At 36.7% G+C, this 564,340-nt stretch overlaps 30 protein-coding genes, 2 long non-coding RNA genes, 4 other non-coding genes and 2 pseudogenes across 66 annotated transcripts; 17 read left to right on the forward strand and 21 right to left on the reverse strand.

The window, feature by feature from the left end:
• Positions 1 to 1,118: 1,118 nt before the first annotated feature.
• LOC127934659 (zinc finger E-box-binding homeobox 1) lies at positions 1,119 to 21,172 on the reverse strand. 5 transcript variants are annotated; one of them, XM_052532191.1, is made up of 11 exons: positions 21,013 to 21,172; positions 12,813 to 12,974; positions 12,235 to 12,282; positions 9,869 to 10,009; positions 9,591 to 9,793; positions 9,351 to 9,456; positions 6,626 to 8,256; positions 5,633 to 6,196; positions 5,388 to 5,556; positions 4,045 to 4,636; positions 1,119 to 3,916 (listed from the first exon to the last, which is right to left on the reverse strand). In XM_052532191.1, the coding sequence occupies exons 1-10, from the start codon at positions 21,068 to 21,070 to the stop codon at positions 4,080 to 4,082; spliced, it is 3,639 nt and encodes a 1,212-aa protein (XP_052388151.1). In that variant the 5' UTR covers positions 21,071 to 21,172; the 3' UTR covers positions 1,119 to 3,916; positions 4,045 to 4,079. The 5 variants fall into 5 exon arrangements, with proteins under 5 accessions (XP_052388151.1, XP_052388160.1, XP_052388144.1 ...); XM_052532200.1 differs by having other exon boundaries at positions 1,119 to 4,636; positions 5,388 to 5,553; XM_052532184.1 differs by having other exon boundaries at positions 1,119 to 4,636.
• Positions 21,173 to 29,358: 8,186 nt separating this feature from the next.
• On the forward strand, positions 29,359 to 32,464 carry LOC128022865 (NACHT, LRR and PYD domains-containing protein 1 homolog). Its single transcript, XM_052610627.1, has 5 exons — positions 29,359 to 29,679; positions 29,843 to 29,903; positions 30,143 to 30,180; positions 30,340 to 30,400; positions 30,801 to 32,464. The coding sequence occupies exons 1-5, from the start codon at positions 29,653 to 29,655 to the stop codon at positions 32,462 to 32,464; spliced, it is 1,851 nt and encodes a 616-aa protein (XP_052466587.1). The 5' UTR covers positions 29,359 to 29,652.
• A 3,003-nt stretch (positions 32,465 to 35,467) lies between these two features.
• On the forward strand, positions 35,468 to 38,216 carry LOC128022881 (NACHT, LRR and PYD domains-containing protein 1b allele 2-like). The gene is made up of 5 exons (XM_052610629.1): positions 35,468 to 35,737; positions 35,822 to 35,938; positions 36,148 to 36,292; positions 37,591 to 37,638; positions 37,731 to 38,216. The coding sequence occupies exons 1-5, from the start codon at positions 35,468 to 35,470 to the stop codon at positions 38,009 to 38,011; spliced, it is 861 nt and encodes a 286-aa protein (XP_052466589.1). The 3' UTR covers positions 38,012 to 38,216.
• Positions 38,217 to 43,380: 5,164 nt separating this feature from the next.
• LOC127934932 (uncharacterized) lies at positions 43,381 to 62,708 on the forward strand. Of its 5 annotated transcripts, XM_052532532.1 has the most exons (13): positions 44,816 to 44,858; positions 45,125 to 45,165; positions 45,734 to 45,810; positions 47,220 to 47,254; positions 47,389 to 47,431; positions 48,084 to 48,109; positions 48,184 to 48,260; positions 58,147 to 58,352; positions 58,893 to 59,143; positions 59,327 to 59,443; positions 59,651 to 59,801; positions 62,035 to 62,082; positions 62,187 to 62,708. In XM_052532532.1, the coding sequence occupies exons 3-13, from the start codon at positions 45,744 to 45,746 to the stop codon at positions 62,447 to 62,449; spliced, it is 1,284 nt and encodes a 427-aa protein (XP_052388492.1). In that variant the 5' UTR covers positions 44,816 to 44,858; positions 45,125 to 45,165; positions 45,734 to 45,743; the 3' UTR covers positions 62,450 to 62,708. The 5 variants fall into 5 exon arrangements, with proteins under 5 accessions (XP_052388497.1, XP_052388473.1, XP_052388492.1 ...); XM_052532522.1 differs by lacking the exons at positions 44,816 to 44,858; positions 45,125 to 45,165 and adding an exon at positions 45,175 to 45,368 and having other exon boundaries at positions 45,663 to 45,810; XM_052532537.1 differs by lacking the exons at positions 44,816 to 44,858; positions 45,125 to 45,165; positions 45,734 to 45,810 and adding an exon at positions 43,381 to 43,595.
• A 164-nt stretch (positions 62,709 to 62,872) lies between these two features.
• On the reverse strand, positions 62,873 to 92,281 carry LOC127934784 (kin of IRRE-like protein 1). 4 transcript variants are annotated; one of them, XM_052532358.1, is made up of 15 exons: positions 91,746 to 92,281; positions 76,327 to 76,479; positions 74,957 to 75,106; positions 73,676 to 73,833; positions 73,438 to 73,588; positions 73,243 to 73,348; positions 72,924 to 73,072; positions 71,812 to 71,939; positions 71,557 to 71,683; positions 71,313 to 71,413; positions 69,017 to 69,233; positions 67,938 to 68,045; positions 67,394 to 67,500; positions 66,256 to 66,336; positions 62,873 to 65,226 (listed from the first exon to the last, which is right to left on the reverse strand). In XM_052532358.1, the coding sequence occupies exons 1-15, from the start codon at positions 91,801 to 91,803 to the stop codon at positions 64,681 to 64,683; spliced, it is 2,340 nt and encodes a 779-aa protein (XP_052388318.1). In that variant the 5' UTR covers positions 91,804 to 92,281; the 3' UTR covers positions 62,873 to 64,680. The 4 variants fall into 4 exon arrangements, with proteins under 4 accessions (XP_052388318.1, XP_052388316.1, XP_052388317.1 ...); XM_052532356.1 differs by having other exon boundaries at positions 66,256 to 66,372; positions 91,746 to 92,159; XM_052532357.1 differs by having other exon boundaries at positions 67,376 to 67,500; positions 91,746 to 92,159.
• Positions 92,282 to 93,177: 896 nt separating this feature from the next.
• On the reverse strand, positions 93,178 to 151,825 carry LOC127934875 (cell adhesion molecule 3-like). 5 transcript variants are annotated; one of them, XM_052532408.1, is made up of 13 exons: positions 151,600 to 151,825; positions 150,242 to 150,432; positions 115,742 to 115,891; positions 111,980 to 112,132; positions 111,054 to 111,068; positions 110,489 to 110,626; positions 110,231 to 110,401; positions 108,624 to 108,714; positions 106,518 to 106,690; positions 105,882 to 106,259; positions 101,871 to 101,891; positions 98,253 to 98,378; positions 93,178 to 96,198 (listed from the first exon to the last, which is right to left on the reverse strand). In XM_052532408.1, exons 2-13 carry the CDS (start codon positions 150,360 to 150,362, stop codon positions 96,080 to 96,082), a joined length of 1,656 nt encoding a protein of 551 aa, XP_052388368.1. In that variant the 5' UTR covers positions 150,363 to 150,432; positions 151,600 to 151,825; the 3' UTR covers positions 93,178 to 96,079. The 5 variants fall into 5 exon arrangements, with proteins under 5 accessions (XP_052388368.1, XP_052388385.1, XP_052388378.1 ...); XM_052532425.1 differs by lacking the exon at positions 101,871 to 101,891; XM_052532418.1 differs by lacking the exon at positions 111,054 to 111,068 and having other exon boundaries at positions 151,600 to 151,824.
• Positions 151,826 to 154,758: 2,933 nt separating this feature from the next.
• Positions 154,759 to 154,832, reverse strand: trnar-ucu (transfer RNA arginine (anticodon UCU)). The gene has a single exon. It is a non-coding gene; the product is annotated as a tRNA-Arg (tRNA).
• A 1,735-nt stretch (positions 154,833 to 156,567) lies between these two features.
• Positions 156,568 to 158,807, reverse strand: LOC127935063 (succinate dehydrogenase cytochrome b560 subunit, mitochondrial). Its single transcript, XM_052532656.1, has 6 exons — positions 158,705 to 158,807; positions 158,171 to 158,230; positions 157,983 to 158,084; positions 157,781 to 157,842; positions 157,299 to 157,462; positions 156,568 to 156,828 (listed from the first exon to the last, which is right to left on the reverse strand). Exons 1-6 carry the CDS (start codon positions 158,719 to 158,721, stop codon positions 156,724 to 156,726), a joined length of 510 nt encoding a protein of 169 aa, XP_052388616.1. The 5' UTR covers positions 158,722 to 158,807; the 3' UTR covers positions 156,568 to 156,723.
• A 211-nt stretch (positions 158,808 to 159,018) lies between these two features.
• LOC127934746 (sodium/potassium-transporting ATPase subunit alpha-2) lies at positions 159,019 to 176,876 on the reverse strand. The gene is made up of 24 exons (XM_052532319.1): positions 176,722 to 176,876; positions 174,875 to 174,970; positions 174,286 to 174,345; positions 173,815 to 174,018; positions 171,652 to 171,765; positions 170,302 to 170,436; positions 170,072 to 170,189; positions 169,622 to 169,890; positions 168,839 to 169,037; positions 167,973 to 168,082; positions 167,420 to 167,554; positions 167,216 to 167,295; positions 166,800 to 166,909; positions 166,552 to 166,727; positions 166,331 to 166,467; positions 166,008 to 166,158; positions 164,732 to 164,900; positions 164,374 to 164,528; positions 164,088 to 164,211; positions 163,435 to 163,580; positions 160,482 to 160,612; positions 160,283 to 160,384; positions 160,095 to 160,186; positions 159,019 to 159,561 (listed from the first exon to the last, which is right to left on the reverse strand). The coding sequence occupies exons 1-24, from the start codon at positions 176,731 to 176,733 to the stop codon at positions 159,533 to 159,535; spliced, it is 3,054 nt and encodes a 1,017-aa protein (XP_052388279.1). The 5' UTR covers positions 176,734 to 176,876; the 3' UTR covers positions 159,019 to 159,532.
• A 3,808-nt stretch (positions 176,877 to 180,684) lies between these two features.
• LOC127935043 (myelin protein P0) lies at positions 180,685 to 190,163 on the reverse strand. 3 transcript variants are annotated; one of them, XM_052532644.1, is made up of 6 exons: positions 189,995 to 190,163; positions 189,246 to 189,409; positions 188,149 to 188,362; positions 187,330 to 187,459; positions 186,727 to 186,775; positions 180,685 to 182,308 (listed from the first exon to the last, which is right to left on the reverse strand). In XM_052532644.1, the coding sequence occupies exons 1-6, from the start codon at positions 190,038 to 190,040 to the stop codon at positions 182,291 to 182,293; spliced, it is 621 nt and encodes a 206-aa protein (XP_052388604.1). In that variant the 5' UTR covers positions 190,041 to 190,163; the 3' UTR covers positions 180,685 to 182,290. The 3 variants fall into 3 exon arrangements, with proteins under 3 accessions (XP_052388604.1, XP_052388589.1, XP_052388598.1); XM_052532629.1 differs by lacking the exon at positions 180,685 to 182,308 and adding an exon at positions 182,734 to 183,856; XM_052532638.1 differs by lacking the exon at positions 180,685 to 182,308 and adding an exon at positions 183,872 to 184,155.
• A 6,852-nt stretch (positions 190,164 to 197,015) lies between these two features.
• LOC127934752 (DNA ligase 1) lies at positions 197,016 to 213,546 on the reverse strand. The gene is made up of 27 exons (XM_052532333.1): positions 213,375 to 213,546; positions 213,067 to 213,129; positions 212,662 to 212,833; positions 212,398 to 212,548; positions 211,246 to 211,377; positions 210,855 to 211,157; positions 210,186 to 210,291; positions 209,963 to 210,058; positions 209,513 to 209,569; positions 209,316 to 209,374; positions 208,983 to 209,096; positions 208,738 to 208,904; positions 208,445 to 208,521; positions 208,113 to 208,204; positions 207,816 to 207,915; positions 206,979 to 207,064; positions 206,774 to 206,889; positions 206,564 to 206,659; positions 202,021 to 202,131; positions 201,692 to 201,763; positions 201,433 to 201,577; positions 201,109 to 201,191; positions 199,018 to 199,170; positions 198,446 to 198,499; positions 198,217 to 198,360; positions 197,985 to 198,077; positions 197,016 to 197,290 (listed from the first exon to the last, which is right to left on the reverse strand). The coding sequence occupies exons 1-27, from the start codon at positions 213,389 to 213,391 to the stop codon at positions 197,216 to 197,218; spliced, it is 2,934 nt and encodes a 977-aa protein (XP_052388293.1). The 5' UTR covers positions 213,392 to 213,546; the 3' UTR covers positions 197,016 to 197,215.
• A 2,697-nt stretch (positions 213,547 to 216,243) lies between these two features.
• On the forward strand, positions 216,244 to 226,116 carry LOC127935020 (prolyl 4-hydroxylase subunit alpha-1-like). Its single transcript, XM_052532607.1, has 14 exons — positions 216,244 to 216,340; positions 216,660 to 216,756; positions 216,887 to 217,035; positions 217,362 to 217,481; positions 217,577 to 217,798; positions 217,901 to 218,043; positions 218,139 to 218,315; positions 218,466 to 218,518; positions 218,725 to 218,821; positions 219,180 to 219,230; positions 223,643 to 223,681; positions 223,791 to 223,859; positions 225,148 to 225,244; positions 225,366 to 226,116. The coding sequence occupies exons 1-14, from the start codon at positions 216,256 to 216,258 to the stop codon at positions 225,434 to 225,436; spliced, it is 1,470 nt and encodes a 489-aa protein (XP_052388567.1). The 5' UTR covers positions 216,244 to 216,255; the 3' UTR covers positions 225,437 to 226,116.
• A 2,043-nt stretch (positions 226,117 to 228,159) lies between these two features.
• LOC127934895 (prolyl 4-hydroxylase subunit alpha-1) lies at positions 228,160 to 235,800 on the forward strand. 4 transcript variants are annotated; one of them, XM_052532455.1, is made up of 14 exons: positions 228,166 to 228,433; positions 228,788 to 228,884; positions 229,058 to 229,332; positions 229,415 to 229,636; positions 229,740 to 229,876; positions 229,984 to 230,160; positions 230,964 to 231,028; positions 231,180 to 231,273; positions 231,621 to 231,671; positions 232,100 to 232,141; positions 232,254 to 232,322; positions 232,407 to 232,503; positions 232,998 to 233,100; positions 235,651 to 235,800. In XM_052532455.1, exons 1-13 carry the CDS (start codon positions 228,355 to 228,357, stop codon positions 233,066 to 233,068), a joined length of 1,476 nt encoding a protein of 491 aa, XP_052388415.1. In that variant the 5' UTR covers positions 228,166 to 228,354; the 3' UTR covers positions 233,069 to 233,100; positions 235,651 to 235,800. The 4 variants fall into 4 exon arrangements, with proteins under 4 accessions (XP_052388421.1, XP_052388415.1, XP_052388407.1 ...); XM_052532461.1 differs by lacking the exon at positions 235,651 to 235,800 and having other exon boundaries at positions 228,160 to 228,273; positions 232,998 to 233,471; XM_052532447.1 differs by lacking the exon at positions 235,651 to 235,800 and having other exon boundaries at positions 232,998 to 233,471.
• A 5,067-nt stretch (positions 235,801 to 240,867) lies between these two features.
• LOC127935004 (type I phosphatidylinositol 4,5-bisphosphate 4-phosphatase-A) lies at positions 240,868 to 246,072 on the reverse strand. Its single transcript, XM_052532584.1, has 7 exons — positions 245,827 to 246,072; positions 244,198 to 244,391; positions 243,695 to 243,801; positions 243,452 to 243,557; positions 243,199 to 243,251; positions 242,889 to 242,979; positions 240,868 to 242,523 (listed from the first exon to the last, which is right to left on the reverse strand). The coding sequence occupies exons 1-7, from the start codon at positions 245,942 to 245,944 to the stop codon at positions 242,380 to 242,382; spliced, it is 813 nt and encodes a 270-aa protein (XP_052388544.1). The 5' UTR covers positions 245,945 to 246,072; the 3' UTR covers positions 240,868 to 242,379.
• Positions 246,073 to 256,141: 10,069 nt separating this feature from the next.
• On the forward strand, positions 256,142 to 284,158 carry LOC127934953 (voltage-gated potassium channel subunit beta-1-like). The gene is made up of 14 exons (XM_052532545.1): positions 256,142 to 257,261; positions 264,737 to 264,780; positions 267,874 to 267,911; positions 270,480 to 270,559; positions 271,050 to 271,094; positions 271,190 to 271,234; positions 271,369 to 271,412; positions 274,453 to 274,539; positions 280,633 to 280,718; positions 280,925 to 281,045; positions 281,119 to 281,213; positions 281,777 to 281,897; positions 282,678 to 282,766; positions 283,112 to 284,158. Exons 1-14 carry the CDS (start codon positions 257,047 to 257,049, stop codon positions 283,199 to 283,201), a joined length of 1,200 nt encoding a protein of 399 aa, XP_052388505.1. The 5' UTR covers positions 256,142 to 257,046; the 3' UTR covers positions 283,202 to 284,158.
• A 330-nt stretch (positions 284,159 to 284,488) lies between these two features.
• On the forward strand, positions 284,489 to 299,695 carry LOC127934736 (PAS domain-containing serine/threonine-protein kinase). Its single transcript, XM_052532310.1, has 20 exons — positions 284,489 to 284,750; positions 284,894 to 285,066; positions 285,669 to 285,883; positions 286,051 to 286,218; positions 286,419 to 286,556; positions 287,253 to 287,387; positions 287,798 to 287,978; positions 292,386 to 292,570; positions 292,823 to 292,934; positions 293,027 to 293,128; positions 293,311 to 293,470; positions 294,091 to 295,034; positions 295,113 to 295,288; positions 295,520 to 295,675; positions 295,909 to 296,034; positions 297,000 to 297,134; positions 297,214 to 297,413; positions 297,993 to 298,126; positions 298,603 to 298,746; positions 298,889 to 299,695. Exons 2-20 carry the CDS (start codon positions 284,904 to 284,906, stop codon positions 299,071 to 299,073), a joined length of 3,759 nt encoding a protein of 1,252 aa, XP_052388270.1. The 5' UTR covers positions 284,489 to 284,750; positions 284,894 to 284,903; the 3' UTR covers positions 299,074 to 299,695.
• Positions 299,696 to 305,978: 6,283 nt separating this feature from the next.
• On the forward strand, positions 305,979 to 309,111 carry LOC127934983 (probable G-protein coupled receptor 148). The gene is made up of 2 exons (XM_052532567.1): positions 305,979 to 306,215; positions 307,836 to 309,111. Exon 2 carries the CDS (start codon positions 307,943 to 307,945, stop codon positions 308,891 to 308,893), a length of 951 nt encoding a protein of 316 aa, XP_052388527.1. The 5' UTR covers positions 305,979 to 306,215; positions 307,836 to 307,942; the 3' UTR covers positions 308,894 to 309,111.
• Positions 309,112 to 312,043: 2,932 nt separating this feature from the next.
• Positions 312,044 to 327,716, forward strand: LOC127934858 (kelch-like protein 24). Its single transcript, XM_052532385.1, has 8 exons — positions 312,044 to 312,255; positions 313,834 to 314,708; positions 316,414 to 316,529; positions 317,510 to 317,694; positions 322,236 to 322,354; positions 324,832 to 325,020; positions 327,158 to 327,346; positions 327,424 to 327,716. Exons 2-8 carry the CDS (start codon positions 313,908 to 313,910, stop codon positions 327,622 to 327,624), a joined length of 1,800 nt encoding a protein of 599 aa, XP_052388345.1. The 5' UTR covers positions 312,044 to 312,255; positions 313,834 to 313,907; the 3' UTR covers positions 327,625 to 327,716.
• A 4,212-nt stretch (positions 327,717 to 331,928) lies between these two features.
• On the forward strand, positions 331,929 to 365,482 carry LOC127934701 (YEATS domain-containing protein 2). Of its 5 annotated transcripts, none has more exons than XM_052532248.1 (31): positions 331,929 to 332,085; positions 332,496 to 332,613; positions 332,702 to 332,799; positions 332,998 to 333,090; positions 333,857 to 334,084; positions 337,297 to 337,409; positions 339,312 to 339,473; positions 340,519 to 340,630; positions 341,106 to 341,150; positions 342,378 to 342,582; positions 342,910 to 343,134; positions 344,085 to 344,246; positions 347,332 to 347,426; positions 350,672 to 350,854; positions 351,965 to 352,205; positions 353,536 to 353,697; positions 353,786 to 353,904; positions 354,131 to 354,277; positions 355,823 to 356,005; positions 356,244 to 356,580; positions 357,201 to 357,335; positions 358,911 to 358,982; positions 359,136 to 359,310; positions 359,879 to 359,955; positions 360,358 to 360,437; positions 360,526 to 360,727; positions 362,326 to 362,564; positions 362,900 to 362,974; positions 363,334 to 363,407; positions 364,002 to 364,079; positions 364,391 to 365,482. In XM_052532248.1, exons 2-31 carry the CDS (start codon positions 332,514 to 332,516, stop codon positions 364,431 to 364,433), a joined length of 4,260 nt encoding a protein of 1,419 aa, XP_052388208.1. In that variant the 5' UTR covers positions 331,929 to 332,085; positions 332,496 to 332,513; the 3' UTR covers positions 364,434 to 365,482. The 5 variants fall into 5 exon arrangements, with proteins under 5 accessions (XP_052388208.1, XP_052388236.1, XP_052388216.1 ...); XM_052532276.1 differs by having other exon boundaries at positions 354,131 to 354,265; XM_052532256.1 differs by having other exon boundaries at positions 332,004 to 332,163.
• Positions 365,483 to 365,829: 347 nt separating this feature from the next.
• Positions 365,830 to 374,238, reverse strand: LOC127935010 (microtubule-associated protein 6 homolog). Its single transcript, XM_052532596.1, has 3 exons — positions 373,535 to 374,238; positions 369,657 to 369,882; positions 365,830 to 366,715 (listed from the first exon to the last, which is right to left on the reverse strand). Exons 1-3 carry the CDS (start codon positions 374,014 to 374,016, stop codon positions 366,644 to 366,646), a joined length of 780 nt encoding a protein of 259 aa, XP_052388556.1. The 5' UTR covers positions 374,017 to 374,238; the 3' UTR covers positions 365,830 to 366,643.
• A 2,545-nt stretch (positions 374,239 to 376,783) lies between these two features.
• On the reverse strand, positions 376,784 to 382,850 carry LOC127935116 (uncharacterized). Of its 3 annotated transcripts, none has more exons than XR_008147982.1 (11): positions 382,699 to 382,850; positions 382,234 to 382,401; positions 381,546 to 381,656; positions 381,287 to 381,413; positions 380,401 to 380,537; positions 379,824 to 379,971; positions 379,289 to 379,408; positions 378,806 to 378,900; positions 378,643 to 378,719; positions 377,198 to 377,299; positions 376,784 to 377,092 (listed from the first exon to the last, which is right to left on the reverse strand). It is a non-coding gene; the product is annotated as an uncharacterized LOC127935116 (long non-coding RNA). The 3 variants fall into 3 exon arrangements; XR_008147978.1 differs by having other exon boundaries at positions 381,312 to 381,413; positions 382,234 to 382,422; positions 382,699 to 382,843; XR_008147979.1 differs by having other exon boundaries at positions 382,234 to 382,422; positions 382,699 to 382,843.
• On the reverse strand, positions 379,484 to 379,772 carry LOC127940235 (small nucleolar RNA U85). The gene has a single exon (XR_008148954.1). It is a non-coding gene; the product is annotated as a small nucleolar RNA U85 (small nucleolar RNA).
• On the reverse strand, positions 380,057 to 380,355 carry LOC127940224 (small nucleolar RNA U85). The gene has a single exon (XR_008148953.1). It is a non-coding gene; the product is annotated as a small nucleolar RNA U85 (small nucleolar RNA).
• On the reverse strand, positions 381,749 to 382,078 carry LOC127940246 (small nucleolar RNA U85). Its single transcript, XR_008148955.1, has one exon. It is a non-coding gene; the product is annotated as a small nucleolar RNA U85 (small nucleolar RNA).
• A 1,242-nt stretch (positions 382,851 to 384,092) lies between the features above and the next one.
• Positions 384,093 to 431,510, forward strand: LOC128022897 (EEF1A lysine methyltransferase 4-like; annotated as a pseudogene).
• Positions 431,511 to 436,137: 4,627 nt separating this feature from the next.
• LOC127935095 (calcium/calmodulin-dependent protein kinase II inhibitor 2) lies at positions 436,138 to 438,830 on the reverse strand. Its single transcript, XM_052532697.1, has 2 exons — positions 438,337 to 438,830; positions 436,138 to 437,775 (listed from the first exon to the last, which is right to left on the reverse strand). Exons 1-2 carry the CDS (start codon positions 438,503 to 438,505, stop codon positions 437,705 to 437,707), a joined length of 240 nt encoding a protein of 79 aa, XP_052388657.1. The 5' UTR covers positions 438,506 to 438,830; the 3' UTR covers positions 436,138 to 437,704.
• A 4,758-nt stretch (positions 438,831 to 443,588) lies between these two features.
• On the reverse strand, positions 443,589 to 448,352 carry LOC127934961 (mitochondrial ubiquitin ligase activator of nfkb 1-A). Of its 2 annotated transcripts, none has more exons than XM_052532551.1 (5): positions 448,133 to 448,352; positions 447,262 to 447,409; positions 446,989 to 447,076; positions 446,766 to 446,886; positions 443,589 to 446,169 (listed from the first exon to the last, which is right to left on the reverse strand). In XM_052532551.1, exons 2-5 carry the CDS (start codon positions 447,376 to 447,378, stop codon positions 445,452 to 445,454), a joined length of 1,044 nt encoding a protein of 347 aa, XP_052388511.1. In that variant the 5' UTR covers positions 447,379 to 447,409; positions 448,133 to 448,352; the 3' UTR covers positions 443,589 to 445,451. The 2 variants fall into 2 exon arrangements, with proteins under 2 accessions (XP_052388511.1, XP_052388516.1); XM_052532556.1 differs by having other exon boundaries at positions 447,262 to 447,412.
• On the forward strand, positions 448,280 to 456,493 carry LOC127934919 (dol-P-Man:Man(5)GlcNAc(2)-PP-Dol alpha-1,3-mannosyltransferase). 3 transcript variants are annotated; one of them, XM_052532490.1, is made up of 9 exons: positions 448,280 to 448,573; positions 448,951 to 449,050; positions 452,862 to 453,009; positions 453,663 to 453,823; positions 454,067 to 454,187; positions 454,288 to 454,493; positions 454,597 to 454,672; positions 454,811 to 454,956; positions 455,205 to 456,493. In XM_052532490.1, exons 1-9 carry the CDS (start codon positions 448,354 to 448,356, stop codon positions 455,371 to 455,373), a joined length of 1,347 nt encoding a protein of 448 aa, XP_052388450.1. In that variant the 5' UTR covers positions 448,280 to 448,353; the 3' UTR covers positions 455,374 to 456,493. The 3 variants fall into 3 exon arrangements, with proteins under 3 accessions (XP_052388450.1, XP_052388442.1, XP_052388432.1); XM_052532482.1 differs by lacking the exon at positions 448,951 to 449,050 and adding an exon at positions 452,614 to 452,713; XM_052532472.1 differs by lacking the exons at positions 448,280 to 448,573; positions 448,951 to 449,050 and adding exons at positions 451,952 to 452,236; positions 452,614 to 452,713.
• On the reverse strand, positions 449,041 to 452,015 carry LOC127934973 (mitochondrial ubiquitin ligase activator of nfkb 1-A-like). Its single transcript, XM_052532564.1, has 5 exons — positions 451,796 to 452,015; positions 450,925 to 451,075; positions 450,652 to 450,739; positions 450,429 to 450,549; positions 449,041 to 449,832 (listed from the first exon to the last, which is right to left on the reverse strand). Exons 2-5 carry the CDS (start codon positions 451,039 to 451,041, stop codon positions 449,163 to 449,165), a joined length of 996 nt encoding a protein of 331 aa, XP_052388524.1. The 5' UTR covers positions 451,042 to 451,075; positions 451,796 to 452,015; the 3' UTR covers positions 449,041 to 449,162.
• Positions 456,494 to 462,336: 5,843 nt separating the features above from the next.
• Positions 462,337 to 470,319, forward strand: LOC127934768 (uncharacterized). Its single transcript, XM_052532354.1, has 15 exons — positions 462,337 to 462,809; positions 464,205 to 464,363; positions 464,446 to 464,700; positions 464,882 to 465,071; positions 465,422 to 465,530; positions 465,680 to 465,836; positions 465,954 to 466,096; positions 466,229 to 466,388; positions 466,527 to 466,715; positions 467,313 to 467,480; positions 467,633 to 467,784; positions 467,911 to 468,334; positions 468,626 to 468,688; positions 468,834 to 468,940; positions 469,778 to 470,319. The coding sequence occupies exons 1-15, from the start codon at positions 462,710 to 462,712 to the stop codon at positions 469,949 to 469,951; spliced, it is 2,550 nt and encodes an 849-aa protein (XP_052388314.1). The 5' UTR covers positions 462,337 to 462,709; the 3' UTR covers positions 469,952 to 470,319.
• A 2,478-nt stretch (positions 470,320 to 472,797) lies between these two features.
• Positions 472,798 to 478,514, forward strand: LOC127935102 (acetylcholine receptor subunit gamma-like; annotated as a pseudogene).
• Positions 478,515 to 480,593: 2,079 nt separating this feature from the next.
• LOC127935081 (phospholipid scramblase 3) lies at positions 480,594 to 482,820 on the forward strand. Its single transcript, XM_052532674.1, has 4 exons — positions 480,594 to 481,574; positions 481,662 to 481,761; positions 481,854 to 481,912; positions 482,036 to 482,820. Exons 1-4 carry the CDS (start codon positions 481,470 to 481,472, stop codon positions 482,060 to 482,062), a joined length of 291 nt encoding a protein of 96 aa, XP_052388634.1. The 5' UTR covers positions 480,594 to 481,469; the 3' UTR covers positions 482,063 to 482,820.
• A 608-nt stretch (positions 482,821 to 483,428) lies between these two features.
• eif4e2 (eukaryotic translation initiation factor 4E family member 2) lies at positions 483,429 to 488,699 on the reverse strand. 2 transcript variants are annotated; one of them, XM_052532621.1, is made up of 8 exons: positions 488,536 to 488,699; positions 487,313 to 487,424; positions 487,025 to 487,159; positions 486,785 to 486,889; positions 486,551 to 486,703; positions 486,161 to 486,297; positions 484,521 to 484,593; positions 483,429 to 484,390 (listed from the first exon to the last, which is right to left on the reverse strand). In XM_052532621.1, the coding sequence occupies exons 1-7, from the start codon at positions 488,553 to 488,555 to the stop codon at positions 484,545 to 484,547; spliced, it is 711 nt and encodes a 236-aa protein (XP_052388581.1). In that variant the 5' UTR covers positions 488,556 to 488,699; the 3' UTR covers positions 483,429 to 484,390; positions 484,521 to 484,544. The 2 variants fall into 2 exon arrangements, with proteins under 2 accessions (XP_052388581.1, XP_052388573.1); XM_052532613.1 differs by having other exon boundaries at positions 488,120 to 488,546.
• Positions 488,700 to 489,645: 946 nt separating this feature from the next.
• capn10 (calpain 10) lies at positions 489,646 to 498,913 on the reverse strand. The gene is made up of 13 exons (XM_052532374.1): positions 498,669 to 498,913; positions 498,217 to 498,371; positions 497,750 to 497,881; positions 496,988 to 497,184; positions 496,671 to 496,900; positions 496,022 to 496,163; positions 495,240 to 495,406; positions 494,629 to 494,861; positions 494,351 to 494,550; positions 492,238 to 492,481; positions 491,865 to 492,055; positions 490,892 to 490,937; positions 489,646 to 490,697 (listed from the first exon to the last, which is right to left on the reverse strand). The coding sequence occupies exons 2-13, from the start codon at positions 498,346 to 498,348 to the stop codon at positions 490,668 to 490,670; spliced, it is 1,944 nt and encodes a 647-aa protein (XP_052388334.1). The 5' UTR covers positions 498,349 to 498,371; positions 498,669 to 498,913; the 3' UTR covers positions 489,646 to 490,667.
• A 572-nt stretch (positions 498,914 to 499,485) lies between these two features.
• LOC127934865 (uncharacterized) lies at positions 499,486 to 502,416 on the forward strand. The gene is made up of 2 exons (XM_052532397.1): positions 499,486 to 499,626; positions 500,222 to 502,416. Exon 2 carries the CDS (start codon positions 500,230 to 500,232, stop codon positions 502,027 to 502,029), a length of 1,800 nt encoding a protein of 599 aa, XP_052388357.1. The 5' UTR covers positions 499,486 to 499,626; positions 500,222 to 500,229; the 3' UTR covers positions 502,030 to 502,416.
• Positions 502,417 to 520,542: 18,126 nt separating this feature from the next.
• ccl20a.4 (chemokine (C-C motif) ligand 20a, duplicate 4) lies at positions 520,543 to 522,776 on the reverse strand. Its single transcript, XM_052532687.1, has 4 exons — positions 522,635 to 522,776; positions 522,031 to 522,139; positions 521,855 to 521,932; positions 520,543 to 521,622 (listed from the first exon to the last, which is right to left on the reverse strand). The coding sequence occupies exons 1-4, from the start codon at positions 522,708 to 522,710 to the stop codon at positions 521,601 to 521,603; spliced, it is 285 nt and encodes a 94-aa protein (XP_052388647.1). The 5' UTR covers positions 522,711 to 522,776; the 3' UTR covers positions 520,543 to 521,600.
• Positions 522,777 to 525,978: 3,202 nt separating this feature from the next.
• On the forward strand, positions 525,979 to 527,416 carry LOC127935073 (C-C motif chemokine 20). Its single transcript, XM_052532667.1, has 4 exons — positions 525,979 to 526,525; positions 526,683 to 526,782; positions 526,905 to 526,982; positions 527,097 to 527,416. The coding sequence occupies exons 1-4, from the start codon at positions 526,447 to 526,449 to the stop codon at positions 527,137 to 527,139; spliced, it is 300 nt and encodes a 99-aa protein (XP_052388627.1). The 5' UTR covers positions 525,979 to 526,446; the 3' UTR covers positions 527,140 to 527,416.
• Positions 527,417 to 533,506: 6,090 nt separating this feature from the next.
• On the reverse strand, positions 533,507 to 548,167 carry LOC127935129 (uncharacterized). Its single transcript, XR_008147986.1, has 3 exons — positions 548,022 to 548,167; positions 539,238 to 539,433; positions 533,507 to 535,651 (listed from the first exon to the last, which is right to left on the reverse strand). It is a non-coding gene; the product is annotated as an uncharacterized LOC127935129 (long non-coding RNA).
• Between the last annotated feature and the right edge of the window lie 16,173 nt (positions 548,168 to 564,340).

Genomic DNA, 564,340 nt, shown 5'->3' on the forward strand with positions numbered 1-564,340 from the left:
TCAATAATTTCCTGATTATTGATCCGACATCAAAAGATGTACAAACAAAACTCTCACAGCCTATTTAATATACGAGTACAGTATGCTGTAGACAAAAAAAAAAACATGTGAAGATCTTGTATCAGAGAGAGAGAAGAAATTCTGAGCGGGTAGAACTTGATTGCTCTTTCTAAAGATGTCTGATTGACATACCGTGTGTGTATTTGTGTGATGAGTTAAAAGCACATGGAGGAGGTTAAGACACCACAATTGTATTAAATAGACAGGTTTATTAAAATATATTGAGAATTAATTCCGATATTGTTATTTGGAAAATGGCTGTTGAATGTAATTCATTAAATGTTCTGCTGTATGTAGCAGAGCTTTGTCTTGATCAAAATAAAACTGACAAGGCAAATCGGTCACTTTATTGAGTGTTGTTACTCCCCTCCACCAAGGGGCAGCAAACATCACTATAACACAGGTTTAGTTTTTTCATGTGTTGCCTTTAAAGTTCTCACATATAATATAAATACTGGTATACAACAGCTACTCTTATGCCTTTTATGAAAAAATGTTCAGACTTAATAGTTTTTACTGTAAATGCAGTTTGCTTAGTTTTTTCAGGGCCTCATCTAAATGATTGGACCTGGAACATTCCTTTAATGCTGTCGATACAGTGTGACGGTTTATATTTTTATAGATGATTATGCACACTGAGCCCATGAAGAAAATGTTTTTTTTGTTCACCGATTTATTTTTCTAACGCTCTCTTATTTCACTCTTAAGTGGAGATTGCTAAATATTTTCTCTCCATTCATATGGATACATTTTCTTTTTCAAACGAAAAATAAATAAATAAATAAATATTACATTTGCAAGTCTTTGAAGAACTTGTCCTAATCTAGTGTTTTGCTGAATTTTTAAATCCAAAACCTCATTAACTGGATGCCGTCACTTAACAGTGCTGAACATGTACTCTGTCTGCTAAGGTTTAAGTATTAAAAGCTTTAGTTTTTTAAGCTTTAAATTAAATGCTAAACATCTTCCTGGACACCCACTGTTGTGTAGAAATTATAAAATATTAGCACACTTTCAGTACATTTGTTTGATATTAAATAAGCAATTTAGAAATGACCTGGTGCTTCATTTCATTTTATTTTATGGGGCATCATAAAAGGAAACAAAGGAAGAAAATCCTACAAATACGTTCATCAACTTTGTGGAAAATGTGACATTTACACACACAATGCAGAGTTGGCACAAATAAAAACAAAAACAAAAAAATGGCTTGACTAATTTTGGTTCCAAAATGCAATTTCAACACCAGTACAACAACATGAATCCATGCTCTTCATCACAGGTTTATGAATTACCGTGAAGCTGTTGGAAAAGCTTCAGATTTAAGAAAAACCAAAGCAATGGGTACACATGTATGCCTAACTGACTTTCTGTGGTAGAGTTAAAAAATAACTTGAAATTATAAAACGAATACTGTGAAGTTCAGCTTTATATATAAGGGTTTAACCTCCTTCGTGGCACTGAGATTAATTCTAAAATACATTGTGTTAAACTACAGTGTGTATCACACACGCAATAAATAAAGCAATACAAAAATAAGACATATATAAAAGGTTCTACAAATGAAACATTTGTCAGTGACAATAATACTGATGGTATTACACAATATACACATGCATAAACACAAAAAGAATAAACATTTCGAAATACATTGAAATTAATAATACTGTAAGGTCTGCTCAGACACAATCAACTAAAACATTTTGAATCCTATGCGCCTCTTCCAAAGTGCTGCTTTCATCGTGCACTTCACAGTCTTATTACATACGTATTTGCCTTCTGCATGACTTTGGGATGCTAGGTTTAGTTTCATCTATAGGGCTGTGCACGTTGGAAAACTTCATAACAGAGAACACTTGCTGATGAATACGAGTTGGAGGTCTTGCGCTCTCCTATACAAGCTATACAATCCTGTGGTTCATACATTTCAAGTACATTTCTTTCATCATCATGCATCAAATAATCCTTAACCTGCTTCTTATTGGTTTTTATTCATCACTTGGTTAGACTATTTGTTTTTGATTATTATATGATTCCAAACAGAATACTGTAAGAAGAGTGAAGCATAAAAAGCTTGGATTTCTGAATAAAATGGACTGAATTTAAATCCTCACTTGATTTAAGCAACACTATGTAAATTTTGGCGCTCTAGAGGTTAATAAACAGAACTGCACTCATCCCGCTGGAGAACATTCTAACCGGAGCTACTTCTCCAAGTCTATGGCGATTCATGCAGGAATACAACAAAAAGGTGGTAGATGAATTTGTGATGTACTTGCTCATTATGTACATTTAGCAAATTTTGAACACAGAAAAAATTACATAGTGTTGCTTAATCTTTTAAACTTGATTTGGTTTAGTTTAGAGGTGCTACTTATATAGTATTATCTTTTTCTTTTAGCAAGGTTAAATAGGCAATTCTTCACCACAGTGGGCTTGGAGAGAGAAAACCAGCATGAGCTATAACAGCTTGACAGTGTGCCATTTGATTTCAGCTGAGGGCAGTGTTAGAAACTAAAATATTTTTGTCAAATGTTGCGCTGTGTCCTTGACCAGTGTGGACATTTTTATGCATCTTTAAATTCTTGGTCAGCTGACTAAAATCTAGACTGTGGAGTACTATGTTAATGTTTGTAAATGGCACTTACAGCTTGGCGGTCTTTTATAAGGCTGTGGGTGTGCAGTTCCTTAGAGCATCTCCTATGAACACAGACTGACACATTACAACATAAAGCCACACAAAGATCAATGAAAGAACAGGTGAAACTGCCTTTTGACGCTTTTTTTCCCGACTTTTTTTTTTAGTATGCTGGCATGATCGTGAAAAGTATGATTTTAAAACATTACAGTTACTGACAAATATTTTGGAGTGCTTATTATAATAGAATTTGAGACTGATTTGAATTATCATTCAGTTTAGTAGTTCATTACAAGTCACCAGTTTAAATTCTATCAAAGCGATTCAATTTTTAAATGATAAGCATTCCTATGAATATTACCATAATTAACTCATTTTTCTTCTTTTTATAAATGAGCTCTTAATAGTGAAGTGCAATTTAATTTCCTTCATAAGGCAGATAAACAATCAGATGGGGAAATGAGGCAATGCTACCAAAATCTTGCCTGATTAACAAGAAAAAATACTGAATGGTATCTTAAACTTGAGGCATTAAGTATCTGTGGTTAATCTCACAAAGAAATGTCCAGGTCATATTTCAGCCTAAAAAAAAATCAAGTTGAAAAATATTTTATTTTGCATTAAGAAAATAGTCTACTTTAAGGATTGAGCGTTTTCACAATTAAGTTGATTTAATACTGTATCACAGTAATAAAAACCATTCTATTTGGACAATATATATATATACACATTTTAAATAAGCATCAATAAAACATTTTATGGCATAAATTAAAATAAATGCATATTTGCAGGTGTTCTTAAATGCTACAATAAAAATGTTCGTTAAAAAATATCTGTGATGGTTTTAAAAATAGGATTCATTGTCTTCATGCAAAATAAGAATTTTCTTCTTTTTTTTCTCAAGTGAAATATGACCCTTCTTGACAGTTTTCATGAGAATCACCCCCGTAAGTAAACCAGTTATACCTGCAGTGCAGAATTTAGTTTTGTTTCTCAAAACTTTAAAATACTGATTTTCGTAAACTTCATTGGCAAATATAAAGGTATAGAAATCTGACTGTACAGAACAACAAAAACACGTGAACACTGATAATTTGACATACCCATAATTCAGCGGCTCGGTAACAGAACAAAGCCAAACAACTGAAACTTTGAAGTCCTGCGAAGTCTAGTTGAGTTGGAGTTTCGGTTTCTCTCTCTTTTTTTTTTTTTTTCTTTCTTTTTTTTAAAACAAGGAAATATTGTTTTGTAAATGAGGCACACCTGGGTTTTATACACAGTAAAGAGCTGAGACACAGTTTTCATAGCAACTGACGACTGTAAGATTATGATGAAGAGCTCGTCACCTCTTTCATTAGTCGCACATGAGTGCGTTCACCCTTCAGTCCTCGGTTGCCATCTCTGTGTTATCTTCATTATTCGTGAGAACTGCTTCCTCTTCCTTTGACTCCTCCATCTCCATAGCATCTTCCGTTTCAACGGTTTCTTCCTCCAAAGTGTCAGTATCTCCGAGATCCACCTCCATCACCATTCCTCCTTCCTCTGTCTCTTGCTCCTCACGTCCTCGGTCCTGCTCTTCCTCTCCACAGCTCTCCTCCTCATCCTCATATTCCTCTCCCACTCGCACCACTCTGATATCGCTCATGTCCAGAGCGGTCAAATCCTCTTCCTCCTCTGCATCGCTCTCTCTCTCGTCCGAGTCGAGCTGAGAGGGAGGAGTGGAGGTGCTGACCTGCTCCGGCAGCTCATGAGTGTCTCTCTTGCAGTAGGAGTATCTGTGGTTCATGTGCTGAGAATAAGAGCCCGAGTGAGAGAAGCGCTTCCCGCACTTGTCACACTGGTAGGGCTTCTCTCCGGAGTGTAGTCGCGAGTGCTCGATCAGGTGGTGCTTGTGTTTGAAAGCTTTATTACAGATGGCACACTCGTGAGGCCGCTTACCTGGAATGATGATGCAATACGACGAGGTTAGGACAAAGGAAGTACATGTTAACATGATCTATCATCATATTGTTCATTTAAAAATCTTTCAAAAATGTCTTTATGTAAATTCTATGTTTTACATATTCACAGACTCTTGGTTGAAAATCCTGGTGTTAAATAAAGAATCATGTAACTTAGCTGCATCTGCAAACAAATGTTATTTGTAACCAGGATGTGGCAATGCTGGACCATGTTTCGGTTTTTCTTTCTGCCTTTGCAAACAGGTATTGCTTGATACTAGGCTTACAACCAGAACTCTCTCTTCCCCTAACCCAGATGCTACATAAATGTTGAAAATGTTTTATTGAGATTCCCTAAAAGAATTGTTGATTATGGAGAGCTTTGTAGGGAGCTGGTTAATTATTGTGTTTGAACAGAGGGAGGCAAGATTTTGTCCTTTTCCTTAATGAAGAGCTAATTGTTAGTGAGTTTGGTTTTATTATTAGTTTTCATTTACTATTATAATAATAATTTCTTATTTTATTTTTTATAATGTTTAATTTTTTCATTTTAAGGTCGCTCTCTTAATGATTTAAATCACTGCCCATGTAACTTTATTTTGCTTTCAGCATTGTCTTTGCAAGCACCAACAGTCAAGGTTCATTAAAGTACTAGTCTATTTTGGTTTATAATCTTATCTAAACATGAACGCATTTTTAAGTGTCCAATTACTATAAATCACGTGTCATTCATGAACGGTTTTCCGTACCTGTGTGTTCATACTTGTGTCGCAGCAGTGAGCTGCTCTTCTGGAAGACTTTGTCACACAGATCGCAGGCGTACTGGCCACCGACGGTCTTCCTCTTCTTCTTCATTAGAGGTGAGTCTTCATCATTCTGGTCTTCTGACATGCAGTCCGAAGCAGTGTCCACCACCTTCTGATCAAGAGAAAGATGGAGCGAATGAGTCAGGTATGTCCAGACCTTAATGTTTGCATGTATTTGTTGTGCTTACCGTACAGCTGTTTAGGATTACGGTCCCCTTTGTGTCTGTCAGGGAGTTGTCAGGTGTTTTGACGCTGGGGTTGGTGGTGTAGGTGTAGGTGAGCTGAGGGATGAGGATGGTTCGTTTGTTACCGGATATTGCCGTGCCAATGCACGAAACACCGCCGGGCTCTGCTATGGCAACCAGTGTTGGCAATGGGGTTGTCATAATTTTTAGTGGACCCGTGCCGGCCTGCGTCACATAGATGGTGTTGCCTGGCAGCGGTTGCTTCTTGAGGCAGGTGAGGTTAAGCGGTTCCTTTTGGGTGGAGACCGGCAGCTTAGTTGTGGTGCTGGCTTGAGCGGAGCTGGACTTTGGAAGCGAGAGATCCAGCGGTTCACACTGCAGCTCCTCCTCCATGTCTTCGGTCTTTACAATGACGAGGTCATCGGGGGAGACACTGGCTGGAGGGGAGGCGGGTGAAGCGGCGCTTCCATTTTGGGAGTCCAACGAAGTGCCATCAAGGGGTTGAGTGGGAGTGCAAGTGTCTTGAGTAGGGCTCATTCCTTCAGGCACAGCAGATGGTGTAGTTTTCTTTGTTGAAGATGAAAGACATTATTCATATATTTAGGAAAAACTCATTTTCCAAGGCAACATTAATGACAACCTTATGTCTTAGGCTTGACAAGATTATTAAATAATTGCTCGATTGTGATTATTTCACTTAATAATCTGTGATTTAAGGTGCACTTTATAAAAAAAATTTTTGTAATCCAATTGCATTTTGCCATCCAAACGTTTTTAGAAGTTTGCTGCTTAATATTTTTGTGGAGACCTGAAAAACAGCATTTATTGAAATATAACATTTATAACAACAATCTGTCTTTGCTAAATAACAATATTAAGAAAAAAAAGTTTTGAAGTTTATGTGTGTCTGTATGATTTGTATTTATAGTTAGACCAGACAAATTTCATAATTGTTACAGCCCTATTTTACAATTACGTAAAATGTGTTTTACTTACCTCTTGGTTGTTTTCTTTCAGGTTGCCTGCAGCCTGGAGCAGTATCCTCTTGGAGCGCATCTTCTGGTACCACTTGATGACCGCCTCTAGAGGTAACCGGACTGTCTTGGCCACCTGAGACAGCTGCTCCTCGCTAGGCTCTGGGTTCTGACTGTAGGCCTTCAGAAGAGGAAGGAGGCGTTCTGCCGCTCCACTCTTATCCTTATCCAGTAGAGAGGAGAGAGATATAGTTGTGGGCGACCCTTTGGCATCACTGTCTTCACAGTCCGAAGGCTTACGCTTGCCCAGGGAGCTGTCGCAAAGCAGACACGTTGCGTAATTGTGGAAGTTATCTCCACAGGTGACTCCACAGTGAACTGTTCCAGAGTGTACGACCGGCTCAGTTGTCACTGTTGTTTGCTTCCCTCCTTCTTGATTTTCATCTGTCTGCATCTCTTTGTCATCCTCACTCTGCATTTCGGGCTCGATCTTAGACGGAGAGGCCGGTTCGGTTTTGATTTTGATTTCTGGTGGTGCTGTCAGGTTTTGTTTTTCACATTTATCCTCCAGCGAACCTGTATTTTCAGTCGTCTCCTCCTCTTCCGCTGGAGGAGTGTTTGTAGTCTTCTCCGGGGATGATTTAGTCTCAGTGCTCTGCGTGTTGGAATTGGTGACAGGTATCTGTCGAACCACGAGGCTCTGCGTCCCATCTGCCCTTCTCACCAGCAGTAAAGTTTGCTGGGTGAGCTTTGGTTGTGCCGCCCGAGCTTGAACCAGCCTGGCAGCCTGTGCAGGCGTTATCTTGATGATAGACGCCGGTTTGCTGAGGTTTCCAGCTTGGACTGGTTTAATGATGTTTACCTGTGTAGGTTTCGGGGGACATGATGTTTGGGTTTCAGTTGAGTTGGACTGCACAGACTGAAACTGCACCACGTTTGGCTGTATGATGTCGGACACTGTAGATTTTGCCTGCACCGTACTGGTTTGTGTTGCTGTGGGCTGTGTTGTGTTCACTTTTACTGCCTTGAGTTGTGAATCCAGCTGGGGGTTGTAGTTGATGATAATTTTGGCATTTCCGTCTTGTCCCACAACCGGCAGAGAGATGGCAGAGATCACCTGCGGCTGCGCCTGCTGTGGCTGCAACACGACAGCTTGCGCCTGACCTACGATTTTAGCGTTTGCTCCGTTTGCATTGGTGCTAGTCAACACCTGCCTGATAACATTCCCTTCCATTGCTGCATTAAGCGCATTTTGTAAGTCGCTTAGGTTGATGCTGATTGGCTGGACAAGCCCAACAGTGGGCAGGACCAGTGTCTGGACAACGCCTTGTGGAGCCACGACTCCATTGGTAGTGGCGGCGGCTATCATGGGTGTTGCTGGCGCAGGTTTGGGTTGCTGCTCGACAGGCTCCTGTTTGATCTGTTTCAGGGGGAGCTGCTCTTGTAGAGGCTTGTTGGTAATGTCCGTCTTCTCCCTTAGAAGGATGTGTGTGGGGCGAGAAACAGTAAGAGCCGTTTTCACTCCAGGTGTGCGAGGAAGGCCGTTGACTGCAGGTGTCACACTCGCACACTTCTTACTGCTGATGTGAGAGCTGTAGGACCCCGAGTGTGAGAAACGCTTCTGACAGTTAGAGCACTCATATGGCTTCTCACCTGGATAAACACAGTGATAAAGAAACTTATTAATTAGAAAATGTAGTTTCAGATATTGGTGACAAAAAAAAAGGTTTTAAAGGGAAATTAACACTTTTATTCAGCATTAATTGCTTGAACACTAAATGGTTCAAAGTAGCTTTGATGAACTTTAGACTTCTTTTAAAAGTATTTAAAAAAAATCTTACAGGCCCCCAATATATATTATATATAATATATATATTATAAAGTGCTCAGTTCTTACAAATAAATGAATAAGGAAAGTTCAAATAGAATTTTTTATTTATAAAAGGAGATGTTTATACTGTTCATAATTGAATAAGAAATCATTCTAATTATAATAAAATATTTTTACACATTTTTTTTTTTTTTTTTTAGAAAAATAGCATGAACATGTCTGCAACTGCACAAAGCTCATCAGTATTTAATGAGGTAAGTATTGTTTTGTTCATGATTGGTGGTCTGTTGCATAATTATGGTTTATTTTATAAAATTGACAAAAAGCAGGGTTAACCCTTCTGTGAAACAGGCTTTCATAGCCTTGGGTTACAAATGGTGTTAAACATGAACACTAACCTAAAGTTAAAAGTGGCCTTAAAGGTATAGTTCAAAAAGTTGTTCTTAATCTGTATCAGGTTTTCTTCTGTTGAACACAAAAGAAGATATTTTGATAAATGTAGTTAAGCAAACAGTTGCTGGTCCCCACTGCCATCCATAATATGAAAAAAAAAAAAAAGATTATATATATATATATATATATATATATATAATTTAAAATATTTGGTTACCCACATTCTTCAAATGATATATATATATATATATATATATATATATATATATATATATATATATATATATATATATATATATATATATATATAATTTAAAATATTTGGTTACCCACATTCTTCAAATGATCTTTTGTGTTAAGAAAAAAAAAAGAAAGAAAACCATACAGGTTTGCAACAGCTTGAGGTTTGAGTAAATAATGATAGAATTTTCATTTTTGGGTGAACTAACCCTTTAACCTGAGTTAACAAAGACATAAACTAGAGTTACATCCATTGCCAAAATAATTTGTGTACTTGACCGACCGCTGTGTATGCGTAGGTGCTCCTTTAGGTGATGTTTGTATTTGAAGGCCTTGGAGCATTCTGTACACTTGAACTTTCTGTTTCCGCCTGACTGAGTAATAGTCCGCTGAGAAGAGAGAGAGACAGGAAAAGGCAGTTGTTTGAAAGTGTTTGAGTCAACATGTGACTGTGAACAAAAGCTCTCGGTGATTTCCTCCACAGAGGTGTGAACATGGCGAAGGTGTGAGAGCAGCGCTGTACCTGCTCCCGGACGTGTCTGTGTGCGGTCATGTGACGGACGAGCTGCGTGCGGTAGGTGAAGGTGTAGCTACAGAGGGAGCAGCAGTAGTTGTCTTCACTCTTCTCATGGCGTAGTTTAATGTGCTCCTTGAGCGATGTGTGACGCTTGTAACCGCGGGAACAGTGCGGACAGGTGTGCAGCTGCGGGAATGCATCAGGAGTACCTGACAGACATATGCACAATTAAATACTCTGTAGATTAGACAAGAGAAAGACAAAAAAACTAACTTGGTGGCTACCGTTCTCATCGTGGACCCCTCGCTCTGGCGTTCTCTGATGCTCCTCTGGGACGTCTGAGTAAGCGTGCTCCGTTTCCGTCTGCTTTTCCTCACAGTCCACTTCATCATCAGCACCCTCTTCCTCATCAGTGACACACTCCTCTTTCAAACACACACAGGCAAATTAGATCAACTAAAACGCATACAAATTTCATTTTCTCAGCTTCTGCTCCAGCATGAAATACAGCTGTTGGACAAAATAATGTGAACACCTGGGAAATCTTTCTTTATTAAGGTGTTTTGCCTTTAATAGAGCTTCCAACTGTCTTAGAATAGATTCATACAATGTTTGAATAGCCTACAGTGAAAAGTCATGCATCAGAACATCTGTTAAATTGCTTCTGAGCAATCTGCTTCTTACTCTTTTTTTCCAAGTTTGTCCACAGGAGGAGTAAACATATGTATAATATAATATTCAAGTCAGGTATTTATCGGGTTATTTGTCTGATCAGGGAAGAAGCTGATGTTCATCTTGGTGCTCCAGCTCTTCAGGGTTTATGATCATGACACCTTCGCATTTTACCATTGGTGTCTGGTAAAGTTTTTCCAATTACAGCTGTTTCCTGTGGTTGCATTTATATTAGCTTTTTTGGTTGAAACCTACATGTACTAATATACAAAAACAACCTGACTGCAACCGGGTTTAGTAACCACACTTTGGGTTTAATCGAAATTTAATATGCACACAAACACAGATTTTTTGGGTTGGATGTAATGTAGGAGTTTTATAAAATTACAGTTGTAATTATATTTGACTGGGAAGTGGGGCAGTATGGCCCACGTCTATGTGCTACGGAGGCCCGTAAGGACCAGGTGACGCATTACGAATGAATAATGACCTGAGAGAGAGGAATGAGCTCACACACACCTGATCCAGCCATGCTAACCCAGCACACCCTCACTGACATGTCAGTCCAGCTACTTGTCCCTTTACTACAGTAATTTCAAACTCTTTCCATGACAAGTAGGCCAAAGTGCCCAAAGAAGCCAAGCCTTCCCCAGTTCTCAGCAAGAGTTTGAAACTGAAAACTTGTGTTACATCCAAAGCTCCCTGTTGTTTTCTGTTCTGTATCTGAATACCCAGGCGGAATATAGTTCATGACTTTTAAAATCTGAACAGATTTTAAAGCACAAGGCATCATACACATGTCGATTTTGTAAATAATTACAGAGAAAAACTGGGCATCATACACCAAATGACAGAGAATCAAACACTACCAGACTTTTAAGTTGTTCTGGATCCAACAAACTTGAGCAGGAGCATGCGCTGAAAACAAAATGTGTTCTAAAATCAGCTCAAAACATCAAACACATCTGATATCTTCTGACTGGATGAAAACGAAGTCTGAAGATGAAAAATTTCCATGCCCATAATGCATTACACTATTTTCTGTGAAATCTGTCAACTTGAAATACTTCAAATTTGCAGGCTATCTCAACCAAAATCCATAAGATCTGTATGAGTGTTTTGCACCAGCAATGTAATCTGATTATGCAAAAAAAAAAAAAAAAAATGTTCCTCTTTTAGGTTTTTGTTCCTTGAAATGACCTGCACAGTCATTTCACAAACCTGTGCATGCCAGAACTGAAAATTATGATTTTCTGCTCATACAGATTTTTTGCCATAGAGATAAAAAAATAATTTATAAACCTTTGGTGTTCTTACAGCTGATTCAGATCACTGCTGAATATCTGGCCCATCCTGTGGATGGCTGAAATCACAGATATCTAGATATTTAGATATCTAGCAAGTGTGTCGTAATCAGAGATGTTTTTAACCCCTGATAGAAATACAATTAAAATGCATCTAATTGAATCTCGGTCATTGTTCCAGACACTTTGAGACGAGCTGAATCAGTATGCTGGATCTTATCAGGACTGATGCTTCCTAGGCTGCTTGAACTTTCATGGTCAACATAATGGTCATGTTATGCAATTTCATAGATTTATAAAGTACTTAATTCACAAAAACATTGTCCATACAAGACATATTACAGCTAAATTTCTGCAGGAGCATGCACCTCATTGGGAACTGAAAAAAAAAAAACCTTTGTGTTCTAAAATCAGCTCAAAATAAACACGATTGATATCTTCTGACTGGATGAAAACAAATCTGAAGCTGAAAAATCTTCATGCCCATCATACACTATGCATTTTTCTGTGAAATCTGTCAACTTGGAATCCTTTAAATCTGCAGACCATCTCTGATTCTAGACAACTAATGTTGACCCCCCCCCCCCACTTTTTAAACTGCTAAAAGGTTAAGAAAATGAGTTACAAATAAATGAATCCATAAGAGTTCTCTGAGTGTTTTGCACTAAACTGACCTTTGACCCTTATTTCTTCTATTAAAGTATCTGGCCCCAGGCTGCCATCTGTTGAAAGAAAAAAAAAAACTAATTACTTCAGTGTTTTGATGAAATCACTTGGCTTTATGACACTAAGTTTTGTTTTAAATGTTGCTCTAACTGTTGTTTTATTATTGTTTATGGGGATAAGAAACCCCCCCCCCCCCCAAAAAAAAATTCTGAAGAACATAGTAGAAAATGTAAAAACCTTTCAATTGTTTAATACAGGTAACCAGTTAACATTATAATTTTGTTCTGATCATGAAACCAAAGAATTGTTTTTACAATAAACTTTCAGAAACACCACTTCCTCAATCCCGCACCCTTATGAGGGGAAAAGTTCACCTATCCAATAACAAGTGCGGCGACTCTACTAGATTCTGCAGCACAAAAGCCATGCTATGGTAAGATGTGTTATACGTCAAGCATTAGTCACTCTTATTCTTGCAACTTTGTCTATTGCACAGATGTTTACATGGTTTATTTCAAAGCTCTGAACTACCCAACATAAATAAATTAAATGCATCAAGTTAATCATCTCTTACTGTTCTACTCACCGTCCTGTGTGCATGTTTCAGAGAGCTGCTGTGCTGCTTCGAACTGGAATACTGAGGACTTTAGGTCGGGATCGTCAGCAATGCTGTCCTCCTCTGCAATGTGCAGTTTGTCTTCATCATCTGAATCTGAAGTTGCCTCTGGCACACTGCTAAAACTCCTCACTTCATGACAGAGAGAGAGAGAGAAGGAGCGGTTTAGTTTAGGATCACAGGTGTTCACAGAGATGCATATTCTTTTTGCACTAATGGCCATGTTTAATTCTGTTAAAACTAGGGATGGGCATGATTAATCGACGATCGATAATTGATCGTTAAGAATTTCTTCGATCACGTTAATTTGTTATCGATTAATCTAATGCATTTTTTTTAATCTAACGCAGGCTGCGTTGCGTAGTGTGAGTCTTGAATTAATTAAATGAATTTCACTGTGTGGCAGCAATTAAATATTTTACCACCAGGGTGCAATATTTGACACCCTACGCGGTTATCTGTGATCTTCCGTTTTGATTTCAAAAGAATAATCATGAAGAGGTCACGGCGAAGTGTGGCGTGGGACCATTTTGATTTAAAAAACGAAACAGTTCACTGCAAACATTGCGATGCCGTGTATAAGTACAACACGGCCACGACTCAAATGATGTACCACTTAAACAAAGTGCATCCGTCACTTGTTAATGTCGGTGGCGGTGCATCCTGCTCTCAGTCTCAACCTAGCATCAAGTCGGCGTTAGCACGGACTCGGAGCTGTGATGCACAACGAGCAGAGAAAATTACCCAAGGGATCTGCAAGTTCATTGAGATGGATATTCTGCCCTTAAGTATTGTTGAGGGCAATGGTTTTCAAGAACTGATACATTTATTGGAACCAGCATATCAAATTCCATCACGACGTACCATCACCAGATTGGTAGAAACTCACTATGAAGAACGAAAGCAGCAGCTGTTAAAAGAACTGAGCAAAGCTGAGAGAGTTGCTCTAACTACAGACTGCTGGACCGCTTTAACAGCTGAGAGCTACATCACCATAACCTGCCACTATATCAGTGATGACTGGCAAATGAACTCAGCGGTCCTGCTCACAGAAAGCCTGCCAGGACGGCATACAGCTGACCACCTCGCTGAGAAAATTAATGGAGCTGTAGAGCAGTGGGGACTTCAAGGCCGAGTTATTGCGTGCGTTCATGACAACGCGGCCAATATTGTAGCTGCCAACAGTCCCACCAGAGTGCCCTGGATTTCCGTTGCCTGCTTTGCACACACCCTCCAGTTGGCCATAAATGACGGATTTGCACTGTATCTTTATCGGGTAATATCAGCGGCTAGTAAACTCGTTAGCCACTTTAATCACAGCACTACAGCAACCAAAGCACTGCAAAAGAAACAGGAGCAAATGGGCCTCGCAACTCACCGGCTTACCCAGTCGTGTAAAACACGGTGGAACTCCGTGTGCGAGATGTTTGATCGGCTGGTGGAGCAGCGGTGGGCTGTTGTTGCTGTGCTGTCGGACCGAACCGTGACCAAGCTTCAAGATGCCAGGATCCTGGAGTTGAAGGATGAGTACTGGCAGCTGATGGAGGACACACAGCCCGTGCTGTCAGCACTTAAATGTGCCACCACGGTTATGTCTGCAGAGAAAGACGTCTCCATCTCGAACACTTATCCCATCACCTTCGGCCTCATCAATATCCACCTCATGCGTAGTGAAGGAGACTGGCCCAGACTCATCGAATTCAAGACCAAAGTGCGTTCATCTCTCATCCAACGAATGAATGTAAGCTAAACTGTTTGTCTTAGTTTACATATACATAAGTACATGGATACTTTCCTGTTATCTGCATGTTACCTTTTTATATTTAAGCAGTAAGCCCCTCAAATAATAAAACAGTTACTCCATAAAAATATTCATTTTAATATTTATTTTAATTCATAAAATAAACAATAAAAAAATACAACGTTGATTCCCCATCATATATTTATACAGATTGAGTCTGGTGAGTGTCATTCGCCCCCATGATCTCATCAATGCTGGACCCTCGTCACAAACACCTGGGCTTTCTTACACCAACACAGAGACTGGCTGCTAATGTGAAACTGGTTGAACTGGGAGAGGCGGTGGGAACCGATAGGGCAGCTATCCAACAGGCTGGGGGAGACGAGGCTGCGTTCTCTGACATGGACGAGGGGAGCGCAAACACTGAAGTCGCGACCTCCCAGTCATCTGCTATGGCACAACTCCTTGGGGATCACTATACCACTCAATGCGAGGCTGGCATCGAAGCAGAACTTCAGAATTTTCTGAGGGAGACTCCCCCACCCCTGAATTGCACACCTACAGACTGGTGGAAAGTGAACGGAATAAGGTTCCCCGGGCTGGCCAAGTTAGCGCGGAGGTACCTGTGCATCCCGGCAACGTCAGTTCCCTCAGAGCGGGTGTTTTCGGCGGCTGGACTGACGGTCACCAGGTTGCGGTCGCGTCTGACCCCAGATCATGTCAACATGCTTCTATTTCTAAACAAAAATCAGTAGACTCGTGCAGAAGTTGTATGCTAGTTACTAAAGTTAGTTATTTTTCACGAGGTTTAAATAGCATAATTTGTTAAGTTAGCCTTATTGTTAGGAAGGCTAAAATCTTTTTTTTCTGGCTTGGAAAGTTTTGAGTTACATTTTGACAAAACCTGTCAGATCTAAGTATTATGTTTTTTTTTAAGTTATTGTTTAACATGATACTTTGATTATTATTATTTTGGAACGAATGAGGTCTCTGTTTAAGAATGCCGGCTCGCAGCTGCAGGATCCGCTGCTTTATAGCACCGCATATGCACGCGCATATATGTTCGGTTTGCCGGAACGTAACTGTCTGCCACAAGTTGATCTTGTAATAAAGGTCTCACCGTGGAAAAACACGCTGTGTTTTTGTATTCATTGCATTTTTGAATTATAAAAATTTAATAATTAATTATATTAGCTATAAAAATATTAATGATTAATCGATAGTCGATCGTTAATTCTCCCGACGATCGACTACGAAAATTTAATCGAATGCCCATCCCTAGTTAAAACACATGTGCATGTGTTTGCAAACAGGACACTTGTTTGTTCTGTTAAAGCGGTGACGTGTCTGTAATCAGTAACAGCTGATACAGAGGGTTCCAACATGTAAACACACACACACTCGCATGCAGAAATATATGAGCACATGTACAATAGAAGGTAGAATCTGTGCCCTGAAGACAGGAAGTGAAGTGCAGCTAATTTTAGATCAGTTTCCTGCAGCCCAGAAAAGCTTTTTACCAGCTGTATGACATCATCAGAAACACAATAGAGAACAAAGGGACGATTTGAAAAGTGTTTTTAATAGTACTGTCACATCGATTTTGACATATGGATTCTTTGGCTAAATCTGAGAGCACTAGTAAGCCTATGAGGTACTGGAAAACTCATCTCTGATGTGAGTGTGTGTGTGTGTGTGTGTATGCACACATGTCAGGAGGATACAAAGAATACTTCCAGATGTCCATGTCAAATTTGTGTGTGTGTGTTTTTTTTACACCGCTTTAAACATGTTTGGTTTCAATGGAGCTCATCCAGTTTCTTCTGCTGGCAGAGTTAGATTTTATCAACAGGAAGTGATGTAAAAGTGATCCAATTATGCAAAAAACAGTTCCTGTTTAAGGTTTCTGTTCTTTGAAATGACCAGAAATTAACTTTTTTGTTTGTTGTTGTTGTTATTTCACATACCTGTGCATGTCCGAACTGAAAATTATGGTTTTCTGCCTTACTGACAAAGAAAAAATAAAATAATAATTAAAAAATCTTTGGTGTTCTTACAGCTGATTCAGATCACTGCTGAATGTCTGGCCCATCCTGTGGATGGCTGAAATCACAGGGTTTAGATATCTAGCAAGTGTGTCGTAATCAGAGATGTTTTTACCCCTGATAGAAATACATTTAAAATGCATCTAATTGAATCTCAGTCATTGTTCCAGACACTTTGAGAGGAGCTGATGTCTCTGAATCAGTATGCTGGATCTTATCAGGACTGCCTGAACTTTCATGGTCAACATAAGTAAAATTTCATAGTTTCATAAAGTACTTAATTTACAAAAACATTGTCCATACAATCTAAATTTCTGTTCTATTCTTCACACAAATCTACTGTATCAGAAGCACTAAAATACTACTTTTTGTTTCTCTTTTGGAAACTGACAGCCTCTGGAGGCCTTATACTGTCATTGTATGATTGTATGGAAACTAGCAGCATGAACATTCTTCAGAACATCTTCTTTTGCATTCCACAGAAAGAAAGTTTGAAACGACATGAGGGTGAGTAAATGATGACAGTTTTTAATTTCTGGTGCACGCTTAATGACACACACTTCTTTATGCCCTCTTTATGGGTGAGTTTACACTGCTGGCAGGTAGAGCTGTTCAAGTGTGACCTCATAATCAACACATTCAGGTCACCATGGTAACCTCCATTTCGTGTGACATTTCCTGGGATGAGGTGATTTGGCTTGTTATAGAGTGCACCTGCCACCATATGCACACACACACACGCACACATAGAAACTCTGACTTTGTTCAAGCAAGTACAGATTAAAATAGGAACACCTAATATTCCGAAGGATCAGCAACTGAAAACACAAATAAACAATTGAGTGTGTTGCACAGAAGAGCATGGACCTTCGAGAATTTGTTTACTTTTTTTTTTTTTTAAAGCATTGTCATCACAGTAATAAATTATATTTTTAGATTTTTCACCAACATGTTTCTGCTTTGTTCATTCACACAAACAGAAGTCCCTCCCAACCCTCCCCCACCCTAAAAACAGAAAGAGAAAAACCCTCCCCTTTACCCTGAGAAACTTTCCCCCTGCCGTACAAAGAGGCGGCGAACCACCAGGAGAGATTAGCATGCAAAAAGAGATGCTCAGCAGTCACAAGCCCCCCCACAAACACCAAGTGAAATCTGAAAAGATCTTTAATGCCCTCACATATCCCTTTTCCATCAACAGGGAAGTGTGAGAAGAGCTCAGTGCTACAGGTGTTTGTATTTGTCCCTCGCATACATGCATTCTCACCATACATTAACAACACACATTAACACATGCATTACAGTATTCTTCACTGTTATAATGTAAATCGACATTAAGGCCTTTTTTTAAATAATGTTTTGAAAATTGAATTCACCTCGCCTCTTATATTGGATATTCTTCTTTATCAGAAATATAATAATAATAATAATATTAACAAGACATTGATTTTACCCTAAAACTGTTAAACTGAAAATTGTGTGTTGTTAATGCTAAAATATTTAACGAGATCTGTATGAAATGCAAACAATAAATGTTTCACTCTTCATAGGCGTAATGGTTTACTCTACATCAACCCTACATCTAAACCTCACAGAAAACTTGCATTTTTAGATTAAAAAAAACAACAAAACATTTTAGTTATTTTTGTTAGCCTTTTGAATTACAGGGACACAGGTAGTGTCCTCATAAACCACCTTCATACCTATGTCATATCCATGGCATTATACAAATGTGTTTCCTCGTGAACCACGTAAACATGTACGCACTAGCAGAAATAAATAGGAGAATTGAAAGCAGGCGGTGAATTCTTAAAACAAGAGAACCATCCTGACCAGACAGAAATGCTAAATGTTAACATGTGTGGCTTTAAAGGTCAAAGGTTGACTGAGGGTCAGGAAGATTGAGTGGGGGAGGGGGGAACAAAGTGACCCGTTTTAAAACATAACAAAAACCCAAGGCAACTACTATATGTCTTTCATTGTTTTGTCTTTCTGTATCTCACTCGAGATGTGCATGTAAGTATAAAATGCAAAATATGTATTCTTGTAATCCCATGTGCTTCCTACCATCATTCACTCACACCTGCAGGACTGATACACATCAAACACAGAGAAACACGCATGACAGCTGATGCTACAGTACTTATGGTGGCATGTCTTTTACAGACGTGAGTAACTGAACCAATGAAAACGAGTCTCGAATAGACCCCGTGACCTCATTTCCGTGCTGTAACGCCTTAAAGATCTCAAGGTCTAGTGGACATGTCAAGCGCGAGAAGCAGCTGCGCGAGGAATGAAAATAATAGTCTCAGCAGCATCAGTGCTCCTCCTAGCGATTACGTCACATCAGCCGTAGCTCAGACAATACATCCGCCTCCGCCAAAAAAATAAAAAAATAATAAATAAATAAATAACCCGTTCGCGTTGTATTCTTATAACATTTAATAAGCATATTCTATCACAAGAAACATCCGAAACAGACCTCAACATAGACAAAACAATGGGAATTCGCCAACGACGGACACAATGAATCAGCGCCTCTCTAGACCTGAATACTAACTGTTACATTTGTTTCCTTACAAAGTATGTGTGCTGTAAAACAGAATTCTTCATAAAACAGTTTAAATCGCGTTTATATATATGTTAAAATACCATAAATACTCAAAAAATACCAGTGAAAGCACCTATGTAGGTGTTTCGTCACCTATCCTACCTGGCTCGTCTCCGACTCACGCGAGCAGCAGCCCCGCCCTCACTGCAGCAAATAACGGTCCACATCGCCATTACACAAATACCTTACGGAAAAATCGACCTGTTTTACTTCTGACCAGTAAAACGACGGAAAGCACCACTAACAACCACCTTATGCGCTTAAATCTTTCGTTCCGAGCCACTTCAGGGCTGCTGAAACCGGACTTCTGCGCGAAACATAAAAATATACCACAGCAACCTGTTTTCTAGCAAAGAGCGTACAACGAAATATCACTCAATAGTGGATGAAAGCCAAGTAAAAGGTCATTGGTCATCGGTCATCGGTGTGAGCGATGCGGACGACATGCACGACTGCAATCAAACACCATCTTCTCTCTCTAACGTTACCTGCACAAGTTGCCATTTGCCGTGGCGTGTGCTGGGCGCCTCTCTCGCGCTTCGCTCGGGCAGATCGCGTTTCACACACCGATTCCCCTCCACCGCCTGTGCAATCACGGCTCCGGACACGCGAGGAGTGCGATGAACGGTAAAAGAGGACATTGGCTCGCTCCGTTGTCTCCTCACCGTTCAGGTAAACACGTTGACGGCTCCTGGGCGTATTACGTCGCGAGCGGATCCGCGCTCGTTGTCACACGCACGCACAGGAAAAGGTAGCTCGGTGCTCATAACTGCACGGCGGACAATATTAACGTTACAGGATTACCGGAAAGGTTATTTAAAGAGAAAGCGACCTAAACCTAGAAGTCGGCATCTATTCAGTGTTGGGCGTGGATGTTTAGATAAGACGTGGACGACAGCAATATGAACATTGAAATTGCTTTAATAAATCTTATGTAAGATAGCACATTAATTTGTTGGCAATTTTCTGCAGAATGCAACACTTTTTGCTCTTATGAAGAATTGGCAAAAGCTATATTTAATTAGAAAAAAATTCTTATAATATGGCAAGGTGTTTTTTGGTATTAAATTAAATAAAAATATCTTGTAAAATCTAGAAATAACATTCAGCTAAATATTGCTCGCTTTTAAGAGAAAGGGCTGGACGTTCTTAAAGAGACAGTTTACCCAAAAATGCATATTCTCCAATTATATTAGGGACTGTCACCATTCACTTATATAACCATTTTCTTTTGCAATGAGAGTGAATGGTGACTGAAACTGCCATTCTGCTGAACATTTCCTAGACAAGCATGTTTAAAAACAACATGTTAAATGATAACAGAATTTTTGTAATCAACTGTCCTTTTAAATGTTTAATTAGATTTGAGAGCAATCGGCGTTATGGCACCAGCAACTGTCAAGATTCCCACTCGAGTCGTCATTTAAATGCAATAAATGTTTATGCTTTAGCATTGTATCAGTACTGTAGTTTTGAATGAGTGCGGTACTGTTTGATTCACTCAAGTTTTTGATCAGGACGAACTCTGAATCGAAATAGTTTACCGCACACGCAGCGGGTGCACGAGACGCGCGTCCTTCCGTATAACGGTCCGGGCAGACTCAGGTATAACGGTGCAGCACACTGGGACAGCCCAGCCCGCACCCATACTCGTGACTTCATAAGTAGTCATTAAACTAGTCCAAAGATAGAAAAAAACAACTGGAGACCATTTAAAACAACTTTTCTCCCTATCAATCTTATGTGTAAGATCTGATTTCAGCCGGTGGGACTCACCGTTGTTGCGTCGTGGCTGTGTCTGTTTTCTGCGCTGGCACCTGGGGCCATCCGCCATGATTCCTGCACTGTGTCTGAACGCTGCGTCGCGGATCGAGCCCCCTCTCCCCCTCCGGTTACCCCCTCCCCATAACAGGCCCCTCTCCGCACCTGGTTTACGACATTCTGCTTTACGACATAACCTTTTTGATGCCGTGAGAACACCAAGAGAACACCTCTGACGCCCCACCCTCTATAAGAAGCTATCCACTTCTTTCAAAACTGGGGCAACATTCTACATGTGTGATAAGCGTTTATTACATTAAGGAACAAGCAGACAAAAGACTTTGGCCAAAAAGTTTAAGAGACACATTTACGGGGAATATGTTTATTGTTACATCGGCAGCGCCCCCGACAGGCTGGGAAGTCTGATGACGTAGTTTGTTTAACTCTTTAAATGCAGGTTAAATATAAGCGCCAGTGCAAGTCGTGCACATTAGCAACGCATGCGATGTTTTATTGGTTTGATCAGAGTTAAATATGTAAAAAATAAATAAATAAATAAATAATTATATATATATATATATATATATATATATATATATATATATATATATATATATATATATATATATATATATTAAAATCTTGTTAAAAATATGTGGAATCATTTGAGTGGCAGCAAAATATTGAAATTATAAAGCAATATTAATAGATTAGGATAATAGTTAGGGATATTTAGCCTACATATCATAAATTGTATTAATTGATATAAAAAAATATGATTATCAGTATGGTTTCAAATAAACGTTTTCATCTTATCTGTTGATTATATCATCATATCTGTTATTATGGTATTTTAACACCAAAACCCACAACGAAACTTTATTCATGAATTGTAGAGTAAAAATACTGGCTCGTTCAAAGCCTAGTTTATTCAGAAAGTGGACTGTGCTGTCCTCTGCTGGACGAAATAATCTAGTGAAAGTCGTGACATTTGCCAAGTATGGTAATCCATACTCGGAATTTGTGCTCTGCATTTAACCCATCCAAGTGCACACATCACACAGCAGTGAGATGTCTGGTTTTAGTCGAAGAAAACGTATACAGTATTTTAGTCTGGTTTTAGTCAATGAAAACATAACATTTTAGCAATAAGATTATTATTAGTTAACCGTAAAGCAGTATTCATTTTGGCAGCAATTTTTAATTTAGTCTTAGCCTTACTCAAATGTACATTTCTGTTATCATATTTAGACAAACTTGTTCCGTTTTTGTTTATTCAATGAACTGTATGAGCATTTTTTTTTTCTGAAAAATATTTTCTTTCTGTATATATTATGAAAACAGATAAAACAAACGAGAAACATCAGTGTAAATAAGTTAAATTCCTAGTAATTCCACTAATTACAAAAATTACAATAGTCAATTTCTCTATTAAAACAGGCGTTTGAGTAGCTAAGGGCATTTATTCAGCGATCCAAATCACAAATAACATGTCGAGATCTCAGAACAGAACACAGACCGATCTGAAAGACCGAAGGACGCTTTCATTTAGACCGCTAAATTCCAGCTTGTATGTTTTTCAGTTCATCTGCGGTGCATGTGGAGTGAGCGCGTGCGCATGGTTGCCAGATTGCTTAAAATAAGCAAAAGCCACCTGGCAGAAAATGTAACAGCGAAGCTCTGATTCGGAAATTAGAACTGTTCTGACAACCGTACTCGTGTCTTCCCGGACGGGATCGGGTTCAGCTTTCAAATAGCGTTTGTTATGCGTCGGTTCTGGGTAGTAGCTGTTGACATTTCTCGGTTCCGCACGAGCTGGGTCCAACTTTCGAATTTTTGGTCCCGTGTAGACCTCTATCACGCAGTAGAGGCGTGTTGAGCAGTCTGCAATAAAATTGTCTTCTTTTTTGACGAAAATATATAATATAGCTATATAAATAAATTTGGAAAAGATTTTATCTTTTTACACTCATTTTAATGTCGTTTTAAACCGTCAACGAAATGTTGATATAGTCTTAGTTAGTTTATTGACCTCACTGTATCCTCTTCGTCTTGTCTTAGTCATGGGAAAAAAGCTGGTTAAAGAACATTTTTCGTCATAGTCTTCGTTAATGAAACGACCACTACTCCCAACCATAGGCTGATGAGGGCTTAGCCACAAATTTTTAACCAATCACACACATTTCTGTTGAGCTGAGGAATGCAATGGCCAATCAGAGGCGTTCAGATGAGGCATCACTGAAACTCATCTAGACTCAAAATCTTTTTAATTGCGCTCGCGTTCTCTGACTTGCAAGTACAATGTAAGTGATTCATTTCACAGTGTATACCGCTTCAGTGAATATGTTTTTTTTTATTTATTATTATTATTTTTTTGGAGAGTGCTTAAACTCGTGATATATCAAAGTCAGGTATAGTCACTTTCTATTTATAATTTATTCGCTGTTTTGAATAACGTGGGAAGGACAATTTATAATGTTTTTATTAAACTGTAATCACAGTAAATACAAATGCAGTCCCATTAAACATACTTTATTAACCACGATGACACCCATCTCTGGTTGTTGCCTAAAAAGACGGGATGTTCGGCTGCTTTTAGTCTTACCCTGGAGTTCTTTCACCCTCCGCATGCTCCCAACAGACCTCTTCCGCGTTGTGGTAGTACCTTGTTACTCCCTACATCCTTCCAACTGACGACTCTATTGACAAAACACATTTATAACCTGATTTTCATATGAACTTTCAGACAATTCTTTTACATTCTGTGTTCTAAGTACAGCGCAGATGGAGGTCTCGAATGCTGACAGTGAGTAGAAAAGTAATGAGTGCGGATGTTTTAGGTTCTATTTGATGTTCTTTTGACATTCTTGAAAATATATACTATAGTTTACTATCTGTTTCTATGACATGCATAGGTTTTCTTTGCATATATTTTTATATATCATTATTAGCCCTATAAATAAACAAGTTAACACTTTCTCACATCACTCCAAATGTGAATCTTTCATGAGACAAGGTTCTATTTGTTTACATTGTCTTGGTTATTACATATTCTATAAATGTAGACCATATTTATTTAGTTGTTTGTTTGCTGTGGCTGGTCCATGGGTGGGTTGTATGATGTTAGGGATTAGAGGCTCCATTGCACGTATTCATGTATTGATTAGCTGGCTTTGTTGTTGAATTATTTATTTAGAACTTTTTTCTAAACAAGGTTATATAAAAAATAAATAAAATAAAAATAACATATATATATATATATATATATATATATATATATATATATATATTGGCAATTTTTGTGACTTTTGTGGTTATGTTCCTCTGACTAACAGAGAAAAAAAAGTTTTGTGAATTTAATATTTTGTCATGTCATTATACTGTTTAGAGCATCAGCATTTTTTTTCTTTTTTTTTTTCTTTTTTGTGAAAAAGTCTGTGAGGCCTAATTATCTGTAGAGGACATCAGGTCTATAAAAAGTCCTGTCGTGTCCTTTTTTTATTTTTTATATTTAATAAGACATGAATATACATAATTAGGCAAAAACAATTGGGTTTTTTAATCACAAATCAATTTTAATTTTTTTTATACTTAATTTTATATAAAGATGATTCTCAACTATTTTATGAAATATATATATATATATATATATATATATATATATATATATATATATATATATATATATATATATATATATATATAAACATTTTTCTTAATGCAAAATGTGTGTAAATGGCCATAAACAAGTTTTTGCATTATATACAATGTATCAATAAAATATCTAATTTGCATAATAAAATGTATTTGGGTCAACATAGAATGAAATATGAAATATTGATTTATAATTATTTCTCCATTCATTTGTTATGCTCCCAAAATGTGTAAGAAACATGCTTTAAGTCCTGGTGTACTCTACAGTGTATGAAATCGATGTCCTGTTTCATAACAGAAGGTCATAATTTGTACGAGTCTTAACTTTTATAAAGAACATCTCTTTGGGTTTGAGACTTTGCAACTTTAGGGATCTTATCTATGCACAAACAGCTTGTAACACTCATCATACGACCTCTTTAAAATCTGAACAGATTTTTAAAACACTATGCATCATACAATTACTGACTTTTTAATTAGTGACAAAGGAAAACCGGCCATCATCACATGAGAATCACTCACTACCAGACGTTCAAGGGTTGACAAAAATAAAACAATATGTGAATGGGCGAGGTTTTTACCAATAGATGTGCCTAGTGTTTTAAAAATCTTTTCATATTTTAAAAGTCATGTGTATTCCAGGCTTAAGACATAGCACATATTGGCTTGGTCACTCTAGCCTAGAATATTATATTTGAATGATATTTGAGTGTAAGAAACCATATTTGTGGGACAATTCATGTCATATTTTGTTGCTGGTTCGGGATATTTAATTAATTGGCGATGTATAAGGCAGTTTTTGAGATTTCAGTATTTCCCCATTCAAATAGATAGGACTCGTCTTGCATGCCCAAAACAACATGCCGGAGGCAATACAAATATGGTCGTCAAGAGAACAGACTTTCCTTGAATGGGACTTTGTCAATTGTACACACTGATATTAGCATCCTCTCTCACTGTGGTAAATTTGAATAGTAAACTTTGCATAGCACTCGTCAATGCAAAGAAATTTGCAAATGTCTTGTTGATGGGTAGCCTACACGTTCTTCTTCTTTTTCCCCCTTGCTTGAAACAAACTCTACTTGTTGTTATTAAATTAAAGTTATCAAATATGGGACATTTTAGCATGCTACGCTGTCGAACAAATCAGGCAAACATCTAAGGTAGTCAGCAGGGCACTGTTATAATATGTATATAATATATGATTTATAATTGAAGTTTAAAATAATTTATTTGCCATAGAGTTAACTTAAATTATAATTAAACCTGAAAAAATAAGTGTATTCAAAACATCAATAAAAACTATAATAGTATATATAACATAACTAAAATAATGTTAATAGGAGCAAACATATCTAAGATTGCAATAATTAGGTGCAGGATTTACACCCCTTTTCTGTACATTTTTGAAATAAGGTGCATTAAAAGGCAACAAATCATTTATAGATATGTATATTTTATAATCAAATGTATGTATGATCCAAAACGTTGTCAGAAGCATGGTGGTGGTGAAATTGAAGGCAAGTGAGGTGTAGTTATATAGCCAAGGTTAGTTTTTAAGTTCATGCGCTTGTATTCAGGCTTCAAAATTCACAAAAGTTATATTATTTTGTGAAGATTTTCTTGATGGACAAAATGTGTAAGTATCATGAACTATGGTTAAATACAAAGCTTATTTTTGCGAAAATCCAAAAGCCATGGAACGTCATAGTGACAGCTTTAATATAGCAGTCTATGGAAGCCATGAAATAAAATAATTAAAAATAATAATAATAATAATAATTTGTATTTTATATTAAAAAAATTTTTTTAAATCGAAATTCCAAGATTATATCTCACATTTCGGCATAAATCAAATTGTCATTCTCTCTTTTCTGCTCGACTCAGAATCATGAGTTTACAGGTGCATCTCAATGAATTAGAATCTAGTGTAAAAGTTATTTTATTTCAGTAATTCAACTCAAACTGTGAAACTCGTGTATTAAATAAATTCAATGCACACAGACTGAAGTAGTTTAAGTCTTTCGTTCTTTTAATTGTGATGATTTTAAGTCACATTTAACAAAAACCCACCAACACATTAGAATACTTCATAAGACCAATAAAAAAAATAAAAAAAACATTTTTAGTGAATTGTTGGCCTTCTGGAAAGTATGTTCATTTACTGTACATGCTCTCAATACTTGGTAGGGGCTCCTTTTGCTTTAATTACTGCCTCAATTCGGCGTGGCATGGAGGTGATCAGTTTGTGGCACTGCTGAGGTGGTCTGGAAGCCCAAGTTTCTTTGACATTGGCCTTCAGCGCATCTGCATTGTTTGGTCTCTTGTTTTTCATTTTCCTCTTGACAATAGCCCATAGATTCTCTATGGGGTTCAGGTCTGGTGAGTTTGCTGGCCAGTCAAGCACACCAACACCATGGTCATTTAACCAAATTTTGGTGCTTTTGGCAGTGTGGGCAGGTGCCAAATCCTGCTGGAAAATGAAATCAGCATCTTCAAAAAGCTGGTCAGCAGAAGGAAGCATGAAGTGCTCCAAAATGTCTTGGTAAACGAGTGCAGTGACTTTGGTTTTCAAAAAACACAATGGACTGACACCAGCAGATGACATTGCAGCCCAAATCATCACAGACTGTGGAAACTTAACACTGGACTTACTCTGGGCTGTGAGCTTCTCCACCCTTCCTCCAGACTCTAGGACCTTGGTTTCCAAATGAAATACAAAACTTGCTCTCATCTGAAAAGAGGACTTTGGACCACTGTGCAACAGTCCAGTTCTTCTTCTCCTTAGCTCAGGTAAGACACCTCTGATGCTGTGTGTGGTTCAGGAGTGGCTTAACAAGAGGAATACAACAACTGTAGCCAAATTCCTTGACACGTCTGTGTGGTGGCTCTTGATGCCTTGACCTCAGCCTCAGTCCATTCCTTTTGGTGTTCACTCAAATTCTTGAAACAATTTTGCTTCACAATTCTCATAAGGCTGCGGTTCTCTCGGTTGGTTGTGCATCTTTTTCTTTCATATTTTTTCCTTCCACTCAACTTTCTGTTAACATGCTTGGATACAGCACTCTGTGAACAGCCAGCTTCTTTGGCAATGAATGTTTGTGGCTTACCCTCCTTGTGAAGGGTGTCAATGATTGTCTTCTGGACAACTGTCAGATCAGCAGTCTTCCCCATGATTGTGTAGCCTAGTGAACCAAACTGAGAGAGCATTTTGAAACCTTTGCAGGTCTTTTGAGTTGATTAGCTGATTGGCATGTCACTATATTCGAATTTGTTGAGATAGTGTGTGACGAGAGGAGCAGGTGTCGCTCATTTCCCAATCACTCCACTGGCCTTGCTCCGTTCCCATGGCTCTCGGCCCCGCGCCACTCGTCACATAGTGAATTTGTGGGGTTTTGTTAAATGTGAGTCATGACCCCCCCCCCCCCCCCAAGTGGGCTTGGTGCGCAGCGGAGCGGAGGAGGGGGAAGAAGGGAGACAGACAACACAGAAAACATCACAGCTTCGCGTTCAGACAGTTTCATTTCACTCTCATCAAGTTAAAAACACAAATAAATGTACAGCCATTTGCAATCTGCATCGAAAACATATATATGAACATGCTGTTGCACCTTTGAGAACTTTTCAGACTTACGCTATGGCGTTTATATAAGACTTTTGACAGGTTGTGTCACAGAGGATCTACAATCAACTTAGGCTTATGATGTTTTTGGAAATGCAGACCAATTCTGTTTCTGGCTCAAACTACATTGGTTAAGTAAGGGCCTGTCATGTGTCTCGAATGACTTAAAAAACCGAAGACTCGAAACAGGTGAACTTATAGACTAATTTCAGTACAGAACCCATAGGGAGTTGCGAATGCATGACTTATCGAATCACTCCCCGAGATGGCTCATTTGTCCCAAGTCACATTAAAGATTCCTTCAAAATGAACAAATCCAAATCCAAACAACCCATAACTTTTGTATAGTCAGTATTGGTCACTGCACCTTTTACTTGCTTTTTTGACTTGGCAATTGTTCATTTACAAAGTAAGATCTGGTTAAAACTGCTACACATGTAATAAAATAAAAAAAGAAAAGAAAAAAAGAAAAGAAATCGTGTAGCCTAGGTTTTTTACATTTATTTTGTTAGTACACTGAGAAAAACATCTCACAAGAAAGGCACATTTTTTTTTTATTTTGTGTCCAAAAAAAGGTACATTGCAATTGCTTTTGTCAGTAGTGTTGAGAAACTTGAAGCAACACAGAAGTCACTTTTAAATGAAGTAGCTTTCTGTTGGTTCAGTGCAGTAAATTTGTGTGACCAGCTTAAACATGAGCGAAATCTGTGTGGAAAACTTTTTCACCCTTGTGCGAAACACCCAGTTCAGACAGGAACCACTTTTACAAGTTTACTTGAGTTTATTGAACACAATTTATCTTTGGCGGTATGGTTCCTTATGGGGGTTCTTGCTCCAAGAATAACTGAACATACAAGAGCTTTAACATTAACCCCCTGGAACCTAAGATTTTTGGAAGCCTTAGTGATCTGAAACAAACAAGATGACAGCCAGAAGGTGTGCAGTAGTGTGCTCATGCTTATAATGGGGAGGGAGGGAGCATACTTACCGAGCAGTAGTGCCACGTATAAATATGTCCGGTGTCTAATAGGAGAGAGGTGGTGATTGGAGCGATTTGACAGCTGACCGCATCAGCTGTTCACAGCCTTACCTCCGTGGCCTGACTGAACTAACGCTGCGCTCGATTTGTGTGGATTCCTATTGGAAGTTTCACTTAGCAATGGTAAATGTGACTGCACTTTTACTCTGAACAGAATGCTCGCATTGTTATTCTTTGAGCTCCCCTTGAGTTTTTTTGTTGAAAGATTATAAGTTATCTATCAGAGTAACAAGCATAGGGCAAATTGTTTATGCTAAATCAACCTCGAATCAAAATGTTTTTGCCCTAATTCCAACTGACATGAGCTCTAACCATTTTTTTTCAATCAGGGCCAGACACAATGATGAAACCTCAGTCCTATTATCCTGTAAGTGATGAGAAACTGTACTGTACAATGTGTATTTGATACAATGAGACCTTGGGGAACCAAAAAGCACTTGAAAGCCCATTAATTTCAACGAGTGTTGTTTATGTCTGTTTACTTCATGTTCATGAACTGCTTAAACACTCATCATTCTTTCTTTATCAAGTGGCACAGTTGCCCACCATATGGAGAGCATGACTGGATCGAACCACTCGCTGCAACACATGGTTGGTTCATATTCTCTATTTTAAATGAGAGCTCTACTTTTATTGCTAATGAACATTGAATCTGTGTCTGTGTTTGCACTAAGAAACCCAGTGTCCTAGGAAATCAGATTATGGTGTCTTTACTAGAATAGAAAGCATTGGGCACAAACGTTTTTTCTGCTAAATCAAAATCAGATTAAGTTGCACTTCAACTCTTACTCCAGTTGACATGAGCTCTAACCAGTTCTTTTTTTAATCAGGGCCAGGCACAGTGATGAAATCTCAGTCATATTATCCTGTAAGTGATGAGAAACTGTATTGTACAATGTGTATTTGATATAATGAGACCTTGGGGAACTAATAAGCACTTGAAAGCTCTTTATTTTCAACCAATGTTTTGTGTGTCTGTTTACTTCCTTTTAATGAGCTGCTTACTCATCATTCTCTCTTAATCAAGTGGCACAGTTTCCCTCCATATGGAGACCATGATCCTACTGAACTACTCCCTATAACCCACAGTAGGTTCATATTGTCTCTTTTAAAAATGAGAACTCTTCTTTGATTGCTGATTAACATTATAATTAGCTGCTGTATTTGTGTCTGCACTAAGAAAATCAAATGACTTATGAGAACTCTACCAGAATAATAGTAAAACTGCTTGACCAAGCAGTTAGTACGCTGAAGGTCATATTTATTTAGTTATTAAAACAGAAATAATAAACCAGGTTATTTAGTAATTCAATGCAATAAGTTAAACTTTAGTCATTTGTAAAAGATCCATTCTTGTTTCAAATGATTGTCTGTTCAATGCTGTTAAACAAAAAATTCATCACAGGATGACTTTATTATTTGATTATTCTCCAATTGTTTAACATTTTGCATTATGGGGGATAAATAATGTTTTCTTTTTTCCTCTAGTATGTCAGTATAAGGAGTCAATCAAACGGAAATATGAACATAGGAATGAGAGCAGTTTCTCTAGTGAAAGAGTCTCACTGGCTGCCCTCTACACTGAACCTGTGATTATTCAGAAAAATAAAAAAGGCCGTTTTCAGAATATCAATGTGGAGGAGTTGTTTAATAAATCAGACATGCATATGTATTATCCAGCATCTGTCATTCTTCAAGGAAATTCTGGTAGTGGAAAATCTTTCATCTCTCAAAAGATTATATTGGACTGGGCATCTGGAAGTCCTTACCTCAGACACTTTAATCTAGTTTTCTACCTGAGGTGTGAAGAGCTGAAGTGTATTTCTGCGGAGATGAACTTGATTGAGCTCTTGAGCTGGAATTGTGGTTTATCGTCAGATCAGATCTCAAAGATGTTACAGAACTCATCACAGAGAGTGCTCTTCATCATTGACGGATTTGATGATCTTAGATTCATGCATTGTGAACTCTGCATTTCATCCAAATTACAGAAAGCCCCACCTGAGGTCATAGTTTATTCCATTCTTAGTAAACGAATCCTGCCCAGATGTGTCCGGCTGATCACTTCTAGAACTGAGGTCCCACAGGGAATGTTGCTTAAAGGACATCAGCGTTTCACAGAGATTATGGGTTTCTCTGAGAAGGGGGTGAAGGAGTACTTCCAGAAGTTCTTCCAGAATGAGGAGCTCTTCAGGAAAGCCTATGAATGTGTGAGAGTAAATGAAACTCTCTTCACTGCCTGCTCCATCCCTGTCATCTGCTGGATCATCTGCACGGTTATGAGAGAGAGGTTCAGTGATGGTGCAGATGTGACGAGTGGACTGGAAACCACCACCTCTATCTATCTTGACTTTGTGTCCACTCTACTGGAGCGTAACTGCCATGGTTTGAGTCAGTCTGTCCCGAGTCTGCTGAGGAGTCTGGGTCAGCTGGCAGAGAGAGGGATGCTGGAACAACAAGTCTTGTTTGACGAAAAAACTGTTTATGACACAATTTCAGACACTGCTGACAAACCATTCCTGCTCAAGTTCCTCTTAAGGAGAAAAATCCACCAGGAGACAATGTTCGGTTTCATGCATTTCAGCTTTCAGGAGTTCTTCACTGCTCTCTACTATGTCCTTCTGGATGAAGCAGAGTCCAAAGTGAAAGTGAGAGAGCTGCTTCACACTGTAGAGAGAGCATGGGCTTTGTCCTGTTGGTCTGATAGAGACTTTTCAAAGGCAGATGTAGAAGTAAGACATGCAAATCTGCTGCAGCCTGTGATTCTGTTCCTCTGTGGTCTCTGTAAGAAAGAATGGACCTCCTCATTCTTTGAAAAGCATAACATGACCGTCTCTGTCAACATAGAAATCCAGCTTAAGGAATGGATCCATCAGTGTTCACAGATATATCATAATGAACACATGCTGTTCATTCTCCATTGTCTCTATGAGCTCCATGAGAAGAGCTTCGTTGGGAAAGTTTTGGAACATTTGGTTTTGATAGATCGGTTTAATATGCCTCTGAAAAGTATAGACGGTTGGGTGTTGAAATATGGTTTAAAGTGCTGTGAACACATCAGAACCCTGAAAGTTGAGAGTTCAGATTCACAATCAAAACAAGTGAGTAGCAACTATCCACACATTAGGCTTGAAAAAATAATACTTGTATAAATCGCTAAACATCAACAACATTACGCACTTGATGTCAGGATTAAATATTCGGTGATATATTGAAGCATTCCACCAAAATAACAACATACAGTCAGGATTAAAATTATTAAGTAAATAAATAAATTATTTTAATTCATTCTAACGATTAAGATTTTTTTTCTGTGATATTTATGTAATGTTTTGTTGTGAATCTGGATATGGTTATTTTAAAAAGATAAAATTATGGAAAATACAAATGCATTTGAACAGAATATTTGTAATCGGTGGTTAGAATCTAGTTGATGTATAATCAACTAGATTTCAGAAGTAATAATTTGATTATTCAGAATGTTTGTATAAAATTATTGTGTTACAAATGAATATTTTTAAGGATAAACTTTTTTTTTTTTACATTAGTCCTCAGAACATGCAGAAGAGTTCAAACCTGAACATGTTCAGAGAGATGATGAGGACAAACGCAAGAATACATACAGGCATTGAACATTGTTTTTATTGTTTTTATAAGAAAATAGTGTTAAGGAGTTTAATTCAAATTTTTTCCATTCACAGTTGCAGTTTCCCTTTTCCTTTACTTTTGCCTCACTATTGTTGAATGTATTTTGCTATACTGCAACTTCTTCCCTGTTTTTGGTAAATTGTAAATTATTTGGATTTGGTTACATTAATTTTGCTAAAATTCTTACACCCTCAAATCTTTCGATTTACACTGTATAGTATACATAATAAATGGCAGTTATAACTTAATGACCATTAACATGTTTGATCTGTCCTCCAGGTTTGTGTGTCCACATGCTGGTCAGTTTAAGTGCAGTCTGACCAGCCTTGTGTTTGTGATGGCGAGTGAAGGAGAGGTGCTGTATAGAGTGGTCTCATGGAATCCTGGTCTGTTAGATGGTTTGGGTCAGATGAAGCCAGCAGGACCCTTGTACAACATTGACTGTTTTAATGGTTCAGTTTCAGGACTGCATCTTCCTCACTGTGAAATATTCTGTGGTAGGTTTATTTTTTACATCCTATTCGGATGGTAATTGTTTCTCAGGGGGGCGTAAGTTACTTTCACCATTTATCACCAAGGTTGTGTGGTACTGTAATTTAATTGCCATTTGAATCCACATCACTGAGTTTATGAGAAGAGATCGATTCCAAATTCAGGGCCCTATCATACACCCGGCGCAATGCGACGCAAGGCGCAGCGCAAGTGAGTTTGCTACTTTCAGTCTGGCGCTGTTTGCATTTTCCCATCCAGCGCCACATCATTTAATTAGCAAATGCATTTGCGCCCATTTGTGCGCCAATGGGGCGTGCTGGTCTAAAAAAGAGGTGTGTTCAGGCGTATTGCCATTTTAAGGGGCTGAAAATAGACTGCGCCATAGACCAACTAAAACCTAGTCTAAAGTCAATGGCACAATATTTTGTTCGTTATTTAAAGAGCGTGTTGGTAGAAAATGCGCCTCCGGGCGGGTCCACAGTGTGCGTTGACTTTGCTTATTACACACAGGGATGCGCATCACACAAACATGCCAACTATTAAAAACAAAAGGAATACAGTGTAAAATAATATTATTGTGTAGGCTACATATAAAATTTAATGATGGATAGTCATTGCGTGTATTAGAATTAGGCTACCTATTTGCAATTCAGCCTATTACTACTTATAATGATGAATGACATTGGCTAATTAATTGAACAATCCTGCCAATACACACACATATATATTAACTGACTCATCGTGTGGAGCTTTGGTGCATGCCTGCTTGTCCCATAGATGATCTGCTCGTGCGCGAAGTTAAGTCGGTTTCTTACCTTGAGAAGCGTTCAGCTTTTCCGCCAACAAATTCCATCGTGTAAATAGTGATCCGCCGTGGCGCGAGCGCATCTCGCTCTTAAAGGGAATGGGAAATGACACTCTGGTTAGTTTATTGAACGTTACGGCCATTACTAATTAAGAGAATAGGGACAACCCATTCCAGAAATGTGCCCTGGCACATGGACTGTTTTTCCGTCGTTAAAATAGCAAAAGTGGATTTGGACACGCCCTGAGTGCACTTGCGCCCTGCGCTTTACACTTTGTGTTTAGATCATTAAAATAGGGCTCTCAGTGTTTAAAGGGGTCATATGATGCAATTTAAATTTCCCCTTAAGATCTAGGTGCATGAGGAAGATCTATAAAGTTTCAAAGTCTCAAATCCAAAGAGATATTCTTTATAAAAGTTAAGACTCGTCCACACCCCCCTAAAACAGCTCGTTCTAACATGACCCTCTACGTCACTATGTGGGAAGATTTGCATAACCCCGCCCAGATGTTCACGCAAAGAAAGAAGGTGTACCTTTTATTCTCATTGTAGTATTGTTGTTGCTGTCGCCATTTCGTATAGATGCTGTGTGTTTCACTTTAAAAGCAAAACTACTTTGTTTGGCCTTCCAAAAGTGGACACGACTAGAAATCATGTTTATATCACGTTTATGTTTATGTCTCTTCGCTCTGAGCAGACCAGGGGATCGCAATAATGTTAAGGGTTGTAAAATTTCTGCCACATGCTTGAGGTATTCGGCCAATCACAACACACTGGATAGCTAGCCAATCAGAGCAGACACTGCTTTTCAGACTGATGAGCCTTGTAAAAATCATGCAAGGCAGTGCATAGAGGAGCAACAATAATGTACAGTATGTGGAAAATAGCGTGTTCCCAGGTTCATAGGATCATAAAACTCGCTCCTCTACTGTAAATAAATTGCCATCTGAATCCATGAGTTTTATCACAGAGGTGATATGTACATTTATTTTTTACAGAAGTCCACATAAGAAACAATTACCGTCCGATAAATGGATGATAAATCCATATAAGAAACAATTACCATCAGATAAATGGATGATAAAGTGTTAAGTTTGTAACTATTTGAATCTGTAGCCAGATATTTAAGGGTGTAGGCCTACATTTCAGTTTTATTGTGAAAATCTGTTGAATAAATTTTAAAATGACAACAATAAAAATGTAAAATTATATGTGCTTTACAGAGGAAAACAAAGACAGTTTGGCTGTAGCACATTTCACTAGCGGCAATGTAGAAATAATGAATCCTCTGAAAGTGACTGAATCTCATGTGATAATTGACATCAGAGATCTCTCCCATTTTGGCATCTTAAAAAGAATGATCTTTCCTCCTTCTCCTGTCATTGCCCAAGTACTTCTCTTTCTACGACCTATAACTGTGAAACAGAGTGAAAACATACTGGATGTCCATTTACTCCCCTGGAACGTTCCACTGTCAAAGGTATCATTATACTGTGTGTGAGTTACACACACATATATATATTTTCTTCTTCTTCTTCTTCTTCTAACAGTCTTTTCTCTCAAGGTAAAGGACCAGCACACAGAGAATACACACATCAAAACCAGTTCAAAGTGTTCACTTATTCCAGAATCAGAATACCATCTGTGTTGTGAACCAGAAGAATCTACAGTGCAGCCGGCGGTAACATCATATCTGATTATATTCAAATAATTGCAAAATAATAAAATGTTTGTTCACATTACCATGTATGATTATCAATTTCAGTGTAGATTTGGTTGTTTTTTAGTTGATTTATACATCACTTATGAAACCTTTTGCACCAGCATTAATTTTTGTTTAAATGATTATTTGAGTCATTTTTCTTAACTTCAAATTGCTTTTTTTTTTAGTCAGAGACGTTTGAGTGTAATTATGGTCCAAACTATCATCCTACATTTGAAGTTTTTGTGGATGTTAACAAAGAGGAAATCGTACTGAGTCTTTTGGATAAAACAGAAAGGGAAGTGTGGGAACGACGTCGAATACCTCTCACAGGTAATGAATGTCATGAAATACGGATTTCAGTATGCTTTAATTTATCATGGCTATGAAGTTATATTATTGTATTATTTGTTTTGACCCTATTAGCGGTGCCGAAGAGCACTGCTAACCTTCTTGGGGTCCACAAAAACACAACAAGTAAGAACATATATTATTTACATTTACAATCTGTAAATATAATAAACAAATGTCAGACCAATACAAGATCTATCACTTATAACTATTGCTGATTTTTGTGCATCCTATATATATATATGATAACCATAGGTGTGCCCTTACCTGCTGTTTAAAATGTTATTTCTGTATTTTTTTATCCATTGATTATGGCAGACTACTGTGCATAGTACATACTATTGTGCATCTAAGGAAATTCATTTTTGAAAGGGCAATTTTTTTATTGCTTTGTTAATTGTATCTATGTTGTATTTTATGTCAAATACTTAAATGTAACTAGTTACTTCAATCAGTCAAAATATTATAAACTGTTATATCCATGTACAAAAAAAACAGGAACTCATTACAGGTTAGGGCTTCAATATTATATATATATATATAAAAAATTATATTGATTATGGCTTTTAATACTGTAATATTGATTATTAATGGTGTTTTATAAAATAGATATACAAATGTTTTTGCATTTTTGGAAAATACACATCATATTCCAGCAACAAAGACATTCATATCAGTCTGAGTTGTGCACTTTTGTGCATAAATAAATAAATAATAATAAAAATAAATAAATACAATTCGGTTACAATCAGCTGCAAAGTTCTTGCATCATATTAAAACTTAGTTTTTTAGGATGAGAGAATTTGTGAGCCATAAAAGAGACTTAATGCGACATGTGCCAGTCTAAATGTAATGATGTGAATTGACACTTTACATTCATTTTTTCACTTTTATTACGACACCCATAATAGATTCTGTGAATTTATCCAGGGGCATTTTTTGCCCCCTTATCTTGACTTTGTTGAGCATTTTTGTTAATTTTGGTGGTATTTTTAAATAAATTTGAACCAGTTTATTTGTTATATTAATAATAGCTATGCCTGACTGTTGATCCTTACATGTAAAATTTATTAACTATTTATGCTGTTTTATAAAAGTGATTTAAATAATGTTTACCATGTTGTCTAACCCATTGTAATAAATTCAGTTTTATGATCTGTAATCTTTACCAATGTGAATTATGTTCATAAAATAGTACCATCAAATATTAAAGTTGTCAAGGTATTTACAGTATGACATTTTCTTAAGAGATCAAATGTATTTTTATTTTATTTTTTTAGGAATAACATCAAGCGAAGTTGGAGAACCTCATGCTAAAAGGCTCACAGGTATAAACCTTAAGACATTACTATTAGCTTATTCCTTCTATCACAAACAACCCTGTCTGGTAAGTAATTCGATTATTATTTTTTTCAATCAGAATGTGAATTTGTGAAAAAACACCGAGATGTACTCATCCGGAGAGTTTCATCAGTGATGACTATTGCTGATGGTCTGAGGACCAAAGACATGATTCCAGATGAAATCTACAGTAAAGTTCATGCTCTAGAACCACGACAAGAGAAAACAAGACTCTTGTTAGATGCTCTTCACTCCAGAGGAGATACTGTAATAACAGAATTCTATAAACTGCTGAAGAATGAGGAACCTCATCTAGTGGATGAACTAATGTCTGGACCCAGTAGACCACAGCAATTCTGAGAAATAAATATTTCACTATAAATTATATTACTTCTATGTACTCCATAAGTTTGCATAAAAACCCGATGATTGTGTTCTCCAGCATGATTTGAGAATGTTGCAAAGACCATCTTTGTACAGAATCCATGAATCTTAACTATTACTCTATAACTTTTAACAGTTTATTTTCTCTTTGTAAAACCATTATCATCTGTGTGCACTTTCACATTAGCAGATCACATGAAAAATATATTTTAATGAATTATATTATGCGTGGGGTGGATAATTTTTTTTTTTAATGAATGAATGAATGAATTTTTTTTTTTTTTTTTTTTTTTTTTTTGGGTGGTTTGGGCACAAACTCAAAGTGTTTACTGCACTGATGTTGGAACAATGAATATTTATATCTGCCAATACTGTGAAAATAATTAAGAGCATAAATTCACAAAACTACTGAACTGAAATATACATATATATATATACACATACATACACTCACCTAAAGGATTATTAGGAACACTATACTAATACTGTGTTTGACCGCCTTCAGAACTGCCTTAATTCTATGTGGCATTGATTCAACAAGGTGCTGAAAGCATTCTTTAGAAATGTTGGCCCATATTGATAGGATAGCATCTTGCAGTTGATGGAGATTTGTGGGCTGCACATCCAGGGCACGAAGCTCCCGTTCCACCACATCCCAAAGAGGCTCTATTGGCTTGAGATCTGGTGACTGTGGGGGCCATTTTAGTACAGTGAACTCATTGTCATGTTCAAGAAACCAATCTGAAATGATTCGAGCTTTGTGACATGGTGCATTATCCTGCTGGAAGTAGCCATCAGAGGATGGGTACATGGTGGTCATAAAGGGATGGACATGGTCAGAAACAATGCTCAGGTAGGACGTGGCATTTAAACAATGCCTAATTGCCACTAAGGGGCCTAAAGTGTGGCAAGAAAACATCCCCCACACCATTACACCACCACCAGCAGCCTGCACAGTGTGGTAACAAGGCATGATGGATCCATGTTCTCATTCTGTTTACGCCAAATTCTGACTCTACCATCTGAATGTCTCAACAGAAATCGAGACTCATCAGACCAGGCAACATTTTTCCAGTCTTCAACTGTCCAATTTTGTTGAGTTCGTACAAATTGTAGCCTCTTTTTCCTGTTTGTAGTGGAGATGAGTGGTGGGGTCTTCTGCTGTTGTAGCCCGTCCCCCTCAAGGTTGTGCGTGTTGTGGCTTCACAAATGCTTTGCTGCATACCTCGGTTGTAACGACTGGTTATTTCAGTCAAAGTTGCTCTTCTATCAGCTTGAATCAGTCGGCCCATTCTCCTCTGACCTCTAGCATCAACAAGTCATTTTCGCCCACAGGACTGCCGCATACTGGATGTTTTTCCCTTTTCACACCATTCTTTGTAAACCCTAGAAATGGTTGTGCATGAAAATCCCAGTAACTGAGCAGATTGTGAAATACTAAGACCGGCCCGTCTGGTACCAACAATCATGCCACGCTCAAAATTGCTGAAATTACCTTTCTTTCCCATTCTGACATTCAGTTTGGAGTTCAGGAGATTGTCTTGACCAGGACCACACCGCTAAATGCATTGAAGCAACTGCCATGTGATTGGTTGATTAGATAATTGCATTAATGAGAAATTGAACCGGTGTTCCTAATAATCCTTTAGGTGAGTATATATATATATATATATATATATATATATATATATATATATATATATATATATATATATATATTTGTTTTTTTAGTGAACTACACTGATACATTATAAATCAGTTCATCAGTTTTGTGAGAACACACACACACACACACACACAAACAAAGACATCTCATAAGAAACAAATACCAAGTGAATTCTGGTCAGTAATTGTGCAGTACTATTACTACTAAATACTACTTTGTATTTCATGAAATCAAATAATGAATGTTTGTGACTTTAACAATTAATGGAAAAGAGAAGAAAAATATTAAGATGTAATGCATCCCTTATGAAAATTAACCATGGTTTTATTACAGTAAATGTGTAGTAAATAGCATGGCTAAACTATGGTTAGTATAGCAAAATCTTGATAGCTTTGTGATTACCATGGTTTAACTATTGTAATCAGGTTTTATTTTTTATTTTATTTATTTATTTGAGTAAAACCAAAGTTATTTGTTAGTTCTAAGAGTACCTTTCTGGCAGTAGGCGGGGTCAATTTATGGCAAGTCGTTGTAACATTAAGCTGACAAACAACCCTTGTATGATATTTATTGTTTTTACTGGAGGAAAAATAGGAAAATAACAGATAATGAAATTTGTGTCTTATCTCCATCCTGCCACCTGAGGTCACTCGATGGCCAACAAACAAATTAGGCTACTATGTTTACGAAAGTACAGTGTTTACAAAACTGACAAAAATATGTTTTCTGTGTGCTTGTGTACAAATAATTATTATTGTTCTATTTGGTTTTCTCAAAAAAGTACATCCATCTATTTCCTTTCTAATCTCGCTCCTATATGTTGCTGGCTCATTATTATTCAACATACGATTACCATACTGGGCAGAAGTGCACATTTAGAAAGTAGTACTAGTATCTATTAAGTTCAGGATATCTCTGGTCTAAAAAGTAACTAGTAACTACAAAATAAGTACTAGTTCTATATTTTTCTTAAGGGGGGGGGGGGGGGGGGGGGTGAAATGCTATTTCATGCATACTGAGTTTTTTACACTGTTAAAGAGTTGGATTCCCATGCTAAACATGGACAAAGTTTCAAAAATTAAGTTGTACGTTTGAAGGAGTATTTTTGTTCCAAAAATACTCCTTCCGGTTTGTCACAAGTTTCGGAAAGTTTTTTTTCGAGTATGGGTCTGTGTGATGTTAAATGGAGCGAAATTTCCTTATATGGGTCCTAAGGGCACTTCTGCCGGAAGAGCGCGCGCTCCCGTATAGCAGAGCGGAGCAGAGACATTCACTGATCAGAGCGAGAGCATCGCGAAATGTCACAAAAGAAGTGTATTTTTGGTTGCGAGGGCAAGACAACCCTGCACAGATTACCAAAAAAAATCATTAAGGGACCAGTGGACGAAGTTTATTTTTACAGAGCATCGACGGAGTTGTGCAAGTGTTTTTGTTTGTTCCGGGGAGCAGTTGGGGGTTCAATGCCTTGCTCAAGGGCACCTAAGTCGTGGTATTGAAGGTGGAGAGAGAACTGTACATGCACTCCCCCCACCCACAATTCCTGCCGGCCCGGGACTCAAACTCACAACCTTTCAATTGGGAGTCCGACTCTCTAACCATCAGGCCACGACTTCCCATAGTCGAAGATGCTTGTTTTACAAACAAGGCCCAGTTTGACGCCGGATTTGCGTATCGTTTATTTCTTAAGGATGATGCAATCCCAACGAAAAAGGGTCACAATTGTGTGTTGGAACCGCAGGCGGTGAGTAAAACTGCTTCAAATATCTCTGTGTTGTTAACTTAACTATTGGCGCGTAAGCACATCAAGTAAACCTTGTACACCTTTAAAGAAAAAAAAAGACGACATAAAGTGGAACTTAGTCATTTTCCAAAACCGCTAAGCAAATATATACAGTTTCAATACATACCACATAGAGACGCTGTTGTAGTCGTTGCTGCTGCTGCTCTCGTTCAGTTTCAGCCTCGGGATCTGATTCTGGATCATAAATAAATGGCTGAATCTGACTGTTAGCCATGGTTTGTTTTGGATTTTGTTTTTTTTTTCTTCACGGTAATTTCACAGCTTCCAAACGCTCTCAACGCAAAAGCCTACTCGCGCTCGTGATTCTTTAGCTCCGCCCACACGTCACGCCTCCAGACGCTCGTGTTTTTCCGAAAAAAATGGGCACAGACTATTTTTCTTTTATAAATATAATAAAACCAAAGACTTTTTGGAGATATGAAGGATGCAGTACTACTCTATAGGTACTCAAGATTAACAGGAGATTGAGTGAAAATGAGCATTTCACCCCCCCTTTAACAAGAAAAGCATAATTAAATACTAGTCACTATTGAAATAAGTACTAGTGTCTAATGATTAAGTACTAGTATCTAATGACTAAATTAGTACTAGTAACTTTACAAAAGACACTAGTACCTAAAAATAAATGCTAGTACCTAAAGAATAAACACTAATAAACACTAGTAACTAAAGAATAAACACTAGCAGCTAAAGAATTTACACTAGTACCTAAAGAATAAACACCACAGTCTATGATAAACACTAGTAGCTAAAGAATAAGCACTTGTACCTAATGAATTAGTACTAGTACTTAATGGAAAAGATGAGTACTAGTAGGCTACCATGAAAAAAAGATACTAGTACGGCTTATAGATTAAGGTCCAATCCCAATTCTATTTTATACCCCTTCCCCTAACCCTACCCCTCTGCCTACCCCTTCCCCTTGTCCCTATTAGAAAATATTCCCCTAAGGATTGGGACACCACTACTATGCCGTCACATTTCATCATTTGTCGTCTAGCTCTTACAATACACACATATACTGGTGTGTTGGTGTTCATTAGAGCCTTTAATTATTGTTCTGTATTAATGAGTTGCTTACTGACACACACACATATCGGAAATTGCGCAGCTCACACATCCAGGAGAAAATAAACTTGTCAACGATGCCCCACGACTTTTATTAAATACAGTTTAAATACTGAATCGATACATTATATTTTTCAGCAGCGAGAGGATAAAATCTGTGTTTTTAAGTAAACTCACTGTAAAAAGATAAACGCACTGACGCGAATACACACAACTAACATTTCTCTCTCTCTCTCTCTCTCTCTCTCTCTCTCTTTCTCTCTCGAATAGGCAATATTTGAGAAAATGGTTTAGCGAATTCTAATTATTGGGGGGACTAGCCCTCATCAATGTCTACGGCAGTTATCGCCCTGAACAGACATATGCTGTGGCACTATCATGCAGTCTGTAATGATATGACGTTAGCAAATATTAGCGATTTTTTGCAAACATTTCTTTGAGTAACATGACCGTTAATATGAACTCACAATTGAATGTAACATAAAACAAATGATTACTTTTCGTTAAAATCTTTATTTATACCAAAAAAGCTTACATTTATTTGTCTTTTTGTTCGCTGTAGCAGCCATGTTGCCAAGATAATTAATTCCCCTTCGTTTGAAGTGTGGTCCCGAAAAATCTTCATTTGAAGGGCTATCTGGCCCTTACCCTTACCCCTACCCCTCCAACCAAAAGATAATCGAGACACCCCTACCCCTTCACGTGAACGCGCGAAACAGAGGGGTAGGGAAAAGGGGAAGGGCCAAGGGGTAGAATTGGGATTGGGCCTAAATGTTTCAACGGCTTTCCATAGTAGGTTTCCTTTCAGTTTTATTTTTATAGGCGTGTCGGATCCATAGACTTTTATAAAAACAGGGTCAGATCTTTCTCGAGTCAACTAGGCTTTTGCATGTTTTTAGAGGACGATAAAAGAAACTTTCTTTGGAATTCTTACTGTACTGTAGTATGAACTCCGGAACACTATTCAAATAGTTCCACTTAAACCTCGAGATAAAGTCGATCAATCAAGATGGCGGAGCCTGAAAGTGAGTGAACTAGCCTATAATACGGCCTAATTATTTATCATAATAGTATTTAATAGCCTATGTTTTCCTATAAGGGTAACCTATACATCCCGGATTCCGATCAAAATTTGGAATATTGTTGTTTCTGTTCATAAATTTCCCTCATTTGACAAAAGTAGGCCACTTCCTATTAACTCATGGGGACAGGGATCTACAAAATTATTTATAGGGCAAGATTGAAAAAATATTCTATATCCACGACACATATAAATGTTTCATGATCTATCGATCTATCTATCTATCTATCCTGACCTTCAAACCATTTTACATTTTAAGTTAAGATTTTATCAAGCCAACAAAAATCTTGTCTTATAAATGTTTCAATCTAGTAAATGAACATTACATTGTTACCTAACTCTGCTGTTAATTTCCATTTTCAGGATCTTCTTAATATTGATTTAATTTTTTTGAAACGTCAGTGTTCCTGATGAAAGTGGAAGTCAATGTCAGTCAGAGAATCTTTACATCACAATAAAATAGATACTCGACAAAGCTCAAAATAAATGAGGAGAAATATTGTGGAAAATAATACAGCAATCCTGGACATCCTATTCAGAAGTGCGCCTGCTTAAGAGCAGTAAAGTAACAAATGCCTACATTTTTTATTTAAACTGGGATGATTCTGAGATAGTAACCGCTTTGTGCACAGACCTCCGGAGGTTCAGGGGAGAAACCTCGAGCCCATCTTCATCTCATCACGGTCTTAGTTATTTTTCATTGGATAAGAATGGCAATTATTAATCTTTCCCAGTTAGACAGGGGGACTTGCAATCAAAATAATTAAATTGAAGTTTGAGTGGTACTGTATTAATGGTTCTTGTTTAACCATCAAAAGTTAAGTATAGCCTACAGTGGCCTTTAAATAGAGACTCATAATACAGATTATGAAATCTCTACCTGAATCGTAAGCACTGGACAGTAAATGTTCCAACTAAATCAACATAATATCAAATTGTATGTGTAATTATTCCAACTGTTATGAGCTCTAACCAGTTCTTTTCATGCAGAGCCAGACACAAAGATAAAGATGAAATCATTTTTTGTAAGTGATCTTGGAAAATTTTCTACAATGTGTGTCTGTTATAATGATACTTCAAAGCTCTTTATTTTTTATTGTTGCATGACTCTGTTTACTTCATGTTCATGAACTGCTTAACACTCATCATTCTCTCTTTATTAAGATGCGCAGATTCAGAAAGAAACCTGATGTAAAGTATTCTCAAAGTAGGCTCATATTCTTTCTGTAAAATATGAGATCTCTATTTTGAACTGATGAACAGTACAGTTTGTTGCTGTGTTTGTGTCTACATGAAGAAATGCAGTGTCATTAAATGACTATAGATTATGAGGTCTCTACCAGAATAATAATAATAAAGGGTAAATTAAGTGTTGGGCACTAAACGGTTTCTACTAAATCAACATCAGATCAAATTGCATACGTGTGTCCTAAATCCAGCTGACATGAGCTCTAACCAGTTCTTTTCAATTAGGGTCAAGCTCAGTGGGGTATCTTTCTTCAATTTCAGCTGAAGTAAGTGACAAGTAATTTTCTATAGTGTGTGTTTGTTATAATAAGCCCATGGTGCTCTAAGAAGGACATGAAAGCTCTTTATTTTCACCTAATGTTGTGTGTGTCTGTTTACTTCATGTCCATAAACTGCTCAAACACAATTTTTTCTCTCTTTATTGAGAGAGAAGTTTTGGATCCGTCTATGAGGTTTAAAATACGCAAAGGTAAGCTAATATTTTGATCTTTTAATGTGAGAGCACTACGCTGACTGCTGATGAACGTTGTCATTAGCTGCTGTGTTTGTGTCTGCATGAAGCAACTCAGTGTTTTGGCAAATATTTATTTGCTTTTCATTATTTCTTTTTAATTTTGCTTTCAGTATTATTATTATTATTATATTTCTTCAGTTTTATATTAAATGGCTTGGTTTTTAGCCACAGAGCTTAATAGCAAATTTTCTGGCTGTTTGAAAGTTTGAAACTTGTGAGTCTAATGATTTGTGTCTTCCTCTTTATTAGGAGTGGAATCATCTTCAGAACAATCTGTCGTCATGTTCAGAATAAGAAGATCATTCCTTTCTTTATTTAAGTCCTCAGATTATGGAGAAGTGTTCACACCTGAGTGTGTTCAGCGAGATGATGAGGACAAACACAAGACTATATACAGGTATGGAACACTTATGTTTTTTTGTAAATAGCTAAGAATTGACTCTACCATAATATGTTTGCAGATATTTAAGAAGCATGCTAAGTTCACAAACTTGTTTATCTGAAAAACAATGCTACAGTCAGTTATTCTCCTTTGAAAATGCCGTGCGGGATGTCGGTCTTTGTTTTGGTTTGTGAAACCCCCCCACTGCCATTTTACCCAATTGTATTTCGGCACCTCGGGTTGCCAGTTTGGTGGAAAACTCCCCAGTTTTTCATTTCATTTCATTAATTCATTGTCACGTGCACACATTCCTGTTGGTGTCATCAATCTTTCAACCTGTGAGAGTGTCAAGTGAGGAGGAGGGTGCTGGGTGAAAAAAATCCAATATTTTGAATGTGGGTTGCAATACCTAGTTCAATCATACATACAGCACCTTTAAAAGTTCTAATCAATTAAAAGTGTACTAAAGGAAAAGATACTACAATTGTTTTAGTATCTTTTCCTTTAGTACTCTGAACCTTTTGCTTGGGAAAAATTATGTTGTTATTTGGATTTGTTTGCAATAATTTTTCCAAAACCTTGATTCAAACATCCCAAATCTTTTTTTTTGTTTGTTTTTGCATTATCTCCAGTGTTATCACATAATAAAATATGCAGGCCATTTTGTTTAATAAAATGAAAATATTCTGTCTTCCAGGTTTGTGTGTTCACATGCTGGTCAGTTTCTTATAAATGTTTCAATCTAGTAAATGAAGATTACATCGTTACCTAACTCTGCTGTTTATTTCCATTTTCAGGATCTTCTTAATATTTATTTAATTTTTTAGAAACGTCAGTGTTCCTGATGAAAGTGGACGTCAATGTCAGTCAGAGAATCTTTACATCACAATAAAATAGATACTCGACAAAGCTCAAAATAAATGAGGAGAAATATTGTGGAAAATAATACAGCAATCCTGGACATCCTATTCAGAAGTGCGCCTGCTTAAGAGCAGTAAAGTAACAAATGCCTACATTTTTTATTTAAACTGGGATGATTCTGAGATAGTAACCGCTTTGTGCACAGACCTCCGGAGGTTCAGGGGAGAAACCTCGAGCCCATCTTCATCTCATCACGGTCTTAGTTATTTTTCATTGGATAAGAATGGCAATTATTAATCTTTCCCAGTTAGACAGGGGGACTTGCAATCAAAATAATTAAATTGAAGTTTGAGTGGTACTGTATTAATGGTTCTTGTTTAACCATCAAAAGTTAAGTATAGCCTACAGTGGCCTTTAAATAGAGACTCATAATACAGATTATGAAATCTCTACCTGAATCGTAAGCACTGGACAGTAAATGTTCCAACTAAATAAACATAATGTCAAATTGTATGTGTAATTATTCCAACTGGTTTGAGCTCTAACCAGTTCTTTTCATGCAGAGCCAGACACACAGATTAAATCTGAGTCATCTCCTGTAAGTGATCTTGGAAAATTTTCTACAATGTGTGTTTGTTACAATGATACTTCAAAGCTCTTTATTGAATTGCTGCATGACTCTGTTTACTTGTTCATGAACTGCTTAACACCCATCATTCTCTCTTTATTAAGAGGCGCAGATTCGGAATGAATCCTGATGAAATGCGTCTCCAAAGTAGGCTTATATTCTTTCTGTAAAATATGAGATCTCTATTTTGAGCTGATGAACAGTACAGTTTGTTGCTGTGTTTGTGTCTACATGAAGAAGTGAGTGAGTGACGTGAGATACGACCAAGTATGGTGACCCATACTCAGAATTCGTGCTCTGCTTTTAACCCATCCAAAGTGCACACACACACTGTGAACACACACACACACTGTGAACACACACCCAGAGCAGTGGGCAGCCATTCATGCTGCGGTGCCCGGGGAGCAGTTGGGGGTTCGATGCCTTGCTCAAGGGAACCTCAGTCGTGGTATTGAAGGTGGGAAGAGCACTGTACATGCACTCCCCCCACCTACAATTCCTGCCGGCCCGAGACTCGAACTCACAACCCTTTGATTGCGAGTCCGACTCTCTAACCATTAGGCCACGACTCACTCACTCACTCACTCACTTAAGGAACTCACTGTTTTGCAAATATTTATTTGCTTTTCATTGTTTCTTTTTAATTTTGCTTTCAGTATTATTATTATTATTATTATATTTCTTCAGTTTTATATTAAATGGCTTGGTTTTTTAGCCACAGAGCTTAATAGCAAATTTTCTGTCTGTTTGAAAGTTTAAAACTTGTGAGTCTAATGATTTGTGTCTTCCTCTTTATTAGGAGCGGAATCATCTTCAGGACAATCAGTGAGTTTCAGCTTTCATGTGTTCCTTCTGTCATCATGTTCAGAATAAGAAGATCATTCCTTTCTTTATTTAAGTCCTCAGATTATGGAGAAGTGTTCACACCTGAGTGTGTTCAGCGAGATGATCAGGAAAAACACAAGACTATATACAGGTATGTTTTTTGTAAAAAGCTAAGGTTTGACTCTACCGTAATATGTTTGCAGATATTTAAGAAACAGGGCGGGATGTCGGTCTTTGTTTTGGTTTGTGAAACCTGCCCACTGCCATTTTACCCAATTGTATTTCGGTACCTCGGGTTGCCAGTTTGGCGGAAAACCCCCCAGCTTATTTCATTTCATTAATTAATTGTCACGTGCGCACATTCCTGTTGGTGTCGTCAATCTTTCAACCTGTGAGAGTGTCAAGTGAGGAGGAGGATGCTGGGTGAAAAAAATCCAATATTTTGAATGAGGACTGCAATACCTAGTTCAACCACTTGGTGTCAATCCTACATACAGCACCTTTAAAAGTTCTAATCAATTAGTATCTGTAGCGGCGCAAAATGAACAATCCAAAGACCGCTAAGGAACTGAGTGGAGGAATAACTTTCGTGACGCGTTTCCTTAAAAGCTTAAACGTTGTTTTATTTGTACAGGCTTGTAACGGTCAACAAAATATGTGCTCCAGCACTCACCCCCATTCTTCCCTTCCTCCCGCACACCTCACAGGTGTTTTTAATCCCACTTAATGAATGACACTCCCATAAACATTAGGTCACATGATTTTACCATTACATGGCTCCTACATACCAGCCCCTAATTATTATAAATTAATAATTATATTAAATACCAGTAGGAGACATTTATAAATACAAGATCTCAAAATACAAAAGAATGTTGAACTTTTTTTCTTTAAATCAATCATAAATGTTTACACATTTACAATACATCAATTCTTCAGTACTGAATGAGAAATAAAGTCCATAAAAAGAGTGTCAGCACGGAGTGAGAAATATGTGGCATGTCAATGTAATACGTGTAATAAATCCGTCTCTGTGTTAAAAGTAATTCCATTTCAGGAAAATATCAAATATCCACCTCTTGCAGAAGGCAGATTTTTGTCACTGGTCTGATCAAACGGTTTGTCTTGGTCTGAAGTCTCACTTGACGAACAAAACCTTGATTATCTGGAAATGTTTGAATCACTTTCCCCGTTATGTGGTGCTGAGTCATCAACCAAAAGCACAATATCACCTGGAAAGAAGTTGCGAGATGGAGATGACCATTTTTGCCGCTCTTGCAATTGAGGCAAGTACTCCTTTATCCATCGTTTCCAGAACAGATCTGATATATATTGCACCTGTTTCCATCGACGACGAGCATATATATCATCCTTTTGAAAGATCCCTGGAGGTAATGATGGAGTAGTCTTTAACAGCAGCAGATGATTAGGTGTCAGAAGATTCCTTAGTAATGGGACGTCCATTAATAATAGCCTCAGCTTCACATAGAACTGTATGAAGGGCTTCTTCGTTCAGAGTTTGTGTTCTTAAGGTGGTATTAAGTACTTTCCTTACAGACCTAATCATTCTTTCCCATATACCTCCGTGATGGGAACCAGTTGGAGGATTAAAAATCCACTTTATTCCCTTCTGCAGAAGCATATTGTTGATCCGAGATTGGTTCCAGCCTTCAATTGCTTGTCTTAACTCGCATTCCACTCCCACAAAATTTGTACCATTGTCAGATTGCATTTCCAAGACTTGTCCACGTCTGGAGATAAATCTTCGCAGTGCATTAAAAGGAATCAGTATCCAATGATTGTACCACTTCAATATGAATAGCACGAATGGCTAAGCATGTGAAGATGACTCCGTATCTCTTCACAATACTTCTCCTGCTCTTTATTTCAAAGGGTCCAAAACAGTCGACTCCAATGAACGTAAATGGAGGTTTATCTGGAGAAATTCTATTCACCGGTAGGCTCGCCATCTGTTGATACACTGGAACTGCTTGCAAACGCTTGCAGATTATGCACTTGGACAATATCTTCCTTATGACTATACTGGCACCAGGTATCCAGTACCTCTGATGCATCCTTGATAGCATATAGTTTCGACCACCATGACCCACCTCTTGATGAATGTGTCTAAGAATAATATCTGAGATGTGAAAATCCTTAGCAAGTATAACGGGATGTTTTGTCTCTTCAGGCATAACTGCCCTACTCAAACGTCCGCCATCTCTTAAAACATCATCTTCAAGGATAGGATTAAGCTTATAAATGTGACTGTTCTTTTTCACATTTTCTCCCTTTTGCAAGCTTGAAAGTTCATCAGAGTATTTTCTCCTTTGGCAGTAACCAATTACTGCTAATTCAGCTTTACTTAGCTCTGCCACAGAAAGCTCACTTCTGTCACATTGTGCTTTAAATTTTTCCATTTCCTCTTTTAAGTGTTGTCTTTGGTGGTTTTTATCCATGCAAGACTGCATTAAGTACGTACTTAGTGATTTCCTCTTTTGACTTAGATTGAAGAGCAATTGCCTAAATCTAAGGATCCAGGCCACCGACCTCTTCAAGTGAATCCAAGAGGAGAAATACTGGATGAAGAATGTTGTAACGTCTGTATTCTCTATTTGTACAGAATTGACTGTAACACTTGCCTTTATCTCTGGATCATCTGGTGAACATTCCCCCAGGTCAATAGGATTAACCGGCCACTCCTGTTCAGGCAAAAGAAAAAAACTTAGGTCCAAGCACCCAATTCTTGTTCTTCAGGAATGCTTCCACTTTCAAACCTCTAGAAGCTATATCTGCTGGATTCATTGCAGTATTCACATACCGCCATTGTGATGATCGAGACACCTTAAGGATTTCCGAAACTCGGTTGGCAACAAAGGTTCGGTACCTAGAGACTTCATTTTTGATGTATTTAAGTACAGAAGTACTGTCGGTCCAGAAGACAGATTCTTGAAGGTCCATGCACAGTTCTAATCTCCACAATGAATCCATTCGACTTGCCAGTGTCGCAACGGTGAGTTCCATTCGAGGTATAGATACTAGCTTCAAAGGAGCTACTCTAGCTTTCCCCATAACAAAGGCAACATGTGCTTGTGAGTCAACATTATGCAAAAGCAGATAAGAAACTACTCCATAACCATCTTCACTTGCATCAGAAAAGTGGTGTAATTGTGCTGTTCTTACCTCTCCGAAATCCATTGGTTTGAAGCATCTATCAATGTTGAAGCTTTCCAATTCACGCAATCCATCCAACCACTTGATCCATGCCTAAGCATTTGAAGCTGGAATAATTTAGTCCCAGCCTAATTTCTTCCTGCACAAATCTTGCAAGATCTTTTTTGCATATAAAATTACAGGAGACAGGATTCCTAAAGGATCATAGACAGAGCTCATGGTAGCCAGGATCCCTCTTTTGAATTACAACAGCTTCTTAGAAACAGACTATAATCCTGTAAAGCTCTGACATCTTCACTTTTGATACTTGCCCATGAAAGAATGAACTTGTCCATATAAGTAGATGCAATTATATACTGGTCACTAAAATGCTCTTGTAGCAAACCCTTGGCTCTTAAATACCCACGGTCGGCAGGCATATGCTGGCAACTTTTTATAATCTCCTTTGGATGACCCCTGGTATATTGTTCAAGAAAATATAAGCGATCGCTAGAGCTTTCGGTTTTACGCTCCACACAACTTTCAAAGGATTTCATAAAGGCATGATATTGCAGAGGGTTTCCATCAAACACTTGAATTTCCCTTTTTGGCAAAGATGACAAACACGGTTGCTGAATCAGTAAAGATGTTATTTCATTTTGCTTATTGAAAATATGGAGAACTTAATCCTTATTTCCTGGACCAGAATTCACATAACCACCTGGATTGGTTTTACTTAATTTTGAGATGTTCATATTCTGGGAATAAATTATGTTAGAAACGTTCCCCTTTGGCTTGGCACCTTCACTGCCATCACCCATAGATGAAACAATTTGTTGCGTCTCAGCTCTAGGAGTAAACGAATGTGCATCAGCACTGAGTGGCTGTGTTGCCTGTTGTCCTTTATCAAAATATGGATTCATTACATCAGAACGATGAGTCACATCACTTTTAACACGATGCACACTAGAACCTTTAAGCACTTTCACTTTTGCCATAGTTGCAGCAATCTCCATTCGCAATTCAAAATCCTCTTTCTGTTTCCTTAAGGTATGTTCCTTTTCTTCAATTGCGTGTTTTTCCTTCATTAAATTTTGATGTACCAGAAAAGCTGCAATGTCAGCCTCTGCCTTAATGCGGGTCGAAGAAGTTGTTGATGTGGTTGAACTTCTTGTGGCAGCACTACGTTGACTTGATCCTTTACTTCCTATATTAGAGATACTGTCACTTGGGTTTATATCATCTTGATTCTGCATGGAAATTTGAGGCATATTCTCGGTTTCTGGATCATTCGAAGGGCATTCAACTGTTTTCAACTGTTGATCCTGGTTATCCTCATGGCCTTTCTTAATTCCATGTATCCATTCATTGGTCTCTTTTATAAATTAATCACTGTATTTATAGATGCTTGAAAACCACTTTTGCTCATCAATAGGCAATAATAGGATCACTGAATCATGAAGATTAACTGTCTCTTTAAAAGTTTGCTCCAAAGATTCAAGTTCAGACTGTACAGCGGAGACGTTCTCATTTTTCAGCGTGAGTTCTTTGATGGCTGCTATATAACTTTTAATCACATTTACGTTTCTTTTTCGTTCTTTCTGAAGTTGCTCAAGTTTATAAGTCAAAGCATTTGCTGTGAGCTGAACTTTTCTTCTTCTTTTGTCCGGTTCAAGTTCAACATCTGCACCGGTTTCAATCTCACTCATGATTGAAGCACGCACACAGCGCGTCTAAATACGACACGCAAGCGAACAATTCAAATACCACATATCATTGGATATGCAGCACAACTTCGATAGACTCACAAAAGCCCAACAGTCTAAACAACGATTCACCAAACACACTCCAACAGTTCGGTTAAATACAGCATAAGACAATTCCGAAGACAAGTGAACACAATCCAAAACAACGCATATCAATGGATTTTTCAACCCCAATAGAGTCGCAAAAGCCCAGCAGTCTAAACAACGATTCATCAAGCACACTCCAACAGCGCTGCAACAATCGTAAACACACTGCAAACTGCCACACAGTTTCAAATCATCCGCAAAGACAAACAAATACGTGAGAACCCAATGTCCTACCAGTTCAACATCGGCAAACCAAACATATCCGAAGCTGTCAATCCTGCTGCCTTGAACGTCCAATTGTGAGATGATTATTAGCAACGAACGTATCCAAAGACATCAGTCTCGTTGCTTTGGAAGTCCAATGTGCAATGATCCTTCTTGTTAAAACAAGCTTGTAAATCCCCTTCAGTCGGTGCTGCGCAGCCTGCACTTCCTTTCCATCCAGTCTAAGCGTGAGGGCTTGGCTCCTGAATCCAAAGTAAACGCTTTCACGTTCTCAAACAACATATAAGGAACTCCCGCACACTATCTTAACTTGCAAAATACAATTTTAATCACACCAACGTTTCGGTCACACGACCTTCATCAGGAGTATACAAATGTTCAAATTCATCTCTTTTAAGATAAACACATGACCAATTAACAGAGCTACATCTGCACAGAATTAAGCTCATTGGGAGTACATAATAAGCACCACATCATAAACAGTTACACATTATTATAGTTCCAACAATCAAGATCCCCCTATAGGTTAACAAAATCATCCAAAAGACACATAATCAACACATCGTCATCAAACAGCATCAAATTGTAATTCTAAACAGTTATAACAATCAGTCAGGCTCCATAGTCACTCAAACTCATCGTGAATACATAGTAAAAACAAAACCTCATTCAAAACAATTGCATGACTATAACATTACATTAAATAATGCTTCATCGTTCATACCCATAGGTGATAAAGTTTGAAGGGTGTAAATCCAAAACAGTTCGCATCTCTGTAGAAGTAATTCAATGTCTCCACCTCTAGGTGGCAAAGTTACTTTCTCAATCCCACAAAAGCGTAAAGAGGTTACATTGTGATTGTAAAGTTAAAAAATGTGCCGCAACTGGATAATTTAGATCTTTTCTTCTGATCGAACTCTTATGTTCACTAATTCTTTGTTTCAATTGACGCGACGTTTTTCCCACATAGCCTATACCACAAGGACAACGGATCAAATACACAACATGAGTGGAAACACAAGTAATCTAGCCTGACTTCGTCATACTCATATTCTAGGCAGAATGTGAGTCTGATACTGCTCCATTGCACTTGAATTATGGGGCGTGTCTTAACCGAACCAGTAAAAAAAACCCTCTGCACTCAATTGGATAGACCTACAACCAATCAGAGCAACGCAGTAAGAGACGTATGTTGAGCGACGCATAGTTGTCAACCGAAGGTGTTTCTCAATGTCAAGGAAGGATCCTCGGAAGCCAGTATTTCGAGGATGCTGCGTCATTGACATCCGTCGAAGGACTGTTCCAATGTCGAGGATCCTCGGAATTTCAACCAAGGACTGAGTCCTTCGTTCGAAGAATATCCCATACACAGGAAAGGATGCATATGTGTATCCTTCGCGCTCTTCACGCTCTCAAATCACCCACAATCCTATGCGCGCAGCTTTGCTATCTAACGTTAGTTCAAAAATTAAAAAATGTCGAACGTTAACGGTTTTTATTTACGTTACCAAACATTTGTTATAACTGTAGTAAATATAAGTAAAGTTTGACGTTTAAATGCCAGTACAAATTACTACCGTATTGATATTGTATTGATATTGTAAATTATACAAATACAAATGGTTAACTGAACCGGACCTGTCATTTAACAATTGGTTGCATCAACGGCATTTCTTTTATAAATAACTAGTTAAGTTGTCCAAAGTAATTTAATGATACCATTCACAGCGTTATTCAAACGGACCTTTTCACTGACGTAATGACGCAATTACGTGCACTTGCTAGCCTGTTCCATTTACGTGTTCTCCGTATGCTAAAGAGGAGTCTCACCTAGCCTCTGAAGGAAGTGACTTGGAAGGATCAGTCCTACCAAGGAAGTATCCTTGACATTGAGAAACGCCTCGAGTTCAACTGCACGCACGCACGCTGGAACTGGAAGAAGTAGGAAAGTAATGAGTGTAAACGATCTTTGCCGCTGTTGTAAAAGGAATTTAAGAATTTGCGGAGTACTTACAAGCATGAATAACATTTTTGAGAGAAACACAAAAGGTGCATGTATATACGAATAAGATCGCTGTCTAGGATTAGATCTCAACAATAATGAAAATAAATATTATCGCATTTGTCGGCCCTGTCTCAACTTTATTACACGGTTGCAACGCGACTTGACTAACTTTAAAAAATGGAAAGACGACGAAAGAGCGCTCAAGTGCTCTTTGATGACGTGGGTGGTTACGTAACCGCAGATAGCCTGTCCGTCATCGATTAAAGCCCGCCCTGGCAATTTGATTGGCTCGGCCTTCTGGGAGCCGAGCATAATTACACCTCAATGGATCGAGTCCAGACCGAACTTCCCGTCCAAAAAATGTTGTGGGCGGGGTTCGGGCTGGCACCCAGGCTACAAGTAATCACAGATTTGATGCTATATTTTTTGCCAGTTCTAGGATTACAAAAAAATTATGTTTTAAAAGTATTGATACACTGAGCAAAATTCCCACAACGATTATTGCCCTTTTGTATAGGACTAAGTAAACTCTGAGATGCACGAGGGCTAACGCTCTGAAAACGAGCATGTACCAAGCTGTCTTTTAAATTCCTAGCGCGTTTGTGTAAAATCAAAGGAGGATGTCTAAAAATATCGCTAAGCTCCGAATCAGAAGACAACAAATGCCAGTCTTTTTTTAAAATAGATTTTATCATGTAATACTTAGGTGCATATGTTGTAATAAAAGCAAAAGAATACTTTCTTGTTTTTCTTGTCTTCTTTTTTAGCAATTCAGACCGCGTCTTTTTAAAAGCTGTATTAAAGCCTTCATCAACCCAATCTAAAGGGTAACCTCTGTTCAAAAATTTATTTTTCATGATTTTCGATTTCTCAATAAAGTCGGAATCAGAATAACAAATCCTCCTCAGTCTGTAGAACTGACTCTTAGGTAGTCCTTTTTTTAAAAAGTCGGATGAAAATTGGTAGCGAGTAAAAGTGTGTTACGATCGGTCTCTTTTGTAAACAAAGTTGTAGTCAAACTGCCTTCGTTCTTCTGTATCCACATAACAAGGAAGTGTACTATAGACGGATTAATTTCAGAAGTAAAATCCAAGTCGTCAACCAAGCTATTCAAATATGTCACAAATTCTCGAGCCTCATCGTGATCACCCAAAAAGACACAGAAAATATCGTCAATGTATCCATTTGATGATCTTTGAATAGAAAGGATTATTTTCTGTATTCAATACATAACTCTCTTAAAAAAAAAAAACATAAATAGATTGGCATAGTTAGGGGCAAAATTCGAGCCCATTGCTGTCTCACTTATCTGAAGAAAAAAATCCTTATCAAAACTAAAATAATTATATTTCAAAAGGTACGAAGCCATCTCGATGATAAAGTCTGATGGTGGACTAGAGTCCTCGCGTAACGAAAGATAATGTCTAAGGGCAATAAGTCCTTTTTCATGTGAAATGTTAGTATATAGACTTGTTTTGTCCAAAGTTAATAATAAAGAAATATCCGGTAAATCATATAACTCGGAAATCTTGTTGATAAAGTTGTTTATGTAAGTAGGTAACGAATAAACAAAAGGTTTTATAAAAAAAATCAACATACTGAGATAAAGGAGATAAGAGGGAATTAGTCTGTGCCACAATCGGACGACCTGGAGGGTCGATAAGTCTCTTATGAATTTTAGGAAGAGTATAAAAAACAGGTCTAATCGGGTGTTGACTATACAAAGATTTTAACTCCGATTGAGATATCCAGCCTTCTGTTTTAGCATTTGTTAAAAATGACAATATCTCAGATTGATAAGTGTTGGTAGGATCACTGGGAAGTTTTTTATAAAACTTAATAATCTGTAATTGTGAAAGAATTTCGTGTTAGTATTTTTTCGTATCTTGGATTACAATAGCCCCTCCTTTATCAGCAGGTTTTATAATGATGGGTCACTTATTAATTCGGTCAAAGCTTTTTTCTCATTTAATGAAAGATTATGAGAAATTGTATTACTAGAAGAACAAGCTTCCATCACCTCTTGTTTAACCAAACGACAAAAAGTATGAATAGTGTGGTTAGACACATTAGGGCAAAAATTACTTTTAGGTTTAAAAGGTGTCGTAAATAAACCCGATTCTGATTTGGAGAAAAAATACTGAGTTTCATCTGTCTAAAACATTTAAACAGATCCACTTTTAGACCAAAACAATTAACACCACTAGTAGGCACAAAAGATAGTCCTTTGGATAAAACCACAATTTGATCATCAGAAAGTTCCCAGAAGGTTCTCAAACAAACAATTTTGTTCACTAACTTGTAGCGGCGCAAAATGAACAATCCAAAGACCGGTAAGGAGCTGAGTGGAGGAATAACTTTCGTGACGCGTTTCCTTAAAAGCTTAAACGTTGTTTTATTTGTACAGCTTTGTACAGGCTTGTAATGGTCAACAAAATATGTGCTCCAGCACTCACCCCCATTCTTCCCTTCCTTCCGCACACCCCACAGGTGTTTTTAACCCCACTTAATGAATGACATTCCCTTAAACATTAGGTCACATGATTTTACCATTACATTGCTCCTACAGTATCTATTAGTATTAGTATCTAAACTAATACTTTAGTATGTTTTCCTTAAGTACTCTGAACCTTTTGCTTGGGAAAAATTATGTTGTTATTTGGATTTGTTTGCATAAATTTTTCCAAAACCTTGATTCAAACATCCCAAATCTTTTTTTTTTTTTTTTATCTCCAGTGTTATCACATAATAAAATATGCAGGCCAATTTGTTTAATAAAATGAAAATATTCTGTCTTCCAGGTTTGTGTGTTCACATGCTGGTCAGTTTCAGTGCAGTCTGACCAGCCTTGTGTTTGTGATGGAGGATGAAGGAGAGGTGCTGTATAACACAGTCTCATGGGATTCTGGTCTGGGTCAGGTGCAGCCTGCAGGGCCCTTGTACAACATTGAATGTTCTGCAGGTTCAGTCTCACATCTACACTTTCAGCACTGTGTGATATTCTCTGGTATGTTTATTTCTGCACCCTAAATGTTAATGTGTTTCACAGTGATTGACTTGACCAGTTGTATAGAATTTATGGAACAGTGACTGATAATTTACTTATCAAATTACTTAAGTGTGAATAATATTTATGTAAATAATTAGCAAGAAGTGTAATGACAGATCTTAATGTTTACATACCTGGCTCATTTCCTCCGAGTGGTTCAGTTTAGTACAGTACAGTATGTAAATATTTTGGGTTTCATTGTTAGAAGTTGGTACCAAAATAGCGACAGCACCAACCTTTCCTTTGCACAGTACTCAAATACCTAAAGGGTGGAGTTAGACTCACTGCAGAAAGCTGATTATTTGACAGAGAATCATCACATGCACATGCTACAAGGAAAAAAAAGACATGCCATGCCAGATCAGTGTGTACCATCCTACCACCACTCGGAGGAAACAAGCCATGAGAGCACTTAATGTCAAAATGTTTGTCACTGTATATTTAGAAAACAATACCTTTATTTTACCCAAGAACAAAATTCTTAAATGTTTTTTGCAGAAGAAAACAAGGACTGTTTGGCTGTAGCACATGTCACTGGTGGTAATGTAGAAATAATACAGCCACTCAGAGTGACAGAAACTCATGTGATCATTGACATCAGAGATCTCAGCATTTTTGGGCTCATCTGGATTAAAAAAAAATTTGGCTTCCCCATTAAAGGCCAGGTTTTGCTCTTTCTTCGACCTGTAACTGTTAAACAGAAAATACTTAATGTCCACTTGCTTCCAGGGAATGTTCCAGTATCAGAGGTACTACTATCTGAACGCATTGATCCTTTTTTCCCCGCCATGTGCTTTCAAATGTAAAAGAGTATTAAACAATAGTATAAAATAAAAACCTTTATGTTTCAAAGCTTGAACACATTGAGCATATTTGTATATATACATTATTAATGCTTTTGTATATTATCCCCCCTCCCTTTCCCCCACAAGGTCCAGCGCTGGCACCTGGATAAAAAATACATTGAGACAAGTTCAAAATGTCAGCTGTTTCCTAAAAAACAATACAGTCTGTGTTGTCAGCCAGAGGATTGTGAAGTGCAACCAGTGGTAACGATATTTACTGAATAACATTGAATCGCTCTGTAAGTCCAGTTTTCATTAGACATTTGGGTAATTGATGTATAACAGTTTAACAACTTCTTAAGGCCTTCAAATGTAACTCTTTCAGTCAGAATCCAGAGTCAGAACTAAGCACTTTATAATGTTGTCTTTAACATTGGTGTATTTTTTTTTTTTTTTTTTTTTTTTTTATAGAGTGAGATGTTTGAGCTTGATCCTTTTGGCCCAAACTATCATCCCACGTTTGAAGTGTTTTTGGATGTCAACATTGAGGAGATCCGATTGGGTGTTTTGGAAACTCGAGATGGGAAGGAAGTGTGGAAAACACGGCGAATTCTTCTTACAGGTACTCATGAAATTCTGTTGTAGGAGTAAAATATTTAAAGGGGTCATGTGGTGCTTTTTAAAAGATCATTATTTTGTGTAGTTGATGTAACAGAATATGTTGACATGCTTTGATGTAAAAAAAAAAAAAACACATTATTTTTCAAATACTGTACATCATTGTAGGTCCTCTATGTCCCATCTCTCTCAAATGCATCGTTTTCTACAAAGTCCCTCCTTTTGACAAGCACAGTCTGCTCTGATTGGCCAACTGACCCAGTGCATTGCGATTGGCCAAACACAGCAGGCACTCATCTGAAATGTAACGCCCCTTTCCATAATCGCAGCTTCATCTTTCAAAATAAATGTAAAGACAGTTAATACTGTCCTTAGTTTTATCATCAGTTCAAGCGAGAAAGAGGAACAGAGTGGAGTGACAGACACAGTGATGAAGCTGTGTTTGCAATACACAAGGTGACTCCACTGTGTGACTAGGTCTCTCTTTCTCACACATCAGAAACCTTTCACACATCAAACACACACACACGTGTGACGCGGAAAACTTCACGTTTGAACATTCAATAGTAAATACTTAAACTATTAACAAAACATACAGTAGCTGATTCAGAAGCACCAGATTGTCATAGCAAATATTTCCACATAGTGACGTAGACCTGTGGGGATGTGTTTGAATGAGCCGTTTTAGGAGGGCATGGCGGAGTCCTAACTTTGATTAAAAAATATATCTCTTGGGATTTGAGACTTTAGTCTTTGCAACTTTACAGATCTCTCATCATATGGCCCCTTTAAGAAAGGTTGGGAGAGATTTCAGTTTATCTATAAACACTCCTCTGTGAGAAATCATTTCTAGCTATTTCCTTGTTAGTTAGTTTGGGGGAGGCTAACTGTGCTAACTGTGCTAAAGCTACTTAGGAGAGCAATGCCGAATCTCTTAAAATATGTAATGCAGATTATATGTGTATTTGGTGATCAGCAGGATTTATCAAATTATCAAATTATTTATTAAATAAAACTAGAATAAAATCATCTATATTGAAAAACCGTTGGTGACATTTTTTTAAAAGGTTTATTTGCATGGACAGTCCATGCTTTGTTACGGTGGCCGAGACAGCTCAACACGCTGCAACTTAAGAAAACACATGCAAATTGAAAAAACATCAGCAAGTGAAGAAAACATCTTCATCAGTTTGACAACACAAGTGTTGCAAATCATCACAACACATGCATATAACGAAACGCTCTGCAAATCATCACAACACATGCATATAACTAACCGAGCTGCAAATCATCACAACACATGCATATAACTAACCGAGCTGCAAATCATCACAACACATGCATATAACGAAACGAGCTGCAAATCATCACAACACATGCATATAACGAAACGAGCTGCAAATCATCACAACACATGCATATAACTAAATGAGCTGCAAATCCTCACAACACATGCATATAGCGAAACGCGCTGCAAATACTTCACAACACATATAAATGAAGAAACGCTGCAAATCCTCACAGCACATACACATTAAGAAACAATTAATGAAGCATTGCAAATTTATTTTCATTAACCTTGAAATTATATTTAGTTGAGAATATTAAAGTTAGCCATCTTAAGTAACGTTTTACATTTAATCATGTAATTATTCAGCTTATTTAGACTAATAATATCCAAAAGATAAAGGAATCATGGTGTTTAAAAAACACCATGAAAAAAAAAAAAAACTCACCTTTCAGTTCACCAACAACTCCACTGACCAGTAGCCACGGCACGATAAACAAATCCAAGTCAGGTCCGACACTTTTTGAGGTCTCCTTGAAACATTTCCATTGTGGTCAGTGCTATTTGCAGCGTGTTTGTTAAATGCATGTGTTGTCAGGATTTTCAGCGTATTTCGTTAATGCATGTGTTGTGATTGATTTGCAGCGCGTTTCGTTATATGCATGTGTTGTGATGATTTGCAGAGCGTTTCGTTATATGCATATGATGTGATTATTTGCAACACTTGTGTTGTCAAAATTAGAAGATTTTTTCTTCATTTGCTGATGTTTTTTCAATTTGCATTTGTTTTCTTAAGTTGCAACATGTTGAGCTGTCTCGGCCACCCTACTTTGTTCATATTTGTGGTGTGTGGAAGGAATAAGATCTCAAAAGATTTTCATGACTTCAAAATGTTTGGCAGATTTCTCAGTGTTCTCAATGCATTTATTTATTTATTTTTCATTATTAGTTGCACCAAGTAAAGGTGTAGAACCTCCTGTGCAAAGAAGGATCCCAGGTCTGACTTTAATGCTGAACTTTTGAATTATCCTTGTAATTATGTCTTAAACATACTGTACACTCTTCTGAAGACTAACTTAAAACATCTTTTGTTTCAATCAGAAACTGAATTTGTGAAAACAAACAGAGATAAACTCATTCAGAGAGTTTCATCAGTGATGGCAATTGCTGACAGTTTGATGAGCCAAGACATGATTAATAGTGAAATGTACAGTAAAGTTCGTGCTGCAGACACACGAGAAGAGAAAATGAGACACTTGTTGGATGCTCTTGACTCTGGAGGAGCTGCTGTAAAAGCAGAGTTCTGCAGACTGCTAAAGGAGAAGGAGCATCATCTTGTAAATGAACTGGGGCCTCATTTATAAAAACAGGTTTAGAGATTTCACATCTGGAAGAGAGGCATACACACTTAGTTTGTTTTTTTTTTTTTTTTTTTTTTTTTGCATGTTACTTTCTCTGAATCACACATGCACAAGTGATCGTAAAATGAAATCTGTCACAATTCTGAAATCTGTCACAAATCTGAAATCTGTCACAATTCTGAAATATTCTTTCATTTGTCATGCATTGATTGTGTCAATGTACTTTTTCAAAAGAATTTGTGGTATGTACTGTATGATGTTGTTACTGTATGATCATGAGTCAGTATGAAATATGTTTTATTTTATAATACTGTGGAAAAATAACCACATACAATTAAAATAATAAAAAAAACATTGTAAAAGTTCTGTGGGGAAGAAGCACATGGGTCACTTTTTTCTTTTGTACTTTACATTTTAACAGATGAATAAAACATAAATGAAATAAAGTTAATTATAAACAAATTAAGTACAGATATTTTTTAACAGGAGCTTGAGGAAATGTATCTGGAGTCACACTGAAACATGCTCACAGTCACACAATATAAACAGTATTTCACATTCATTCCCTCATCTTTCCGTCTCAAATTCATTGTCTTCTCATAATTCATAAAGGTGCCAAATAAGTCTTGGTCATTAAGGTATCTAACGTTAATAATGAAAACCCATTTAAGTCGCTCTTATAACCAATTAACTGTAAAATGTCTACATATTTCAAAAATGAGCCGCTAATTTCTTGTACCAAAAGGTATTGATCATTGCATATTTTGAATGTTCAAAACATTTGAACATAGACCAAGGCTCATGTACATTTCCGTAGATTAATCCTAAATCAAGCCAGATTTAAACTCAACAGCAAAACATCTTTTGCACAAATTCATCTTTACTGCAGAGCAGAAAGGTTTCTGAGCTCATAATATAAGACCTTTAATTTGCATAAAAGAGATTTTACAGAAACTCATGACTTGAATGATTAAATTGCTTCCATTCTAGTATTATTTTAAACTTTGCACTTGTGATCTGATTCTTCATCCCTTTACAGAATTTAGACAAATGTGCAAATCATGAACATAAAAAAAAATTCCTTTACATTGCTTATACCAAAAATCATTCGATCTGTGACCCCTTACCACTATCTTAGAAAAATATTATAAAAGCATTTTGAAATGTAATTTAGTTCAGATACAAATATTGAAAAGCACTCTACTCTACTTTGAAAGTGTTAAGGACAAATACATGGACACTTGAGAGAAAGAGATTCATCACATTCATTTTTTTTCCTCCACGTCAGCAAACACACACTCATCCACACACACAGGAACACAGAGCGTCAAATACTCGTGAGGTTTTCTTGGAAGGAGGCAGAGCGTGTGTTCAGAGAAAAGTCTGTAAGCTCACTTTGACACACTTTGAGTAGCATCCATCTGTAAAAAATCCTAAAATGTTACATAAACTCCAGCTTTCAGAGTTAAAAGCACTGGTGGCATTTACCCAGACACTCACGTCTCCGTCCTATCAGAAGAGTTCAGAAGAGTTCAAACTGGCAGCAGACAGCTATTCCTACGAGGAGCTCGGGCAGTGTGAGCAGGGGTTAGCGGGCCGTACGGTAAGTTATTTCACAAGTGATTGTCGACACTTGCAGAATTATTCAGCTCGCTGACTTGTTCTGCAATATCACATTGTGGATTATACAACTTTGGGTGAGCCCACCCACAATTCCCATAATTTAAAACGCATTATATTTTATTAGGTTGAGTATTGGGACCGATCTAAAAAGGTCCAGCGTAAACTCCAGTGCAATCAGGCCTTCACTGGGCTTTACATCTAAAAATTGATGGCTTCTGGTGCCCTCCAGCCTTTTATTGGCCATTCTTTCAGCCAATACCAATTCACATGGAGAAAACAGTCCAATTGCTGCTTTGCAGTGTCTCATTTTTGGTGCAGATATTTTAGGTTTCGCCACATCAACCTCTTCTTGAAATTTAAAAGGAAAGATGATAAGGTTTACACGCTTTCTCTCCAGTCATCACTGTGACCTCTTCTGCTGCAGTCATTTATTAATTTGGCACTTTTTTTTCTCTAAATCACGTTGTTGTAAAGGTAGAAAACACAATGTGTGTGTGTGTGTTTGCATATAGTTGCATTGGAGAGTTTTCATACTGTAAGAGTTTGTAAAAATTAGCACGTGTACCATATATTTTCTTCCACGGAAGTGCTTTTTTGTTGGTAAGTGTGTGTTACACATGAGTCTGCATTCTCTGCGTGTGTCTCTGAGAGTATTCTGTAGGTGGGGTTGAATATGGAAATTGGGCGGAGCTGGGGTGTTTTCCCACGTTAGCATCTTGACTCGTCCCCACCCCTTGTCCAGTAGGATACATTTCATAGGCTGGTCCTGCCTCCAAAGGCGGGGCAAAACCTAACCTGTATTGAGGTGTTGTTGAATAAGCGTAGCTGTCAAAAGCCAGTGGATTGGTTGATTCCAGCAGGCCACGCTCTCCAGTATAGTCCGTGGTCTTGGAGACAGGGTTGGGTGGGGCTTGGATTTGCGACGCCCTGGCAATGGTGTTAAAATGGGTGTATGTGTTGTGAGCCATTCGGGATGTGGGCCGGGGCTCGTAACGGCCCATGGGTGCCGGGTGAATGTTGGCCACTGGGCCACCAGTTGACGCCGAAACTGAAGCAGGATTTGGTGGCCGAAATTCCTGGTACAGCAGGGAACGGTTAGAAGTGCGGACTTCATCATGTGTTGTAGCTCGAACATTGTAGTAACCATTGGTGGGGTCCTGAAATTACAAAATATATATTTTACTGCAATGCACTAATTGTTGTTTAGGGTGCAGTCACAATTAACATACTCAGGTCAGTTTTAAACTGATTAAGAGTTTTGTGTGAAGCATTTTTTCATGCATTTTTCACTTGAGGTGGTCATGCAAATTCACCACACTGAACAAAATTTTTTTTTCTGCTTTGCAGAAATTTCACTAATGTGACCGCACATTTAGTTCTGGTTTACAGGTACTGTATAAGAGTGTGCTAACATCTGTGTTTGTGTAAGCCCTATCTCCGGGGGACTCACTTTCACATCTCGCACTCGCTCTGAGTGGGCCTCGAACCCAGGTCTCTAGCATGGGAAGTGGCAACTTAACAAGAAGGTTAAATGACTGCAGCCAATAGCATCAGGGAGTGAGCTTTACCTGCACAGTACCTACTTGCTGGCTTCCGTTACATTTGCACACACTATCATTAAAAAAGTCTGGAGTTGGTAAGATTTTTAAATGTTTTAAAAAATATGGTGACGAAAATACTGTAAAACAGTAAAAAAAACTTACTTCTGACAGTAATATAAAAAGTAAAAAGGAAAAAAAGGAAAAACTGAAAAAAATAAATAAAAGGGAAATATATATATATATTGGGTGGTAAAAAAAAAAAAAAAGGACCATAACTATAATACTTCCTTTGTCTCTGTCAGACATTACAGGTAAATTGTGTAATTTCTGCAGCACTACCATCAGCAAACAGAAATGGAAAATGAATGACAGTTTTCATGAACACTTCTTGCTACTGGTCAGGCAAATCGATAGCCCCACCCTAAACTCACAGCATTGGTTGAGCCAATGTTCCTGTGTGAGGCTGGCTAGGGTTCTCAAAAAATGAATGTTTTGATATAACGCCACAATATTATTATTATTTTTTTTCACTTTTAGAAGTAGTCAAGCTATATTGTCCTAGGATGTTAAAGTAACACTTTCAAAAAATGGTACACTTCTCCTTTAAGTATAGCATTCATGTCATGTGCCTGCTCTGTTTCTTACCTTGGCCTCATACTCCTCCGCCTTGGGCTCCAGCGTGTCGCTCTGGACGTCCTGCTTCAGCTCCATGTCATCTTTGAAGGGCTGGGTGGAGGGAGAGAGGGAGACAGAGGGAAGAAACTAAACCATCAAACGACAAAACACACACACGGAGAGAGGGAGGAAGAGAAGGAGAGAGAGAGAGGGAGGAAAACAGGATATCAGCTTTATCAGAACTGGTGAAAAATAGATGTTCTTTAGTTTGTGGTGGAAAGAAAGTCTTTCACCATTAGAAACTCGTTTTACTAATAGGTTTATCTTTTCAATTCAAAAATCTATTCAAAAACATATTTCTTTAATTCTTTCACTGTTGTGGATAAAATTAAGAAGAAACGACCCAATTTAAAAAGCACTAAAATTGGTGGCTCCTAAACTCACTATTTTTAAATGCACTTTAATATTTTGATTTCAGTCAGACTAAAAATCATGTAAATGCTTTATTTTGACTAAAAATATACCAGTGACTAGATAATGTGATTGTAGAGATTTTATAGAGCAGTTAAACCATATTCAAATAAACAATAGAAACTTCCAGCAACAAGTAATGTTTCTGTTTACACTGAAAGCTAAAATTCTAACAGAATATAATCACTACAATCACAATATGTTTGATATTCCATACAGCAACACTACCATTCAAAGGTTTGGGATCAGTGAGATTTTCTTTTAAAAGTAGTATAGTCCAACTGTATTCAACATCGATGACAATAAAACATGTTATTAAAAAAGCACAAAATCAGCATATAAAAATAATTTAATGAGGATCATGTGACTGGAGTAATGGTGCTGCAAATTCAGCATTGCCATTATAAGAATAAATTACAATTAAAAAATTTGTTTAATAATTTTTTTAATTACATGGATTTTTAAAAAAATAATATAATTCATATAATATTACTGTTTTGCTGTATAAAATCTTATGAAACTGCAGTGCTTCATAGTGCACAATGTTTTAGAAACCAAGTGTCTGACAAGTCTCTATTTCTTGATTTTTTTTATGGTAACAAAATAGCATGTCTGAGCATATATTTAAGAACGTTATATCAGACAGCCTGACAGTCTACGTTATGCTATAGATACTCACAGAATACATAGCTTTTACCATTCGTGTAGCTGTGGAGGCGCTGGCAGCCTCCTCCTCAAGACTGTGAGTCTCCTTGTTGACCGTTTCCACTTTAATGTCTGGCTTCAACGTGACTCCACGACGACCTGGAAGCATAATAGATCACTGACACAAAGCCTCACATCATTTTAATTAATGGTTCCATTAAATCACAGCGGTTTAAGATGCAAGAAAATGTCACAATACAAATATCTTAATAGTAGCCCTAAAAATTATTGAATTAGAATTACGTTAATAAATAAATATAAAATATATTATTACATGAAATAAAATATATAATTTATCATTTTTCTTTCCTTTTGGAATTTTAACTAAAATATGACCGGTGTTTTAAACAGGCTTTTTTATTTTCTGTCTTCTAGCCACAAGGGGGCACCAAACCATAATCAAGCATTTTAGTAGATTTTTTTTTTTCACCATATCAGAGCATTGCCTGAAAACATTTGACAAATTCATCACAAACAAATGAACATGAAACAGATGCACACACTCGGAGCCACACACATATACACAGTGTACTCACTGGCTTTGCGCTGTCGATACAGATAGAATATCAGAGCAAACAGGAGGAGCAGAAGCAACATGGAAGATCCAACAGATCCACCTGCTATCACACCTACAGGCACTATATCTGAGAGAGAGAGAGAGAGAGAGAGAGAGAGAGAGACAGACAGAGAGAGAGAGACAGAGAGAAAGAGAGAGACACACAGAGAGAGAGAGACAGCCATGAAACAGATGTTTATATTACTTACAGATGTATTTCTAAGTCAAAGACAGGTGGGTATAATATCTATACTCACTCACTACTGTATTGTGTTTTATACAAACAGATATGTTTAAGAGCAAGGGACTGACAGGTATTAATCTACAGATGTAATATCTTAGAGACAGATATGTATAATGCCTACAAAAGGCAAATAGCAGCCACTATGTTTTAGAGGGAGACAGCTCTTAAAAAAAAGTTTACACACCCTGCCCCTGGCTCTTAGTGCATCAGTAAAGTTTCTTTTCTCTTTTTTAAAGATTGTCTGGATTTATTCCTTTAATAAATACTATGGATAACTAACGTTGTAAAAAAATATATATACAGAGGAAAACTGAGTCCTATGTTTGTTGTATGTCATTTTTCTCTAGAGGACCCTTTGTGTTACATACCTTATTAAGAATATCAAAATATTCCAAAGTGTTAGATTAAAGTTACAAAATTTGTGTAATCTCATGAAACATATTACAAAAACATTTCAAAGCCTGCATTTTGTAATCTGTAGTGAAATAATTTTTAAAAGTAACCTTCCCAGCCCTGATTAAAAATATGGGTGTTATACTCCTGACACTACATCTGAGTGTAAAAAAGATTTGATCTACAGCCATTATACATCTAAGAGAAGGACACCTAAACACTGCACTATATCTGTGAGAGAAACTGACAGGTATTATACCTACAGATGCTATATCTGAGAGCGAGAAGAGAAAGAGGTTTTATCCCTATAGATGTACTATATCTGAGAGAAAGAGTTATATGCATACTACTTTATCTCACAAAGAGACCTACTGTAGTGAGAGAATGAGACACGTTTATAGACACTGTACTGTTTTTCTGACCTGTCTCCTCCAGTGTGATGATCATGGTTCCCGGTCCAAACGCGTTCCATGCCGTGCAGTTGTAGGTGGACTGGAAGTCGGACTCCATGACATTATTGATGGTGAGGGTGGACAGAACGGCGCCCCCTTGTGACGCAGGTCTACTCTGCTCCACTGTGTACCTCTCCAGCAGCGTCCCTCTCTCTTTTTCCCACACGTTCTCCTTCCATGCCCAAACCTGCAGTAAAACCACATTAGTAAACTGCTGAATGAGAATGTCATGTATTTTTAAAAACACACACACACACAGGCAGGGGTTCACAGGCATTATAGCTCTTTTAGGATTTTGCTCTGAACTGTGGGAGAGCAGACAGTTCATACAAAATGAACAACACTCCATCAAATATTCACAGCGCTAATATCCCTCTCAAGCTGACAACAGAGCGACGGTGAGATCAGGGGATGCCACAGAAAGGATGAGAGGATGAGGAACAAGAACATATGGCCCACTCTTCTTTCCTCTCCTCCACTTTCTTTCCTTATTTTTTTTCCATTATTCATTATCTCTTAAGTACCATCTTCACATTAAGGCCAGTCCTGTTGTGTCACGTCTCAATATCCAGTGAACGATCAGACAGAGAGCACCAGAGGAGTGTGAGTCTCTATTACATGCACAACATACTATTATGACAAATCTAGTTTTAATTTGATCTTTATTCCCTTTAATAACCTACTTAAATATTACCCTAATAGTATTCTATTTTAAGTTTGTGGACCGTTTATTAATTAAAAAAAAAAAAAAAAAAAAAAATTCTTATTTTATTTTTTATTTTTTACTACTACTTGTTCCCTCTGTTTTCAGGTTTTTGATAAAAAAATTTGCAGCTATTTTAATTGATAATTTATAAACTATTATTTAATTTGTTAATATTACAATTTGTTAACTTTTTTAAGACTGCTATTTTTGTTTAACTTTCGCACACTGTTATTTTATTGGACTGTTGTTTTATTTTAATTTATTACATTTTATTTAAAAAATTATTCCTTTGTATCCATTCCATTTGTTAATCCTATTATTGTTCCTTCTATCTTACTTTACTTACTTTTTTGTAGTTATTTTATTTTATCATTCAAAAATGCAAATGTAAAAAATATATTTTATATGTTCATATTATTTGTTTTATTTTAATAACTATATTCTATTTTATTTTATTCTGCAGTTGTCTTATTTTATTTACCATTTCTTTACTTTGGTTGTTAATACTAATTTGTTATTTTCATTATTCTTCTTTACCTTTTTGCAGTCTTTTACTTAAAACAACAAAAAAAACGTTTTTATTTGTTAATATTTGTTTTCTTTGTTTACTGTTTTAATACTAATATTTTTATTTTTCTAATATTTATTTCTTATTTTTATTTTATTCATTTATTTTATATTTATTACATTTTTTTACACACCATACTTTTATTTTATTTGTAAATACTAGGTTTGCTGCATTTGCACTATTTGTATTTAATTTTTATTTTACTGACTTGGTACTGTACATGTACAGCAGATTTTTGAAGCAATATGAAAGAAAGGAAAAAAAGAGACTTTAAGGAGAACGATAAAGAGGAGGAGGGTGACGCGAGGACAGGTGGAGAATGAAGGAGAGAGCAAGAGTGAAGGTAGGAAGGAGGAAAAGAGGCAGAGCGCTGAGTAAAGTGCTGAGATTGTTAAAAGCTCACTCATTTGTCTGTCATGTCGTGGCGTCTGCTGGTGATAATCGACACTGAAAGGTACAGGACTTTGTTCTGCACTGTCACTCTTTTTCTCCCCCTCCCCGTCAGCCCTCCTCATCTTTCATGTCTCATTTGATATCTTCTTGACCTCTATTTTTCACGCTTCCTTTGGCTCTCTCGTTCTCTTTCTCTAAGCTCGCTCAGTATTCAATGAAGTATAGAGTAAAGGAAGGATGCAAAACAAGTACAGTAAGAGACACATTAAGAGAATACATAAAGCCGAATAAAGCTGCTTTATGTAATTTCTGCACCATTAGTGCCAAGAAACAGCACTGGAAACCCGGAGAAATTATATTGGCAATGCACAACCAGAATTTCCTACATGTAAAAAATAAGGAAGAAGCAGCCCACCCTCGAGAAAAAGAACAAACTTTAAAACTCAAAAAATCTGAAAAGTTCGAGATTATTTATTCCACATTCATTTTTACACAGTATTTGCAGAATGCATTAAACTGTATTGTCTGCTGTAAATCACAGCATGCCCCATGTCGAGAATAAGCTGTATTATTTACTATAGAGTGGGATTCCTACTCACGATTTTGTCCGGTGGAGGGGTGCTGGCTATGTAGCACTTGATTTCCCCCTTCTCTCCTCTCACCGCATACTGGATCGGCTCGCTCGAGATGATTGGAGGACCTGGACACCCAATCACATCATTAGAGATTCATAACACTCTTTTCGATTTTAGCAGCCTTGTATGAGCATTCAAAGAGATAGTAGGTTCACCCATGTGTGTATGCAATGACACACTCTTGTGTAGTTCTGTATGTGTTACTGACCATTGACTGTAAGAGTGACCTCTGTTTCTCCCACACCGATTCTGGGGACGATGGCTTTACACACATACTGTCCTGCATCCGCCTGACTCACAGACTTCAGGAATAGCTGATTACTGTTACTGAGGACCTGGACAACAAAGAGTGGAATAAAGAAAGACAAACAGCATTATATATGGTCAATAGGGTATTTTTGTAGTGTGGCACAAGTGAGTGCATTTTGTAGGGTGTAGAAAGCATTATCTAGTGTGCACTAACCATGCTGGAGCCCTTCTTGGTCCATGTGAGGGTGAGTGGAGGATTTCCTGACCATTTACAGTTGAGTGAGACATCAGAGTCAACGTCCACCGTTACAGGCCTCGGCTCCAGCACCAGAATTGGACCAACTACATGAGAGAGAAAAAGAAGCCAACAAGGTTACTATAATTTACTAAAGCAATTAAAGCTGCAGTAGGTAACTTTTGTAAAAATATATTTGCAGAAATACATCGCTCCCGGTAAGAAACAACCAATCAGAGCTGCGGTCCGTAACTTTGTTTGTGTTCAAAATGTAGAAAAATGTATATAATAAGCGAGTACACCATGAATCCATTTTCCAAACCGTGTTTTTAGCTTGTCCTGAATCACAAGGGTGCATCTATAATAAGTGTTTATATTCGGACTATTTTAGATTGCTTCGGGGGTACCGCGGCGGAGTAACCCAGTACCTTTGTGATTCTTCATAGACATAAACAGAGAGAAGTAGTTCCGGCTACGATGTTCTTCCGCAAGACGCAAGCAGTTCTGTTTATTAACCGCTAGAGCGTCAAAAGTTACCTACCGCAGCTTTAAGTGTTTTTTTTGTTTTTTTTTGAAAAAAAAATATTTGAAGTAAAAAAAACTTACTCAAACTTAAACTGAAGACAAACTAACTAAAAGTTAGTAAAATATTTTTGAATGTTATAACCCTAGATGCAAACTGGCATCAGAAAAATTTAAATCTGCATTTTAATAAACACATTTCTCAATCTATGGCTTTGGAAATGGTGTTTTTGTATCTTTGGATATGCCAAAGCAGAGCAGAACTGAAAAATCCAAATGAGTGGCTTGACTTGTTTTAAATTATATTTAAAATGTGAGATTTAAATTAAAACAGTATTTGCACTGAGCCGCATATCAATGGCAAACACATACAGTATGAAGAAGAATCTAAATACGCACATCCAAAAAAAAAGCATTGGCCAGGTCCAAGATCAAAGGGTAAATAAAAAAAAATTTCACAAAGATCTGCAACGTTTAGTTCAAACACCTTCGTCAGACAAACACATACAGTATAACATAACTCCATCACTGTGTGGTAGATGATTGGATGGATGGACTGAAATACTCACAGTGAACGTCCACTAAAATACTGACGTTGGTGCTGCCCACCGCATTAAAGACTAGACAGGACACGGGTTCAGTGAAGAACGAGTGATCTGCTGTCGTCTCGAACACACTTTCTCTCGCTCCATCCAGAATCACACCCCCTTTAGCCCACCTACAACACACCAGGGTAATTATAGTTAACTTAAGCTAAAAACATATTTAAAACAAAAGAAATAAACATAAAAAATGTCAAAAACACACAATGCAACGCACACTGAGCATATGTAACACAGAGAGAGCATGTCACTGAGATCAGCATAGACACCCACACTACTCACAAACCTGTAGCCCATAATGGGAGGGTTGGCAGTGGCCTGGCAGGTAAACTGAACTCGCTCTCCTTCTAGAACCGAGCGAGGCTCTATAGACAGGACAACTGTAGGAGGATCTGGAGAGAGATTGAGAAGCTTAGGAACATTCTTGTGCATATACAGTATGCTAGCACAGCTAAAAAAGTGTACGCAAACACACACTTACGGTGGACGTTGAGTGTCACAGTGACCCTCTTTCCCAGCGGGGCAGCCAGGTTTGAGGCCACACAGGTGAAATTTCGTCCTGTATCTGTGTCCACTGGCTGAATCTCCAGAAAACTCTTTGTGGTCACCCTCTTCCTGTCTGCTAACACTTCCTGATACACAGACAGACAGACAGATAGACAGAGAGATAGAATATGTACCGTATGTTCTCATATAAGTGATCTTGTGCGGTCACTCACAGTGCTGGTATGGGCTCCCTCCACCATGATCCCATCTTTGTACCACTCTATCGTTGACAGTGGCTTTGCTCCTCGAGACACACAGGTGAGGTTATATGAGGTTCCTGCTGTCAGCAGGATCTCTGGAGAGCCCTCGATAACAGGACCTTCAGGGGGAACTACACACACAGACAGATAATATGCTGAATGTGACTTACACACTGTGCACGCAGATAACATCTATAAATACTGACACATATATGGTATTTTGCCCTTTGTGAATATTGTGTATGACACAATATTGATTGAATGCTTTGGGTCAGTAATGTAAAAAAAAAAAAAAAAATTACACATGCATTAAACTGATTGAAAGAGATTTCATGTTTATCATGTTAAAAATTCTAATGCTGTTCTTTTAACTTTCTTTCATTAAAGAATTATGAAAAACAGTTTCTTCAGGGATATTAAGTAGCACAACTGTTTTCAACACTGATAATAATAATAATGTTTCTTGAGCACTGAATCAGTGTATTAGAATGATTTCTGAAAGATGATGTGACACTTAAGACTGGAGTAATGATGCTGGAAAATCAGGAATAAATAAAAAGTTAAAATATATACAAATAGAAAACTGTTCATTTGAATTGTATAATATTTCACAGTTACTGTAGTTTTGAACAAAAAAGTGCAGCCTTGGTAAGCATAATTTAAAAAACATAAAAAGACTTATCAACCCCAAACGTTTGAATGGTAGTGTATGTGTGGAAAGTTTATTACCGCATTGTTTCACTTGTGTATGTCGTAATGTAAATTCTGTGATTTGATTTTTCAAGAAATTCTTTGCAATGATGACAATGTACACTTTTGCATATGATGTCAGAACAGCTTCACAAAGAAAAAGAGACAGAGAGAGAACGTAGTGCACAGTACATACTGTACACTACATACTTTTTTGTGAACATTATGTAACAATTAATATTTCAAACAGTAGTATATTGCAACATTGTCACAGAAACTATCTCAGGTATAAAAATAATTTTTACTTGTGCATTTAATTTAGTGTGGTTCAAATAATCGGCAACAAGAGATGTCAAACACAATTCATATGGCTTTAGGTTAATTTACCACACAAGAAATAGAAAATCAAGTTGAGTGCATAGCATTGTGGGATACAATTTGCAGTTGTTTATTGAAATGCATGGAATTTCATGCAAAAAAAATAAAAAAGCTTACTTCTCACATTATACATTCTGTAAAAATACTATAATGGTAGTATGCTATTCCGAACATGTGTGTACTCACTCAGAACAGTGAGTTTAGCTCTTCTGGACCTCAGAGCGGCTTCAGTGGCCTGACACTCGTACAGTGAGTCATCGGTCAGGTCCGCTGACGTGATCTCCAGATTATACTGCCCAACATCCAAGATCCGCAATACACGGTACCGCGGCCAAGCTGAAACACACACACACACACACACCATTACACTATAACACAGTAAAATTTTTCTTGCACTTATCTATGCAGATAATACTGCACCCAGCATAGCTTGTAAGTATAGTCAGAAATCATTTTTCTATTGCCTTAAAAGCATGACTATCCTTATTTCACAGATTTTCCCTCCTAATAAACATACAGCTCAAACAAATATACATTTTCGTTGTCCATTAATCGAATGCTCCAGCGATCTTTGCATTATAAAACACAAGCCACATATTTCACAGCTAATTTAGCCAATCAGTGTGATTATGTGGTGGCTTGTAGGACATGCGTTGGTCACCAGAGGGCAGCACTCCGACACATTGGCATTCTGACTGCACACACTCTCTGGCACACACATTATGACATCATGGATCTGGATACCAGGAGGACAAAAGTATTGGCAGTGATTACATCATCCTTAAGCTCAACCAATCAGCAAGCAGACGCTTAACCTGTGCGCATGTTTGCACATCTATATGTGTGTGTGTCTGTCATTAGAGCGGACAAAGGAGCAACACGTCCAAAAAAATAAAAAAATAAAAGGGGGAAGAGAGAGCGAGACAGAGGACAAAGAAAGAAAATGGCAATGTCTGGACAATGAAAGGAAAAAAATATGCCTCTTGCATCATTTTAAATGGAGGAGAGGGAGAAACCTTATGCTGTACTGTATGTTGCATTATATATGTTATATAGACACAGGTTATTAAAGAGGAATGTGACTTGCCAGATATCTGAGCCAAATTCCAAAATAATTATTTCTATCATTGAAAATTAGGTTGCACAATTTGTGTATGTAAAAATGGTGTTTGTCTTAAACACTTAAGCAGAAATCATGCATTCACAAATCTAAATCTGGTCAGTAAACTGCTTCATACTGAAAATCCAGCTATCATACCCACCCTCGTGTCACTCCAAACTAGTTTGACTAGATACAACTCAAATGCATAGTGATCGCTGGCTGTCAGACTTAGTTGCAGTATTTCTTGGTTTATTCATTTGAACCCATATCTTTTTTGATGCTGAACCAAATTTGTACTACTCAAGTTTCCCGTCGTACATTTAAAGGTAGTTCTTTCCCCACCTTTGGTCTTGTGTTGTTACACCTAGAGCACTTATAGAGATTCTCCTCTAAAATAGGTGCATAACGCCCTTGGTTAGTGTGATCTGATGTGTGTGTGTGTGTGTGTGCTCACCCCTCAGATCTTCTCCGATGCCAAGAGCGAGCCCGTCTTTGGTCCACTGTACAATGCCGGTGTAGTTAAACACCACGCAGGACAAAACTACTCTCTCCCCGATCACCACAGACTGATCCGCCGGCTCCTGAGAAAACCGCGGGCCGCTGAGCACTGACAGACAGAGAGAGAGAGGCAAAAATGAGCTTTGGTACATTGTACAAGGGATACTGTAGTTTCTGTTTTTCTACCACTTTTATGAGGATTGTTTTTTTTGTTTTTTTTTGGTGTGGCATATATTTATATTAAATACTTCTAATCCATGCCAAGAGGAGAAGAGTAAAATATTGACATTTAAATAATTAAAAATACTTAAATTCTGCATTTGACAGACACAAACAATTTGTAATATAAACTATTCCATTCAAAACAGTAATATTGTGAAATATTACTAGATTTTACAATTTGAATTTTAAATGTAAGTTATTCCTGTGAAGGCAAAGCTGAGTTTTGAGCATCATTACTCTACTCTTTAGTGTCACACAATCCTTCAGAAATCATTCTGATATGATGATTTGCTTATCAAGAAACATTTTCTTATCATTGTCAATGTTAAAAAGAGTTGTGCAGCTAAACGTTTTTGTGGAAATTGTGATAATCAGGATTCTTTGTTGAATATAATAAGTTTAAAATAACAGCATTTATTTAAAAATGTAATATTTTGTAACATAAAGGTCTATAATGTTTCTTTTAATTAAATGCTTCCTTGCTAAATAAAAATTGTTTAAAAAATATGAATGGTAGTGCATATTAAAATTTTACATGAGAAATAACAGATCACAAGGACATTTTACCCTGCATTTTAAATGTCAGGGAAATTTTTTCCCCAATCCTTGGTTAATTTTTGACAATGTGACATTGATACATTGTGTTAATCATGTACATATATATATATATATATATATATATATATATATATATATATATATACATATATATATATATATATATATATATATTTTTTTTTTTTTTTTGACAATGTGACATTGATACATTGTGTTAATCATGTACATATATATATATATATATATATATATATATATATATATATATATATATATATATATATATATATATATATATATATATATATATATATATATATGAAGATTAATAAATATTTGTACGTACGTATACTATGCAGACTCCTATTGCCACATCACAAATATTTTCATCCATTACATCATTGCAGAGATAAAAAAAAAAATAATAATCTGTCATTCTCTCTCTTTCTCCTCAGGCATATGCCGCTCCTCCAGGATTACTGGTAACAGTCCAATTTGCTAATTAAGGTAAAACGTTAATAAAGGGAGGGAGAAAAAAGGAGAGGGTGCACCTCCAGAGGATTACATTTACAACCATAAAACAAAACGCTTGATCACACTTTAAGTAATAGGTCACACCAAAATGGAAATTCTGTCACCATTTACTCCAGTAAACCAATAATTAAGAATGTACTGGACGCTCCTCTCCACATAGTGCAAATGAAAGAGGACTGAACCTGTCAAACTGACTTTGGTGTTTCATGGAAGAAAGAAAGTCATACACGGTATGTCAAGGTCTCTGGACATCAAGTCTCTGTCATAAAACCAGCCTTCTGTCTTTGCAACTGTCCATGAATCGTGATTGGACTGCAGGAGACATGACGTCATGTCTTTGCGGCACAGCTGCTTAATGACACTGGCCCATGTATCAAAACGCTCAAAGCAGCTTCACTCCTTTAACTAGTCATTACCGATGCAAAAGTGCCCTCAGAACAAAGCAACATCTGATATCTGATTCATAGACTGATATGTCTATGTGTGTTTTCAAAACTCTGAAGTATTTCCAGATGCTACAGTATAAGAAGAACATTCCTGAAGCGGTGCTGCCAAATGCTAAGCATCTAGAAAAGCAGAGCCAAATGCAAAATGTCATGGAGAGAAAGAGATAAACTGAGAATGACAATAATGTACCCAGCAGCACACGGAGACACAGAAACAAGCTTTTAATTATGTACCCAGAGAGCTAACCAAGAATACATGACTTGGTAAAATGTTCTCAGACGGGACATTCATCTGTCCACATCTTTCCTCAGGGCAAGCCTCGCTCTAATTTTGCACACAAACAAATAAAACAGTATTTTTTGTGGGTGTGTGTTGTGTGATGTCAATGAGCATTTGTGTGCAAGTACTAAAATTCACTATAAATCTAAAACTGAGTCAGGCACCAAAACAGGGCTGCCAACTTTCCTCACACTCTCACGCCACACGTCCATTTTCTAACACAGTGAAAAGCACCCCAAGTTGAAAATGTAATTGGATTTTGGCAAAACAGATTTGGTAAATTATCCAGTGCATTTTTGTGCTCTGGAGAATGTCAAAAGATTCTATTTATGACATGTTTTTGTAGTGTTCAATGTAGCCAATCACAGACATATCTGTTGATTCTTGAACACCTCTGATTGGCCATTTCTTTCAAATAAATGCTGGATTTTGTTCTGGTCGCTCGAATCCTCTCACTATAACATGATGTAAATAAGAGCTTCATTCATTATGAAGGAACTTTGTGAGATCGGGATGAACTGAAGTCACAGCTTTTTTAGTCATTATAGAGGAAGTGCTATTTATGCACATTCTAGGCTAAATAGAAAGTAATCCGTTCAGAATTTGAATAAAAAAATCTTTTTTTTTTTTTTTTTTTGTGCTAGGGGCCATATACTGTACAAGGAGCAAAGTTTCAGGAGTGACTGACATATCAAGTAATTCAATTTAAAATTGGAAAAAGTATAATTTAGCAAAATAGAAGTTTATTAGGCATTATAAATGCAGACGAATAGAAAAATATCAGGATTTTCATATCAAAATATGTATTCATTGTGGTTGCAAAAGTAAATTGCACTTTGCTATTCTTGTTGTGATAAAAAGTTCATAGTTTTATAGCACTGCAGCAGTTATTTTACATGTAGCCCATTTTGTTAAATATAGACAGTAATATTTCCAAAATGTCCAGTGATCCTGAAACTATCATGATGGCATTTTCGAAAAGTCTGGATTTGTGCTAATTTTTCTGTGGTATTACTGTCTTCCTTCATAAAAGGAAATCATAAAACAATCAATATATGATAATTAAATATCCATTAATTTTATTTTATTTTTTTAAAGAAATGCAACGTAGCATATGAAACAAAACTTAAATCGCAATAACATGAATGTGTTTATTTAATCAAAGCCATTTTATCTGCCTCTATTTTTCCACCCCATTTGTCTTTTTTCAACCCATTTTCCCAAATACTCTCATTTCACTTCCATCTGTTTCCAGCCATATTTTATTCACTCTTTCATTTCGTTTTTTTTTAGAGTAGTAAATATGCTTACCTCTCTGCACACATCATCTCTCATTAACATCAATGAGTGTGTTTGCTGTATCTGTCTTGTGTGACTTTCTTTTACGGCATCTACCTGTTTTACAGTATGTGTGCACCTGTACTCATGTGTAAGCCAGTTTCTTTTCCTATGTCATGTTTTGTTGATCTCTTTAGGAAAAGTGTGAATAAAACTCTCCCACTTCGCTCTATCCCACTCCTTCCTGAGGGAAAGTGTAAGTGGAACAGAGGAGAGAAACAAACAGATACAATTTCAATTTCTGCTTTTTACAGTACTTTCAACCCTTCTCCCCCACCTCTGATTTCATCCCACTCTTTAAATATCATCATCTTTCAGCTTACACCTCCATTTTTAACTCAGTCCTCACCTTTCCTCTATTTGATTACTCCTCCTCTACCTCCTCCTCTCTACCTCCTTCATTCACTCTGTTCATTCATACGTTCACGTTTCTAAGTGGATGGCTACACATTTCTCACACGCCTTTGCATTTACTCCGTCTCTATTTTTCCACCATCTGCATCTTTCTCTATTCTTGGTCTCTTTGAACTAGAATAATATTAATGTTATTCAAAAAATTCTAACACACCCCAATCCATCCCTTGTGTTATTTAATATTTGGCTTCACTTATACTTTAGGGAATTCTCAATTTTCCAGTGTCTCTTTCTGTGGTCCCGCTTTCTCAGTAAGTGGAAACAAGTTACTGTTTCATGAGTGAGTCATTTGAATCTTTCGCTTAAACGATTCATTCATTGAATCATTTAGGGGCCCTTCACATACAGTAGAATGTGTTTTTGTATTCCACTGCTGCTTTTTCAGTGTTTTTCCATGTAAAATGCGCTGACTGGATTTGTTTGACTGTAGCACTCACATCCTTTGCAAAATAATTCTGCCCTTTGCCATTTTAGGACATTACTGTATGTATATATGTATTTATTTAGTGCAGCATTTTGCAGGTTTTCCACGCAAAATCAGTGCAGAAAAAAAAAAAATTCATCTGGGCCAGGTTATTTCCAACATATAGAACATAATAATTCAGTCTGAGCTGGCACACAACAATTTATTAACACATAATCTATTAAATATTAAATCAAACATTAAACTTGAACAACCATTAACAATGAAAAAGGAAAAATCTCGAGGGGTTATTCTGTTTTGCAGAATGAGCCACAGAGATACATTTGTGTGTATGCCAAGAATTCATAGGAATAAAAAAAACTAAACAAAAAACAACAACAACCGTAAGTACTCTGAAAGCGCACAAACACCACAAAATGTTCTTCTGTAAACAGCAGCATGTTGTATACAGGGGTAACATGCTTCGGGACATTCTGCAAAACCACTCAAATGTCACTCAGCGTACCATGAGGCCTCAGGGGGACCTGGTGACCCTCGACATCAGCAGTGGCACAGAAACAGGACAGCGTAAAGGATTCGCCAAACGCCCTTCATTTCATTATTATTTCATTTCATACATCCCTCCCGTCCCAGAAATCCCAAGTCAACTGATGCTCAGAGGAGCGCATGAGAGAGAGATTTAACTACCGAAACATCTACTGTACTTCTCTCAGATACGTGTGTGTGAAAATCTTGAAAATCTGCTGTTACTCCACTTTGAGCTGTTGCAGTGTAATGAGTGCTGAGAAGCAAGAAAAAAGAAAGAGAGTGGTCTTAATCTGTGTTTGTTTAGTTTCTTGAGGCCTCGACCCACTGACCTCTTTGTGGCAACAGGCTGTTAGAAAGGTCAAAGGTCATCTCCATGGGGTGCAGGACATATATTTTCTTTCCTTTCTTTTTATTTCCTGCATGGCTCCTCTGCTCCTGTTTTCCACTTTCATCTTTCCTTCTGGTGTGTGAACTTTCTTCCTTTATTTATCTCATCTTTTTCTCCCGTTCACCCCAACTGTCCATTTCCTTTTTCCATTCGATCAACTCACTCACACACACACACACACTTTCTCGGGCACTGAAAGAATGTGAGGCATTTCCTTTACCTCTTTTCTCTCTGTCTCTCTTCTTTCCTTTTCTTCCTCAGTTCTAAAAGATTTTCATCTCACCTTGTGTCTCTTACCTCTCTCTCCTCCCCTCTTTTTTCAGTTATTGTCTCTTAATTAGAAATTTGAGAAAATGTTAGCTTTCCGCATCAATCACCTCTGTGCAACAAAAACACAGAAAGAAAACACTTTGTGCTCTTTTCGGTCATTTTTCATTTAGGCTCTGCTTCTCTCACACGATTTTTGCTCATATAAAGATCTCACATTCTCTGATGTTTTTTCAAGATGAAAGAGAATTTTTGCAGTGTCACCTCAAGGTATGATGGTAAATAAGTAAGAGGAATGAAACATAACCCGGAGGATGTCATCAGAAATTGAGACTAAAAATAGATGTTAAATCTTTTATATTGCACGGAAAAGGATGTAGGAACAATTTCCACTCAGAAGATTCCCAGGACATTTCACAAACAATTACAAAGAAACAGCAAGTAACACATTGAATTAAAAATAAAAACGTAACTAGAAAAAAACAAATGAAACCGTATTTTCTTGTAAAACATATTCCAACCATTTTTGTTTTATTTACATCAGTTATTAAAGTGAGATTTTAGTATTTGCTGGGCACATGCAGACTATTTCACCTTCCACAGTTCCTCATATAAAGATTATAAAGATTCCTTTTAAAACATTTTGGGCACACTTTAGTTTGTTCTCATTATTAATTATCTATTACCTACACATTTTGACTTAATAAACTCCTAATTTGCTGCTTATTAATAGTTAGTAAGGTAGTTGTTAAGTTTAGGTATGGAGTATGATTAAGGGATCTTAAATGTAGTCATGCAGAATAATGCGTTAATATGTGCTTTATAAATACCAACAAACAGCCAGTATGCCGGTAATATTCATGTATAATGAACTTATAGTAAAAATTAGTCACTAAACCAAAGTGCTGCCATAAAATGTTTACTTGATGTACCCCAGAGATTTATGTATATTAAATTGTATATAATATTGAAATAATTGAGAACAGATGTTCTCTGATGTTGGTTAATGATCACATGCAAAACAAATAAAATAAGTAATCTTTTTGAGTAAGTCAGTGTATTTTTATTTATCATCAAACTCCCAAACCCTTTGTAGTTCCCTCACAACCCCCCAGTTTGGAAATTGTCTTTTTGTGGGCCAGTAATACAAAATGGTACCAAAGCTGTTATGCTACTCTCAGAAAAATGCTACTAAAGCTGTCACTATGACAGAACAGTTTCAAAATGTACCTTATTTACCCCTAAATGGCACTAATAAGTTCCTTAAAGATACACATTTTCCTCTAAAGTGTATATATTAGTACCTATTAGTGTACTTATTTGTGCTGTTTGAAAGCCATTTTTTTTCTGAGAATGTCACCTACTTTGGTAAAAACTACCTACTGCACAGCAACGTCCTAAAAAACACTTTAGTAACCCTATAGCAACGTCCTGACAACGAACCACAACAGTGATCCAGTACAGGCAATGACCATACATCTTTTTCCAGAATACATACAAATCTCGTTCATTTTTTGGACAAATCCTATTGTAGATTCTTTTCCCCCTCCCACTACTAAATTCAACTGGACATATTGGAATGACAAGGAGAGAGCAGCTGCATTGTGACATTTCGGCTCGCCATCACATCACTGAAAAACTAGAACATGCAGAGGATCGCCTCCCGAAAATCCAGAACTCCCTCTCTCTTCATACATCTCTTACGCTGTTTCCATCCATTCTCCCACATTCTTTCCTCTACTGCTTCCATCCAAATCCTAAAGTTCTGTTGCCATGGCAACAAATGTCATCTGTGAAAATTACCCCCGAAAATCTCTTTATATGCACACTGCTTGCTGCCCACCCTGTGCACGCTGTCTGATGGTGTTTAGAGAGAATCAGCGATATTGAGAATCAGCTAATTAATTCAGAGAGACGGACTGATGAACAAGCAGAACAGACAAATGACGAGCCTTTGAGTACAGCAACAAATACAAAGACACAACAACTGACAGATGCATCTGCTTAGAATGGGAGATTCTGAACGCAAAGAAAGAACGCACAGGTATCATGGTAGGGAGAAGCATTGCCATGGTAACAGAGAAACGAGTGAGTGTGAACGCGGGGTAGGAAGGTAGACAGGGGAGGGGAGAGCATGCCGTCACCATGGTAACTAAAGAGGAGGGTATCCTGAGAGAGACAGACAGGCTAAAAACACAAAAGACACATCTCTCGTTATCTTCTTCTCTCTCTCTTTCTCTCATCCCTTCCTCTTGGCTCTCCAGTGCACCCCCTCATTCAGGCAGAGCTGCTTCCATTTGCAAATCTAATGTGTGTATGTGTGCGCATAGAAAAGAGCAGTGATTGAATGCATGTGCATGTGTGTGCGCTGCATGTGAGCTTGAGGAACTGCAGAGGGACAGAGCATGTTTGTGTGTATCTGAAAAATAAAAGGAATGAATCTCTTTCTGCTAATTAGATCAAATCAAATATTACGTATTGAATTGCATTATTAATAATATACATGCATATTTACATTCAAAATCAGTGAGTGATTTGCATGAAAATGAATATACATTTAGAATAATTAAATAATTAAAAAATTTAATTAAAAGCATATGCTAAATGACTAAATGTAAATAATAAGATAGTAAATAAATATATGTATTGTTAAAACATTTATTTAGCTTTACACACACACACACACACACACACACACACACACACACAGACACACACGTAAAACTTAGGCAGGAATGTAAAAAAAATGCTTGTTACTAGAAAGTCCAGAACCCTGCGGATGATAAATGGTTTGGAGAATATGGATGCCTACAGTCATAGTACTAAAAACATATAGTCAGTAGTGTAGCTACTTAAACTTAGAACATCTTGACTCACTAGTGTTCCTGCTGCTCAAACAGTACAGTAAGTTCACTAGAAATGGGTTCAAGTCCCAGGGAAGCCCTAAACTGACAAAATGTATATCTTGAATGCAATATGATTTGCTTTGGATATAAGTGTCTGACAAATACACAAATGTAAGTGTATTAGAAATGCCAGTCAAGAGGAGATACACTTTACATGTCAGATATAGAGCACCATCAGCAATTGCTCCTTAAAACCAGCTGTTGACTTTGTAAGCACAAAGTCCTCGGCTTCCCATGATTGTCAGTGCTGTTGTGAGAACAATGCACTGATTCTAAATGTTAGGGCTGTGTAATCCTTCACTGTCATTTGAAGCATTTTGGGAATCCTTCAGCCTAATGCCAAAGGATCTGGACCACCGCCCTGAAGGTTGCAAGTTCAGTTACAAATAGAGATGACCCAAACACTGTGAATAATCTGTCTCCATCTTTTCTCCCCTTAAGCTACAAACTTAACCCCAAGCTGCTGTGGGAGGGCTACAGTTTTTGTAAATCCCTTTAGATGACTAAGTATCCAACAGACTGTCTTCTGAGCAGAACCATATGCCATGCAATACTGACATATCATATTCTTAACCAATTGGACATAAAATCTGTTTCTGCCTGAATAAAACAGAACATAAATTTACCCAGTTACACAATAAGAGACAACTCTTTAATATTAAATATTTAAACAAATATCAAACATTTTCAATAAAACCTCTGTATTCTTTAAGCTGCTTGAGAATTAAATGTTAAGAATTAAATGTCGCCACTGGGGTGTTTTTTTAGCAATAGCCAAAAAAAAAAAAAAAAAAAAACATTGTATGGGTCAAAATTATCGATTTTTCCTTTATGCCAAAATTCCTTAAGATATTAAGTACAATTCATGTTCAAGGAAGATATTTTGTAAATTTACTACTGTAATTATATCAAAAATTTTTATTAGTTATATGCATTGCTAAAAATTCATTTGGACAAATTTAAAGGTTATTTTCTCAGTATTTAGATTTTTTTGCACCCTCAGATTCCAGATATTCAAATAGTTGTATCTCAGATCCTATTAAAATGGAGCCCCTACATCAATGGAAAGCTCATTTATTCAGCTTTCAGATGATGTATAAATCTCAATTCTGATAAATTGACACTTAAGACACTTTTGTGGTCCAGGGTCACGTTTATTCATTCATTTTTGGTGAGCATTGCTGTTTCTGCATCTTGCGGTGCAAATTCATTCTCTGTTTGTCATGTTTTACTTCAGTCCGCAGTCTTGTGCTTGAAAGGTGCTTTGTGTTCTAGCAGCCATCTGATTGGGCGATGGTGACGAGGGTCAGTTCCTGATTGGCTGAGATATTTTGTTCCGTGCACTTAGCTCTTGTCCCTCCCTGAGATGGTTCTCACCTCGTTTGCTCTTTTTTTTCTTCCTCTCCCTCCCAACATACAACGTCTCATATATTTCTGTAAGTTCCTTCTAGTCCCTTTGTGAGTTGCTATGGTTACCAGGTCTCTCATACTCCCCCACTTCACCCCATCTCCCTCCCTCTCTGCCTCTGCTTCCAGGGTTGCTATAGTAACTAATTTATTTTAAAAAAAAAAGAGACAGTGCAAAAATGTTTTCCCCCTTTATGCCGCCCGCTCTTCCTCAGTGATAACTGCAGTGCTCTCAAACATACGTACATTCATATACTAACAACAAGGCCCCACTAATTACATCATCAATATATTACACAGAGCACTAAACAACATTATACAAAAAAATGAATACAATGAATATTCAAAAAAAGAAAAAAGAAAAAAGAATATTGACTACAGATCTCACACAAACTTTTTTTCATTCATGGTCAGTAAGGTTCATGAACATCTATTATATCAATTAAGGCCAATTAACTGTTCAAGGCCAGTGTTGGGACTTTGGGCCCTGAGAGCACACGCAGTATGGGTGCTCAAACTTCAGTATCTGTTCTATTGCAAGGGTTTCGGGGTATGTTTATATAATGGAAACTGGGGCAGGGTTTCACTCTATATTTATATTATAAATAAAAAAGTATTAAATTGCGCAACTGGAATATCAAAATATGTATATATATTACATTATTTTGGCCTATGGAAATTTGTGTTATTCTGTATATACTTCATTAGTTTTTTGTATTTCCCATTTTTATTTTAGTTAAAATGTTAGTATTTTTTTGTGTGTTTTAGTCATTTTTGTTCTAGTTAGTCATTTGCATGAGAAATAACTACAAAATAAAGCTGAAATATATATATATATATATAATTTGTAAAACATTACAATAAGGTCCCACTAGTTAATATAATTTAATGTGTTTACAAAAAATAACCAACAATGAGAATAACAAAAATCTTTAACGTTAGCTAATATTCTTTTTGTTAGTTCATGTTAGCACAGACACATAAAAAAATCTTAACAGACACAACGGTTAATTTTATTACTGCTTTAGTAAATGTTGAAATGAACGTTAACAAATAATAATTAGTTACTATGTAGTTAACTAATATAGTTATCAAATTTGTAACAAATGAAACCTTATTGTAAAGTGTTATCTTTTTTTCAGTTAACATTTATTTCAATGGTTTTTTATGGTTTTAGTTAACTATAAATTTATGCACAAAATGTATGCATGTATATATATATATATATAGTACATCTGTTTGCTTTACAAAAACACTAATACCATCACATGTTTACAGTTTAAAAATAGGTTCAAATGTGTGTACATGTGTGCCTTTGCATATATAACTGTATTCACAGTCTCCTTATGAATCCACAAAGTCTTATTCTTGTCCAAACGTGCACGTATGTCTTCACACCTGTGCCCCAGTTATTCATCTAACAAAATTACTGCTGCCTACTAGTAACCCACTGGAGAGATCTCTAGCCCAGACAGATCTGGGACTGAAATTTCTTCTACACAAGCATCGGCTATAAATGAGATGTTTCCAGATGATCATCTCTGTGCTGAAATGAACGACTTTCTGCTCCTGTTTTAAACACATGCAGGTTTATACAAGTCCAGGGACAAATTACTATAAACAACTATTATAAGTGTGTTGAGCAACATGGTGCACTAATATTAATACACTACACTAAGAAATCACCTCATTATAAATAGAAATCCAGGCATTTGGAGACAACATTCCATCATTGTAGTTGTTAAAAAACAAAAAGCCCACTGCTAATGCTGTTTGGTCCACACGCCAACGAAATGTAATGCTCACTAGTTTCCCAAGTAATTAAACAGACTTGCGTAGCTAAAGATATATACTGCAATCCATCAATGTTTCTCTCACTGTCTCACATTGGTTTAAGTGTCATCCAAAATAAATCTTCATCTACTGCCTTATTACAAAGTGCATGGAAACATTCCCAAACACTTGTGTCTTCTACAGTAGATGCAGTTAGACTGATATACCACTGATCTATGAATGAGAAAAATGTACAATAGGATTAAAATAACCAGTTTCAAAATGATTGGCACATTTATGCAACTTCTAAATGTTAATAAAACTTTTCTATATTCTTTGAAAAAGTTGTAACATCAGACATTTTAAACATTTGTGTCTCACTACACTAAGTCATACAGTGTGTACAAGACAGTGTTATTTTAGCATCGATGAGATTTTGCAGCTTTTCTGAATATTTTGAACTATTTGTTTTATATTTTTTAAATTTCTGTTTCCTAAATTTTGTTTGATAATTTTTCTTTTCAAGTTAAACTAAATAAAAAAACAGCTAAAATATACATATTTTTTCCATTAGTTAAAGTGTAAGGATTTAGGGAAATTATATGATAAATTCCAGTAGTACACTTAAAGGGATAGTTAAAGGGATTGTTCACCCTAAAATGAAAATTCTGTCATACATTTTCCCAGACCTGTATGACTTTCTTTAGTCTGTTGAACATAAAAATATATTTTGAAACAACTGAAGGACCCCACTGACTTCCATAGCATGAGGGTGAGTATAAATGCTGGGAGATTTCACATTTTTGGGTGAACAATCCTTTTAACTACAAACAATCCCCCAAACTAGTTTTGAAACCTTTTACCAGATAGTCCATAATTTATCAAATTTTCCAAACTCACTCAGTTATACTTCAGTTGCAAAGCATGCTGGGTAATGGGCAACGCTACCGCATGTTGCTTGATGATTTCAAATGTTTGTTTTCCACGACACTGTATTCTGCTGGTCATTGTCTCCTAAAAGAATACTTAATATAAAATGTTAAGCTTAAGAAAACAATGTGTTAGGAGTTTTTTGTCTTTCTGTCACGATCAGGCTCAAGGCATTTTGAATCATATGTGAATGAAAGTAATACTAGAAGTAATGAACTGTAGATGAAATTGAACTGAAGCTCATTACATGTGTAGGTCCACCCCTGATTAACAGGAACATTAGGTTTCTTGGGATGCAAACAGATTCTTCAAAAAATAAATATAAATTAAAGGGCATATACTATATAAAAAAATCATGGTGTCATCATCATGTGCTTATTTATACTTGATATGTTGGGTATGCAGTATTGTTAGACATGTATCCACATACTGTACAGTACATTCAAGTAAAGCATACAGCAAATCTCAGCTGCCTGAATTTTTTTTTCGTTGAAAAATGTAACTATTATAAGTTGGATACAAATGTCCAATTTTATCCACATACATAGACTTGTGTAAAGCTACATTAAATAAATAGCATATCTCAAATGTTTGATTTCTTGTATTTTCACAAAATGCTTTTTTTTATGTGACTATAAGGCATGAAAATGTGGAGATATTATAAACATTAACATCATGAATTTCTAAAAGCTGCTTTGAACTCACGTGTATTGTGAAAATATAACAATTTGACAAAACAAAACATAAAGATAGCTAAATTAATACAATTAACTTAAATCATGAATGGTCCAAATAAGCTCTGATTCTGCCATTTCATTAGGGAATGGATTCAAAAACGTTTCTGTGTGTGTAAATTCTGTATAACGTCATTCTTATGGAATTTAGTGCATTCGATTCAAGGGATAGTTTGTGTAAAAATGGATTCATTAATGATTTACAAGTTCATTTTGTTCTTTTTTTTTAATAAGACCTAATGTTTTCACATCCCAGGAAGCTGAACAGAACATCAAAAACAACAAATAATGTCAAAGATCTAAAAAGGTCAGCGTTTTTCTTCTGTACAGTGTGGTCATGTGGTCATGGTACGTTTACACAAGGGCTCTCGAGATCACACTAGGAATGTTAAACACATGATACTGCAGACTAATTAAAAAATAACATAATTTTCTCGTCTGTCCTCCCTCAGTCTTTTCTTTACCTCCCTATGCATTCCTTCCCTTGATAGACTGAGTCGGGCCTGTCTCCTTATCTCTCCATCACGCTATCCCTCCATCACAACATGTCTGTGTCACTCGGTGCACTCACTCTCAATCAATCCATCATTCTCCCTCTCTCTTTCTCTTCTCTAAATCCCTCGATCAGAGAAAGTTGCTGACACTTCCTGCAAACAGGTCTCACCTCCCTCAGTCTCTTTCTTTCATCGTGCACCTCTCTCTCTGTGTCTTCCTCTACACTATCAAGAAAATCCGCTAACAAGTATCAGATCTGAGAGAATGCACTCTCTGATCTTCACCTACACATCCACAGATATTTGCAGACACACCGGTTGAATTAAGAAGCACAAAATGGCTGTGTTATTATTATCTCTAATGTTCTGTTGAGACTGAATTTGCTTTCTTTGTATTTGGGGCCCCGGGGACCCCAGTGATCTATAGTGTATGATTTCAAAGTTAATTTAGTTTCCCTTCAAATTATATGTTCTTCTGATAACAATGTAATAGAAGGTGACATGATGATTTAAAGTTTATCAAAATTGTTCAGTAATGATGAATAATGAAATAGAACACCAACAGAATAGCAAACAACCCTGAAATAATGCTATAAACAGTAGCTATAATAGAAAAGGCAAAATAATACAATCAACTGTCTAACAAAATAAAAGTACTTTTAAATAAATAACTATTAAATTACAATAAATACATTTTTATTATTAATAATTTTTAAATAAAGTCAGAAGAAAAGTGTTCCCACTGTGAATTAGGAATGTCCCTTTCTCCATACTCTATAAAATAATTCACAATCATTCATTACTAATAACATTATATTGTATATAATTTCAACAATATTTGTAAAACTAAACTATATATATTTTTCCATAAATTATAAGGTAATTAATAATGTTTACTTCTAACATGTTTTTAAAATATTTCTGTTAGAATGACATGCCTTACATATAACATCTGTAACGTTATACATATTTTAATGCATGTATTATTTTTACCATTTAGCTACAGAAATAAGTTACAGTTTACCAATTTAAATAAAAAAACTATATATAAACACTATATAACTATATATATACACTAACTAATAATTGCTAACTGCTAACACACACATACACACACGCATCAACATGTTTATTTGTTTATTTTTCTTCATTCATTCTTGGCGGCAAAGCAGAACCCACCTTTCATTCACATTCACTGTTACATTTTACACTACAGTCACGTTCGTCCGCGGAACTCATCTAGATGTGGTTTCTTCTCAGTCAAATATCGCCGTCACCAGTGATGCGTCCCGCGGAAAACGGTTTTTGTAGCTACTGCACACAGTCACGCGCACGCGAGCAAGACGGGAGGCGCGAGACCCTGAATTACCTTACAGAGCGCGAGCTGCACGGCGGCGGATCGGAGGTGCGAACATGATCCTGAAAACTGCCATTCATAACAGCCATAAAAAACGAAATATACTGAGCCTATAACATTTTAGATTTTTCTCAAAAATTATAAGCATTTAAAATAATTTACACACGCGCATAATGTCACCATTGGGCCATACTGTCCAAAACCTACTATTTAAAAACCATGACACGAGATTATACAACAAAGCGCTATTTAACCTATAGCGTTACCATAGTAACTAAGTTAAAACACCTTCAGCTGTGCGCGAGCGTGTGACAGAGAGGCAGACGCATTTGAATGAAGAAATTTGGCTGCTTGTGAAGGCGGCTCGTGTCTTACCTCTGTGAACACTGATGGCCAAAGTTAAGATCCAGAGGCAAGTCATGCTGAAGCCCATCTGCGCCTCTGTCACTCAGAAAACACAGCATCAGATCATCTTCTTCACACTGGACTCTGAACCCCCGCGAACCGGTGCTGATAATGTCACTCGCGCGCAGACGGGCTGCGTTCATTCATTCAGCGCATGTTTCTTCTCTCCTCAGCAGAAGCGCGCGAGATGTGTGTGGATGAGCGCGCTGGAGAATCTCTTTCTTTCAGTAAATCTCGGTTTTTTATTGTGGAGGAGAAAAGCATCTCTCTGAGATCACCGGAGGACTCGCTCGGTACTGCGCCGACGGAGCTCTCTCTCTCTCTCTCTCTCTCTCTCTCTCTCTGTCTCTCTTTCACACACACATTGCGTTTGTCGTCCTTACACGCTGTTCAATGTCACAGCTCGACAGATCTTAGATCTTATACACACATTATTTTTCACCTTTTAAAATCTGCCAGCTGTTCAATCAGACGACCATTATTATCCAAATAAGGAGCAGTTGGGAATTAACAGACCTTATTATCATTCATATATAGAGGAGACTGAGGTTAGTTGTTACCGGGGCAAGTTGTCACAATGGCTACAGCCGTTCGATTGCAAAGTCTTTGATTTCTCTAGCATGTTGATTCCGAACACCTGGTTCACAACTGATATAAATTCAGATTTTTGGGGGGGTTAATACTCTTCTCTAATTTAAATGACAAATGGCATAATATTTTTGAAAAGCAGTGGGACAAACAAGGGAATATAATACAATATTATATAGAAGTAGATTTTTGTAAAAGAATGTGAAGGCTTTACTGTGCTCTCATGACAAAAGTATTTTTCACAATGGCGGGTTGGGGCAAGTTGTCACGTGTGTTTTAGCCTATGTGTTATTGCCACACCTTTTCTGAGCACTTATGTTGTTTCATGATTTTTTTTTTCTTCATAATTAAAAAAAACTTCTACGGTTACATTTTCATTTTAAATACATAAAGGCTGTAGAAAATGTTATTTGTTTATTTAAAATAGCTTTAAAATTTCTAAATTATTGTCAAATAAACAGAAGGTTAGCATTGTGACAGCTTGCCCCATATTCCTAAAGTAACAATTCAAAAGGTCAATACATTTCTTTTTCTTTTTCAATCAAGAATCTTAAATATATTCCAACAAATATGAGATATAAATAAAACTATTCCACGTTTATTTTATATTTTTAAAGAGTTTATTTAAATTTATTTTTACATGCTTGATTTTTTTAAAATGTTTATGAATTTATAATGTACTTTAGTAAGTAATGTAGGGTTAGATCAGGTAAAAATCATAACTGCACATTTTCATTTGTCATGTAATTATTAGTTTTAAATAATATTAAATGATTCTTAGTATTTTTTATAATAACAAAAATAACCACTGAAATTAGGTTAACCCAAATGTATATTTATTTTGAAGTTAACAAGGGATCTCTTTTTGTAACAAAAAGCAAATACTGTCTAAACAGACCATCAAACAAACAGAACCCACAATGATGATGATCTCAAGAGTTCAGTCCCGTTCAGATGACATCATCAGCCAGAATACAAATCAACATACACATGAATAGTTCCACATGATATGAATATTTATTCTAAAGGAAGACTTATCATTAAAAAAAAAATGAATCTAACATAACTCCATAAACAAAACGTAATAACACTTTCAGTGTTTCCTGCATCTGTTTTGGTGGGCCAGTGTGAAAATCTTCCACGCGTGTAAACACAGACACACGCAACATGTGTGTCTGTGCTCACTTGAGTGTGTGGACTGTTCAAGGCAACACTAATCACATTTAAATCATAAAAAAAAATTACAGATTATAAACAAAAACAAAAGTCATGGAAACTATAATCTACACCTTCTTCCAGTCTAAGAAATTTAGCATCAAAAAAATTATTTAAAAAAAGAACGTAAAATTACAAACGACAGTATTCACATCTACAGCAGAATAAAAGTAAACAACATAATTTAAAATTAAGCACTGATTTGATTGATAGCTAACTGAAAGTTCTACTGCTTGTAAAGGACAGAGACAGAGAGAGAGAGAGAGAGAGAGAGAGAGAGAGAGAGAGAGAGAGAGATAGAGATGTGTGGGATTATAAATGCATTATCGCCATCTTGTGGCAGTCGATTGAACTGCTTATCTCAGAAACTCATTGTCTGCTGGCATGAATGAGGTATGTTGAGGGAGTCTGAAGGTAGAGGATTGGTTTTAGTTGTAATCGATCAGTTACTACTTAGTTGTGACATACATATGCATTAAACGCATGACCATATCATCCCACGTGAACAAAAAACATACCTAAACTGATTTAAAGGTCCCTTTCATTGGGGCCAAATTACATTTCATTAAAACGTGCATTTCACTATTTGAATATCATTCTACTTTTTGACCATTTGCCATGTTTAAGACAAGAAATATTGTGAAGAGTCCAGGGGAATGGAACTGAAAAGTGTCACAAGCCAGATTCAAACACACATCACTTGTATGAACACCACAGCTCAACCCCTAAGTCACCATTCCAACCTTCTCCTCTAGGAAAACAGCTTTTGAAAAGGAATACGTGATACAGATATGACAACTGGCCATTTTTCTGTAATCAAATCTGTCACCAGACCAGTACAGATTAGGCAAAAATCAACTGGATTCATGGCGAAACAGAATTCATGCATTTCAAGAAATTTACATACAACACATTTGAAAGTAAAGTGTGTAATTTGAGCGCCTCCAAACTGAATCAGACTGAATGCCACAGGTTGAGCCTAAGTTATACAGTAAGTCGGGAGGTCAGGATGCTCAAACAAACAGAGCAATGTTTTGAGAGTGCCACAGGAAATCAACCTACAAATGGCTTATTTACAGTCTATTCGCAGATTAAGATTGGACAGGAGGAAGGTTTTTAACATGCTTAAAATTACACACATCACCTTTAATAAGCCAGATTTAATTAAATTCAATAATTTTATTAAATAAAATCACCTCCGTTTATTGCATGATGCAGCTGACTACACCCCCCAAACTCCCTCCAAATGTCACCATGGTCTCTGGTTACAGTGATGGCATAGGTCTAGAAATAATCTAGCTTTATGACTGTAAGAGGAGGGGAAGAACAGACAGGAGAGAACTGTGGAAGAGAGTGGGAATATGACCAGTAAGAGAAAGAGAGCAGTAGTTTGTTACCCTGCTTTTTCGGAGAGTCCCGCCACTGAAGAACAGAGGAGATTCATTCCTGAAGGTGGCGTGAGTGAGCAACACATCTGGGCCTGATACAATGACACATCAGCGCACAATGTAATACATTAAGATTGAGGACCTCATAATAATAGTAATAATGATCATAATAATCTTCCCAGGTTGATGAAATGACACTAGACTGTTGCACCAACAGTAAACACCAGAAATCAAACTTTAAGAGAACGTAATTCATACAAATATTACTGAAGTTTTCATAACACCATGTGTTTTTTTTCTTCTATAGTCCAGATATTTTTTTTTTTTAGCAACTCGGCATTTCCACGCATGTACGAAAACCAGGCAGGCTCAGAGAGTATATACTGCAATATCAGACAGTGAGGTTAGAGAGAGATGGAGGATATATTTACAGCACACTGAGTAAAAATGATACTATATAATCATATATATATATATGTATTTATAATTTATATTGGTTGTCCCATACAATGGTTGCAGGGGCTGCTGTTTTTGCCTGGTTATTCTGTATGTGTGATGTAATGTAACATTGGTGTGATGTACATGAGTGTGTGTGTGTGTGTGTCTGTCAGTGATATTGCAGGGTTGAATGGTTTAAATTCATTCAAATTTTGTATTCAGTTTAAGACACTTTTTGTTCGGTGTGTGTTTGCATGCGTGGCTGTTTTACGAGTCTGTCTTTCAATGGTTTTGGGAGCAGACCGTGTATCTTGAAAGTTCATGCATGCACATATCACTGTGCAACATGTGCCAGAGTACATCTGGACCGTTTGAAAGGAATCATGGGAGGCGAGGGAAGTGTGGTCACCGTCATATTGCCTGTTGTTACTGTTTACGTCTCATCTTGTGTGTTTGCTCATGTGTCATTATGGTAATAAAGGAATAGTGTGTGTGTAAAAATGAGCCCATGCGTCAACTCTCACGTCCCTGTCCTGTGTGTCGAAGCATATTTGAGGTCCTCCAGTTCCAACAGGTCAACACTTGTTTTGTTTTGTTTTCTCACATATATCCTCTCTCTTCTGCCATCCCTGTTTTTGAAGCATCTGAAGGAAGAGGGTGCGGAGGGATGGATCTCTAGATGAAGTACTCTTTTTTGTCATCCACCCCAGAGTGGCCACCCTCAGCATTAATGATAGCTGTGTCTGCATCAGGAGCGTCATCAGAACCTTTCGCCTCATGAGTCAGGTACGTACCTGAGAGAGAGAGAGAGAGAGAGAGAGAGAGAGAGAGAGAGTGAAACCACAGCTGTATCTGTTTTATTTGTTACTTCTATTTGTATATCATCTTCATTAATTGTGTATTTTCAGTGATTTGTTGAATGCTTATTTTATATTATACTGTATATTATTATTACATTATACATGTCTTTTCTCACATGTCTTTTTTTGTTGCGTGTGTTCAAGTTCAATTATATCAGTGTTGATAATAATAAAAAAAAATTGTTGAACAGGAAATCAGGAACTGAAGACTGGGATTTTCTGTTAATATCACAACTTAACTAAAAAAAATTTTGAAGAATGTTTGAAAAAAAAAATGTTTCTGGTAGCCATTGCCTTCCATAGTACAGAAAACGAAAAGAAAAAAAAATCTACAGAAGTCAATGGCTACCAGCAACTGTTTGGTTACAAACATTCTTCTAAATATCTTATTTTGTGTTCAATAGAAGAAAGAAATTCATGCATGATGTTGAGTAAATTATGACAAAATTTTCAATGTTCAATTTTGGGTGAACTACGACTTTAACAAATAAATATTATTGAGAAGACTATTAAGCTGCATTTACACATCAAGATCCAAAGTCTTTAAATACATAGGCATAACTGATTTTTTTCTGACCGGTTTCACTTAAGACCTAACCAACTGTGTTTACATTAATACCTCACCAAAGAGTACACACAGTATGATCTTTCAGTGCACAGCTGCATTAAATCCTTGTTCAGCATTTCTTCCCTGGCTCTGAAAACAGGCTGCTTTTCCCAAATGTATTGCCTCTGACAGCTTTTCTTGAAGTCATAGATAGATACAGAGGGAAAGCTGAAGCACAGCTGTGATGATCTGTTTACAGATTCCCTCTGTGCAGTGACACAGTCTGTCAGTCTTTGTCAATTGCTGCTTGCACTCTGCAAAATAGCTGTTTTTTAGAGGATATAAGATGGGACAGAATTGTTCTTGCATTTTTTTTTAAATAAAAGAAACTGATGTCTTTTATGCAGAAATCTAAATTTGAGAACTCCCTCTCCAGTCCACTAAACTATAAAAAATACCTCATTCAGATTGTGTCACAGTTATAATGTCAGAACAGGGGTAACATACACGTAATGTATACAGTACTTTGATTTATTTATTTTTAAACAAAATTAATGCATTCAACTCTGCTGTTCTATCAACAATCTTGTTATTATAGGCTGGGAACAAGAATGAACAGAAAAGGCTACAACAATAATCCATTTGAGCATGCATTTATATATATATATATATATATATATATATATATATATATATATATATATATATATATATATATATATATATATATATAAAATGTCATGTGACCATGATTCCTATGTTAATACATTTATGCTGTAATGGAAAATAAGAGATAGGTAAGAGATGTACTCAAACCCTTTTAAATGCTAAAGTACCTACAGTTATGTGTTAATTTCCATAAAACATAATGATGCAACTTATGTTTTATTAGAGGTAATGTAACATCTTGCTTTTAAAACATGAATTTATGCAACCTGATATGCATTTATATAATAGCAAGGACATGCAACCTAGTCTGCACCTTTACTTTGTTCTCTCATTCTGTGTTCATAAACTCAGCATTTTTAATTTCATTTTTACATTTGTTATTTGTTTTTAATTTCTCAGCCATTTTTCTTATGTTTTTGTTTGTTTGTTTGTTTATTTATTTTTGTAGGTACACCATTGCAGTGAGGCACGTGGTTCATTTACAAGTATAATGTCCCAGTCAACAATGAGATTTTGAGTCAAGTGTCTAGAATGTTTGTCAAGACAAAATCCATAAAATTAATAATAAAAAAGCTGCTGATAGGGCAGGATGCTGCCAGACCCTCTGTCAGGAATTTGAACAGTCCCAGAAGGTTATAAGCCCTCCAGACGCCCCAGGTGTGTGTGTGTGTGTGTGAGATCTCTTTGTGTCTGATTAGGTCTGTACGTGTGTGTGAAAGACAGCGAGGGATTTCATTGTGTCTGATTAGGGCTGTGTGTGAATGTGTTGTACCTTTGTGTCTGATGAGGTATCTGCCGAGGACGATGAGGAGACAAAGCATGATGAAGACAATAACAGCAACCACTCCGCCAATCACAGCATGGTCTACTCCTGAAGAGGTGGACATCGCTGTGGGGTCTGAGAAATGGACAGAAAGACAGGGAGATAGTCAAAGCTGTGCAGAGAGGACAATCAGAACGACAAAAGATGTCTTAACATAAGTGACCAGGCAAAATCTGAGAAAAGTTTGAGAGAGATTTCTGATGAAACTCAAAAGACTGATACACATATCATTCTTATTCATCCCCACCACATCTTCACAAACACAGCAGAGGTCATTCACGTACTTTAACACTGGAAATCCTCACAATCTGGGTTTGATTCAGGGAGTCACAATGCAATTACAAACAATACATTTCTCAATAGTTGAGTTTTCATAATTAACTCTGCTATTTTCTTGTTAATCTCTGAGAAGCTGCTTTGACAATCTGTATTGTATAAAGCCATAGAGTTGCACGTATTTTGAAATGTAACAAAAGACCTAGTGATTCTCTTTGCTGTAAATGCAGACTGTACAATAGATGGAAATGTGCAATATGAATTTGAAAAGTTGTGTTCTCAGAATACTTCAATTTAAAAGCGACATGAATCACTGATGGAAATTCGTGCTAAAACTATTCAGGTTGATGCAAATTTTCATCTGGATTTGAGAAACGTTACGCATACTTGAATAAAAGAGAATCACGATTATGCACAACCACATGCTCTGACAAAAATACAACCCCTCTGATAATACCACACATGCTTTTTCCATAAACAACATTATTTAAAATTAAATTATACATTTAAAATCCATTTTTACCCCCCGTTTGCAGATTCCCTTGAGAAAGCGTTGCAATGTGTGGATCTTTTTCCCAGCCCTAATGCACAATAATGCTTATCTTTGGAAACAATTTCAAGTGATCTCTCCTCTTTAATAGGACCCTTGACATTTTCAAGCAAACTGAACTAAAATATCTCACACAACATGATAATCACTGATGCCCCCCCCCCCCCCCCCCATTTAAATATAGAGAAAAGAAGCACAGGTCTTTTTCATGTAATTTTACATCATTACATCTATCATGCAAAAGTTTGAGGTCAATAAGTTTTTTTTTTATGTTTTTGAAAAAAGTCTCTTATGCTCATTAATGCAGTATTTATTTGAACAGAAATACATTAAAACAATAATATTGTGAAATATTATATCAATTTAAAATAACTGATTTCTATTTTAATATCTTTTCAAATGTAATTTATTTCTGTGATGCAAAGCTCAATTTTCAGCATCAGTACTCCAGTCTTCAGTGTCACATGATCCTTCAGAAATCATTCTAATATGATGATTTATTCTATATAGTTCATATAATGTGTGAAGTGTATTTGTAATGGTAATGGGCTGGCAAGTTACTACAATGTCATTTTCCATCTACAGTGAAGCCCCAAGAGCCGCTGACCTCTCTGTTTGAAAGGAAACACGTGAATAATCAAAAGCAAGATTTCAGCGAAGAGTCCATCATAAGCTTCAGTGACTTTGCCTGAACGACATCCATCACTCCCACCCACAGCACAATCTCTGTCTCTTTCTCAAACAATACTCCATCAAAACAAGACAAGTTAACAGTCACCCTGACGCTCGCACGCTTCAGGAGAAGAAGAAAAAAAACGGGGGCAATAGTTGAGAGCAGAGAGGATGAAGGAGGACGAACAGAGTGAGTGCTGAGTGACACGACAAGAAGCCCTGAGAGTGACAGAGAGAAAAGAGAAACAGATAGAAGCAAAGAGAGGGAAAGTGAAAGAGAGAAAAAACAGAAAAGGTAGAAAGCTCTAAAGCTCTTTCAGGGGTCTTTTCAGCTAAATAGAACTGTTTAATAATATCAATTACGGAAGCACTCATATTAAAATAATTACTGGCTAGAATTAATGCATCAAAAATATCACATTAAAACTAAAATCAATCATTTTCAACGATATAGCTTTATTTATTAGATATTTATATTGAGATCCTTTAATTGAATTATTTAATTACTATTACCATTTTTTAAAGAATAATTTTAGACATAGACGATGGCAAAGAAAACTTAAATGTAAAATTAGAGGAAATTGTGTTGATGCACTTCAAATAAAACCATTAAAAGGCAGAATGTATATGCCTGGTTAAACACACTGGTAAATCAGGCCTTTTTTAAAGGTTTTATAAGTGTTTTTGGTGAGGACCCAAGCTATTTGATGTGAAGTTCAGTGTATTTAATCGGTGTTTTCTGAACTTAAGAATACACAAAGAAATCATACTCCCTTTTTGAAAATAGCGTTCCAGATTTGGTTCATACAGAATAACTGATGTTCTATTGATGGTGATTTGCTTCCAAATCATTTCTCATTTCTCATTGCTGTTTTTCTCTGCAGAAATTGACTTCGGCGAGCATCTCACATTTTTTGCATCTTTTGCAATGCATTAAATAGAAAATTAGTTTGGATAATAAAATGTTAATAAAAAAGCGGAATGAACAATTATTCAATATGTGGCACCTTCTCGTTCCAAGCCGTTAGCTAGCTATAATGCTAGAGCCAGTGTTAGTACTCATGGCAGAGAGAAGAGGGGTTTGGTCTTGAGCCATATTCGTCTTTTAAGTTAATCATATAATGACGCTGATATGGTGTCTTTATTTGAATTTCATGTTGGTGAAATTATTATGTAATGCTGGGTATAAAAATTGCTAATCTCCAAATGTAGCTCCATCCAAACTGTTATGGCAAAATGTTGAAGATTAGTACAAATGCAATCGATTTATTTTGTGAAAATAGTTTATTCAGGATATAAAGGCATGCGCTCCTTTGAATTCCATACGAATAGAACAGGCTCTGGCCCCCCGTTGGGATCTCACAGTGTTACACATTTCTGAACAGAGATTGAAGTCCCCCCCCAGGGGAGGGTCTCTGCTTGATGCATTCGTGTTGATGATGCAAATATACTATGGTTTAAATTAGTACAATGTGGAAAAAGACCCGCGAGGAGGGGACAGAATCGAACTTGCAGCATGTAAAGTGGCAGAATTCGGCATCCCTTATCAGTCAGGCTCTGCAAATGACCAGATTGATAAAGGGGGAAGATGCATTTCCAGGTTGAAATGATTCACTGCTGATGACATGGTTCTGCTTGTTCCAGCAGGCTACAGATGGCTGGACCTCCCTGTAGCAAAAACTGAGCTGCATCAATAAGATCTCATTCATTCTTCTAAGCGAGATTGTTTTCAAAATTGGCTGAAAATGCAGTTTTTGGCATCAACCTAATTCAGTTATAAGCTTTCAATGAACCAGCAAATTTACGCTGATATTAATAGTTTTCCATGTAATATAAAATGTTTTGCCTTCATTAACAACGTTCCTGCACCATTAACTATGTTCATAATGACAGTGCAATTCAACAGAGTTGTAGCTAATAAAAAGACGCAGATCCATCAAAAATTAATAGACAAATGAAAGACAGACAGAGGAGAATCAAAGATCCAAAAAGAAAGACAGGACAATACTAAAAGAAAAAGGAGGAAAAGAAAGAAAAAGAGAGAAGGTTAGAGAGAGAGATGACAATACCTTCAGCATTCACCCCGGGTTCTTCTCAGGAGGATGAATGGATGGGTGGATGGATGAGTGGATGGATGGATGGATGGATGGATGAGGACCACATGAGTGGAAGCACGAAATGTGAAGCAAGAAAAGGAACAAAGAGAAATGATGAAAAAACCTGCGTGAGCATGCATGTGTGCACTGTACACCTGAATGCACTCACTGAACACTACCAAAAAAACCTTGGAAGAGTATTAAAGAGGATTTCACGTAGAGAAATAATAAAATAACTGAAGTGAATGTTTGGAGGGAAGGTGAGGTGTCAGATTGTGTGGCTGGATAATCAGAGGCTTTGCCGTGAGATGTGGCTGGTTAAATCCTGCATTACAGTCAAAGCCGACAGCAGATGCTGCTCAACATGCTTCTGTGATACTGCACTGGAGATCTCAATATACATCTCTATCTTTCTCACACGCACAAACACAACCTGTTAGATCATGAAGTGACACATTCAAGCTGTTCCACCCACACACCAGGGATGGGCATTCCGGTCGTTTTGCCTAAACAGGTACGTCAAAGATGAATCAAGCACGTTCTCAAGAGAGGAGGTGAGGGGTGTCTACACATCTGTCTGTTTTTTTTTTTTTTTTTTTTTTTGCATGTTTACAACATGAACATGACATGCATTAGGAGACACAGGTCCAATAATGGAATTGTCATCATTTATTTAACCTCAGGTGCAATTCCAAACCTTTATGACTTTCTTCTGTGGAACAATAAAGGGTACATTTTTGAAGAATATCATTTATATGAATGAGGTCTGCAAGGAGTTAAAGAACGGAGCTTGAGAATCAAATCAGTCCAATTCAAGAACTAATCATTAAGAACAGTTTTTTGAACTAAATCAAATGAAAATATCCAACTAAAAAGAAGAATTATCGATTCATACTGTAAATCGAACAATGTTGTCTCTCATGAGGAAAAGCTGCATTGTATTCTCAATGAATAATGATTAAAATAATGAATCACATGGCTTCAGAAGACAGATATACTTCTCTGTTACTTTCATGGTGTTTTTGTCATTAATGGAGCTTCACAGCCACAGTTCTCATTCACATTTATTATATTCACCTTTTCTGTTCCATGAAAGAAAGAAATCATACAGGTTTGGATCAACATGAGTAAATAATGACTTTTTCATTTTTCTGTGAACCATTCCTTTAACCAGACAGACTCTAAATGTATGTTGACCATGTAATATATCGATTGCAAAAAAAAAAAAAAAAAAGGTATTGCCAAACAATATTCACTTCCATTTAAAAGTTTAGATTTAGGAAAATGTTTTTTGAAAGAAGTCTTACAAAGGCTGCATTTATTTGATCAAGGAAAAACAGTAATATTCTGAAAAAGTATTAACATTTTAAATAACTTTTTTCATTTGAATTAGTGCTGCCAAATGATTAATCGCATTCAAAATAAAAGTTTTAGTGTGCATAATATATATTTGTGTATATTTATTATGTATATATATATTAATACACATACATACAGTATATATTTGAAAATGTATTTACAGTATTGTTCAAAATAATAGCAGTACAATGTGACTAACCAGAATAATCAAGGTTTTTAGTATATTTTTTATTGCTACGTGGCAAACAAGTTACCAGTAGGTTCAGTAGATTGTCAGAAAACAAACAAGACCCAGCATTCATGATATGCACGCTCTTAAGGCTGTGCAATTGGGCAATTAGTTGAAAGGGGTGTGTTCAAAAAAATAGCAGTGTCTACCTTTGACTGTACAAACTCAAAACTATTTTGTACAAACATTTTTTTTTTCTGGGATTTAGCAATCCTGTGAATCACTAAACTAATATTTAGTTGTATGACCACAGTTTTTTAAAACTGCTTGACATCTGTGTGGCATGGAGTCAACCAACTTGTGGCACCTCTCAGCTGTTATTCCACTCCATGATTCTTTAACAACATTCCACAATTCATTCACATTTCTTGGTTTTGCTTCAGAAACAGCATTTTTGATATCACCCCACAAGTTCTCAATTGGAATAAGGTCTGGAGATTGGGCTGGCCACTCCATAACATTAATTTTGTTGGTTTGGAACCAAGACTTTGCCCGTTTACTAGTGTGTTTTGGGTCATTGTCTTGTTGAAACAACCATTTCAAGGGCATGTCCTCTTCAGCATAGGGCAACATGACCTCTTCAAGTATTTTAACATATGCAAACTGATCCATGATCCCTGGTATGCGATAAATAGGCCCAACACCATAGTAGGAGAAACATGCCCATATCATGATGCTTGCACCTCCATGCTTCACTGTCTTCACTGTGTACTGTGGCTTGAATTCAGAGTTTGGGGGTCGTCTCACAAACTGCCTGTGGCCCTTGGACCCAAAAAGAACAATTTTACTCTCATCAGTCCACAAAATGTTCCTCCATTTCTCTTTAGGCCAGTTGATGTGTTCTTTGGCAAATTGTAACCTCTTCTGCACATGCCTTTTTTTTAACAGAGGGACTTTGCGGGGGATTCTTGAAAATAGATTAGCTTCACACAGACGTCTTCTAACGGTCACAGTACTTACAGGTAACTCCAGACTGTCTTTGATCATCCTGGAGGTGATCATTGGCTGAGCCTTTGCCATTCTGGTTATTCTTCTATCCATTTTGATGGTTGTCTTCCGTTTTCTTCCACGTCTCTCTGGTTTTGCTCTCCATTTTAAGGCATTGGAGATCATTTTAGCTGAACAGCCTATCATTTTTTGCACCTCTTTATAGGTTTTCCCCTCTCTAATCAACTTTTTAATCAAATTACGCTGTTCTTCTGAACAATGTCTTGAACGACCCGTTTTCCTCAGCTTTCAAATGCATGTTCAACAAGTGTTGGCTTCATCCTTAAATAGGGGCTGATTCACACCTGTTTCTTCACAAAATTGATGACCTCAGTGATTGAATGCTACACTGCTATTTTTTTGAACACACCCCTTTCAACTAATTCAACTAATTGCCCAATTGCACAGCCTTAAGAGCGTGCATATCATGAATGCTGGGTCTCATTTGTTTTCTGAGAATCTACTGAACCTACTGGTAACTTGTTTGCCACGTAGCAATAAAAAAATATACGAAAAACCTTGATTATTCTGGTTAGTCACATTGTACTGCTATTATTTTGAACAATACTGTACATGCCTATATTTATATTCATATAATTTATATTATAAATAAATATATTTAATATATAAACATGTTTTTCTGATATATATATACAAACGTGTGTGGATTTACATATACATAATAAATATACACAGCACACATACATATATTATGGAATTAATCACGACTAATAATTTGACAGCAGTAATTTTAATATATTAAAGTAGAAAAAAATAATGATATTATGAATAAGATATTAATAGAATTTATTCCTGTAGGGCAACGCTGAATTTTCAAACATGCTAAATTTGTGATTAAGAAGCATTTCTTCTTATTATTCTCAGTGTTGAAAATAGATGCTTAATATTTTTCTGGAATCCATGATACTTTTGGAGGATTGTTTTGATGAGGACACAATGTTAAAGTCTTTACTGTCACTGTCAATTCATTGTATACTTGCTGAATAAAAGTATTAGTTTCTATAAATGTACTGACATCAAAAGTTTCAACTGTAGTTTTGTTAAATTAACAGTAGCTTTAATATATTAAATATTGTTATTTTAAATACATAATGAAAAAATAAATAGATACCTAAAAAAAAAAACAGGAATAAAAACCTTTTATCTGATCTGTGCACGGCTGTTACTGGATTTTGTTCAGTGTGAAATGTTTTGAAGTTTAAAAGTCAAGGCAATTATTGTGTTGTCATGGTTAATCATTGCAGTCTCTTCTCAGAGCACTCGGGTAACCATGCCCATCCTTATCTCACACACACACACACACACACACCAACCTGTAACTATGATCAGTAGCACAAAAGTGGCATGTTAAACCATTGTTAGGTTTGTGTATGTGCACGATGGATTACCTGTAAAGGTGTGCACTCCATTCAGCCGAGGAACAGATGATGGAGTGGCAGGGGAGGAGGAGGGGAGTGAGGGAGGGGTGCGGGCAGGAACTGAGGAGGGTAGAAGAGTGAGATCAGGGAAGAGAGCGTTGGAAAGAGAAGTGGTGAGAACTTCAGGAGAAGGAGGGAGAGTGGAAGGAGCAGAAGTAAAAGGAGGGAGAGTCGAGGAAAAGGTAAGAGTGGATGTGGGGAAGGTAGAGGAAGATGATGTAGCTGAGAATGGCAGAAGAGTTTTGTCTTGGGTAGATGTTGAAACTGACGTTTCAGGAGAAAATGTGGAAAAAGCAGAGGATGGAGGAAGAGTGGAGGTGAGAATAAAGAGGTCTGAATCTTCCTGGTCTTGGAAGATGAAGGAAATGAAGAAAAAAAAAACAACAACAGAAAATGACAGATGGAGAGATGGATGATGGATGGGAGGGAAAATGGAAGAGGAAATAAAGAGAATGTCATGTAAAAAGAGAAACAAAAAGAAAGGAAAGTAAAATTCAGAAAACGGAGACGTGAACGTAAACATAAATCAGCAGAAGTAATAAACAATGATGAAAACACCTTTTCTCTCTATTCCTCGCTCGTCCCCGTTTGCCTCTCGTTAATTACCTTGTACCAGAAGGGTGTGCGTTACGTCCCCAGTTCCGATCCCGTTATCGGCCTGGCACTCATAAACTCCATTATCCGACTTGTTGAGGGACTCGAAGCGCAGGAACGCATCATCCACCTTTGCCATCGGGGGGAGCTCTCCGTCTTTCCTCCGCCACACAAACGCAGTCGGTCTGAAAGAGGGAGAGAGAGGGATTATATTTCAAAACAGACCACATAAACAACGTTTTGAAATTTCAAACCAAAAGCAAAGCCAGAAAGAGTCGTTTAATTGAGCAGATTGAAGGGTTTTGCAATTTGGCACACTATCAAAAGAGTTGAGGAGCACAGAGGGATGCACTGGAAAGTGTCCCGACCACAGTGGAGCTCTGTCACATGTCAAGTGAAACGAACAAGACTTGATCATATAGGAAAAAAAAACTTGAGAGCTGGGACACACCAGGGCACACACCTGACCTGGAGGGTCTTACGAATAAAAACAATAAAGTCAATGTCCAAAAACAGCTGCTATCATTTAACACAATCAGGATTGAAAGTCCATTTCTGGGTGGAATACTACAAGTGTTGTGGGATCTGGGACAGGGCCAATGATTGTGTTCAAACAGATTTCCTAAACACTCTTCCTGTTTTCCATTGGATAACCAAACCCCTAGCCCCACCCCAACACCCTGCTATTGGTTGAGCCAATGTTACTGTGCTGGTCTGGTACTCGAAATGAACAGAGAAATGTTTTGATAGCGTCACAGTGTTCACACATCCTGAGGACGTCTACCTACTGCTGGGATAAAAGAAGGTATTTTAGCATCAAAAAATTACACACTTCACCATTAAAATCCTCTCAGTATGCCAAAGTAACTGTGTATTTTCTCTGTGTGCTCATACCGTGTCCAAATCAGTGTGCCTGTGTGTGTTACAAGGATTTAGCGAGCTACAGTGAGGACGCAGGCGTATCATTATTTGAGCGTGAATAATCCAAATAATATTTTTTTTTTTACAATGCTAATAGAGCAGTGTAGTTATGACTGAACTAATATCTCAGTCTACTTTTAATACAGTAAGACACCAAAACAAGTAAGGAGATGTTATACGAGATGTAGCGTTTCACATATAAAAACTGGCTAATAGTAACACAAAGCATTACACTTTAATTCATTACAATTTTAAATAACTGTATTTCATTTAAATATTTAAAATGTAATTTAAATGTAATTTAATCCTTTGATGGCCAAAGCTGAGTTTCCTATTTATTATTAATACTGAAAACAGTTGTGCTGATTAATATTTCTGTGGATAGTTTAATTAATAGAAAGCATTTATTTGAAAATCTTTTGTTATAATTTGAAAATCCTTTGTTATACTTTAAAAATGTATTTACTTTCACTTTTGATACATTTTTTTCTTTTTGAATAAAAGCATTGAATTCTTTAAAATAAAAATAAAATACAATCTTACTGACCCCAAATGTTTTATAGATAATAATTCAGGTGCAGCAAAAAGATATTACGAAACCTGTAAATGCTGCCTCTGATACCACAGGTATCTTCGTCACATACAGCCCCTATTTGTGCTTCCATTCCAGTAAGGAAGAGATGGAGCGTAAAAGCAAATAAGAACATGTGACAGAGAGACACTATGGGTTGTCTAAATGGGGTTGAATTGATGTCGGTGTGGTATTAATGGATGTCAGGGGCTGTATAATGAGCTGTAATACGATCCTGCACCAGTAGAGGGTGATATTCAATTACATTAACTTCTATTTACAGGGATACAAATGTATGTGATATAACCAGGCTTAAATAGCTCCAAATGTAATAAATATATCTGAAATAATGATATTTCATCCTTAAGCTCCAGAATCTCCAGATCATAGAGGATATGCTTTTAAAACAAACCTACGCAAGGTTTCTCATGTAACATCAAAATAAATATCACGGTAATACTGTCAAACCAAACCCTGCATGTGTGTGTGTGTGTGTGTGTGTGTGTTAAAGAGAGAAAGGAGATCAATAGGCTGACCATTTTCAGCTTTATACATAAAACATGAATGCCAAAGATGGAAATGAGAAAGAGAGAGAGAGAGAGAGAGAGAGAGAGAGAGAGACTTACTCTGGATTTCCATTCCCCAAACACTGCAGGAAAAACTTCTCTCCTTCTCTGGGCAGGTCACTCTCAGGCTGAATTGACACGCTTGGAGAAACTGAGAGACACACAGACACACGTTTTGTTTCTGTTATCTCCATGTTTATGTATTATACAGTAGGGGTAGGGGTATGACCGAAATCCTATATCATAGTATGACTAATAATATAATCACAGAAACAGTGCTGGAAATTCAAGTTTATAAATAGATTTTATGTGTGTGTGTGTGTGTGTGTGTGTGTGTGTGTATATACACACACGTATACACACACACACACACGCACACACACTCATACACACACACACACACACACACATTGGTATTGGTGTTTGGTGTACAAACTGTATTTTCTATTGCCCCTACACCAACCCTACACCCAAACATACCCCTCACAGAAATCTTTGTTTTGCAAGCTAATCTTTGTCTTTGTTTTTCAAGCCTTTTGAATTACAGGGACACAGGTAGTTTCCACATTAACCAGCTTTTTATTATAAAAACTATGTCATACCCATGTCATCACCACATGCACACACACAAACACACACGCTCACCAGCCACTTTTCACCTATTTAACTGCTCGTCAACGCAAACATCTACTCGGCCCATCACATGGTCACACAGCAGCAATTCAATGTATGTTGACATGGACAAGATGATCTGCTAAAGCTCAAACTGAACATCAGAATTGGGAAGAGAGATGTTTTAAGTGATATTAAACGTGGCATAGCTGTTGGTGCCAGATGGGCTGGTCTAAGTATTTCAGAAACTGCTGATCTACTGGGATTTTCAGGCACAACTATCTCTAGGGCTTATAGAGAATGGTCTGAAAAAGATAAAATAGCCATTGAGTGGTGGCTCTGTGGGCGAAAATGCCTTATTGATGCCAGAGGTCAGAGGAGAACGGCCAAAATGGTTGAACTGATAGAAAGGCAACAGAAACTCAAATATCCACTTGTTACAAGGTATGCAGAAGAGCATCTCTGAATGCACAACATTTTGAACCTTGAGGCCAATGGGCTACAGCAACAGTAGACCACACCGGGCACCAATCCTGTCAGATAATAACAGAAAACTGAGGCTACAATTCACACAGGCTCACCAAAACTGAACAAAAGAAGATTGGAAAAAGGTTGACTGGTGTGATTCAAACAAGAAGATGGTGCAAGCAACACCAAGGTCAAGGGTTTGATTTCCGGGAAGTGCATGAACTGATCAAACGTATGCTTTGAATTTTATGTCAATATCAACAGCTAGGATTGCATGATTTAAAGTAAAACAGCTGTGATAGTGTGAACGCACGTCGGTTGAATTCTATATTAAGGGGGGATGCTGTGATATTGTATTCCAGCTTCAAGCAGCCTACAGTTACCCAGTATTTACAACATATGCATTAAACATAAAATGCTCCCACCAAAAACAAGTTGTCTATGCCGGAAACAACCATTTGATATGTATAAACAGTATAGCACAACCACTACTGGTTGACATTTCTAAAAGCAGACAGTGTTACACTGTCATACCTCTACAAAACAGCTGCATGAAATAAGCTTTTTGGCATTTGCATGTGTCTTACACAAGACGCTGAGGGGCTGCTCTGTCCTCTTGTCTCCATTGGCAATGGACGGGTGATCCACGGCACAGGCGATCAGAGCGTTGTTATCATGCTTAGTGACAGTGAGGGTGAGCTCACTGGTTACTGTGTAGGTCGGTTCGTCAGGGTTAGACTCCACTACATCAGGACGCCCTACACACACACCAACACTGTAATTATTGAACATCTACTGTTTGAGTTAAAAGCAGATTTCTGTCCTGACTGCATGTGTATTTTCACCTTGTATCTCCTCTTGATCGCGGAACCAGTGTAGTTTAGCAGGAGGTTTGCTGCCTGAACTCGTGCAGGTGAGAGTAACCTCGCTGCCCTCCTGAACAGCATCTTCAAAACCTGTTATCACAGGTTTACCTGGAACACCTGTGAGAATAAAGAGAAGTAAAATGAAATTCATGATATTTTCAGGTGCAATTTGAGGGAAATAGGGGCGTCGCTGGCTAGATCAAATCTAAATGAAATAAAAACAGTTCTTTTCCCTAAGTAGCAACTCACAATCAACAACTAGCTACTTGCTAATAGGCCTGCACGGAATTTGCACCAAATGAAATCTGCTCATAACCTTCTGCAGATTTAAAACGCCCATCATTCGCACCCCCTGCCACTTGCATGTTGTTTTATATAATAATTTGGCAAATTGTATGTTTTTAGCTGCCAAAAAGAGTACAGTACTTTCAACTCTGTTTAACACATTTTACCATATTTAAATCAATTATGCAGATTTCCCCCCAAAACCAGTACAGAAAGTATGCAGGTTCCGCGTAGGCCCGGTCACATCAAACATGCTTACCAGGAGCAGCTGGTGCTTTCCAAAAGAGGTGAAGTAGAGATGTCAGTTATCAATGACAAAATTTGTATCTGGATATTTTTTGATTTGGTTATGCAACATGGGACCTAAATTCAGTTGCTAGCAAATATCAAACTTTTATATATATATAGAGACAGACACAGACACACACACTCATGAACCTAGTCGGTTTGATTCAGGCTGACAATTTTTTCACTATATGATCTCACTGAACCTGCCAGTTCTTGCGGTTATTGAACTGACTCACTTCCTGACCTCCAAATTCCAAATTCTGATATTTCTTTCAAACCGAACAGGCTGACTCACTGACAGACAGATAGACTGACTTACTGATGTAAATCTACTATTTTTAAAATAGATAGACAGACACACTAATACATAGACTGATTGACAGATCTATTCTAAACTTCATATTTGAATTCTATTTCTAATTAATATTCATTTTATATTTACATATTTTACATCAGCAACTAACTATGTCTGTCCTCTTGCTGTGTTTGATTGAATGAAAGTGATGTTTTAATTTGCTAATGGTATCAGCTGCATCACCATTATAATGATTAAATGTTTGTGGCTAAAACCACTTTGAGAGCTCTCATAAACATCTAATAGAAAAAGCCTTGCTTTTAGATGGGACAAATATATTAATTGAAAGGCCATTAAACAAACTGATTTTTTTTTCTCATGCTAAATGCACCCATGAGAGTCTCATAGACTCTTAGTGAAATACAAGAAGAGGAATGATGGCCATGTTAAATATAGGGTTAATTCAGGATGACTGTGCCATTTTCCCCCAGTCAGCTTAATAGCAAAAAGTCTCCCAATTTACCCAAATTCACTCTATATCAATAGCAATTTCTACTGATACCTACTACCCTGACTTAAAATGCACACTCACACATACATACCGAGTACAGTAACTGTGGCTCGTGCAGTCCGTACAGGCATGGTGAAAATTGAACAGGTGTACTCTCCATCATCTGACAGCTGAACTTCCGAGATGGTGATTATCAGCTCTGTGGCTGTGGACTTTACCAACTGGATACGGTTATCTCTCAGTGCTAAAAAAAAAAAAAAGACAGAGTGGATAAGGGGATCACATACACCACATGGATGTCATATACAACAATTTTAACATTTTATCCCCTGAAGTTCACAGATAACATTAGTCAATGTGTCTGATACCAAAACCACTGTGATTTAGATTTACTTTCCACCATCTCTCTAACTCTTTTTGCTGTAACACACTTGTTTTTTTGTTGTTTTTTTGCATTTTGAAAAACAAAAAAAGAAAACCAACATGCGATCTTATGTGTACAAACCTGAACCACACTAAGTTCATATGAGCTAGTAGTCTAAAAGGTCAGTTTTCAAAGGAGTTCATTATTTGTAACGGACGTGTATGTAACATGCCACAGAGTGTGCAATATCGTCTGGTCTGAACACATTCAGTTTTGCTTACTCTTTCCTCATCTAGCGAACCATGTGATGTTCACTATGTCATGAATAGTGAACGAGTCAGCAGTTTTAGACTGAGTATACTGTATGCATGAATGCATAAAATGCCTCTGTTCTCTCACAGATCTTGTGAGTTCAGCACCACAGTAAGATGACAGACATGAGTAAAGGCACATTTTTCAGTTTTCAGCTTTCTACTGACAGCTACTCTCCGTTGTTGTATGAGAAAGTCTCTTGGCAGTGTGCGGATTCTGACATTATTACTATAGCAACCCATGTAGATACACTCGACACTGACTACACAGAATCCACCAGACAAAATGACAGTCTTTGGATTATATTTGTGTGCAACCAAGCCTTGGAAACTCTATATGTAAAAGCCCTCTGTTCAGATTGGTCAAAACTGTTGTTGATCAGAGCAAGCCAAGTGAGTGAATACTGAATTAACATTGATATGTAAATGTCTGTGGCCTTATGATAATATGCCTTATGTGACCAGTCTGGTATGGGAACTGCTCAGTTGCTGACCGCAAGGCACTGCAGAGGGTGGTGAAAACTGGCCAACACATCACCACTTCCTGCTATTGAGTACATCCAGAGAAAATGCTGACTACATTGAGCTCGCAGCATTCTTAAGGACTCCTCTTACCCGGACCATAGACTGTTTAACCTCCTGCCCTCCGGGAGGTGCTTCAGGAGCCTCCGGACAAGGACCAGCAGATTCAGGAACAGCTTTTTCCCTACAGCTGTCTCCTTACTGAACTCTGCCCTCTGAAACCTGATTTATTTATTTATTTACAAACAAGCAAATAACAGTAAACTTGTTATTACTTGCACTACTGTCTGTTCATCAAGAAACACTGAGTAATCCATTTGCACACTGAAATATTTTCTATGCACTTCACTGTCCATTGCACTAGTGTAAATGTTGTTCATATTTTTATAGTTTCTCCCTATAGTATACATACACTTTTCCAAAATCCATCTGTATAGTCTGTTCATAGTACACCTATCTGTATATCATGCTGATAGTATTTAAAATCCGTAAATTATGTCCATAATACTGCCTTATTTGTATATTTATTGTACATTTGTAACATATTGTAGATCTTGATTCTGTACTTACCGCTAATTGCACTTCTGGTTAGATGCTAACTGCATTTCGTTGCCTTGTACCTTACATGTGCAATGACAATAAAGTTAAATCAAATCTAATCTAATCTAATCTAATAATGTGCTCACGGTTGAGAAGTCATAATCATGATTGTTTTTGAATGACGTCTTTAGACGTACTAAAAAAGTTAAAGTATGTCTCTATAGTATGTATATAAATCCCAATTTCCATTAAAGAATAAACTAACATTTAAAAAGTAAAGCAAGTCTATAAGCTTAAAGGTCATCTATATGCTAATATACTCCTAAATGTCACCTCTAACAGATTCACAAATTTAAAGCCTTTCTTTTGTTTCTTCATATGTTATGATAATATTGTTATGATAATATTTAATAATATTTTGATTTACCTTTCATTTTCATCTATTTTCAGTTTTCATTTTAATTTTAGTTTAAGTTTTATTAATTAAAAGTTTTTGTTTCGTAGCTATAAAAATATTTATATTCAGTTCTACTTTTATATATACTTATATACCTATTCAAGTTTACGGTTTTCATCTAACATTCATATTTTACTTTGTTTCAGCCTTGTTTTAAATAATTAAGTTTCAGTTTAGTTAACAATATACATATATATAAATATACAACATAAATACAGATTTTTTTTTTGTCCAATCAAGTGCCCTGTAGATTGAGCCTCTCCCCCTACCACTGACTTGTCTGACCAAACAGACCGGAAGTGATCAGGAAAAAAGTTTGGAATGTTATTATTTTTGCTAATGGTGCAGAAATGACACACTTCACCCTTGTACAAAAGGATTACACAGATTCACAGTAAATGTGTATGTGTGCGCACTTCATGCATTATCAGTAAGTGAAGGGCACTTAATTTGTCTTCATCAGCTGCTGTTCCTCTGTCCTCCGTCCTGCTCTTTCATGCACACACTCCTCCTTTGTCATTCCCCCCTTTATCTCTCTTTGCCCATCCACCCATCCATCGTTCCTCCACACTAATCTGTTCATCTCTTCTCACTAGTGCGTATGTGTGCGTCTTCTGTTCTCCTTTTACTGTGCTCTCTCTTTTCTACACTGCGAAAAATAATTTTCTTAAACAGTAGTTTTGATTTGTTTTCAAGATATCTCAGCATCCTTTAAACAAGATACATTTAAGTAGGAAGCAAAATTGTGTAAGTTAATGAGATTTGTGAGTTTGTTTCTTCCCCTAAATTGTTTTAGTGGGATTTATACTTAAGGAAAACACTTCATTAGAAACTCTTATCTTGCACAGTTGTATTCATCCAAATGAAAACGTAATTTCAAAAGGTAAATTTATATATAGTTTTATGGGTGTTTATATGTGAGACTGGCTGTATTTCTCTCCTCTTTCTTTTAACACTCCCTCCTTCGTTCTTGTTCAATAGGCCGCTTTTATTTCAGATTTTCCATGGTGCTCTCTTGTCGCCTTCTTTTGTTTTCCTCTTTAATCAGGTCGCCCTTCTGTTCTCTCTCTGTCTTATACTCTCCACAGTTATCACAGAGCCACCTGTTTGGTTTTAGGGTGTTATTAATGTTTTAGGAATGTGTCTCATGTGCTGTCTTTGTGTGTGGTATTGACGGATTGAAAGCGCTGTAGAATTTTTTGAGGAATGGTCCAGCAAAAATCAATTTCCTGTTCAGACCAAAATGGTAAGTAATTGCAATCATGTACCACAGTCTTAAAAGCGATTGAGTAAAAGAGAGGTGATGAAATGTCCGTTTGTTAAAATCAATGTGCATTGCCGCTTTGCTTTCAACCAGTTTTATCTGTAATTTGACACCTACTGCTGGAAAAAGATATTCTACTGAATAATTAAATGTAAAAATACTCAAATGATTTAAAATGTAATGTAGATGGAAAGATATTCCACAAATAAATACTTTTTGGTGCTTTTTTAAATATTTGTAGCTAGCCCATCTTCAGTTCTCATTCATTTTAATTACATGGAAAAAACAGACATTGTGCAATAGAAGAAAGAAATGGATGCAATGTTTGGAAAAACATGAGGAAGAATAAATGATGACGGAATCATCCTTTATCTTAAAAAAAAGGCGAAACTCACCTCTCTTTTCTCCAAAGTACAGGGTCTGTTGAGCAGTGTTGGACCACTGGAGAGACGAGTTATCGTTTTCCTTCACACTGCAGGTCAGGGTCACCACCCCGCCCACTGACACCGTCTCATCTTGGGTCACTGGCTGGAAGGGGTCATCATCTGGGCAACAGAACAGAGATAAATGAGAAGATATTAGAGTTGAGAAGACAAGATGACATCATGAAATGAGCTATAGTTAGAGACAGATAGAGGAGGAGACAGGGAGAAAATGAGAGCGAGACTTAGGTGAAAATTAGATGCTTCATCCCCATCATCAGGATCTTTGAGAGCAGAGCTGTGTATTTCTTGAAGAAAAATATAAAAATGGCATCGTTAACATTGCCTGCACCTCATGCCGAGAGAGTCGCCAGAGATGGAAACCAAAGAGAGGAAAGAAACTGAACAGGAATGATAATTAAAACGTTGACTGACATCTCCAAGATTCTAAAGAAATATAGCAGATCATAATAGAAAATATGTATGTAGTGGTGCTTGCTAAAGCTCCTATCTCACACGTGCTTATATTTGGATTATATATGGATTAAAATAAGCCCTAAGTATTGAATTTCAACATGAAACCTATCCTGTACCATTTTTGATAAAAACATGAATAATAAATAAAAAAACACATCATTTTCCACATACTGTATATTAATGTTTCTTCTCTATACTCCGCCTTTCTGAAATAAGTACATTTTTACGAAGCTCATCTTTTATAAAGAATATCTCTTTGGGTTTGTGACTTTATCTTATCTATCCACGAACAGCTTGTAACACTCCAAAGAGAAAGGAAAACTTGAAATTGCATCATATGACCCAATCCTGCTCAAATCATAGGATCAGAATATCATAGAGACTAGAGTGAGAGTCCTCTTGAAGGACGCAGAAAATCCAAGCACCCTGGTAAAAGACAGGTCATGAAATGTCAGTTTGTTGAAGTCAGTGTAAATTGCCATTTACAATTGACCATTTTCATGGGAAAATAAAGATATTCTACTAAATAAATAAATGTAAAAATGTATAATGAAATTTTGTTGTATCTATCAAGTATTTTTTGATGCAAGAACACACTAGCACCGACATAACAACAGCCTGACAACCACCAGAACACCACAAAAACTGGATAGCAACACCCTGGCAACCACTCAGAGCATCCTAGCATCTGCATTGCATCACACTGGAAGCAACCAGAAAACCCTAGCAACATCATAGCAACACCTTTCTAACAACTGCATAGCAACACCCTGGCAATTTTCCAAAACACTGTAGCAATTGCATAGCAACACCCTTGCAACCACCAAGAACATCATAGCAATTGCACAGCAACAGCCTAACAACTTCACAGAAACAGTCTAGCAAACAGACAAAACACTCTATCAACTGTATAGCCACACCCTAGCAACCACCAAGAACACAATAGCAACTGCACGGAAACACCCAGACAACCATCCAGAACACCCTAGAAACAACAAAGAATATTCTAGCATTATAAGGAGTTTTGCACAGTACATTTTCTGAAAAAACGCTTATTTTTTATTAATATTATTGGTTGCTTGGTGTTTATGGGATTGGGGTTTGATCCAACACATGTAAAGCCCTTCAGGCATTTATAAGATGACAACCTTTCTCATTAAATTGGAAATGTGTCTGTGTGAGAGTGTGTATAAAAGCCAGATGCAATGCCAATGTGAGTCTTGCTGCATGATAATTCTGCCCTCGGCAGCCCATGCTCCACTTTACCCAATAATTACCACTTAGGTTATAATCGATGACCTTTTTAATGCTGACTGGTGCTGGATGAACTCTGGGCGAAGCGCTGTCTGATTGTTAGGCTAATGGCAGCTTGAATGGAGAGCTAATGTTTAGTGAATGCTAGGCAAATGCTGGCCTGGCAGCGGCCAAGCTCTGGACTCAAAGAGATTAAACTTGGGGCAAAACTTGGCTGAATGTTGGGCATATGCTTGCTGATTGACAGGGCAAATATTGCTAATTGCAAGGCTAACCTTGGCTCAATGCTGAGTTAAACTTGCCCAGGCATTGATATTACACTAGCCTAATGATACTCGTTTTTTGTAGATCTCAATCTTGTATTGATTCATGCTAAATGCTGGCTTAATTTTAGCCTGATGTTTTGCTAACACTGGGGATTAACCTACTCAATTGCAGGCCAAATGTCGGCTTTCCACAGGCAAATATGTGGGACAAACGCAGGTGCGCCGGGTGAGCGTGAAGCTGGGTGGAACTCAGCCTGATTAGCTTAAAAGGCTGCTTTTAAAAATAGAGACTGAGCAGAAGGGATGAGAAAAGACTAAGCCTCAGCATCTACATCACAGAACATCTGGCTATGTGTGTGTGTGTGTGTGTGTGTGTGTGTGTGTGAATGTCCAAACCGACAGAATTAGAATTAGAGTTAGCTTTCTAAACCCAATGAACCTATGCCAAAAGATAATAGGCTAAAATTAGCCTTTAGCTTTAGCACACACGGTGCGGGCTACTTATCGGCAACCAATTAGAGCAGTGTTAGCAGTTATTAAGTGATTAGTGGGTCACATACACGCTCTCTGTGCAGTGGACAACTGCTGCAGGGGGCACTTACTGAGACTCTCAAAATGGCATCTGATCCATTTAACTGGTTATGTCAGGACACAGACTAAACTCTAATCACTGAGTGAAGTGGGGATGGAGAGAGAGAGAGAATATGGGTGAATTTAATTTTAAAGTGAACACCACTATGTCCTACTCACTCTAAAGGGCAGAGCACTTAAAGTGAGTAGTCTGAAGGGTGCGGGGTGTTACCGTCTCGTTTGTGCATGATTGGAACACAGTACACAAATTTACGTCACTGCCACTTTATTTGGAATTCAAACAGTACCTTGATAACATACACAGCAAAATTCATGGGATAGTTCAACTATACACAAAAATTCTGTCATTATTTTCTAACCTTCATGTTGTGCCTGGAACACAAAAGATCTTTAATAAATTATTTATTTCATTCAATAGATTTAATTTAGAATTTAATTTAGAATTTAATACATGTACATTTATTCAATAAATATTTATATTAATAAAATTAAAAAAATTAATGATCAACACAGACGGGTCACAAAGGTCATATAGGTTATGAGCAGTATGAGGGTGAGTGTGCTACAAAAGTTAAGAAAATCTCTTTACAATGAAAATTATTTTTTAATAGAATATTGCAGTGTTTATAATAAATTATTTTTCCATGTGCATAATAAAAATCATGTGTCCTCTCAATCTTTAATCAAAAACATTACTGTCTCTTCTCCCTCGCAACAGCACTTTTTCTCTGATAACACCAGCACGAGGGCGGGACAACAATCCAGCAACCTGTCACTCACATGAGATTGCAGCAGTTAGTACATGACTATGATCCAATCAATCCCTGAAGGACAAAATCAAGCCCGCCCAATTGTTTTTTTATTCTTTTATTTTATTCAACTTTATTATCATTCAGTGCACAAACTAGCAGTGTGAATAGTTTGGGTTGATTAGATTTACGATTCAAAGGTTTTCAATTCAGTTCAAAAGATATTTTGAATTGAACTCATCTGCAAATTCAAAATGATTAATTTTGAATTAAATTTGATTAGATTTAATCATTTATTTCTCTTTTTTAAAATACATTTCTGCATTTCAGCTCGAACCATGTTTATCCTCAATGCAAGTGAACCCTGTATTTAATGCAGCCTAGGTTTTACATTTATCTTGTTTAATCTTCAACAAAATACTGTAAAATGGGTTTGACCGGACAAACTGCTTTTGATGTAAACAACAAAAGACATGGAAAGTGCTTTCTGCTTCCTGAGCTGATAAGCCTTATTTATTTAACTCTGCATGATCATGTGTTTAGTTAAAATTTATTATTCACATTTAGCATTGTTTGTCCTGCCGACTGCAGCCCTGCGTTCCAATTTTGGGTCACAACCCAGCAGATGAGAAGCACTGTCTTAGAGTATTTACACACACACACACACACACACACACACAAACACACACGGTTGAGTTAAAAACACCCAGACAGTGTCATTCTCCATCGCATTTCACTCTCTCTCTCTGTTTCTCTAAGTGTCTCTCGCTCACACACACAAATGTGTGAGGCTGTAGAAAGCACACAGCTTATATTTAAAGCAACATCATTCGCACCCTCCTCACACAGACGACAGAGAGCAGAGAGGACGGCTGCTGAAAAAAGACAAAAGCGAAAGATTACAGATAAACAGATGAATACAGCGAAAGACTGACGAAGAAAGCCACAATGAGAGACAGAGAGAAATAAACAAGAGAGAGAGAGAGAGAGGGAGAAGATGAGTGTTTGCATGTGAGAGATAATACAGGTTGAAGTGTAATAAATACTGTCCAAAAACAGACAGTGAAAAATAACCCCTTCATCTTTCCATTTCCCTCTTCCTCCTTTCTCATCTCTCTCCATCTGTGCTTCACTTCTTTCTTTTTCCTCCTCCTTCCATCTGTCTCTCTCTCTGTCTCTCCATATTTTCCCTCTGGTATTCTCTCACCTCTACGCCCTCTCCTCAGTCTCTCTGCCTCTGTTACGGTCTCCCTGTTTTCTCCGCTGCATATGTAGATGTCTATTTTTCAGCCTGATTAACGTTTGATTGGCACTAAATATCCTGTTGGTTCCTCTCTGATGTCCAGCTGTTTGTGTGTGTGTGTAACAGCTGGAATAGATGAAGTCCCTGTTGCATTATTGATCGGTGAGACTGTGCACATTAATAACATTTGATGAAGACTTGGTATGATGTTCTAACTGCAGGAACATATTTGCTTAATTATAGTCTGGCAGTGTGTGTGTGTGGGACCAAATATTGGTTTATGGAGCTTAATGGAGATCGGCTTTAACAGAGATCGTCCATACCCGCTGTGCTCCTACAAAGATCTATAAATATAAACTGCCATTATCTCTACCTCCCCAGTCTGACAGAGATCTGTAAGAGATAAAGGGTAAACGTACACTCATAGAGCCCAGAGTACTCTGCTACAGCCATGTTGTATCATCAGTATCAAAATATCATTCACTTTTTCATCACAAAGATTTTAGATTCAACTTTATATAAATGCATAAAGGAAAATGTTTTTTATTTGGAATACATTTTGCATTGGAAAATAATTTTAATAAGCATTTTTTATTAAAAAATAAATAAATAAATAAAAGTTAAGAGAGTTTTCTCAACTGAATGTTTCTTGTTTTAAAGAGATTCAGATATTTTTACTGGAAAAAAAGACAAAAGGCTGTTTTTTTGCTGTGTGTGAATTACACTTTTGCTTTTACCTGGTATAAACATTACTGATGAAAATTTAGATTAAAAAAAAAATTATATAGTATCATGTGACACTGAAGATATACGGCTCTATAAATATATAAATAATGACTGCTGAAAATTCAAATTTGCTATCACAGGAATAAATAACATTTTAAAACACACTCAAACAGAAAACAATTCTTGTTTAATTGTAATAATATTTCACACTATTACAGTTTTTACTTCAAATAAATGCAGTCTTGGTGAGCATAAACTTATTTTTAAAAATCTGTTAAAAATCTAATCAAATATAGTTTCAATTGTAGTTCACATACTCAAGTCAACACTTGTGTTCAGCTGTTTGCACTACATTAGTAGGTCAGTGGGAGGGTTTGTTGACATGACCCTCTCCAACCCCCAACTCAGCGCCAGCTGTTGCCCTATTATTGCCCCAACCCAACCACTCACACACACATTTTTATGCCCCATAACTGCCCCCTGGGTGTGTACGCCCTTAACCTTATGTCATCCGCCCTCTTTTTTCATCCTTCTCTCCTATTTTTCCATTTCAGTCTGCTGACCACATTTTACGTTGATACATTTTATATTAATGATACCTTAACAATATTATTGTTTCAACAACATCAACACACACACACACACACACACACAATGTTTGGCTTGCTTGAGTTGCAGGATCAAGCGCTCATTAAGATGCTAGTATAAAATATAGTCCAATGTAAATATTTACATTAACACAGGCTGTTATAGCATACAAACCATCCATCATTCTACAGCACACTAAGACTTCATTAAACGACTGCAAACCCAACATCATTTTTGAAGGATTTATTAATCTTATCTTTTCTTTCTCTTTCCCGCTCTTTTTCACAGTTGTTGTTGGTAATGCTGCCCTCTTTGCTCTGCCTGTCAAACATTGTTAGTTCACCATATCAACCCCCAGAGAGAGAGACAGAGCAGGGGGCAAGAAAGGGACAGAATGACCCAGAGAAAGAGAGACAGAATGGCTAGCTCTCGAAACCTAGTGTGCTGTCTGTAGATTCTATCGATGTTTACTTGTTATCTATCTTGTGGCTGTCTTCAAGAGATTACGTAGGAGGTCTGAGGGATGATGGGCGGAAGATGGAAATAAGAGAACGTGATGTATGATGAATAAAGCGTGACCTCATCTTTACAAAGAAAATGTCAGTTAATCTGTCTATAAACATCTACATGGTGTCAGAAGTGTGCTTGTAGTGACGATGGCACAAGGATTTCGTAAAATTGACCCTCTCTTTGACGAAAATATTGCGGACAACTGGACGAAATTCAAGCGCGAGTGCCACATTTACAGCAACGCCGGTTTTTCTGCAGCGACAAAAAAGTGCAAGGGTACACATTCCTGAACCTCGCTGGTCCCGATGCCCAAGATAAATATGACACTTTCACTTTCGAGGAGGAGGAGGATCCAGGGGATTCAGAGGTACTGGTAAAGAAGTTTGAGGAAATCTGTCTGCCTGTAAAGAACGTAATTATGGACAGACATGCATTCAACACAACAAAACAGAAGCCACATGAAACAATCCAGTCGTACGTTGTCACGTTAAAAACACTAGCCAGAAAATGCGAATTTGGCACTCTGCATGACGAACTGATAAGAGATCGATTAGTATGTGGCATTCACAATGACAATATCCGCACAAAGCTGCTGAAAGAAAAAAATCTAACTTTAAACTCAGATGTCGAAATATGCATGCTACACAAGCAGTCTGAAAAAGGCAACAAAGAAATAAAAAAAAGAACCAAAGAAGGACAGCGAAGTTTGTGCAGTGCAATTTTCTACATGTTTGAATTTTGGTGGCCATCATTCACCCGACCGCAGCTGCTGTCCAGCCTTCAACAAGCGCTGCAATGCATGTGGAAAATGGAACCACTTCTCTAAATGGTGCAGAACAAGCAAAACACACACCTACAAAAGACCAGGACAAGGTCCATCTCAGCCAGACAGAGCACCCCACACCATACACAGGGGAAGACAGACACACAGAATAAGTGAGCTTGATGCACAGATTGCATATGGCTTGTTTTACTGTGAAAGTGTAGAGGTGCCAGCTGATAGAGGAGAGATATTTACCATCCTGTCCACTTCCAACACAGGGAAGCAACTTAAGGTGAAGATTGACACTGGAGCTCGGTGCAATGTACTGTCCAGAGGTGTTCTCCAGCACATCGACCCAGGCGCTCATATCGATCACAGCCATGTTGTCAACCTTGTGGCTTATGGTGGTCAGACCATGAGAACTTTAGGTGTCACTGATTCACACGTGGCACACTACAGTTCCATGTCATTGACAGTGATGTAAAACCTCTATTGGGTCTTAGAGAAAGCATCGAACTAGGCTTTGTGCAACTTGGCCCGAATGTGCACGCTCTCCAGCAGGGGGCCCCTGAGCTCACAGTGTATAAAGACCTTTTTGACTGCAGCACTATAGGCAAACTGCCATGCGCCTAGACCCCTCTGTGCACCCTACAATATGTGCTCCCAGATGAGTGCCATTGGCAATGAAAGACAAAATAGTCAATGAACTCAACAGAATGACTAAACTGGGAGTCATTAAGCCAGTTCAGGAGCCCACCAAGTGGGTCTCTTCTATGGTGGCTGCACGTGAAAAAGATGGTGCTGTGAGACTGTGTATTGACACTGTACACCTCAACAAAGCCCTCCTCAGACCACATCATCCCGTGAAAACAGTAGAACAGGTGATCGTTGACATGCCAGGAGCCAAGGTGTTCAGCATCCTTGATGCGAAGTGTGGTTTCTTGCAGGTGCCACTCAGTGAGGAGTCATCAAAGCTGACCACCTTCATGACCCCGGTGGGCCGATATGCCTTCCTCCGGATGCCCTATGGAATCTCCACAGGAAGTGAAGTCTTCCAAAGGTGCATGGAGCAGCTCTTTGAAGGACAGCCATGCGCCATTGTTGTTGATGACATCTTTGTTTGGGGCAGCACAACAGAAGAGCATGATCTGCACCTCGGGCAAGTCATGGACAGAATACGCGTCATAAATCTTAAGCTCAACCCTGACAAGTGCCGTTTCCAGGTATCTGAGGTGTCATATGTGGGTCACCTTCTAACTGACCAGGGCATAAAACCTGACCCTACAAAGACAGATGCAGTCCGTTCTATGCCAACCCCAGCAGACAAACATGATGTTCAAAGGTTTTTGGGCATGACAAACTATTTATCGAAATTCATTACAGCGGGCTGGCCGGACTCATCAAAGAAGGTGCCACATGACCTCAGGCAATTCTATGCCATAAGGGATGAACTCACAGTTGATAATGGCCTACTGCTCCGTGGTCAGCGTTTTGTCATTCCCCACTCACTGCAACACTATTATGTCAGACAGCTGCATCAAGGGCACCCAGACCTAGAAGCAACAAAGCGCAGGGCCAGAGAAACCATGTTTTGGCCCAGCATATACCAGGACATTGAACATGAAATCTCCAGGTGCGCTCCTTGTAATGCCCTCAGACCACACCAAACGAAGGAGCCCCTTCAACTTCATGATATACCAGACTTACCATAGGCAGCAGACGTTTTTGAGTGGGGTGGGAAAGAACATCTGGTACACGTTGACTCATACTCCGGCTGGTTTGAAATAGACCAGCTCCCAAACATGACCAGTGCGACCATTATAACCAGACTAAAGCCCCACTTTGCCACCCATGGAGCTCCTCAGCAGCTAATGACTGACAACGCAGCATATTTCACAAGCAGGGAGTTCTAAGAATTTGCATGCACGTGGGACTTCTGTCATGTCACCAGCAGCCCCCATTACCCTCAATCAAATGGGCGTGCTGAGAGAGTGGTACGCTCAGCCAAACACCTTCTAGAAAAATGCACACATGATGGAACAGATGTATATGCGGCACTGCTCAATCTACGCAACATACCAAGGGACAGGCTGCCCTCACCAGCCCAGCGCCTGCTTTCTCGACGCACCAAGACCCTTATTCCCATGACCAAATCCATGTATGTGCCAAAGGTAGAAACGCAGGTCCAGGCAGCTCTAACACATATCAGAAAAGGGGGAAAGACACACTATGACAGGTCAGCCAGACCCTTGGCCTCATTGCAAGCAGGGCAGACAGTGAGATTACAGACAGAAAGGGGATATGACAGACTGGGAACAGTAATAGGAAAAGCACCACAGCCAAACAGCTACCAGGTCCAGGCCAGAGATGCCACATATGTGAGAAACAGGCGCCACCTCCTACATACACATGAACAGTAGACCCCACATACAATAACAGAGGTCCCACTTAACACCAACAATGAACCCCTACCAGAACCCCTGCCTAATGTCGACCAGCCACAGACAGAACAGGTACAGGAACCACCTGTGGTTGTCACCCGCTCAGGGAGAGTATCAAAGCCCAACTCCCTATACAAAGACTACACTACATAAGCTCAGACTGTTCATAACTCTCTTATTGCAGCAGTCCTGTTCCTTGTGGCCGTTAAGGGGGGTTGGAAGAATGTTGCATCCTGTTCTGGTATGTGGGTTGTGCACTGTTTGCCAGTTCCACTGTTCATGTTCACTTTCATAACAGGTAAAGCTAAAGGGCTAACTATATATTGCTAGCATATATATATAGTTGTTCAAATCTTTTTTTGTTGTTGTTGTTGTTGTTTATTTAGTTTTCATTTTTTTATTCATGTTAAACCTATCCAGGTATCTTATCATTTAGAAGGGGGAAGTAGATTATATCGATGTTTACTTGTTATCTATCTTGTGGCTGTCTTCAAGAAATGACGTAGGAGGTCTGGGGGATGATGGGCGGAAGAAGGAAATAAGAGAACGTGATGTATGGTGAATAAAGCGAGACCTCGGCTTTACAAAAAAAAGTGTCAGTCAATCTGTCTATACACATCTACACTGCCTATCCAGACAGCATGAAGTATACTCAAATATGCTGTCTAAATTGGTAGCTCTATAAGTTAACTTTGAACAGTCAATTCAAACATGATAACCAGCTTATGATGCTGGAAAATGCTGTCAAGCTAACTTGGTTTGTTTCAAATCACACAGTGTTCTATTTAACATTTTCAACTTGCCTAAGATGGCCAAAAATGCTGTCTATAGGAAGAAACTCACTAGATTTGTTTCAGGTGTTTGAACACAACTGTGATACCCAAAAGTGCAGCCTACATTTAAACATGCATTTGATGCACAAAAACTCTATACAGACAGCTCGACAGGTTTGTTTTGAACATTTGATTATGCATAACAATGCCAATAATGCTGTCTAGATAGACAGCTCATTATGTTTTATTAAATATTTGAATGTTCAGATTCAATAATACTGTCTAAATTCATACATGCATATAATGCCCGAAAATGGGCTTACCTATGCTGCCCAAAAGGGCTGTCTATATTTAGATAGATTTAGTTTATTTCTTTTGTTTTAATTTTACAATGCCTACAACTGGTCTCTAGACAGACGGCTCAATTAAAACATTCAAACATGCATGCACAAAATGCTGCCTAAATAAAAGTTTATACATACAATGCCCAGAAATGTTGTCTGGGTAGATGGCTCACTAGGTTCCATTCACATAACTGAAGGTCCAAAATTTTTATAGACCAAAACACTGTCTACAATACATTTGAACATTCTTATATTGACAGGAAATGCTGTCTAGGTAGGCAGCAAACTATGCTTTCATATCAATTTAAACGTTCAAACACAGCAATGATTCCCAAAAGTGCTATCTAGGTAGGTAGCTCACTAAGTTAACGACAAACATTCAGCCACACCCAATTGACGATGCCCAAAAGTGCAGTCTACACCCATGATTCTGTTAAGGCAGCTCACCAGCTTTTGAGATGCAGCCAATGAAAAAAAGCACTTAGTGCTTTGGCAGGTATCGAGTGAATTGCAGCCAATAAAGCACTTGAGAAATAAGAGGACAATTACAAGGAGGAGGAGATATGAGATCTCTTTATCAAGCAAACGGACACATGGTGACCTCAGCCACCACAATGCCACCTTAAACATACTCGCACCACTAACAAACACAGCAGTATAGACTCAACTTCGAGCACTTTCTCCATCACTATCACTCCATCTCTCTCTCTCTCTCATACACACACAGATAGATAACAGGAGCCTAGAAGAGACTTGTGATGGATAGAAGCATAGAGAGGAGCGAACAGGGTCCTGAGGGAGAAAGAAAGACATAGAGACAGATAGAGGGAGTGACAGTGAGAGGTGAAAGAATAAAGTGTGTGTGTGGGGGGGGGGGGGGGTGAAGAAGGTAAACCATAAATTAAATCATTTTAGAACAAAGGAAGAAGGTTGCTACGCAACCAGACGAGGGAGGTTACCAGGCGCAACTGCTATGACCTGAAGCATGACCCTCAAGACGAAGCAACCTCAGCCCACATTCACGCAACACAGCCTCTTATCCCGTTTATTGTTTTCTTTTCTTTTTAAGAAAAAGAAAGAACAGAGAAAAAAGATAATAAAACACATCACAATAAAGATGGCATCAGTGGGAATTTGCAATGTATAGAGGCCAATTTTATGTGCAGTATGTGTGTGAATGTTATGTTTACACAAAACTGCCCACAGAAGTTCTAACTAAATCTGACAGATCCTGCCGTTGGGGATGTCCTCAAAGGTAAGAATGAACAACACATTTTTGTTTTAGTCTAAAATGTAAAATCCTTTCATTAAAATGCTTCAAAATTAACACTCGCAAAGGACTAAGGCTGAGTAAAAATTTGCCTTGGTAATTTTATATATATATATATATATATATATATATATATATATATATATATATATATATATATATATATATATATATATATATATATATATGTGTGTATGTATGTATGTATGTATGTGTGTGTGTGTGTGTGTGTGTGTGTGTGTGTTTCTTTATAGCTTATTTTATTAATATTGTATTATATATGTATATAATTATAGAACGATATAACAATACAATTCTTATAATTTTATATATATGCACTATGGTTTCTATTTCAAAGTGACTTTAAAAACATAGATATTTGAGTATTTTGTTATATGAAGGAGTTTCTGTACTGAATCCAGACTTGAATAATCTCATATTTTAGTTTGTGCCCTTTAAGTTATAAAAAAAAACAAAAAAAACAACAACAATGTAATAAAATTAGATGAAGCCCCTTTAATTTTTAAAGCTTTTAAGTCACTAACTTTTTAAAATACAGACATTACTGCATTATGAAATAAATAAAACATTTTGTAATTGAATTTCCAGCAAAAACAACTACTGTAGATTGTGATACAAACCATTAGTGTGATGTAGAATTACTCACACTGTGATATTAGATTGCATGCCGCCCACACCAATCAGCAATAAATAAAACAACAGAAGTCTATAGTATGTCTTCATTTAGCTTGATAATTATGTTGTCTATGTGTGTGTGTGTGTGTTCCAAAGTTTGCTGATGATAGAAAAGTTGTACGATGAGAAGAAACATCAATATACTCCCTATCTTTTCTGTTAGAATCAGAGTTATTTAGTTCTCAGAGAACCGAAGTATGATGGGAATTATTTCGGACGGCAGCACAAAGACTCCTTCTGCTCTTAACCGAACACACGAACACACACACACACACACACAATATACCAAAGCAGTGTTCACTGTAAGCAGCCCCTCTCTCATAATTAACACACACACACACACACACATACGACTGCACGTAGTGTATGTGTAAAATTGGACAAAGACTCAAATGTAAGGTTCAAATCAATAAACACACTCTTTCATGCCACATAACAGCACACTTGCACAAACACACACTGTATTATTGGACAACGGGGTTTCCAGAACTCATTCATAAATGATAGCATTTACATACACAAATCATACACATAGTCTACAGGACATAAGTCTACACTCAGGCTAGAATGAAATATTCAGTGCGCAGCATTGTGAAGACCACACTTCACTGCGATCAGACTTTAAATGGAGGGATTCGCTGTTCTCCTCAGCAACACCTCTCTCTCCCTCTCCCTCTCATTCCTACTTTTCAAACAGTTCTCTACTGTTTCTCCCCTTCAGTTCTTCACTTTAGTCTTTTATGCTCTGTGCATGCAACTCGGCCCTCTTGCTCTCTCTCTCTCAGTTCTGTCACTATACGTCCTTTATGATCTTCCTCCCATTTCTCTCCTTCATTCTTTCTCTCTCTCATTCCCCAGAGTCTGACAGCAGGAGACTATTACACTCACAAACGGAATCTCTCTCCTCCAATTTTTTTCTGTCTGCCGTCTTCCCTCTCTCGCTCGTTCTCCCTCCTGTGCATTCACTGTCCTATTCCCTCCCACTTATTCTGCTCCATCCCTACTTCTCTTTCACTCTGTCTTTTCCTGAGTGGATGTAATTGGTATCTATAGGACACTCCCTGAGAGAGAAAGAGAGAGAGAACTGACATAGACTGCAGAATGAAAAAGAGACAACACCAGAGCAAACACACAGCGCTACATCGGAGCAGTCAGGACCAACACACTAGATCAGAGCCATCAACAACACAACACAACAGAGCAAACAAACTCAGCACAAATGACATCACGCCGGAGCAAACAAGTACAAAACAAACATGCAAATAAACAAACACAACACTGTGCAAACAAACATGACACTCAGAAAAAAAAAAAAAAAAACTGTAAACATGACATAACAGATAAGAGAGATCAACAATACAATGGTAGAAACAAACATCCTGAAGGAAACTTCTAGTGCTCAGTGGTTGCTCTTTTTGAAAAAAATAAATTGTATCTTCCTCTTCACAATGCCCCACAGATTCTCTGTGAGGTTCAGGTCAGGTGAGTTGGCTGGAAAATCAAGCACAGTGTTATCATGGTCAGAATCCACTTGGAAGTGGTTTTGGCACTGTGGACAGGTCCTAAAATCTTGCTGCAAAATGAAGTCAGCATCTCCATAAAGCTTGTCAGCAGATGGAAGAATAAAGTTCTTAAAATCTCCTGGTTGATGGCTGAAATGAGTTTGTCCTTGATAAAACACAATGGACCAACACTAGCAGATGTCACGGCACCAAAGATCATCACTGACTTCGGAAACTTTACACTGGACTTTGGATTTTTTTGCCTCTCCAGTCTTCCTCCAGACTCCAGACCTTAATTTCCAAATGAAATGCTAAATTTACTTTCATCTGAAAACTGAGCAACAATCCAGTTCTTTTTCTCCTTACCCCAGGTGAAATGCTTCTGATGTTTTTTTCTGGTTCAGGAGTGGCCTGATTCTGGGAATGTGACAGCTGTAGCCCTTTTCCTGAAGACGTCTGAGTGTCAACCTTCTATTAATGTATTTTGATACAGCACTCTGTGAACAGCAGCCCTTTTAGCAGTAACCTTCTGTGGCTTACCCTCCTTGTGGAGGGTGTTGATGATTGTCTTCTGGACAACTGTCAAATCAGTAGTCTTTCCCATAATTGTGGTTGCATGTTCTAAACTAGCCCAAGAGGTACCCAGTATTTACACTCAAAATTAATAAAACTTAACTAAATCAATCTCAAATTTTTGAGATACTGAATTTTTTATTTCCATAAGCTGTACATTTTAACTATCAGAACTAAAACAAAAAAACATTGAAATATTTCAGTTTGTGTGCAATCAATCTAGAATATAAGAAAGACATTTTTTAGATGCACCTGTACACTTTGACATTTGGGTTGTACAATATGACCAAAAATATTTTTATTATATTTTATTATATAATACAATATCAGTATTTATTACAATATAACTTTTGCTTTTCACATTAGACCTGGAGAATGAGTGTAATCATAACTTTTTGTACACAATTTAACTCAACAGAGTAAGCTACCTTTTAATTTAGGGCCACATGAAATCCATTTTTATTTTTCACTAAATTCTGTGGTTTCCATTTTATTTATTTATGTATTTATTTATTTTTTATTCTGTTTTATAATCTAATACAAATTCAGAATTAAAACTGTGTCTAATAAATAAATTAATAAAACTTATATATAACTTAAAGCTGCGGTAGGTAACTTTTGACGCTCTAGTGGTTAATAAACAGAACTGCTCGCGTCTTGCGGAAGAACATCGTAGCCGGAACTACTTCTCTCTGTTTATGTCTATGAAGAATCACAAAGGTACTGGGTTACTCCGCCGCGGTACCCCCGAAGCAATTTAAAATAGTCCGAATATAAACACTTATTATAGGTGCACCCTAGTGATTCAGGACAAGCTAAAAACACAGTTTGGAAAATGGATTCATGGTGTACTCGCTTATTATATACATTTTTCTACATTTTGAACACAAACAAAGTTACGGACCGCAGTTCTTGGTTGTTTCTTACCGGGAGCGGATGACTTTCTGCAAATGGCAATAGGACCACTGGGAGGAGCCAGAGGAGCTTGATTTTTTCACAGATTATCTGTCTCATATTCTACTGTCAGGACATAATGACAGGTTCAACAAATATGTAAAATATATATTTTTACAAAAGTTACCTACTGCAGCTTTAAACTTAAAAACGTATATATAACTTATATATAACAATTTAATCTTAAAATAGTAATAGACTTCTGTCATAATTTCTTCAAGTTAAACTAAACTTTTATTTTGACAGCTTGTTGTGAAAATCTGAGTTTCAGTGGGTATTTTAATGATAGTTTTTCTTAAATAAAACAGTGTAAAGATTGTGAAGTGACTCTTAGAGAAGCTGTGGAGATGAAGTTCATGTGTTCAAGTCCTCATACACTTATACGGCAGACACTGAAAACACTGTGAGCATCACATGTGTTTGTATAATAGACACAACCGCTTAACTCATTCATAGAAACATGCAGAAACCACAAACTTATCAGCGAAATGCACTAACTGGATGTTGTTGCATTTATTATTGCTGCATGCTAGGCTATTAGACTAAAATGTCCAGAGCTTATCATGACTATTGACATAAATTTGATCACAGTCTTGATATGATACCATTTATCGCCCAGGCATTTCAAGCTCAGTTGAATTCTCTTTAATGTTTAATTTCAGTATCAGGGTGTTTCTAATAAAACTGCATCGGAGAAATAAAAATGTACAGCCAACGAATGTGATAGCGCTGCTTATTTATTAATACTTATTTATTTATTAATTTTGGAAGTATTCAATGAGACAAAGCTGAGTTCATATAAAAATCTCTGACTTTGCATTTGTTGAGATCTTCGCAAAACTGAGCCCAATTTGAACATCTTTGAGATCTCTTCTGAATTTTTGAAGAGACACATATGAGAAAAAAAATCCAATTCTCTCACCATCATGCCGTTCCAAACATTCATTACTTTCTTTCTTCTGTGAAACACAAAAGGAGATATTTTAAAGAATGTTGAATCCCACTGGATCCTATTGACTTTAATTATCCTCTTTTGTGTTTCAATGAAGAATGAAAATCACACAGGTTTGGAATGACTTGAGGATGATTACTGGATGAAAGAATTGTCTCTTTAAGACTCCATTTGATCTCCAGTTATTCTCTTTGATGTCTTGGAGAAACAACTGATATATCAAAGAGATATGATGGAGGCAAATAAACATGATGACACAAAAGCATACAAGCATAAAACAGCATAAAACACAACATAAGGCAGCACAGCAGTTCAAACCTGCAGCTCAAACCACAGGACATGAGCAGTATCTCAACACAACAAAAAGAGAATAAAGAAACAACTTTTAGGGGCTTGAGAACTTTCCAAACAGAATGAACACCTTTTTGAGTTAGTCTACCCAAGTGCCCTATACTGCAGTAAAAGCCAAAAGAAATCAATGCATGCAAACCTGGGAGATGTTATTCAATGTCCAAAACAGAACACAGCAATCAAGTGTGGAATACCACAAAAACAGACCTGTACAATCCTACTGTGGAGCACCACAAATTGGACCTGAGAAAAGTGCTGTGGAACAAAGCGAACAATCTGCTGCAGAGTCAGGCCACACCAATCTACTGAAGAGTGCCACAAATTGGGCTTAAAGAATGCTGGACAGCTAGATATTATGAGAGAGAGAGAACAGTTTAATGGTTTAGTGTCAAGAGCTCTGAATAACATGCTTTTCATATTACTTCTAGAGTGTAGAGAATGTATTAGTGTTGTCTCGATGCCAAAATTATAGCCGGTACCAGTACCTGTCAAATTACACAGTTCTCAGATACCGATTTTATTGTAGCAATTTTAGCTTCATAGTTTAACTATTTAAAAATAAAATATATTAAATGTTTAATTATTAATGCCAGTTATTAATTAAATTAAAACATTGATTGGCACACTGTAAGAAATAAATCTGTAAAATAACAGAAAATTTACTGGCAGCTCATTACCCATTAATTTTACGAGCATTTCCGCTAACCCTAAAATACAATGCAATGAAGTGCAAAACGCAAAATACTAAACAAAAAGAAATACAGAAAATTCCTTAAAATTAATACTGTACATTGTGCCTATTTTGATGGATTTTTTTTTTGCATCCATGTAGGCTTCAAATATTATTCACTTAATGAAACATTGCATTTAAAAAGATCAACTAAAAAGCTATTGATAAAAAAATCACATTAAAAAAACAAAACAAGTGGCAGATCTACTGGACACACACAGCAAGAGAGACAGATGTTTTCTGACACATCTTTTTTATTTTATTTTAATGTGTTGTCTTTTTTGTTGCTATGGTTATTACTAAGTGAAATTTAATGCAATTGTCACTCAGGGAACTTTGCAGTGTGTATTTAGCAGCATGAAAAATAATTGTTTTCATATTATCTGTAATAAAAAAATCTGGTTACACTGAACAATGAATCTCCTGTTTATAATTTACACGAAATAATTTGCAAGCGTGCAGAACTCATGAGCTCACACTGAACAAAAGGCGTATTAAGCTGCAAAAACATGCTGTTAATAACGAGAAAGTCCAGACACATATAAATGGAAGGGAGAAAACGTAACACTTAATGTGGTTTTTGAAATCCTGCTTTACAGTTAAAAGATCCAATCACATTTACTTATTTTATAAGATGTCTTTTATTTACAGCAAATTCAATTAAAATGTAAAGCAGCAATTTTTTATTTCAAGAGACTCCCACTAACAGAATTAAAATATAGGTGTACAAATGCAGTGATATCATAAAATGCTTACTGTTGCATAATGTGCAAGGTGGCACATATTGTTTTAAAAATATAACAGGCAATAATCAGTGTAGAGGCATAGAGACATCTATGATATTCTTAGTATAGTGTGCTTGGCCATTGTGAATATTAATGTGTGCATTTCTAAGGGCAAGCATTACAAGTTCTGGATATGAAATAATCACAACAGCATAAGATAATCAGTGTCTTTGCTGCTGGAAAATCATGTGGACTGAACTTAAGTGTGGGTGGACTGGAGGTCTCTTCAAAACATCTTCCTTAGAGAGTATTGAGTCCAAAAGTATTAAATGAAACCCTGAAACTGTAAAACTTTACTTCTAAATCACACATTGACCATGAAGACAGATCGACCATGCTTTTCCATTTCAAGACTCACCATTAAAAAATAATATTATTATCAGGATTCACATAACAAAGGAAATGTACCCTTCAATCATGACTAGGTTTACATTAATCCAACAATTCGGTTTAAAATCATTGTTATAATTAATCCCCTGATCAGGCTTAATATAATAAATATATGAATCCCATGATGACGTTAAGCAGAATATTATAAATTAATCCCCTGATCTGGTTTAGAGTAATGAGAGGTACACTTGACTGAGCAAAATGAAAAGAGGCAGAGACAAAAATGTGTCTTAGTTACTGAAATGGAAACATGCAGAGGACTGAAGAGGAGAGTTAGGAATCACATTTACACTGACTTGAGACAGAATGAAGACATGTCATGTTCAGCAATAAATTCAACATTTTCATGATCAGTTTAAACCAAATCTATGCAGACAGACGCCACAAATATGGAAAAAAGTGTGAAAAGATGGCAATATTCTTTGAAAAGCTTCTGTTCTTTAGGTAGGAAGGAACAGTCAGACATCTATTTGTGCATTTGACTCATTTTTCCATCCAACAGTGCTGCTAACTCTTATTTAATAAGGCTTGACTGCTAGCAGCGTTCAAGGTGAAGTTTGAAATTAATCCAAGGAAAAGAGTTTACATTTAAACCCTGGTAAAGAGCTTAGTTGGTCATGTTATCTTGATGACGCTAATGAGCTGAAGTCCCTCCCTATGGCAGTAGCATTCTGCTTCACTGAGTACTGTGTACTGCATACACAGCTGTCACATAACCTTATTACATGTACATCTGATCATTATCTTCCAATGAAAAATGCTATATTGCATCCTATTTTTTTGGAAGTTAAAAAAAAAATAGAAAAGAAAAAAAAAAAAGATATTTAAAATTTAGCTGGTTTATTCATAAATATAGCCTTGGTCAAATCAAGTGAATTGCATAATGGAAAACAGCAAGGCTCTACAGTGTGACCATTTAGTCGCACGTGCAACTGAAAATTACTGTGTGCAACATGATACAATGTTAGGCACACCGGTGCGGCTGACCCAATCAAAGTTAATAAATAGTTGCATGCAGATTCCAAAATGAACATTTGGAAAGCTCACAAAGGCTGCAATTTAAAAATGTTTATTTAATGTCTGATATGCATGTTTTATAGCATGTTATATTGTGGTACATTAAAGTTACCATCACTAATGTCTCTAAAAATAACTTTGTGTTTCTAAATATTTGACAGTGGTTCTAAATTTTTGAAGTTGTACATGCAGAGCCCAGTACAGTATTATGTGCTCTGTTGTGTACTGTCAAAATGTACCCTGAAAAATGTTGAGCAAAAAAGTAAATTTCACAAACAATTGCAAATGTGAATTAAATATGAATCGTTTTAGTGATATAATAGTTTCTTATACAACATACTCCAGTGATCTTCAAAAATAGTTTTTTTTATAAAGCAGATCAGATATGCAATTTGCATACAGTGTACAATATACATACTGTATACTAAAAGAAATTGTAATAATGTAAGTGTACTGTTGCCATCTTGAAAATAAGACTTAATGTGAAATACCTGAACCTATGGTATCCATGTGTTTTTTAACATACACTGACCCATTGCAAGTGCATCATTTACAAGCAAATGAGCATTTTCCATGGTGAATTCAGCAACTGCACACACAAATATACACATGAAGTTTGTGACATGAATTGTGTGAGGACCAGAACTCTTACTCTAAAGTGTTAAAGTTCGGAAAACACAGCAACATGTAATGAAACGGTTTATAATGCCTGTCACAATCATGTGTCGTGCATGCGAAGTACTTCATGAAAAGTAACTTACTGACAGAGTGTACATCATTCAGATCTAGCTAATTAATTCTAACAAATATATAAAGAGATCTCTCACCTGCTTAGGCGAGACAGGGAGCTAGAGAGATTTTATGTGCATGTGCACTTCCAATAATTGTTGGTATGGTGCCCAAACATTAAAGCAATGTCATGTGAACCATCCAAGCGTATGCCATGTGATTGGTTTAAAGCAGTGCTAGAGCGACGAGTGTGAATATATGTGTGTGTGTGTGATTATGCAGTATGATATGATATGACATAGCGTGAAAACCCTTCATCACTCTTGTCTATCCCTTCCTTCTCTCTTCTTCCCACTTTCTTGGTTCTCATTCATCTTCTCTCTTCCATCCCTTGTTCTCTCTCTCTCTCCACCTCTGCTTGCCTTATTTCCTCTCTCTTTCTCTCCAGCCTGTTTATTCTGTGCGTCTGCGGTCTCTTTTTGTGTATCATTCATTCACTCCTCAGATTAGAAACGCTTATTACCGCTCTTTTGTCTCAGCCCACAGAGATGTGGCTGAATCAGACACACGCATATACGCTCACGCATAGACACGAACACAGGTTCATTGACAGGTTTGTACTCAAGTTATTTCCTAGTTCTTATGAAGAATGCTGATTTAATCACAAAGTAAATAAATAAAATTAAATGAATTTAAAGCCATGGTTGACACTCTGCGGTGAATTAAACCACGCAGCACACTCCTCACCGCTGACAAACTGGGTGAATAAAACCGCACTGTAGAGCAGCTGAGACGAGCCACACAGCGGAGCTTTCAGAGTGAAACTGCTGAATAAAACAACATGGGTCTTTCATCCTCAGCCAAACTGATGGGTGACTCCACAATGTGCTGCTTTCATCACAAGCACGTTGCATCCGAGGACACTTACACACATATATCACAAGCATGTATGCGCACACACACAGCTGACACTTTTAACCAACAGACAGACATCTCTTACATAGACCCTTTCTCTCAAACACACACTTGAAAGAACTCATGTCTGGTAATTAGATCTGAACAATCTGAAACCAGAAGTGAGACAGTGAACGAACCAAACCAGACTAAAGGTTAACAACATTCATCATTATAAAAATGCACACACACGTGGCTCTCTCTGGCCGATAGCTGCTGTTCAACAGACTCACACTGATCCAGCTTGATCTTGCCTCTCCCCACTTATAGACAGTTTAATCAAACTCACAGTGCTTCGTAAGAGCTCTGTCGTCCCGTGAGATCACAGGAAGGGCTGAGGAAAGTGACTGGCTACAGCTAGGAGATCAGTGGAATCAGAAGCGAGTGTTTCTGGATGTAGTTCATTTGCTGTTGGAATTGTCTGACAGAGTTTCTGAGAGCAGCTGGTTGGCTATGTTGGATCCAAAATTGAACTGATTTTTTCCCCCGAATGTAATAGGAAATGGGAACAATACCAAACATTTCAATTCTTCATTTGAATGTTATTAACCATACTTTTATTTCCTTCTAACCACTACCAATTTGGAAAGTTGGCCCCAGAAATCTGGAATGCAAAAATGCTACTTAGCTCAGAACGAAGAAAAATGAAATGTTTGGCTCAGACTTCAATTGGTGCAGTCTCAGTGGCCATCTATCTATCTATATCCATCTATCTATATCTATCTATCTATCCATCCATCCATTATGTGTATACAAACATAGACAGACACACACACACACACACACACACACACACACAGTACAGTACAGTACAGTCCAGAGGCTGTACATGTTGAAAATAGCTGTGTTGACTGAGGCTGACTGTCTGCAGTTGCAACTGTTTGGGTATTTTTTCTTTGTCCTTGGTCTCAAGTGAAAAGTTTCATTGATTTAGATTGAGAGTGGCCGACTCAATCCGTTAAAAACTGAGCAAAGCCGATACTATCAGAGACAGACAGAATCTTCAAAACGGATCTCGCACCGACTGCCAACTCTGAGTTCTTCCAGAAGAACTCAGAAGACTGAAAGTACACTGCGAAGCAAGAGGTGAAATTACTTGTGACATTTTAATCAAGGTGATGTTCGGTGCACTTTATAATAACTTTCAACTCGTTTAAATGATGTGATCAAATATAAATAAAAAATGATTTAATCCATAAAAATGATTTCATCCAATATAAATATTTAACATCAATTGATCTAATGTATTGAATCATTAAGTTTTCTGTATAAAATAAAAATATTGTGCAATATGAATTATAATTGAAATCTATTAACAGTATATAATGTTCAAAAGTTTGTTATACACTGATATATTTTTTTAGCAAGGATGCATTACATCGATCAATAATGACAGTAAAGACATTTATATTGTTACAAAGATTCCTATTTCAAGTAAATTCTATAGTTTGATGTTTGATGTTTTTTTTCAATTGGGGTAGAAGAAAATCATCTCTTTAATTACTCAAATCATCAAAATTTGGAAACATATTTTAAGTGTATCACCCATCTTTTTTTATACTGATATTACCAGCTAAACCTGTAGTAAGACTGTAACTGCAGTCAGATAAACCAAAATAACAGCACCGCACTCAAAAAGTACTGGGTAAAACAAAATCAACATTTATTTTTGAAATGTTGTACGACACATATCAAAAGCAAAGGTTAATCTACTAAATATATGCTCAGAACCCATCCAAGGAAATTCTAATAGCTTCTCTAAATAGGAGATAATTTGAGAGAAACAGAAGCATGGCTCGGTAATGGAGAAGAGCTCATCTGCAGTTTACAGGTATTCCTTTCTCCACAAACAGTGAAGAAATACAGCGGAGAAAATATCCTCACCTGAAAAATTAACAAGGAGCAGGATGTGAAGTGCTCGTTAAAGCAATGAAAAGTGTTGCATTATTAAAACGGAAGCTGCAGAGAATAGGCTGATTGTTTTCGAGCGTCACAGCAAACACTCAGTAGATCCCCTTTGCTAATGATAGCTTCACTAATCATAGTCATTGCAGCAGAATACCGGGCCATGGGATCATAGGAGGCATAAACAAATTACCAGCTCATCTGTGCTTTGTCGACAGATCGTATTATCAATGATTGTGGATCATTTCCCAGAGGAGAATGACCTCTGCTTAAGAGCCTGTGATGCATCTTAGTGTCAGAGAGGCTGGTAAGCGTTTCCTGAAAATATGATTCATAAGATAAGACGTTCTGTGGAACTGACAGGGTTCCCTGCTTCTTCTTAACACCACAGTCTCTTCCTTTCTTTCTCTCTCTCTCTCTCGCTCTTGGATGTTTCCCAGGCCTTCTGCTCAACAGAGTTACATTTCAGCAGAAAGATGCTGGCAACAAAAAAGGAGAGAGAGAGAGGAAATGTACAACAAACAGCCAGAGGGTGTGTGAGAGAGTGAGAGAAAGCGAGCACGAGAGCGCGAGAAAGAATCAGTGGCATTAGAAAAGGTGCCAGCAACAAATCTGTCCTCTGAGTTATGTGAGCCACTGGCACTTAAACACATATCTCCAGCCTATAAATCTCATCCACATTAATGATTGGACAGCATTACCGCCCATTGCTTAATCTCTCATCACTATTGGCCACATCTGAAGGAGCCAAGTCACTCAATCAAGCCACAGCCGCATGTTACGTTGAGTTAAAGAAGCAAACACATCAGCACTTTCAAATGGATCGCATTTCCCAGGGAGTTCTGCAGTGGTAAACACAGCCCCAGGGCACTCGTGAAAGCAGGAAGTGTGATCCAACTGCAAACCGGCTAATTGGAAATGCTTTCCTCCGTTCGAGTGGACACAGCTCTCATTCCTGTGGACCCGAGCTTGGTTCCGCAGAAGCCTGACTTCATGGTCCCTTTAGCTTGCTGCACAATTACGACATGACGCAGGCAGGAGAGAACCAAGTCCATGTTTATATTCATGAAAAATACATCACGGGCGATGTCGGCTGGATAAAAATACCCGCATAAGTGGGTCAAACTGCTTTGAAAAGTGCACTGTGATCTTTCGCTGGAAATGTTATCATGATGTCATCAGAGCCATGGATAATACTCTACCTTGTTTTTGGCATTTGATTAGCCGTTATTGCTAACAGTGGCAGTGCAACAACACTTTCTTTTAAATGATTTGGCACATGAAAAACTGTTAACGGGATCTCTATAATTGGACAACTATTTGCCTTTTGATTCACATTTAGATAAGGCTGCAATTAGTGATTTTTTAAACTGATTAATCTATTGATTATTTTACCAATTAGTTGATTAATCTAATGGTTGTTTCCCATACACTGTTGTGCATTAACTATTTGGTTAATTTACAAGTAATTACTAATTGTAGCTTCTGGCATTAATATTTCAATGTTATGTTCATAAAAATACTTACTTTGCAAATAAAAAATCTATAAAAAATATTATATATATATATATATATATATATATATATATATATATATATATATATATAATGCATAAATAAATAAAGATTTATCAGCAATACAAATGTCCATTAAGTCCGACCAAAATAGTACAAAAATTTTTAGTCCATTATTCACTTTAAACTTTGGAAGAGGCCATGGGTTATAAATTTTTTTCTTTCTTGTTTTCTCCTGATCATGACATAATTATCTTGTGATCTCGACATAAGTTTTTTTCTCTTTATCATGACTTAAAATAAGTATAAATATATTTATGAATCTTAACCTGTCAGGAAGGTCTCAAAAATACAGCGCACAAATTCAAAGCAGTCCATGCACGTGTGAGGATTTGCAAAAGCAGATTTGACGATCCATAAATACATGTACCATCACTCATAAATGCATTGTAGGAAGTTAATTAAAAAACGTGATATATACTTATTTGTGTAAACATTTTAGACTTATTTAGGTAATATGCATTTATGTGATCATTTGGGGAAATATTTATGCTTTTACTTGTGTATTTATGAATTACATTTTGAATTTACAAATCAGATATCGTAAATTTAAATTGTGCTGTGCATTTATGAATTGTTTTGGAAATTAATAATTTTTGACGCTGATCTGGCTCCATATTTGGCAACAGCAACAGGAAAGGAAATGTGATGTAATTTTACAGAATTTTTGGTATAAATCTCAGTTTTTTTCTTCCACTCCCAGATTTTTTGTTTTCCCTAGCAATGAACTGCTTGAGGACAAGCTAGTGCATTTTGCAAAACAAGTGCGCCACAGGCAATTCATGGTTAGACATTATACCATTCCCAAAAAAATCAGCTTTTATCCTACAACCCTGTAATGCAGATAGCATCTGTTTTAAGAGTCTTGGATCTCAGCGTTGTGTCAGAGTAAACATATTGTATGCTGATTAATCTAAGTCTTTGCAGCGTAAGTCTACAGTTATTTAGAGTTTAGATAGAAGATAACAAAATAGCAATAAGGAATTATCCACCGACTGTGTGTGCATGAATACAATGCACAAATAACATTCACCCCTCTTCTTACAACAAACACATTCTTACAACAAGCTTTTACATTGAACTTCAAATCCAAGGCTTCAAACCCAAACTTTCACATTCACAAGAGACCATAGTTACAAAATTAAAAAGTTCATGCACTGAAATATGAACTCACCACACTCCACAGGAAGATGAATTTAAATTTGAATTGGAATCACAGGAAGAGGTAAATTCTGGGAAATGTATTATGTTCTAATGTTATTTCACCCAAGTTAATTTCTTAAACATAATAAAATATTTAAATACACATTGCATTTCCAACATATCTATCTATCCTTCCATTCATATTCAAGGCCTATAGAACATTAAGACTTCCCGATTATTTTTAAACTAACATTCAAATAACAAATGTTGCTTATTATATAATGGAAGTTATATGGATTTATTTTAATTATACTTCCTTACATTCAAATTCAGGTTGCAATTCTAAATCCTGTTTGCTATCTCAATTCAAATTCAAGAACTGAACTGTAATTTAAAAGGCACTTCTCATAGGCGGTGATATTTGTGTGGTTGTTGCATCATCTCATGAATATGCATCGCTAAAAATTCCTGAAAAACGCTCCTGTCCTGATTAATGACAGGAGATCTGTATCTAGCCTAGCTTTTAACACAGGAAACATGAGAAGATGGTGCCGAATACACATTTAAGGCCACTCTTACATCTCTAGATACAACCATTTTGAACTCACAGAAGTCCCAACACTTAACCTTAATCTAATAGGTCAAGCTTCTCTTGCTTGTACACAAGCTCTGCACAAACCCCTTGACACAAAATGGCTTTCTAGAGTGCAAAAAAAGGTTCACGTAGCCAGCAAAAAGAGAGAAAACACACCCTCAGAGCCTGCTTCAGTTTTTTTGGAGTGGCAGGGTTTTTCCTGCATTGAAAATATTTTGGCGGCCGCCAAAACAAATTTTTGTCCCACCAAAGCCTTCTTTGATCAGTTAATGTGATTTATGAGTGATGTGAATGATTGCTGCACATGTAAACTGAGAGAGAGAAAGAGCAGAGAGCTGACATAAACTAAACAGTTAACAAATCCTGTGCAGTGATGAAGCGTTTTCTGTGTTTTCACAAATCCTTTGTGATGTACAGCCTGGATTTGCACACATTGCGTCCATGTCAGCTAATGTCCGATTCACAACCTAACGACTCATTTGAACTGATTCATTTGAATGAATAGTTAAAACAAATGATCTGTCCAACAATGAACTTTCAAGACATTACTGTCTGAAATGTTTTTAAACAAATCATTTACTCAAAAGACCTCAGAAATTAGATCCTAACTGTGTTTACCCCATTTACAGTAGCAAGAGTGGTTAATAAGATTTAACCTAAATAATCCATAGTATTTGAATGTTATTTATATTACAATGTGTAGTAAATTACCTACAAAATCATTTAGTTTAGACTGGAGGCAAGTGAAAACAGACCAAAGCAAAATTGCTGTTAACTTTAGCTGCTAATTTTATTCAATTGTATACGGTAGAAAATTAGATTGTTAAATATTTTTTTTACACTACTTTTTTAATGGTACTCTTTAATATTTATATAATTATATACCAAAATAAGTATCAGGTCTAGCAAAAACAAACATCTTATCCTACAAAGCTATGAAGGCCGGTGGATAAATCACATCTTTTTTTTTGCAAAGAGGACAAGAAAGGATGACAGTGAGAGAAGCCTAATTTGGAAGAGGTTGTTAAACTGAATAAATCCCAGCCACAGTCTGAAAGAAAATGGGGCCCAAAATAAATAAATAAATACAAACAATGAGAAACCAATTGTAAACGATGACCAATTATTTTTTTCTAACCACTTAGGTAATGGTGACGTTTACATGTAAAGTAATTATAACCACGTTGTTTTATTATCAGTCCTGACAGTGATTGTTTGTATTTAATGAATAATAGGATAAGCAAAACTCACAAACTGTTTCTTTTTATTTATTTTACATTTATTGTCAGTATTGGGCTCACAGATCACATAGGTATGGAACTTGTTACTGTGTGTACTGATGACCGTCAGCCACCACCGAAGAAAATTTTTGACCCTGGAAAAGCCATGAGTCGACTCTCAACTGTATCACTTTCAGTGGAGGGTTCTAGAGATTGTAGACTCAAAATAATGTCCTTTCTATGACTTTTCACGTTTCACTCGGGGGTTCCAGCATGTAAACGATGCCAAGACAAGGGTGACTTTCATTTCCCTCTCTCTCCTTCTGTTTGTAGGTGTACTTCACAACCAGAACCACACACAGTCTCAAGCACACCTACTGATCTCGCGCCATGTCTATAAAAACCCTGAACAGCCATAAACTGATTACATTGATCTTTATCCAAGTCTACATTGAAACAAGACAGCCACACTGGTGCTGGGCCAGGAGAGTCAATTCATATTCATTACGTACCTCAGAGCAGAGCCGCTGTCTCTAGATCCGTTTTTTGGGGTTTTGGCATGCAACAGTTTTGATTGGAAAGGACGAAAGGGAATCAGTGGTTCTGTTCTGTGAATCTTTGCAAATATACGACTTGAACTAAATGATATTATCTTAATCTCAACTAATTTGACATTAAATCAGCCGCTACATCCATCCATCCATCCATCCATTAATCTTTAACACCAGTCTATTAAACGATCAGCACAGGGAATGTGCCAAAAAATGCTAATGACCATATGATTGAAACCAGAAACTATTTTTTGTGCATTTGTCTATTGAAAAAAAAGTCAAATACTCAAACAATTATTGTGAACTATTCCCATGAACTTACATGTATTTGTCAGATGCTTTTATCCAAAGCAACATACAGTGCATTCAACACATATGTTATTGGATGATGTATTCCCTAGGAATCAAACCCATTATGTTGCCATTGCAAGCACCATTCCCTACCATTTGAGCTACAAGAACTTAGATAATTCCTCAATTATTTTACTACAATTTTTTAATTAAATATCATTCACAAGCCATCCTTAATTTTGACTGTCATGAAAAGGGAATATAGAATTGTAATCATTGATATATTAAAACTGACTTGCAGGACCAGTTTCAGTCTGAAACAGAAATCTGGAATATCTTACAAAGAGTCAACATCATGGACCTTGCAGTCTTTGACAAAACTAGCTACCCAGAAGTGCTCGCTGTAATTGCCAGAGAGCTTTGTTTTCCAATGGAATTAAAAACTGGCTTCTGGGAATTATGTTAAGCCAATCAGTTTGGAGCTTAATGTTTTTACAAAGCTCTTGCTATTTTGGTGTGCAATATGCTTCAGATGGGCAGTGAGGAGCTCATGTATGCAGTCTGTCTATATGTTGGAAAACATAGCTTTTGCTATTCCATACCAAACCCTAGTGAGGTGTCAACCTAAACCACACTTTAAGGCATCACAAATGTGAAAACAGCTCCACATCTGTGATGTCTTATTGCTTTCTCTGATAACTCAGTTTGACTAAACTCTACGACAACATTGCATATATACCTCTCAGAGAAAAATGCATTATGTCAAGCTTGTGAAAAATGTATTTTCAGTTGAGATGCTACCTTAGAAGGCAGTAGAAACCGCTTACTGGGTCTTGGAACAGAGCTAATACCTTGAACAAAGACAAACTTCTAAGTACAAAGTACTTTAAATCAATAAATCTTTACATTTACAAACACTGTTTATCTAAAAACATTTCTGGTTAATGCTACACTTTGTTCGTTGTAATAGAATATACCACTTTAGAACATCTAGCCACATTGACAGCGCACTTATACAGGGACCCCTGCAATACAATATTTGTCTCTACAAAATGGAAACGCATGAGAACAATAACAGCTACAGCAAGGGAAAAAAGAACATTCTAGCTCTCCTTGAAATTAAGTGAGTAAATCAAGTGAGACAAAATGCACTTTTGAGTAATTAAAATCATTTTTTCTATAAACCACTTGAAAAAAAAAATGTAGTAAATCCCATGGGTGCTTCCTCCACAAGTAAACCTCTATAGACTATTACAACCACACGACTATTCTCGTGTGGTGAGAGAAGAAAAGTCATCAGGGGTTAAGATGTGCAAAGTGTGCGTATAATTTCTGGCTTGTGGGCTGACTAATCAGTTTTTTAGTGATCCATTACTCTGAATTATTTATGCTAAATAGCCATTCTTTTCAGGACCATTTATAATGAACATTACTCTTAAGATCTTTTAAAGGCATTCAAAAACACAAACACACACACATTGCAATAGAAAACACACACACACACATAACTCCACTTTAATCCTGACATGCTTTTACAAACATGCACACATGTCAGCATCGCTGAGGTTTAACACAGTAAGACAGCATAAATCACTCAGTCCAAATGTGCATCACAAATAACCATCAAAATGTGTCTCAGGTCAGTGGAGGACACAACAACATGCTTCAACAGACCGCTAGCAGCCACATAACGCTACAAACAAACAATAAGGCTCATTTTCCCTTGCAGTGCCTCTTTTGATGAATCTGTGACGCACAGTTGTTAAGCCCTATGAAATAAACCCCAGAGCTATCCTGTCCTCTTTAAAATGACCCTTCAGAATTTATCAAGCACATTATAGAGGATATCCAGATGCTTCCACCACATGTTGAGCTGCTCGCAGACATGTCACAGAGGATGCAGCACACATATCAGAGGCTACGGGGGAACGGTCCTACAAGTCACAAATACATCAGAGACCACATGAGCAACATATGCGCTCATACACTCATACAGACCTCAGAGACCAGGGGTGGAAACTCCACTAACACATACACACTTCAGAAACCATGAGAGATGAACTGGACGTCTCTCATACACATATAAACACTTCAGAGACCAAACTGAAAAGTTCTCTCTCTCACACACACACATTCAAATACATAACCTATACAGACCATGACTGGACATCTGCACATTCTCACACACAGCCTCAAGAAATGAGAAGTGAAGACCTGATAAAAATAGATCCTGAATGATACACCTGCTAAAACATATATCCTTTTTTAGATGCTTCATTAAAGCCTTCACTTACAATTTGGTTCAACAAAAGTGAGTACATAGCAAATATTAAGAATTACAGCAATAGAAAGAACAACAATAGTTAAAAGGGAACATTTAACAAACACTGTAGCTCAAAACAGAAAAAGACAAGAACAGCAGGCTAAAGGTCAAAGTAGTATGTTTTTTTACTTGAGAGTCCGCTTGCAGTACGTGACTGTATGGCAACACTGTCCCAGGCCACTAAGAGCTTGTAACACTCCAAAGAGAAAGAAAATATTGAAATCGCATCACATGACTAGGATAATGAATAAGAATTGAAAAGATCAGTGTCTGAGACCCGTTTAAAATACTAACATTTGTTTCCCGAGGATTAATTATACAAGCGCAAAAAGCAGCAAACAACAGAACATGAGGATTCACATGGTCTTTAAATCACATGACCCACCTACAGCACTTCTTGAGTGGAGCAAAACATAATAAAGAAAGGTTTTATATATATATATATTTTTACTTAAATAATAAATTAGGAAAATGAAATAAAAATGCCGTTTCGGATCATTTTTGTGCTGCACAAAAGGAAACAGACTGCAGAAAGCAGCATCCTATTTTTCTTTAGGATTATATTACAATAGGATTACATTACATATTTTTTTTGTGAATGTAGACAAATAAAGGCGAACCGTTTACAAAACCGATTATCTTTATGACTAAAAGGAGAAGTTGCTTTCGCTGTTAGAAGGGAAAACTCGAGTGATTGCGCTGACGCTGCATGTGTGCACAAGTTTTGCTACCTTCACAAAGCAGTTCATTATCATAATGAAATACAGTATATAGGGGAAAAAAAATACAATAAATACTAATTATATAACATAACATAATAAATAATAACATAATAAATAACAATTTGTTATTCAAATACATTGTGAATACGGAAACATTTTAATTTGTGTGAAATGTGAGACCCAACATTGGTTTCAATTTAGCCTAAATAAATTTGTTTTGTCTTCTGAAAGGCCTATATTTAATTCTTGTTCTTTTCTAAATTCTGTTAATTGAAATTATTTGTTGTGGAGTGAGGGGAACTAAAATAGCCTAGCTATGTTTACAGTTTATTACAATGTTTGTAAACATTTCGAGTTGGCATTAGGTTTATTTCTGAATGAAATTAAAAAAATAAAAATATTTTTATATTATACACATAGCATATTTTAACCATGCAGCAAACCTTTTTAAATATGTTGACAAATTACTGAAAATAAATAAATAAATGTTTTTTTTTTAATCATTTAACTGTTTGTACTAATCAGTCAAATTCTTAACAGTCAGTTAATGGTTAACTGGTTAAAATGAACATCCCTAGACTCTTGTGAGCCAGCTCTTTTCAGTGAATCAAACGCCACTGATCTGATTCATGAGCAAATTACTTTTATGAGCCAACTCTTTTTATTGAATCAAAAGTGTAGTCTGATTCGCAAGCCAATTACTCTTATGAGCTGGATTTTGTGAATCAATATTAGACAGCACTATTGTCTGATTATCATCTTTCATAATCATCATGTTTGCTAATGACCAAAGGTAAGGTGTCAGTTTAATGCACTTATTAACCCAATCATAGAAAACAATTACAGTTTTGCACTAAATCCAACAAAAACTCCAGCACAGTCTGCATATTTCACTTATTTTATCAAATATATCAGTAGGATATCAATGTTGAAAACAGCTGTGCTGCTTTAGATTTTTGTGGAAAATGTGAAATATTTTACAGGGTTCTTTGATGAATAGAAAGTTCTAATCCACATAATTTATTTGAAATAGAAATGTTTTGGAATATTATAAATTACTATCACTTTTAATCAATTTAATGTGTCCTTGGTGCATACAGTATTTCAAAGTATTTTTTAATTTTTTTTTTACTAGTATTTTACATATTTTACTGTTCTAGTGGACATTTATGAATATACTGTAACAGTTTGCATAAGTAGGTGGAACCAGCAGCATCACAAGTATTTTAATGTACCCTAAATTATGATGACCAAAGATTATATGGTACAGAACATAGAGTACAAACCTACAAAAAAAATTTACTCTGTTTCCAGCTATAAATACGGCACTCAACATGTTCATGCATCAGTCAAACAACCTATACTCTTAAACAACCCGCTTCACTACTGCATAGAAACTAAAGTATGAGTTTCTTACATATGCAAAAAGACTTCACACACTCACACATACATACACATTAAGGATGCATAGGGCCAAAAAACACAATAATGAATAATGCATTGAGCAGCAAAACAGCTGACAGAGTTTAAGTGTGCGAGAAAGGATGAGATCAGGATCGAAAGAAAGAAAGAAAGAAAGAAAGAAAGAAAGAAAGAAAGAAAGAAAGAAAGAAAGAAAGAAAGAAAGAAAGAAAGAAAGAAAGAAAGAAAAAGGAAAAGAAAGAAAGAATAACAATAAAATAATTCTCAGCAGGAACAACAACATCATCTCACTGAATCTGACATTTCAACACAAATGTCCGGTTCACACTTCTTCATTATGACAAAGGAAAACTCTATCACAGTCATCATTCATGAATAATCATCCATATTTTCACTCGAACATTTGGACATTTGATGAAGATCTGTTCAGAGAGTACTCTAGAGAGTAATACACCTACACAAGCCAGAAGACTGATTCAGTCCAACTCATTGTGATTGTGTAATGTACACTTGTGCAGCAATTATACTTCTACTTCAAATTAAAAGCAGTTATGATCTCCACTCATCAGTCTGCCGAAACATTGACGATGAATCAGACATTTCAACACAAGCTGCATTCCTTGGTGAACTAATTTAGACTTTATAATGAAAAGGACTTGATATAGATGCTGTTCAGTCCTAAACCCAATAGAGAACCAATGGCCACACTCCTACACAAGACAGAAGACCAATTCAGTCCAACTCCGTTAGGATTGTGTACCGTGTGCACATGTGCTTGAGGATATAGATCTGTGGCTATTTGTGTATTTGTACTAAAATAAAAGCAGGTATGATTTCCTGAAATGGTGATGCCATTTCCTGATCTTCAATCCAAGTATGTTAAAACACTTTATAAGTAGCTAAAAATGAGTTCATGATAGATAGATAGACAGACAGACAGACAGACAGACAGACAGATAGATAGATAGAGGAAGAAAATTCAAAAACATAATAAAATAAAAATAAAGGGGGAGGTTCCTCTGTGCCCCACGAGCTCATTAACGGCTCTGTGAATCCCTTGTGAAAACGGTGAAGGAGGGGGCCGGGGTCGTTTCTTACCGAAAACAAAGTTGCTCCTAACGGAGGTCGCGAGAAGCATCGTCAAGGCCGCGAGCGCCCTGAGAGCGGCCCGCTGGAACGCCGGGAATGTCATATTCTTACTCGCGCGCATCCCGCTCATCCGTCCAGTGCGTTAAACCCAGTAGTCCTCTCGAGACCAGGAGAAGTGGAGAAGCTCTACGAAGCGCTGACTGAAAGAAAAGGCACACACATACACACTAATTAACAGACGGAGAGCGCCGATTGGTCGCATTGATGCTGAGCACACACACTTCACGAGCTGCTCAGGTGCTTCCATTGATATCACCGTGTCACTCACTGTGTGTGATGTGACGCAGTGATCGAAAACATTCTTTTCGTCACTCAGTAACCCAGAAAAGGACTCTGAATCGACAAACGCTACCTAAAAACAAGCGTGCCTGAACTGAGAGTACAGCCCCCGAAATCCTCCCGGTAGCCTTTAACACCGCTTTCATTATTCTTCCGCTCTGACTGCTGCGCGCGCGATAAGAAGGTGCACCTGTCGCCCGTTGAGAATTCAGCGCGCAGTGTCTCACGCGACGCACTCACACAATAGTCCAGGTCGTTTGGGTGATCTTCCTCTCTCTTAGTGCGCTTGTGTGAACTGTGTAAGTCATGGCGTTGGCTGCTGAGCGAGCGGGCGACAGCGCAGCGATGATCTGTATTGTTGTGTAACTACAGAGGGAGGCAAGGACGGACAGTGGCCGTCAAACTGTGTGTGTGTGTGTGTTCAGCAGCGAAGCCTCGCCTCTCTCGACTGTTGGGATGAGGTGATGATACCTGCTGCAATTCTGTGACACGCGACCCGACACTGAACCACCCGAGCCGCCTCCCTCACTCATCGGTTCTTTTCTCTCACTTGTCTTTACCCCCCACCCCCCAACCCCCTCCCGCCTCTCCCGCTGAGAACCAGTCCCGTTCTCACCCGCGCAACCGGGACGCCCCACCGAACCACGGAAAACAGTGGCAGGTGTATACAGTCCGAGAGCGCTGAATGCATAAGGAGCGGCAGGGATGTTGCTAGAGCTCGCGAATGGAAGGGGAGGGGAGACGAGAGCAACCATCAGCGCATTAACAGTAAGCCTAAACACACTTTAACATCAACCCCCTTCCCTTCGCTCATAGTTTAACACCTCCGAGCGTGTTGGACTGTTTCCTGCCCGGTGCGCCCGTCAGGAGAGGCGCGCGCAGATGCAGACGCATTCCAGAGCACGAGCGTGCCCCTATTTACAAACCTGACAGGTGTCTCCCCCCATCAGCATAAGCGCCAGGATGCCAAAGACCATAATAGTCCTGCTTGTCTGTATGGTCAAAAGGAGGGCAGATACAATACGCACCGTTATAAGCGCTGCTCGTGATGCCCGTCGGCTCCGTCGGTTCTGGAGTGTTGGACCCGTTTATGCCCGCTGGCGCTCACGCTAAGGTCCCAATGGATCTGTCTATATTGGTTCTCGTTCCGCCCTCCGCTGTCTTCTTGTTTTTCTTGCTTTTTCCTTTCTCCACGGCTACCGTTCACTGCAGCAAAACAGTCTGTCTGAAAGCACTGAGAGAGAGGGAGGGAGGGAGGCAGTGAGGGAGGGATGGAGGTAGGGGGAGGCGTGCGGTGTGGAGGGGGAGGGGTGGGGATTTTAATACGATTTGGCCGTACCATTAATAGCAGGGCTAGACCAATGTGCCTGAAAGATTTTTATTATTATTATAATTATTATTATCATGAATATTATTACAGTTGTTCATAAAATAATGTATAAGTGCGTAAAGTTTGTGGCCTAGTCTGTTTTTAGAGGAATCTCTCAAAACTTATAACTTTTATATATATTAACCGTTTATTTGTTTGTTTGTTTGTTTGTTTGTGTTTCTGACTTAACATTAGACGGAAACAATAAAGAACATCAGGTATTATATGTGTTGATTCTATGAGTATCTTTGAAGTTCAAAAAACCTAAATTTCAAAAGTCAAAATATGATAAATTAATTGAGTATGAATACACATGCAAACAATACATTATTTAATTTACCTAATGTTAAGAAAACATTAATTGAGCAATTTCTATAATCAAGTAAATAAATAAATCGCTGTTTTTAATACTTTATTGAAACGAAAGAAACAAGAAAATATGTATTTATAAATTTACACGGAATTAAATAACATTTCTGTTTACAGTAAATAAAATCATCATTAAGAATTATTTGAATTACAAGACGCCTGGACTCAGTCGTTGAACCCTTTTTTTTCTTAAAGTAATTAGTATTCATGAAAATAATGTCACAAAATAAATCTTCATGCTCCTGAAAATAAATTCAATCTTCGTCTTCCAAATTGTCGGAGTGAAATGTGAGCAGGACAATGTTTTCGTGAGGGTCGACCTTTTTATTGGTTGGTGGCGGCGCGAGGTGTGGTCTTGCGAGTCCCCGCGCGAGCCGGGCTCTGGAGACCCCGCCGGCTGCTCGGGAGGCCCGCGCGAGAGGAGAGGGTGGCAGGAGGGAGGGGAGGGCGTTGCGACTCGCGAGAGGATTTAAGGATTAGTTCTGCACGTGGATTTACTCGCTGTGCGGTGCGGGGGACGCACGGGGTAAAACATGGACGACTGCACGAGAGGCAGATACCCCGAGAGAGCTGCGACTCGGTCACCGTGGCGGTGGCTCGAGCAGCCAACCGGAGCCTCGGGGCGGGACACTTCCTGCCCAAATCACTACATACTTGTGTCTAATGTCAGCGGCCCACGGCCTGTCGGCTTTTATTCATTTCACGGGGTGAATAAACCATGACACAGATTAGACAGTGGAAAATTAATCTCTTTATGCGGTAAATAAAAAGATCCAGTTTGTAGTGTTATCATCCCAGCTTGTGCACGCACGTCAGCACTGTCTTCATCACTGATACGGATGAGACAGTAGTTACATCTACCGGTCAGGAGACTGTACTGCGAGCACGGTATTCCCAGAAAGCGCCCGGTTACATCATACCACACCGAAGTAGTTCAGCCTATCGGACTGAGAATTATTCAGGCAACTGTATTTCAGTCTGCGAAGTGCGGTCCAGTGTGCCTTCAGTTTCTAGTGTTTGGAAACAGAGCCCAAGCACACGTTGACGTCATTCTCCGCAGAGCTGTGACAGTCCACGCGTGACCTGCGCAATTCCCTTTCTTCGACGTGCGAGTGTCCAGAAGCGCAGAAACCAACACCCGAGTTTCCGACCGGCCCAGGCGTGCGAGGGAAGAGAGGGATAATATTAACAGAACGTCTCAATTATCAGTTTAATGACTTACTAAACATCTAAAATCAAATACTGCATTAAAATGAGCCCTCATCTCCTCTCTCTCTCTCTCTCTCTCTCTCTCTCTCTCTCTCACACACACACACCAGCTTGCCTGTGGAGAAGAACAAGCCAAGATCACATATGAATGGCAAAATTGTAGATGAAATTTCAAAGCAGGATGATACTGGTGAAATTGCCTCATGTGGGTAGATGAGAGGATGAAAATGAGCTCAAAGTGGATAAATGAATGACTGAGAAACTCTCTAGTGAACATTCACACTTTCAATTCAGATAAATGCATGAGAGGGTGAAAGAGGGTTTCCTGGAAGAGGATTTCCTGTAGAGTTTGATCAGGCAGTGCAGAGGTGAGATTCCTCTCTATCTCTATTCCATAAAGACTGGGAAGAGCCAATCACACCGTTTCACTGGGAAATCAATAGGACACTGATGTCTCTCTCCATCTCTCTGGCAGGCTCTCATTCTTTCTCCACCCCCAACCACCCCTCACCACCACCACCACCACCACCTCCCCAGTGTAATTTAGGAAAATACTCTTCAGGTTAGAGAGACCTTATTGGCAAGACCAAAGGCAAGTATATTACAGCTGAACTGATTTGAGAGGGCAAAAGGGGACAAGAATGCATTAAAAAGAAAAATGGCAATTTTTACTGTATTAGAAATGTGGGATTAAAAACGTAAAAATCAGGAATACTTGCAAGTTACCAAACAGATACATCTTTTTTTTCCCTTCATAAAGACACGATTTTTTTTTTCTTAAACCAAAAGTGGGTTATAGGTATACAAGGGCTCATTCAAAAAAAGGTAAGCTTAAATACTAGATATTGCATCCTCTACATGACATGTTTAATATTGTATCCCTAAAAAGAAAAATAGCTATTTTTGCTGTATAAGAAATATAGGATTAAAAATAATAATAATCAAGAATACTGTATATTGCAATTCACCGAACCGTTGCATGTCGTTTTCAAGCCGTTGCATAGTTAATTAACTGTGGAAAAATCTCATAGAACCAGGCTTTTTTCATTTTTTCAATTATAATAAATTAATGTTTTATTATTGTTTTCATAACGAACGGTTTATTGCTAGTCATACACAAGATTGCTTTCGTTCACTAAAATGTAATGTGTATTGCATCCTCTGCGACGACTGAGCATCATAAAACATAATTAAGCATAAAAAAAATAACCATCATTCCGCGATGGCGTCATTATCGACTCATCTCTGCCGGGACTCGAACCCGGAGCCTCTGGATTAGAAGTCCAGCGCGCTATTCCATTGCGCCACAGAGACTGAGCCACATGATGCAACGTAAAGCGAGGTCATATTCTGCATCAGTACCGTATCCTGCAGCATCAGGACCAGTGTACTGCTCGTGCTTGTAAACGCGTCACGTCCCGCTAGGGGGAGCGCGCGCGCCTCTTGTTTTGACGTTGTGCAGCCATGGCGCCACTGCCTTCCTCCGCATCCGAAAGCAAAATAAGCATGGCTTATTGATCAATTCTTGAAAACGACTATCATCCAGAAATCTCAGCGACTCTATAAAACATCTATGTTATTCAAATTATTACGATAACTCAAACAAACGCTAATTATTTCGCGTGGTTTACTTTTAATAATCAACTGTAGGCTACCAGCGTTATTCTGGACAGAAAAAAAAACAAAAAAACATAAGAGAAATGAATAACATTACCTAAAAAGCGCCGTCTTTTATGTATACCCGGTTTTCAGTAGTATAGGTTAATTATTTGTTTTTTGTAGAATAAGCCCATTATAGATTAAATATCCTGCCAGGGTTTTTCAAGCTCTAGAAAATATTCGTTAATTGTTAAAGGGAGCTAGGCCATGCATAAATGCATAAATATCCATTTAGAGTGAATACAGTAAACATGATATTATAAAGGCGTTAAATAATTTGTTCGTATAGTAAAAAATTTAAAATAGGACACTATTTATGCTATTTTGTGAATTCTTTTCACCATTAGAGTAGCCTACTGTTCAGTGTGCAAACCTTAAGTGAAACGTTTTGTACATCACTTTTCACAAATATTATTACAAAGGCACTTTGCAGAGATTAGTGCAATGCAACCCCCAGGAGATAAAGACCATGGCCTACCGAAACTGCAAGGAAAGAGATATATATATATGTGTGTATGTGTGTGTATTTATTTATTTTGTTTTCAAAAGGATATCTGGGGTCCCTAGATCTCAGTTTGAAAACCACATAAACCAACCAGACGCAATACTTAAACTGAACATGACTTGTTTATTCTTGAGCACAAGTGGAAGGGCATGCCTTCTAGTTTCACATGCAGATAAATATGTTATCTCCTGATTTCGTTTTTTAGTGAAGCGGAAAGGAAGTGAGGAGTTTTTCAGTAAACATTCAGTGTAGTGACTTCATGTAGTCTGTAATCCAAACCAATCCATTTTACGACATTACCATTTAAATGAAAAAAGCCCACAGCAATCCTTGACATTATCATTCAGGTGAACAAGATTTCAAGGAGAATGATTTAACCTGTGCAGCCAGACTTCAACATTTGTGTTTATTTAGAATACTAACAATATTCTAATCGCTCTCTCTTATTAGTGGTTTCTATGAAACATCTACATTACCATTATTATGACACACAAAATGCATTGTCTTAAAAACAGTATCTTTATAGATGCTACAGGAAATTGAGCAGAGAGAAACGGTACACGATTCATACTACAAACTTCACCTCTTCTTTTAACTTCTTATATAGTCATGCTGGGAGGAAAGCACAAAACTACATTTGTCATATATACCCCTCAGTCTAAAGGTTTAATTGGCCTTTAAATCACCGAAAGTGATTTTATTTAACTGAAATCAAGCACAAGTCAACATTTTTGGAAATACTGCAATGACACAATGAAACAAGACAAATGTTCAGCCCTCTCCTTATATGTCCATATGATTGCTGTAAAGTTTTTAAATGCCAATTAAGTGGTATGCCCCTCTTTTTCAGTTAAGCAATGTGCAAGGCATGAAAAACACAGAGGATAGTTTTTGGGTTGATATTTATTTAGCATATTTTATATGAATCAAGTTGGTCCTTATAGGCCACTTCTTAGACAGATAAACAAAAGAACACAACTTCGTCTAATTCCATGTCTTCTTCATTTGTGCGTCTCACCCAGTCCTGTCATGTCCATGGATTTACATGGCAGCAAGACCAATCGATGTGAGAACAGTCAAAGCAATGACAATGTAGCCAGAACGATAGACTTCAGGAATCTTAAAACCCTTCCCAAGATCCCATAACTGCAAAAAAGAGAAAAAGAGAGATTTATATCAAAGTATGATATGATATATTTGGGCACATAAATAAAAAAATCAGAATCAAATTAATTACATGATATGCTGAATAATAAATCAAAATAATATCAGTATTTGCTCAGAATAGTCTTATAAAATGATATTTCATTATTCTGGCAGATGAGGAAAACATTGAACAAACATTAAAAAATTCTGTAAAATATGCTAATATGATATTTATTGGTAAAATCAAAATCTTATTAACATTAGAAATGTCTAAACTGCCACTTTTTATCTATTTAATGAATCCTTGCTGAATAAAAGTTTTAATTTCTTGATAAAATAAATAAATAAATTCGTTTTATTAACCCCAAACTATTGAACCATAGTGTCTTAATTTCACACTTTGGTCACATTCAACTGTTTACACTGTCACGAGTCATTATCAGCACGAGTAAATATGTGTATGAATGTACCAGATGACGGATGCCGTTGAAAGTGTGGAAAGCCACTGGGAAAGCCAGAGCAAATTTGCTGAAAGCAAGAAACTGGGGCCCAAAGGACATGGAGTGAATCAGATCAAGGTAATGTGGGTAACTCTCAGGTAACACCAACGCAGCAAGTGCAAACGCAGAGATTCCTGAGACCAAAAAGATCAACATCATCATTTTATATTAATATGCAAAAGACCAAATCTATAAAGTTTTAGTACACATCACAGCTATAACAACAACGAAGAGGAAAGACATCACTGGAAGCACTTTATGGACGATTAATGGAAACTCTGACAGCCAATCAGAATATACCTAACTTTAAAGTTCTTGAGCATTTAAAGCAATAGACAACATGACCGTTTGCTTATAATAAACAGAAGGTTACCGTTATTGTATATGCTAATATATTTATCATTTTGTGGTCCTGTAAACACATTATCAAGACAACTTTATATTATAGCTACCTGAGCTTAGTGCTACTCCTGTTCCTCTGTGTGAGATGGACAACATCATGGGGACTGACCACCTGAAAACACCAAAGCCATTAATCCATCGACTTTTAGTGACATTTCATTTATAACTCACCGCAAACCAACATCCTCACACGTCCAATCCTGTAGATTGTATGATCAACACACTCCAAGAAGCAGAAGTGTGAACACTCACTGGTAGATGCTTATATGAGGTGAGACAGGTCGGTTGAGTCGTGTGTTTTTGTTCCAAAACTTGTCCATTTCCTCTTTTGCTGTAGTTCCCATAGGAACAGCACTGAAAAGAAAGGAACAAAAGGAGCTTTACACATTAATATGAATTCTTCAATTGAAAATATTTAACGAAAATACAAGTATACTTACTGTCTGTAGAGTACGGCTAACTGCAACCGTGATGAACACAGACCCTGCCGGGCCACTGTCCTTTAACACAAAGAAGTAACGCCTAATATGGTTAATCCTATAAATCATTGATATATGTCAAACTGTGTCATCCAATAAATGTGATAAGACTCCAGAGATAAGCTCAGACATATGAAAATTAACGTTACATATTAAGTAACAAACAACACAACACTCAAAGTTTTGATATTTTCGATTTTGATGACAAGAACTTTACAGACAGTATGAACAAACACAACTATTATCATTCTGAAAATTTGATGTTGAAATAAAAATAAATGCACTGACTGATAATGAAAACAAAAACATGAAGTATAGACATGGTTATAAAGATTTTAGTAGATCAAAGGGCACTTGTTACATTTACGACATGTTTACAACATCAACACTGCCAGATAATATGGCCTCAAAAATAATGTCACAACGATTAATTTCAACTTAAACAAAAGAAAGAGCAAAACTGTCACGTTTTAAAAATGACATGTTCGTACTGACCTTAAAAGCAACGCCATGTTTTGGAGATTGAGTCTTCGGACGTGACGCAGCAGGATGTTATGTCACAAAAGAGTTCACAGGCCGCCGCCATTTTGGTAAGGTCATTACAAGCGGTAAGTGAGGTCATTGTCAGTTTAGGCCAGGCTATGTAAATAGGTATCCTTGATTATATTTATTTTCGGATCAAATAATAATAGTCGTAAATAAAGTTATACTTACCCATTTAGATTTTTTTTTAAATTAATCTTCATGTTCACAGTTTAGGTTGCATTGTGAATTAAGATAGAAAATATGTCAAATTAATCACTACGAAAGCTTGTTGAAAACTTTATTGAACTGTATTGTATATTGCTTATAAGTATTTAAATAGAGTCACAGAATTATATTGATAGTAACATTACAACAGAATTCTAATAAATTTGCATAAAACAAGTACCAACAAAAAGCTTTTCATATTTGTACAGTACCTAAAATTGCAAATACATATTTGAATCATGTACCACATTTCACACACAAGTGGAAAAGAAAATTAACTCCAGCCTAAACGTTTTCAATTCACAGCAAAATCAATTCAGTAGAAATGTAATGATCCTGAAACCTATAGCTATTAAATCACCAATTTATTGAGGATAATGATATTTAGGATACATAATGTAAACAAATTATTCCCAGTTCATGTACATACTCAATCAAAGACACACACATTCATTCTTACATGATAAATGTCACATGATTGTTTGATTCTTTATTTGTCTCATTACCTTTCTACATATCTTTTCCAAACAGACACACACAGCAGCAATCATGCACAGAGATTGCATATTCTTGTTAATAGTAGGTCTCTCTTTCCACCCAGCCTGGAAATGAAAGACAGAGAGAGAAAAATTAACTAACTGAATTAAAACGATGCATGCAGGAAAAAGCTAATTTCACATATATTTAATTAGTACCAAGATGTTATTCATAAAGGAGTTTTTATTAGCCAAGTATAAATAAAGAAATAATTTAACTAAAACTGAAATTACAATTAAAACCACAAAAAAAAAAAAAAAAAAAAAAAAAAAAAAAAAAAAAATATATATATATATATATATATATATATATATATATATATAATATTTTTCATTTTAATTTAGTTTAACTTGATGTACTAATATATATAAACAAAAACAACTAAAAATGATAAAAACATCAATAAAAACATCATTATTGAGATTATTGACATCATTATTGACATAAACAAAATTACTAAAACTTTAACTGAAATTAAAATGGAATGGAAAATGTAAAAATAAATCTAATTCAAGAGATGAATAAAAACCATATATAACTATACATATATCTCAATGCTATTAAAATAACACTGCTCAGAAAAAAAATCGGTGCTCACCTCCTGGATTCCTGCGCAGGATTAATTTACGGATCTCATCATACACAAAGATTAGCAAACTGTATGGTAAAGCACAGAACCACCACATAACCCTGTAAAAGGAATAGGAAAATTAGAAAGGAAAAGGTGAGGACAGGGGGAGCAAAGAACATAAACTCTTCTAGGGAGCAGAAGTGTGTGTCCCTTACTTGAGCGGGTACATCCTCAGGGCAATGTCCATTCCAGGGCAGTAGGACAGGAAGGCTGCCAGAGCCGTCTCAGTAAACAGTCCAAAAATGAGAATCCTATTCCTATAAGTGCACAGGTTAGAGAACAGCCTTTAACCGAGACGTATGCAAATATCACACTCTTGAATGCGCTCATAAACATGCACAAACACATACTGACTTCATGCCCTGTTGGAAGACAGAGTTCCTGCGTGTCTTGCAGATGATGAGGTCGGCCCACTGCACCACCACAATGCTGGCGAAGAACGAGGTGTGACAGGTGAACTCGATGACCTTACGCTGCTCGTAAGTCTGAAAAAAATATACATTTATATAGAAACATGATGAAATGCATACGTTTCAAAAATAGCGAACATTATTCACTCATGTAATTGTTGTTAATACATATTAAAAACTGTCTAAAGCCGCGTTTCCACCGCAGGAACTTTACCCAGGAACTAGGGACTTGGTCCGGTACTTGGTGTGTTTCCACCGCAGGAACCAGGAACTAAATAAAAGTTCCGGGTAAAAAAATGCCCCCCAGAAAGTCCCTGCTGGCGAGGTGGTACTTTTTTAAAGTTCCGGAACTTTCGGGGGCGGGACTTTGGCGCTAAACATGCTGATTGGTTGAGTTCACGCAGCATTGGTTGAGTTCAACCACCATTTATTCGGATCAACATTTTCAAAATATTACTGTTATTGTGTCATGAAATGTAATTTTAAAAGTATTTCAGGCGAGAATGTAGTTGTTTGAAACTCAAATCTGTTGTTTATTTATAAAGACAGCGCCTATTTAAAAATGTGTTTCGCCGATCTCGTAGACGGTGAGCTCCACTCGATCAGCGGGAGCTCAGTCCTCATGTATCCGCAGAGAGCAGCCTCTCCTGGGATAGACCTTCTGATATGCGCCGCTGGCTCTGATGTGTCTTTAGTGGTTAAAACATAACATATAATTCAGCTGCGGGGTAAATCTAACAGGTTTTCTTTGGTCTGTATTCAATTTATCTATATGTAAAAATGAAAATAAAAAGGCAAGTCTATATAATATTTCTTTCATTGTAATGGCTGTACGTTACACTTATCCCTGAACTAAGTACATTTCTGCAGCTGTTATTATGTTTAAATGAAAATGAAAGGAGGCAGTGGTATTTTATATCCTATTTCGTTTTATTGTAAATAAACTGAGGGGAAAATTGCAGTAGCCAAAGCGATCTGAGTTCACGCAGCATTGGTTGAGTTCAACCACCATTTATTCGGATAATTTTCAAATATTACTGTTATTGTGTCATGAAATGTAATTTTAAAAGTATTTCAGGCGAGAATGTAGTTGTTTAAAACTCAAATCTATGGTTTATTTATAAAGACAGCGCCTATTTAAAAATGTGTTTCGCCGATCTCGTAGACGGTGAGCTCCACTCAATCAGCGGGAGCTCAGTCCTCATGTATCCGCAGAGAGCAGCCTCTCCTGGGATAGACCTTCTGATATGCGCCGCTGGCTCTGATGTGTCTTTAGTGGTTAAACATAAAATATAATTCAGCTGCGGGGTAAATCTAACAGGTTTTCTTTGGTCTGTATTCAATTTATCTATATGTTAAAATGAAAATAAAAAAGGCAAGTCTATATAATATTTCTTTCATTGTAATGGCTGCATATACACATTTCCCTGACCTAAGTACATTTCTGCAGTTGTTATTATGCTTAAATGAAAACGAAAGGAGGCAGTGGTATTTGATATCATATTTCGTTTTATTGTAAATATACAGTAGGGAAAATTGCAGTAGCCAAGACGAGCTGACTGAAGTTATCAAGTATCATATATATATATATATATATATATATATATATATATATATATATATATATATATATATATATATATATATATATATATATATATATATATATAGAGTATATAGTTACGCTGCTGTTTATAGATTTACCGGACTTGCGTAGTTGCAGACATCACACTCCCCAGTCGAATGCACAAAGTCTGAACTAACTACCGAGGATGCACGTCCAAAATCAGCGTACTTTTTTTTTTTTTTTTTTTTAAATCAGAGGTACTTTGTATTGAGAAACGCGCGCAGACCTACGTCACCAGTCATTTGCCTAATCTACCCGGTACTTTACACCGCGGTGGAAACGCAGAAAGCAACAGGTCTGGGGGGAAAAAAGTTCCTGGGAAAAAAAGTTCCTGGTAAAAATGTTCCGGGTAATTTCGGTGGAAACGCGGCATAATAATTAGCAGTTTAAGCCTGTTAAATGTAGAAAACTATGACTTATTAATAAAAACAAAATATTCTGGATTAAAAGATGGCAAAAAGAATGTTCCTTTATGTAGACTTCACATACTTTAGGAATTCACTATGTAAATCTATTTTATTTTGTACAAATGTATCAAATTTCAAATGACAAAATGACCATTTAAAATTTTTGTCATTTTTCCAAATTACAATTAATCAAATAAACCTATCTGTAAACATTACATTGTTACAAAAAATAAAGTCAGATAAATGCTTCTTTTGAAATGACTATTCATCAAAAAATGCTAAAAAGAGAAGCATGCAAGTTTCGACAAAAATATTAAGCAGCACGACTGTTTTAAAAATTGTTAACAATAAGATTTTTTTTTATTTTTAAAAAAGCTAATATATACTTATAGATATAAACATATATAGAAAATATAGACTTGGAAACATTCCTGGAGGATCATGTGACACGAAAGACTGGTCTAATGATGCTGAAAATTCAGCTTTGCATCAAAATATATTGAAATAAATAACAGTGATTTTAAATTTAAATACTTTACAATATTAAAGTTTAATAAATTATTATTTTTTAAATAAATGCAGCCTTGGTAAACATAAGAGACATATATCAAAAACAGTAAAGGGTAAGAATACTGTTTCTTACTTATTGCATAACTGGTAAGGTATTATTGAAGAACTAAGGTTCATTATTCATTAACACTTAACTCACTACTGTTAACTATGAAGGAAGATGTGTTAACTTATCAGTATGTGATACAATTTTATGATTGTGTTAAGTAACAGTTAGCTAATCAATAACTAATGTATTATTTCATACCATCTGAAGAACTACTGTGTCTGTGTATGTGTGTGTGTACGTTTACCCATTGCTGTCCGTAGGTGTCCTCCACGTCATTAACTGAACGATCGTCCCAATCCAGTCGAATTCCCAACAGTGTTTGAGGCAGAAAGCCATTCTCAGCCATGATCACAAAATAGGTGAAGAATCCTCCCAGCGCCTGGATCATACCTACACACAAATAACACAAATATAGATGCACGGCTAAACACAAATACACAAACACATGTGATTGCTTTTATCCCTGCAGAGCATGAAAAGCTATTTTATTCACAATATTAATCAGAAGCACGAAGCCTGTTCACCCCTCTCAGATTTCTAAAGTCGTTTTTCATTTACACTTGTGCAAAATCAATTTCTTTGAAAAATAAGTAGCATTATTGAGGATAAAAAGGTGTTTGCACTTAGCACAGAAAAAATGACACTGTCTCGTATTACACATAAAATGAAGTAATAAGTAGATAAAACAGTTTTTTCCACTTTGATCATGTCTTTTCTTGCCTACCGCGCCAAGTCAACCTAGTAACCCATCAAAAAATAAGTGCATGATGCCTCGGATGATCATTTGTTTGCACAAAATAAATCTTCACAGACTACAAAGTTTACAAGAATTAAGTTATAAAGGGCATGTGTGTGTGTGTTTGCTGATATCTGTGTGCAAGTGCACTTGAGGCTGACCGATCTGTCCGTAAGCCATGCTGATGAGCCTCTCATTCACCAGCTTGTCAGTTTTAGGGTTTCGGGGCTGACGCTTCATAATGTCACTCTCTGCCGACTCGTACGCTAGAGAGATCGCAGGAACCTGAGAATGAGAGAGAGAATGATGATGGTGATGACAAAGACGCTTATATGTGTGTGCGTGTGTGAGTTGGTCTGGTGTCTGGTGCCCGAGGGTTTGATCACACTTGACAGGAACTGGAAGTAAGACTGAATGCACACAAGTCTGAGTGTGTGTATAACACACCATATCAGTGCCAAGGTCGATGCAGAGGATAGTGACGGTGCCCAGAGGCAGCGGCACACTGGCGAGGATGAAGAGCAGGAAGGGTGTGATCTCTGGGATGTTACTGGTCAGCGTGTACGCAATCGACTTCTTCAGGTTATCAAAGATCAGACGACCTGACACAGACACAAATTTTATCTTATCGAATATTATATATATAATTTGTATTAATGCAATAAATACATTGAAAGAAGTATTTTTTTTTTTACATTGTGTAAGTCAGGCCAATACATTTAGAAATTTGAAAGAGAGAAAGCAAGGAAAATTGCAATGCTTCATTTCTTTTGTCCTAATACTTAATATTCCTTCTCTATCTTACCCTCTTCCACCCCCGTAACAATTGAGGCAAAGTTGTCGTCCAACAGGATCATGTCAGCAGCTTGCTTGGAGACGTCAGAGCCAGAGATTCCCATAGCAACGCCAATGTCAGCCTTCTTCAGAGCAGGGGAGTCATTCACCCCATCACCTGTCACTGCCACTATAGCACCCTGCAGCCAGAGCCAGCCAATCAGAATCAGAGTCAAAGGCAAGTCAGCCAATCAGAATCAGAGAAAGAGCTTTCAGAATTAAAGACACTTCAGAAAATCAAAGTCAGTGTCAAAAAGTCTTTCAGGAAGACTGTCAGTCATTAAGTTTACACTACTGTTCAAACATTTTTGGTCATTATGGTTTCATGTTTTTTAAAGAAGTCTCTTATGCTTACACCAATGATGCATTTATTTGATCAAAAATACAGTAAAAACTGTCATACTGTGCAATAGTATTATAATTTAAAGTAACTGCTTTGTAGTTAAATTTTTCTATTTTTAAATGTAATTTATTTTCCTGTAATGACAAAGCTGAATTTTCTGCTGCTCAAGTTCAGCGTCACATGATCCTGAAGAAGTCATTTTAATAATATTTTTGTGGAATACAGAGTTTAAAAGAACAGCAATTGAAATATAATTATTTTGTGACATTCAAAATGCCTTTACTGTCAGTTTTGATTAATGCACCTTTGCGGAGTAAAAGTATTAAGTTCCTCTTAAAAATGTTAAGTTACTGGCCCCTTTCCATTGTAAAATAAACAAGTCACAGTTACTGTGAATAGTGCATTATGACAATGGCATCAGTAACCAAAATATTGCTTTTTTTTCCAACACCATGAAAAAAGCACTTTTAAGAAACACCTGCTAAAATTAATGTAAACATAATAATTCCAAAGTTCAGATATTTCAGTCTAGCTTGCATTCTGACAAATTTGTCATGTGTAAAACATCTAGTGTGTGATATTTTAATATTCAAAAATACACAAATACCCACACACACACGTTTGTTTTTGTGAAAGTGGGGACATCCCATAGGCGTAATGGTTTTTATACTGTACAAACTGTATATTCTATTCTATGGCCCTACACCAACCCTACACCTAACCCTAACCCTCACAGGAAACTTTGTGCATTTTTACTTTCTCAAAAAAAAAAAAAAAATTCTTTATGATTTATAAGCGTTTTGAAAAATGGGGTCATGGGTTATGTCCTCATAAGTCACCCTCTCCTTGTAATACAGAGTTGTGTCCTGATATGTCACAAAAACAAGAGCACACGCACACACACCTGTCTCTGGCAGCCTTCCACGATGATGAGTTTTTGTTGAGGTGAAGTGCGAGCGAACACGATCTCTGTGTGATTCCTCAGAATATCATCCAGATACTCGGCGCTCATGTCCTTCAAGTCTGAACCATGAATCACACAGGCCTTAGCGTCTCTGAAACGCACACACACACACACAGAATAGTGCCCAATTCCATTATCTGTGAAGAAGCAATAAAAGCAGATAAAAATCCCCTTCAGATTTAGTTTACACACCCAGTAGTTTATGTTTATGCACCCAGACTCTCAAGCAAACACTCAAAAGAGATAGATTCACACACACAGACCTTGGATTGACTTGGCTCAGAGGTATATTAAGTCTTTCAGCGATATCATCCACCGTCTCGTTGCCCTCAGAGATAATACCCACGCCTTTAGCAATGGCTTTAGCGGTTATAGGATGGTCACCCGTTACCATGATAACCTGTAAAGATTTTGTCATCTATGACATCGGACACAAAATGCTGAACTGTAGATTAATGGATGGAGGGAACCTATAAATGGATACCTTAATGCCTGCGGAGCGGCATTTTCCTACAGCATCTGGCACTGCGGCGCGAGGCGGATCGATCATGGAGATCAAGCCCAGGAAACAGAGCTGGTTGATCGGGAAATTCACATCTTCACTATCAAACTCAAACCCCCTTGGAAACTGTGAGGGAGAGAGTAACAGGTGGCAGAACCCTGAAAGAGACAGAGGGTAGAGAATTAAATGAGGAAGGAAAGAAAGAGGAAAGGAAGGAAGGAAGTACTTACCCAGAACCCTCTCACCCAGTCCGCCCAGCTCCATGTATGCTCCCTGAAACGCGTCCTTCCAGTCCTCATCCATTGGCAGTTCCTCACCGTTGATCATTATGGTACTGCACCTGCATTACCAATCACCAAATAATCAGTTATGGATTAAAAACAGCATGGCTGTCAATGATGACAGATATTATTGCTTTATATATATTTCATTACAAACAGCCAAAATATTTTTACAGTTTTTTGGTTAACAGTAACAACACTACAATAATCACATATATTAATAATAAGCATTGAATTAAGATGAATCGTTCAAGCTTGTATTAATCAATAAAAAGTATGGCATCTCATCATTAATCACAGTTATTGATTCATGTTATTTCTGTTCTATATATGGATCCACTGTATCTAGCTCTGGTATTAATTACCTGTCCAGAATCCGCTCTGGGGCTCCTTTCATCACCAGCAGGTGTCCAGTGGGACTGTCTTCTATCTCATGAATAGACAGCTAAGAGAGAGAGAGAGAGAGAGACTGGGATTATTTATATCTTAATCGATTTCTGTATGACATCGACATGATTTGTTTGTTTAATATCTTTATAGCTATGGCTGTGTGTTGCTTGTAGGTGTACCTGGTATTTGTTAGTTGAGTTGAATGGGATTTCTGACAGTTTTGGGTTGTTGTCTCTCAGAATCTGAACACACCCGGACGAGAGCTCAACACACTTCAACAGAGCAGACTCTGATGCATCACCTGATGTGTCCCTCTACAAACACACAGCAATCACTCACAATGTCACAATCAAACAACAGTAGAACAATCCCTCATCTAAATTCAAATGTACACTGCTGTTGAAAAGTTTGAGGTCTGTGATATTTTTTTATGCTTTTAAAAGTCTTGAAGTCTCTTTAAAAAAAAAAAAAGTTTCTATAAAACCTGACATTTTTAAATGTCATTTATTCCTGTGATGGTGTGATGATTAATTCAAAAGCTATTACTCCAAAAATCATGCAAATATGCTGATTTGATTATAAATGTTGACAGTTGTGCTGATAAATGTTATTCTTTGATGAATAAAAAATATGCATACTTGCTGAAGAAAAGTTTTAATTTCAAATAATCTAATTTTTATTGACTTACAAACTTATGAATGTATTTGCACGAGGTGTTGTGTATTATTGTACCTTGCGCACAGGAATGTTTTCTTGTCCAGGTTTGAAGACAGCACGGTTACAAAGTCCTGCCACTCGAGACAGAGAGAACCATGTAGGAGAGCTTTTATCGAAACAACTGCCTACACACACACACACACAGACAGAGAGTGACATAAGAAAAGAAGACCTTTGGTCAAATGTGCTCAAACAGACGTACAGATGTATGAACAGATCACAAGGAGAATGAATCCTGTAAATGTTCAAAAGATATCAAAACACTGCCGTTTCCCAGATGCTTTTCATTCAAAGTGACCTAACATATGCTAATTACTGGGACAGTGTCCTGTGGATTATTGATAAAGTGATTTGCTTAAGGACACTGGAACTGTGATCAGAAACTGTAATTGATACTGGAAGCTTGCATTGTATTCCAACCAGGTATTTAAATTTTTTTTCTGTTTGCACTGAAATTGAATATGCTGCGGGTTCTGAATCTGACACAATCAGTCAGATCATATTTGCAATTGATTTGTGTGATGACCAGACTGAAAATCAAGTCACTCTTCATTGGTAATCTCTCCATTTTATAAGCAGTTAACCACTACGATGAAACAGATTTGTTGAGTTCAGAACTGAAGTGAGACCAATTTGTGAACAAATCATGTGTGAACTGATTTAACCGATTCGTTGACAAGATCAGAAGAATGATTTGTTCACAAATCAAACATCATTACTCTCAGCGCTAATAAGAATTAGGATAAAGATAATAAACAAACACTTGGAATATAATACATGGGCTACTTTTATTATGTTTTTTTCATTATGGAGTATTATTTTAGACCTGTGTGACCTAACGACTTTCATTGATTGGTCTGTGGATCTTAAAGCATTCTAACCTGATTGGTCCTCGGTGGTGTCGGCCTCGTGGATCTGGTTGTCAAACCACATGTGAGCGACAGTCATGCGGTTCTGAGTCAGGGTTCCAGTTTTATCCGAGCAGATGGTGGAGGTGGAACCCAGAGTCTCCACGGCTTCTAGATTCTTCACCAGACAGTTTTTGCGAGCCATGCGCTTAGCAGTCAGCGTCAAACACACCTGAGAGAGATTGAATGGAATTAAAGGAGAAGATGACAAAGTGTCATGGTCTGTCTGCTTTTGTGGGATTGTAAAAATCGATGAAAGAGGGAGTCTAACAAATAGAGACGTATAAAAAATATAAAGAATGAAAGGTTGAGAAACAAACTGCGGTGCATGTGTGTGTGCTACTGTTCAAAAGCTTGAGGTCAGTAAGATTGTTTAGTGTTTTGAAAGAAGTCTTTATGCTCACCAAGGCTGCTTTCATTTGGCACAATATGAAATATTAAAATGTGAAATATTGTTACAATTTCAAAGAACTGTTTTTTATTCAAATATATTTTCAAATGTATATTACTGTATTTCTGCAATGGCAAACTGGATTTTCAGCAGCAGTTATTTCTCCAGTCTTCATAAATCATGATGCATTTTTCCCCAAGATTCTTTGCTGACTAAAAAGTTCAGAAGAACAGTATTTATTTATAAAACACTAAAATTGCCTTTACTGTGACTTTTGATCAATTTAATGTGCCCTTTACTAACCCCAAACACTTGAATCCTAGTGTATATGAATGTCGCGGTATGTGTTTGCATGAGTGTCTCACCGTAACAGTAGCTAGCAGGCCTTCAGGAACATTGGCAACAATGATACCAATGAGGAAGATGACGGCCTCCAACCAGGAGTAGCCCAGAATGATTGACAGGATGAAGAAGGACACGCCCAGGAAGATGGCTACACCTGTGATGATGTGAATGAAGTGCTCGATCTCCATGTTGATTGGCGTCTGACCCACTTCCAGACCGGACGCCAAAGATGCAATGCGGCCCATCACTGTACGATCACCTGTAGAGATCACTATGCCATGGGCTGTACCTGCACACAAAAATCAACCAATTCATGTGAGAAAGTAAGAACTAATAAATGAACAAATGAATGAATACAAGAAGGAAGGAATTTAAAGAACAAATTGAGCATTTCAGTGAATGAACAAATGAACAGTCAAATATGCAAATGATTATGTGTGAATGAATAATGTAATGAATGAAGGACTGACCTTCCACACAGTTGGTGGAGAAGAAGCTAATGTTTCTGGTCTCCAAGGGATTTTCATGAGTAAACTCCGGAGAACGAGTCTGAGGCTCTGACTCTCCAGTGAGAGAGGAGTTATCCACCTGAGAAAGACGGACAGTATAGTCTTTCTGATCTCAGGCTTCTTACTAAGACTATAGGTTGATAAACAAAGCTGATCTCAGATCTGATGTCTTTCTCTTAATGTCTATCTACCTTGCAGCCGCTGGAGGAGATGATCCGAAGGTCTGCTGGGATTCTGTCTCCACCCTTGATCTCCACCAAGTCTCCCTGAACCACCTGTTCTGCATTTATCTGATATTTCTCTCCATCACGAATCACCAGAGCTTGCTGAAAGAAATAAAGTCCATTTCAAAGATCCTCAAACATGATGATGAAGAAAAGTTATTTAGGGAAAGGCCTGTAACAGTGAACATGTCAGAACAGAGTTTGTAATATGTAACCTACTCTAAGAAAGAAACACTTTCATGTATATCTGTTTAAGTGTGTATATTTATAGATCAGAATCAGAAAGAGCTTTATTGCCAAGTATGCTTGCACATACAAGGAATTTGTTTTAGTGACATAAACACCGAGAAAAAAAAAATTGGCAAATAAATAAGTGTATAAAAAATTGCTATAAATGATAATGGAATAGGATTGAGTAAGATGTAAGATAGGGATGTACTAGGATGGAGGGGTAACAAATAAATATAAGGATACTGCACAATTCTATTGCATAAGTGGGGAACATTTAACTGTTCATGAAGTAGATTGCCTGGGGGAAGAAACTGTTCTTGTATCTGACTGTCCTGGTATTTGCAGCTCAGCTGGCGAAGGAAGTACAACCTTTGTTGGGCTTTTTTCACAATGGAGTCAATGTGATTGTCCCGCTTCAGGTCCTGAGAGATGGTGGTTCCCAGGAACCTGAATGACTCCACTGCAGTCACAGTGCTGTTCATGATGGTGAGTGGGGGGAGTGCAGGGGGGTTTCTTCTGAAGTCCACGATCATCTCCACTGTTTTGAGCATGTTCAGCTCCAGGTTGTTAAGATGATAAGCCACTTTACCATGGAGCCATTTTTGGTTATTTAACCATACAGATTATTTTTTTAAATGACCATTTTAGTCTATTAATAATGATGTTATACTGCATTTAATCTAATTTAATTATACTTAATAAAGCAATTTGGCAAAAGTCTAGTCCCTGTCTTTAACATTGCTGTTTATTTCTTTGATTTACTTCACCATATTTATTCTCTGTATTGTGAATTTCTGTACTGTATAAACTGTCGCAACATTGTACCCAGCATGCCAACAAAGATAATTCTGAGAGAGGGGGGTGGCGGGATGACATGTGGTTTCTTTCATAAGTTAAGAAGGATTTACATACATTTATATAAATCATACATTGGGCTTTTAAATGTTGAAAGGGATTTACATGGATTTATGTAAATCATATTAAACATTGCTCATAATGGTTTCCATTTAGGATTATTTACATTTACATTTATTCATTTAGCAAACACTTTTATCCAAAGCAATCCACTGCTGTTATCACACTAACCTGAGGCACCATATTTTTGAACGATTCCATGATCCGGGAGCTTTTGGCTTCCTGATAATATGAGAAGCAACCGGTTATGATGACCACAGCAGACAGAACCACACCGAGATACAGCTGCAGTAAACCAGAGAGAGGGAGACACAGGTCAAGGGTCAGGGGGCTCAAAACTACACACATTCTTTTTCTTTTTTGGCTCTTTTTTTTTACATCTGTAAATATGATGAAGATAAAACAACAACAACTGGTGTACAAGTAGTGTACAAGATATATCCTATTTACATTTTGCAGTTTGTTTAATTTATGCCATCATTTCTGAGTCTTAAGGCTGAAATGGATCTGCCAATTTTAGTGGCCAATGTTCAAAACCATCTCATGGGAGCCTACCTTCCACCACAAAATTGTCCATGTTTTAACCATTTTTCATGAAAAATAGACTTAAACATGGCAAAAGAATAGCACTGTCAGACCATTTACCGTATTTTTTGGACTATAAGTCGCACCTGAGTATAAGTCGCATCAGTCCAAAAATACGTCATGATGAGAAAAAAAAAACATATATAAATCGACTGGACGATAAGTCGCATTTATTTAGAACCAAGAACCAAGAGAAAACATTACCGTCTCCAGCCGCGAGAGGGCGCTCTATGCTGCTCTGTGGTAGACTACAGGCGCAATGAGCAGCATCTCTGGCAGCATAGAGCGCTCTCTCGCGGCTGGAGATGTTTTCTATTAGTTCATTTCTCTTGGTTCATGTCAAATTAATTTTGATAAATAAGTCGCACCTGACTATACGTCGCAAGACCAGCCAAACTATGAAAAAAGTGCGACTTATAGTCCCAAAAATACGGTAAATACACACACACACACACACACACACTGTCAGTTTAGAATGTGTAACATGCAAAAATGGTGTAAAGGAGCAAACACAGTTAAATGATCCTTATCTTCACATTTTCATTTATCACTGACCCTAAACTATCCCACAAGCAGCTGGGAGCTCAATCCACAGACTGGGACTCATTCATCAAACTGGATATGGGACAGCAGAGCTAAAAGAAATGTATCCTCCTCGCTCGCCAGAAATGTGCGCAGCAGGTTTTAATTCCCCTCTGGTGGAGTGAGACCAATTTAACTCATCATTTTTGTGGTTTCCTCTTTTAATCGGCTTAAATATGGATTTTAGAAAACTTAACGATTTGTAAAAAGGAACTTGCACAGGTATTATTTAAATATTAGGACACATGAGTACTTTTAGTCCTACTACTTTTATGAATTATACTGTATGAATGACTGATTTGTGATGCCAGCATCTCCTTATAATGAGGGTTGTTTCAGATTTGAGCAATGAGTAACTGGATCTTTTAAATAGGAAACTGCTATTAGTTAAATGCTAGAGACAAACATACAGTATGTGATCCTGGAGCACAAAACCAGTCATAAGTGTCAATGTTTAGAAACTGAGATTAATACATCATCTGAAAGCTGAGTAAATAAGCTTTCGATTGATTTATTGTTTGTTCAGACAATATTTGGGCGAGATACAACTACCTGTATTTGAATATCTGGAATCTGGAATCTGGAGTGCAAAAAAATCTAAATACTGAGAAAATTGCCTTTAAAGTTGTCCAAATGAAGTTCCTAGCAATGCATATTACAAATAAAAAATTATGATCGAAATCGAAAATTTTGACCCATACAGTGTTTTTTTTTTTTTTTTTGGCTATTGCAAAAAATATACCTCAGCTACTTAAGACTGGTTTTGTCAGGGTCACATATGGGTACTTACGCTAATTATTATGAATTGTAATGTTTATTAAGAATCGTATAAATGATTCATGTGTGTCATCAACATATCCAGCTTTTCATAATGAAGCTTGTTTCAGATTTGCTCAGTAAGAAAGAGGGATTCTTAAATATTAACTCCTTCACAGCTAGATGAAGAATTGTTTTTAAATGCACAAAGCTACACTATAGCACACAACAAGCTCAAATAACATTTGGACTCAAATAACAGGATCCAGACAGATTTAAACCTGTGTCTCTTTCATGAGCACCAAAAGTCAGTGTGTCTGGAACAGGCCACAGCTCTCACAACAACTTACAGTCTTACTGGCTGCTTAATAAGCTCTCTTACTCTCATGGCTGGATAGTAAGTGCACTCACATTGTCATTGACAGGTTCATCCTCAGTGGCCGCTTGAATTCCGTAGGCAAAAAAGCAGAGGAATGCGCCGATCCAGAGCAGGATGGAGAATCCTCCAAACAGCTGCTTACAGAACTTTACCCACTCTGGTGTGGTGGGCGGTGGGGTCAGTGCATTTGGACCGTCACGGGCCAGAATTTCTAGCGCTCTCTTATGGGTCAGACCCTAGTGGAATGGAGGCAAAGTTACTCAAGATTTCCTGAAGCAACTCAATTATAACAGCAAAACAATTACATTTATTTATTATATTTATTTAGCTAAAACTGTTTCCCCCCCACAACTTATATCATTAAATAATATATATTCCAAAGCCTTGTTTAGGTTGCCGTGGGTGTGCAGCTCGAATGTGCGGCTGTGTAAAATGTCACCACGATTTAAAAAATATCCGATTCATTACTGGAAATGTCGAGGGTAAAAGTTAAGATGACTCACTCTGGCGAGGTCAACTCCATAACGAGTACTGAGCTCATCTAGAGACAGCTTATGGTCATCCTGTAGAAACACACATACTGTAAGAACATCAGATATACAGTAACACAACACTTCATGTTTGCCAATTAGTTGGACCATCAAAATGTATCACTTTTTTTAGATTATTTCATTGTTTGATTTCTAATTATCATCTCTTACTCTCTTACACACACACAAACACGTTTCTTTTTGTGAAAAATGGGGACATCTCATTGGCGTAATGGTTTTTATACTGTACAAACTGTATATTCTATCACCATACACCAACCCTACAACTAACCCTAACCCTCACAGGAAACTTTGTGCATTTTTACTTTCTCAAAAAAAACTCATTCTGTATGATTTATAAGCGTTTTGAAAAATGGGGACATGGGTTATGTCCTCATAAGTCACCCTCTCCTTGTAATACCTGTGTCATACCCATGTCATTATACAGAGTTGTGTCCTGATATATGTTACAAAAACAAGAGCACACACACACACACACACACACTTTCTCTCTCTTTTTTCTTGTACACTTATGCACAGACACAAAATAAAAACTTCTTACCAGTGAAACCTCTTTCTTCAGCTCATCTAAATCTTTATCTTTCATCTTTCTCTTTCCTCCCGTGTGAGCAGCCTCAGGGTTGCTTTCATGTCCAGACTGAGAGACAGAGAGAGAATAATACCCAGAGAATAAAATTGTATTGCTTAGATCTTGTTCCTTCATAGCTTATACATACATATATAAATATATATATATATATATATATATATATATATATATATATATATATATATATATATATATATATATATATATATATATATATATATTTTTTTTTTTTTTTTTTTTGAATTTCATATATATATTTTACATATGTGACCCTGGACCAAAAAGCCAGTCTTAAGTGTCAAATTTTCCATTGTTGTATTGTTTATTAGGATCAGAAAATATTTGGAGGAGATGCAACTATTTGAAAATCTGGAATCTGAGGGTACAAAAAAATCTAAATACTGAGAAAATTGCTTTTGAAGTTGTCCAAATGAATTCTTAGCTATGCATATTACTAATCAAAAATTAAGTTTTGATGTATTTGCGGCAGGAAATTTACCAAATATCTTCACGGAACATGATCTTTTATATCCTAATGATTTTGGATATAAAAGAAAAATTGATAATTTTGACCCATACAATGTTTTTTGGCTACAGCTGAAAACATATCCCAGTGACTTAAGACTGGTTTTGTGGTCCAGGGTCACATATATGCATATATATTTACATATTGCTATCTAGGGTAAACAAACAGTATTAGTATTAGTGCACACTAGTAATACTGAGCTCAGTTGAGATTTTTCTTTCTTAAGGGTATTTGCATCATGTTTGCACAAATTTGTTAATTAGTCAGCTGAATGTTTTGTAACTGAATAGTATTTTTTCACCTGAACTATAGCTCAGTACTGTAACGAACACCATAATATGAACTCAGTCATAGTTATGTCTTTATAACTACATATGACATGCTATAGTGAAACTATGAGAGTTCTTTGACAGTGTTATCAAACACTGAGAGAGCTTGAGCATATTGGTTCATGTAAAGTAGTGTCTTTGGCAGGAAAGTGTGCTGTGTGCTGACACACTAGGAACAGGGTGTCATGGAAATCACCTGGTCCTGTCACTCTTACTCAGCTGTGACTGTGCATGTGTGTCTGACACGTGTACGAACGGAACAGTATGTGGAACAGAGAGAAGATCATTCATTACATCTTACATCAGACCTCTTTTCTGAATGAATTCATATTAATACCAATCAAACATAAACCAACTTGATCTATCACACCTCTCAGTCTCATTATGAGCATACAGACAGCATCACATCAGTAAAATAATTAAATACATACATACATATATATATAACATTTTAAAATTCTTATTAAAAGTAGGATTTGTAAAACACAGTTGTAAGTACACATGTTGTTTAAACTTTTTTAAACCTTTTTTTTATTATTTACTATGTCATGACAACAAGACTTTATTTTTACATTATAGCAATAGTAAGAATATAAGTTAGCATAATTGTCATAAAAAAATAATGTCAAAACATGAATAATTTGAATGGTTTAAAAAAAGAAAATCTTAAATGGAAATTATAATTACATTTTTGTTCTTTCAGTTTTGTTTTGACACATCACCCAAACATTTCTTTGTGAGATTCACCTTCCATCTACTTTCTGTCACTTATCTCCCACACAAACATATTCCTCCATAATCATGCTGTATTCATAAGAAACGATGTGATACATTATTTAAGGGTGCACAGCACTCATAACAATCTGTGAGAGAAAGAACGAAAGCCGGCGAGAGAAAAGGATAGACAGAATAATTGATGAAGCACCACAGGAAGACACACTCACCCCTTTTCCCATGTTCGCTGATAATGAACTAGCACCTAGATTTCTCCCACTCTCCCCTCACACGTGTGGAAGACACTGGTGGCTTTTTTTGGAGGTAACATACCCCTTCCACACACACACACACACACACAGCCTGTTCACTCCCCCCATTTGTGCCTCAGGGTAACCCAAAGCTCACTTCCCACCCCCTGCCCTTAAAAACACACAGACACACACACTCACACACAACCTTCATGCCCATGGCTCTGTATACCTGCACCTGCTACCACTTTCCCCCTTTTTCTCTCCCTCCCTTCCACACACACACACACACACACACACACACACACTTGCACACTTTAATCATCATCATTTATTTTATGCTTGTTAGAAGGGCAGAGGAAGTGAGACGGGCTGAATTCTTCATCACCTGAGTTGGGAAGGTTACTTTGGAAATATAATAGGTTAAATGACAAGTTTGCCTATTTAAAATGAAATAAGTAGTGTAACTATTTTAATTAATTTATTGCAGTAATGTAACTGATTACATTTGATGACTTGAATGTTTTCAACTGTTATTCATTATCAAGACATTTAAACCAGACAGGGTTAACCTTACAGTAGAGCCCAATTACAGACTTTTGTAGAATGCAATAAAAACAAGAAGCTTTGATTAGTTAATTCTCTTTAACTTTTATTTAATTTGGAAAAGATTGCCACAGTTTTTCCCTGACCAACTTACTGTTTTTTGTAAATATAAACACATTTTTATTTTGATGGCTGAAATACACTCAAAAAAAAGTTGGGACTGAGGCAAAATAAAAGTAAAAAGGTTATAGAATATCCTAATTAAACTCTTTTAAAATGGTTCACAGTAAGCAGGTAATTTGGTATCAGATGAGGGTGTCAAGCTTGGGTAAAAAAGGAGCATCTCAGTCTTTGTAAGCAAAGTTGGATCATGGCTTATCACTCTGTGCCAAATTTCATGAGAGTTGTGTCAAGCATATATATATAAAAAAATCACATTTCCCAATGCAAAATCACAAAGAATTTAGGTCTTTCACCAACATAATATTTTGGAAAGATTCAGGGAATCCAGAGAAATCTCAGTCTGTGAAGGGCAAGGCAGGAAATCTCAACTGAATGTGTTTGAGTAAACATGCTGGTGTGTTAAATATAGCCGCATGGGTTCAAGAGTTCTTTGGAAAAATGTTGTCACTTAACACAGCTTGCTGCTGCATCAATAAATGCAACTTGAATCTCTGTTACTCAAGTAGAAAACTATACATCAGTTCTGTGTAGTAATTCTGCTGGGTTCTCTGGGTCCGAGCTCATCTCAGATAGTCAAAAAGACTATAGAAATATGTGCTGTGGTCAGATGATGGTTCAACTGGTTTCTGAGAAAAATGGACATCCAGTTCTCAGTTCTCAAAACCAAAGGGACCATCTATCAAAATGTGTTTATATTTACAAAATAAAATTAAGTTGGCCAGTGAAAACATTGGAATTGTTTTATTTGTACTTTGGTAAATTAAGAAAAGGTTAAAGAGACTGAACAAATTATATATTCTTAATTTTATGACATTTCACAAAACATCCCAACTTTTCCGGAATTGGGCTTGTAATTACATTCAGATGTTAAGTTACATTCAGATTTAAAACCAAAACAAGAAGAAAAGTTTAATCGCTATTATACTGTTTTTTAAAAAATAAAGCAAATAAATAAACCCAAATAACCATTACCATTCAAATCAAGCCTTGAGAATGTGGGAACTACATCTCTGTAATCAACATCTCTGCAAGATCCATTAAGAACTGGATGGGAGAGAGCAGCTACTCTCCTGACCCCACTGTGCCCAGCAGCAATACTCAGATGCAAAAATCTGTGATTAATCACATGAACTTCACATGCTACACTATTCATTGTCTCTATGGAGGACATATTTAGCTTTTTTTCCCCTTTCTTTTTCTTTTCAGGCTAATGGTATATATATATATATATATATATATATATATATTTCACATTTAGTCATTTAGCATATGCTTTTATCCGAAGCGACTTACAAATGAGGACAATGAAAGGAATCAAATCAACAAGAGCTCAGATATACAAGATATGATATACAAGAGTCTCAGTTAGCTTAACACAGTACACATAGCAAGCGCTTTTAAATAATATAATAAATAAAAATAAAACAGAATAGAAAAAGATTGAGTTTGGCTGGTCATTCCACTGGGGGGGGGGGGGGGGGGGGGCCTTTAATTTAAAAGTCCATAAAAGTGACTTTGTGCTTCTTTGGGATGGCACAATCATGCAATGTTTACTTGTAGAACGCAAGCTTCTAGAGGGCATTTAAAGAAGTAATGAATTTCGGTAAAGGGGTGCAGAGCCAGTGGTAGTTTTGTAGGCAAACATCAATGTCTTGAATTTTATGCGAGCAGCAATTGGTAGCCAGTTTAAACTGACAAACAGAGTTGTGATGTTTGTGATTTTTTTTTGGCTCATTAAAAATTAATCTTGCTTCCGCATTCTGGATCAGTTGTAAAGGTTTGATAGAACTGGCTGGAAGACCTGCCAAGAGAGCATTGCAATAGTCCATCCTTGACAGAATAAGAACTTGAACAAGGAGTTGTGCAGCATGTTCCGAAAGAAAGGGTCTGATCTTCTTGATGTTGAATAAAGCAGATCTGCAGGACCGGACAGTTTTAGCAATGTGGTCTGAGAAAGTCAGCTGATCATCAAACATAACACTCCAAGGTTTCTGGTTGATGTGTCTAACTGGATGGTGAAATTGTGATGAAACTATGGGTTTGCTGGAACCACAAGCAGTTCAGTCTTGGCAAGGTTGAGTTGAAGGTGATGGTCCATCATGGAATGAGAGGTAGAGTTGAGTGTCATCAGCATAGCAGTGGTATGAAAAGCCATGTTTCTGAATGTCAGAACCTAATGATGCCATGTAGACAGAGAAGTGGTCCAAGAACTGAGCCCTGAGGCACCCCAGTAGATAGATGTTGCAACTTTGACACCTCTCCAAGATACCTTGAAGGATCTGTTAGGTAAGACTCAAACCACTGGAGTGCGGTTCCTGAGATGGCTTTTGTCAGTAGGGTTGACAGGAATATCTGGTTAACTGTGTCAAAAGCAACGGACAGATCAAACAAGATAAGTACTGAAGATTTGGATTCCACTCTTGCCAGTCTTAGAGCTTCAACAACTGAAAGCAGTCTCAGTTAAATGTCCACTTCTGAAGCCAGATTGGTTGCTGTCAAGGAGGTTGTTCTGTGTGATAAAGGTAGAGGCTTGGTTGAACACAACTCGTTCAAGTGTTTTTGCAATGAAAGGAAGAAGGAAAATTGGTCTGTAGTTCTCTAAAAGAGATGGGTCGAAGGTGTATACTGTACACACACATGATAATTATGGAATACCTGTATAATTTGTGATCTGAATTCTATAAATTTAAATTTAAATTTGTTGGTGTGTGAACCATATTTAACTATTTTATTTTTAAATTTACTTAGTTTTGTAAGTTTATTACTTGAAAAATCACAAAACAATTTTTAAAAGTAAAACAGGGATTAATTTCTATAGAAAATTGAATTCAAGAGAATAAACAACTTTTATAAACATTCGTTAGAAGATCAACATGTTTCACAAGGTTAAGCACGTCCTTTTAGGCCTACTGACAATTTGTTTACAGCTATTTAGCTAAATAGATAATGAATAGAAAACATTTCAAAACCTTTTTTGTAGCATAATCATGAAATGTGCATCTGTTTTAATTCTACAACAAATAAGAAATCTTTCAGCTGCTTTTTCAAACATTTTACTGTCCATAAACGTTAGATTCAGAGCATATATTTTTTATTGACGCACTAGCAAACAGAAGCAGCATTCGTGCAGCCTAGTTATTCACATGGTTATTCATTCATCTGCATCACTGATAGTTGTTCAGGTCATTCTTTCAGTGCACAAAAAAACACACAAGGGATCAGATTTTTTTATTGACATTTTTCTGAAATTATTTAAACTTGAGATTTTTCTTTTTACAAGACATTTTACAGAAAACCAAAGTTAGAAAGGTTAAAGATAAAATAAAAGTAAAAAATAATTAGACTTTTTAATAGAGTTTGAAGAGAGAACGGTTACCTAGACCTGTACCAATACAGGTGTACAATACATACAACATGGGAATTGCCCAATATTTAAACAGTTTAATGGCAGGTACCATGTGGCAGCTCGACATTTATTCTGAGATGCATAAAAAGCATCTGTCTGCAGGCTAACAGACATATTTCCCACAAGCACTCACGATTATATAGCTTTTCCTGGCATTCCCAATAAGAGCTCCTCTTTGGTGTGGGGACGACATGCATAGACATGAAAACTTGAACAGAAAAACATATCCTGTGAGCCTGAGATGTTTATTGTACTTTGACTTGACTTTTCACCTGAAAATGAAGTTTATTTCTCTCTCAAAAACTTCCAAAATCTTTTCTGCCCTCATTGCATCACTTCCCGTAGCCTTAGCACACCAACACCCTGATGGTAAACACTCTTATGAAGAAACAACCACATGAATTCTGCCATGTCAGTCAAATGAAAGTGCAGAAATATTATTAAACATCATTAAACTCTATTACATTTCTGCATCTGACACACAAATAGTCCCAGGGTGCTGCTGCACGGCTCGTCATTACTAACGATGGCGTGACGAACGTGGCTACAATGTTGTTTTTATGTTGTTTTGTTCCCCAAACATGTTGACAGGTTACAGATACATCATCAGACTAAAAAAATACACATGCAAAGGCGTGAAAAACACGCATCTTTCGTAGTCAGCAGAGAGCTAGCTAAATTAACTTACATTTTTTGTATTGACGTCTTTGCGACAATACGGCCGAATGAAAATATTTTTTCCTGTGGGCAGCAGGGGGCAGGAGAGAGCACTGGGGTTTTCTTACCAGCACATACAGGGAATGAGAAGAGGTGGTGGTGGATGAGCATTCATGATAGTTAGAGGAGGATTAGAGAGGTTTGAAGTTAAACTCGGGATGGAGCGATGGGCCTAACTAATGATATGTGTGGAGATGGTCGGGGAAAAAGTGCAACCATAGGAGCTGGCTCTCACTGGACACTGGACTGGTCGTTTAAATACTGGACAGAAGCGAGACAGATAGTTCTCCAGTTACAAGTGAGTGTTAAAATAACCAGCTGTTTGTCAGACAACAGCTTATGTGGACAGAGGTGAGAATTTGACTTAGAGTATCAAGTAACTCTCACAGCGTGTGTTTGAGTGTCTCTGCCAACAGTATCGACATCATTTTGGGTATTTCAGTCACTGCAGTCAGAGCAAAAACACTTTACAACTCTAAGTCAGATTTGAATTTCTGTCACAAACCTATTGGGAAAGCACTTAAAATTGCTTGATGGGACACATAAGATGATTCCATGAGTGTTAGTGTGTGTTGGATGAGATATAAACTAATTTTATGTGACTGTGATGAAATTTTAACTGTGATGAAATGTGTGTGTGTTTGATTCCATGTCTAAAAAATCTTAGCTCTCAGTAAAAGAAGGATGGGGGGAAGGCTACTTTAGGGGACCAGCCTACAAGAAGTGATGTAAAAGCACCAGTAAATCAGATGACAAGAATGGTGAAAGTATAAGGTTTTATAAATGCCATAAGGAAGAGAAATTAGAGAATAGGAAGGCAAGACACAGACAAAAACAGAGTGACAGGCAGTAACACAGAGAAAAATAGAAAGAGAGGGAGGGAATGAGAAAAAAAGACAGTTAATATATAGTTTCCGAAATCATTTTTTAACAAAAGTACAAAGTGTGAAAAAGTGTGCAGCTCAGATTGTGTTCTTGTATAAGATTGCATGTGGGTGCAGATAGAGAAAGAGATGGCAGAGCTATCTGTCACTTAACAAGAGGAAATCTTCACCATTCTGCCATGATTACAGCTCTCACAAACTGTCAGTGTGTGTGTAATGGACGGCCCTCAGTTCTGGGTTTTCTTGTGAATGTACAATTTTTTATTTTTATTTTTTATTAAAAAGACTGTGTCCTAACCAGGTGCAACACGACAACATTCAGGCGACAAGGAGTTTGTCAGACCTCCCTGAAAACAAAAACTGAGTGCATTTTCACCGAACAGATGTACAATATACGACTAGAGTGGGGTTCAAAAGTCCACTCCGAAAATATGGGATTTGCTCTCAGTTAAACCTGGAGAAATCCCAAAAGGTTTTAGGATTTAGGACTTTAAATAAGGACTTAAAATGCTGCACTTTTTGTAGTTTAATAAAAAAGAAACATTGTACACGTGACTTCCTTTGTATAGTAAAATGTTCTTGCTTCCACTTAAGCTCAAGATGCTGTTTGGAATATCTCAAATTGTGCCGGAAAACACGATCATCAAGTAGTTCAAGCAGCTTGAATGCTGCTGTTATTAAAGCAAAATATTAATATCATATTCATTTAAAAAAAAAAAAATTTAGCACATCATCACTCAAATTGTTAAGCTGATTATATATATATATATATATATATAAGCCTGGACATAAAGACAAAACCAAAGGGAGACAATTTATATCTAATTATTATATATATTATGATCACAGCTGCAACAAAATCCATTGAGATTGCATTTGTTGCTTGTAGTTTGTAGCTTTATCATGCCGCACCTAGATTGGACACAGTATTTATTTATTTACTTTTTGAACCACACATTTTATTTAGTTGGAAGTAAAGTGAGACAAACTTCAACCCTCTCCTGTCCTCCTGTTTTTAAAGATTCATCTGTCACTCCTCACCTCCAAAAATCTCCACCACCCCCTCTTTTCATACCAGTCTGTTTCACTTGAGAGCGATTTTGCGCGTGAGTTGAGAAAAGAACGCGGCGGGACTCATTTTAGTTTGCCCTCCCTCTTTCTCCTGTTTAGTGAGCTCTAGCTCAATGGTCATAAGAACCCTGCCCTGCCTGCCCATCCCCGCAGCCTCTTCCTGGGCTTGGGTCTGGGTGGAGGAGGCCCCGCTCAGGAGCTCTAGCTCTCTGCTCCACAATCCCTATTTCTTCTCCCTGCGAGACTCCTGTTTCTTCTTCTCTGATGCTGCCGCCTTCAGCTTGACCGGATCCGCCACAGCCAAAGCCTGGAAAGAGAGACGGAGTGTGGAGAGGGAAGGAGTGAGTCACTACGGGAGGAAAGAGAGAGAGAGAGAGAGCAAGACAGAGAGAGGAATAGAAAGAAAGCAAGAAGGTAACAGAGAGAGGGGTGAAGAAAAAGAAGGGCTTGTGGGTTAGGTGGGAATAGTCAGATGAGTTTAACGGATATGAGGAACCAGAATAAGGGAGGTAGTTTCATTACGGAAGAGAAGAAGAAGAAAAAGAAGAGAGTGAAATGTTAAACGAGTGGTTAGAAGGAGATGAACACCGGGGGAACTTTCGGTATCTGGAAAGGGAGGACAAAACAGGAAGTGGCCAGTTAGGGCGTGATAGCGTGACATCACAGCACCTAAATAAAAGAATCTTTATACAGCTGACCTTTGACCCCTTGGGATGCTGAAACGTGTTTGATTATCTTTTGTTTGTTTGTTTTTTTCATAAAGAAGGTTCACTTCAGATCTGTCAGAAACCTGAAATGGGGCTGCACTATGTAACTCAATTAAAGGTGAAGTGAATACATTTTACAAATAAAATGCTTTGCTTTAACCCAGTTTTACATTAAGTGGGCTTTTTGAAAAGAGAGACATTACATTATGAGTCAAAAGCATAAAAGGGTGGTAGGTGGGTTTTATAAAGATATTGTCAAAAAAAATGTTTTGGCATTAATACAAGTTAAACTGAAATATCACAGATTTGAACTTGTTTTTAACCCCAAATTATTCCTGTAAGTATTCTTTGTGATGTCAAACATAAAAATATGTATCTGTTACTGTTACTTATCTTTTTTTTTACTGCTTTTGTAATCTAAATACTTATGTAAAACTATGCAGCAACTTTCCGCTATGGGATTTTAAAGTCCTGAGATCTTATTTCTAGTCTGCAGCCCATAGACTTTTTATCAACCTGCATTCAGTTCACTGGATACTGGGTAGACTGGGTTTACTGACAGAACCAAGAAAATAAAGAAGTGAAAGAGAAAGACTGAAGATGACAGGAGACGCACACAGAGGAGCACAAATACAGGAGTGTATACTGAAACCAATGACAGAAAAAAGAAAGAAACAAAGAAAGAACATAAACAATGCAAGATTGGAAATCTGCTAGTTTGATCCTGTAAGAGATGAAACGAGTACGAGGAAGGCAGTGGCTTGATTGTACATGATAAAATATATGATTAAAGCAGATACATGATTCAGTCTGACAGCATTTTACTGTCCACCTGTGGAAAGAACAGAGGACAGCAAAAAGGGAGGGCACAGACAGCTAGAGGAGAAAAATCAGTGATATGAAGGAACTGAAGGATAATGGAAAGTGGAAAGTGCACAGAAGAGCTGGAGAAACCCAGAGAACAGAGACAGAGAAAGAAAAGTAAATTGGTATGTAAATGAATGGCATGTTAGCACAGAAAATGATGTATGAGCTCCATTTGACTGCCAGCTCAATGGCACTGATGAGTCCACACACAGGACCATAGAGAAGAGCACAGAGGGATATAGTGTATTCTTACATTTGGCTCACATATCAGTTTTCATTTTCTGCATTGGTTTAACCTTTAAAGGATCGTTACACTGTAGTCTAATGTATATAACTCTCCACATGTATGTTGCATACAATTGCAGTATACTGTATGTTGCAATAACAAACTTGGTGCTTGTATGATTCAAAAATTGTTGTTTAGACATCATTGCTGTATCTCAAATCTCCCCTGCTTCTATTATTGATGAGGTACAGCTACTCTGGTCTAGACATGTACTGTATTACAAGTATGTTTACATGCATTGCGAATGAGGCCTCATAAACTGGCATGCAGACAGGAGCACAAACACCGAGGTAGATGTAGCTTTAATTGGAGTTTTGACTTTCATGAACCTGACAGTTCTTTAGTGCTTTTTTATTATTATATTATATTATATTATATTATATTATATTATATTATATTATATTATATTATATTATATTATATTATATTATATTATATTATATTAATATTTATTTATTACCATTTTATTTTAATATAAAAATAATAATATTACAGTTTAATTTATTATATTTATTATTACTACAATGTATTATTATATTATTTTATCTGGTAGACTTATTTAAGCCTAATATAAGTCTATTTATACAGCAAATTTCAAACACAATGGTAAATCAAAGTGCTTTAAATAAACTGTAATTTATTCCAGTGATGGTAAAGCTGAATTTTCAGCAAAAATTACTCCAGTCTTCAGTGACACATGATCTTTCAGAAATCATTCTAATATGCTGATTTGGTGCTCAGTTATTTCTGGTGCATAAATTATTAATAGTGGTTCTTATCATTACTGGAAACTTTTTTTTTTGTGCAATCTTTTTCCCTAATTAATAATAATAAAAAAAACTTACTGACTTCAAACTTTTAAATTATGTATCACAGTTTCCAAAAGATTAACTATGCAGAACAACTATTTTCAACATTGCTAATAATAAGAAATATTTCTTGAGCACCAAATGAGCATATTAGGGTGGATTTCTGAATAATCATGTGAGTAATGATGCTGAAAATTCAGCTTTGCATCACAGAAATAAATTATATTATAAAATATATTAAAACAATAGAAAAATAGTAATTTTCAACTGTAAAAATATTTAACAATATTACAGTTTTTACTCTATTTTTGATCAAATAAATGTGTGGAAATGTACTGACTTGACTGGTTTTAAAAAAGACCTTGGTCAAAACTAACCACAGACAAAAGAGGGGGAGACCACTGGAGGACAGGAGGTTTTTAAAGAAACGAGCAAGCGTGTGTGTTTGTGAATATGTTCTTGTGTGTGTTTGTGTGCATGTTTAAGGTGGATACAGGTGAGCACTTGCCTGTTTTTGCTGTGTTCCTTCTTTTCCTTTGCCTTTCTTGCCATGTTTACTAAAGGGACAAAAATACAAAAATTGCATGAACAATGTGGCCACCTGGTTGAAAGAGGACTTAACTTGTTATATTTTTGTCCTAAAGTCTCAGCCTCAAACTATTCACAAGATAGTGAGGGTACTTTAAAAAATATATGTTGAATAGTTGTTCAAGGTTGATCAGACAAGCACTTTAAACGCACTAAAGACTAACTATTAACTAGATTTGACAAAGTTTGTAATTTACAAGTAGAATAGCATATTGAGTTACTGTACATTAATACTTAATATTTATGGACAGAGTAAAACTATAATGGACATGCACGTAGAAAGAAAACAAAACAGTGGTGCTTTTAGTCCGGCTATGCAAGAATAGGTGATTTAGTAATCCCCAGTTTGGTTGGGGGTTCTGTCAATGCCTTGCTCATGATGTGTGTGTTTTTGTGTGAGTGTGTGACTGGTGGGGATCTGGGCTGTGTCGTGGTAAGCGTATGCGTGTGAACAGAAGTGTGTGTGTCAAGGCCGGGCAGAGGTTCGGGTCGGGCTTGAGGGAGCAGATGCTCCCAGACTGACCTCATGCTCAAGCTGAACACTCGTCTGGCGACCAGGAAACGCATCAGATAGTAAATTGCCACAATGAGGATCAGCAGTCCCAACACTACGCCAATAATGGCCCCTGTTACCACACCAGCCTGCACTGGAACTGAGAGAAAAATAGACAATATAAAGTGAGAAGTGCTGGAGATTAAACAGCCCCTGTACAGTTTTACTGATCTCTTAGTTGCATTATGTTTTTTCCTTAATGCACCTGTTTTATGTGGTGTGGATTTTTACAGACACGACTATATTACTGAAAATTCCCTCCAAACAACATCAATCAGTGTCCACCTGGAAATGTTCTCATTTCTTCCTCCCAACCAAGCCAGCATATCCCACTAATATGCACGGAGAAGTTAAATTTACTGTTTAAAAGGGACACAAAGAGGAGACCTGTGCAAAGAAGCATTTATTTGATGAATTAGGCTCTGAGTGAGGCATTTGGATTCAACAATGGCTATTTTTCACTGAAATTGTACTTTCAGAAAAAAATGTAAAACCACACAAGAAACCACCGGGGTCTCTGCTTTACTGTTATTTTGTACTTCCATTAGCAGCAAACTTTCATCTTCTGCCATACGATCTCCTAGATTTTGTATGCCACCCTGGTATAAGACGGCCTAAAGGCAAAAAGCAGTCTAGATAGTAACTTCAGCATGAGGTGAAAGCAAAGGAAGAACACAAATGGTTTTCTCTTTTTTTAAGGTGTTTCTCTGAAAAAGAAGTCTTTTTTTGTTTTGTTTTTTCATTTTTTAGTAGTCGATGAAGACAAAAATATGAATGGTGATCTGTTACCCTTCTCAAACACCAGCAGTCGAACACTGGAGGAGTGGCCGACAATGTCAGGTGGGTTCTTGGCGTCACAGGTGAAGGTTCCGTTGTCTGAGAAGTCGAGCTCCTTGATCAGGATAGAGCCATCACGGCGACTGGGGTTCCCCACAAATTCCAGACGGTCCCGGAATGGGCCTTTGTTATCCACATAGGCAACTCCACCTCCGTAGTGGAAAATCTAAATAATGATAGAAAGCTGTTATCGTCCTATATCTCATCATGAAATATGATATGATTACCGTATATCAAATGCACCAATTAAAAAGAAACCAGGGAATATTCACAGCAAAACTACCTACAGTGTAAAATGTTATTTTACAAATCAAAATGTCATTTAAAATTAAATTATATCATGCTTCAATTCACTCTGTTCCATTGTATAGCAAAATTAGATTTTGAACTACTGGAATTTCCTGTGTGAACGAATTCAGAAATGAATGCAGCCAGTTGGCCAACTTAAAGACTTGCACAGCAAGAAGAACTACACCCACAAGAACCTAATGTTTCTTTTTGCATGGTAATTACCTCTACAAACCACATATAATTCCCAAGGGGTGGGCATGTTTTCATACATATATGAGTTACACTACCAGTGCAAACAACTTTTAACAGGTTTAGGGAAATGCAATCACACTACATTATGATTAATAACATTACACACACATATGAGGCTTCTTGCTGTATCTGTAAATTACAATAATTATTAAAAATATGTGAAACTGAAGTAGATGCTCTCAAGCAAGCCCTGCCTTTTTAATTTCCCTTTTTAAATATTCTAGAATATAGACTACAATAAGGCATGCAGTCAAATGAAGTTAAGTGATGCAAAACATTTCTTTTGATCTGGTTAAAATGGACTGGCCTGGGTAAAGAAAGAGAAGCCTGGACATTGTGCCAAATATCTCTTATGTGTTCCATGCTATGGTGTGCTATATGGGTTTAGTTAACAGGTTGAGTTAATTAAAAAAAATAAAAAAGTCATTTAAATTATTGCATAACTCCAGAGCAGAAAAGGTGTAGATGTGTGTTTAAATAGTTTCTGCATGTGTGTTTCTACGCACTGAGATGCCTTCTTTCGCCCCATCTGGACGGTACTGCCACGAGAAGGTTACATCTGGAGAAGTCCAATGCCAAGAAAAGAAAGAGCAGGAGAGTCTGACATCTGAGCCCACCAGCGCATGCTTCTCCCAGCTTGTGTACACAACAATAGCCGTGATCTGAGAGGCTGGAGCAGACAGACACACAGAGTGAGGAAAATTAGCAATATTAGAGATGTGCAATGCAAATAAAAAAAGATAAAAAAAATCTCAAGAGCATCTTTGAAGCTTAAAAAAAGTAAATTTGTCACTAATGATTTATTTTAAATGACGGTCACAGAAATATTAATATAATATTAAAAATATTAAATAAAATTACTTAAATATAAAATGTTAAGTTACTGCAGTTTATTCCTGTAGATTTTTTTCTTGTGCGTTTAAAAAAAAAAAAAAAAAAAATAATAATGAAATACCTGCAGATAACTATAAGAATGTAATGTGCTATTTAAAACAGAAAACATCAGTTAAAATGAAGGAAAGATTCTCTCTATTCTGACTGTGTGATCAGCCGCATCTCTCAAGCATGGCCAGTAAGGTAAGCGACAGGTGCATAAACCACAGGTAAGTCTGAACGTACAATCATTCTCTCATACTGTACAGATGTTGTATGACAATGAGAAGGAGTTCTGCACATTTTCTGGTTAGCGTCAAAGTTAAGTTGTTGCTTTGTTGATACAAAATAATGCAATGCAAGATGGATGAAACGTATTTACCTAGGCTCAAGAGCACCACGGACGTCAGTGCCAGTACAGACAGCATGATCTCCCTCCGATCTCCCCGCAGGTTCAGAGTATGAGGGGTTCCGAGAGAGCGAGGGATGGAGAAAGGAGAAGAGATAGAGGGAAGAAGGGAATGAGACCAGAGGGCATCAAGATGAGACTATTCAGTCCTGGACTTTATACCCAACCACACCCTAAAGTTAAGCCCCGCCTCCACCACCTCATTATCTCTTGCCTTCTCTTTAGCCCCGTCCCTGACACAATAGTCTCTCTCGCTCCCTCTCTCTGTATCCTTCTAAAAGACGCATCGCAGCATCTGTAAAACAAGGAAAGATCTAACTTGAAGAAAAAAACAAGAAAAAAAAAACACTGCAGCAATAAAGCCAATCTCTAAGTGAGTTAGATTATGTTTGGAGTTCAGTGTGTGTGTGTGTCTGTGGTTTAATACTCTGATTCCTCCCTTCTTCTTATGCTGTCATGGTTGAGTACTGTTTGTATGTAATCCTTCCTCTCTTATGCTGATGATTCGGCTCTATAAACAAAAAAATACCCTGAGAAGCCGCTGGGTCTGATACCACAATAAGCTAGGTCTTTTCCATCTCACCTGTCCTGACCCGGTCGCCATCTGCCTGCCACTCACTTTCACCATAACAGAAAGGACGATTGGTTAGAAAGGTGACGGGTGTAATTTATGTGCCGCCAGCATCAAAATAGTTATGCAATATTGTTTTCAAACGGGTTTCCTGACCATTCCCCTGTCTGCCATTAATTGGGCCAAACAGGTTTTCATGCCCCGAATTCAAGACAAATGGTTGAGCTAATGTTGCCAGAGCAATGTTTTGATGTGCCATGGTGTTTACACTATCGGAGGAATTAACCTTCCTTAATTTGCATATAAAACTGGACCAACACTTAATCTTTAAGCCTATAAAGCCTATTATTAAAGTTTATACTTTTTTAGTAAGTAAAACAACTTCTAGTATAACTTATAATTACTGTATATATATTTATACAAAACTCTGATATATATATATATATATATATCTTTTTTTTTTTTTTGCTATTTGGCTATTTTTATAAAGTAAGCATAATATTATTTTTTATATTTTTATTAATATTTCAAGATGAACATTTACTGCACTCAAGCAAATTAGGTTTAACTGATTATATCAGGCCTTGAAGAACATATATTTGTACATCTTTTGATCATCAATATATTGTATTTGCATAATATGTTTTGATCCCACAATGAAAACTACAGAGCTTGAATCATAAAACTAAGCATTTAAATATCAAATGTCATAATATTTAATTTAATCTGCTGTACTGCTCTCAGTTATTTAATCTTAAATCTATTAGTTTTCATCTTCACTTTTTGGCCATATAAAAAACAACATCTGCAAACAACACCAAATTGCATATTTATTAAAAAAATTATAAAAGTATGAGCTCCATATTCTATTAAATTCTATGAGCCATAAAAGCCTGATGTATCAAATATGATTAAAATAAATAATATTTAATGCATCAAAACATTTAAACATCTTATCTATTTTTGTCTTTTAAAATGTCAGGTTAATAGTTAAATTCTGCAATTATTTGCTCACCATCATGTTGTTTTGGTCATCATTTACTTCCATTTTATAGAAAACAAAATGCTCAAAATATATTTTTTCATTGATCACTTAAAATGTCATACAAGTTTTGAATGACATAACAGTGAATAAATTATTACACATTTTTAATTTTTGCATTTATATTTATCCATTTAGCAGGCAGGTTTATCTGAACCCATGACCTTGGCATTGCCTGTGCTTAACTCTATCCCTTTATCAACTATATCCCATTAACAACAAACAAGTTGAATGCATGTTGACAACAATATCACATCACGGAGAAAAGAAAGACAGGGCAAGAGAGCAAGAAAGACAGCGAGAGAGAGAAAGTCACCTCTTCACCCTGTTTCTCCTCTCGCTGCCCTTTCACCAGGACACATTTATGAGATGAGACAAAGACATCTCTTTCTTCATCTTTCTTTTTTTTCCATTTCTCCCTCTCTTCAGATTCCTCTCCTCTGCTGACGACTTCCAGACACAACAATACAAAGAGAGAGACAGACAGAAAGACATGGGGTGAGCGGGTGGGCCTAATTTAGAGATGCTTTCGTTCTCTTCCACCATCGCTCTGTCTGTAGACAAAGGTTTGCATTCTCTTCCTCCTCCAGTCTCTCACCCACTCCTCTTATTCCAGTAAAATGGCATTAAAATGGATAGAACATATTAGAGAGGGAGATATAAACATGAGTTGAAATGAAGACACTGGCATAGTGGTTTAATAAAAGGGACAATTCTGAAGGAGAATCTGGCAACTTTTATGCTCAAGTTTCCTTCATAACCAGCAAAACCACATTAGTTGAGCAGCTCAACTGATTTATTACATTCAGCAGCAAAGCTTATCCTACTGGATTTTTTTTATTATTAAATTAAATTTAAAATCTGTTTTAAAAATAATCTTATTAGTTTTAGATACACTACCATTGAAAAATTTAGGGTCAGTACAATATTTGCATTTGAAAGAAGTTTCTTATGCTCACCAAGGCTGCATTTATTTGATCAAAAAATAATTATAGAAATATATTTGCATTTTAAAATAAGTGTTTTCTATTTGAATATATTTTTAAATTTAATTTATTCCTGGGATGTAAAGCTACATTTTGAGCATAAAAAACAGTAATATTGTAAAAAATAAAATAAATATTCTTACAATTTAAAATAAGTGTTTTCTATTTGAATATATTATTACATGTAATTTATTCCTGGGATGTAATGCTGCATTTTGAGCATAAAAATAACGGTAATATTGTAAAAAAAATAAAATAGATATATTTATAATTTAAATTAAGTGTTTTCAATATGAATATATTTTTACATCTAATTTATTCCTGGGATGTAAAGCTACATTTTGAGCATCATTACTCAAGTCTCCAGTGTCCCATAATCCTTCAGAAATTATTCTAATATGCTGATTTGCCACTCTTTCTTTTTATTATAAATGCTGAAAACAGTTATGCTGCTTAATATTATTGTGGAAACCATAATTCTTTTTTTACGGGATATGAAAAGAAGCTTCAAAAGAACGGAATTCATTTGAATATATATGTAATGTATGTGTGTGCTTTTGTAAAAATGTAAAAGTGTCACTTTTAATCATTTTAATGTGTCCAAGCTGAATAAAAGTAACAATTTCTTTCAAAATATCTGAGCCAAGACCTTTCAGCAGTAGTGTAAATATCAAAGTATCACTAAAATATGGTACAGTAGTTCAATATGAGTTTATAGAGGAATAACTAGTTTGACAGTTTACCACTTCCTTATAAGCAAACTAATAGGCTAGATAATGAAGTAAAAATAAACATATGCACTTTATAAATGCAATTATAAAGTTTACTGTTTATTGTGACAGTTTACTCAACTTGAGAATTATAATAATACACACTGGTCAGTACATCTGCTCACAAAAGCAGCCGAATATGACGTTCAGGTTGGTTTCCAAGGTTACGGGTCCCTTCGCCCCTTCTTTTTCCAGTTCAGATCTACAGGGACTGTGAACCTTATTAGACATTTCAGCAAATATGCCAGTTTTTTGGAACCCTGAGGGAGAGACAACTAAAAACAAACAGACAAATAAGAATACGCAACTCAAAGATGAGAATGCATAAACAAGGCAATGCAATCGAGTTTACGCTAAGGCAAGTATATTAGACATGTTGGTTGCATATGGATGGAAATCAAAGAGCATGACCACACTGACATTGGGTTTGACTTTGACAGCAAGACCAATCAAAATGCACCATCAGCTGAATCCCAAATGCGAGCAACTGGAACACACTGTCTTGAGTGACAGCTGTAGAATGAGCACAGGGAAAGAAAGACAGGCTGGTGGAAAACCTGCAAAAATAAGAAAATTGAGAAAAGATAAGAGAAGACTCTGTATGTGTGTGACACACAATGCAAAAAAGCAGCAGCGTATACATGAGAATTAACCACTGAAGTGTAGACTAATGTGAAATGGAATTTCTACTTTATACACTGATGAAAGTATCTTTACAAATAACTAAAAATATGCAAAAACACCTTAAAGAGTTGGCTGGGAGCTTTGAAAGGAAAACCACTGCTTTGTATATTAGTTAGTGTTATCCATATCCACATGCTGTGCTAATAATGTCTGTGTTTTAACAATTTCAAACTGGATAAAATGACATCAGAGAATATTTTAATACCTAAACTGTAATATAGCCTATTCTATTTTATTTATATCATCACCCTTATATATCCCAAAAAAGACACATACAGTCCAAAGCAAAAACACAAAACATCCAAAAAAACGTAAAGCTGTCTGACATCAAAAAGATGCCTGACACAACAAAAGTGACAAATAAAATTAAATGCCTTTAGCTATTGTTATATATTAGGAAGGGGGTCATATATTATAATATATATTTAGTGGTCCTTGACAATGAAAGTTAGAAAAAGCAATTGTTTAACACACCAAAGTTTAAGACAATGTTCACAGTCGGGCCACTGATATATCACACACATCCACTAACAATAAACAGAGTGCAGTCTCACAATGCATACATTGTCCTAAAAGAGCCTCAAAACAAATGCTGACTATTTTGGGCCAAAGCTAACCCAGAGTACAAAAAAAAAAAAGCATACAGAAATCAGTTTATTAAAGCATGACAAATTATTAAAACTTTAAAATTAAAATGGAAAATATAAGAATTCAAATCTTAAAAACAATTGTATCTAATGGTGATACTAAAACTGACTTTTTATACAATGCTTTAATATTTTATTTCTACAAAAATGCAACTTCTTTTGACATAATTGGTGTTCTAACAATTATATAATGCAGTTATATAATTTAAGTGTGGTTTAGCCAAAGACTATAGAAAGGGACTCGAATACCATGCAGTGTACATTATATATCTGATGACATTAGGCCTATAGGTCACCGAATAGACATCCACCGCAAAGGACAACTTAAAACTGACGTCTGACGACATCAAACCCAAGCCATGGACTGTGGCAGCAACACACACACACACGCACACACACACGCCTAGTGGCTACAGAGCAGACATTCAGCTGGGTCACATCGGGACAAAGAAGCGATCTGTCTTTTCTTCCTCCCTCAGCTCTTGTTCTCACATGGCAGGGATGTCACAGGCAGCACCAAAACAAGGGATGCAGGGAAAGAGAGACGAAGAGATGCAGAGGGTTATAACATGGAGAACAAAAGCATTGTTTGGAATCAAAGATGAGTTATTGTTTTGAGAAACTGTGTGCTTGAGTAGGAATGGGGAGAGAGAGAAAAAGAGAAATTCAGGGCTGGTATGGTGTTATCCTTTCTCTCTGGCCCTTGTCAATGGGGGGGGGGGGGGGGGGGGGGGACAGAGAACAGGCCTCGTTTGACTCATTTCACCGATTTTTGTGAGCTTAAACACTCTCAGGGAGTGATTGTGACTGTTTGCTGATAAGTTAGTATGACACACACGCGGTCCTCTGGGTGGAGAGCGGTTTATTTACCCTGAGGAAACAGAGTCTGGCAGCGAAACCTTTGAGCTCTGGCACACACATATTCTGGTCCATACTCAAGAAATTCAAGCCTAGAAGAGATAGTTAAAACAAGACTGAAAATGGTCATTTACTCTCCCTCAAGTGGTTCCAAACATGTATGTTCTTTTTTGGATCATAAAAGGAATAACGATGAAGACTCTGGTCGCTTTCGAGCATACAATTACAGTGAACAGGTACCGGGGCTTTCAAGCTTCAAAAAGGACAGATGAAATCAGCATAAATGTGGTCTAAATGACTCGTATGCTAGGCTATTTTCCTTTTAGAAGTCTTCCAGTCATTTAGTCTTTTGACAGTCCAAGCAAATAATCTCGGTTTTCACATCGGAAATGAAGTCAAGCAATTTGCATTATGGGAAGCAAATAAACAATGCTCTGTTGTACAATACACACTTCACTACAATAAATAACTGAAAAAATTAATTGAAGCTGAACAGAAAAAAAAAAGAAATGATAAAAGCACAAAAAAATTACTTAAGACTAAAACAAATAAAAAGCTAACTCAAAATTAAATGAACAAAATAATGTGCATTAATACTAAACACAGCTTCTCTCAGAAAACATAATGCATAGTAAAGGTGGTATGCCATTCTGAGCACAGCCTGTGTATATATTGGCACGATTAGATTGGTTCAGTTCTTGAATTCCAGTTAATAAAAAAACATGTAGTTATAACATTACCCCATACTAATGAACAGCAGAGCAATTTAGCCGGATGCTTCAAGGCTCTTAAAATCAATGTTCTTATCTGCAATCCAAACCGAGCAAGTACATTCAGCTCATGGGCTACTTTAATGAGCACTAACGGTTGAATTATTAATACTGTATTAATTTCACATTAATTAAACTTGTATTAATTCATTGTAATGCCTTTCTCAAAGACTTCCACAGATGGGTGAAGCCTCTCCAGTGAATGCTGGCTATTACTAGACTGTCACATTAACACTTTAAAATTCTCTTTACAGTCTTAACTCTGGCAGAAGCACGGTGTCAAAACCTGCCAGACTCATTTCAGAGAGGGTGAGCAGACAGTGGAGAAGAGAAAGGAAGAGATGGAGAGCAAAAATATGGATGATGGAAAGACAGAGCTGGATAATTAAATTTTCCATCTTTGGTCAATGACAAGAACAGTTGGCCAATTCACTGGAAACCCACTATGCTAAAGATACGCACTTCAACATGAATATACACTCATCTGTGCATAGATACACACTTAAAACAGCATATTAATCGGCATCCATAACCTGATAATATTGTGTAAAAATCAACCATGAATACAAGAAACACAAGAGAACACATGCAAAGTACAAAAAAAGAGACAAAAACATAAAAAAGACAGAACATTCACAAAACCATGGTGACAAACACCCAAGTTAGTCAGTTTGTGAAAAGCACGTTTATTTTAGTTCTGCATCATTGAAAGATTATTTACATGTTAATTTCCATTATTCATTGAGTCACGCAATATCACTGCATTAAAATTCAGCACATTAATATGCAACATAATATTGAAAAATGCTCCATTGCCCAATAGGAATAAGACGAGGTAACAACAGGAGCCAATCAGAGCACAGTGATCAATAGTAGTCTTCCAGATCTTGTTTTTCGCCCTGATTTTGAATCTGCTGCTGCTTCTTGTATAGATCTGCAATCTGAGAGAGAGAGAGAGAGAGAGAGAGAGAGAGAGAGACTGATGCAGGAGATCAGAATAGTTCATTTTGAGAGGATGTGTTTGTGTGCCTGTGCGTTTCCAACCATTGGGAGACAGGAATAAAAGAAAAACGAAATAAATGAACTTTGAAAATGAGGGGGAGGAAAAAAAAAAAGTAGTGTGGAGCGTAAAAAGATGGATTTCCTTTAACGGATCCACTCCACTTGCTCCACTAAATCACGATGTCACAAGGCTCTTAATGTCATCATGTTTGACTTTCAGAAAGAAAAACTACTTTAAAATCTCACTCTTCCTGTTTCATATGCCATGGAACTACTACAGACACACATATGGTGTCATATCCTGCATTTTCTATACATTATGCACTAATGACATTTGCTTTTGAAAGGAACATCCCATGTGGGTTAATTAAAGTTGACTCCTACACTTGTGCTTTTTCTACTGTAAGACATTTATTTATTTTATTTATAAAGGAATAAAATAATTATAGATTGCATATAATATTAATTGATATAATATCGTATTTCTTATTCATTTTAATGTCAAAACACATCATTGCAATACTTTTTAAAACTTTTTGGACCCAATGTATTCACATTAGCACTATGGAGTAAATAAATACAAATGTCCGCTTGTGTGCCTTGCTTCTCGTTATTCTGCTTTCTGTATGTTACCTGTGACCCTGTGGTGGCATCCTCTGGTTTTTTGTCATCTCGAATCCTGAGGTACCGTGGGAAACGGAGTGAAATGCCTTTCTCTGGGTCCACCTGATGGCCAAGGAGAGAATGGCACCATTAAAAGCCAGACTTGAGCACTATGAACTAAGACCTGGCACAATGATCTATACAACAGTCATCAAAAACCACTGATTCTGCTTCATGATTCGCAGGTGCGTGGTGTACTGACCAATCCCATTGCTGCCTTGTAGACTGGAGACAGTGAAAGGTCAGCGCATTTCACCTCCCACACTTGTACCGCCTCCAGCCAGACATCCGGCTCTGCTGATTGGTCCACACGGTAATATGGGCGTGGTTTAAGTAAAATGTGCTCCTGAGGTGGATTGTATATAAAGACATTAACCATATAAGTACAGGAACGCAACATGGAAAACAAGAAACTTTAAATCTTGCTTTACCTTTAAGAAATTGTAATGTTGCTCCAGATCTTCATCTTTGAAGCCTGTTCCAATCTGACAAAAATCAACAAATAAATATACTGCAAAAACTAAAGAACATTAAAATTAAAAACCACAACAGTCATTAATATCTATACTCTCTCGTTCAAATATTTGGGGTCAGTTTTTTAAATAAATTAATACTCTTATATAGATAAAAGACACATTGGATGTTACAATGTTACAAAAAAATATATACATTTTCAAATAAATGCAGCGGTTTTGAACTTTCTATTAATCACATATCCTGGGGGAATAAAAAAGATAAGCACCAAATCAGCATATCAAAATGATTTCTGAAGGATCTTGTAACACTGAAAATTCAGGATCCATCAAAGGAACAGAAAACAGTAATTGTAATAATTTCACAATATTGAGTAATATCTATACACATGAATTAGACATTACACAGTAATTAATTAAATCTGTGGGTAATTAAACTTCTGTATATGATGCAATTACTTCAATTAAAAACTTGATTTACAGTCCTAGTTTTCCCTGGTCTCTCTCATACCACACACACACACACACACCTTGCAGACAGACTGGAACTCTTCGTTCTCCTCATCGTAGCAGGCCAGTAGAAATCCTCCATAGTTGCCTGCTCTCTTCCCCTTCCCCAGATAAGCACCAATCACACACAGATCCACCGTGTCTCCAACACCCTCCAGATAGTCCTTCTTCAGCTACAGAAACAGACCATTAGAAACAATACAGTAGACAAGCAATTGACAGTTCTGACAGTAGAATAAATAAGAATAAATTGCTAGACTACACTGCAAGAAAACATTTTTAACTGTATCTTTGTCATGTTCTGGGGTATAAAACAACAACAAAAAGGCCACATAAATAAATGAACAATTGGAATGCGATAAATGTACCCAAGAGGGAAAACAACTAAAAGCTGTCACTTTGTCATTTCAACCCTGTATGACTTCCATTCTTCTGTTTAACTTAAAAAGAAATGTTTGGCACAATGACAGCCTCGGTCACCATTCACTTTTACCACATGGTTTTCATACAATGAAAGTGAATGGTTACTGAGGCTGTCATTCTGCTGAACATTTAGTGTAACAATGAAGAAAGTAAGTCACTCAAGTTTTGAAATGTAAGGGCTGTGTCAAACATCCTTTCATGTTAGAAAACATGAAGATAAGAAAAAAAAAAACCTTGGTGAAATAAATTAATGTGACATCTGGAGGTAAGAGAGAGGGGAGTTCATTATTCAGCAAGGGAGAATTAAAATGATCATAAGTGACTTTTACATTGTCACAAAACATTTCCGTTGAACAAATGCTGTTCTTTTGGACTTTCCATTCTTCAAAGCATCATAAATAAACCTGTAATGGCTGCTGGAAATTCAGCTTTTCCATCAGAAATAAAATAATAACAATACACAGAAAAGAAGTATTTTAAATTGAAATACTGAATTGACTGAATTTTTGCTGCATCAAATAGGAGTGCAGCGTTAGTGTAACAGTGTGAGTAATTCGTCACTTTACAGTGATAAAACATTCCAAATATTATGCTGGAAAAATAAACCTCAAATGTTTTATTTCACATAACGTAACCATGTTGTATTACTTTTTTGGTAATCCAATGAATGAAACACTACAAATTAAAAGTACTTCATTTGATTATTTTGTCTTTAATTGGGAATTTGATGAATGCAAACCAAAAGATTATTCACAACTAATGATATCTAATGATAAGTTTGATATCAGCGCACAACAGCTGCTTCACATTAGACACATTAAGATAGAAAACAAAACACTCATAACAGAAATGACTCATATTTTGACTGGACGACTGGACACATTTTGTAGTAAACTAGCCGATATACAGTACAGTCATCCGTGACCAGCAATTAGATGAATTCTGTATTGACCAGGAAGTTGCTTGACAACCAAAAACAACGTAAACCAGACTAAATTTAAACTGCCCCCATTACAATCCACAAAACAATGTGGAATCTGGAACAACCATCAGCCACAATTTGCAGAGTATACTTCATTTCTGCATTTTTGTCTTTAAAATGCACCATGGTTGATCACATTATAAGGTATAGCACAGGGGTCTCCAAACTCTGACCTGGAGGGCCGGTGTCCTACAGAGTTTAGCTCCAACACACCTGCCTGAACGTTTTTAGTATGCCTAGTAAAAGCTTAATTATCTGGTTGAGGTGTGCTTAATAAGGGTTGGAGCTAAACTCTGCAGAACATTAACATCAGCCCTCCAGGACCGAGTTTGGAGATCACTGATATAACAGAATCTGTACCGACTGTCTGATTTCTACTATCAGAGTATATATACACCATCATAACACTGAGCCTTAATGTCAGGATATGGACACAGAGTAAGAGAAGAGCTTAATGGGGTGGAAATCCCACTTTAATGGCTTACACCTTCCTTCTGACTTTGAACACTCATCTAGGTTTTATTTTTTAAACACAAAGGATGCTTGTGTCTGTCTGAGACTAAGGCACCTTTTCTCCCTGCAGATTTTTTTCTGAAAATTTTCTATTGACTACATAGTATTCTAAGACATTTACTAAATTAACAAGACAAATTAAACATTGTAATTAAGTGTATTTTCACTCTGAACACACTGTGATGTACGATACCTTGAGCCAGTTGTGGGAGCGTTTGGCAATCTCATAAGTTGCATTTTTTTCCAATGTCTTCACCATTAGGCCCTCACAAGAATCTGCAAAACATTAAAACCACTGAGAAACTCCTTGAATAGAAATGAATTAGCGAATTAGGATCTAAATAATATTATCATTATTAAATCACTGAGTAACACCTTAATTCAACTCTAAATGATAATTATCAATTAGTCTTGGAACCACATTTTTAAACTAAAAAACCAATACAATACCAACATTTTTATCATATGAAAGTACAAATAAAATCGAGCCACAGCTCTAGATTTGTCATTCACACACCTCGTACAGACTGCTCCAGGAACTCAGCAATGGCCTCGGTGTTGTCAGCGTCCAGAGATCGAGCAAAAACAAACTCCCCTTCTTTTTCCTCAAAACTCTCCCGTAACAGAGCCCTGCGTTTACTTAGAGGCTCTCGCACCAGAGGCTGCGACAGACACAGAATTCAGTAAAATAACGCATAGCAGGTAAAAAGGGAGATTTCTGAGAGATGCAAAAGTATTCAAGTGTGATTGGCTATGAGCAGTCATCATATTCTTACCTCTCCGTTCAGGTACAGCAGATCAAAGGCGTACACACACACCTGAACCTTGATCTCAGATGCATCCACATCCTGTTAAACACACACAAACTCATGTAAACTTTTTAGGTACATTTAAAAAACATCAAGATTTGATTTTCATCATATTTCTTTTCCAAATAAGGTCACGAGTGCATAAAAATGATAAAATAGTTAGCAAAATGTATATTTTAACAAATGGTTTATACAAATGGAATATCTCCATCCTTATACATTTAACCTTTCAGTTATGTGTCTTTTTCTTTATATTCAGCTGTTTTTCTGTTCAAATGTCTCTCTGTTCCTCTCACCTTCCTCTTCCTAGTGGTGAGGACCTGAAATGGCTGGATCTGTTTCTTTTCTCTGTCCCAGGCCACCGCCTCTGAATCCAGAACACAGGACCGTACGTTCTCTTTCTTCATCTACGTCAGAGAGAGAGGTAAGAACATTTATTAAATCTAACATCAACACCTGAATAAACTGGATCATCGAAGCCGAGCAATGCCTCATACCCCACAGATATGCCCCATAACATCTTAAAATTACTTGTTTATAAGGTCACCTGAGCTTTAAACACTACCACTTCACCAACACATAACCCATCGAACCCTGAGGCTGTGTGACATTTACAATTCAATAGATGTTACAAGTTCATATTGAGTTTGTGAGAGCTGCAGCAGATAGTATGGGGCGATTTTGTAAACATTTGTAATCCTGTCACATAATTGAATGCATTCAGTGTTTGGGACTGACACCTATATTTAATAACAGATGTGCCTGTTCATACAACAGCTTATAGGAGCAGTTTGAATTCAGTCTGTATGAATAACTGAAGTCAAGCCCCTTTTCTATTCTCTTGACAGCCAAGTATATAAATTGTAACCATAGTGACAGTGACTAAAGGCCTGTTCACACCAAGAACATAACCTACTGATAACTAAAGTTTCAATAATCATTCTAATTCTTGGAGAATAGGGAAGTCCACACTGCAACTATAACGATAAAAACAGAGGAACAATTTTGTCGAAATCACAAGCATTTTTTTTTTCAGCTGATGAACAATTAAAACACTGACAGCCAAGAATTTGAGAATTTAAAGCAGCAGATGACAAAACTGCAGCATGCACTTTGTAAGAAACCAACGCTTATCAGTTATTAGTGTGGACGTTCGTGGGGTGAACTGACTATTTTGTAAGTTAAGCTCATCAGAAGCCGTTTCATACTGTTGACTACCAAAAAAAAATAAAAAATAAAAATCTTAAAACTAGGGATGCACAATAAATATCAGGCAATAATTAATGCACATCTTGTCAGTAAAGCCAGTTCTCAAATCAGCAGTAAATTCCATCACGTGCATGATTTCACATACCAGCGGTTACTACACAGAGCCGTTGCTAACTGACAAGCTGTGCAAATCCACATTCATGATCAGCGTGGATTTGCACAGCTTGTCAGTTAACAATGTCCGTTCATGATAATTCGACGCTTGTGTGTGCATTCCTCTGCTTGTAAACAAGGCGCAGTGTATGCGTGTTCTACATCAGAACACCAGTTCCTGCATTAGCAGCACTACACCCATGCAATGTGTACTATCGTGAACATGTGTCGCCATGCCCACAGACCATTGGCTGAATGTCTGATGCATACGTTATACAAAAATGGAAACACCTCAGGATTGTCGAATCATATGGTTGAATTATACAAGAGTTCCGGGAAACGTGTGTCGCGTTCTTTAACGTTCTGACTGGAAACAAAGACCGTGCTGCCAAACCCCCTCAATACAGAAGAAAGCTGCAGTATTTACAACTGTGACTACGAGAGCTTATCAGGATTGACTAAAAGCTGGATTCCCAAAGTACGTTTGCGGCACAGAATCCATAAAATGTATCCGAGAGTTTTCCACACCAGTCTGTTATTGTGGCGACATTTCCACACCCCGAAACGTGCTGCTGAACGAAACAAACTGTGAATTTAGTAGCTGTGTAGCTATCTTTGTAGGGTCAGAAAGCTGAAAGATTTTTGTGTTCCGAAGATGAACGAAGGCCTTACAGCTTTGGAACAACATAAGGGCGAGTAATTAATGACAGGATATTTATTTTTGGGTCACACTTTACCAAGAATATTATGATGTTTAGGATTCTAAAATGTGACAGACATGAACCTATTAATTCCCCACATGACATCTTGTTTACAACTTGTTTACAGTTTTGCTTCTTAAACAATAATTTGATACTTGTACAATAATGAGATTTTGAATTGAATATCAGACAACTGAGAAAAGTGAAGGTAGAAAAAGACATTACGGTTCTGAGATTGGATATGGACACTGATAAGCAAAACAACAGCGTTTTTATTGATTTATCTGTGTTAGCTCGTGTCATTCATCAAATGCTTTCTTTGCTTTAGGGCTGGAATCCATTATTGCTTTCTTGTGAGGAGAACAGAACAGATCAGGATGACAGAGGACAAATATGGCCTTTGAAAAAGAGATAGAACTAGACAGATACAGAAAGACTAAAGAGAAAGAAAGTCTTTGATAAAGAGTAACAGCATATCCAAATCAGGTGTGATCTCAACCATTCTAGTCTGAAATTCTGCAAACATTTCGTCAGTCGCCTGGTTTTCTATTTCAGTCGTGTCACCTCCACCCTCAATGAAATCTCATTTGAACAGAATCCCAAAATTGCTGCATATTCAACATCATATATTCTGACTAGCAGTTTTTTTCTTACTAAAGGCTGGAATAAACCTCACGACCTTTGCTTAGATTTAGGTGCACACTGTGCGAGTACTTTTCAATAGTTGCTTGTCAAACAGTACAATATTATCCCAGTGAGATATTGGGTGAAAACCAAGGCAGACTGTGCAACAGCAAATGTCTTGACTGTACAAGCTTCATTTCAGTTACGACTAGGGTTGGGTATCATTTAATTTTATCGATTCTGGTTTGTGTATCAATTCCTATTCTTATTGATTCCTAGTTTTGATACCAATAAGATATAAATCCAATATACTAAAAAAAAAAAAAAAAAAAAAAAGCCATTTAGTCATAAGACATTTAGATGTCAAACATTTACTCTGTCTTTTTTTTTTTTATCCTGTCAAACGTGCACAAACTGACAGTCTAAATATTACTAAATAATACTAAATATTGTAGAAACACAATTTTCTGTAAAGTTGCTTTGTAGCGATTCGTATTGTAAAAAGCGCTATACAAATAAACTTGAATTTAATCTTTTTACAAAGCATTCTGTTGTAGCTGAATAAAATGAGAAAAAACCAGCAGCCTGCAGAACACTGCAAGAGGAATTTTGCCTATGCTTAAAAAAAGATACCTAAGCAAAAACAACTAGATTAATATACATTTAAATTATTAAAGTATCAAAGACTAGTAAACAGTCGGTACTAAAATAGGAACTAACAAATCAATTAATAGCATAAATAATACTGAACCAAATTTCAGGTACAGAAACTGTAATATAAAAAATATTCATCAATACAATATAGATGAATTAAAGTTTTTAAACATAGTCATGATCAGTGAATGATTTTCTTTAAATAAATATCGGCCGATATTTAATGCGCAAATTGTCAGTAATGCCGGTTCTGCAATCAGTGGTTAATGTCAACACATGCGTGATTTCACGTGGCGCAACATTTACTACACAGAGCCTTTGTTCAATGACAAACTGCGCCAAATCACGATCACATGACTCCGAATGCACGCAGCACTAAAAATACTGTACATGAGTTTTCTTTCTCATCTGTTTATTTTCACTTAAGACAAAAACGGCTGTTTTTATGATGGCATACTGACAAAGTTTCCTGCATACTGGTCGATAAATATGAAAGAACTCAGTTTTGGCACGGAACAACCTTTTCTACAGTGGAAATACACGGAATTATCTGAGAATGGACACAAACAAGGAACCCGCACTGAAACCGCTGTTCTCTGTGCACACGCTTGCGTTTCATGTGCGCTGCACGCAAACAGGGTTCAAGTTCTGTCCATTCCTGCAATTAAATCATTTTAAATCACATTAAAATGTGAACACATGACTCACTTAATCAAAATCAAATGCAAGCTTTCTTATCGAATACCCAGTTCTTGCAAATTTGGAACCAGTTCTAAAATGGAACTGATTTTCGATTCCCAACCCTAGTTACGACTGACACATTATAGGGACATTTGAAGTCACCAGACTGTGTCAGTTCTGAAATATCTGATCGCTTCATTTCAGTGTTATTTTAGTTTTTATATACTATAATAGTATTTATTCGTATTTTCAATGAGCTTTTATTTTTTTATCCATTTAGTTTTTTTTCAATACATCTTTCATTTTTATTTCAGTTTTAGTAATTTTAGCAGTAAAACTTATTTCAGTCAGTTGTCAAAGCAACATTTCTAATTTTCATTTAGGTCTTTCATGGCAGAGTATTTATACTTATATATATTTTTAAAATTTTTTACAAAAACAGTGATTCATTTTAAATCACTGTTAACAGTATATATTAAGTTTCCACCCCAAAATATTTATATATATATATATATATATATATATATATATATATATATATATATATAAAACATGACCAACCATTCTGCCAGAACCTCGAAGGCTAAGATTTCTTATCAAAAGCAACTAACTGGGGCATCAGTGAGCATGTCACACTGAGCCTTATGCATTCAAAGACTGCCATTTTTGATATATGAAGGAATCTTTTATTATCCCTGAAATTAGACATCAAAACAATGGAAAGAAATCAGATAGTTTAAACCAGGCTTTAAACACAGAGACTTGCTTTTGCTTTTTCTCATTTCTATTTCTTTCTCTCTGGGTGTATAAGTGTTACCTGTGGGATTCGTGAAATAATATCAGGGTATTTGCTTGTGTTGTCCTCTTGGTTTCGGCTAAAAATGCGCACCTCTCCATTCTCAAGAATATGGATCTGTTAAATGTGAAGCCAAAAAAAAAAAAAGTAAAAAAATGTTTTGCTGTGGAAACAAAGTCAATTTTATGGCTGAGGCTCCACCTTGTGGAACACTATTAAAACAACACACACCTGGGCTCTCTCTCCATCGTATTTATACTCGCAGGTGAAAGATGCCTCATCAAAACGTTTCATTACCTCACCGACCCCTTTAGTCGGGTGAGCCAACATGGGCCGCAGGGGAACACCTGCAACACACAACGTTGTTTAGTCTCATTCTAAACTACATTTTCTGTTGGAGGGTGGGAGAACTGGGCATGGTGTGATTGGTCAGTACCTGGGGTTAGCTTGCAGTGATTGGGCAGTGCATCTATGCCCTCCTTCAGCAATACAGGAATGATAGCATCATAATTTGGCATCTCACTGAGAGGAACAATATAAGTGAAAGCAATGAAAACATTATTTGTATGCATTGAGGTGATATGTAATGACTACAACAACACCAGTCCAATTTGTTAAAATTAGACTTCCTGTAGGGTACAAATTATGCTAATACTCATTAAACAGGCACTTGTTATGCAGCGGACAGGACACCTGTAGTCTTAACTGAAATACTGTTTGTAGTACATGGATAATTATCCTTCATAGCACCAAAATTGTGTTTGACAATCAGGTTGTGCTCAGTCCGTGTACATTTACCTTATGCTAGCCAACAGAATAGAATATAAAAAATCTTGACATTTTCAGCCTTTTCACAGGATTCATATACATGTATATTCATTTATACAGTTGTGGTCAAAATTTTACATACCGGTACATCAATTTTACATACATTTTGCAGTATGTCATTCACATACAAAGCCCACAAGAGTAAACTTTTGAGGGGGGTAATTTTTTTATAAATTCAACTAATATTTTCTCTTGTGGACTATATATGAATGTATTTTATAGGAAATATCTTATTCAGGTCTGTACTACATAGAAAATATCATGCATTTAGTATGATCCCTCTTATTTTTATTGCACATACTGCAAAGTGTATGTAATATTTTGACCACAACAAATACAGCTACTCAAACATTTTCATGGTAATGAAACAGACTTCCAAAATCTTTGCTAATGAAAACTGTTCAGTGTCTTGCTAAAATACACACACACACACACACTCACTCACCAGTATGTCTGTTTCAGGATCAGAGCTTTCTCCTCCAGCCACACTTTCTTGTTTTCTGCACTCATTCCTTTCCCTGCATCCAGCACAGCTGGTGGGAACCCTGAACCAACACAAGAAACATTTAAACACTGCTAAATAAATAGACACCTAATTAATATTTATATGTTTAAACATTATTCATTTTTTACTCGTCACAGCAGAGAGTAATCTAATTGCTAATGCTGAATGCCTGGAGGTTCTATCAATGCTCTGATTATGATGTGTGTTAATGCCAGTTACATTAGGATCATTTCAAACCTTGGCCCGGCTGCGACAGACACACAGCCTGACTGAGAGCCGCGAGAACGCTCTGCTCAGCCAATCCGATCCGCAGCTTCCCAGCCAGTGACCTGTCAATCGCACAAGCAACCAATCAAAATAACTGATTTCCGCATTAATATTCATATAAATCGGTCACCAAACAGCAATATAATCAAGGCCAGCAGCCATCATTTAGATTTAGTAAAAATCAACAGTCGTCCATAAATGACATTCATTATTCTGTATTTTTCAGAATTAACTCAACATTTCTGCATGATTGGTCAGATGAGAAACTGAACAAGTCATAAGTGAAAGGTGAAATGACATACCGGACAATGTATCGAGCCTCAGAAAACCGACATGCCACAAATAGGCCTTTAATAATGTCAATCTTCTTATTCATTGCCTGACAGTGAGAGAAAGAGAAAAAGAGAGAGGTGGCTGATTTTCATTGAGAACATATGTGGACAAAATTAAACCTGTTTATTTATTTATTTATTTTTTGCTGCTGATAAATCAGCCTTGCCATCACGGGGATTAAATGATATCTTAAAATAGATCTCAGTTGTGTTAAACTGTAACAATATGTTCACAATATCACTATTACTGTATTTGTACTCACAGAGTTTCCACTCATGTTAGCGATCTCTTTCAGTTTGTTGAAAACGCCCCCTGCTGTCAGATTGGCCGGTGCAAACATCATTCGCTGGTTGCTACGGGAACTTTCAGCAACCAATCCCAGGTCACCTTTCTCCTGAGCCTCCGCCTTGATTTTGTCCAGTTGTCGCCCTGGAAAGAGAAGTTAAAAGTAAAGGGGTAGGCAAGGAGAACGGCGAATGACATTAGGTAAAACACAAATATATTTACCAGTTGCTTGAGCGACGGCTTTCATCAGGACGGTCTCCCCAACACCCAGCTCCAGACCCTGATATGCAGGGCCGAGCTGATTCAGACACAGGTACACACAGCATAGCAGGTCATCTAAACAAACAGAGGATTGAACAAATGGAAAACAGCGACGCTTAGACATTCTGAATGTATGCTAGATAAAGTCTTTTCTTCAGTCTGCCTTTCTAACAGAGGCATTCATCTGTTCACATTTTCACTACTCAGACAAAAAGAAAGAAAAACAATCCCTGCCGTGCATAAATAATTAATAATAACCTATTTAAACTCAATGAGTTAAGTACACACACTCACCGGGAGAGAGAAGAATTACAGATCGCAGAAAGTTGGAAAGCGTTTCAATGTTCTTCAGCCTAAAAAAAGAAAACAAGATTGAATTCTAACTGCTACACACACATACACCTATTTTAAAACTCAAATAGATGTAAGAAAAACACACGCACAAATATATATATATATATATATATAGACAGAATAATTCTACTTCATACCTGCCCGAATCCTCTTCAATCTTCTCAAAGGTGCGAGCAACAGCCAAATATGGCACTCTCAGAAAGAGAAAACAAACAACAATGAACTTCCATAGAAAACATTTTTTTAAAATTGTATTGAAGAAATCTGTATTTTGCAATTGCATTAAGCTTTTTGAGTACATACACAACCAGACTAGTGATTAGATGAGTTTTCCTGTTCACCCTGCTGATGTTCAATGTCTTTAATAAGTTAGCCACTCGTATGCAAATACATTTTTAAGACATGCAAAAGCTTAAAAAAAAAAAAAAAAAAAAAAAACGTAGCTAATGACTTAATTTAGGTATTTTACCAAAAGCCATTAACTTTAGGAAGATGAGATCATGTGTGCACAAATGCTACTCTAGCTGTTTTTTGGACTCATGCTATTCATGCTATTCATGCTAAAACAAATAAAAAGCAGGCTTTACTTTTGGCCCTTCCTCCAGCAGGCGTGGTCGACGGGATTGTAGTGTGCTCTGGAGGGATCATACTGGCTCTGGACTCCAGAATCCATCCCCTTTTCACTGTCAAAACAATAAAGCTCATTTTAAATGGAGTCACAAAACAAACTGGTCTCTTTCAAACACAATTATATTTCTTAAGTTAAATGCTCCAAGTCAGTTTAATATTTGAAATTGTTTTGACTTTAACCTTTTCTTCTCTTTCTGTTCAACAGCATCAGAGATCTCTCCATTCTTCTTTTTATCTCCCTCATTTCGCTCCTCTTTTTCCAGTTTTACAGCGGCCTTTCTGGGAGCTACAAGAGATCGTAAGTTATATAAAGAGTTTATAAAAAAAAAAAAAGCTAAATATTAGTGGTTGACCATTGACTAATATATCACCAAGGGGCGATATATCGGCAGATATTTGGCATTTTGCAAATATCGGCATTGGCCAATACGTTTTTTGCTTTGCCGATGTGTACACAATATACACAAACTTTCCAGAATACCAAGTGCACTGTTGGTTAGTATTTACTTCCTTTTGAATTATATTTTTATTAAATATTAATTTATTTGTGAAAAATACTTTGTCACATTTTACACATTATTATTATTGTTTATTTACTTAAAATTTCTTAAATATTGATAAAAAATTTTTTTTTTTAATTATATAGTTTTTATATCGACCCTTTCCAATATATCGGATGCAAAAAACAGCATCGGTCAACCACTACTAAAAATGAAAATTGTTTCACTAATCATACGGGTTTGGGGGGTCACGAGGGTAAGTAAATAATGACAATGTTCACTTTGAAGTGAACTAGCCCTTTAATTAAAAAGATGCAAGAAAACAGAAAGAAAAGGACAGAAAGCTTACCAAAAAAGCTGCTGATGGGTTTCTTTTTGGCTGATCCCCCTTCCTCTTCTGTGCTTTTTTCTTTTTTAACCACTCTTTCAGGACTGCTATCTTCCTTGTCTTTCTTGTCCTCTATTTTTTCCTTCTTCCCATTTTCTCCATGTATCTTTTTCTTCTGTTTTATGTCACTTTTGTCCTTTCCGTTCATCTCATTGTTTGCCTCATCCTCAACTACAGATGTTTTTGCTTCATCCTCCTCTTTCTGTTCCTCCACAACAATCTTTCCATCAATGCTCTTCTCTTCCACCTCCATCATCTCATTGTCTGAGTTGAAGAGAGAAAGAGAAGAAACAATGAGAAACTTAAGATATTGGAAAGGAGATACCTGTGCACAGAGATCAGCTCATCTCACCTGTATTTCCAGGTGAAGACTCCACTCTCGCTCTCTTACTCTCCTGCGCTCTATCGAGATCCTTCTCCTCCTCTTTTGTCCCCTCTTCATCACTTCTGCTTTCCAGCTTCCTCTTGGGGAATTGCTTGCGAGCTAGAGAACGGGAGATGGATTTTAACCCTATGAAGCCTACTGTCTCATATTTAATAGATAAACTCTAAAACTCTGCTGAAAAACCTGTGGTAGACAATCTACTTCATGCCTTCTGTCATCTGATTTATAATTTACTATTTACTATTTAAGTCATTTTAGTATAAGTATAAACCGTCCACCTTCTGGTTGTGGTTCACGTGTCTTTTCAATGTGAATTTTTTTTTAAGTAAACAAGAATAACTTTTATACTGTTAGTAATATTTCAAGATTAACACTTACTGGACTGAACTTTGGTTTTCCTAATCATTTTTTTTTTTTTTTAAGAAAAATCATGTTAAACATATAAAATATATTATAATATAATGTAATTAATTGTATTAATTTTTATTATATATATATATACATATATATATATATATATATATATATATATATATATATATATATATATATATATATATATATATATATTAATTTTATTAATAATTATTTATTAAATGTAATTTTTATTTGTACATTTCTCAGTCATCGTGTTGCACTACATTATATTTTGTCCCCACAATGACATCTACAAAGCTCTGATTATAAAAAAAACAGAAAAATATTGACTTACTAAGACATATTGAGTGACAATTGATGATTTATAAATTGATATGACTTTTTTTTAGCATAGTTTATGAAAGTCTATCATACTGTTTTAAAAATCTCACTGATTAATGTTATAAGCTATCAGATTTCATCTTACTTTTTGCTCAGTTTGAGCCATTTAATACAAATAAAAGATGTGTGAGCTCCATATTTTCACTATTTCATATCAAATGGGCCATAAAAGACTGATGTTTAAAAAACAAAACTCATGAGCAAAGCTTTCTACCATATTATGTCTAACTAAAAAAAAAAAAAACTGATTTAGAATGAATTTGCCGGTTCACATAAAAGACTGCTGGAAATTGTTTTGGAGTATTAAGAAGATGATGAGATGTACAAGAAGGAATGTGAAAAGAAGAGAGTGATACAGACCAGTCTTGCGTTTGGGAATGCCTGACGGGGATGTCGATGTCGGAGTTGCTGGAGTACCTGAGGAAGCAGGGGTTACCACGGCAACAGAGGTAACCGACGTGACAGGAGTCGTTGGGGTTATGGGAGTTTTTGGAGATACAGTGGAAACAGCCTTTGTAATAACAGAATTGTGTGTGTTTAGCGTAGTAAGACATAGTATCAAAATCATTAACCACAATACTGACATGTTGTTGTAGTTGATGCTCATGATTACTCAATTCTTACCTTCTCTGGCTTTGCTGTTTGAACTTCACTGTCTTTTGGCACCTGCTCTTTTACTATTGGCTGATCTTCATCATCGCTTTCTATGATCGCTCGACTGCGTTTATGCACTTTCTTTACGGGTGAATCACTTTCCTGCACGCCATTCTGAATTTTCAGAGGACTTTTTACAGGTCTGAGCAGCAGGAGAAAACAAAAAATGTTATTCAACTTTATTATATAACAATTTAACATTGCTTATCTCTCTTTATTCCTCCAACTCTATAGTTGCCATTGTTACCAAAGATAACACATACAGAATCAAAATAAATAGCTGCATTTACGTTTCTACAACATTGTCCATAATAAAATAAAAAATAAATTTAATTAAACTGATTAACTCGGTAAAAATCTCCAAATATCACTCACTCAGTTTTTGCTTTGACCTGTCCATCACTCTTTTCCTTGCTTTTCATTGGCTGAAAGAATGCTCTGTGGGTGGGAAACAACGAGTTTACGAAAGACAAATTAGCTCACTCAGATTGATACTTTGTTATGAATTATCAAATACATTTAAAGAAAAACAATTTAAGGATAAAGAGGGGCGAGGGACTTAGTAAGTTAGTTGGTGTAGGTTAAACACGGTCTTGTATCAGAATGAGAAGCTGCAGGTTGTGCAATAATAATTATGTGATCAACATCACGGATGAAAAAAGCAAATGAAAGGACAAACTCACGCTATGCTTCGCTGCATTGTTGGGGTCTTGCACTGCTGATACTAAGTTAATCCGGAATATATTCTTAATATATATTTTGGAGTGTTATTAAAATTTTTGAAGCATCAATGTTTTCTTCCGCGCGCTTAACTCTGCATAATTCGGCGCCAAAGTGACGTCGTTCCCGCAGACGACAGAAACAACGGAGTTTATTCAGTACAAAAGCATTTTAGTGCCGCCTGTTGGATTGGAGGTACCGAATTTCCATAGTGTGTCGCTAGGAAAAATTTCTCAAATTGTTTACTCAAATTCGGTGTATTCACATGCTCATACTGCCACTAAAATAATATGAATGGATTTAGATACCTTCTAAGTCATTGTTTCTCAGCCTTTTCCTTCTTTTGTTTCTGTTACTTCACCGTGTGGGGATATTTTTGGTCCCCATGAGGAAATAAGCTTATAAATCACACATAATAATCTTTATTTATTTATTATTATTATTATTATATTTCAATTTTATTTTTATTTATTTATTTATCACAATTATTACATGATATTATATTGTTTCTTTCTTTTTTTTTTTTGCCATCAGGAAGTGCTGTAATCAGAATGATATTTGATTGTTTGTGTTTAGTTCCAGTGGGAGTGTCTACAGTTACTGTGGTATGAGATATATTCGGTCTCCCTCCCTGTTCAGTCTTAAACCGGAAGATCAGATGAACCCTGCATGTAGAAAACAAGATTGTCCACAGACTTTAGTGCCTTCAAGCATGACTGAGACATGATGGACAAACAACACATGATACTTTAAATTTAAGTTTCTGCAATACACTCAACAATATTTTGAATGACAGATTAATTAAAGATAACTGGATTATTTTTCTTTTTAATTTGTTATTCTGCCTATTTATAAATTTCATTCAGCCACCATTTGTAGGACTGAGTTACAGTCTGCTGAGCTGTGCTCTGGGCTTTGATAAAAGCAAATCACAATGGATTATTTACCAAGACATGTGGATGTGGGATTTTTATGAAAAAATATTTCTCGTAACCATTGATTAATTTTTTTTTTGTTGTTGACATTTTAGTATTTTAGTTAGCAAGTTCATAATGAAACTTGCAAAAGGTTAAATCCATGTGCGAGACTGTTGATTTTCCAGAAAACTTTAGTTATGCTCCACCTAAAGCTAATAAAGCTTTATCTTTGATGTAAGTACAGTTGTGAGTTTAGAATATTTACACTGCACTAAAAACGATCTGCAAACAAACAGATGAGGAAGAGGAAGAGGATGACGGTCCAGTGCATAACGTTACATAAAGAAGGTTTGTGGTTTTAGATTCTTATTTTATGATTTTGACTGAATGTATTTAATTCTAGGATGTGAAGAGGATTTGTTTTTTACTGTCTTTTCAAAAATCTCAATGAACTAAATATAGAAGCTAGTTGCAGTGATTTTTACTATGACAGTGTAACTCAAATTTTAAATGCATCATTATGTCTGAGATCATTTGCAGTAACTGTGTCTTCTTTCTACTAATTTACTTAAAAGTATAACCCTCTAATTAACCCAGAATTATGTCATCATTTACATTTTCCCATCAATTTCCTTACATTTATTTTCAAACCCCTGACTTGAGTTTTTCTGCAGAACTCAAAAGAAGATACTTTGAAGAATGCTGGTAATCAAAACCAACAGGTTTGTCACATGTAGACGGCATAAAGGGAGCAAATTATTTACATTTTTGGGTAAACTATCTCTTTAATTAGGATGATACACCTTTTAAATTTCAATCATGGACACAGACCTGTAATGCTAGAATTAAATGGGTAAATAAAAATAAGTACATAGTCTTTCAAACAACTATGTGCTATAATACAATATAATTTCATTCAGTTAGACCATTCAGTTAGACCTCAGTAATTACCTTTAAAAATGATTCATAGTAACAGTTAGATAATAATCATTTAAATTATTTTACCAAGTACAAAACTTTTAATTCCAAAACTTTTTAAATCTTTAAATGTTACAGTTCAAGTATACATATAAATGTCTCATTGTCTCATGTCTCATGCATGGGTAATTTTACAAAATGTGTTAAATATTTTGTCTACACTAATTGTATAATTGCTGTTTTTTTGCAGATGGATCCGGGCCGATGGACAAGTCTCTAGCAGGTGAAAATTTTACTGAAAGTGACCCGAGTGTAAGTAGAGGGATTGTGTATGAGGTAGAGTTAGATGTAAATAGCCTATCAGCAAACGTCAAATTGGTAAGTTTTCACAAGACTTTAGTGGAGTCAGCAGTTCGCTTGACCGTTTAAATAAGGATCTAGACAAGACTGCAAGGTGAAATATATTTATCTTTTAACACTGTTGATATGTCAACCTGACAGTGGGATGATGTGGGGGTGGTTGGTTGTGAAACCTATTCCTGCTTTAAAAGAACTGGGCGGTCTCGTTCCTACTGACTTTTCGTAAAGTAGCTATTTTCAAGTAAGTCTAAAATATGATTGCACAGCAAACTTTTAGATTGTAATCAAAGGACAAATAGAAAAAGTTCAATGTATAGTACATAGAAATTATATATTCCCATTGTTTATGCAGTGTTAAATGATTTTAAAATGTTTGTCTAGTTATTAGATACATGTATTTAATATGTACAAGAAATGAAAGACTATTTTTAAAGCATTATATTTCACGGGAGCTCACTCATGTTAATTTTCACTTTCGTTTCATAAATCTTTGATTGCTGAACTGGGAAATTGGACAATGCAGGCAGCTGATGTAATACAGGTGGGTCTTTAAAAGGAGGAGTAAATAGTCTGTATTTAAGCTCCACTAGCTCCTTTAGAAACGTACAGTACACAGATTTTTTTGTTTTGAGATATTGAAGGTCTGATAATGGCTGTAAAAGAACTGACATTTATTATTGTGGTGTGCTCTTGTATTGTCTGTACTACTGAGGTTGAATTCTTCACTTCGACAGGTATATTATTGTTTGTATTTGGATACAATATCAATTCTTTAATTTGGGTATATTATTATTATTATTTTTTTTACTGTTTTGTTCATATTTCTCTTATGTAGGCTACTTGCTTTATTGTGAGACACTTCTGACTATAATCAAATGTACAATAAAATGTTAACTTTTTTAATTATTGATTTCATTAATGATTAAACAGTTATTATCTTTCTCTTCTTACCTAATGAATGAACCGTTTTCATTATTCCACCATCTATTTCAAATAAATAAATAATAATGAACAGTTCTCCAACAGTTAATTGCAGATGTAATTGTTTTATAGATAAAATTTCAGAACTTTTTAACGAGGAGGAATTCCTTCTGAAGACCTTCAGATTGTACATTGATTCTGAAGAAGAAAATGTAAAGATAATGAAAAGGTGAAAACTTCCTGTCTAAACATAAACAAGCTTTTCGGTTTACAGCAATAACGTGGTATAGGAAAATAATTGTGGATATTTAACTTATATGTGTTTTTATAAGTTTTTGATTTGATTATTTTCAATCCAGGCTTCTTCTGCTGCTTCAGCTGGGCTCATACTTAGACCCAGATGACCCTGAGAAAATCAAAGACCCGGTGGCAGCTTATAAACTCATCAGACGAGTGAGGACAGAATGGATAAACATTGTTGATTACACTCAACGGAGCCTTTATCAGTGTGAGATATTATCAAATTCTATAAAGTGAAATGTAGTTGTAGTTTATAGAAATAAGAATGTGGAGAAAACTGTTACCGTATTTTTCTGACTATAAGTCACACCTGAGTATAAGTCGCACCAGTCCAAAAATACGTCATGCGAGGGAAAAAACAAATATAAGTCGCACTGGACTATAAGTCGCAGGACCAGCCAAACTATGAAAAAAAGTGCGACTTATAGTCCGGAAAATACGGTAATAAATGAGTGAAATGCTTTGAAGCTATTTTATTAAACTTTTTCAGTGCGGTTGCTCATGGATCTGTTCTCTTATGTGAAAATATTGTAGTGTATCAGACAGTGCTGAAATATGCACAGATCCCACAGCTGAAGGATTTGGATGGTGCCGCTTCAGGACTGATCCGACTGCAAGAGATCTACAAACTCTACCCACACAACATCACAAAGGGTGAAATGTTTGCACCAATTTGGTTTCACTTTGAGAGTTTTACTTTTTCCTTCCAAGTACCAATCAGTTTGATGCTTTAATTTAATATTTCACAGAAATGGCTCTAAATGCAGATGAAGCCTACCATGTGGGGTTGGTCGCTTATAACGAGGACAAATTCCAGCATGCTTTTCACTGGTTTCTGTACAGTGTGGACAGCTTAACACAATACTCAAATACTACTAAGGAAAATCTGCTCCTCTACCTAAGTCTATCTGCCTATCATTTTGGCAGCCTACCTGTGGCAATCTACTTCGGCCAACAGCTTCTAAATCTGGGTGAGCTCATGGTGTCCTGGGGTTTAATGAGAATATTTTTATTTGTGAGGTTATCAGACAACTTTCCGATCAGATTACTGAAGTCATAAACTTCATCCTCAGACCCAACAAACGATGAAATCAAAGTTCTGCTTGACCTTCTCAGACGCCTTCGCTTCCAGAGATCGTCAAACCCTGACATATTCACACTGAACAAAAAGTCAAGTAAATTTGAGACACTGTGCAGAGGAGAGGTCGATGAGAGGGCAAGTGCTACTTCTCAAATTGAAATCATTATTTGACACCATCAATATAAATCTTTGTGTATTGATTGGATGTTAATCATATTTTATAAACTCAGACCTCCAAGAGGCAGAGGGCGCTGTCCTGTAGGTACAGCACAGGTGGAGGAAACCCCAGACTGATGTATCCACCAGTGAAAGAGGAAGTGGAGTGGGACGAGCCTCGAATCATCAGATATCATGACATTATTTCAGACAGAGAGATAGAGATCCTGAAGAACATCTCTAGACCTCTGGTGAATGTCTAACACACATACGCACACACACATAAATTAATAAAATATTTGTCATCAATATTATTGTTATCAAATAACTTGTTAATACTTTTGATGATGATTTACATCTTTATATTTGATTTTCTGTTTACCTTTTTCTGCCTACTGTAGCTTTCTAGGTCCTTGACTACAGAGGGAGTGTCGAAGGATCGTAGTTCTCAAGGGTGATAAAAAAATCTTATTTTTCACCTATTAATTTCACTCAAAATGAGCATTTACATAATAATTCTGTTAATTTATAGTACTTATATTATTTCTTCACACTTATTATTGGAAGACAAATGGAAAGACTTTAAGTAGCCTTCATTTTGATAACAACAAATTAAATCTTCTTGTGAAGTGTTACTGAAAAATTATTCCTTGTTTTTAGTGTTTTTCTGATGGAAGACAATATTGTGGTTGCTCGTATCAGCCAGCGGATAGAAAACATCACAGGACTCTCCAAGAAATCAGCTGAAAGCCTATTTGTACGGTCACAGTAAGAAAGAAATCACCTGTTGATCCGCAGACAGCATCTCTCTTTTAAGGATAACTCTGTCCTAATTTAACAAAGCTTTGCAAAGCATGTCTTAAATCTAGCCTGGTCACAATCTCTTGCAAAATATTATTTGGTTTAGTTTGATTTTTGTAGTTTTTGCCAAAGAGCATAATAGGTTTGGGAACTGAGATTATATTTTTATTTATAAATTTGATATTAACCTCAATTATCAAACTTCAGTGAACAACAAGGTTTCTTCAGCGGATTAACACCTGTTTACCTTGTGAAATATTAAGTGTTGTTTTACATTCATTTTTCATTTCAATTGAGGTTCAATAATTTTTCAGGTTCAGAATTATGGGATTAGAGGCAGATATGAACCACATTATGATGAATCGGTAAGATAAAGCCACCACAGTATTTGCCTTCCCTAATGAGTTAAATTATCATGTGGTTATCGTTACTTAAAGGGTTAGTTCACCCAAATAGCAAACTTATGTCATTAATAACCCTCATGTTGTTCCAAACACGTAAAACCTCAGTTCATCTTTGGAACACAGTTTAAGATATTTTAGATTTAGACCGAGAGCTCTCAGTCCCTCCATTGAAGCTGTGTGAACGGTATACTGTCCATGTCCAGAAAGGTAAGAAAACATCTCGGTTACGTATGTAACCTTGGTTCCCTGAATAGGGAACGAGATGCTGCGGTGACGTCACCACGTATGGGAACACCTCCGGTGTGACGAATGTCTGAAGCCCTATACCATCCCGCCAATCCTATTGGCCAAATGGCGCATAGCACCACCCTACGCATGCGCACGCATGATATACCTGGGTGCAGCGCGCCATTTCGCTCAGATTTCATGACTGAAGATGAAGAAATTATCAAGGTACGGAACGGCCAGAACCGCAGCATCTCGTTCCCTATTCAGGGAACCAAGGTTACATACGTAACCGAGATGTTCCCTATCATAGGTCACTTCGATGCTGCGGTGACGTCACCACGTATGGGAACGATATACCAAAACGCCTGACGTACCTGATAACTGAGATCCGAGGAAGCATCTGCTCAAGCGGAGAGAACCCGGGAGCCAGGAGCCATCCTCACATCCAGACTGTAGGACTTGATAAAAGTGCTCGGTGAGGACCATCCTGCCGCAGCACAGATATCATCCATAGAAGATCCACTGAGAAAAGCTTGAGAAGAAGCCACAGCTCAAGTGGAATGAGCCTTAATTCCTAAGGGCGAAGCGAGTCCGCGCGCCTCATAGGCCAAAGAAATTGCCTCCACCAGCCAATGGGACATGCGCTGCTTTGTAACCGCATGGCCCTTACTTTTATGTCCAAAACAGACAAACAGCTGGTCAGATTCACGCCAAGGGGCTGTACGATCCACATAAGTCTTTAAAGCTCACACAGGGCAAAGACTAAGATCTCCTGATCCAGCCTCAGCAGGTGAAAAAGCTTCCAGGAACACTTGCTGAAAGCGAAAGAGGTTAGATGCGACCTTAGGAACATAGTTAGGCCTGGGCCGCAGCAGCACCTTCACAGAGCCCGGTGCAAATTCCATGCATGAGGGTGAAACAGAAAGAGCCTGTAAATCCCCAACTCTCTTGAGGGAGGATAAAGCCATGAGAAGAAGTGTCTTCAGTGTCAAGAATTTATCCGATACGGTCTCCAAGGGCTCAAACGGATGCCCTGATAAACCTAGCAACACAATGGATAAACCCCATGAAGGAACTCGCACAGGGCGGAAAGGCCTCAGCCGTCGCGCACGCTGTACGAAACGAGAAACTAGTGGATGACGCCTCATGGAGGAACTCCAGCACTGAAGCCACAGGGAAGTAAACTGGATCCACATTACGATTGCCACACCAGGCTGTAATCAGTCTCCACTTGAAAGCATATAAGCGTCTCGTAGAAGCTGCTCTAGAATTCAATATAGTCTCAGTGGTTTCAACAGAAGACCGGGACATACTAATGCACTCCGCTCAGTGGCCACGCCCACAGTTTCCACAGATCCGGCCTCGGGTGCCAAATCAGCCCCTGTGCTTGTGATAATAAATCCTGTCTGAGGGGAATCTCCACGGAGAGCCCGCTAGCAGACTGATAGATCCGCAAACCACGGCTGCGTGTGCCATCGCGGAGCCACCAGCAGCAGCTGTTCCACTCTGTCCCGCCGTATTCTGCATAATACCGCTGGGATCAAACGAATCGGAGGAAAAGCATACAGACTGGTCCTGGGCCAGCTGTGAGCTAATGCATCCACGCCCAGGGGCGATGGGGGGCATAGGGAGAACCATAGCGGGTAATGCGTAGTCATGTTTGACGCGAATAAATCCACTTTCGCTTTGCCGAATATCCGTCATAAAAGATTCACCGTCTGGAGGTGTAATCTCCATTCTCCCTGTTCCAGAGCCTGTCTGGGTAGCATATCCGCTCCGAAGTTCAAACGTCCGGGGACATGAACAACTCGGATCGACAGAAATTTTCTCTGAGACCAGAGAAGAACATGTCTCGCCAGCCTGCACAGGGGGCGAGAGCGTAATCCTTCCTAATGATTTAGGTATGAGACAAACGCTGTGTTGTCTGATCTGAGCAGCACAAGACGGCCGATCAGCAGATTCGCGAATTACTGGAGAGCCAGAAAACTGCCAGTAATTCCAACCGGTTTATATACCAACTGCGTTGTGCAGCTGTCCACACTCCATGGGCTGGTAGCCCTTGACAAACAGCTCCCCAACCGGTCAAAGACGCATCCGTCGTGACGGTCTCTGGGAAAGCTCAAATCCCCAGCCGAACCCCGGTAGGAGAAACTCGGTTGGCATCCATAGCTTTAATAACATCACACAACTCCGTGTCACCGAAATCGTCGGATGCGGAAGACAACGGGGTGAAATATTTCGTCTTTCCGCCCACTTTTCCACTGAAAAGGGCGCATGTGAAGTAACCCCAGACAAATTACGGGGAATGCCGCTGCCAATCGTCCAAGTGGTTAACAGACGGACGCCCTGGAGCCGCAACGGGGCCAGAGCTACATCCATGCATTGAGAAGTACGGGGTCTACGACTTCTATAGCCCCTTTGCTCAGCAGAGTTGACATCTCCTGTCACAACACTGCTATTACCATCAGTCTACCACCGTGGAAAGAATTCAGCGGAAAGAGGCGGCCTCTAAAAAACGAATTGGTGTATCCGTGACAATTGTGCGTAACACCCATTGAGAAATGCCGGGCAAGCGTTCCACGCGACCCAAAACGATACTAGCAGTCTCAAATTTCCGCTTTCTGCAACGCTGTCATACACATAATGTCCGTGCACGGAAAAGCCTGCGGCATTCGTGCACAGGGGAAGTGTATGCATAAGAGCTATTGCGTCCCGTTGTGTATAATCCTGAACGTGTCCACGGCAGGAATTAGACCAACGAATTGAACATCAGGCTCTGCCGCGAACTAAAACGGCGGCTGTGCGAGCCGTCATAAACGGGTCGTCTGTGTAAGACCCTTGAATCGCCCCTCAAAATCTGAAAGCTGGATTGCGCAGTGTCTGAGGGATTATTATTTATTATTACGCCTGCCGTCACAGCCCGATCCAATGCTGCTCGAAGCGCTGTTTGCTGCGAGACAGTCAATGTTAGAGCGTAGGGACTGCAGTGAGAGTGTTGGATGCGCATTAGCGGTCCAACAGCACTCTATAGTGGAGGGCACAGTCCCTGGCGAACATGAAGTAAAGCGCATGCGTAAACTCGCTGCGTTTCGTTGTGTATAATCCTGAAGCGTATCCACGGCAGGATTTAATTCACCAAGATAAAAATCGGGCCACGTCGCCATTGCGAGAACGTGGCGGCTGTATGAGCAGTCATAAACAGGCCATCTTTGCCAGCCTTATTTTACCATAGCCGTAGGCTATCACAGAGAGAACATGAGAGAGGCTGCAAACGAATCTCTCATGAGTGCCTCCCTGTGATAAACCCATATACGGCTCTTACCTTACGTTGACTCATCGCGTCCGCGAAAGAGGAGTTAACACTGCTCGAAGAAAATCGCTGGAGAACGCGAGATGATAGGGCACAGATGATTCGCTATTCCTGAAGGAATGAAATCTGAGCGAAATGGCGCGCTGCACCCAGGTATATCATGCGTGCGCATGCGTAGGGTGGTGCTATGCGCCATTTGGCCAATAGGATTGGCGGGATGGTATAGGGCTTCAGACATTCGTCACACCGGAGGTGTTCCCATACGTGGTGACGTCACCGCAGCATCGAAGTGACCTATGATAGGGAAACATCATCAAAGTAGTACATGTGACATCAGAGGGTCAGTTATAATTTTTTGAAGCATCGAAAATACCCTCTGATGTCACATGTACTACTTTGATGATGTTTTTCTTACCTTTCTGGACATGGACAGTATACCACACAGCTTCAGTGGAGGGACTGAGAGCTCTCAGACTAATTCTAAAATATCTTAAACTGTGTTCCAAAGATAAACGTAGGTCTTGCGGGTCTGGAACAACATGAGGGTGAGTTATTAATGACATAATTTTGCTATTTGGGTGAACTAACCCTTTAAAGAGACTTTCCAATTGCACCAAAACAACCTTTAATGTTTTGACTGTGTCTGTATGCAATTTATGTTGTTGATGAAAAATGTATAAGTCATTATACGACTTTCACATTTCCTTAACCCAGAGAGAACCCATGGCTCTCTTTTAGGCTTTACAACTGAATAGGTTAATTGTATTTCATAGAGATTGATAACATATTAAACCAATCATATCATTAAAAGATAATTTAATGTTTAATCTCACAGGGTTATGAGAATGGAAGGATTGCTACGTTCTTAATTTATGTAAGTTTAGCCCTCTAAATTCCGTTGTAAATATTATAAGTTACTTTATAAGGTCATTACCTGTATTGTACAATGCTTATGAGCTATAAATGATATGCTCTTGCTGTAGATGAGTGATGTGGAGATAGGGGGCGCCACTGTGTTCCCTGATGTTGGCGTTGTATTGAAACCAAAAAAGGTAAGTCATCAAATAAATAAAAAAGTGACTTGACATACAGCCAAGTATGGGAGTAGGAATTCGTGCTCTGCTTTTAACCCATCCAAAGTGCACAAACACAGCAGTGAACAGACACCCAGAGCAGTGGGCAACCATTAATGCTGCAGCGCCCAGGGAGCAGTTGGGGTACAGTGCCTTGCTCAAGGGCACCTCAGTCGTGGTACTGAGAGTGGAGAGAGCACTGTACATGCACTCCCCCCACCTACGATTCCTACCTGCCCGAGACTCTAACTCACAACCCTTTAATTGCGAGTCTGACTCTCTAACCATTGGGCCACGACTTCCCCCAAATCACTGATCTATAAGCATGGCCGTAGCCAGCTATGAGGTCACCAGTAAATTTTTCATGTTTGAAAATAAAATTTGTTCTCTGATTGACTAATTTGCAATTTTTCAATAATTTTTTTAATTTGATTTATTAAGCTATAGGTTTTTGTTTATTTTAATAGCAACATCTGGCAACATTGCATCACCGGCATTAGTCTTTTAATCAGAAAAAGCAGCGGCTGTTTACACTAAGTGTAAATATCACAGCATTTTTTTGTGATATGCTATTTACACTAAGTGCAAATATCTATAGATTATATGAATACTATGTTAAAATAGCAGGATTTTCTGCTATTCATACTACTATACTGCAAATAGTGGCAATTATCTGCATCTCAGTATTGTAGTATATTATAATACAGTATGCAATAATAATTTTAATGAGACTAATTTAATGGATACCACCTTTTTTGGACAATCAAGCCCTCCCTACAACTACCCTTAACTTTTTGCTTATTTACAAAATTTTTCTTGAAAATAAATGCTTTTCTGATGTGATTTGAAATTTGAAAAGGGAGAAAAAATTTCGCCAAAAGGTGGATTCGAACCCATGTGGATCACATCAAAATATGTAAGACACACACTTAACCAAAAGGGTTACAACATCTAAATTTCTGTCTCTTTTCAAGTGTTAGTGTATATAATTAGTCGTATTTATTTTTGCATTTACATTTACATTTATTCATTTAGCAGATGCTTTTATCCAAAGCGAATTACAAATGAGGACAGTGGAAGCAATCAAAAACAACAAAAAGAGCAATGATATATAAGTGCTATAAGAAGTATATAGGGGTTATTATAGCACAATTCTATAGAAACCCCCTGGACCTCACTAATTTTCAACGCCTGGCTACGGTCATGCCTATAAGGTATATAACAATGATTTAAGAAAAATTAATGTATCCGCTCTCTACTGCTTAAGGGTTCCGCCGTGTTTTGGTTCAACCTCCGCAAGAATGGAAATGTGGATTTAAATACAAAACATGCTGGATGCCCTGTGTTAAGGGGTAACAAGTGGGGTAGGTTTTTTAAATATATTGTAACCATCTTGGATTTCTGCTTCACTGTGTATCTTCTATAATGGATAATAAATCTATGTTAAACTGTCTGCATTTTATAAATATATTGGGTTTTTTTCAGTGGCTAATAAATGGATCCATGTGTTTGGACAAGAGTTCAGGAGACCCTGTTCTTTGTCATACTTGGAGTGAAAGACACAGACCATGGAGAAATCACATGAAGTGTATCTGTACTATAGAAGTATGTGTTATTTTTATTATGTACCATGTAAGTTTTGTATATAGGATCTGTAACACAGATAGATACTACTGTATTCATTTTAACAGTGATTTACTAATCTCTAGGTGCCAGTAATATTTATAATAATTGCAATGTACAATAAAAAGCACAGTAAATTCAATAGATTAAAATCTTAGTTAGTGGGTCCTCCATCACCCGTCTCCAGATGATACAAAATGCAGCAGCACATCTTTTAACGGGCACACGTAAACATGAGCACATTTCCCCTATTTTAGCTTCATTACACTGGCTGCCTATTCAATTTAGGATCCATTTTAAAATTCTGTTATTTGCTTTTAAATCACTAAATGGTCTTGCTCCGCCATACCGCTCTCTCAGATCAGATGATCAGCTGCTCCTGACTGTGCCTAAAACTAAGCGTAAGCTCAGAGGGGACCGTGCCTTTGCTGTGTCTGCCCCTAAACTGTGGAATGATCAGCCTTTGCATGTTAAGCAGGCCTCTTCTTTATCTGTTTTTAAAACCCTTCTTAAAACCCATCTTTTCTCTTTGGCTTTTGACACCTAGTTAGATGTCGACTTTATTTAATTGATTCAATTTGTTACTTTGAATGCTTTTATTCTGTGGTTTAAATGGTACATATGTTTATTTTATTTATTTTATTTCTATGTATTTTTTTTTTTTTTCTGTACATAACTTTGGTCAACAAATAAAGTTGGTATGGTAAAATAAAGTTTCAGCAAGGTATCAATGTATAATCACAATACCTGTTCGGATCAATTCTAGCATTCAGTAAGGAGTTATTCATGTAAATGAGACACTGTGTTCTCTGTCGTTGTATATAAAGCTGAATTTTACATGTATAGTTTAGTATTGTAATGTGTTGGGCTGGCAGTGTTTGTATGTTTGTACGTATGTGAAGTCTGAAACGTTTTTTTTTTTTTTTTTTACACTTATAATGTGTAAGACATCCATGTAATGCATATAAATGGTCTGTATTTAAGCTCAAAGAATCTGATAATGGCTAGAAAGGAAATGACATATGTGCTGGATAATTGGACTGTCTTTGAGCATTAATTCTTCTCATCAACAGGTTATAAAGTATAATTCAGTTCAATGTCAGTAAATTACATTAATAATTAATAATTTAATGTAATAGTGTCATCCACTAAGTAATATATTTATGCTGTTGCCATGACAAGTTCATTGGATGTAGATATTCATTTGTTTGACTTCCATCATGGTGGAAGTGTAGATTGTTTGAAGATCAAATTGCACAGCTTTTTGAGAAGAAAAAAATACCTTCTCGTGAGCTTGAACCAGTGCATTGATGCTGACAAAAATGATGTGGAGATGAAGAGGTGAAAGCAAGATTCATGTTGTTGTTTTTTTGTTTTTGTTTTTTTAATGAAAAAGCATTCAATTTAATTAAATTTTTTCCCGGTGTCTTTTCAGTAGATAATAAATGGATACTTGGGAATATTTCAACTAATTTAAAGTCAGGCAATTAGCTTATTTCTTATTCATTTTGACGAATGTTTTAATTTGTCACACTTCTGACATGACTATCAGATATTTGAATATATAACAAGATCCAAGGTCCCAAACAAATACTAAAGACCATTATGGTGACTTCAAAACAACTACAGTAGTAAACAGTAACAACAACATTTCTCAACCACTTTTTACAATATCGTATGCATACTGCACCAACATGCGCTAAAAAGTGCATAGAATATACAAATAAACGGTTTATGGATAAAAGGTTGCCAGTTGTATTACTAATTACTGTATATACTATGATAAAAATATTTTTTAAAGATATATGTGTGTGTGTGTGTGTGTGTGTGTCAACCTGAAAAACAAGGCTGTCAGCATGCTTCATTGCCTTCATGCATGCACATGACTTATACATAATACACTCACAGAAGGACCCACTTCAGTTTTTATACAGTAACTGGACTAACTTTTAGGAATTGTGCATAATCACATCTAATACAAACAGTGACATCCTCTAATCATTAAGCTTGAGCTCAGTAACACACATAAAATATAATGATGTAATCATTCATTTTACTTTTAATTTCTGCATTGATAACAAATCAGACTTCCATGTAATGCAGCGTGATTGTTGACACGGCATCCTGCAGCAACACAACAAAAATGACACCATGCCAGTAATGTTTGAATAGTGCAACATTAGAACAGCCCACGATAGTACAGTTTATAATATATGATAGTTTATAATATACAGTATTAGGATTTATCTCAGTTTCTATCATTATTCACACACTTTGCGATCTCTAATTGTGCAACATGAAATTCCATTGTTAGCAAAGTAATTCATTACATAAAAGAAACAATAGTATATTGGGATATGTCATGACTGTCATGTTTTGTTTTGAGGACTTTTTTGTTGATTTTGTGTTTCATCTTTGATTAGCTACTTTTTTTTGGTTGTCTTAGTTACTATCATGCCCTGTTTGTTTACATAGTTACTCATTTGTTAACTGATTAGCAAATGTGTTTTTTAAATTGTAGTTTGTTCTTGTCTGTGTTGTGTTGATTTGCTGTGATTGTTGTTAGATTGCCGAGACTTTGTCCTCCAGCGCTCCTGTGTGGTTTTTTTTATTTGATAGTACAAGATTAGATCCTGCCTCTATACTTCCTTGTTCGCACAACCAGCTTGTCAACACGTGAGAGCTCGCCCATTTAAAGTTTCGCTTTTGGTTTTTATCAAATAGTATACCAAGAAACTATTAAATTGACAAAGATACAGGTGCTGAAAAGGTAAATGGCCATATATAAATGGTCTATATTTAAGCTCAATTTCACTTCAAGATACACATACTGAAGTTGTGTTTCGCAATAATGGTTGTGAGGGAACTGACATTTGTTGTCTGTTTTTGGACTGTCTGTACTGCTGGGCATGAATTCTTCTCATCAACAGGTTACTAATTATATTTCAATTCATTGTCAACTCTATTTGTTTTAAAATTTTTATTTTATTATTATTAATTTATTGTTATAGTGTTTTGTCCTGTAATGTTTACACTGTTGCCATGACAAGTTAATTATATGTAATTTGTGAGACTTTTCACCAAAATAATTGAACAAATAGTAAAACAGTTCCGCCGTATTTGATGCACTCATAAAAAAACATTATACTTATAGAGTTTAACCTTTTTAATTAAAATTATTTTGCTTCTTACTTAATAAACCTTTTTCATTATGCCTCTAATGAAAAAAGGTATACATATCAAAGGCTTTTTGACATTTAAATGCAGATTGTTTAACACTGTAGATCAAATTGCACAGCTTGTTGAGAAGAAAAAAGACCTACTGTTGAGCTTCAGTCAGTATATTGATGCTGAAGAAAAGAATGTAGAGGCGATGAAGAGGTGAAAACACTCCCCTTTACAATACTATTAAAGTCAAAAAAAAAAAAAAAAATATATATATATATATATATATATATATATATATATATATATATATATATATATATATATATATATATATTTTAATAATTATTTTTAAACAAACTTTTGATAAACTCCTGTCTTCAATCCAGTGTTTATCTGGATCTTCTTCTTTCATACTCCAACCCTGTGGACCCTGAGGAAATCACAAGAGACCCTGTGGCAGCTTACAAACTCCTCAGACAACTGAGAAATGAATTAATACATATCATAAAACACATTCAACCAAGTTTTCATCAATGCAACGAGTATCAGGATGAGTTGGAGCTCCTAGAGATCCCACAGCTGAAGGACTTGGATGGTGCTGCTTCAGGGCTGATCAGACTGCAAGAGATCTACAAACTCTATCCAGAAGACATAATGAAAGGTGAACTGTCTACAGTTGTGTACCAATGCAGTTTCACTGAAAGAATTTCATTTTTTTTCTTTGATCTGTTTTGATTTCACAGAAATGTTGTTAAGTGCAGACGAAGCTTTCCATGTGGGGTTGGTTGCTCATAACGAAGACAAATTCCAGCATGCATTTCTCTGGTTTTGGTACAGTCTGGACAAATTAACAGAATATTCAGCCACTACTGAGAAAGAGTTGTTACTTTATGTTATTTCCTCAGCATATCATTTCGGCAGCCTACCTGTGGCAATCTACTTCAACAAACAGCTTTTAAATCTCGGTGAGGCCATGGTGACCTTAAGTTAATATTAACAATATTAATACTAAATTTGCATATTTAATGGCAGATATAAAAATCTGTGATTCATAAACATTTGCCTCAGATCCAACTGATTATGAAATCAGAGATCAGCTGAACAGACTCCTTCGCTTCCAGAGAAAATCGAACCCTGACATATTCACACTGAACAAAGAGTCAAGAAGCTATGAGAAATTGTGCAGAGGAGAGCTTGACAAGAGGGCAAGTGCGATGTCTCAAATTGAAATCATTATTTGACATGAAATGTTAAACCGTTGATGTAATTCTTTGTGTATTGATTGGAAGTTGATTGTATTTGATAAACTCAGACCTCCAAGAGGCAGAGGGCGCTGTCCTGTAGGTACAGCACAGGTGGAGGAAACCCCAGACTGATGTATCCACCAGTGAAAGAGGAAGTGGAGTGGGACGAGCCTCCAATCATCAGATATCATGACATCATTTCAGACAGAGAGATAGATATCCTGAAGAACATCTCTAGACCTCTGGTGAATGTCTAACACACATACACAAATAACACTAAAAGATTTCATTGTTGTTGTTATTTTGAGAATATTGTGTTGATGATGTTTTTATTAGGCTATACTATTCATTGGGCAAAAGTTTGTGGACATCCTTAATTACGGTGAAGACAAGCTGACTTACATTCTAGACTGGTGGTTTTCACATTTTGGATATGATGCTCCCTGAAATATAGCTATTTATTTTCTGTATATATATATATATATATATATATATATATATATATATATATATATATATATATATATATAGGCCTTTCTCTACTTTTGGTAGAGTTTGAAAATATTAACAGAATACTCTAATACCAGCTGTCACATTCTTTCAGTTATCATTTCAGAAGCCCACGTGTGATGGCAATTGTCATATTTACAAATTTAAATATCCATTGTAGAGAATTGTGTGCTCCCCACAAAAGGGATGGCCCTTTTTTTCTCCATTTGAGGTCCATATATAAATTATTTACTGCTTTTTGTGTGGTAGAGCTTGGCTGGCGTATACAAAGTCCAGACTTGAACTCCGCGGGGAGCACTTTTGAGATAAATTGGAACGGAGCCCTCAATGCCTGCCCAATATCATCCAAAATGTGTTCCTGCCACTCTGATGCTCTTGTCTGAATAGGAACAAAACTCTCCACAGCCATGTTCTAGAGGAAGACATACCCACAAAAGTGGAAACTGCTGCTAATGCTAACGATTTTGAAATTGATGCGGCATTTGTCCATACAGTATAATTCATCATTTTGTATTTGACAGTTCTATTTGTGACCTAGCTTTCTAGATCGGAGGTTTATCAAGATGGATGGGATACAGCCTCACAAGACCATGTTTCTCAAAGGTTTAGTACATTTTTAATACATTAAAGGGATACCAAAATTAAAAATGACATAATCTTACAAGATGTTAAGTAAATAATTTTTCTCTCTTATTATAAAATAATTTTGGTCACATCCTTATTATGCAAAGAAAAATGATCACTATATTTTCAGGGTTTTTCTACAAGATGACCCTGTGGCTACTCGTGTCAGTCAGAGGATTGCAGACGCTACTGGACTCTCCATGGAAACAGCTGAATCACTGCTTGTACGTCACATTATGAGAAAGAAACATGATCATGCACAGGCAGCATATGTTTCCTTTACTGCCAGACGTGTCTTGCAGATAACTTGGACAAACTTTGCGCACTACCTAAATAAATAAGCAAATAAAGGCAGAATTAATTTGCTAATACTATCTGTTGCCAAAGAGTGACACACAGTAAGCTTTGGAGGTCTGATATTTATTATAAAATCAAATTCACCAGATTTATCACAAGTGCATTAAACATGTATTTTTCTTGTGACATATTGGAGTACTAACAGTTCAGTTTTTTTAATTGGAAATTTTCATTTCAATAGTGATGCATGAGTGATGCAATCTTTTTTTTTCAGGTTCAAAATTATGGGATTGGTGGCAGATTTGAACCACATTATGATGCACTGGTAAATTCCCTATAATACAATTCCATCATAACAGAAATGTGTAGATTAACACAGAATTTGTCAGATTCATTTTTAATGGGTTTTTAGGATGATGGGTTTCAATTTAATAAGTAATAATTGACTAAATTATGTAATGATTCATTATGAAAATAAATCACAATGTCAGTTAGACCTTGGAGGACAGAGCAGGTATGTTTATGTCCTTTTAAAATTAATTTATAGTAATAAACTTCTACAATATTGCCATCTTGTTGTAAGATAACAGTCACCTATGTAGGCCTATTGTTACATACTCAGAGAGGAACCGATTTTTCTTGCAGGCTTTAAGAGTACAAATCTAACATCTGTATTCTGTTTCAATGAGAGATGTTTTACATGTTAATCAATCAAATAAATGCAAACTAATTTAAGAATGTTTGAGCTCACAGGAGACAGGAGTGAATGACAGGATTGCTACATTCCTAATTTATGTAAGTTTAACAGCTTAAGTGCAGCAGTCAGAAAAACTATCTGACTCATGTGTTTCTATACGTATTCCTATTCATTTTACCTGTGTGTAAATATCATGTACTCTTGTTGTAGATGAGTGATGTGGAGATAGGGGGGGCCACCGTCTTCCCTGACATCGGAGTTACAACGCGGCCAAAAAAGGTAAACCCTCAAGTATATAAGGATAATTATTTAGATGATAAAACTAAGTATAATCATTATAGTATCCTGTCTCTGTTTTTGCAGGGATCAGCTGTGTTTTGGTACAACCTCCACAAGAATGGTGAACTGGATTTGAATACACGCCATGCTGGATGCCCTGTGTTAGTGGGTAACAAATGGGGTAGGTTTTTTTGTTTGTTTTAATAAATCAGGTAGATAAATCTTAAACAAAGGTGCCTGATTTTCATTATATCATTTCAGAACACTGCCTGATTGAATTACACATTGGTTGTGTATCCTTAAAATATATATAGCTAAATGAGATATAAAATATTATGTGGCTTTATTAATATATAGTTTAGTCTCATTCAAGTGGCTTATGGTAAATGATTATTGTTTATATAAGATATATATGTATATATGTATATATATGTATCTATATATCTATATCTATATCTATAGATATAGATATAGATATATATATATATATATATATATATATTTATTCAGTGGTCTCCTTGCACCAAACATTCAAACTCTTTGTGAACAGGTTTTCTTAGCAGTTGTTGTGTTCAAGAAAAAAACGAAAACAATGTAGTCACAAATAGGCAACTGCAAGTTGAGTATTAAAGTTGAATGTAAAAATCATTGATTTTTTATTTTATTTTTTTTCAGTGGCTAACAAATGGATCCATGAGTTTGGACAGGAATTCAAGAGGCCCTGTTCTTTGTCAGAATGGGAGTGAAATACTCTACATGATATTTGCATCTATATTATGTAAATATACAGTACCACAGACAAATTCATGTGAATGTTTTACTCTATATGTTATGTTTATTATGTATCATAAAAGTTGATCTGTCGTATATATTTATCATATATTTGTCAAAGCCCTTCAGATGAGCTAATGTCTATGGATCTCTGATCACAAATAGATCATGGATCTCTAGCCCATATGACATCTCCGCCTTAACCATAGCTCAATAACTCGAACATACATTGTAGTTAGATATGTGCTTTTGTGTCTGCTATACAAGTTCATTACAAGTAGGGTTAGGTGTAGTTTTGAAATGCTTTACAATTAATATTTACAGTACGTTTTCATCACATCTTGCATGCAAAACAAATATAAAATCAAAATTGAGTTACTCTGATTTTCTGTTTGTAACTCTTTTTGTATATGAAGTTTGGGCAGTGATGGCAAATTAGTTTTAGGGCTCTGATTTTATTTCATAGATGTTATTTGATACATTTTCCCTTGTGAAAAGTGGCCTGTTAACAGTGCAACTCTACCTGAACTTTCAGTTCATGAGTCTTAAGAGACGTGAAATATTGAGTCATTTTCCAGGTTCAACATTATGGGATTATACACTTTATTGCATTTGCCGTATAATTTGTTTCAGTAAATTATTATTATAAGTAGCACAATTAATAATTGTAATAATAAATAAATTAGCATAATATAAAGTGACATCAAAATAAATTCATCAAGGATTTTTACATTACAGTATTCTACAGTACCTTACTCAGTTGAAATAAATCGACTTTACAGGACCTGTAACATATTAAAGTCATATGAATTATACTTTTAGCTTATGTCGTGTACAAGATCTGCAGGGTGTGTGTATAAATATAGTTAAGTCATGAAACACACACTCAAATTGCTATACGGCTCAAGCTGATTGGCCTCTGTTGATTCTGTAGCAAGTAAGCTAACTTTCTCAACATTTAAACAGTCAAACCTAGAAAATTTGCAATCATCCAGATCCAAATGTATTTACTCCCAACAAAATGTAAAATATGTAAGGAAAACCATCTTTATTTAACAATGTGTTATCAGACACACTTTACATTTCTAGACACAATTAAAATGTTTTACATGAAGTTCTTTTTAAATAATTCATACACGTTCTCTTGTCTCTTTTAGTTAATACTGTCAAATTATAAAGTGCTTTGTTATCAACCTGCCAGTAAGGATCCATAAACTTACAACAAAAAAGTGATAATAATTAGAATAAAACCAGTAATAGTACTAAAACTCCTAATGCATGGCCTCAGGAAATATTTTTCTGTCTTCTTGGTTGTCGTGGCTTTTGTCTTGTGGTCCACTTCTAATCCTCTCTTGTAATCCCATGACTCTGTTGAGAGGCCACTCTGCACTGCTTTTGACTGGCCAGTTTAAAGTTTGTGTGAACTGAAGGGCGGGGTTGACTGGTGACAGGCAGGAGAGCTCTGATAGGTTAGTTCCTGAAGGAGGAGGGAATAGGGGAAACTGTCTTTGGATTGGATGTGTCTGGGGAAAGGGGAGGGGTTTGGGGAAGCTGTAGGGCATTAGAAGGGGATGACAAATTGAGTGCACAGCTGTCCACAGACAACAAGCACACATACACACACACACAAACACACATGCAAACAGAGAAAAATAACATCAATGTTAAAAACTGAATAAAATGTTTAATGCTATTCACTCAAATCTGTTATGACAAATGTCATTGTTCAAAGCTCATTAGTGACACTCTTACCTCTGTCAATAGATGGGTTGTAGAAGGAAAGCTGAGAGGGAAAGACAGAGAAAGGGACAGATGTTGTATTCTGAAAAAAAAATAAAGATAAAAAATTAAAGTTATAATATACTCATTTGCAGCTATGCAATAAAACATCTAAAACACTCTAACGCACCTGTGGGCAGGTTGGAAGACTGGGATAATTCACTAAGATTAGTTTGTTGAAGTTAAACTTGTAGGTAAAACGTTTTCCTTTGGTCTTGTGCAAAATTCGCTTATTATAATAATACCTGGAAAAAAACAGGATGTCAAATTAATAATAATAAAAAAATAATAATAATATAAAAAAACTATGCATTTGTGTGTGTGTTTCTATAGGCCTACACTGGCTTTGAATAAAATCCTTATGACATTACAGGATCTGTAGGCTATATATATATATATATATATATATATATATATATATATATATATAGACACACACACATACAGTCTTGAAATCCATTCTATAACATTTATTAATCATTAAGCTGAATTTGTAACTATAGATATCATATGAACAATTACTGTAGGTGTATCTTTGTGGCACATATATAATTATTTTACATATAACAGCTTTTCTATGTTTTTTTTTTCTCTCTATAAATGTGAAGAGAAGTGTGTCATGTAAACTTAAAATACTAAAATATATTATTCTTTAAATATTATATCTCAATATTATAGCTTAATTTTGAATATGAATCTCAGTGCATGTCATGTACCTTAAAGCTCTGCTGAGTTTGTCGTAGTTCATGTGCGGCTTGCCCTTCCTCTCTCCCCACAGTTTAGCCAATCTCTCTGGGTCTTTGATCACAAACTCTCCCCATTCGCTGCCCCACGTGATCGCTCCGCCTTCGCCACGCCCCAACAGCTCTAACAGGAAGTGCCATAACTGCACCTGCCGCGAGCCTGGAGACCACGCTGGTTTATACGCCCAATCAGGGAACAGCACTGCTGAGGGAAAGAACAACCCGGACTTAAAGCACTGCTTATAAAGATAGAAACAGTAATAAGAAACAATTCAGTCAAAAATTCTGACGAGAATGAGTCACAAAGCTCGAAATAGAACTTTATATTTTTCCCCGCACTTAGCATTCAGTCAACCAAAATAAAAAAATCAGAACTGTATTCTGTACTGTTCACAAATAACGGTAATGAGATCAAAGTAAGCTGTATTTTGGCAAACATCATTTCAAAAGGCAGTAGATAAAGAAACATTATGTTAATATACATTTACGGTCATGTTTGTAACGGATGAATAGTCTATGTTATGTGCGACAAACTTCTTTATTCCGTTAACCGGGTCGTGTCGCTTGCTTCTGGTTCAAGAAGCTTTTTGCTTTTGCTTCATTATATATGAAGCAGTTTAGTCCTTCAAAGTAGATACCGATTATCATAACCAATGTCCATCACATATGCAGACTGATATCTAAAAGTTTTCTTTTATTTTATTCTTTAAACTAACATTTAGGCTAGATATATAAATGGAATAAAACGTCAACAATAAAAACTAAAATAGAAATAGAAATAAATTATTTATTATGGGTGTTAGCGCGTTCTCCTAGGCTACATTTGTTTTGTGTTCAAACCAGACGTGTCCTTTAATACATAAAAGGCTGTCTTTTAACATGTTAAATGTCACCCCCTCCCGTATACGGGACGCCTACGTTGACTATACTATATTACAATCAAATCTAATCTAATCTTGACAAACTATATATCATTGAAAAGGTCTAAGACTCCCAAATATGTATTTTACCAATGTTTTTTGTTAAAAATTATGTAGGAAAAGTAATAGATTAATTTATGACAAGAGTGCACCCTCAGAAATCTACATTACAAAAGGAGTGACCTTTGTTTAAAAAAAAGACTTCCTCATTGCCTTTTTCTCTATCACATTTTAGAAATCATCAGAAGTTATATATCACTTAAAAACATAAAATCTCAAAATTCATCCTTTAAAACCCATTTTAAAATCAGACATTGCATTACCATGTAAATGGCACATCAAAATCATGTTACAAAATGTTTTCAGTCATGAATTATAAAAATTTAGGTTTGTATCATGCACATTCAAGTCTATCTTCAAAAACGTGAGTGACAGTTTTAATACTTCTAGCTTAGGCGCATTTCTCAGCATGTGTAAAATGATGGAGCAAGTCAAAGCCTATTCATAAGATGGCTATAAACTTATAAACAAGTAATGGAATTAACAATAACAAACTATGTTTCACAATTTGGACCAGCTCCAGCTGTGCTCTCTCTCTCTCTCTCACACACACACACACACACACACACACATTCACTTACTTCTGCTCCAGTAAGTTGAGGAAAAGGGACCCAGAGAGGAATTACAATTACACTCCATCTGTAAGATATTAATATCTTCATCATCTTCTTCATAATCAGCATCCTCTTTATTCCATGAGCTCAATTAAATCATTGTGTAAGAATAAGAAATAATTCGATTGTTTAGAATCCAGTTAATTCCAGTAGAGTTTCAGTTCATGTCACAGCGGGGTTGGATGCAGAAAAATACTGCAGAAAGTTCTATTATAGATCTATGAGTTTCTTATCAATGTCATTCGATCTATTGTTTTGTAAGCCTATGCTTCCGATAATGTCAGACTTTTTAAAGATTTAATAATAATAATAATGATGATGATTTTCAGAATGAGCTTTTGTTATCCGTCAAATGGGTAAAAACTTTTGTAGCATTCACTTCTATGACTTCTGTTTCCCCATAAAAAAAAATAAATAAAAAAATTATAAAATCAAATTCTTTTAAAAAAAATAAATAAATGTAGACATTGAAGTTTCTTTCTTTAAAACATACACTACTATATTTTCAAACAAAACAAAAAGCATGACATAAAATCACTAAATAAGCACTGATATAAAAAAATAAATAAAGAGGAAAATCTGTTAAAAATACTAAACTTTAAATTTGATTAAATCAACATATCAGTAATTAATGTTTACAACCAACAAATACTTACTAAAACTCAAACCCAATGCAGCCTATATGGGAATGACATGTCTAATGAATAATTTGTAAGATCACCTGTAAAAACCTTTTTAAAGAGAGCTGTTACCTGTTCAGTGGAGATGCTCTTTTCAGGAGGAATGATCAGAAGAAAGACACCTGTAACCCCTCACTCTCTGTTTATCTTTATTTCTATACCTCCCTCACATCTACTGAACTAGCTTCATCCCTGATCTCTCCTTCTCTCTCACTCTCTCTCTCTCCCAATCCACACTGACATGATATCCAACCTTTCCTTTTTGTGGATGTTTTTTATTGGATGTAATTTAGCCCGGTTTAACACACAAGGAGAGAGAGAGAGAGAGAGTGAGAGACCTTATGTTAAATTAGCCAACTATAAATTACTTGATGTATTACAGTAGAATACAGTATAACTAATACAAAAATATATGTTATGTCTGTAAATATGTGTAAATAATAAAATATAGAATGTTACGTTGAACTTTCGCACATAAAATATAATATATAAAGTTAAATTAAAAATATAATCTATAATATATAAAATCTAAACTTAAGAGGAAGATCCTATATATTTATTATATTCTTCTCACATAAAAACAAAATCACATCTTAATACAATTGAAACCAAACTGCATGCAAATTGTTCTCAGTTTCTCTGAGAATAAAACATGGAAGCTAAAGCAGCATTTGCACTAAAGGTGAAATATGCGATTTAACAGATAAAAGAGTGATTTCATATTTCTCTCTCTCTGTCTACACACAAACACACACACACACACACACACTGCAGTGTGACAGGTGACACCGGAGGCTTTTAATTCCAGTGTACACACAAATTCTGGTCCAGACAGACATCAATAATTCATGCTGTTAATTGAGTTGAATGTTATGCTTTTAGCTGTAGGACTGTAGGTCACAAGACCTCTGACATTATGAGTACATACATACAATAAAAATCTCAAAGTGAAAACATACTTTTTAAAAACCTTAAAAAAAACATTTACAACTTCTTTGTATCATCCATCACCCTGATTTAGCAATTAGCATTTTTTATTTATTTATCTAAAAGCTAAAGTTTTATCAAATCTGAACAATGTGTGTGTGTGTGTATGTGAGAGAGAGGGGGGGGGGGGGGATTAGATGGTCTAAATGAATTGTTTGTTTTAAAGTGGACAGTTCAAAAGCTACTTATACCCCTTCCTCATTAGTCCGCCTTATCTTTTCATTCTCATCTCCTCTCCCTTCTCATCCTTTCTTCCCAGATCTCCCTCTCTATCCTTCTTACAGCTGCTTATTGCTGTTCATGCTGAGAGCAGAGAGGAGAAGATTTGCAGCTCTGATAGTGTGAGTGTATGCACTTAACATGCGTGACATACACAGACTCTCTCTCTTTCTCTCTGTGTATGTGTGTGTGTGTGTGTGTAAGGTCACAACAAGGCTCATCTTTAAGGATGAATCCTGTTACGTTAGGAGGATGAAAGGCTCTTGTGTGTTTGTGCAAGCTCAGTAATCTTAGATCAGGTTGATTCCATTGGGAACCCACTCTCTCCCCTGAGACACAACATACTTAGTGGAGTATGATTTGCTTAGTTTATTGGACTATTTTATTGTTTTTTGGTTTGATTTTATATGCAATAATGACTTTTCATTTTACTTTATTTAATGCATTATTCTCAGGTTATTTTACATTATGATCGACTGTAAATGCCGTGGCTTATTGTGTACATTAGATTATAATATAATTTAAACAAGTTAATCTGCCTTGGAGCTGTGTTTCTTATCATTGAACTTTGATTTATTAGTGAAATATAGTGTCATTTAAATTTGTATCCTTTCATTTTGCTTTATTTTATATTACTTGTTTTATTATAGTTTTCACTCTGAAATTTTGACAAACAATTACAAAGAAAGTAGTAACACAATAAATAAATAAAAAAAAAATTTTTAAGCAAAAAAAAAAATAAACTTGTAAAGCATACTTAAATAATCTGTCTCATTTACAATTTTGAAAAATGTACAGTGTAGTTTAAGTAATGCCAAATAAATAAATAAAATAAATAGATATTACTATAGTATAGAATAGGATTTTAACTTTGCCATTGTTTCTCTTATCATTACACTTTTGATTATTGACAGTCATTAATCACATTTATAATTAATTGTATAAGGATGTATAATAATCATTTTTATTTATATTTTACCATTACCTGTTTCCTCCAATTACATAAGACCTTTATTTTTCATTACTTCTTTTTCACCATTTTCAATATTCAGTTATGCCAATAAAATAAGAGAAAAAGGTCTTCTCTTAATTCCAAAAATACTAATTACACTTTTTAATAAATTTGAATGACTTTTCAGATAATAAAAATCCTCTTCCTGGATAGCTCTGCAGAATATTTCATTGAATTTGCTGTTTTGTATTGTTTCTTAACAATTGAACAATTGACCATTTTACTACATAATTGTTATCTTGGAACATTTTTCATTAGGCACACCTAAGCGGCATATTTGTAGTTATTCTTGTTATGGGAGTTAAACACACTAAATTGAACTAAACAGAATTATAACTTAATGCAAGAGAGGAGACGTATACAAACTTCACCCAGTTTGTGTGTAGATTCTGAACCAGGTCTGTTTCACAGAGCTCTGATTCTCTGGTCTCTGCTTGCAGACTTTTTTTGTGGTCAGTCTCTGACTCACCTCCAGAAGACTGAAACCTCTCTCTATCAGTGCGTGTCCCCAGATCTCTGCTCTTTCTCTTCCATTACTGCTGACAAATCTCTCTCTCTGCTTGGCTCAGGGGAGTTGTGGTTTCTAAAAGGTTTCTGTATGTTTCCCATGCCTCTATCAGTCTGTGTCGAGGAAAATAATATATCCGCCCGAAACAAGAGACAAATGGCCAGAGACATCGAGAGGATGAGTGCCAAAACAACTGCAGCAAGTGAATCACGCACAGACCTTCATAAAAAAAAAAAACAGACTCCACACAAGTGTTTTCGCCATTTTATAACTTCATCATTTTAATCACATGTAATCTTAATCTCATGTGTAAACAAATTCAGAGGAGACCTCCATCATTGGCCTTCTGCTCTTTATAAATAACACCCGACCTCTTGTTTGGGATTCCAGACGTCCAGACCTTACATTTCTCTCGTGGACAGAATACAGATCCTGATTCTGAAGTCCATATTTACAGTTAGGATCATACTTTTATGTAATTATATATGTATTTAGCATATTTTTGAAGAACATAATGCAAGAACACTGGTGATTAAGTCAATGCTCTGAACATCTCAATTGTGTTTTCCTATCCTTACAAACACAAACCCACACAGACACTGAATTCTGACAGAGAAAAGAAAAGATCTTGGAGTCTAGAATCCAAATGGAGTGTCTGATTAATATCATTAGTATTATTTAATCAGGGTTCAAACATAGAGTACCTGAAAATGACGATTAACTTCACATGAACATGAGAAGAAAGGTAAATGAATGACCTTTGTGATAAAGTCCATGAAACACGGCTGACCTTCATCAGAACAAAGACATAACTTGTTTTCTTTTCTTTTCTTTTTTCCCAAAGGCGCTTGTGGCTGTTATCTCAATATTCCTTCCAGTCAAAATAGTATCAGTAGTGGTTTTTCAGTAGTCATTTTGCAAATTAAATAAAAACATAAAAAGGAATCACAGCGTGTTAGAGCTACAGTGCAACTGTTCAGTCATTCATGGAATAAACAACACATATTTACAAGCAATATACACAATTATTAAAAAAAAAAATACTGTTTTTAACATTCACAACTAAAGAAAAAGAGGGCGAAAGAGTGTGCTGGAGCAAACTTAAACTTTTAGTGTTTATGAAAACTAAGTTACACAATGATTTGTTAAGCATATTTGTCATCCAAACGATTTGGATTAGCAGTGTTTGTACAGAGAAACAGGTAATGTGATGGAACATACAGGTGTGTGTTGTTTTGGAACACCCTCTAGTGGAGATCCACCTGTACTTCCTCTCTTTGTAAGGCTTCAGAGCGTATTTGGACACTAGAGAGGCAGCTAATGTTGTGTTGAATGTGGTTGAATTGGTGTCTTTTGTGTATTGTATTGTGGTTCATTTAAGAAGTTCATAGAGAGTTTTGTGTGTTTGAGAGGGTGTGAGATTCACACCTGTATGTGTGTAAATGGTTCAAACTAAAGGAGCATTAGGAATCATAACTGCACATTTGCATGAAACCATGAATAACAAGTCAGTCCATATTCACGGATGAAAACACATCCAAAGAAAGCTTCCGGATAAAAATAAGTTTAAAACACTAATCTTCTTTGCCATAACAGCTTTTTTTCCACGTTTCTCAAGCCTGGATTTTACTTTGACCCTTCATTACAGCCTTCACAATCAAGCTTTAAGAGTTAACCTTGATTCTCTATAGCTCTTTTCCTGTGGACTTTATTTTTTCCCAACTGCCCTAATCTCAGCCCCCCTCTCTTGCCGTGTCCCTCTCTCTATGTGAGGTTGTGGAGAGGTTGGCTGACCCTCATGCAGCTCCAGTAAAGTGCCCTGGCCAGCGTCAACACCACCAGCAACAACACCGCAGCCCAGGAGGCATAAATACCCCCGTACACACGTGCCTGGGACCACGTCCCTGCCTAGGGACAAACACAGACAAACAGAAACTTCTAATGGCGGAATATAAAAACGTACATTTACAGTTCAATTGCTAACACATTACAACAAGGTTCAAACATTAGGTATCATGGACCAGCGTTTCATTTCGGTCAATGTTTATGTTACATAAACATCAAAAGTTTGGGGTTTGTGTGACTTTTCTGATGCATTTTGTTTTTCTTTTTGAAAGAAATGTATAGTATTATTTAGCAAGGATATATATTTAATTTGAAAATGGTCCACATTAAGTGATGTGCTATTTGTGTTGTCAAATAAATAATATCAAAAATAAAAACAAGACATTACATAAATATGGTTGATGCATAAATATAAGATGCACACTCACAATCAGACCAGCGGCTGAGACGCTAAATAGCAAGCACAGTAGGTAACACCACAGACTCCGCCTCCTCGGATATCTCTGTCCAATCGAAGATCTGGTGAAGAGAAATATGAGAAAAAGACCAATCAGAGGAACAGCAGGGGTTATGGAATGGAATATGCTGATCTAAAAGTGTGTCATTTCTAGCTAGCCCTATAGACCAATTTGGAGTAGATGTCACAGTTATTGTGGTGGCAGAAAAACGCCAATCAAAGAGTTTGATTTATCTGTTAACTGCAAAATGTATTGTGAATGTTGGCTCAGAAATACTCACACTTTTCTGCAATGGGGGCATCGAGCAAGTGTCCTGTCAGTAAATTCAGTCCACTGAAATGTTGAGAAAGTGGTTGAGCAGCTAATCTGAGGCAGTAGCATAAATAAAACAAGAATAAACTGCCATCTGATATTCGACTTTAACTTGATGCTGAACCTGAGCCGAGTGATTCGGTCAAGATGTCACTGTAGCGGAGAATGATGCAGCTGCATTGTGTGTTTGTGTGTGTGTGTGTGTGTGTGTGTGTATGTACCAGGAAAGTGTTGCTGCAGTGTCCGCAGGAAACTCTAGCTCCAGCAGGTTGTGGTTCTGGACTGGCTGGACCTGGATGGACTGGCCCCAAATTTATTATCCTCTTACTAGTCCAGACAAGGAGACAAACACATTTAATTATTCACATACATAACCCTGACTGTGACAAGACCATGTTTATCAGTGTCAAAGATTTGCTTTGTTTTATATTGAACTTTGTCTACTTCGGTTCTCTCTCTTTTACCAATAAGGCCGAGGGCAGGCGATCCTTTGGGATGTGACCTTGCAGATGAGAAGACAGTTACAAGGACACCGAACATATTTCTTCCCTGCAGGGGCATTCTTTATGGGCTGGAAAGAATGAAGGTTCATTAAAAAAATAGAAAAGGAGGAGAGAGACAGAGTTAATTCTGGTTACCCAAAAACGTAATTGTGTGTTGTTACTACATGAAGTCACAGTCTTTTGAATGGTAGTGTATTCATATTTGCTGACAGAAGTCCATAAACCGTCAATCAGTTTTATTAATTACTCAATTTGTGGTTTAAACTTTCTTGGAATTGATAAAAATATATTGTTTATAGTTGAACAGTAAAACAATAAAAGTATTTTGAATTGAATCAATAGCTGTAGCATGCAAACAGTTAAACAGTAAACGAGTCAAAACTTAAGAATTTAACAGTCGTTCCACCCTAAGTTTTTAAAATGATGTATTAAGTGTACTGTTTATGTGCTGTGTCCCGACTCACTGTAGCTTCATTGCAGACTCCGCACTTAACCACGTGTTGGTGAATTTTGCCCTCAACGCTGATGAGCGACTGGCACACCCTACAGCTGATGACTGGGGCACTGCCACTCTCTGGAGACGTCAGGGGGGAATACGGTGGAGGGTTCTCGCTCATCAACACAGGGGGCTGAGTCGAGCTCGGAAACGGAGAAAGGCCTAAAAAAGAGAGAGGAAAGGAGAGATTGCCATTGCAGATTCTGATAAACATTCAGTATGCAAGTTTTATTGCTCCTGAAACCAGTATGAAATTAAAATTAACCTATCTATTATCAAAAAGCATGTTAAAGATCTTATTGTGAATGATATATCATCAATGCAAGTGTAGGTTTTGTTTTTTGTTTTTACTTTTTTTGCCATCTCGATGACGACTTCAATGCTGTAAATGTTTCATTTATACAGTACATCCATAATTTCTGAATAACAGTATCAGTATTACCTGTTTAGCATAGATACAGGAAATATTGTCTCATAAAGTAGCATAAAACATGAAAGTTTAATTTACTACTCAAAGTTTAACTAAACACTGAAAGTTGCACTTTGGGAAGGTAAAACAGTTCTCTGTCCCGCAAGCCATTAGGATTAACAAGAAAATTTGATTTGGTCTCGAGATCTGGTGAAAGGAGCTTTATAAGGAGACTGCTGGAATGTGTCTAGTGGATCATGTACACATTTGCCTCTGATTGTGGGGGCCAACTTTTTGAAAATGTCCTCACAAATATAGTGAAACATGTTAAAACTGATTTGTGTGTATATTTGTAGTTTTTACTCTTTGAAAGCTCCCAAAATCAAGTCGTAAACTCCATATAAATCCCAACGTGTGTATGATAATACTTAATTAAATATTGTTTTCATAAAAATTCACCAGAATCACCACACCAACATCATCAGCACGCCCTTTAGTAACTTTTTATTGGTCCCGCCCACTCTGCACAACGATTGGTTGTGGTCTCCTCAGGCAACAGTTTCAGGCTTTCTGAATGGTCCAAAGATGTGCTAATCATATGTGTTTGGGTGTAGCTAGAGTTTTCGGATTCGGCAGATTACTGTAAATGTGTAGTGCAGAGACCGAATCACCACCAGTAAATGTGGTTAAAAGGGGACAAAGAAACCCCAAGTACAGTCGTCCTCAATCATATGACTAGTTTAAGAAAATACTGCCCCGTTATTAATATAATTTGTCGCGGGAAGGCCGATAACAGAACGGTAAACAGACCTGGACAACACAACAGTGATGTTCATTCATTAGCTGCATAGTAGCTTCTCTAATGGTTGACAAATGTCGGCAAGGATAAATTCAAAAATAATTTGTTTGACAAAATAATAGGTGTTGTTGATGCAAATACGCGGAGCAGCATGTATCATATTCTACAGTGACAGCCGCGCGCGTGCACGTACGAACACACATCATCTGCTTCTCCACTGCGATCCGCCAGAAAATAATATATTCAGGTCCTACTTCCATCATCACCAGCGTGCAAAATAAAGCAAGAATAACCGCACAGAACTGTACCTAACCAAAATCGTAGTAAATGCTGTAGTGTGCGTGCGCGGGCCCGTGACAGCGCAGAAAAGCGCCGCGCTCGCTACTCACTCTGCGGTTTGTTCGGAGCACCGTGTGGAGCTGCTCCGGGAGACACCCCACCGTTACCACCGCCGAGAGCTCCATCACCAAGATCCGAGAGCAACGGGGACCGCTCGCCGTCCGCCATAGCGAGAGCGAGGCGTAAAGAGGGGGAGCGGCGAGAGCTTGTATTGTTGTGCTACCGGAGTGTGTATGGAGCCCGCTTGCGTCCGCTGCTGTGGCAACGCGTGTGCGCATCCGTGCGCTCGGGGGGTGTATTGCATGATACCCCTGAGCAATAACGCACGACACGTTTATTCTGTCACTTATTGCCATTTAAAAGATCACTATATACGCAAGAGGTGTGTCTTCTCAAAAACAGTGTGCAGCCAGAATTAAAGCGCATTCTTATACTGCTTGCTTTAAAGTGTCTATAGTAAACACCAGTAATACGCATTTATATGTTCTAGTATTCATTAGAAGAATAAGATCAAAATACAAATCAATGAGATCATATAACATTAAAGGCATTAGCAGACAACTTGCATATAAATACTAGTTGTTATACTATTTCTGAATAATATGTCTTATTAAGATGATACTTAAATGTTTTTATGGTCAAATCTCCTTGCCAGCTAAGCCATTACATTTGTATAATTTTTACAGTTTGCCTTAAAATATATTTAGAAAACATAAAGAGAATAAAAATAAAATAAATAATAATAGAGTTTTATATTATTGAATAACCTGGCAGCATAAAGGTACTTTTTACAGCACCTATTCCTTTCCAATTGGATTGACTTGATTCAGAAATATTTTATGTTTGTTTCCTGGTTCTAACTCATGGTTCATGTCTTGGATTCAAGATGGTCTGTGACAACTGTATCTGTAGAAGTTGTCAGCACTGTCTATTCTGAACTGATGCAGCTCATGGTTCAGTTGCTCTCTCTGTGTTTCTCTCAGGTCAGGTTGATGCAGTCAATTGCTCTGTTCATGTGCAGTGTAATCTCCAGTTCTTCTCTCTCCGCAATGAATTTGGCATTCCCCTCCTGTTTGTGCACTGAGTGAGGCAGGTGAAGATACAACTACTGAAAAAAGCACAGATATTTACATACAGTATGTAGTGATTACTAATATATTACTTACTACTTTGGGTGCCATCAGAATGAGTGTTCAGGCAGCTGATAAAACATCACAATAATCCACAAGTAATCCATACAACTGGTTGATTAATTAATGTTTTGTGTGAAATGTGAAAAAGTCCATCCCTTATTGTCCTCTCAGATCAAAAGCCACCAACATATTTGTTTAGAATGGTTTTGGACTGTGCTTGTAAACTGTGTTTGATTGGTGCATATTTTTTATAAGACAACTTTTTCACCGGAGAAAGCAATATTATTGATAGAGGACTATTTCAGCTGGAAGCAACATTATAAAGTTAAAAATATCTTGATGTATTTGTTTCTTACAAACATACAGGCATTCATTTCACAAGATATGAATTAATGGACTGAAGTTGTGGTTTACTTGTGGATTATTGTGATATTTTTATGAGCTGTTTGAACTCTCATTCTGATGGCACCCATTCAATGCAGAGGATCTGTTTCTGAGCAACTGATGTAATGCTACATTTTTGTAGAAACAGACTCATCGACATCTTGGATGACCTGAGGGTGAGTAGATTGGTCATCTAATCCTTGAAGTAAATGTAATATTTCTAACACTCTTGACACTGCTAACACACATGCTGTATTGGTGTTTAAGATTTAAAGCTGCAGTAGGTAACTTTTGTAAAAATATATTTTTTACATATTTGTTAAACCTGTCATTATGTCCTGACAGTAGAATATGAGACAGATAATCTGTGAAAAAAATCAAGCTCCTCTGGCTCCTCCCAGTGGTCTTATTGCCATTTGCAGAAAATCCATCGCTCCTGGTAAGAAACAACCAAGAACTTCGGTCCGTAACTTTGTTTGTGTTCAAAATGTAGAAAAATGTATATAATAAGCGAGTACACCATGAATCCATTTTCCAAACCGTGTTTTTAGCTTGTCCTGAATCACTAGGGTGCACCTATAATAAGTGTTTATATTCGGACTATTTTAGATTGCTTCGGGGGTACCGCGGCGGAGTAACCCAGTACCTTTGTGATTCTTCATAGAGAGAAGTAGTTCCGGCTACGATGTTCTTCCGCAAGACGCAAGCAGTTCTGTTTATTTACCGCTAGAGCATCAAAAGTTACCTGCCGCAGCTTTAATGAGTGAGGAATAAGTAGTACCAGCATGTTATCACAACACATGGATGTGTGTGTTGGTGGACTTCACATCCTTACTCAAAAGTTTGACAGCCGACAATGTTAAGCAGCACTTGTTAGAAACTAAAACCTGGAGATCTTCTTCCTCATCTTCATGGTTTGGGGAGACCAGGGCGGGCAGCGCCTGGAGATCACACACGGACGCGAGACCCTCCATCTCTATTATTCGATAAATTTGAAGTAAAAAAAATTGAAGGTGGGTTTTATAAACTTTCTTTGTACTTTTATCATCACTACGCTGCTCCTCTGGATGCTTCACTTAGCGTTTCCATGGAGGCTGCACGCGGACTGTACTAACATCCGTTGCAAATCAGCAGTCTTAACTGAGAAAGTTGTATTTTAAAGCAATTTATATTTTATTTTATTATATACACAACATAAAAAATGATGTAAATACACAATTAGTCATATTTATTTAATAACTAAGCTAATAAATTGGAAACAATTTTGTAACGATTTCTCTTAAATAACTTCATAAGTTAACTTTGTAAAATTATTTTAATAAATATGTTTTACAACTTTTCTCTTTATCATTTTGCAGTACCAAGTGGCATACAGCAGATGGCAGACATACATTGCACATAAAGAGAACAGAACCGGTGTATTCTGTTGTTTTAAAACTAGAACAGAATAGACCTCGCTACAGCTTTCTTGAGTGACTAAACTGACCGTGTTTATGTATATTGTTTACCTGTGCTTTGTTTATTTCTAAAAAACAATGAAAAAGTTAGACATATCTTCAAGGGGTCGGTTTTCCAGCTCCTGTCTGTCCAGGCACTAGAGTTCTGATTGCTAGCCTACAGAGTTCAAGATGAGACTTCGTTTGTGATTGTGATCAGTAGAAATGTCCAGATAGCGTTGGATTAATGCTTCTTATGAATTTCAAGCAAAACAGAGATCATTACTTCAGAATTGTCTCTTTAAAATATTACTTTTATTTATTTTAGTTTGCATATGTCACCATTTATTATTTTGAGGTCAGTGGTCTTCTCAAAGCTTGCTGCCATGTTAATTTTAGATAAAGAAGTTGAGCTGATGACAAATTAGGTTCACTTGCTCACTGTCCCTCTTCAACAGGGTTCAAATCTCCATTATCCCCCAAGATATAAACAGTAACAAACTATCAAAATATAACTTAACAGATTTTAAGATTATTTAAGAAATACAATTGTTGTTAAAGAAATTCCCACCCTATTTTGAGATATGCAAGGGCCATGTGCATTAACTTTTTTCAGTCAGGGAAACTGATTGTGTGTGTGTGTGTCTGTAAGCATGTGGAGGTTTGCTAAGACACGGCTGAATTTGTTGCCTGAAGCAGTTATAGAGGGGGTCTGTCAAGCTAGTTATCAGTATTCCATTCATGTGGTTTCTCTCTCCACTTCCGTATCTTTCTCTCTCTGCGGTATTGTTTCTTTATGGTCATAGATCTCTTTCTGTTTCCCTTATTTTTCAAAAAAGACTCAGAGACTCTCTATTTCCTCAGCCCCTCAGTCTTTCATCTTATAAGTACACCCTGTGGAGAACCCTTCACTGATTTATTCTGCCATTCTCAGCATTCCTTAACTGAACTGCTGTTGTCCCATGCACTGTCAATCTGAATCGAGACCGGATCTGCTCATGTTGGTCTGTATTTGAATGGAAATCACTTTGAGTCTGAATTGTGCATCTAAATTTCCAAAGGATTTATTTGAATTTGAGTGCAACCATGTCTGAGATTTTAAGGTTGTTTAGGCCAGATTTTTGGAGTATATATGGAGTCTGTATTGGAGTACAAATCTGTTTAACTGTTTAATCTGAATTCAAATGCAAAACCATTAAAGCTTGAATTCAGAATAAATTCGTTTATGAATTAAGAACAAACCTGTGTTATGTGAGTTTTCACTGAGAACAAATCTATGTAGGAAGTTCTGAATTTAAAACCAATCTAGTGCTTTATTGTCAATTCTTCCACATGTACAGTACATACATACAGAGAATCAAAATTGTGTTACTCTCAGACGCCCGATGCATACAGATAACACTAACAGTAGAGCCTAAAAATGTAGATCAAATATAAAATATAAGATACAGCTATACAATAAGGGAATGTAAAAAAGACATATATTAAAATACAATAAAAAATAAAGTTAAATAAAGCAGCGCAAGGGCACATTTTAAAGAGGAGTCTGAATTAAGATCAAATATACATGCACAAGTCTGAATGACCTATGTCAGTGTGTCTGAACTGAGAACAAATCTATGTAGTCGATGTGAATTGAGAACAAATATTTGCAGTCTGACTTTAGAACAAATCTGCGTAGGGGCAGCTGAATTGAAAACAGAATATTTGTAGGTGATCCTAATATGAGAACAAATGTACATAGGCAAGTCTGAACTGAGAATTAAAAAAAAAAATAGTCAGGACTTGATTACTCCACATTTAAGACATAAAATACATTTATAAAGAATCTTCCAATAGAATCGTCCAATAGAAAAGGCTGTTATCACTGCATAAAAGAACAGAGATTACAGGAGCCATGCTGGTCCATTTCACGTGTGTTCTGGCTGAAATTCTCTTCATACCATTCCACTGATCTGATCTAATGTCAGAAATATGGCCAAAGCTTTTCCCAGCTTATCCCACCAAAGCAGCTGGCAGTCAGCACTACTGCCAGACAGCGCCAGAACCCATGCAAGAGCTGATTTTCTTAATCTAATTAACGAATTACCAAGAATAATGCTATGCCATAAGCCAGTGCTTTTGAAAGCTGTGTGTTTAAATGTTAATTTCTGGAATTAGGGAAGTAATTGAGTTGTAGATCCAGCTGCCACTGCCACATGTGTCAGTGTTTGTTTTGTGTGAGCATGGGTGGCTACTCAGAGATTCAGGATTTTTCTGACTTCAGTCACACTGGAAACATGAGGATTTTAGATGACTTACAATTCTGTCTCCCATTGTTCACTGTAATGCCACAATGTCAGAAAACCCATGACTGGATGGTACTAAAGGATTACAATTCCATGCATGATGTCTTGTATTTGGATTGGCTGCAGTTGTCTGCTCAGACTGATAGCTTTGTGTATTCATATGAAAACTGCCAAGGTGGAAAAGTTCTCACATCTTTATGTCCGCACTGCACATTTGGGTGAGTTTCAGCAAAATGTACCTGCACAAAGCAGTTTGCAGCGACATTCCTGGCCCCTTCGGTAGAGAAGTGTTCAGTGCTCCTAACTGTGGTGTTAACTGGCTTGTGAGAAAGCATAAACATTTCTACAAACAATTGAACAAGTGCAAACTTGCTTATTTTATTATACCAGCAACATATATTATCATCATGTTCTTCATTATCATGTATATGTTATATATTATCATCATGTTCTATCACACTTAAATTATATTTTAGAATCCACTGAATATAACATCTAGGGGCTGTTTGACCCAGGCAGAATTTGATGTGCTTCTGTACTAATATTCTGAATTTACACTACCATTCAGTTTGGGTTCAGTAAGATTTTTTTTAATTCTTTCTTTCAAGATGCATTTATATGTTTAAAAATGCAGTAATATTATGAAATATTATTGCAATTCAAGAAATTATAGTTGTTTGAGTACACGTCTTTTGAATAAGTTTGATATTAATATAATTTAAAATATACTTCCTTTCATCATTCAATATTCCAGTCTAACATGATCCTTAAGAAATCATTCTAATATGAATAGAATTATGATTTGTTTCTCAAGAAACTTTTTTTATTACTATCACTTTTGAAGACCATGGTGTGCTGATTAATATTTTTGAGGAAATCAAATTACTTTTCTTATGTTCTTTTATGAATAATGGATGCTTTGATTTAAGCATTCTTGCTGAAGGAAAGTGTCAATTTCTTTAAAAAATACAAAATCTTACCAAGGTAACATTTGTCAAAACCTTTTCTGATATGTATTTCAAAAGTAAGTGTATTAAAATTATTTGATTGGCTTGTAAGCTCAGTATGTGAATTTTTTTTTTTTTTTAACCTTAAAAAAATATTTTCTTCAAGTGGAACATTTAAACCATGGTGACCTGTTTACTTCAAGCGATAGTTCACCCGAAAATGAAAAGTCTGTTATCATTTACTCACCTTCATGTTGTTTTAAAACTGTATGGATTTCTTCTGCAGAAACTTAAATGTTTTAAGGAAAGTTGTATTGACCATAAAAAAAATATTTTGAAAAAAAAAACATAAAAGGGAGTAATGTGATGGAATTTACATTTTTGGGTGAACTATCCCTTTAATGAAAAGCGAATAGATAAATTCGGTTTGTTGGAAGGTGTGCACGTTTTCAGTTTCAATAGTATTTAAGTACAATTAACCAAAAGAATACTTTAGTACAGAAGTATGATTCAATTATTCAAGTACATCCCTGTTGTTATGAAGGGCCCATTCAGCACTGGTTTATTTTCGCAATCATGTTTTTGAACTGATATCAGCTGCGGTTTGCAATATTAATTTACTTGCACACTTATTCATTATACAAAGTAAATTACATGACCCATAACGGCTTACACAAGAACATTTGCAAATTAAATGAGCCATGGATTCAGTATCTGTTTGAATAAATGAAGCAGTTGGGATTTACAGTAATAGAGTTCACAAAGCAGGAAAAACTAGGCCAAAGTGTTTAACCGAGATTACAAATATGTAAAGCAGGTTTTCAAAAGCATGTTTGCTGCTTTTCAATTACATTCTTGACATGTTTATTATACATGTAAACACTCTGCATTTTTAGAGCATGTCTTTTGGAATGAAAAGACAAGTACTCATACTGTATAATCAGTGCGTGAAAGCATGTGTCAAAGATCAAAGGTTTTGTTTATGAGTTGAAACACCAGTATTAGTCAGAGGTGTTATTCTAGCCATCGAAGGAGGGGCTACTGCTGGGTAAAATAAAGCTATTAGCTCTGATTAGCAGCCAGCTTGATCTGCTTTGACTCACACTGTTTTTTATGATAATAAATAGCAAAACAACTAATCCCATATGACAGCTGGGATTATTCTGAGGGGAGAGAGGGAGAGAGATGAGGGTTAGGACTGTAGTTGTGCAGAAGGAAAAGTTCATTATGTAGCTGAACTATCCCTTTAATACATGACAGCAAGGTAGCCTTCCTGTATTGGTCAATCATTTGAATTAATTCATATTATAATTTGTCATGATCATTAGCTAGAGTGCCCACGAACTCCAGTAGAGGACAACATTTAGGACAATTCCACCCAGCAACCACCAGATGTCACCATATTACTTGGACTCTAGCACCTCTCATCTGTTGCACCACACCCAAACTACATCTCCAATGAGCCTCTGCATCACTATCACCTTGCCACACCTGCACCTCATTCATCAGCTAATCTCCTTGCAACACCTGCACCTCATTTACACACACACATATAAGCAGCACTCACACGCAGCCACATTGTGAAGTCCTGTTTAGCCAGTCTGACATTTCCGAGCGGCTTTCCTTGTGTTTGTTCCTTCTGTACCTGACCTTTGGATTGTTTATACTGACTCTGATTCTCTGCTGCCTGCCCCGACATCTGCTTGTTTCTGTTATCGATTCTGGTTGTCCCTAACATACCTGACGCCATTACTGATCATTGCCTGTCTGACCTTTCTCATAATTAAAGTTCTGAATATGGATCCGAACGTCTCTGTCTCACTATTACTTAATTAATATTAACAAGTCTAACATTCATTATGGATTGATATTCATATGTTTTTTACAAATACGGTTTTTATTTCAAAATATCGCGCTAAAAATAAAAATACCTTATTTTACATTTGCGTTAATTTCTAATAGCTATTAAATATTGCAAATTTAAATTCTAATTCAAATCTCTGCTTCTCCTTGTGGCTGCATCACCATCTCAGGTGTGCATTATTTTCTAATATTTCAACGGCAGTTATTCCTTACTTGCAAAATAGAATTATGCAAATGTGCGTGCAAGATAGTTTTGTTCTTAATGTTAGGACAAAAATATGCCTTTACCCACTGAACTTCAATGAAATATAGGAACTAATTTTAATATCAGCCAACTAAACTTTGTTCAGAAGGCTAAATGGTCCCCCCAGCTCCAGTGCCTATATGGTTGTTTCCATTATATTTCATTATATAGTGCAGCCCACATCAGATTTTCACATTTAATTGTGTTTATAAATCAATTACTTTCTCGACTGTTCTTAGAGAGGAGAAACTTATGATAATGTTATCTGGATAAACGAAGACAATTAAAATTAGGGAGCGATGTCCTCGGAGGTCTCTTGCAAAACCATGTTTGACTAAACTAATTTCCTGTTAGAGCTCTTTATTTGGACAAGAGTGTAATAAAGTGGGTGATCTCTGACTGAGTCTCATTATCAGGGAGACGTTTAGAGAGATCTTTATCTCAGGATGCCAGAATAGTTTTTCCATCAGGGGACGCCAAAGTGTGACAGTCTCAGATTAAGCTCACTTTAATGACACACTTACACTCAGTTAAGACTGTCAGACAGACTCGGCCGTTCAGCTACAATCCTGGAGGTCCAATGTGCTGCAGAGTTTAGCTCTAACACCTTTGTAGGATTTCAGTCCATGTCTGTTTGCTTTGAGGTCATCTATATGTGTACTCCTAAAGTCGAAAAATTGTAAATGCGAAAATCTCAAAACATATTTCAGCAAATCAGCCAATAATAACATCATATTTTATATGACTTAGTCTATTTTTGCTCTGACAACAAAGCCACAGCAGAATAAACCATACCGCATCTAATAACAACATGTGTAGTGTTCATGAGCTAATTGTCTCCATGAATTATGTAGAGACTCTCCCATACTGACAGTCACTTGTTTCATTAATGAATGAATCAGTGTTCTTGAATGAATTAATGACACACTCATAAAGACAATCTCTTTTTTGGTTATTTTAATATTTGTTATTTTTAAAATTTTCCCTTTAATTATGGATTTAGTTTTTTTTTTTATATGCTTTTGTCTTTTTTTGTCTTTTATTTAGCTTTGCTGTTTCTTATATATTTTAGTTTTTAGCCTTTTTTTTAGTTCTTATTTATATGGTACTTATTTATTTCGGTTAGCTATTCATATATGTCTTTGGCCTAAAGATTAATATTATTACTGCTACTCAGTTCATTACTGAACTATAATATACTGTATGGCTGTGTGTGTGTGTGTGTGTGTGTGTTTTTTTGTGTGTGTGTGTGTGTGTGTGGTGTGTAATTTTTTTTTCTGGCAAATATTTTGCTAATTAAGCAAAGGAAAGAAAGCATCTTATTCTTACTCAAGGGTCAGGTGGCCTTGACCCGGGGTTCAAAATGTACTTTAATTATATAGTTGGTATTATTGAATGGCAGTTCAGTAAATTTTGTCAATATGATGTTTTGGGGAAAAAATCACCAGTGAATATTCTTTGGAATTTTTAGATGCCAGCTAGGACTGGTTTCAAGCTGGTTCTGTCCAGTTTTCTCATATATGGCGTTCAGTTTCTGTCAGGTTCTAGTTTGTCATTTCTAAAGCCCCTGACATATTTTGTGTGAGAGTCTGTGAAATTGGGTCTACTTGCTGAGAGAGGAAATAAAAACATTTTCAGGTTTGATCAGGTTGAGTCTTTTAATATCTGAGCGCACCAGTCAGGTTGGATCACATGATCTTGGTTATGGGTCAGATTGAGGATTTGAAGTGATGTCTTATTTTGAATTCCCTCACTGAACGACAGGTTTTGTTTAGTTATTGTTATAATCCCACCTGACAGGAGTGTCATTTACTGCTTTTAGGATGGTTACAAACAGCTTCAACATCAATGCAGCATGTTGTGCTTCATTTGACAACCAGATTTCAGTAACATTAGTAAGTAACTTCTTTATATATGCTAAAAAATATCAAGATATCGAATCAATGCGTAACGTTTTCAAGTTTTTGCAGTGGACTACATGTGACACACTGCGAAATGAGAACGATATCTTCATTATATACGTATCCAAGCATATCACACTCACACATACACGTTGTCCCATCCAGATGCATTGCCTTCACTCTCGCTGTTGAGCGCAGGACTGAGCCGCTGTTGAGAGACTGCAGTTATTTCAGTCTCATTGCACTCTCTCTCTCCATCTCCCACTCTCTCCTCCCTCCTTATAGTCTTTGATTGAGCATCATTCTCATGCTTTCATGGTTCTTTCTCTCTCTCTCTCTCTCTCTCTCCAGCTCTGTTAGCTTCTCTTACACTTACAGTCCGAGTGATCATGCCACATCCCTCTCTCCCTCTGTCCTCTTCTCTGCCTGTCTGCTTTCGTTTACATACTTCTTCATCAAACTGACTCTTTTCAGTGCCAGCTGAATCGCATTCGCCTGTTTGTGGAAAGAGGACATTTAAATGCGGGACGCAGCGTGTTTTTTCACCTTGCAGCTCACTTATCTGGACGAGTTTTGGAAGGGTGTCTGGTTCCATTTGTCCGGTTTGCAGCCTGCCGGGTGTTTTCCCAGAGTCCTGGAGTCTGTTGCATAGCTGTGCGTCTCCTGAGGTGCACTCGGACTGCTCTTACAGTCTCGGTGAGGAACGTGGGCTGAAGAAAACCCCTCTCAGCCCGTCATCAGCTCGTGGAGGAATACCATCGATGGTCAGCTAAGATCAGTGGAGGGGAAAGAGTAACAAAAGTAGGTAAAACGAAGAGAAGAGTGAAGGGCAAAGCAGCATCTCACAGGTTAAAAAGAGCATCAAACGGCAGCACAAACGGGAACAGCTCCTGTTGGAAAAGAGAGCGAGAGTTTCAGAAAGAGAGAGGCAGGCTTTCATTTGTAAACTCTAAACTAGTGACTTCAAACTCTTCAGTCCTTGAGAGCCAATCCAGAACTCTATCCTGATACTCTTTGACTTTCAGGACAAGCTGTTTCGGTTTTCCTGCTCAAGTTCCTTTGCCGTTAATAACCATGCAGGTGTCCTTCGCATGTACGGATCAGGGGTTTAAGGCCCCGCGCTCCAGTGAGCCGAACAAACAGAACACGTCGAGTCCGAGCACGGCCAGCGCAGCACGGGCACGGTTCCGTACGGTGGCGCTGATCGCCCGAAGTCTGGGCTCCTTTACGCACAGGCACCACATTTCCCTGAAAGAGTCCACTGGAAAACTCACCGGCATGAAGTACAGGTACAGAAAACTTCTGGCAACCACCGAAAGTTGATGATAAAATGGCAAATATCTGACACAGTTTGAGTGTGTCAATTGAGAATTCAGTTTTAACACTGACAGGTATCGTTAAAATGAATTTGATCTTTATTATTCTCAAAAAAGACATTGAAAATGTTTCTATAAAAATAGCAGTTTATTCTGTGAATAATGTAATTCTACAACTCATTAATTCTGTCCTTGAAATCTTAAAGGTATTACATTTTTTAAATTAAATTTATGCATTTAGCAGACGCTTTTATTCAAAGCAACTTACATTGCATTCAGTCTAACAATTTTTCCTAACATGTGTTCCCTGATTCAAACCCTTGCCAAAGCAATGCTCTATCACTTGAGCTACAGGAACATATTATGGTATTATTATATTTCAGTATTATAGTATAGTAAAGTATTATATTTCATTCAAAAAAATTACATTTTGTTAATTTACTCACAATCATGTTGTTTCAAACCAGTATGCATTTCTTTCTTAACTAGAACACAAAAACAGATATTATGAAGAATGTAAGTAATAAAAAGGTTTTGGTTCCCAATGACTTCCACAGTATATTTTGTCTATACACTGGAAGTCAATGGGAACTGAAACTGTTTGGTTCTTTAAAATATTTTCATTTAAGTTCCACAAAAAAAAAAAAGAAAGTGATGAAAGATTTTATTTTCCTTTTAGGGTGTACTTAAATGTTTAGTTCATGAAATAATGAGTTTTTTAGTTTGATGGAGTGGTTAATAAAATGAGTTGGTGGAGTGATTGACGAAATGAAAAGTAAATTGTGATTGGCTCCATTGTGAAGTAGATTAATTTATTATGCTCTCAAAACAAACAGCGGTTTCTCGTCTTGTGTGTGGAATACTGAATCGGAGGAAAGGCTGGTGCAGAGAGCTGAAACAATCGGTGTGTGTGTGCACAGTATGTGTGTGTGAATTTGAGGGGGAGGTGTGAACTAATGGTTTTTGTTGGTGGAAATAATTAATTGCATCTGAGACACAAGTATACCACAAGCATGCAACAGTTATCCCATATCCGCTAGTTTCCATAACGACAGAGAACTCACGGTTTGCCTGCACTTTACTCTAATTGGACACATTAGCTGTTGGACAGGGGTCATAATTGGGCAGTAAACCAGATCACCCTCGGCTGACGTCCAGCTTCACACATACTCATGTTTTACATTTATTACTTTTCTACACTTTCAATTAATTAATTGTGTGATCAAAAGGGGAGGGCCATATCATGGGGAAAAATAATTTTGTCCCAATCCTTTGAAATAAGATGTATGAAAACATGCTGTCACTTTGAGAACAGATGTTATACATATTATAATTCCTGAACAGCAGAAGAACTAATAATAAGATTAAATATAGGGAAACCCTATGCCGGTGTAACCTTCCAAAGGATTCCAGTGTAAGGAAAGTGTGGCTAAAGCTTATTTTTAGCCAGATCCATGTCATTTTAATCTTAAGAGTTTATGTGGCGCATTTCATATATGCACATGAATCTTTTTTTAAATAATGATGATGTGAATATAAGCGTGTTGAAGAAAAAGCTGAGGAGACTTTATCACGTTTTATTTTGACTTATCGAGGTCAAGTCAAATCACATGACAAAACTAGACATTTCAAACCATCAGAGGCTCGCAGGGCACAGCTTCTTGCAGAGATTTCTGATATGTTGTTTTCACAGGGCAAGGTTACACATGAGTAATGGCCCTCTGTTTATCCGTATATGTCGGATGTCCTGGAGAACAAACGTCTATCTCTGTGGTTTAATCATCTGTCACTCACTGTGATTTAATCTTTAGAAAAAGCAATTGCTCTGACAGCGTAGAACTTCAGGCGTTTTTGTAAACATTACATTTGTGTAGAAGAAGTGCTGCTTACATTTTAACATCTTTCTGTTGCACAAGAGTGTGTGCATTTGATTGAGATTGTGTGTTTGTAGTCAGTGGTCAGAATGAATGTTTTTGAATAAATGTGTGACATCGAAGTAAACTGCTGTTCCATCTCTGGGTTCCTGCTTAGGGTCCAAATGCAACTTTCTACTGAATGTGCCATATGCAAATACTGAGAAAATATACGGGCCATAAATACGTTTTTCTGCATTTTGAATCCTTTCCTTATTTTACTTTTTCCATTTATTTTTATTTTTTTATGTAGAATAATGCAAAGATTAATTTTCTTCCTCATTTAATTGGGTTCAGACTTTATTTGGGTTTGCATAACCATAGGAATGTGTCCCTGCATAAAATAAAGCATTTTAAAAATGTTTACTTTTTATTTGTTTTTTAAATTAAATATTACTTTATATTATATTATAAAATAAAAATGACCATAACAGTAAAAGCCAAGTCTCCAAAACAAAAAAGATTGCTCTCATTTGGGTCTTTGAGTGTTTTCTGTTTTCTTTTTTCTGTGTTCTCGCTCTCTTTCTGTCACACTTGCTCCAACTTTATAATGACAAGAAACCATAAGATAGAGTTTAAAACTTTGATATCCACATATTTGTAAAGGCCATATCTTAGTGTGTCTGAGGGATTAAACATTAGCGTCTTGTGTGTCTGTTTGCATCACTATCTTTCATTTGCTCAATTGATAAAAGTTTTATTCTGCCTGGTATTTCTGAATTCCCAGCACTAAAGCAAGCAGTTGCAGTGTTTCATGGTTCACTGGCCGGTGTTGCAGTCCAGATGGGTAGTCATGCTCTGTGTGTGTGTGTGTGTGTGTGTGTGTGCATTTGTCCTTGTCATTGTATTTGTGTGTGGGCTTCTGTTTTCTTGGCCATTTGCCTATTAGAAATCAATCAGTGTATGTGTTCATTTTATTTGGCTTAAGAATCTTTCTTTGAATCATAATGGTCCATTGTGCAAATGTGTGTGTTTTTGTGTGTGAGTGGAACACAGCAGCGGTGTTCCAGAATCTTCTGAAGCACATAAGGAGAACTCATAGATGCCCAAAAGGGCACAGCAGTCATATTTCACTTTTTCATTTTGGGGGGTTTATTGGGAGAGACATTTGTGATAATGCATTATAAGCCAGGTTTTCACATACAGTACAGCATATTTACTTGTGCGAGGCATAGTTCACACACACATACACAAAAAAAAACAATATTTCATTTTCATATACTCACTTTCATATTGTTGCAAATCTATATGACTTATCTACCTTTCTATCTATCTATTGTTAGTTAGTTTGAACGTACAGTAGGCAGGTAAATTGTATAAGCAACATTAAGGTGAGTAGATGATGACATCATTATAATTTGAAGTGAACTATGCCTTTAATTGTCAGATGAGCTCTGGGCTGCTCAGACACTGCTGAGGGACTAAACCTGATTGTGCTGGAGAGACAACTGAGGATCATCCTGAGCTGCTTAGAAAATCACTTCCTGCTCACAGTTACCCATCTGTTAACCATCATATTGTGTCTAAAATCAAATGTTGTACAAACTAAGTTCCCATATACAATGCTCAGAATAACGTCATTTCTATGGACACATGGTGGTACCATGCTTTGCAACTGATCCTAGATCTGATTCTGTGTTTTTGTGTTATGTGTGTTTTGAGCATCCAGTCAAACAAGGAAAAAACTGTTGTGTTTCTATATACTTAATCATGCACATGTACAAACAAATCAGACCTGCTTTCCTGTCAAGACACATGTTCTTCATATACCTTCCTCTGTACAATATTCATTTCAATTCAATTCAAGTTTATTTGTATAGCGCTTTTTACAATACAAATCTTTACAAAGCAACTTTACAGAAAATTATGTTTGTACAATATTTAGTAGTAGCTTATGATGGTGACTGTCAGTTTGTGCACGTTTGACAGGAATTTTAGAAAAACATAATACAAGACGTAGTCAGCCAGACGATGAACATTATTAATATTATTAATTAATAATTGTTATATGATGCAGTCACACTTGTAGCAATATTTGTTAGTTCTGTTGTTGATTCAGGGTAAGCATCATCTGAGGTCCTCTGAGGGTTAGCATCATCTCTTCTCAGGTGTTCTGGATCCAGAGACATCATTAGCATAGCTGCTGATCCAACAAACTAAAATTAGTTTAACCCAAGCTAATGAATAAAAATGCCATTTGATCAGATGCAACTACACTCACAATTTAAGATACATTATTATAATGCTTGGCAAAAGAGATCCGTTTTTAATCTAGATTTAAACAGAGAGTATGTCTGAACCCCGAACATTATCAGGAAGGCTATTCCAGAGTTTAGGAGCCAAATGTGAGAAAGCTCTACCTCCTTTAGTGGACTTTGCTATCCTAGGAACTACCAAAAGTCCAGCGTTTTGTGACCTTAGGGTGCGTGATGGGTTTGTAGCGTGGTAGAAGGCTAGTTAGGTACGCAGGAGCTAAACCATTTAGGGCCTTATAGGTAAGTAATGATAATTTGTAAGTGATACAGAACTTAATAGGTAGCCAGTGCAGAGACTGTAAAATTGGGGTAATATGATCATATTTTCTTGACCTGGTAAGGACTCTAGCTGCTGCATTTAGGACTACCTGTAGCTTGTTTATTGATGAAGCAGGACAACCACCTAGAAGTGCATTACAATAGTCCAGTCTAGAGGTCATGAATGCATGAACTAGCTTTTCTGCATCAGAAACAGATAACATGTTTCGTAGCTTGGCAATGTTTCTAAGATGGAAGAATGCAGTTTTTGTAACATTGGAAATATGATTTTCAAAAGACAAATGGCTGTCTAATATAACATCCAGTTTCATCTGGTCTTGTTGAGATATATAGCTGAGTATCATCAGCATAACAGTGGAAGCTAATTCCGTATTTTCTAATAATATTACCAAGTGGCAACATGTATATTGAAAATAGAAGGGGACCTAGGACGGATCCTTGTGGCACTCCATATTTTACTGATGATAAATGAGATGACACCCCATTTAAGTAAACAAAATGGTAGCAGCTGTCCTATGGTTGTAAAGCACTGCAGTTTATCTTTGGGTGCGATGGATGAAACTGAAGTGTTGGACGCTGTAGAATCTACATTCGCTATTGTATTTCTAATTTTATCTATTTTATCAGTGAAGAAATTCATAAAGTCATTACTATTTAACGTTGGTGGAATATTTGAATCAGGTGGCGTCTGGTAATTTGTTAATTTAGCCACTGTGCTAAATAAAAACCTTGGATTGTTTCGGTTATTTTCTATGAGTTTCTGTATATGCTCTGCCCAAGCAGTTTTTAGAGCCTGTCTATAGCTGGACATACAGTTTTTCCATGCAATTCTAAAAATTTCCAAGTTAGTTTTTCTCCATTTGCGTTCAGGACTACTAGATTCTTTCTTGAGAGAGTGAGTATTACTGTTATACCATGGCACAGTACGTTTTTCTCTAATCTTTTTCAATTTGATGGGGGCAACAGTTTCTAATGTATTAGAGAAAAATAGTGCCCATGTTGTCAGTCATTTCGTCTAGTTCATGTGTATTTTTGGGTACAAATAGCAGTTGAGATAGATCAGGCAGGTTATTTGTGAATCTTTCTTTGGTGGCTGGAACAATAGTTCTGCCCAGTGTATCGTTTAATAACATTTAAACGATACACACCATTTCCATTGACTTGCTGAGGCATTTCTGAGCTCTTCTGTCATGCAGTCTCTAGTTCTTCAGCTTTCTGACTCAGCTCGCTGTGATGATGAAGGATCTGTTGACACCCAACGGCGTGCGTGTCTTCTACCCGGAAAAACACACAGACATCCATAACGCGGAGAATAGGGAGTTTTAAATTATATATGTCTGCAGCTGAGAATCTGCTGTAGTTGTAATGTCACACAGACTAATAATGGCTGGGAAAATGTCACAGAAAAAAATAGAGTGGGAGATGATGTTTTGCGACATCCATCGGCTCCAGGTGCATCACTGTGAAGGATGAAGCCGCCACTTATAAAGACAACACATTTGTCTTATTTGAAAAGGCAATAATCTGAGAAGCCTGACCTGACCAGCAGGGACAAGATAGAGTGATTAAGTAGGTCATTTTTTTTTTTTACTGAGTGTATCTGTTCATTTTGTTTCATGCTTACCCAGATCGTTAAGGGGATGATATGCAGAAAGTTGGAGATGGATCTGTTTGGAAGGAAATGTGAACTGTGCATGCTGATTTGATATTCTCACCATAAACTGAAAACCAGGGGGTGGGTGTCCGCGAGCCAAAATCAATTTTCTTGATTTCCCTCCAAATGCATACTAACTAATTTCCTCCAAGTCAATACAACCGCAAATAAATATTCTGTGGTTGTTCCTCATAAAATAATTTCCCAAAATGCAGAAACTCCATGTTGATCGTCTTATTATGATACAAAATCAGTTCTGAGGCTGGCAGGTTTGGATCCAGACATCAGGACCTGCTGTTGTCTGGAGTGTCTGATATTGCGGTCAGTAAATACGGCTTAGGTCCCTCCTTCATTGTAAGTATGGTATTTTTCATCTACCTGTTGAAAATTGTAAATCCAGTTGCATAGAAAAACAATATGACACCTCTCCTCAACAATATTATCTGAAGTGTCATTTAGTTCTGTAGCATAAGTGACTAGATGCCAAAGTTTATTACTTCAGTGTTTGCTCAGATACTGTACGTTAGATAGATAGATCATTTGAGGACAGTAATGTTGAACCTAGAACAAAGCTGAGGTGTGGGTTTAAAGTGAATGAGGTGTTATCTCTGACTCAGTCAGGCATTAAGAGGGAGACACATATCAGAGCAGAGGAAATTTTAATGATGGAGGAGTTGAAATGGATTGCTGAGATTTTACTGTAGATTGAAACCAGGGCTGCTGTTAAAGGTACATCCTCACTTTAAGGATAGAGCTGTGGTGAATGTATTTTGCATTTAACCCATCCAAAGTGCACACACACAGAGCAGTGAACACACAAACACACACACACACACACACACTGTGAACACACACCCGGAGCAGTGGGCAGCCATTTATGCTGCGGTGCCCAGGGAGCAGTTTTGGGTTCGATGCCTTGCTCAAGGGCATCTAAGTCATGGTATTGCCGGCCGGAGATTCAAACCCACATCCCTAGGGTTAGGAGTCAAACTCTCTAACCACTGACTTCTGAAACTTCAGATCCAAGACTTTGGGGCATAAATACCAGCCAATCATTTTGTGTGAGTGCTTTCACATGAACTTTTTAAAGCTATTCAAGAGTTATGTTCTCTGTTAATAGCTATCTTAACTCACTGAAGTGTTGTACGATTCACAACGCTCACTGTGGATCAAACATTCAGTTGTTGTCTACACTGAGAGAAAGTTAAAATGGTTTCCTCTATGTCCAAAAATAAGGTCCAATATTCACACAAATAAGGACATGAATGCTTTTTTGAAAAACAAATAGCAGAAACATGCTTGAACAGTTAGAGTTAGATAACAGTTTTTCCCACTCTCTCTCCACAGAAATCTTGGGAAGTCAGGACTACGAGTATCATGCCTTGGACTCGGTAAGCATTTTTTGATTTATAAACCAGCTGCCATTTACCATAAACAACAAAACGGTTGCACTGAATATAAATACTATAGATCAGTGATATGTTCACACAGTGTGTTTCAATGAAGTATAGGCAACAGTGTGCGTTTGAAGAGTCACATGATCTCGAAAATGTTGTCCTCCCTCCATTCATATTTAATTTATCATGAATTAAAACACAAGCTCACTAACTTCCTCACTCACACTGCACACAGCAGGAGCATGATGGGCTGAAGCTTAATTTATTCTCTGTTCCCTTTTATTTTTACGATTAGATGTGGTTTCATTAACAAGCCTCGTGAATGAAGCATAATGACTGTATAAATCTGTTGTTGACTTCTCTTGAGATATTAACGCAGTGTGGCTTATATAGCAGGAGGTTCTAATGATACAGGATTCATGGAGAGAACATGCTTGATTCAGTTCATTCCAATATGTGCATTTTATTTTTATCGCTACAAATCAATGCAAGACACACAAGAAAATGATGGCAGTGTCCGTTAATTAAATGCAGGAATTTTAATGTGTTGAAAATTCAGTTCCTGTTTCACATCCAAGAGCAAACCATCTCTGCTCTCATGAAAACCATAGGGCATTGGAAACTGAATTGATTAGTGTGCACTGAACTAGGATAAGTGAACTGGATTTTATTGTAGTCGCACTAAAGGCTTTCAGTAAGAGCACTGAGGAACAAACAGCTGCTATTCCACCATGAAAAAAGCCCCGGGCTAATCTTCACAACACATTTCCAAATGGTGTCTCTCTTATCCTAGATCAGATTCTTCCTCTGTACGAGGCCTTCCTCTTTCCTGCATCCAAATATACAATACTGTTCAAATGTTTGGAGTCAATACGTTTTTTTAAATCTTGTTGAAGTCTCTTAGGCTCCTCAAGGCTGCATTTATCAAATAAAAAAACAAAATCTAAAACAGTTATATTGTGAAAGGGGCTAGTGAATGTGAATGAAATGGAGATGGCTTGTAGTGTTATTTATTACAGGAAAAAAATGCTGGAAAAAAGTAGTATTTTAGCACACAATTGAGTATGCAAATCAGCAAAAAGAGCAAACATGCTCACAAAAAAAAATTAAAAAAATTGCTGAATGCAACTTGCAGCTTTTGAGAATAAAGCTCAACCAATCAAGGAGCCCGTACCTGGATGTTCACTGGTGCTTAGTGATTAAGATGCAGATTTTGGTGCTGAAATGTTGTGCGAAAGGGCCACAACTCATCCTTCAGTGCTTGTAGCTTCTATTTTCCTGAAACGTCAAAGGACATTGCTCAGGGTCAGACATCACAAACATTAGCCACTTGATCAAACACAACAAGAGTACTGCAGGCTGATAAGATTTCAGTGCTTCAGCCATGCACTTCACTGAATACATGAGGACAGCGTTCAGTGGAAACCACAAAAGCTGCAGTAATTCTTTGTATGGGATTGTGTGTCCATGTGTGCATGTATAAATGTATGTTCGTGTTCATGTATGTCAGTGGTGTTTGTCCAGAGGATATGATGGAAGCACAGTGGAATTACATCAAATTTCATCAAAAAATTTGGTTTATTTATGTACAAATTACTTATATATTTCTGTAAATCCATAAATTCTCTAAAATGTACATTTACAAAAATATATTAAATATATTTAATCTGTTAACTGTCACTAGCGAGCTTGGCACTCATTTTTTATCTCCTTTTCCACATCACATATTTTAGTAATCATCCTAAATATAATTTGTAAGCTTATATTTCATCTTGTAGAAACGTTTTTGAAATTGAACATCGTTACCAAACAGTATACTTGAAATCCTTTTAGCAGGCTCCTCCCCTTGGGTGTTGTCAGGTGTCATTTTACAGAATTTCCTACAATATTTTATAGCTACAACTTTCTCTAATCTTTCTAACACATATCATTCGAAAGGTATGAGTCTCAAGATTCCAAGATTTGTGATGAAAGTTATATTGTGATAGAGATTTATAAGATTTTGACAGGAAAATGCACCAAGAAAATCTGGGTGAATACATGAGGTCATCCGTTGGTTATTTTTGGTATAGTGCCTGAACAAAATCTAGAAGGAACCTCAATTTTTGTGATATCAACTTCAAATTTGGAACATAACTTACTTAGATATATAACTTTGATTTAATAGCAGTTTTAGATTCAAATGTTTTTTTTTTTTTTTTTATTTTAATAAAAAAATTTTTTCAAATATCATTCATTACATTCATTTTCGAAAGTAAATTAATATAAAAAAAATCAGCTCTAATATATGGGGAGATCCAGGATTAGGCAGAATGAGCGTGTTATCCCCTTGTTTCTCTCAGTTGTTGAGCTGCCGAAGACCCTGGTGTACACCATTGTTCACAGTAGCTGTACGCATAAAGTTATCTGGCAGCATTCAAAACATAAGAAAGGCGCCAAATGTTCCTTATCATCACACAGGTGTCACCAAGGGAACGTAACACTTACAAACGCCCACACTATTTCCTCATTTATCCTACAACCCATGAGTGCTTGATCACCATGGGAACAGCTGATCACCCCCAACAGGTTCCCTTACCCTGAAATCACAATCTGGTGTCTCATGGGATGCCAACTGATCCTATAATATTGAAGCCCAAGACACCAGCGCTTGCTGGAGAGATGGTCAACCCGCAGCCGCGGTGACTTTTAGGGTGATAGTGGGTGATTGTCCTTATCCTGACAGCAATGAACCAAGAATAACCTGCAGGAAAGAGTCCCCAGGAAAACCTGGGACAGTTTTTTTTTATTTTTTTTTTTTATCAAGAATCAACCTAATTTTTGTCTCTTTCTTTGTTGAACTGAAATACAGTTCAACAGTTGAGTTTCTGGAAATGGCACTGACCTCATTTTTAAAAAATTCTACATTAACTCGTATTATTACTGCAAAACATTCAGAATCAGGGCTGTTTCTCAGTCTAATATGTTTGAGCGTTTCTGTGACAGTCACCAGAGCAAATAAATCAAGCTCTATTTGGAATAAAAACCCAGTGAATAATCTCTGACTCACACTCCTTCTCTTTCTTTTGATTTCTTTCTCTCTCTTAGGCACATGGGTGACATTTGGGGGACAGATTTCAGATGAGGTGAGTATTGATATTCATAACCTGAAAATGAACTGAACTCATAGCATATATATTTTTGACAACAATAAATGTATTTACCTGGAATACATATTTTAATATAATATAAATGTATAAATTTGTAATATAATATAATAGGGGGTTGAATCATCAGTTTTAGTTTTTTTTATTATTTACCCATTATTTTCATTTCTAAATCCACTCTAGCCATTATCACAAATTGGGCAGATAAGCATGTTGACAGTCTTGGCAGAGAGGAAGGCTCGTAGACACATCACGCTGTGGTCTTCCTCATTATTCAAACAATAACATCATTCTGCCAGTGCCCCTTTCTGACACGCACCCAAGGCAAATGCACATAAATACTAGCAGTTCTTACATCATAAAAGTCCCTGCAGCTACAACTTCCTGCACAAGCCTGTCTTTCCCCAGAAGTGGAGTCTCCTCTATTGTCCAATCATCCTTCTTGTCCAATCAAATTATGTGAGATGTGGACATCCCCATTCTTTTCCCTTCTCCACATGTCATTAGTCATCACATCAGCAGCTGAACAGATGGTTTTTCCTCATCTGTCTGCCAATATACATCTATACTGACAGAAGGAATGACTGTCACTCATGCTGACAGTTCTCCATCAAAGAGAACTATAGAGAGATTATAGATATTGCAGATGTTTTAGCCACCATATCAATTGTCCTGTCAACACAAGGTTAAACTCTGACATTCATTGACATCGACAGATCAGTGTATTATTGCAGCAGTTACACAAAAAAAACAGATGCTCTGTTCCAAATTAGTGGCTGTTTACACAAAACACATTTTTGCATTGCACTACACTGCTTTGTTAGCTATGCGCTAGATGGACATCTTCGACCGATGCGTTCTGAGCAATACAAGGTCTCAAGACTTGTTTTGTAAAAGCCGTGTCTAGAACTGTGAGCTGTGTCTAGAACACTGTGTCTTGTGCAAGAGTGCTTGTTTACATAGACGAACAATGGAAAAGTAGTGAAGTGGAATGCAAACACGTGAGATGTAGGGCAGCTGAATGAAAGAAATGCAAGGTCCTAAGACACGCCGAACTTCTTTTAACTTGAGCAATATTTTTTAGACACTGTGTCTTTAGTAAGAAACTGAAAAGGATGCGTGCACATCAGTCAAAGATGTACATCAAACACATTTACATAAAAACCATGGAAAAGTAGCCCAGTGAAGGCAAAAACAAGACACTGCGAAAGATAAGCTTATTATTATTAATTAAATTATTAATTGTGTTTTTAGAATGCTGTCATGTGCAGGATGCCACGTGATACAAGAGCGCTATAGTGCACATTTACATAGAAAAACAATGGATATGTAGCACAGTCTAAATTCAAAATGCATTCTGCATGAACCGTCGCTAAGGTTGCGTTTTAAGGCTCTTTCCCATGGGTAATGAAGACTCATGTGTCTCAGTAAAATAGAGTGAATAGAGTTCTGATTCTGCAGTGCAGTTTAATTTATCTCATACTACATCATGTCTAGTTGTTACTATATATAAAATAATTAGCACAATTTTTAAAAGACACATTTACAAAGCATCCACGCATAATAATAAACTTGTGTTAACTTATTATGTGCATGAATGCCATTATGCTCACTACGTCTGCCTGAAAATCTGTCCATAAAGGCATGCATTATTTTTTTCTGCATCGTGTGACAAACAATGTGAGGTGAAAAGAATGAAATCACCGTCAGATGCTATTAATTCCATGCAATGCTATGACACATACTGTATTCCTATATACATAGAGACAAGCAGGCTTTAAATACCAGGATAGAGCCAAGTGTTTGGAGGGGAGGGGTTGAAAAATAACACTGAGTGCTCTGTGAAATCAGCCGAAAAGGAAAATTGTTTCACGGAAGGGCAAGCTATTGCATTTTGATGAAAGATTTCAAAGATAAACTGTTTTTCTTTAAAATAACTAGAATTTTCTGATCCTGTTCTGCCCCTCTCTCTCTACATCACTTCTTATCCTTACTGCACTGTGCATGTGAATAAAAGTGACAAAACAATTCTGCAAAGGTTCAAAACAAGCTCAGCTTAAACCTGAATTTGGTTTGGACAAATTAAAGGTGTTAGACGTGAATGTTAGAATAGTGCTTCACATACCTGTAGCAGTGAATCATGTGAAGTGGATTTAAACAACACTGTTTTCAGAAAGGTGAGCACACTTATTAGTTTACACACACTTCTGAGCTCTCTGCAATGACTGACAGCTGAGTGCTTGATATTGGTGTGTGTGTGTGTGTGTGTGTGTGTGTCTGCTCTTGTTTTTGTGACATATCAGGACACAACTCTGTATAATGACATGGGTATGACGCAGGAATTACAAGGATAGGGTGACTTATGAGGACATAACCCATGTCCCCATTTTTCGAAATGCTTATAAATCATACAGAATGATTGTTTTTTCCTGTGAGGGTTGGTGAAGGGCGATAGAATATACAGTTTGTACAGTATAAAATTACGCCTATGGGATGTCCCCACTTTTCACAAAAACAAACGTGTGTGTGTGTGTGTGTGTGTTGCAGGTGGCAGAGCAGCTGATGACTATAGCCTATGAAAATGGGGTCAACCTATTTGACACTGCAGAGGTCTATTCAGCTGGGAAGTGAGTCTGACCTCTCTTGAAATGTAGTGCTAAATGCAATTTGCATGGATCAATTTTAGGCTTGCTGGCCAGTTCTGAGTGTTAGGTAAGACATGTTAGTGGACATGTACATGGAGCTGTACATCATCACTCTACCACTGTCACAAGGCACCTTTAAAATGCCTGATTGTAATGCTTTTCTCTATTCTTTGAGCATAATTGAATGAATTACTGCTGTCACCATGATCACTAGAAAAGTACACTAACATTAGCTTTCTAGAGACAGTACCCATAGCTCAACGTTAAGCTTGTGAATCTGGCGCCTTAGGCGACTGGCATACAAAGGAGGTGTGTTTACCTTGAAAAAAAAAAGTGACAGTAACTTTAAAGATAAAGTTTAAATATATGCATAGAGCAGTGCTACAGTGGCTCAATAGTGAATTCACCTCACAGTGCCGTGGAAAAAAATCTCTCAAAGCAAGCACTCAGAATGTATCTTTCTTCTTCACAGGGCTGAAATAATCCTAGGAAACATTATCAAAAAGAAATGTTTGAGGTATTTATTTTTCATATTATTATTCTAATCATCGATTGCGTTGGTGGAGAAATGTATAAGACTACTGCTTTCACACAGAGTCTGTGTGTGTACAGGAGATCCAGTCTGGTTATCACCACTAAACTGTACTGGGGAGGAAAGTGAGTATCTGTCTGTCTGTCTGTCGTTCTTTCTATTCATTCAGTCAATAAATTCTACTTTGGTTATCTCCATGAGATGTAGGCTTTTTAGATTTCGTCTGCTTATATAAAGCTTTCTTTCTTTCTCTCTCTAGGGCAGAAACAGAGCGAGGGCTCTCCCGGAAGCACATTATTGAAGGTAGAGATCCTTCTTCTTCTTTCTTTTAATTCCCCTGTCGTTTGTAATTGACCTGAACCTTTTTTTCTTCTTCTTTTATTTCTAGTTCCCTCCTGATTTATTGATTTTTTTTCGCAGTAGACTTTGTGTGTGGCCTCAGCACCCACACCAGCATCCATTCTTAAACAGAATTCTTTCTCAATCCCATTTGATTTTTGACACATGCAAACCAAAATATCGATTCAAATACAGTATAGATACAGAAACGTCTACATTTATTACACTCTAAAATATCATTTTCATAATCTGAATGTTTGTTTATTGTTTTGTTTTCCAGTAAAAATAAGAAACATGTACATAAAAAAACATAATAAAGATATTAAGACAATCTTATTTTATTGATTTACTTACCTGCTTCTTCACTTGTGTAATTAATCATTTATTCACTGTTTTGAGTTTATTTGTCTAACCCCATCCAGTCTCAAATAAATGTATTTATTTAAATATTTAAATCTATTTAAATAAAGAGACTAAATGTTCCTGACACAGCAAAGTATGTTAAAAGACATGCATCGCTGAATTCAGATTGCTTTAATAGCTTCATGCATAATTAAAATGACATATTTACATATTCTGATTATCAACCGCATGAAATTATTAAGTGTTTGAAATCGTAAGCTTTATTTGAGTGCTTGATGAAGAGTGGAAATCTATGTGTAGTAATATTCCGATTTATCTCTGCTCTATTACTGTATTATGAGACAGAAGCGGACGACTGATTTCCAGAGAGTTTATGTCATTTCTGTATCACTTTCAGATTGAGAAAATTCACTGTTGGTGTTTCATGAAACTAACTGAATCATTCACAATCTGTGCTCATCCCAGCCTCCCTCCCTCCTGTTCTCCAAGTTATTTTTATCACTCCAGCTTGTGTGTAGTTTTCCTTTCTGGCTCGTGTCTCTCTACCCTTCTTAGTGTTTGTTTGACATTGTTTGTGGGCTAGAACGAAACGTCTGTTTATCCTCTATGTACTTTAAAATAAGCTCCCTGCTAAGAATATCTCCTCCAAAAACCCAGAAAATTCTGACAGATTAGAGCCGTGGCGGATGCAAGGGCGCGCTCCGTGAGCACAGTTCTGATTAATGAGTCTGAGATTGGCTGGATTACAGTATTTTTGTGAAAGGACGAGTGTGGGGTTTATCTGTCAGATTAATTTCAGTATGGCAGAGTAATCATGCCAGCGTCTGATCACCTGAACTCCACTGACAACTTTGTTTCAGCACACCTGGTGTTTGTGTCTCTCTCTCTCTCTTTTCTCTTTCAGCCAAGATTTATTGGCATGACTGTAGAGTTTTCTCAGTCCATTACTTTCACAGTACTTAAATACAGGTGTATGAAATAAGAAAAGCTACAGTACAGTGTGTGTATCATTTGAAATAAAAAGCCAAAATAGAACAAAGAATAAATGTGTTCATGGAGTTCAGATGAGTAAACCCAAAAAGTATTTAGACACCTAAGCAACACTCAAAGAAAGTTTGAATGCCATTGCATTAAACAAAAAATGTGAAACCAAGTGGCATTTATTTAAAAGAAAAGAAAAAAAAAACTCAAGCACTTTTCATGCAAAACATTTGACAAAATAGATGTTTGTGAGCTTCCTAATGGAAAAAACGACAGATCTTTTTATATAAATTGAGAAGAACAAATAGAACATTTTAAATAAATTAATACTTTTATTCAGCAACAATGCATTAAATTGATCAAAAGTGACAGTAAAGACATTTATAATAGAAAAGATTTAGCTTTGTCATCACAGGAATAAATGTAATTGTATTAGGAACAAAAACAGTTATTTTAAATTGTAATAATGTTTCGCAACATTGCTTCACTGTATTTTTTATCCAAAAAGTGCAGCCTTTGTGAGAGTAAGATACTCACCTAAACATTTGCAAAACAAATTTTACCGACCCCAAACTTTTGAACGGTTTACATAACTATCATTCATTTTAAATGCGACAGAATTGCCTTTTTTGGGCAATGTTATGGTCTATAAATAGGAACAAAATAACATATTGGTCAATATGATAACCGCAAATCATGTCCACTGTTTTTATATATTTTTATGTTATATAATATAATCGAATATTAATAATACAATGGTCAATATTACACATCTGTACTGTTTTGTATTCATAGTTTTTAATTACTACAAGTTTGAGCAAGCGTTCCAGTAACCTATCACCTTAATCAGAATATTCTTGCTAATTATAAAAAGCTAATATTGGATGACATCATTATGGTCATTGATATACCCCTTGTCTATAAGCACAAATAAACATATTGCTCACAGTGCATAATGTATGTTATGAACTGTCCCTCAGTGTTTGTTCTCTTTCTCTCTCTCTCTCTCTCTCTGTTTCTGAAAGGGGCAGTGATGTGACAGTCAAAACTGAATCATTCATCCTTTTTCTGCTTCCTCATCTTGTTTCTCTTCCTCTCTTCTGGTGTCCACAAAAGCTGTACTTTTCTAATCCTCTCTCAACTACTCACCTGATCCTATTTTTGCTCTGTCTGAGTTTCCTCTCTCCTTTCATCCCTCTATCTCTTTTCACACTTCTGGCTGTCAGATAGCAGGTCCTTAGGCAAGCACATGAGTTTGTGTCATCATTTTTAATCTCTCCTGTTTCATAGCTGAACGGAAGTTAATTTACTTGCCCTCATGTTGTTTCAAACCTTTTTTCCCACAAAACAAAAAAATATTGTATTAGCCAGAATGTTTATACTACTCTTTGAATGAAATCGAATGGAAATTGGGGCTGTTTGTCACATCCAAACCATTTGATAGTTTTGTGTGAAGAACAGACCAAAATATAAACTGTTATTTGATCAGCATCTTTCCTGCAGCATACTGAACGTATCCCAGACCATCTTTTCTAGTGGATTTAAATGTGATTTTGGATTCACTTTCACACCAACCAAATAAATCACACTCTGAATACAACAAACAAAAAAAACACATGCACATTTTCTTCTGCTTTCTCTCTGTGTTTTCTCTCTGTAGGTCTGAAGGGTTCTTTGCAGAGGTTGCAGCTGGAGTATGTGGACGTGGTTTTTGCCAATCGTCCTGATAGCAACACTCCTATGGAGGGTAGGTGAGGCTTAGGTCCAGAACAAGTGTCACTACACTGATGCTTCTAGCTTCTGATGCTTGCTCCATTTTGTGCATCATTGCATTCTGAAATGTGTTAGAGGCGATTTGCAAAGAAATGCAAGTATGCATTGCTTAGATTGAACTGTCACAAGAGCTGCTATATATTTGAATATATTTTAAAGTGTCATTTATTCTTGTTTATGCCCAAGCTAAATATTTAGCAGCCATTACTTTAGTCTTCAGTGCCACACGATCCTTCAGAAATCATTCTAATATGATTTGCTGCTAAGAAACATTTTTTGAAAACAGTTGTGCTGCTTCATATTTTATGTTGAATCCATACAGGATCATATCAGGAATATTTGATGAATTTCAAAATCTTCAAAAGAAAAGCATTCATTTAAAAAAATATTTTTTCATAAATGTCTTTACTTTCACTTTTACTCAATTTAGTGCATCCTTGCTGAATAAAATTAGCCTAATTTCTTTCTTTTTTTTTTATCCCAATGATCCCAAACTTTGGAACGGTGTGTGTTTAATGGGACCCTGTTTTTTCCTACATACTCGGTCTAAATTGTGCGTGTGTGTGTGTGTGTGAGTGTGTAAAACAGGATGTAGGGTGCTATTTCCATACATCTCAGGAGGCCATTTTTCATAATCCCAGTCTAAACCCTCTCTCACTCCATTTCAAATTCTGTGGCACTGCAGTGCTCAGGAAGTCTACTTCTTATAGACTACTTATAGACTCTCTCTTTCTCTGTCTTTCCCTCTCTTGCTCTCCCTCTCTCTCTCTGAGGAGGATTAGAGACTTGTCCATGGGGTACAAAGTGTATTTTTAAGCTGCTCTTTCCCTGCTCTCTCCCTGTCTCCAAACGCCAAACCTTTCTCTTTCACACACACACAGGTTTTCCTATCATTATGAGTTTATTCTGTAGGCATAATGTTTTTGTACAAACTGTATTTTCAACCCCCTTACCCTAACTCTACCCTTAAACCATTTTTTAAATTTCAAAACATTTCATTAAAACACTGTATGATTTATAAGCTGTTTTCTACATGGGAACAAAAAAACTAATCTCCCCACAAGGTAAAAATGTACTGGTATTACTATCCTTTTGGGACATTTGGTCCCCATAATGTGGGGAATACCAGTTACGCACATAGTCTAATACATTTTCTACTTTCTAAATGAGGACATACTGGTTATATTGTTTTAATGTGGAGCATTCTATTCTATTCTATTCAGGACATCCCGAAATGTCTGAAAGAAATATTACATTAGATTTAGCTATTTTTTGGGGAAAACACACACCAGATTTCCGCCATTGGACTACTTTAGGATTTTTCCTGTCTGTATAAGTGAGTCTTATCAACACATAAACACATTTAACATCAGGGTTACAAGCCAAAAAAGTAAAGCGTAGACTTTAGTGGACTCTCTGTACAAATGAGAGCTTTAAAGCCATAGTGGGGGAAAGCAGAAGATCTAACAAAGAAAAAAAATCATCATACCATCGAGGCTGGAATGATTTTAATCCAAATTGATGTGAAATGTGTTCTTGGCACGTACAGTTATATCCTCATGGGAAGATAATGATAGTAGGGTATTTTAATAAAAGAACATTTTGGTACTGAATTGAGAACACATTTTACTACCCATGGCCTCCCTGGAGACCTGCTGAGCTTTGTGAAATAGACATGAGTTCATCAGTGTGATGCCAGTTCTGATATTTTAGTACTGTACATATAAGTTCTTCAAGGGGAAAAAAACACCTCCGTTATATTCAATGGCCCAGAGTGCATTAGCTTAAATTTATTTGACCAAAAAGTAAGGTGAGATCTGTATAAATCTTTTTAACAGTTTATATAAGAAGTAGTTTATACAATATGTGGATAGAATTTTGCACAGACAAGGTTATAACGATTATTTTTAGTGTTTTGGTGCAGTGCAGTACCCTTTAGCCTTTCATTTTCAGTGCATTAGTGTAAATGTGATTTTGTTCGCTTTTTACAAACTGGGGGAAGAACTGTAATTATTTTCTACAGTAACTGAAGGTATATGCCACGGATGCTGTCGACAGAACATAACTTGTATTGAAGAACTGTGGGATACCGCACATACAAACACACAGCCTCTGTATATTTAAAGATCTTTTTTAGGTCACTTTCATAATTTAATGAATACAGTTTTGCTCTATAAGGCCCTCATGACCTGTAATATTTGTTGCCGTTTTAATAAACACCAAACACATATCTGTCTTTATTAGTGTTTATCTGATATTGTAGACTAAGCAGCTACTGGCTGTTTCCACAAATCTCAAATGACCTATTTGTGTTTGAACCGTCCACATCAATCAATAGTAGAAATATTAAAGCCACAAATCAAAATCATACAGCACACTGTCTCTCTGTTCCCACACAAATCAAATCAAGCTATCATATAACACAACTACATGCAGCATAGAATGACTAATACCTCTAATACTAAGCAGTAGTGTGGTGGTACCAGGATACTTCCTAAACTTGACTGAGTTTGCTAAGCATTATGGGTAATGATGATTAGGCATAATTCTACTGCTTTTTAGTTGTCTTGGTGCATTTTTATTTATGATTGCTGTTCTTTTGAACTTTCAGAGTACACGCTGCAGAAACCCCAGACATCCAGATTACATTAGATTAATACTTCAGGGTTCCGCTGTTCAGATGTCCTCAGTCTCTCATGAGAAGTATAGTTTGCTGAAGAACCATTCATTTCTGTTCACACTGACATGTGCCTCTGGCTTCCTCTCTCTTTTCTTGAGCAGATGTATTGTTGTGCTTCGCTGACGTTCACTTTTTCTCCTCCATTCTCACCCACACACTCACATTTCTCTTCAATCGTACAGAGTTCGTAATGAGAGAGTGGGTGTGGGCTTTCATTTTCATTATGTACTGAGGTAGATTTGGCTGCTGTTTTCTAATCTTCTGTCCTTTTTTAAAAAACCTTTGTCTTGCCATTTTTTAAAATAGGATTTCTTTTGTTTCTCATGTTCACACATTGAGCTATGGCCTTGGTTTCACAGATGGTGTAAGGATTGTTCTACATTGGACTGTAACCTTCCTTAGACCACAGTTTTGTTTTAGGCACTGAGATTCCAAAATATCCCCAAAACAGACTAGTGTAAATTAAAGGAATAATTTACCTAATTATGAAAATTCGGTCATTATTTGCATAATAGTCTAGACTCTAGTCTACACAGCTATTGTGATGGGTGTAAAAATTACATGTGACCATGGACCATAAAGCCTAGCCTGACTACGTCAGACTTCCTACTTCCGCTCAATTTCATTTCGCTTCTGTCTACGAAGCAAAGTGAAGTAGCAGAGTCTGGTATTACCAGGCTACACAAAGCCAGTCTTAAGTGACAATTTTTAGAAATTGAGATTTATACATCAACTTAAAGCTGAATAAATAAGCTTTCCATTGATGTATGGGATCATATTATTATTAGGATCGGACAAGATTTTGCTGAGATACAGCTATTTGAAAATCTGGAATCTAAGGGTGTAAAAAAATCTAAATACTGAGAAAATCATCTTTAAAGTTGTCCAAATGAGTTCGCAGCAATTCATGTTACTAATCAAAAATTAAGTTTTGATTTATTTATGGTAGGAAATTTACGAAATATCTTAATGGAACATAATCTTTACTTAATATCATAATGATTTTTGGCATAAAAGAAAAATCTATAATTTTCACCCATATGTTTTTTTTTTTGTATTGTTATTTTTTTTTTTTTTTACACCCCAGCGACTTAAGACTGGTTTTGTGGTCCAGGGTCACATATTTCAAATCATTCGCATTCTCTCACAAAACATTAATTTTAGGAACATTTGTGTTCCCTCGTAAAAGACCCCCCTTCACAAAGAACACCCCCACCCCATTTCTGTTTTATAATAGAAATGTTAAACGGCTGACAGTGATAAACTATTCAACTTTTTTGTCAAATGTTGCCATTTTGTTATTGAATTGAAAATATGTCATTTATATTATTCTGATTCATTTAATTCATCTGAATGTGAAAAGGCAAGAAACATTAACAGAGTTGTTTTTGGCATATTATTATTATTATTAATAATAAACATGATTATTACTAGGCATATGATTAAGAGTGAATATGTGTATATTTTAAAAGAAAAATATTATTTGCAATTATTTAAAATACATTACAATAAATTCTAGTTCTTTTAAGTAAGTGCTTTCCAATTTTTGTGCAATATGCATCTGACGGTCTGGGAGGGGACTGTTGGTCCTCATGTGTAGTGAAGATGAAACACGTCAGTGGACACACAACAAAGTCTAGATCATTGCAGAGTAAAGCACTTGGAGTCAAACACTGATGAAACAAAGAAAAGCAGCTCTTTGCATATGAAAATCTGAATGATGAAGCAATCAAGCAGCTTTATGAGCTCATGATGGAGGCGTTTTAGAGTGGATCTGGTACTGAACTGAATGCAGCACAGCAGTAAAGGTCTCTGCTGGTAATGACACAGAACAGTAATGCCTTGAGGATGTCAGAACAGATGGGGTTTCTGTTGGCTGCAGAGTAGCAATGTCAAACGCATATACACCAACATCAAGTGTATGACAACACAAACACTGTTGTCTGATCGCATTATGCATGATCTCATTGATATAATCAACGGGGCACTGACTCGCTGTGAGCAGAGCGTTTTTTTTTTTTTATATATATATGAATTCTTTGTCTTTGAAATAAGATTTAAAAAGGATGATGGTTGATACACAGATGGTTAGTTCAATTCCTCTGTTAAATTCCTCTGGATGATAAAAACACAAATGTCCTGGCACTGGGCCTTCCTCAGTGTGTTAAGATCCAATATCCCCTCTTAAAAACCGTCATGTGGGCCATCATCCTTATAACTCATTGATTAGAATGGATTTACTCACCAGTTGGACTAGGAGATGAGGGACATTTCTTAAGGGTAAAGCTGGGTTAACAAGGCCTTGATGCCCATTCGTAATTCTCGGGTGAGGATTCCACTTCCATGTGCTTTAGCACTCAGTTCACTTAAGGAATTATGCAAATCAGATAATGACGCAAACACAGCCATGAGAACAGTGCTGGTAGCAATTTGCACTGGACTGTTCTACAGGTTACAGGCTGGTTCTGAACTATAGGATGCCAGTGATTAATAATAATAAAAAATAAATATAATTTAATTACATTTTTATAATAAAATAAGAACAAAGTATTTTACCTCCTACAAAATGGATGTGTAAATAATGGAAAAATATTTTCATTCATTAATATGTCTGGAGTACTTTAGGATGAATAAAACTGTGCTGCTAGGCTTGGATATAAAATACAGAGAAGTTTAAAATGATTGTACCTTGCTCAGTGAGATATAGAGTCAGCTTGACTTACAGCTGAAGTACTTCTCATGTTTAATCCTGTTCATTCAGACAGCTGTGAAATAGCTTCAGCTCTGCATTATTAGCATTCATCCTTTGTGAAACTGTCAGTGTTGCCAGATCTCACAGGAAACACATGCAACCTGTTCTGACAACGCAATCTCAAAATAAGCCTCCCCAAAACATTGCTAAATTGGCTAAATACAGTTGTCTTCTCAGATGGGAATTTATTTAGTTAATCTGATTTATTTTAGCATTTGGTTAGAATAAGTTGGTTTTTGCAACCCATGGACTATCTGTTATGCATTTAATAGGTTTTATCTGTAACACTGCAGAATAACTTTAATTCATTATGTGTAGTCCTTGTTTATTGTTTATATCCTTTACCAAGTGCCGGACAGCTGCATAATGATGCAAAGTAATGTCTTTCAGTATTGTTACTTTACAAATCAGTAAGTACATAAATTAGCATTTTATGACTTCACATACTTTTCAATTACTTAATGAAACAAGTTGCTTAATAGAAATGTCTACTCAACAAGAGGAGAATATGTACACAGCGCCATCTAATGGTGACCAGACACAATTGCTTTCTCTGGCACTTTGAATCTGTAAATCAAACCAATTCAGAAGCTTGACTGATATTTTTATTTGTGCATGTGTGTTTTGTGTTTTAGAGATCGTGAGAGCCATGACGCATGTCATTAACCATGGCATGTCCATGTACTGGGGCACGTCACGCTGGTCAGCGATGGAGATCATGGTGAGTGGAGAGGACAAACTTCTGTGCACTTTTCCGTAATGCTTCCTTTTGTTATTTTTGTCAGTCCTGATGATGAAATTATTTAACACTGTCATATTTAATGCATATTAAACCTGTTTTCTGAGTATTTAGAGCTGTTGTTGTTTATTGTCTTTATTCATTCATACCATTCTCTTCTCATTTTTGTTATCTCTCTCTCCCTGTAGGAGGCGTATTCTGTAGCGAGGCAGTTTAATCTGATTCCTCCTGTGTGTGAACAGGCCGAATATCATTTATTCCAGAGGGATAAAGTGGAGATGCAACTGCCTGAGCTTTACCATAAGATTGGTATATACACATAAACACACATGATTCAAATATGATCTATGAAACAGCCTAAAGACACAGTCTTGCACCACAGGAGTTGGGGTGGTATCCTGGTCTCCTCTAGCCTGCGGCATCATCACAGGGAAATATGAAAACGGCATCCCAGAATCCTCCAGGGCCTCTTTGAAGGTACTTTAAAGGAGTAGTTCAGCCAAAAATGAATTTGCTGAAAATGTACTCACCCTCAGGGCATTGGAATAAATTTGGAGAAAAGCATCACAGTAATCCACAAGTGATTCACACAACTCCAGTCCATCAATCAACATCTTGTGAAGCAGAAAGCTCAGTGTTTGTTTGTTAAAGTTGGCATTTTAACTTGAAATAGTTTTTAAATAGTTGCTTCTGGCCAGTCAGCTGTGTGGACTCTTATTCTGACGGCACCCATTCATTGATGAGCGAGTGATGTAATGGTAAATTACATTTAGATTTTTCAGTGAATTTGTTTAATCCTGTGTGTCATGGCAGACATATCATTTCTTCTAGAGTCTAGACATAAGGATGGAGATGTGTTGATTAAACTGATATTTATCCAACTAAAATAGTGCCAGATTCCTAGCGCCAGTGATTTAGGAGCTCATATAGTTCATAGATTACACCTTTAGCTAGTATACAGCGATGAGGTTGGGAGGTCTGTCAGGACAGATTTGATGTGCTCTCTCTCTCTCTCTCTCTCTCTCTCTCTCTCTCTGCAGTCATACCAGTGGCTGAAGGAGAAGATTCTGAGTGAGGATGGGAGAAAGCAGCAGGCGAAGCTTAAGGAACTGACCCACATAGCTGAGAAGCTCAGCTGTACCCTTCCACAACTTGCCATTGGTAGGTCAAAAAAACTTAAACTGTCACGACATGCAACATATTATCACTGCCATAGTGACTCAACTGTTCTGTCACTGTTTACATGAGAGTAAAATACTGAATTTCTGCTTTCATGCATGCACATTTCCTGACTGAGAAACAAACCTTGACATTAATCCACCGAGCTTTGAAGTCACCCAATCTAATGGTTGAATGGTACAATTACATAATAAAAAACAAACATGCCAATTTTTTTGGAAGTTGGAAGCATTTTTGTGACTTTGAAAACCTTGATGTTGACTCTTTTACAGTTTTAATGTGTTTTCATAAATGTTGTCGTGGGTAATATTCTGTTAAAAAATGTTATAATATATAATTTATTTATGAAATATTTTTAATTATTTATTTATTGTGTAGTTTTATTTTTATGTCGTTTTATTTTTGTTTATAAGTAATAATGATTTTTTTGTTCATATTAATTGTTTTTAATACATTTTTTTATTGTGTATTTTTTAAATAGTCAATCATTATTTCAATTTTGCTTTATTTATTTATGTTATATAATTTGTTATATTTTTTCATTGTATACTTTTTTTTGCAATACAATTTATTGTATTTTATTTTACTTTTTAAATTTAAACAGTTTGATAAAAAATATTTTGTAAAAAAAAAAATGTACTGTTAAAAAATCCTGTATCATCAATCCTTACAGCAGCATTTGGCTGCAGCACCTGATCAGAATCCCACCAGCTCAATTGAGATTCCCATGATTCACTTGCTATTCTCTGTGTTTCTCTGTAGCCTGGTGCCTCCGTAATGAAGGAGTGAGTTCTGTTCTCCTGGGGACCTCCAACCCTGCACAGCTAACTGAGAACCTGGGGGCGATACAGGCAAGAGTTACCAAAACATCTCAAACACACTCACACTGTGGCCTGTTACAGCTCTGTGCTTTCATCTCTTTACACCTGTCTTCAGAATCTCACAGGGTTAATTTACATTTAAAAATCAAAAAACACGATTATTGCTTGATGTTATTTTTATGTGCCAAGGCAAAATTTCACACACTGATAAGAGATCCGACTAAACAAGCTTCAGATAATGATGGTTTAAAACATAAAAATATTTAGATTAAACGAGCAATTAAGAAAAATCTAAAACAAATAAAAAATCAAGATCATTTTTATTTTAATTCATCCCATGTGTTTTAGTAATTAAATCTACATTCTCGCTGACAGGTTCTTCCAAAGATCACTGCTCACGTGGCCTCAGATATCGACAAAATCCTGGGTAACCGTCCCCAGAGTAAGAAGGACTACCATCACTAGGTCTTTCTGTGAACCTGTAAGCCTTGAGACTCAGGATCCCGTTCCAGTCCTCTTGTTTCACCAGGTGTCCACAGTGTGAGATTCCCACCATTGTGTGTCTGTGTCAACTTCTCCTGCAGAGAGCCATTGTTACAGTTACAGTAGAAATGCTAAAGTGTTATGCATGCTTCAGTCCGACCTAAACCTGAGCTCAACATCACATCAAGGTCTCTGTGGAGACACACCTGCCTGTGAAGCACAGAAGCTCCCCAGATCCCTCGTCTGTGGGTTTTCTTATTCAGCTGTCATAGCCCATATGTGCCAAAGTCAACCTGTTCTTGACCCTTGACCTCCGGACATCCATTCTGAAAAGGGACGAAAGACAGGCCCTTATGAATGGCCCTGATTACCGTCTATAAAACACTGTAGTAAGGAAAATGCACTGCATATCATTCTGAGAATGTACAAACTAGGAACTGTGATATATGGCAGAGCAGCATGTAGAGTTAAACTGTGTACGATGTGTGTGCATTGGTAAAAATTTGTTGGATTAAAAAGCCATCAACAGCAAAGTAGGCTGTTATCGTGTTAATTGTTCTCCAAAATGTTTAACATTTTTAAAAGACTGTTTGTGTATGTTTCCTTTGTAAATCCTGCAATTTGTGTCATGTCTGATCTTAATTCTCTGTTGTTTTAAATTTACATTATAAAAGAAACTTAGGTTGTTGAAATGCTTTTCCAGTGATAAAAGTACACTGGTTAAAGATTTAAATGCTTGCTGCTGTATTTGGTAACTTTTGTACTGCAAGGCAGTGCATACTTGAGTCCAGAGAGGGCTAGAAATGCACAACTACTTAAAAACTAGTTAATGTCTGTTAGAAATGAGGTCAGAATGTTTACAAACTTTTAATTATGACGCTGTTAATTAATGCATTATGCAGAGTGCTTTTAAGATTAAAATAAAAATGTGCATCTCTAGTTTATGGTGTTTTGGTAATGTAAATGATTTTAACCATTTTAAGTTACTTTGCTGTTTGAAGAACATGCCACGAAAAAAGTCACCTGGAAACAAAATAACCTGAAACAAAAAGAAAAAACGAAACTAATTTAAAAGGTAGAAAAACTAGGCCATAACTGAACGGAAAAACGACGTCAAATGAGGCTGCTAAAAATACTGAATAACATAAACATTAACTTGTGTCTCCATAGAGACTACATCCCTCCCCTTATGCAACAAGCCCCGCCTACTTAGGTCTTCTATTGGATGAACGTTTTGTCAGTTTCAAAATTCTGTTTTTTCATTGGTTCTTTCCCTCCCGTCACCTTATTTCGATTCCATACGCGCCAAACATTGTAGGACGTGACATACTTAACGCAAACACTTCGAGCTAGCGATGTTTATGACCATTGGAACTTGCGAAATCCTGTAAACAAGGGTTTGCTTTGTTATTTATTATTGAATTTAGCCGTCTAAAAGGAAAGAAGGAACCATCCCTCTCTCTGTCTCCAAGGCAGCAGGCAGCAAACTGAAAGCACAAGAAGTTTGTTGTTGAAACGAGCAGTGTGGTGGGTGAGTCGCACTCCTCATAATCGTAATGACTGTTAGTTTGTAATGAGATATGTATATATATGATCAAAGCGTTCTAGCTAGTCTCGAAAACAACAATGGCGTAGGTTTAGATCTTATTTATGACTGTCCACTTTGATTCAAAGCGCATCGTCGATGTGGCTGATGCACGGTCGGAGAAGCAGCCCCAGGGGCGACAGTGTGTGTGCTCCTGATGATGACTGCAGTATCAGCAGAATGATGAAGACCGACTCCTTCTGCATGAACCAGTCATTCCCCTCCGCACGCAACTGCACTCTCAACCGCATGGATTCTTCAGGTGGGCCAGACAAGACTGCTTTCACACGTGTGGACGCTGAAAAGATCCTGGAAATTATATAATAATATATAATAATCAAGATGAAGCTTGCCAAAACAGTGCAGCATACAGCAGTCGTTGTAACAATATAATGGTACCACATTGGAGAAGTGTTTTAAAAAATATCGAAAATATGGTTATTCAGCACTGGGTTTCAGAGTGGTTGTTGAAGAAGATTGTTTCTGAAATATCTAGCCCGAAACGGGTGACTGTGATACTTTTATTCAAACTTGTATCCCTTTATTTGAAACACAAAAATGTATAAGACAGAATACCATCCTCAGTCAGCATTCACTTTCACTGTGTGAAAAAAAAAAAATACATACTGTTCAAAAGTTTGGGGTTGGAATATTTGTATTTTGTTTTTGCATTTAATTAATTTTAAATATAAATAATCTGTAATATCATTGTCTTTAGGGTCATTATGATAAATAAATGCAGCCATCATTCTCCTTAACATCTTGTGAAAATGTAATATGGAAAAGTAACCGGACAAGTTTGGAAAAATTTGACATTAAGTTAATTTGCAGACTATTCATTTTTACTCCTTTATTTTCCCAAAGGTGATTCTCATGTTGGTTCTTCCGTGGCAATGAGGAATCTTCAGATCTCTGATCTGCATTGTTTCCACCCTGTGTCTCCATCATCTACTCAGTCTCTAGTGTTGGAGAGCTCTCTGCTCAAAAAGCTGATGTGTACTGCTCCAGAGAAGAGAGGCACCGCTCTCACCATCAACCCTAATAAAGCTGTTCTGTCCATTAACTGCACCACATTACAGGTACGGACAATTATTTTCACCAAAGCCCATTTACCAATTAAACAAAGGCCATATTACACCACGTTTTTGGAATCTTTGCCTGGACTTTTAGCTGCTCACCTATTCTTTGAACTGTTGAGTTATTACAAAAGATTTTATTTATTTATTGATGTTATCTCTTTTTAAAGGTTTTGGATGCAAATGAACATGCTTGTAAGCTGTTTGAGTGTGCATACAGTGATTTGATTGGCCGGAAGCTGACCTCTCTCCTAAAAGCCAGTCAGATGCTTGAGGAAGGCCTGAAGGAGGAGACGCTGGATTCTGATGGGAACCTAGTTGGGATTTCTGCCAAAGTGGTATGAAACACTGTGGTTAATTAAAAAACAATTCACTTAGCTGTCACAAGATGATTTGAATCTTGAATATCATTATTTGAGTCTTGAATTTTTAATTTCTTCCACGCTGCATGTTTTGTCCTTGGCTCTGATCTCTGGTTTCCTGTGCTGGATGTGAGCATCATTAATTAAAGCCCAGCTCTGGCTCATTCTCTCCGCAGGTGAGCGCAGTGAGTTTGACAGGGGCTGAGTTTCCTGTGTCTGTGTGGCTTCAGATACCGGAGCAGCGGCAGCAGATCTTCGAGCTCCTGCTGGAGCGAGTGGAGAGAATCACAGCACACGTGACATTCACTCAGAATGTGAGACTCATTCCCTTGCAACTAATAGTGCACTGAAAGGTTGTCCTTATGTATTTAATTTAGCATTTGTAAACCTAATTTGATTACCTTAATTAAGCTTATATTGATATTAGACAATAAATAATTTATAGAATAAAAGAAACCGAATTTAACAGGAACATACACTACCATTCAAATGTTTGGGGTCAGTAATATAGAAGCAAGGATGCGTTAAATGTATCTGTATCTTACACTTTTGAACTTTGTATTCATCAAAGAATCCCGAAAAAATAAGTCATGATTACCACAAACATTTTTAGCAGCACACCTGTTTTCAACATAGCTATCTGAAAAAAAAAGTAAAAAAAAAATAAATAAATAAAAGTTTAAGCAACAAATCAGCATGTTAGAATGATTTGTGGACTATCATGTGACACTGAAGACTGGAGTAATGACATTGAACATTTAGCATTGCATATTGGAATAAATTACATTTTAAAATATATTAATATAGAAAACATGTCTTTTAAAATTGTAATAATATTTCACAATATTTTTGATCAAATAAATGCTGCCTTTTGTGAGCAGAAGAGACGTTTCAAAAACATTGAAAATAAATCTTGACGACCCCTAAACTTTTAAACAGAAGTGTACCTCTAAAGAAAATTGTTGTGTTGCTGGCCAGAAAAGTTTTAGCTCCGCCTCCTCTTTCCTCAGGGCGGAATCCTCAGTTGTGATGCCACTTTTGCCCATCTCTATGGTTACCACACTGCAGAGGAGATGACTGGGCTGTCGATCGTGTCTCTGATGCCTTCACTACAGATCCCCTTCCACTGCAGGACAACTCCCAAGGTCACAATAAAATCTCAAAAAAAAAATCCTTAAGGAAACGGTTGGCATTTTTGCAGTTTCGTTTGGTCATGCTAGTGATACAGAAATGATGATAAAAATAACAGACTGGTTCTATTTCTTATTAATATTTAGAATTAGCCTTTGTTATTATGTCTTCAGCTTTCATTTTAATTTGTATAATTTTTTAGTGATTTTGTTTAATCTTTTTTTTTTTTTTTTTTTTTTTTTCATTTTAGTAATTGTAGTGTTTCAATGTTATTTCAGTACGTTGCCGAGTCAACATTTCAAATTTATGAATGCAATGTTTTTTTATTTTTCAGCTTTATTTCAATTTACAAAAGTGTATAATATATTTAATTTACAATAACTGTGCACTTCATACAGCTTGTTTCTTGACCGTTGTATTTCAGGTGTTGCGTGTTCAGAGATTGTGTGTGCAGGCCAGGTCTGGTTTGGTGGTGCCTGCATGTGTCCGTCTGCAGGCTGCTGTGTCCTGTGGAAGATCACCGCTGCAGATGAATGGATCAGCACATCCAGAACCTTCAGATGGCTCACTCATAAGCTGTCAACGCACCAACCGAACTCCTTCAGGTCAGTCTTTCACTGCAGTGCATGCAGTTTTGATAGGTGCTTCAGCAGACTGAAGTCACAATCAGTCATCTTAAGTGTGTGTTTTCTCACACTGACATTGAAAATAAAAATATGCATTAGAGCTGCATGATTAATCGTTAAAAGATCGCGATCTCGATTCAGACACCCTCTTGATCTCATTTCTAAAAGACAACGATTCCCCGAGTCTGTTAAACCTTTGACAAAGTCTTACCGGATCATTCAAATCCGTGCGCGCACTGCCGCTGACACAGAGAGAGCTCTTACCATGTTTGGTTAAGAAACATCTTCACAAACAGTCTTTTCAACTACACAGTATTATATCTGTCTTACAGTCATTTATATTATCACAGAAATACTGGGATAAAGTTTATAGTTTAAATATAAACATTGATGTCTATATGGCAGCGATCAAAATAAAACAAATCCCCTTTTGAAAGTACTGCGCTTTAAATAACGTTTGTGTCGATTGCATTGTTTCACCAATAGGTGGCGACAAGTGTCTTAATTTATTTGTCAATTAATAAATTTTTCATTCAAGAGAATCGTTCAAAAACACTGATTCATCCAGAAATGAAACAAGTGTAGTAGGTTTATGAGTGAGTCGTTGAATCAGTGATCTAAACAACTTTTTCATCATTCTAATATTAAAAAAACTGGGGTTTTAAATATATTATATATACACTACCAGTCAAAAGTTTTTGAACCATAAGATGTGTAATGTTTTTTAAAGTCTCTTCTGCTCACCAAACTATATTTATCTGATCCAAAGTACAGCAAAAACAGTAAAGTTTTGAAATATTTTTACCATTTAAAATAACTGCTTTCACTTGAATGTATTTTAAAATGTAATTTATTTCTGTGGTGTGCAGCTGTATTTTCAGCATCATTACTCCAGTCTTCAGTGTCACATGATCTTCAGAAATCATTCTAATATGCTGTTTTGCCGTTCAAAAAAAACATTATTATTATTATTATTATTATTATGTTGGCTTGGCAACAAGCCAACATACTGTTATGCTATTTAAACTTCTTCTTTTTCTTATTATTATTTTTCTGACACAGAAATTCTAAACGCTACTCCTCCTAGGGCTTTAAAGCCACAAGCCCCAAACTCGGCAGACACCTGCGGGATAGAGCGGTGCAGGTTGCTATATCTTTTCAGAATGATCAGACTTAAAGTTTTTTTTTTATTAATTTTTAAATGTAGAAACTCATTACCCATAGACTTCCATTGTCTGAGAAAAATCGCGCCCCTACTGGTTGCAATACCCGGAGTTTTGTTTACTTTCACTTTTACATTGGTTAAAAATACAAGTAAATAATACAATTTCCCTCAAACTGACAAGCTAAACCAACATATCTGATTACAGGGGTCAGGGCTCATTAATAATTTATTTCTGGGCAGAGACCAGTCAGACGAGAGAAGAATCACGGCTGGTCAGCTGCTGGAGGCATTGTCTCTTAGAGCTCACAACGAGCGAATTTATTCTTATTTAAGACCTTTTAAAACGGCGATTGCACGCAATCCACACGTTAGAGCACACCAAGAGCTAAATTCAGATGTTTCTGAACTGTTTAAAGTAATAACATGATATATTCGCGGCAGCCAACTGCCCGCGAGCTAGCGATGTATTTCTCTGAACACTTGAAGTCCACAGAGAAATTACAGCCTTTCACATTAAAACACTGCAGCGAAACGGCACAAAACAATTAGAAGAATATATTATACACATGAAAATGAGTGTTTATATGTGCTTGTGAGATTTATCTGTCAGGCTGAACATCGCAGCGATTGCTCAGCGTTGCATAACATGGTAAAGCAGGGAGCTACACTGAGACCAAAAGGGTCGCATGCATCACTGATTATTTTTGTACCTACTTATGTGTTATGCTATGATTTAATTTGACCATTTATTAAAACATAAATATGTATTTTAAGAATACGTTTTATAACGTAAATTATGTCTCTGGCCAAAGAACAGAGAGAAAGACGAGAGAGAAATGAGCGCTTCCAAAAATAATATCACAGCGAATTGCACGAATCCACCCATTAGAACACAACGAGAGCAGAATTCAGGTGTTTTTGAACTGTTTATGTGTGCAAAATGAAATATAATTTGACAGCGTGATACAGCTTATGAATACTGGAAGGAAAAAAGTCACGACAGCCTTTTAACTCTGGAGTCTATTAACGCATATACGCGTTTTGAGTCATTTTCTCCTGATAACCCCGACAATCACTTAAATTACACTTTCAGTTTTAATCGTACCGATAAGAGCAATACATCAATCGAATCTGTAAAGGGTCCACATTTTTTTGGATACAAACATAATAACAACAAAACTTTGTGCACTTATAAAATAAAGATAACAAACAAGGTGTGCTGTCTCCAGCCTTGGTCTGCGCTGATCTTCATTCACAGCACGTCATTAAAATGAACTGTAACTCCATGAATACTCAACGAAGAGACATGAGAGATATATCTATAGAAAGCTTGACATGTCTACTTTTAAACCAAACAAGTGCTGCCGAACAAATATTCTGTGATAAAGTAATCCATATCAAAACAACGCGATATCCTTTTTTCACGTCTAATGTGTATGGAAGGCCAAGAGGGTCAAATATACACGTGAATTTTAACGTGTCTCTGTAAAGGGTCTACTTTTTTTTGGATACAAACATAATAACAACAAAACTTTGGGCACTTATAAAATAAAGATAACAAACAAGGTGTGCTGTCTGCAGCCTTGGTCTGCGCTGATCTTCATTTACAAACACGTCATTAAAATGAACTGTAACTCCATGAATACTCAACGAAGAGACATGAGAGATATATCTATAGAAAGCTTGACATGTCTACCTTTAAACTAAACAAGTGCTCCCGAACAAATATTTTTTGATAAAGTAATCCATATCAAAACAACGCAATGTCCTTTTTTCACGTCTCCCTCATTATATCTAATGTGTATGGAAGGCCAAGAGGGTCAAATACACGTGAATTTTAACACGTCAACAACACGTTAAATACGTGTATTTCATGCGTAGACAACACGTATTTAATATTATTCATTTATCGGCGCTGCACAACATGGTAAAGTAATTTATATATATTTTTAAGAGCTTCTTAAAATACTATATTACTCCGATATTATATCCAATATTAGTTAACGCGTTAAATACGTGTTGTTTACACATGAAAAATCAGCGGGTATTTAACGTGTATTTCACGTGTTAAATACACGTGAAATACACTTGAAGTACAAGTTAAAAATCAGTTTGAAGAGGTCAATGTCATTGGCTGCTGAGGACTTGGGTCAAAACACTTCTGTGAGCTTAGAAGGGTGTACCATTCATAGACAAGCAACCACCATTTAACATGCTATAGATCAGCTTATTCAGCCTTATTATTTAGTCTTTTTTCTTTTCCGTTTTGTATAGCCTATAGAAATAATATATTTAAGTTTCAGTTTTATGAAATATTTATTTTATAATAAATATTAATTAAAATTTTGATTAAAATTCTTTAATTTTTCAGTGATGTGTGATAACTTAAAATATGTTGTCAGTACTATTAAAATAAGATTAAATTGAATGGTATTTAGGAGATTATGGTTTTTGCATGACTTATTTCACATTCAGCTAGACAACCCTATCGTAGCTGTTTTCATAGCCTAGGCTTTTTATTTAAAAAGAAAACAGCAAGGGACCATGGAAAAAGACTGTCGCAGGTGTATTTTTTTATGGTATTATTTATTTATTTTTTTGGCAGCGGGGCAACTCAAGAATGCTAGGCACACAAGTACTGTGGCTCTTTTGCCCCATGGCCAAGATGGCCAAGCCAACATCAAAGTTAGTTCACTAACTTTTAATTCTAGTTATTATTATTATTATTATTATTATGTTGAAAACAGATGAGTAGATTTTTTTCAGGTTTCTTTGATAGAAAGTTCAGAAGAACAATAATTGTGTGTAATAGAAATATTTTGTTATAAATGTCTTTGTCACACTTGATCAATTTAAAGAATCCTTGCAAAATAAAAGAATTAATTTATATACTTGTGATAATGATAATGTTAATAGTAATAATAATAATAAAGAATCGTAGGAGAATCGTGATCTCTATATGAGATCAAAAAATCGTGATTCTCAATTTATCCAGAATCGTGCAGCCCTAATATGCATGCAGATTTCCTTCTGTGAATGAGATTTCTGGATTTATTTATAGCCCAAAGCCACTAGTTAAAGTGATTTTTCCAATATTTACTCTGACATAAATTAAATCTTTATTTTCTTGTCGGTATTTGTCCAAGCAAATTAACTAAGTTGCTATTAATAAACTGAATTAGATTTCAGTGTGATCAGTGCAGTGCACTCTTGTCCTGCAGGTGGTAAATCAGGTGCGGATGGTGTCCTGTCCCCCAGTGCAGGTGTGCTGTACTCTGGGTCAGTGTGTGTGTTTGCTCCCAGTAGCTGCCTCCTGACGCTCTTGCCAAACGGCACCATTCACAGCCTCAACAACCCCTTCAGCTCTCTGCTGCTCGGATACAACAGCAGTCAGCTGCTTGGAAAGGTACAGATGCTATGAGACATTCCCTTTTAGGTTGGGGATTTGTGTTAAGTTCATATAACTCTGTTTTAAAAAAAATATGCTTTTAGTTTTAGTGGGTCCAATTTGATTTGGCTAATCCAACCAGTGTTATTTGATTGTGATGCTGTTTCAGTTTTCATTTAAAATGATTTTTTTAAGTGCTTTTGTTATGTATTTTTAAATGTTTCCAAGCTAGTTTATATGCTAACAGTAAGACTGTGCACCTGTGTGTAGAATGTCACATACCTGATACCAGCGTTTTATGAGCGAGTTTGTGCTGTGGACCAAAGCAGCCCCCCTACAGCTCATCAACACGACACTTCCAGCCCCTCTGACAGCTGCAGAGGTACAGAGATGTGGTGCACTGTAAGGATACACACACTTTAGCTTGTGGTGCTGTGCTAAAATCCCCTAACTTCCTGTCTGTCTACTTCTCAGAGCCCTGTAGATGTTCTATTAGTGCTAACTGTCCCCCTGTTGATGTTCCAACCCTCTTTACTGACATGCTCTCAACTAAGGAAGATCAACAGGAGACATGTAGTGAGTTCCTTATCTTATTGCACATTTATTTTATTTTATTGCTGTCACTTAATTCTTTTACTACATTTTTGTATTATTATTATATATATTTTTTTTCAGTAATCTGAATTATTGCTATTTTATTTGTCTTCATTCATTTTATATTAACCAGTGCTTTTGCTCTGATTGGATGATACGTGCAGATCCAAACACAGTGCTTGCTGCTGACAGTGTGATGGTGCATCAAGCCATGCGTAGGACAGCAGGTCTTGGGAAAGGGAAGAGGATCTTCACTGGGACAAGCGCTAAACTAGAGAAAGAGAGCAGTGTCCCATCAACCATGACCCAAACACCACTGAATGGGTTACATACTCCACTAATTCCTTTCATTTATTCTTTTCCCCCTTATTTGTTGATATGCACAAATTAAGAGAAAATTGCATGGTCAGCATGTGTAAATTAAACCTATTATTATTTTATTTATTTATTTATTTTAATCCTCGTAGATCATAAATCATAATGGGTTCATTATTCAAATAAAATATTAAATAATATAAGAAAAACTATTAAATATAATGCAATATATGGTAGCATTTGCTGCTTGTAATTATTGCAATTTAATTATTGTAAATTACTGAGCGTGTGCGATTGCCACTTAACCCAAAAATATTCGTCTCCCTTCATTAAAAAGCACTCTGTAGCAGTATCATTGAGATGCTGTTATAGTTTTTAATTAATATTTAGATTTTATATATATATATACTCGCACGTTTTCCCTTTTCGTTTTCATTTTGATAAAATTTTAATTTGCTTAATGAGTCTTAATTTTTATATTACAGTTTATTTGTTGTATTTATTTTAGTGAATCAACTACATGGTAATAAGTAATGTTACCTTGACAATGTAGATGTTCCAGAAAAAAAGAAAATGGATGACAAGTGCAGATTGCCTTTATTAGTCATCATTCTCTCTGTTGTTCTCAGGTTGGATGACACTACAGAGCTTTTTGAGCAGGTTGTGGATGTGACTGCTCAAGTGTCTGACTCTGCTAACTCCACTACCGCTCTGCTACAGACCTTTGCTCTGGTGGAGTCCCTGGAAGTCCACAAAGCTTGCCTCTCCGCGACTGGCTCTGCTCATTGTGGCCCATCAGAGCAGCTCTTCACTAAGCGAGATGCCTCCAAGGCCCCAAACTCAGACAATAAAGAAGCTCCAGTAGATTCCTCTGGCACAGTGCCACATCCAAAACCTCACACACAGGCCTGCCAGTGTTCAGAGAAAGCCCAGCTTCAGGACTCCAGCTTTGAAGTGATTTCTCTAGGCAGTGGGTCATCCTCTGGGTTCTGCGAGCGGCTTGTGGGCGGTTCTGGTCCTGAAAAGTTAGATGAGTCTCAGCAAGGACGTCAGCTAGCGAAATCGGGCAGTACCTTTCTGGATTTGAACTCTAATGGAGATGTCATTGTTCATGCCATGTCGGAGATGAACCTGAATGACAGTGTTGAGATCCTAAGTGCATCTGCAGGTCTTAACCATTCGCTTAGCTCATGTGACACGGCTGAGCTCCTGCGTACTCCTTCACCCTTCATTGTGGAATTCGAACCTGAAGCAGAAGCTCAAAGCTGCCCAAAACAAGATACAATACAAAATCCTGCCCCATCACCACTAGAGCAAGAACAGACAACAAGCCCCCAGCAGAAGACTCTAGAGCAACATCCAATAAATCATCTAACCAAGCTTCGGGAACAGTGGAATTCCTTTTCGGAACAGGTTATCGGCCGTGTTCTGGATCTCCAGAGGGAGAGGGGTGGAGTTTTGTTGCCAGGTGACACTCCTACCACCTCCACCCCGAAGAAGGTGAAGGTGAACTCCTCCATTCCAGAGGGCAGGATTCATGTGACCTGCTACAACAGCGATGGAACACCAGTTGGTATGTCAACTGTGTAGCTGTTGTAATTATACTAGGGACCAATAATGACCATTTTGGTAATTTTCTTACTCTGTGTAGAGGTGCAGTGTGATGTGCGCTGGGTGTCCCTGTCCAGCGGTAGCTCCCTGGTCTGTCTGTGGCTGAGTGGGAGTCATCTCCTGCTCCACCACCAGGAGGCTCTACAGAGCACCATGTCTCCCACAGTGAGGACTGGAGCTCCAGAACAGGAAGCCTTTGCTTTTAGCCTTTCTGAGGTGAGCTGCCTGATTACTTTAAAACTGAGCTCTTTTAAAGGGATAGTCCAACCAAAAATGTTATTCTTTCAAAATATCTTCTATTGCGTTCTTCAGAAGAAAGTAAGTTGTACAGATTTGGAACATCATGAGTGAGGAGGGTAAATTACATCATTTAAATTTTTGGGTGACCTATAACTTTAGTATCTGCATTTAAGATAAAGCGGCAACCTTCATTTCTTTCTCATTTAGGCAGTTCGTTCAGATGCCTTGCACTCCTGTGTGGACCTGGAGCAGTCCGGAGCATGTGAGGGTCAGTTTGAAGAAGACTACCATCCACTGCGCTCCATTGGAAAGGGAGCCTTTGGCTTTGTCTGGCTTGCTGCAAGACGGATAGATGGACAGGAAGTAAGTGACGCTCTTTCTGCACTCACTGCTATTCATACAATCATATTCATCCGGTTTGCGAGATAATAAGTGGACAACAGTGACGTCAGTTGTTCAAACCTTTGCTCAGGGTTCTTAAGAGATGATATTTACACTCTGAGTCCGTGTCATTGCCGTAGTGTGTATTCAGTCTTTTATGGACAATTATATGAGCTGGTGAAGAGATGTTGAATTTATTATCACTTCAATTTCAGGTGGTTGTGAAGTTCATTAGGAAAAGTGCAGTGGTGAGTGAATGCTGGGTGGATGATCCTGATCTGGGTCGGGTCAGTCAAGAAGTGGCCATTCTGGCTCGCCTGCAACACCCCAATGTTGTGAAGGTACGCTGAGAGAATGGCTTCAGTTCATATGAAATATTTACAATATTCTGTTGCCAAAAGTAACGATGCAAAACAGCCTCCTAAAAAAAAAAGTATTTGGCCATCAGGTTCCTTAAATGCAAATGTTGTTGTTGAATGTCTATTTCAATCTGTTCACATGCTTTAAAACCTTGCTGTGAAGTTTAAACTGCAAAGAATCAGTGGTTAAAATTCATTTTTTCACTGTACTACAACAGTACAACCCAAATCTGTGTTGCTGTAATTTTTTGGATGACTTTTCCAATCTCGGGGAGTTTTGATACACAGGATTCACAAAACTTTTGCTCTTGAAAGATGGCTCAGTACCCAGTTTAGCTGGCTCTACTGAATCACATACTGTATGTATGATAAATAATAGATGTTTAGGTTATCTAACGACCGTTCAAAATGCAGAACTACGGCATAGGGCGAGTCGTTTCTGAAACTCACTGTACGAGGTAGACCAATCACAACAAACTGGCCATCTGACCAATCACAGCAGAGTAGGCTCACAGAAAGGAGAGGTTTAGAGAGACTGAACCTTAGAACTGCTTTAAACGAAACATTTGAGAGAGGTTGAATATTAAATGCATATTTAGTGTTTATTTATTTTTATTGTATGTGTATAAACTTACTGTAGGATACTCCCAAAACAATATTAGGAACTTTAAAAATTATTTTTCATTTAAAAATATGATAAAACAAATTTCACAATATGACTATTTTTACTATATTTTTGATCAAATAGCTTAATCAAGCAGACTTGGCAAGGATAAGAGAATTAAAAAAAATTGACCCCAAACATTTGAACAATATATTTATAGATCTAATATTCATATTATACATGTTCTGGATTATTTGTCAGGTTTTATATTGAACATTGCCAAAATGCTAGTTATGGTCTGTTCACTCTTTGTGTTTATGAGTGCATTTCTTTTTTGCTGCAGGTGCTGGAGGTGTTTGAGAATGAGGGATTCTTCCAAATGGTCATGGAGAAGCATGGGGATGGGCTAGACCTGTTTGAGTTTATCGACATGCAGCCGAGACTGGATGAGCCTCTAGCCAGCTACATCTTCAGACAGGTGAGGAACAGGCTGTGAGAACTGATGCATATAGAAGTTGTAATTAGATGATTTCTTTCTGATGTGTATCTGTGTGTAGTTGGTAGCCGCAGTGAGTTATCTGCGTAGCAAAAGCGTGCTCCACAGGGACATAAAGGATGAAAATATCATCATAAACTCTAAATTCCACATCCGGCTGATCGACTTTGGCTCTGCTGCCCTGCTGGAACCCGGAAAGCTCTTCTATACCTTCTGTGGTACTCTGGAGTACTGCTCACCAGAGGTGCTTCTGGGAAACCCGTACGTACTGAAGCATCACGCAGACATCTCCGTTCTATCTCTGTGTGTCTGAGCTTGATGAGGACAGAAAACAGGAGAAGATCAGGCGATTAAAAGTTCCTCTTTAATTGCTGGTCCCCATTGACTTGAATAGTATTTTTTACTTTTTTATAATACTATGGAAGTCAATAGGGACCAGCAATTGAAGGTGAACTATCCCTTTATATATTCATGTCTATATAATAAGCAGCACATTAATAACTGTATGTCTGAGATCACCACAAAACCCTTGAACATTCATATGCACGATTCATCAGAGCAGGTCTTTCTTTATTTACCCTTAATAAAATGTAGTGACAAGTTAACAATTATTATTCACTCAGGTTTCATTAATCCTGTCTGGATTTTAAAATAGGTTAGAATACCCTTTTTAACTGGGAAACATGCAACATCACTGGTAAAAAAAAAAAAAAGAAAAGTTTTTTTTATGTTGACTTAAAGCCTGTGGAGGTGAATGTCAGATTAATGCAAGAATAATGTTGAAAGCATTATGTTTGTATATACAGGCAAAATATGAGATTTTTTTTTGTGTGTATGTAGATACAAGGGTCCAGAGCTGGAGATGTGGTCTCTAGGAGTGTTCTTATACACCTTACTCTTCAGTGAAAACCCGTTTGGCTGTGTGGAGGAAACCCTGCAGGCCCGACTCAACCCTCCATGCCCGATCTCTACAGGTTTGAAGCTCTGCTTCATCACAGCTGTGAACACTAACTAGAGACACAGGTTTCTGTAGGTCTTAAAAAGTCTAAATTCTCACCTCCAACACATGAAGGCATTAAAAAGTTCTTAAATTGAAGATGAAACTATTAAATTCACAGACATGCCATGTAAATGTTGCATGCCCTGCAATCAATCAAGATGCACTTACTTGAGATGCAAAATGAAGGTATAAAGGTATTGTTTTCTGATAAATTGAGCAAAATTTAGTTTATGCTTAAGAGGTCCCTCAGTGAGGCTTGAAGACTTGATTCCCTTTACATTATCCAAGCCCGTTGGCAGAAATTTGTTCTCGTTTGAATCATAACACTTTTTTTTTGAATAATTTCCCAGAAAAATAAGACATGTAATGTTGAACATTGCTTATTTTAAAATAAAACCTGCAAAAACACTGTTTATTAGTATTCAACCTGTTGCTGTGTGCTTGTTTTAGAGTTGTATGCACTGTTGGCTGGTCTTTTGCACCCAGTGGTTGATGAAAGAATGACTCTAGAGGATCTCTTGGAGTCGCAGTGGATTCAGCAACCCATAAATCTAGCAGAGTACTCGTGGGGAGAGGTCTTTCCCTCTAGCGAAGGTAAAACTATTGGGTTTAGATTATTTCATATTTTGGCCATTTATGCCTTCGTCCTCCGAAAAGATTATAACACCTTTTAATAAAAAAAAAAAGAAAAAAAAAAAAAAAGCCCTGTATCATTTATCTCATGATTTTCTCTCAGTATCCACAGAACATGTTGAGTCCAACTCATGTGTGAACCGGGCAGATATCCTCTACCTGGACCTCGAAAACAATCTGAGCACTTCAGAGGACACCCCTTTAGTAGATGAAGATGAAGATGAGGAACAGAGGAGAACAATGGCGGCACTGCAATCCGAGCTGCTGAAATATCTCACTGATGAGTGAGGAGCTGTTGTGAAAGAAATACTAATGTGTTCTGCTCAACCATGAGCACTAATGCACAATGTCTGCAGAACTCTCTCTCACTCCACCTGCCACTGTCCTCCTTGATGATACCAGTCCGTCCAAAGAGCAAAAGGAAAGTATAACTGGGAATGGAAGCCATCTGTGTTGCTAAGAAACCGCTTTATCTCTGTGCTCGGTGAAGGAATAGGAGTGTATTTATAAATGTTGTTTTTCACCTTTCATGGAGTTTTTAAAACCTTGTATTCTGAGATGTAGAAAATTCTTGCTGTTTGTTGTAATGTTGTGGTGTTGAGCACAAGAATTGTCCTGTTAAAACATATGAAACATGCGCTAGACCTTGATGAGGGTTGTTTGTTATTAGGCCTTCAGAGCTTGAAAAGAATTTTAGGTTGATTTTTAACATTTTAAATTATGAATATTTTTAATATTTTTAACTTTTAAATGTTTATCCTATGATTAAATTATTGGCATGATTTCAGTGTACTTTGGTTGTCGGTTACTCAGAATTTTTTTTATTTTTTCAACTTATTCTCAGGCTTTGTAAAGCTTCAATCAGGTGTTAATGTCAGTTGATTTCTTCAATAAAATTATTAGCAGTTTATATTCACTTTCGTCTCGTCTTCTGTTCAAACCTCCGGAACTTTTGAGGTCTGATTTGTTTAAGTGCGGGTGTATTTTGACGCTACACAGATATGGGTACACATATATGCAGAAAACAGGTCAAGTCAAGTCACCTTTAATTATATAGCGCTTTAAACAAAAAAGATTGAGTGAACTGGTTCTGGCTTTTCTGAAGGACATCACTGGACCCTTACTGGACCTCCTGCAGTTTGCTTACCGAGCAAACAGGTCCGTGGATGATGCAATCAACATGGGATTGCACTTCATCCTGCAACATCTGGACAAACAGGGACTTATGTGAGGATCCTATTTGTGTATTTAGTTCGGCTTTCAACACCATCATCCCAACAGCCCTCCAGACCAAACTGACCCAGCTCTCTGTCCCTAGCTCTATCTGTCAGTGGATCACCAGCTTTCTGACAGATAGGCAACAGTTAGTGAGACTGGGGAAATTCACATCAAACAGCTGCTCCACCAACACTGGTGCCCCTCAGGGATGTGTTCTCTCCCCTCTGCTCTTCTCCCTGTACACCAACGACTGCACCTCTAAAGACCCCTATGTCAAGCTCCTAAAGTTTGCAGATGCCACTATAGTCATTGGCCTCATCCAGGACGGTGATGAGTCTGCTTACAGACAAGAGGTTGAGCAGCTGGCTTTCTGGTGCAGTCTTAACAACCTGGAGCTGAACACGCTCAAAACTGTGGAGATGATCGTGGACTTTAGGAGAAACCCCCCTGCACTTTCCCCACTCACTATCATGAACAGCACTGTGACTGCAGTGGTGTCATTCAGATTCCTGGGAACCACCATCTCTCAGGACCTGAAGTGGGACAATCACATTGACTCCATTGTGAAAAAGGCCCAGCAAAGGTTGTACTCCCTTCGCCAGCTGAGGAAGTTTAACATGCCACAGGAGCTGCTGAAACAGTTCTACTCAGCCGTCAATGAGTCTGTCCTGTGTACTTCAATAACTGTCTGGTTTGGTTCAGCAACAAAATCAGACATCAGAAGACTACAGAGAACTGTTCGGACTGCTGAAAGGATTATTGGTGCTCCCCTGCCCACCCTTCAAGAACTGTACACATCCAGAGTGAGGAAAAGGGCTCAGAAAATCACTCTGGATCCCTCACATCCAAGTCACCCCATCTTTGAACTTTTGCCATCTGGTCGGCGCCTCAGAGCCGCAAACACCAGAACAGCAAGGCACAAAAACAGTTTCTTCCCCCAGCCAATCTACTTCATGAACAGTTAAATGTTCCCTACCTATGCTCATAAACGTGCAATATCCTTATATTTATTTGTTAACCCTCCATCCTAGAACATTCCTGCATCTCACTCAATCCTATTCCATTATCATGTATAGCACAATTGTTTATACACTTATTTATTTACCAATTTGTAAATCTCCCTTTCTTTTTTTTTTTTTTTGTCTGTGTTGTTGTTGTCTCTGTGTACTGGAAGCTTATGTCACTAAAACAAATTCCTTGTATGCGTAAGAATACTTGGCAATAAAGCTCTTTCTGACTCTGATTCTTTCTGATTCTGAAAGCAACTGAAGAACATCAATTAGGAAAACAGTTTGTGAATAATGCAAAATGACAGTTAAAGGCAGTTCATTATTGAACTCAGTGCTGGTGGGAACCAGAGTCTAACATTCAATTGTGATGAATCGCATAAAAAAAAAAATCAAATGAATAAATAATAGCTTATTTAATATTATAATAGGATATGTGACTGCTTGTCGATATGAATCTCCTAAAACAAATTCTTTATCTGTTATGTAATTATACATTCCTTTTTGTTTGTTTGAACAAATCGAAGCAATCAAACCAACAAAATAGCAACAATGTAAATCCTGTGACAAGTCCTCATTAGCAAGTTTTTTATTATAATAAATCAAAAGTAGGAAGAAAATAAATATATGGAGCTAGTGTTAGAGGGTCCATATATATATATATATATATATATATATATATACATATATATATATATATATATATATATATATATATATAGTTTTTTTGTAATTATGAAATAGATAAATTAATATATTAAGATTAGAGAATACTACTAGAGGTTCAAGGTTTTTTTTATCAGCAGGGCTTTTTTTAAAATTATAAATAAAAGAAAACAACTGGATAGAATAGAATATAAATAAAATAGAGAGTGCTCATTTTAGAGCGTAAAGTTTAGATAGAAGATATGTGTCTAGCTGTTTCTTGAAGATGGCTTGGATTGGGTCAGGCAGCATAGTTCAAATTACAGGAGGTACTGGGGGGTACTATACCCCCCAAAGGGACAGAAATAGCAGTTGGGGGGGGGGGGGGAATTATCATAACATGAAAAGGTTCTCTAAATGAGCTATTAACCTAATCATCTGAATCAACAAATTAACTCTAAACACCTGCAAAAGATTCCTGAGGCTATTAAAAACTCAGCCTGGTTCATTACTCAAAACTGCAATCATGGGTAAGATTGCCGACCTGACTGCTGTACAGAAGGCCATCATTGACACCCTCAAATTTCTCATTTACATCCTTCTCTTCACTCTCTGAGGCAGAAGTCTCAAAACTCATCCTTTCTAATCACCCTACTTGCCCGCTTGAACCTATTACATCTCATCTCCTTCAGGCCATTTCTCCTGCAGTTGTACCTGCACTCACTCACATCATCGACACATCCCTCCACACTAGTGTTTTTCCCTCATCATCAACAGGTTCGTATAACTCCACTACTCAAGAAACCCACCCTCAACCCATTTAGAGAACTACAGACCAGTTTCCCTTCTTCCTTTCATTGCAAAAACACTTGAACAAGCTGTGTTCAACCAAGTACATTTACATTTACTCTACATTTCTCACACACAACAACCTCCTTGACAGCAACCAATCTGGCTTCAGAAGTGGACATTCAACTGATATTCCCTTGCTCTCAGTTGTTGAAGCATTGTGAGGTGTCCAAGTCACAACATCTAACTACTGGGGTGACTCAGGGCTCAGTTCTTGGGCCACTTCTCTTCTCTGTCTACATGGCATTATTAGGTTCTGTCATTCAGAAACATGGCTTTTCATACCACTGCTATGCTAATGACACTCAACTCTACCTCTCATTCCATCCTGATGATCTGACGGTAGCTATTCGCATCTCAGCTTGTCTAACAGACATTTCTTGCTGGATGATGGACCATCACTTTCAACTCAACCTTGCCAAGACAGAACTGCTTGTGATTCCAGCAAACCCATCGTTTCGTCACAATATCACCATCAAGTTAGCACATCAACTATAACTCCTTCAAAAACAGCTAGAAGCCTTGGAGTTATGATTGATGATCAGCTGACTTTCTCAGACCACATTGCTAAAACTGTCAGATTTGCTTTATTCAACATCAAGAAGATCAGGCCCTCTCTTTCGGAACATGCTGCACAACTCCTTGTTCAAGCTCTTGTATTGTCCAGGCTGGACTATTGCAATGCCCTCTTGGCAGGTCTTCCAGCCAGTTCCATCAAACCTTTACAATTTATCCAGAACGCGGCAGCAAGATTAATTTTTAATGAGCCAAAAATAATACATGTCACACCTCTGTTTATCAATTTGCACTGGCTTCCAATAGCTGCTTGCATTAAATTCAAGGCATTGATATTTGCCTACAAATCTACATTTGGCTCTGCACCCATTTACCTAAATTTGGAACTTCAGAATTATGTGCCCTGTAGAAGCTTGCGTTCTGCAAGTGAACGTCGCTTGATTGTGCCATCCCAAAGAAGCACAAAATCACTTTTACGGACTTTAAATGAAATGAGTCCTTAGCCATCTTCAACAATCGTCTTGAAATCCATCTATTCCATCTTTATTTGACCCTCTAACTCTAACACTCACTATTCTATTCAATTCTATTCTTAAAAAAAATCTAACTACCTTTCTAATCTTTTTGTATTCTATTTTATTTTCATGTATTATGCATTTTTGTGTATGTTGTGTGTGTGTGTGTGTGTAAAGACCTCTAACACTAGCTTGCTCTATTCTTTTTCTATTCTGTTTTATTTTTATTTATTATATTATTTAAAAGCCCATGTTACGTGTACTGTGTTAACATAACCGAGACTTATACATCATTGCTCTTTTTGTTATTTTTGATTGCTTCCACTGTCCTCATTTGTAAGTTGCTTTGGATAAAAGCGGCTGCTAAATATGTAAATGTAAGAGTTTTGTGGACCAGAAATAGCTTTGGAACTGTGTATCATGCTGTAATGATTTGTTTATTTAGTAGAGATGGGCTTCTTCCTCATTACAGCAAACAAATTATAAGCAAATTATTAACATGCATTTGTCTTGTTAAAAACCGACTAGCCTTTGAAGTTGATGTTTGATGGTTTTAATTTTAAAAGAAATCACGATTGACAATATTTTTTTGCCATCACAGGAATCAATGCAATTTTAAAATATATTAAAATAGCTAACAGTTCTTTTTAATGGTAATAATATTTCACCATATGACTGTTTTAATATATTGTTGATGAAATAAATGCAGCCTCGGTGAATATGAGAGTATTTTTTCAAAAGCTTATTAAAATATCTAGCCAACCCCAAATTTCTGAACAGTGGTGTAAATGTATATCAAATTACTGAATTATTTTTGAAAATATGAACCTTATATAAAGAAATATTTTTTAAATATAAGATAAACATAGTTTAATTCAACTGAAATGTATTTAGGTAATACAATTTACAATAAATATTGTTACAAAGCCGATTTACAGAAAATAATGCAACACAATCTATAGGTAAGGGAAAACCACAATTTTGAACATATGTACATTGGAAGTAAGGAGAGAAGATAAAATTAAAATTAGGGCTGTCAAATTGATTAATCACATCCAAAATAAAAGTTTGTTTTGACATGATATGTGTACTGTGTATGTATTTATATATAAATACACACACATACAAATATGTGTTGGATGCTTTTGGATCCGAAATGACTGACTTGGCCTCTAGAAACCACAGTATGGGCATTGGAAGAAGTTAAATGAGTTTATTTTGCTTTGGCTACAGTGGTGACTACAAGCATTCATGTCACTTCTGCAGGCAGTGTCATACTCTGTAAGATAAAGTGTCACTCTTTTCATAGCTTTTGCCGGCTCTGAGACACTTGCATGGTATTTCTCCTGATCTTTTTCTAGCAAAAATTCCCTCATCACTAAATGAAAACTTATAGTGAAGTTCTGAGTATTTCAGGAGCCTTTTCACAAGTCCATTGTTTTTGAATGTCGGTGTTACTTCTGCTATATTTTCACAAACTAAAATGTGGTATTCCTCTTGTACCATTGTCCTCTTTTATCATAAGAAATAACTTGGCAGTTCTCTCTCAAGTGTTTCCACTGCTCCCAGCATTAAGTGTGAGTGTGATTCAGTGAGCTATATAACACTTTGGTAACACTTTAGAATAGGTAACACTTGTTAAATATTAACTACGACATTTCTCTCAATAAATTCTTAATTTGCTGCTTATTAATAGTTAGTAAGGTAGTTGTTAGGTTTAGGTATTGGGTTAGATTATGGATGGAGAATAACTTTTAATTTGAGTAAAACTGTGGGAATGTACTTTTCGATTAAGAGAGTTGACGAGGGTTGTCTGGATATTTTCGTCAAAGTACAAGTAATATTGTTCAGCATTTCAAATATTTGGGTATTTGATCGTGGACTCTAATTTATATTTTAAAAAACTACTAAACTACTAAAAAAGGTTTCTAGAAGTGCTGTTATTGTATGTATTGTATTTCTGTAATGGAGAATTTTAAGTTTGTAAAAACATCCAGGAACTGCAGATGCAAATTAGCTCTGTAGCTAACTCTGGCACAACACTTCTATTGTTTGTAAGTTGCTTTGGATAAAAGCGTCTGCTAAATGACTAAATGTAATGTTAAATATATGAAACTAAACTAAACTAAATCTGTCCACAGGTAGTCTGCAAAATATGATCAGTCGCTACTCCAAAGTCATGCTTCTGCCAGTCAAGAGGGTAAACATGGTATCCCGACTGCTAAGAGAGAAATGGCTCTTCACTGCTGGAGTACAAATTCCAGGTAGGGCTGCTACTTTTCACTAAAGGTTATCCTGGCTCTAATGTATGGAAGCCCATTCCCACCACAGTTCACTGTTGTGTGGGCCATTTTGGATCAATGAAGATGCCATTTAAAGGACAGTCAGTGTTTTACAGTAGTTTCAAACAGCTTGTTTTCTCCCCACAGTATGCATATTTTCTAATGGGTGTGCGGCAGCCAGAGATGGTAAAGGCAAAGCTGTTCAGGACCTCTCTGAGCTGTGATGTCGTCATTGATTTCTGGAGCGGAGGGGACTGTACCAGACACCAGACAAAAAGGGCCAAACTCTCATCCTTAACCCTCCGCTCAAAGACATCCTCTGTGTCTCTGAGGAAACCTACCTGGAGCAGATCACCATGGCGGATGCAGAGGAGTTCCATGTTTTTCTCAAGCTGATGGTAAGAGAGCAAGAGGAAGCAGAGAGGGAGAATGAATACAGCAGTGATGAGGAGTTAGGGGAGGATAAAGATGATGATGACGGACTGCACAGGAGAAAGCGTCACTGGAACACTGGTTACAAGAAGGACAGGAAATTAGGCCTTTTGTATTAAATATTCAAAAGGAATAAAAACTATTTCATTCAGCAAAATTACCTATTTTTTCGAGCTATATAATGGCAGCATTTCATGTTCTGCATAAGTATGACATATGCAAACTACTAGCATACTGTTTACAGGCTGGTGGTCATGACAACATTTTTGTATATTATTTGTTTATTTAATCCTCCATCTCATTTATTGCTTTATAAGCTTTTACCTCCGGATATGAGGTGAATAGTAGTGTCGAGGAACATTGAGGTGATAATAGTGTTTGTTTATCTGAATGGCCTGTTATGGGGAGGGTCAGCATAATTTACACCAAATACTGAGTAACCATGCAAAGCTGAAGAGTGTTAGTGTCGTGCGATCGTTTACGGATCTGTGCGCATCAGTGGAACGCCTGCTCTCTGATAACAAGGATAGAGTCGGGCGGTATTGATCTGGGGCAACATTAGTCTAATGGAGGCCAGGATGCAAGCAGGAGTTACTGCATATGTGGATGTGTGGAACAGGTACGCAAGTCATTTTAACACATTTAATCGATTGTTCTTCAATGCGTTCATATTTTATTCTAACTCTTTGAACTGTTTGTCGAAGAAACAGGGCTGAAACTTACAATAATGTTTTTTTCAGTTGGAACTACGTACCATGTCATAATGATTTGTGTATTTATTAGAGATAACATTATATTACCAGTAAACAAACAAGCACATTATTTGCATTGATTGATCCTGCTCACCAAATATCATGCTACTGGCATTTGTGGTAATAATTTTTTATGTTTGTAAATATATTAAGCTCAATCAAGTTCACTCAAAACTGTATTTTTTATATTTTATACTCATCACTATTTTTATTTTCTGTTTGAGGTTAAAAATTATATAAGTCAAATTGTTTATAAGGATGAAAAATGCTTTGTGAATGTTTGATAGTCCTAATAATACAAAAAAAATAAAATAAAAAAATAAATTAGGAATGATCATGTTTGTTTAAGATTTATCCGTCATAATTTTTTGGAGAAATTGCAAACTGTAAAGCTTTGTTCTTTAAAGGGATAGTTCACCTAAAATGTAAATTCTCTCCTCATTCACTCACAGAAAGAAAGAAATCATATAGGTTTCCAACGATGGATAAATAAATGATGACTTTTAAATTTTGGGGTAAACGTCTTTTTAATCTTTTTAAAGTCCCTCAAAAATTGTTCTTCTTCCTTGACTTTTATTCAGAACATACTGAAGTGATAGTTACTTTACAAAAAAATCTCAGTAATGTCCCAATTGCTAGTTGCCAGAAAGGGCATTCTTAATCTATAGAGCAGTTAATTTGACAAAAAACTGTGTAGTGCAGGATGAGTTATTAATTTTTGTTGTCTTTCCAATTTGAAAATGTAAGTGTATTTTTTATATTTGAACCCTCATCCTAAGTTTACAGATCATATGTTGTATAAGTCTGTACTCATGTTTCTTCTGTTTTCTGTAGGTAGAGAAGCCGTATATGTGCTCCACCGTTCCAGTCTCAGCATACAGAGGAGCTATTGTTCTTCAGCCTAACGCTTTCTCTCATTAATGTGGAACTGAACTCCAAACATGAATCAGCCTTTCATTGTTAACATCTCTGAGAATTGGAACAACATAATGATGAGCAGACACATGAATCTGTTCCTCATCCCTACGGTTCTGCTAACCTCGGTCACGTTGCTGGTCAACCCCATTCTGTCCCTTTGCATTCTGTGTTTTCCTTCGCTACGTCAAGAGAACCGCTACCTACTCCTTGCTAACATACTCTTCACCGATATGCTCTTCCTCACCATAAACCTTACGATGGTCTCCTGTAACTCAATGGGCCTGCACATGCCCCACTGGTTGTGTAAGTTTATGATGGCGAGCATGGTAATGGCATATAGCACCTCTGTGCTCACTATCACACTGATGGTTGTCGACACGTATGTGGCGGTACGGTGGCCATTACGTTACAAAGAGATTTTCACACCATCTCGGGCCAGGAAGATAATCATGAGCTTGTGGGTGTTGGCCGCAGGGTGTCCCATCTCTTTGCTAGTGATGTTTGAGGTGGTGATGGACCATTACAAGCAGAGCCTTCCAGTGTGTTTAGTGTTGATAGCGGTGCTCTCATTGGAACAGAGGAAGGTTGGCGTTCATTCATTCTTAATCAGTGCTGTCAGCCTCTGCACTGTTCTTGTTGTGTACTGTTACATCCATCTCTACATCATCACCAAGACTTCTGGGATATGGCGCGGTCGGTACTCTCGTGCGCGTATGACACTTCTGGCACACACTGTGTTGCTCATGTTGTATTTTGTACCCCCGTTGGTCTTTGCGGTCGAGCTGGCTCTTTTAAAGCGAGATAACTCGGATGAGGTGGGAGTGTGGATTAACTTGGTGAACATGTGCGTGTTGATGTTGTTGCCACGCTGTTGCACACCTTACCTGTACATCCTGCGCTATCGCGAGATTTACAGGACTGTCCAGCGAGTGTTGTGGAAGAAGAGACCCCAAAGTCAGAGGAGTGCTGCCTAGAACTGGACTTGAAGCAGAGCAAGCCTGCAAAATAACTGTCTGGTTGCTCAGTCGTTGGAGGGTTCATTTGCAGAAGATGGAATTTAAAAGACTCCCGAGGCAAAAAGAGATCTTTAAAAGATACATTTTATATTTTATTATGTTCAGTTAAAGCATTTTAATGTTTCAATTGTTTTTATATTTTCAAATCTAAACTGAAGACTGAATGTGCTATTATTCATCATAACAGAACTTTATAAAGTGCAACTGGGTGAATCTCAAAAAGAAAAGTCTAGTTACTAAGACTTAATAAAAAAAAAAAAAGATAAGATATTTAGGCTTGAATTTCTTTATGCAAATATTTTTTTTATTTTTGGATTTCCCCGGTAAAATACTGTATGTTGTTATTCATGACCACCAAATTTATTCAAACTCTTGTGTGCAAAGCAATGGTCGATGCTGTTTTGTTCTCTTGATAAAGTAAATAAATTTACATTTCAGGATTTTTACAAAATTGACTCTTTCTCCAATTTCCCATTGTTTAAGTGTTCATTGTTTGACATCTGTGACACTTAGCGCTCTGAGTTAATCTGTCAGTCCAAAAATAACAGTGTAAATGTTATGCAATCATTCTGATTCTAGGAAGACGTATCAATATTTATGCCTTGGTGCAAAACTCCAGAGTGTCATTCTGATCCATTTAGCTGTGAAGTGATATTTACCTGTTTCTCATTTTCCAAGGAAATCATCTTCAACTGTGTCTGTGACCAATCCACATTTGGAGTGGCCATGTGCTGTGCTGCTCTTCTTATTGGCCGTCTTAAGCCCCTTTCACACTGCACGTCGGACCCGGAACATTGCCGGGTCGCCTTCTGGGTGAAAGCAACCACGTCCCGGAATTGATTACCGAATTGAACCCGGGTCGGGGACCTAGTAACATTGCGGGGTTCGACCTGGTACTAGCGCTGTGTGAACAAAAGCCAGATCTAATGCCGTGTCGAAGTGATGACGCGTGTTATCGCGCGACTCTTTTACCGGCTGTTTTGAAGGAAGATCAACATTCGCGAAGAAAACATATGTGCAAACTGTAATGAAGCAGAGATCAGTTAGTTCCTCACTTTCTGCGCTGACGCCGAGATCGTTCGCTTCAGTGAAAGTATAACGTGCCTAGCGTTGTCGACTCGTACATTACACGTCACGCGCTGATGTCACGTGTCGTTACGGGATCTTCAAGGGTTGTGTGTGAAAGCACGCACATATACTGGGTCATCACTGGCAGTGTGAAAGTGCCAAATCTAGCGACCAGGGAACAATTGCAGGAACACTTTACCCCTGTATTTGCCGGAATGGCAGTGTGGAAGGGGCTTTATACAGCTCTGGTGTCCTGAGTATTACAGCAATGGTGCTGAATACCTGCTGTTAGCACCCTTTCACTGTGGCCTGTGTCATGGACCTACAGAGCACTTGGAGCCATCTGGGTAATCTGTCTTTTTCCCTGCAGCATCTATTAACATGTTTTTGTGGTACCATATGCTTTTCAACAACAGTGAGACTATGGACCCCAAAAGCAAACCTGTGGATGTCCCTGGTTGTGTGTAAGTTCTTACTCATCCTGCCCAAAGCCTTAGCACCGTACCTGTACAGGCTTCGCTATAGGGAACTGTGCAACGTGCTGTTCCAGTTCCTTCAGCTGAATAGGCCTACAGCTATCACACCTGTGATATAAATATGATTATTTGAACTTGTGAAAAACACAAAAAGTTGTTGCTGAACTCATCAACCAGTTGAAACTGCCAATTAAACCAGTTAAAATATTAAATTAGCTATCTGTAATGATGCTCAATGAGTGTTTTGTTCACAGGATTTTATGTCAGAATAATATGTGAGAATAATCAAAAATATACATTATGTTGTGGTTTTAATGGTATTTATTGCGTTTCATATGGTATTATCTATTTACGTATGGTATTTACTATGTATTTTGGTTACTAAAAACTCTTATTTCTAGCCTATCATCAAAAAAAAAAAAAAAACACTAAAAGTCAGCTTTCGTATACTTTTTCAGTCAGAAGCAGATTTACTACTGTAAATATTAGAAATTACTATAAAGATTTTGATGTGTAACGTACAACTCTTTGAAAATCTTTAATTTAGTTACTATACTATATTGTTATAAACCAGGTTACTAAAAAATAACTGTAGCAACAATTGAATTTTGACTGAATGTAAACCACAGTAATTTTCTTAAGGGTGATAAACCGACCATATGTTAAAATGTTCATTATACACATTAACGTTATTTGAAAGATTCCTGGAAAAACTTACCACTGAAGTTTAAGTTAAAACATTGTGCTCTCTCTCTCCTCAGATGTGTACGTTACGTCTGATAAAAACGTTTACAAATGTCACGCTGTTGCAAATATTACGGTTCTAGTGGATACCTTATCCAAGAATATCTATAATTTACCATTATTATTGTACTGTGTGTAATATATTATTCCAACGTGCCTCGAATCTGTAAGTTGTGCCTGAAAATAATGCGCGCGAAATACCGACAGGGTTCGTTAAGGTTAAAATAACCACAAGATGGCGCTATTGGGCCCTTTTAATAAGGATGATTTCTGGCGAGTTTATTATTATTATTATTATTATTATTATTATTATTATTATTATTATTGTTATTATTATTATTATTATTTTCTAGTTATGCGTCACGGTTCATCTTTGTTTCTTTTTTTTTATTGTTTTGTTTGTAAATCAAGGCGGCTTTCTATACAGTTACATAAGGAAAAGAAACCAGCACCATATTTTTTTTTGTACTGTACAAAAACAAACTAAAAGCTACATTTGAGACATAAGGGATGTATTTTAATCGAAATGTTTTCTTCTTTTATTAACTAAATAAAATAAATAATGACGTCAAACAACATTATTGGCTTTAGGAGCTTGAAAATCTGTTCAAGTTTGCCGTGACGGCAATACAGCATAACACGAATAGTCTTCGTTCAAGCGGGGTTTTGTTTGCAAACAACAGCCAACCACATGGATATTCTCCCGCAAGGAATTCTGGGATACGGTGTTCTTTTTCTGCGCTGAAGGAGTGGTGTTTCGTCAACAGAACTACATTTCCCTTAAACGCCTTGCAGAACAGCTGACAAAACAGAAGCTTAAAGCCAGTGTGTGTATTCTTTGTGCCAGAACACGCAGGACGATACGGACGATAACAAAGAAAACTTCACAATGACAGCATAAGTGCTCACGCTTATGGATCTCTTTTTATAGAATCAAGAACATTTGTTTGTTCACATTTACTTTTAATGATCTTTAACCCTAGCTATTGTTTTTTTTTATGTATTTTAGCAAGTTGGTCTCCTGGGGATAAGGTGAGAAAAATAATGCTGAACTTTTATCTGAACAACTTTAATGATTGAGATACGATTGATTGAGCTACACTGAATACATTTAATACATTCACATGTTAATGTCACGTTTGTTTATGGCGCATTAACAGCCTAGGATATGTCTAAATGTGATATATATCACTTTTGACATTTTGACAGAATTGACTCTTTATGTTGTATTGAGTTCATTTTTTTAGGCAGCTCTACGTTTTGGGACTAAATGTTTATTAAGAAACTGCATGATAATATCTAGCCTACTGAGCACTGGTGCACCATCATAGACCATCTTGGACCAGTAACAAAACAGCTAGGATGGTTACTGGAACATAATGTTTGGATAAGCTTTCATGCAGCCTCAAACAAGTAATGACCTCTTTAGACCAGCAAAAAACCAGCTGTCATCTTAAGCTGGATTTTTCAGCAGGCTATTTAGAACGATGGTCATTCTAAACACTTCTTTCTCTGTGGTTAAAAGCATTTTATGGAGTAGAAATCACACATAATTGATTTCATGTCTAGTATATGATGTCATCATCTCATGCTCTTAAAAGCATGTTTTGCTGTCAAACCATTTTAGCTGTTGAGGAAATATTGAGCAACCATCTATTTTCCTTTATTTCTACTTCAACAACAAAACAAACCTGAGTGACTTAAAAAAAGATTGCGCAAATTGTCCCTCTCTTTCGCTCACTCACTCATTTTATCTCTCAACAACACAGAATCTGTGTTCTGTTTATGTCAGTGCACTATTGCCTCAAGGAATAGATTTTTTTTGTTTGTTTGTATTTTACTGGTCACATCTTCATGCATTTCAGTGTGCTCTAGTAAAATTCTCAGATTTTTATGAAATGTAGTTTGCTTTTCAACCTAAGACACGATTGTATATATATATATTTTTTTTTTGATAGAATGTGATGACACTCATAATACAATTATAATAACACTTAAGTTCACATTTTATCTTAATATAATTAATAGTTGTCCATTAATGCATATTGATTAATGATTTGCTTTTGGTAGGAAAAATCTAAATGGATTGTTTTGATAAAAACAATATTAAAAAAAAAAAAAAAAAGAACTTTTTTTCCACTGAAATTACTTTACTTTTCAACTGAATTCTCCTAGGCCACTCTGATGGGGAGCATACTTTTAATAATAGTCAAAATGCTATTTAACCTTTTTTTTTTTTTTTTTTTTTTTTTTTGGCTAATGTTATAAGTATGACAGCTTGATAATGTAACAAAAAAATATGGTTATATTGACAAATATTTATAGACCTTTAGCCAAAATTCTTCCTCGAAAGTGTAAGTCTGAGCACATTCTTTATGAAATGAATAGTGAAAGTGGTCAATAATATACTGCCAAAGGTCAATATTTCCTTCACAGTTTAGTTTTAACACATCAAACACATCTTAAACAGCTTTTTGTGTTTACTTGAAATTACAGACTGGTTTGTTGTAGCATACATAGTAATACTAATCTCAAGAATGTGGACCTCCAGAAATTTAATGAATACCACTAATATAGTATTTCTTGATTGTAAATGCTGTTGTTCTACAGGTGTTGATGGTCGTTGACCATTTTCCTGCAGTTGTTGATAGTGATTGTTTGTTGGTGGAGGGCCAGATACAATCATGGTGCTCATTCTGGGTCGCCGTCTGAATCATGAGATCTCCAGTTGTGTGCCGGAATCACCGGCAATCAAGCGTAAAGTCTTTGAGGTGGACTCTAAGACCCTGAGCGATGTGTACAACTTCAGTTCCGGTTCTTCTCACTCTGAGAGCGTCCTTCAGGTCTTCAATGAGTTCCGCGACAGCCGCCTCTTCACGGACGTGATCATAAGCGTCCAGGGTCGCGAGTTCCCGTGTCATCGCGCCGTGCTGTCGGCCTGCAGCAGTTACTTCCGTGCCATGTTCTGCAACGACCACAGAGAGAGCCATGAGATGCTTGTGGAGATCAACGGCATCCAGGCAGATGCTATGGACATGTTCCTGCAGTATGTTTATACCGGTCATGCCTGCATCACCACACACAACGTCCAGTTCCTGTTTGAGACCTCCAGCCTCTTCCAGATCAACACTCTGCGGGATGCTTGCGCAAAATTCCTGGAAGAGCAGTTGGACCCCTGCAACTGCCTTGGGATCCAGCGTTTCGCAGATGCCCACTCTTTAAAACAGCTGGCCAGTCGCTGCCGTGCTTTTGCCTTATTGAATTTTCCAGAGGTGGCTCAGCATGAGGAGTTTCTAGACCTCCACAAGGATGAGCTGGAGGAATACTTGGCCAGCGATGAGCTGTGCGTTGGCAGGGAGGAGGTGGTGTTCGAGGCAGTGATGCGTTGGGTCTACCATGGTGTGGAGTACCGCAGGCCCATGCTGAAAGATATGCTACAACATGTCCGACTGCCTCTCCTTCACCCAAACTATTTTGTACAGACGGTGAGTGGCACATTCAAATTCATTTGAACAGAAGCTTTTTTTGTGTGAAAAAAATCCAGAAATCTGCCAAAATTAATATAGTTGGTTTGTTTCTTAGAGTGTCCTTAAAGGGATAGTTCACCCAAAAATGAAAAATTATGTCATTAATGAGTCACCCTCATGTCGTTCCAAACCCCTAAGACCTTCGGAACACATTTTAAGATATTTTAGATTTAGTCCGAGAGCTTTCTGTCCCTCCATTGAAAATGTATGTACGGTAAACTGTCCATGGTTAGAAAGGTAATAAAAACATCTTCAAAGTAGTCCAAGTGACATCAGAGGGCCACTTAGAATTTTTTGAAGCATCGAAAATAAATTTTTGTCTTTTGGACTTTATTCAGCATTGTCTTTTCTTCCATGTCTGTTGTGAGCGAGTTCAAAACACTGCAGTTTAGTGACATGTAACTGGATCTTTTTGAACCAGTTCACCAAATCGAACTGAATCTTTTGAAACGGTTCGCATCTCCAATACGCATTTATCCACAAATTACTTTTTTTTTTATGTGGCTGACACTCCCTCTAAGTTAAAACAAACCAATATTCGGAGTAATTCATGTACTCAAACAGTACACTCACTGAACTGCTGTGAAGAGAGAACTGAAGATTAACACCGAGCCGAGCCAAATAACGAAAGAAAGATTGACTCGTTGAAAATGAACCCTACGTTGGATATGGCATGTTTCATAAATTAGTGAACCAGATAAAGCATGGCCTTTGGATTTGGCTAGTTGTAGAGTGTTGCTGCGCTCCATTTATCTCAGGAGTTGCATGTCGGAGCTAGGAATGATGTCAGACCCAAATTGACCATGTTCCAGTACTCAAGTTGGAAAACCATCTTCTGTACGAGTTGATAAAAACACATTCAATAGAGTGATATTTTACAAAGATAATTCTGATGAATCATGTCCACTCATAGAGGTTGGATTGTACTGTGTGCACCACTGAGTTTGTGACACAGACAAACATAAGTGGTATCAAACAAAATTTTACTACTGTTTCATGTCTATTGATCCACTGAGCAGCCATATTGGATTCTGAAGTTGGGGTTGTTGTGGTTCATAAGAGTTTCTGAGTCGGAACTCTGAATTGAGGGGACATTCCAGTGAAAAGTTCCTACTGGGAACTCTGAATTTCAGACTTATGAGTACAAATGGAGTGCAGCATTTCTTTTCAATGATGATCGAAACACACCTGAACCAGTTAATCAAGATTATGGGGTTCACTTGAAACCTATCGGCAGGTGTGTTGATGTTTGCCAAGTCAAAACTCTTTCCTTATTGTTGTAATGTAACGAGTTTATGAAAGTGACGTGTCATACAGCCAAGTGTGGTGACCCATACTCAGAATTCGTGCTCTGCATTTAATCCATCAAAAGTGCGCAAACACAGTTGGGGGTTCAGTGCCTTGCTCAAGGGCACCCAAGTTGTGGTATTGCCGGCCCGAGACTTGAACCCATAACCTTAGGGTTAGGAGTCATACTCTCTAGCCACTAGGCCATAAATTCCCCAAATGCATCGGGAATCGAACCCGGGCCATGGCGGGGAATCCTAACCACTAGAGCACCAGGGATTTAAATATTTAAACTAGATATCTGGACTCTACAGGAAGCTAGATATAAGGGAGCCAGTCTAAGTTTAAGCATTAAGAATGTGATTATATTTTGCAGGTGGAAGGCGATAAACTGATCCAGAATGCTCCAGAATGTTACCAGTTGCTGCATGAAGCACGTCGCTATCACATACTTGGCAATGAGATGATGTCGCCACGAGCCAGACCCCGAAGGTACACAAATGTTTGTGAAAATTGGCTGATAAGATGATTTGCTCTTGAAGAACAAATCACATTTTACTCATGAAATAGTTTATTTCTTAAATTACATGCAGATCACAGATAAAGTGTAACTGGTCATCATTAAATACACCTCTATTTGTTAACATTTTGCTTTCACTTGATGCGAATGATAGCTCCGTTAGTGCAGCTGAAGAGAGTGCCATTACTTGTAAGGTACCCGATTTATGATTACCGGGAAGTCCAAAAAATGTGAAAAAACTTGCATTGTAAAACTAACACTAACAACCACTCGAAACACTTTAGTGACTGCAAAACAACATCCTGGGATTGTGGCAGTGACTTTTGTACGTGCAGGCACCACTCGTGTTTTCTTCAGAACAAATATTGTCCATTTCTACACACTCACTTGACTGATATCATGAGTGAAGTGATCATTAAGTAGTTCTGTTTGTAGAAAGTATCAATTTAAAAGAAGGCTGAGAATTTGAAAACATGTCATTGTTTAGTGGCAGCATGTCCTGCTCTGGAGGCAGTGGTTATTTAGGGAAGTATTTTTAGGGTAGGATCTTTACAGGAGTCAGATGTGGGGAGGTCTAATCTGTACTTTGATCTGTACTATTCATCTTGATATGGAGTTTTTGTATTTAGAGTCACAATCCTAAAATTGGGTCTACATCTGTATTTAGAAGAGGTATCTGTGTTTAGAGTCAGTATCTTTTTTTTTCTTGAAAATGTATGAGCTTGCTTTTGGACATTCCACTTTGCTTCTAACTGCAGTAAACAAGTGAGTGTTTATGTTATGTGGGCCTCTAACTCGTGACAGTGTCTTGGAAGAGGATTTATTCTCCAATGAATCATTGCAGAATCTCATTGTACCTTATCAGGAATGAAGCATAACCACTTTCTGATGATGTCACCACTTCAAAGCCCATGTTTATCTGATTTTCTTTTCTTTTTTTTGTCATCTGCAGGTCTACTGGTTTCTCTGAGGTCATTGTGGTGGTGGGAGGCTGTGAGCGAATGGGGAGTTTCAATCTGCCATACACAGAATGTTACGACCCCGTGACTGGAGACTGGACGTCTCTTGCTAAACACCCCGAGTACACCAAGTCTGAGTATGCAGTGTGCGCTCTCCGCAACGACATCATTGTGTCAGGTGAGACCCTCTTATTCCAATGTGACATGATTAATTGCAAGAATTTATTTTCTGTTTTTGAGTAGCCCCATCCACAGTAAAGCCTCATTGGTCCAAAGTTCTTGTCATAGCTGTATAAAAAGCATCCTTTATTTTCTAATTTGTGATTGTCACATAATTCTGTATTTTTGTTTTAATATCAAATGATTTGAGGCTGGTAACGATAAAGTGTGGCTAGGACATGGTGATATTTTCTGTATTTTTTGTACTGGTGTATCCTGTACTTGTTCTCAGTGATTGATCAGAGAGAGTCTAGTTCTGTGGAACCTGAACACACACACACACACACACACACACACACTCTCTCTCTCTCTCTCTCTCTTTTGAGCTGTGTCGTTGACTCAGGCATGTGGAACTTCCTATAAAAGTATATTCTCCCAGATTTAAACATTAGGGACGACTCTTGATGTCTGCCTGAAACATAAATGGCATCTAATTAAAATTTATAATATGCAAATTTAACCACAGTTTTTTTTTTTTTTTCAGTTTTAACTGTTTTGTTTAATTTTACCCTAAAACATTTGAAGTGTCCTACTGACAAGACTATCACTGTGTTAAGTGTGAGGGAAAGGTGTGCTATAACTTTTCTAAGTGATCTGACTTATACCACCTCACAGGTTGAAAACTGTTCAAATAAATTAGTTTTGAAGACTGACCCAAACCATGTATGGGGACCAGAAAATCATAGATACTTGGGAAAGGGCTCTTAAAAATTGTGCCAGTATGCAACCATCTCACATTTCTTTAGAAATTTTAAGCATTTACTTTTTAAATTCATAGTTCGGTTGAGCTTCATTGAACAAATTCTGTTGTTGTTTAGATGGGTTGGACTAATTACTTCAGGGTTGTGTTAGACGGGTTAAGGGCTTTTAGCAAATGCCTTGTTTGTGAGGACATTTCTGGAAGAGTTGTTTATGATTTGAGGAAAACACAACAGCTGCCTCTCTGAACAGCCAGTGTGTAAAGTTCTGTTCTCTCTGGCAAACTCTCGCGTTTGCTTGAGCTGAGTGCCCTGGACATTTTAATCCCTAACTGGCATGGGCAAGCTGCATCTTGGAGGACTATTTGCGGCAAGTGTTTCAGAATAGTTCCAGTAATGATCTGCAGATGTTGGTAAGGCTATATTGCATCACGACATGTCATCCAGGGTCACTGGCCACATATACAGGTCATGCATTGGAGGAGTTTCTGTAACTGAAATTGTATTCAAACAAACACTCATGTGTGTTTTTGTTTAAACAAGCTAGATGCCATAATGAGGAATTCTGAATTGTGTAATTCTTATTCTTCTCCTACTAGAGCCATTGTTTAGCACATTGAAAACATAAAGCAGTATGGAGTGTGTTTTGTTTGTCCGATTTCCATGAATAGAGCTGTGTTTTCACTCATGTTCTCACGTGTCAGGTTTGCCCTTCTCTCCATCTCTCATACTCATAAACACACTTCTTATTGCTGTTCTCGTGTGCACTTGCAGTTGGCCAGCCTCCAGCATCAGGTTCAGAGGTTTCTGTCTAAATCTATCCCTCTCTTGTCAAGTCATATTCTACAGGCGTGGTGGTTCAGCTGTCTTTGATAAACATATCTCTTGGATTTCTTTCAAGAATAACAAAAATCTTCACTTTTTATGCACCCAACCACTATTTTATGCACCCAACCAAATATTTTATTTTATAGACATCAAAACAGGCAGGATTTTCTGATCCTTGCATACAAATGAAATCAAAGCATGTATAAGTAAAGTGACTTGAAATACACCATAGTGACTATTCTGGACTGCTCGCATTTTATTAGCGTGTTAAATTACTTGCCAGGTAATCTTTCCTAGGAACCCTGTGTCTGCATTTTTTCAGCAGAGCCTGGAAATGAAAGTTTTTGTCATTCACTCACCTGCATGTTGATCAAACCTGTATGACTTTCTTTCTTTTACAAAACAATGTTGGACTTTCATTGTATGGGCAAGAAACACTGATATATTTTTCGCGATTACATTTATTTTGAAGTTCTATAAGCAATGATGACATCATAAATTGAAAAAGAGAAATGTCTGGACTGAATTTAAAGATGTTCATTGCAACATCACTGCCTACTTTCAATCAGATGTGTGTCTTTTATTTTGCTCACAGTCATTGTTCAATCCATACTCCCAGATCCTAGTGTTGTGACCAGAGAAAGGGAAGTCGTTTGATTTTGGTGTTGAAATATGACGGAAGACATAATTGGTTGGCAGTTCCTCCCTGAGGCAGTTGATAGGTTTCCAGTGAACGCACACTTAATTTGACATTTCCTTTTCACAGTTGCCCATTTTAGGAGGTTAATGAACAGGGCCGGCACAAATCATAAATCCCACCTGGGGCTTGCCCCATTCGTACCATTGCATAATGCAAAGGTATTATTATTATTGTGTCTCCTATAAAAAATCCTGAAAAATTGATGTCATCAAGGTCTGGTAGAAAAATAAACAATGAACTAAATATGTCAACTTAAAGAGACAAGGCTTTATTTTATGTTGCTTCCTTACTGACTACCGTATATTCCCTAAGTCACAATTTATTACCGGCTTTTGGCAGTGATTTTGTTAGAAATGTTACGAATTTGAGAAGGATTTTTATTTTGAGCTGTAATGTTGCCAAGAAGTTGTCATGAACTGTATTCCAAATGATTGGCTGTCTTTACTCTAATGCCTCTAAAACATTCAAGGACTAGTATCTAAATAGATATGAAGCTACTTCCCTTCAGTGTTTGTCAAGCAGAGTTTCTGTTAATGACTAATTTTACTGTTCACCTGAAAGTGCCTGCTTTAAACCAGCTTGGTGGCAACATGTTAAATGCTGGTTTGTCTGGTCTTCAGTCTGAATGAATGTCACAAAGGCCTGATGGTCTTTGTCAGGACCGTAGAGCAAACTAAACGGACTACAGCCAGTCTTTATAATGTTTACTCCGTATTAGAGGACAAAGCAAGAGCATCCTCTTTAATTAGAGATTTTGAATCCGTCTTTGTTTACCAGACAGTTGCTCCGCTAATGCACTAATGGAGTTTATGAGCACTGTTCTTGTTGTGCCATTTTTACTTGCTCAAAAATAAGTGAGAGACCTACCGTAAAGGGAAGAAGGGCCTCATGCTATTTGAGAACTTCTCAGACCTTCATTATCCAAGTCTGTAAACAGAATTAAAGTGGAACGGCCTTCTCCCAGGTGTTAAGCGTGTATGTGTGGACAGAAGGACTGTTGGAGTTTGTCTCAGACCTGCTGTCTGAGATGTGGCCGAGATGTGATGTGACACAGAATAGAATAGCCCTCGGCGGGTTTAGATAAACAGACGACAACAAAGGATGTTCAGATCAGAGGGAGCATTTCTTTTTAACGGGAACACAGGTGAAGCGGTGTGGTTTGTGTAATTACAGACATGGTGTTGTCTGATATGGAGAATTAATAACCTGTTTGTGGGTTTGCAAAGTTGTGCAGTTATTCCAAAGCTATGCAGTGGCCTGTACTGGTATCTGGACACTTACGTCACAGTTAAGTCAGTTAAAAATGTATAAATGTCATTGATTAAACCAAATGATGCTCAGAACTATCTTCACTTTTCTGAGCCATTTTTTGAATGTTTGGTCTCAAGGAAATTTTTAGCGGATGTATTAAGTCCGTTCCCCTCAAGATGTCCTTGCAGGGTAATCGAACATCATATTAGGTCAGAAAATTATCTACTAATGTTTGATACTCAGAAAGTCCTTTTTATAGAGAAAGTCTCAATAATTTGTCTTCATTGTAAATAGATTATATGCAAACGGTTTTGTACAATGTTATAGTTGTGCAAATGCATTAAATAACATGTACGCGTTCTTTTATGTATGTAATATTATAGCTTATAATAAAGAATTTATAATCATTTGTTCAAATAATTTCTGTTTTGTATTTTAAATGGTAGTTTACATTTTAGTAATTGTTATGCTTTATATATATATATATATATATATATATATATATATATATATATATAATATATATATGTGTGTGTGTGTGTGTGTACGTGTGTATTTTATTTCATTTAAATCGATTTCATTTTTGGATTTAGTAATTGTTTTATTTTTTGTTTATTTAGGTTAGTTGCCAAAGCTGCTTTTTAAAATTATTTTAATTGTTCATATAATATTTACATTTTATTTTACTTCAGACTTAATTTAATTTTTTTTTGTTAACAACACTGAGACACACTTGTCGGTCTAAATCCTCTGTTTTTATACGGCCCTGTTATTAATACTATAACTTAGCCATCACAGAAAACTTTTAGCTTTTTTATAATATAAAAAAAAAAATCACTTAGTTTTTATGTTGTATCTACAAATGAGAATATCCTCAAGTGTCCCCAAAGGGAAGAGGGGTTTGTAAGGTGAAGCTAATTTGTGGGTACAAATTAAAAAATTGGCTACGGAGTTGACACACACACACACACACACACAGCTTGCTTATGCTGTTGTTAATGTTGTTGTGGTTGTTATTTACAGGTGGACGCATCAACAGCAGTTACGTTTGGATGTATAACTCTCAGCTCAACATCTGGATCAGAGTGGCTTCTCTTAATAAGGGTCGCTGGAGACATAAGATGACCGTCCTACTGGGGAAGGTGAGAGGGAGTGGTGTGTGTGTGTGTGCGTGTGCGTGTGTGTGTGTGTGTTTCTAGTCCCAGTGTCCCATTTCCTTAATCAAAGGCACACTTCCTTTACTGCAGTTTAACTGTATGAAAAATATAATGCAATATAATGCATGATTTGCCCCTTTGTGTTGCACTGGTAAAACATCTCATGTAAATAATTTTAATTTTAGTGTTGCTTGGGGGTGAAAACATAATTTTAATAGGTTCAAATAAGGCTACTTTTGAATGGCTGATGATCGAGAAAGATGCTTTTGGCTTTATCTTAGGCGTCCCCGCCCCTGTTTCTTCCTTTTGTTTTTCCTTATCATAATTAGCCTTGCATTAGAATTACTCAGATTTCCTCTTCTCTTTGTTGTCCATAAATATTACAGTTTGATACACGTTTGCAGCACTTTCAACACTGGTGAAAGACCGTTTCTTTCTTGGATGGGCCATAACATATCGGGACAATCTCCCGCTCCAATTGGTCTTCTTCCCTTAAAAGTGTGTGTGTGTGTGTGTGTGTGTGTGTATATATGCATGGGATATTAATATTAATGTTCTGGTAATTTAGATTTTTTTCTTATCTCCTTGGCAAATATGTTTTTTGTTTTAAGAATATATGCCATACAATTTAGTGTGGTTTATGATTCAAACGACAAAAAATATTTTAGCAGTGGGTTAAGAGAAACGTTAAGTTTTTAGAGCACCAACTTTCCGTGCAATGTTTATAGCTCTAATCTGTTGCCAATTAACTGATAATTTTGTAGAAATTAGCTGCCCAAGTTATTGTGTGTTGTGTTAGTCTTATGCAGAAGCATGCGTCACTTCATGTTTTGTTGTGATGGTCTTTTGGGGGGTTTTATTTTGGGGGTTTGTGAATCTTTTGAACACATGCATTTTATTACACATGCAGGGGGTGTAACATTCTGCCTGCTTGGATGTAAATCATGTTTTCTGTTCATACACATAGAGAAAGACACGCACAGAATGCTCTCTTGAGACTTTTTCTCTTGGAAAACAGTTGTTGTAATTCTCTCTCTTCCTGTGTGTGTCCACCCAATGCCCATCCTCCTCTGTAGTTGTTTACAGACACATTTACTTCATTTTCATGATGTTCTTTAGCAGGGTTGAAATCAGTTTCCATTTTGAAGTAAATAGTTCACCCAAAAATAAGTGTTGTTAACATTGTTCTGAACCTGTATTACATTTTCTTCAGTGGAACACAAAGACATGAGGGTGAGAGAATGATGCTGCAGAATTGCTACTTCAGTGAACTTTCCCTTTAAATGTTTTCATTCCATCTACCAAATTTCTTAAGGAATTCTTTTTTGCATTTCATTTCGTGGTGTGTGCGTGTGAAAGTTGTTTATACCCATTTTTGCTTGCCTAATGCATAACTAAGTTCAGGTTGTTAACCTTTTGAAAAATGAGTCTCTTTTCTTGACATTTCTGAAGAACCTCTTAGCTCTTTTGCTAAAACACATTCAGGGTAAAAAAAAAACCAGATAACAGGATGATGAATGCATGTACAGCTATATGGAAGGAAATCTTGTTTGATAGCATATCTTATTTTATTTCATTCCATCTACCTGTCATATCCATCCAACATTCTCTTATCTTGTTTGTGCAGCTCTGTTTAAAATTACTTGGAAGTTTTTCGCGTGCAAAGACGATGGGGTTCAAATCCTGATTAACTAGACCGTAATCACCATATATTTTAATTACGAATATACTTTCTTTTTAATAAGTGTATGCATGTATGTATGCATGTATGCATGTATGTAATTGAAGTGAGTGCCATTTTAGTGCATTTCAGTGAAGATGAGTGTGACCGTTTAAATCATCAGAAAGAGTGAATAAGCGAACTTTAGCCTCTTAGGTCAGAGGTCAGGTTTCCTGTTAAACTAAATTAACGGGGGTCATTGACATTATGTTGTTATCGTGGCCTTTCCACACTTCCTCTTGGGTGTCAGTTTGAGGATAAAGCTGTATGTGGAGAGAAAACGAGGAGTGCTCGTCTTTGAACAGCTACAGAGAAACGCCAGCCATGAGCTAGGGAAATGTGATGCTTGTGTTTGATCTGTTTTTAAACTGTCACTATTGTTTTGGCAAAATAATAATTTGCTGATTAATGTGACGGTAAAGAAAACATCAAAGGGATAGTTCACCCAAATATGTAGATTTTTATGCAACCTGAGATGAAATTAGTTTGGGTCTTCATTGGAATAGATTTGGAGAAATTTAGCATTAAGGTACACCTCTTGTTCATCAATGGATCCTCTGCAGTGAATGGGTGCCGTCCAAATAAGAGTTCAAACAGCTTATTTAAAAAATAACATCACAGTTAATCCAGACACATGCATATATAAATTTAAACATGCAATTAATAATTAAATTTTTAAGGGTTAGATTATCTAAATGTATTCATTTAGATAGCTATGTGAACATCTGTATGTATTCTGCAGGTGTATGCAGTTGGAGGTTATGATGGGAAGTCTTGTCTCAGTAACGTGGAGGTGTATGACTCATTCTCCAACCGCTGGACTGAAGTGGCCCCCATGAATGAAGCCGTCTCCTGCCCAGCGGTCACAAGCTGTGCGGGAAAACTTTTCGTCATTGGAGGAGAACCTTATGAAAACAGCTGCTCCAATAAGGTGAGTGGAAAAACTGTGTTAAAATACACAATGCAAACACGCAATATAAAATTAGGCAGAACTCTACAAACCGAAAAGGATTTCACCTAAAACACTGGTAATGCAGTTTAGGCCTGATTTAGACCCATCCAATAGTGCTCCAGAGTAGGTGTGTTTCAGTTAAAAAAAAAAAACAGTTATTTTTTTTGTTTGAGAACAGACATGCATATGGCCTTTTAACAAACTCCTTTTTTGTAACTTTTTAATTTTTTTTTAGTCTTTGGCTTGGCACATGTAGTCACCCCATATTTCTATAAACCTGTCCATCTGATAAATGTAATAACCACATCTTCAACTTCAGGAAGTCTAAATGATACTGTCATCTGATTTTCCTGTTTGACATGATGTCTTCATGGTGAGAGTTTAAACAACCTGTCACACTGGCGCAGCTTTGAACCCCAGTGAATGACGTATTTGGACTAGGCTGAACTGGTTTGCTGGTAAAGCCGTTCTCCCAGCCTAACTAGCTGAAAAATGCACCAAGACTAGCTAACAGACATTTTTGACTGGTTTCATATGGTTCATTAGTCACTTGAGTTTTGTTTTGGTTTTCGTTAGGATGCTTTTCTAGAAGATAGCTTCTTATCTAAATAACCCCTGAAGCAGCTCACTAGAGTTGTCATAATGTTTGTATCTTATTTTCAATATTTTAATTCTTTTTTTATGCTTCAACTATATATATTTCTAATATAATTGACATTTAACTATTTGTGTCTCATGATCCTTCAGAAATCATTCTAATCTGATTTGCTGCTCAAGAAACATTTCTTTCTATTATCAATATTGAAAACCATTGTGCTGCTTAATACATTAGTGAAACTGTAATTTGATTTCCTTTGTTTGAGATTTGTGTAAGAGGGGGTCCTGCCTGTACCATGCCACCCAAAACCCCTAAAATGTGTGTATCCTTTTGAACTGAAAGGCTGCTAACGGCAGATAGGGAATGAACGTGTGTTTTTGTGCTGGTGGTCTATAACCTAGTGGGTGGGCCTGTGTGCTGAGCTTACTGTACTCAGACACTGCCGACATCTTGGGTAACATCTCACATGGGTTTCTCGCATTGATTTTTCAGTGCTCAGATTACGGCCTTCTTTACTTGCCATCTGAAGCAGAAAGAGAAAGAAAGTGGAAAAACCTGAAAGGAAAGGATCTGATATGGTTTTCTTATTAAAAAAAAAAAAAATTTGCTTGTTCTAACATAAGTCCTGCATTTGTCATCTGAGAATTTGCAAATGATGTCTCTTCAACCATATGTCTTTACTGTCTGTCAGTGTGCATGTCTTCACTAGCTATGTTTCCATCCACCTATTTTTATGCTCATTTTGGATTATTGCATTAAAAAAAAAAAACACTCTGGATGGAAATCCCGAGATGTACATAAATTCTAAAAATGTGCATTAACTTATGCGCACAATTGAGTAGCATAAACTTTTAATCCGATAAGAAAAAATGCTCATAAACGATGATGGAAACACATTAACCAAATAAATTCCACCATGCGCATTTAAAAAGTCATGTGACTTTGCATTGTGAGATGGGATAACTTTAACCAGCAGATCAATTTCGTTCACTGCTTCTATATGTGGTTTTGGTTGTTCGGAAATGCCTGAAGAAAATCTGTCATCAAAGTATTTCTGTATAATTACTGTCTTGCATGACTGCGTTTCCAAACAGCAGACATCCACCTCTAAAAGCAATGACCGCATTTATTCTGTTACGTCTTCTCTCTCTGAACTGCAAGTCATTTATAATATTCAGTGGTTTCCCTAGGTCCTTCTTTTTTATATATATATTTAGTTCCAGTTTATCAGGAAGTAATGATTTTGTTCTATTTTGACTTGATGGATGGATTTATTCGCAAATGTTTTATGTGATGTTCCAGTTTTGCACATAAGTTAAATTCGCATCTTTGGATGGAAACATCCACATTGTCAATCTTTCTTAAATCTATTCATCAGCTGGCAAAGAGAAACATTGTTTGCACTAAAAAGTGCAAATATTAGATTGTTCTTTCTGGTTTTTCACCCGCAGGCCCAGTCCTCTTTAGAATTTAAGGCTATTCAAGATTATAAAACATCCTTTCTCCATTGTGTTTCAGGTCCAGTGTTATGACCCAGAGTCAGACAGCTGGCAGCTGAAGGCATGTATTCCTTTCACCAAACCCAATATATCTGCCGTTTCTCTCAATCAACACATCTACGTTTGTGGTGGCCTCACCAGGTCCATCTACTGTTACGATCCTTCACAGGACCACTGGATGCACGTGGCCCAGACCTTCAGCAAACAGGTATCTGAAGCCTAGTTAAAACCTCAATGTTCCTGTCATTTTGTCCCATATACTGATTTTAATCGGTTTTGTTTTAGGAGAGTTGCGGTATGTCAGTTTGCAATGGGAAGATCTACATACTGGGTGGACGGGGAGAAAATGGTGAAGCCTCTGACAACATTGTGTGCTACAACCCAGCCTCTGGCATCATCACATGCACGGCTGCAATGCCTCGCTCCATTTCCTACCATGGCTGTGTTACTATACACCGCTTCAGCGAAAAACAACGAAAACCCTGAAAGCATCTGCAAACACGCATGCAAACTGTTCCAAACATGGAGCTGTAGACTCTTACATGCATATTAAAAATACATTAAAATCATCTAAACAACTTTGCAACATTTATATTGAGTGATAAATTATTTTTCTTATACGGTTAACATGCATATATATTTGCACTGTAGGTGTAGCACAATGTTTAACTGCTACCGTTGATTTAATCATACCAAAACTGTTATTTGTGTGGCGGATTTTTTTGGAACAAGGAAGAATGCAAATTGTAACCTTCCTCATAACTGAAATGCATTTAGAGAATGTGTCTAATCTGATGGAGTATTTACATAGATGCTGTGATGGTGCCAACAGTCTTGTATTGAAAAAAACACTGCTCTTTTTGCATTATTTTCTAAGATTTTAATTTGTGGCTTTTTGTTTTGTTTATTTTGATAGCATGACTCTTGCGTTTTGACAATGATTTTCAAGTCTGCAGACAAACTTTAAGGCTCAGTCTTGAGGTGATTATATACTCTTTTTACATATTATGCTTCTGAGCTTAAGTAAAAGAAAGCACTTAATACTCCGTCAGAAATGCGTATGAGGTATTCATAATAAGGTTTTGGCGTTCCAAGCATTTGAATACCTAAACCACACACCTCAGTGATTGACAGCTCTGATTTTGGTCAATGAATAGTTACGTCAGGTTCTTAATGAACCCTACAGCTGTGAAACATTTTTTTTTTTTTTTTTGCTGTGTATCATATCTGTATTTAGGGGTCTCGTTAACTTTAGTGTGACAACCAAGCTGTGCCTTTCTGATCTTTTTTTATTATTAGAGCCCCAATCATGCACTTGTATGTACTACTGTTAGTAATATATCTCAATGTAAATACATTCTACTTTTTTAATGTTATCTGTGTTATGTGATGTTGTGCTTGTTAAACAATCCTATAACTGCAGATAGCATCTGAATGTTTTAATTTGAACCGCTGGAATTTCTTGTGTTTGCGTGTACGGTTGTGCGTAGTCCAATTACACTAACCTAATTTTTCATTTTAAGGAGTAAGATAACTGCAGTCTCTGCTCTAGTACTAATCTGTAATGGAGATAGATATTTGCCATTATTCAGAATCATTTTCTGCAATTCATCCGAACGTGTCAGGCAGGATGCTGGCAGCTAGTTTACCCAAAGCACCGCGTCTCCTGCATTTCTGCCTGCAATGACAAAGATATAAGTGTATTTATATATACTTTAAACATAACGTTGATTTGCCCTTTTGATCATTTGGATTATTAAAAGCTGTTCTGTTCTGAACTTTTTGTAAATGTTCCATTATACTATGTTTTTTCTCAAACCCTGGTTTATATTCAGTTTGTCTTGGTTAGATGTGGTGTTTTGTAGGATTGATCTATACAATCCTGATGGTCCAAGCACTGAGTTGGCTTTCAGCTCATTCATAAATACATCCTGGTATTTTTGTTGCGATCAAAACTCCTAAAAATGCAGTTTCTGATCGTTTCATTTCAGTGGAATGAAGCATAAGAAATACTGGACATTTTTAGAAATAATAATATACCTTACTTTTGTAAAACTGCAAAAGTACCTCAATAAATTTTTTTATTTGCAATCATTTATGTTGACATTTCATGTAACTGTTCATCAGAAAAACTTTATGAAGAAAGTGTTTGTACAACCTTCGTCATTTTTGTAGTTTGCGGAAACCGGGATTCCTCTGAGTATCTATGTATTATTCAAGATTCTATTGAAATTCATCAAAAGGAAAACAAAGCTATATTCCTCATACTTTAGCAGAGTAGGCTACTTTACTCGTACTTTACTTCCTCGTACTTTAGGTTGTAACGAATCATAATCCCATTCACAATAAAAAAAAGAAAAAAGTTTGCTTCGCCATTCTTAGCGATTTTAAAAGCGAAAGCAACTACATATTTTACGGTTTACAGGAATTTTTCAATTACAAACTGAATTCCTTGAAATGTTTATGAGTTCCCAGCATGGATTGAAATATTTTTTCACAATAAGGCCTATTGTTTAGCTGTTTGGTGACTTACCTAACTATACCTGTATGATTTATGTACAGAAACAAAGATAGCATATATTGAGTGTCCTATAAAACAAATATGGCTACAAAAGAAAAATGAAAATGTACTGAACACAAAATATGTATTGTGCCTTGATGAATCTATTGGATGAATTAGACATTTAGCATTTAGTGAACTTTCATATGAAAAAAACAAAAGTATATATTATTTGTTTCATTTTTATTGTTATTATAATTTTTGTCTTGTCTGAGGTTCAGTTTTTTTTTTTTTTTTTTTTTTTTTTAGGTTATTCTATAATCATTTGTGAACCCATTGTGAGCTCATGTTTTCAGATTTTACCTGGCAATTGTTAAATTCATTAGCACTGGAGCCATGAGCATTTTTACAACTGGTCAAGATTTTTAAGTTCAAACAGTTTGTCTTGTACTTGAAAATACATATGGACCCAGACTTTTAGCATTTTCTGTGCTAATTTTGAGGCCAAATATGCAGAATGTATTTAAATATTGTAAAAATCTTTTAACAGAGCAGATAGTAGCTGAAGGCATTTTCAAATGAAACAAAATAATTTACTTTTAAAATCAGTATTCAGTTGACTTCTTATTAAAGATGACCTCTAAAAATGTAAAGCATCAGCAAAAGGCCAGAACAGAAAAGAAAGACCTTTACCCTCAAGATTTCTTTCCACTGGTTCTATATCTGAAGCAATGTTTCATTACAGTTGCCAAATGAAATAGTTTGCTCTGGCTTGACAAATTAAACTTACCGACATGTTTCCTTTATGAACGGAAAATGCGATAAGAAGCAAGCTTGATGAAAATGTGAATTCCTGTAATGTGTGTGTTTTCTTGTAATGTTCATTATGATAGCAGATCCCCTCAGGTGATGAAGGCCAAAGTGTTGATGTGTAAAGAGCTGCTTGGAACGGATTACTTAGTCATCCATTCCGGCATTGGTTCCGAGCAATTTTTACAAGGAAAGATGTATGAAACTGCAATGTAGACATGGTATGAAAAATATGAAAAATGTTTCTTAACATGTAGGTGTTTTTTGGTTACACATTATTTTTAAGATGTCCTTTTTGCAGTGTAAATATCGGTAAATATACAGGAAGTTGGAAGGGAAGTTGTGACCTAATGGTTAGAGAGTCGGACTCCCAAACGAAAGGTTGTGAGTTCGAGTCCCGGGCCGGCAGGAATTGTGGGTGGGGGGAGTGCATGTACAGTTCTCTCTCCACCTTCAAAACCACGACTTAGGTGCCCTTGAGCAAGGCACTGAACCCCCAACTGCTCCCAGGGCACCGCAGCATAAATGGCTGCCCACTGCTCCGGGTGTGTGCTCACAGTGTGTGTGTGTGTTCACTGCTCTGTGTGTATGCACTTCGGATGGGTTAAATGCAGAGCACAAATTCTGAGTTTGGGTCACCATACTTGGCTGAATGTCACGTCACTCACTCACTCACGTCACTCATGTAATTGTGCATAATTAATTGTTATTATAATAGAAATTACATGTAATGTGTAACAAGGACACCTTAAAATAAAATGTTCCCCTTTTTTATCATGGAACACAACAGCGTTATTTTGATATACTGAATATTGACATACTATTACAAAATGTAGTAATTATTTGCATTTATTTTTTTTTCTTTATTTTCATTTTAGTTAAAGTTTGTGTAATTTTTCTGTGGCTTTTTGTTGTTAGTTTTTTAATATGTCTTCTTGCAGACTATAATTTTAAGAAATAAACTATTGGGACTACATGTAAATAGGACATTATTTATTTGCCCTTGGCAGATCCTGATGAATGAGTGATGTCTAGGGAAAGATAGGCAGTGAAGGTAGGCAGTTTTAAAAGAGATCATTTGAAATATATAATATATAATATTTTAATATAATATTTTAGTTCTCTGCTTTTCAATCTTTTAGATGTTACAGACCTCCATTTAAAAGCTAATCTTATATTGTTTACCCAATATATATATATATATATTGGGTAAACAATATAAGATTAGCTTTTACACAACATAACACATAAGTACACAGCATAACACATAAACGACAACGAATGTATACATAATTTACATATATATAATGTACATCATTACATATATATAATGTACATCATTACATTTGTTTCCTATTCATTAAAGTAATGTTAGATTTATTTATTCGTTAATTTATTGTATTGCTTATTTACTGTTTTCATCTAAATATTTCCACGGACCCACTGGGGGTCTCTGGATCCCAACTTGAAACCTCCCTATCTAGCTAATGTAGGCCGCGCGCTCTCTGCGCTCTTTCCTGAGCGGGAACGCGCTCTGCACGAGTTCGTGTGTCCGCGCGAGACTTTCATGTGCGCGAGATCAACCCAAGCTAACGGCTAAACACCTCACCTTTAAACGTCTTACCAGCAAATTCAGCGTACGTTTAACGTGTAAATAAACACACCGACAACTTTTGTGCTTGTTTACGTCACATTTTGCGCAGTTTGGAAAAGCGGTATGCTTAGAGTTTTACCATAACTGCTTAAAAAGCTATTGTTTTGTTTAGCGTGGTCTGTATGTATGTCAGATTAGCAGCGTCTTCTTTCTGTTTTTATTTGTTTTGAAACCTCTGCAACTACTAATAGCAGTTTGTAAATTAAATATAATGACACTTGAATGCTCATATACTAGGGCTGAGACTCAAAATCTTGCAAGCTGACTACCTAGGAGGCGCTTTTAGACATTTTAAGAAATCAAGTAATTAGCTAACTAAGTTTTGAGACAGCCTTTGTGTGCCTGTATACATTCGTTGTCGTTTATGTGTTATGTTGTGTACTGTGTCTTCAGTCCAGCCAATGAGTGATCATGTCTGGGGTGAAAAGGAAAATAGAGGACAAAGATCCTGACTATGAGGACATCACTCAAGTGCAGGGGAACAAGAGGAGTAAAGTGGTGGAGCAGAATGGTAAGATTAGGTTCCTAACAGTGATGTATATTATCGCACAAGTTGTTTTTTTTAAATATGCTCCGATTTTATTTTATTTTTTTATCAGCCCGTGAAGCTGCTGTGCAGAAGATTGAAGCAATCATCAAGGATCAGTTTTCTCTTGAGATGAAGAATAAAGAGCATGAGATTGAGGTCATCGGGCAGGTAATCGAGCTCAGTACTCACTTTATTTAAGGTTTTGTTAGTCCAAAAGTGCTTTAATTATGGTGCTTCAAGTGCAAGTCAACATATCTTGCTTAAAACATACTTGAGACAACGTAAAATGTTAAAGCTGTAATACACTACATAATTTAACTAATCTGAACTTTTATCTATTTTTTTTCTTTCTTTTTTTATCTTCAGAGGCTGAATGAGGCCAGGAGAATGATGGACAAGCTCAGAGCGTGCATTGTCGCAAACTACTATGCCAATGCTGGCCAACCTAAAGTCCCTGAGGTAATCTATAGAGATTAGATGCACTGATACATTTTATCTATAGAGTCAGACAGTCGAGTTTCAGAAGTAAAAATCCCATTCATTTTTTTTATAGTGGAATTGTTTTTAAGTGATAATTTATAAATCATTAAAGACAAGCCTGTTGTGATCTATGAGGTTGTTAATACCAAGGTTATGCCAAAAAAAAAAAAAAAAATTCACCAAATCACGATAAAAGAACTTTGTATCACTTTAACGCTGTCATTTTTTTTCACTCTATCGTCTGCCCACTCCCATGATGCACTGAGGATTTTCATGCTCTCAAACTACTTGAATATTTGTATGCATAATATTAAAATAAAATGTATATATATGAACTATTAATTCAAAAGTTATAATTTTATATTACTCCTTCATTTGTAGTTTGATGCTTCATGGCAGTGTAGTAGTTTTTTCTCTAATTAAAGTCATTAAGTACACAATCTTGTACATTTGTATTTTTGCTTCAAATATAAGTTTGTAATGTTGAAATTCACATTGTAGCTGGTTGGTTTGGTTCATACATTTTTAAAATATCTCTATGGGATTTGAATAAATGGAAAAAAAAACTTCTGGAACCAAGGTTGCTAAAAAGTGGGCAAAAACTGCACCTAAAATATGTAAAAACACAACAAACTTTTGGTTTTGCTCACTCTGCATGAACAAACATCCAATTTTGTTTCTGCTTTATAAATTGTCTTCTGACTCTAAGCCCAAACAGTTGATTACTGACTTCATTTGCTTCCAGGCCTCTAAGAGTGACCCATCTGTGCTGAACCATCCTGCCATAAAACGCTTCTACGATCCCTCCTCCCGCTCCTCGTCTCCACTGAACCAGAATTCAGAGACGCCATCACAGGCCCAGTCTGAGACCGAATCCCTCAGCCAACATGGGGAAGCTGGGGAGAGGGAGACGGACAGTGGGAGAGAGGATGGCGCTCCACGTGAACAACGACCCGGCAGGAACACAGGAAAGGTATTGGCACACACAATGTCAAAACATTTACCGTATTTTCCGCACTATAAGTCGCACTTTTTTTCATAGTTTGGCTGGTTCTGCGACTTATTGAGAATGAGGAGTTGTCGTCATAGCACAGAGCCCCTCCCCTCGATATCCTAGTCTCCGCCATGTTGACAGGACACCGGCGACGAAACAGGATTGTTTACATGTGTTAACTTGGTAGTAGAGGAGTTTTTTTCAATTCCGCACTGTTTTACCATGCCTGGAAGTTACTGCTGCGTTAAAAACTGCTCCAGTACCTCTCACGATACATATGGAAAACATAGGAACAATGGAATACAGTTTTTTTTTTTAAGGTTACACCAAGCGCAAAAAAGCGGTATTTGGAGAAGCTCTCAGGCATCCAAAATATCGACCCATACGAGCTCCCTGCAGCGGAGTGGCACAGAGATCTGGACAATTTACCTCCAAGCACATATATGGACATTATGAATTATCTAGTTTTTGGTGTAAGTTCTACACAAACTACACAATTCAGGAGTTTAAAAGCCACAAGTCTTTGGAAAGTTACGAGGCTTTCTGCTGTGGCTGGGTCCATCCAAGCCCCCAGGTGATGAAAACAGCGTTGTACTGGCCAAAGTAAGTTTATTCACATGCGTTTTAGCTTGTTATAATTACACATTGCATTTAGCAGGCACTTCTTGACCAAAATGACAAAGTAACATAAATAACTGCCACTGTTTCGTAAACACTAGATTGTAACGAGATGTTCAATGTACACAAACGTTTCCAACATGTTTTGATGTAGGCTAAAGCTGTTTATGTTTAGGTATAATTTGATTTTAGCCAAATGACACATACGGTTTTTGTGTTGGGGGCTGCAAAGTGGACAAACCAGTTCTGGGTTGGCTAAGGTAGTAAAATGTGTGATTGCAAAATGTAAATGTCCTGGTTAGATTAAAGCCATTAACAGCATGAATGCAAGGTGACTTACAACGTAAACAATATAATTCACAATGTCCATATGTGTGCCTGGAGGTAAATGGTCCAGGTTTCTGTGCCGCTGCAGGGAGCTTGTGTGGGTTGATATTTTGGATCCCTGAGAGCTTCTCCAAATACCGCTGTTTTGCGCTTGGTGTGAGCTTGTTCCTGTAAGGTCCCCTTTCTTTCGCCTTATCTTTCTGCATTGCTTTACTTTCTTCATTCCTTTCTCGTATTCGTAGATCGTCTCTGTTCCGACGACATAATAAATGCGCAAAAATGAAAGAGCTCTGGAATGTTTAGTCGCGCCTGTGAAGTTCTGAAGGCGTTGCAACCGATAGCGTGTCCTGCCATCATGGCCAACCTGCTCAGACCCCTCCCAAATCAACCCAAACCGGCACGTGACTCCTCACTCTCAATAGTCAGGTGCGACTTATTTATCAAAATTAATTTGACATGAACCAATAGAAAACATTACCGTCTCCAGCCGCGAGAGGCGCTCTATGCTGCTCAGTGCTCCTGTAGCCTACACTGAAAACATAGAGCGCCCTCTCGTGGCTGTACACGGTAATGTTTTCTCTTGGTTCTTGGTGCTACTTATAGTCCGAAAAATACGGTAATAGGTTTTTAAAATGTAGTTATAGTACTGTAAAACCCAGTTGTATTAGTAGTAAAATAATCTGCAAGAGGTTGCGTTACAGTAGTTTTACCATGGTTAAAGGAATAGTTCAATCTAAAATGAAAATTTACTGAAAATGTACTCATGTTTAGGCTGTCCAGGTTGAAGATGAGTTTGTTTCTCCATCTGATCATTTTGGTGAATTTTAGCATTACATGACTTGCTCACCAATTGATCCTCTGCAGTGAATGTGAGCCATCAGTCAGATTGAGAGTTCAAACAGCTGATAAAATATCACAGTAATCCATATTCAGTCCAGTCCAATAATTCATTCCTTGTAAAGTAAAAAGGTGTGTGTTGCCTGAATCAAGAGAGAAATATGCACAATCAAAACTGTTTACAAGTGAAAACAGTAGAAACCGGTTCTAGACAAACGTGGGTGGATTTTTGATGTGAGTGAACAACAGAGGATGGATTTTTTCACTGGAGAAGCACTCTTGATTTGGCAGAATCAAGAATTTAAATAAAATACTACTTAATTGGTTTGTTCATTACAAACACACAGCTTTTCACACAAGTGATGTAATTCTAAATTTAAAGGGATAGTTCAATAGAAATTACCCCATGATTTACTCACCCTCCAGCCATGTAGGTTTATATGACTTTCTTCTTTCAGATGAATAAAATCGGAGTTATATTTAAAAAAAAAAGTCCTGGCTCTTCCGAGCCTTATACTGGCAGTGAATGGTGGTCAAGATTTAGAAGCCCAGAAAGTACTTTGGTGATGTAGGTGTATTGTAAGCTCCGGTGAGAAAATGTGTCGTGTGAACAGTAAGGTTTGTTTGCATTAAAGAAAAACCAGTCTCCTCTTGGCTTATAACGAAATCCTCATTTTGTTCTTCTAATTCGTGACTGGTGTTTAGTTTTCGCCTCTCGTTTGTGCTTGCACGTTCCTACATCTTCTGCTGGAGCGCCACTCTCATAAATGCTTGAACGACAGTTAGTGGAGACTAGATATTATGGTTAATAAAGTTTTAAATATGGATATTTTTCTTACACATGCATCAGTTCACTTCAGAAGGCCCTTATTAACCCCTTGGAGCTGTGTAGAGTCCTTTGAATGATGGATGGATGGATGCACTTTATTTTGTTTTAAATCTCGATCACCATTCACTGCCGTTATAAAGCTTGGAAGAGCCAGGATATTTTTAATGTAACTCTGATTTTATGTGTCTGAAAGAAGAAAGGCAAATTCAACTAGGATGGCTTGAAGGTGAGTAAATCATGGGGCCATTTTAATTTTTGGGTGAAGTATCCCTTTAAAGCATAATGAAGAATCAAATTAGATAAAGCAGTTTGAGGTACTGTGAAAACAGAATATACTTGCATTTAAGTACAAGGAATGTTTAAAAATTGCTACACAAATTGCTAATATATATATATATATATATATATATATATATATATATATATATATATATATATATATATATATATATATATTACATACCCCTTAAATTGAACATTGCTCATGTAAAACCCCTGAAGGATTGCATGGCTTTAAAATACTATAGAACTTCTACTCCATTCCTACAACTGTTTTTTTTTATTACATTCCCATGTGTAGGACACATTTGGCATACCATCATCCTTGGAGCAGCATGTGACTTACCACACTACAGGAGAGGAGGCTTCCCGACTCTACATGAAGAAAACCATTGTTGTGGGCAATGTATCGAAGTATGAAGCATTACACTTGTCTCTTTGCTTAAATTTACTATATTAGCACAATGTCTGTTGCGCAGATAGTATAAACCCTGGGTGAATTGGAGTGAACATTTAATCATTTGTTTGTAGTGTAGATTAGCTTTTTTTCCAACAACCAGAGGCATTCTGGCCTAAATCTTTGTTATTGCACTAGAGAGATTTGATTTAGCACCTCTGGGAAGCTGAATGATGTTTGTGTTCCTCTGAACAATACTGGTGTGCCCTTGAGTTGGATGACTTTTTCTCGGCTCTGCAAGCTCAAAGGGATAATTAACCAAAAAATTAATATTCCTTCATTGTTTTGTTATTTTTATGTCACCCTAATATCATTGTAAAACTATATAACTGACTTTCTGGAACACAAAAAGAGAAAGATCCATCATGAACATGCCAAGACAAAATTAGGGCTGGGCAATATGACGATATTATCGTATATTGACGATGTCCATAAGTATCTTGATGTCGATGTCAACAGTCAGGTAACAGACGATTGTCAACATTAATGGAAAAAAAAGACAAATGATAAACCTTGCAAAAGTTGCAAAAATATTTTACATAGCACCATAGAATAAAATAATTTAGTAGGAGGGTTGGGAATCGAAAAGCTATTCCAATTTTGGAAATCAGGTGCGTAAGGTCCGCAATCAAATTACTTTTCATAAAATAAAATTTTCGATTCTTCTTCTCATTTTCTGTATGTACATTTATTATGATTTCAAAAGATTCAACTGCAAGACTCCTGCAATCGTTTTACCGGATATCGCAATATTTTTAAAGGAGATTATCGTTAAGATATTTTTTGCATATAGCCCAGCCCTAGGCAAAATACAGTGTCAGAGGTTTCAGTGAATAAAGTTTGTTTATTTTTAAAAAACTACTGTATGGCTTCGAAAGACTTTGAAATATAGTCCAGCTATAGTAAGGAGCTACATTCGTAAAGATTGCATGGGAAAAGCGTGTTCGTTACCTTTTTAGGAAGAATGACATGTGGGCAAGTAAATGAAACAATTTCATTTTTGATTGAACAAATGTTTTTTGGGGAGGGAAAAATTAGCTTCTGAATGAATGGAAGCAGCTTGTTATTTGGACAGATGGTTTTACGAAAAACAATATTTATTTCTCTGAGTTTGTTTTAATTTTCAAATGCATCACTTTCTCCGTAAAATCTCAGTATTATTTTTCAAAACCTAATAAACTTTCACATTGCACAAAGCAAAGCTTTAGTTTTCCCTAGGCGGTGATATAATTTCATTTATACTGCATTATCACACAGTCCTTGTCTGCTTTGCCTCATAAAATCCACTCAGAGCATGTGAGAGAGACACAAGTTTGTGTGTTTGTATATGAGCAATGATATAAGCTTATTGTTTCTGCCTGCAGAGATACTAAAGAAATTTATGAGAGCGTTTACTCAAGGGCCATTTTGCTGAAAATCTCAAGATTTTTATCTGAATAAAGTATCTCTAAACAGCCAGACTTTCTAGATTTATGTTTGTAGCAGATGCTTTTCCCCCAAGAAACTTAAAATGAAGTGCACACATCACATTACTGAGGCAGGTAGCTGAAAATATATAATGCATGCTGAGCTGAAAATAAACTCACACCATGTGCAAATAAACTTTTATCTGTGCTGTTACTGAGTGGATACATAGCAAAAATTCTATGATGTTATTACCTGCTGAATCTTGAAGAATAGTGTCATTAAAAGTTTCAATATGTTTAACGTTTAAATATAATTTGACAGTTACTGGGAGGATCGCATTGCCTTTTATCTCTCTGTCTCAGGGTCATGAACACTAAACCTTCCCCAGCATGAGTGAATGTGTGTATGCTACTATAAATTGATACTATAAATTTCCTTCTCGTCTTTCTCAGGTATATTGCCCCTGATAAACGTGAGGAGAATGATCAGTCCACTCATAAATGGATGGTGTATGTTCGAGGTTCTCGTAAAGAGCCCAGTATTGATCATTTTGTGAAGAAGGTCTGGTTTTTCCTGCACCCCAGCTACAAGCCCAATGACCTTGTGGAAGTCAGGTATGTGTTTACCTGCAGCTGTGCTGCAGAATAGTTTTGTGGAAACTGTGATATATATATTTTTAAGGATTCTTTGATAATTAGAATTTTCAAAAGAACACCATTTATTTCAAATACTTTAATTTGTAACTTTTGATACACTTAATGCACATTAATGACTTTTTAATTTAAACTTTAAAAATATATATTTTATTTTAATATTTGAGCTAAACAACATGCATATTCAAATATTTGTTTGATGGAGAAAGGAGAAAGATTCCATTTTTTGAAAATCTAGTTTTTAACCCTTTCTGAACAAGCTTATGATTAGGCATTTGTGTAAACTAAATATATATAAAAAAGAACAAAAGCAATCAAGTTCAAGCAATGCAAATGGGAAAAAATAAAGCATACTGTGCCAATTACATTACAGAACGTACATCCACTCGGTTGGCCTATACACAAAGCTCTCCCTCTTAAACTTAAAGGAAGGTTATGTCTCAAAATCATTTCGCTGTCAGATAAGCTCTCTTCTCAGCTCACTCGGGGTGCAGCTGCGCTTACCTGCAGTGATGGACAGCTGTCTTTCCTCAGTCAAATGGTGTTTGGATTTCATGTGATTTCTCATTGTGGTGGTGATATTATAAGTCCGTTTCACTGATTCATTTGATCAAAACTTATTCCATTATGTGAGAACATTTAGTAAGATCATTTTCCAAACTCTGTAAGGCAGACCACGACATTCTGTGATTAAATACAATCAACTTGTTAATACGCTTCACCGCACCACCCAGTGCATTTAGTTATACCTGACTTTTAGTTTGTGTATTTAGGATTAATCATGGATTCTCTGCATTTATGGCCAGCAAAGCAAAACATAGTAAAATTTGAAAAGTGTTTATTTTTTTCAAATAATACTAATAATTACAGATCTAATTACAGCAACTTAGCTCAGGATGTTTTGTCTATAATGCAGCCTATAGACTATATGCAGCCCTGTGGTGCATTTGTTAAGTTCAGCCTGCTGGGAGAGAAAATCTCTCCTAAAAACTGTGTGTGTGTTTAGTGAGCCACCATTTCACCTTACACGGCGAGGGTGGGGAGAGTTTCCTGTCCGTGTGCAGATACACTTTAAAGATCAACGGAACAAACGTATCGACATCATTCACCACTTAAAGGTCAGAGACTTACTGACTGCTTGCATGTGTATTCTCTTTGAACCCTTTTATTGCCCTTTTCATCTTCCCTTTTCTCCCTCTTTATCTTTGTATTTATTTATGGGAAATTCAAACAGTATTTATTTGAAATTTACTTCCATTTTTTTTGTGTGTGTGCGGACTGTGCATAATAGAATATTCCTGTACAAATCCATCCTTTATGTGGGATTCTCTGAGTCTAAGATGGTCTCTTTTATAAAGCATTCTGTCTGTTGACATTTCCTTTTCCTTTGTCTGTTGTCACAGCAATCACTTTTGTTATAGGTTAAAATAACAAAGAAAAAATAGAGGGAGATTAATCAAGATGTCAAGAAAAAAGAATAGTTTGCCGATTAAAGTATTTCAGTCCACCAATCAACCTCTTAAATTATCTGCAGCAAAGACTGTTGACTGCTCTTATGTTTCTGTTATTTATCTTTTATTTGTTCTTCCTCAGCTTGACAGAACATACACAGGTTTACAGACTTTGGGAGCTGAAACGGTAAGACACACTGAGCTTCTTAATCTTTATATGAAACTGCAGCTGTGCTCATAAGTTTTTATGCACTTTTTTTTATTAGTTTACATTATTAGATTTTTTATTTTAAGATGAGGGATCCGAAAAATGTAGTTTTCTGTTTATTTAGTACTACTACTTTGGTACTTTAATTCTAATTTTCTTTTATTAGTATTACTCTGCAGAAGCACAACTATTAAAATTTTTTAAAATAAAAATAAAGAAGCTATGAATAGACGTTACTGCTCAAGGAGGCAACATGCTATATTAAGAACCAGCGTATAAGCTTTATAACAGGATAATTTCAGAAATTGTTTTGTCTTGTGGGATATATGTAATACCTGTTTTGTTAAATAGTTTCAGGATAATCTTTTGTATATAGAATCAAATTTGGTTGAAAGGCTAAAGGGACTGTAAATCCTCTGAGAAAATAAGAATGTATTGTGTGTCTGTCAGTTATCAACTTAAAGAAAGAGCACGTCATTTACCTAAATGGGCAAGGATCAGAGGTCATAGTCTCAGTTGTGAATATGATGATGAAAAAGTCATAGTCTTCAAGGTGGCAGAAAGCACACAACTAGGGTTATGAGTGAAAGTGTCACAAGAAGATTTATTGTTCTTCACTCGTAGCAAAGTAAAAAAGGAATGATGCCACAGCGTAATTGAGTGCTTCAACCGTGTAACTGATTTTTTACTCTAAGGAAAAAACATAATGCTGAAAAAGATGGCTTTTTTGGAGTTGCAGAAATTGGGGAGCAGAAAAGTGCAGGATTTTATAGTTCTAAAATTATTTTGTGATGACAAGGTTTATTGTAAGTGTCAAATATATCTGTAACAATATTAAAACTCCATATACATCGAGAAGAAGGAGGCGGGAACCGGCGCACAATCAAAAATCACTTTAATATTCAAAAATAAACAAAACAGCGCGTCAGCCCCTCATGGTGACTGACGCGCACAAATAAAAGTCAAAACATAAAATAATGTCCCAGGCCTGGTCCTCTCTCGTCCTTCACTATAGTCGCTCCAGTTTTATATCCTTCCATCTCCTACGTGGGACTCGATACTGGCGGTGGGGCGCAGGTGTAGCTCATCTCCAATCACTACACCTGGCCTCACTCCTCGTTCCCACGCCTCTCGGCCCCGCCCCACTCGCCACAATATCTTAATTCATCTTTACATTTTTCTCTCTTAATATTTTATTTCCTAAAGGTGGTGGATGTTGAGCTCCACAGAAACTCACTAGGTGATGACTTCATCCCCTCTGCCCCCTCATCATCTTCGTCACCATCATCTTCTTCTCATCTGCTGTTTGTGGGCGGGTCTGGTTCGTCCTCCTCCACAGCTGCCCAAGGTTCTCGGCGGCCCTCCTCTCCCTCTCAGCACACTCATGATGATCAGCCCAGCTCAGATAGAGGTAGACAAAACACACACAAATGCTTGTCCATCTCACAAGATGCCACATAGTAGCACAAAAGAATCATGCAGTCTCCTACCGCATCTTTAATATGGGATTCTTTTGATTAAGATGATTAGTGGGATTTTTGCACTTTATTGCATAAACAGTGGAAGCTGTGTTTTGAAAACCGGTTCAGTCCAAGACTAGACTAGACCAAGACTAGACCTTCATAATACAGTCCTTGCCCTAGTAACTTGTATTTAAATGAACTTAAATGTGTATAAAATTAATTATTGATTAGATCTAATGATTACGAAATTGATTGTCATCCCCCTTTTATTTCAGTTCCAGGTGTGACTGTCAAGAGTGAGTCGGTGCGTTCTTCATGCTCTGAACGAAATTCGCAGTCAAATAGGACTGAGAAAATCACCCTTGGTTCCCACGGAAAGTCTGCCTTTCAGCCAATCACGGCCAGCTGTAAGATAATTCCACAAGGGCAAGTGCCCAGCCCTGCTGAATCACCTGGGAAATCATTTCAGCCGATCACGATGAGCTGCAAGATTGTGTCTGGTGAGTCTCACAGGTGCACAAAGAAGGTGGAGAAGAGCAGACTTGAAATGCAAGCAGTAAAATCCTCTATATATAGTCTCTTTCATGTTGCTTTGCCTTTTTTCTGCTGGAGGTTTCGATTTTCTGGAGAAAAGGAGACTTACAGAAAGTTGTGAAACTCATTTATAATACATTATAGATGTGCTGTCGGTGAGTGACAGCGTATCTAAGAGGAGCTCAGTCTGATTTGTCCTAGTCTTGCCTTGCCAGACCTCTTTATAAAATCTGGTCCACATTGGGTCGTATTCTGTACATGATCCAGCCACTTAATGCCACCATATCACTATCTCTGACATTTATGTATGATTGTCGTGTTTTGCCCCCTAGTGGCAGGCAAAATTAACTTTCAAATTGGTCGTGAAGCAATTGTTCCACCACTTAGGTAAAATGAATGAATATTTATGAATATATCCACAAAAAAGCATATGACTGCCAAAACTGTAAGAAAAGCAATAGGTTTTCAAGGCATAATCATAGGCCATCTGATTGCCATGCAAAATCACCAAACTACCAGTTGTATCTTGTTTATTTACGTGTGCCGAACTTTCAAAGAGTTGATGTTGTGAAACTCGTAAACTTTGTCAAATCTAGAAAAATACTTGACTTGTAGCAGTTTGACATGACCTTGCATAAACATGACTGTGTTTCCCAATGCCTTATTAAAATGCTATACTCTATGAAACTCTAAAATTGCTTAAAGCCAGTAAATCAGTCTCGAGTTTGCCATTTTGAGGAAACTCCAAACATCAAGCTCAGCTGGCTTGCTGTATACAGTTAAGACAAGAAAAGAAGACGGAAGATGCGAAACTGCTCTGTAAAGCATTACAGATTTGCAGTCTGTGTGGCTCTGATACATGATGAGAAGTTTATGAGGATCACACTGTAAATCTGATGCGATTTTTGTGTTCCAGGCTCTCCTATCTCCACCCCTAGTCACTCTCCTCTTCCCCGGACATCATCTTCCACGCCAGGGCACATGAAGTCCAGCCCCTCAGTCATAAATAACCCCTACATTATCGTGGACAAACCAGGGCATGTCATTAATATGGCTGCGTCGACACCTGCATCTACAGGTACATACTCTCCCACATCCCTACACACAGAGTAACAATGAGTCACTTTTACCACACCATACATCACACTGATCTGATATTGGTTTCTTGGTTTTTATTTCATCTCTTTTATTTTCAACATTGAACAAGTTCTGATTGACTGTTATTGTCATTGCTTTGCTGCAACAATCTGGTTTTAGGGAGAACAGTGAATTTACTTGTTTCTTTTTGAAATCGTGCATAGGGAGGACACAATGAGAGAGTGTCAGGAGTGAATGATGAAGACAAATTACAAAGTACAAGTTCACCCACTCTTTTTTTTTTTTTTTTTTGTGCTCACACACACAAATACACACTCTGAGCTTCACTCTTTCCCATGACGCATGCTGTGGGTTTACAGGCCATCAGAAGACCAGGTGGCCATAGAGACCACATCACTGAGAGTTTAGGAGTGTGTGGAGAATGCAGTTAATGTAACATTACTGTGTGCGTGCGTGTGTGTGTGTGTGTGTGTGTGTGTGTGTGTGTGTGTGTAAGAACAAATTCCACCTCCATGGCAGCACAACTGATGTGCTTCTCACAAATGCTGTATCACCTATAACTGCATTCTGGCACCTCTGTTAACATCTTTTCATTTATAACACACATGCACAGGCCTTCACAGAAACACACCTACATGCTCTCAGGGAAGATGTGTGAGGGGGTGGTCAGAGCTCTGTGCTGTGGTGCTAAAGGGCCGTTTCATAGTCAACGCATCTGTACGCATACGCGTCCCCGAGACTACACATCGTTACGCTTCGGCCGCCATTATGCGTCGGTGCGTAGCCAAATGTGTCGTCCTAGCTTTTGATACGCGACGCGCCGATTCACGCAATACTATGCGTTGTCGGTGGGGGCGACATTGCAAGTATTGTACATTAATTCAATATATTGTGTTTACAGAAGAAGAAGGTTTGAATACAATGGCGGGCGAAGAGGAAAAATTATGCGAACTTATACGTATTCATCCACATTTATACGATAGTTCATCAGCAACAGAATACACTCCTCTTCAGTTGCCATTGTGATCTGAATATCACGCGACCCGACTCTACTAATATCACCCGACTCTACTACCCCGTTGCGTGAGCGGTGTACTTCATACACGCATAACCTGTGACGCTTGCGTTAACTGTTTAGACTATGAAAGGGAGCGCGTCGCTCGCGTTGCTTGCTTGCGTTTCTTGCGTTGACTATGAATCGGCCCTTAGAGACAGACAAAACAAGAACAAAAGTGTTAATACTACTTAAAACTTATCACTATTTTCTGTGCCGTGACTGCCGGAATCATAGATGTCTTTTTTTTCCTTGGGCTTCAGAAAATAGCTGGTTTTCAAAAACTAATGGCTTTTTATATAGACCACATTATGGGGCATCGTGAGTGCATTTGTGTCAAGTGTAGAACGCTTGATGTGTAGGCAGGACACTGAAAGAAATTCTATTATGACCAAAAAAAGACACTTTTTTTTAAATTTTATTTTCAGTACAAATACCTAAACACTCTTAAATAAAGATGTATTTTCTAAATTAACCGATAAATTTAACACATAATTTGAGTTAATACTTAATACAAGAACAAATATCTGTCTATGAGGTATGAGAATGTTTCCCTTTCATTTTTTCTGAGCACACTGGCAAACTCACGTTTTGATCTGTTTCAAGGAAACGGTTACCTTCTGTCATTTTACTTCTCAAGTAAAAAGTATTTTGATTTAAGAATTTGTAGACATTTGCACTGGAAATCAAGATTTAATATTTAATATTGCAGCGTGATCAGAAGTTACATAAAAATTAATTTCCATATTCGAGTGGTCGGAAACTGAGGTTTTTTATTTTCTTAGTCTTAAAAAAAAATGCTGTCTTTGTATCCAGCTCACTAAATTTTAAAAAACAGCCAATCTCCTATGACTCTGCTGTGTTCTGATAAGACCTCTACAGCTGCTTTGAATTAAAACTAACAGCAACATATGAATTTTCTGTTACATGCTTTTATTAATTATTAATGCATCACCCAGAAATTAAGATTCTCTACAGGGGAAATGTAACCTTATTACATGAAGATGAGTGAAGCTATTTCACTGTTCTGATTTATTCAGTTGTCTGTGGGAACTTGTTATAAAAATATTATTTATTTTTTTTAAATAGCAGTATGTTATGACAACTTGAGTCATTTTAATTGCTTTTCAATTTATTTAAATTATTTTTTTTCAGAAAATCACTGTATGCTTGTCTTGAGCTGTAAGATCTCTGTCTTTGTGTTACTGGAGAACAGTGCTTGTGAAAATCAGGCTGTAAATCTGGAGAAGCAGCAGCATGCCAACCATCCTGGGGGATGGTGCATTATGAGATTTGGAGGAAATAAACTCCTTTGTTTTGTCAGTCCACACACATACTGGAGAAATTGGGCATGGAAGAGCAGAGCTGCAGTCTTAACACATTTAGGTTAAACAACGCTGCTATTTAACTATTCCATTGTACACAAAGATGCAGATAGACAACCTCTTTGTACCAAAATAATGCAAATCTTTGTTGAAATATTGTTTTAAATTTGTCAACCTCTGGAAAAAAAATCTTAAACTTGAGTAAGAGCAAAAAGCTCTGGGACACAAACTCATGATATATTGACACACACACACAACAATCACTAAGCAAATGTAAAAGAAAGCACACTTTTTATGGTTGTGGAAAGAGTCTATAGAAATGAATTTTGTTTGGTTGTTTGTTTTTGATTTTGTTGAACTGCAGTAATTGTTTGAATAGGTATTGAAGTTGGAATTAAATTGAAATTAAATTTTCTAAATGCATGTTATTGATCTTGTTATGAACAATTGATGAATGAATATTTTGATTTTAATTTAAAATGTCATAACCTAATCTTCCAACTGACCTACCTCTCTCTGGTGGTATATGTCAGACATCACGTTAAGCTCAGTTAAGCTAATATACTTATACTTAAAGTCCATTTCACTCACATGTACATCACAACACTTGCATTAGGAATTGGTTGTTTGTCAGATGAAGTATCATACATATTTGTCATATCTGCTGTTTCATGTGTTGATCTCAGGCAGTCCGTCGGCCAAGCAGAGCAGCACAGCCCATGGTGCTCGATCACCTGCTCCTAAAGTTCACACCAGCAGCTTCCTGTCCTCTGGGGTCAAGGTGAGACTGATAGAGTATATGTGTCTCTCTCTGTGAATGGATTTATTCAGTGCAAACCACATTTGATCGCAGTTTGGGTTCTTGCTGCTCAAGTCCAACCATGTGTTAAGGATTTGTGAAGAATTTAACTAATAGTAAATGTGCTTTGCATCCCTTTAGCAGTCTTTTAATGTGGTGAACATCTCTCTCTTACAACTGAAGTGAGGGGTGGATTGATGAGGAAAAAATATCAGTAGAAATGATGTGGGTATTGTGAGTGAAATCATCCATAATTGAAAAATACAGATGTAGGCTGTTGAAAACAATGTGGCACAATCAGTTCCCCTTCAGGCAGATTAGCATGATGAATCAGTAACCACACTGTAATGGAGCTTGTAAGAGGAAGGCATCCCTAAATAGGGATTCATTTGTCTGTCATTGTTCTATAGAGCTGTATTAATATAGGTTCTGCTGTTCTTTACATTTATTTATAAAGTGAAACATAATGTTTGACAATCTTATTCATACTGACACTTGCAGTATTAACACGATGTTTGTCCTTCTGTTGAACTGAAGAAAAACTGACTCAAATTAGGTGACGATCTCTCTTTGTCTCTCTCTATCTGGGTTATTCTCTGAGGGTGTTTCAATGTTTTCTGGACACTGCGGGCTAAATTAACACCGGTAGTTATTAATAGTTACTGCCAGGCAGTGCAGTAAAAGGTCTGCAGCTGCTGTGTGTGAAGGTTTAAAATGGGACATCTATCTGTGGCATGATACTGATGCTTTTGTGCAAGCTGTGCAGAGGAGTGGACTATTCCCAGAACACACACACACTTTAATGCGTGGACATGCAGTGGGAATTGTTCACAGATGTTTCTTCAGAATAGTTAGAAATAATTTGTATTTGTGTTTAGGTTCAGTAAGATTTTTGAAAGAAGTCCCTTCTCACCAAGACTGCATTTATTTGATGATAAATACAGTAAAAACAGCATATTATATATATTTGTAAAATTGAATTTGTTCCTATGATGGCAAAACTGAATTTTCATCATCTTTACGTCAGTGTTCTGTGTCACATGATTCTTCAGAAATCATTCTAATGTGCTGATTTATTTCTTAAAAACATTTATTATTATTGTCGGTATTAAAAACTGTTGTGCTGCTCAATATTTTTTTAAGTCTTTACTGTAACCGTTGATCAATTAAATCCTGCTTTGCCGAGTAAAAGAACATTTATTTTTTTAAATCTTTTTAGACAGTAGTTTGCTTAATTTTATAATAAGTCTTAAAATTGGTTTTGTATTGTGCCTATATGAATTTCTTAAACTATGCCATAGGGCTGGTCCGAATACCATTTTTTGAGCTTCGAAGCTTAGGTAGTAGAATATTTGAAGCTTAGGAGGGAGGGGGCTGAACATATTTTTTTCGCTAATAAAGGCATGAATCTTTTTCGGTCTGTCTGTCTGTTTGCATTTTTATGATGTCAAGAACCTTTCATCCAATCGACTTTAAGTGTGGCTGGTGTGTCGCTGCGGACCCAAGGGAGTGAAGTGTCACATTTTGGTGCATTTATGGACACGCGACACATTCAGAATTAAACTTTGAATAAATTACAGAACAGCGTGAGCCGGAAACTGTGGGCCTCACATGCTCAGAGAACGGACACTGCACTAGTGATACAAAACACACAGGTCTGTTAAGAGCAATACTTTTAATATTGACAAATTATTATTAGGCTGAGCTACTGTACATTTTTTATGGCTGTATTTGCAAGTATGACAGACAGAGCAGTTACGTTTTGTATGAAACAAAGTGTCAGCTTTCAAATTTTTTCAAAAAAAAAAAAAATGTTGTGACAGATCACTGTAGCTCCTCAGTTCAAGCAGCACATGAAAGGATTGTCTCTTCCTCTTTACTAGTTATACAGTGGGGAAAGTACTCTTACAAAAAAATGAAGGGTCTGTCATTTTAATGGTAGATTTATTTTAACGTGTATAGAGAATACCAACCAAAAATCCAGAAAAAACACATTATATAAAGGTTAGAAATTAAGATTTTTTTTTTTTTGTGGTCGATCCATCTCAGTGGAGATTTTGATCCACTCCTCTTTACAGATCCTCTCTAAATCCTTAAGGTTTCTTGGCTGTCGTTTAACAACTCGAAGTTTCAGCTCCCTCGACAGATTTTCTATAGGATTGAGGTCTGAAGACTGACTAGGCAACTCCATGACCTTAGTGTGCTTCTTCTTGAGCCACTCCTTTCTTGCCTTGGTGGTATGTTTCAGGTCATTGTCATGCTGAAAGACCCATCCATGACCCATCTTCAGTGTTCTGGCTGAGGGAAGGGGGTTCTTGTCCAAGATTTTACAGTACAAGGCCCCGTCCATTTCCCCCTCTATGCGATTAATGTTTTCTGTTCTCTTAGCAGAAAGCAGCCTTAAAGCATAATGTTTCCACCTCTGTGCTTGACTGTAGGGATAGTGTTCGTGGGGTCATAGTCAGCATTTCTCTCCCTCCAAACACAACGAGTCGAGTTAATACTAAAGAGTTACATTTTGGTCTCATCTGACCACAGCACTTTCTCCCAATCCATCTCTGAATCATTTAGATGTTCTTTGGCGAACTTTAAATGGGCCTGTACTTGTGCCTCCTTGAGCAGGGTGTGCTTGTGGGCGCTGCAGGATTTCAGTCCATTGCGGCGTGGTGTGTTATCAATGGTTTGCTTGATGACTGTGGTCCCAACTGCCTTAAGATAATTAACAAGCTCCTTCTATGTAGTTCTGGGCTGATCTCTCACCTTTCTCTTGATCATCCTTACCCCATGATGCAAGCTCTTGCACAGAGATCCAGACCAAGGCTGATTGATAGTTATTTTGTATTTCTTCCATTTCCGAATAATCGCACCAACAGTAACTCCTTCTCACAAAGCTCTTGTAGCCCATTCTAGCCTTGTGCAGATCTACAATTTTGTCTCTGACATCATTTGACAGCTCTTTGGTCTTGCCACTGGCAGGAGAGGTGAATCTCAACTTAAGTTCACTGAGTTCATCTCAATGTTCACCCTCTCCCTCAGAGAAGTATGTGTTTATCTTACTCAAGGGAATGTGTGATTCACTAAATTAACTTTGGATTGGATCACACATCCAATATCTCTGAAAATATCTTCGAAATTGAACCGTGAATCAAACTGATGGCTTTTCAGTGCACATCTCGAAGTAATATGACTAGCACAGAGTAATACAAATTCTGTCCGTCTGTCTTAAGGTTATAATAAAGCAAGAACCAGGAGAGGTGCCCACCCAGCCATCACCACAGCAACAGGTCGTCTCCACAGCAACATCCCAGCAGCAACAACAGTACGTGACAGTGAAGGGTGGTCACATGATAGCCATGTCACCACAGAAACAGAGTGGGACGGGGACTGGAGGAGGTGCCACACCCAGCAAGGTTTTTATGAATGCTATTTTTGTTTTGTTAATCATTATGGTAATGTTCATTTTGACTATTTAAGTTTTTCTTCACCAATCATACAATGTTCTTTGCCTGTGTTTCAGTACCTAGTGAGCAGCTTACCTAAACATTTGGGCATCTTGGCTCAAACATTGTTCAGATGCTCTAGATGGCAAAATAATTGTGTGTAACTAGTTCCAAAATTCTGTTTTTTATTTCTATAATGTCATCCACCAATGCAGGCCGTCCCGTCAGAGAGAGTTTTTGTAGCTGGAATGCGCTGTGGTCATGCAGTCTAAACATATCTCGGATCATCTACTCATCTCTCTACTGTGGCCATTTTTAGCTCCTGAGAGTCAAAGTCATTCAGACACCCGGTTTGAGTCATTCTCCCGGGCGAAAAAGATGTCTTAACTCCCTGACGTTACATTAGAGTAATTTTTTTTTTATATTACTCATTAGATCTCTGGGTGTTAAGGCAAGCCATTTATTTATGATTTGTATATATATATATATATATATATATATATATATATATATATATATATATATATATATATATATATATATATATATATATATATATATATATATATATATAAACATAAACACACACACACACACACACATATATATATAATTTTTTTATTTTTAAGATAAATTTAATTGATCAGCCCCATTCATAGTTAAAATTTTTTATATTAGTGTAACCACTAATCAACATAACTGTATGAGGCTGTACTGTACTGAAAGACCCTTTTTCATTTTGAAATAAGACCTAATAGATAACATGCTACTATTTAAACGTTTGGAGAATAAGATTTTATTCAGCAAGGATGAACAAAATTGATATTAAAGGCATCGTATTAAAGGCATTTATAATGTTACAAGAGATTTCAGATAAATGCTGTTCTTTCTATTGTATCATGGTTTCCACAAAATATTAAGCAGCACAACCGTTTTTACATTTTAATAAGAAATGTTTCTTGAGTGTCAAATCATGTGATCATGTGACACTGAAGACTGGAGTAATGCTCAGATAAGCAATTAACAAATATTTCCAGTTGCAGAGTAACTGTGTGTGTGTGTGTGTGTGCGTGTGTGTAGGTGTTGGGGATTCCACTGGGCTCTGCCGTCAAACAGGTCTCCATGAGCAGCGGGCAGATCTTGGTTGCTAAGTCCAGTCCCACTGTGTCTAAGGTTGTGGGCCAAAAGCAAGTGGTGGCACAGGGTGTCGCTAAGGCAATCGTCAGTGGAGGAGCCAGCGGTGCAAGCGGCATCACGGGACAGCAGGTGCATGCTGTTACCAAGGCAGCAAGTGGGTCTGGAGGAAGTGGCAAGAGTGGAGGTCAGAGTACACAGTTTTTCTTGACCATCATAATGTCATAAAGTCAACCATTTAATTCATATGATCGATTTTTTATTATTTTTTATTATTAGTTAAATAACTAATTGTGAAGTAACTAATTGTAACCTGAGATAATGTGAAAAGTTGCCAGCATCAGATGATTTTTCTTTCCTCGCTGAAAATGAAATACCGCACAAACTGAAAATCTCAACCAATCAGAGAATGGTGTTTAATAAACAATTATGTGAAATGAGTTTTTGTACCAATGTATGCGAACCAAAAAAAGGATGTTTAGGATAGGTGCTGGTTTTTAAGAGATTAATAAATTATTATCCCAGTCTTGAAATAAAAGTGTGCATGTATTCATTTTTAAAAGGTGAAGTGTGTGTGTGTGTTCACAAACACAAAGTTCAGAAACCATCTGTCTTGCCAGGGATGTTAATTAAGATATTCAGAACAAAAATGTGTGTTGGTGGAAAAAACAAACAAGATTGTGCATTTGTTTGCGTGATTGGATAAGTGTTTTTCAGGCTGATCAGCAGATGTTGTGCTAAGAGTGGAATTTCACAGGCCTTATCTAAGTGTGAATGGCTGCACTGCAAAACTGACTAAACCATTAGGAAACACCATTACTCAGTCAGATACTTGTATCTCCCTGCCACCACAGGGAGAAACAGAAATGAGTTTGATTAATTTTAAAGACACCCATATGTGGATTCATATTGGAAGCTTTGTTAGTGGTTTATGAAATAGATTCTAAGCTATATGTTCTGTATAGGTCCATGTTGATCACATTTTCTGCATCTTATTGTGATAATAGAGATTCCGCCAAAATTATGTACACTACCATTAACAGTAGTGCACAACAATACAGTAAAGAAGTATTGTAATGTGAAAACATTTGTGCTACTTCATATTTTTGTGAAAAGAAGTTCAAAAGAACAGCATTTATTTGAAATCCTTTTGTAATATAAATGTCTTCACTGTAACTCTTGATCAGTTTAATGCATCCCTGATAAATTAAAGGATTAAACTCTTCAAAAAGATAAGTTTTAAGGGTAGTGTATGTTCACACTGCTTTCTCTTCAAACAGTGAAAACATATAGCTGCCATGGGCTGTTAAGGACAAAACACCATGAAAGTAGCTAATACAGTTTTAAGCTTTAAGTGTAGAACAGGTCAAATTGATATTCACTGATAACTTTTCTAATATTTTTGTCCATATTAAGCAATTAGTCTCTGATACTGTACTATTTCCTGCTATAATATGTTTTGTGTAATAATTGTTTTTGTTGTGATTTGTATTTTATTTTTTTATTTTTATTTTCAGTTATGGCAACCCTACAGCTACCAGCAAATAACTTGGCAAACCTTGCCAATCTGCCTCCGGGAACCAAGCTGTACCTGACCACCAACAGCAAGAACCCATCTGGCAAAGGCAAACTGCTGCTGATCCCTCAGGGAGCTATTCTGAGAGCCTCCCACAGCGCAGGTCAGACCGACACGATCATGTGATTTAGGGAACATTGTCTCTTTCTGTATTCAGATAAATATCTGACTAAATTAATATCTGTCTGTAGGCCAGCAGTCTCAGAGTTCAGGTTCTGGAGGGTCACATTCCTCCAGTGGATCTTCAGGGTCTGGCAGCCTGCCTTCCAACTTATCCTACACTTCTTACATCCTCAAACAGACTCCTCAGGTGATATTCCTTTCTGTAAAACATTTAAAATCCAGGTTTCGACACATTGAACTGTAGAAAATTAATCATGACAGTACTAGTTGTTTAGTTGCTAACTAACACCATTTTAATGACCTTGTCTAAAGCAATGTCCACTCAAAGACACACACACACACACACACACATCCCAGAAGCCTCTTTCTGTCAGTTTGGGTTATGTTGACAAAGTCATCATCAATCTTTTCAGGGCACATTCTTGGTTGGCCAGCCAGGGGGCTCTGGGAAACAGACCTCTGGTGGTCACGTGGCATCAAGTCCTGCATCCAGTACCCAGCAGGCCATTCGGGTCACAGCTGGACAGAAGGCAGCCATTTTGGCTCAGGTGTGTAACAAAGTAAGGATTTAACAACACCTCTACTTCCCCTTCTTCTGTATATGGTTTTATAGCTACAGATACATTATTAGATGATATAATAAATGTATTTATATACATTATAGTATTTATTATTATAATAATATAAATTATAATATTATAATGATTTATATTAAAATTATATTATTTTTCTATAGATGAAGCTTATTGGATCGGATAGCAGGTGTTTAAGTCATGCTGTAGGTTTAATTTTATGTGCAGATAATGCAGCTGTAAGATGTATTGTCTTTATTTTGCAGTACCTGACCACTTTAACTTTTAATTACATTCAGAATACAAGCTCAGAATTCTTGTAAAATGTCCTTTCTTTTTGCCATGGCACTGTAGATAACAATGCAGCAGAGATGTATTCAGCAACAAATTAATTTATCTTGCTAAAACAGACATCTGTATTTAATGAGTTAGCTTCAGTAAAATATAGAAATAAAATGTTAAAATGCACACACTCTGACTCAGTGACTCAGAAGGAGTGAGATCCATTTAGCTACAGTATAAAAGCAAAAGTGTTCAGGGGTTTGCCATTATTTCTTCCCTCTTCATCATCGATTTCTTACTCTCTCTCTCTCTCTCTCTCTCTCTCACTCATTGATCTTGCTTTATCTTTCCTTTATCTTTCTTCCACTTGCTGCACTTTCATTAGTGTTACACAACGCCTCTTCTGAAGAACTTACACTCTCTAGAGCCCTTTCTGCATGCGTGTGTGTCCTGATTATAAGATAGAGGCTAATGAGTATGCCTGCAGCTGACATTTGAGCTGTAATTCAACCTGTAAACACACACTCATTGGCCTCTCTTTCTTCCTTCTCTAACTACTTTTCTTCTTGTTTCTTAATTATCCATTTGAACCATACCCTCATAATTCTCATCATAAGTGGAGCACATAGAGCACACCATGATTTCTGTTCAATCGTTTTTGTTATAAATCTTGTTGCCCCTATGCACAGGTGAGACTAAATCAAACTTCTTCCTCTGGTGCATTAGACCTGCTAAAGATTTTTGCATGCAGTAGGATGACCATATATATTGATTAGTGCCTGATCTACTTTAGTACTCTGCTGTCATGGTGAAGATTTTGAGTTTGATTGAGGGCATTTGCTGTGAGCTTAAGAGCAAGAGAGAAGCAACATTAGAGGGAAAGACATGCAAGAACAAGTGTGAGAAACAAGTTAAAGATTTCTTGCTCTATCACTTGCTTGTGCTGTTATGTAAGGGAGATACTTGCAGTCTTTTTCTCACTCTCTTTTTAAGTCCAGAGAAGCTGGATTGGCATGAATATTAAAGTCGGAATGTAAAAAACAGAATGTGAAAAAGAGACTCTTGGAGAATCTCATTGTTTTAGATTTTAGTTGTTCAGTAGAATGTTTCTTATTTACCTTTTAATGTGATTGTAAGGCTGACGGTTTTATTTAGAACTGTAAAGAACAGACAATTTGGTAGGAATAACACATTTCTCAAATAGTTGGATTTGGGTTTTTTAACTTCTTTCTTTTAATATTTGATTGACAGGTGGTGGGTGGGTCTCAAGCTTCTCAGGTGAAGCTGTCAGATGGCTCAGTGAAAATGGTAACATCTGCCGCAGCAAGTCATCTGAGCAAACCTGGCACGACCACCCTGAGAATGACGGGAGGTGTCATCACTGCCACAAGTTTAACCCCATCCACACCCAGTTCAACACCCACCTCTCAACAGGCAAGAGATTTACCTGTCTGTGTGTTCTACATTGTCTAATCAAGAAGTGTAACTCTGTCCCTACAGAAGTCTCTTTGGTCTAAAACCACATTCCATGATTAGGTCATTGACTTCATCTTTCAGTTGAGACAAAAAATGTTCATGCTAAAAACTCACTCTTTTGTGAATCCATCACAAAGTTGACATATTGAAGTTACTCTGTCTATTTATAGCCCCTCTAATGTTTTTCCCCCTACAGTCAGCTGAAGCCACTGGAGGATCGTCCTCTCAGCTGTTCCCTCATACGGCTAAAGTGCCACCGCAGCACCCTGTGCTTGTAGCTGCCAATCAAGCTGCAGTGATCAGTGCGGCCAAGAGTGCCAGTTCTGCCGCCAGCACAGCAAAGAGCTCTGCCTCTGGCACCGGTACCATAGTCACATTCGCCAAGACCGTCAACATGCCTCTCATTAGCCTGTCGAAGGGGGCGGGGTCATCTGTAGTGGGTGGGTCCAAAACCTCAAGCCCCTCACTGGTCACTGCAGCATCACTGATTGGTGGAGGAACGGTCAGCGGGAAAACTGCTGCCACCATCTCAGGTAACCAGTCTTCTACTGTCAAAAGTTGCCCCTTTTAAAAAAAAAATTCACATGAAGGTGAAAGATTTCCCCTCACTGATTTCACAATAGGTTTAATTAGTCATGCAAATTTGCCACATTGATTTACGGAAAGCTGCTCGGTTTTAAAAGACTTCTGTATGAGCTGTGCTTCATACATTGCTACACTATTGACAATAGACAATGACCTGTGAAATGTCATCGAAACATTTTTACTGTCAGCGCACCTTTAAAATGACAAACAACTAAAGCTCTCACAGACTCCCTTAGGCATTTAAATTGGATCACAAATGTCTTTTTTTCCCCATCTGAATGGTCTCGGTCCATTAGCTTTAAGAGTGAAATAAATATTTATTAACATGAATTAGGGCAGTATGACAAATTCTTGTAACACATTGTGTATATCGCTGTAATGATCATGATTTGTGCATGGAAATGTTATAGAAAAATGGTTTGTATGTTAAATAACCATTTTACAAAATATATTTTTGTATAATGCAACCTGTCCACCCATATTCTCATTTAATTGCTTGAATGCTTAATTCGTTTTTTTGGTCAAATTTTGTTATTCAGGATATCTACATGATTCTCTACATTCGCAGGTATGTTGAAGTTGCACCCAGCCCAGTCCAGTTCCCAGCAGACGGTTGTCACCATCCCATCTAATCAGCTGAAGCAACTCAGTGTGGGCAGTGGGTCCTCAGGGCTGCAGTCCATCTTGATGCCTGTCAGCAAAGGTAACAGCACCCTGTTCCTCTGATACCCACACAGCCTGACTCACACTCCTGATCTCTAGTGTCCTGAAGGCTTTGAATCTGTGTAACATCGTCAAGTTAGACTTTTTATTTTCAGCTTCTTGTTCCAGTTAACTGCTCTGATACATACACTTTGTTCCAAAACCTAGAGATGTGCCTTGTGGTTATAGATCTTGGCTGGCAACCTAAAGTATGTTTGAGTCTCTACAAGTGGTGATTTATGATTTATTTCTATTGTGATCTTAAGCAAGGCACTGTTGTGTGTCATGGTGGGCTGTGTCAGGTTGTTAAGGAGTTCTAATTCTGCCAGCCTTCATGGACTGATAATTTTCACCTGCCGTGTTGAGCCTGCCCGACTGTATTTATCAGAGATGTTTGTTTTTGTTCAGCATTCATCAGTGATAACAGTAATAGGTGAACAGAGCTCGAGAGACACTTACCTGTCAGATATGGTTTTCATTTTCTCCTTTTGCACTCTCTCTACTTGGTTTCTAGCTTTGTTTTAGAATGATCTGTGCAGCACAATGACAGCAGAAGCTGCCTCAGTTTAGTTTGTTGAATGAGTGCAGTACATACACATCCAAGCAGCAAGACAGGCCATTTCCAGTAACATTATGTAAGCTGTTGTCATAGTTATAGAGATGGATGGAAGTATAGAAGAACATAATAGTTAGATTACAGGATTCAGTAATTGAGGAATGGCAGGCTTGAGTGATCTTAACATTTATGAGAAACAACAGGAACCACATGAGTCAGAACATGAAAAAAAAAAAAACTTTAATGCTAACTAAGTCATGGCCAAAAGATGGTTTTTACTAAATTAGAACTATTGGTGGGCAATATAACCAAAATGTTATTTCGCATTATGAAAATTACAGTGTAGAATTAAAATGGACCTGTTATAAAAGGCAGGTTTCAAGAAATACTATAGAAGTTGAATAATAAAATGTACAATTAAAATATTCTTTACTGTGTCAATTAAATATACATTAAATCTGTGCTTTATTTTCCCATTTCTATATGTAATCAATTAACACTATGAGGATATATTTACCAGGACTCCCTGGTAGAAGAGATATTGTATCTCAATGGGACCTTCCTGGTTGAACAAATAAAAATTAAGAAAATAAAGGCTGCATTTAATTGATTTATTTGATCAAAGGTACAAAATGTTGTGAAATATTATTACTATTTAAAGTAAAGTAAAGTTTTATTTCTGTTTTTGCAAGCAACATTTTCAGAATGATCCTTCAGGAATAATTCAAATATGCTGATTTGGTGCTCAAGAAACATTTATTATTGTTATGAACAATGTTAAAAACACTTGTGCTGTTTAACAGAAACAGTAATGTTTTTTCAATATTTTTATGAATAGAAACCGAATTGTGAAATGTGGTTTTCTCTTGCCATGGATATAGCCACTGCTGCTGACATGACTTTAAATCATAATTAAATAAATGCATTTTATGAATAGAAAGTTCAAAAGAACTGCAATTTTTGTAATGTTATAATGTCTTTACTGTCTCTTTTGATCAATAAAAAAAACGTATGTTACAGTCATGCAGTCTGGTGCTAAAGGTGCATCTGGCAGCAACATTGCTTCCTCAGCATCCACACCTGTAGCTCAAGGTGAGACATCTGCAAACACACACACACACACACACACACACACACACACACACACATATACAGTGCATATAATGTCAAGGAGTAATGTGTATAACCATGCAATCCTCTGATTCCAAACCTTTTCACCTTTGTTGTGTTTGGGTTTTTACACAGTTAAAACTGAACCTGGTTTGGTTAGCTCCACTTGTACGACTCCAGTACCCCAACCATCTGCCCCAGCCTCTACAGCACCCACCTCTGGTCCCCTCCCGACAACCCACACATCCACAGACGCAGCTGCTACTATTAAAGTGGAACAGGGTGTAGAATCTTCAACACATGAACTCAAGTAAGAACCTGACACACAATTGTCTCTCTGTCCTGATCTGTCAGAATGCCAGTTATTCCCTAAGGTTTCTATATCTTGCAAAGCGGCATCGACACTCACAGACACGTACATCTACAATTTTGAATTGATTTAATTGTGTGTTGCCATAGTAACACCTGTTCAGTAATAATAGTGATGTAATTCTCCTGACACTTAATTGAGTTAAAGCTCATATAATTCTCCTGACACTTTGAGTTGGCTTTTACCAAATGTAATGCAGACTAGCAGTTTGAATAAATAGTTAATTCATTAATCACTCTGACCAGTTCAAAGTGCGTGAGCAATTTCTCTAACCAATTCATATTCATACTTGACACATTTGTTGTTTGTTATTTTGCAGTGGTCTGGTTTTTATCATCAGATTCAATCTAGTCTGCAAACTGAACACTAAAATAAAATAAATGTGTTGCTGTGGAGCACCAATGCCACTCAATATCAGTGACGGGAATTCAGATTTTTTTTTTGTTGCATTTGTAATATGTACAATATTTGTGTACATATTTAAAAAAAATTGTCAATCTCTTTTAAGCACGGAGCACATCGAGAACATGACACAACTTCTGACGGCTATAGTAAAGAAATTCCCTTTGATTGTCCCTGAGAAAAGTAAGTTTGACAGCTTCACAGACCTTACTATTTTCTAAATGCTTTTTTTTTGTTTGTTTTTTTGAAAAAGTTTTGAGGAAAATTTTTTTTATTTCAAGTCTTATCCTCACAGAGGCATTTATTTAGTCAAAGAAATACAGTGATATTGTCAATTATCACTTAAAAAAACATTTTTCTATTTTAAAATGTATTTTATTCCTGTGATAGAAAAGCTGTATTTTTAGCAAAAGTTACTCCAGTATTCATTGTCCCATGATCCTTCAGAAATCACTCTTAATTGGCTGATTTGGTACTCAAGAAACCCTTATTATTATCAATGATGATTGTCTCCATTCATTTAGTCTGCATAAAAAGAGTTAATTTTACACAAGTCCAAACCAATCACAGTTGTGTTATTTGCAGATGAGGACTCCCATCCGTTCTGTGCCACCTCTGTGGATCAGTACTACTCATGGAACATTGGCAAACGCAGAGCTGCAGAGGTACAGGAGTGTTTGTGTCTCATCTAGTCCGAGTGCATCTGTAAGCTCTGTTGGATTGTGTTTGTTTACTTTCTTTCTCTTTGTGTAGTTGCAGCGGGCAGTGGCTGTGCGCCGTGTGTGTGCTGATCTGTTAGAGAGGACCCCTCGGCTTCAGGCCCTCACTCCACCCAGGACCAAAGAGGTGCTTCGCTGGTGCCGTCTCCGTGGTTACACACCCCCTGACCCTGAAGCTCAGCGCACAGAGGAGGACTCCATCGAGGACATACTCACACAGATCGACAGTGAACCCGGTGAGTGTGTGGTTTATGTAACAGCACACATGCTTGTGTCCAATGTGGTGTGTGTGTGTGTGTGTGTGTGTGTGTGTGTGTGTGTGTGTGTGTACTTGTTTTTCTATTCTGGTGGGGACTTAAACCTGAATACACACAGACTCATGGGGACTCGTGTCACGGTGGGGACCTAAATTGAGGTCCCCACGGGTAAACAAGCTAATAAATTACACAGAATTAAGTTTCTTGAAAATCTAAAAATGCAGAAAGTTTCCTGTGAGGGTTAGGTTTAGGTGTAGGGTTAGTGTAGGGCGATAGAAAATACGGTCTGTACAGTATAAAAACCATTACACCTATGGAGAGTCCCCACAAGGATAGCTGACCAGACATGTGTGTGTGTGTGTGTGTGTGTGTGTGTGAGATTTGAACCGTTGGTTGAGGATAATTCATCATGGCCTGTGTCTCTCTCTTTGACTTACACAAGACTTGGCACAGATAATGCAGTAGTGTTCACACTCTCTCTCTCTCTCTCTCTCTCTCTCTCTCTCTCTCTCTCTCTAGTTTCCAGTGATGGTGCATTAGTATGTTAAATAATGAGATCATAAGTATTCAGAGTTGCGCATGAATTCAACTTGGGCATAAGCAGCTGAAATTCAACATCAGCTCTGCTTCAGTCCGGTGTTTCCTACCTAGACAGCATTTTAAGACATCATAGATTTCATGGATAAGGCTTAGCTGAAAACCACAAAGTGTTGTGTCATTAGCTGATGTCATACTGCGTTGATATTGACTGTAAGACATTAGTGCACATCTGTGGTTTTTGTTTGAATGAGTGACCAGTAATGGAGATGTTGTCCATGAATGGCACTAATGAGGTTTATTCACGGTTAGAATGCTGCCTCAGAAAATATCCAGTGTAGACTGTAAGCAGTGAGGAGGTTCACTAGGGAGTCTTGTTTGTACTGTTTTCTCCTGCCTTCCTTATTGTCTTCAGCCTCCATTTATGTGCTTTCTTGGTTTGCTTTTTTGTGTTATTCAGTGTAGGTTTATAAAAGGCACTATACAAACTATTAAAAATAATAAATATATTTTTTTTTATAAATTGTTTATTAAAGGTACTATACAAACTATTTAAAATAATAAATCATTTATAATAAATATTAGGCACTTTATAAATTGTTGTTGTTGTTAGTATTATTATTATTATTTAGTTTGTGTAACTGTTAAGACTAATAATTATAACTAGATGAGTCAAGTTTATAGTTTAAAGTTTAATTATAATTATTATTAATTACTATTAAATAATAATAATACCAATAATGATATTATAAGTTATTAGAAAAAATACAAACTACTGTTAATAATAGTAAAATAAAAATAAAAAATAGATTTAATTAATTCTGATGATTATTAGGCAAAACAATAATAAAAAATAAAAAAAATAATAATAATAGTGTTTGGAACAGAGCCCTATTGTAGATCAAGAGTATTATTTGCTTTCGGTAGGTTTGTGTAGCTCTGCTTCCTGCTTGTGAGGAGTTGTGTGCTGATTTAACTAACTCATGCTTGTGTGTGTGTGTGTGTGTGTGTGTGTGTGTGTGTGTGTGTGTGTGTGTTAGAGTGCAGCTCAACTCTGACGGGCTGTGAGGAGTTGTCTCAACGTCTAAAGCAACTTCAGAGGATTCTGAAGGCGGAGCCTGAAGAGGAGGATGACGAGCCTCTTGACATCATCAGTGTGAAAGACATAGATGCTGCCAAGGTCAAGATTAAGCTGGAACAGGAAGAGGCTGAACAGGAACCCAAGTTCTTCTTGGGGCGATGCCAATCGACCCAGTTCATCAGAGACACGTCGGAGCAAGTGAGAGAGATTGAAATGTTCTTCATGTCTTCCTACCTGCTTCCAAACTTTCTGCCGTGTCATACATGTATTGATTAGAGCTCAACTGATATGTTTATTTTTTTTTTTACAATTACAAGCAATTAATCTGCATTTTATGTTCTATAAAAAAATTTCATATCGGAGGCATATCAGTGGCATATACACTAATACTGATATATCTGCAACAAGCTCATTTCAGCCGATAAAATCTGCGAAACTGTATATCATTCAGGCTGTAGTAATTATATTGTGTGTGTGTGTGTGTGTGTGTGTGTGTGTGTGTGTTTGTGTGCGTGTGTGCGTGTGTGTGTTAGATCGGCGTCAGACTGCAGCAGGTTGAGGTGGAGAAGAACGTTTTTGCTCCAGTCGTGGAGACCATTATTCTTAAGGTAAATAGTCTGAGATTTAGTCATTTGTTTTATTTTATGAAAGAAAATTTCACATCCAGAATGTTAAATATAAAGTTTTAATACTGTAATATAGTCATCATTATAGTGAGAGTTCTTGGTCTGAATGGGCCTCTGCACTATTTATTAATTTGTACATTTTTGTTCTAACCATGATGAATGATAGCCCCTCCCACTCTGAAATCTGTTTTGTCTTAAATACCACTCCACATAGCTCTCTTTTAAGCATCAAATATTTTCTGATCAATTTTTCTTTTTACCTTCAGTGAGAATTTTTTTTGTCCTGGGTAGGACATTCTTAACATGTCTAAGTACTGAATGTTGTCTAAATCTCTTCATAGGCTGTGGAGCAGTTTGCTAGTGAAATCCTCAGGGAGTCTTTGGCTAATGCCCATGGGAAATCCCAACAAAACAGGTCAGTGCATAAGACGAATCAAGACAGATGGGCAGACCAGCATGATTCAGAGTAAAAGAGTAGTTTCAAACGCCTCTTCTGTTCTTTACAGATAGAGCTTGGAATATTATTTCTTGGTCAGTTTTGAAGAACTTTGTCTAATGTGATTTGATCGTGATTGTGGGAGGAAGTGCTTTATGATAGCATATAATTATCAGAGCACTGAGAATAGCTCATGAAAATCTGATTTATTTGAGTTGTAGAGCAGCAGAGCCTGGCCCTGAGAGAGAAGAGATTGGCTCAGTGCTGCTCTACTTACTCAGCACATCTGCTTTCATTCACATGCCTGACACACACACACAGATTGAGCAGAATATTTCATCAGCCTTTTATACAGTATTCGGTAACTGCCTTTTTAAATGATGATCCGTTTATCCATGATGAAGCAGGAACTGATCGAAGTCTCATACATTAACAGAAAGCAGCAGTTTGACAAGACTCTCAGACCTCTCATTTAATGCTTAAAGGTCAATAACCCATTATACCAAGATAGCAAATGTACCGTGAGACTTTCATTTCCATCCTTGTTTCATCCCTCTCTTCTTGCCTCCACAGAACTCCGAGAGAAATATCAGCTATGGATGTGCATCAGGCCATTAGCTCTATTCCCACCTGTGATTTTCTGACTAATAGGTAATTTTGTTCATCCTCTTTTTAAGCTTTTCAGCAACTATCATCAGAGTTCCCATGATCTTGAACAACCTGGAAACATATGGAAACAATTAAATGAAATTAATATAAATAGGCACGGTAATGTCTCTATCGAATAGTTATGCTCAGCATTTATATATTTAATTGGCTCTAAAAACCCATTTTTGGTGCAATTTCTATAATATGATTTTTTACAAATTATTCTTTAAAAATCTTAACCAAATTTTGAAATGTCATGGAAATGCATCATTATTATTGCAGTTTCACTTACTTTAAACTTTTGTCTCCGGTAGGTACATGGGCATCATGGTGAAGGATGAAGGCCATGCTGACTAACTTCACTCCTTGGCATCTGACCACAGAAGGACAGGTGGACTGTCATTTACTGACCCCTCCCCTCACATTATATTAAGGTGGAGAATGTTCAAGGGCTGACCAATCACAGGTGCAAATGCCCTCTTACTTACCAGTGTCATAATACAAGTTAGCCATTTTTACAACAACGGCTGTGAGGGTGCTGTATCCAGACAGAGCTTGATACACAGTCTGAACAGCATTTGTTTCATATGCCAACATTAGTCTATTTAATTGTTTTTCATGCTTCCTTTATGAATTCTGTGATATTTATGAACTCTGGTCCAGTATGTGTAACTGTCAGTACAGTAACTACAGTACAGTGTTAATGATCAGGTTCTGAAGACGCAGAAGCATCTGCTCTATTATTCTACTGTGATTGAGATCCTCAATCTCTGCAAACAAAACCCAGGACCACATGGCCCTGCTTTGCTGTTGCCAGCTGTTTAGCTCGTCTTAGTCTTAAAGGAATAGTTCACCCAAAAATTACTTTTCTGCAATGATTTTCTTACCCTCATGTTGTTTGAAATAGTGTCGAGTAAATAATGACAGAAATGTCCTTTTAATGTCTTCACCCAGACATGAAGACATTAAATTAAATGTCCATTTTGAGTCGCATGTCTTCACTAGTTTCACACTAGGGCATAGAAGGTCTAAGAAAAGTCTTAATCATGTTGTTTTCATATGAATCATTTTCGTACAGCTGTGGGATTTATGAAGGATTAAACTTCAGTGAGTGTGAGAGTTTTTTTTGTGCGTGTCATTTGGGGACATTGAGGAAAATCTGCAGATTGACAGGAGGTATTTGTGTACTTGCTAAATCTATTGTGTCCTCTGGTTTGGTGGGCTACTTTGTGTCATACAGCTAGCATCAGTGTCTGTGTGGATGGGAGAGAATTTATTGCTTTGTGTTAATTCAGTGTTAAAATCTTCACTTGTCTAGCCAAACTCCTGAATGTTTTTCTTTCATATTGTGCATCACAAAATAGCTATTCTTGTATTAAAAATGGTCAATCTGCCACTAAGATGGATCCAGGTGTCCTGATTTGTTCTGTTCTTTTTGTAACTGCCAGTACAATTGAAATGTCACATAGCAAAACAATAACAAGATAGGGCTCAGAAATAATTAGTTTTTTGTTTTTAACGGCCTACCACAATTTTTTTTTTATGTTAATCTATGCTATATGCTATTACTACTTAGCACAGCGTTTTATTTTCGACCATTTTGCATGATCGAGGTCATGCAACTCAGTTTTTGAGTGATTTTTAAAAAACTTCTTAAATGTAACTTACAGACAATGTCAGTTTTTAAATTGCTATTATTTGTAACATGTTTGGAATGATTAATCAGCTCTTGGTCAAATAATGTGCAAGCAAATTTAAAGAATGTAATTTTTATTTAAACGGTTTGTCCTAAGGATTTTCCCCATTTATTTAAACTGAATTTACAAAATACTTGCACAGCCCCCAATTCAGTGACAGAAAATATTCATAATTTAGTCTTTATATTGGTTTCATAAAGGGCTAGCAGGGTCTGGAGCATGAAAACGGTGATAAGAAGCACCCGGTGTCCTCAGGCAGACATTAGCAGATCAGTATTGGCAGACCGACATTACTATATATTCAAAAGCATCTCATTAAATAAGCAAATACAGGATAAATCCTCCCAGACACCAGATTACATTTTGTTGCTTTTTAAACATTTTTAAATGTTGCATATTCAATCAATTACGGTAATAAAACTATTAGGAAACATGCAGATATTCATTCATCTGGGACAGGTTAAGGTCAGCAGAAACTAAAGCCCGAAAACTTTCCCAGTCACACACTCTTTCTATCACTCTTAAATCTGAAGCGAATTACAAACATATCCTTCCAGTAGATGGTTGCCATTTGAAGCATACATTCTCTTGCATAGATTTCACGTTGTGTAAATTTCCAGCAAATTCCTCTGGTTCTGCAGATTCCTCAGTGGAATGATTTGGAGAACTCCATTTTATTTTTCACAAGCTCTTGCACTGAACCCGTCTTTATTCTTCCTCTGGCATTCTTCTCCTCTTGATGATACTAGTCTCTCAGAATGACTTCAGTTTCTCAATATTCAGGTGACAATTCATTTTTAAAGTGGTCTTTTCTAGTGAAAGGCCGAATCAGACGTGAATGTGGCTCTTTAAATGGGGAGCGTTGATGGATCATATGTTGAAGATCCTGGATTTGCTTTGAAAGACGGCAGAAGGGTTTGGTGACAGCTTAGTCTTCTGCTCCTGTCACATAAAACACATTTCTGTTAAAATCATCAAGTATTTAAAAAGAATGTACAAATATAAAATACCTGTACACTACCAATCAAAGATTTGGGATTGGTGAAATTTCCAAGTTTCTTATATGTTGACTAATGCTGCATTTATTTGATTTTAAGTATGGTTTTAAAAAAAATAATATTGTGAAATATTATTATATATATTCAAATGTAATTTATTCCTAGATGACAAAGCTGAGTTTTCAGCATCGTTACTCGTCTTTAGTGTCACATGATCCTTCAGAAATTATTCTAATATACTGATTTACTGCTAAAGAAACATTTATTTTTATCAATGCTGAAGACAATTGTGATGCTTAATATGTTTGTGGAACCTGTGGAACACGTTTTACCATATCCTTTGAAGAATAGAAGGTAAAAAAAAAAAAAAGTATTTATTTGAAATAAAAATCCATTCACAGTTTTCATCTAAAATGTAAGTAGAAAAAGAAGCATCAGGTCATGGACAATCTTGATGTTTTCTAAAACCCACTGTAAATAGTATCTATTTTGCATACTATTTTCAAATTACTATTTGGGGATATACTTCTCCAAGTCTCATATTCTATTATCTCCAGCCACTCTGCCTCCATCTGTCTTTGTTCTTTGTCTCTTTTTCTGTCTCTCAGTCGGTCTCCTTCTCCTGGCTAGAAGACATCTAATCCTTACTGTAGGGGCTCACTATTTGAGAAGCCAAGCGCTGAGTGAAAATGAGATTTATCATCTACTAAATCTTTTTCTCTCACACACACTCTCTTACACTGTTTAGTGTTTCTAGAATAAGAACTTGACACCCGCCGACTCAGCCTCACTAACAGCAGACACTGTTCAAACCTTAGGTCTTCAGAATGCCATTCTACCATACTAATGCTGGAAATGATTTATAATACGCCAATTTGACCTCAGAGACCTCCAAAACATCAAACATGAATGAATTATTTCTGAAATGACAAGTGGGTGTTGCATTCTTTTAAAGCCTTTTGCTGAGTAATAGTATATATAAAAGAAATCAGTAATTATTAGTACTTTTAATCAACATACATGCATTAAATTGATCAAAAGTGACAGTAAAGATATTTATATTACAAAATATTTATATTTCAAATGAATACTGTTCTTTTTAACTTTTCTAATAATGAAAGAACCAATTTTTTTTTTCAGCTTCCACAAACATATGATAAAATATATAAAATAAATGTTTCTTTAGCAGTAAGGTATATCAGAATGATTTCTGAAGGATCATGTGACACTGAAAACTGGAGTAATGATGCTGAAAATTCAGCTTTGCATCACAGGAATAAATTAAATTTTTAAATATATTAAAATCGATTTTGTCATTGTTGATAATACTTCACAATATTAAATTTTTTACAAAAATTGTAATTAAATGCAGCATTAGTGAGCATAGGAGATTTCTCTTGAAAATACAATCTTACCAACCCAAAACTTTGAACAACGTTTGTTTTTTTTTGTTTTTATATATATATATATTTTTTATTATTAAACTTATATATTGTATGGAATATTTTACAGTACAGGAATATTCCAATCTGGACATGGCCTGATTCATCCTCTGTCTGTTGCATGTCATAAACTGCTGAGTGACCATCATCAGGGACAGAGCGCTGATGTATGGGAAACTGTCTGGGTAGCAACTTGAAAGCTCACATAAGATGTTTAACTGTCATTTAAGATTACATTATAACTTATGAAACCCTGGGATTTATTCACTGCGAAACTGTGCAGGTTTGATCTCTGTAACTGCTTCTCAATCCTGTTCCTGGAACATTTGGGATTGTTTTATCTAACACTGATCCAACTACTCCTCAGTTCATTATAGTATGTTAGTAAAATATTATATATACATATATATTTTTTTTTTTATTATTATTATAAAACAAATTATACAAATAAGAATATCAAGGGATTTTTCAATTCAAAAACAAATTAATTAATAAATAATAATAATAATAAGATCGATGGTTGTCCCGTGGTCCCTGGTTTTGGTATCTTTGTCATAGAGGAATTTCAGACTTGTTCAATCATCATCAAAAACATCAGACTAGTGGATCTCTCTGGCAACTTGACAAGAGCATCAGCGAAAAGGTTATGAAAAAAAAAGTAACAACTCAATAACAGAGGCATTTAAGCCTGACACCAGAAGCACAAATTTCTCAGACTCAGACTGCTGGCATTGTGTGTTTCAGCTCTCTGTTTCTCTCCTCACTGGTCAAGCATGAGGTTTGATAGCATGCATGGGTTACCAAGAGAGTAATTAGGACTAAATGAAACCCAATTAGTGCATACTTCACTGACCGACGGGCAAAAGATTCAGCACCAGTTTCACAGTTAGTTTTGATTATTATTGAGAGGACGGGCACAGACTAGACTGATGTAATGGGGCACAGGAGCAGGGTCACTGATTACATAACCTCAATGAATCAGCACTGGTCGATACAGAGAGCACAAGTTTAACCAGACCTGAAACTCGCATTTGTCCCAGACAGGGATCATTGTTAAATAACCATTGTGATTAAACTGCGTTTTATGGTTGATTTCACAGATTAACCTAAAAGGTTATGCAAATCAATATTTCTGCTAACATATTCTGGGTTAAATATGACCAAAAAGTTAATCTAGCTCAAATGGTAAACCCACTTAAAAAGGTTTATTTTGTCAACTTTACAGCTCAAACATGAATAATTCATGGGGTGGGGGTAAAAATAAAAGTTAAGATTTTACACAGTGATCTCCTGCTGATAATATGAAAGTCTCCAGTTCATTCTCGTTCTGCTGAGCATGGTCTGAAATTTAACTCTTTGTTGATCATTCTGTCACATCAGCTCGCTGTCGGATTTGATCTCTCTCTTCTCTCCACGTCCCTTCTGATCTATCCTCTCACTCACCTCTGGTTTCATGCTGATCTCTGTCCTGTGTGTGTGTGCTTTCTCTGTCTGTGCGTGTGTGCTGGTCTCCGGTACACTGGCGTCTGTGTGTCTGTGCGAGTCTGGGCTGAAGGCAGCCTGGTAGCTGGTCTCCGGCGGGGGCTGGTCAGCACCTGTACCCAGGAAGGTGGGCCGTTTATGGGCAGGCTTTGATGGCCGAGCTCCAGACCATGGCTGGTACTCCTTCCTGACTCCAGAAAGAGATCAAATTAATAAGACAGGGAAAAACAGAGTTAGAATTCTGAGGAGCTGCAGGTTTCATACGTTCACAGATCAGATCCTTTAACCAAAGCCTGATGAACACAGAAGGCTTTTTGTTATCAATTCATTCTATTTCCCTCAGATAACTGTTTATGTAGTTGTTTGAGATTAATTCTCACTGCAATACACAACCATTACAACCACCACACCAGTCCAGATACAGCACTACAGTAAACTGGCAACAATTAATTTTTGGAGACTACAGTTAGCATATGTTATTTCAGACATAAAAAACACTGATTTAGGCTCTAGTGTAGAGGCAAAGGCCTCTAGATTATGCTTATTTTACCAAAATAAAATCTTATAATGCCTTTATTTTTTTATTTAATTAGTACAGAAAGGTCAGACTTTGCTTAGACAAAAGTCTTGTCACATCTTTACAGGATTCAACCAATCACAGATTAGAGTGTCACCTGTGACAAATACTGTAATTAACACATTCCCAGGGGTGTAGAAGAACCCCAGCACACCCAACCTCCATCTGAAATGCATCCTGACCTCTGACAACATGCCAAAGTTTCAACAACAGACCAAAATGCTGATCATCAAGAGCCTGAAGACCAAGTCTCCTGCTGAGGTGGCAGACATCTTTAATGTATCTAAACGTCAAGTGGAGAGGATAAGAAAAACATTTGAAGAAACTGGTGAAGTTTATGACAGACCCAGGTCAGGCAGACCCTGTAAGACAACTGTTCGAGAGGACCGTTTGCTGGTTCGACAGTCCAGGGCCAGCCCTTTTTCAACTGCAGCAGAGCTACATTAGAACTGGTCACTAGAAACCCCTGTAACTACAAGAACAGTTTGTTGAATTCTCTCACGCAGTGGTCTCAATGGCCGAATTAGTGCTCAGAAACCAGCATTAAACAGAAGACAACTTAAAAATCGTGTTGCATTTACCAAGGTGCACAGCTTGCAGGAAGGATGGACTGTGGAAAAGTGGCAGAAGGTTGATTATTCTGATGAATCATCTATTGAACTGCATCCCAATCATAGCAAATACTGCAAAAGACCTATGGGAATCCACATGGACCCAAGATTCACACAGAAAACAGTCCGTTCCGTGTAGGAAACATTTTGGTTTGGGGTTACATTGAGTATGGGGGCATGCAAGATATCTGCAGAGTGGATGGCAACATCAACAGCCTGAGGTATCAAGACATTCTTGCTGCCCATTACATTCCAAACCACAAGAGAGGGCAAATTCTTCAGCTCCTTCTCATACTTCAGCCTCCACATCAAAGTTCCTGAAAGCAAAGAAGGTCAAGGTGCTCCAGGGTTGGCCAGCCCAGTCACTAGACATGAACATTATTGAACATGTCTGGGGTAAGATGAAGGAGGAGGCATTGAAGATGAAACCAAAGTATCTTGATGAACTCTGGGAGTCCTGCAAGAATGCTTCTTTGCCATTCCAGATGAATTTATTTTAAGTAATTTAAGTAATTGCGGAGACTAGGGGTGTAACGATACGCGTATTCGTATTGAACCGTTCGGTACGACGCTTTCGGTTCGGTACGCGGTACGCATTATGTATACCGAACGGTTCGTTGAAGTAATTAATTATATTTGAAAAAAAAAAAAAAAAGAGAGAGAGAGAAATATAATGATATGCGTTCAACAAGGTAGCCCAATAACCCAAACAACGTAACAGGCAACGCCCCTGACACTCCCGAAGAAGAAAAAAACACCATCTTATATGTTTATGTTAGGCTACTCAGTCAGGCGCTCGCTCACTCAGTACGCGCTGAAGGCTCGTTGCAAAATGGCCAATGCGTTTAACAGACTAGAAAAAGAAGATCCTCCAGTAACCAACAGGTCTGGTGTTTGGGTGCACTTTGGATTCCCTTTAAGCTATAATGGTGATGGCAAGAGAGTGGTGGATAAAAAAACAACGGTATGTCGCATCTGCAACATGACAGGGTACACCAGCGGGAATAAAAAAAAAAAAAAAAAAACACCAGCGGGAATATCTGGGATATATGCGTCAGTACTATCTGGGAAAAGACGAAAAAAAGGAGAAACATGCACGCAGCAAACTATCCCTGCAGCATTTAGAAACTATAGCTTACAGGGAATCCAACCCAAACACCAGACCTGTTGGTTATTTTAGGATCTTATATTTCTGGTCTGTTAAAGGCATTCGACATTTTGCAACGAGCCTTCAGCGCGTGCTGAGTGAGCGAGCGCCTTAGGGGCCGTTCACATATCGTGCCTAAAAACGCATGGAAAACGCTAAGCGCGTCTTTCTCCTCCTCTCCAAAGCGCTCGGGCAGAAGCGCTCATGAGGCGTCTGTCTTTGCTAAGCAACAATGACGTGCTCTCTCCATGAGACGCGGAAATTTCAGCGAAGGATAAATGGATTTGCAGCTCTAAAAATCGCTTGCAGTAGCTCTGCTACTAAATTTATTTCAAAATTGCAATCCATATACAACTATGATCAGCTGATCCTTCATCTTGGCTGAGCTCTCAACGTTGTTACGGGAAAGGATGAAGCTGATTGGTTAGTTCTTGTCACATGACCCGCGGTGCGCTTGCGGCATTCTGAAAAGTTGAGATGTTTTTACATTTTGCTGTATCTAAAACATATCGAACCGAACCGAACCGAACCGTGACATCAGTGTATCGTATCGAACCGAACCGTGAATTTTGTGAACCGTTACACCCCTAGCGGAGACGTATGGATGCAGTCCTCCAAGCTCATGGGAGTCATACACAATATTAATTATTTTTCCATTGCACCATGACTTTATGCTTTGTAATGTACATTATTTCTGTATAATATATATGTATATATATATATATATATTAGATACATACCAGTAATAAGTGATATTATTATTACATGTTTTTATGTTAGTGTAGTAGTCTATTTGATAATTAAAAATGTATAAGCAATAAGGACATATTATATTTATGATTTTTTTCATAATTTTAGTGTTTTTACGTACTAAATAGGCCGAAAAAAATACAAAAATATATCAAGTAATAATAATATTAATAATACACGTTTGTTTTGTCTTTGCAATGTTTTTACTCACTTCAGAATAAAATTAAAATATACAGATTACAAAGATTTGAGATTTATTCATATAGAATTATTATTATGGTATTTTTCTTTGTAATATGTTTTTACTTACTAAACAGGCTAAAATGAAATAAAATAATGAAATAATATATAGATTACAAATATTTAATAGAAATCATCAATTGTTATTAGAAATTGTAGTAGTAGTTGTAGTAGTAATATAATATAGTCTAGAATGTTTGTCTTTTGTAATGTTTTACTTTGCTAAAATAAAATATAAGGAAATTCACCCATATGGTATTACTGATATATATATATATATATATATATATATATATATATATATATGTGTGTGTGTGTGTGTGTGTGTGTGTGTGTGTGTGTGTGTGTTTTACTAACTAAATTAGCTTAGATTTAAATGTAAATGTAAATCCCATAACCTTATTTAAATCATGATGATAATGAACTGTTGAGAAGTGTGTGAGTATTGCAGTGGATGAGAGGTGCTGAAGAACAGCTCCCATGAGAGAAAGCCCCGCATGAAGAGCATCTGTACCTGTTTGAGCTGAGCTGATCTGCCCCTCTCTGCTTGCCGCTTCGCTCCAGTCTGTCCGCCCGCTGCTGACTCGTGCTGTTAGAGTAACCGTTCACCGGGCTATCCGTTAAAGTGCCGCCTTTCCCTCCGTTACTGATCCAGGGAAAGTTATCCTTCTTCGGGATGGGCCATGGTTTGTAATCCTGTTTGTACTGGGTGACGCTCTGGAAGGGCACACCCGGGGGATGGTAGTCCTCGCGGGGTTTATAACTCGGTTCCGTCCGTCCTCGTTGCGGCCGCCGGACTCCAGCTGCATGGTCCGGTGTCACGAAGTTGACGCCCGGCGCCTGTTCCGTGGAAACGAGTTTGGTGACGGATCGCACCTCCTGCTCCCCGATATCAGAGTAGTTCTGAATCGTTAGCGGAACCGACAAATCTGATTTATCGAACTGGTTCCAGAACCGAGCCAAGCAGCAGACTCTGCTGATGCACGGCCAAGCCATTCCTATAAAATAAAGCAAAAACAAAAAGAAAGAAAACACTGTAAAAACGCGATGAAGTGCTCGATTACATGAAAGAATGTGAGCGCGTGTCCGTTCCTCTAGAACTGCGCGAGACGGCTCGGTGTCGGGACACTGTCATTGCACATTCATCTCACGTGATTAGAATTGTAATGCAGAAATAATAATAATCCATAAACATCCGAGTCGGTTAACAGCGTCAACCTCACGGCTGTTTCCCCGACAGAGCTCAACTTACTAATGCCCTAAAAATCCTCTTTTAATCAAAACCAAGTGCACTTCCTACCTAGACAGCATTTCTAGGCATCATAGGCGCTTACAGCTGACTCAGATGCTGTCTAACTAAAGCACCAAGGTACTACACTTTTTGACTATGCAATAAGGTATTTTCTGAAGAACCATGCAAACTTGTAGTCAACTTGAAATACTTGACGTATTTGACATATTCACTGGGAAACTTTGTACTACATCTAAAACTATTTCAAACATAATCAATTTAGAGGCTATAAGGAGCATGTATGAATTAAAAAAATTGTCACATCACATCACCATGTGTTGATATGATTTAAACAGTTACCGGTTTTAAAAACCTAAAAATCTATATAAAAATTTTTTTTTTAAAAGTTTTTATTTGTAGAAATTTTACAACCAATGGCATTCAAGTTTTAAAAACAGTGCACAGTGTACTGTATTAATAAAAATGAATGTTCTCATATATATCGTGTTCTTTATGGTATTTATTTCCATAGTGGTCACAGACTTGGAACTCACAGTATATCACAGTACTATGGTACTGTGATATACTAGTACCATATTCTATACTCATACTCTATACTCTAGTACCATCCATAGTACTTTTTTGTCAGGACAGGTAAGCGGCTCACAGGTTTTTTTAGTTTGCCATTTAAACCGTTCTAATCAATTGCGCCAAACCAAAACTAACGAATTGCTTTCGCTCTGCATTCACAAACAAGCTGTTGTTTTCAGGTTGTCATAACAAACATCTAAAGTCTGATTTAACGACATACCACGAAGCAGCTGAATATGTTGAGTTCTGGTATATTTTTGCTTGATATTTCAGTTATAAAGTCTGTGGCTTTATTTTCCATCTGATAAGCATAAGCCCCATTAACAGGTCAATTAAGCAGCACCTGTCTCATTACTGCAGTCAGTGAGTGTGCTGCACCACTACATTTCTCCCTTTATAGTCCTAGAATAATCAGTGTGGGGGAATTTACAGCTTGGTTAAAACAATTTGCAGTTTGAAAAATATATGCTTTCATTTTTCAAAAATAGTTGCATCATTATTAGCATTATTTCTGACAAGCTACAGGCCTGTTTGCTGAAGTTATGCTGTTTTTCCCTATTAGGGATAAAACTAATTTACTAACAGATTTATCACCTGAAAAGTCCCAGCTTTCCTGAGTAAAATTTACACAAATCCAGAAATCTTTATAAACACACAATCCTCTCATCATTCAGCATAGATCAGATTTTTGTCTGCCATCAGTCACATGGCATTATGCTCTTGTGGAAAAAAAAGGATCACCCTGTGTTTGGAAGAGAAAAGTTATCTTTAACAAAATGTCACTCAAAAAATGCTTCAGTTTGACTCAAAACAAGAGGCTTCTAATGATATAAATGCTTATTATTAATAAATGATTCTACAATTTACAAATAAAAGAAGAAAAAACATTTGAACTGCAAGGCTTATACATTTTGAGTTACTCATAATCATTTAAACTTACTAAAATATATATTGCATGTAACTGGAAATGAGTTCTGCAAATTGATTGTCACGAAATGCCTCCACCTTCAGGCCAGCTGAAGCACTACAGGTTTTTAGATCCATTTATCAGTCTTCTGTATTATGCATCATATAGTGGGAAGACATGTGGAAACGTTGCGTATAAAGAGATGGAATGTTTCAGTTTTCCAGTTTTAGCTTGACTTCGCCTGATTTTCCCACAAACCGTTTTCTTTCCATTTCCACATCACCTGTGGGTTAATGGCTCTCCTGCACACAAGACAGTGTTCAACTTAAACCTGTCAAAAACCACATACAAAGATGAGGACGAGACCTGGAGCAGATGAATCAGTCTGATTCTGCTGTGATCACTACAGCATTCAGGTCCAGGTCAACATTCTCAGTCATTTAATATCAAATTCAGTTTATTTGCAGCATTCAAAACATGTTTTATTTTTAATTTATTTAGATAAAATAGTATGAAGGGTAAATATCTGCCATCATTCGGTTATCAGCCATTACATGAAAATAACAGACTGCATATCTGTTTGAGAACTTTTTTTAAACTGTTAAAAAAATTACACACTTCAACTTTAGGTTGGTCCAGAGTGCTGTTTCCCCAGCAGTATTATCCAGTCAAAGTCTTAACCTTTTTTTTGAGACGTTTATTCAGTGTTAATGTACAATGTGTGTTATCCAGTTTAAAGTAAATCAAACGCATCTTTGGTGAAATTAAACTGCTGAGGAACTGGTATGTTGTAAACCCGTCTGCTCTCATAATCACAGAAGTTGCAGATGCTAAAAGCTGCACATTTGCAGCCACCAGCCTCACTCATGCAGTTCATGCTTCTGGGAGATTTTCGGACAGAGTCTTTGCAAAGCACATATTCATTGCAAGGTTTTAAATGTGGCCTAGACATTGTAAACTAAAGCAACTGAGGTAGTTTCTCTTACCCTACATTAGGCAGCGACACAAATGAAACTTTCACACGGATCAGCATCTCATTTTTAGACTCAGGCCCTTTAATCATCGTTTTTTTCCCTTTTCGTTGCAACAAACTTGGGCTGCAATAAAAACTGCCCAAAAACACAATTCAGCTCCATGGAAAAAGTTTAATAAAAACCTACAGACACCGATATAGCATATTTGATGGCAACTAAAACATTAAACAATTAAAAATTACAGTCACAGACCTCATCTGTCTAAAACCAAATTACATAGAGGTATTTAAAAAAAAAAAAAAAAAAAAAGTGCTCATTGTCACATGCGAGCGATGGGTGTTGGCATCTCACTCTCAGTCATGACAGCATCTGAAAAAGAATTAAAATAAAGCATGTTAAATGAGCAAAAGTGCTTTACTGCACTATTAACTTGGAATAAATGACTAAAATGATAGTCATGTTAAAGTGACTGACCCTCTTCCTCATCACTGGTGAAGGCGATGGCAGGTTTGGGATGAGAGCAAGATTTCCTTGGGGTTGTGAGGTCAATGTCATCTAAGTTCGGTTTGTCACGCCCTGAAGGATATAGAGATGAATGCATTATGAATTGTGTGAATATACAATGAGATTCATTAATAAAAGTCCTGCAAACAGGAAACAGGACAAGATCACATAAGAGAGAGACCAGGGGCCTGTACCATGATGGTAGCTAAACAAATTCAGAGTTACAGGATTAGTTTTGAGTTGACAAAACCAAACCTCTCCAATCTGACTTTGTTGGTACCATGATGCTGTTCATCAACTTTCTTTGTCAATTCGGGCTTTGATCCTGAGTTTGTGGAGCGCGTGCACATGAATGTGTGACATCACTGACGAACAGCCAATCACGAGCCTTGCATTACAAAGCAAGTTTGATTTACTTCTCGTAAGAGACCCAGCGAGATTCAAAACTAAAGGTTAAAGGTTTTGCTAAAGGTTAAGAGATTGAAGAATGACAAATTTAAATGTCATATGAAAAATGAAGGAGGACTAATAAAATAAATGATCTTGCTCCATCAGTGTAGTCACAAGTGGAACTTGTTAACTTAGTTTATACATTTGAAAATATATAGTGATAAAGACTTGAACATGTAAGTTCAGATTTGTAATTTTTAAAATAGTTAAGTATCTTTTGATACTACAGCTTATTTATATTACATGATCTGTATACATTAATATTTATTTAAAATAATTTATAATAACTGTAATTGCTTGTACAGTCTATAATAACTAAAATTGCTTGTAAGAGATAAATGATATGAATCACAATAATTATATAAATCATAAAATGACTCTGTTATTATCATAAAAGCCAGACTTCTTTCATTTTTTTTTTTTTTAAGCATAAGTGACCTTTAATTTGGAGCCAGATAAACTGGAGTGACTTTGTGTTTGACATGTGTCACTTCTCTCACATCTGATTGGTTCACCTTCAGTTTGAGTTCTTGAATCCAGCGTGAGATACCATGGCAACGAACACCGATTAAAGCCAAGCTACTTTCATAGTACCTAAAACCCAGGGTTGGCTGAAACTAAGCTGAAACATAGCTGGCTAGCCATCTAATCTAGCTTCATGGTACAGGCCCCTGGTCCTTCATACCGATCATCTATCATAAAGGAGTCCAATCTCACAAATGTTGTTCTAGCAATGTTTTCCTGTGCACCATGAAAACTATTAAATTAGATTTTGGGTAACTACATTAGCCCAAGTTACCTTTCATGTTTGAAGTAGGCAAAATAATGGAAAAAATCTTCTAAAACCAGGTAAAACTTTTCTGATTTGGTGATGAACGGGAAAGGTGTTTTTAGAACACGGTTTCCATTGGGAGACTGTAGGTCAAAATAAAGCAAATAGCATATTGTGTGTGTCTGATACCCACTTTGCGGTTCTGAATCATTGGCAGAGCTTCTCCACTAAACTCTCGGTCTCTCTTTAGTGATGTAGGAGAGGAGTTATCTGAAAGAGAAAGTTAAATAGAAGTGATTTATGGTTTGTCATGCAGAAAAAGTTAAACTGCAATAGCAGCATAAATCATATCTCACTTCATAATGGTGTTGAAGTCCCCCTCCTTCATTCCACATTCAGGATCAGATAATCAGCTGATGATGTCTGGCAGCAGGTTGTAAATTGCGTTATCCTGAGAAAAAAAAATTAAATTGAGTGTTATATTTAGGTCATCTCATCTTGGGAGTTGTAATGTTGTAATTGTAATGTGGTTATGTCCATACACTGGCTAAGACATTTATATGCAAACACCAGGTAAAAGTAAATTTAGCATCTGATGTCCCCTTTAAATGGACACATGCGGCTACTTTGCATTTACATAAAAAAAAAAGAGGATGTGTTGGGGGAAAGTTTTTGGTACAGCATTTATTAGAAACCAACCAAAACTTGTGATCAATTACCAAAGACAAAGCTAGTAAGAGATGTGTAAATGGCAAAAAGAGCTTAAAGAACATACCATCAGCGATGGCTAGGGACAGACAGCTGAAGTATTAGTATATACATAAAGTGTAAATACATACCCTCACATGGTCTGTTATGTTAGCGATGGTGATAAATGTGTCTTGAGCCAGCAAATAATATTCTGCAACCTTCTCTCCCATAGCATGTCCAAATTACCGAGAACCACCTCCTTCTCAGTACTAAACACAGACACACGATATGAAGTTACAGATCTTAATAATGCACACCATGCCTTAACATGATAAAGAAAAGAATGCCCTCAGATTACAAAAAAGAACTAGCTCATAGCTCATTGGACATTATAGAGAACTGAGCTTCAACCTGTGTCCACACACACACACACATTATGATCATCCTTCCCAAATCTCTCCTGCATTTCTCTGAGGAAGAGCTTGATAGGAAGAACTTGCTTTATGTAGGCGGGCCCTTACAGCAAAGCAGCAAATCTCCCCTGCCCAGCCAAGATTACCAGCCAATAGGAGCACAGAAGAGCTCAGACTCTTACCCAACGAGCTCGCATTCGCCTTGGTGTCATCATTGGGCAAAATGTTTCATGCTGTGACATTAAATCAGTTCAAAAGAATCATTCTAGACCTGAAGCACATGTGCTCTGACATGTGAGTGGGCATCATGGATGTGCTCCTGCAGCATTTCCAGGAAACGATCTCTGCTTGCATGACCAGAATCATCCAGCTCATCACCAGACAAAACCCTCACACACAGCCACCTGCAGACTCGGACTCTGTCAAAACACAAACAGCATGTTAACAGAGCACACACAAACAGAAGCTTTAAGCTCTGAAACTCACAGCTTAATTGTAAATGAATGCCCTCAGATTACCAAAGAGAGTGCTCAATGCCCAAAGAATTACTGCAGAGAACTGAGATTCAACCTGTGACCGTACACATGCGCGCACACACACACACTGTAAGCCCCACCCTTTTTCATCCCCATTTCTTTAAAGGATAGAAAACTCAGAGGAAGGGGCTTATTGAATGTAGGCAGGCCCTTACAGCAAGACAGCAAATTTTCACTGCCCAGCCAAGATTACCAGCCAACAGGAAAGCAGGAGAGCTCAGACTCCAATTCAATGGGCTCATATTCGCCTTGGTCTCATCACTGGGCAAGCATCCAATGAAAGAAGTGATGAAAGACAACATGTGACTGTACCTCTCCATCCAGGTGTGTAAGGAGAACACTGATGTTTGGGATCATGGTTTAGGGTTCCAGAGTACTAGGTTCAGACAAAAAGCTTCACACCTGAACCTTCTCTGGCTAGTTCCTCACTTGACTTCTGACCAATCTCTCTGGAACACACACATGGAGTTTTGATTTGGATGAAAATTATCTCAGGTGAGCAGTATAATAAAAATGTTATTTTATTGTAATAAGATGTTACATTAAAACCAACATAGTTACTTTGCTGGAAACACAACCTCAAAAATGTCAAGTGAATATATAGTGGTAAATACATGGAAAAATAAATTTCTTTGGATTTGACAGATACAAGCCAAAAGATATAATAACAACCTTAAACTTTTAATTATACACCTAAAATCAAATAATATTTTATGAGTGCTGCTACACTGCAAATGCCCATTCATTAATATAGACCAAGTTATACATTTTTATTTACTACCACAGATAAATCAGATATTATTAAGGTCTTTTGCCTTTGTAGGGCAGAGCTCTGGTGGACATTCCTGCAGTCAGCATGCCAATTGCACGCTCCCTCAAAACTTGCTACATCTGTGGCATTGTGCTGTGTGATAAAACTGCACATTTGGCCTTTTATTATGGCCAGCCTAAGGCACACCTGTGCAATTATAATGCTGTCTAATCAGCATCTTGATATGGCACACTTGTGAGGTGGATGGATTATCTCGGCAAAGGAGAAGTGCTCACTAACACAGATTTAGACAGATTTGTAACCAATATTTAAGAGAAATAGGCCTTTCGTGTACATAGAAGAGTCTTAGATCTCGGAGTTCAGCTCATGAAAAATGAGGAAAAAAACAGTGTTGCGTTTATAATTTTGTTCAGTATATAGCCCTACCCAACATGTGATTGTATTTCTTCACTGTGATTCCTAGCACATGAATGATGGCAACTCTGGTGGACTCGCTCTTCACGTGGCTTATGGTGGGGTTTTCCAGGAGTTTTAGCAACAGCATGTCAAACAGCTACATAAAAAAAAGACAAAACATAAGTCAAGTAGAGACTGACACAATCAAAATGATATATTAAGACATACAGAGCTAAAAAGATTAAACAGAGAAAGGGTTGACATTTTAAGAGGAAATACAGTCTTTTACCTGACAAACTCCTCTTCCACTAGAGACAGACTCCACATTGTGCGAGTGTCCAGCTGCAGCAGTTGAGTCAAACACTGAAGAACTTTCTCTTGCTCACCGTCCTATTGGAAGCTTTTTTGTGACCATGAGACAAAAACAAAGAGATGTTTAATATGGTGTATAAACAAAATTGTATACACTAAAAGCTTAGAAACAGTAGATGTTGCCCTCAGATTACCAAAGAAAGCATTCACAGCTGGTGGGCCCATTAGGAGATTTGTGACTCTTTGCTGACTGACACATTTACACACACACACACACACTATCGGGACATACTCAAACACACACACACTGTAAGCTGCCAAATCATCCACAAATGTCCATTTCTAAAGGAGAATTGTATTATGCTTGACAGCTAACATCAATATGGGTGGGCCCTTACAGCAGCACAGCCAATCTCCACTGCTCTGCCAAGATTACCCACCAGTCAGAGAGCAAGAGAACACAAGATCCCAGCCAATCAGCTCGTATTTGCCTTGTTCTCATCACAGGGCATAGTATAAACCAGTGATTCTCAATTCCAGTCCTGGCAATCTGAATGGAACCTATATGCTCCCTTCAAAGAGTGGGGGTCGTGAGGACTGGAATTGAGAACCACTGGTGTAAACAATCCATGAATAATAAAAAACTGAATAACATTCATCAGTACCTTGCTGGGTGCCATGACGATAGTTTCCTTGTATGAGTCACTCTCAACGGTTTCTGTGAGTTTGCAAAGAAGAAAACACTCATCTTCTTAGCACTGAGCTGCTGTTTGCGGTCCGCGGCTGATAAGAAGCCAGACAGGAGCAGGGTCGACAGGGAAACCGACAGGCCTCTGGCCATTGAAAATAGAGCACTGTGATACATTGTGGGAAATATAGTTTAACCTTGTTTAGTAGACAGACAGCACATCCTGAACCATGCATCATCAATGCATCATCTTGGCTAACATAACCAAAACATATAGAAACAAGTATTTATGTTTACATTAGACTTAAACAAAACACGCATGTTCTGTTTGACGGGGCAAGCTAGCTTGCTAACCACAGTACAAACAGACATATCTACATTTATTCTAAACTACACACTTCTTAAAGTTGAAATAAATAAAACAACACATTCAAACACTCACCGTACGAAAAAATATTTTTTTCCCAACAAATCCTAACCTGAACTAAACCACATGAAGCAAACTGGACTGACTGCACGATTTGAGTCGCAGCTTTAACTTTCACACAGCGCGCGCCAAAGGAAGTACGCCATGGCTCCGCCCTCTCGCGAACGCCACGCCCAATTGATCAGTACAGAACGCTGGTGGTTGGATTCATAAATATTTGTAAGTATAGAATAGAATTTACTGACATTTTAAAGGTGATATAACATATACATTTACAGCAAAATTATTATTATTATTTTGTATTATTAAAAAGTACAGAAATTCTCATTTTCCGCCCTAATCATCTCACTTCTCTCATATTTTATTTTTATGGAGTGCTGTTTAGTCCATAACATAGCTTTGTTTAATGTATAATTTAAGTGACATATGAGTTATTTTGATTGTTTTATTTTATTTTATTTTACTATTTTACTCAATTAAACACTTACTTTATTTTTGTGTTGCCCAGACATTTTAAAATAGTTTCGTTGTATCAACGTTTAGCCAAGTTTTCACGAGTTTACAAGACTATCGTTGCAACATTAGGATAACAATGGAGGGAAATTAAACAGTTACAAGTTGCGAATGGTGCAGATGAATTATTCAGCAAAGAAGGGAGTGTTCGTGAAGCTTTAAAATCCCGATTGTAGTCTTTTTTTATTGAAGGTAACATTGGGTACAAACGTGTAAAACCATCAATATACAAACAAATATTTATACAGACATACCAAACCAGAAACAAAGAACAAAACAAAACAAAAAAACAAAAAAAACATGCCGATTGACAGGAAACTAAATTTAATTATGACGTAGATTCGATTAATACTGCGACTGGAAGCCAACTTGCAACGAATCAACCTTTGAATCCGTTGACCTGGGCAAAATGCAAATAACATTGATCATGACAAGTGTCCACTTTTTCATAATTATTTAAACTATATAGTGTATTCCAGATTTATGCCAGTGCGGTTAATTTCCCAACGTCAACCTCTTGCGTTGTAATAAACTTTTATTTTGACATCACATCATTAAATTACCACTCGTGGTGTCATTATCATAGACCGTAGACAGTAGAAATACAATATGTATATGGTCATGATTACCACGTCCATAAAAAATAAATAAATACATACATGGGGCTGTCTTGTCAGGACAACGCGAGATCTGTTTTAAAATACACACTAGTAGTTTATTTTGTTCTTTTATTCGGTGTTTTAGACGCACTTGTTTCACGATAAAAGTGAAAAAGACATTGACTTGGTAAGAGTCAGGGTAACGTTACCGATATATATATATTTTTCATTATTTTTGTGTGACATGGTCTAAACTTTATTTAACCAAATAAGTGTTTAATGTAACCAGTCAACATTATGCAAAGTATTCACAGATCTGATACAGTCACAGCTGGACTTGCCATTGTCTTAGGCAAGGCAAAGCAAGGCAAGCTTATTTATATAGCACAATTCGTATTATAAAATAAAATAAGACAAGCAATTTTAAAACTTTGCATTTTACATTTAAAAAATAAATAAAAATAAAATAAAATAGTGAAAATATAGTGCAGTCAGTTTTATACTATCACGACAACAGATATGATAGCAACGCGTGTTTTAATAACAAACTTTTAATAAGACGTATGACCTTCATTTCTATTTTATAGCAGGATGGAATGTCGCCAGATATAAAGATGTTCATTACTGGAATGAGCGGTATCGGACAGAGTAGAGCTTCGAGTGGTTCAGAGACTTCACTAAATTTGAACATAAACGGTCAAACAGCACGTGGGAACGGAAGAAAACATTTGATGCTAGGTAAGTTAGACACATAGAAAACAAAATCAGCATTATGACACATCGTATATCGTTGTATTGTGTATATTACACAATGGTCAGCAGGGGTTGCTACTGCATTGTTTTTGAGAAATATGCCTTAAAAAAAGTTTACCAAAAAATAAAGATTTGCTTAAAATGTACTCATCTCCAGGCCATCCAAGAAATAGATGATTGTTTTTTCATTAGAACAAATTTGTGGAAAATATTGCATTACATCACTTGGTCAGCAAAGTACAATGACAAGCCCTATTAGTCTTCTGGTAAATCTATTTAATCTACACGGAGCAGGTCACTCTCTCATGGGCCAGGCACATGCTGGATCATGCAATTGACCAGACTACTACCAGTATTAATGATACAAATCTGTTTTTTAAAACGATGCTTTCGGTCATTTACAGCTGTCTAATCACAGTGAAGTGTAATCTAAAACTACTGGTACTGCTCAGATGATTAAAAAAAAAATAGATGCATCTTTAATGAGCAAATTATGATAAAATGTGGTTTAAGCGTGTATCCTGCACAGTAATTTATTTAATTTAAGTTATTCATTGCTATATCTTCAAATAGCTAGGTGGTGGTTGTTTAATGGTTACATTTAGGTTGGTAACATTTTTAGTTAAAGATTTATATCATAATTCTCCTGATATTGGTTATTTAGCAGATTTTTTTTTTTTTTTACTCCAGACGGTAGGAGACCTACAGAGATGTATCCTGGGATTTAATTGGCTTGCTCAGGGGAATATTGGTTAGATGGGAACTCCTTCCAGGTTTGAACCTATGACCATCCTTGCTTTTACAGCTTTTTAAAAGCATGGTGCCCCAAAGTTCTCCAAATGAAACCTACAAAATATAATGAATATTTCTCATGAAGAAGATTAAAAATGGTTTCCTATCATTTGGTTGGCCTAGACATGGAACCTTGGTTTCTTGGTGCAGTATCAACGTTCACACATCCAGCTTCGATATTTGAAAGATAATATCTGGTTGACAAACAATGAGGTGAATTATTTGTGTTGAGCATTCTGCAGAGCTGTAGGCTAATGCACTTTTTTTAGACATACAGTAGCTGCAATGTTATAGTCAAACTCGAGGGGACAGTATTGGTCAGTTCACTCACAGCAGGATTTATGTATTCAGCTGGTGCTGTGTTAGAGATGAGTGTGGACATCTGACATGCACTCTGAGCTCTAGATCTGCTCTTCAATGCAATGACACAAGCTCTTGTCCCCCAAGGACTGGTTCAGCTATATCTCAAAACAATTACCAATCAATCAAGCACTATTCACACACTTAAAGTGGTGTAATAAAAACACATTGGATAGGGTATAGTTTGGGTCAATGTTGAGTTTTACTCATGCATCTTGGATCAATGAAGCGTGTCCCTAGCATAGTGTTTAAAGACAAGTGATTAGCCTTGGAATTGTATTGCTGTGATTGTGATTCAGTCTAATGTGGGCAGATTCAGTATTGTTGGATTTTGCTAAAACACATTATTTAACGAAAAACACACTTTATTTCATCAGAATTTATTTCTTCTTTTCTGCTTCTCCCTTTCATTCTCTCTCCCCACACAGACACCCTTTCTGCATCCATTTTAGGTTTCCTCCACAGTCCAACCTCACAAACACAACAGCTACACTCTCTGTGACCTTTCTCAACTGGGGAACAGGGCGAGGAGTTCTTACACACACCCTTTTCTGGTGTGCTTCACCTCTCACAGACGTAACAAACCTCTTTCCTTTATGTAATGCTCCAGTCATGATCCTTTTACCGCTAAATTGCTGCTGAATTTAATATTGTAGTTCTTTGTTCATCATATGGTCATAAAATATTTGTTTTTCTTCCACCAAATTGCTGCTGAACTGCTTGGGATTGGGTTATAATTTACATGCATTCTTTGGTTATGAGATGTCTCTCTCCATCAAGCTTTTTCCCTGTCTTTGTCTTTTATTTTTCCATGCTCAAGGATACTGCCATAAAAACATAAGTGTCCTCCCTTACCGATAATGCAGTGGCTCAGGGCAGATTCCTGAACAGGCTGTTAAGGCTGCATGTGTCTCAAGTTTCTGTGGTTGCGTAACAGTTTCTTGCGTGAGGAGAAGTGGAATCCCTGCAGTTAACGTTAGCAGATACTGTCACAGTGAAAGGCAGGTCAGATCCCATCTTGCCCTCGACCTGTATGCATATGTAAACTTGGACCGTTAATGGAAACAAAGACGTGAAAATGGGTAATTTGCTAAAAATGGTAATGGTTTTGATGGCACAGCCGCCACTTCATTTGCATATCACTGTCTGATCAGCAATTTGGCTCGCCCTGATGAACGATGTGTAAACTGTGCTAGCATGTGGAACTTATTTGAGCATAACAGGTCATTTACATATAGTGGTTTTAAAGGTATAGTAGCATAAACCGTTTAGTTTAATGGTTCGTGCAGGAGTGAAAATGGTCTTCAAAAAAATAATGTCTGTTTATGGTGGAAGAAACCATAATTAATGGATTAAACTATGTAACAATGGACACTTGTGTATGTTAAAATGATCATGCTATTCTGTTCTCAGTTCAGTAACGTGACATGCACTGCAGTTGAAAGGTCAATTTGAAGTCAGTAAGATTTTTAAATGCTTTTGGAAGAATTTTCTTATGCTTTTTGAGTTTGCATTAGTACAATCAGAAAACAATTCAAAATAAAGTTTTTAATATATTTTAAAATGTAATTAATTGTTGTGAGGGCAAAGTTTAATTTTCAGCAGCCATTACTCTGGTCTCCAGTGTCTCATGATCTTTCAGAAATCATTCTAATATGCTGATTTGGTGCACACAAATAATTTCTTCTTCTTATTATTATAAATGTTGAAACTGCTTTATATATATTTTTTGTGGAAACCATCATGCTTTCCTTTGTACAGGATCCGGTGATGTATAGAAAGTTCAAGGAAACAGTATTTATTTGTAACTAAAAAAAAAAAAAATTGAGTCTTACTGACCCAAATTTTTGAACAGTTGTGTATATGCAAGTGAAACATGATATCCAATATGAAAAAATGTAGGCTTATCAAATAATTGCTGTTAGAAGTAGTCTTCACAGATAAAGTTTAGCATAGTTAGCCATTAATTTATACCCAGCATGCAGAAAATAATGACTCGCCACTCTGTTTATACAGGAATACAGTTTATTCAGTTTACTCAGTCATGTTGTTGTGAAACCATATACATTTTTTCCATTGCTGAACTCAAAAGATATTTTGGAAAATGTATATTTTTTTTATAATAAAATAAAAGTAAATAGTTGGTTAATGGTTTCACTGCTGAACCCTATTGCAGTGAACAAGCTAATGAAGAAAAAGAGAAGCTTTCAAGTGTTCTTTGTTGTGCGTCAGAACAATCTCAAATCATCTTCAGTGAAGTCCTGAAGAGTTTGAGGCAATTGAGTTTAGAATGAACCGTCTTGAATAGAGAAATCATGAGTCACTATCGGTCAGAATTAGTGTGAGTCAGCGCTCACTTCACACTGCGAGCATGGTCCCTTTTTCTCTCGCTCTCAGCATTCTTTACCCCCCAGAGACATGTAACATGCTCTGAACCTGGACTGCACCATATTGAGAGCGAGCCCTGCAGTCCAGATCAGCTGTAGCTGTGTTAACGTGAATGAATGAATGAATCAGTGAAGGGATGAATGAAAGAATGGATCTGATAAATGAATGGTGGGGGAAGGAAAGGCTGCGGTGTAATGCGGTATCTCCTTGGCACCGCCCGACATGTTTTGCTCTTCCTTCCTCTCCCTCTGCTTTCTGATTGGCTGAGAGGAGTCAACACTGCTGGAGGGTTCTGCAGTCATCTGGGGGTTACCCCTCCATCACAACCTCTGCAGTTTATGAATGGAAGTTGGAAAAATTTAACAAAGAATTGGGTTGCATGTGACCGAAGCTTGCTCAGTGTTGTGCTCTAGTAGGAAAATCTGTCATTCTTTGGTTATTTGAATGTAATTTGTTGGCATAAATGCATAAGAATATAGGGCATTTTATTATATTTGTTTGTGATGTCTTGGAAAAAATGCATTTTTGGTAGTTAAATGAGTGTGCTTTTTTGAGTTGGACCTTTTTTTTTTTTGGTTATATACATATGTTTTGCATGTGTACAATTTAAGCATTAGAATGTAGTGATGCAATTTTTTGTTAAAAATATTTTTTTGCCAGTTTTTGCCATGAGTGTGCGTTTGTGTAGAAAGCTTTGTGTGTTGAACCATTGTTTTTGTGGTATATACATTATAAACATGAGAATGTAATTTGTTTTTTGTTTTCATTGTGATCTTTTAAAAATATGATTTCTGAAATATTATAACAAATAAAAATAACTTTTTTTTATTTTTGATATTTATTAAAGTGTAATTTATTCAATTTAGTCTTCAATGTGGCATGATGCGCTAGAAATTCTAATATGCTGATATGTTGCTCAGAATTTTTTGTTATCAATTTTGAAAACAGTTGTTCTGCTTAGTATATATATATATATATATATATATATATATATATATATATATATATATATATATATGCACATTAGTACAAGCATACAATATAGTTGTAAATGTGTTTGATTTTGTAAAAATATGCATTTTGTGTACATATGTAATTGTGTGATGTGTTTTTTTTTGTGGGTTGGATCCTGTTTTGGGTAGATTATATTCATGTTGTTTATTTATTTTTTTTGTATGTAAACTGTATTATGCATAAGTGTGATCTTGTAAAGTGCACATATGCCTTATGTGTGTGACCTTGTAGGAAACCTTGCTTTTTGTGTTGGTCCTCTTACTGTGTTATTTATTTGCTTGCAGATCAGGGAGAATTCCTCTCATTCTCTCTCACTGTCTCTCTTTCTTTCTCTCTCTGACTCATGTCTGGAATATTAACTGGGTTACCCGGGCAACGGGGCTTGGATGATAAATGGACTTTCCTCCGATAAATGGGGCAGCGGATGCACATGAAAGAAAACTGTTTGTGTATGTGATTTATCAAAGGTTTTGAGTTATATACCCTGCACCTGATAACCACACAAACATACACTCCCGTTTTCAATTCCCGCATGCATCTGATCTGAATCCCATATATTTTCTCTCTTGAGTTAATTTATATTAACTCACACATACACACTTTGTGTGTTGTTGATCTGCTGAAAACTTAAATTTTCAGTCAGGGTTTAGTCCTTCCAAGGGATCTCTGGTTCTTTTTCCTGGTTGTCTATCATAAACTGTCTGCTGAGAGAAGTTTGTCATAGGTGCAGACTTTATATTGGCTTCAAATTGTTGTTAGGATGGACGGGGGACTCTGATCTTGGGTCGGTTTTAGTTTTACTTCAGCTTTATTTTACTAGACTCTAGACTGAGTGGTGCATTGTGAGCTGTAACTATTGCAACCTGGGATTCTGCAGGGAAGTTTCCTCTGATAAGTTTTATCTCTGATATTGCTTTTCCACCTGTGCCAGGGCCAATGCCCATTCTGGCCATTTCATATGTTTTTCACCGTTTTATGGAAATATTGATTCTACCTGCTGGTCTAAGACCAAGAATCACTTAACATTAGTGGTGAGAGGGCAGGAGGATGTTGTCAAAACAAGTTTTCAGATTATTTGATGTGGTAAACCTAGATTGCTCCCAGTATAATAAACAGAACTGCAAAGCTTTCTACAAAGGATATGCCTAACCAGCAAAATGCAATTCAACATGTCTTCATCTTAGGGTAACCTCGCTGCACTGACTTTCCACTTTCCACCCAAATTATTTTAAATTTCCTTCTGAAATTGATTATACAGTTTGTGTCTGTGTGTGTGCACACATTTTAAGCATTTACGCAGTAATATAATCAGTTATATTTTTGTACATTAGACAGGAAGGATTACACAATATTAATTCACTAAAGTCTGCATACAGTCTGTGAAGGACTTGAAGTTCTCTGGAGGTGTGTTTGAGGGCCAGATGGCGTTTGTCCACAGGAAGTAGGTTGTGTCTATCGACTCATCTTCTGTCCTCCTGACAGCTCTTGCCTCTGACTAAAAGACAAGACAATCTCTCGAGAGCAGCAGTTCTGGTGTGTGTGGGAATTAGTGTTATATGTCCCATCTCACACTTTGCTGTATGTTCATCTAGATGTGAAATGGTGTGTAAAACCTCAAGTGTTTCTGTCGTGACTGACCGTTTTGAATTGAAAATCCCTCCTGCACAATTTTGCAGAATCACTAGATTTTTATTTTATTTTATAGAAGTCCACAACAATTCTAGAACAAAGGCTTTGTTTATGCTCATAAATGTCTATTTTTCATGAAACACTCTTTGATTGTTTGTATTTTAATAAGCATTACAGTGGCTGTTATATTAGCATCATTTTAGCAGCTCAATGCCCATGACTGCCTCGTAGGTTCCTCACCTCTGTGAGGTGACACGTAATCTCATATCAGCTTCTGAGTACTTGTGTCTGAACACACAGAAACTGTTCGTTCTTTTCACAGTCTGTAACTGGAAAACCCTGAATGACAGTTGAAGAGTTGTTAGTGTCTATGCTCATTATGATGTGCTGGGTTAGGGGTAAAGAGAAGATCTGTTCCACCTGGAGGTTAGTTAGAGGGCATCACATCTTATTGCTGGTTGTGTCACATCGGTTGATCTGTCTGTCTGTCGTTTTATCTCTCTGCTGTTCTGTCATTCTATCTGTCTGTCATTCTTTCTAACTGTCTGTCTGTCGGTCTGTCTTTCTATCTGTCTGTTGTTCTGTCTTTGTCGTTCTGTCTATCTGTCTGTCCGTCTGTTGTTCTGACATTCTATATATCTATCTGTCTCTTGTTCTATCTGTCTGTCATTCTATCATTGGTTCTATCTATCTATCTATCTATCTATCTATCTGTCTGTCTGTCTGTCTGTCTGTCTGTCTGTCTGTCTGTCTGTCTGTCTGTCTGTCTGTCTGTGATTTATTCTATCATTGGTTCTATCCATCTATCTATCTATCTATCTATCTATCTATCTATCTATCTATCTATCTATCTATCTATCTATCTATCTATCTATCTATCTATCTGTCTGTCTGTCTGTCTGTCTGTCTGTCTGTCTGTCTGTCTGTCTGTCTGTCTGTCTGTCTGTCTGTCTGTCTGTCTGTCTGTCTGTCTGTCTGTCTGTGATTTATTCTATCATTGGTTCTATCCATCTATGGATCTGTCTGTCGTTCATTCTATCTATCTGTCATTGTATCCATTTGTTGTTCTATCTGACGTTCTGTCTCTCTATGATAATACAATTTATTTGAATATATATGTTTGTTTATGTTAAGGTTAATCTATCTATCTATCTATCTGTCTGTCTGTCTGTCTGTCTGTCTGTCTGTCTGTCTGTCTGTCTGTCTATCTATCTATCTATCTATCTATCTATCTATCTATCTATCTATCTATCTATCGTGTTCTCCTCGATCTATTGCATTCACCTTCTAATGCATCTATTAGTCTTTCTGTCACTCTCGCTTTCTTTATTTCTCCCCGTTTTATTTGTTTTTCTTTTATAATGACTGTATGTGATACCCCTTTTATCCTTTAACAATAGAGTAAATTATCAAAGCAGCAGCTGCCTTCACTAATAAGACATACTTTACATATATACACACTCAAACGTGTGTAGGGGGCCAGTGTGTGGGCATGGCATGCTTTCATCTGCATGTGACTGCGTTTGTGTGCTTATACAGAGAACTGTCGTGAGCGGATCAGGCACGGAATGATCTGTTCCTTAGCAACAGTCGCATCTGCAGAGTTTTTGTTCCTCTGCCCCACTTTGTACCCTTGCAACCTCTCCGGCAGATTCATACTGTCGCCAGATCTCTCTGCACTAACACTTAAAAACATTATTTAATTTTAATAAAGTCTAAAACAGTGGTCATTACTTCATTAGCAGGGCTCTGAATCAAATAATTTTCTTACTCTGTATTTTCTTTATTTAGAATAGATACATAGCTTAAATTTGTTTAAAAGTGTGAAATTTGTTTTTTTTCATTTACAGTGAAAAATGCATGTATAAAATCCTATAGCATTAATATTATTATGATAACATCTGTAGTATATTCACTTGACCTTCCTAAATGTAAAAAAAAACATAAAACCGCAAACACACCTAATGTGCATTCATTGTTAATCATTTTGTAGAAGTAGAGATTTAAAAAAAAATATATATATATATATATTTTTCTTCTTCTTGCAAACACTAGTATCCCAGGAGGACTTGAACAGAGCAAAACAGCAGGACCTATATGTGTTACACAGAACTTCGCTGAAATGAATAGAGCCCTAGACAGTATTGTTAATGAAGAAAATGCATTTATTTAGTACAAGTTCCAACCAAGTTGTTAAATATAGTTTTTAACTGTTACTATTTAAAACACTGTCCGCTTCATTGATGTCTCTGACCTCCTTCAGGTAATGGATCCATCCCTCCTGTGTGAAATGTGTTTACCGTTTGTGGTTGAATTAAAATGCTGGATATTCATGACAGTCAGCGCAAATAGACACTGCTGACTCAGTGAGTCATTCTGCTTAGATATCAGGTGCAGAAGAGATCAAGAGACTTTGACCTTAGTCTAGTTTCAGTCCTGAAAGAAAGAACTGGATTTGAATAGAACCAGAGAGCAATCTTAAAAATTACAAACAGCAAGACTAACTCCCAACCATTGTGACTCATAGTCTGCTGGGGTCATGGCAAATTCAAGTACCTATTAAAAACTGAAACCAAACCCTCTTGTACCCCTAAACAAAAGAGACACTATGTTGTTTTTGATTAGAAATCCTAAAATGGAGTTGTCTTAACCATGAAAATGTGTCAGTTTATGTATATATATATATATATATATATATATATATATATATATATATATATATATATATATATACAGTTCTGCTCATAAGTTTATATTCCCTTGCAAAACATATAGATACTGATGTTTTTAACAAATAAGAGAGATCATAAAATAGCATGTTATTTTTGTAATCATTTGAACAGGATGACACATACCTTTTTTATTTTGTTTAAAGATAATATTTTTTTTAGCATTGCCCCTAAGAAGCTACATACAGTATTTTTTACACTGTTTTTCAGAAGAAAAAAATGCACAGTTTCTCTCCATTGGTTTGGCTCATTTCTTGAAACAGAAATTACATTCTCAAAACTTAGATCAAAAATTAAACTCAAAATTAGATCATTTGGCAAAACAGTCTTACAGTTCAGCACAATATAGCTCATTTGCAAAAGCTCATATCTCTCCCAAAACGGTTCACTCATGCTTCAAAACTAAATTCCTTTTCCATATAAAGAGTCAGTGTCACGGAAATGGCAAAGATCCTTCTCAATTGCTCATCTCTTGAAACAGACCGGACATTCTCAACACTCTTGGTGCTTTTTGCCAAAATAACGTGGATGGTTCGGCACAACACCATGATTCATCTGCAAAAGCTCATACCTCTCCCAGAACAGTACACTCATGTATCAAAACTAAATTAACTGTTTTCATTTAAACAGTCGGTGCCCCTAAAAAGCTTTGTCCCTTTGGGATTGTGTAAGCACTGCAAGTCAAAATGTTTAGATGTTTTGTCACTATGGCAGAGGACCAATGAAATATTCCTCATGTCCACCTATCAGTCTTAGCCCAGTCCTTCATTGACAATGGTTATTGCACTGTTAGCTGTTTTGTCTAGCTAACAGAAAACAATTGTTAGTAAAACTGAAAAAAAGAAATAAGATTTTAGGGTAAGAGTAGCCTCCAAGGTTTGACATCACACATTGCACTCATACTGACAAGGAAATTGTAACCGTTATCATTCACACACATAACATAACTTCCATACATCAAAACAAAATGTATACAGCAGTATAAAGAAAATGTATACAGCATAATCTACTGTAATATAAACACACAAACAAAACAATAAGAAATTTATATGCAGCCTACAGTGCTGTAAATAAAGCGGGAGTTTCACAACTAACAGTTCTTCACTGGCCACCGTCCTCACCCTCCTGGGCATCCACACGCTGCTGTCTGTCTAGCCACAGATTCTCGTCCACATCACAGCGTTTATTCTCCTTTGTGATGCAACGAGGGAAGAAACACTGTGTATGTCGCAACCATCCCCTACAATGATCTCCTGTAATATCCTCACACGCAGCATCCATTGCATGGAGCAGGGACCTCTGATTTTGAGCATGATGCTCATACACTCTCCACCTCCAAGCAGAGAAAAACTCCTCAATAGGATTGAGGAAAGGAGAGTAAGGTGGTAGGAACACCATGACCATCCATGGATAGTGAACCAGTCCCTGATGATTGGGCCATGGTGGAAATTCACATTGTCCCATACCATGACATGTTTGGTAGGTGAGGCCCTACGAGACCTCTCTCATTTTCAGGGATCAAATCAAAATGAAGGCGGTCCAAGCTTCTGTGTATTGTATGGGCCTATACTGGGGATGTGTGTGGCCACACCATTCTCAGATATGGCAGCACACATAGTTATATTACCCCCTCGAATAATATTATGGCCACATCTTTGGCCCTTGGCCTGGTTGAGGCCAGTTTCATCCACAAACACAAGGACATGAGGGGTCTCATTTCCTTCCAATGCCATTATTCTCTACAAAAGCGTGAATAAAGAACACATTAAATCAGTCATACAGAAGAGGGAAGGGGAAAATCATCAAAGACTAGACTTAATGAAATATTACAGTAAAACCCACAGTATTAGATTTACATGGGAGGCATTGCAGCTCTTTGACCCTTGACGTTTTGGAAAATGGCATTGTCTTGTAGGATTGCAGCGCGGATCTGTCTCTGTAGAGTGAGCCACATTAGGCTTTTGTGAGGCCATGGTTGATGACATGGTATTGTGACCCGAATTTAATCCGGGACAGCATGGTGTATTCGTGCTCCTCGGGCTCTTCCCCCTATTCCTCCATCATGCACCCTTACTCCTCTTCCTCTTCCTGTTCCTCAAAGAGGAAGCTGCCCTTGTTCATTTACTTGGCCAGGTGCCTCCATGTTCAGAAATTGTACTGGTCCTGCATGGTCAAGCTCTTTATATACATGTTTGGCAGCATTCACAGTCATGGACAGTACTTGTCAGGTAACTAAACATACTGTCTGATTGGTCATCCTTCGTTAGTCAAGTTCTAGTTTCACATGACTGTCAATTGCTGTAATAAATGTATCAAATGTTCCAAGGATTCATATATGGTATTCATGGTATTATGTTCTTGACTTATTTTGAAAGTTGAACAGACTATTGTGCATGTGATGACTTATACAATGAAATGACGCTGACACGTTTTGGAGCGAACAACCATTAGACTGAGAATCAACAATCAGTTTAGACAAACGAGATCTATTCACTTGAAAATTGTGCTAAATGTAGGCTACCTGTACTTAATAATTTGCAAAGATGTACTGAGACATTAAGGACATGCACTTTGGCAATTTGATGAAATGAATGAGAAAATCAATTCTGTTGTGAACAATTGCCAAGTGGTTTGGAGGTTTGTCCATTTTGTTTTGAGAATGTAATTTCTGTTTGAAGAAATTAGCCAAACCAATGGAGAAAAACTGTCAAATCTTTTCTAATTTGGCAAGGCAGATTTTCACTGTCTTGCAGAAGATTTGGGGTTTATACCACAAACATTTTCTAATAAAGTGTTGGCGTGAAACTTTAGAGTTTGGGCTTTATCTCTTGTGGGTGTACAGTGTTGAAGTGTGTGGGGTGTCAGACAGTGGAGTGTTCTCATGCTATATTTGATGTCCATTGAGTTCAGAATAAAGTAGCTCTGTAGGGTTGCTTTTCTGTGGGAGCTGAGAGGCTGCAGACTCCTCTGCCCTTTTAAAAAAGACAAGCAGAGGCACAGAAAAAAAACCTCCTTCCCCCTCTCACCCACATGCAGGTATCTTGCCTTATACACGGTCTCCTTTGACATTGAATGCTTTGAAATCCAACAGATGGGCAGAGATGTGGTTTTTATTTCCAAATCCTCCGCAATTCTTCTGCATACATGCAACAGGATAATCAACTCTAGAAGCTTTTCACCCTCTCAGCACATCTCTGAGTACGTTTGAGCGGTCTGTTGCTCTATCACGTCGTCCTCTACTCACTTTTACTAATGAACACAAATGAAAACAGTTAGTGGGATTTATCTGCAGGACAATAACTGTAAATGTGTTTAGCCAAAATGGTGTAAAAAAGTGAAAAAAGTAAAATTGCAATAGGAGTAAATGAGTAGTATTGAAAAATCAAATAAAGTCTCTATCTCTTCCTCACCCACATATAATCATCCAAAGAGATATCTTAGTAAAATGTTAATAAAACAAATCCTTTTCCATGGAAGCAGGCCAGAGACTGACTTAACATCAAGATGAAATGTATCAAGTAACATTTTGTAGCCTCTCAGTCCCAGCAGATATTGTTGAGACTTACCTAAAACCGTAAACTATGCAGTAAACTAGGTAGAAAGGATACTAAAGCTGTAAACAAGACAGTAGTGTTGTAGCTATAAAATTCTAAACTTTTCTTTAAACCAGCAAATTATTCATATATTTGAACATTAATGTAAAAAAAAAATGTTTACAACGGAAACTTTGAAATTTACACCAAACTTTAGAAGGACCCTAAAACTGTAAACAAGCCAGTATGGTTGTGTTTTTAACACTAAAATCATATAATTATTAAAAACTAAGCTTCTTCAATTAGCTGAAATATTTGTTTTAAAACGAAAATATGAAATTTTATGGTAAATTTGCAACAAAGGGCACTTAAACTATAAAGCTATTAAAAACTTTAAGCTTCTTAACATTTTTTTTTTATTGTACTGTAAACAAGCATAGAAGTTTGTTTAAAAACTGAAATATGAAATTTTACGGTACGCTGGTGACAAAGGGCACTAAAACGGTCAACAAGCCTAGAGTTGAGGTTTTAGCACTAAAATAGGCAAGCGTGGATTTTTGAAACAAAAAGGTAAAACTTTTATTGACAACAAGGTGAGAAATATGAGGTTTTAATATTTTAAACCATAACCTTTACTGTGGAAAGAAGTTGAGGGTTGAAATGTTTGTGGTTTAAAACCTATAACAGTAAATATGTATCTTCTCTTAAAAGGAAATATATACCATGAGCTCAATTTGGCACGAACAGAAATATAGGCTGATGGCCTGTTGGCTGTGTTTAGAGGGGTCACTTTATTCTCAGCTGTTTACTCTGTTATTAGTAATAACATCTGTTAGGGTTACAGGGTCAAAGCAGAATCATGATCCCATGTGTGCAAGTCAAAGTGCAGAGGTCAACACTGAATGTTAGGTTCAGTGTTACTGCTTCAGTGTGTGCACTGGTATCATACTTAAAAATATTTACTAAATCAAAACTCTTTTCAAGGCCAGATTAAACTGCCCTCTGTGTCTCGATGCTTCTTCTCTTTTTCATTCTCTATCTTATTTCTTGTGTCACACACTTGAAGAACAAGAAAAGGCTTTGTGTGTGTGTGAATTCTGAGCTAGAAGAAAGCTTTAAGGATAAGATTAAGGGACCCGTGTGTGTGTGTGTGTGTGTGTGAGAAGCATTACATCATCATATCAGGTCAAGAGAGATGCAGTACTGAGTGACACACAGATCAGCTGCTCTCTCTTGCTCTTCATTAGAGGAATGTTCAAATATCCATTACATTTTTTATCTGTTTTCTAGTTTCGTCTGTAGATTTCATAGTAAATGTCTCTTTCTTGTTACAGTTATTGGTAGATGAAATCACATTTTCACAATAGCTAACCATAAGTAACATATAGTTTGAAATTAGTCCCATAGCATTTGTTACAGATTGTTGTTTTACTTGTTTTGCTTTGTTTATTAATAAAAAGTGAAAATCTGTTATATAGATAGATATAGATAGATGTAAATGAAACTTTGTGTGATGTGTAATGTACCTTTGTATTGAACTATAATACATATCGTTTACAATGCAGTGTTAAAAAATAATATTATTTTTATTGTATATCTACAGTTTAAAGTTCAATGTAATGTTGAAAAAATTATGACCATGTTATTTTTCATCTACCTGTGAACTCTTAAGGTAAAATAAACCTATCTGTACATGTCTTTTAGCACAGGAACCAATCTGATTCAACCAATCAACTGGAATCGATAGAGATCAAAGAGGGTGCGTTCTGTTACATAAGCAGAAAGCAGAGAGGATTCTGGGAGAGCCCCTCCGGCGGGACACTAACAACATAGCACTTATTGTGAGCAAGGGCTTATGGGAAATACAGACATATCAACTAGAGAACACAAGTAGAGAGGAAATGTGTAGCTTTAGCATCACATATTCATGAAATGACAAATATGGCATAAATATTCATGCAGATTTCCTCACACTAAGGTCCCAATGAAGCTAAAGAGGTCTGAAGTGTCCTCCAAACCTCCTTTTCATCCTTCCATCCCTCTTTCTTTCTCTCTCTGCGTATAGATTGTGACAAGTAAGCTCTTTAATCTCTCCGTCCTGCTCTTATTCTCTCCTGGCGTGAGTCGACTGCTAACATCCCTTCCAGCTAAACTGTGTGTGTGTGTGTGTTCGGAAAGGCTCCTTGAGTCTCATCAGGAATTCACCTGGAGATATCTCTGCACCAAACACACACACACTTTCTCTCGATACTTAGAAAAAATGATTCATATCACTTTACACAACAGGGGACATCCTCTTTCTTACAGACACTCACACACACATACTATGTGGTGATCCCCACTCAAGTAAAGCGATATTAACACACACTTGAGAATACACATAAAGGCTCCCTTGTGTTCTTGTGAGAACTAGTATGTGAGAAGTTGTGATGAGTGTGTGTGTGTGTGTGTGTGAGCACAGACTGCAGCCTGGCAGGAGGGTGATTGGAAATATTGTCTTGGCTGCTATACCTCTTTATTCCCTTTATCTTTGGGTGAGTTCGAGCATCGCTATGCTTACTCAATTTATTTTGGCTTACCTTGATAACATACCACTGAAAATTATGTGTATAGTTATTAAGCTTATTTCAGCAAATGAAACTTTTTCAATAAAATAGCTTCTTTATGTCTTTAATTCATATTTATTTCAACTTCTGTATAATATGTTGAAAACAAGCAAACATGTAAATATGTAAGGACAATTTGCTGTTGTTTTTGGAATTGTGTGATTTCAGATGTGCCGCCCATGATCGGATGATCATAACAGCCAAGTTATTTATTTTGATATATATATCTTGATATCTTCACATATCTGTAACATTGAGTCAGAGGCGTTCAGATCCATGTGCAGCATTTATTAAACAGAATGGTCAGACAGGCAGAGATCAGGAATGGCGTCAGGTGTGTCAGGGATAACCAGAATCGTAACCAGAAACAAGCAGAGATCGGGACAAGCAGCAGAGAATACACAGTCCAAAGGTCAAATACAGGAATAACTAACACCGGGAAAAACACTCGGAAATGTCAGACAGGCTAATCAAGACTTCACACTGAGTGAGAGTGACTGCTTTTATGTGTGTGTAAATGAGGTGCAGGTGTGGCAAGGAAATTGGCTGATGAATGAGGTGCAGGTTTGGCAAGGTGATTGTGATGCAGTGACTCATGGGGAATGTTGTTAGGGTGTGGTGCAACAGCATGAGAGGTGCTAGTGTCCAATTAACATCTGGTGGTTGATGGATGGAATGGTCCTGAGTGGAGTGCCCTCTACTGAAGTTCATGGGCACTCCATCTAATGATCGTGACAATCTTGTTGAAAAGTTTGAGGTTGGTAAGTTCTTAATATTTTTGAAATAGGTCTTTCATATTTACCAAGTCTGCATTTTTTTAGCTAATATTATTAAATACTTTTACAGTAAAAAAAAGTTTTCTATTTTAATATATTTGAAAAGTAATTAATTCCTGTGATGCAAAGCTGAATTTTCAACAGCCGGATTATTCCAGTTTTCAGTGTCACATGATCCTTCAGAAATCATTTTAATATGCTGATATGCAGCTCAAGAAATTTTCATAATATTATTGTTATTGCTCAGTTAATACAATTTTTTTTTATTCATTTGTTTCCGTAATTCATTGATTTATTGAAATTTATATAGCACTTATTTGAAATTGAAATCTTTTATAAAATGCCTTTACTGTAACTTTGGAAAGATTTTATGCATATTGTATTAATAAAAGTGTTAAAATGTCCTCTTACTGACTGACCCCATTTATTTGTTTCTTACTTTATGTATAAAGACACATTTTCTGTTATACAGGCCTATATGCTTTCATATACATTGTATATGTATCAAAAGTGGAAGTTTTTTCATATTCGTGATTCTATATAAATGCAGAGAGACGCCAGTTTGTACTTAGTCTGCAAACTGTGGCTTTGACCTCTGAACTCTGTCTCAATGATTTGAAACATTTCACACTGAGAGTACGAACCTGACAGTCAATTTCACACACACCATTCCATCAATTATGTCTTGTTGCCGATTATGTCATGCATTGGTGTCCTCGTGACAAAAGTTACCTCTAAGTTCATTAGCATAGAGTTAGTTTGGTTAAATGGTTCATCTGAGAATATTTCAGTGAGTGTGTGACAGATGATGTCAGTGTCTCTGTATGTGTGAGTGACACATCATGCTCATAGTGGAAAGAACATGTTTAGAGCTTTACGCACATGTGCTTGCCACTCCTCTCATCCTACATGTTTGCACTCTCGTGACCTAATTACAGCACTGCTGATGATGGTTATTTTCTCTCTCTCTCTCTCTCTCTCTCTCTCTCTGTTCTTGTGTGTTCATGTGTTTTTGTGTATCTGCTATTCCCAGCATGCTTTGGGAGGCTGGTAAACAAAGCCCTGTGGGAGTCGGTCTGCTGCGCTCTATCTCGCATCACCTAGGCAACAGAGCCGCTCCCTCTGTGAAGCTGACATTTCCGGGAACTATACGAGAGAGTGTGTGTGTGAGGGTCTTTATAGATAAAAACATCAAAGTGAATGGTACACAGTGGGTTTTCTCTCATTTAGATGCTGATCTGTATTGCTTCTTGCGTTCCTGTCTAGTACTTTCATTACAGACCTGCAGAAGAACTGCTTTGTTTCTATCTGTTGTGTGAACAATCACAATAGGTTTTTCATTGGCCAAGCATGACATTTGTATTTGTGGTTCTTGGCTGGTTTTGCTTCGTGATCCAATGGAAATACATAATGGCACTATTATTGTTTATCGTAGAACACACAAACGCACACAAAAAAAAAAAACATTAAAATGTATATTACCATATACTGCATACTAGGCTCAGCTTTATGAAAATGACACCGGTTTAAATTCATTTCAATTGAAATTAATTAGGTAAAATTAACTTTGTGATTGCAATTTACGTGTAAATCCAAATGTAATGTAGTATGTACTTTGTGTAGATTTTGAGGATGAAGGCATGTTGTGTAACCTGTTCCTGTTGGTACTGGTCTAATTTGGTTAGGTCCTACCTAATTGTGGGTGATATGAGGGATATACTTTTTTTTTTTTTGGTAGTAAGTTGTTGTAATGAAAGTTACGGCATACATTTAAAAAAATATATTTGGATGCATTTTAAAAAATAATTGTAATTGATTCTACACACTTGAAGAATTATATTGCAAGTAGATTCCACTTTAATAATCAGACAGTTATTTTCAAGTAATCTCAAAATAATGGGCAAAAAAAACATGTTATATTATATATATATATATATATATATATATATATATATATATATATATATATATATATATATATACACACACACACAATCTGGCTGACATCATTGTGTTACTAGTTTATTTTGAAAGGCTTGTTGTAGTCATATCTTAATTCTGCTGGTGTTGTGTAATACTTTAAAGTTTCATGCTCCACTTGGTATGACATCATTGTGCTAAATCATTTACACTATCTCTGCAGCACTGGGGCATTATAGGAAGCATGGATGAGCCACATTCGGCTCCTCAAGGATAAAAACTTCCACTGATCCTCACTCACAGTATGGGTGAAACTGTTTAGCTGCCTGAGATTTGCAACATTTTCTAATTTTAACATTTACTTTCAGAAAAAAAAGAAAGAGAGATGATTTCGTGAAACTGGACCCTGACTGGTGAAAGAGTTTATACAGTGAATCCAAGAGACTGCTTTCTGTTCCAGAGACATATTACCTAGAGATCTGTGTATGACACGTTCTGCTCGAGTCTCTGGGTCTTGTGATGTTTGTCCGAAGTGTCTCGTGACCATCTGAAACGCTGGAATCATTTTTTCCGTCTCCCTATGTGGAGAAGGAGAGAGTGAGAGAGCAAGGAATGATGGAATGCTATGTGCGATATGTCAGACTAACTTTAGCATTCTGTCCCGTTAGTAAGTGTCTCCTCCGCTCTGGAAATTCCCTGGTCCTTGTTGCCAGAATGAAAGCACTGAAGAGGGAGATCCAGACCGAGGCAGGGATAATAAAGGTCAGAGGCCATGTGTAGCTGGTGATGTCATGGAGAGAGCGGAAACAAGGAGTGTTTATGAGTGGAGATAGGGCAGCGGTTGGCATCTCGGGAACACTCACTCCCTCTGTCTATTTGTTTCTCTCTTTTCTTTCCCTCTGAACACACAAACAGCTGAGTCTCATGTTCAAGGTTTCTGTGCACACCATAAACATTTAAAAAGATATTAGACTTAAATAGAAAATAGAAATCCTAAATAGAAAACCTTCTCTGCCATTAATCAAAACAGTCTTGCCCCAAAATCCAAAAGTTATTGTCCAAGCAAACAGACTGCAATTCCACGTGATATTATTATTTTTAATGGCAAGTCACAGTTTTATTTTAGTGACAATAACAAACTATTTGCACAGAAATTAAGGGTTGTTTTACTGAAGTGGACTTGGGTTTTGATATGCTCAAAAAACAACAACAACACTTTTTTTGTATGTTGTCACAGACTGGCACACTTGCACAGAATGGTTTTGTAATGAGATCTGGGAGAAGAGTGGCAGCATGAGCGAGATAAATGCTCTATAAAGAGCTATAAATAGAGTTTGAGACACTCTGGTTTAAACGTACTGTTAGGTGCCTCCAGGGAAGCGCCTGTCGTCCTGCTGAGACTGCAGCATGCAAGCTTCCAGATAACACTGAGAGTGCAGCAACGTTCCTGTGAAAAATTACTTCATAACTAAATCTTTACATGCAGTGTTAAGTGAGAAGAGCGATGTGTTGACTACAGACAGAGGTGAAGAAGTGTAAAAAAAAAAAAAAATTGGAAAGAAAGAAAATACGTTTGATTAAACGCCCTCTGTGAAATTGCTTGTTAAGAACTCTTTAATTAGACTAATGAAGGAGGCGATAATTAAAGTTGCTCTCGCCACAAGAACTGAGACTCCCGACCCCGTGCCACTACAGGAAGTCACAACATATGACTTCCTGTCATTCACACCTCTGGTTAGATTGATGATTTTTAATCATCTGACAGCGTTTTATTCAAAATGTCACCTGGTTAGCACATTTTAATATAAGAGTGTTCAAGACTCTCACTTTCATCATTTTTTGGCCAACACTAGCTTAGCATTATCATTCACACAGAGGATGTTTTCTTACTTTCAGTCCAGATTGTTTTTTCCCCGTTATTTTTCTGTGCTCTTATGTGTCAGACAGATATCTGTGACATCATGCTGTTTCACTTTTAAACATGTCTTTCAGTTCTATTCTGTTGTGCTTGGTCTTACAGTTTTTGAATGAAGTAGAGAGTTGACAACCACATTTATTTGCAAGAGTAATTCTGAAATGACCAGTAATATAACTCTCAAACTGTTTTTCACTCGCCAGACTCTCTGTTTCTTTCTCAGGTTGTGGTAATAGTGCTCTGAGCTACTGTATGTACTAGGCTGGCTACACCTCCATCACTGATGTGGATTACTCCAGCATTTGTGTGGAGAGTTTGGTGGAGAGACACAAGGACTACACTCAGCTCAGCTGGCTGTGCATGGACGCCTGGTGACTGGCCTTCCCTGATGGTGTGTTTGATGTGGTTTTGGAGAAGGGAACCCTGGATGCCATGCTGGTGGAGGAGAGCGACCTGTGGAAGGTCTCTAAGAATACTGCCAAACTGCTGCCCCAGGTTCTCTTGGAGGTGAGGAACAACACTGAGTCTAATATTTTTACTTTAAAGGGGTCATATGATGCGATTTCAGTTTTTTCTTTCTTTTTGGAGTTTTACAAGCTCTTGGTGCTTAAAGAAGATCTGTAAAGTTGCAAAGACTAATGTCTCAAATCCAAAGAGATATTCTTTATGAAAGTCAGGACTCCATCATGCCCTCCTAAAATGGTTAGTTTAAACACTTCTCCACATCTCTTCACCACTATGTGGAAATATTTACACAATGCCGCCCAAATGTTCGACTTTTAGCTCCCTTAAAAAAATGCCTGTATTTTTTGTGGATCTGTATTTAAGTAGACGTGTACTTGGAAACAGCCACCCATATGAGTCAATCTTTACCTCTTGGGTAGAGATTAATTCTAAATTTGAATAACTTCAACATCTGTCTCATCCCTTAATGAAGACTGGAAGAAAATGACAGCACAGACGACGTGCTACGAGCATCTGACTCATGTTTACTCACATAAGGGGCCACTGATGTAAAGTGTTTTTTCCGTTTATCCTTAAATGAGTCATTTGAACCTTGAGTTGCTTTCACTCAATCTCACAATGCACTACTGCAAGAATTATTCATCATATGTCACAGCACAGAAACAACAGTGTGTGTGTATTTTTATTTTTTTTTGCATGTTAAAAGCCTGCTAATAGATGTTTTGACTATTAAAACTCCTAGGAAATATGTCCGTACAATCTAACCTTTCATCACAGCAGAAATCACAGAGCCATTTATATTTAATCTCTTTCTCTCATGTTAATAGTGTAACAGTCAGTTCAGTTTCCTCCCCTCATAGTTTATTCATCAGTATGTCAGGGCAGCACAGATTAGGTCTGCAGTGTGTGTGTGTGTGTGTGTGTGTGTGTATGTGAGAGAGTGTGTTCGACATTTTCAGGACCACATTAGTGTCATTCACATTCCAGAGGCTTGATTTACATGATGACCGCAACATTTAAAAATATACATCCAAAAATACATACATCTTGTGTTGTTTTTACAACTATCTAGCCTCAAGAAGGAAAGAGGGAGGTTATGAGCTAGAGAAAACAATCACACTGAGCACAGCTTTCTCCTTAGCAAAGCCTGTTAAGTTGTTTTATGCTTTCGGTTATGGAGAAATAAGGTCATCTCTCCTTCTGTTCTGGTGTAATTTGCAGCTTTAGCTATTAACTCAGTACTGAGAGGATAGAGGAGTAAGGTATATATGGTAAATAAGTTACAGATTCTGATTCATGTTTTCAAACATCTTGTTAATCTGTTTTTTCAAACACCCTCCAACAACTGATTTGTGTTTTTATGCCTCTGCACATTAAGCTGGGAAAGAAAAATATTACACACTTTATCCTTAACGGTGTCATTATTAAAGGGATAGTTCACCCAAATATGAAAAGGGTCATATCATTAACTCAAAAAAGACAGAAAGACACTAAATATGATATTTTGATATACTGGCAAATAAACAGTTGATGGCAACCATTGACATCCATTGTATTTTTTCCCCTCCATGCTATGGATGTCAATGGTTGCTATTAACCTTTTGACTACAAACATTCTTCAGAAAATGTTCTTTTGTGTTCTACAGAAGAAAGACACAGTTTTGGAATAATGTACGGGAGAGTAAATTATGACAGACTTTTCATTTTTAGGTGAACTATCACAAAAATGTATGGACTTTTTCGAGGTCTTTTATGACTCTGATAACTCCACTTCAGGTTGATGCACAAGATTAAAACACCTAAACTCTGAGTGGAGTTTTGCAGTCGTGTTATTGTCTCGCAACTATTAGTCATTGATCAAAGCTTCAAGTGTATTCAGTCCACTGATGGGTGAAGAATATCAAGTTTGATATCACCACTTTATGATATGTGCTCATAATAGAACTTTCTAAAAGTTAAAATGAGAATGTAAAAGTAAAAAGAGCCTTGCAGCAGGTTGATCTGTAAACTGGAGGTCTTCCATCAGCATGTGTCCTTGAGCACGACACCGTGCCTTTAGTTATTCCTGTGAGACTCTGCGTCTTGACACATGATAGTGAGTAGAATATAATGTTCAGTTTTTGTTTGTGCCTAGGGCTTTTTCACATGTGTTTTGCTTTTTCATGTCTATTTTTTAATTCAATTACTTTACATTCTTTAGGGTTAAGGTAAATATTAAATAGAATTTATATATACATCGGGGAATCGAACCCCCAACCTTGCGCTTGCTTGCTTGCTAGCATATTTTATGCAAATTAAAGATTAAGTCTGGAAAAGTCTTGAGTTTATGCTTAAAACAAAAAGTATAATATATCTGGTAATGGTAATGAAAACTAGTTAAATGCTAACATGTTTGTGTGTGTGTTTGTATGTATATATATATAGACACACACACACACAATAGTGCACAAAGCAGTGCTCAATGTACATATATACAATAGTAAATTGAGGTTTTGTGTGTATACATATATATACATATATATATACAATGATAATTAAACGTTGATATATTTAAAGAGCATTTAATGAATATACTACAGTATCTCAATCCTCCCCTCATGACATACATAACATTCTGGCATATTAAAACACTCTTAAACACTCAAAAACATTAAACCATCACTGTGCCCACTCTCTGTCTGTCTCTCTCTCACACACACATATGTAGTTGTGTATGATTTAGGTTTCAGCCTGACACGCTCCATCAATCACCCACATCCGTTTCCATAGAAACGCTGTCTGCATACACAGGGCTCCCTCCTCATACACACACACACACACACACACACACACACACACACACACACACACACACACACAGATTGCTTCAGTGAGTGTCACACTTGTCTGTGGTGAAGAAGTGGGAGCTTTGTCTGATATTGTGTGGATTCACTCTGCTGACCCAGGATACAAACAAGTCTTCAGTCTATCTTCTCATGTTTACCTAGCTGTCTGAATGAAGATTTACCATAGACATGTCTTTTTATAAGGTTAATTGTATTTTCTACGGGCTAACCCATTATCATAATATTAAGCAATTTTACCAACCATCAGTTCTTCCAGGCTTTTAAGCAAAGGCCCTATAGTACACAATAGTTTGTTATGTGTGTTTGTGTGAAATAAAGGAGTGTATGAAGTACATTTACCTACATACAATATTGAAGCTTTGACAACATTAATTTTGAAATGCAACATATAAAATGGCAATGTTTTGAAAAAAAGTTAAAATTCTAATTTTATATTATAATTTGTGTTTGCCATCTTTACATTACTATTTAATTTAAACAATAATTTGTTAATTATCAACACTGCATTTTATTGATTGATTTCTGTATTGATTTAGTTTTTCAAACAGTACCTGTTGCACTTTCGGTGTGTACAGAAAAATTTTCTCTGCCCTGATGAAAAGAATAGATTTGTAAATACTATTTCAAATCTGACTTTTGCATTTTTTTTTAATGAAAATTATATTTATATTTATTATTTTAAGTATTTCTGTATCCTACAGGTTTGTTCCCAAGGTATCCCTAAGTATCCACACACACAGGAAATTCTCTATTAATCACTTTAGAAAATTAATCTATGCTCTGCACCAGAATAGAAAAGAATCTTCTTAAGTAAAGATGCTGCATAGCAACTTTCTATTAAATGATCAACAATCAGTCCAATTGAATGTATCAGGCACACACTATTGGTTTTACTTGTAATTTGCATACACACACTCACAGGTCAGGAGTATTGAAGTTCAGTGCTGTCTGACTGATCAAAAACAAAGCTTGCTTATGTCTCAACCTTATTAAAGTGGTGAAGGATGCCCACACACACTCAGACTCTCTTACTGTTCCTTTGTTCTTGTCTTTGGTTTTAGCTAATACCTAAAGCTTCCTAATTACCATGCCTAGAACCCGGTTATATAATACTTCAACAGAGAGAGGGAAGCAGCTGAGGATTGGATGGTAAAATTGCATATCAACTTTAATTTTCTGTCTGGTCGTTTTCTTCATTTTCCCTCTCCTTCCTTTGCCCTCTGGCTCTTACACTCACTCTGAAAAGTAAATGAGAAAAAGAGTAGAGAGCGAGGATAGAGAGAATGAGCCTCCTATCAGATTTCTTTGCTTTTTAATGAGGACCGTGGATGAAATAACAGGGATGTAAATTGATTATATATTTTAATTATATATATTACATGATATGCCGATGCCAGTATTTGCATCCCGTGGATTTTTTTTTCAGAGAAAAAGTCCCATATTAAATTAAAAGAACAGATTTAAATTGACAAATATAATTATGGTATCAATATCAATCCACTAAGTCTGTATTTTCTATTTTCATGGTCTATTTCCTGACCATGTGAGTTAATACACACTATTATACAAAATCTAACAGAATGCTTAAAAAAAAAAAGATTCTTATGTTTCTGTCCATGTGGGTGAGCTCATTGAGCTGTCAGTTCATCAAAGTGTTGATAGCTCCCTTGTTAGTATCAAACATACACAGCAGCGTTCTAACAAGAGCTGGAGTTATGTAATACTGCAGTCATGATTTCTTGGTCTCAGACAGTCAGAATTCTGCTCATATCAATCATATCAATCACTGCAAAATGAAATTTGGGATGTGATGGTCTCAGTGTGTGGGATATTCTGAAGTATGAGACACGTTAACTTACCTCACTCTCAATGTTTGTAGACAGTGCATGTCATTTCAAAGTTATCATCTAAGTGTCTGCATGTATTGGAATGGAGTTATGCATCAGAATTGAATTGAGAATTCATATTCGATTCTGGAATTTTTAATGGAATTTGATTTCAGGTTGCAATTGGGATGCAGATTTGTTAAAATGCATTAAAATTAGAGAGGTCCCATAACTGTTTGCAATAAGACATTTGAATGATGACTTGACAAAGTTTGACAGAAGTTTGAAAGTTCATAGGCATTACAGACGAACTGATGGATGGTTGGATGGTGGATGAATGAATAGATTAATATGTAGACTATTAATATGTAGACTGTATGAACAGATGGATTTATAAATATGATGAATAGGTAAATGGATGGATTGATGGATGCATGAAAGAAGAAATTGATTGATTGATTGATTGATTGATTGATTGATTGATTGATTGATTGGTTGATTGGTTGGTTGATTGATTGATCAGTAAGTTATTAGGACCAGGATTGAAGAAGACTTTCCACATAATGCATTACCTGTGTTGAAATTCTTTAAAATGCAATTCAGTAAAATGCTTCCTGTTATTTGAATTCATATTCCAGTTGAACTTCCTGTTGCAAATTTAATTCAAATTCACAAGCACGGGTTAATTAATTTAGACCAGCATAATCCAGAAATAAAATCTGTGATGTGTGGTTGCACACCACCATATTATTGATCTTATTATATCCTAGAAAGTTCTCCTCCTTTGGCAAAACTGACAACTAAAGGCATTAATTAAACAACAATAAGTTATTCACAGTAAACACTGAATTAGTGCATTTCAAATGTATTTCCAGCACTTTCTCTCTTACGTATACACAGACATTGTTCGGGGACAAAGCAGTAATGTTACTGCCCATGTGTCCCAGACCGCTCTTGTTTCTGGTTTGTTCTGTGTGTGTTTTCATGTGTGAATGCATACGAGTGCTTGTGTGTCTGTGTGAGAGAGAGAGAGAGTTGCAGATGGGGATTTGGAGAGATGATTTTGGGACCTGTGTATTTTGTCTTATTAAAGATTTAGGCGCTCCGCTGACTGACTGCAGGCTTTACATAAACACTGACCCGAACTGCTGTCACATACAGATTAAAATTACATCATCTGACACCAACACCTTGGCAGAAAATGTAAATAGTTTTGTGGGATGCTGCATACATACTGCTTTGAAATAAATGTGTTCATGTGAAAGCATCTGTTCCTGTCACCCAGTAAGTCCTGAGAAAATTCCAGAAACTACCCCACAGCAACCAACCCACATCAAACTCTTCCTGCCTGGAAGGCAGAATGATGCTCAAGACATCATGAAGATCCTGTGTCCTTGTACAGTAATGTTAAAGGGGTCATATTTGACTATTTTGTTGCCTTTTTTTTGCCATTTTTCACATATCCATTTCCCACCATTTTAATATTGTGCCTTTAAGATAGACTGATAGAACAATAGACAGAACAATAGATATATGGATGGACAGACAGGCAGAATGATAAATGGATGGATGGATTCATGGATGGATGGTTAGACAGAATGATAAAATGACAGATGGATATGGGTGGATGGAAAGACAGCCAGTGAGAACGACTGAATGACAGAAGGATGGCTAGATAGACAGACAGAACAATAGAAAGACAGATAGTTGGATGGAGGGCTGGATGGGTAGAAAGAGAGAATGATAGAACCATGGAAGGACTGACAGAACAAAAGACGAATGTATGGATAGACAGATATACAAAATGACAGAACAAGACATGAATGGATGGATGATTTATCGATAAAAGAATGATAGAACAATGGATGATGGATAAACAGACATAATGATATAAGTATTGCTGGATGAATGAATGGATATGATAGAATGATGGATGGATAAAATAATAGATAGACAGAAAGAACACTTTCTTTTGCAATTGTTAATAATTCTCTTAACACCCCCCCCCCTCCAATTATGCACAATTATATGATTAGTTGCATTGTATTTCAGTGTAGAGATATAAATTAAGAAGGATATTTTACAGACAGAATGAAAAAAAGAAATGAAGAGAGCAGATGGAGAAAATGCAAAATGGAGGCAATATTAGAGGCCAAGTAAAGAAAATGAAAGCTATTTCATGTAGTGGAAAAGAGAGACATATGGAGAGTAGGACAGAGAAACACTATTTCTGTTTGTGTGTGTGTGTATGTGTGTGCCTGAGGCAGATTAGACAAGCTGTGTTTCTCTCCTCATACATTCACCTCTCATTCCAAACGCAGATGGATGACAGTATGTCCACTTCCATCACACACGCGCACATATATATACCATGTAAACAAATATCTGCAGTTGAAGTGTGATGTTATTGCTTCCAGTGGTTGATCAGAGATGTGAGATGCAATGCACCACACATGGTGTGTGTGTGCGTGTGTCCAGATCTTCAGATCTACTCCCTGAGGAAAATGTTTATTGCTCAGAGATTGCTCGTTCATAGCTAATAGTTCAGGAGCGTTTTTAGTTGTTACTTTAGATATGAGCTCAGATAATTTTCCACAAAAAGCCAGTTTTCCATTCCACTGCTCTGCTTTTCCATTGTTTTTCTATGTAAACATTCTAGATGGACATGTTTAACTGTCATATGGTATTCTGAAGACACCGTGCTCAAATTAAAGCATTTAATATTTTAATAAACTCATTTCTAGACAAAGCGTCTTGTGATTTTTTTTATTTATAAAAAATGCATTATGTGTGAATGACCCCTTGGAGTATAGAGCTGTAAAATTCATGCAGATAATTTGGCCTTTTTAAATTTGGAAGATTTTGATGAATTTAATTCATCATGAAATCTCCTTTTGATTGAAGTAAATGAGCAAATCTGAACACAATTTAAGGCAGTCAGGACAGTTGACATTTAATATTATTAATTAGCTGTACATAATAGGATTTGCTTCAGGAACCAGATTATTTTCTGGTCTTCTGAAAGGCGACCTAGTATGTTGGGTGACCAAAATGATCATGTTCATAAAGCATTTAAATGTTTTAAAGCTGCGGTAACTTTTGACGCTCTAGCGGTTAATAAACAGAACTGCTTGCGTCTTGCGGAAGAACTACTTCTCTCTGTAAATGTCTTCGCGGTACCCCCGAAGCAATCTAAAATAGTCCGAATATAAACACTTATTATAGGTGCACCCTAGTGATTCAGGACAAGCTAAAAACACGGTTTGGAAAATGGATTCATGGTGTACTCGCTTATTATATACATTTTTCTACATTTTGAACACAAACAAAGTTACGGACCGCAGCTCTGATTGGTTGTTTCTTACCGGGAGCGGTCTGTAACTGCAAATGGCAATAGGACCACTGGGAGGAGCCAGAGGAGCTTGATTTTTTTCACAGATTATCTGTCTCATATTCTACTGTCAGGACATAATGATAGGTTTAACAAATATGTAAAAAGTATATTTTTACAAAAGTTACCTACTGCAGCTTTAAAGGGATAGTTCACCCAGTAGTTAAACTAAGTAGGACCAACAATATACATAATGTGAAATTAACATATAGTTTACTCACAAATGCTTATGTGTTTGTGTCTCATATAGTGATCTACTGAAAATTCAGCATCATATATAATCGATCAATCAGTGTTTTAACCACTGAAAGAAATCAGTGGCTTGTAAATTATGTCACATATCACATTTTTTTTTTTTTTAAGTCCAATTATCTGGGCTATGCTAGTCACATTAACTTCTTATTACTGAAAGTCAATGCTATTTTCTCATTTGTTTCTCATGTAAAAGATTATATTTAAAATATAACTGAGAAATCCATTAGGTTCATGAGCTATGAAAGAGCAACTTTTGTGCCACAAAGCAAATGAATTTCCCTCTGGGTTTTGATTAGCACATGTACTCTGTACAAACACTTCACCTTCCTAAAAGTCAAGTATGTGCAAATCAGCATGTGCATTAACAACCGTTTTACTCATACAAGCTCATCTGCACACACTTTTTCTCTATTTCCCGGCTAGTTTGATGGTCATTGCAGATCCTTGTGTTTTGATTGGTGATTAGCCCGTAAAATGGCTCGAGTGCTCATTATATTTCTAGATACACACACATTCTCATTTATCTCATCACTCTGATTTCCTCTTTTGTCCCATCTTCTCTGTCTCTCCTCTTTCTTTTTGGTTTTCTTTTTTGGGTGGCACTACTGCTTTAATCCTTCTTTCAGGATTTATCTCCACTCATGAAATGACAAAATCCCTCCTTTCTTTTCTCTTATTTTTCCTCCTGTCATCCGTTCAGCACCTGATTAGGAAGAATTACTTGGCATGTCAGCTCATTTTTTCCTGTTCATTGTACTTTTCCTTTGTGTGTGATAAGAAATAACTAGCACACATAGACTGGATTTGCTTTCCAATAATCAAATGTTTCCTATTGTGAATATGAGTGTAAAATTACAAGAATTATCTTTAATAATTCTTATTATGAATTAATATTTAATTATTTTTATGTTAGATTAGAGATTATAGCTTTGAACCTTAGTATTTTTTCAATTTCGACATATTACGGACAGTATGGGTTTTATATATACAGTACTGTATGAACAACATATTCATAAGGTAAAATATTAAAACATGACAGTTAGGTTTATTTGAAGAATATAAAGGCATCACCACTGTTTTGAAGTATTGTTTTTCTGGCATGCTGAAAAAAAATGGCGTAGAAGTAATTTTAACTCAAAAACTGCTAATAATTTAACAAATTGAATTATACATGAAATTTTGAAGTAGAAAAGCTGAAAACTTGTATCTTATTGAATCTTTTTTACAGATACTATATATGTATTTATCTATCTATCTATCTATCTATCTATCTATATATATATATATATATATATATATATATATATTTTTTTTTTTTTTTTTTTTTACAGAGTTATGCCATGGAATGTGATAAGTTTAAAATGTTTAAGACAGGGTGTCTGTTGGATTTACTGATTAATGTATGATTTGTTTTTCTAATGGAAATAGTTTTAAATAATTAAAGTATATTAGCATCTCTACATGTCTCAGCATGTGAGTTTTTTGTCTGTGGCCACTTATCTTCTCAAATTTGTTAGTAGAGGTCATGTGGATTGTTTTAGCTGATATGGAGTGTTTGTGGATGTTTGTTTTCATGCGTGTGTGTGTGTGTGTGTGTGTGTGTGTATGCAACCCTCTCCCACACACTGCAGCCCAAATCACAGAGACAGAACCACTCGCATCCCAACTCACTGTTACTATGGAGACGAGAGGCCAGTATTGACTGCAGAGCAAGTTGCTATGGAAACACTGGATGCCTACTGGGAGGGGGCCACCATTAATTAGAGCCAACGAGAGACAGAGAGACAGGACGAGAGACAGAGAGAAGACGACAGTTTCTGTTGAGGTTGGAGCTGGGCACAGTGTATACAGTCAGAGCAGGTTCTGTCCAGTTTTCAGGGAGGTGCTGCATCGCATTCTGCACGAATGGATTATAGCAGCATCTCTCTTGCTATCTTACAGCTCTTTCAATGCTATTCCAACTGTAGAGCCATTATTTTTTAGTGTATACTCTTTATTTTTCTTTATTTATTGCTACTGGAATGCTTTTGTATGGTCCCCCATAAACATTGACATATATAATTTACTGTTAAAAAAATGTGGGTCATGTGTGTGTGTGTGTGTGTGTGTGGCCATATTACACTGATCATTAATAATGTTATGATTTTTTATTTCAAATGAAGGCTGTTTTGAACTTTCTTTTTATCAAAAAAAAAAAAAACCTTTATTACTTTTCTCACAAAAATATTAATCAGCACAACTGTTATTAGCATTGATAAAAAACAGAAATGTTTCTTGACCATATTTGAAGGATTTCTGAAGGATTTCATGACACTGAAGACTGGAGTAATGGAACAGCAGGAATAATTTAATTAATTTAAATAGTGATAATATTTCAAATGATTACTATTTTTACTGTATTTTTTTCACATCTTTAATCAAAATAAATACAGCCTTGCAGCCTTGGAAAGAGACTTCTTTCAAAATATTTCCTATATGAATATATTACCATGTTTTTTGACACAATTTCATGGTAATATCATGGTTTTTAGAAACTTATGATAGTAATATCATGTTGGTATAGGAATATCAAACGCCTTGGAAAGACCATTGTATATAAATATGGCAAACATACACATACCAAAATAGCTTGCAGATAATATTTTAATACAGTAAATTAAATCTGATACAATATTTACATGATACTCCCAAAAAAGCCGTGGTGCATAACCAAGCCAAGGTACTTTTTTGCACTTCACTTACAAACAGGTGCCAAAAAGGAAAATGAAGGATTTAAACAGTGTTATGTTTTAAGTTTATCATGGTATCACTATGCTAGACTAGGAAGTATGATGGAGTAAAAACTGTGGTACATTAAATTCTGTACTATGGTGTATTTAAAAGTATTACCTTAGAACTACCATATGTCCCTTGGTACTGCCAAAGTACTTTATTTTTTTATTTTTTTATTTTTTTTTTGGTAATGTACATTACCATGGTATTATAATTTCAGTTTGATGAGATATATCAAAGATATACCATGTCCAGAGAAGAAAATATTAGAATACAGCAGTGCTTATGTGTGTGTATGTGTATGTGTGGCATCTATAATCTTGTAGGGCAATACCAGGTCTGCGTGTCTAATCTGCCAAATGGAATTGGTTTTAAGTATGATGTCATTGTTGTTGTGATTACAGTTGTCCCTTTTGTGATGTCAAGCCTCTCCAGCCAATCAGAAAATGCCAGCTTAAGTCCATGTGGAGAAAACAAAGCAGGTTTGCGTCAAATTATTAGACAAATACTAATTTATGACAGCGGTTAGGATTACAGTGAGGGTTAAAGACATGAGTGTGTGTATTTAGTGCAGTCATTTGGTAGTTCATTGAGGTTTTCTGATGCTGTCATTAGTTTTTATGGGCTGTTTTTGTAAACATTATGAGTCAAAGCCGAATATTAGCACACAGATGAACTTTCCTGTTATTGCGTCAGCACAGCACTGCAGTAGAGATGGCAGTGAGTTTCATACAGTGAGTCTCTCCCTCTATCATAGTTGATATGCTTTACTTGAACAGTTTTTCTCTGTTCAGTCATGATGTCTAATAGGGTTTTAGGACTACTGACTCTGCCCACTGAAGCTGAGAATGAAGGCATCAACAGTAAACTTAGTTATGAAGGATGTGGGTGTATTTTTCCAAGTGCTCATCAAATTTTGTAGACAAGTGTCATCAAAATAGTTGCATTGGTCTCTCTTTTCTCTCTGCATAGGGAGTTGCTGAGTATGCAGAGCAGATTAGATTTGAATGCTAAGCAGAAAATATCATATTACTTAATCCTATATAAACAGAGTGTTATGAAGTGTCATGTTTATCCTTTAGGAGATCTACATGGAGAAAGTCCATTAGCATTCCTGTTCATTTCAATGGAAGTTGCCCAGCACTCTGCACACAGTTGACATGGTTGCTTTTCAGTCAATCACTGAGCCGTAAAGGTCATGTGACTACTCATTCTGGAGCTGTTGGGAAATTATATCATAAGAACATGCACAGTCCCAAAACTTTCATCAGCAACTATCCTGAGCTGTGACATTATTTGCACCAGAAAGGGAAAATGTTCATGTTCATGTATCTGTTACACTAGTAAATATATGAATTTAAAATGATTGAAGTTGTTCCTATAGCTGCAGTGCCTTTTTCTGATTGGCTCATGCACACTTCCTGGTTTAGATTATTTAAAAATGACTAAAACTGAATGTCAGGCTAACCAAGACTTGTCATTTGCACTTATATATTGTTGCTCTTTTGTTTGACTCCTTTTATTGTCCTTTTTGTAAGTTGCTTTGGATAAAAGCATCTGCTAAATGAATAAATGTAAACGTAAATGTATATATATATATATATATATTTTCTTCAGTTTTTATGATTTTGTGTTGTTTGTGTTTGTTTTTAGTTTATTTTGTTACATTGTTTTTTATTTTGTTTTGCCAACAGGCAAACACAACTCTAGTTATTTTTGCAGTTATGTTTTTTGCCACTAGTGGTGCAGATATTGCACACTGTTCCTTTAATTATTTCTGTAGATTTTTCACAGTGTTCCTGCAGCTTTCCCAGATGGCACTCTGTGTTTGTGTGTGAGTGTGTGTCAAGGTGCACAACCTCACACTTGAGAAATGTGTCTGACATTAAATTGATTTTACAATCTCCCTACCAAACCACACCAGTCCACTGCTGGGGCCATTACTCCAAGTTGTTGAGTGGAATACAGCACTGTCCTCCCTCTCTCTCTCTCTCTCTCGCTCTCTCTCTCTCTCTCTCACACACACACACACACTCACACACACACAAATACAGAGATAGCTCACTAATCTATGTTCCACATGCTTAACACCCTTAGCCAGCGACAGCCACCTGTATTATTGTGGAAAGATAGCTTATCAATCTCTCACATAACACACACACACACATTAGACTATCTCCTCATCAGAATCATGCTGACAGAGTGTAATGTAGTTTAGAGACTGCTGAGTGTGGAGTAGAAACAGATTTTCTGGAGTTTTCCATCTCATTAAAGGCCTGGCCAAGGTCACCATCCTCTCCTGCTCTGTCTCTCGCTCTCTCTCACTCGCTTGTTCTTTCTCTCAGGGGAAAGGTGAGCTGCATGCTGAGTGAGTTGTGTGTATTTGCTTGCTAATAAGAGTGTGTACGTTTTCTCTGTAGACTTGCAAATGATGCAGTGGAAAATAACCTTCCATGCTGTGTCTAAGATGGGAGCTTTAACTTTCCACGTTCAGGCGGGGTTGTTCTGAGACCCAGCTGACTGCGCATGGGGCTGAACCAGTCGTTCATGACCTCTGCTCATTCACCTTGGCTGTTCCCATGGCGATGGATAGCCTGCGGGATGCAGGTGAATGGGAGGAAGCCTGACGAGCATCTCTAGTGCTCTGATCGATGAGAGAGAACAGGAGTAAGCCTAGGATTGTTCTTTAAAAGATGCTCCTGTGGGATTTTGAGCCTACACACTCTCGTGGAGAAAAACAAGGAAAAAACACAAGTGTTCATGGGTACTTGACACATAAGTTAATATATACATTGCCTTTTGAAGTTTTGGGGTCGGTACGATTTTTTAAATGAAGAAGTCAGTTATGCTTGTCAAGGCTGCATTTATTTATGAAAAATATGAAAAGTAATATTATAATTTAAAATAACTGCTCTATGTTTTAATGTATTTTAATTCCATTCATCAGTGTCACATGATCCTTCAGAAATCATTAAAATATGCTGATTTACTGATCAAGAAACCGTTCTTATTACTCTCAGTTTTAAAAATAGTTATGCAGCTTAATATTGTTGTGGAAACAGATTTTTCAGGACTCTTTAAAAAAATACATGGTTAAAAACAATCATTTTTTTTTTAAGCACATGTATTATAAAATGTATTTACTGTATTTAAAAATAATAATATTTATAGGGAGGTGTGGAATAATCCCTGGGCCATTGCCATGAATAAAAAAAATATTTATTATTATTATCATTTTTTAAATGTGGTATTAATATTTCTAATCAAGTCTTTCAATGAATTTGGGGTCATAAAAGCTAAACATAACATTGTAAAATAATGAGAAAAATGCTATATTAAATTGTTTTCAATTCAACATGAGAAATTTCTTCATTTAGTATATGGGATTTCATTTTCTGCCAGGTGAAAAGCACAAGCACATAATAAGAAAATATAAAGAAAAGGTGGTAAAAATGATCTGATGATGCATACTTCTTGATAATCGCCTCATGCCTCACATTACCACCTGCACCTGCACTCTCTAGTGCCTCCACAGACAGACAGAGTCACAGTTGGTGAGTATGGGTATCTGAGTTTATGTAACTGCCTCAGCCGGTCCGTCTCAGCGCAGAGATGGGGGGAGGGGGGCGCAGATGCAACCGTATTATTTTCTAGTTACATAATATTTATTGTATGAAGAGCTGGCAGCAGTGACCAGAATTTCAATGAGATTTATTTTATTTTTTTGGCTCTTTGCTCTTCATTTTTAAGGACACCACGCACACACTCAGACAAGAACACATGTACACACTATGCTGTCTGAATCCTCTCAAAGCCTCTCTGCTTTCTCCAGAGGACTTCATGTCAAGTAAGGTTGACTGAGCCTCACTTTCATTGCACAAGGTGAAGACGGATGGACAGTGATTTGATCTCTGCCTCTCTACAGGCAGCTGATATAAGTGTACTTTTTACATTAGAGCTGTACTTCTGTGCGCTCCTTCTTGATTTTTCATGAAAAGCTCTTTATAAATCTGTAAATCACTTTCTAAAAGTGTTGTGTATAACAGTGTTTATTTGGACATGTACTATGTTAATACCATGGTATTTTTTGAATCCCATGTAAAATATATAATGATATACCATTACAAAAAGTATTGAGGGGGTATCATGACACAATGCTGGTATTAGAAAGAAGCACTTTGATATATACCATGGAATTTAAATAAGGTACTTGCAAAATATAAAAGAATAGCATCACTATGATTAATGGAGTAAAACTTGGTTATACTATACATATTACTTTATGGACAGTTTAGTCTTGCACATAGAAAAAAGTTTTGGTTTAACTTTATCTTACTGTGTTCTTTTTATATATATTGTTTTAAATATATTTTTTTCCTGTGAATTTTCAGCATCATTGCAGTAGTTTTCAGTGTTACATGATATTTCATAAATCATTATTCTGATTTGTTGCACAAAAAACATTTATTAATTATTATTATTATTATTATTATTATTATTATCAGTGTTGAAAATTAGCTTCTTAATTTTTATGTTGTGTAAATGTTGTGATACTTTCTTCAGTATTTTTTGATGAATGCAGAAGTCAATTCAAAAGAGCAGCATTTATTTGAAATGAAAATAACATCATAAATGTTTTTACTGTCACTTTTGAGGAATTTAATGCATTCCTGCTGAATAAAAATATTAGTTTCTGACCCCAAACTTTTGAACGTTAGTGTACTTCACAGAATCTTAGTAACATCTCTTACCAATTACAGTATCATGGTAGTTTTTTTTTTTTTTTAAGGTAATTGAATAGTCCAAAAAGAATACCATACAGAGACCAGAATACCATAGCGACTTTATGTATTAATAGTAAGCAAGCACCTTGAAATTACCTGGAACCCCTTTGCAAACATCCAGAAAGTGTTCACAGAAGAAGCAGCGTTATGCAGATAATTGTTTGTTCTGACATTTCATGTGATGGGACCTTTAGAAACGGGCCCGACTTGATTATCTCATTAAAATCCCGTCTGATTTTCCCCAGTCACCTGTGCTAGTGTTTGTGCATCCCCGCATGGCTTTTGAGCAAGAGATGTTTCCATAGCAACATGTTTCTATAGCAACTGGATCACAGTGGTTGCTGGAGGGCGAGCATGACTCATCCTGCTGAGGGGGGTTTAGAAGAGCCTTCGTGCCAAAAGCTACCAAAGTTTACTCTGATATAGTTCTAACAGCTGTGACTGTGTTTCAGTCACTTTAGACAAAAATACCATGGTATTACCATTAAAATACAGCATGGTAAACATACTCTGAGATGATACAGTCATGGTATCAGCTACTGAAATTCATTAACAATGAAATTATAACAATGCCATTTATTTTGGTACCATGGTACTTTTCTATAAGGTTTTACAGTTGTTTTTATTTATGGCAGACATTTGTGGTTTGTTTTAGAGTTTCTCTGTGTTGAAGATTGTTATATGAAATTATTTTCTACTAATTAAATCTGAGAACAGTGAAGGTTTCCTAAATTAGACTTGTGTTTTCTCACTGCATCTGCTAAGCTTTAGTCAGGTTTTGTTAGGAAAAAGCAAAAGAAAGAGAAGAAATTACTGACTTGCTTTCAATTTTGCTGTTCAAGATCCAAACACAGCCAAATGGTCTATTTATGTTCCTTTCGGCTTCGTACACAGAAACACATTATAATGAACTGTGAGCATCCTGGTTTTGGAACAGCTGAGTATTTTGTGTGTGTGTGTGTGTGTGTGCGTATGTGTGTGTACACGGCAAACAGATTTTAGTTTTGTGTTTGGCAGCTGCCATCACTGAGCAGATTTCCCAGTCTGCTTTGATTCGTATTAGTGCCCAGATTGTGAGCGCTGAAGTCTTAATTATAAGCAAAAACAAGCTCATCTCGTTTGATTTCCCACTTCTCAAGAGGACACACTATCAGGAGATTAGAGAGTCAACAACCTTATGCTGAACTGGTTATTTGTGGGTATTTAAAGTCTGTGTTCGTACATGTTCATTCAAATCCTCATTCCTCTGTGTCTGCAGAGGCTGTGGAATCAAACTGAGGCTGTAACGTTATTTTAAGGCAAATAATAAGCGATTTTTGAGGCAAATAAAATGTGTAAGATATAATAAGGCCTGTTAATGTAATTTTTTATGTACTGTATAACTGTTGTCAACCCTATAGTCAGTTTTAGTTGCACTACTTTGTGTTTTATTTGCAGTATGCAAATGCTAACTGGGTCTGAGGTTTCTGTGAGTAATGTTGCGTATGAGACATTATATATATATATATATATATATATATATATATATATATATATATATATATATATACAACACTTGTTTGTCCCCCTTATTAGGCAAAGCTCAAGGGAAGTGTCAGTATAGTCTTGACCGAGGTCAAAGGTCAAGAGAAGCCTCTGTGCAAATCTTATTTTTAGAATATAATGCTAAAAACAAATGTCAACATTGTAATAGGATCAAAGTGTCAGATTCTTAATTTATGATTACACTTTTCGGTAAATTCAATGGCAATTTAGCAGAGGATTTGGATTGCAGTCCAGATGTTTTCATCGTCTGTAAATCCTGCAGTGTGCCATAGCTGACATCATGATAATCGGTTGGCAAAAATCAAACCAAGCAGGTGTTCAGGTCCAGGTCATAGTAGCATATGACCTTTGACCCCTCAGATGATCTTTTTTTTATCCCTGTTCCGGAAAAGCTAAATAATTTTTTATCTAACACTGTTAGTTGACAGAAATATAGCTACAAACCAGCTTCCACATACAAAACCTCTGTGATCATCTTTAACTGGTATGAACGGTCTATTATATTAAAAAAAAAATTATCCTGCATGGGTGACAACTGCTATATTTGTTTGTTTTAACTGATTTGATAATTATTGATTTATTAAAACTGTTTATTTAAAACATATTAAAAAATTATACATATATACATATATTGCCAGTGTTCTCTAAAAATTATTACATCACAGCTCAGCGTTACAGCATACATGGGTAGTTCAGAGAGATATTATGTGATAATACGAGTCAGCTGTGAGACCATGTATGGATGTCAGTGCTGTCAAAATTATGGCTCAGGGGTTATTCCACACCTGCCTAATCTATCTCTCTCCCCTTCTGTGGCTTTATTCCAGGACCATTAATTTTCCTGAGTGACTGTCACACGTCAGTGTGCGTCTGCCTGACTTGGTAATCTCGGGGTCACTTGACTCCTGTGTCAGCGTCCAAGGACGTTCTGTCACTGAGCTTTTTGTGTGTGCGTGTGTGTGTGTGTGTGTGTGTGTGTGTGTGTGAGAGAGAGAGAGAGAGAGAGAGAGAGAAAGTGATAGCAAGGGGGTTTGCATGACCGGGACCTGCTGGAATGGAAAATACCATCCACGATCCATCACAGGACAACACAGGGGGAAACCCAGAAGCCCTCCTGCGACGTGCAGCCAAAAAGAGAGAGTGTGTATTGGGATATTGTGCTTGATGTTTGGAAATTCACACTGTTGTGCGGCCCAGAATAGATACCTAAGCTGTTAACATGAGTCTGGTTATAGTAAATCAGCCTTGATTAGCATGAATCAGGGAAATTGATGTTTCACGACTGATCTGAAATCAGTCTGCAATCAGCCTTACACAGTTTCTCATGCTCACATCTGAATAACATGGCCAGATATGCTGATCCCAGACCAGTGGTTATGTCTGAAGTTCCCCTTGCAGATTAAAGCAGGTCACCAGACTCCAGACGCATAGTCATGTTGTTTAATTAGTTTTTATCATGACACAGCTTTGAAAAGCTCTACTGATAACATTGTGTGTGGAAGAGAGAGGCAGACCATATTCAGAGTGTTTGGCTTGAGGTTTCGGGCTATATTTATTCATGGCTTCAAAGTGGAACCTTGGTTCCCAGAAAGGGTTTTCCATACAGATATGGCTTGGAGTTCACATTCTCTCTCTCTCTCTCTCTCTCTCTCTCTCTGCAGTGGTGTTAGCAAACAGGTTGTAACCAAGCATCGTCTGTGTTGAGGTTTATAGATAAACAGTTTCCAGGGAGACCACCTTGTGTTTTGGCAGATTTGTGTTGGATCGTTTGCTGTAACTTATTTAGCCAGTAAATCAATAGTAAAGCTGTTTGTCAACAAGTTGTTTAAATAGTTACTAAATGAAACGTGTTTCAACTTTCCACCATGTCAGAGGTGCACCAAACAACTGTTTCTTTGCTTTGGTGTTAAAATAAATCATCTTAAATGTTTCTGTGTAGTGTGTTTGAGCAAGATCCATACAGAATGTCTTTGTTTTTTGTGTGTGTGTGCATGCGACTGTACAGAGAACATTTAAGATCAATCACAGCTTCCCTTCTCACTCGAAAGAGGATTGACTGTTTCACCAGGATCCAACAGTCTCTATATATCCTCATCATTTATAGTTCCAAAGCTTGGCATCAGTAAGAATGTTTTTAAAAGAAGATTGTAAAATATAAATACGTATAAAACGCTATTATTTAAATAATATATAAAAGCTTTTTTTCTATTTTAATATATTTTGTTAAATATATGAAATGTCAGAAGCCATTACTCTAGTCTTTAGTGTCACATAATAGTTCAGAAATCATACTAATATGCTGACTTGGTGCTCAAAAGAACATTTCTTTACGTTATTAATGTTAAAAATGTATTTTTTATTTATCCAGTCAATGGAATCCAAAGTTGTTTGGACCCCATCATTCTAAAACCTTTTTCTTTTTTGTGTTCCATAAAACAAAAGAAAATCATATAGGTTGTCGACATACTGCTCTAAGCAAAAGCGTGCTGTTGCTGCAGATTCAGTGGTAACATTAGTGATTGCCATCCCAGGGGTGTCCTCAGGGCTCCCAGACACACTGCCCCATATATTTAGTGCTATCCACTCAAACACACACACTCTCACTCACACACTTACTTTTGCCCTATTTACCTAGTGCCTTTAGCAGCTGTAAGTGTCAGGTTTTCCATAGTCACATTTTTCCTAGAGATTCAAGGATAATTGTCCAGAAATTATTTAAAAACATAATTTTGGTCATGTGTTGTTTTTGAATATGTGATTTATATATACATATACTGTCCCTAAACTATTTAACAGTAGTGTATATTTATGTATTAAATGAAATTTATATGTATTTATAGCATTTATCTTGACCTCATCTATCATCTTGTTTTTTTTTTGTGCCTTTTCTGCACAATTATTCACAATGCTGACTTTGAATTTGTTCAGAAGAAAAAGTAAGGGCTGCCTACTGTCTAGCTAGGCTGCTTACTGTTTTAACACTGTTAAATTGGTGCTGTCATAAGAAGTATAAATAGGAAATCACATGCCCATGTGATAAGAAGTTTCCCACTAAAGAATGTATTCGTGAGAATTTGTGTATTGTGGGTGAAGTGTTGATGGAATGTGGACATTTTGCTGATTTGTTGACAGTTACATCACATAGAAATTTTTATCATGCCTTTTATTTAAATAACCCTAAAAATACAGGTTGAATTTTATGTACAATGTAGATGCAAAAATGCCCATCTTATATGCATGTAAAAGATAGGTAGTATTTCACACAATGTGTGCTCTTCTTTAGTGTTACATCTTGACCCAATTGAATTACTTTTTTTTTTTTTTTTTTGCAGTGTGGAAACTTTTATTTCCATGGCAACCTTGTGTAGGAAATTGCCAGAGATTTGGAAAAATGTTTTCAGCCAAGTAATTTGAAGAGCTCATAATAGACAAAAACTTGAAGCATCCCACCACTTGGCAGCAGAACATCCACCCAAACCTCCATGTCTCTGATTTTAAAAACACAAATAAGATTCAGACAGATTCCAGACATTACTGATGATCAGGAAACTGATGAATGATTTTCGAACCTTTTTGCATCTTGTATGTCATATCAAAAGGCCAATGGCACCAGTCTGTCTGGTTCCATGGCTGCTGGCAGCCAATTAGAGAGGCTGTTCAGCTTGTATAATTAAAGATATGTTATGTAATGGCCAGGTGCTGAGAAACAGATTGAGAGAATAAATCATCTTCTCCACTCATTTGTTTGTTGGCAGGATCTGACATGGTAGTCAAAGGCGATCCGGTGCATTTAGTTAATTGCAGAAATCGATATGCTGGAACAGCTTTAATCAGAATCTAGCAATCAGTATTTACAAATCACACATAAAGGCACTAAAGCATTAGCTCTGACCCAGCCTACACTAAATACCATACACACACACACACACACACACACACACACACACAGACAGATGTGCAAGCACATACAAATGCATGAATGAACACAAACATATGCACACATGCGCAAACATGCATTCTGCCACTCAAAGTCAATAATGTGCATCTGTGGGTGATGAATGTATGATTTATGTGGTTTGTTCTCAGTATGCCTTCATTCAGAATGTTCTGGAAATTAGTTTGCTCACTCAAACACATATATTTTGCTTGCTGCAGGGGACACTGGAGTTTTATAAGAAACCTTTGTGTATTTTAAAGGCATTGACTGCATTTGCCAAAATGTGCATTATGCAACAGACCTTACTGCAGAGAATTAGGGCTGCACAATTTGAGGATAAAAAAAAAACAAATTTGTGAATTTGCTGATTAAAGCTTGCAATTTAATATTTAATATTTTTGTGGTAACACTTTGCACGTTCCTTTTGTTAGCATTAGTCAACGTAAACTAACAATGAAAAAAACTTGTAAAACATTTAATAATCTTGGCTATAGTTGATTCCAGCATTTACTAAGACATTATTAAAATAAAAAGTTGCATCTATTAATGTTATTTAATGGACTTGAGCTAAGACAAACTAACAATGAACAGTTGTATTTTAATTAACTAACATTAACAAATATTAATAAATACTGTAACAAATGTGTTGCTCATTGTTAGTTACTAATTACTGTCTCGCATAATCAATGCACTTAACTTGACTTTTTAATTCCAGTGTGACAAATGAACTAGCAGTATTAGGGCTCTTTCTTGGCTTATTAAATAGTAGGGATTTTTACAAAATATTGTTTAAAAAATGCTAAATAATCATTTTTATTTCTTAGAGGATAATTGTGAGGTCATGCAACAACAACATAGAATGTATGGTTGAAATGTTTGTTCTTTGTACACACAGTTCACATTATTGTTACAAAATAGTGGAAAGTATATACTACTCAGTAGTAAGCAGTACTCTAGTATTCCATTCCTAATGTTCTATATAAACCATATCTCATTTTGAGAATGTTTATAAAAGTTTTGGGAAGTTTAACAACTGTAACCTGAGCGATTTTGTCAGTAAAGTATGGCGGCGTTAGAAACACCAAATCAGAACTCAGTTCCAGCCTCAGTGCCTCAGCTTCTCTGAAAACAGTGTTCATAAACTCAGGCGACTCTTATTTCAGCAGGGACCGGCATTGCTGTCGAGAACTGATGTAGAGTACATGCAATCTACAAGTGTTAGTTATCTTACATGTGAGTGATAGTGATATCGATAAAGACAGTCAGACAGATGATAGACAGACAGACTGATAAATACATGGATTAATTGATTAAAAGAAGTATGCCCTAAACATGTTAAATCACACAGTTAATTATACATCTATTTAATAAAAGCAACAGCAAATAACCATAAAAGAGTGTCATGCTTATCTCTCATGGGCATGAGTAGTGTAAATTCTGCAATTAGGCATTGCAGCTCAAAAGCATCCAAACCCCTCATTTCAAAATCCAGGTCACAGGCTTCCGGCCTGCGGCCAAATCAGACATGCTGAGTGCAGCTTTATCAGAGCAGGAGCAAGTCTAACAAACTCCTCTGATGCTGGGACCCACGGCCTACAACCACAAAACCCGTGAGAAGTTCACAACATAAGAGTGCACGTATTGCAGTATATACTGTACTTGGAATTGTATATGATTCAGTATGCAGATCAAAATATTTTGAATAGCAGTATGCTACTTTGTCACATACTTTCAATTTGCATCTCCTATAATTGTCAACTTAGAAATAAATGTAGTTGTTTTGCATTAAAATTTATGTTTAACAACAGAATTATTGTAAAATTACATTACTGATGATGAGTGATTTGCGGCAAGTACATCACGACAAATAAAAGCTATAGAGAACACTGTCTCCCACGAATCGACGCAAATGATGCCTTTATCCAAAAACAAAGTTGTCTTTTTGTCCAATTTTTTAAATAGTTAAAAGTCATTAAAAGTTTGTAATGTTGAGATTCACCTCATAGACAGTTGTTTGGTTTCATGAATTTATAATGCTTTAACAAAGACTTATTTTTAAAATCCCAATGGGGAAAATGATTTATAACCAAATATGTGTACTATTTGCATACTATGTGCACAGTATACACCACATACTTTAAAGATTGGACGAGTATAGTATTATGCCATTTTGAACATGTAAAGGTTGCTGTTGGTTGCTTTATAATCTACAATCCAGATGGCTAGGTGATTTATTTGAGCCAGTTCTGTCCAACCAAATAAAAAAATAAGTGGTAATAAGGTGAGAATGTTTTTGAGTCTCTTAATTAACAATGGCTAAGCCAAAGACAGCAGCACCTTCTTTGCATAAAGACAGATTGTGATCTGGTCTTAACTCGAGGCATTAGCCATAATGAGTGACTCATGGACTTCTGCTGCAGCTATGCGTTTGGTTAAGATTAACTGTTTATGAGCTCTGAGTTTAAGGGTGAACGAGTTCACATCATATACGCAGAGAAGCAAGAAAAGGCTGATTGCATGTCTCTTATTTTTAACAGACTGCATCATGTCCTTAAAGCTAAAGTATTCAGCTTTTGTGCCACTAACGTCACCAAAGTAAGTTGCAAAATGTTTGTATTTATCAAAACGTTTCCCAAACACTTCATCTTTCTGTCAGTAGCTGGACAAACTCACACCATTGGTTGAGCTAATTTTGCTGTGACAGGGTTAGTCTGGATTCTTGAAAAACTTTTGTGGTGAATAAAAGTATTCATTTCTTTAAAAAGAAAATTTTACTGAGCCCAGACTTGCATATTGCTGTTATTTGTTGCCTCCTGTTTTCTTCAGTGTTTTAATGAAGCATTTTAATAATCACCTTGACGCACATTGCTCGTCTTTGTTATTGTTGATAAAACCTTTTGAAGCATTTTCGTCAGTAATTCCTTTGACGAGATGCACACTGGATAGATGGAAGCATTTTAACATTGCATAATTAACACACTTCACCTTTAATGGGGAAGGATGAATAAATGACCTCATCACCTGTGCGCTTTCACAGACTGTTAGTTTGATAATTGCGTCTCCTATAGAATTTGGCAGCTCTCAGTGGCCGTAAAGGATCTTGATTCCCTGAGGGCTGAGTGCTGGTATGACAGCTGTTAGCACACTAGAAATGCTGCAGTTACTGAGTGTCATCATTATAGTCTGTCCACAATTCTGTGTCGGTTGTCCACATAGACACACAAACACACACACATACATGCCCTTCGCTGCTGGACAGATGGTGGCTTTGAGCTCAGGGTCCTTGAAGGAGACACTCACGGCGGAGTAGAGAAAGAGCAGACATCGATATGAAGACGAGAGCATGCTGTTACTAATGTCCCTGGAGGATGCTGGGAGTTTGTGAAAGTACTGTAATTTCTGGCTGCTAACAAGCAGGAGGAAGATTCTAGGTCATAAAATTACACTTTTCTGCAACCTCACATGCCCGGCTCTGTGCACAGTTAGATAAAATTAAGTAGCGCTGATTTATTGTGTTTCTTTTGTGTGTGCGTGTGTGAAACATAAAGTTAGGTTGAATTTTTTTTAAATATGACGCTTTATAATAGACGGTATCTTGGATATTAAAGAAACCTTTCTCACATATAAAATATTTTTGTCTTTCAAAACAACAAACCTTCCCCTACAAACAAAATCAGCATATTTATGTGAATCAGAAGACTGGAGTAATGATGCTGAAAATTCAACTTGAATTCCATTTAAAAATATATAAAAAGTTCAAATTGTAATACAATTTTTACAGTATAAGTGTGTTTACGTTATTTTTAAATAATTGCAGCCTTGGTAAGCATAAAATAAATTTTCAATACCAAAAAATAAATAAAATAAATACATTCTTACAGACCCCAAATGTTTTAGAGGTGGTGTTATATGGCTGTCATCACTTAGATTATAAAACTAATATTAATAACAGTATTCGTTTTAAATCAAGGCCACAGTATTCTTGGCCCTTGTTTCAGACGGATGGCTATAAAACTAATACGAAGTAGAAAACAGGTCTTTTACAGCAGTGGAAATAATAATTCAGTGATCACTGTAGACAAAGACGTAAACAGTCATTGGTTTAAATGACCTGCTTTTGAGTGTCTGTGGTGATGGCTTTGGATGGGAGCATAATTTAGTGAGCAGTTCACCATTAAATAGAGTGTTTTGATCTGAAGGTTAGATGTAATTGTTGTAAGGCCCATATTGTGGGAAGTGTGTGATGCTGACATTATCCTATACAGTGGAGCGAGATAATTATTATAATGACAACAGTAATGCTGCGTGTGAGGTCAGATTTTACTGAAGAAAACCACGTCCTTCGCACATTCCTTCATATGTCTTTTTGTGTCAAAGTAAATTCTGTTATTTCTCAATGCCTTTCAAACCTCCTGTGACATTTTCCTACTGTTTTCATAGGATCATTTTGTGCCAGAAAGAAACTGAAGCTTATATTTTAGAAGATACTTTACCATAGTTTTCAAACCTCTTTGCTTGCTTTCAATTCAAATGTGACGTGTTATGTGAGGTTTGACGTCAGTGAAGCCAAATTTGATCAGTTGACTTCAAACCTGATGCATGCAACACATCTTGAACACATCTCAATCTGAATTGAGTAAGACACAGCAGGAAGATTTTAAGGGAATCTTTATCCACGTTTTGGACATATGGACTGCTTTAATTATACTTTTTTGTAATTTTTTGGAAGAACTAAAACTCATAGTTTGAGCACATTAATCTAGGATGAAGTTGTGATCAGGTATCTAGAAAACATCAAACATAGAAAGAAAGTGCCACTCTCTCATTCCTGTTGGAGTTCTCAGTGGAAGTTTCTCTTTCAATTCTCTCTTCTCTCACACTCTCAGTGGATTCCATGTTGACACCTTGAGGAGTGAATTATTCATTTCTTCAGGCAGATGAAGAATGGGTGGCTGGGGCACATGATGCACTCACACTCATGCACACACACTTACATACACAAACACTTAAACGTGCTCATGGACACATACAGAATACTGTACAGACACTATTGTTCAAAAGTTTGGGGTCAGCATGATTTTTTGTCTTTTAAGAAATTAATATTTTATGCAGCAAGGATCTATTATATTGGTCAAAAAAGACAGTAAAGAAAATTGTGATATTTATTTGGAACTAGTTATCCTAGATATGATCAGATCTCATAATGATAATATTCAGATTATCTGTCGTGTTTTGAAACCTGGTGGCCATTTCATCTCATGTTCGTTAGAGACTCAACACTCAAGCAGAGAACATCTGGTCTATCAAGTATTATCACTATGGCAGCAGCTTTCACTACTTCATGTATGTTCTTCCCAAAGGGGAGGAGCTAAGCCCAGAGGACGCTGCACTTGAGAGGATACTGCACAAGGAAGCGGAGGCTCCACCCACTGATGTAAACTTTCAGGAAGTGCATTCTGAGGACTTCCTGAGTTTATGACTTCCTGAGATCCTGTAATATTTTGAAATGACATGTTTGACTTTTATGCTACTTTATACTGATTTAGAATTGCTTCAGTATTTGGTCTTTCAGTATATTTTTTTAGGATGCTTGATGTGAATATTTACTCTGTTCTGCATTTTCTCTCTCTCTTTCACTCTCTCTCTCTGGCCTATTTCTCTGTTCAATAGTCTTGATTGGTAGGACAAGGTTGAGTGCTTGACACCTGCACACTTGTTCAGAGATAAATCTGTCACAAATGCTTCTCAAACAACAAGCAAACAGACAGACAGAAAGCAAACAGCCCTGCTGTGTGCCAGAATATGACAGACGTGTCTGCGCTCTTTTGGATGAGGAATGGCTGCAGTGAATTGGAGGAGGCCATTAATAAACCAGAAATCATTTATTTTTAATTTAGCTCTGGAATGTAATTACCGTCTATTTTTAAGACTTGAGGAAGGTGCCTGGATTTCAGAATAGCTTCCTGTGTGCCAGTGTGAACATAGATTGAAATGGGATTTTTTTTAAATAGTAAATAGAGGAATGTTATTCCTGAACCAGGAGAGACCAAAACACATTTAAAATCACACTATATTGTGGGTGGTTGCCAAGGTGTTATGAGTTCTTTTTAGAATGTTGCTAGGTGGTTGCTAAGATATTCTGAATGCAAAAGTGTACCAGTGTACATTAGTAGTGATTCATATATCAGTAGTTTCATAAATGTTCAGTTCACAGTTGAACGTGTCCAGATTGAATATGTTATCTGTGAAAGCTGATGATGTTTCACAGGTCTTTCCCTTTCATTGAAGCACTAAGCAATGACGTCAGGTCAGGGATGGCATCAGATGGATGCTGGTGTCAGGTGAGCCACACATATCAGGTGTAGATTTATTCTGTGATCGTATCCTCACGACATGCTGTGTAACGGTTCTTCAGGAACCCAGTGCTGCCTAAACACCATAAAGCTGCTGCAGAGAACTGGAGACCTTGATTAGTCTAATGGCCGATTATGTGACATTTACCCCCTTGCAGTGCAAACACACAGGCAAGCTTTACTTTATATTGACCTCTAAAACCATGATATTCAATAATGCACTTTTGAATAATTGAGTAATTTCCGAAGTGAACTTGTGAGATATTTTCTGAGCTGGTGTCTTGTCTTGAAGAAGAACTAGAATAGTCCTTGTATGACCCGGAGCAAATTTAATTCTGCATGTCATGGACAGTTATATTGCTATGTTGACAACAATTATATCCTGTTTGAAAGTTGAAAAATGTTAATGAGGCCTTAAAGTTTTATTTACTTGAACAGATGGATGAATGGGTAGATAGATAGATTAGATTAGAATTTTGTTCAGAGCTCATTTTGAATGGTTGTCATGGTTGAAGAAACTAGCTTTTTGGGTACAGATGGTATAGTTACGACATCCACCAGCAGGGGCTAGCCAGACCAGGTTAACCTGCCAAATCTTGACCCTGTGGTGCATCCCTGCCTCTTACAGACACACTGTTTTCATTAGTCACTGTGCACACAAGAAAAGAATCAGAAATGATCATTTGATCCTACAGTATCATTTATCGAAGGCTGAGATCTGCCTGTTCATCATAGCTCATGTTTCTGTAGGGACGAATGCGTGCTGTTGATCAGCAGGGGGAGGGGTCAGGACACACCATTACATTATCATCCAGCAGCGGCAGGGACAACATAGGCTGTGGTATTGATAGCGGACACATAAACCCCTGCTCACAGCCAGCCAGCTCCGCTGACAACACTAGGGTAAACATTGCATCAAGCTACATTACGGACAGAGGTCTGTGTGTGTGTGTGTGTGTGTGTGTGTGTGTGTGTGTGTGTGTGTGTGTTTGGTGACTAGTGCTCATAAGGTTAAAGCAGGGACATTTTTGATGTAGAAGGCAGCACTTCAAAACCTTACTGATTGATTTCATTCTTTATGTTATGAGTTGAAAAATTTAAATTAAATTGAAATGTAGTTTAAAACTGATATGTTTTTTTTTCAGTAGCCCAAGCCAATCTCTAGAGAGCTGTGTAAGCAATTTAATGCTAATATATATGTATGATTTAATGATAACACAACATGAATGTTTACATATTTGCAGTATGTAATATTTGCAACTTTATTATACTTTACATTATTTTCTCAAAATTAATTTTGGGACCGATATGAGGGTGAACTACAGCATGTTTAAAAGTCTCTGATGATGCAGAATATGGACACAAATTGGCACATATTATAAATATTTTCAAATAGTGCCATCATTTTAATATCATAAATATGATATATTAGTCTGTAACTGGTAGTTTTTGGTTTAAGTCAACTTGTTTGCTTTTAATGTGTTTTTTGGTTTACACATGTTGTTCTGGGTCTGGTTTTGGGTGGATGGATGAATTGATTTTGGATGTAGGGATTGGTTTTGGATGGATAAATCTGTAGTTTGCTTGTATTGTGAATGCCAACATGGAACTCCAACAATGCATTATCTGTGTTGTATTTGAATTTCAATCCAATACATTTTTCTTTCTGTCATTTCCAATTCAGCTTCCTGTGTGGTGTGGCCAGTTCAATTCAAATTAAATTGCTGTATAATCAAGATAGTGGGGATTTCAGGTAATTCCTGGTATATGTTCACAGGTTTCTCTTTTATGGCACAGTGGCACAACATATAAAGTTATTTTATGATGAGCTGCAGATTCTGAAATATCATTCTTATTCCTATTCCATGAGCTACTCCAAAACACAAAGCGAAATGATGGAATGATCATAAGAATGTTGAGTACCAAGCCAATCTCTAAACCCAATACTAAAACATGATTGGTTGACAAGATTGTAGCACTACAACCAACCAAAATGTATATCCAGAATGAATCTGGTTTGCAACATTTCCAGATGCCATTTGATCATCTTTTGCTCATCAATTCCAGTTGTCTCTCTACAATGCCTTTTAAGAATAAAAAACGCCCAAAGTATTTGGTTTTGCTGTATGACAGTGACATCAATTTCTGTGTGGCTGAATGTGAATCTGTGCATATTTTGTATGAGCCAGTTCAGACACTTACACTTCGACTCACATTGGTGTTAAATGAGGACTACTGCACAAAAAAAAAAATTATATATGTTTTATTATTTGGATAAAACTAATGAGGGAGGTCAGTAGCACCAACCCAGAGCCCCACAATCTGGGATGAATCAAAGACCATGCATTTAAATAAAATATCTTTGTCCCTTTTTTTGCATTTCATTTCTTCCGGCAGAGAGTTCATTCTTTGAGAATCTTAGAATGTCAGCTCTCCCTCTTTCTTCCTTTATCACGCTGTCATTGTCTGCTGAGAGCTGGGCTTTCCATATTGGGTCAGGCCACAGTGTCGCTCAGAGCTGCCGCGGGCCGCCTGTCTGTTCAGATAGTGTATCAGTAATCTCCAGCTCTGAGCAGCCTGTGTGAAGCGGTAAGGATTCCCCTGGGCATTGGAGCCGCTCAGGAACACTGCAACAGCCATGAAGGTGTATTAATAGACTGAGATGGTGAAGCTGAGTGTCCTTGACTGCGCTTGAGTGACTGTCTGATGGACTTTCTGCTGTGCGAGGACCTCATCAAGCCTTGAGAATAAACATGCGCAGATGACAGGAGTCTGTGTTAAACACTGAGGTTAAACTACGATTGATCATCTGAAAATCATTTGGAAATTTTAGTGGCCAAACTTGAGCTTGGTTAACTGGAGTTATGGAACGTTATCAGGATTGGATGACTATTGGAGTTTAAATTGATTTAGGTGAGCACGGCTTGTTTCAAGTTGGATCCTGAGCCTCATTGCACACATCAGACAGCTGAGCCAAAGGCCAAAGGCTAAAAGCCACTGATTCTCTTTCGGTTGAAATGCACACATTGTTTCGGCGATGTGTGTCTGACTGTGTATGAAGAAAAACATCAATATTGCTGCCAAATGTTCGGTGTAGACAGGAAGCAGCATATGGCTTTATCCAAGCTGTGTATAAACAATACTCAGCTTAAATGAACAACCTTGATCAGAAAAGACTCTGAAATCACCACTAACATTCTGAGTGTTTTTACTTGGTCTGTTAACTGGCCAGCATGATTTAAAGGTGCCACATCTCCTATAGTAAAGGTAAAGTTCACCTTAAAATGAACAGTCTGCTATCATTTACTCACCCTCATTCCAAACCTGTAATACCTGCTTCATTCTGGAAAGCAAGATATTTTGAAGATTGCATGGGTCCAACTAACTTTCATTGACCAAACAAATATCACTTTTATTGTGTTTCACAGAAGAAAGTCATACAGGTTTGGCACAACATGAGGGTGATTAAATGGTGGCGGAAATTTACAACACTGACCATTAATATTTCATTAGACAAAAACAGCTTGATCTGGCATTTAAAACTGCTGGGGATATTTTTAAATGTGACCATACTTGTTTCATCATTTGATGGATAGTATTTGTGCTTTGTTTATGAGTAGGCCTGTCTCTAAATCTAGATGGATTCACCAGCAGGCTGTGTGTGTGTGTTGTGATGACCTCAAAATCAATATTTGCATCAGACTTGTTTACCTCTTTGTAATGCAGTCAAATGACAACAGAAATGCACATCTATATGTTCTTCCACCATTTATTAGTTCACCAAATACAGTGAAAATGGTATTATAATATGCAATGATTCATTCTTAGAATGTCATGACATTTTTGTTGCTTTTTTTGCTTAATAAAACAATGTTCCGTTATTGAAAAGTATTAAGGTTTCATGCACAACAAACCATAGTCAGTTTCTTTAGAATAATGGTACAAAACAAAGCAAAAAAAAAAAAAAAAAAAAAAAAAAAAAGATCAAACAAAATCAACAGAAGAAACGTAATGTCCAAAAACCTGTCAAATAACAAGTTATTTGAAGATATTCGTAAAAAGTGCAGTAGATTTCTAATATCGTCATTTGCCTAACAAATTCATCAACAAAGCTCAAGTCACAGTTTATGATTTCCATAAAACAGTAGTTCAACACGGATGTGTGTGTGTGCAAAAAACCCGAGAAACATTCATTCATCAAGTCTTTAAAAAAAAACATTCCAACCCAACTGAATTATACTCTCGTCCATGTCTAAAGATTTTTCTCTGAAATATAAACATCATTGTTGATAAATCTTTAAGACTACATACTAGCATCATTTTAAATAACAAATATTTAGATATAAAAATACAAATATGACTTTTTTTTTTAAAAGAAGCGTGCCGGGGTAAGATTCATGGCGGCACCTCTGTTGGCACCGGAGTGAAAGTTCATGCAAAGAGATGGACACGACTAGAGAAATGTGAGGAGCTGATGGAAAACAATAAAAAACGTAGGCTTGGAAGAAATCGAGATGCATTCGTGTTGGGTTAATTACAAGAGGTGGCACGCACAATGTTCCTTTGTGCTTGTACTGATGATGTGAATCCGTGGCGCAGGTGCATGCGCAAATCAGCTGCAGTGAAGAGCAAAACGACAGATCACCAAACGACGCTTTAAAGACTACACGCTTTAACACCTGTGGGCATGTGTATGATAAACTTCTCAATTTTTGAAAAAGAATATGACGCAAAATAGCGAGAGAAAATATTCACATTGCACCATCCGTATATATCGTTCATTTATCATTATGGGAGCGCTTAAAGTCTTTGTGTGTGTTAAATCTAAAATGTATCTAAAAGCAGCAGTCGGATAGAATTTGACGCTCAAGGCAGATTTATGTGTGTGTGTGTGTTAAGGGGAAGGTCTTCGAGCTAAGATACTGTACATCTATAGTAACAGAGCTTAAGATGCGGTTCAGTCTTCGGTTGAACTTGTTGTTTACAGCGCTTTTGGAAGATGATGGTCGTGGAATAATAATGGCAAGTCAATCCACCCTTATTCACAGACCCGCAGCGCGCGCAGCCTCAACATCTCCGACATCTTCTTCAAAGCTTCCATTCGGGTTGTCGTTTATATTGTAGAATTGCCAGCAAACCCCAAAGGAAATTCCGTCTCTTCCATTTTAATTCTCCTTTTCCCTTTTTAGTTTAGTCTCCTCGTGGTTCGAGCGTCGTGCCACCGTCTCTCCATCTCTTTGCAATCATCTTTACATGCACAACCGACAAGTGCTTCGAATCGGTGATAAAAATCGAAATGTCTGCAAGGCATCGCACGGGTTTACACGTCCGGTGATGATTTGTCGGTCATGCCTTTAAGCACCTCATCTATTCGGTCGTCCTCGATGACCACTGGAAAGAAGAAAACAAGACAGCTGATGTCAAGACTTCGGCAATCTACCATGTGTGGTTTGTGCGCTTTGAAACTGCGCAACAAGACCCAATACACCACAAACACATTCAAATGATCAAAGTGCACATTATGCGTAACAATATCACCTAAATCAAGGGCATTCCTCGGTCGCCTTTCGGCATATTGTGGAAGACCGGTGACAGTTTGACATTTTTACAGTTGTTAAACTCATAACGTCAAAATATTATCCAATCGTTTAAAATGCATTTAAATCGATAATTCACTTTAAAATAAAAATTCCGGCTTTTGCTCGTCTTTATGTTGTTCCAAAACCATATGGGTTTCTTTTATGAAATTTTATGAACTGACAGGCTCGGTCACCATCACTTTTTTTTTTTTTTGTTGTTGCATTTTTTTTCACCGTGCAATGAAAGTGAATGGTGACAGAGGCTGTCATTCTTCCTAACATCTCATTGTGTTGCACAGAAGAAAAAGTGAGCGAAAACAAGAGTATTCCTTTAACTTCAGTAAGTTATCTTCCAGCAGGACAAAATCCTCACCTCTCTTTGCTCTGCCGATCTGTCCGAGTTTTGGAGGTCTTTTCGCCTGCGACGCTCCGAAGAACGAGTTGGTGTCCTGCAGCCCGCAGCTGAAGGACATCTGACTGACATCGTTGTCCGCTCCGTATCCGCTCATTTTCCCCTCTCCGTATGGCAGAACCTCGGACATGACTGTGTAGGACAGGCTCGCGACTCAGAAGGCGCTAAAGAACTGATGTAGATAGGCAGTTACGGTGGATATGGCAATTATCCCCGCAAAACAAGTGCGCTTCTGTTTATTTTGTTTTGTTTTTGCGTAGATATCCCAGCGCGTAAATGTTAGACCCCTCGCACCGCCAACTTCCACACGGACTGGAGTGCTCGGTGCAGTATGAGAGAGCGAGCGAGAAAGAGAGAGAGAGTGCGCGGCTGAGTGTACGACTACAACAGCGGTCGGGTTAGTCTGCTGTAAGATACAGGAGAACCCGCGATCATAAAGGAAAACCCGGGCGGAACAGTGAAGTCATCCATCAGGGCGTGTGTGTTTAGGAGAGAAAGAGAGAGAGAGAGAGAGAGAGAGAAAGAGCGAGAGAGAAAGAGAAAGATGGGGACTTCAATAGGTGCAAGGGTGGCCCCATCAGGCGAAAGCTGAAACGAAGAGAGGAAACACTGAACAGTGCCTTGCAGTCGCTTCTTTCTTCGTGATGCACGGTGTGCGCAGAGGTCTTTGTAAATCCTGTGGCTTGGAAGCTAAAAGAGAAAGATAAAAAAAGAAAGGAAAATATAGGCCTACCTGATTCATGGAGCGCACTTGAATAAAACAACTCAATACTGCAACCTGTAATGTAACGTTACATTTGCTGCATGCATTGCTATGTGGATATTTGTTCAGATTTGGGCACTTTTTTTGTCCTGAGGTAAATTTTTATTAAAATATAATATTTTGTAGATTATATTTTTATCTGCCATGACGTAAAAAATACTCCAGTCTTTTAGCATGCATTTAAATTGATATTTCACTTACCGTAAATTAAAATTCTGTCATTTGCTCAACATTGAGCTTAAGTTTTTTTTAATTAATATATAATATTTTGGGTATTTTTTTTATCTGCCATAACCTCAAAAATTCTCCCTGCGTTTAACGTGCATTTAAATTGATAGACTAAAATATGTATAAAAAAAAAAAAAAGGTCGAGCTAGTGATTAAAGCTAGTGATTTTTTTCCTATTTATTTTTTTATTTTTATTTTAAAAAAGTAAAACAAACATTAATAATTTCAATATTAGGCTAATTTAGTGAAATGGTTTGAATTTTATTTCCAGCATAATAAATTATTTTTCCCCTAGATAAAGGCTTTGCAAACGTATTAACAACAGTATCAGTGAAGAACATGACAAAAGAAAATCAAAGGGTAAAATAGCCTATTATTTGAGTGTCTATTTATATATAAACTACTTTGAAATTAAGGCCCGTTCAAACCAAACGACGATAACTATAACTATAAAGTTTCAATAATCATTCTAATTCTAAGAGAACAGGGAAATCCACACCACAGCTATGAAAAAACTTGTAATAAACACAGCGTTATTGTCCGTTAGGACGCTATCCGTCTCGGAGTGAACTGACATTTAGCTTAAGTTAATGAAAAAGTAGCCTGTCTACATTTTATTCCATAAATGTTTAATAACGTATGATTTTCAACTTGTTAATTGTCTACTAGTTGGTAACATTAATAAACAAACCATCCAAAGCAGTTTTTACCTAACATAGTTTTGTCTTCATTTTGCGCACCATGGCTGCTAACTTAAATTAAAAAAAGAATTTTTTGTTTGAAATTATAATGACCATTGTCTTCCGGTTCCCGATAAGTGGAGGTTAATAAGAATGGGGAAAAGGCTTTGTAACTATCAGTTGTTGTCATTCGCTTTGTCCGATTAGATTCACTCACCGGTGTACCGGGGAAATGTCACCGTAACACGCCAGTTCTGCTGTGCAGACGTCATAGGCGTGCGTCACGTTCAGCGTCGTCTGTCCTCGGTCTCCAGATGCCGGAAGCTGTTCGTCACCGTGGAACCACCTGTGTCTTTCCGATAGTTCTTTTGAATGAATTATGTTTGAATGAAGCTAAGTAGAGGTTTACGGTAATGATGCACCTGGCTGGCTTGAATATTATCTCAATCTCTTTCTATATAGTAAGAGACAAAGCTGCTTCAGCACCTTGGATAGAGCTCACAAAAGAGCTCTAAAATGATCTTTCAACGATTTTTGGATTAAGTATGCATATTTTACTGTTAAAATATGAGTGAAAAGCATATAAAATAAATATCTAACCTACTGTATTCCCTGCAGCATTACAACTAGTGAGTTTTATGTGAATCAACTCAAGCATTAGATTGTTAGTATGGCAACAATCCTCAGAAGACTGCAGTTTTCCAAGCTCATTTTCATATCTTCAATGTCCTCATGTGCACAAGGATTTTCACAGTCTGTGCCGTTTCACTGCTCGAATAAATGAATGAATGACAGTAGGCCGATCCATACTGACAGGTCTTTAGAAAACCACTGTGGTCAGGGCTCTGAAATAAACAATTTTTAGGGATTTATAGAAAACACCAGAGCTTCACTGAACTCAAGCATTTCAGCGATTCATACACTCACTTGAGTTTGTGACAAACAGTTATAGCCAAATCTTTTCCTCTGTTACCACACTATCAAAAGACCAAGCTACGTAATTTTTTTATTGTGACCTCAGATTTAGCCAATTTAGTACCCAGTTTGGTGAAAATAGCTCATTCCTTTCAAAAAAAGTGTTTCAGTAAACGTGGCCCCACTCCCTTTAAATGTTTTGACATCCTTTCATGAACATGAATGGAAAATAAATTTGATATTCACTTTCCAGAGAATCTTTCTGCACTGGTTTGGTTCTAATCAGGCGAAGAACCTATGACTAGTTCACAAAAATAGGTTTTGCTAAAAATCTAGAATGTTGGACAAATGTTAAGGACTGAAACGAAATTTTACCTTTTCTTTGATCAGAGCCATTGTCTTGAGCCAACAGTTAATTTCAAGTTCAATGTTATTCTTGTCACTACAGCAATGTATTTTAGTGAAATAATCAGACCTAAATTAATGAGAAGAAAAACCTATCACTTTTTCTTTCTCTTTCTTTCTTTCTTTCTTTCTTTCTTTCTTTCTTTCTTTCTTTCTTTCTTTCTTTATTTTTCAGTCTAGTGTCCTTGTGTTCTGTCACAGAAGTTTGCTGTGTGAAAGTGTCCTCTGGGAGAGTGTTTGTGGTCACACTGGCCTCTGCTGACTCATGCGCTGTAATTGCTGACTCATTCTCTATCCAGCATTAGAAAACACACCAGATCACAAAAACCTGAGTCAAATGAAATACTGAGAACAGAAATGAGCAAAAATTGCATAGTTTTCAGGGGTGGGCGATAAAATGTGCAGATGCAGTTTATACGTGAGCCTTCTTTTCAGTTGAAAGGTCAGCAAGAAAAATTAATTTTGCAATTGTCATTTCCACCACAACAAATAATTTTGCCCCTAACAAAACTTTTTTCCAGAAGTTAGTGTGCTTTATTACAAAGGCAACAGCACTATGAATGAAGAATGTGCCTAAAATAAGATGAGTGATGGGTAAAGAAAAAAAAAATCAAGATCAGTGTGAAAATGTTATGTGGTATATTAAACATAGCTATAAATGTATAAAATTACATTTGGTTAATTTGTTTACTTATTTTAATTAGTCTTTAATAAAAGAAAATGTATTAATATTTTATGATTATTTGAATGCCTGGGTCTGGAAAAAGGGTAAAACAAAAGTTTGGGGTCAGTAATATTAATTAATTTAAATAAATTAATACTTTAATTTAGTAAGGATGCATTAAAGTGATAAAAAATGATAGTATATGTTGTAAACTAAATGCTAAATAAATATATTATGTTATTTTTATTCATCATAGAATACTGGAAAACCAGTGTTATCACAGTTTCACCAAAATAACTAGGCAGCAAAACTGGGTTCAGCTTTTAGAATAACAAGAAAACAGTTATTTGAAATTCTAATGGTACTTCATAATAATAGTGTTTTTACTATTTTTTTGGTGAACATAAGAGAGAGACTCTTCACTCTTTGATGAAAAAAAAACAAACAAACAACAACCTTCAAATCCATTGGACATAACAGTGCCAAGTTGAAGAAACAACTTTAAAGTGAGAACACAGAACCTTCTTCTTTGCCGCTTTCGGCTCTGCCGTTTCAAATGTGAGATGTTGGCTCCAGTGCAGAAGTTCAGGATGGCAGTGTAATTGGCACCAGCTGATGAGTGTCTTTGTACATTTGTTTTTATTTGAATTAGTTGACACAGAAGCATTTATTTAAATTTAAGTTTTCAAACTAACTTTATTTAATCTATATTTGAATTTATCCAGAATATTTTAAGAGTTTTAGTTTTAGTGAACAATAACAACACTGCAATATACCATGAAAGTACCATATTCTTATCTGATCTCTTTACTGTGATGACGTCACAAGTACTTATTCATAGTAAACTTTGCATGTTTTACTTGTGAAATTGATCAGGTCTTCAAAATCTATTTACAAATTCATTTTTTCCAAGTTATTTTTTTTTTATTATTACTATTATTTTTACAAGACATTAGTCATACAAGTCAGTTTAATTTAAGTTGAGATGACTTGTACAGCCTGATTATACTTACAATTAAAGGCAGCAACTGAACTTAAGTTTTTAAGTTGAAGGGCAAGAAGCAGAGGATTAAAAATAAATAAATAAATAAAGCAAATTATTAAAAAAATCATTAGTTCAAGAGATGCATTGATTCATGCTAATATATTTCCTTCACTTTTCCAGAGTCTGGCCCTCCTTTGCTCTCTAGTGGTTTAAAGTAAAATGACAAGCATTGCTAAATACAGCATCAACAGAAGTTCAGCTCGACCTTGGCTAAAAAGTCTTATTTTTTCTTCAAATAGTTATGCATCTGCATCTCATTTGCTTATATTACAAAAAGGAAAAAGTCTGAAGGAAAGGGGAAGGTTGTTGTGGGTTATTTACTTGTAACAGGATGACAGCAGCTGTTGCATAAAAACACTTGAAAGATTCCTTAATGGCAAACACATACATCTTTCTCTAAAGAATTCTGACTTTCCATTGCACAAACACTAATAAAGCATTAATATAGTAGTATAATATTGTAGCAATTTAGAAACTGTGTGTGTAAACTCCAAACAATGCTGGAACAGAAGATCAGCACACAACAGTGTTTATTGACCAGAGAAGATAGTTCAGAGCTTTACATGACAAACTTGACATTTGGACTTTAAGGAAACTGAAAACTCAACCAAATCAAACTAACTAAGGCACTAAACTTACCAACATTTTACTTTTAGATTCGAGGTTTATTTATACCAGCCATTCAATACAGTATTTAACCATACTTTTTAATTAAATAATAATAATTTGAACCATTTGATAAGTGCCAAACATGAGATACACTTGAATAATAAACAGAAAGTTAAACACAAAGACATCTGTTCACCAGGATATTCAATAAAATATCCAAACACATTGCTCAGAGAAACTTTACTTTTCACTTTTAACTAGCAGACCAGCAGGAACATATGGAAACTTAATTCTGCCAATAAATAAAAGATAATAAGTTAATGCGATTCTCTCAATCTCACAGTTCAGACATTTTTTTTTTTCCTTACAATTCTGAGTTTAGGCCTATATCTCACAATTTAGACTTTTTTTCTCACAAGTTTATAACTTGCTATTATGAGATATAAACTAGCAGTTCTAAAAAGACTATAAAGTCTTATTGTGAGTTTAAACTTGCATTTATGAGATATATATTTGCTGTCATGATAACCGCAATATTGTAATATGGTGCTAGCCAACTTTTGACTGGTGGGAAGCACAACAAACACGATGCTCACTTTATTTTCATGAGGCTATGCCCTTCTTGTTTTGCGCTTAATACAAATGTATTGAATGTTCAATTTGCTAATAATCACAAGAGTGAAGTGAGTAATATTTTTACACCATCTGGCTCTTTTTACGTCATGTGTACCACTGTGATTTGTACCGTTACATGGGTTCTGTAGATTGCACTAAACAGACAGAAAGAGAAAGAGAGATCATCTTTGCATGCACTATTACCTGCGTCTGTCCTTCTTCAGGGCAAGTTATTTATATATATATATATATATATATATATATGTAAAAAAAAAAAAAAAGGTTCACCTTAAGTTGTTAGAGGATGAAAGCGATATCTTTGTCATAACATCCTTTCAGCATTTAATGGGATTTCCCACAACTGCGTCAGAGCTGTTCATTGCATTAATTCAATTGCATTGTTCTCTATGAAGTAAAACAGCAATTTAAGCATTACTCGGGTAGCGCGCTGATCGTCCATTGAGCACTGTATAGTGGCACTCAATGTTAAATTAATTTAATCCATGAACAATGCATTTCTAAATGTAGGCTATTAGTTGACTCACTCGAAAAGACAGTCACTTGCCGCGACCTCCTGGTGTAATAATGCAACTGCACCGACTGGGAGCCTGTGTAAGACCAGTGCAGAGACAAGTCCCTATACTCATACTGCTGCAATGTCAATAACACTGTCCTCTTTTACAGTCAGATTTTTTTTTCTAAAAAAGTCCTAATCGGAGTAGAAAAATATTATTGTTTTGATTGTGAGATGTGCAGTTCTGAGAAGAAAAGTCTGAATTGCAACAGATATAAACTTGCCACCGCAAGAAAAAGTGTTATAAGAAAAATAGTTTACATTCAGTCAGAATTGTGAGATAAAAAGTCACAATTACATGTTTTTTTTTTTTTATTCTGTGGTGGAAATAAGCTTCCATAGGAATTTGTTAAAACTAAAATGGTGAAACTAAAGTGTGTATCACAAATGTCTGTGTTGCTTCTATCGCAGGTGTCCTGTTCACAGTATAACATTGTTTTAAAGTTTAAGGCTGTTTTGACAAGTATATAATGTAAATCCAGCACAACTGTTCATTTGTATAGGATTAAACCATGTTTAGTAGTTGAAATGTGCTGAAAGCCTTTTTCAAGAGAAACCAATGGATTCTTTTCAGTCTCTCAGGCTTGATACAAAGGCACGACTCGTCTGATATTCTGTCTGCAGATGGGACAGATGGGTTGCGGCAAGGCCTGATAGCAGCGGAAACAGCAGCACACGTGTCCGCAGTCCAGCAGCACACAGCCTCGTGGGTTACTCAGGCATATCACGCATGGGTTCTCCGATACCTCCATCCCGTTCTCCTCCTCTCCTCGCTCTTCTGCACCCATCAGTTCAAACTCCCTCCTCATGTTCTCCTGCTCCCATCGCTGCTTCAGCTGGCGGTAGTACCTGCGTCCCGCCCACATCAGCACGGCCACACCTGCCAATGCACAAATGCACGCCAGCACCCTCCACACCTCTGCCTGCCCTTCCTGCTCTAGCCGCAGGGTTTCAAAGTCATCTGTGCTAAGGAAGTACTCCGAGCCATCAGTGGGTGGGCGGATTTTTGGGAGGCGGTCTGTGTCCAGGATGAGCTCGCCCACTGCGGTCAAAGAGGCACCCACTTTCAGCATCTCCTCCGTTTCCAGTTGACCTTTGGGCTTCTCTCCGCTCAAATACTGACCAATCATATCCGTGAAGCCATAACTAGCCTGGTGGAACTTTTCATGGATGATTTCCATATTGGGACCCGTGGCCTCCAGGGGACAGAGCACACGCACAAACGCCTTGTTCACACCCAGCAGGTTAAAGGGCACAGCATTCACACGCTGGTGAAGCACACGCTCGCTGTCTGTCCTGAAAGATGTGAAAGAGAATCATGCATTTTAGAAATGCCATGTTAGACTGACATATATAAAATCCAAATGGTATGTTTTTTTTTTTTTAAGTATCTTATGCTCGCCAAGGTTGCATTTATTTGATCCAAAATACAGTATAATATTAATATTTTTAAATAGTATCACAATCTAAAATTACTACATTCTATGTTAATGTATTTTAAAACATAATTTATTCCTGTGATGTAACTCTACATTTTTAGCATTCATTACTCAAGTCTTCAGTATCACGTGATCCTTCAGAAATCCTTCTAATATATTATTTTAATTATTATTATTAATGTTGAAAACAGTTGTGCTGGTTAACATTTTTGTACAAACAGTGACACTTTTTTTCAGGATTCTTAAATGAATAGAAAGTTCAAGAGAGCAGCATTTATTTAAAAAGGAAACCTTTTGTAACATTATAAATGTCTTTCCTGTCACTTTTGATTAATATAATGCATCCTTGCTGTATAAAAGTATTAATTTCCTTCTAAAAAAAGATAAAATATTAAAGTCTCCAACCTTTTGAATGGTGATGTATATTTATATTAGCAAGGGACCAGGACTTACCAAGTGCGAGCTAAACTGTTCCACACAAGTTTGTGTTCTCGGAGGACCAGTTTCTGGATTACACCAACACTGCCATCCTGAAACTGACTCCTTAACGGTTCCCCGATAGATTGCACTGTACCTACAGCGAGAGAAAGTGGAAACAAGTCAGTGGAAAGTGAAGGAGAGATTGAGTTATATTCTACAGATCAGCTGAGACACTATAATGGAAAGTGAATGTTACCCTCGATGACCACATACTGCAGACATTTCCCTGGCGTGGCATTCAAAAGATCTACTAACTTTTCATCCACCGGCAAAACTGGAGCTTCCTAACAACAAAACACAATTTGTTTATTTTTATTTTTTAATTTCTCCTATTTCACTGCTTTAAGTGTAGCAGACACTTTAAATCAAAAGAACAAATTCCAAGCACTAATAATTTCCTAGTATCCAAGTTATATTTATATACATGCATATATAGTGTCTAAATTGTCATTTTTGCAAATGTACTCACATTAAGCTTGTTCACAGTTTTGCATTTCTTCCTGTAGATGTAATAAAACAGACCAGAGAGAGCCACACTTGAACCCAAGCACACCATCTCCACTGTCCGGATGGGGAAATCCTCCATCTTCCTCCTCACCCTCTTCCTCTTCTCTAGACTACTAAAAACAGAATGAAATCAAAATGAACAGGTGCAAGCTTTGATTTTCATTCATTTTTACTACTGCTGTTCATTTAGCAGATGCTTTTAATTAAATGAACACATATTAATTTATTTTAATTTAATTACTAGGAGTTTAAAAAAAATGACAAATTTAAATAATTTATGTGATATGGGGGTTCGGCTGACATTAACTAATAGATGTTTCATAGACAAACTTAGATGTTGGCTTGAGAGCCTAGTTAAAAAAAAAATTATAATTGAAAAAAGGTTGAGGGTTATAGTTTAAAGGTTATCCAGGTCAGAAAGAATCTCCAACAGATAAGAAGATTTTCTTGCTGATTACAGATCGATAGAAGCACAAATGAAAAGCACAGAGAAAGAAATGACAAAGCCATGTAAGTCTTTGTTTACACTGGAAGTGAAAATTTCGATTATTTAAAATTATGGCACTTTGGGGTGTTTTGATTGTCGATTTAAGAGAAACCGACATGACACTACTAACACCTCCGCAATAAAACATACATAACAATAACCACAGTTCACCAAACAAGGCACATCATCTGTGGGCTGTCAAAATATAATGTGACCCATAAATGACCTTTAAAGACTTTAACCTAATACGTTGACCACGGTTACACGTGTATGTTCATAAATAAATATTAAAGTTCTGTATGAAACAACAGAAATGAATATAGCGTGTATAAAAAGCAGAAATCACCTTTTACACTCACGATCCTCCTGAATTCATTTCCGAAAACAGCAACGTTGTTTAGGTCACGTGGCACGTCAATGCGCGAGGACCTCTTATAGGTAGCTATGAATTCTGCCTGACCATGGATTTGGGGCGGGGGCCGGTGCATAAACCTATGGCATAAGCACACACACAACTCAACGGACTTTTAATTTGGAACTCAGTGTTTCCGAATCCGGCCCACGTTTATGATTGAATCCTCTGGCTTCACCAAGGCGGCCAACATGGCAGGAGGAAAAAAGAAACCCTCTAACGTTACTCTACCATCAAGAATTCAGAAAACACTTTCCTCCGTATGGCAGGACAAACACATGGTGTTGTTCAAAGCAGAGTACACGTTTTTGGTCACGGCCGTCCTCTGGTTCCTGGAAATTGGCATTAACATATGGGTGATCCAAAGAGTTGCATGTAAGTTAAGTGCAGTAGAAATCAATCACGGACGTGATCCTTGGATAATTACAAGTAATAGTTAACAATTCATTAAAGGAACTACAAACTAAAGAAACTGCTTGATGTTCAGATAGGTGCATGCTTATTAATGCATTCAATCATTTGTTTCACATAGGCTCAAATATAGGCTCAAATGTCAAAGTCAACTCTGCCTTCCAAAATTGTAGTCTGGATAAGTTGTTCATTAGATCCTTAAAAGGAACACATGCATCAATGATCATGTCACTGTTAGTCACCATATAACCAAAATGACACTGTATAGCAGTATGCAGAGAGATGCCAGTTAAAAGTGCCATTGGGATTCCTCTGTCTAATGATATAAGTGTTGCTTGTAGATACAGAGATCGACTGGAAGGCGTACATGGATGAGGTGGAGGGAGTTATTAACGGCACATATGACTATACACAGCTGAAGGGCGACACGGGACCCCTGGTGTAAGTGTCAACATCAAAAATGTGTATTCCAGCTTTTAGATGCCCAGTAGTCTTCCTCTCTCCCTCTCTATACCTCTGAGAATGGGATAATTAATGAAAATCTGGCCACTAATCATTTACTGGATTTTATACTGTATGTGTGTTTCAGTGTATCAGGTATCCCGTGTCCGCAGTCCAGCAGCACACAGCCTCGTGGGTTACTCAGGCATATCACGCATGGGTTCTCCGATACCTCCATCCCGTTCTCCTCCTCTCCTCGCTCTTCTGCACCCATCAGTTCAAACTCCCTCCTCATGTTCTCCTGCTCCCATCGCTGCTTCAGCTGGCGGTAGTACCTGCGTCCCGCCCACATCAGCACGGCCACACCTGCCAATGCACAAATGCACGCCAGCACCCTCCACACCTCTGCCTGCCCTTCCTGCTCTAGCCGCAGGGTTTCAAAGTCATCTGTGCTAAGGAAGTACTCCGAGCCATCAGTGGGTGGGCGGATTTTTGGGAGGCGGTCTGTGTCCAGGATGAGCTCGCCCACTGCGGTCAAAGAGGCACCCACTTTCAGCATCTCCTCCGTTTCCAGTTGACCTTTGGGCTTCTCTCCGCTCAAATACTGACCAATCATATCCGTGAAGCCATAACTAGCCTGGTGGAACTTTTCATGGATGATTTCCATATTGGGACCCGTGGCCTCCAGGGGACAGAGCACACGCACAAACGCCTTGTTCACACCCAGCAGGTTAAAGGGCACAGCATTCACACGCTGGTGAAGCACACGCTCGCTGTCTGTCCTGAAAGATGTGAAAGAGAATCATGCATTTTAGAAATGCCATGTTAGACTGACATATATAAAATCCAAATGGTATGTTTTTTTTTTTTTAAGTATCTTATGCTCGCCAAGGTTGCATTTATTTGATCCAAAATACAGTATAATATTAATATTTTTAAATAGTATCACAATCTAAAATTACTACATTCTATGTTAATGTATTTTAAAACATAATTTATTCCTGTGATGTAACTCTACATTTTTAGCATTCATTACTCAAGTCTTCAGTATCACGTGATCCTTCAGAAATCCTTCTAATATATTATTTTAATTATTATTATTAATGTTGAAAACAGTTGTGCTGGTTAACATTTTTGTACAAACAGTGACACTTTTTTTCAGGATTCTTAAATGAATAGAAAGTTCAAGAGAGCAGCATTTATTTAAAAAGGAAACCTTTTGTAACATTATAAATGTCTTTCCTGTCACTTTTGATTAATATAATGCATCCTTGCTGTATAAAAGTATTAATTTCCTTCTAAAAAAAGATAAAATATTAAAGTCTCCAACCTTTTGAATGGTGATGTATATTTATATTAGCAAGGGACCAGGACTTACCAAGTGCGAGCTAAACTGTTCCACACAAGTTTGTGTTCTCGGAGGACCAGTTTCTGGATTACACCAACACTGCCATCCTGAAACTGACTCCTTAACGGTTCCCCGATAGATTGCACTGTACCTACAGCGAGAGAAAGTGGAAACAAGTCAGTGGAAAGTGAAGGAGAGATTGAGTTATATTCTACAGATCAGCTGAGACACTATAATGGAAAGTGAATGTTACCCTCGATGACCACATACTGCAGACATTTCCCTGGCGTGGCATTCAAAAGATCTACTAACTTTTCATCCACCGGCAAAACTGGAGCTTCCTAACAACAAAACACAATTTGTTTATTTTTATTTTTTAATTTCTCCTATTTCACTGCTTTAAGTGTAGCAGACACTTTAAATCAAAAGAACAAATTCCAAGCACTAATAATTTCCTAGTATCCAAGTTATATTTATATACATGCATATATAGTGTCTAAATTGTCATTTTTGCAAATGTACTCACATTAAGCTTGTTCACAGTTTTGCATTTCTTCCTGTAGATGTAATAAAACAGACCAGAGAGAGCCACACTTGAACCCAAGCACACCATCTCCACTGTCCGGATGGGGAAATCCTCCATCTTCCTCCTCACCCTCTTCCTCTTCTCTAGACTACTAAAAACAGAATGAAATCAAAATGAACAGGTGCAAGCTTTGATTTTCATTCATTTTTACTACTGCTGTTCATTTAGCAGATGCTTTTAATTAAATGAACACATATTAATTTATTTTAATTTAATTACTAGGAGTTTAAAAAAAATGACAAATTTAAATAATTTATGTGATATGGGGGTTCGGCTGACATTAACTAATAGATGTTTCATAGACAAACTTAGATGTTGGCTTGAGAGCCTAGTTAAAAAAAAAATTATAATTGAAAAAAGGTTGAGGGTTATAGTTTAAAGGTTATCCAGGTCAGAAAGAATCTCCAACAGATAAGAAGATTTTCTTGCTGATTACAGATCGATAGAAGCACAAATGAAAAGCACAGAGAAAGAAATGACAAAGCCATGTAAGTCTTTGTTTACACTGGAAGTGAAAATTTCGATTATTTAAAATTATGGCACTTTGGGGTGTTTTGATTGTCGATTTAAGAGAAACCGACATGACACTACTAACACCTCCGCAATAAAACATACATAACAATAACCACAGTTCACCAAACAAGGCACATCATCTGTGGGCTGTCAAAATATAATGTGACCCATAAATGACCTTTAAAGACTTTAACCTAATACGTTGACCACGGTTACACGTGTATGTTCATAAATAAATATTAAAGTTCTGTATGAAACAACAGAAATGAATATAGCGTGTATAAAAAGCAGAAATCACCTTTTACACTCACGATCCTCCTGAATTCATTTCCGAAAACAGCAACGTTGTTTAGGTCACGTGGCACGTCAATGCGCGAGGACCTCTTATAGGTAGCTATGAATTCTGCCTGACCATGGATTTGGGGCGGGGGCCGGTGCATAAACCTATGGCATAAGCACACACACAACTCAACGGACTTTTAATTTGGAACTCAGTGTTTCCGAATCCGGCCCACGTTTATGATTGAATCCTCTGGCTTCACCAAGGCGGCCAACATGGCAGGAGGAAAAAAGAAACCCTCTAACGTTACTCTACCATCAAGAATTCAGAAAACACTTTCCTCCGTATGGCAGGACAAACACATGGTGTTGTTCAAAGCAGAGTACACGTTTTTGGTCACGGCCGTCCTCTGGTTCCTGGAAATTGGCATTAACATATGGGTGATCCAAAGAGTTGCATGTAAGTTAAGTGCAGTAGAAATCAATCACGGACGTGATCCTTGGATAATTACAAGTAATAGTTAACAATTCATTAAAGGAACTACAAACTAAAGAAACTGCTTGATGTTCAGATAGGTGCATGCTTATTAATGCATTCAATCATTTGTTTCACATAGGCTCAAATATAGGCTCAAATGTCAAAGTCAACTCTGCCTTCCAAAATTGTAGTCTGGATAAGTTGTTCATTAGATCCTTAAAAGGAACACATGCATCAATGATCATGTCACTGTTAGTCACCATATAACCAAAATGACACTGTATAGCAGTATGCAGAGAGATGCCAGTTAAAAGTGCCATTGGGATTCCTCTGTCTAATGATATAAGTGTTGCTTGTAGATACAGAGATCGACTGGAAGGCGTACATGGATGAGGTGGAGGGAGTTATTAACGGCACATATGACTATACACAGCTGAAGGGCGACACGGGACCCCTGGTGTAAGTGTCAACATCAAAAATGTGTATTCCAGCTTTTAGATGCCCAGTAGTCTTCCTCTCTCCCTCTCTATACCTCTGAGAATGGGATAATTAATGAAAATCTGGCCACTAATCATTTACTGGATTTTATACTGTATGTGTGTTTCAGGTATCCAGCTGGTTTTGTGTATGTATTCACTGGGCTGTATTATCTTACTGGTCATGGACAGAATATTCGTTTGGGTCAGTATGTGTTCGCTGTGTTCTATCTCATCACTCTCCTGCTTGTGTTCCGCATTTACCATCGCACCAAAAAGGTAATGACCTCTTATAATGCCAATCCATTATACATCTTGTGCATTCTGTGAAGTCAATTTTTATTTAATTTTTTACACCCAAGAATAGCCAGGATTTTTTCTTTTTACAAACCACTGTTAAAATGTGTGTTGTCTGCAAGAAAGGAGAGGAGCATTTGAATGCATGTAAAAGGAAAAAAAAAAGACCTTTTTCTGAAGGATCATGTGACACTGAATACTGAAGTAAAACATTCGGCTTTTTGTTGCAGAAATAAATTACATTAAATAACATAGATGTAAATATAAATATTAAATAGTAAATAATAGTTTATAATATTTCTATTTTTACTGTATTTTTGATCTGCTTTTGCTTGGTGAGCATTACAGATTTCTTTCAAAAATCTTACCAACCCCAAACATATGAATGCTTGTGTATAATTTATGTAATACAGTGTACAGTATTTCTGCAACATGTATTGTTAGTTCTACAACCTGTACATCCAACTTCAGCTAAACAACTATTGCAAAACATAAACCTCTAAACTTCGTAATCCAGCATTTTACATTCCAGCATAAATTTCTGTTTATATTGTGTTTTTTCCATTCACAGAACTTTGTATTCATGATACTGAAAGTGTCTTATTAATAGTGCATGTCTGATTATTCTTCTCTAGGTTCCTCCATATGTGTTCTTCTTCATCTGCTGTGCTTCGTATCGAATTCACTCCATTTTCGTCTTGCGTCTCTTTAATGATCCGGTGGCCATGATGCTGTTATTCGGAGCCATCAATCTCTTCCTGGATGGCCGCTGGACTCTAGGATGTGCCCTCTACAGGCAAGTAGAAACAACATCTTCATTGTACATGGAGTGATGGATGAATGATGAGAGAAACTGAATATTTTAATTAAAGAATATACTATCAGGCATATTTGTAAAAAAAACAAAAATGTAATCATATTTTGATGCCTGATTTCTTCATCACTTCTTAACATAAGAATAATTATGGCTTGATAATTGAATGGTCATTTCAGCAGTGTGTGTGCATTTAAAGTGTCTATTTGTATTTGCTGTGGACAGTTTAGCTGTGTCTGTGAAGATGAATGTTCTGCTCTTCGCTCCTGGTCTGCTTTTCCTTCTTCTGTGTGAGTTCGGTCTATGGAAAACTTTACCTAAACTCACTCTCTGTGCTGTCATTCAGGTTAGACGCACATAATAACTCATTCACATGTTTATTAAGTGATTCCTTTTGATGTTTTACACCAGCTTTTCATTGAAAACTCTGTTTTTCTCCCTTTCAGCTGGTTTTGGGACTGCCGTTCCTCTTGGTGAACCCCGTTGGGTATGTTAGCCGGGCCTTTGACCTGGGCAGGCAGTTTCTTTTTAAGTGGACGGTGAACTGGCGTTTTCTTCCCGAGGATGTGTTCTTGAGTCGATACTTCCACCTGGCTCTGCTTCTGGCTCACATTACCACATTGCTGCTGTTTGCGCTGAAGAGATGGAAGAGGTACAAAAATCAAATCTTACAATTAAACCTCTTGGTAAACTAAATATCCTGCAGCTCTTTTTGACCCACTGACTGTGTCCTTTAAAAATGGTGTTCATTACAGGTCTGGGACCAGTATTTGGTCTGTTCTAACAGATCCGTCTGCGAGAAAAGAGACCGTACACAAGCTCAATGCGGATCATATCCTTTTTATGGTTGTTTAAATCAAATGTATGATGGATTGGATTGAAATCATTTTAAATAAACCAGGCATTAATGAAATGTGCACTATTAGTCCTAGTCGATATGATGAGAATGGTTCCTTAACCCAGATCATACAGACAGTTCTGGTTCTTTACACTTCTAATTTCATTGGCATGTGCTTCAGTAGATCTCTGCACTATCAGTTTTATGTCTGGTACTTTCATACGCTGCCATTCCTGTTGTGGAGTGGAGGAGTCAAGAAACTTGCCCATCTGCTCAGGTAAAGCACAGACACATGGAACAGTTTTTTTTTCTTCTCCATAAATTGTGCGTGTTACATTTTAGTTAGTTTCATTTGTTGTGCAAATCGACATTAACACTCTCTGTGCAGTAGTTTTCCTTGTTAGTTCATGATATCTAATGCATTAACTAGGTAACAATCGTAGTTGATTAATATAAATTTGTTAGATATCAAACACCCAGATCTCCCCCTGTCCCAAATCATCTGTTTATCATTCGCTCTTTTAGGGTGTTGGTCCTGGGTCTTATTGAACTGTCCTGGAACACGTATCCGTCCACCAACTACAGCTCTCTATCACTGCACGTCTGCCATCTCATCATCTTGCTCTGTTTGTGGCTCAACCCGACTCCAGCTCTTCCCTCTCAGAAGTCAGAGAACAAGGCTAAGCGCCATTGAGCCCTGGCCTTCCCAGGTCTTTTCTGGATGCTTTTCAGGATTCTTAAAGACTAATTTGATGCTTAGTCTGGGAAATGTAAATGGATCTTTATTGGAAGGACATTTAAAAAAAAAAATCATAATTTCTGTGCAGCTTATCATCACAGTTGACGTTTGAGACCTCAAGGATCTCTTCTTGTTGGCCATTGGACCCATTCAGTACATTTTATTTGAACAAGATGTTATATATAACAGAATATCTGTGCATTTTCAACATTCGCTTTCATAATTATTCAGGGATTTGTTTTCGTTTAAATGGGTAGTTCACTCAAAAATGAAAATTGTCATCATTTACTCACCCTCACGTCGTCCCAAACATGACTTACTTTCTTCTGTGGTACACAAAGGTATTTTGAAGAATCTGTATGTATCATTGTATGGGAGAAACACATACAAGGTTTGGAACAACAGGATGGTGAGGAAATAATTACTGAATTTTCTTTTTTGGGTGAACTATCCCTTTAAAAGATGATTTGTTTTTTTCAGCGATTCGCAATTGTCTATAAGCTCAACAGGAACATATAGTTACATTTATAGGGCACAAAGGAACGGCAAAGATCTGCTTTTCCATTTCTTTTTAGTTTAAGACAACCTCTGTGTTGTCTAATGAACCTCTAGTAGTTTCTGTGTTTGTTTTCTATCTTTGGTCTTTTCCTTTTCTAGCATGAAGAGCGAGAGATTCAATGATGAAATGCTTCATATTTTGAGTGTGATTTTTATTTTTCTGTGAAGAAGAGTGAATTATTGTTCTTATAAATCTTATTCTTATGGTCTGCTTGCTGTTAATGTTTTTTTTCTTTTCTTTTTTTTTTTGCATGGCATGCATTTGCTTAATCCAAAGTGTAGGCGATAATCATAAAACACCTGTTGTCCATGATTTTATTCCATTTCCAATTCTTTTGACAGGCTCACAGCTACGAAAGTCTGTGCAAAACCAGGTTGAAGGTGCAGTGAACGATTAAAGCAATTACTGTTTGAAACAACAGTGTCTTAAAACCTGAGGACACATCATTTGGAATCATTCAGAACATTTTATTGTATAGATTTGTGATCGAAAATAAAAAGCCATAATTTCATAACATTCATAGTTACCATAGTTTTGATTCTTTCTATGATTGAACAAGAAAAATATAGCCCCAGCAGATTGTTTTTGTGGTGTTACTTGAAAATTCTTGCTTTCAAGAAAACTCTTGCTTTCCATCAAACTCTAAAAAACAAATTAAATGCCTAAATCTCTCAAGGAGGCCAAAAGCTAGCAGTCATTGCCAGACACACTGTCAAAAATCAAAACACAAATGATCCTACAAAAAAATACAATTTACCAAAGTTACTTAGAATGTTCATATGGTTAACAGCACTTAAACTGAGTAATACTGACAGCATCAGTCACTGCAAAAAAAGAAAAGAAAAAAAAAGTGGTTTGAAATAAAGTCCAGTTTAGTCTAAAACTTGACTTAAGAAACAGATTCATCAAATTCAAGCAGCTGTTAAACTAGAGTTCAAAAGATCAGTAAGATTTAACATATCGTTCATGCTCACCAAGGCTGCATTTATTTGATATAAAATACATTATTGTGAAATATTACAAATTAAAATAAATGTTTTAAATTTATTGAAGCATCATTACTCCAGCCTTCAGTGTCACGTGATCTTTCAAAAATAATTCTAATATGCTCATTCTAATTTAATGTGTCCTTGCTGAATAATAATATTAATAATAAAAAAACTCTTACTGACCCCAAATCTTTGAACGATAGTGTAAGTTAAGGCAGGAATGTGTAATTTTGGCCTGCTGTAACAGACACCGTGGGAAAGGAGGACATCTAGTGGAAACCCAGGGAACACAACCCAGACACTGTAACATATGGTCTGGGCATGAGGAAAAAGTGGTGAGGGTCAATGGAAAGTGGGGCTCAGACTGCTGCGGTGGCTCAGGAATGGGGATGCTCTTTTCAGGCGGTCCAGAGGGATCTGGATGCACTCAGAGTAGGATTCAGACAGCAGAAACGCACGTAATGCTAGGCACAGCTGTGGGGACACAAAAACTAGTTAAAACTGACTTTAAGTTGTGGTTAAATCACTGGTGATTCTAATAAACTATATTTTAGAGGTTTTCTAAGGTGTGTGTGTGTGTGTGTGTGTGTTAGCTCTGCTAGAAGGTAAATCTCTTAATAAACAGATTATAGAAATCAATTTTTTTGCCAAATACAATTGCCACGGTCCAGTAGAAGACGCTGTTGGCACACTCTTTCACAGTTGGCGTTCGCCGATGGTCCCCAGGGGTTGCTGCACAAGATCCCTGGCCCTATGCATAGGCAGTCCTAATAACCCCCCCACCCCCCCTTGATAAAATATATTCCAGACTTTTCAAGGGCCCTCTCTTCCTTTGGGGCCCTGGTAATCAGTACTGGTTTTACCCCCAGTCCTACGCCCCTGATGGTCCCAATAGCCTCGGTGTTTTAATTATGTAATTAATCATTTAAAACATTCTAGCTACTCATAAATGAGTGATGTTGAGAGTGAATTTGTTTTTGTAACAATTTATTAAGTGTTGTGTTGTCAGCTCTTCATAAGTTTCTCTATCAGAAACTCAGAAAACAGGTCTGAAAATCACAGTGTCTAAAGAAACTGCTGTGCAAACAGTTAATACTAAATAACTGAACAAACTGCCCTTTACATTTCTAAAATTCAACTACGTAGCCTATGAGCATTTTACAAGCTTTTTGAGGGCTCCCTAAGTGTAATGATCCCCATCCTAAAATATAAAACGGGTATATATATTTTTTATAATAAAGACTTACTTATACTGTGTAAGAGAAAATATTAAGTGTAATATTATAAAGATTTTAGGTTCAATCTAACAGTGCAGACTTGGAAGTGGGCTTCCTTACAAACCTATACCAGCAAACTGTATTGAAGAAAGAAAAAAGATGAAGAGACTTAAGATGATCATGAAAAGGATTTTTTTACTAACTTGACTAACATTATAAGTGGAGTGTAGGAAAAAAAGTATTAATTAAAATATATGGTAAAGTATGACCCTTTTCATTAATCATCTAACACAAACAAATGTCTTCATCACTAAGGTTGTATTCTGAAAGAGTTTGAGCTAACGGGCTTATCCATGTCACGCAGAAAATGCACTCTGGGAAAAAATTATTGTCGAAATGAAATGTTGGGACATGTTTTTCTTTTTTTTCATCCCACTGACCCACTTTTCAATTGTTCTCAGCACCAGACAATAGAGACAAATGGTTTCATAACTACTGCACAATACCTGTGTGTTATTCAACATTATGGTTGCATAGTTTTATGTAAATGGTTTGTTTGGGTGTAGTTTTTGTACAATGTATTTATGTAATCTCCCTGTGTTGCCCCCTGTAGTTTTGAAAAAGCAGACAATTTCTCACACACACTCAAGTTGCCCTCTCACTTGCTCCAGTTGTGCGTCAGACCTCATGGCTGTGATGACATGAGTAGTTTCACTGATCCAGGACTTGCCCAAAGACACACTTGAAGCTCGTACTTACAGCAGAATGAGAGAGTGAGCAGAATTCTGTGAAAGATTAAACTCACATCTGCTGTAGAGCTAAACAGCATAAAGACAATGTTGTCTTATGGGATTAGCCTGAGTTGTTGTCTCTCAGATGACTTTGGGCTACCAGTAACACTATTTCCTTCAAATAAATGTTCAGGGTTGAATATAAGTAAATTTCTGACATGCTGTAAGTTACCACCAGTGTTGAGGAAAGTTACTTTAAAAAATAATGCATTACAATATTGCCTACTCCCTAAAAAATTTTTTATAATTATGTTACTTGCATTACTTTTGTGTTAAATTATCTCATCTGAACTTAACATGTTTGTTTGTTTGTTTGTTTTATATTTTGGCAAATGTATAAGTCTTGTCATTCTAAATTGCAAAAAGAATAGGACGCAGGAGAAGAAAGTTCAACACTCTTACTTCATCAATGAAACACAAATGTGATGTTCACCTAAAGTTATTTTTGCCTATTAGTATAGTTGAAGTGGATCATCGAAAGTCAGCAGCAAAGACACTGGTTGCTACATAAAGGAAATTTTTATGTTATTTAACATGTTTAATGATTGCAGGATTGTGTCATATTCTCAGTTTGCATTTTACTGTTTTCATTCATTTTGAGGAATACTGAATCAGTTTTTGTGCAAGAGAGATGAGTAAGTGCATGTATATATAAATTATTGCCTTACAAAAATTCACATTTCACACAAAAATTCACCTAATCCATTGCCTCATAGGCTTCCAATTTACTGTAAGTGCATTACTTTAGACATTATTTTTCTTTGTCTTTTTAAATGAATGAATTAATTAACACATAAATCATAATGGATAATGAACCCAGAACATTAAAATCAAGCTTTAAAAGCTTTACAATGAAGTTTTCTATAATCATTAGTCTGGTCACATTGTCTTCAGATCTGAAAGTATGCTCACATGCTCGTTCCTGAACTTTTCCTTGAATCCAGCTTTTGCCTTTAGTGCTGTGATCAGCATCTTGTTCGTGGAGGACAGTGGCAGAGCACCACAAAGTTGACGAGAGAAACTGAAGGGAGCGGGGGGCAGATTAATCAGGGAACATCAAAGAGAGCAGCAGGGCGAAGGGAGGGAACGGGGCAAAAGATGAATGGAGACCAGCCGCCCGATTGTTTTTTTTTTTTTCCATGCCATCCCTCAGTGCTTCAGTTGGCAGTAGGATGGCAAAACCATTGTGCAGGGGCCACATAGAACGCCTGGAACAAACTGTCGGCTCCTGTTTTTATTCTTCATGCCAAAAAAGGAGGAGAATGCAAGATAGGGAGACTCTTGCTCTTGAAGTCCATCTTTTCTTTTGATATTTTTGTCTGCTAACATTTCAACAATTTTTCAAAACATTATTTACCAGGAAAACCCTTAAATATTGCTCACACTGTGATGAATTTCAGATGTCGGCTTGTTTCTGTCTTCTGACCAGCACCCAAACGTTTTGTCTCATATGACACTGACCAAGGAGGTCTTTTTCTCTCAGTTGCTACACACATACATAGGCCTTGTGTGAAGCACTTTTAAAGTAGCCCGCTGCTCCGCGTGCCCTCACTGTATTCGGTTGCTCAGTTGGCTCAAAGATAACTCCAATTTGGGTCTCTCATCCTGACTGCAGACTCAGCACACGTACATTACACGGTGTTCCTGTCTTGTCCTTTAGTTGGACTCGCTAATCTCTGCACACTTCGTCACAAAGCCTGCAATGAGTCCACTTCAAAGAGACGCACAAACCTGATACCATGTGACATCTTAAAATGATCGTTCATTAGCTCTGATGAATTCAAGAGCATCTCTGTCTGTACATTCGCTCCTTTATGTTTCCCTTTGCCCTGATTGCCACGTCCAAGCCTTATTTGAGGGAAGAACAGTCATTCGATTGTCATGCGTCATTATTTCATGAATCAGGCCACTAAGCCTCACTTTGCTCTTCTCACACTTGACACACTTAGTAATGTAATTGCATTAAACATCAAACCAAGTGGTGTTCGTTTTAAAGATGGCACAAACATTTATTTTTTAAGCAGGCACTTTTATCCAGAGCGACAACTACACTAATGTTGGAAACCATGATCTTTGTTGGTGTGATGAACTATACTAGGGAAAATGCCATTATACATCCATCAAAAGCAGCTTGGAAAGTGGTTTGAAAAATAGATTCTATTAAAGCTCAGATGCCACTTATTTTGATACGTGAATCTTTAGTGAACTGGAACAGAGCTCAAACAAATATTTAAAAAGTCAAAACAACAAAACAATCTAGTTAATTATTTTAATTCACCCCCTCAACAACTCTCTCTCTCTCTAACTAAAATAACCTGAATAAGTAAGATAGTAATAAAAAAAGTGTGATTTCTAGACCTGGAGAAGTCATTTAAATGATTAAAATCTTTATAATATTTTATAATGGATATACATTTGTCTAGCTATTCATGGCTATAATATATTGTATCTACTAGAAATTGTGATTGAAAAAATAAATAAGTAAAATTCTTATCCGGTAAAACATGTAAAACTGGAAAAGTCATGGGATGTGCGAATATTGTTGGACGGTCTCAGAGTCCAAAAGGTTGCGAACCGCTGGCAAAAACTATTGTCTGATGATTGTTTACACTTCTAATTTAAAATTCAAATGATCTATCTATACATTTTTATGAGGGAACAAAATTTTTCCCCCATTTATTATGCAGCCCAACCAAATGGATGTTATTGTCAAAGTTGTCAAGCATTTCCCATGAAAACAACAAGAGCACTTAGACTTACATTTATAATAGCCTACATGATTTAGTTATGATTTAGTCATAGTGTTATGTATGCAGAGCTCGGCATTTGATTGATTTAATTTTGTCTATTATCTATTGCCGAAAGGAGCAATTTAAAATTAAAATTAAATTGGCTTTTTCAAATGTCACTGAAAAAGTGTTTGGAAAACGATACGGAAAGCAATCTCTGTGACAGTCCAACAATGAAGGAAGCATGACAAACGTTTCTACGAACTCTCGGCCAGTAACGAGTAAACAAATGGTGAGCTCTTGTTTTTTAATGTTGTATGTTTTTATGCAATGAGGCTATGCTGAGCTGAGAAAGATGCAATGATCTGAACTGACAATGTTTTAATGGTGCACATAAAAGCGTGAAAGTGATCAAGGAGGTCGGCGTGCCTGTGATCGCCACATTCGCTTGCTTTGAACTCTCAGGGAGGAGCACAATACTCTCATTCAGAGATTGGCTGAATGACAGATGCTCCCTCTCTCTTTCTCTTTCTCTTGCCCCCTCCTCTCTGTCTCACTCTAACGTTAATGAATTCAAACAAACCCGCCCCCTACCCATCCAGCTCTCTTTCTCTTTCCCTCTTTTTCTCTCACCACAGAACATTTCCAGCCTTGGCAAGTTCCTCGTGATTTGCTCTCATCGTCTTAATGAATTCAACTGGGAGTGCATTGGCCCTGATGCCCACCCCTTCAGGGAGAGGTCCAGTGCTCTTGCATATATCTGCAGGGCTGCTGCATGTTTTCCATCGTTCCATCAGCTTCTGTCACTAACACATCCTCTTAAAGGGAGTGTGGGAGAAAGGTAAGCCAGCCAGAAGGTCAGAGACACTCGTGCATCACAGGTGCCTTGATGCAAAAGGAAGGTTGTGTCCGTGTGCCAGTGTATTTGAAAAGTGGAACTTCTTAAACTGTTAGAAAATTTGTTTTTCTATTGGACGACTCACCTGTGGACAGGTGAAGTGGAATCATGGGTATGATGTCACTGCTGCTGTTGATGGTGATTGGCTGGTGTGGTGGGGTGCCTCCGTTGAGAGAGGTGTACAGAATGCCACAGAGCGCACTTAAAGGTAGGCCAGGTATTCAGACGTTTTGCCTGCTTCTACATTAAAGGTACAAAACTGTCACTGTGGTGGCACCCTTTCAAAAGTTACTAATACGTACAATTTAGGGGTAAACCGGGTACAAAGTGTACCTTTTAGCTTCTGTATTTTAGTGATCGCCCCTTTGACAGCTTTGCACCTTTTTTTCTCAGAGTGTATAGATTCAAAAGATGCAAACTCACTGTGACGTCTAAAATGTACCTAATAGCTTAGGCGTTTTCTTTTCAATAAACTTGTTGCAAAAGAGTTCCAAAGGTAGAACTTCTAAATATATATATATATATATGAACAGCCTTTTCAGTGATGGTGAACATTGATGTCAGAGCTCCAATAACTCTTAATAATCTGACAGTATTATTTAACTGTTTCTCTAAGAAGAAACTTCTTGACTGTTCAATTCAATTCAATTCAAGTTTATTTGTATAGCGCTTTTTACGATACAAATCATTACAAAGCAACTTTACAGAAAATTATGTTTCTACAATATTTAGTAGTAGCTTATAAGAGGTAACTGTCAGTTTGTGTGCATATGACAGGATTTTTCAGAAAAATTGATACAAGATAAATACAATCAGCTTTGAAGTCTCTTTATCTCTTTGGGATATAGAGAAGAGCACATGGCTGAATGTGTTTGTAACTTTGTGTTTGGGGTCTTTAGCACTGCTCTGAGCATGAGTTTGCTCACTTGTTCTCATGGAAAAACCATGACTGATTAAAATACTGCTCTCATATAGATTTTTTTTTTTTAATATAAATGTAGTATAACCATAGCCAGTTATGGGTTGAGAGATGTGCAAATGTTGATTTTCTCTCCACCTAAAAGGGAACATTCTCAGAGCTTTGGCTAATGTTTCTGCAAGGTTTACTCCAGTAATGCAAATAAAAAAAAGTTAATTCAAAGTTATCTGTTCTTTAATAATGTTTTCAAAATGTTATTTAATGGCAGAAACATTATACGTATTTAATGGAATTCATGAACTGTTCAGAGAACATTCAAAAGTAACACTAAATGATACAATGGAATGTTTTCTTAACGCTCGCATAACCGAGAGAAATGTTTTAAAAATATAAAAAAGAGAGAAAATTCTTTTTTCAACTTTTTTTTTTTGTTATTCTGCTGTTTTGTAGTTTTTGTGTTTGTATGCATATCTGACAATTTTTATTGTTGAAACAAAAATAATGCATTAGAGAAAACGATCTGATTATCTTATCTGATTCACATAAACACCAACACCTGCTCCACTGAACTTAAATGTTCTTCTTTATACCTACTTTTAAAGTTTTCTTTAAATTTGCTTTATATTGGTTGTTTTGAGGCATGTATTCACTTTTGCTTACATCTCTTTCTGCTTCTCTCTGCAGCTCTGTCTGATAGAGGAACAGTAGTGATGGAGGCCGCTCTGTCCCGCGCTCTGTCTGCCGTAGATGCTGCCGTATTGGACCGCAACAAGGCTGAGGCAGGCTGCAGAGGGTGTGTGCCCTGTCTGTTTCAGGACTGTGGACAGCGAAAAGGCGCTTGTGGTAAGCTTGAATGAACAAATGCTTTATAACAAGGACTCTTTGACTTTAAACACGGATTCTGATGGTGGTGGTTATTCCTTAGCTTCTCCAGAGGATACACAGTCAGAGCCTAGCTGTCAGGTCATCTCTCGCGCTCAGGAGGAAGCTGATGAAGGAGAGAGGAGTTGGTTGCTGAGTCAGGCCTGTGGTTACTACAAACGCCGGTGCACACCTGCACAAGTGAACAAAGACCTGTGCATCAGAGTCATGGGAGAGAGTTGCAGTGCTCGCGTCCTGCAGTGCAGTCTGCTCAACACCATGCAGAACCTGGAGCCGGCCACACAGACCACAGCACAGGGTAAAAAAAAAATTAAGTAAATAATGTAAACATACTCAGAACTTTCATATATACATAATTTTACATAATCTGCATAATTAAAATAAAAAATGTAATCAAAAATAAACCTTGACTATGATTGTCAATGGACTTTAGAGGAACTAATAAGATCTATTTATTGATGTAACTTCCCTTTTTGTAGCTGTGTGTGGCCAGCGTTTCTCTGTCTCACAAAACCTGACACAGCCTCGTTCTCGTATCATGGGGGGATCTCCTGCTCCTCTGGGCAGCTGGCCATGGCTGGTGAACCTTCGGCTGGATGGGGCTCTGATGTGTGGGGGCGTGCTGGTTGACAGCTCTTGGGTCCTCACTGCTGCCCATTGCTTTGCTGGGTAAAAGCACAAATACATATCTACATATTTAAACTGAATGTGAAGTGGGATACCTTATTGCCTTTTCACTTGACAATCTTGCTATTTGTATTGGTACTGAGAACATGCAATTGTTTTGCTCAGATGTGATGAAATGAGAAACATTTGAAGCTGTTGTAAAATACCAGAACAGCACACACTTTTGACAGTGATTAAATGTGCCATAACATTCAAAATAATGAACCATACAGCACTTACTTTTATCATATTATGTTCTCGCCATTTTCTGAAAAGGATAATTAATTGTGCTGTGTCTTGTTGCTTTATTTGTGTATGTACTCAAATGTTTTGTGAACGTCTCCCCCAATTAGGAGCCGCAGTGAGAGTTATTGGACAGCGGTAGTGGGAGAGTTTGACCTCAAAAAAACTGACCCTGATGAGCAGATCATGAAAGTCAATCGCATCATCACTCATCCGAAGGTAAACACACATATATATATATATATATATATATATATATATATATATATATATATATATATATATATATATATATATATATATTGGTTTGTATTTCTTTTTATTTTAAATATGTCCCTATTGTATCCAATCCTTTTCTCTTGTTGTAGTTTAACCCAAAGACGTTTAATAACGACATTGCTCTGTTGGAGCTGAGTTCTCCAGTTATTCTGTCTGAACGGGTCACACCTGTCTGCGTGCCCTCTGACCTCGACCCACCGGCTGGTACACCCTGTTTGGTGGCTGGCTGGGGCTCTCTATATGAGGGTAAGAGAATCTGCATAACTCATATTTTGGAAAAAGAGCCTAATAATATCACCCAACATTTGCTTAAAAAGCTGTGAAGTATTCATGCTTGTCTTGATTCTCTGTGTGTGTGTGAAGACGGACCCTCTGCAGATGTGGTGATGGAGGCGAAAGTGCCACTGCTGTCTCAGACCACCTGTCGCAGTGCACTGGGGAAGGAGCTGCTCACGAATACCATGTTCTGTGCTGGGTACCTCACTGGAGGTATCGACTCATGCCAGGTATCTCTACATTATCGTACTAGCTTGTATTATAAGCACCCCAGCAGATGAAGAAACATCTTATCTGCTATATAAACACTACACCTGCTTTACAATCATCTGACTAGAATCTGTGTCCTTGCATGTGTCCAGGGTGATTCTGGAGGGCCGCTGATCTTCCAGGACCGTTTATCGGGACGGTTTCAGCTCTTTGGCATCACCTCTTGGGGGGATGGCTGTGGGGAGAGGGGAAAGCCTGGTGTTTACACACGGGTCACCGCCTTCTCTGACTGGGTCATGACAGAGATACAGAGTGAGTTGCTCAACATGTTGCACACACCACAAAACAAAGATCTCCACCACCCTGAGTTTAAACCCTCCCACACTTTCTGCTCAATGAAAAGCCACAAATCCTGCAAAATCGTTTTACATTCCATTCTCTGAATTCCAGAGTCCTTTGGGAGTCGGGAGCCCACATGTCCTGAGCTGCTCAAGACAACTGAACTGTCTGAAGAACAGCAGATGTCAGAATTGACCACGCTCTGCCACTTCTACACGCTATCCTGCTCTTCGACCCTCGACCCCTCTGCCTGTCAGCGTCTCGCTCAGGACAAATGCCAAAGCCGGCTTAAGAAGTGCAGTAAGTTATCCAGACAGTTTAAATAAAAAAATCTAATTATATATTTAAACTGAATTAACCTAATGTTAAGTGCTAGTTTGGATGTACATACTCATTCTTTATTACTACTATTTTCCAGATTTTAAAATAACAAACTATGAAATAACAGCAATGGAAATATGCAAATTATTTAGTCATCTTGACAAGCTCTGCATCTTAACAAAGTGCATTCTGGGATACTTTTTATGCTGCACTGAAGGAGTTCACATGTATGTTGGGCACTTGTAGGCTCGCTCATAAAGTCTTATGAAATTCAAATAATCAATTAATTTTTTTTTTACATGAATTTAAACTAGTTTTTAAAGAAATTTGTATGTAGACACAATTTATTCTACACAACCTATTTCAAGCATTTTTTAAATCCTAAATAAAAGGCTTAAATTATAAATGGAGTTACGTACTGTATGTCCAAACTCTCAAGACTCACAGTGTACTTTGATAAAAACAGTAATATACTGAAATATAGAAAACAGTTTTCTATTTGAATGTATTCTGAAATATATTTACCTTCCCTCCATCTACTGCCTTTCTTACTGTCTGCTGTCTTTCTCCCTACAGAGTTGCATTCCTTTCTGCAGACTCTGCTGGACTTGCTTCAGAGGGCTGATGACTGTATCAGAGATAAAGTTGACCTGACCTTCTTCACTCAGACTCTTCCTCAGTTGGTGGAGAATGTTTACAGCTCTGCTCATATAACAAGAAGACGCAGAAATGCTCTTGAAACAGGTAGAGCCATTAAACCTTTCTGCACTGTACTTGTAAAGCTTATCATGGCTCAGGGGGGATGTACAATGCTTTCCAGAATGTAATATTTTTCAGCAACTGTTTATATAATTCTCCATATTGTTATTCTTCTAACCAACATATTATTCTCAAAGAGCAGATTGGCCAGCCAGCACTATTCCAGCAAGTGGGCCCTCTGGTGGACGACTGGGAGAGCTACCTTACAGGCATTGCTGAAGATCTGGATCTACACAAAGAACTGAAGAACTCACAGGAACTTTCTCAGGAGCAACAACTCTTCACACCGGTAAATTTGTCTAATTTAAACAAAGGTTTTACATATGATGGAGCAGCATGTTCACTACATTTCTGTTTAAGACGGACATTAGTTAACAATAAACGAAGACTGATGGTGACTTAATGAAAATTTCAGGAAGAGGAAAGTGGAAAAGCATTTCTTCAGCAGCTTGACGGATCACTGCTCTCCTCCATTGCTGCCCTGCGTTCCAAACTAGACTCACTGCGCATTCCTGTCATACCAGAATTGGACCACCGACTGTTTCAAAGGGATTTCACCATTCCCACCACTGGAAAACAGCAACAGGATAATAGTGCCAAATCTAAGGAGCCTGTACTGTCAGCAGACTATTGGACTGCTCTGATATATAAAGCTCTGAGAGGAAGTGGCACAGGAAGTGTTACAGGAAGTCCGGTGATGACAGCATCCCCTCAGGATCATATAGATACAACAACCAGATCTTTGGAACCTTCCACACAACCACCGAAACTCAAGACTCTGGAGCCGTCTGATTCTGTCCCTACCCAGATGCCCCTGCTTCAACAGCCACTCTTCAAAAGTAAGTGTTAATATAGCAGAATATTGAGAAACAATAACAGGAACCACTGTTTAGACCACTGTAGATCTCAAATAATATATATTTTAAGCAAAGAATGAATGTAAATGATTGAACAAAAATACAATCTTGAGTTTTTTAGCTTCAATGTTATATTTATATAATATTTTATTAATAATAATATTATTATTAAAAATAACAACTATTGCTTTTTTATTTAAAAAATAACAACAACAACTATTTGTATACCATTTACCATGAATATCAGGACTAATAGACTAATAATTGTTTCAGAGATCCTGTGGAGGAGAAAGAGAGATCTACACAAGAGACAGATACGAGGAGCCAATGACAAAGGTACTATTTCTCATTTAATTTAGCGTTTCTATCCATTCATTTGATTTGAAAAGGAATATGAGGTTAATATTAAATGTATTTGAAGGAATGTGAGTTTTTATTATTTACTGTTGTGTTTCAAGGCTTTGTTCTTTGTGTTTTGCAGTTTGCTCAGGAGTAACTGAATCCGCTCAGCTGGTCAGCACCACCAAAGTGATGTACAACTGGATCCTGGCTGTTCCATCGAACAACATTAACATGATCTTCCAGGAGGTGAGTCTGTGTGGGTCGTAGAAGTTTCTAGATTTCATTTGCAAGTAAAATTATGATACTTTATGTACATGTTTTGACAGACAGACAGATCATTCAAGTATATATTTACAGAAGTTGTATTGGATTATAGAACAGACACTACTGTTTAAAAGTTTTCAGTCTGTTTTTTTTTTTAAGTAGTCTCTTATGCGTACATTTATTTGGTTTAAAAAAAAAAAAAAAAAAAACAATATTCTGAAATATAATGTGACAATTTAAATGAACTCTTTTCTAATGGCAAAGCTGAATTTTCACCAGCCATTAATCCAGTCTTCAGTGTCACATAATACTAATATGCTGATTTGCTGCTCAAGAAACATTTCTTCTTATAATCAATGTTGAAAACAGTTGTGCTGCTTAATATTTAGATATTTCAGGATTCTTTGATGAATTTGAAGTAAAAAAAAAAAAAAACTTTAATTTGTTTGTGCAGGGGCCTTTTTGTCCAAATTAGTGGCATTTTTGCCCCAAGTTCCCATGGCCCCAGCCTTACACAAGCTCCGCCCATATATATATATATATATATATATATATATATATATATATATATATATATATATATATATATATATATATATATATATATATACATACACACACATAAACATAATAAATGCCTTCCACAGTACCTTCACGTAAGATTAATTTAATTGTTTGTTGAAAAAAAATACCCCAAAAAGATACATTTCAACAAAATTTTATTTCTACTCAGCCCACATGTTTGTAATGTATGTTATGTTTGTGTGGTGTTGTATCTTAATTCTGCATATGTTTCATTGTGTGTGTTCATCATCTCAGGTGCTGGTTGACCTGAATTCTAAGAATGATCGTGGTTTGTACCAATCACGGATCAAGGCCACTGTTGGCGGGCGACCTTTGACCTTTTACAGCTTGGTGGGTTTGGAGAATGAAGCGTTCTATCGCAGCATGCCACGCATCATTGCCGTCGCCATTGATGCTCTCAAAACGTAAAACACACTTGTATATATTATAACATCCTAAACTTTCTCATGTGACATCACCTGCTGCTATGGAAATGATTGGATGAGACCTTCTTTCTAAAGTCATCACAGGACAGCTAACACTTTTCTGGAGGATGAAGCTGGTCACTGTGTACTGAGACTGGACTGACATGGCAATATGTTCACCCCGATTTAATTTATTTCCCAGGGACAGAGGTTGATCCTCCTGTCTGAGCTGCAAACTGTACAGATATGGTATTTGATGTTTGTTATATATTTATTTGTATTACTTTGTATTTTTTGTATGAAAACAAATTGCTAAAAAATTAAATGGAGTCGAAGATTTAACTATTTAAATAAATTTTGTCTTTATATTTATGAGCTTGTCAGGTCTTTCTTTATTTTTTTCTTTTTAAAAAGCACTCAATGACTTTATGACAAAATTTTTATACAAAATAAGAACCAAACACACATATTGAGAAAAAAAAGTATTTGAGCTTTTTAATATATCGGCGGAGCTTGTGTAAGGCTGGGGCAATGGGAACTTGGGGCAAAAATGCCCCTAAATTGGACAAAAAAGCCCCTGCACAAACAAATTAAATCTATTACGTCTGTTACTAACAAAGTGAAAATGAACAGACAGTGACGATTGTGGCATCGAATTAAGATCTTCTCACGTTGCACCGTATTTTAGTGTTGCGCATTTTAACCAATCACACACAAATCTGTTGAACTTAGGAATGCAATGGCCAATCAGAGGTGTTCAGGTGAGTCATCGCTGAAACTCATCAGTTTTGAAAGAAACCCCCAGCCATATATTTCATGTAACATTTCTGTTAGATTTATTAGATTTATTATTTATTTCTATTAGATTTATTAGATTTGGACAAGATAAAAAAGGGAAGAAATTGGTGTGAGAAATCACCCTAATTAAATGCCTCCACTGAAACCGCGCTTGCTATGATCATGTCAGTTCATGGCAGCTGAACATCTCTGTCAGCGGAAAGCAGTGCTGGAAACTCAGGGGGGCTTTTTTGTTTGGCTCAGATTTAATTTCTGAGGTGTTTCAGCATATGGGTACTGTGCTTATTGTGCTGTTCAGCGACAGGTGTCCCTAGATTTCTAACATACAGTTTAATTCTGATTCTTGATCTGGAGCTGATGACAACCCTCTGGGCTTCAAAATGAGCATTAAAAGATTCTTGTATGTTCCCCTGTAAGAAGCATGCTTACGTGATTTATTCAGAGTAATGTAAATTCACTTACAGTGCCAATCAACTATAGTTTCATGGGTTTGCATGTTTATATAATTCCTTGAGTATGATTCAAGACTCAATTACTAAAAGCCCCACTGGAATTATGAATAGACAGAAATAATGCATGAGATGGGGTGGTTGATGCCAGAAGAACTGTCATAGTAGTGATGCAAACAGCTGTTAAGTAATGATTGACAGGTTTGGAAGCACTTGCTCTTATCACACTTTAGCCTAGAATTTCATTTTAATCCATCTCTTGGCAATCACAAATAAACAAGTAGTACCAGTCCAAAGTATTCTATTCTATTCTATTCTGTTCTATTATAATGGAATTATATGGAATTATTTTGTAGTAATAAGACCTGTATCTCTGATCCTCATACAAACAACCAGTCTAGAATCCGTCATTCCAAAATTCCAAAGCGTTAAAAATAAACCCCAACTCTCATCGGTGAAGGATTGTAGAGGTGCAGGGTGGCAACACGTGATATTTCTGAGCTCTCTGTCTATGATCAGATATTATGATCCCTTGTTTCCTTTACTCAGACTTTAAACATCATGTCAAACATCATGAAATTCATGTTTTTTCAACAACAAACTTTGTCGATTAAAGCATCAATCCATCAATCCCTATCTTTCGTTTATTTTTTTATTCAATTTCAAATATCTGTCTATCTTTCCAACCATCAATCCTTCCAGATTGTGTGTTCATTTGTTAGTCTATCTCTCTGGTTATCTGTCTGCCTGTCTGTCTGTTTTCATATTTGTTTGTTTGATCTGTTCCTTTACAGTAGAACCGAGGTGAACCAGCAGCAACAGTTCTGTATTAAAAATACAAAATAAAAATATTTTCATATTACCAGTTATTGTCTTGTTTGTTCCACCAACTAAAATAGTTCCAAAAACATCCAAAGCAGAAACAACTTTTTCATGTATCCAAGTAACATAAAGCATTGATGTTTCTTGAACCAAAAAGTGTTTTTTAATGATTCAACTGAGTGAATGATTAATTGCCTCTAAAAAAACATTTTTATTCCCCTAAAAAAAGATAATGACTGCATTTTCAAAAAAAAAAATGGATAAGTATCAAGGTTTCTAATTTGATGCATCTCCAAGACATCCTAAAATATAGATTAGATCCTAATTGAAATCTAAACCAGCCCCATTTGTAAATGAAGGAATTTATGGTGTATTGACCATCTTTGTCACCTCAGATGACAATAGTTAGACAGAGATGAACACATGACAGCTGATGACACACATCCATCCACAAATCATGCCTGGGACACCATCTGTGCACCGACTTGTGGGAGATACTCTAACTTTATCTCTCTGCTTGACATCAGAGAAAAAACAGACAGAGAGAAAACTACTAGCTTCCAGTGACCTCGCTTTGAGGTCTTCGCGATGTGTGTGCGCGCACATGCATGTGTGTATAGTGACAGCTGAAAATGTGAGGAACTGTATGGGTACAGACTCTGTGGACTTTCTGAAAATAACAATGAGGATTCAAGTTTGGAACCACACCTATTTTTCCTGTAACCCTTCCCATTCCTAAACAACTGTGTTTCCCTCACACACACGCACGCACACACACAGCTGGAGAGCCCTTCTTCACTAATGCTGCTCTGAGGATTTTAGACATGGAACTGATCTCTTCCTCAAAAACCGTCTGGTTATGGAGCCTTCTAACACTCTTATTCTCAGGTAATAGTTCTGAGGGGTTTGTTATGCACAAAGGGGCATGGATTGTGACCTTGTGAAGTTTTCAGTGATTCAGCATGGGTTCGGTCTAGTGGACAAATTCTTCATGAAACCACTGGTTTTTACATGTTCACACGTTGCCTTTATAAAGTGTTAAAGCTAGAGAACTGAGTGTCAGCAAAGAGGGCGGGAAATAGGGTGTTAAATTTTTGTTGATTTATACTAGCATTACATAATTACATAAATATATATATTTAGTAATAAAGAGATTATTTTAATTGTAAAGATGTAATGTGTGTGTACACAAACCAACCAAGACTAAATTTTAGCATGAAGACTATTCTTAAAAGAATTGGGAAGAACAAAGAGACCAAAAAAAAAAAAAAAAAATCCCAGGGCCCAGCTGGTATTTGGACACATAAGTCATGCTTAATACATTTATGAATTTCATTACAATACATAATAGAAGAGGGGGGAATACATACATTCAAAACATCTCCAACTGGTGCAAGACCAAAATGGAAAACAAGAAATGAAAATATGAAAATCCACTGGAAAAAAAAAAAAAAAAAAAAAACACTTTTCACAGAACTGAATTCAATTTTATAGAAATTAATTAAATGCAATATTTTTAGTTAATTAATGACATAATTTTTGGGTCTTCCCATTTCTGTTCTAATTGCAGCAATCATTTTTTTACAGTCAACATTCAAAGCTGTTGTTGTTAGTAGTGATATTCAACAAAACATTATACTTTTCATATGACCTTAACTAATTGTGTGGAAGAGCTTTCAATTAAATTAAAATAAAAGTGAACAAATTATTATTATTATTATTATTGTTATCATTATTTATTATTATTTTATTTTTTGAGGTATAATAAAATGAGGGATTAGATTGACGTCCTGTGTGTTTCAGATGTGATCTGTAATCTAGAAGGATCTCTGCACAGAGATCTAATGGTGGGATACAACAAGAACATGCGACCTATGGAGAACTATGGTGACATCACTGATGTGAAGATCAAGATGACCCTCACCAACCTCATTTCTCTGGTAAATGTGCATGTGTGTGTATCCTGCATGTGGTAAAGTCTGCATGTGTGTGTATACACAAGGTAAATCTATGTGAAATATGTGACTCTATGGTTTGTCATCCTTTTTTCATGTTCAGAATGAGAAAGAAGAGACCCTCAGCACCTGTATTTGGATTGAGATGGTAAGAGTAATAATATCTCTGTATATGTACAGTAAAGTAAGCAGTGATTTCAGAGCAAAATACCTTTCTTTCTCTCTCTCTATTTCCAGAAATGGCACGATTATCGACTCCCCTGGGCCAACAGGACAGGGTTTGAGATCTATGAGTACATAACACGTATGCGTCTTCCCTCTAAAGCTATCTGGCTGCCCGACATCGGCCTGGAGAACAAGTGAGAGACTGTAGTAAAGATCCATCATCATCTCACTGTATCTTCAACTTTGTTGTAGTTTTTAATTAGGAAAAAGTATCTATTCTGAAACATATTTGCAATTTTGAGTATTTTAGACCATCAAATGTGACCTGTAAATACCTGTTTGTGTGTGAAGTGTGGATGGGCGTTTTGAGGTGGTGCTCTACACTAACGCTCTGATCGATCCTGACGGTAGTGTGGTATGGTTGCCCCCTGCCATCTACCAAAGCTCTTGTGCCATCAAAGTCAACTACTTCCCTTTTGACTGGCAGAACTGCAGCATGGTGTTCAGGTAGGGCTGTCCGTCTGTCTTGACAGTCTTGAGTGGTGTAAATAGCTTACATAGAAACAGGACAAGTTGCTTTATTCTGGCTTTCACTCTGATTGCTTTGGCAGATCAGAGACGTACAATGCCAATGAAACCACACTGATGCTGTCAGACGAGGACAATGTCACTATGGAGTGGATTGAAATTGATCCAGAAGCTTTTACTGGTACTAAACCTCCTATAGCATGTTATTTTTTTGCCATCAAGTATAATTTAGTTGTTACAATCAACAGGCTATCCATGCGAGAAGGTGCAGGTGTGTTGCATCGTGTATGTGCGATAAGCTTCAACTGCCTGAATATTTTTTTTTTTTTTGTGACAAAACATAACTATATACAGCTTTTATTAAAAGTTGGGTATACTTATGTAGGGTGATAAATACTAAAACATATCTCATATCTGAGCTATACTATTGCCCTGATATATGCAACTATAAGGCATTAAGATGTTAATCTTCTATAAACATTAACATCATGATTTTCTGTAAAGCTGCTCAGAAACAATGTGTATTGTGATAAGCGCTATAAAAATAATTTTTACTTGACATTATTATTATTATTCTTTTTTTTTTTTTACCATCAATTGTTGTTTTTGGGCGGTTGCAACAGTTCTCTAAGGTTTTTTTTTTTTTTTGCCATTTTTTTTTATCATACAATACAAACAAATATACAATTAAAGTAATATCACATTTTAACTTCCAAACCCCAGAAAAATGTATGTATGAATTCTGGATATTCTCTCTTCTGGATTCTTTGGCATGTTAATCATTTCGTATAATTTATGGATAAAACCTAAAATTGTGATGCTTACTTTTTATGTTATTGTATTTATAACGGATAAAAAAAATAAATAAAATAAACACCTTAAACTGGTCTATAAACCCACCCTTAAACTGGTTTACTAAGTTTAAGTGGTTTTGACCCATTATAAATACAATAGGTTTTGTTCATATCCTTATCCCTTAGCCCTTAGAGTAGTGTTTGTCTCAGTCGAAACCACTAATGACCATTTTACTCATTAACATGCATTTTTTCCTGTGCCCTGATTGGTTAGAGAATGGGGAATGGATTATTAAGCACCGCCCTGCTAAGAAGGTTGTGAACAAGCGATACAGCCCAGACGAATTGGAGTAGCAGGAGATCATGTTCTTCCTCATCATCCAGAGGAAACCTCTGTTCTACATCATCAATATCATCGTGCCCTGTGTCCTCTTCTCATCCCTCGGGTTACTTGTCTACTTCCTGCCGGCCAAAGGTCAGATGCCAGTGAATGCTAACAGGTGTCACAATGCACAGCTTTCTATTTCAGCGAGTTCTTACAATTGTAGAAAGTTTTTATTGGAATTAAACATGGCGTGGCTAATAATGTCATCCAAAACCATTGACCAGTGGGGACGATAGCAGATGGCTTTAACATGAACTAATTTGCTTCATGATAATCAACATGAAGTGAATGATTCATTTTTACAGTAAGACTTTAACCTAACAAATCAGGAGACGTTATCATTCAGTTCATCAGCATATTTGTGATCAGTATGTTGAATTGGATGTTTGTGTATAATAGCTGGAGGACAGAAATGTACTATGACCATTGCAATCCTGCTCGGTCGGACTGTCTTCCTGTTCCTTATTGCCAAGAAAGTTCCAGACACTTCCCAAGCTGTTCCTCTCATCGGAAAATGAGTCTGCGTTTTTATTCACTCATCACACCTTTTCAGCAGTTTCTGATAAACTTGTATTCAATGTGTGCAACATAAGATAAACAGTTTATATACACTAGTGTGTGTTCCAGCACACATTTTCTAGAGAAACTTGTGCTCTTTTGGCAGGTATCTGCTGTTTGTGATGTCGGTGACCACAATAACTGTGATGAACTGTGTGGTGGTGTTGAATGTTTCTCTGCGAACTCCCAAAACCCACCCCATGAACAACAACATCAGAAAGGTACAACAGAACGATCTAACCATCTTTAGGCTTTTTGTCCAATCCATAAAGACATAATGAAAAAGTTATTATTATACATGAAGCTACATAATCGCTTTTCCCTCCATTTTGGGGCTACTCAGGTCTTTCTGAATATGCTTCCTCATCTGCTGAGGATGACGATGCAGCGCTGGACACCACAGCAGGAGGAAGGGGATTTTAAAACGTTTGCTCTGGGCAACGGCACTCCACTTCGCCGCAAGAGACGAAGCTCTTTGGGATTAATAGCAAAGGCTGATGAAAACATGTTCAGAACAGCACGCTCAGAGCTGATGTTCAGTTGACTGAAGGAGAGAAAGGGGCTGCTGAAGAACACTTTAGAGAAAATACGTGAGTTAACAACTCGGAACAAATTATATACACTACTTTTCAAAAGTTTGGGGTCAGTAAGATTTTTTTAAATAAAATGTTTATTATTTTTATTAAATAAAAAATTTAATTAATGCATTTAGCAGATGCTTTTATCCAAAGCAACTTACAGTGCATTCAGTCTAACATTTTTGAGTAATATATATATATATACACATTATCATATAATAAATAATACTATATATATATATATATATATATATATATATATATATATATATATATACCACAAAAAAGCTAATTTATATATATATATATATATATATATATATATATATATATATATATATATATATTTTTTTTTTTTCTTTTTTTTTTCTGCCATATGGTTTCTGGTCTTAAATTAGCTTTTTTGTGGTCTGACCTCAGAAAATGGTCTGGGAGGGAACACAGCACAGGATCTAGAATCCAGTTTGGCTTCAGCTTCATCAGAAGTGCATCAGTGTGTGTCTTCCTGTAAACACATTGCTGAAAGTGCCAAGCACCAAAATGACTTTCAAAGTGTAAGTGGCTGTTCCAGAATTCTCCAAACATGAGGCTGAAAGTGTCTCTTATTTACACAAGAACAGTGGATGTTTGTGTTTGGGCTTAACTTACCAACCCCTGAAAAACTAGTGTTGACGTCTAAATTCCAGTCATCCTTTCTTCTCACTCTGCAGGAAAATGAAGAATGGTTTCTGGTTGCCAGAGTGATTGACAGGATGTGCTTCATCGTCATGGCGCTACTGTTTATATTGGGCACCATCGGAATCTTCCTGATGGGACATTTCAAACAGGCCCCATCTCAGCCCTTCCCTGGAGACCCTAAAAAATACCTGCCTGAAATCTCATCTGGAGACATCACAGGCTGAATGCAAGTTAAAAACCAAATGATAGACTCAGAGAAACTCCAGCAGAAGTCCAGAGGACTTTGTTGAAGATACTCTGGAGACAAAAAGCCATCAGATTGTTCTAAGCTATGGCAAGCTCTCGGCACTTCAATTTAGTAGTGCTTCATGTTTACAAAAGTGATCGAAGGTCTCCAGAGAAGAGAGCTGGCTGAATCCGAAGTCATTTGAAACTTGAATTGGCTTTGATGAGATGTTGATGAATATGAATGTCATATTATTTGCTTGTTATTGCCTGTCAATTTCTTTATCAACTTTAATTCTGTGTAGTGATTCAACAGTTGATGCTTTGCTGAAAATAAAAACGGTAAATTTATACACGTAAATGATGATCTTCTGCAAGAAATCAAATGAATTGTTTCAGGTTAGTCCTCTACCCCCCACTAACTTGAGGAGGATCTTAATTACATGGCTGACTGGTACTTTTCTGTCTGACAAAGAGCAGATCCGGGAAGGAGAGAGCAGGGCAGGAGGTGGGTGTTCAGTGTAGGAGTAGCATTACAACTACTAACACAGTGTTTGAAGCTTCTCAGTAAAGGAAACCCTTATCCCGTCACTTCTGCACCTGCCCAGCAGCCACAAAGACCTCAGGAACTGAAATGGTAAGATATGTTGTTGATGTGTCTATTTAGCAGCTGAATTGGTATTGATTCATGTCATAAAGTGTCTTTACACAACAAATTATGTATAGTAAGCATAGCTAATCAACAAATTATGGCTTAATCACAAGCTTTCAAAAAACAAGAAGAGTGCATCTAGAGTCGATTGATGCAGAAAAGACTAAAGACTGAACATTTCAGTTATTATTTAATTTTTCCCCTTTTCTTTAATTTGTTGCTATTTTTAACAATTTCTAGAAAAGCTTTCTCACAAAAAGAAAAAAAAAACTTATTAGAATCAAAAATGGCCTTGTTTATTTATTTTATTTAGATTTATTTTTGGTATGTAAAAGTCTTAATTTTAATATTAATATATCTTTTAAATAATTAGCATATGCAATAATATATAGATTATTGTGTTATTAAATAATATGAATAATAGTTAATAATGTATAAAAAGAATAAGTAAATTGTTTCTTAAATACAATTAAATAATTTTTAGTTGTTTTCATTATTAATTTTAGGCATTGTTTTTATATTATTTTATGGGTATTATATAAACAGATTATAAGTTATATTACAGTTATAAAACACTTTTTGCAAAGATAAATTATTTTAAAAATTTAATAAAAATACTTGTATTACTTTTTAAACTCATTTATTCTCGTTTTATAGTATATACAAATTTTATTTTAATCTTTTTTAATCATTATATTACATTTATATATTTTTTTCTCTTTATACAAAGTGGTTATTTAAGCATTGTTTTAGTAAACTCACATTTAGACATTCTAATATCCTGTTTTTATGAGAAAATGAAATGGGTTGCAGATGACCGTTCACACTGATTTTCAGTGACATTTGACAAATATTTACTTTGGCTTTCACATGCCATGATTTTACCTCCTGTGTTTTCTCTCTCTTCCAACCAGGCCTCCCCATCTGTGACCACTCAGCCTCTTCCTTTTGGTCTGGAAAGGGAGAAACATATTGACATGCTCTTCAGAGCTTTCCACAGGCAGATTAGACCTACTACAGACACCCAGGACCTCACTCCTGTGCTCCGGGATACTGGCAGGACAAGAGGACAGAACGGAGGACCTGGATGGAAAGAGACAGACAATGACAGTAAAAGACTGGGAAAACTGTCTGTTCTGAGAACAGTCACAAGACTTCATATTACTGCCAGACCAGAACTGCAAGGTGAATAAAACATTTATAAAATAAATATATGTACATAAAAAAAAATCTCTAAAATTTGATAAAAAACATAAATTGTCATATTACAAATCAGTTTAATAGACTATTTTTCTTAGGAAAAATACTTGTGACAAGGTGACTTGACAAAAATTATGAAGTTATTATTAACTCTTCAAACTAAATTTATTTAATTTATTTAAAGTGACAGTAAATAAATTTATAATTTTACAAAAGATTTCTATACTTTTCTTTTGAACATTCTACCCATCAACAAATAACAATAGATAAATATTACCACAAAAAGCATAAAGCAGCACAATCATTTTTAACACTGATAAAAATAAGAAATATTTCCTCAGCACCAATCATCATATAAGAATGGATTAAATACTACTAATAAAATAAATAATAAATAATGGTTTAAAGTAAATAAATAAATAAGTAAATTATAATAATTACAATTTTAAATGCTTATTTATAAAAGGTAGAACAGCTTGGGCTTGGTTTGAGATAATCACAGTATATAAATTAACATAATATGGTATGGTTTAATAAAGGTTTATATTTGTGTGATGTCTCAGGTCCACAGTGTGTAGCCCGGAGAACATACAGCATCTCCACTGAAACCGGGGACCAGCTCTTTGTGGCTGTGGAAGGTAAATATGAAATAGAGTCTACTGTATGTGCTAAATGATGATATTGTGTGCCACTCTTTAAGATGATTATACTGCATTTTCAAAGCCACCAAAACATGCAGCCACATATAAACTTTGAGCACAACTGATATGTCACAAAACCTCTTTTTGTGTTGCGTCTTTGTTAGAGAGCGCATGCATGTGTATGCAATGCTGCGGTCCAGCTCGAGCCTGTTCACTACAAGGCTTTGATAAGGATGCAGAGTGTGTTTTCCTCTTTGAGAGGCCCCTGAGAGCAGAGATGTGCTGGCTCGGCTGCTGCCTGATGGAAATGAGGGCCTACACACCACAGAGAGAGCTCATTGGGACAGTTCACCAAAGGTAGAGATCAACAGCAAACCAGATCTCACTCTCATGCAGCTAGAATATTAATCCACACTGCAAGAATAAGACACTTAAAGACAAGAAAAAGCCATGTGATTGACATTTAAAACAATTAGCTGTGAGATTTAGATGCAAACATCTTAGTGTTATAATAAAATATCAGCCTGCGTTTCAGATCCAGTGTTATTTTAGTATCACTGAGATACTATATGGTTTTAATTTGATTGGTTTTCATTATTGGGTTTAGTTTTAGTTAACTACTGTATCATTGCTCTGGTCCAATCAAATTAAATCTAACTCTTGTATAATGGTGATGTAATCTCCTGTACTGTAAACCTATTATGCAGACAGAGCCATCCACATCATGTTTCATCATGATGCCAACTATTCTGTCAGATAAGGTCATCATTGTGTTTCTACTAACTGCACCCAACAAAAACCCTCCAGTAACCTCTCTCAGACTGAATAGGGAGAGATGTGGTGAACGTTCTGAGATGAAACCATCAACATGACCTCCTTCTCAGGACAGCCATGAACAAAGACCATGCCGTGTTTGTTTGTTGTCACACACCGAGCCTTTCAGCATCAGGTCATATCAAGCTAAAATAATATCAGTCGCACACAAATGAACAATCACTAGATTCAGAAAAAAAACTCTTCTTATCCGATCTTCTAAAACCAAATCCACTGCTTTAAGACTGTTATAAGCCTTGAGGTGTTTTATCAGGTGGAGCATGTTCACGCCGTATTTCGAGGTCTGTGACTCCGAGGGCATCTCAGCCGTGAGGATCCAGGGCTCCTGTTGCAATACACGCTGCCTCTCTGAGCAGGAGCTGAAGGTCAAAAACCCATTCATATCATCCACCTTTTACATGCAGCTCTAATTGTACTCTCTTCTAATTATTCTCATGCATTGGGGGCATCAGGTGGTTTCCAGTATTGGTGAGAATATTGGGTGCATATGGAAAAGGTGGCCTGGATATAATGAGGAATGTAACATGGACCATGAATATTTTGGACTGGATGGTAAAAAATTGTATACACATAGTTATATATATAGTAGATGCTAGAGTGATATACTCTAGTGTGACTATTTTCAACATCTCCTTCTCTCTCAGTACCTCAAGGAATGAATTTGAACACCAAAGTGCTGTTAATAGCTGCTGCCTTCCTGCTGGTGAGTTGCCAATCACACACACACACACACACACACACACACACACACACACACACACACACACACACACACTATTGTATTAATATGTAACAGATTTATCGTTTATCTCTTTCTTTTTTGCAGAATCATATGTTTTTTGAGATGAGCTAAGAAGGACATGAAAGACATCAGCTCAGAAGTGAAGTGTGAACCCAACAATATAGAACTCTGGTGACAAGATGGAACACTGCATCATGTTTCTATGACAACTACAAGGAAGCTCTTCTGAGATAACTACATTTGAGCTGTTGTGAAGATCATGACTCTTCATACAAAGCCACTCTACACCTGAACATTTGCACACTAAATTGAAGTACATATTAAACCTATACAGCTTTTTCATATTTGATACATAAATTAAGCCACTAAACAATTAACACAGTCAAAACCTGTGATACACAAACTACTACATGCCTTCTCTCATTTAATCTACAGTATAGGTCAGACTTTTTTTAGCAAGTGAAAGGCCTATCTATCTATCTATCTATCTATCTATCTAGGAAAGAGTACTTGTCCTCAATCATCATATTACCTTGCATCATATGTTTGTAAAAAACTATAGAGCTCTGATCATAAAACTAAGAATTATTAAGATACTGTGAGATAAAGAGTGAAAGCTTATATGTAAATGCAGTAGTCTTTAAGTAGTCTTCTAGAGTTTCATTTTACTTTTTGGCCTTTGAATAAAATGTAGGTGTTTTTTCCTTTCAAATCTAAGTTCCTAAATATGAGCTTTCATATGAGCCATAAATGTAAGGGTTACAGGGTTTAAATGTTCAATGCACGCTTTTGTAATAAAAAATATATAATATTACAATATGTCACAAACCTGTATTATTTTCACATATAATAAAGATTCTTGAAATGTTGTTTGTGGGTTAGTTTATAATTGTTTATATGCCCGCCATAGTATCACAACTATTTTCACGGCCAGAAACAGGTTAAATTATGAATAAAGAATAAAATAAATAAATGAAATGATAGATTTTTTATGGCCTATTCAGCTTTTCATAGTTTGATTAAGGCCCTGTTTCTTAAAGGAAATTTACTAAATGAGTATTTTCCACAGTTAAGTAAACTGAAATATTTTACCACTAAATTCTTCATACAGTGGACTACCAGTAAAACTGAAAAAAAAAAGAAGAAAATATTTGTTCTGACAGTTTAACTCTCTTGATTGTGAAGTGTTAAGGTGTCTGAATACATTTTGGTTTGACTGTATACACATAAATATATGAGTGTAATGTACAACTCATTTATTGCTATTTGTATATATCAGTGTTTTATACTTCATAATGGTATTAGGAGGCAGGTTGAGAACTCTGGTGTAAGGTGTTTTTATAATTAATGAGGACTTCATTCCCATTCAGAACCAAAAATTTCAGGTCAGAATCATACGTAGATGTGAAGTCCAACTCATGCTCTTCAAATCATACTAGATGGAAATACTTCCAACAAATCAGAGCCACACCACAGCTGAAAATTAGCAGCAGATGCATAATCAACATTTATTGCTATGATCAATCATAATTAAAAACCTTTCCTTTCCACTTATTTTTATGTACCTCAAAAACAACTGTCCAGCACTGAAATTCAAGGGAGGTTTTGATACGCAGCCTCCATGAACAGATCAGTGTTTGTTAGTTAGCATGTCTGGATAACATCCGAGTAATTTCTAAAACAGGGCTTGGAGACCCAAGAGTCGCATCTCCAGTGTGGTCTCCTCCAGCGGAGTGCCAGGATGTTGAGCGATCTTGAAAATCAGTGATTTGCCGGAGGCACAGTGAATCAGGCAGCGTGGTACCCATCCCTGATAGGGCACTGTCCTTTGGGTTAACACTCTTTAAGCTCAGGAGAAATAAAAAGTTAGCCATTATAGAGCTCTCCAAATACATTTAGAAATATAATTGTTTTTTTTTTTTTTGTACAACAGTTCTATTTTAAAACAACTCAACACTGTAGCTAAAATACTGCACTATAGTAAAATATCCTCATCATCCTGCAACCTCATTGGTAAATATTGGGACCTAAATGAAACCTGTCTTCCTCTCAGACCATCTTTATGAGCCGGTGTTATTCAGATGATAATTCAGTTAACGTGACTGTACTACACAAGGGCATGTTGTTGTGGCAGTTCCCAGCCATTAGTTCACGTCACAGTGGCTGAACTATGTGGTCCCGCTGTGTCCCTCTGAGAGCTCCACCAAATAATGACTGACTGGAAAACATTCGTTCATATGTTGATGAATTGGTTCCTCCTTCTTCTTCTTCTGTGAGTTTTCAGGTGATGTGGGGTTTGGATGATTGTAAAAACAGATGATCTTCAATAGTAAACATTTGTCATGCTGACACTTTTCATGGCGTCCCGATCGTTTTTCTTTTTAAAACTGGTAAATTCCTCGGAAACGGCCTCTTCGGTGGTAAAATTAACTTGGTAATCTAGATGTGGAGAAAGAGGTAGTACTTTTACCCAGTTATGAACATGTTGGGAATGAATCTTACATGTATCTCATAAAGAGAACGGAGCAGCTCCAGTGTGAGTGATTACGTGTCAGTCAAGAGTTTATACCTGTCACACTCTTCAGATGAAAAACTAGCGGCCTCCACTTGCGTTCACTAGACCATGGAAATCCTCCCAAGCTCTGAAAGATCACACACACAACATTTTATATTAGGGCTGTCAAATGATTAAAATTTTTAATCAAATTAATCAGAATTTTCAGGGGATTAATCAGGATTAATCACTATTTGCAATTTCACCTGAATCGTAACCATTTTTTTTTCTGAAATGCATACCAAAAGATAAATAACAGGACACAGATACATAATTTTCATGTATTGATTCATCAATATGTGGTTCTTTTTTTCTGAATTTCAAAAGTTTAACATTTACTTAGATCAATTTTACCTGAGCACTATATCAAACCATGCCATTTAACTACAGATAGTGTAAGAGTTTTAGGTGAACCAGTGGTTAAATATAGCCACATATATATGAAATTACGGATAGAGAAACTCGAAAGAATGAACTCAGAAACACAAACATGCGCCCTCTGCACTCTGGGCACTCTTGTTTTTAGGAGGTGTTCATTTGCTCTGCCACAGTACTTTAGGATCGATATTTTCTCGTTCTGAAGGTTTCAAGCGCCAGTAAAATCAAGTAAAAATGCATTTGCTTTTCCAAACAGCTGTAATTTTCACTGCATTGCATGTAGGCGTTCTGCGCATGCACAGTGTGAAACACAGGACGCTATAACAGGAAGAAGCTCCAGCGTATCAACTACCAAAGTCGTCTCTGTTTATCAAGCTTGGCATGAATGTATTTGAGAGTAACTGGGGTAAAACCTTAAGCTTCTTCAGTGTTTTCGTCGCAGTGCTCGCCGCTGTTTTTTACTATCTTGAGAATTCAGAGATCGACGAGACTTTCCTGACCTGAATAATATGTCACACTGCGCATGCGTGAAATGCGTTAAAAAAATTGACGTAATTAATGACAAACAACTAATTAACGTCGTTAACTCGCTATTTTTGACAGCCCTATTTTATATATATTAATACTGTCAAATATATCAACACTCTGGGTGCAGGACACTTTAGTTCATTTACCGTATTTTCCAGACTATAAGTCGCACTTTTTTTCATAGTTTGGCTGGTCCTGCGACTTATAGTCAGGTGTGACTTATTTATCAAAATTAATTTGACATGAACCAAGAGAAATGAACTAAGAGACATGAACCAAGAGAAAACATTACCGTCTACAGCCGCGAGAGGGCGCTCTATGCTGCTCTGTGCTCCTGTAGTCTACACTGAACACACAGAGCGCCCTCTCGCGGCTGTAGACGGTAATGTTTTCTCTTGGTTCTAAACAAATGCGACTTATAGTCCAGTGCGACTTATATATGTTTTTTTTCTCATCATGACGTATTTTTGGACTGATGCGACTTATACTCAGGTGCGACTTATAGTCCGAAAAATACGGTCTGTAAGCGAGGATAGCAAAATAAAGTAAAATGTGATATATTATACCCCAAAAATTCTTCATACAGTGGACTACCGATAAAACTGAAAAAAAAATGCATCTGATCTGTTTATCAAGATGAATTTGTTCTGACACAGTTTAACTCTTTAGTGTGAAATGTTGAAGATGTCTGAATAAATTTTGGTTTGACTATACACATAAATATATGAGTCTATTGTTGTATAACTCACTTGATGCTATCGGTGTGTGTTTTATACTCCATAATGGTATTGGGCGGCAGGTTGAGAACTCTGCGTAAGGTGTCTCTAATGCGAGCAGTGGTGGCCTGATCACTTGCGGTCTTATTCCAGATAGAAATGATATCCTCCTTCAAACAAAAGCACAAATATTTATGACTATACAGAAAAACTATTATTTACAATGTAACAGCTCCACTCATGAACACAGAATGAGTGAAATGCCGTCTATGTTCTAAATTAACAACTGCCGTACTGCTTACTGCAAACTACACTGCATGCTATTTTATACAAATAATATTCAGCAAATATGGTTCTATTTGCATTCTATACAAGATACAAATTTATTTAAATACATGCTTTATTGCATGAATATCACAGTACCTGGAAGCGAACGGACACAACGGCCCCACAGATCTCCTCACCCACCATGAACTGCTCGCCTAGCATGGCCAAGATCAGATTTTCCCAGCAGCGTGACGCCAGGCCTTTACGAAGCCGAATGATCCATTTACCTCCACTCTTATTAGCATCATCCTACATAAAACAACCCCAATTCTATTCTCTGTCATGCATAAAGAAGCATTCATACAGTACATGTGATCTGACACAACTCACCTCCCACATGGGTTTGATTCCCTCCTTAAACAGGTGGAAATCGCTGTGACCAGTCAGATCATCCGGTCGGATCATGTGACTATAAAAACGCCAGAACTGCTCCACCTACAAACACAGGGCAGCTGTTGAGCTGTCAATCATGTGACTAAAACTTCACCCCCCACTGTGCCCTGTGTTTGAATCTTCATTAAGTGAGTCTGAATAAATATGTCGATGTGAGTTTGTGTGTCAGTAGGTTACCGAAGCAAAGCTGCCGATCTGTTTAATGTTCTGTTCGTAGCTCTGTGTGCTAGCTGGCCGTCCTGGTGTGCGACGAGAATACCAGAACGTGTAGTTGTACTGAAGAGGGTGCTCACCAGCCCCTGGGACCACCGCCTGCACAAGTAAAGCAGCTCATATTTATAAGGAACAATCTATTATAATTTACATATGATTTATTTCTGTCTATCAATTCAAGTGAGCTTTACTGCCATGAATTATACAGTATAGCCACAACATTGACCTATCTATCTATCTATCTATCTGTACCTTTCTTTTGGTAGTGTTTGAGTCCTTCTCCTCTTCGTCATTTTTTTCCTTCTCCCCATCTTTCGGTGAGCAGTTGTCCTGGTCGTGATCTCCACTGTCATCATCTTTCAGGCTTAAAGAGAGAGAAAATGGTTCATTCCACTCACAATATGTTATTTTTCAGTAACTGTGGCTTCAATAATAATTGCAGTGGCTCCAACAAAAAAATAAAGCAACTATAAAACCATTTTTGTGATTGTGTGATCATTCATATAAGAAATAAGTATCTTCTGCTCACTAAGACTGCATGTACTTGACCAAAAATACAGTAAACAACTGTATACATTTATACAATTTTACAAAGTTTTCGATTTGAATAGATTTTAAAATCTAATTAATTCCTGTGATGGCAAAGCTGAATTTTCATTTTTATTGTTAAAAACTGAAAACTGAGTAATGGTTGCTAAAAATTCAGATATGCCAACATATATTAAACATATTAAATTAAGTCATGCAACTGGCTTTAGAATGTACACTTTTTTTTTCAGTACCATGTTATTAATTTTCTGATACCAAAATTATACTGTAGCCACGGTTCTGAGAATTATAAACTCGACTTTATTAGCCAAAGGAAAGGCTCTGTCAGAGTTTGCAGAGACGGACTGCACTACCTTATTTGACCCTGCGATTATAATGGTCAGTGGCTGCGCATGAGAAGTTTGCAAACATTATAAATTACGCTGCTTATGTAACAGATGATTTTATGGTAGTTTCGTTTTCACGTGCCATGTACAGTATAGCGTGTTTCGCTTATGCACAACCCCTCACGTGTTTACAGCCAGCCTACACCGCCTCATGCCATTCCAGCTGGCTGCAGAGAAGAGTTTGAGCCGGGGTCGCAGAGCACCTGCCCCCGCTGCTCACACACACGCGTAACCCGGTGATCCGTCCTCGGCCTGGAGGCCCTGAGCATGCAGATCTGCGACTAGAAGTGGGTATTTGCATGCTGCATTCACTGCATGCATTAAAACACAATCCTTCACAAAATCTTAGAGGAGTCCAATCATGCAACTAAAACATGGTGACCTCCCAGCCCATGCCAAAGCTTCTAGACACACCTCTTTTCCCCCTCGCTCTTTCCTCTCTCTCACGGTCTCTAAGTTAAAGACACGCTTGAAACGCATACATTTGCATTTACGCACGACTAATCCCTGCTAACGTGCAGCGTCGTTTTGATTACTCACGCGTCAAATTTGTTGTTCATTATTTTCTAGGTGAGTGTCTGTATCCGCTCTCGCGCCGACGGCAGCCCCGTCAATTCCGCAGCAACGGCGGCGCGCGCTAGTGGTGGCGGCGGCCGCGCGCATCGCCCGTGGTGGGTGACGCGCACGCTGTACACTTGGTGAATATTTGTATTTTTTGCAGTATACAAAAATGGGAGAGACTGTAACCTTATCCTAGTCTAATAAACATTTTGTGTTGAATAGCTAACGTATACACACATTCATAGATTATATGCAGTTCCTAGAAATAGAAGGAGATTGTTTAATAAAGTCAATTACAACTGAATTCCTAAATAACGAATTACATTAAATTATTGAGAATTTAATTGGGTAGCCTATATAGTAATGTCAAATTTCACAAGGTTATCATATTTTATAAGAATTATTACAGAAGGAATGTTTTGGGATTTATACCTTAAATACTTTGTCACCTTTAGGGTTGAATGAGGATTTAGATATTAAGTCCTTTTTATAGTGATTAAAAAAAATTGTAGCTTGTATTTGTTACACGAGTAGTATTTGTCACATGATTTCTTGGGTGTGCCTAATTAAGGTGATCACCTGTGTCTATTTAAAGCTGACTTCACTTTACATTGATATTGTGCCTGATGAAGACCTGAGGGTTGAAACATTGCTTGAATAAATTCTTCTGGAGCAGTAATTTTCAGTGTGCAGACTTCACACTTCTTTATTTTTCTATATCATATTTAAACTTTCATTTTACTAAATTCCACTAAAATTATGTAAATGTATTTAAACATACACATACTGTATAAATACACAAACACACACACACACACATAGATACAAACATAATTATTTATATTTAATTATTTTTGGCTTCTGAAAATAAAAGGTAATGATTTAATAAAAGAAATTACAGCACTGATGTCATATTTTTTTAAAATATAAACAATTTAATGGGGTCAAGTAAAGTTTGGTAAGCTTAGTCATTGTGGAACAGATTTTTCAATAAAAATAAATATGCATTTTTTTTTAAAGACATCTTATTTATGAGTGTAAAATAATTCTACACGTTTTAAGGATGTTTTGTATTCAAACAAAGTAAGATTAAAGTTTTAAAATAATTGAATGAATATTGTTGTACATATAACAGACATGCACATGGGGAGAAAAGGGTCACAGCAGTGTAATTGCTTCACATAACGAGTCATTGTGTGGCGGCACCAGGCTCTGGATCAGGGTGGACAGTGACGCTACAAGTTCGTCACTAGTGCGGCACTAACAGGCCTGTGGACCCTCATACACAGGCTATTAGCACTCACAGAGAAGCCGACGGGGCAGAGACTGCGTGAGGGGCTCCAACTCTGCGGCACACTTCAGAGAGAGCTGGAGCTTCAGTAGAGCCGCTGACCCTCCCACTTATTCAATCACTGTCTACCCTTCTTTTGGCCAGTAATACCCCCATCTTTATCCTTCTGCACCCTTGTTTTCTCTTTCTCTCCATATTGAAATGTTCTCTCTTTCTGGTGAGAAATTTAAGTCATGATGTTTTATCACGATGTAGTATAAATCTGTGTGAATATAAAAGTGGTAATGCCTGTTTTTGATATTCTAGTAAATTAAATACTTAAAAATGAAAGATGCTTCTTAGTTGATTATTTTAGTTTTGACTATTTTTGCAACTTGGACAAAAACATTAATAATAAATCATTCATAATAAATAAGTCTGGCATCAGTAAACATATAGTACAGTATGTAACACTTGATCTGACATGTTTCTTACAGGGCAGTTGTAGGCAGACATTGTGACAAATACCAGCGGAGTCCAAACTCAGTCCCTGCAGAGTTCAGCTTCTCCTTGCTTCAACACATCTGCCTGGTAGTTTCTAGCATGCCTAGTAAGACCTTGAGCTAGTTCAGATGTGTTTAATTTGGTTTGGAGCTAAACTCTGCAGGACAGTGGACCTCCAGGACCGGTTTTGGACACCCTTGGTTTATACCATGATTTATCCACCGCTGGTGGGTTTTGGTAGCTGTTTGTGGTAAGTGAATTGAACCGATGGCTCCCATTAGGGGGGATGGGATGGAGGGCAAGACTTTCATCTCAACGTGGGCATGTGATCCACTTCCTATCGTCTCATCACAGAGATACAGGAGACCTGTGAGAGGAAAGAGAAAGACAAATCTTACATATTACAGTGAAGAGCAGTGCAAGTAAAACAAAAACAGAACTGCCAATGTTCCACAGAAGAAAGAAAGCTATACAGGTTTGAAAAAACATGAGGTTGAGTGAATCATGACAGGATGTGATTTAAGGTGAACCATTTCTTAAAATGAGGTGAAAGATCATTACCTCCTGAACAGCATGGCCCAGACGCTCTTGACTCTGCACTGCTTTCCTAAAGAGGTCGACAACATTAGTACTTCTTTATATTAGACCCAAAGATGTAAGGCCAATGTCAACTAGCAACATTTTCTTAACAAGAAACTACATTTAACTTGATTTCATTTTATCTAGGGTTTGTTTTTTCACAGTGCATTGACCAGTTAAATTCTAAATAAAGTCTAATTACAGTATGCACATTTTTTTTGGAAGAATGTCAAATAGTGGTCGACCGATATACAGTATATATATATATATATATATATATATATATATATATATATATATATATATATATATATATATATATATATATATATATATATATACACATATATATAATTTTTATTTATTTTAATTAATATTTAAGAAAATTAATTTGAAAATGAATTTAAAAAATGTGTCAAATAAACATATTTTAGAAGACAACTTCTTGATTCTATAATCCTATTAGAATATATTTCACAAATAAATAAATATTTAAAAAATATATACAAATAAAAAGGGCACTCGGTAATCTGGGAAGTTTGTGTGCACCGGGAATCATATTTTTTAAACAATTGAAACAATATTTAAACAATTAAATGTTTATAAAATATTATTCTATTACTAATAATGTGAAAGCAATATTTATAATGCTTTATTGTATACATTTTAATTCCTTTGTTTAAGAGTTCTATCTGATTATTACACAGACTTCGTATCAGACACAACTGTTAAAGGGCCACAGCAAACAATGAAGAGGGAGAATGTCAGCGCTGTGTGCATCGTCAAAATAAAAGTCCTGCCTCGAACACATCGGCCAAACAGAAAAACTGATCGGCCGATGCCAGTATATTTGATAAATGTCAAATATTGACCACTTATGTGTACATATGTAAGATTTTATTAATGTCTATGACTTTATTATTAGTGTCTGAGTGTGTGTGTGTGGAATGCTTACCGATTTATCCTGCATGTAAAAGTGAGAGTGAAGTGAGCACTGAGTTCCGGCTGGTAGGTGGAGGGAATTATGACGTACTTGCCCGGCTGTAGATGGCAAAACACACTGACCTCCTGAGAGTGGGCATGAGGTACACAACTAACCACTGGAGACATGGCACCAGGGCTTAAAAGAGAGTCACCATCCGGTACCTGGAAACACACACACACACGTTTAAATATCATGAAGATATACAAAAAGAGATTCACTACTGAATGTTAGCCACCTACACCAACTATAACGAACACTGTTACTAGAACAGTTATGTCTAGAACTGGACACTTTTGGCACAAAAGCAGTTTAGTCATTTAGATGCTTCAAAATCAATTCTGACCTTATAAATATGAAAACCGATGGCATGAAGGGAATTTTCAGGTCTGTTTTGGCATAATGTGACCTTTACGTTGCTACCTCCAGGGTCATAGGTCACAGTAAAGGGTATACGGGGGTTGAGTCCATGTGTGGTGAAGTTGCGACTTCCTCCTGCAGTAGAACCAACGGACCAACAGCCATGAGAGCTGACGCTTTCCCACTCGCCCTCTGAACAGTGCTGAAGAGGAGGAGGGGATTTCATCACACTGGAGAAAAACACAGATGTTTTCGACCAATGATATGGCTTTATGGTATCATATTCCATATTTAGATGCAGTGTGTATATAAATCAATAATAATTATTGTCATTATTACATATATACACAGCAGTTCAAACCTTTGAGTTTGGTAAGAATATTTTATGCTTTTTTTATACTTTATTCAGCAAGGATGCATTAAATTGATCACAACAGTTTCCACAAAACTGTTAAGCAGCACAACTGTTTTCTACATTCATAATAATAATAAAATGTTCTTTAGGCTGCAAATCAGCATATTAGAAACATTTCTGTAGGATCATTTGACACTGAAGACTGGAGTAATGATGCCAAAAATTCAGTATTGACACCACAGGAAAACAAAATATTGTTTTTAATATATTCAAATAGAAAACACTTATTTTAAAGTGCAATATATTTTATAATATTAAAGTTTATGCTGTATTTTTTTTACAACATAAATGCAGCCTTGGTGAGCATTCTTTCAAAAACATAAAAAAATACTTACAAATCCACTTCAAACTAGAGATGTTCCGATACCCTTTTTCTCTTCCCGATACCGATTCCGATACCTGGGCTCAGGGTATCGGCCGATACCGAGTACTGATCCGATACCTGGGTGTATATCTGTATATACAGCTGTATATATTACTAGCCCTGTGTAAATTGCTAGAATTTTTTTATGGTGTGCTTCAGACAGATCCCTCAATAAAACATGAACAAATACATGGTGAACTACTGTATTTATTACAGTATTTTTATTATCTAACATGAATTTGACAGTATTATTTATTTTCTTATGCAAAAAAGAACTTCAAATGCAGCCAAAAATCTAACACCGCAAACTAAAAAAGGTATTTAAGTTTTACAATATAACTGTATAAAAAAACTGCAACAAATAAGTCTAGGAATATAAAAAAAGATCTATTAATCAGATAATCTCTAACAAGTAAAAAACAAGTAAAAAACAAGCAACCATCTAGGCATAATTATTATTATTATAGAGATGTATTATTATTACTGTAGGCTACAACAGTAGCTTTATATATTGTCAATTTACTCATGTAAACCAAACATTTATTTTCATGGGCTGCCATGAAGATCTTTGAGTGTCTGTGTTTATGATATGACAGTATTCTCAAATGAAACGGTAAATTCTCATGAAGTGACGGTTTATGCGTTCGTGTCCTCATGACACACAGCAGAGACTACAAAACAGCGAGCTCTCGCGCATCTGTGCCAGTCACCCACAGAGATGTAGATTTTGCGGGAGTAATATTTAAATAGTATTTTGCAGTTTAATATTCACAGACACTAGTATATATTCGGCTACTGTCTGGAGCCCTGCGTTTTGACTTACACGGAAGCAACTGAACGCAGTTGCCGGTACTGAATATACTCGAGAGTCTGTAACTACCGGTACTACAGAGACATACTGCTAACCACTGATCTATAATATAGTAGCGGCTTCACTGTCTTTTGGCAGTTTAGAATGTGATGAGTGATCCAGTCATATTTAGATAAGGGCTGCTAACGCGTTTTCATTTCTTCTTCGCTGCTCTAAACAGGGGTTGCTTGTGGCAACACAGCACAACTTCCTGTGTTTTCAATGCATTTTGAGCAGCGAAGAAGAACCGTGCAGCGGTTAGGCAAAGCTTGCGGTCATAACTAGGTCTTTTTTAAGAAAATGGTATCGGATCGGTATATGGGTTCATGTACTCGCCGATGCCGATGCCAGAATTTGTTGTGGTATCGGAGATATTTCCGATACTAGTATCGGAATCGGAACAACTCTACTTCAAACATTTCAACTGTACAAAAAGTTCAATACAGTTACGTTCGTCTTCGTGCAGTCACCTGAGAGAGGTAGAGCAGGAAGAATGAACTCTCAGAAGGAACCGGCCCTCCGCTCCCTGCAGGAAGGTACTAGGCACCAACAGGTAAAAACCTGGATTCAGGTGAGTGTGCACTACCACTTCCCGATTGTATGCATGCGTGTGCGACACAAGCGGTGGCTTGTTCAGCGTGCGCATCAGGTTAAAGTGTTTCTTCTCCACCTATGACATATTTTACATAACATTACATAATGAAACATTTGCAATCATTCAGAAATGATTATTTAGTGTTCCTCTAACCTTCCACACATGCAGTGCAATGGCCTGGAGGTGAGAGTGCTGCTGAGTGCTGCCCTCTGCTGGTGGCTCTGGATGTCCGTGCTGCAGCAATGACAGCAACACTTCCCCTCTCTCACACACTTTTAACCAGAACTTAGGGTTGATACTAAAAGTGTTATTGTTACGGCAACCGCCCGCAGAGTGACCTTTGACCCAGCGACCTCCAATTTGGTGGCTGTGGCTTAGATAGCTTCCTACATGAAGGGAAATGACAAATTAATATAAATATCATTTTTGATTAATATTATTATTAAACGTGTAAATTATACACTAGATATTCAAACTATTTGCAGATGTATAATTTATAAGACAGCAAGTAACTATTCATGCAAATGCTCTCAAGAATGCATAAGACCAAAGATTCCCAAACTAGCAAAGTTGGCCGAGGTAGTGATGGCGTTGAAAAAAAAAAATCCTTATTCCTAATTTATATTTTCCTTTTAACATTTTTGCTTTATTTTTTCATTGGAATGTAAAAAACAATGTAAGTGAATTTGAGTGTAAATTAATTATTAAATAAAAATATGATATATTTTTAATTAAGCAACTGTAAAATTTGATATAGACAATACCTGTGTAGATGCTTTGGAGGTGTCCTGTATCACTGAGGGGATAGCCTACTGTGACCTCATCAAATTCCTGCTGGAATTCTGTCTCGTCCATCCAGAATTCCCCCTCTGCCGTGCGGCCCAGTAGAGCCTGAGAACTGGAGAGCTCCAGAGAAGCCCAACCTGATCCACTGTACAGAGAGACAGACAAAACCAGTCAGACAGAAGCTGCATCACCAACATCTGCGTATGATTGTCACATTTCGCCCCCTAGTGCCAGTAGAACAACTGTCCCTCCCTCCACTTGTTCATCATGGTAAAATTAATGAACAACGATATCCACACAAAACAAATGACCACCAATATATCTGAAAGAAAATCGTAGTAGGTTTTCTAGGGACAATGAATATAAATAACTATTTAAGAATTGTAATATTAATAATTATGTCTAAAATAATTATAACCACTAATTTGACAGAAATAGTGTTTAAAGAATCACATTTTAGTGGAGCAGTATTGGTATTTCTCACTTTGTTCTTCAATAATATAATAGTTTTAATTAAAATATGTCACATTCGGTCTGGTGTTGCATTCAGTCTAACTGCCAAAGATAAAAAGTTCAACATATCCTAAGCTCAAATAGGATTTAAAAGTTACACAGATATGAAAAATTCACAATTAAATTAACAAATCATTTTAAAAACATCTATTTATAATACATATATTAAATATAAGGTACTTAACTCACAAAACAAACCAAAACATTGACAAAGTTTGTGATAATTCAGCACTTTTTCTCTCCATACCTCTCTCTCCAGACCCCGGTCCAGCTCCTCCTGCCCCAGGGGTTTTGTATCCTGACCAGCTCCACTTGTTCACCTGTAGTGGTTGTCACATTTGTCCACTCCATCACACTCATGGCATGGAACTGACCAAGCTCTGGGATACCTGCAACAAACCCATTACTACAACTATTAAAGTACTATGATTAAATCCTCCCTATGGTGTTTTGTGAAAGATTTTCAGAAAACCGCACATTTAAGGAGTACATGTGGGTCATTGTAAAATCTGTAAACTATTAACTGTTGTTGCTGCAGTCTAAAATCATTCCCAAATAGTGCTGCCATTGTTAACTAAAAATATTAAAAATCATTGCAATAAAACAAATGTTAACTGAAATAAAGTAAAATACAAATGATAAATAAACTAAATTAGAAATGTTTTTAAAGTAATAATAATGGTCAAAATAATGTAAAGTACTAAAATAAAAATAAACATCCAGATCTATATCCAGATTGATATTTAATATGAATAATTACTGTAGTAGTATATTATTAATACTTAACTGGGCTCAGTTTTAGTGGATGTATTCATGTAATAACTGTGTCACTGTTGGAAAGTTCATTTAATTCAGCTTTAAGAAGAAAAAAGTCAGCGGTTGCTTTCCTCTCTCACCTGTGGGGGCGCTGTGGACACAGCAGCTGATGGCACATCGCTCCTTCAGCTGAAGTGAGAGTTCAGATAGTCTCATCCCGTGAGGTGTGTGTTGAGTCTGGGACTCGTTGGGCTGTTGTTTTTGAGACTCTGCCCCTTTAAGACTCCATCGTACTGCTATGGTTCCGCTCAAGTCCACAACTGCCTCACATACTTGCCCTGCCCACAAACGCTCGTATGAACCATGTAACCTAGCATGAAGAACAATTAACAACTTCTCAATTATTATGTTTTGCTTTTAGTTCACACATTACAGTTATACAAGTTATAGCACTTACTTGGCATAAGCTTTCTCCAAAAGTGCTACCCAGAATGCCCTGGGGCTCTGGCATCGTGAAAAGCAGAGATTGTCATTGATGCAGGGCAGTTGGTCATCCACCCGTACCTCTATCCAGCGCCCATTCTGCCAGAACTGGACACGGAACTCACCGTGGTAAACACGGTCACCCCACAAAGGCTGCTCTGGTGGAAATACCTGATAACAAAAACAAACACACATAAAAATACAACTTGACAACATTCAGTTAAAGTTTTTAAACCACAACTGTGTTACATATTTTTTTGAATAAATCTAATGTGTGAAATATGATCAAAGCTTCTTGGTATGTAACTGGAATATTTAAAATATTTAAATCTATAATAACAGAGTGCAACAGTGATCACTCGCTTTTTCAGTGACCTTGGTTTCGAAAGCATCTTTGCCATTCAATTTTTCCCATTGGGATTTTAAAAACAGTGTTTGTGAAAGAGTTAAAAGCCATGAATCAGGCCATGAATAACTGGCACTTCTCTTGTTTCGACATCTTAGGATACATTGCTTGTTGTATTCCTCATCTGTAAGTCGCTTTGGATAAAAGTGCCTGCCAATTGATAAATGTAAATGTAAATGTAGCTGTAAAGTGAATCACAACATTACAAACTCCTGCTCGAAGCAAAAAAGTATTTGACAATATTTTGCGGATAGTTTCACCCTATTAAACATGTAAGTTTTATTTCCAGTTAAAATACAAAATGTCCACAAGAAATCTGCCAGTGTTCACCTTGTTCAGAAGATGCTGGTTCTTGAGTAACATGGAGCAGGCACAAAGCAACCAGCAGTCTCCCAGGATGCCTTGCTTTGGGTGGGCCTCCACAGGGTCATCAGGGAAGAGCTGAGGCTGCTTGCAGATCTCCTGTTATATACAGAAGGAAAAGCACTGTAAATTCTGCCCAACAAGTGTTTGAAATCGCATCATCAGTAGGTACTACGTGAGGTTTAAAACTTCACGACCATTAAAAAAAGTATTTTCTTTATAGTATGAATGAAATTCATCATGCTGTCACTGTTATGTTGTCAGGGAGTAGTAGATCATCCAAGTAATGTTTGCTTAGTGTTTAATGAACAATAAGAATTTTTACAAACTACTCTAGCTAACCCACTAAACCCACTCAGTTCTTATAGAAGATCTTCATGTGTACTCATTGGAGTAAATATATTACCTGTGGGAATGACTGAATATTATGGTACCTGTGGGCGGAGCCATGTGACATCACCCAACAATTTGGAGAGGGGCGTGGTGTAGTCACAGAAGAGTGAGGACTCATCAGCAGGAAAGTCCGGATCCACAAACATCCCATGATGCTCACTTTCCGTCTCCATGGCAACCGGAAACCGCTTCACTTCTGATAGACAAAACACTTTTAGTAACAGAGTGATCATCTGAGCATAGTTTACAGTTTTAAAAACATCAAACAGTAACACAGAGTAAGACCGTTATCGTATCTTCATTGTCTTGTTTGTTCCAGCATGCATGTGATATTCAATTCAGTAGCCTATATCTAAAGAAAGCATACAGTTTAAAATTTCATCAATACGGCTTTTAACGGAAAAGTCACCTTCCCAGAAACCGTTTTAGTGTCAACCCTGTTCAGACATCTAACATCAGAGCGAGCATTAATATTCCATTTATCCAGACCTACCATCAGTTCAGCTGGGTTTGCTAGCACTTTAGATATACTGCCGGCGGTTTTGAATGACATGGCCAGATCGAAGCGAAGTAAAGCATCAAGTCAAAGTAAAATCCATCGACCTCGAGGTCGCTGAAACACAATCAGTACGTTAAAAGAAATAAAAACACTGCACCAAGGAAATCCATCCCAAAACCGGAAGGACGCGCGCGCCGCGGACAGCTCTGTCATCCGGGGCGGAGGAGCTGCAGCAAGCGCGCCCTCGAGCGGAACTCCTGAGAACTGCCAGCATTACAGATTTACTGTACAAATCGCATATTTCTGGTAAAGGTCTTTCCTTTCCTTTCCTTTGATTTAGATTTATTTTTTATCTTCGCTAATAAGACTTAATTTCATGGTTAATAAATGTTTAATAATAGTAAAAAAAAAACATTATTGTTGTTAATATGGGAGGCATTACTTACATAATTAGTTACACATTAAATATAATGTTAATTACATTTACTTATATCATATATTAATATAATAAGCAACTGTTTTATTTACCTAAACTTTGTAACATGTGCAGAAAACGACTACAGTTACTTCAACTATAGTCATTTTTTCCCCTGCCGTCTTAAAAATCACAGTGTGATAAATTACTTGAAGAATGAAACAAAATACAATTTTATTTTCACAAGTGATAGTTAACTTGATTTTTCTTTGCTTTCTTCACATATCATGTCTCATACTTTATTTCCAGCATATGCCTACACTGACATGTTGTCCCTAGTAAACAAGTGCACTTAAAAGAAAATTGTATTGTGGCAAAATGTTTTAAAATGACGCTATAACTGAAGGGCAGTCTTACAGGCTCTACTACAGAGACACACCCTGTCTGTAAAGTACAGCCCCCTCCATACTGTATAAATAATCATCTGAGAGATGTGACAGATACAGGGGCTCTTCGACTGAGGACCTTCAGTCTGAGGTAAATTTTATAGATTTATTCAAAGTGTTTAAATACATTCAGATTATAAAATAGGATTCTGAATTACATTTACTAAATTGATTGAAATATTAATGTAATATTTATTACAAAATATTAAATCAAACAAAAGTTATTAAACTATTGACTTTATATTACCAATGATAGCAGTGTTACTATGTTCTTGAAATTTCAAATTAAAGTTAAATGTTATGTGTTTAATTCTTTGGAGCATAAAATATTTTGTGGATATTACTAAGCAGCCACTCCTAAATTAATTTCCCCAAAAAGTGAGGGTCAGTGGCATTTTCAAACCACTGATCTATTTTTTGATGAGTTTCCTAACTGACGCTCAATAGAAATGCCATAATGTTAAGAACCTTAATTAAAATGTACTACTGTAATGAAGTTCTATACAGTCAATATTTTTAGTGTAAACATTAAAATAGCAGAAAATTTTCCTGTTCAGTTTTTTTAAATGATAGTATAAAAATCTTAGATTCAATATAAAGCTATGCCATCATTAAATTGCCTGCTTATGATCCAAGTATATTTACAGCTTATGTGTTTGATATTTAGTATTTTGTTTTTGATTAAGATTTTGCCATGGGTGCCATGAGACTCTGCTTCCTGCTCCTCTGCCTCTTCTTGGCTGGTGTCTCTTCTTTGAGAAAACTTAACAATATTCATGACTTGAAGAACATTACATATGCAAAGTCTGCACCACGTCATGGACTTCAGTTATTGTTCTGGTTTGCCCAAAACATTGTGACTGTTGATCAGAACAAGATTCTTATCCTTGATTCAAATTTTGATCTTAATAGAGGTGACTTTGGATTCCATCATTATGGCAATAGAGAGGACATTCTCCCCTCATTGAGCTCTTGGCAGAGTTACTATTCGGTTGGCAATTTAAGATCTCCCGGAGCCAATGCATTGCCAGCCTATGTGCGGAAGTATTACAGAAACACCAATGTGCCAGAAAGAAACATGGACAGGCTCATTATCTCTGTGAAACAAAATAGGCCAAACAAGATACTCAGTGTATTTATTACAGCACATGACCTTAACAAGAATGAATTTAATCCTTCTGACACTTATGAGATTGATCCTGCTCTGCTCTTGCAGATTGGAGACCCGTATAACTGCACTGTGGATGAGAGCAATGTTTCTGGTATTTACACAATACCACGCAATACAGAAGACAGAGAATATGACAGATGCCTTCAGTTTCTGACAGAGACAGGATACAGCAGCAGTGACTGTAAACACAGTCCTATCAGCCGCAGAAAGAAACGCTCACCCTATTTGCAATGTAATGCATATGAAGGAATTAAACTAGAGTTAAAAGCAACTACAGAAGGTTTCTCAAAACTTCTTTGGGAGATACCTGCTGAAATTATGAAAAATTCCAAATATGTATACATTGAAATTTGCCAAAACACTCGTTCCAGTGAAACTACTGAAGTTCATACACAGGTCAGGGAACGGCTGGATATTTATGACTCATCTGGGGCTTCAGATACTTCTGTCTCCATGAATGCTGGTCTCCAACCTCGACTGCGACTGTACCCATCACTTTTTGATTTTCAGTTTACTAATCCATACATTTGGTATGGACCAGAGTTTGATGGAGCTAACAGAGTGATTCCCGTCAGAATAAAGGGGTTTGACGCTAGTCTGCAGCTCTACACTGAAGACGGAAAAGCCTGTGCTCGACTCTACATCAAGAAAACCTTTAGCAACTGGAACAAAGTTTTTTCCCATTCATGGGTGGGGTTTTACAAGAGTTCACAAGATAAAAATGATGCCTATTCCACATATCAATATGCTGAGAAGTTTTCAAAGATTGAATACTATATCACACACAATTATGATATTTACCAGTACAGTTCCAGTTTAGCTATTGCTCGTGGAGTTCAAATCCGTTTTCTGCTGGACAAAAAATATGACAAAATTTTAGCACAAACTACGCCCTGGGAGGGTGCTAAAGCATTGACAATATTGCCATCAGACTGTGGAACACAAAGTCAAGCTAAACTCTCATCAAATGTTCCTGAATTCTTTTATGGACCAGAGTATAATGATGTTGGTCTGCAGCTCTACACTGAAGACGGTAAAGCTTGTGCTCGACTTTATATCAAGAAGACCTTCACAGACTGGAAAGATTTATTTTACTACTCATGGGTGGGGTTTTACACTAGCTCACATGAGAAAAATGATGACTATTACACATATTACTATATTGTGAAGTTTGAAAAGATGGAGGAGATTGCTCATGAGAATTATGATATTTATCAGTACAAATCCAAACTGGACATTGTGCCCGGAGTACAGATCCGTTTCCTGAAAGACAAAAGTTCTGATAATGTATTAGTGAAAACTGAGCCATGGAAGAATGGTTAATGAATCCATAGAAGCTTTAAAGTAGGATAATGTTACACTAACAGTAATAATTCCTATTAACTTGACTTGAATGAGTCTTTATTACAAATATACATCAACATCTGTAACAATCTGCTGTCCATGTCCTGATAAGAATGATCAATAACACATTGTTCTAACAATATCATGCACGGTTAATTACAGATCTCTCTAATGCTTATATCTTCATTTGTTTTTAACGAACACTTATTCTAGATAAGATAATTTCTTGTTAGCAATAATCTTAAAATCCAAATTTAATTCTAATGTACAATATGCAATATAGCCTTGCTCTGTTTGTTGTATACATTTTTTTCCTTCTATTTTAAACAATTTTCTTCCCTATTAAAATGCATCTGATGAAAGTGAGTTGAGTCTGTGTCCTTTTTGACATTCCAATGGACAGAACAAACATACCAAAATTGAATAATGGTGGCAGTTTAAAAAAATAAAAAATATAGTTATGTAAATGCTGTATTTCAAAATTTTGGGAAATGTCACATCTGTTTTTAAAATGATTAATGTATACAATTATATTAATTACAAAATATGTTGGCCAAAGCAATCAAATATATTAATTAACTAAGTGTTCAGCACTAAGAATGAACTAACTGATAATATATTTCACCTGAATATATGTTGCTCACATCTCAGCAGTTTTGATGAATGGCTACACTATTTTTAATTTTTTCATTTCATCTGAATATCAACATTTGTGAGATTTAGTCAGTCAAAGACTCAACGTCATTAACTGAGGTTAATGAGGGTTTTGTGGACATGTAGGGGCCATATTTTACATTTTGTGCCATAACAACTAAATAAGGAAATGTTTTTATTTATTTTCTATAATAATACATTGTCTGATTAATCATCATCCTAAATATGCTAAATTATATTTGAATATGTTCAAATATAAAAGTAAATTTTCTTGTTCTTAAAGCTGCGGTAGGTAACTTTTGTTGCTCTAGCGGTTAATAAACAGAACTGCTTGCGTCTTGCGGAAGAACATCGTAGCCGGAACTACTTCTCTCTGTTTATGTCTATGAAGAATCACAAAGGTTATGGGTTACTCCGCCGCGGTACCCGAAGCAATCTAAAATAGTCCGAATATAAACACTTATTATAGATGCACCCTAGTGATTCAGGACAAGCTAAAAACACAGTTTGGAAAATGGATTCATGGTGTACTCGTTTATTATATACATTTTTCTACATTTTGAACACAAACAAAGTTACAGACCGCAGCTCTGATTGGTTGTTTCTTAACGGGAGCGATGTATTTTCTGCAAATGGCAATAGGACCACTGGGAGGAGCCAGAGGAGCTTGATTTTTTCACAGATTATCTGTCTCATATTCTACTGTCAGGACATAATGACAGGTTTAACAAATATGTACAAAATATTTTTTTACAAAAGTTACCTTCTGCAGCTTTAAGGGGGAATCTTCACCCATTTTACCCAGTTTGTGTGAAAAGTTCTATGGTTTTAACTAAAACAAAACTCTTTAAAATGGACAAAAAATATGTGTTAGCACAATCTGCCAATAACAAGTTAGTACAAACATCAGTCTGCTCTGCATTTTGATGGGAACAAGAATTCTTATATGCACAAACCCATTTGGCCACTGCATTTAGAAAACACATCTGTTTCCTGATAGACAAAGGTTATGACAATAGCCCTACTACATTAGTACAAACAGAGCCCTAGAATACTGTTTAAAATATCCTCATTAATAAATCATATTACAATAACTGATTCATATTTTTATCATTGTATGAGTTTTTGATTTTTATATATATGGTGCAATATCAGACTAGGAAGAAAATGATTTCATGACTCATTCATTAAGACAAGTGACTTGATAGTGACAGTGGTTTTAGTTTCATAATTAAAAACATAATTTATTTGTCCCCCACCATTTCATTGATGTAATTTTTTTTTTACTAAATCATTAATCTCATACAATTATTCTAGCAATTATAATGTTAAAGTACATTAATGCTACCCCTAAGCTACATTGCAAGTATATTATATTTATATAATACTTTCTCACTCCACAATGTGCTATAAAAAAAAATAAATAAATAAATAAAAAACTTATTTTAAATTAGACTTGGAATAAACAAATTAAAAATATTCCAATTGTTCATATAGGTTTCATAACTACCACAACCACAATCGTTGAAATATGGTAATATTTAAAATATATATACTGTATAAAAAAAGAGAAAAAGAAAGACAATACAAGAAAAAAAAGATTGTTTTAAACCTTTATACAATATACATTACAGACACATCTGCTTTTAGAGAAGCTTTATGGCATGGGTGTCAGTACTTATTTAATTAAATGGTTTTATTCTTTTTTAAGTAACATAACTCAGCAGGTTAGGGTTAATGGGACACTTTCTGAGGTCAGATATAGCAGCACAGGAGTTCCACAAGGTTGTGTTTCATCGCCTGTGCTCTTTGCTTTATACACAAATGACTGCAGGAGCACATATACTAATAATTATATAATGAAATATGCTGATGATACTGTCATTTTAAGTATCTTACAAAAAGGCATGGACCTATTATCTTACCACAGTGAAATAGATATTTTTTACTCAGTGGTGTGACAAGAACTGTCTTGTGTTAAATGTAAATAAGACACAAGAAATGGTCCTTGACCCAAGAAGTGTACAGTATCTGAACATAAGCCCCTGATCATTAAAGACACAGAGATACAGCAAGTGACAGATACCTGGGGTTTTATATGGACAATGTTCTTTGTTGGAAAACACACATTGACAGTCTGTGCACACGACTTCAACAGAGGCTTTATTTTATAAGAAGGCTGAGACTGTATGGGGTGGGTACCAATATCTTGCATGTTTTTTACCAGGCCACGCTTGAAAGTCTTATTCGCTATGGAATTACAGTCTGGTTCGGAAACTGGTCTTTTCAACTGAAAAACAAATTGGCTCATATCCACAAAACAGCTATGAGAATCATAGGAATAAAAAAATATGAGCCCATACACCCAATGAGATTCAATGAGAAGAACAATAAGTATCAGTTCTGACGCTAAACATCCTCTTTTAAGCAAATACCAGACACTGCCATTGGGAAAGAGACTAAGAATGCCAATGTGTAAAACTAATAGACTGAAGCTTTCATTTGTTCCTGCCTCGATAAAAATGCTGAATTCCACCAAAAATAATGCCCATATAACATATTAGAACCTTGTCTTTTGCATTATATATGTATTTTATATATCAGACTCATACATTGTACTTTATTCTATTTTTATTATTAATATTATTATTGTCTGTTTAGAGAACAACACTGTAGCACTTTGCCCAAGACAAATTTCCCTTCGGGGACAAATAAAGTTAATCCTTAAACTTATTCTTATCACTCAACAAATGGACAAATGTATAATTTTACTTTTTAAAGGAAAATGTGCCATGTTCTAAACCACAGAATCTTCTTTGACACTTGACATGAAAAACTGTTCACATACTGTGTGTATTGTGAGATCTTGCACAAGCTCCATTTCAAGCCCAGGGTTTTTATTTACCCTGTCGGGTTTGTACAAATGGCTTACAAATCATTCAGTGAAGAGTATTTTAACATGCTCAGTATTTTTTTGTTCCTCTTTCATAAAAACAAGGATGTACAGTGTGATATTTTTTTATGTATGAAACTGCTGACAACAGCTCACCAGTTTTGACCTGTCATCCTGCAGGTTGTGTTCAGTCTCACCCATTACAGCTATTTAACATCTGTGGGAAAGATACAGGTTAAAGACCTTTTTGATACTAAAAGCAATGACATAGACTACTGTTGCAGAACCTTTGCCGTTTCTAAATAAAGGAAATGACATTAAAGGTTATGGATGTTTGCAAACATGATGACTTTATAGCAGCACTCATGAATCATGAATGCCCCAAGTTCAGGGTAAAGAGTTCATAATCAATCCTCATCTTCCAACTTCTCTTTTTACATTTACGATTTTTCGAAGCTGTAAATAAGACAAAGATTAAAGTATGCTTAAAATACTATTTCTACTTAAAAATGTGATGTTTAATTCAACATCTTACTTGCCATTTCTTTGTAATTAATTGTGAAATTTGCTAGCAATTTCTGAATGTTTTTGTTGTTGCTGCAGTAATAATTCTACAAATTATTATGTTACTTCCTATAAGGTAATTAAATAATGTACAATCATTGTGTTGTAATCACAATTATTGTGTGTCTGAATTGCAGAAACCTGTCTGAATATTATTATTATTATTATTTATTTTTTGCATGACTGGTTGATTATAGCAAATGCTAAAGTTAAGTCAACTGATGCTTTGCAATCACTAAATAAATTGAATATTCCAATATTTATAAAAACAAACAAACAAACAAAAAATAAATAAAACATTAAAGGTTATATGTGTATTTTGGAGCTGTGGTTTGGTATACTGGCATGTTGGCACATACTGCCACCTGTTGTCTACTGCTTTCCTCACAAACTTTTGTCTGCCAAAAGGGTTAAAAACATTTCCGTTTGGCCCAGGTTTATGGAATTACATTTTGTTCAATAAAAATTAACGTAACTTTATAAAACTGAACGTAACTTTTTCAGAAACTATCAAAAATATGCCATTACAAAAGAAGTAAAACACAATAAAAAAAAAAGAACTCCATCACACAAATTTAACAGGCCCTTCAAATATGCTTCATCCTTCGTTAATGTTTTTCAAAGGTTTGTTTTCGCTAATCGTGGCTTCTGAATGCATTGCCACAGATTTCACTTATGCTTCGCTGTTTTTCGTTAGTGTTTTGACACAAACTTCTCGTGGGGACGGGCTTAACAGTGATCTACTCTGACTGGATTGTGAGCTTTTGATGCACAGGTGCTCTCTGACCGGGAAGTACAGACGTCACTCTTGCGTTGATTAAATCTGGCCTCTACCGCAAAAAAATCTTTTTCCCAGACAAAGTGAAAGAAATTTATTTTAAGCTCATACACAAGTTCTACCCTGTAAAGAAGTTTATACAAAGATTTAAATCTGACATTGATCTTACATGATCTTTTTGTTCGAGTTCTGAAGAAACTGTACACTTATTTTGCTCATTTCACTCCAGTCAGACACTTTGGAATGATATTGGTGTGTTTGTCAAGTGTAAGATTTTGCCAGGCTTCTCAGTACATATGAAAAACATTATATTTGGGTATTATTACTCTGACCCCACAAACGAAAATATCAGTTTTGTTATTTATAAAATTGTTTTCCTAAACAAATTTCACATTCACAAATGCAAATTCTCCAACTGGAAACCTGTCTTCTCTGTTTTCCTAAAAGAAATGGGAAATTATTTGAATGTAATCTCAGTATCTGCTAATAAGAAAGCTATAAGGACTGTTAGAATTTGCTCTACCTTTGATCTCCTTGTGTAATTTTGTTTAGATTTTGGACCTCTTTTCTTTAGTTCTATTTTATTCTTTATTTTTTATTTTTTGTGATTGATTTTATGTGATGTATGTTTATACTTTTGTATGTTTTTGTTCACTGCATTAATAAAAAAGAAAAAAGAAAAAAAAAAGCTCTCGTGGTTATTTGTACGCAATAGTTGTGCCTTGTATTACTAAATATGTAAATAATATTAGACCTTCGATCATCTCAGTCTGTAAAGATGCAGCGTAATCTTCCTCCTCCACTTGTCCTTCAAGGCAGCTTGAAGTAAGCTTGTGTTGCTGAAGTAACATCGATACAGGTTTTTCATGTTACAGTGTGCAACAGTTTGTTGCGGGTTATTATTGTCATTCAGTAACACAAGCTTATTTCAAGCTGCCTTGAAGGACAAGATCTCGAAGGTCAAATATTAATTACATATTTAGTAATACAAATCAACTCAAGAGCTTTCCAATATGCGTGCCACTGAGTGATGTCTGTACTTCCCGGTCAGAGATCACCTGTCCATCAAAAGCTCACTATCCAACCAGAGTAGATCACTGTTAAGCTCGTCCCCACGAGAAGTTTGTGTAAAAACCATTGACTGTATAAAAATATGGACGTAGTGCCAATGACATCACCCGTAGACTCCTGATGTGTGTTTTTGAAGCCAAAAGGTGGATAAAAACATTAACAAAGAATGAAACATATTTGAGGAGCCTGTTAAATTTGTGCAATGGAGTTGATTTTTTCATTTTCATTGTGTTTTTCTACTTTTCTAATGGCATATATTTGATAGTCTCTGAAAAAGTTATGTTCAGTTTAATAAAGTTTCGTTCATTTTTATTGAAGCAAATCTATGACATACATTGTTAGTGTTGTGCGCTTGTTTAGACCCTTGTTGTGATAAACATTCAAATGTGTTCAGCTGAATTCAATTTACATTTTTTCTGAGGGGTATAAAAAAGGTTAGTATACCGCGGTAGTTCACCCAAATAGCAAAATTAGGTAATTAATAACTTACCCTCATATTGTTCCAAAGCCATGAGACCTCCATTTATCTTTTGAACACAATTTAAGATATTTTAGATTTAGTCAGAGAGCTCTCAGTCCCTCCATTGAAGCTTTGTGAACGTTATACGTTGTCTTTTCTTCCGTGTCTGTTGTGAGAGAGAATTAAAAACAAAGCAGTTTGTGATATCCAATTTCGCGAAAAAAATCATTCGATGTAATCAGGTCTTTTTGAACCATTTCACCAAATCGAACTGAATCGTTTTAAACGGTTTGCGTCTTCAATACACATTAATCCACAAATGACTTAAGCTGTTAACTTTTTTAATGTGGCTGACACTCCCTCTGAGTTCAAACAAACCAATATCCCGGAGTAATTCATGTACTCAAACAGTACACTGACTGAACTGCTGTGAAGATAGAAACTGAAGATGAACACCGAGCCGAACCAGATAACGAACAATAGACTGACTCGTTCTAGAACTTGGATATACCTTTCAGCATTGATGGTGCCTTTCCAGATGTGTAAGCTGCCCATGCCACACATGCTCATGCAACCCCATACCATCAGAGATACAGGCTTCTGAACTGAGCGCTGATAACATCTTGGGTTGTCCTTGTTCTCTTTTGTCCGGATGACTTGGCGTCCCAATTTTCCAAAAAGAACTTTACATTTTGATTCGTCTGACCACAGAAAAGTTTTCCACTTTGCCACAGTACATTTTAAATGAGTCTTGGCCCAGAAAACAAAACAACAACTGCATTTCTGGATAATGATTAGAAATGGCTTCTTTATTGACCTATGGAGTCTTATCCGGCAACGGCGAATGGCCCGGTGGATTGTGCTCACCGACAATGTTTTCTGGAAGTATTCCTGAGCCCATGTTTTGATTTCCATTACAGTAGCATTCCTGTATGTGATACAGTGCCGTATAAGGGCCCAATGATCATGGGCATCCAGTATGGTATTCCGGCCTTGGTGTCAGCTTCGCATCTTAAGCAAGCGCTCTGTGTCTGAATGTCCTCAGTTTGCCTTATGAGTCTTATTTACTGTTGTCTGTCCAGTAAAAGCTTCAAAACATGTTTAAGAGCAGGGCAAAAACTAAACATTTAAAGGGCAAACCTGAATCTCATTTCAGGTTGTGTGTTCTTCCCTGCCCGTAATATATAATGATTGGGGATACACACAGTCTGTGCGTGGTCTGCCTGGGGTTGAAGTACACTGCGTCGGCTCTCGAGGGAGCCCGCATTGCGAGAGATTGTCTATGTGGCTCCCTTTGAAGAGGGAGCCTTCGCCAGCGTACCCTGCGGTGCTGGCCCCGCTTCTGTGGAAGCAGAGCAGCAGCTGCACTCGTGGGGTTTGCAAGTGGATCTGGCAGAGGGAATGGAGACGGGCGAGTCCCTATCTCCTTCCACTTCGGCCAGATCCGGCGCCAAATCCCTGGGTTCGGAAGCATGCTCTGTGGTTCCTCCCCCCCAGGGAAAGAGATCGACACTCTGCCTCTCTTCCTCTGAGAAGGTCGATGTGGAGTCTGTCGAAAGGGATTTGCCACCCCATTCGCCACAGTATGAGGAGCTCTTATAGGGGGTTACTCGCGTGGTGGCCAAGCTGAACATCGAATGGCCTGCCGAAAAAACATCCGAGCCACAGAAAAGCAAGCTTGATGAACGTTTTCTTGGGGTGAGTCAACCACCTCCTCAATCAGAGCAGGTGGCATTTCAACATTGAGATGTAGTTCTCGCGCATATGGGGGAGCTGGGTCTGAGACTGAACGAGTGTACTTTCTCCAGTCCAGAGAACCACCTATCTAGGTGTAGAATGGGATTCGACTGCAATGCAGGCACGTCTGTCCCCTGCTCGTATCGAGTCGATCCTCATCTCAGTCAAGAGAATCAAAGAAGGCCAGTAACTCACTGTCAAACAATTTCAGAGATTGTTTGGTCTGATGGCAGCTGCGTCCAACAGATACCTCTTGGCCTGCTGTACATGAGGCCCCTACAGTGGTGGCTCAAGACAAAGGGATTTCCCCCGAGGGGCAATCCACTTCGAACTATCAAGGTCACGCGGCGAGGCCTCCTTGCCATGGACATGTGTAAGAAACCTTGGTTCTTGAATCAGGGCCCGGTGCTGGGAGCTCCTTGTTACCGTGTAATACTAGCAACGGATGCGTCCCTCACTGGCTGGGGTGCGGTCATGAGTGGCCACCCTGCCCATGATCTGTGAAGCGGTCGCCATCTGATATGGCATATCAATTGCCTAGAGATGCTAGCCATTTATCGAGCACTAAAATTCTTCCTCCCAGACCTAAGAGGTCACCTTGTGTCGGAGACAACACATCAGTGGTCTGTTATATCAACCACCAGGGAGGTCTGCATTCACACCCCTTGTACAAGCTGGTGCCCCAGATCCTTGTGTGGTCCCAGGGCAAACTCATCTCACTAATAGCAGTATATATTCCTGGGAAGCTAAATATGAGAGCAGACATACTGTTGAGGCAGGGGCCGAGGCCCGGGGAATGGAAACTTCACCCCGAGGTGGTGAAGCAGATATGGAGAATCTTTGGCAAAGCTCAAGTAGACCTCTTTGTGACTCAAGAGACATCGCAATGTCCCCTTTGGTTCTCTCTAGTTTATCCAGCCCCTCTGGGACTGGACGCTGTGGTACAGACCTGGCCAGGGCTTCATCTGCACACCTTTCCCCTTATTGCTCTGCTCCCAGGAGTTCTGGCGAGAGTACGCCAGGGCGGCTAGTAGCCTCGTTCTGGCCGGGCCGAGTATGGTTCGCAGATCTGGTTTCGCTCCTTGATGGCTCTCCATGGGAGATACCGATCAGGACAGACCTACTCTCACAGGCGCAGGGCACGATGATTCACCCTCGCCCGGAGTTGAAGTGAGCACTAGAAGACTCCACGTTGAGCACTAGAAGAGTGTTTAAAACTCACCATAAATGAAACAATTTATTTTACCTTCATTAACATAGCGCTTTTTACAATAAAGACTGTGTCAAACCAGGCATGAACATTCGTAATTACATATAGAACCTTTAAAGCAGGATAATATTTCAAACTTAACATATATGTGTTATTTGTAACTATTAATCTTGATATGACAAATTGTTCTAATAAACATTCCATAAACTGGGAATCACATATGTCTCTAATATATACATCTTTATTTGTTATTAAGAAATAAATTAATTTACATGAGAAATTAATCTTGAGATGTAAATGATAATATGTCATTAAAAATATAGAATTTTATTGCAGTGTATCAATAAAACAAAACAGCCTTGCTCTGCTTGTTTTATACTGGTCTATTAAAATGCATCTATCTAATGAAAGTAACTTGAGTCTGTGTCCTTGTTTTAATATTCCACTGGATAAAACAAGAAACCAAAGTTGAATAACTGTTAGCAGTAGTTTCATAGGTTGGTTTCAAAAACTTGTTTCAAGAATATCTTTGTGAATTCCATTGCCTAAAAGTTTGGGTAATTCTGTGCATGTTTTAGAGGTTATACATTTGTGCAATTTATTAATTGGAATATTTGTTGGCCAATCAAATGACTTGATATTTTTAGATGTACCATCATTCCTTTGATGGTCATAAATACGCTGATGAGCAAGAAAATTCATGTGACTGAAGCAGATGAATAAGAATAAAGCTACATAATAGAACACAGTGTCAGCTTATTGTTTAGTAACTGTCCATACTAAAAGGAATATTGACAATATTGACTAACAGTTTTAGTTTTAAGATTTAATGTTTACTCAATAATTTTAAAATGCTCATAAAATGTTTCAAATAACTTACAATAAATAAATAAATAAATAAATAATTTCTCCATTAGTCATTTGGTGACATATCAATACATTTTTAGTAGATTTTTGTTTCGGTAAGAGTGGCTGGTTTCTTCTTTAATGTAACAATTCAGTTTCATTTTGATCATTTGATTCTAGGAACATCAAGTTTAGCTTTCTGTGAAAGTAAACTAGACTAACACACCCACACACACAGCGAAAGCATTGCACATGTACATTGCACATTAAACAATATAAAAAATATTTTTAAAAAATATATTTAAATATTTGATTTGGGATGCTTTTTAATATTTTCCACATATATCAAACATATGTAAATATATTTTTTATCAGAAATATTTACATATATTTATTTCCTTTATATTAAAATACATTTAGATATAAGAATATGTAAATATATTAATTTGCAATATATTTCCATTTATACATTTTTAATATTTGTTATGTATATGTAAATACAATAGATTTCTATAATTGTAAATATTTGACCCGTCATAATAAATCAAACAAAACTTGGACACATCAAAATAAAAAAATCTCCAGAAAATGCAACTTAAAAACAGTGAAAATATCAATTTAATTTACTTATTAATATAAAGTGTACATTATATCGACACCAGTTCAGCGTGAACCAATAAATGTTATGAATGATCATGATGTTTGTAGCAGCATAAAAAAAAGATTATCCTTCTGTAAGCATCCGGGGTCAAAACTAAATATGCAAGTCTCAGTAACCATTCACATTGCATTTAAATATTTAAGAGCCATCATTAAACATGCACACACTTAATCAGTTTTAGAGATTTTTTTTTCTGACGCTCCTGAAATCACAGTATAATTTTTATACATTTTTGTTTACAATGAAAAATCTAAACATGTTTGAAATAGTTTCAGCCCATTTTAGCCTGCATGTTAGTGATGTCACCGATAGACTCTACAGTGCAGACTTTTAGGTTAAATAAATTAACTTACTTCTACTGTATATTGACAAATTACCAGCAAAACATTTACAAAGCTATCAAACTGCTCATCTACACATAAGATGTGATTAAAAGCCCAAACTTTCATAATAAGAGCTCATATATATATAGTTAGCCTACCTCTTATATAGTTAGTATATGTTAATGCTTGTAAATTGTCTTTTTCCGAAGACACTAAACCATTTCTGTAAAGTAAATATTGAACAGAAACGTGTCAGTTACATGTATACAATGTCATAAAGAGTTGTATGTGTTTTTTATGTGGTTTTAGTGACTAAACTTACCTAAAAGCAGTGAAAACAACACTGAAAGACAGAGTTCCCTTTCGAAAGTTCACTCTCGTTATGTGTATGGAAAAAAACTATTTCTTTCCATTCTGCTGAAGCCTGATTTTTTTCACGTTTGTGTAGCTGCACAAACAAATGGTGCTTCACTGCCTTGGCCATGCCCACGCTGAGGCTGTGCTCGATGATGGCTCGTGCTCTTTCTGTTCGAACATAAGCCTATCTCCTCTATGATCATGGGTCACCTTGTTTCACCAAGGTGGTTCCACCTGCCAGGCCCTCCCGTCCTCCTCCTCTCCTAAGAGGAAGAAACAGTGGGGCAGTGGATCTCTCTCAGCGGGCTCGAGTGGTGTTACGTCAGATCAGCGCCTGTATGCCCCACACCCCCCATGTCCTCCAACGCCGGTATGCTTCACAAGTGGGGACCAGCACCCCTCTTCAGCTGCGAGTGGACTGGTCTCATTCGCCAAGTCCGAAAAAGGACATTATCACTGATGACATCACTGCTGATGACTCTGTGTCCTTCGCATCGTCCGAAACGGAGGAGTGGGGCGATTCCGACGAGGAGCCCAAAGCCGAAGTTAGACACCGAGCAGATCCGCGTCTTCTCAAAGGTTGTGGAGGATCTGGGCCTCAAATGGTCGGCCCCAGAACGAGCCTGTCCGTGGCTTAATGGATGAGTGGTTCGTGCCAGAGACCCGCCAGCAATCCTCTCACCAGCACCCAGCCCAATTCTTGCTAGCCGTCCACGAGGAGCTCACCAAGATGCGGCGCGCCCCCTATTCAGCATGGGTAAACCCTTCGACTACAGCAGCTCTCACTACCATTGACGGTGCTGTCGAAAAAAGGGGAATAGCAGACTCCCCCCTCTGGAGGAAGCGATCGCCACACATCTGTGCCTAACATCCGCCCTCGGCTTAAAGGCCATGCAGCACATTCATCTAAGCCCTGCAAGACCACCTTGGCCATCACCAATAGGGCATATGCTGCAGCCGGACAGGCCAGCTCAGTGCTGCATACGATGGTGGTCCTTCAAGTGTTTTAAGCGAAACTTCTTTGTGGCATGGACGAGTCTGGCCAAGATAACAAGGATGCCTTCAAGGGGCTGTGCACAGCAAAAGATCTGGCTATGCCCGCTACAAAATCCACAACACAGGTGATCGGCAAAACCATGGCCAGTCTGGTCGTGCTGGAGCGCCACCTCTGGCTAACGCTAACAGAGATCATGGACGACGAGAAAATGGCCTTTCACAACTCACCAGTCTTGCCGGAAGGACTATTCAGCTCTGCTGTAAACAGGTTCACTGAATAGTTTTCGGAGGCTCAGAATACGTCGCAGGCGCTGCATCACTTCCTCCCTAAACACGCTGGCTCCGCAGCTGCAGGCCGCCAGAAAAACCCTGCTGTATTTTTGTAACCCTGCAAATATTTGACCCTCATACTTTAAAGAGCAAAGTTCCTCATTCTCTCACAAACAAAAACACTTACACGATTCCCTGCTTTTTCAAGACGAGCTCTCGTTCGAGAAAATAAAGCCTCTCGCCTCCCACTATACGGCCTGGGCAGCCATTCCAGGAATATCGTGGTTTTAGAAAAAATTTGACAAGGCTACTAACTGCAGATCGCTTGCAGACCACCTAGCTTCAGTGGCATTATTCAAATTTCTGTTCTGGACAACGAAGCTATTGTTCATAGTTAATCGATTGTTGTTCATAGTGCGGCGTGATTGGAATCGTTGCCATACACATAACACTTTCGGTTACTTGATGTAACTTTGGTTCCATGTGATAAGAGAATGAACGTTGCATCACTTTCCACACTACAAGCAGCACGAATCAATGACTATCGCTTCATTCGAATGATCTGGTAAATGGCGCTACAGATGACTTAAATAGCGGTCAGCCCCGCCACTTCTGAAGGGTCGAAGCCCTATTGGTGTGTGCAGCTACACAAACGTGAACAAATCAGGCTTCAGCAGAATGGAAAAAATGAGTTTTTCCCATACACATAATGCTCTCTGTATATATAATAACTTTAAACCGTAAACCTATAGTGTAGAAATAAAATTAGGCTGCATTGCAAAAACGCTATGATTAAAAATACATCATATGAGGCATGAATATAATTTCACAAAAACATAATTAAAGACACAACATCAGCTTTATGTTCTATGCATTTTTTAATATATTTCAATATATTGAACAGTGTCTCACATGTATGTGAAAGTGAAGTGACATTCAGCCAAGTATGGTGACCCATACTCAGAATTTGTGCTCTGCATTTAACCCATCCGAAGTGCACACACACAGAGCAGTGAACACACACACACACACACACACACACACACTTCGATTGGGAGTCGGACTCTCTAACCATTAGGCCACGACTTCCCCAAGTCGTGGCCTAATATATTAATATACTGAATATATTACCTTTCCGTATGATTATAATCTAAAGGTTATTTAGAATAATATCTAGTTCTTAACCAGATAAACTTATTTATTATCAAATAACGCGTAAATTTAATGTGCATCTTCAGAGAAGATGGAGGATGGTGATACTAATTTTTATGAGCACGAGTCCAATTTGGCCACTGTACCCAGAATACAGATCTATTTCCTGAAGAGTGTATAAGAACTCCCCATTAATAAATCAGATTATGACAAATGATATATTAAGAATATAAAAATGTATAACATTATACATTAAGAAATACTGGAAATACTAAATTAAGAATTATATTAATAAACATATAAATGATCTCTATCTTCAAGAGTCACATCACATGACAAAAGAACAAATCACTCAGGAGGTGAACTAATTTCAATGTCCTAGGTCTACATTTGCAGCTGTCATATCTAGAAAGAAAGTGATTGTTCACAAATCAAATGACCAGGCCAATTATTGGTTTGAACTGAAACAAAACATTGCATGATCGCATATGTTTTGAACCTTCTTGTAGCAGTTTGCTCATTTAGGTCAAATTGTGAAGGAAAAATAAGAGATGCTAGTAATAAAACTTAATATTCACTGCTTTTGCGTTCGCTCCCAAAGGTTTCTCTTGAATACCTACTGCCCCAGTGATAGCTTTTGGAGCTTTATTTCTGCATGAAAGTGAGAAATTGCTTTTTTAATGCTAAATAAGAGAGGGAATTTCACTTCAATGTATGGGGACTTTAATGTGCAACTATGAAAGGCAAATACTAAAATGGCAATTGCTTTTAAAATTTTACACCATATGCTTCCACATGCTTCCATAAAGATCACTCAACTTTGTGTGGTGCACAGGGTTGTGATCATTCTGTAAGGGTTTATATTGCAAAAATAAACTTGCTGACTGGATATCTCATTCTGTGAGAATTTGTACATGTTCAATGAAAGAGGAACTTGTGTTCCCCTTTCATAAAAAGAAGTAAGTTATAAATGTACAGCAGCTCTCTCCAGTTTGGATTTGTCACCCTGCAGGTCATATTCAGCCTCAGCCAAAATATGGGAGAAAGAAAAGCTGAAGTTTAAGACCACTGACTTGCAAATTGAGGTAATGAAATTAGAGTAAAAAATACAACCAAGTGGCTTTGCAGAACACACATTGAAACATTCACAAGAATATAAAATAACATGACTCTATCACAAAAATGTTGACTTCAGCAATGTATTAAGTGTAAGTTTCTTTGGAAAAAAGATTCTATCAAAAGCGTAAATTTTAATTAAACAAGCAAGTTTATTTATTTATTTTTTATTTATCGTTTATTTAGCCAGGAAAAAAATCCCATTGAGATATAATAATCTCTTCTTCCAGGGAGACCTGGTCAAAAACGGCAGCACACATATAGTTTCAGACACATAAATAATTAAAACACAAACAATCCAACAAATCAAAAATAGATCGAAGTTCAAGAAAAACATTTACAAGACTCTTTAAATGTAGAATACAGAATAATTGTAAAAGTGCTCAAAGATGGCAAAGACTCTAATTTCAATACATTTTGTAGGTCGTTCCAAACCCTAGGGGCATAAAAAGAAAAAGCATGCTTTCCAAATTCAGTGAATACTCTTGGGACTTTTAAACAAAGATGCAGCTGCGATCTGGTACCATAACCATTAGTATAAAAAGTTAAACATTTTGTATGATGGTAATTTACCAAGGAGTGCCTTTGCAATAAATACATACATGTGTAAATTTCTCCTATGATACAAAGAGGACCATGATAAAGATCCATACAAAATACAATGATGCGTACGGTATTCTGCACCACATACAAAACGTAACGCTGCATGATAGACAGAGTCCAATTTTCTTAGTACAGAGGAAGCTGCATGCATGTAAACAAGATCACCATAGTCAATTATTGTTAAAAAAGTACTCTCAACCAGTTTCTTTCGGGCCTCATAGGGAAAACAATTTTTAAAACGATAGAAAAACCCTAGTTTTGATTTAAGCTTCTTCAGCAATTGATCAATGCGAACATTAAATGCTAATTTTTCATCTAGCCATATACCTAAATATTTATAGGAACCGACTCTTTCAATTTCTGAACCACATAAAGTTGATATTGTTATGTCTGTATCCTTACGGTGAGTGCGGTTAAAAATCATATATTTTGTCTTCTTTGAATTTAAAACTAATTTTAATTTATCCAACGTATATTGTATAGTATTAAATGCTTTTTGTAAATTCATCAGAGCTTGATTTATAGATGCTGCTGCTGTATAAATAATTGAGTCATCAGCATATAGTTCCACATCCTTGTGGAACTCCTTTTTTAACTTGAAGAAAAGGAGAATTATAATTTTCTATATTCACACATTGAGTTCGTTCTGATAGATAATTATCAAACCATTTCATAGCAGCTTCACTAATACCTATAGACAGTGTTGTAGTCGAGACCGGCTCATTCGAGTCCGAGTCCAGATCGAGTCCAGAGATGGTCGAGTCCGAGTCAAGACCGAGTTCAGAAAGGGTCGAGTCCGAGTCAAGACCGAGTTCAGAAAGGGTCGAGTCCGAGTCAAGACCGAGTTCAGAAAGGGTCGAGTCCGAGTCAAGACCGAGTTCAGAAAGGGTCGAGTCCGAGTCAAGACCGAGTTCAGAAAGGGTCGAGTCCGAGTCAAGACCGAGACCAGAGAGATTGGGTCTGAGACAAGACCTAAAGAAATCTTCAAGAGTATGTAAAATGTATGATGGAAACAATAAAGGGTAAAAGGGCCACATAGTATGTGGTGTAAAGGTAATTTTATTAGAATTATGAATTGTTACTTGTCAATATTAAGTGCTCATTTTCACATAACATCGTTGTACCACTATAGACATCCATATAACCTTTCTAGTACACATAACATTACTGTACGACTCTATATTGTAATTCCACATAACACTTCTAGTACAAGTAACATTACTGTACCACTATACCTGTAAATGTTCAACTGTAACAGCTTTTACATAACTTTTAACCCTGAAGCTTAACTAATGACTGCTAATATCCTGAAAATGTCTTGGATTATGTGCACTTTAGATGTTGTGAAGATTAAAGATGGGCATAATTACTTTTCAAAAAAATAAGTGAGGAGACCATCCTGCTACCCAACCAAGCATGATGTGGTCTCATGATCAATCCACCCAGACTAAAAACTCTCTCTACTGGTGCAGAGGAAGCGGGGACTGACAACAGTTACCATTTCATCACTTTCTGTAACAGCAACGGATAATCTAATGCTAATTTCACTGGATGGTGGGTTTTAATGCAGGGTAAAATACACACTAGTCGAAGTTTTTTATAGTTACGGAGGGCATACACACAAGAGCCGACTGACTGTCCAGGAAAATTTCATGCAAAAGTGTGTATGTGCCAGGGGAAGAAAGCTGGATGAAATGCCATATAAGTTCAATGCCTTCTGTCAGACATTTTTTCGGGGGGAGATGTTTAGTGTTGAGACAGTCAGTCTGTGTCTGTATTCATTATATAAATTAAACAATATTTGTTTTTTTCTGTGACCATTTTGTCCTACTTTGTAAAAATAACACAGTTGAGAGAAATAATGTAGCAATGTGGCTTTCTGGAAAGCGGGATCACTACAGGCGGATGGCAGGAGGGTAACTTAGGCCGGTGACACACTGGCTGCGTGCGTGGCGTCTCTGCTGCGTGCTAGAAGCGTGGCGGCTGCTTCGCGTTTTCTGTGTCTTTACACACCAGAAGCGTGTCTGACGCAGCGCTAGCGCGCTGCTTCTGCTAAAGGTGACATAGAGAGAGGCCGCCGAAAAACCAGGCTCTTGCAAAGCAGAGTATGTTTGACAGGTGCAATATTTGAAAATCGATAATTATTAATTTTTTAAATTACATTTATATCTGAATTTATGCCAACCTATAGACTTTCAAATATCAAAATGTCATGAATTAATATGTATTTGTGTACATAATGACACAAGTGACATATAAACATATTTTCCTAGTTTATTTTGCCTGGAAACGCTTCCAACACGCGCGTGTTCGCGTGAAAATAGGCGTCGGTTCTATTTCTAGCATGCACGCATTTTCCGCGCTGCTCGAGCTGCGCCTGGGATGCGCGTCTCACGCAGGCAGTCTGCAAGCTCTAACCTGTTAACATGGGAGCCGAATTAAAAACAGACACGCCACGCAGCTGAGACGCTTGCGCCACACATCCAGTGTGTCGCTGGCCTAACGTCTCACGTCACAAGAAAATCACCAGTCATTGGATGTATCAATCATACATCAATTTAAAGAAACATTAACATACAGTAATAATCATGAAATATTTTGATTGGGACTCGAGTGGACTCGGGCATAAGTCCGATTCCTAATATGTTCGAGTCCGAGTCAATACCGAGTCAAAATGCACACGAGTCCATGACAAGACCAATAAAGACCAATAAAATACGGTCTCGAGACCGAGTCCAAGACCGAGTCCGAGTCTCGAGTACTCAACACTGCCTATAGATCTAAGTTTCTGTAATAATAAATTATGATCAACAGAGTCGAAGGCTTTTGAAAGGTCGACAAATAATGTGGCACAGGACTTCTACAATCTCTACAATCTAAAGAGTTTATAAGGTCATTTGAAACTAATAAAGCTGCAGTTAGGGTACTATGACCTGCTCTAAAGCCTGACTGGTAATCGTTAAGAACATTATTATCTGTTAAAAATTGTTTTAATTGATCATTTAGCAATGATTCAAATAATTTAGCTAAGACTGGTAATCTAGAAATAGGACGGTAGTTGTTAGGATCTGAAGGATCTCCACTTTTAAATAAGGGAATAACTGTTGCCGACTTCCACGCTCTCTGAATAATATTTGAAGTACAGTATGTGACTCTGAAGTCACATTCAAATATGGGCATTGAAACTACAGTTTAGATCTACTTCATGTTGACAAAAAAAAAAAAAAAAGCCTAAGCACAATCAAATAATGATGAGCTGTTGTATGTTTACCTTCCACCTGAGCAATGAATGACTGATCCAAAAAAGCAAATCAGACAAGACAAATGCAGCTGTTTTGACAACATAATTTCAACACTCTGATCACTTAAAAGATGCATTTGATGAATTGCTATTAATGCTTTTACAAGCACTAAATGAATACCCAATTCAAACCATTGAGGATTGTATGTGTATTTTGGGGCTGCAGCTGGGTTTTGGGCACATACTGCCACCTGCTGTCTACTGTGTGAGCTCACAAACATTTATTTGCCCATGTTTACTGAATATTCGTTTAGTGTGCTCTGTGCTGTAATGCTGTAGTGCTCTGTATATAGACTCAAACTCACAACCTTATAGTTAGGGAGTCAAACTCTCAAACCACAAGGCCACGACTTCCTACAAATTCACAAATTTGTGCACAAATTCACATAGTGTCAACTAGAAATGTTGCAGACAAAACCAAACAAACAACAGTGTTGCTGTCAAAACAACTGATTAATTTATTAATTATAAAAATACATTCTAAACAATACATTATATTGAAGGATTTCTGTTTCTGTTCATTTGTTCAGCTTAAGCCAGTTTTTGATGGTGTCCACATTATGATGACTTTTTTGTGTTCCTGGAAGAGACAATTAAATAAAACTCTTAGGAGAAGATTCTCAAGTTTGATCTTCAGCTCATTCAAATGTACCAGTATATTCAGCATATGGAGATGTATGATACTGCACATTACAAAACTTTACACTGGGTCAGTAATATACTTGCAGTTTAGTCATTCACTGTAGCCACTTTAAGACTTGTGATCATTGTCATTGCTAAGAGACATTAAGTGTGTGTTATGCTGAACTCACTGGATATGCACGATGGCCCTCTGAACCCATAGATCATCAGGGTTAGCACAGACCTGTCTGTTCTTCACCGTAGTAAAACTACAAGAGAGAATTTCTAGATTAAATATTACCGATATTACAGCTTGTTCTCTTACATAAACATTAATACAAAAGACAAAACCAGGGTTGCTCCTCACATGACAGCCTCTATGTTGCAGGTCATGGTGGCGTCCTGTCGAGTGAAGTCTTTCAGTCGGAGGACAGGAAACGGCAGTGATGAATATTTGGTACAGCACCTCACCGGACCTTAACACATGACAAATTCTCAGTTCATGTGGTTTCATGACACTTGACCAACTACCCCGACCCATTTCTGTATTAAAAAATTAATTAATATGCTAATTTTCCTGGTAATAAACTTTGGATCGTAAACTATGAATATTGTTGACTCTGAAAATTGTTTGGTCTATTTTAAGTCGCTTTGGACAAATGCATATGCTATATGAATAAATATAAACATATATATATATATATATATATATATATATATATATATATATATATATATATATATCATACATGTCATACACTAATTAGTAGTTAAGATGCACTCAAAAAGTCAAGCCATACTGTAGTTTTATTATTAACTATAAGCATAGGCTTGATGCGAATGCAACCGTCCAAATTCTAAATGATTACAAATGCATGTGGTTACATTTCAGGAGCGGCATTGGGAACTCAAAGCAATGAACAACACTTAAAAACCAAAGAGATTGTCTAAGAAAAGTTGGTTTTACTTACTGCTTTGACTCAAGTTGACCCAGACACACAGCAACAGCAGCAGCGTGGATGACGTCAGGACGAGTCTGTTCATCATGGGAGGTGAAACAAGCCACTTATAGGTGAAAAAGAAAAATGAAAATTGTTCAACAAGATAATGACAGTTGTGTAAGACAGCAGCAGCAGTGTTGAGGATGGTGATGATGAAGATGCAGAGCTCTCCCAGTCCACATTATCTGGCATCCCCAAAAGCTACATTATATAGCTGTTCTGAGGGGATTTTGTAGACCACACAGGAGCGTCACTGAGGGGATGGAAGACAGGGGAAAAATCTGGTAAATATTAGTAGGTCAACTAAATTTGAGTACTAAAACGGGATATTCCATTCCTCTCACTATCATAGGTACTGTAATTAGAAAATCGATCCCAATTTGTGATACGATCACAAATATGTGTAATCCCCGAAATTACTGGTTTAGACACATAACATTATTAATGCTGGTAAATATACATTTAAAATATATGTAATGAATGCAAAATCAACAACAAAAAAAACAACATCATTGTGACTGTAGATGCAACAAATTAAAATACAAAAACCAACAAACAAATAAATAAATAAAAAACAACCAACAAACAATCGCCTGATTGTAAAATGGAAAAATGGCAAGATTAGCTTTAGTTCATAAAAAAGGAAAAAAACAAAAAACAATAATGTACAGTATTCCTGGGTAAACATGTAGATTAACTTTTTTCCTCAACATGAAGATTTTATGGTAAAATGTACAGTATTAAAGTACAATATAAGATGAGCTGTATATTTTAGGTGTCATGACTGGTCTTCATTTTATTACTTTTTTTTTTTTTTTAACTGAGGAGATCGTAGAACAATAATGAACAACAATTTACACATAATGTATAAATGTTAATTTATTGCAAGGAAAAAATGGGAGTAAACAAAAACTTAAATAGGTCAAAATTCTACATATACTGTATATATGTGTGTGTGTGTGTGAGGGGAATTTTTTATTTTATTTAAATCTTATTATTTTAGTTATCAGAATTTGTATTGGTATTTATATTTAATATTTTAAAATTTAGCACATAAAATCTGAAAACATACATCATACATATGTGTGTGTGTGTGTGTGTTTAATAGTAAGCACAGCTAAGACTCAGATACTGTAGCTCAATTTTTCATGAACTATTTTCTATTTCAAGTGAGCAATTTTGCAATTTTTTCAAGATGAATATGTGGATAATAAAGATGTCTGTGATAGGTTACATGAGTTAAATATAATTTCATATGCATTTACTTTCAAGACAAAGAATTTAAATAACATGAACATCTAGTCAAACATTTAGACAGTTTAGTAACATTTAGACTAACATTCAGAAGTCAAAGGCATCCGCCTTTCCTGGAAATTGAACACTCATCAGATTCTCTTATCAAAGCTCCAGATCAGATGGCAGTCTTTGATGGGAAAGAGAAAAAAAACATATATATATAAATTATAATCAACCAGATATGACTTTACTCTAATTCTAATCCAGACACTCCCCCATTTTAAAAGATCAAAAGTGTGTTTCATAGAAATTAAACTCCAAATGTCAAGCGGCATGACACCTCTTTAAACCTGGAGGTGTAAATGAAAGAATCTGAAAATGTTTTAGTAAAACCAACACAGAGAGCAATGCTTTCAAATTGGTATGTCTAAAGTCAAGCAGGACGACTAAGCGAAGGCTGTGGGTTTGAAGGGAAGTGATTCATTGCTAAAGGAGCCACTGTAAGGATTTGTTCTCATACTTATGACCTATTTCACCCTTTGATGTTAGGACATGAGTTACATAAAACATTATGACCTAGAAAATATATGTAATTCTTCACACCCACTAGAAACCACACGTTAGCATGTGGAAATGAGGACGCCCGCTGAGCATGTGGATGGTTCAGAACTATTCATTTGTGTGTGTGTCTGTGTTTGTGTGTGTGTGTGTGTGTGTGTGTGGTTTTATCTATTACAATTGTTATATAATCATAAACCACAATATAATCATAATTCAATAATGTATTAATTCTATAATCAAAAGGTTAGGGTTTAAGTGCTTGTCCTGGTGGACATTTCCAGTTCCTGGTTACAAAAGTCCCATGCAAAATTAACCATTAACTATAACTATACCTGTGATTCCAAGTGGTTTTACAGTATGTAAAATATTCCATGTGTCAGAGTAAATTTAAGAGAAAAAAAATACAAATGCCGGTCAATCCCACTTTAAATAGTAAGTTTATTATTATTATTATTATGTTTTTTTTTTTTTGTATGCAACAGTCATTTAAAAGAAATGTTCACTCAGAAATTAACAATTAGTGAAAATGTAATATCACAGACACAGATGAGTTTATTTCTTCAGATTTGGAGAAATTTAGTATTTAGCATTTGTTCTGATTATGAACGAAACAAAACTACATCTAGAATTGCTTAGATTCTAGTAAAAAAAAAAATTATTTTAGCAAAATTCCATTTTCGGCTAATTTAATTAATTAAATATTCTTATAATAACTAATAATTAGTTTTCATTAAAAAAAAGTTATGAAAAATGATTGAAAAGTGCAAAGATAAGTGCACTGCAAGTCGTAACTGCCAAAACATTTTATTTCAACAAAGTTGTTAATTTTAGTGTGGGTCAAAATGATTTTTAAAGCAGATAAGCAAACAGATAAAATAGGATATTATTTCAAACTTAAAAACTTAAGGGATAAGTTCAATTCCAGAATAAAAATTCTGTCATCATTTACTCACCCTCCACTTGTTCCAAACCCGTATGAGCTTCTTTCTGCTGTTGGCCATTTTCTTATATAGTGCATGTGTAAAGTAAGCTTGTTTGTAAAGAATACAATCTGAATGTGTTTGCCTCCAAAAATTGAGCATGGAGATATTTGTTAGTTTATTTGCCAGATATCCAAAAAATATAATTTTAACTCCGTTATTGTCACTACAGCAATAGTGTGATCAAAACATTGCAGCTGTACATATATTCAATACATTTTAAACACTCATAAAATTGTAATGTTCCTGTAGCTCAAACTGTAGGGTTTGCCAGGGAAAGCAAGAACTGATAAAATCTGTACGCACAATGCAATGTAACTCACATTGAATAAAAGCATCTGACAAATGCATAAATGTAAAGTTAAAACACTTAACAAAATACAAAATATAATATAATATAATATAATATAATATAATATAATATAATATAATATAATATAATATAATATAATATAATATAATAATAGTCAACAGTAATGACAATACAGTCAAAGAAAAGAAGTATTAAACTATGCCACACACCCTTTGGTGTATTCATTAATCTAATTTAATAATACATAACGTAAAGTTACTTATGTCATAGCATTCTTTGGCAAATTTTTGGTCCTGGATTTTTTCTTTGTTCTTTGTTTCATTGTTTCTTTGTTTCTTTGTACTTTAGGCCTCCTGGAGTTTCCAACATTGTTTCTATTTATTTACCAATATAGGAAACAATTAAAATATGTTGATGGTTAACTCTCTTTTAAGGGAAGTAAAAAAATTAAACCCTGTGCTTTCCCTCAAGCTTTTTTCCTCTGCTTTCTTCCTTGGTGCACCTTTTTGACTTTTTTTGTTTGTACAGAACAAACTTACTTGCGTATACGTATGCACGGAAAACCCTGACTCGGGTGTTTCCATGTCCACACTATAAAAAAGCTAGTCTCTTTGCATGTGCTCACAATTGGCACATTTCTTATCTGACACACACATCTCACACACACAGACACAGACACAGAGACAGAGACGATGACTCGAATTTCAGCTACCGTGATCATACTTATGGTTGTAGCTCTTAGTGTGCTTCATACAGATGCCTCTGCTTTGTGTAAGTACATTTCTTTATCATCGTTTTGATAAATCTATTTGAGACACTGTTATGTGGAAAATGTTTAATGTTTAAATATGAGGTTCATAATGTGAAGATATTTTTGTATTGTCTAAATAAAGTTACAAAAAAAACTAAACTTTAATTGTATTTACAGCATGTTGCAGGAAGTATACCAAAGGAGTAATATCAATGACATATATTAAAGGATATTCCATTCAGACCATGACAAGAAACTGCCACATTGATGCTGTCATGTAAGTATAAGATGCTTTCTGCATATATGGTGCATTATTTATTGACTGATTATATGTGTTATGACTGATTCCTGGAGAGAGAAAAAAATAAAATAACTAAAAGGTGTTTCTTAACCTCACAGATTCCACACATACAAAGGCAAGAACATCTGCACAGACCCCTCCAAAGCCTGGGTGATGGAAAATATCCGTAAGCTAAAGTAAGTTTGCAGATATGCGAGTGCTGTGGTTAGATAAAAACAAATGAACACAGAATAACTGAACAGCCTTGAAACGAAAGCTAACCACTCCGTTATCTCTTTTCTGTTCTGTAGGGAGAAAGTGCAAGTAATCAGCAAAAAACATTCAAGGGTCTAATTGTTCAACTACTGAGCCTAAACTGATGTTACTACAAGAATAATTCTTCGTGGAGGGGGATCTATTTCTTTATGAAATTTACATATTTACTCTGCATATTTGTATATGCATATTATTTTATACTGTTTGATTGCTTTTTTAATTCAATGCATTAAAATTTAATGTAAAAATGTAAAAAAAAAACTTGCCTTTTGTATTGAAATGATTTTCATATAAAATGGATAATAATAATAGTGTGTATATGCAATGCATGTGTAATGCAATTAAATGTCACAAACTTGCATATAATAATTATTCATATAAATCACATATGCACACACACATAGCATATATATATATATATATATATATATATATATATATATATATATATATATATATATATATATATATATATATATTCATATAATGGGTTTCAAGACAATAGCAGTAAAATAACTGCACATAATGTAGAGCACAGCTTTTAATTAATTAAGTTGTGCTTAATGATTTATGATTATGTAGATTTACCATGTGATACACACTTAGTGCATAGACTAAAAGAGGAGAGAAATTTTATTTTATAGGACAAAATGAGGTGAGTTAAATAATTACCTGTGACTGGTCAGAGATAAAGCGTGAGTTCATAAGATGCTAGAAAGGCTTTAGGACAGAAATTTCCCATAGGCAATTTGCTACAGCTCTGGGAAATTCCCTTGATGTCACCTATGAGGGAGGACTGGAATGCAGAATAAATTCTCTCTGGTTTGAATGAACAAACCTTGAGAGACATTTGTCAAATTAATTCTCACAGACACATGCATTGTTCTTCTCGTGGGTGTCGAGCTTCACCCAGTAATAACCAACTGAAAAGCCATCCTGTGCGTCACAGCGCTCTCAGGCCGGAGAGGCAGGGACGATTATTAAGGAGCGGTCTAGTGCTGGGTTGGGGTTAGGCATTAGTTATAGTGGAATTTACAGTTGGAGTGAAGTATAAAAATATAAAAACAGATGAAATACTTCTAAGATCCACCTGGTGTCGCCCTCCTCTGTATTTAATTGACCTAAACCAGCGACTGTAGCCTCATCTTTAGCATTACGAGATCAATAACAACACATCTATAATAAACACAGTTACTTTAATATACTCTCTCTATAACTACAAAGTTTTTGAGGTCTTTCTTACTTACTTTCTCAATATAAATGGCTCCTGAGGAGAAACTAACAAAGAGATGCAAGGTGCTCAAAATGATAGCCTATAATAAAAGATAAACGGAAAAAGAAGACCTGATTTTGAAGGGAAAGTCTAGCAAATTTCGCCTTCTGTAAGAACGAGGAAGAAAGACATAATCCCTGCAAAATGACCGGACAGCTGAATACCATAGGATACATTTGTGTTTAGAAACAACAACAGGTGCGGGCAAAATGTAAATGTTAGTTTTAAAGGGATATTTCACCTACAAATAAACATTTTGTCATCATTTATCCTCACCCTCGTGTTGATCTAAACCCGTGTGCTTGTGTTTCTTCTGTGGAACATAAATGAAGAAAATCGGAAGATTACACTGAATGGCTTCTGAAGCTTTCATACATACAAAAGTATCATCAAAGTATCAAAAAGTATCATTTTTAAATCCCTTTCAGAAGGAACGAACTCTGTATGAGAAGACATTTCCATATAGCCTAGTATTAAAAACATTTTGAAGTTGTATTTTGATGTATATTTCAATTATTTTAATGGAATAATTTTCTGAGGAAAACTACAAAATTCTTTTAATTTCCCACTTTTTCCACAAGTATCTCTTTGGCGTTTCAGAGCACTGAACAGTTCAAGAACACACTACCACTTTCTATTTTACAGCATCCCCCAAATGAATTTTTGGCTGCTTCTAGGGACAATTTTTAAGCCATTTTGTCCCCAGAATTACAACCACATGCTTCCTGCAGCTGAGTGGTTTAATTACCAGCCATTCTCTCTAGTCAAGCCATGACTGGTGATGACATCATTGCCTCGGTCCTCTCTGCACGGCTGCACACACAGAGGACTTCCTGCTGAATAATGGAGAAACACTCACACACAAACAGGAACTCGGCAACAAAACAGCTCCACTGCCCAGCTCTAATCTTTCCTTTTATGCAATCACACGCTGAACGGCAAACTTCCCCCGTCACATGAACTCAGACACGTGTGAATGTCTAATTGCTGTTCATATTAGCCGATACTCTTTTGATAATGAGCTAAGATCACAGTTACAGAGTTTCAGTGTTGAAATCTTGGGTCACGCGCTGTGACTAAAGCATATTGCGTATTTTAAAAAAAGGGATAGGCCTTAGGAATGCAATGTGTTCTGCCTTCCTGAAATAAAAAAAGAAAGCTGCCCTCATCAAGCCATTTAATCGGGCCTTAAAAGAATACACTAGCACTGAGAATAACTCCGACAGACAGTGTCGTTCTGCATTATGTCTGATTACTTCATCTACAGCTCCAGGCTAGGAGGTTTGATCCCAGAGCTGTGGATCTGACAAGTGCTGTAGCCGTGTTCTCACAGACCTGTGCAAGAAACTGACTCGTTTAGGGCTCAAAAAGAACCGTACAATCCTAATATCTGAGTTTATTGAGCTGACTCATGACTCAAGAGTTATTAGGTGTCGATACAACTTTATCTTCACAGCATTGTGAATTTTATTGTGCTCTGTGGGTTGTAAACTAATAAAATAACAAAACCAAATTGGAGTAATAATTCTCAGGGAATTCCTTGTGTTCACTCAGCTTATTTAAAAAATGGAACATTTTGCTCTTATAGATTTACACGAAGGGAAGTGATGCTTATTCTAAAAGGTCAGCCAATCATTGCCCTTAATTCTTTGGGACCTAAAACAAACAATTTTTTCCACCAATACCATAGTACTTACTGTACATTAAAGAATAATAATTAAGTTAACATAATGTGGTATATGCACTTAAATACAATAAATTAACACTACTTTGATAAATGTCCAACAATCCATGAGTATCATATCCAAAACATGGTAGTACCATATTTGACATTTAATATAAAGACTCAAGATGACAAGAAACAACCATTATAACCAATATATTTTCCGCAATAAGGAAAAAATTTTTTTTCATAAAATTATTATTATTATTATTATTTTGCAAAACCATGGGCATAGTTTTTTTACTGGGATATTTGCAGTTAAACATGATTATTTAAAGAATAAGTTGAATTAATGTGGGCCGGTGGCTTGAACAAAATCATATATCATCAATTAATAATGTCAGTGCTCAAAGTATGTTTAAGTTAACGTTAAATCTGTTCCCCATGGAGAAAATGTATGGGATTTTCCACTTCAAGATCCCACCCTTTGCATTCCATTGGACTGATAATGTCACCTGATTAATATTCATGAGCCAAGCTGATAAGGTTTAGAATGCACTAACCTCACCCACTTTTCAGACTTCAGATTTATGCTTGGTTCATAATATGGTTCTTGGTGTTAACAAATGTTGTACTTTGGTAAAATCATATTTCGCATGACACTCCCTGTCTTTAGTCGAGTTTAAGCACTGGTTTTAAAAAGAGAATCTTCTCAATAAAAAGAAGAGACAACAAACACTCAAAATCAGGACAGAGGCGCAATGCACCACTGAGATTTTATTATTCAGACATTTTATTCAGCTCCACTGAGAACATGGAAGAATGAAAGGTAGTCAAAGAAATAGACAGAAGGAGACAGAAAGACATCGTTCTTTGATGTGTTGGATGGAGACACACACTCATTTCTACATTTCTCACCTACATAAACTAAAAAGTTGCACAAACCACATACACTTGCAAGTGCCTACCAAACAGACACACAGCTGACAGAGAGGACACAGTTTTCAGTAGCAAGAGCCATTTTAGGCTCATTTCAGGCTGCAGTGAACACAGTATATAATTTGAGAGACAAAACAGCCAAATGAGGAGAACATCTAAATGATTATGCATTCATCCTCCATTTCCTTCTATCCGCTCCACACACACACACATATACACAACCACCAATTAGATGCAGGAGGAAGCAGTCAGTGCGGCTGCTTCTATTTGTGTCTTCCTTGAAGAACTCCAGATCCGTGAGGATGAGAGCAGGAGAAGAAAGGAAAAGAAAAGCTGATCTCTGCTGTACTGGCGTAGAGTGTGATGTATGCTGGCATGACGGGCTGGAATCTGGGCCATAGTTACATTCATTGTTCAGAGAGCTGTTACACAATTAACCCACCGACAGCAATGAATGTTGATTATGACCTTTGAAGAAATGAAGTCGCTTGCAGAGGTGGGTGTGTCTAGGCTGAAGAGGGCGTGGCCTCAGGGCACAATCAACGGTCGATGGTTTTTCTATGTCAAAAACTCACCGACAGCGTTGAATGTTCAACAAGACCAGCAAGAAGGTAGCTAAGACCAATATATATTATTCAAACCTTGTCACATGGGATTCTGCTTCTTCCAAAAAGCTTCAAGAAGAACCTTCACCACGCTTATCCAAGTGTCTTGCTAGAAGAGAAAATGAGAATATGGAATTCAAAATAAGAAAAACTATTATAGGATAAAATGTTAAAAAGTTAGGGAACAGTATTTTCTTTTTAACAAAATTAATATTCTAATTTTAGTTTAAAAGTAACTGTGACATTTATAATGTTGCAAAAGATTTCCGTTTGATTCTACAAAACACAGCTTGTAAACACTGATATTAAAAATTGTTATTTGAGCCAAATCAGAAAATTAATGATTGTAATAATGATTGATTATGTTTGACATTAAAGAACAGGATTAATGGTTTCCAAAAATTTGAAATCACAGAAATAAATTACATTTTAAAATAGATTAAAATATATAAAATTTGTTTTAAATTGTAATAATATTTCACAGTATTAAAGACAATATTATAGGCTATTTATTTATCGATCTTAAACAACCCCAATTAAAGCCATGTCTTAAAACTGGACAAGATTAAGTTCCTGTCAAAAAATGAAAAAAAAAAAAAAATGGAATAAAAATATGCAATTTAATTAATATAGCTCTACAAACCTAATAGAGCTCCAGAAAAACTATGGAGGACATTCCTTCACAAAACCAAAATCTATTGAGAAACTGCTTTGTAAGTCAAATAAAATTCCATCATAAAATAAATAATCATAAAAAGTGATGTTCTGGAAAGCATGTCATTACAGAGAATATATATATATATATATATATATATATACATACATACATACATATATATATTTTATATATATATATATTTTATATATATAATTTCAGATCATTTTCTTTATTTCAACAAATAATAAAACAGTTTACCTCTGTCACACACACTCTTTATTTTCAGACAAAAGGCTGTGATCTGATTTGTACTAAAATCCAAACTCTTCAACCAAATCGCTCTACCATTTCAAACACAATGGACAATGAATCCACACACACCACACAACCTCTTCAGATGACCATGGGGGGGAGAAAGGGTTTCCGATGGCAACAGCAGTGTAAGGGAGGGATGTGATAATCCAGGGGGGTTGTGCGTAAAGTAGATGTGTGTGTGTGTAGTGGGGTCCCTTGTGAATCCAGATACTCATTACATTAATCATGAGACAGAACAAATACAGACTACCCGAAATGAAAGGGAAGTCTAGTTTATATTCCATCACCAAAACATTGCTCTGATGGTGTTCTCATGGAATTTTTAGATATTATCAGTTATTTATCAGGATATTTATACAAACTTCATACATTTGTGTGATCAGTGTGCACCCAGTAATATAGAATATACAGTAGCATGCAAACACATATATTTTCCACTAAGGTTGTTAATGAAGATCTTTTATACACCTGAATAAACCTGGTCAGTATAACAAATTTGCTTACATTTGTTTAAAAGTTATGTTTACCTTACCAGTTATGTTCACACAGGCAAAACATTTTAATTTGTTTAGATCAATTCATTTTAGTATATCAGTTAGCTTATATATATATATATATATATATATATATATATATATATATATATATATATATATATATATATATTATGATTCACTAGTCATTATGCAGTGCTGGATGTCTGATTGATTTGAGCGAATCGATAAGTAAACTAAGTTATGTTCCTGCAGACCAAAAAAAATTTCTATAAATTATTTTTTTTTGGCATATCCAACACAAATGTATTTAGCATTTAACAATTTATGAAAAATATTGTGCTGGAGTAGATCATTTCAGTAAATCAATTAGCATGCTCTGTTAAAAACCATTTACCGTTTGATTCACATTCATTTAGTGAATGGATTAGTGACTCAAGTTATGTTTACAGAGTTTTTGGTCTATATTTAGATTTTTTTATTTAAAATATATATATATTTTAATATAAATATTCTGTTTCGCTCCTTTTTGTGAATCAATTTGCTTGTGCCGTTTTCATTATTCAATGATTAATATGTATTGCTGGAACACCGGATTCATTTTAGTGAATCGATTAGTGACTAAAGTTCATACAGGCAAAACAATCTACATTTTAGGCCCATCTAATTTAAATATATATATTTTTACTATTTTAACAGGAAAAAACATACAAAAACATTTGTCCAAGTCTGATCCAAACCACCTTCTAGAAATCTGAAATATTTCAGAATCTTACATTTTTTTAAATAATTTTTAATTGTTCAAAATCCCCCCAAAAATTCTGTTACGTCAAGTTTAAATAATAAAAGGGAAATGTGGTCACAGAATTTTGGAACCCACTGTAATTGCACAACATACTTTCATTAAAAATACACATTCACTCCAACTCACCCTTAGTCCCACAGCAGTTTGTCCTTTAGTGTGAATCAACACCTTTACAAAAACACCAGAGCTTGTAGTGTTGCTATCAATTCCTTATTTGTCCTAAGAATACTAAAGGTGGTCTGAAATGGTCCGGCTTCACAGAGAGAGAGAGAGAAAGAATGTGCTTTCCTACATACACGTGTCTGAGATATAGTCCATAATGGCTTTCAGACATGGTGGTCTGATCTTAATGTGGACCGTGGATGTGGGCTTTTTCAGTGCGTCTCCTTGTGGTCTTCCACAAAATTTGGGGCGAGGTTAGTGGGGGGTTGGGAGGGGGCCCCATTTTAGCTCTTAAAATACCCTGCATCAAGCCGTGGTCGGGCAGCTCGTCTATCAGCGCTGATTACACATCGCTGCCGCAGCGGACAGGAGGCAATCAGGAACACGTTCACACCTGATGTATCTCAGAACGCTTCCGTCCTCTACAGCCACCTGTGGTTTCCACCGCTGTGGACGTGTCTTTACTGTGAGAGAGGAAAACTACATGATGTCCAAACTAATCAAACTAATAGAACTAAATTTGGAAATGAAGAGTAATTAAATGGATATGAATAGAAATAGAAACTAAATAGAAATGAAGGGTGACTATATAAATCAGTTAAAACAATGGTTTACTGGGAAGTCTGAGTCATAAATCATTTGTTTGTTCAGTTGAATCAGTTCAAACAAACTGATTGATAGATGTACTGGGGAGATCAGTTCATTGTAGAGAATCACTTGGTAGTTCTGTTTTAAAACATGATTCACTGATTGATAAGTAGTACTGGGACGTCCAGATCGTTTTTTAACAAGTTGATTTTTTTTTTTTTTTTTAATGTTATGTTCAAACTAATAATTCATTTATAGATGTTGTGCGAGGCAGATCAATTCATTTTACTGAATCAATCTGTTCTGTTTAAAAAAAAAATGTTCACTGAGTGATATGTTGTGCTTGGAAATCTGACTCATTTCAACAAATCAATTTGTTTGTTAATTTCAAAACAAAGGATTCACTGAGAAATGTCATGCTGGGATAGATCAGTTTATTTTAGTGAATCACTTTTTTCTTTTTTAAAACATGATGTACTGATTGATACGTAGTTCTGGGATTTCTGATTCATTTTAATGAACTGATTTGTTTATTCAGTTTAAGAAAATGATTCACTGATAGATGTTGTGATAGATCTCAATTTGCTCTATTTTAACAAATAATTCACTGATTGATAAGTAGTGTTGGAAAGTCTGATATATTTAACAAAATTATTGGTTTGTTCATTTGTTAAAATGAGTTATTGTTTGTTCTAATTGGTTTGCTCAAATGAAATTAGCTTTTTTTGATGGCATTTAGTGTACATTTACCTTTTTAAAGTTACCGTATCATCATCAGTCATTAAAAAAAAAATATTTTTTGACAGCATGTCATGACTGACCAATCAGAATCAAGTATTGCATTATGATGCCGTCTCTCTTGCCTTTGCTGTGCTGTGAAGGATCACTGAAGACAAGATGCTCTTTTGAAGCTGTGCGGCTCTGCTGGACAGTGACGGCATGCCAGACGATCTGATGAGATGAAAGAGAAGCTTCCCTGATTTTCCACAGCGATATGTTCTCACAGTGCCGCAGGTGCCATGAGGTTCAACTTTAAGGTTGGAAATAAAGTAGGGGACTGGAAAACCAGCTAACCCGATCAGCCCTCACTAGGAAACAATGCAAAGAGAAGCTCAAATGAAGAGAATTGACTAAATGAATACTGTGCATCTTGGAAACAAACACTTTAAATAATTCTATATCCTTTTGCCGATTGGTCAATCAAGGCACTGAGCAGACAGATATTTTTGTATAATGACTGCTAGTCTACGTATTTCAGTTTAGCAATCATTATCCCAAAATTAACCTTTTCATGCCAACACATAGACATTTTGCTTTAGGATCCTGATGACCATTTTGGGGTTTATTATGAGATTCATTTTCAGCTGAATTTTCACCAACCATTACTCCAATATTCAGGGTCACATGAATCTTCAGAAATCCTTCTAATATGCTGGCCTGCATATGCTTGAGAAACATGTATTATTATTATCAGTTTTGAAAACGGTTGGCACAACTGTGGAATAGTAGTGTAACCATTTCAGGGTCTATTAACCACAGTTGTTCCAGCTAAACAGTAAACTGTGTCATATTGTCAAATTCTAGGCGTTTAACCAAGAGGAAAACAGTTCAAGTGCCCAGACTCTCCGAGTTCACTGCCTCTCAAGTTTGTTTTAGTTTTTAGCTCAAAAAGGTAAACCCCAGTTTAACCTTTGACCCCTAAACCTTCAGGAATGCAGCCCGAGTCGCTGGTTGCATTGTTCCAATAACCCCATAGGAGAGAGTGTATATGCATGCATTAGTGTGTGTGTCTACAAGAGGCATTTAGAGTGCTGTCAGGCTTTCAATGAGTTCGGCTCTGCTATCAGCCCGAAGCCTTTCTACGGGTCACCTGCTACAGACGTGAACTCAGAGACCGTCTGGGACTGTGTCACCCCCAGCCCCACAGCGTGCACACACCCAATCGCTCAATTTCACGTACACAGCTGTTTTCTACACTGCAGACAAAAGGATGTTTGTCAGACCTGCCTATGCACAATGTTTCCTATTGTAAAAATCAGTGGCTGGACAACCCACAACCCATTCAATCTCTGGCAAATCAGCACTCAGACTCTCAGTTTCCTTTTAATCACCACAGAGTTCATTCAAAACCCTCACACAGCAACACAAAGAGACAGAGAGAGAAGTGAGAGGCAGACTACTGACAAGTACATTTCCAAACTACCAACTAAACTACAAGGACTACTGTAAAGGCCCATTTGTAAGTTACTGGATAGTTTCACTTAAAGTTAGTCTAGGAGATTTCGGAAAGGATGGCAATAGCAAACTAGTTCTAAAAGCATAAAATCCCACCCTCCCAGCAAATCACTCTCCAAAGCCACGCCTCCTCCAAAACACATGAAAATGCACAGGAAGACCAGAGGCTAAGCAGTGACACACTGAGAGACGGCGTTGGTGAAGGGTTGAAAGTAATGCGGTCAGATTTTCTCATGTCTCATTCACATGTGAGAAAATTTTACAGTAAAAAGCACATAATATTACAATAATAAGGCCATCTATTCTCACTTGGTCTGCAATAGCTTAATGGAAAGTGCTTATTAAAGTTATGTAAATAAATTCATTGACAGGCAGGTAGGACAGCCTATCGTAGTCCTCGGGCTGAGGAATGAGATTGGACGAACATTTTATGGTCCTACACCATCCACAGATGATTAAAATACATACATTTAGACCACTGAACTTAGTGATTGCTATCGGGATGTGAAGAGACTTTTAACCAGCATAAAAAATGTTTTCTTACCAAATCAGCTACCCTGCTTCTAATAAATTTAACTAAAGTTAAACAAAAAGTTAATCTTCGCAATCAATAAAACATTCTCACCTTTTTTCTCATCAAGTTTTTTATGGTGAAACATCAGTGCTAATGATACACCGACTTCTAATAAGGTGAATGGCTTCTGTTTCTTTCCAAAACTACTCTAAAACTTCTGGTTTGGAAGTATAAAAGATTAGTGAGAACTGAGAAGGTATGAAATTACACAAAAAGACCAGATTGCTTTACGGTAACGAAGAATGCGCATTTACAGCTATACACTGTAATACTGTATATTTATGACAGTAAAATTGACTCACTCCACTGTAGGGGGTAAGAAAAAAAAAAACACATACAGTTGTTTTAAAGTCAGACAGCAATTAAACATCGCCACTGCTGGTAGCCACCAGAACTACAGAATTCTAAATGAAAAATAAATAAATAAAATAATACATTTATTAAAGTGTTTTTTATACTTAATGGGTTTATAAAAATCTGTTTAATCGTCTAAATATATTTAAAGATATATCCCATATTCTAGTACATGCAAGTGATTGGAAAGCTTATATAGTGTAATATGGAGCTTTTTTTCTCTTTCTATGCTCAAAACTGGTAAAAGATAGATGAATTGAAATCACGTACACAACACAAGCAAAATTCTGGGCTCACCAAGAATGCATTTGTTTGACCTAAAATACAGTAAAAACAGTTAAACTGTGGAATACTATTGCAATTTACAGCCTTTCAAAGTTTTCTATATTATTAAACTCCAGGCTTCACGGTCACGATCCTTCTGAAATCAATCTAATATCCTGATTTTCTGCTCAAGAAACATGTCTTATTATTATAAATGTCAAAAGCAGTTGTTCTGCTTAATATTTTTCTGGCAACCAGAATTCATTTTTTCTCTCCCTGTATTCTTTGATCAATAGAAAGTTCTAAGAACAACATTTATTTAAAACAAAACTTTTTAATGTTATAAATGTCTTTCCTGTCAATTACGATCAATTTAAATCATCATTACTCAATAAAAGTAGGCTATTAACTTCTTTTACACAAAAAAATATAGAAATTATAGCTCTACTTGAATAAAACCACCAATTAAAAAAAAACATCAACCAATGAAAACCACAAACCAGTTAAGCAACCCCACTATTAAACTAACTACAAATCTGAAAGCACTAATTAAGCAACCCCACCTTAAAACATAGATCAACCAAAACTTAAAAACAACCAAACATAAAACTGTTAACCTGAAGATACAACAAACACTGCCCCTTCCTTTCACCCCGAATGCCCCGTTTTCCAAAGCCTGTAGGAGTGGCTGGATTCCAGAGCACAGGGAGACTGTTTATGCCACGGATCACGGCAGACAGACGTAAAGCTTTCACCCTGCCTCCCTCACATAGCGGCAACTACATTAAAAGGACATAAATCTGTGGGAATGGACATGCAAGAATGTGTATGAGCGTATTAATGAAAATAAACCTGATGTCAGTCAGAGAGACCAATGCCTTGCAGATGTGATGATGTCTCCGTGTGTGTTGAGAGAACAGATTCTAGGTTTCCATCATTCCCTCTTCTCTCATTTCTGATTCACAAAAGAGGCTGTTCCACTGATGTAGCTTATACATGGAAAGTCTTTATATGGTCATTTTTAAATATAGTTACGGTCAGGGTTCGCATGAGGATGTATGGAGCCCTTATATGCAACATAACTTCATTTTTCTTGGAACACGCAAACTCCAATAAATCCCTTATATGAAGGGCCTGGAGCCAAAACCCAAACAATCATTTATGTAAAATATATAACTTTTGGAAACCTCCTCATTTTACTGTTTTTCTTATTCAACATGGTAGTATCTTATCCTCACAGCTCTTACTTGGAGGTCCAATGAGGACAAGATGTGCGTGTGTTGGAGCTCTTGAAGGCTGACAGTTTATTTCTGTTGCTGCGTCGCGACGCGTTTTTGCCAACTCAGCGAAACCCCTGCAGCTTTTGGAGACAGAGCGTGGGTGAGAGGGAGAGTTGAAACCCACAGTCAAAACTTCAACAGCTTCTACTGTCCTGCACAGCTTCTGAAACACACACACAAGTCACACTCTTACATGATCATGCTCGAACTTCTTGGCCCCAGAGCAGCTGAAACACAGTTAAAAAAAGAAAGAAAAAAAAAATCACATGGCATCCCCGCCCGAAAATACGGTCATAAAAGAGAAAGTGCACAGCTATGGTAGGCCTAAACAAAAGGACAGGGACAGACCGTCGGGCACCAGAGCCACATCCACAAAAGATGAAGCCCTGGATTACAGAGCACTGCAGAAAACCATATGACTGATACAAGACAGCCTGGCCTGAAAGAACCTCGTAAAACATGGGGCTGTGCAATGTAACAAATGCATCTTGATATTTTTAAATCTTATGATATTCAATATATATCTCTGTATAATTATGAATTTGTTGTTTTTGATTATTTTTCTCCCTATAAGCCAATAAGGAGAAGAAAACACAGCTGTTAAATAAATAGAAGAAAGATAATATTTTTATTTATATCAGTGTTATTTTAATATTACCTTTATCATATCATTTTATTTATTCATATTTTTAGAATATTTTAATATTTTCAGTTTTCTTTTATTTTAAGAATTAACTATTTTATTTTACATATTAGTAATTTAGTTGTGCCTTTGTCTTTTTTATTTCAGTTTTAGTTTTAGTATATTATTATTTTATTTAAACAAGTGTTTTGTTTGATAATTTTATTTTATTGTATTTAAATTATTATTTCAGTAATTTAAACAATAATAGCATTCAGTTATATGCACTAATATAATATAATTAAGTGAACAGAAATATTTACTTGTATGCATCTTTACAAAAATGTTTAAATATATGAAAAATGTCTGGTGGGACCATCATGAAAATCTTTGATTCATCAGTTCATTGAACTGATTTGCAGAGATGAATAACATTTTAAACCAGAGAAATTTTGTTAATATGGTTGCATAATTTTATTTTTATCAGCAAAAGCATTGTGAATATAGCCATAATTATCTTTTGTCTGTACACATCATTACTGATAAATTTGAAGATGCCATATCAATGGTATATATGCACCATTGGTCTCTCTGTAAAACATGAATATTCAATAAACAACCTCATGCCAGGACATGTCTCACACAGCCTCAGGTGAACTTGCAAAAAGCCAGCAGAAGGTGGAAGCAGGGCTGTCGCAAAAATTCACAAAGCCTATGACAAATGGCAACCTCACACACTGGCCAAACAATCACATGTCTTGTTGACAGGAAGTGCAGAACTGAGGGATGTATGTGGCAACACAAAGAGCTTTAATCTTCTTTACAAAAGAAGGAAACATGGCGTGTGATTTACAAGCCAACACCACCACACGAGGATTCATCAAATCACAGCCGAGACCCTTGAGTGTAACGGAGCCCATTTAAGTTCAACACTACAATCTTTATTTCCTCTGCTTCTGTTCTTTTCCCTCTTCACCCATTTTCTCTCTTCTCAACGCCTCTGCAGGAAGTGCACACTGGAGTTTATTTTATAATAGGACAAAAGGAATGCATGCCATTTCCTGTTCATGCCGTCTCCATATGGACATACTGTATGAAGAAATGCACGTCTAATAGAAGGGTTTACCATGAGGCTGCCATTACAAGCTTCAATTTTAAACGTCAAACAATAAGAGTTTCCTTTCTAATCTGGCAAACAATGAGAATCGGATCGGCATTAAATATAAAATATGATTTTTTTTTAGCCTTTTCAGAGATGGGAAAATGCAGACTATAACAGTATTCATGAAAAATGGTACACAAATAAATTGTATTCTTTCAGCAAGCTTTCAAAATCATTTGAGAGCCAAGTACTATAGTTCAAAAGTAATGCTAACAATATTCTTTGACTACTGTCAAAAGTCCTGTCCTTAAGTCCCAAAGTCCTGTCTCAAAGTCCACACTTTGGTGATGTTGGTTAGTAGTCGGCCACATGGTGCTAATGAAAACATCAGTATTCTGACTTCCAGAAACAACAGCTGATCAAGTTGAACCATTTTGAGAAACATTTTTAAAATGCCGCCAGAAGGGCTATTCACACCAAGAATGATAACTACATTAGCATCTACACCAGCAGACGATAACGTTCTGTTTATTCTAAACACATGCTACAGCTTTGTCATCTGTCACTTTATATGCTTCATTTAAATGCTCAAATGATTCTGCTTGACTGTAAATGATTTTATCATTCATCTGGATAAAAAAAGTGATTCCAACAATATAGTTCCTTTTTGTTGTTATGTAGTTAGCTTTAAAGACATCACTTCAGGTTTAAACCGCTCTTTAGGCTCAGACTAATTAGAAGAAAAAAAAAACATAAAAAATTTATAATTAAAGTCATGTTAAGAAAGTCAAATCATTAAATGTATTTTTGCATCCTTTCAAAACTACAGAGAAATTGGAGTATGGGCATGCTCCACTGTAAGAGCCCCAAAATTTGAGTCATTACGTAGTTTTTTTTGTGCAAAAAGCAGCATCTGCTTTGGCGTCTGCTGAAACAAGACAAATTGGTGGCTTCTACTGAAGACAAATTGAGAAGTCTATAAAAAGAGCATGCTTTAATGAGGAAAAATAAGAAATAAAAAGAAAATTCACTTTATGCCAAAACCTTTGTTTGAATTGAAACTCAGCCCTGGCATGTTTCATATGATCATGTGGCATCAAGACACGCGTGCTAACACTATATACATGATAAAATACAAGTGAAATGTCATTCCCATTAAGGGTTTGCATTGAAACAAGCTGGTTCTCTTTATGTGGAAAGATTGTAAAATATGTTTTTCTCTTTACTACATTTTGGGGAAAAAAATTATTAAAAATGAAGAAAAAAATAATAATAAGCAAACACCACAATCATTAACATAAAAAACTAATGTAACTAAATATTCAGTTCCATCATTTTGTCTCCAAGCAGATTAATTTAGCAAAACAGCCTCTTTTTCTTTTTCCCTGGCATAACTCTCTAACAGTCCTCACTCATTTTTCACACAGAGAGGGGTAACAAGTAAAGAAAGAGATGGAGAGAAAGAAAAGGAAACGAAATAAGAGAAATGAACGGCTCATTGCTTGTGCATCCTACAGCAGTAGGGTCCCACACTGTGCCTAGTGGGGTTTACAGCATTATGGGTAATGGGGGGGGGGGGGGGGGGGTGTGAAATGTTCTAATGGTTTAGACTAGCTGGGTGGTTGTCTTTTGGAAGTGAGAAAAAAAAAGAGGAATTGTCGCTTTCTGTTTATGCCATAGACACTCAGTAGAACACAGTGTTCTTTAACTGCATGTGTATGTGGTTGCTCTTCAAAAGGTTTCAACTTATTGAGTCTGCAGATCACAGATTACAGCCAGAGGTTTCATGCAAACAGACATCTTGCAGTTTCATTATTAGCCATTTGGATGAGGTTGGTTTAAAAGGTATTGCATTTCTTTGCTCTCATTTATTTTGTTTTCTTAATTTCCTAATGCAGAGGTGTTCTTTTGGGAAACTGCTGTGTAAGATGTCTGTGGTTAAATGCTCAGTCATAAACACATGGCACATTCTACAGTCAGCACCTTCAGAAAAAGTTCTCAAGACGTGTTTACAATGGCCTTTGATCAGTTTCTAATGAGAAAAGAGGGTTAAAATCAATTTCACCTGTTTCTTCAATTCAGCTCATAGGAGAAATTTTGGTGTATCAATTTCACAATTGTATCAAAATTGGTCTTTGATTAAACACATTTTTACCATGGGTTTTGGGGAAAAGAAGAATATAACATGCTTTAACAATTTCACATTATTTCATCAGAAGCTGTTTACCACTCAATTGAATGTCTTATTGTAGATGTTTTTAAGACAATTTAAGATCTTTATAGCTAATTTGTGAATGCACACTTACAATTACCGCCTACATTTCCCAAACTAAAAAACCTTAAAAAACCCTGAGTATATCTCCAGCCACCATGTGCGAAAGCAGAACGTCACTTGTCAGTAGAAGTGTCACTGAATTTTCAACACTACACTGCAAAAAAAAAAAAAAACTTGGATTGGAAGCTGAAATTAATGACATTAACATCTGACAACTTTTAAACTGCCTAGAAAAAAAAAGGAGTCACTACACCAAAACTGGAACGGAGTAGATTGGCTCAGTTTTTGGATAATTATAATTTTCACATTTGGTTTTCTCTCTAAGCATAGTCCAACCAAACCCATCTGTCACAGTCAATCATAGTCTAAGAGATCTGACATCAGTCATATCTCAACCGACAAAGTGTGTAGTTTTTCGCTCTAGGGCATGGAAATGCAGTGTTTTTCTTAAAAATAAGGGTTCCAAAAAAAGAGGTTGCTTTGAACGCCATAGAACCATTTTGGTTCCCCAATGAACTTCTCAGTGAATGAAGTGAGAAGAACATTTTAATCTAAATAACTTTTTTTTAACTATAAAGAACCTTTTATGCAAAAAGGTTCTATGGATGTTAAAGATTCTTCATGGAACCACTGTTCCAACAAAGAACCTTTATTTTTAAAGAGTGTGCTCAGATTACAAACTAAAACACCCCAGTCCAGCTCTTTCTAGAAGTCTTTCAAAGGCAGCAAATTGGTTGAGGATGCATTCCACTCAAATTCAATGATGGCTATTTTAATTCCAATTAAAATGACTGCATGTAATTTCTACATCACTAGTGACATTAAAAGGAAATGCAGAAATGATGGTTTCCATTCATGGAAAGTTTCCTCCCATCTGCCACTGTTCAAAAAACAGTAACAGTCCCACCTTAAACTCATGACATTGACTGAGCCAATGTTGTTACTCAAAAAGACTTTTGAAAGCACACAAAGACACAGGGTATTTACAGTTTAAGGAAATCAACCTACGGACAGCTTACTTCTAGTTGTCTCTGAAAGCTAGTATAAGAAAAGGTATTTTAACACCAAACTATAAAAAAAGAAGCATACAATCACACACTATGACTGAGCAGCAGGTAATGGAAATTGTACATAAAATCCCATATTTTAACTGTACATAAATGTGTCACTGCAGCCGAAACCATACCGTTTTAGTGCGATTTTTACCAACCAACCATAGTAATGCGCCAGGGAGCCTGAACTTGTGTTGTAAGTTTTCAGTGAAGAGTAGAAAATCGTTAGCATAAATAATTTGCTATGTTAAGGGTTGTTGGTGATGTAGATGGAGGGATGCTGGTAACGCATAGCCCCACACCACCCAAACGCTCCAGATGGGGACAAAGTTTATGCAGATTGGCTCATTAACCTCACTGTGCTGATCTCTCCACGGTAATGACACGCAGCATGCTGGGGCTTCAATAATCCATCTCAACATCCTCTCCACTCAAAAGATTACAGTGTGGATGCCACATAACCCAGCCCTGGAAATAGCGAAGCCTCTAGATGGAGTCTACATATGTGAGCGCACATGCTCAAGCGCACCCAGAAAAAGCATTAGAACAAAAACCAAGAAGGCGTTTTAGCAGCTGGTGTCATATTCCCCCTGAGGTGTTCCTGTTCATTTTAGTTCCTTAGACAGAATGGATGAACATCTCTTTGAAGTGCAGCCCATTCTGGAATATTTTCCCCAAAACACCACAACCACATATTGAGGTATGTTATCTGTATTTGTGTGTGCGGATGGATTTTGTTGAGACTTGGAATGGGCGTGGTTTCCCTCAAGACACCCCAAGCATTCTACAGATTTTAGAGCTGCCTTGACTTCTGTGTGTGTGAAAATATTGTTGAATGGTGACTGCTTTTCACTGTTCGTGATGAATGGCCACATTTATGCTGCTGAATACCACACACAAAACTACATCTTTCATTTTTTACTTGAATAACAGTCAATGTGTTTACCTCCTACAAGGGTTCTTGGATTTCTGAGAAATTTTAAAAGAGCTGAGCTCAAACTATTTTATAACATTGGTAGAAGTAAAATGTTCACACTCTGGACAATACAAAACGGTCTCTCATTAGTGTGTTGTCCTTTGCTGTGTGCTTTTTTGCTCTATGGAGATACTGTTTTGTGTTCCATCTAAAGGCTCACACTTGTACACTACATGTTCAAACTTTTGGGGTCGCTGAGATTTTTTTACTTCTGTGTTCTTCTATTTTATATGTCTTGTGCAAGACAGCATTCTAATTTTGCACATTAGATTACACATAACATTTTCACATTAGACACTGGCATTTGCGACCAAATGAGGTTTCCCTCGGAACAAATTCTCTGAAAAATTATATAAACTCTAAAGTCCAAATAGGTTTTTCTTCAATTTAAACAGTATTTATTCTCTTCCCATCTAAAAATCAAACAACATCTATTTGTGAAATGTTTTGCTTGCATACGTGTGCTTAAGCGTTGTAATTTAAAATGTATTAATTAAAAGAATATTTTTTTAATTCAATGGCATTCTTACAATGACATTATTAAATGTTGAAATACTTTCTGAGGCCAGTGTATCTTATCCTGCAGATATACCAGAGATTAAAAACATTGGATTTGTGGCTTTTTTCACACTTTGTGTCCCCCATTCATGAAAGAATAGAAGCCCTTTCTGACATTTTTTGGGCATGTTTGCTGTGTGCTAGACAGAGAGAGAGAGACAGAGAGAGAGAGAGAGAGAGAGAGAGAGACAGAGAAAGAGAGGAGGGGGTTTTCAGACGCCCGTTGCTGTTATATCGTTATTTCTGTGTTCAGGTGTCTCTGCGGGTGGCAGTAGGTGGAGATAAACCCGGGAGACAGACAAAGAAGGTGGAGACTGTGTGTGTGTGTGTGTGTGTGGAGAGGTGTTTGCTTTTCGGTACAGATATAATCACACAGCCTGTAATATATTTAACAGTCGTCTTTTTCGGTCTGTTGCAGCTTTCCGTGACCTCAATTTATCTCACTGCAGACCGGAACGGCAACAAACAGATTTCATATATTGCAAGAAGACACATCTGGATCCTGTCAACAACACCAGATGGATTTGAAGGATCAACTTGATTCAGTTTTTCAGCACATAATCTCCTTTTTCTTTTAAACAGTTACTCGTCTACACAAAACACATCAACTGCTGTAGTTAAGAAGTAACATTTACTGTAGAAAAAACTGAAGTGAACAATGAAACTGAAACCCAGATTAAAGGTAATCATGCACATTTAACTTGTCACTAAGCTACGTTTATCTTCAGCCCACATTCAAGCATCAGTTTACTGATTTAATCTAATGATGCAGCAGTGATGATGAGAGTCTTAGTGCTGAGATGACTCACACAACTGTTTATGATCAGACTGACAATGGTGAAAGTGAAATCCAGGTGTTCTGGAGCAAGCTTTTCATCTACACATTTAGAAAAACTAGAAATTTCAAATCGGAGCAGACGATGAGGGTTGATCTATTAGAGCCACAAAGATTGCTCAAAATGGGACAGTGTATACACCTACATTTGTGTCCCATTTTAATTGCATTTTAAATAAAAACGGTTTTAATAAGCTTACCACTTTAAAAATGAGAACGTTTACAATTAAGAAATTTGATTTCCACAATAAATGGATGCACATAATTTTAAATGTCTGTGTTTTTAATTGGGGCCCACACTGGGGACAATACTAGCAATAGCACTCTTTGTGTTTTACATTAATTTACATAGCTTGAGGTAAACTGTACATTTCCAAACTACTTTAATTTGTTGCAGACAAACCTGGGAATACTATATTAACATTTGAGATACATAGCACATAAAAGTGAGTTAAACATGTTGAAACTAAATGTGTCGTAACTATTCCCAGTGTCTCCTTAAAAAGAAACTGGTTTAGAAACAGTTTTCACTCGCAAACTTCTATTAGGTACATTTCACAATAGATTGCAAAAAATTGGCAAGTAACATTTAATTAATTTTAAAATTTTGAAGACTGAATTAGTATGTTTTTTTTTTTTTATTGAAATACTCTTTTAATAATCTTCGTATTATTTACAGCTATGAAAAATCCCTTTTTATAATGTACTTTACCCATTTAACCCTTTTATGAATTGAATGAATTTTTAAATGACCAAAGGAAAAAAAATATCTTAATATTTATTTTTATTTTAAAACATGATTTTTTTTTCCAGTTTTATCTTTTTTAATGGTGTAGAGAGATGAAGCTATTGCAATAAAAGATAAATAAGATACATATTCCAGAGGATTTAGTGCAATAAATCATAATTCAGTGAACATATAAAGAGAACAGTCGTATATAATTAAGGAAAGGTCAAGGATAACCACCGATAGTTGTTGGGATGTTACACCCTGAGAGGCAAAAAATGGCTTTTAGAGATCTTTGTATCTGCAACTCATGTATCAGAATTAGACAAGAAGCCTCCTGACTATCGGATATATTTAACTTTTACTATATGTACATTTCTAACAGATCAATTTACTCTGACAAATAAATGTAATACACGAAACAGCTAAATAAAATACAATATATTTGTCTGGCTGAATCGATCATACTGCAGAAAAAGCACTTTTATGAATAACTTATTGGTGACAGTTCATTTCATGAGCAGCTGCCACCAGCTTTTGCGTTGATTTTATGATCTAAATCTGCAACCTTTGCATTGTGAGAGCAAAGTGAATGCGTACATACCTTCTTTAAAATCTTAAGAAGAAATAAAGGAAGCCAGTCCACGTAAGGAGCGTTCGTATCGCTTCAGAATTCTCTCCGGATCCTCCAGCTGGGTGGATCTGCGCCGGTCACCGCTGAATCGCTGTAGCTCCACTCCCGCTCTCAATGATTCCACAAATGGGGCGGGGCTTTGTGTCACATGACAGTCTGTAGAACATATGATTGGACATTGAGATGTAAGTTGCCAAATGCTATTGTCCGTGATTGGTTGAGTGTAAAACTATTTGACGTAGAGTTCAGTGTGTGTTACAATTTTGTGAAGGGGGGAATAGCGTGGGTGGGGTCCTTTAGAAAAAAAAGGCAAAACCAAGGCCCATATTTTCTGCGAGTCTGTCATTGTGGAGATTTCAATCTTAAAGATGCTTAAAAACGTATGTAATTTATGAAAGTATATATATATATATCATTATTTATTTTTTTGCGTGCAAAATACCAGTAACAAAAAAGAAAAGATAAAATGATTTTACACTATTTAAATTAAAATCCAGATATATATTTCTTAGTAAAATTATATTCATATTATATATATACAGCTAGTGTCTGGATGGACTGAATGTAGAGCAAGCACATTTTACATTTAGTTTGATCTCTGAATGCTTTGTTTTTGGCAGTGTGTGTTTACGATAGGCATGTATTACTTGATTAGTTTTTTTTTTTTCTTAGCCTGTACACTTCCTGTTTACCCCACTAACTACAAATCTGAATTAATTTGCTTGGCTTAGAGCAGAAAGAGTATTGCTATTGGGACTCTTTTAAACCAAATCATTTGTCTTCCTTCTGGTCAGAGCCGCAAAAGGAACCATTAAAGCACCCTTAAACATTTTCACTGAGGTATGTTTGTGAACTTCATCTGGAACAGATTACATTTGAATTGACAATTGGTTCCCCAAGATCTATAAAACAACAAAGAGGAATGAAAAACATTAAGAGTGCTTCTTCTCTGTGCTCTTTCCGTCGAACCGCAGAGCACTGTGACACATTTGGTTGAATTATTTACTCTGAATAGGATTCAGTCCTCCATTTGTGAGCAATGAGAGTCACCATCATGTATGATTTTCTTTCTTCCATGGAAAAAAAAAAGGAAGTAAGAAGTCACGTTGAACATATTTATGGCTCGTACTGCCTGGAAAAGAGTGTTCATTTTTCAAAATTTCTCCTTTTGTGTTCCGTAGAAGAAAGTCATGTGTGTGAGTTTGCCATATGGTTTTTCAAACAGGCTACAGTATTTGATTGTTGAACACTGGTTGTATATTCATTTTGAACCAATGAACCAACTTCATTCTTAAATTATTCCTCATCTAACATTCTGTCCCCATAGCCACAAAGAGTTATGCATAATACTGCACACATTTCTGTCTACGTTGTCAGTTAAAACCACAATTTATAAGGATGTGGTAGACAGTGTGAAGGAAAATTAATCTCTCTCCTCTTCACACACACACACACACACAGTCATGCGCTCAGTAGTTATTTGCAAGGCTGATAAATTTGCTCCTGCTAAAGGATAATCCGTAATGAAAGAGTTGCAGGTTTGTGCAGCAGAGGCTGGTTTCTGTCGTCTCCATGGTGATTTGACATAGACGTTCACATGTGGGAAAGAACATTTCACTGGGATGGTATTCAGTGCTGGAATTTATTGCTAAATTTAGGCAGGGCATTTTAACAGTTATCTTGCTAACACCACATCACAAATTGTGTTTGGCAGAGTGTTATGAGAGAAAATCCTATACCCATTATTACCATAAATTCCAAAAGCCATTTCAAAATCTGTTCTCTTTTCTTATTGATGATGAATCATTTTTTTGTCTTGTTTCACATCATGTAAATGTGCTAAATATATTCTTACAAGCAGATTTTGTAAATGACTGTATGATAAATTCTGGTGCTGCTTTGTAAACCAATTGAAATTTGGACGACATGTAATTTTATAACCGTGTTGATGCAAAAACACTATTTGTGTGTGTGATCAGAATGATTGTTCCACTTTTTATCACTGTCATCACGTGTGGAAATCTGATCTGCTACACTTGATTGCCATGGCAACCTACCAAAACCTGGGCCCGTATTCATAAAGATTCTAAGAATCCTCTCAGAAAACTCTTAATTTAGCTTAACAACTTTAACGTAGGAGTCTTAGCTTAAGAGCGATTCAGGATCGATCTGAGAGCAACTCTGAGTAAGGAAAAGACAAAAACTTTTATCTTAGTGAGGAGGCGGGGTTGACCCTGTTGCTATGTATGACACAATCTTTTGAAGACTGTGATTGGCTGGTTGTCCAAAAAGAAAAAAAAGAGTGATTTTAAGTATAGGGTCTATTCTAATTCTCACTTTGAATTTACATATGTACTTTTTCCTATTTGACCGTTCTCTCTCTCTCACACACACACACGTGTGTATATAAATATTTTTTTTATTTACCATGCTTTTAATTTCCTATAAGGTATTTGATTGGCTTAGAATGATAAAAATTGTTCCACTCTTTCCAATTACAGTGATTGCTGTCCTATTTAAGTGGCGGTTGAATGTTGGTTTTAATGTATCAAACATGGAATCAAAACCAAGAAGGGTAAGAAAGCCAAACTGGAAAGCGGTACAGTGTTTATTGTTAGCCCAGTTAGTGGATGAACACAAGGCCATTCTTAAAAGAAAATTCGGGTCCGGTGTCACAGCAAGGGACAAGGAGCAGACATGGGAGCATATAGCACAAACTATTAACGGTTCATTCCCCCTGCTTGTGGTCACCTATAAGCCTGCTATATTCATAAATGCAGTTTTTTGAGCCTGCAAAGTGGGAATGTCCAGTGAAAACGAAATGATCTGCGACACAATAAGATGTTCTGAAAGTGCTGTAATTGTTTGTGTGATCACTCTGCTTACAGAAGGTTGTGACAGACCCAAATCATCACTATTGCATTGTTGCATTTTCCCAGTTGCCAAATATCGTAATGTAGCGATAACTTTAATTCATATATTAAATTATAAATTATTATATAATCTATACCGTCTTATTAACTCACTGTCATCCATTGTCTGCAACACATTTCTTCAGCCTCTTCGTCTTTCTGCCATTTTCTCCTCTGCTAAAGAAACTCTTAAGCCTCTTAAAAGTCCTCGTCTGTGCTCCTAACAAGTTTGACCTTAAGACCTCTTTTAAGGGTTAAGATGCTTTCTGAATTACTTTTTTCTTTACTAGGATTTTTTCTTTAATTTTAAGAGTAAACGCCCACATTTCTAAGAATTTTCTTAGAATTTTGTCACTAGGAGCTACTTTTTGCATTAAGATTCTTTAAGAATACGGCCCCAGGGATTTAGTAGGAAGAGTGCAGATTTGTATCTGTGCATTAACAAAAACCTATCAGTTAGTTTTAAGTATAGTGAATAGGCCTCAATCATACAACCAGTAAACATGAAAAATGAAAACAGAATGAGAACAGACTCTGTATCCACCTTATTTTTCAATCTGGAAGAGAGCTATTTGAGACTTAACATTTTTTGCTGCTCTAGAATTATAATAAAACTGCAGTAAATAGTGAAAATATAGTGTTAATTGATGAAAAGAAATACCAGTTTGCAATATCAAGCAGCATGATGGAATGTGTTTGGACAGATAAAAATAACTGGAAGCGGATGACACCGGAATCCTTGCACATTCAAGTTCTAAATTGCTGTGTTTGTTCTGAGGTTAAAAATGGTGGATAGATCAAACACTGCTTCTTTAGCTTCCTGTGTCAGACCCGAGAATGGCTGGTTGATTGCGGACATGCCTTGAGTGAGGACAGATGTTTCTTAATTGGAGTGATTAGGTCTTAACGAGGGGAGAGGTCTTTAACCAGGCCCCCACTGGTTTAGCCAGTGACACATTGCTCATGTCAGCTGCTGATAATGAGCACTACCAAGTTCCCTCAGAAGATAAACAAAATAATACCAGAGAATTAGGATTCTGGTTGGAAACATTTTGTATAGTGTGTGAATTTGTATTTTAAAGAATGCTGTTCTTTTGAACTCACAGTCCATCAAAGAATCCAGAAAAGAGTTTCCAGAAAAAATAAACAGATTTATTAAACTGTTGATATTTATTATAATGTTGAACAGTGATATTAATAAAAAATGTTTCTTGAGCAGGAAATCAGCATATTAGATTGATCTGATCACAGGAAAAAGCTATATTTTAAATAATATTTACACAGAAGTTATTTTAAATTGTAATATTGCACAATATTCGTGTTTTTGATGTATTTGTGATCAAATAAATGCAACCTTGGTGTGCATAAGAGATTTCTTTCAAAACATTTAAAGGTTGCTTACCCCAAACTTTTAAGTGACAGTGTGTGAATGTTTAGTGGTGTATATGTTCCTAACAGTGCACACAAGTGAGGACTCAGGTGGAGTTGAGTGTATGTTTTGACATCCTCAAAACATAGGGTGACATGAGTGACAGAATGATGACTGACAGATTACTTTTCTGTCATTGTGGGGATTTTCCATTGACTTTTATTAATTTTATACTAAGCTAATCATTAAATTTCTTGATTACAAAAACATATTTTTGGAATAATTACATTTGAATTTAATCTTTTTTAATTTAATATTTATTATTATAGGATTTATTTTACCCATGTTGGTCCTCACTGTGCATTTGATTATGCTACTCTTGTGGGGAAAGTTTTGTTTTCATTTACCATTTACTCGTATACTAAATTTACTAAATGACAGTTTTAAACAATAGTATTTCAAGATTATTATTTATTTGGTTTATGTGTTTTATTTTCAATTTTTTGCATTAATTTTACAATAATTAAAAGTATTCGAATCTCTTCTGTAATGATACACCGAAACATATCAATTCTCACTGGCTCTGCTTATGGAACTCAACAGGGCTTTATATTTCACTAGTAGTCCAGCACCTGTGACATACTGTCGTCTCTGTAGTCTTGTACCCTCTGAATGTCAGCTGATCTGGTGTCGTCCTGGCCTGGGTTGACCAGTGGTCTGTTGTAAGGACAGTGTGTCTGATACAGAGGGAGATGCTGAGTAACATGTCTGGGTTTCGGGGTGACTGACGGTTACTTATGAAGCCATTTTGTAACTGTTCGCTTGGAGCAGAAATTGAGGAAGGACATTCTGACCCAGCAAGAGGAAGTGACCATGAAACTATATCAGGGCCCCAAACAATCATTATTCCTCAATCATTCCTTCATTATTCAATGAAGATAATAATAAGAAATGTTTCTTGATTGTCAAAGCAGCATATCAGAATGATTTTCGAAGGATAATGTGACACTAAAGCCTGGAGTCATGGCTTCTGAAAATTCAGATTTGGCATTTAGGAATAAATTACATTTTAAGATAGATTTAAAATAGATAAGTCATTAAAAATTGCAATAATATTTTATTATATTATAATATTATACAATGTGTGTGTGTGTGTCAGAAGTGTTTTGTATTGTGTTAATTTTACCCAGGTGTTTCTTATGTTGTTTCATTAGTCCCAAGTGTTCCTTGTCCTCCCCTCATCATGTCCTGTATATTTAGTTAGTCCCATTCTAAGTTTCTCTGTTTGCACCTAAATGGCGTGTTTTCCCGTTGCAAGCACCATTAAATTCCATGTAGACGTGTTCTCCAGCATCTCCTCGCCTCCCTGTTCCAGTGTAATGTGACAATATATTAGAATTTTTTTTTTATGCAGCATTGGAGAGCAAAAAATAGAATACAACTCCTCTCACCTAAACTAGGTTTCAACTCCATAAATTCAGTAGTTTGTACTTGTTTCAGCAATGAATGCAAACGGTTTAAAATGCACATTTTATCACGTGTTCAATAAACTCATTGTTTTTTTTGTTTTTTTTCATTTCAATTCAAGACTTGCAGGCCCTTTCTTAAAGCCCATGCCGCTTGAGGAAGGTGCTGATAGCAGAATTAGGCAGTGAGCATTCTGATATTCTCTGTGGCGCCGGGCCTGTCGCACTGATGTGAAAGCGCGCATGACGTGTAGACAAGATGCAGGCAGTTGGACGGCTGGATGTCTGCTCTGCTGTGGGGGTTATTCTGCATTGTTGTTGGCTTGGCCTACATGCTCAGCCAAGCATATTCTCTTACTGCAGACACACATCTAACATCACTGATGCATCTCTCTGTGCATCATCCTTCTTCACTGATTCTTTTCACTCCCGTTCGAATCAGCGTCTCATGATTAAGGATGCTGCCAAAAGCATTATAATGACGATCACGCTCTGGCTAATGCCATGTTGTTGCTGCATAATTTAAGCCTATTTTAAAAAATAAATGGCAGTATTGTGCTCCAAGCTCTGCCCTGGTCTCAAACATGCATATTAAATGCAGCAAAAATGTTTTTAACATCAGCGTTGGTGCTTTTCTTAAGCCATCAGAAGTTTTTTTTTTTTTTTTTTTTACCATTAGCATCTTATTAATATTGGACAGTCATCATATGCAGAATGATGTGGCCAAAAATATGACAAGCACTTATTTGGCTGTATTTTACTCTAGTCTGTCACTATTCCTCAACACTCCAGATGGTTTTGTGAATTGTTTATCATGAACATTTTAACAGATCCTCATCTTTGCATATTCTTTTTTCCAATATATTTAAACATTTGTCCATTTTAGAACTTTGCCTTAAAATTTAGGATGTGTACTTGTCATAACACCATCAAAGTATTTTTAATTTTCCTGATATTGAGCCGAGATGTACTAGCCACTGAAATTAATTTAATCTTAAAGTTCAAAAGGTCATAGAGGATGTATTTAGAAGCACACAACTCAAAAGCAGCTTTAAACAGAGGTTGGGTTTGATTGACAGGGGTTTAGCCAATCAGGATTGAGTGGAGGGATGTGATTGGATGTGACTAATAAGTCTTGACAGCAACCGTCTCTGCTATTCTCAGACCTTCAATGATATTATATATCTGTTCCACTTTTTTCAACTTTGTCTTTTCTGCATCTATTTGCATTAATTATCTGTCTTCAAATAGCCATTTGCATTGATTTTCTACTTTCTAATCGGACTTAGACTTTTTTTCTCAAGACATATATATAAAAAAAAAAAAAGAAGACTCATCACTTATCGTCTATTCTCATCAGTATTTAATGGAAGCTTTTTTATACATATATAAAGGTAGCAGTGACTTTTTTATCTCACAAACTACTATTGCTTTATAAATCCGTATTGACAGTATTTTATAGGAAAGTGAATTTAAATTTTGGCCTTTGGGTCTCTGTATTTTATACCACAGATTTATGGGATATGATTCACATGTCAAAATTTACAATGTCACAAAAACAGAATAGTGTCCCTGTAATCAAAAGCTACTAAAAAATTCAGCTTTTCAAGTCAAGGTTTTGTGCCAGATTTTAAAAAGCCTTCAGTCCATAACAGACAGACATAGATGCATGAAGTCTGAAAGCTCTTAGAATTTTGTCTCAGAAGAATAATAATGACCTTAAAAGAAACATCAGTATGTCGAAACGCCATAATTATTGGCATGTAGTACTGTTGTTGTTCTGAGGTTTAGGTTTACAAATACCCTGTGAAGCCCTTATACAGATTCAGAGAAAGGATTATTTGATCAGATTTAAATGAGATTTAGAGTATTGTTTTAAATAATTTTATGTTTCCTTTTTTTCCAAGCATCCTTGGCAGATTTCCAGTGAAACAGCCTTCCAGATGTTACAGATGTAAACAAGATATAAAGATGCAAATTGAAACATTTTTCATCAGGCACCCTTAGATATACTTGATTGTTGGGATTTTTTTTTTTTTTCTTTTTTAGCAAAAAGGGATAATGCAATTTTAAATCCAATCCTAAATGCCAGGTGGCCAGTGCAGCAAAGCCAGAATCCTTTCTTACTGGCTCCTGTTAGGATACAAGCTGTGACGCTTTGTGCAGTATATAATTTTTGTTTTTGGTCACATTATAAAAAAGGAAAAAGAAAAAAAAAAATGTACTGCAGGATCAAAATAATGTTTACCATATGTCTTTTAGACAGTATTAGCATTATTACAGCTGTTCTGACAGCTGAATTTTATAAATAATAAATATATATAAAAAAGTTTTTTTGGACTTTATTTCATATGATTGGAACTACCCATTTAAAACACTTAAATTTTTTCAATAATAGCAATAGAAATATTTCTAAGGTTAAAGTTCACACAAATGAAGCAAGTGTTCAAATGTGCACATGGTAATTTAATTTACACTATTTAATGTTCCTGTGAAAGATTTTTTTTTTTTTCGAAACTATAATCTAATATAAATATAATGTTTTGACTTTTATGTGTTCAGTTTAGAGTAAAGATGATTATAAAACCTGGAAAATTTTAACCTATAGTTGTGATTTTTGCTTACTGATTGGCTGAAGGCCCCAAAATATTCCACAGATGCCATGCTGAAAGATTAATATTTTATGAAAATGTGTCACTTGTTACAATCCATTCTTCATTCCTGAACAACAACAACAAAAAGATTAGTAATGAAGTCCAGATGGTAAAATATATTGACCCAATTTATTTCAAAACTTGAATTTGTCAACCCAACCCTAAAGTCTGATATAACCTGAATCAACTGATATACATGTACAGTAGTTTATCAAAAACACAGATGCTTGAAAATCATTATTATTTCTTTGGTAGTGAGATGACCTCTGCAATAATGCTGCATTGTGTGTTGTTTACTCCAGGAACTGTGAAGCCCATGGGGCATGAGGGAGGCTGAGAGGTGGGCAAACAGGAAGTGACACGCTCGTGTGCGTGAGCTGTTTCTGTGTGGACTGACCCTAATCACAGTGGACAGTTTGCACTTATATAAGCAGCCGAAAACATCCAGGAGGCCTGAGGACCATCCTGGAGTAACATATGTGACTTTGTATGTAAGTATGTGCATTTATGTGCACGTATGCATCTGTGTCCACTTCCTTTAATGAATTTGCACACAAGTGTCTCCTGCCCTGCTGATGCAAGCAACACTGTCTTTCTTACTGTTTTGATAAACACTTTATTTAATTTCTTCCATCTCTCTACTTAACAGTACCTCACAAAGCATCTCGCAGTTAAAGTGCTGATCTCGAATCAGATTTTTTCCTTTTCCTGGCACAATCTCAGGCATATAAACAGATTCTGGCTCAGCACTCCTACACATCTGACTATTCAAGGCAAAAACGCATGAAGAATAATGCTGAGGATGAGAGGAGGTAAGCACAGCCAGCGGCTTTATCAGTGGTGAAAACGCACACATGCAAGCGAGCAAGCAGGAAGATGAGGATTTGCTGTGGTATTTTCTGAATGCTGGGGTTAACTCTTTTCATTGGGATATAAGTGAGCATGTGTTGGTGTTTGCTGCTGACGGTGGCTTTGCATCGAGAGCAGATCTGCCCGCTGGCTTCAGCGTTTTACACACGTCATTTCATAGTGGACAAACTAAAGTCACACAGCTGAAGCCGACGTGAAGTGTTAACAATACATTCTTCTAAACAGCATCTCAACACTATTGTTAATGCTCTCATGAAGCTAGATAAATATATAATTGGACTCATGTGCAGCAGTTACTGAGATGTTGTTGAGAGTAAATGGTGATTTGCTTTGATCACTCACTTTTCCTATTTTGTTTTCTTTATATAATCTTAAATATGATGATTCCTGTGGCCCATTCATTTTATAGCTCTATACTCTTACAGTACATTACTCATTGCTATAATATTATTTATTTTGAGTGAAACACATGAGTGAGGACACATGACATCTAGTCAGTGTCCAGGGTGAAGAAAGAGCTGATATTAGATGTTCAGAGAGGCCTAGTCTTCGTGGTTGTGGGTCTCTTGTGTTGAATGATCATGTGGTTTTCTTAGATTTTTTCGCAATATTATGCAGCTCCAGAGTGACAGTGAGAATTTACACGAAGCTGCTCATCGTTCTCCTTTAACAAACTTTCTGCTGTGCAGGCATAAGACCAAACTCTGCGTCTTGACTCAACCGATATAACAATAAAATCAATGCCTGTTTATGTGCGAGTAAACAGTTTCATTAAACTCAAGTGGCACTTAAATGCACAGTAGACTCAATGGTTAGGAACGCTAATGAATGTTTCCTAAACATGTCCTAAACAATTGCAAAAAACTGAGGCCATACCCACTTCCTGTATGCAGTTTAAACGGGAACCATATGTAACATGAAAAGTAAAACGCTTCAACTGATGATTTATAAAGCATAGGGGCCATACCATGTGTGTGGGTTTTTTTAATCATTTTATTTATTTATTATTTTCTCTGTGTTCCAAATGCCTTTTTTAAGTCTGAAGTGAGCAACAATGCTTAGTTATAGGATGTGGGTTGTCCGTCTGGTCCAGTTTAGTTGGCAGGGTCCCATGCTTCAAAAACAGTCTCTTTGCAAAGCCTGCTTTACATTCATAAAGCACAGATTCATAAGACACATCACCCAAAATTTACATTTGGTGAAAATTGACTAACCCTCAGCCCATCAAAGATGAGAATTGAAACAACTGATAAAATCATCACAACAATCAACAAGTAATCCATACCACCCCAGTCCATATGGTGAAGTGAAAAGCAGTGTGTTTGTAAGAAACAAATCCATCAACATGTTTTTTCTTGAAGCTGAAATACGAATTTATGAGTCTTAATATAACTTTCTCTAGTGAAAGGTCATCTTGTCCGAGAAATATGCATACATCAAGTCCAAAACTATCTAAACAAAATGTCGGTGGATTTTGATGTGAGAGGACAACAGAGGATGTTTTTTTACAGTATTGAGTGTTACAGTTTTATGAGTTATGGACAGTTTAAAATGAAAACACTTTGATGGATTTGCTTCTTTACAAACACACAGTTTTTCCCTTCACAGGATGTTGTGTGGATTACTTGTGGATTATTGTTATATTTTTATCAGCTGTTTGGACTCTCATTCTGACGGCACCCATTCACCGCAGAGGATCCAGTGGTGAACAAGTGATGTACAGTAATGCTAAATTTCTCCAAATCTATTCTGATATAAAACATGGATGGCCTGAGGATGCGTATACAGCACATTTGAATTTTTGGGTGAACTATTCCTCTAAGGTCAAGGCCGCTTGTTTCTAATACTGAGAGTCGAGAGCAGCACAATATTTGGTGAAAATATTTTTAGGGACAATAGTTTCTATTCTACTTCCTCTTTGTTACTTCACAGTGATTAGGTGGGCTACATTGCTCAATGCCACATATGTGTTGTAGCTGAGTAAATGTGAGTGGTCATGTGGTTATATATTCATCTTTGTGTGTCACAGATTTCTCAATGTTTTTGAACTGATTCACACTGTACCCAATTCTGATTAGTTCTTCGTATATTAAGGAATGACATTCTGCTGGTTGTAGTAAATATCATTTCCAAATTAATGACTTGAGCACAATGCAAAAACACTTACTTTTATGGTAAATTTGGATTTCAATTGATCCAAAGGGATTTGAGCCAGATATGACTAAAATAAATGAATACTTTTTTCTGCTAGTGAAGGGTTTGCTGTTTAGTTTAAATTGATGCTCTTTTTAGACTATGGAAGAAGTTATTGAGTTGTTTAAACAGTACATCAAACCGCTTGATTTCAGATGATCATTGGAAATGAGATTGCTCAAGATGTGATCATTTAAAGCACATTTATCAATAATCAGTCAGTCAATATTGTATTTGAGGACCCGTCCCCATCATCGGTTCAGAAAATAGTCTGCTCTTGTGCCACGCTAGCTGTCATTTCACGGAGTTTATGAAAAAAGCAAAAAGATATTCAGGGAAAATATAGGCCACATGAAAATGTGTGAGCAGAACTGGAGCAGCACAAATGAAAATAAACATAACAGCACTTTTAATTAGCAAGCCAAAATACATTTACTGTTCACGCATGCAGAAAAAGTTCTCTCTCAGTTTTTCTTGCAATCAGTGTCATTCTTTCTCTTTCACTCTGCATCTCTCTTCATAATCTAATTTGTCTTTAGCTCATTCATTTTTTTAATTGCTGAGAATTTTAGAATTAAAACACATACAGTCAATAGATAAATAAAAGCAACAGTTTCTCATTATACCAATTACCTTTTTAGATTTTCATTAGAAGATTCTTTAAGCAACAGTCCACCCAAAAATTAAAAGTGCTGTCATAATTTACTCAATCTAGTGTTGTTCCAAGATAGTATGGCTTTTTTTCTGTGGAACATAAAAGAAGAAAGAAAATTCTCAGTGTTTCTTGTGTATACAACAAAAGTCAAAGGGCTCCAGTGTTGTTTGGTTCCCAGCATTCTTCAAAACATCATCTTCTGTGTTCTGCAGAAGAAAGAAATGCATAGAGACATGAGACTGACTGAGTAAATGATGACAGGATTTTCATTATGAGTGCGCTATCCCTTAAGTTGACATCTAAAAAAGAATTACATTCAAACATTTTCTGTTTATTTAGATTTGTTAAATTGTTCTACATAATTCATCTCATGTTTTCTGAGAAACTCGCAAGTAATGGGGAGCAAAGTGCTTATCTTAATTTTAACCATATTTATTATTCATTCCTCAGTGCATGCCAGGAAGAGGAAAAATGGTGTGGAACTACAAAAAGCTTATTTCAACACTTCTCATTAAAGCATATTGTAAAAGAAAAGCTGATTCGAGTTGCATTGCTTGTTTTCCTGGACATTTTAAGCTACAACAAGACGGTGGAGTATGGTGGAATCTCCCTTTGTTTCATCCAAATTCACAAAACAAGCCAGATCCCGTGTGGTTTCTGTGTCACTGCTGCAGTCACATCGTTTAAGAGAAGATAAACTTAGGGCATATGGTCCAGACTCCCCTCTGGATTTTATTCAGATAAATACAGGTTTGCACTGCCAGTGGGGGAAGCACAGGCCAGCGTGACCCCACCCTCTAACTACAGCCTTGAGGTCTGTGAGCGTTAAAAATACCCCACAGTGACCCAAGCACAAGAGTGAACCCGTCTGCCAAGCTCACTCCGTCTCTTCTCTTTACTTTCTGCACAAAACCTCAGCGCGGTCCTCCACTGTCCACCATGGTTATATCTGCATTTACATATTAATGAATGCTGTAAATATAAATAAAAACACCTTTTGTTCAAAGCAGATCAAAAAATATATATAAAAAAAAGAAAAGAAAAAAAAGAAATTATTATTTTTAATAAACCCTTTTTTTTTGGAACACTCTATCTTTTGGAATATTATTTATTAATTTATACATTCATTCATTCATTATGTATTTTTTATGACAATTAAGCATCTTTCCCTCTAAATTCTCATTACTTTAATATGTTTAAATTATCAAATACTTTTATTCAGCAAGGATGCATTAAACTGATCAAAGGTGACAGTAAAGACATTTATAATATAATGTTACAAAAAATATATTTAAAATACAGTAATAGAGTGTTCTTTTGAACTTTCTATTCATCAAAGAATCTAGAAATTTTTTTATCACTTTTTCAACAAAAATATTAAGCAGCACAACTGTTTTCATCATTGTTTATGAGAAATATCTCACTTTGCCATGACAGGAATAAATTACATTTTAAAATATATTATAAATGCAAAAATACAACTAACTTTCTTTTAATTTTTTTTTTTTTTTTTTAAACAAATCTTACCAATCACAATACTTTGAACAGTGATGTATTATTTTATTTTTTTATGTGACATTATTAAGAACTGAAAAAAAATATAATTATCATAATGCAAAATTCCAAGTGGTTTTTAAAAATGGGATTAATGCAAAAATGTTTGGTTTTGTGCTAAAATATAACCCAGACATGTCCTTGCCAGAGTTTGTGAAATTCAAGTGTTTGTATATATCAGTATGTAAATGTTTGACACAAAACAAGTGAAAGAGAATGGCTTGCGCACTTCAATAGCAGCCTCCCTAAAATGTTTCAAATGAAGCAGTTCTGGGTTGTGAATGTTAACAGGGTTTATAGAAATGTACCTCTACATGGGCAAACAAAGGGGGTATCTGCGATAACTGAGAAGGCCACTGACGTCGACTGGGTCATATCTGGAAGCAGTTTGGCAGCAAAGAGCACACAATGAACTGCATGCATAGACATAAAGACACTAGCAACAGCCTGAACTGTCCTTTTGTGTGCTGCTTCATGAAGGACAGGGTTCATCTGTGTATGGGAGGGTGTAGGACCTGTCGGGTGGGGGTCAGTGTATAGATGCAGTGGAAAACACACAGCCAGTGCTGTGTTTGTGTGAAGGCATCTTTGTATGAAATATGAAGCACATTATATGTGTGTGTGGTTTTGGGGGGCTGGATGAGGCTGGTAGCATTTAGCATGATAATGGCACACACTTTGAATTGAACGTCATGTGAATAATCAAAGGTTCTGATGTTCGCAATCAAAACGCATTCCTGAATGTTTATAAGGGTCTGGCTCTTTTTACTCATGTGCTCCACCATCATACAATAAAACTTGATAGAGCCATGAAATCCAGAAAAAAATTAAACGCAAAAAAGAAAGAAGTGATTTTTATTTAACTTTTCCCCTATATGTCTTTTAATATCAGATGGCTGGATAATTTTTTTTTTTTCCTTCAGATTATTCACACAAAACTATCGTTAATCAATTGATCATAAATTAAAATGATCATAATTAATATACATTTTGGATAAGTCAATTTAATAGATTAGTCAATATCAGTTTTAAAAAGATGTTATCTCATTTAAAATGGTATCTCTCTGTCTCTTTATACGGTGTCAAGAATATTTTTATAGTCTAACAAGAATGATGAATGTAAAGAAAAAGCAGAATAAATAAAAAACAATACTGCCATCTTGTGGTAAAAATACAACAACGCAGCTCAACCTTTAGCTGTTGTCTTGTAAAGCAAAGTAAAAGAAATGTAAGAATTGTAAATATAATCTAAATATTTATATTTAGCTAGCATGTGTTTGGTATTCATTTAATTCTCTATGTATTAATTTTTTTATTTATCTTGTTTTTTTTTCTTTGCTTTTTACTTTGCTTGTGTTAAGGACCTATTTATTTTTATATCATCATCATCATCACCATAAATGTCATCATATAGCTTTATATATATATATATATATTCCACGTTCAAGTGCCTGCCACTTATGGATAGTCAAAGCACGTTATTTCTATTAATGTAGCATTAGTTATTTCATCATCATGAGCTAAATGTTTTTTTTTTAATGTGAGCTTAATATTTTGTAAAAATGTTAGCTTACTGTTAAACATGAGCTTCATTTTTTAATGTGACTTAAAAATGGAGCTTCCTGTTAAAAATACGAACTACTGTTTTTTAAAAATGTGAACTTACTGTTAGAAATATGAGCTTAAAGTGTTGTTCAAGTGTTTTAATGTGACTTAAAAATATTAGCTTGATGTGAGCAATGTTTCTTAAATTAATGTTAATGTATAAACCAAATAAAGCTGTTTATGGAAAAACAGTATTTGTATTAAATCATTAAAACAAGTAAACAACCATATAAAACTCGAAAATTTAAGTTAAGTCTATTTGCCTTTTTAAGTTTTAAGTTAAAATTAGTTATTTCATCAATTTTCATACGTGATTTTTTTATAAACTCTAAAACACAAAGCTGTAACTAAGAGGTTCTAAAGTTTACAAGCTGTAGCCTACTAATGTGGTCCATGCTTCCATCCATCCCAAATGAAGCGGCGCAGGTCTCCGCTAGAGGGCGACATTACTCTGTGAGCACAGTTGCCATTGATTTCTGCAGGGAAATGGAAAAGCACAAACAGGTGGGCATGAGTATAGGGAGATTGAATGTTTTCATTATCATTGAACTTTTTTAAAGTTCAGTGTTTCTTCACTATCTGATTTGATACAAAGATTGACTTCCTGGTTTGATGTAATTCAAACAGGGTCAGACGTCTTAACAGCCAGTAATAGAAGCCAGCTGCTAAAATTAGCAGTAGAGATTTCAGTCACATCTGGGTGGATCTCTCTCTCTCTCTCTCTCTCTCTCTCTCTCTCTCTCTCTCTCTCTCTCTCTCTCATTTGTTGGAGTTCAGAAGGCTAAATGACTTCCATTTGTGCTTGAGGAGCCTCTCTCTGTCACACATAAAAGGCTGTGTATCTGCGTGCATGTGTGTGTGTGTGTGTGTGTTTGATGAAAGGGTTGTGCATGTGGGTAGAGGGCAGTAATTACAGCTATTCTCCAGAGCTGATAGTCAGAGGCCTGGACCGCAGCAGTGGTCACACCCCTTCCTGTCTGAACAGATCTGATCCTGCTGTTGAGTAACACA

This window comes from Carassius gibelio, chromosome A2 (assembly GCF_023724105.1).
Source record: "Carassius gibelio isolate Cgi1373 ecotype wild population from Czech Republic chromosome A2, carGib1.2-hapl.c, whole genome shotgun sequence".
Taxonomy (NCBI): domain Eukaryota; kingdom Metazoa; phylum Chordata; class Actinopteri; order Cypriniformes; family Cyprinidae; genus Carassius; species Carassius gibelio.

Excerpts from the sequence above, each read along its gene's own strand:
- LOC127934932 (XM_052532503.1), top strand. The coding sequence starts at position 45,233 with ATGAAAGCTCTTTATTTTCACCTAATGTTGTGTGTGTCTGTTTACTTC. Across the intron at positions 59,144-59,326 it reads GGAATGTTCCAGTATCAGAG|GTCCAGCGCTGGCACCTGGA; the intron begins GTACTACTATCT and ends TTCCCCCACAAG. Across the intron at positions 59,802-62,034 it reads ACGGCGAATTCTTCTTACAG|TTGCACCAAGTAAAGGTGTA; the intron begins GTACTCATGAAA and ends TTTCATTATTAG.
- LOC127935043 (XM_052532629.1), bottom strand. The coding sequence starts at position 190,040 with ATGCTGTCTGTACTGGCACTGACGTCCGTGGTGCTCTTGAGCCTAG. Across the intron at positions 189,410-189,994 it reads CGTGGTGCTCTTGAGCCTAG|CCTCTCAGATCACGGCTATT; the intron begins GTAAATACGTTT and ends TGTCTGCTCCAG. Across the intron at positions 186,776-187,329 it reads GTGTTCAGCTTGAGCATGAG|TAAACATGGCAAGAAAGGCA; the intron begins GTCAGTCTGGGA and ends TTGTCCCTTTAG.
- LOC127934919 (XM_052532490.1), top strand. The coding sequence starts at position 448,354 with ATGATTGAATCCTCTGGCTTCACCAAGGCGGCCAACATGGCAGGAGGA. Across the intron at positions 453,010-453,662 it reads TTTACCATCGCACCAAAAAG|GTTCCTCCATATGTGTTCTT; the intron begins GTAATGACCTCT and ends ATTCTTCTCTAG. Across the intron at positions 454,188-454,287 it reads CTCTCTGTGCTGTCATTCAG|CTGGTTTTGGGACTGCCGTT; the intron begins GTTAGACGCACA and ends TCTCCCTTTCAG.
- LOC127934953 (XM_052532545.1), top strand. The coding sequence starts at position 257,047 with ATGCAGGTGTCCTTCGCATGTACGGATCAGGGGTTTAAGGCCCCGCGC. Across the intron at positions 264,781-267,873 it reads AGTATCATGCCTTGGACTCG|GCACATGGGTGACATTTGGG; the intron begins GTAAGCATTTTT and ends TCTCTCTCTTAG. Across the intron at positions 271,413-274,452 it reads CCGGAAGCACATTATTGAAG|GTCTGAAGGGTTCTTTGCAG; the intron begins GTAGAGATCCTT and ends TTCTCTCTGTAG.
- LOC127934736 (XM_052532310.1), top strand. The coding sequence starts at position 284,904 with ATGTGGCTGATGCACGGTCGGAGAAGCAGCCCCAGGGGCGACAGTGTG. Across the intron at positions 287,388-287,797 it reads ACTGCAGGACAACTCCCAAG|GTGTTGCGTGTTCAGAGATT; the intron begins GTCACAATAAAA and ends GTTGTATTTCAG. Across the intron at positions 295,289-295,519 it reads TTGCTTTTAGCCTTTCTGAG|GCAGTTCGTTCAGATGCCTT; the intron begins GTGAGCTGCCTG and ends TTTCTCATTTAG.
- eif4e2 (XM_052532613.1), bottom strand. The coding sequence starts at position 488,148 with ATGAGGCGGTGTAGGCTGGCTGTAAACAC. Across the intron at positions 487,425-488,119 it reads TGTAGGCTGGCTGTAAACAC|CCTGAAAGATGATGACAGTG; the intron begins GTGAGGGGTTGT and ends TCTCTCTTTAAG. Across the intron at positions 486,890-487,024 it reads AGATCGGCAGCTTTGCTTCG|GTGGAGCAGTTCTGGCGTTT; the intron begins GTAACCTACTGA and ends CTGTGTTTGTAG.
- LOC127934973 (XM_052532564.1), bottom strand. The coding sequence starts at position 451,041 with ATGGAGGATTTCCCCATCCGGACAGTGGAGATGGTGTGCTTGGGTTCA. Across the intron at positions 450,550-450,651 it reads GCAGTATGTGGTCATCGAGG|GTACAGTGCAATCTATCGGG; the intron begins GTAACATTCACT and ends CTCTCGCTGTAG. Across the intron at positions 449,833-450,428 it reads AACAGTTTAGCTCGCACTTG|GACAGACAGCGAGCGTGTGC; the intron begins GTAAGTCCTGGT and ends CACATCTTTCAG.
- ccl20a.4 (XM_052532687.1), bottom strand. The coding sequence starts at position 522,710 with ATGATGAACAGACTCGTCCTGACGTCATCCACGCTGCTGCTGTTGCTG. Across the intron at positions 522,140-522,634 it reads GGTCAACTTGAGTCAAAGCA|GTCCGGTGAGGTGCTGTACC; the intron begins GTAAGTAAAACC and ends TCATGTGTTAAG. Across the intron at positions 521,933-522,030 it reads TGCAACATAGAGGCTGTCAT|TTTTACTACGGTGAAGAACA; the intron begins GTGAGGAGCAAC and ends TCTCTCTTGTAG.
- LOC127934752 (XM_052532333.1), bottom strand. Across the intron at positions 201,764-202,020 it reads TCACCACTAGGAAGAGGAAG|GATGTGGATGCATCTGAGAT; the intron begins GTGAGAGGAACA and ends TGTGTTTAACAG. Across the intron at positions 201,192-201,432 it reads CCTGGAGCAGTCTGTACGAG|ATTCTTGTGAGGGCCTAATG; the intron begins GTGTGTGAATGA and ends AATGTTTTGCAG.
- LOC127934784 (XM_052532355.1), bottom strand. The coding sequence starts at position 91,803 with ATGGGCTTCAGCATGACTTGCCTCTGGATCTTAACTTTGGCCATCAGT. Across the intron at positions 73,589-73,675 it reads AGGGAGCCCATACCAGCACT|GAAGTGTTAGCAGACAGGAA; the intron begins GTGAGTGACCGC and ends TCTGTGTATCAG. Across the intron at positions 65,227-66,255 it reads CGGAGGAGTATGAGGCCAAG|GACCCCACCAATGGTTACTA; the intron begins GTAAGAAACAGA and ends TTGTAATTTCAG.
- LOC128022881 (XM_052610629.1), top strand. The coding sequence starts at position 35,468 with ATGTGCTTTACAGAGGAAAACAAAGACAGTTTGGCTGTAGCACATTTC. Across the intron at positions 35,738-35,821 it reads GGAACGTTCCACTGTCAAAG|GTAAAGGACCAGCACACAGA; the intron begins GTATCATTATAC and ends TTTTCTCTCAAG. Across the intron at positions 35,939-36,147 it reads AATCTACAGTGCAGCCGGCG|TCAGAGACGTTTGAGTGTAA; the intron begins GTAACATCATAT and ends TTTTTTTTTTAG.
- LOC127934768 (XM_052532354.1), top strand. The coding sequence starts at position 462,710 with ATGGGTATGATGTCACTGCTGCTGTTGATGGTGATTGGCTGGTGTGGT. Across the intron at positions 466,097-466,228 it reads GAGGTATCGACTCATGCCAG|GGTGATTCTGGAGGGCCGCT; the intron begins GTATCTCTACAT and ends GCATGTGTCCAG. Across the intron at positions 468,941-469,777 it reads TTAACATGATCTTCCAGGAG|GTGCTGGTTGACCTGAATTC; the intron begins GTGAGTCTGTGT and ends TCATCATCTCAG.
- LOC127935004 (XM_052532584.1), bottom strand. The coding sequence starts at position 245,944 with ATGGCGGACGGCGAGCGGTCCCCGTTGCTCTCGGATCTTGGTGATGGA. Across the intron at positions 243,558-243,694 it reads GCCTGCCCTCGGCCTTATTG|TAAGAGGATAATAAATTTGG; the intron begins GTAAAAGAGAGA and ends TGTCTGGACTAG. Across the intron at positions 243,252-243,451 it reads ACTGCAGCAACACTTTCCTG|TGGACTGAATTTACTGACAG; the intron begins GTACATACACAC and ends TCAACATTTCAG.
- LOC127935063 (XM_052532656.1), bottom strand. Across the intron at positions 157,463-157,780 it reads AGGAGTAGCACTAAGCTCAG|GAATCTCTGCGTTTGCACTT; the intron begins GTAGCTATAATA and ends TTTTGGTCTCAG. Across the intron at positions 156,829-157,298 it reads TCAACGGCATCCGTCATCTG|TTATGGGATCTTGGGAAGGG; the intron begins GTACATTCATAC and ends TCTTTTTTGCAG.
- LOC127934865 (XM_052532397.1), top strand. The coding sequence starts at position 500,230 with ATGGGTGCCATGAGACTCTGCTTCCTGCTCCTCTGCCTCTTCTTGGCT.
- LOC127935020 (XM_052532607.1), top strand. The coding sequence starts at position 216,256 with ATGGCTGTAAAAGAACTGACATTTATTATTGTGGTGTGCTCTTGTATT. Across the intron at positions 217,036-217,361 it reads TCAACGGAGCCTTTATCAGT|TGTATCAGACAGTGCTGAAA; the intron begins GTGAGATATTAT and ends AAAATATTGTAG. Across the intron at positions 217,799-217,900 it reads CCAACAGCTTCTAAATCTGG|ACCCAACAAACGATGAAATC; the intron begins GTGAGCTCATGG and ends CTTCATCCTCAG.
- LOC127934983 (XM_052532567.1), top strand. The coding sequence starts at position 307,943 with ATGAATCAGCCTTTCATTGTTAACATCTCTGAGAATTGGAACAACATA.
- LOC127934858 (XM_052532385.1), top strand. The coding sequence starts at position 313,908 with ATGGTGCTCATTCTGGGTCGCCGTCTGAATCATGAGATCTCCAGTTGT. Across the intron at positions 316,530-317,509 it reads CCACGAGCCAGACCCCGAAG|GTCTACTGGTTTCTCTGAGG; the intron begins GTACACAAATGT and ends TGTCATCTGCAG. Across the intron at positions 327,347-327,423 it reads CCCAGACCTTCAGCAAACAG|GAGAGTTGCGGTATGTCAGT; the intron begins GTATCTGAAGCC and ends GTTTTGTTTTAG.
- LOC127934875 (XM_052532408.1), bottom strand. The coding sequence starts at position 150,362 with ATGAGCGGGATGCGCGCGAGTAAGAATATGACATTCCCGGCGTTCCAG. Across the intron at positions 108,715-110,230 it reads GCAGCCCCTCAGCGTCTTGT|TTTCTCCAAGCGTGTCAATT; the intron begins GTAAGACACATG and ends TGTGTCTCTCAG. Across the intron at positions 106,260-106,517 it reads GCACACCCTTCTGGTACAAG|ACCAGGAAGATTCAGACCTC; the intron begins GTAATTAACGAG and ends TCATCTTCCAAG.
- LOC127934659 (XM_052532191.1), bottom strand. The coding sequence starts at position 21,070 with ATGGCGGATGGCCCCAGGTGCCAGCGCAGAAAACAGACACAGCCACGA. Across the intron at positions 9,457-9,590 it reads ACAGACACGTCCGGGAGCAG|CGGACTATTACTCAGTCAGG; the intron begins GTACAGCGCTGC and ends CTCTCTTCTCAG. Across the intron at positions 5,557-5,632 it reads TAATCCTAAACAGCTGTACG|AAGGTGGTGGACACTGCTTC; the intron begins GTAAGCACAACA and ends TCTCTTGATCAG.
- LOC127934746 (XM_052532319.1), bottom strand. Across the intron at positions 169,038-169,621 it reads GCCTGCTAGCTACTGTTACG|GTGTGTTTGACGCTGACTGC; the intron begins GTGAGACACTCA and ends AATCTCTCTCAG. Across the intron at positions 160,613-163,434 it reads ACACCTACGGACAGCAATGG|ACTTACGAGCAGCGTAAGGT; the intron begins GTAAACGTACAC and ends TATTTTTTTCAG.
- LOC127934961 (XM_052532551.1), bottom strand. The coding sequence starts at position 447,378 with ATGGAGGATTTCCCCATCCGGACAGTGGAGATGGTGTGCTTGGGTTCA. Across the intron at positions 447,077-447,261 it reads AAACTGTGAACAAGCTTAAT|GAAGCTCCAGTTTTGCCGGT; the intron begins GTGAGTACATTT and ends TTTTGTTGTTAG. Across the intron at positions 446,887-446,988 it reads GCAGTATGTGGTCATCGAGG|GTACAGTGCAATCTATCGGG; the intron begins GTAACATTCACT and ends CTCTCGCTGTAG.
- LOC127935081 (XM_052532674.1), top strand. The coding sequence starts at position 481,470 with ATGTTCACGCCGTATTTCGAGGTCTGTGACTCCGAGGGCATCTCAGCC. Across the intron at positions 481,575-481,661 it reads TCTCTGAGCAGGAGCTGAAG|GTGGTTTCCAGTATTGGTGA; the intron begins GTCAAAAACCCA and ends TGGGGGCATCAG. Across the intron at positions 481,913-482,035 it reads TAGCTGCTGCCTTCCTGCTG|AATCATATGTTTTTTGAGAT; the intron begins GTGAGTTGCCAA and ends TCTTTTTTGCAG.
- LOC127935095 (XM_052532697.1), bottom strand. The coding sequence starts at position 438,505 with ATGTCCGAGGTTCTGCCATACGGAGAGGGGAAAATGAGCGGATACGGA. Across the intron at positions 437,776-438,336 it reads GATCGGCAGAGCAAAGAGAG|TGGTCATCGAGGACGACCGA; the intron begins GTGAGGATTTTG and ends TCTTCTTTCCAG.
- LOC127934701 (XM_052532248.1), top strand. The coding sequence starts at position 332,514 with ATGTCTGGGGTGAAAAGGAAAATAGAGGACAAAGATCCTGACTATGAG. Across the intron at positions 347,427-350,671 it reads TCCTGTCCTCTGGGGTCAAG|GTTATAATAAAGCAAGAACC; the intron begins GTGAGACTGATA and ends GTCTGTCTTAAG. Across the intron at positions 353,698-353,785 it reads GAGAGCCTCCCACAGCGCAG|GCCAGCAGTCTCAGAGTTCA; the intron begins GTCAGACCGACA and ends ATCTGTCTGTAG.
- LOC127934895 (XM_052532455.1), top strand. The coding sequence starts at position 228,355 with ATGGTTGTGAGGGAACTGACATTTGTTGTCTGTTTTTGGACTGTCTGT. Across the intron at positions 228,885-229,057 it reads AATGTAGAGGCGATGAAGAG|TGTTTATCTGGATCTTCTTC; the intron begins GTGAAAACACTC and ends TCTTCAATCCAG. Across the intron at positions 229,637-229,739 it reads CAAACAGCTTTTAAATCTCG|ATCCAACTGATTATGAAATC; the intron begins GTGAGGCCATGG and ends CATTTGCCTCAG.
- LOC127935073 (XM_052532667.1), top strand. The coding sequence starts at position 526,447 with ATGACTCGAATTTCAGCTACCGTGATCATACTTATGGTTGTAGCTCTT. Across the intron at positions 526,526-526,682 it reads TACAGATGCCTCTGCTTTGT|CATGTTGCAGGAAGTATACC; the intron begins GTAAGTACATTT and ends TTGTATTTACAG. Across the intron at positions 526,983-527,096 it reads GAAAATATCCGTAAGCTAAA|GGAGAAAGTGCAAGTAATCA; the intron begins GTAAGTTTGCAG and ends TCTGTTCTGTAG.
- capn10 (XM_052532374.1), bottom strand. The coding sequence starts at position 498,348 with ATGGAGACGGAAAGTGAGCATCATGGGATGTTTGTGGATCCGGACTTT. Across the intron at positions 497,882-498,216 it reads TCACATGGCTCCGCCCACAG|GAGATCTGCAAGCAGCCTCA; the intron begins GTACCATAATAT and ends TGTATATAACAG. Across the intron at positions 490,698-490,891 it reads TGGGCCATGCTGTTCAGGAG|GTCTCCTGTATCTCTGTGAT; the intron begins GTAATGATCTTT and ends TTCCTCTCACAG.
- LOC127935010 (XM_052532596.1), bottom strand. The coding sequence starts at position 374,016 with ATGGCTTGGCCGTGCATCAGCAGAGTCTGCTGCTTGGCTCGGTTCTGG. Across the intron at positions 369,883-373,534 it reads GATCAGCTCAGCTCAAACAG|GAAGGAGTACCAGCCATGGT; the intron begins GTACAGATGCTC and ends TTCTGGAGTCAG. Across the intron at positions 366,716-369,656 it reads AGATCAGCATGAAACCAGAG|GAGCAGAAGACTAAGCTGTC; the intron begins GTGAGTGAGAGG and ends TTTATGTGACAG.
- LOC128022865 (XM_052610627.1), top strand. The coding sequence starts at position 29,653 with ATGATGAAACCTCAGTCCTATTATCCT. Across the intron at positions 29,680-29,842 it reads AACCTCAGTCCTATTATCCT|TGGCACAGTTGCCCACCATA; the intron begins GTAAGTGATGAG and ends TTCTTTATCAAG. Across the intron at positions 30,401-30,800 it reads ACTACTCCCTATAACCCACA|TATGTCAGTATAAGGAGTCA; the intron begins GTAGGTTCATAT and ends TTTTTCCTCTAG.